General features: G+C 40.6%; 7 protein-coding genes across 10 annotated transcripts in view; 4 read left to right on the forward strand and 3 right to left on the reverse strand.

Annotated features, from left to right (window-relative positions):
- RERG (RAS like estrogen regulated growth inhibitor) overlaps positions 1 to 15,136 on the reverse strand; it is a 95,140-nt gene extending 80,004 nt beyond the window's left edge. The window contains exons 1-2 of the mRNA XM_041484454.1: positions 15,083 to 15,136; positions 13,322 to 13,496 (exon numbers count right to left, since the gene is read on the reverse strand). Coding sequence (XP_041340388.1) covers positions 13,322 to 13,382 — 61 coding nt within the window. The 5' untranslated portion in view covers positions 13,383 to 13,496; positions 15,083 to 15,136. The remainder of the gene's footprint in view (positions 1 to 13,321; positions 13,497 to 15,082) is intronic.
- Positions 15,137 to 54,491: 39,355 nt separating this feature from the next.
- On the forward strand, positions 54,492 to 198,622 carry PTPRO (protein tyrosine phosphatase receptor type O). The gene is made up of 27 exons (XM_041484460.1): positions 54,492 to 54,704; positions 137,312 to 137,585; positions 145,061 to 145,219; positions 147,085 to 147,237; positions 148,831 to 149,277; positions 149,656 to 149,817; positions 152,578 to 152,777; positions 155,178 to 155,298; positions 157,219 to 157,412; positions 159,870 to 159,981; positions 165,156 to 165,307; positions 167,612 to 167,732; positions 171,223 to 171,362; positions 173,926 to 174,058; positions 175,411 to 175,531; positions 177,215 to 177,283; positions 181,050 to 181,133; positions 184,827 to 184,862; positions 185,849 to 185,930; positions 186,918 to 187,008; positions 187,514 to 187,590; positions 189,796 to 189,930; positions 191,364 to 191,486; positions 192,617 to 192,771; positions 194,226 to 194,361; positions 196,191 to 196,311; positions 197,246 to 198,622. The coding sequence occupies exons 1-26, from the start codon at positions 54,492 to 54,494 to the stop codon at positions 196,293 to 196,295; spliced, it is 3,795 nt and encodes a 1,264-aa protein (XP_041340394.1). The 3' UTR covers positions 196,296 to 196,311; positions 197,246 to 198,622.
- A 4,373-nt stretch (positions 198,623 to 202,995) lies between these two features.
- Positions 202,996 to 328,014, reverse strand: EPS8 (epidermal growth factor receptor pathway substrate 8). 4 transcript variants are annotated; one of them, XM_041484458.1, is made up of 22 exons: positions 327,795 to 328,014; positions 294,484 to 294,622; positions 253,793 to 253,883; positions 252,729 to 252,802; positions 243,419 to 243,486; positions 241,325 to 241,486; positions 240,973 to 241,122; positions 238,609 to 238,691; positions 236,283 to 236,419; positions 234,556 to 234,629; positions 233,372 to 233,498; positions 232,932 to 233,020; positions 230,703 to 230,777; positions 229,954 to 230,102; positions 227,634 to 227,817; positions 224,558 to 224,691; positions 221,154 to 221,265; positions 220,137 to 220,280; positions 212,370 to 212,607; positions 208,596 to 208,776; positions 207,294 to 207,423; positions 202,996 to 204,455 (listed from the first exon to the last, which is right to left on the reverse strand). In XM_041484458.1, exons 3-22 carry the CDS (start codon positions 253,852 to 253,854, stop codon positions 204,342 to 204,344), a joined length of 2,487 nt encoding a protein of 828 aa, XP_041340392.1. In that variant the 5' UTR covers positions 253,855 to 253,883; positions 294,484 to 294,622; positions 327,795 to 328,014; the 3' UTR covers positions 202,996 to 204,341. The 4 variants fall into 4 exon arrangements, with proteins under 4 accessions (XP_041340392.1, XP_041340393.1, XP_041340389.1 ...); XM_041484459.1 differs by lacking the exon at positions 327,795 to 328,014 and adding an exon at positions 327,273 to 327,410 and having other exon boundaries at positions 224,657 to 224,691; XM_041484455.1 differs by lacking the exon at positions 327,795 to 328,014 and adding an exon at positions 327,273 to 327,410.
- Positions 328,015 to 356,718: 28,704 nt separating this feature from the next.
- Positions 356,719 to 364,027, forward strand: LOC121362727 (serine/threonine kinase receptor associated protein). Its single transcript, XM_041484495.1, has 10 exons — positions 356,719 to 356,916; positions 357,899 to 358,034; positions 358,769 to 358,850; positions 359,107 to 359,179; positions 359,832 to 359,928; positions 360,835 to 360,972; positions 361,338 to 361,474; positions 362,015 to 362,164; positions 362,679 to 362,744; positions 363,083 to 364,027. Exons 1-10 carry the CDS (start codon positions 356,805 to 356,807, stop codon positions 363,148 to 363,150), a joined length of 1,059 nt encoding a protein of 352 aa, XP_041340429.1. The 5' UTR covers positions 356,719 to 356,804; the 3' UTR covers positions 363,151 to 364,027.
- An 8,596-nt stretch (positions 364,028 to 372,623) lies between these two features.
- DERA (deoxyribose-phosphate aldolase) lies at positions 372,624 to 412,027 on the forward strand (the record flags this gene model as incomplete). The annotated part of the gene is made up of 8 exons (XM_041484505.1): positions 372,624 to 372,725; positions 375,015 to 375,162; positions 375,849 to 375,944; positions 377,532 to 377,666; positions 384,011 to 384,139; positions 403,980 to 404,092; positions 408,021 to 408,170; positions 409,571 to 412,027. Coding segments are annotated over 8 exons (930 nt in total), but the record flags the coding sequence as incomplete, so codon positions are not given.
- A 49,115-nt stretch (positions 412,028 to 461,142) lies between these two features.
- Positions 461,143 to 492,184, reverse strand: SLC15A5 (solute carrier family 15 member 5). Its single transcript, XM_041484521.1, has 10 exons — positions 492,155 to 492,184; positions 489,968 to 490,480; positions 488,128 to 488,350; positions 483,997 to 484,166; positions 481,918 to 482,138; positions 478,561 to 478,747; positions 474,662 to 474,850; positions 470,418 to 470,549; positions 462,445 to 462,553; positions 461,143 to 461,287 (listed from the first exon to the last, which is right to left on the reverse strand). The coding sequence occupies exons 2-10, from the start codon at positions 490,329 to 490,331 to the stop codon at positions 461,143 to 461,145; spliced, it is 1,740 nt and encodes a 579-aa protein (XP_041340455.1). The 5' UTR covers positions 490,332 to 490,480; positions 492,155 to 492,184.
- A 28,135-nt stretch (positions 492,185 to 520,319) lies between these two features.
- Positions 520,320 to 525,041, forward strand: MGST1 (microsomal glutathione S-transferase 1). The gene is made up of 3 exons (XM_041484529.1): positions 520,320 to 520,469; positions 522,282 to 522,376; positions 524,426 to 525,041. The coding sequence occupies exons 1-3, from the start codon at positions 520,344 to 520,346 to the stop codon at positions 524,670 to 524,672; spliced, it is 468 nt and encodes a 155-aa protein (XP_041340463.1). The 5' UTR covers positions 520,320 to 520,343; the 3' UTR covers positions 524,673 to 525,041.
- The last annotated feature ends 44,959 nt before the right edge of the window (positions 525,042 to 570,000 follow it).

The following is a 570,000-nucleotide window of genomic DNA, read 5'->3' on the forward strand; positions in this document are numbered from 1 at the left end:
TTTTTTATTTAAAAAACCCCCCCTTTTTTTTTTTTTTTTTTTTTTTTTTTGCTCCTCTGAGCAGTCCAAGCCAGGCTCATGTATAAGTACCACACTGCTGTTGAATAGAAAATCTCATGACTGTGGACATTTTCTTGCTGTCCTGTGATAAGAAACCATTTTTAAGTGCTTGTATCTAGAAGATGAAGACACAAGGCTGTGGAAATCCTGTATTTATGTGACTGAGAAATAGACCATGCTGATAGGGGCAGTTTGAATCATTCAGACAGCAGGAAGAGTCCTTGGTCCAAGGAGTCAGCATCTAGCTTGAACTGGAATGGTCTGGGTTAGATCACCTTGGTCAGTTCCTTTGTGGTTTTGTTCAGTGCGTCCTCAGTTTGTGAAATCCGTGCTGCTGCAAGGGTGTGTTAGTACTGTGCTATATAAACTCTAGTGCTGCTGCAAGATGCTTTTCAGATGATGTGTTTTTAGAGAATTTACAGGAAGTGCTCCAAATTTTGAATGAAAAACTATGCAGCACCTATGCCTGAGGAAACAGCACACATGCTTTTCCTGGGCCTGTGGTTTTGCCCTTACAGTGCTTGCTTTTAAACTGTGTTTTGTCTTTCATGTCATTATATTACTTTTTGGGAATCTGCTAGCATTGGTTGTGGGGCCACCCCAGACATCCTCTTTCCCCCCTGGGAGGAGGCAGAGTGGGCACGGTCCATGGCACAACTGATCCTGCTCCTGGTGGCCCTGCTCCCAAGCCCACAAAAATAAACACAGCCTTTTTCATTTATTTTCATATATCAACCTCCTCCTATCTGTGAGGGCCACAGCATTTGTTCAGGACACTGCACAAGGTTATTTAGTCTAGCATTTTGTGGAGTCTTGAATTAATCTTTAATTTTCCATAACTAATGTTCTGTATTAGCTTTGCAAATAATCCCTTGAAATTTCCATCTAGTTTTGAAGACTTGTAACTAAAGTTCACCTTCTGTGACTTTGCTTTTTCATCTTCCAACAGTGTTAGCTTAAGGTTTGTCATTCTAAATCTGACTGCTTCTCCATTTCCTCTTTGATGTGTGCAGATTTCCTCTGTGCAAGCTCTCTATTTGCCAGTGTGTTTTTAAATCTTACACCTTGTTCAGAGGTAAAAATATTCCTGTTAGCATGGGTCATTGGAAAGCTCTGCATTTTTTTTCTGATCTCCATGAGAAAAAATTTGCATCTGTATTCTGCTCTTCTGTGTGCTCCTGTTAATCTCTGTTCTTGCAAATAAGCCGCTGCTGCACAAATTGTGCTGTTCATTTTAATGAGTTCAAAAGCATAAAATTTGGATGTTCTCATTAACATCCCTGCAGTGCAGTCCAAACGTTGACTCAGTGAATGCTTTCCACCTAGTGCCATAAAGTTAAATGTTAAATAAAACTAATACAGCAAGTTATAGAATTTTTTCCTTAGATACTTAATATTAAATCTTAAGATTTCATAACAGTGTTATGAAGATCATCTGCCTCATAAAATGAAGAGAGGGCTCCATGTGGTTAGTGTGTAGGAATAAGCAGATCTATAAAATAAAAAGACTACTAAAAAAAAAAGGGAAGTGGCCCAGAGGAGAGGATCATGACTATAGCAGGATTTTAGCTCAAGAGGATTTAAAAATCCACTAAGCACCAGGGAAAGATTCTTAATTTAATATACTCATGGTCAACAAGATCATATTTTTTAAGTCAGGAAGGGTTATTGCAGTCCTCTTCTCTGACCCACTTGCAATGAAGGACATAAAATGTTTGTCACTGGGGAAATTATTTAATGAGGAATAAAACCTTTAGGTGTTCATGAGGCACCTAGAATTGAACAGCTGAGAGCAGCAGGGCAGAAAACCCTGCACTGGCTGCAGGGTACAACAGTGTGAACACTCCAGGCTCCAGGCTTGTCTAGTACTGAAGTGTGGTGCCAAGTGCACCACCTGTGTGACAATATTTAGGTTTCATTTCAAACGCATGGGCTGAGGGAGCTGCTGTGATTTTGCTTCTGGAGACAGAGGTGGCCTCCTACAGCACGGGGGTGAATAGCACTTGTTCTAATGGTACAATTTTTCTTTTTTTAGAAGCAGTGGCTGTGATGTTGTGCTGAGAGGTACAGGGATAAACTGGAGGTGGAACAGTCATTATGCAGAGACAGTCCCCATGCCATAAGACCCAGCACCTCCATGCATTCATGCACTTTTCTAGGCTGTTTTGTGAGTTTCTCTGGGAAACTTGCTCCTCAGAAAGCCTGCAACCCAACTGGGAGCTAGAGGATGCCACTCTGAGCTCCAAGCTTCAGGAACATAAGTTTTTCTACAGGTCAATACTCATACTGGAAAAAACCCAAAGCAAACCCACCACATTCATTTTGTTCTCCAAATACAAGAGCAAGATCATTAAAAACATCCTTAAGACTCCTCAGAAACTGTAGTGGTGCAATTGGATTAGCCCTTACCAAGTGACCCAGGTGCAGAACTATTCTCACCGGTTCAGCACTCTGGGAGTCACCCTGAGCATTCTCTGTTTGTGACTGGCCTGCAAACCTTTTCCTGGGAACAGTCTGAGATCTGAGAGCATTTTTGCCACCAGCAGGTTCAAAGTGTTCTGAATATACCTTTGGAATGTCACAGGGCTGTAGGGCCCTGACTTCTGAAGAGTCACCTGCTGAAGTGAACAGGGAAGTCCTGAAATTGCACAATGGCCTGGTATCTCCAACTCATGATGTCAGGTTGCCCATGCTTGGAACTGAAGCCTTTTTTCCATCCTCTGCTGAGTTATCCATAACAAAAGCATTTGAACCTTCACCAAGAGCAGCAGTGTTAATAGGAATGAACAGAAAATAAGTGTACAACCAAGCTTCAAGGTACTTTTGTCGTGAGCATGCTTCCCTAAGCCCTGTTTTAACTCCTGCTGTTGATCATTGTATTTTCCCTGCATTTCCCTGCCTGCCAGCCACCTCTTGTGCAGAACTAGAGGTAGCATCTAAGGTGGCAATGTGCTGTTTTAACTCAACTGTGACGGTCATTCCCTTCTCTTGAGTCCCTCACTTCTATTTGCAGCCAGTCCCTGTCTGTTCCTGGCACTGGGAACAGAAAATAATACTTCCAGGGCTCTGATGTGCAAACAAAGTTCCTCAGACTGGATGACATTAATATTTTCACAGCTTACTAGAAGGGCACCATTTAGTAAATATTTAGCAATTGAAGAAATGCTACAAAATGAGCCATGCAATATTATTTTAAGTGGTGAATAAGTCTTTTTGGTACAGCCCTAATATGAGGTGTGATACATGATACTGAGCATGGAGTTAGTCTTAACAATACTGAAACTTTGTCCAGCTGGGTGTGAAGACCTGCAGACAAATCATATTTTTCATACCTGTAAAATGTTAGAACTTAAGAAACTGCTCAAAGGTTCTTCTGCATTTTCCATGGTCTGTCTCTTGCCTCATCTATAAAAGGATGCTAAACTATCCTGCTCCAGAGCTGGTACTGATTGTACCATGAACATCAGTAGCTGCATGTGATTTTACAGATAAATATACATTCTAGCTGCTAGAGCTGCTTAGGAAAAGGGCAACTTTAATTAGGCTTCTTCATGAAAACTAAATAAAGAAAACCCTATGTATTTTGGGGCTTTATTCTGAAGAAGGAGACTAAGAAAACAGAACAGGCAAAGTTCTTAGTTCTTAGTTCCTTTCTTAGTTGAGAATCCAATATATCTGCCTTTTCAAGCAGCAAAGACTGGAAATAGATTTTTTTTCTGTGGAGTTCTACAAGTCTGCAGAATCATATGTAAGACCTGTCCAAACTATAGAAGTATTTCTTATAGTACAGGTTCCCAAACTCCTCCCAGTCTGCACTGAACACTATGTGAATTTCCACCACAGTGGTACTGAGTTAAATCTCAGGGGCCTCTTTCATACTGGATCCCAAATAGCAATTAATGAAGAAAACAGTCATACTGAGTATGTTTAAAATAGAGGTAGTTTGTTTTCATGAGACAGGCTTGGTTATTTCACATGCCGGGTCAGAAAGTGCAAACAAAATTTGCCAAGAAATTACCAAAGTGATGCTGAGGATACACAGTGGTGGGTGGTGAGAACTAGACTGGTTTAGTTACACTGAATACTAACAAAAGAGTATTCTGCATGAGGTGTTATTATTTGAGATTACCATGGGAGATGAAGATTAGTATATGAGTGTTTGATTGTCCAAGACACAGTTTGCTGTAATATCTTGAGACCTATCATGCTTCATGTAGATAAAGGTCAAATTTTCTTTAATTGGAGATAAATTTTTTGAAACTTTTGCCTGGAAGTAGTCCCAACAGACCAAGACATATTATGGATCACTATTCAATTAGTTCATGCTGGAAATCAGCCTGGAGGAGAACCAACTCCAGTGCACATAACCACAGGAATCCAGTAGGGTTAAGCAGCAGTGCTTGGCATCACAGATTCTGCCACTTGAGTTGGCTAACAAGGTATTTGTTTTGGCACCCATACTCCCATGTCCAACATTTTGTAGTGTAGGGTTTGGTGGGGCTTTTTGTTTGTGTGTTTTCTCTGCCACCCATGGGTCTAATACTGCATTCTTCTGTGGTGACTCTTCAATAATTTTCAATTTATTCTGCAGTGAAAAAAGAAATAGCTCACTCTGATCTTCTTACACTTTTGAAGTTCTCATTTGTAAAGCTCCTCTGGGTCAATTGCTGGGTAGGTCAGGCTAAGATCATGGCTGACAGCTCTGTCTAACTGGCTTCCACTGCTGCGGGGAGTGGGATTTTTGTTTCCCAGTGCAGGCACAGGGATGAGCTGCTGACAACAGCAGCCCTCTAGAGTAGGGTTGTGCAAATCTCTGATAGACTACATTATAGTCAGATTGAGACTTGGATGGAAAATATAGCCACATGAAGGGGAGAAAGGAAGTAAAGACAAGCTCCTTTTGTGCTTGTGCTCCTGTGGGTCAAAATGAAATTAAGCCCTGCTGGGGAAGCAGTGAAAGACAGGATTGCCAAATATGTTTTTAATGAAAATAAGTGTTGCTTCAGTGCTTTATTTTGCTGTCAAGAATAAGTGTCAGTGGAAGGGCCGTAAAGGACCAGAAGGATCCCACAGGGCTGACAGGGGTTGGCTCTCAGACGCTGCCAGCCTGGGAGCCATCCATCAGGCTTCTGAGGAGAAGTCATGGAAAGGAGCTTTGGCAATGCCCAAGTCACAATTCCCTGGGTGATTTGGGACTGTCAGGCTCCCCTTTCCTTCCCCTCAGCTCCCATTCTGGCCCCTTGAGGCCTGCCTTGCAGGAGGGCCGTGCTGGCGGCCATTGCTCCCACAGCCCTTGGGAAAGCCACAGCGCTGCTCAAGCACTGAAGAACTTCCCTCCCCGGTAGGATGCATCCTCTGCACTGCCCACTCGCATCCTTCCAGCCTGAAAACTTCCCAAGCCACTTACCCAAACAGTTCCCATGTGGTAACACACCACTACCACTGTCCCAGGCCTCTGCTCCGGCTTTTCTGCAGCTTCTCTGCTGCTGACCCCAGAGGCAGCAGAACAACCCAGGAATGTCAGCAGCTCTGTGTGCTTTCAAAGCCAGGCTGGATGTTTTCAACATATTCCCTCATTTTCCTGCGAGCAGACTACTGTCTAACATTTCTGGAAAGGCAGCTGGAGGCTCCAGCCAATTTCTATGACATTTTAAAGCTGCACATATGTTTAATATATCTACTACTTCCTTCCCCAGGGCTTCATGCTTCTCTTGCCATTCATCTTTTCATGCTGGATGCAGAGAATATGAGTTATCTACAGCATCACTGCCATAACATATGGCACTTCCCAACACCTACATGGCAAATCCATCAGAAGCTGTAACAGCTGCAGACTGACTCCAGCAGCATGAATGCTCTACCTGGTGGGAAACAGCCATAAAAAAGGACTTTTCCCATTCAGAATTATGAGAAGGCTATAGAAACAGATGCACCTCCCTCAGCTGTTTTCCTGTCTCCAGGAAGAGGTAGGAGTCAATGAAAACATTTCATTGGTTTGATCCGAGGTGAATGGAAAGAAGCGTGGGCTCAAAAACAGCAGGCCAGGTGGGGATCTGTGAGGTGGGAGTTCCATAACTCTGGGTGCCAGTGGGGAGCTCCAGCAGCACCCCTCAAGCTGCCTGTGGAGAGGGAAGGGAAGCTGAGGGGTGTCCTCAGCCAAAGCTGGAATTGCCTCCGCAGCAGGGGGTGTAAAAAAGGCTGCCAGTAACACTGAGCAAACCCAGCCTTGGAAAGAAAGCAGCAAATGGATGAGGATGCCACGGTTCTCTTGCCACCTCAGAGCAATTCTTTGTCTCTCCTGCTCACCAGAGCATTGGGAGTGCCTGAGGAGTGTGGTGAGAGGGTACAAATACCTTCAGTCACCAGCAGATAATCACAGCCCTGTAACCAGGGCTCTGCTAGAGCCTAAAGCATTTCATTGATCCTCCTACTTTAGGGCAGTGTTAGTTTTTCATACACCTAACATATTTATTTTTGGGTGCTGTAAATGTAAAAGGCTCAAGGGTGGCACAGAAGTAAATCCAAAAAAAGAGTTTTTTTGAGAAATACAGACATAGCTTGTTTCTCCTGCTCTGCCACAAAACCAAAATAGGTAAATTTACCCAGTTCTATGACCAAGACTAGCTATGTACAGATATAGACTACTTTACTTTTTAACCTGTGTAAAGCTGGCTTCATGCAATGACTGCCTGGAGCAGCGAACATCCTCCAAATCCACACCAAGGAATGGTTTCCAGCATCAGTTCCAGTAGGAACCACTTCAGAGGGACTGTTCTTTGCTGCATCACAGCACTGCTGCCAGGATTAGCTCACCTGGATCTCACACCCTGAGCATTTGATGATGCACAGTGCACTGACAGTGTGGGCAAAGATGGAGATGGGGATGAGAAACAGAGATGGGAGGGAGCCCAGAGTGAGGAGGATGAGAAAAGAACTGTAAATACAGAGCCTTCCTGTAAAGTACAAAGCCATTTCACCATATGCAGTCTTCAGGGAATATACAATTCTAGGGAACTGGCAGGGGGAAAGGGGGAGGGTGACAGCTGAGAAGAAACAAGGCAAGAAAAGTATATGCAAGGAAAAAGGAGCTGAGACATCAGGGAGGTAGCAACAAGTTTGTGGATGATTAAAAATCTTGCTGTATCTGAAAGGACCTGCATTCTGTGCCCTGCTGGGGAGCAGCAGACTGACCCAAACAGTGCAAACCTTTACCATAACCAGACAAACCATTCCTGGAACTCCACCAGGAAGCTTTGCAGTTGCCTTTGGCAAAACTGCAGGAGACAAGGGGGAAGGGCAGCTATCTTATCAAGGCAAGAGCTGCAGGGGGTGGCTAGGCACAGGGCTCGGGAAAAATTTGTGCTGCACACATAAATCTTGAATCCTAGCATTCCTTCCTCAGTAATCAAACAGCAGACTATATTTAGCCCAACCTAAACAACAAAAAAAGAAGAACAGCAGGACTAGTCTTAGCTCCAACAGCTGCCACCAGCTGCTCAGAGGGGATACAGGTAGAGCTGGTGTCAGATGTAGTTAAATGAGATGGAACGGGGGAGGCAGCTATGCTTGAATGAACAGCGTTGGCATTTGGTTAGAGAAATTCTGCATTTTATGATTTCATGGTTAGCCAAAAGGAGGATCAAATGTCGAGCAGAGCATGAATGGTTTCCACTGCAGCAAGGGCAAGGCTATAGTGAACCATGGACAGGCAAACAAGCAGAGGAAAGGGAGGAGGTAACAGACACAAGCAGAGCAAATGTTTGCATGTCTAGCCCGGGTTCCTGGTGTTCCTTCTCTTTAGTTCTAGCATGACAAGATCAACAAATGCAGTTTTGAGAAAGGTTGCTGGCTAAAGAGATTATATCTATGTGCTAAAGCCACAATGCAACTTGTTTCACCAATGCATGAACCTGAGGCTCACCCTCTAAATGGGCATCAACATTATTCACTGAATGGGAGCTTGGGAAGGTCATTTCAATCCAACTGTTTGCTTGCAATATTACTTGCTCCAGGGGGACACATTTTTATTCTTGCTGGGGAAGAAATAATCTTAAAGTTAGTGACCTAATTACTGTTATGACTTACACACATACATGCACAGTCCCTTCAGAAAAGCTGGAGCTGGTTGAAAAGTGTAAAACCAGAGAACGTAAAAATTGGGAGTGTTTTATGAGTACTTTACCAGCAAAACAGTACAAAATAGCTTTTTTAAAAAACCTTGCAAAATAGTAAAATTAATATAGTGGGTGTTAAACATGGCCACTGAATAATCACTTAAGCATCTGGTTGTCATTGCCATTCCTAAGAACAAAGAGAAAAAAAAAGGTAATTGACCTACTACACTAGTGTAAGTAAAAAAAACCAAAACAAAACCCACAACAGAAAATCCAGTCTCTTTCCACCCACATTTCTGGATTTCAGAGGCACCTTATTACAGTAATCCATGCATCAGTTGGTACAGCTTGGACTTTGAAGATCCTGTGGCAGCTTTCCCTGCCTTACTAGCAGAGCTGTGAGCTTGATAACTAATCACTCCTTAATAACTCATGTTTCCTCTGCAAAAGTCCCTGAAATGCAACTGGTGGGGGAAAATATATGAGCAGGGATTTGTGAAGTAGAAAAATCACTTTGGGCTTCTTTCCCAGTAACCCACAGGGTTTTTTGAATGGGGGGTGGGGTGACAATGAATGCAGTTCTATTTCCCACATGCCCAGACCTTGCAATTGGGAAGTGATCCCTGCTAGTGTGTTTCAGACATATTCCCAAATAATGAAAACAAAACACAGATTTGTTGAAGGGCTCTCTGGTTTGGCTGCTACTTGAATTTTTCTGTAGGAACTTTCAAAATCAGGTATCTTTCTCCCAGCTATGTTCCCCCATCCTGGCTTAGACATGGGAAAATACCATAAGCCAACAGAAATATATTTCTGCTCAGGAGTTTCCCAACTGTGACTCTAAAATGATTGGAGTTGCTGAGATCTTAATTTCTATGAGGGCACAGGCTCTTTGTGAGGTGACACTCACTGAAACCACTTTTCTGGTCACCCTTTTGCCCAAATGGAAGCATCCAAGCTGTTGCTGGATCAAAATGTGACAACAGCCCTCTGCCCCACACCTGATTGCACAGGCACTGGTTTGCTGAGGGGCTGATACATTTATTATTTATTGGGGGAAATCTTCAGTAGTGCTTAGCCTGGCACACCCACAGCAAAAAGGCATGTTGGACAGCACATGCTGCAGCTGGACATTGTCTCTTTTTTGGCCAAAATATAAAGGCTCCTAAGCAGAGGTATTTTGAGCATTCATAGTCAACTGAGTTATGAGTTGGAAGAGCATCAGCCATGCAGTGTTATCCAGTACCTGCCCTGTTTTTCTCCTCCTAGTTCATACATTTTCACTCCTCTTCAGATTTCTGGGCACATACTGTGTCTTGTGGTGACATGGAAGAACAAGGCCTTTAAGTCTTTATTAATTGCTACCACTGTAGTTTTAAAAGGAGCTATTTAGGAAATCCTCAGCTTTGTTACCATAGGAATGGAGCTGTAGGATTCAGTGAAAGAACAATTTAAACAGCAGTGTTTAAGTAATTCACTTCAACTTTAATTCTCTGCTCCATCCAAGCTCCTCTTGGCCGTAAAGAAAAAAGACTCTAAAACTCTCTCCCCTCCTCAGTGCTGCTTGACTCCAGCCCAAATTAGGAGGTACAGCCCTGTTATCTCTAGCAGGTCTTAGCAATGTCCCTTCCCACCCACAGAGCATTTCCTCCTCTTCCCGAGTGAAGCAGCTGCAAAGTGCTCCTTGGCTCAGGCAGAGCTCCTCATCTGGCTCTTTTCAGCTGCTTTAAAACAATGTTTATGCAGCTTTTATACAGTAAGAACAGGGTGAATGGAGGAGCACCTAGTGAACTGTACAAGAGCAGGCTGGGATGCTGGTACCTGGTGAGTTTGGCCATTACTCAGTGTAACTCTGGTCTGGGGGAACTCCTGTGTGCCTCCTTCTGAGCTGGTTTGCTCTTCTTTTTCTATCTGAAAGGTTTAGGTCTCATAAATTAAAAAGGCAAAACAGGACAGGTGAGTTAATAAGCCATTTTGCTGGTCTTCTCCAGCAGGCAGGAGGAGACAAAGCAAGGAAGGAGAACAGTGAAAAGCTGGCACTCACATTAGCTTTGCCCCCTGTTTGTTTTTTAAACCTTTGAACCGTGGAAATTTGATAAGCAGCAAGAAAGTGCAAAGAAAGAAACATTTTGTTTTCCCTGGATTGAACTCTCTTGTTAAATCTCTTTTGAGATATCTCAAAATTTGAGAAATCTCTTTCGATAGAGATGCTATCACTACTCAGTGAGTATATTTTGAGATACCTCTTTTGATAGAGATGCTATCACTATTCAGTGAGTATATTTTGAGACATCTCTTTTGACAGAGATGCTATCACTAGTCAGATTTGTGAGCAGTGTTCTGGTTTCCCACCTCACGTTTGGGAGAGTCTTGGGAGGGACTGCTTTCTACAACAGGGAATCTTTCACCCTTAAAACCTGCCATTAATGGTGAGACTGGGACCTTCCCCAACTCTCAGTAATGCTAACAGGTCCAACAGCTTCTGTAGTGCCTGAGGGACAGCTTTGGCTCTCCACAGGTCCTGAAGCACAACACTTCTTTCTGCACAGCTGTTTTGACTCACTGGCCCAAGGTCTGGGTCAGGCAGTGGCAGAGGAGCCTCTCCAGGACGTTGCAGAGCGTGTCTGGAACTCCACAGACACTGTCAGGTGCTTCAGCCACTTACAGATTAAGAACCTAATGCCTGGCTCTTCCTCAGCAATGAAGATGAGCCAGGAAAGCAAGCCAGTGACCATATTTTGGCATGACTTTCTGGCAATTACAGTGGCCTTATTTATCACCCAAAGTCTCCTTTTCATTGCATGTGTGCTCCAGCATTCTGCCTTGTGCTCTTGCTTCTGGAGTCTGGCTTATCTTCCAGCTGTCTGGCCAAGTCTGCTCCAGCAAGCTCTGACCACAGGATCCTGTCCCCACAACACACGACAAACTGGCCACAGGGGTAGGGCATGACGTGGTAACACCACAAAACACACTATCAATACTATTCTAGCAGGGTACTGCCCACCAGACCCAGCTATCTGGAGGCTGCTTTGTGTCCAGCTCTGTTTCTAGCAAAGGTGTAACAAACAGCACTTCCACGGCTCCCACTGTTGTTGCTGTTGGCTACAGACAAATAGGTATTTTCAGACACCACCCCCCTCACACACACACACACACACACACACACACACTTATTTCTCTGCAGTTGGCCAAGCTGTTGAAACTGGATCCTTTTATGGGAATGTGCAAGAGGGGTTTTCATAAGCAAGCTGGAGGTTCTGGAAGGCACAGCTGCTGCTCTGTTCAGGTAGCTGATAGTGCTCTATCGCCCTTCTACCCCATTCAGTTCACCCTGTTGTGCTGCCCACTTATTTGTGCCTTCATTTCCACAGAGACTGGCAATTATGGTCATAGGCAAAAGAAGGGACCTCGTTCACATTTTATGTAATATTTCCTTGCATCTCAAAGGGGAAAAAGGAGAGAAGAGGAAGACTTCAAAGGACTAGGATGTCTCTACTGGCTTTCTGTTTCTTCTGTCTCTCACCCATCTCCAGGGCTACAGGAAAACATTTTTACTAATTATACTATCCTAGTATATATTGAAATCTACAAAAAGGATACAATAGGTAAAAAAGGCTTTTGTTGATCCTGTGCTGGTGTAGCATTTTAACGGAGCACTTCAGAGGTAGTTTTGTATTTTTTAAATATAAGCTCTCAAACTATTAAGAATGCCAGGGAGGGAGGACTCTTTTAGTGTTTGTTTTCCTGCAAATATTTCAATGTTCTCTTGCATTATTTTGAATCCAGCCAAAAGACTGGAAAACCACAGAAACCATCAACTGAATGTAAGATAAACCAAAAGGGGAACCACTGAAGTTGCAAAACTTAGGTAGGACAGTGAAATATGAACACAGAAGAGGGGATGGGGTAAGGGCAGCAGGGAAGAAGGAAGAGTTTAAACTTATCCCAGTGTATTATCAGCATTCCCTCGGGCATTCTATTCAAAAAGGTGGAATTTAATCTGCATTGCCTTTGAATAAGCAGTATAATCTCTAAGAACTTCTGCCTCACATATGCCTTTTGTCCTGATAGCTGACAGAAGTACTTCACTGATAGTGTTCTGCTAAAATACCTTCGGGGTAAATGTGCTTTTATAAACAACCCACTCCCAAGTCACTGAAACTGTAATGCATTTATAGGACAGAACCTTGGCATGTGTAACATAAAAGTCACTTTGGGGAACTGGAGCTGGTTGATGGCAGCTGAGTCTGGCTTAATGCTCTTACCAGGACATCCTATCTCCTGCCTCCTCTTGAGCAGATTTTTTTTTTTTTCTAAAAGAAACAGTATCTTACAGTTTCCAAAGTGCCACAGGAGCATGATTAGGCTCAGTCTCCTCATTTCCTCATCCCTGTGGTGCAAGGACTTGTTAGAGTGGTCGTGGAGCTGTCAGGTTAATGCAACACCCCTGAACTACCCGAGAGAGACTGCAAGCCTCACACTCTGCTCCTCTTCTCATCAGAGGAAAGACTGTCTGCAGAAATGGATTTTTAACATTTATGCCTCCCCCTTGTGTCTCTACCATATGAAATCGACAGACTATGTTTATTTCTCAAAAGATCTCTACAAATACAAACTTTACACATGGTGCTGCCTTAGATTGCTGGTAAACATGTAAATCCAGGAGAGCATTGAGAACAAAATTTCTTTGAGTTGCTGAGTCTAAAATCTCCTGTGGAAATCCGCCAGAATTACAACTGTTAAAGAAGTCATCTAATATTTAACAGAGGATAGGCAGCATAATATTCCCTGCCTTCATCAAGCACAAGCTAAGAAGAGACAAATTCAATATTACTAATTCTGTTCCACCACGAAGAATAATATTTCCACTCACTCCATGAGAAGTGGGTTTGATTTGGCTTGGGAAGTTTGTTTTGGTGCTGTTTATTGTTGGGCTTTTTCTTAAAAAGTGATAAAAGTACTTTTATTTGGTAGAACCTAGAGAAAATAGCATGAAAAGCCAAAGAAGAGAGAATTCCTGGCCTGATCCCAACCTCCCTGACAAGAAGGTCAGAGATGTCCTTTTTTATGAAGAGTTTATCTGCACAGAGGGAACAAAAAGTTACCTGAAGACAAGCAGAAGAAAAAAAATCACAAGTCAAACGTACCTGACTTGCCCACGCCGGCTCGACCGAAGATCGCCAACTTCACTTCTGCACTCTTGGCCATGCTGGCAGGAACGCAGTGGTGGCAAACTCCCTCAATTATCAAAAGTGCAGCAGAAGAACTGTTCCCAGCTCCTGCCTTCAGCTTCACCGTGTCATTGTGACGTCAATGCAGAGCCTGGGGAAGAACACCACAAGGATGGAACTGCAAGGAGCCAGGCTCTCCCCTTCACCTGCCCACCCCCTCCTTTTTTTTTTTTTTCTCCTTTTTAAATAATCATACTAATTGATGCTATGTTCCTGCTTTAAGCATTGCAGTAATACCACTGACACATTTGGCATTCTTTGTGCAGAATCTACTTTCAGCTTTCTGGCTATTGCTTCGTTTCACACTGGCACTGTTAAGACTGCAAACCCCAAGCACCTGCCTTTCAAGGCTCCTAATTATTTATTTCTTCCTTTCTCTTTCAGCTGAAATTGCATATATTTACTGTATTCGAATCATATGCAGGGAATTATTTTTTGTATAATATATTTAATAGCTATGAGCTCTCACTAGCACTGCCTGCAGATAGCTACTCTTTCCTTGAGCCCTCCAGCTCCAAAAAGGTTTCAATTACTCAGCAGCAGTTGCCTAAAACCCTCTAAGCACTTGTACCTTGCTCACTGCCCTAAACAAATCCATACCCAGAAAGTTCTCTAGCGCTCCTTTTTAAGCTGCCTCGGCTCATACATAAACATTCAGCAAAGCACGGGGTCAGCAGAAGGATGCCAGAGTTTCTGCTACTGCACTTTGAGCATGGCAATTATCTATGCTCACAGTTTTGCTGCATGACCTTGATTTTGCTAACCTGGACAGTGAAATCTATAACCATACCTGTCATTGTAGAATGCGTAAAGATCTTCAGTGAAAACACAGCAATCGTGGTTGTGGTGATCCTCAGCCCTGACTAACGCGTCAAATACTTCCCTTAAAGCAGGGTAGAACCTCACGTGTGAATGCAACCAGTGACGGGTTTGCTGCTGAGCTGGAGTACCCACTTTAGCCATGAATTCTAACAGTGGCGTAGGATGCTTCCCATGTCAGCACTCCTCGCTCTACAGCAAAATGCATTTCTAACATGTTATTTGGGACGGAAAAAAAAAAAAAAAAATAAGCCAAAGACTTTTCCCTATACAAAAACGCTTGTAAAAACAAAAACTAAAGACACTTTACATCAGGAACGGTGCCGATTAAACTCTGATGTCTAAATACTCCTGATTCCTTTTGCTTGAGAGTATCAGACCACTCTCAGTCTGCAAGGACAGTTAAGAGGCACGAACTGTTTCAGGACGCTCGAAATCAGAAAATGGGATACCCAGGGACTGGCACACCGGCTCTTGCCCCCCGCCAAAGCTCCCGGCCGCCCGCAGCAGCGCCGCTGCCCCGCTCCGCAGCTCTGCTCCACAATTCCGCGCAGGCAGGTATTGACTCCTCGCCTCCGGTGCTCCCGAACGCTCCGGGCAGGTGCGCAGGGCGGCTCCGCGGCCACCGCCGCTGCCCAGCCCCGCACCCGCGGAGAGAGCAGCCCCGCTCCTGTGTCCGCACCCGCGGAGAGAGCAGCCTCGCTCCGCATCCTCCCTGCGCCCGCACCCGCGGAGAGAGTAGCCCCGCTCCGCATCCCCCCTGCGCCGGCACCCGCGGAGAGAGCAGCCCCGCTCCGCATCCCCCCTGCGTCCGCACCCGCGGAGAGGGCAGCCCCGCTCGGCCCGCCCGGCTCTCACCTCTTTGCGCGCAGCTCGGCGGCCCGGCCCGGCGCGGCCCCGGGCGCTCCCGCGGGCGCAGCTCGGCGGCCGCACAATGCGGAGGGTCCGCCCGCCCCTCCGCCCCTCCGGCCGGCCGCGGAGCTGCCGCGCCACCTGCGGGCCGCCCGGCAGCCAGCACCGAGCGGGAGCGCCGCGGAGAGGAGCGCGATGCGGAGCGGGAGGAAAGGACGCAGAGCGCGGCCGAGGTGGCTCCGTCCCGGAGCGTAACCCGTGCCCGGGAGGAAGGGATGCAGCCCTGTAATTCGGCGGTGCCGCAGCCTTTAATTATGCGGGACAGCTGCTGTTCACTTGTATGGATTCTGGGTAAGCGGTTGCTAGCGGGCTGCCCCGCAGTTTATTTTAACATCTCGTGCTCGCTCTCCTTCCCAATCTCGCTCCCTCAGTGCTGCTCAGCAGTACCGCCCTGTGCAGAGCCAGTCTCTCCCGTCCCGACACAAAGCGTGACAGCAAAGTGACAGCAGGGCTGCTGCCCCATCAGACTGCTCTCCAGTAGCACCAACTTTCTACTCAGAGCTTTTCTTCCCGGCTTCTGCACTTGGCTTATGGCAAAAGAAAGTGTTGCTATTTCCATTTGCAAATGGGCAGAACGACTCATGTAAATGCATCAGCCTCTGCAAGAGGTTCGTGTCAGAGTCAGGGATCAAGTTCTGAAATGATAGGACCGACAGCTCTTACTTCCTTGTTTATTAAACTATCCAGTAATATAAAGATGCATTAGTAACAGATGTGAACCAGAGCTGGAAAGCACTTAGAGTTCAGTGGATGTTCCTCTGTTTCTGTTCCAATTCAGATCTGAATGAGATACCAGATGAGTAAAAGAAAAAGCTCTCCCCTCACTGTCTTCCTTCATGCAAAATTAAATAAAAGTTGGATTGGAAACGATCTTCCATGGTCCAAGTTTTTCTACAGAAGCAAGATAAATGTTTAAGGGGCAGGGTGGCAGTCCTGAGGAGAAATGAGAACAGAATTCCCCCTAAGAAGTGCCTGTTGGAGGCACTCAGGAGCAGATCTCAAAATAGTTGCATTGCACATCATGGAAAGGCAAAAAAAAAAAAAAAAAAAAAAAAATTAGAGGGCAGATATAAAGCCATAGTGTGGTTTATGCTTTACTTCTTAAAAGCAAAGGCTTTAAGCCTGTTCTCACTGCTTGGTTTGCATAATTTAGAGAGATTAGTTTTTTCCATCCTCCTAAGAGAGCAACTGATGTGTATTTTGCATGTGGGGAAATGTGTGTTAGTCTCGAGGCCTGACATTTGTTTTGTGTCTATGGAATTCACCCTGCATGGGGCTGTCAAATTAAATAGGATAACTGGCTTTTCCAAAACAGCAGATAATTTATTGGGCATTAAAATCCCAGTGGCTGTGCAGTCAGCTTGTGCTGAATTCTCCTATTGGTGAAGAATTCAGTAAACATTAATCATGGACACAGGAAAAGGTTTCAGAGGGTTGAGACCCAAGACTGGCCCAGGAGTGCTCCAGTTGCTGTTTGCTTTCTGTGTACTCACGGTGTTTCATAATGCCGATGAGGTTTTGGGTGGTTTTTTTCCTGCCCAAAATGGATTTTGAAAGATTTAGTCTTTCATCCTGTCGATCAAGGGCCACCTTGCTTTGTCATAAGCAATGTGTTTCTGGTTGTAGTGGCTGAAGGGTTTTTTCTCCATGGTTTTGCCATCTGTGCTGATCAAAAAATGTTACCCTGGCACCAGCATTGAGATCAATGAGTAAAGTCCATCACGTGTCTGGAGGGTGGGAGAGGTTCCTTTTCTGCCTTTCCATTTTATGCAAATTTGAGAGAAGAGAAGCAGTGCTGGGGTCTGATCCCTGGTGGTCTGTGTGCTGTCAGTCTGAATTCAGCTTCATCCAGCATAAAATCTGGAGAACACTCTTGCCCATCCATCACAGCCAAGTGTGCTAGATTTCTCCCTTCTGCCTCTTAGTGAGTTTCAAGTAGTATTTCATAGCTTAATTAATTTTTGAAAATAGCATTTTGCTATATTTAAAAATATCATTCTTGTTTCACCAGGAGGAAGAGTAATCCCAGCACAAGAAGATAGCTGTTTTATGGGAATTACTGGCTGAACTCACTCCTCTTGGTGCACTCCTTTAAAAAAAAAAAATTAGAGGGCAGATATAAAGCCATAGGGTGGTTTATGCTTTACTTCTTAAAAGCAAAGGCTTTAAGCCTGTTCTCACTGCTTGGTTTGCATAATTTAGAGAGATTAGTTTTTTCCATCCTCCTAAGAGAGCAACTGATGTGTATTTTGCATGTGGGGAAATGTGTGTTAGTCTCGAGGCCTGACATTTGTTTTGTGTCTATGGAATTCACCCTGCATGGGGCTGTCAAATTAAATAGGATAACTGGCTTTTCCAAAACAGCAGATAATTTATTGGGCATTAAAATCCCAGTGGCTGTGCAGTCAGCTTGTGCTGAATTCTCCTATTGGTGAAGAATTCAGTAAACATTAATCATGGACACAGGAAAAGGTTTCAGAGGGTTGAGACCCAAGACTGGCCCAGGAGTGCTCCAGTTGCTGTTTGCTTTCTATGTGCTCATGGTGTTTCATAATGCTGATGAGGTTTTGGGTGTTTTTTTTTCCTGCCCAAAATGGATTTTGAAAGATTTAGTCTTTCATCCTGTCGATCAAGGGCCACCTTGCTTTGTCATAAGCAATGTGTTTCTGGTTGTAGTGGCTGAAGGGTTTTTTCTCCATGGTTTTGCCATCTGTGCTGATCAAAAAATGTTACCCTGGCACCAGCATTGAGATCAATGAGTAAAGTCCATCACGTGTCTGGAGGGTGGGAGAGGTTCCTTTTCTGCCTTTCCATTTTATGCAAATTTGAGAGAAGAGAAGCAGTGCTGGGGTCTGATCCCTGGTGGTCTGTGTGCTGTCAGTCTGAATTCAGCTTCATCCAGCATAAAATCTGGAGAACACTCTTGCCCATCCATCACAGCCAAGTGTGCTAGATTTCTCCCTTCTGCCTCTTAGTGAGTTTCAAGTAGTATTTCATAGCTTAATTAATTTTTGAAAATAGCATTTTGCTATATTTAAAAATATCATTCTTGTTTCACCAGGAGGAAGAGTAATCCCAGCACAAGAAGATAGCTGTTTTATGGGAATTACTGGCTGAACTCACTCCTCTTGGTGCACTCCTTTTCTGCAGCTGTGGGGGATATATCTAGTTTAGCTCCCTGTTATCCAGACCTGACTGCACCCTTTTCACTTAGGAAGATGCCACCAGTGGTCCACAACAATAAATTTGGTTTGATTACTGTCTAGCTTGTTGTCAGGGCTTTGGACTGCAGTCTGAGCTTTGGACTACCCTTCTTCACCAGAAACTTTGATGGCTGAGGAGCAGATAATGGGAGTGAGAACAGCTTGAAATGCCAATGGACCCACATGTTCTTAAGTCAAAACAGAATGCTATTTCAGGATTGATTAACAGAGGTCCATCCAAGCAGTTACAGTTGACAGAAGCATTTTAGAAAGGCTCACAATTTCAAGTACCACTAAACAAAATTTTACAGGCTTAAAAAAATGTATCCAGGTGCTGCCAAAGTCTAGAGAGTTCTTTCTCCCTGGTCTGGAGGTGTTGCTTTTTTAATGTCAAACATTTCCACTGGCTTATTTTTTCATTGTGGATGCTTCTGGTGTGTTTTCTGAAGGTGTCTTTTTTTGTGAAAGCCAATGGCATTAGATTCCTGAAAGGTGGGAGAGAGGACTGGTGTGACACTGCAGGCCTGGGAGCTAACATGTGAAGAAGACATGTGAGCAGGAAAGGAGCTGAAGTTGTGGCTTGTTGGTTTTTTGGTGTTTTGTTGTTTTGTTTTGTTTTTTTTTTTTCCTTTTGAAGCTGGAAATCCCATTGTAGCTGGCAATTTTGTAGGTTTCAACAACTTCCAAAATGAGATTTGGGTACGGAGTTTGTTGAGACTCATGAGAGACGAAAAGCAAGGCAAGGATTTCAGAAGGTCGTTTAGAGTCTCTGAATCTTGTGGAACTGAGTGGAATTTCATCTCCTGAGCACCTCTGTGCAACTGAGTCCAAGTGCCTACAAACTGTAGAGAAGATCATGGCACAGGTGGCATGGATGAGAGAGCAGATCCTCTGGGATAATTCCTGCAGTAAGGAAGGGGCTGTTGAACTCAGGGCTGCTGTCTTGGCTGCTGTTGTAGAGAACAGCCCAAATCTGCCATTAGGATTGGTCTAGAACAGAGCATATCTGGTCATTTTTGCATTAAACAGCAAAACAGTGACTTAGTTTATTTGTCACCCATCCTTCTGCTGGGAGCTGAGATGATACTTGATAACTAGTAGAAAAACTACCAAATAAATAGCATGTTAACACTGTGTTTGCAGCTATTACTAAAGGTTCACAGGGAAGGATTCAGATTGTTTCCTTAATTTTCAGAGAATATCTTCCAAATGTTTTTGTGTTGGCTCTCAGCAACGTACATAAATCTGCTCAGTTACAGTAATCTAGCACAGTGAAAAATATTGCAGCTTTGTCATTAAATTATGGATAAACTTTGCTGTTAGTTTGGCTTGTAGTCAATGTGAAATATTGCTGTTTTAAATTAATATTGCATTTTCTCATATTTTCCCTGGTAGCTTATGAAATGCTGATTTTATAGTTATGGGTTTTCTTGAGCGTAAGCTAAGCATTTATAACTTCTTTTCCTCTCCACTTTCAATATATAGAATAAGAATTAAATATGCAATCCAGGCTTTATTCTTTATTGTTTATTTCTAATGGAATAAATAAACCACAATCCTGTGAGTATTTGGACAAGCTTAATGGAGTGGCCAGAGGAGGTACAGATTCCCCATCAGCACCACTTGAAGGCACTCTCTGGAGCTGCCTGCAGAACCCAGGCTTCAACATTTTGTCCCTTTTGGCTCTGTGAGGTGCCCAAACAGGGCACAGGAGATGAACATGGGATGGTCGTGACAGCACAGTGTGGATCTCACACGTGCAAGTGCCTCTGTCCTAATGCAGACCTTCTGTCTCAGCAGGCATTTGGCACATTTGTGCAGAGAAAGAAACACACAGCTCGGGTTTCTTGCAGTAGCAAGATTTTTATCAGGTATATTTAACAGTGCTGCATGAGCAAAGCTGAGAGGCACAGCTCAGTAGCTGCTACTGCCAAGTAGAGGAGCGAGGTATCTGCTCATGTTTTATAACACATGGCCAGCAGAGACACTTCATATTGCCTGAGTTAAAATTCTGCTAACCTTTGTTTCTTCTCACCATTGAACAGGTTGTGAGTCTGTCCTTAAAAATGGGCCAGCTGAGAGTCCACACTCAAGGCCATACAGCTGTGACAGCCCTGATCCCATCACAGCTTGGTATGCTGTTATTTGGTTTGCTCTTCTGGTATTGTTATTTTTCTCTCCACACATGGATCACAGAGAGATTGTTTAAGAGGTTTTTATTAATACAAATTTAATTGCTGTGTTATCAAAAAGAAAGCAGGGTGACTGTAATCTTGTAATGATTAAACATCCACTTACAGCAAACCTGAACAAGTTCAGTTTCTGTACCAAAGTAAATTTCAACTAAAAACTAAATCACCTACAGAATAGTCTGCAAATGGGCTAGAACTCTCCTCCTAGAGAGACTTGTGTTATGGTTTTAATAAAGTACACTTCTAGAATTAAAACCCACTGGTAACAAACGCGGCAAATTTTGCAACAAATGTGCAATCCCGGACTTTATTAATGAATGAGTTACACTGATGTGTCGTCTTAATTTCTTACAGATGTATTCATGTTCTTTGAAAGTACCAGTGGAAATTGCCATAAATTCATTTGCTGTTCACATTAATGAATGCTAGCCCTTATTCTTCCTCAGTGGTATTATGACTGCAATCTGGATTGCTGTAGGGACCCCACTGTAATTCATCATTGCTTCAGCATTCAAATTCTCTGGTGGAACCAGATATTGGTGTCGACAACATCTGGAGTTTTATGTCTCTCATCTTTTTTCTACCTCCTTCCTTCTGTTTAATCAAGAGAATGGGAAGGGGAAATTGCTGCTGTTGTTAATGTCTTAAAGACCCTGAGTGATTGCTGGATTACCTAGGAGGGAGGGGACACAGCTCTGTCCAAGGAGGTGAGACTGAGGAGCAGCTGCTTTCAGCTCTCTGCAGTGCCAGTCATCATGGCAGGCCTGGAGAGGCAGGAGAGCACTTCTCCATCTTCTATTCCGATTCCAAGCAGTGGCTTTGACAGGGAATGCCCTTTCACAGAAGAGTGTCTTGGCAAGCATATTACCTGTTTCCTTCACTGGGGCCATTTCATGTTCTGTAAAACAGTTCTGTACTTGTATCAAGGGGAGACATAGGCTGATGTGGATTTTAAATAGGAATCTTTATCTGTGCCGGATCAGATCCTGACTTCTTTCCTACCAAATCCTTCAGATGCAAGTCCACTCTCGGGGCCAGGGTTTAAATGAGCTCAGGAATGCACTGCCAGGTAGATCTTGAGTGTGGGGTGCTCCTTAGCTTAGAGTGTGTCTGCCTGTCCTTACAGGGTGTGACAATACTGCTCTGTGGGAGTGTGACCTTGGCCCAAGAGACACTTTGATGTTTATAAACTCTCCAGAGATGTGCTTTCCCCTGTCCTGTCTGCTGTGCTTGGGAGGGGCTCACATAAAGACAATTCATCATCCTCCTTTGAGTCTAGCCCTTAAAATTCCTCCTTGCCATAATTCTTAACATCAGCTTGATAAATGTTTGTCTGCAAATATATTATGACCACTGCCTATTGTGCTGAGGAATATTTTACAATCTTTGTCCTTCTCCATCCACCCAAATCCACCAGCTGTCTTCCAGGGCTGGGAGTGTGTTGTGGCAGGGAACCAACCTTTGTGCACCCAAGTGCTCCTCAGCTGGAATGGCCTCTGTGCAATTCATGTCACTGGGATGGTGAGACTTCTTCTAAACACCCTGAAGGAAAAGTAGTAAGTGCACTTTTCAGTCAAGGACTGGATGATCTACTGTCAAATCTGGTTCACTGTTGGGGGCTAAATTATTTCTTCTCTCCTTCCCTGTGTGCTTGGACTATGTAATTTTGCCTTAAAGTATCTTCCTTCTCTTTGGTGGTGTTTTAGAGAACGATACACTGGGATTTATATTGCACTTTTCACCAAAATATTTAGGTGCAAATTCTAAAAGAAAAACCCACCCAACTATTGGAATCCTTGACATGTTAGTGTCATCCAAGTACTTTCTTAGAACTATCCCTGAGTTCATAATGTGGAATTCAGGAGCCTCAGACTCCTCTCTGTCCAGGACACAGCTGGTGAAGCTAATCAGCTCCTCCAGCCTTAGGAAAGAGCTATAGCTGGTAACAGACGCTGAGCACTTCTGTGCTGCTCTGTGACTATAGGACATGAGGTGATGGCGCTGGTGGATCATCCATCCTCATCTGGAAATAATTATTGCTGATTAGTCTAGCTTTTGGGTACTGATTACTGTTACCATACTCCCTGTCAAAGTTTCTGGGAACTGGTCTTTGAGACTTTGTTTCAGGCATTAACAAAGACCTTTAGGCACCATTTGTAAATGAAGGATTAATAAACCAACATAAAAGTTTCTTAGGACAGAATGAGAGAAGCAGTCAGAGCTTCCCTCCAATGAAAAGGAAGAAATTGGTAAAAAATTGATGTTACAAGCCCAAATTTCCCAGCACGTTATGCTGTAGATAGCTCTGAAATTACCTACTTTAAAAAGCAACTAGTAATGCCAGATTGTCAGAATCTTTTAAGCACATGTTAAATTTCTATGGACTCTCTTCTCAATGGATGGCACTTGAAGGATTCAATAAAAAGCAGTAATTAAAACTGTAGAAAAAAAAAAAACAACAAACCTAAGATTAAGTCTCTAGTTCTTTACCCAGGGTTCCCATCTTCATATAAACACAAAATGCCATGGAAAACAGTGTAACATTTTAATGGAGATTAACTAAATAAGCAGTCACTAGTTTATTTAAACTGTTCATTATTTCAGTATCCACTGATGGTAAGATTGCAGAAGCACAATGAAGTGTACTCCTTAAGAAACACTATTCTCTAATGCCTGTGCTGTACCCTTAATTAGTATGGTACCATTCATAATAAAATGTATTTTAAAAATTCATTAAATGTTTTGGGATGTAGTCAGAAAAAAAAAGATTAAAAGAATAAATGTTCCATTTTGAAATACTTAGAGGTAATACTTAAAATTAGTAGAATTTATTTTCTGTTTTGGCTTCAGTTAGAAATATAAATTCTACAGGAAACTTATAATTTAGAACAATGAATATAGCTGCCATGTTCTTGCATGGTTAAAGAACACTCTGTCCATTGGTAAATTGTTTTTTGGGTTTTTTTTTCATTTGTTATTTGAATGTTCTGTCTCAGGAATGAAATAGCACTTTTTCTCCAGTCACACAAGATTGCAGCTCAGCATTTTAATGCATACAGGTGCAGAGCAAATAGGAACAGGGAAAGAATATATCAAATGAAATAGCTTAGTTATAAGAATTTTATAATATTTTGGCTGGTATGGATGAAATTTATTCCAAACTGTGAAATCTTAAATAAAAAAGACCAGTACCTTTCCCACAGTCAAAATTATTTCTGTTTATATATTCTGTTTCCTCTGGTAAAGGACAGAGTTTATCTGAAGAATAATCTTCAGATAAAGTTTATCTTGCAGAAAAGGATGAAAGATTAAGACTTTTCTGTCATTTTCCAAACTGAAACACCAAACCAGCAGCTCACTGCTGACCTTGAACCAAAACAAGGAGATGCACAAGGTATAACAGCTCTTTTTGGTGAAGTAATACTGGTGAATAGAGCAGAAATGGCTTCAGGTATTACTATTAAAGTTCATCCTTTGCTAACACAAAAATCTTGGTGAAAAAAATGTTGAAAGGTATTTGCATTTCAAATTTTTCCGTGTATGTTTAGGAAGTCTTTAAGAGGTCATGATATTAATGAAGAATTCTTAAGGACATTTTCTGTGCTGCTTTTGAGAACACCAACTCTTGCCTAAAATGACTGTTAATTGGAGCAGTATTCATCTTGTGAGTGGTTTAATGAGTGGATGTGGGATCTGACATCTCTCCTAGGAGGCTGATGTTCAGATTCAGTATTTTGTAAATACTGGCTCTGTGTTAGAGGTTTCCAACAGGCAGCCAAACTGGGGGCCCCATCCCATCCATCCTCCCTGTGGGGTGGGTGTGGGTCTGTGTCCAAGCTGCTTCATGTTGTTTCCTCTCCTGATTCAGCCAGCAAACCGGCTGAGAGGCCAGCCTGAGTACAAGATCATCGTGTGGAGAGTGTTTGTAGCTGATGTCCCCATGCTGGGTGTGACTGCTGACAGTGTCCTGCTCAAAACAGCCAGGGCTGTTATGGGTTATTTCATTTACCTTTTAAAGCCATTTAATGCACATCCACTCCAAGCTGCTGATCTCATTTTCTGCAGTCCATGGAGTTACTTCTAACTCCATATTCTTTGGCTCTGAAGGCATCTTGGAGGCTCCAGTGTTTCAGTTAAACCTAACAATTTGCTGCTGATATAATCTACTTCCAGCCACCCTTCTCACCCAGCTGGAGATTGGTCACAGGCATCCTACCTCTGCTTAGAGTCAGTCACCTATTTTGGTGAGATGCGTTGAGTTTAGCACACTCCTCCTTTTTTTTTTTTTTTCCCATTGGCTGTGAAGTGATTTTAGTTAAGTAGCTTAGATGGAACCATTTACTATTGGTCAGATAAGTCCTATTTCCAACTGAAGTGTTGAAGGTTTCATTCTCAAGGTCCATCCCTATTTCACAAGAAGTGACTGTCCTGCAGCTGGAGGGCTGGGACTTCCCTCCAGGAGTTCAAAATTTGGCATTCCTATTCTCTGTGATGTAACCTACCAGGAAAGTTTGTGGCTTTCATTCTTGTTTTCACAGAAGATAAGAAATCTATTAAAATTACATATATTATGGTACAATCTTGTATGCACTTTTGCTCCATGGATAATTCTTTTGCTCTCCAGACCAAAACAGAAGCATTCTGAAAAGCTTCATATGTGTCACTCCTAAGAGTTTTTCACTCAACAAACTTTGCCTCAACTCCTGGTTTTGTCTTCCTCCCACTTTTACAACCAAGACCTTTTACAGCCACTTTAATTGTGAACTATGGTCTGTCTGGCTTTATTATAAGATCTGAGGCAATCACCATCATCACCTGCAGCTAAATAAAGGGCTTGATTGCACTTTCTCTTGAGCCTGAATGGGGCAGACAGCTTGGTCCACAGTTATCCCCCTGACAACCACAACCTTTTCACTGAAATGGCCATCCCCAGAGGCACACAGCTATTTAACATGGGGCTCAGGGTGGCACCTCTTAAAAGGCACAAGCTGCATTTAGAAATTTGAATTACTAGGCTGACTTTCAAGTAAAACAAAGATAAAAAAAAACACCCTTTTAGGTTTTCAAGGCATGCCATGGGGTGAGGAACGTGTTTTATGTCTTTTTTTTTAAGGCAGGCAGCGTGTGCATTCCATGACCCTGTGCCATCTGCATCATTAAGGCACCTTCTTCCATGATTTATTGAAATCTCACAAGCACCAAAACTCTGCTAACTATCCAGCCAAACTAAAAATAACCTCTGAAAATAATCCAGTGTAAAAATGTTTGCCTTCAAGAGAGAAAGCGATTTATTCTTTACAACCCTTCTACTGTGTTAAAACTCTGATTAAGTTACTGGTTACAGATGGTACCAAGAAATTTAAAGCTACTAATTACTTGCAACCTTCTTCTGAATGATAATTAGAGAAACCTGGTGTAGGTGCTGCTTTGAGCTGTTAAAATGCTGTTAGATTAATGTCTGTGGAAGAACCATAGCTCTTAAGATTAGACTGGTTATGCATAGAAATTTCCCTAATGGGGTGCAAGTTTATCTTTCATTTGTACCAAGCGTTGAACACTCATCCTACATTTTGAAATATTTTCCTGATTTTGTTCATTTTTCACATGACTAATTGGAAGGGTGTGTTAAGAGATCAAAAATCCGCAGAGCTACACTACCACTAGCAGCAGGACTGTTCATTAAATCCTGTTTTCTGTGTATTCCAACTTGAGAAAAACACATTTTAACTACCCTGGAAACAACCAATAACTGGGGATATGGTTCCATCATTTTGTAGGGCTCTTTTTTAAGGAAAGGAGACTCATCTGAGTGCTGCTCTGTTGTCAGTGGAGAAAAGAGAGGAGTCCTGCAGGTAACTCAGGACACCTGCAGAGCCTGATTTCTGGTTTAACAGCAGCAAATCCTGATCTCTGCTTATAAAGGGAGCAAAGAGGTTTAGCCTCCCTATGCCATTTGGGATTAATGCCTTTGCCTGTTGAGACTCATAACTCCCTTAGGTGCCTTCCCAGTCCTGTGCCAGGTAAGGAATTGGTATGTAGGGACTCTGACCTGCAGAAACATTTATTAATAGCTGCATCAACCACAAATTTTTGTTACACACGAGCTCTGAATTTATTGGGAAAGGTTCATTGTGTGCTCTGTGTGGTGTAAGGCTTTGAAATGTGATAGCCAGCCCGTTTCTGGCACAGGGAGGAAACTTCTAGAAAGGCACCTCACAAAAACCCTTGGAATATTTTTATTTAATTCATAGGAGAAGCAGAACAACCACAACAACAATAAAAAACACAACAACGACAAAAAAACCCCACAAAAACAAAAAAAATCCCACACAAAAATAGACCATTAGTGGCTTCCTTGTAAAGTGTTGGGTTTCAAACTGCTGAGACAGTAGAACAGCATTGGAGCTCGGTAGCCAAATCATAATAAGAAATGTTTTATCTCTGTTGTGTAGGACAGTGATACTGCCTGAGTGAGCATTTCCAAAAAGAAGCAGGTGGAGGATCTTCAGATCCTATGTCTGCCCAGTTTAATACTTGAATTCTGAAAAGCTTTATCAATTAATTGTGACTATGTGAAAAAAGTGCTGGAAACATTTGTTTACAATAAGGTTTGAGTGATTTGGTTTGAATAATACATACTAAAGATATCTCTTTGTTTGATAGTGTTGTTCTCAAACAGCAACTTTCATATTTAAGCACCATCTTTAAAACCAGGCTCCTGTGCAAGGATGACAACCTAATTTAGGAGTTACTCCACATCATGCTGTGTCCTCCTGCCCCTGAATGCACTGGAACTTGTCTGACCCTGAGTCTCAGCAGGGCTGGACCCCTGAAGTCAGCACTGGGTGCTGCAGACTTCTGGCCTGACATAAAGGGGAGAAATATCACCCAGAGGACAATCAGACCTTGGAAAGGGCTACCAGACTCTGCTTTGCAATCTTTTTTTAACACCCAGCTGAAGAAGCTGTGGGCAGACAGGTCTGCATCCAGGGCAGAGCCTGCTTCTAGCAGGAGGCTGAGGTGGCATCCAACCTGAATTATTCCAGGATTCTGTGGTCTGAGCTTGAGTTTTGTGTATTTCAATGCCTTTGTGTAATTCTTTTTTAGAACGTGGCATGCTTACATGAGTTGACTGTAGTGATACTATTCAATAATTATGATAATTTTATCATTAAAAAGAGGTCATGCTTTCTGGCAGGAATAGACAAAAACATTTTTTATAGATTCCTAAAGATAGCACTTATTGCCATAAGGCCTACTTTGTTTATGCATAGGAAAATTTTTCCACCAATTACTAATGACAGACTTAGATAATGGCCTATAAATGGAGTAAAAAATTAAATCATAAAAAATAATTAAAATAATTGCAGCATAGTTACTTAGAATAAAAGGCTTTTTAAAAATTTTCCTCTTTAAGAAGTAGAAATGTCTAAAACCAGGGGTATATTTGTTACAGAAGAAGAGTAGGCTGGAGTAGAAACTACACAATTCAGATTTCACATAAAAGTTCTGCTTTCCAACATTCACCCACTTGTTGAGTCATGTTGAGCTTAAACCTTCCTGTTTATGTAACAATATTTTCATTTTTCTTTCAGATGGAAGAACAATTACTGCTGTTTTAAAGGATGTGTTTTTGGTTTTGGCCACTGATCCTTCAAACCAGGTAATTACTCAAATGTATCCCAAGTTGTCCATTTTCCGTTGTTGAAAAATAACTAATTCATTGTTCCTGTGCCTGTTCTGAAGACTTGAATGGCAGAGATGAAGGCTTTGAAAATGTGGAGAGTTCAATGTTGGTTTTTTTTGAAAGATTTGAAGAATATACCTTTATACATTGCAGAAAGCATTGATTGTTGGAGTTTTGAAATTCTTCAACAGCAGCAGTAACAGGGAGACTCTTTCAGTGACTGAAATTTTTTCACATTTTTGTAATGTAAAAATGGATTTTATGCATGTTGAAGGTTGAGGCAGGGAGACTCTTTCAGTGACTTTTTTTTTACATTTTTGTAATGTAAAAATGGATTTTATGCATGTTGAAGGTTGAGATAATACATTTATTGGGATTACAGGTAAATCATGGCAAAGTAGAAAAGATGGAAGGCAGTTTTATTCAGCGATAGAATTTCTCTCCAATATTTCTTGCTTAGGCTTTTACTAAGTAGAATCAACATCAGTTAGAAAAATGAATGAACTATGTTTTTTCCTCTGTGAAAAATCTCAACTTTTAAAGGAAATTTTTAAAGGTTAAGGCTTGACCAAGGAAGAACTGCCTGAGGAGTTCTGTATTCCTAAGGGTCAGCAGTGTGTGTGTGGATTTTCCAGCAGTTTTTTGGCAGGCCATGGGTGATGTCCCTTTTTTGTTGTAAACTCATGCTCACTTCTACCTTCAATGAAACAGCACAAAACTCTTCTCCTTGTATAACCAAGCTCAGACAGACTGCAGAAATGTGCTGAAAATGGGGTCTCTGAAGTGTCAAAAGCCTTGTAGTATTTTTAGTTCTATGACTTCATAACCCATGGGATTTCTGGCTTTTCTTTACTTCATCTTGTTGGGCATGAGCACATGGTATTTTATCTTGTGTGGGCCTGGGAGTTCTTGCTGCCTGGAGATTTTTCTTTCCCTGCACAAGCTGCAGGTCTTGTGCAAAGCTTGCTGGGGAAGGCTTGAAGTCAGATGTGATGAATTTTGACCTGGATTTGAGAAAGGGAAAGGGTGTGGGCAGACACACACAGTGGGGCTGGGTTTGAAGACGGAATTTTGACCTGGATGCAGGTATTTTACAACTGTGCTGCTCCTTAGAGCTCATGTTGTCAAGGAATATGACATGCAGTCCTGGAGCTGTGGTCTTTGTCAATAGGCAAATTTTGCTGGTTACTTATGGCCTTAATTAGTCCTAAAAGCTTCAGGAGCCAGCTGTTGGGAGGAAGGTGCTCCTTAGGTGGATTGTCTGCAATATTGTCCTTCAGGGTGAGGCTTGGTGGAAAAGGCTGAGTTCCAGGAGGAAAATAATCATTTGCATCATATAATTAAGGAATGTATCACTGCAGGTGAATGATAGAGGCTTTTGGGTAGATTAAACCTGGAATTTCGTATTGTGTGTGTGGTTCTTGTGTTGTTTTTTGGGTATTTTTGGTTTTTTTTTTTTTAATGTAACGTACTTAAACAGCTCACAAAATGAATATTTGATCTGAAACTGTACAGAAGAGTTTCATTTATATTGCAATGCCTTATAAACAGAGAGATAATTCAAGTGGGTTTGGGAACTGCAGCTGCTGCGAAAGGCAGCAGCTTTCCTTGTAGGAGTTGCATGCAGTGCAGCTGCCACAACAATGTTCTGTAACATTCACCTATAGGAAGGGACATCCAAACAAACAGATTTTAAATTATGGTACTTAAAAAGACACTACTAGAATTTCAGAATTCTATTTATTTATTTCGTTTTAATCCATTCTTTACTTTCTGATTAAATTAGGCTACACCCAGACTCCAGAACCTGGGAATAGTTTTTAGGTCCAGATCTGTTTTGACACAAGTCAAGGTGAGAGCTCAGTGTGCTCCAGGAGTTCAAGTCTGCCTTCCTTTCCCCAAAAGGCATCTGGGGATGTGGCAGCAACACCAAGGGTATCTCCTCCTGTCACCTCCAGGAATATAAATGTAGGCAGCTTATCTGGGCCCTGGCTCTAGCAGGGACTTGTGCTGGCAGTGGAACTGATCCAATTATTCAGGATAATAATTATTATCTATTCAGGATATATTATTATTGTACTGATCTGCAATGAGATGCTTTCAAGATACACATATTCCCTGAGCAGCCCAGCTTGCTGTTCTTGCTGCAAAGCCTCACTGCATGTCTTAGTTAAAACACACCCTGAAGGAACAGCTCGCACAAGATTGCATTAATATTGACATTAAAGAATTAACATGCATCCTGGCATTGATTTTTACCAAAGCAGGTTTTGTTTGAGGGATCATGTGTAGCAGTCCTTAATTATATTATATTTAGCCAGAAGCATTCTTTCCTCACAGAAATATGTGCCTAGATACACTTGCTGAATAGCCACCTGGGCTTTTGTTGGGATGGTCAAATAATAATTCTTTGAAAAAGAGCAACTAAGAGCTCAAAATATTGAAGAAAAACAGGATTCACTAATTACTACATTCAGAGCAGTTTGTATCTTTAATAAAAATACCAAATATTGAAAATTCTAGCACTTTTATTGAGATGAAAGTAGGAGCAATGTGCTTAGAATGATTTGCCTTAAAGTGAGCTTGAACTGCTGTTGTTTGCTAGATTAGACAAGATGCATTTCAGCTGATAAAGAAAGAATGGATCTTTGCCAGATGATTCATTTTTCCTAGATCATGATTGACTTTGAAAGGATTTGTTTTGCTTCTTATGTAGTTTTTCTGTTGCACAGCCAGTCTGAGATGAGCTTTGCCACGAGATGTGATTACTTTCCACTGCTCTGTTTAACTGCAAAAACTGCTGTGAGCTGAAAATCCATTCACATGCTGAAGTTTAGACTGAGCTTTCATCAGAGCTGTGGAGAGAAACTCCATGGAAGTCAAGAGATTGCATCACTCATTCTGCAAGGCAGGGACAAGCAGATTTTGCCCATCAACATGCAATAAAATGGTGTCAATGATATTACTCAGAAAATTCTCTCAGATAATTTTAAACTGAAAAATACCACAGTTGGATTGCATGGGAGTTTGAAGTCTAGAGCAATGTGAAGAGCTCACTCTTTTGTTTTGAAATCAATTAGAACAAAGAAAACCAAAATTTTCCAACACCTCACCGACAAAAATGAGAATTTATTCCCTGGCATGCCTCAGATTTCTGCCTTAGTAATTTTTGCCAGAAATGTTGTTAATTTGTTTTTTAAACTTGCTACATCTAAAAATTAATCATCACCCTTAAATATGCAGGCCTCTAAATCTTATTGGAATAATGGATTTTAATTCCCTTGCTCTCTTCCTTGTTTAGACCCTCTTGGTTGATGTTATCAGGAAGAGCCTGTGATTATCTTGTTGGCAAAGACCCTGTGCTTATTTCATTCTTATCACAAAGAGGAGAAAAATCATACTTTACTACAGTTTTATGCAAGTTTACAGTGGGGAAGAGTTTTTTTCCTGGTGACCAGCTGTCTGAAACCAGCAGTGCATAAACACATCCATTCACCCAGATAATCATTTTCCCAGATTTGATTTAAGACACTTCATTGAAGTTGTTATGCTCATGTAAAAGAGCAACAATATATGAGTGAGCCAGGCCTTAGGCCTTGATTTTCCTCCAAAAGATGAAAGCAAATTAAGAATTTCAGAGAGCAAAACAATGGATAAAAAAAACTGGAACTGAACCATTTCTGCAGGGAGATTTAGGACTTAATCCTGGGAAGAAAAACCTGCTCTGGCCCTGATCCAAAACAAGTCTTAACTCTAGCTCCATCAGCAGTTTCACTGAAGACTAAAGTCTGTCCAAGTGCTTTGGAGACCGGGGGCAGAATATCAGTAATTTGCAAGATTAAGCCCTCAAAGAAATGATCTTGGTCAAGTGATAAGGAGCTGAACTTGTAAGAGATGGAAGGAGCTGGCTGTGGGCATATCAATGGGTTGTAAAGTCTAGTGAGGATTAGTACAGAAGTTGGAGTAAAACCTACTGAAAGAAATAGCTTTACTATTATTTAAACATTTTCAACCTTCTCTTTCTTTTCTCAATAAAATAATTTCAAAGTAGGTTTTGAAATAATGCAATGTTTTTGCGAATTGATTTTTTTTTTTTTTTGTGGGAATTTTTTTCTTAATTTTTTTTTTTGTCCTCAAGCCTGCTATCCAAATTTGTTAGGTCAGAATTGAGAATCGGAAATCAGGCTTGTTGGAATACATCCACCTTTGTTGTCTGGAGGTAGAGGTTGTTGCTTGGATTTCTTCTCCAATAATTACCTCTGCTGGTCACCTGGTTATTTGATACCACTCTTGTTTTTGCACAGTTCAGTGGTACACTTGTATAAATGGTATATTTAATATATTTCCATTATTTGCTATCAGCATACTGATGCAGCCTATACCATTACCCATTTTTTTGCAGATTGCTGCTCCTTAAACCAAAATCTTTACTGAACCATTTAAAATAATATTTGTTCCATGGTTCCCACTCTTTTCAGGCAGACAAAAGAGCAGGATTTTGGGGGAAAAAAATCAGAGGGGGAAAAAGGGGGAGTCTGAATGGTGAATTTCTTTCAATAAGGCAAATATGCCAGTGGCAACATCAGTGGAGATGGAAATAGATTGCAGATAACTGCTTGGCACTGAGTGTGGGTTAGGTGAGGTGGGAGAGCAGCCCAGAGCTGGCCAGCTGCCCGCAGGGGTGACACTGCCTGGGGGAGCTGCATTTGCAGCTGGGTGGCCAGACCTGCCTGTGGTGTCCCTTCTCCGAGGCCAGGAGAGGATTTTCATATCCAGACATTGTTTAAATGTAGATTTAATCTGAGCTGTGTGTAGTTATGACCACGAGAAACGGGGAGTAAAGAAAGTCATTAAATTTCTCAGTGTTCATGTTCAGTTTCACTTGTATTTGGACAGAGATTTGAAATAGTTTTCAAAATTATTTAAACAGACCATCTCCTTTATGTCTTACTTGAAACTAGACCACTTTCTAAACAGATCTTTTAAAAAGTGCTGCTTTAAACCAATTATAAATTCCTGATGTGATGCAGGAGTTCCTGATTCAGAGTCTATGGCTTGTGGTATTTTGCCATTTCCACTGGATGATTTACTGGCTAATCATTTAGATGGTTAAGAGGAAGACAGGAATGAAAGTGACTGCAGATGGTCCCCAAGCTGCTGGAGTGCCACATCCAGATTTCCCAGAGGCCTCCAGCTGTTTAAATTCTCATTATGCAAAGCAAGGGTTGCCCCAGAATTCACTTTTACTGCGAGCCCCCCACCAAGGCTTTGACCACCCAAATGCCTACAAAGGAAATTTCTACATACCCTGACTCATTTTCCTTTATTCCACACTTCATTACATGTGGTAAATTAGCCCTGGATAGGAAAAAATCAACAAGAGTCCTTTTGCCTACCACCCCACATAGGAATCTCTAACCTTAACATGGTAGATGTGCTTTTGGAGGTCAACCAAGCTGGTAGTGGTCCTTCTACCTTTGATTGCCCTTAAGAAAATGCAGTTCATGCCCTTTTGCACTGAGTAAATGGTTCTAATTATCTGAAACCTTTCTCTTTTTTTTTTTTTTTTTTTTTGGTTCCCAGCACTTATTCACTGGCTTCCAAAAAGCCTGGACTTGGAACAGAGTCTTGAAACTCTGCATGACCACGAGAGTTTAGCTCTTATCTGACTTAATCTTGCCCACCTCAGGGATAATTTACAGCTATTTGATCTGTTGAATAAAATATATCCAAGGTTATTGACCTCTAGTCCCACTTGCTCACACAGGATATTCCAGGGTTGCTTTAGCTCAACTGAGCAATAATATTTTCTAAAAGTAGCCCCAGTGAAACTTGTAGGGCTGCCCACTTGTTTAGGAAAGTCATTTTTACTGTGTGAAAGTACCAAAGTTGAACTTCTGACAATGCTACTTCCTTGATAAAGGCACTTGCTCTACAGGTGGTAAAAAATAAAATAATAAACCCCCCCCATTAGAGCCAGTATCATTAACAGCATTCCTAAAAAAGGAAATCTGAGGGTTTTTTATAGGGCTTAAAAAGACTGCAGGATTCACATAGCTCATCCTACAACTTTTACCTGCTGTTCAGGAGGGGGGAGGCTCCTCAAGCAAAAACTGGGGTGCAGTGCTTGCTGTGCTGCAGGAGAGGATGCCTCCCAGTGCTCTGGGGACTCTGGGCCAACTGGGGTTAATCACATATTCTGCAGTGAGGGGAAAAGGGGTGGCCTCTTGGGTGTCCAGGTCTGAAATTGCTTCTCACTCTGCACAAGTGACAAAAAAGAAAGGTGTTATCTCGGGAAGCAATCCCGTTTGCTGGTGGGTTGGGGTTTTTTTTGCTCCTTTCTGGTGTTGACTGAATGACTTAATGCTCTGAGAAAGTTAACTCAAAATGGATGGGCTTATGAAGGTGAAAGTGCAATTAGGGGTTTAATCCATCCCCACATCTGAGAAACTGTGTAAGACCAGTGAGAAGGAGCTGTAGGGCCACAGTCACATGTGCTCCTTAAGTCTGGTCTGACAGTGGCTCCTTGGCTGGGACCGTGTGACCTTCCAAAGGCTTGTGATGGAAAGAGGAAGAAATGTCTCCTGACTGTAAAAGCCTGGTTTACCCTTTCAGCCTATGATAAATTAACTGCTTTGTTAAAGTGACACTTTACCCTGTTTGAATGCCAACAAAGGCAAAAAATGTGAGCGTGCCTGCCTGGCATAAAGCGTGGAAGTAAACCACATGCCTCTGTTCACCCCTGGCTCACTAAATCCACAGAAACGCAGGATTTGGAATATGTCTAGGAATGTATTGGATGCAGCATCAAAGCATTGTCTTGATCACCATCATCAATTCACAATCTTGCACAGTGTAGTAATGCATATTTTCTTGCTTATTCTTAGATTTGTAGCTTGACCCATGAGAATTATTTTAACTCTTGCTGGGGTTGGGGGAGCAGATAGGCTGCACTCCAGCTTTGATATATGAGCTGATTAGAGCTTCTGGCAGCTTCCAGGACAGGGTTTCTCAGCAGTAAGTTCTCCAGAGGGTTTCTGAGGGTGGGATTACTGTTGGTTTTTTTTTTTTTTCTTGATCACAGTCCTGCTGGTAGTAAAGCGTGTGAAACAAAAGTTCAAATGTTGGCATATTCTCCTGTGGGATAGCAATACTTACAGTAGATAATTTCCAGATCTTAAAATGATTTTTTTTTTCAGCTGCTGCACATGGCTGAAGCATAATCAGTGATTTCTAGTCTAGTTATAAATGCTTCTGTACTACTTTTCCCATGCTCATGAACATTAATGTAGAAAGAAAAGAAATATCATAGAAGCTATGTGATTGTTTTTCTGTAAAAACTGACTATCAACAATTGAGAAATCAGGAATTCCTACCTCCTTAGATGCCTGAATTAGGAGCATAGACATTTTTCAGCTCTGATACAGTCTTTAGAAGAAAGAAAAAGTTTAACAGCTAAATTTCCTTCAGAAATACTCATTCTATCCAATGGCAAAAGAAGAATCCTCCTGTGACTAGGTTCTTAAATTCAATACTTAAATTTGGATGGGTTTAGTTATTCCCCTCACAACTGCTGGCACCTTCTAGGGTTTTCTTCTGTTCCTCAAGAGCTTTGAAATCTGTGATAGAAATATAACTAGTTTCTTTTTCTTTCTCACCCTGTTTTGAAGGACATGGACCTTACTGTGGTACTCTGGTGAACTGGGAGACTATCAAGAAGGAGTATGTTTCAGACAGTTCAAACCAGATTAAAAATAACCAAAATCCAGGAGTTGTAGCCTTTTACCAGCCCCACATGTGCAGGATAACTGAGCAATATGAACTGATGGTCTTTACTACACATGTAATATTAGGTTTAAGGGGATTATAAAAGGGACTAAGAATTTTAAATCATCTTTTGCTCCCTGCAGTAGCTAATCACCATCTGTGAGTGCTGGTTTCTCTCTGGTGCTCCTGTTGACGAAGGTGAGAATTTCTTTCATCTAGCTGAGTAAGAGAGCTGGGCTCTGAGATGTGTGTGATCCTTGTGGCTTCCAGAGGAGATGCTACAGCTGAGCAAAAGCTCCTTTCCCCCTCCTGGCTGTGTATTCCTCATTACAATAGGCTGCCAAAATTAATTCTGGAGTTCCCACTGTTATCATCTTCCCTTGCTGCTGTCCTCAGAGTCCTTGATAATGAGGTCTAGGGGAATTTAGCATCTGCCAGCTTCATGTCTGTGGAGAGAAAAGGAAGAGAAATTATGCTCTCTCTTCCTTGTAGCAGTACTTAAAGTATTGAGAATCCTGGAATAAATCCTTGGCCCAAAAGCGTCTTAAATGTACTGAGCATGGAGTGGTAATTTACACCTCCTTAGAGCCTGTCAAGGTCGGCCAAGTATTGGCTACAGAAAGCATCAAGCAGAGAATTCAGTGAAATTGAATTCTTCCAAAATTCTATTGCTCCACAATACCCACCTAGGAAACCTGTAAATGATGGAAGATTAGGCACGAGTATCAATAAACTAGAAGTGAATTCAGCACTGGAATACTGCTTACAGTGAGTGCCCAGTGTAGGGTGAAAGTAAGCAAGAAGTGATGGGGCAGGAAATGGAAAATACTAGCAAGGAGAAGACAAGTGTGCTACATCCTCGGCCACTCTGTGGAACACCATCCTTAAAAACAGATCCAACATTGCCACCTGCGGGTCGCTTTGGTGAGGAGCTGGAGGGGCCAGGGCAGCGCTTCCCGGCGAGGGGACAGGGGCACAGGGCTGGAGGAGGGTGGGAATGCGGGAATGTGAGCCAGCACAAGGATGTTACTCTGTTCTTCCCACGCAAAATGTAGTGATGCTGTGAGACGCTGCTAACTGAAACACTCTCCCCGTTGTAAAACATCACTTTCACTGATTTAAAAGATGGGGATCATTTATCACGGAGTAGTGAAATCGTTGAACCAGTTAGGCTGGAAAAGACCTTTAAGGTTATTGACTCCAACCATTAGCCCAGCACTGTCAAGCCCAACATTAAATCATGTCCCAGAGTGCCACATCCACGTGCCTTTAAATCCCTCTTCCCTGGGCAGCCTGTTCCAGGGCTTGGCAACCTTTTCCATGACAGATTTTTTCCTCATACCCAACCTAAATCTCCCCTGGCACAACTGGAGGACAAGAGGCTTGCAACCTGGGAAAAGAGATTGCCTCCCACCTGGCTACAACATCCTTTAGGGTGGTTTGGGAGAGCAATAAATGCTTCCCTGAGTCTCCTTTTCTCTTCATTTCCCTCCTGAGGCTAGATAACAGCATTGGTGATCCAGCTGAATTCCTCTTTGTCACTGAGTATTTGGAGTCACACGCCACTCTCTTTTGCAATGTAGGTTTCTCAGTAGCTCCATCAACTTCCCTGGGTTATACTTGCAGGGAATTCTGGCTTCAGGTGAGTTATATCAGAAATTAATTTGTCAATTACTGGCAGGTCTCTGATTGAGTGCAGTCACTCACCGTTGTTAAAAATTATATTAAAGGGGAACCTTTATTTCAGCAAAGGGTGAATTTAGCTGATCTATATTTATTCAGTAGTACTGTATTTAAATGCAGATTTTAAATATATATTTTGGTTTCTTCATAGTTTCATTACCTAATAATACATTCTGATTGTAGTACATACATCAGTTTTACGCCTTCATTCTTAGAAATTAAATACAACAGCAAACAGTGAAATAAAATTGTTATAAACCAAAAGAAAGTGGTATATACTATATATATAGGTATATACTGGTGTATACTATCTATATAGGTAAAAACTTGTTATGTATGTGTTCATGCCTACAAGGAGGCCAAAGTCAGAGGATAATGATGCATTTAAATTCTCCAAGGAATGGGCATAATTGAATTAGCTTGTCAGTGTTCTGTTTATGCAGGTGCTGGGTTCATTTAGAGAGACCCTAGATGATGCCATCTGTGGTATCCTGCTTTTTTCCAGGATTGTTAATATCTCCATAAGCAATGCAGAGAAATTAATAATTTCACTGGATCTGTGCATGCTGTGGAGATAGGCTGAGAGAGATGGAGTTTTTCCTGAGAAGAAAAGATTCTGGGGAGAATTTGCAAGACCTTCCTATTGGAAATAGGAAATTTATATATTTATAAAGGATCTACAGGAAAGCTGGAGAGGGCATGAGGGACAGGGCAAGAGGGGGTAACTGAGCAATATAAACTGATGATGGCTTTGAATTGTGGGAGGGAAATGTTAGGTTAGATACAAGGAAGAAATTCTTTACTGTGAGGGTGGTGAGGCACCAGCACAGGTTGCCCAGAGAAGTTGTGGACTCCTCATCCTTTGAAGCGTTCAAGGCAAGGTCTGGTGGGGCCCTGAGCAACCTGGAAAGTCTGGAAAGTATCCCTGCCCATGGCAAGGGTGTTGGAACAACATGACCTTTAAGGTCCCCTCCATCCTGAGCTGCTCCATGATTGTACAACTTCCAACTGAAGATCTGGTACCTGGCATAAAAATCCATGCTGCTTCTTGGCAAGTGTTTTCCTGACCAGGTTTTTCTTCTGGAAGGAGGAAATGAAGCAGATGGAAAGCTTGCAGAGCTTTCAAGTGGTCAGCTGCAGCAGGAGAGCTGCTGGGGTGGAAAGGTGACTGATGGCATCTCTGCCAGGGAGCACTGCAAAAACAACCCCAAAAAGACCTTGGAGTATTACACACACATTACTCTTCTGGTAAAAATGAAAGCAGGACTTTTCATGTTTTCACGTGGGTTTTTCCACCTTCAGAAGCTTCAGTGTTGGGGTTTTTTTATCACATAAGGATATTCATTCATAGAATATTCACTCAAAATTCACTCATAGAATATTGAGTTTGTAGGCTATGCTAAATGAAGTAACTGCTGTTTGAACTATCTGTTGCAATGTGTTGTGAAAAAAATGTACTTCACATGGAATATAACTGTGTGGGACAAAATAAGAATGAACTGAAAATAACTGAGACCCTCAGAATTATTACTGAATTGTTTTATATATTATTTTATTAATAATACATTATATATTATTAATAATCTATTTTATTAATATTATTATACAATATTGGTCTAGTGTAATATTGTTTTATATAATATTAATAAATTCTAGAAAAAATATTATTCTATATAATATTTTATTATATTTTACTGAAATAATCCTTCTAAAATAATTGAGACTCTCAGAATTATTTGATGTTCCTCTTTCTATTTTCTCTGGCTTGTTTTACAATCATGGCACTTGTATTCTCTCTGGGACTTGGCAGATTTCTTGTCTAATTGCAGGGCAAAGGCATCAGATTGACTCGGGCTTTATCATTTGAAGGCTCCTCTCAGATTTTAGGGTTTTTTAGAGTTGGGCTGAAACTTCTTCTGACTCTTGGCTTCTGTCTTCCCCCTTGGAAGGCCCTGGTTGTGCTCACAGCCTCGTTACCCACCCCAGGCCAAGGGGCCAGGCTGTGGCTTCAGCCTCTGCTTTAGAGTTTTGCTGCTTCTGCATCCTGTGGATTGTGATGTGTAAAGCTCTGCCGGCCAGAAACCCCAGTCTTGTCAGAATGAACGCAGATCATAGAAGGGAAAGGAAGGGTAGGATGCATTTGAATGTTTTTAAGCTTTGCTGAGGACATCTGGCCTGTGGTGATTTGCTTAGAAGAGGATTAATTTTAATGCAAACTCAGGAAGAATGGGGATCCCTTAATGACAAGTGTCAAGTATACAGGAAATGTATTGTGTATAAGAGCCAGTGGAATCAAAACAGAATTCTAAAACCTCTCTAGGATCTCCCCATGCTTCAAAATGCTTCAGAGAAATCCATTCTATTTGGAGAATTTCCCTAGCAGGAATTCTTCTAGTCCTCAACATCTTCCATTTCAACAAATAAGTTGTTTGTAATCCAAAGTTACAGCAGTGAGGTGAAGGCTGTGCTGTGTTTTCCTTGTGCACAGAAGTGCTTTTCACAAATGTAAAATGCAGCAGTTGGACTGGTTTGTGTCAAATGAGTGTGTTGGGACCATCTAATTAAATTCTGACTGCTTTGTTGCAGACAGACATTTATTTGTATGGACCCTATCACAACCTGATTCCTGGGAGTGAACATTTGCAGCCCTAAAGGCTTCCAGCCTGAGGAAGGGCTCAGAGAGCCTGGGCATGTCCTGGTACAGACCCAAAATAGCAGAGCTCCCAGCCAGTGGGAATTTCCACCGCAGGAATCAGGTTTTCCAACACAGCTCTGAATGCAGCCCAGAGCTGATTCATTCTTTTTTTTTTTTTTTTGTGGCTGTGGTGCTCAGGTTAATAAATCTGGTCTTTGGTTGTGGTCCTACAGATACACATGGGGACAGATTAATAAATATACCAGAACTGTAATGGGTTTTCTGAAGGGTGACACTGGACCAATTCAATTTTCTAATAACAACAGAACTCGCTAGTTTTGAAAATGAGATGCTGAGAATGGAAAATTGCTACTTTCAGAATAACATGGAGGCCAACTATTACAATCTTCGTATGAAATAAATATTGGATACTCCTAAATGAGTGATGTTAGACTCAGAAATGTTAAAAGACTTTGGCTTTTTAATTTTAGAATGTGCTTTTGTGGACCATCAGATAGGAAAGCTGTGGTGTATGTTTTAAAATAGATTTAAGTTTTTTTTTGTCATTCCCTCTAGAAATTTTTTGGGACCCTGAGCTTAAATTCCAATGCTGTCAGAAAAGTAGCTGTGTGGTCAGGAGTGCCAGGGAGAGAGAGCCCTGTCTGGCAACAGGAACTTAATTTTCTAAAAGTCTGTGTATGAAGGAGGTTTAGAACAGCTGAGTTCCTTTTTTATTCTTTTAATTTATTTAATTTTTTTTTTTTATTTCTGTAACTAACTGCTTGTGAGACCCAGAGCCACGAGCAAATAAAACTGTCAATTTCCTAAGAGAAAATCCCCAAAAGGCAGGAAAGGGATAAAAATGTTTTTACTTGGTAGTACTATTTGTTGGATTGCTCACTGCTTCAGATTGAGGCTTGCTTCCAAACAAAACATAACATGACAAATGAAAACAAGATTGAAATAATAAACATTTTAAACAAATTGAGAGTTTTTTTTCAGGTAATTGCATGAATTTACTACAAATTTGCGAATCACATCAGCTGATAAAAATATTCACCTTTGCCAAAATGTTTTAGTGACTCTGCTGTGATCTTTCCGAGTCACTTCAGCTTCTGCTGTCTCCTGCTCTGTGCTCACAGAAGCAGCACATCCAGATGTTCCAGGTAAAAAGAGGAACACATATAGAGTTAACAGTGGTAAAAGTGTGTCATGCTTTGCCTGCTCTTCTGACCACCTTTCACTCAACTCAGCTTTTGTGCAAGTTTCTCTAGAGAAGGATGATAATCAGGTAATAATCACTTTATACAGAGCAAGCCCATCCCACTCACCCACCATTATGACTGGGCTTTAGAAAATTCAGTGAAAAGGTCTAAATCTCTCCTTTAAGGCACATTTTTTTCATCTTGCCTCTTTAAAGCTTCCCTTCGACTTCCCCAATCAGCTAATTACAATTATAAGTCACGCAGAGGGTCACTCTCAGCACTTGCTAGGTGCAGCTAATCCATTACAGCAAGGAGTATCCCATCCAACTGATACAGGAAAGAGCTTTGGAAGAGTTAGATCATATAGTCCAGACAAGAACTTGGCTGGGATGGTGCATTTAGCACCTGTAATCCAAATGAATGAGCTGTAGAATCCCTAGGAATCACAGAAGTAGTTAGGAAATTGGTTTTATGTCTCATCCAAAAGAAGCTAAAAGGATAGAGAGAGGAAGGAAGCTGTGAGTTCCTGCTGTGCATCACTAAATCAGTTGTGCCCACTGCACATTTTTTTTCACCCTTTTGGGAGCAGGATTGCAGGCTCTGGGGGCAGTGCCTGGCTCAGTGGGATGTCCAGGGAATGCTCAGAGTGTTCCACAAGCACTGTCTGGTGGGATTCCCATCAGCTGGGCTGGCTCCCATTCCACCTGAGGCCACGTTTCCATTACCAGGATCACCAGAGGTGTAGGGATGAGGATTTGGATTCCCCAGCTTGTTCTTTTCAGCTGCTGGCTGCACGGAGGACCTAAAATTTCTGTGAAGTGTGAACGGTGAGGGGAGGGGACAGGGGGGACACGATCCAAGGGCTCCCTAAATGGGAATGATCCTCACAGGTGGAGATAGAACTGCCAGGGGATGGGTCCTTCTCATGGTCACAATTTTTCTGCTGGCCAGGTGACAGAATTGTTACCAGCACGCTCCCAGGTGCTTCCTTGGAGGTGGTTGATAAACCCCAAGCAGGGTTTTAGTTTGGCAGCACAGCTTTCCTGTACACCTGGATTTGTTGTCTAGGTTACTGCTGTTTTGAGACACCACTTCCAAACAATCTTTTGCTGGATGCAGTGGGGATCTCTGGGTGCTGCTGGATTTCTGGGAGGCAGAAAGAAGCAAAAAGGACCTGTCCTGCTGGGGGCAGCCCCTGCACTGACTGTGATGCACCTTCAGCTTCCACAGTTTGATTTCCAAAATCAGACTGCCTCTGGCTTCCTGCATCTGCTGCTGATTACAGGAACCAGGGGGTTTTGACTTTCCCCTAAGCTGCTTAATGTTAAACAGCATTTAGGTTTGGGGGTTTTGGGTATTTTCTTTTTTAAGCATGGAAAAGCATAGCTGTTTTCTGGGGAAGGGCTGAGGGAGAATCTCATCATATTCACTGCTTGAAATCTCATCAGGTCTCTTTCTGTAGCTGTGGTTTCTGTTTTCTCTCCCATAGAAAGCACTACATTATGATAATATTGAGTGCTGATGCAGGCTGAAATCAGGAATCACTGAATTTAAAGCTGTGTACACTGATGTAATGCTGCTTCTCAGGGGTTTTTGTCTGTTTTTTTTTGCCCCCAATATTAAAACTGGAGCTATTTCTTTGCCAGAATTTTTTCTCTTTTTAACATTATCTTCCATAAAGTTTAAAACCAGATTTTAAACAGCAATAGAAAACTACTTACCTGTTCAATAGAGAACTGAAAATCTTATACTTTGAATTGCCACAGCGTGGCAATGTTTCAGAGAATTTTGTGCAAGTCTGCTGACAGTGTTGGTGAGCCCCAGCACTGGGCTGATGGTGGAGCATTTTCCTGTAACCCTTTCTGTACTCTGCATAATAATTGAGTGAAAAGAGGGAGGAGGAATGCACTGAGATGCTGTGGGAAAGAATTGCATTGATTGGGGTGAGGATGGGGTACAGGGATTTAATTGTATTTTTTAAAAGCTCATCTTATTTTTAATTTGTGTGGGAGAGACCAGCATTGCTGGTCTCTGAGCTCTTCCTGTTCTCTTCCTGATATTTTCCCTGCTATGTCCTACTCAATTAATTTGTTTTTCTGTAGGGAAAATCAAAACTGTGATTTTTTTTTGAAACTAAACGATGGGTAGGGTGTTATATTTGCCTGTTTCATACAAATTTATTTCCAAATATACCGTAATGTGAAAATAACATCTCATTAAGGTTCTGAATTTGCAATTAGGTTGTTTGCCACCTTCCACATTATTGGTTTTTTTCATAAAGTGAAGTAACCCGTGTTCACACAGACACTGTTTTAACCTCTCAATGCACTGACACTTGTGCCTGTTGGAAGCTTTATGCCAATAAATGCCTGTGAAGGGGTAAATGTCAATCTAATGTCTCAAATTAGCCATATTTGACAAGTACCAGAGATAGGACACTGCCCAGACCCTGGATCCAGCTTGCTTCAAGCTTAGTCACAGTCTTCCAGCTGAGGCAGCTGTCTATATATTTTCTAGTGTCCACATTTCCTTACAGAATTATTTGCATTTAAGCATTTGGACAGGGAAATAATTAATTTGTTGCGTTTTGGTTAATCCCTGCGGTTAGGTCTTGAGATTATGCCCTGCAATTGGGTAAAATCAAAGGTAGATTTTCTCTTCTCCTTCTTATTTTGCCTAATCTTGAGGTGGAGCCTGAGGGCTCTGCAAATGCACCTGCTCTGTCCAGACTCCATCAGGTAGAGCCATTCAAACTTGTTTTCTGTGCTGTGGAGGATTATGCTCGATGCTTAGCTTTATTTTCACCCACAAGCAAGGTCCAGGGGGAAATTATGGCTGCTGCTGTGAGGAGAATTTGAGTGTCAGTGTCAATTTGTGTGGCACTGGTGAGTGTGTTGCACATCAATACCCTGGTGTATGTGAGTTCCTTCTCTGTCAAGTAACTCTAATGTCTCTCTAATGTCTTTCCCCATCCCTCTCATTTTGGAGGAGCATCTCTGAGTGTCCCTCTCAGCACAAGAAATAACCTGAGCACTAGGAATTAATAACCACATCCCACCAATTCAGTGATGCTCTTTTTAAATCTCACTGAGTTTTGCACAGGCTTGCTTTTACAGCAATTAGTTCCCAAAGACATTCCTGTTCCTGAGGGGATCTTAAACTCATTGAAGGGTTTTCCTTACTCACTGGAAGATATGAAGCAATAGAGTTATCTTTGATGCCAATTTAATTAATTCTTCTGCAAGACACTAATGTATTCAGAAGGCTACCACGGATATTACACACACACTGTATTGCTCACAGCCAGTCTAATTTAGGGTGCTGCACTTGTATTGGTTTTTTTTTTACCATGGCAAAATCGAGTCAGACAATAATGCATGGATTTGGAAAAGCTTTATAGTTCACAAACACTGCCACATTCATATTTGACTTTGTCAGCAGAGGAAAATTAGTTCAAACAAGGTGCAATGATGCATTCACTGCTTTGGGAGCCTCTAGTTCAAAACCTGACACTGATAAACTGTTATAATTAATTCTTTCCGTTTAATGAGATGGCTTATACTATCAGCAAATGTGAGCTTTGATGTCAACATATTATATTGACCATCTTCCTGTATTAATTAGAGCAGGACTTGATGGAGGCTTTTCTTACAGAAGACCAAAAGACAAATACAGTGAAGTTTGCTTATGTGCCTAACTAACTACACATATTGAGGCAGCTCATGGGTGCTTACCCTGAATCAGAGAATGGTTTTCAGTGATAAAGCAGGAGAAATTGGGAAAATGAGCTTCTTGGCTGTGTTCCTGCATTTGTCATTGAGTCAGGCAAGTTATTAGACACAGTTTGAGTCCAGCTTACCTATCTGTTTAATGGAGATAATAAGACTTTCCTATTAGGAAGAGGGATTTTTAAGGCTTAATTAATTAATTTTGTGGAGCTCTTTGCAGCATTAAAATGAAATTCAAAATATTGCTTGCTGTAGGTTAAATTGTATGGAAAGCAAGTGTAATCTGATAGTGCTTTAATTTCATGCATTTTGACTGAAAATTATACTAACTTGATTATATTGATACTAACATCCATATCAGAGTTATTGGAGAGCTTGTGCTAAAAATGAGTGCAATAATAGTTTACAGATTTGCATGTTAAGGGCTAAGAATATCTGGTTACTGATCCTGTTCTCGTTTGATTATTTTATTTTGCTTTATGAATGCAGAGAAAGTGCCAGAAAAATAAAAAAATGCAGTGTGTTTTGACATTAACAGACACTAATAAGTGGTACTCAGTGGAGCTGAAAAATAAAGTGATTAAGTAGGTCAGCTTACTTAAAGAATGGGAATAAAAATAAGGTTAAAACAGAAGTTTAAATGGGTAGAAAGCATTAAATCCATCGAAGACAGCAATATTTGTACAGGTGTGCCCAGGTAGTGACAAAAGGGGAGTTTTTAATGCAAAAGAGGGTGTTTGAGATCCATGTGCTGGATTCCTACAGCACTGTGCCTGGGAGGGAGGGGAAGAGCCAGAGGTGACTGATGTCAGCCTCAAATTGCTGGGTGCCACGTCAGGCTAGTGCAGCACCTGTCTCTGAATTTTGGGGGTTGGCGTGCCCTGCTGCTCGGCAGGGGCTCTGCTTGCTCCTCAGGCTCTCTGCCAGACTCTTGCTTGATCATGTTTTTTGGATGAGGCCTTGCTCAGAGCAGCATCACCTTCAATATCCACCTGTACGGGTAACAATCTTAGCAGGAAGTTTCCATTTGACTTTGACTTCCATTACTGTCTCCTTTCTTTAAAATATATTTTCCAACATTATTCATTCCATCTCGGTGATAATAACATTGCTGTCTTGTGTCTCTTTGATGTCTACTCTGGATATTTTCAGCCTTTGTCCAGCAATGTTTATTCCTGTAATTGCAACAACGAACTTGTTCCTAGCAGAGTAACCAGCTTCACCTTTTTGATTACTGTCATGGTGACTACTGGAATCAATATTGCACCTTAAAGTGATAAAATGCTTTGATTCAGGATGGATGGATCAGTGCTTTGAGGATGATTGACAGAAATCTTGCAGATAAGTCTCCGAGACTTAGAATGCACTGAAAATTATCCTGAAAATCTGTGTTTTCATCTGGGTGTTGTCTGTCATTTTAGTTTCATCCTCTTTTCCACAGCAATTTCAGTTGACCTCAATATGTTAGTTTTTTTTCCTAGCACAGTCTGATTTTTGTAATAAAGTGTGTTGCCATATATAACAGGATCCCATTTCTCATCTCTGTCAAATGCAATTACTCTGATGGCAATGCATTCAAATCCACCTTGATATTACAGTTGTGGTTGTTTTACTCAGTGATGGGACAGAAACTGAAGACTTGTTTCTTTTTTTAACAAGGGCTGTCATGGTCAGATACTTGCAACAATGCTACAATTAAATTTGTGCCTGGTAATCTGAGCCCCAGCAAGTACCTGTGCCTTTCTGCTGTTCGTGGAATAATGGAGCCATCTTAATTTCAAGCTGTCCAAGTTCAGAAAGCTCAAGTTAGAAGCAGACCTGAGTGAAATTCCTGGGAGCAAGTATCTAAGGAGACTGGGACAGTGGGGGTGTATTGTGCTGGCTGCATCAGGATGGGTTGAAGATGGGTGGGAATCCCTGTCACAGACAGGTAGGGAAATTATAAAAGAAAGGCCTCATAAAATCTAGGTCTAAATTAATAGCTGGCCTGGCACTTCTTCTAAGTGCAGCTGAGTACTTTGCAAGTTCCCACGTGAAAACAATCTTGGTATGAAAGGTTTGTTAACACAACAACCAATTCTTGGGGAGAAAAAACAACTAGCACCTGCATAAACATTAAATCTGTCCCATGACAATCAGTGAAGAAAATATGTAAAGAATTCAAGAACAGAGATTTGATAGACAAGTAAAACATCTCTTACTAACCAATAGAGTAATTGGCAAGAAAGCTGTTAACCAATCAAATTTGCACACAAGGCCTGTAAAAACTGTATAAAATGAGTTGTGTGAATAAAGAATTGGCTTTTCCTGCATGAAGAAAAAAATGGAGTTAGGTGACTACTTGTAACAAATCCCAAAGCTGAATTATTCTTGAGATGTATGTGAATTATTTTCAGCGTCACCCCGTGAATTCCAGGGAGCGAGTTCTGAAGCCTTTTACCCTGAATAAAGGGTGCGTTCTCCTAAAAAGTGATCCACTGACTTGAGTGGACATTTGTTACAGGATTGTGACGCTCTAACAGAGCAAGCCATTGTCAGGGAGTAGAAATTCCCACATTTCTAATGGTGAACTCTATTTTCACTTCCTTTGCCAGATAGAAGTGTAAGGTACATCAAACCTCATGGGCATCACCCTTTGTTAGCTGCTTCTGGCTACACCCAAAATTTGGGAGATAATCCACCTGGATGCCTTTGGTTTTGGTGTTTTTTTAGCCCTCTGCATGTATTTGGGTCACATCAGCCAGCAGCCTGAGCAAAGCTCCACATTTAATTATTGCAGCTGAAGCTATTATGCTTGGAAACACATTACCTCTCTCCAAGTCCCCATAATGTCATTCTGATGTTTGCTGTGCTATTGATCTACCTCCTGCTCTGTGCAGCCTTCCTGTGCTGACAGAGAATGTCAGAGCTGTCTTGTCCAAAAGCACTGGGCCACTCCATTCGTTTCCAAGGCGTTGGGCAGGCTTTGAACAGCTCTGTTTGATGTCTTCCAGGGTTTCACCCCGAGCTAATGCCAAGGTTCTACTCTGTGATATGGAAATGCCAAGGTAATTTCATGCTTTGTAAAGCCCTATGAATATTTTTAATTATGACAAAAACGCCATGGAAATGAAGATTGTTCTGGGTTTCATTGCTGCGTGTTGCTTTGTGTGACTCTAATTTCATAGCAATTTAGTGCATTGGGAACTTGGAGATTTGTGGGTTGTCTGGAAGCATAAGAAAGTGAACCCCATATTTGTCATGGGTTTGATAACCTTGGCTAAGCTAATGTGGGCACTCTTTTGCACTCTGCTAGCAGTGATGGATTTTCTATTTTTTTTTTTTTTTTTTTGCCACCCCCACGAATAATCTCAAGACTCTGCAGTACAATATTTCCCCACACTCTTTCAGCAGAATTCAATGCCACCCTGTAAGGACCACGTGGGTCAGGGCAGAAGGCAACATGTTAGTTAGCCTTTATCAACTCAAACTTTGGCTTCTCTTCAGAACCAGCGGGATCTTTTCCTTGTAAAATCCTTTCTGCCTTGTGGTAAACTTGGGGCATCAGATGGTTTCCTTTAGGACACAGAACTGAAGATATCAGCTCAGGGCTCAGCTTTTGCTGACTCCCCCTGACAGCACAGCTACCTTGTTCAGCTCTGCTGGCTTTCTTCTCATTTAAAGGCTCGTTCAAGGTATCAGGGCAGGCAGAGCAAACCACGGTCCTGGCATATTTTCACAGCCAGCTCTTCCTCTGTGGGCTGTGAAGGATCATTCCTGGAGGTGAAAGTCGTGTTAGAAGACACAGTTGGCTGCCCAATCATATTAGATTGCTTTCCAAAAAACAAGGCATCCTGTGTCTGCTGAAGTAAAACATGCAAATCCTGTTAGTGTGAGAGTGTGTTAGCTCGTAATTGATGTATTTGACATATTAGTGTGCTAATTTATGTAAACTGGGTAGACTGTGAAAGATGATCATGAAAAAGGAAAGAGGGCTATTTTTAATTAATATTGTGCAAATAGCTGTGTAGTGGGTCTAAAAATGGAGGGGGGATTTTATGGACAAGTTCTAACACTTAAATTGCAAAAAGATTTTTTTTTTCCCTACCTACTCTTGGCTGTCTTTTAAGTGCTCTGGAATGAGCCCACATATAATGTACATGAAGGCAGAAATGAAAAAAAAAATATCATGCATCATTCTGTTCTTTGTGTTCAACAGTCTTTTTGACCCCTGAGATTTTGAAATGCTAAAGATTGAAGTTAAATAACAAACATTTTTGCCTTAGCTGGTAAATCTACAGATTTTCTTGCTATTTCCATATAATAGGTAAAATTCTCTCAAATCCTGCCAACCCACTTTCCTTGGTGATTAGAATACCTGACGGTGCCAATAATATATTTGCTGAATCTTCTCTTTTCTCTCTCTCCTTTGAACGAAATCCACCCCCTAGGAAGTAAATTGTTAGTGAATGAAATGGAATTTTTATGAATACATTTATGATTCCTTGCCATTTTCCCCATTCTCACATAGCTGCAGGCCCACTTTCCACACGGGGTTGCTTTTGAAATTGTTTACTCTGAGTGCCCAGTAATTGGCACAATTAATCAAACGGTGTGGCCGATTGCTTTAGTCAGCTCTTGTTGCTTGATTGATCAGCTGGGGTTTTCTGATACTATAAAAATATATCTAGAGTGAAAAAGCTGCTCAGTGATGCCATTTGGGAAATGGCAGTGAAAAGCCACTGGTTTGAGTACCCCCACACCATGGAGTGAGAGGAAAAAATTTCCGCACAGATGCCAGGGAAGAAAAGGATGTTATCTGTGCAAAATTTCAGCTCCCGCTGTAAATTTCTGGGGAGAGAAATGTTTCCTGTAACTATGACTCAGATTTCTGTGAATCAATAGTGCCTGTGAGGGTCAGAGGAAGTCAGTATATTTCAGAGGTGAAAGGTGCTAAAAGTCTGTGGCTGACTGGAGCTCAATGGATATTTTTTTAATTTTTTTTTTTTTTTTAATAAAAAGGCTGGATGGTTCTGCAATGTAAAGTACAGTGGAATTACTGAGAAATACCCCCAAGAAAGATCTACCCATCTTAAGCACAAATAAAAGAACTTTTCTTTTTTTTTTTCACTTTTTTCAACTTATATGGCTTTAGAAGTTGCTGAAGACAGTGAGAAATTCCCAACCTGTCTCTTTCCCCAGCCTTTGGCCTGCTTAGATCACAGAAAAAATGGAGAAGCAGGTCCCATCTGGAAGGAAACACTGAGGATGCAATGCAAAATAAGAACAGTTAGAAAGTGCAGTGATTTATTTTTATTTTTATCAACCATATCTGCTGAGACTGGAGAGAGAACTCTAAGAGTAAAAGGGACATTTTGATAACAGGTGGGGCTGGTGAAATACTTAATAGCTCACTAGAAAGGTAAATATATGAATATTTTTTATCTAGAATTATGTTCACAGAACTCAATCTGTTTCTCAGGCATCCTGTAGCATCCAGATACCCTGGGACAGATAAATGAAAGTGGTGTACACTGTTTAAATGTTAAATAATCTCATCAGCCTTGTGGGTATGTTTATTCCTTCCCTTCTGGAAAAAAAAGAAAAAAAAAACCAAACAAAACCACAAAAACCAACTCAGTGCCTCTCCATACCCCATTTCAGTGCTAAAGGAAACAAACATCAGACAAAGATCTTTCATATGCTTATTTATGAGGAAAAGATTCAATGTCAAGACAGATTTCTGACTGCTTTAAGAAGGGAAATGACCTTTTGCAGGATAGTTCACTGCTTCTCCTGCACTGAAAGACTAATAAGTGTCTGGAAGTTGATCAGGTTGTACATCTGAAGTGTGTCAATCATCCTTGTTATGAAAAGGCAGATTTAAAAAAAACCAAAAAACCTGACAGCTTGTTTGTTAGGGGGGAGCACTTTTAGAAGTCACAGGGCCTGTACTTACCAAGCTGAAATCCAAGATAAGTTTGCACTTGAACACGTAAATGCCAACCCATGTACATTATTCTAGCCACCCTTTGCACTTGTTTTTGTTATTGTTTTATCCACTGCTGTCATTGAAATGAAGGACTTTAGGTGAGAATACATTTGAGAAGGGTCCACTCTTTATTTTCATAAGAGCATTTGTCACTGAAAAATAACTTGGCTTCAAGAACTTCATGGACCAGGGGGACTTTTACTTAGAGTGGGTTTTTTATAAACCTCCTTTCATGTCACGCTTATCCAGACTTGCTGAGGCCTGTAAATCTTCACATAAATCTGGGTTTATACTGTAGCTAGGAATAAATGCTAATTTACAGCTTTTTTTCCTTAGGCCAGGCAAAGTTGGTAGATCTGACAGAATGTTGCTTTGGGGTTTTCAGGGATAAGGGAAGAATTTACCATAAACCTTAAATCAAGTCCACATAAGCTACCAGCAGGAACATTTGCACAAACATTTGAAACAAGGAAACATTTGATTTCTATTTTTCTCTGGTAATCTAGGGTGGTATATGGTAATTAACACTGGTTTACTTAGGATGATATATTAATTAAATAGCTGATTAAGCAAACACCAGTGTTTTAATTCATCAGGCCATAAAATAAAGGTAAAGCTGCCTTAGTAACTGGGAATATGTTCCACCTTCTACTCTGCCTAGAAGGGCTTTTTCAGGTTTCTGAAACGGGGGGGGAAGGAATTAGTTCAAATTGCCAAAATCCCAATATCTGATTCAGAAAAAGCCGTGTTTGACGCCAGAATAAATATTCCCCATTTTTCCTGATTTTTATTTTAAAAATGTTTCTCAAATGCTTGTGTTTTTTGAAATTCCAATTTGTGAGGTATCCTGCTGAGCACTTCCTTTCCCCCTGGGCCCATGGAGAGAGTTATAGACCATCAGTACCTTTTCCTAACTGACCACTCACAAATTACCCTGTTTCTTCTTCCATGAGTACATAGCAGTTATCTCATCGTCTCTGCTTTTAAAGCTTTGCTGGTGTATTAATAAACTGCCTGTTTTTGTTGTTTAGATGCTAGAAACAGATAAAAGTGACTCTGTTTTCACAGATCCTCTTCTTTTTTCCCCTCTGCTCTGCATTTTTTCTGAAGGATTAGGTTCTATTTACAAACTGGAATCTTACAAAGCATTGGCCTTTTTTGAAAAAGTTGAATAATTCTGTACCCCCATAACTTAAAAAGGATGCAATCCTTGAATTCTCTTGGCTGCATTTTCCTCAGCTTCAACAGCCAAATCAGAAAACTTTATTATCTTGGTACTTCATTGAAGATTTCATTGCAGAAATGTTTCTCACTTCTTTCAGCTTTTGTTCACTCTCTTTGATTCCTATAGTGTTGTCCTGGGGCTAAAATGCTACTAGAATTTTATACTTTTTTTTTTTCCTTTTAAATATCTTTGATCTCTAGCCTTGCTTATGCCATCATCATTTTAATGTCTAAATGTTTGTAAATAAGTGGAATACTGGAGAAGAAAGAAGCATAAAATACAGTCCTAAGGACAAAAATCATTGACTATTTAAGTTCAATTACTTAACAAACAAGAGGTTCCCAGCCTAAAGTTCCACCTACAGCTTTCCAATACTGACAAAATTTTAGTTTCCTAAAGAAATTCTCATCTTTGTATTTCAGGTAACCCCTCTTCATCCTAAACCTGAATACTGAAGGAAATTTAGCAATGGTTAACCCCTTGCATACCAATTTCAGATAATGCTTCAAACACTAAGAGAGTAGTGAGCACCCAAGAGAAGCCTGTGTCCTTCACAGGTAGCATTGCATGCATCTGTAATGTCCCCAGCTTCTTATAAATGAACATGTGGATAGCATTTGCCTCTTGGATTTTTAAATTTAGGCTTTGTGCCAATATCTACACGGGACCTGAATTTCTCCTTCGCTTTCTGGATTAATCCCCATCATGTGTGGCAAATCTTTGCTCAAGGGCCCATTTCAGTACAAAATAAGCACATCCCTCTCTGGCTTTGCCACTTTGAAATCAGGCTTTTGTTGACTGAGTGTCCAAATGATAAGGAAAACAAAAATATGCCATGTATAAGCTGGGCAGGGCTCTGAAACACAGATTCATTATTGTCCAATTTAGCAGCGCTCGTAGAAAAGACCTTTGTAGTTGTTTGGTTTAAAGGACATTCCCACGAGACTGTGGCAGAGTTCATCTTGCCTAAATGATTTAGAAAATCTGAAAACCATCCCAGAATGTACTTTTAGCCACTAGTTTATTTTCTGAAGGAAGAGTGAGGTGGTGGCCTGTTACTCTAAGTAATGGCACCACACCTAGACCCAAAGTTGCTCTGAAGATTAACAGCCCAGACACAGCTGTTTATTCCACTGGCAACCCTACTTTGTTTGAACTGACCTTTTTATAGCTCTGGTGGTGTTACCAAGGATGTATCCTGATTTATACCAGTGAGAGTGAGAGCGTGCTCTGTGACAAACCAGATTCTGAGGTAGTTTGTCATTTTGGAAAGACTGTTTTCATCAGGGTGGTCAAATGGGGAAGGTGTTTGAGTACTTTGGGATTTTGTTTTGGTTCATCAAAGATGTTTGGTTTTTCATCTTAAGCAAGACTTTTGCTGAGGTGTTTGGAGAAGGCCCTGCAGGCTCTCTGGGTGGGATGTGAGGGGGAGACAGGACCGGGGAGGTGACCTGAGTTCTCTCAGTGTACCCCTGGGCCCGAGTACCTTGTGGGACAGAATGAGTTCTCCATCCCTTGCAGGTTCAGCCCTGTGCCTTGAACATTTGCAGGGCTGTCCACACGAGCACAGGCACAGGGATGTTCTGCCTTGGGTACCTGGGTACCAGCTCCTGCTCCTGCAGCCGCCTCCCGGGGCCGCTCCTCTCCCTGCCCCACCAGATGCCCCGGGATGCTGGCGGCATTTCTGCGCCCCGATCGCGGCGGGGCAGGAAAAAAGACACCGGGGAGGGAGGGAGGGGTTGGTGCTGAGCGGCGGGGATGCCTTTTTGCCCTCTGGGGAGCAGCTGCTGGGGGAGAGGGGGGCCGGGGGCAGGGCGGTGCGGGGCGAGGGCGGCTCCCATCATCTCCCATCACCTCCCATCATCTCGCAGCCCTCGCCTTCCGCCGGGGGCTGCTGCGCTCCCGGATCGCCCAAACTCCTGGGAGGGGAGACACCACCCGCCGTCGCCTCCTCTTCCTCCTCCTCCTCCCCTCCCCGCCGCAAACCCCAAATAAAAGGGGCGGGGGGCGGCAGGATGCGCCGCTCGGAGGGGAGGTCGGCGCCGCCGCCGGCCGCCTGATGCTGCCGCAATTCGCCATTGCCGGGCACGGCTCGGAGCCGAGCGGAGGGAGGCGGGGGGCAGAGCCGGGGGTCCCGGGGGCAGAGGAGCAGCAGCCCCCCCTGCCCGGCCGCCCCCGCAGGCCGCCGCCGCCCTCCCCGATGCCCGAGCGCCGCCGGCGGGGGGCCCCGGGGGCCCGCTCCTGTCTCCTCTGGCTCTTTGTGTTGCTGAAGGTAAGCGCCGGGGAAGGGAGGGCTGCGGGGCCGGAGCATCCTCCTTTGTGTGCCGGCCCGGTGCCGCGCTGCCCCCGCTTTGTGCTCCGCGGGAGCAGCCCTGCCCCGGGGAAAGATGCGCTCCCTGCGTGTCCCGCATCCCCCCGAAAGCAGCGGCAGCCCGAGGGAGTGGGATCGGAGCTGAGCCCCGTCCTCTGGCCGGTTTTGGGGAGCTGCGCTGTCCTTCAGCACCGCCCGCTCCTCGGAGCGCTCGCACCTTTACCCCGGCGGAATCCGCTGGTGAGGATGCCGCTAACAAAGGGGAGGCTGCAGGATCGCGCTGGGTTTGTCAGCAGCTCTTTTCTGATCGGCGCCGTGCTGTGTTTCAAGCTCAGCCTGTCTTCTCGGCAGGTTAATTTTTCAAAGTTCCGCCTCATGCCGCAAGCTTGGTTTCACACGGCGTTGTTCATCTCTGCGCTTTAGCTCGTCTCGTGGTTTATTAAGCGTGTTTAATATGCTTTGCATAACTTGTGAAAGAAAATGTATGTAGTGCCCAGGTGAATACTGCTGGCTGCAAATGTCATTGCCCTAAAGAACAGGGCTCAGCGCTGCTAAAAACTTTGTTGTATATTTGTCAGTCACTGTTAAGCAGAGCTCTGCAGCTAAGGACCTGACCTTTCAGAGCCTTATAAATGTAAATGTTCTGTGGAAATCATCAGGGCTCCCTGTGTGAATAAGAGTTTGCAGGATCATGTCCTAGAACAGCAGTGGTGTCGCTTCTAAAATTGACATTGCATTGACAGAACTATTTAAAGGGAAGCTTTCACAGCATCTGTTCACATATAGTAGTCAACTGTCAGCTGTCTCATTTTCATAACTGCTGAAACATACATTTATGCAAGATAAAATGCTAATATACAGACAAAATTTTGTTCCATGGAGTGTGGTAGTTTATAAAAAAAAATAAAAAGTACAGTAAGTCTGCGGATGTTATGGCCCAGTAGAAAGATGAAGTTTCTATTGTTTTCATGAACATAGAAGTGTACACAGTTTTAAGTAGCTGTTTTATCCCACAATCAGAGAATGTACATTACTTTATGTTCTAGCTTTAAAAAAAAAAAAAAAAAAAAAAAAAAAGAAAAAAAATTAAGGTGCTTATGTGCTGTATTTTGTTGGCTTTTTTTTTTTTTTTTTAACTAGCATTGCTGTAGTAAAGCCAGATAGAAAATAGGTAGTTTAAATCTGTATGAAATGAATAATAAATCTGAAGTAATTGGGTAAGGTTTGAAGGTAGCCAAGGGCCCAGGTTTTCATTCTGATGGAAAATAACCATCACTTCTCAGCTGAGTAAACCTGGGACTGGCAGGACAAAGAAAGCTGATGAGCATTAGCAGAATTTTGTAGAGTAAGAGAAGGTAAAGCTGCAGCTTCAGATAGAGGTGCATCTGTATCTCCCTGTGTGACTGGATTATGACTTTGGTTGGATGGCAAGCCCACTGTAATTAGTTATCTTTGTATTGGTATTGAACTCTACAATAAGAGAAATGAGACTTCAGGAGATAGTCAAAGTAAATCTGGTTACAGGAGAGAAGTTGGGGCAGCAAGAACAGTGTTTGTTTCAGATCACCACAACAGAACTATTTTCCTGAGCCTGAAATGCACTGAATACTCTTCAAGGTCTGTGTAATTTTTTTCAGTGACAAATAATTGAAAAGGACTCATTTCAAAGCAAGGCTTTTCCCCAGTTTTGCTCTTTTTAGTTCCACCAACCTGTTGAAGCAATACTAAGATTAAGCAGACTCGATTTATTAAATTGGTGCTTCACCTGGAAGTTAATCTCATTGAGAAAGCAGTGGCATTGAACTGATGAATCTGAAGACAGGCAAAACTGATGTCTGGGTGCTTGCTGTTTCAGTGTTAGCAGCCCAAATGTCACTTGCTAAGCTGAATCTGCTTGATGTGGCCTTGATGCCCATCTGGCAATTCGTAAAATCATCAGCAGACTTTGCAAAGTGATAAAGCTGCTCAAAGCACATTTTCCCTTGTCTTCCAATTGTCATTATTTCGTGGTTTGAAGTAATAGTGCCAGCTTATTCCATCTCCTGATGCTCTCTGGGGCTGCTGGAAGGGTCAGTGACACATGGGACGTTGCCCACTGCATGCCATGTGCCAGATATGGTTGCCCATGGGCTAGTAAGGTGTAGTTCCTTCTTTCACATTGTGATGTGGATGCTTTCCGTGCCCCAGGGTAGGAGCATAGTATTATTTCTGGAAATACATCAAATGAATCTTTACCATTCTCCTTCTTTAGCAGTTTTTTTTTTAATGTGCTGTCTAATTTAGAAATTGGCTGAAGAAAGGCATTGTGTGAGAGCTCAGACACCAGGATGGATTCACAGTGCTTGTGAGAGGAGCAGGGCTGTGGGTTTTGCTTCAGAGAAGACTCCAACCATGCTGCTGTAGGAATCTCTTAAAATATTGCCATTTTGCAGTGGGTCTGCGTTCTCTGTTAGTGTGTTTCAGTCAGAATGGCTGGCAGGCAGAGTCTTCAGCAGCTTGCTCTGTAATCATCTCATTTTGGCGTGGCAAAGGCAGGGCTGAGCACAGCCCAAAGGAAAAGCTGTACTTCAGCTAAATAAATAAGAATAAAAACTAGACACATTCCCTCATTCCAGTGACTGATGTTATGTTTCCCATCCTTTTTAACTGCAACCCAGCAGCCTTCCTTTAGTCATGACTGCACTGAGCTCTGGCCAGCTGAAGTTCTGCTCTGGATGATGTCTCTGATGTGTCAGGTGTCCCATGCTGCTGGTGGTTTGCACCTGAGAGCATTAAGGTTGCTTTGTTGAATTATTTCTGGGGGAGAAGGTAAAGCTTAATTAGAAGACAAAAGCATCTTGAACAAGCCAAACCTGATGCTGGGACATTGTTTACCATCTGTTCCACCTCCAGGATGTTTTGAGCATGGCTCTCAGTAGGAAATAATGAGAAAACTGGTTGTCACAGTGCTTCCATGTCTGGGCTAAATAGGAGTGATGACACTCTTCAGGAAAATTTTCTAGAAGTAAAATAATGCATCTCTTATTTCCAGGACACTGAGGTCTTTGAATATATATGAGGTCTTTGTATATGTGTCGGTCTTGTATAAGCTCTTCATTTAAATCAGTCACACCCTCTTTCTTTCTCTTAGCAAGGACAACTTTTTGCGTCTAGCAGGGCAGAATGTTTTGCAATACTGCATTAGTTTTTGTAGCTGGCATCATAGTGAACTCTCAGCTCAGGTTTACATGGACCAAGACATTCAAAGAGACTGTAAGACTTTACTCAACCTTACCCAGCAAAGGAAATCTGTTTCCAGTGGTGTAATTTTCAAGAATATCTACATCTTCAGTTAATAATCTGAAGAAAAAGCCTTACCATTAGGGTGCTGCCTTTTCCTGCAGGAAAAACCTTTTTAAGAGAGAGGCTGATTTCACAGCTGAGAGCCCCAGTGTGTCACTGCTGTTTCCTCCTGCTGGGAAAGGCAATGAATGCATAATTTGAATTTTGTTATGGAGTCCTTTTGGCAACTCTTCTCTCTCTGAGAAATGGTGGCTGAAGCTCTTGTTGAGACAAGTTTTGGCTTCTTTCCTCATGCTCGTGTTCTACTAGTGTCAAAATAAAATAAAGAAAGACCCAAACCTACCTTGCCAGCTCATTTTTGTTTGCAAAACAAATGTAAAGGTTCCTTATGATGGTTTCAGGCCCAGAGGTAAAAGTCTTTTCTTCCTTCCAGTATTCTGGGACTGTATGGGAGAAAAAAGCATCCTCCCAGGAAAAGCGAAGACTTTTCTTTTTAAAAAAGCTAATTATGAATAGTCACCCTCGGCTCAAAACTTCTACAAGTCAGGTTCTCTCTCATTTCTTCATTTTCATGGATAATATCTGGATCAGGGTGATTCTGGAGGGCAGAGACAAAGAAGAGGCTGCTTGTGCCAAGTCATGTTTACGGAACTGCAGCAGGCACTTGCAAACCCCTCTCTGCCAGTGAAATAAGAATCTTCCATTACCCTCTGGCAGATTTCCTCGTGATGAAATGACAGTGGAGCGTTGAGAAAAGATCTTCCATGCCTGCAGGAGTTATGAGCCCCAGCCTCAGGTTGCACAGGGTCAGTAAGGCAATTTCTAGGTTGTGTCACCTCGGTCAGAAGCTGCACTCAGGGGTGATCCCTCATCCAGGCTGGGATGGGCTGTGCTGGATGCAGATTACCTGTGGTGATCCCCGGGCAATTCATTAAAGGGCTCCTGGGCAGTGCTGGCTGAACTTGAGAATCCCACTAATCTCTGCATTTCTGCTGTCACCACACAGAGCAATCCAGGCAGATCATGGAATGACCTTACAGAGCTTCAGAATGAATGCTAAACTGAGCAGAGCCTTGTGTAAATCCATCTTGAGACTTATTTTACCAGACAGTCTCAGCTCTGGGGAAGGGAGCATTTTTTTTTACTTAGGCATATGAGTCAGGACAATAAATGTCAAAAAAGAAACCTTTGGAAATAGGTCTATTTGCTGAAGAAGTGAAAAGACTCATAGCTTTGATTCTAAGTGTTCTTTAAAATTATTTGCCTTTTTCATTGGAGAAGTATGCATTGTCACCCTGAGCACTCTTATCTTCTAGTAAATTAATGATTCCAGTTTTGTCACTCAAGGTTTTAAAGATTCTGTTCTTTATACAAAACTGAGTTGGTTGCAACATCAAGAAAAAAACTTTAATAAATATTAAGAATATTCTGAAATTAAAATCTTTACACAGACTCGAGTACCTACAAGTGCACTAATATAAATTAAGAGACTGGTTTATTAAATGTTTTGCACATGAAAGTTGCAACTTCCTTTTTTTTTTTTTTCTTATTAAATTTCTATCAATGTAGAGTTGAAAAGGGGAAAATCTTTGAGACAAATGGGGCAACATATGCTAGCTGCCACATATGGAGTATAACAGATGAACAGAGAATGGGAAATACTCGAAACAGAAAGGTTACCTTGCTTTTCTCAGCACTCTGCAATCTCAAATGTATGGCAGCCAGTGAAGGGAGCAACTCCTAGGGAAGGTGTTTGCCATCTTTACAGCAAGCCAAACATGATGCATTCCATTTCTGGAACCCCCTCATTCCTGTGCTGGGAAATTACAGTGGCTTTTAGAGGGAGTTCCAGAAATAAAATGATATGCATGGTGTCTGGCTTGCCATAAAGATAGCACTTTGCATCAGGGCTGTGCTGGAATGAGTGTGGCAAGCTCTGCACTTTCCCTTCTTGTTGAATGCAGGAATTTAGGGAAGAGATGCTTTACAGTAAGTGTGGGTGATGGAAAAGTTGGTGTCACAGCTGACAGCAACAGGGAGGAGAGTTAGCAGAAGTTTTAAGCTTTAAGTGTGCTGCTCTTGAGGTGGTAGCGTGGACATGAGAAGAGAATATGTGGGATATTTGAACAGAAAACATAATATTGGAGGTGGCAAAATGTGAGCATGGTATTTAAGCACAGGCATTGAGGAGCTGAATGGAGATAACAAAAGCAAACAACTCTGAGCTATTATTCTATGTCAGCCCAGAGATTTACCCTGAGGTAGCTGTTTGGTAGATATGAACCTCTTGGGGGATAAAAACCCTAAATTCCTTTCTAAGTTCTCTGTAAAGACAGATAAGGTTGCCTGTCAGTCTACACAGCTGTGATTTTGAAGTGATTTGGCCTCAGCACTTTTCTCAGTTGTTGAGGCAAGGGCCTTCTTGTCTTGTCAGAAGGGTTTCAACAACTGCAGCTCCTTTGTGTGCTGTAAACCTGCAGGTCCTCAGGTTAGCTCTGTTGATTTCCAGCTATATCACATGAGGTCTTTGGAGTAGAAGAGGTAGGTCCCAGTCATTAATTTGTCAATCTGATCAGCAACTCCTTCAAGTTTAAGGATTTTCAATAATTTCCTTGTCACATCCCCTAGAATCAGCCATGGAGGGGCTGTTCTTCAATGCTGGGAGGAGCCCCCAAAGCAGGCAGACAGTCCCAGTTGTCTGAGTCCCTTTGTAATTTGCTTTCTGTCTTTTTTGTGTAGTTTGCTTTCTGTCTTTTATCTGCACCACAGCTATTCTGGATCATTTCCTATTTGTTCATATGGAAGTCATTTGAACATGGGAAATCTTCACTCCTCACTGATCTATTAAATGGGAAGAAATGGCTTCATTCCACTTAGAAACAGCGAAGAAATGTTGAATTTGAGCAAAAAAAGGCCAACAAAACACTGGAAAAACCCACACACACCCAAAGCCCCAACATCTATTACATGTGGTAAAGAACAGTAGAGAGAATTGGGGAGAAAAAGAAAAAACACATGGAAAGAATGCTAATTAGTGTTTTCCTAAAGCACTGCAAGGCAGATTTAATGAAAAAAATGATCATTTTCCCAGAGCAATGAAATGAATTTATTTATTATTTGCTCAGTACTGCTGTGCCTAGCTTTGTTCTGTATGTAAAATACCTGCAGAGTGTGGAAGATAGACACATCAAAATAAGGATGCTCTAGATAACTTAGAAATGATTATCATATATGCCAGGGGCTGGTATTCTCCAAGGGCTAGTATACCTTCCAAACAGAAGTCACAATTGTTTCCCCCAGGAGCTGAGCAGAGGGTTGTTGTTGTTTGTTACTTGTTCTTTTTTTTTAAATTTGGTATTGATTTCTACAGGATGTTGTTCTTCAGAGCTCCTGGACATTTACATCAGTTTAAAACATCAAAAATAATTAATAATCAATGTGGCTTTAATCCCTTCAAAGAGAACCCATTAACCTACAAAAAAATGCTCTAGCTCACAATAGTTTCATGAAAGTGACTGTAAGCAGGGCAAGAGATCAAAGAGAGAAACATCACTCAGATATTTTCCTTTTTCAAAGAGAACTTGTATTTGAAACAGAGAACATAGCTAATATTTTATTGTAGTCAACTTACTGTAAATTAGGAGGTTTGGGGGTTTTAAAAATAATTTTCTTTTTCTAACTTGCCTGCCTAATCTTGTACTGGTATTTTCTTGAGTCATCAGTGTCTGCTTCTGAGGAAAAGATGATGATGTCACAAAATCAATATCAGAGGATCCTATACTGTAATCCCTTTTCAGGGAAGTCCATTAAATCAATGCCTCTCCTTCTGTGAGTAATGACTGTAGAATGAAGCCCTCTAATTTCACTGTGTGAAGGAATAAGCAGATGGGATGGGATTTTACATAATTAGCTAGCAGTTATTAAATACAACAAGAAAAATTATGATGTTTTCTGAAATTGAAATGAATACCTAGTGAATATCTAAGTGTATTTCAAAATGATCTCTGGTATAAAATTGCTTCTGAGTCGCATTGCAAAATAATGTTTTGCAAAAAAGCTGAAAAGGCTTTTTTATTTTCAAACCTTTTGAAGACTTACTCAGGACTCCACGGGCTTCGAAGCCCCATAAGGTTTCCTTAAGCAGCATTGGGGGACATAATGAAAACTACAGAATGATGTCACCAGCATTTCATTGGAATTGGGGCACTCTGGGAACAGGGACCATAGCTTTGCCACCTCACCTGTTGTTTATGCGCAGCATCAATGTCTGAAAGCTGGAACCAGAACTGACGGGTTTCCTCTAATTCTTAGGAGCTATCAGAGAGTCTACTGTGCTTCTGGGAACGGCTCCAAAGTCCGAGTGAAGTCAATGGGTGTTTTTATGCTGCTTTCAAAGGGCTCTGGAGCAGGCTGCGGCGGGCAGGCTGCAGTCCCAGCCGGGGGATGCTGCGAGCACAGAGCCAGCGGTGACGGCGAGCTGGCCCTGGGCTCGCTGCAGTGCCAGCAGCACAAACAGCATGGCTTTGGTTTTCAGAATCTGAGACTCTGATGGCTTAAAGAGACTCCCCACCAGATCAATCCTGAGCAACCTTCTTGTTTATTATTGGCAGGAGGTGGGGTGTTGTAATCCACGGGTGAAGCCAGTGTAGGAATTTACTAATTCTGCTCTGGGGTGCTTTTTTGCAGACAGAGCCATCAGTCTCTCTTCCTCTTCCTCTGTTTCTTCCTCTGCTCAAATAAGATCTCACATTTAAGGGTATTTCAAGCAACAGCTCCTGTTGCTGGCATTGCAGCATTAGCACAGATACGTGGATGTGTGGAAACCAAATTCTGCGTCAATATCAAATACTTGTACCTGGATCTGAAAAATCTGGCTGCTCCCTGCTTCTTTAATCATGACACCAAAACCCAGTGACCATCTGTGGCCTTTGAGTTTCAGAACATAACCTCTCATCCTGCTCAGCTTGGGTGCAATTGGAGCACTGCTATTATTTCTTAGACACTTCCACTTACACCTCTGCAGCTGACTAGAGACTGCCATAAGTGTGATAAAACAGATGGAAATAACAGTTCAAAATACACTTATTTCAAATGAAGGAATGAACCAAAATTTGATAATTAATTTAAGATTGGTGCCTGGAATAATTATTTTCTAATGGGCAAATGCACAGCCAGTGATTCCAAGTTCCATATTGAGTAGGAGAGCTTGGAGGAACTCATGGTGAAGTCAAACTCCTTGAATTCTTTCCATGAAGAAAAGTGGATGTGCTCTTAGATGTCCATGCAGAGTGATTGTAGAGATTAACTGAGCACTGTCTGTTTCTGCATGGACATATTTCTGTTTAAAACTTTAGGGTTAGAGGGCTGCACTGTCAGAAGGAATTGACAATATCAGTAAATAAATAGTTGTGGCCCTTTGACTATAGTGCTTCACAACAGCTTTAAATGGGATCTATATCATTATTTACTCAATATTGTAAATAATCTTTAAAAATAATATATTTAGGTTTTGGTGGTTTAAAAAATATTTAGTCATCAACAAACTGAACTTTGCAGCATCGTTTTTGCAAAGTATTGTGACAACCAAATACCTTGCAGCCACTGTCACCCTGACTGGTGGGATGGGGAGGAGAATCAGAAAAAAAAGTGTGGATTGAGATAAGAAAAGCTGATGTATGGGCACGGAGCTCTAAGCATTGAGTCACAGCCTAACTGCCAGACACCAGCTTTTCCAGGTAGGCATTACTGCACAAGGTGATGGACAGCCCAAATCAGGATGTCGGTAGGTGTCCAGGTGGAGGAAACTAATTCTGGAATGTGTGTTGCATGAGGGCTCAGCTTGGAGCAGAGCCACAGTGCCTTCCCCGTGGCCTCAGCAGGAGGATGGTGTGACTGGAACAGTTGCAGGTGACATTATTTCAAGCACAAATAAAATACGTTTGTGAACATGATGAGGTTAGGAGATAAAATGGAAAAGAAGCAGAAGCGTTTTGGAATGTGCCAGAGCATATCTAGCCAGCTTTGTCTGTTCCTGTTATGTACAAGGTTATTTTTGCATCCCTTCTGCATTTGGTAGCTCATCTTTAACGAAGACGTGACCTGTTTGGAGATTGGCTTTTAGTAATGATATCTTGTAATGATTGTATGGCATCAGCTGCTTGTTGTCAATATATACTGTGAGCAAAAGTCATCTACTGATTAGAACATTTCCATTTTTTAGCTGAAACATTTTTATTTCTTTCTCCCCTCCCTGGAGGGAGGGGTTTATTTCCATTATGAGCGCTAGTTGTGTGATTAAAGCATGTGAGAGCTACTGGACTATCACAGGTATCTACTTGTTTATCCTTCTAGCTGGCTTTAAGCTGATATTTCTCACTCTGTGGCAGAGCTGGAAGGGTGTAGAGGGCAGCTGCAGCACGTGGGGAAATGGGGAGGCAAGAGATTGCACGGGGGGTGTTGAGAAAGCAGGCTCTTCAGGATTGTCCCCTGGTTGTCATCAAAAAGGCAAAGAATGTGGTGGGGAGGAGGGGTTGTGTGCCTCTCAGAGGGTCAGGGACACGTGGAACAGTTTAGGATTGTAGAGTGATTTAGGCTGGAAGGGATGTCTGGAGAGCATCTGCTCTGAGCCTGTGCCCTGTCCTGATCACTTGTGAGGATGGAGATGTCACCACCTCTCTGGACAGCTTCTCAGGAGCCTGCAGGAGAGGAATGACAGCCAATTAAGTCCTTTTAAAGATCATGAATTGGGCCACAAAGGGTTATGAAATTTTTATTAACCTGACTGTTCTGTTTTGCAAATTCGTTTTAAAATAATTTGGGCTACTTTCCTTTGTAGAATATCAAACTCTGGGTTACACTCATAAGCTTTATGCTGAACTCTGCTTGTTTTCTTGCATTTATCAGTGCCTTGAAGCTTGAGCTTTAAATATTATATCAAGGATAAAATTTTTAGAGCTGCCAGTGTTAGAATGCACCTTAATTATCACTTAAGCTTTCTGCAGAGTCAGGCAGGTATCTGCCATCACTGCACATTCACTTCACAGCTTCAGAATTCTCAAGGAGGTTTTTGGATTTCTTTTTCCCCTTTTTTTTATTTTTTCTTTTATTTTCCCCTCCATTTTTTTCCCCTCCTCTTCTGAGTTACACTTCTGGGAGGAGAACTATGACTTCATCTATTTTACAAGCTTAGTTCTTAGGCATGCAGGAAACCATTAAAACCTCCCCGAGGGGATTTTTGGGAGCAATATGAGTTAAAGGCTCTTGGTGTAGGACTGGCCTCTGTCCTGGCAGTGCTGGAACAGAGGAACCTGTCATCACAGCACCCAGCTACCAAAATTTGTATAAATCAAGGTGATGAAATCCATGTCTCAAGGGAATATGTAGAATCTTTTCTGAAAATTTCTCTTAAACTTTTTGTATTGATAACCAAAGCACTGCTCCCAAAATCAATCAAAGATTACAGGGACTCAGCTTAATGAGCTCCAAAGGAACAGTTTGGGCTGTGATTACACTTCTGTTCCCTGACTCTGCATTGTACTCTGCATTTTATTCCTAATGATTTATAACGTTGGAGGGGAGGATGAGTTCAGGAATTTCTTTTTTTTTTTTTTTTCATTTCACAGATTTTTGCCTTGAAGTTATGTTAGCTCATACTTTTAACTGCTTACTTGTCCATGCTAGAATACAGATTTCTGGGTTTTAACTACAGGATACAGAATAAAAAACCCCAAACTTCCCTCTTCCCTTTTCCCACCCCCCCCCAAAAAAAACCACCAAAAAAGCCCCCAAACCCCATCAAAATCCCTGAAAAAACCCAAACAAAAAACCTCTCCAAGTTTAAAAAGCCCCTAAGATGGGGTTGCCCTGTGGCCCTTGTATCTTCCAGTCCTCTTCCCTGAACCTTGATTTGCAAGCAACATCACCTTAAAAAAGCCTTATTCTTGTGTCTTTATAAAGTCAGATCTTCCAGTGAATAACACAAAATCATTTCTTACAGTTCAAAACACTATTAAAAAAATCTCACAATTTCATCTGTTAGAGCAACAAAGTGATGCTTTTCCCCTGGAGAATCTACAAGGCCAGTTTTAATTTATTTTGGAAAGAAAGAGTATTCTGCAGAATGCGTTTACCATTTTGTGAACTAAAAGGTGTCAGCAGAGAGTGTGAGGACACCTTGGAGAGCAGAGCTTACACAGAAGGACGTGAGTTTACAGAGAAAAACTCTGTAAACTCTGGTCTGTATATTTAACAGAAAAGAAATAGATGGGATTTTGGACGGACAGCTGATGAACCACATCAGCTGTGTGGTTTCAGAAAGTTTGGTCCTCTAATCCCAACTCTTTATCAAAGCCAGGCTTAGCTATGCTGAGCTCTGCCCTCCCCTGCACAGGGAGGGTGGTGTGGAGGACCTTGGAGGCAGCGAGGCTGGAGCGGGGCTGGGAGCACAAACCCTGTGAGGAACCCCTGAGCGAGCTGGGGGTGCTCATCCTGGAGAAAAGGAGACTCAGGGGTGCCCTTATCGCTCTCTACAGCTCCTGAAAGGTGGCTGTGCTCAGATGGGGCTGGGCTCTTTCACTAGGAACTGACAGAACCAGAGCACACAGCCTCCAGCTGCACCAAGGGAAATACAGGTTGGATATCAGGAAAAAGTTTTTTACAGAAAGAGTGATAAAGCACTGGAATGGCTGCCCGGGGAGGTGGTGCAGTCACCATCCCGGGTGTGTTTAACAAAGCCTGGATGTGGCACTGGGTGCCAGGGTTTAGCTGAGGGGTTGGGGCTGGGTTGGACTCAGTGATCTTGAAAGTCTCTCCCAACCCAGTGATTCTGTGAGGAGGAGACCTCGAGGTTCCCTCACTCCCTGAGTGCCCAGCAGAGCTCAGGGAAAGGGCTCCAGGCTGGAGCAGCTGTGCTGCAGAGCCCCTTGGCTGCAGCACGATTGCAATGCATGATTTCAGTTGGTATTAATCATTTGGAAGGCTTATAGGTTATTAACACAGGAATTCCCTGTGGATACAGGAGCTTCATGCTGCTTCTGCGTTTCCACAGCATGTTGGGGTTTTTTTCTGGTCTTTTGCAAGTTTAAAGAACAAAGTCTAGAGGTGCCAGAGGATGGCTGAGGTTGTACAAAACTTTTCTAATTTTGTCCAGAACACTCCACCCTGCAGTGAGAGGGATTGCTGGATGCCCAGGGTGAAGTTTTGCAATGGTAATGGAATGTAATTTTTGCATGAGGAGATGAGCCCCAGCCTGTGTGAGGGGAAGCAGATGGAGTGCAGAGATGTGCCTGCATCCTGCACCCAGCGATGCACGTGCTGAGTGAAGAAGGCTGATAGAGGGGAAGAGGAGTGTCCCCTTCTGCCCCCTGATAAATCCATCTCTGTGCTGTCAGAAACGGCTGTGAAATGCTGTGATTTTTCTCTGCAGAAATGGTCCAGTCACATTTATCTCTTTCCCTCTTTGCATATTGGCATACTCTTTCTCTGTGCCTATTTATCCAAAGTCTTTACTTGGAGTGTTGGACTAAAGGTCATATCATTTTTTTTCTCCCTTTCTCTCCTTTTTTTTTTTTTCTCTCTAGTCCCTCTGTTTCTAAAGATGTCAAGCTGAATAACTGATGATTTCTTCTGATGCCAGAAGGCCTTCATAATATGCATATTAGGGTTTAGTGTATTTTTCTTTTTCTGCATCTCAGTGCTCTCAATTTGTATGCAGAGCCATCCTCTTACCATGAGCTCCTATGCCCAGAGCTGAGGATTATGTTCTTATCCAACATATGTACACAGCCTGAAATGCTAAATCTCAGCTACTAGAGGAACAGAAAGATGTTATGGTTAAAGGAACTGTGTCAAAGCAACCAGTCAGATCAATCTATAAATCATCATGTTTGAGAGGCAAGATAAAGATACACTTTGAATATGTGTCCCCTGACCAGTACTGATTCATAAATTTAAATATTGCTACTCTGACTGGGAGGGATTAAGCAAATATAAGGGTTTTATTTAAAATAATAAACCCCAGTTTTTTGGCGGTGATGGAGGAGTCTTTGTGGATGCTGTTTTATGCAGAAAGGGCCAGTTTTTGGTAACCTGTAGCATGGGGACTATGGAAACAGCAGGACAGTGACACAGTGCATTGTTCCCTCACCCCTTCAGCCAGCTTTGCTGAGAGCCCAGAAGGAATTCCTGCAGGACTGGACCTGGGGATGTCCCTGTTCCATCCTCTCCCCCTGCAGCAGCTCATGTAGGGGGAAAGGAGAGGGCAGAACAACTCACCTGGCTTTGTAGCTGCAGCCTTTTGTACACCCATGGATAAAACTGTAGGCTAATCTGGTTTCCAGTTTGTGAAACTGAACTTGAGGGAGAGAGGAGGAACACCTCTGAGGCAGCAGCTTCTTGGAGAGTTTAAATAAATTTCTAAGAAAGTGAAAAGATTAATCTTTTCCTCTTCTTTCCCCTCAGGACTTAAATACTAGATGATTTTTTTTTAATGGGCAGTATGTGAATATTTTATTTATTAATCCTGTGCAAAAAAATACTGTAGAGATTGGGTGTTAGAAGATTTTAGAAGCAAAATAATAATTTGCATTGACTGGCAAACATTATTTTAATAGTTTTTGCTATGATAGAGAAGCCTAAGAAGCTTCCCAGCAAATATTTCTATTCTCCAGAAAGAGCACTTCAGTTCTAAGCTTTCAGCCCTCTCTAAAGAAAAAAGGAGGCAGGGGCAGTCAGTCGAGGAAAATTCCACAACTAACAACCACTTGAAGTTATCTGCAAATAATTGCAAGTGACTGAGATCTGTATTTTTCCAAGAAGAAAATGCTATCCCGTTTTTCCCATTTATCCTCTCCAGTGTTTGTCCCCTTGCTTTTGTTCCCTTGGCCTCTTTCCTCTCCAGCCCAATTCTTCCCTTTCTGCTTCACTTGCCACCCCTGAATCTCCTCCATCTGCACTTAACCCTGCTCGAATCCCTTTGGCTCTCACCCACCCTCCTCACCTGCCCTGTGCAACCTCATTTCTCCAGTATTTTGCTTTTAGCTTCCCTGTGGAGTGGTGTTTCTCCAGCAAACATTTTGGGATTGCAGCTCTGTAACAATCAAAGCAAAGGCTCCTCTGCACACACCGTTTGCAGTCATTTAGCTCCACAGTTAACTTCCAGAGGAATGCTAAATAGTCACAAAAAGACTGTGATTACATGAAAAGACTATTTTAGTGAAGATAGCTGTTATTCAAATAGAGATCATATTTCTCAGGGGGAAAAAAAAAAGGGCCAATTACCGAGCTTTGTCACCTACACTGTGAATTCAAATGAACTTCATCCAAAGCAGCGTGTTTACACTGATTTTTAGCAAAAGTAACTAAACCCTGTGACTTTCAGCTCAGCTGGCTCTGGGATACCAGCACAGAAGCAACACACAGCTTGATATACAGTGCTGTAAAATATAAATATATCTATTAATGAACCTTTCCCCCACAAATTAAAAAAATTATTTTTATTCCCCCCCACTACCTTCACCTTTTCATGTGAGACATTTAATGCAAGCTTGTTTGGGTACTTTGTCTGAATTATATATACAGCTTAATATACACTACTATAAAATATAAATACATCTATTAATGAACCTTTTTCCCCCCAAATTAAAAATTATTATTTCCTTAGAAATATGTGGTCAATTGTCCTAGAAATATTGTGCTATAATCTTAGAACACTGGGAGCTCCAAGCCTTTTGAAGACCTTAAAATTTATTTTTATTCTGCTCCCCCCCCTTCACTTTTTCATGTGAAACATTTAATGCAAGTTTGTTTGGGTACTTTTGTCTGTCGGAATTATATATGTTTCTTCCATACTCTAAGCTTTCTGGTAGATAAGTTGGTCCTACTCTACACCAGAACAGGTTGATGGAAGCAAATAAAAGGGTTTTATTTAAAATAATAAACCCCAGTTTTTTGGCGGTGATGGAGGAGTCTTTGTGGATGCTGTTTTATGCAGAAAGGGCCAGTTTTTGGTAACCTGTAGCATGGGGACTATGGAAACAGCAGGGCAGTGGCACAGTGGGTGTTCCCTCGCCCCTTCAGCCAGCTTTGCTGAGAGCCCAGAAGGAATTCCTGCAGGACTGGACCTGGGGATGTCCCTGTTCCATCCTCTCCCCCTGCAGCAGCTCATGTAGGGGGAAAGGAGAGGGCAGAACAACTCACCTGGCTTTGTAGCTGCAGCCTTTTGTACACCCATGGATAAAACTGTAGGCTAATCTGGTTTCCAGTTTGTGAAACTGAACTTGAGGGAGAGAGGAGGAACACCTCTGAGGCAGCAGCTTGTTGGAGAGTTTAAATAAATTTCTAAGAAAGTGAAAAGATTAATCTTTTCCTCTTCTTTCCCCTCAGGACTTAAATACTAGATGATTTTTTTTTAATGGGCAGTGTGTGAATATTTTATTTATTAATCCTGTGCAAAAAATACTGTAGAGGTTGGGTGTTAGAAGATTTTAGAAGCAAAATAATAATTTGCATTGACTGGCAAACATTATTTTAATAGTTTTTGCTATGATAGAGAAGCCTAAGAAGCTTCCCAGCAAATATTTCTATTCTCCAGAAAGAGCACTTCAGTTCTAAGCTTTCAGCCCTCTCTAAAGAAAAAAGGAGGCAGGGGCAGTCAGTCGAGGAAAATTCCACAACTAACAACCACTTGAAGTTATCTGCAAATAATTGCAAGTGACTGAGATCTGTATTTTTCCAAGAATAAAATGCTATCCCGTTTTTCCTATTTATCCTCTCCAGTGTTTGTCCCCTTGCTTTTGTTCCCTTGGCCTCTTTCCTCTCCAGCCCAATTCTTCCCTTTCTGCTTCACTTGCCACCCCTGAATCTCCTCCATCTGCACTTAACCCTGCTCGAATCCCTTTGGCTCTCACCCACCCTCCTCACCTGCCCTGTGCAACCTCATTTCTCCAGTATTTTGCTTTTAGCTTCCCTGTGGAGTGGTGTTTCTCCAGCAAACATTTTGGGATTGCAGCTCTGTAACAATCAAAGCAAAGGCTCCTCTGCACACACCGTTTGCAGTCATTTAGCTCCACAGTTAACTTCCAGAGGAACGCTAAATAGTCACAAAAAGACTGTGATTACATGAAAAGACTATTTTAGTGAAGATAGCTGTTATTCAAATAGAGATCATATTTCTCAGGGGGAAAAAAAAAAGGGCCAATTACCGAGCTTTGTCACCTACACTGTGAATTCAAATGAACTTCATCCAAAGCAGCGTGTTTACACTGATTTTTAGCAAAAGTAACTAAACCCTGTGACTTTCAGCTCAGCTGGCTCTGGGATACCAGCACAGAAGCAACACACAGCTTGATATACAGTGCTGTAAAATATAAATATATCTATTAATGAACCTTTCCCCCACAAATTAAAAAAATTATTTTTATTCCCCCCCACTACCTTCACCTTTTCATGTGAGACATTTAATGCAAGCTTGTTTGGGTACTTTGTCTGAATTATATATACAGCTTAATATACACTACTATAAAATATAAATACATCTATTAATGAACCTTTTTCCCCCCAAATTAAAAATTATTATTTCCTTAGAAATATGTGGTCAATTGTCCTAGAAATATTGTGCTACAATCTTAGAAGACTGGGAGCTCCAAGCCTTTTGAAGACCTTAAAATTTATTTTTATTCTGCTCCCCCCCCTTCACTTTTTCATGTGAAACATTTAATGCAAGTTTGTTTGGGTACTTTTGTCTGTCGGAATTATATATGTTTCTTCCATACTCTAAGCTTTCTGGTAGATAAGTTGGTCCTACTCTACACCAGAACAGGTTGATGGCCCATAAAATAGATTTTCTAGGACCATTGTTATGGTTATATGGTTTATACCAAGGCCCTCCTTAAGTTCTAAGCCCACCATTACTAACAATAGTGGGGCTCCCACATGACCAGAGGAATTTGATTAATTCCATTATTAGCAGGTTGGGATGCTTTCCCTGAAAGGTGAATCACCTTGCTTGGGAATATCACTGTTTTAAGTTCTTACATTTTTTTTGCTAGAAAACCAGTCACTCAGGGGCCAACCAGCAAACCTCAGGTGGCTCTGCAGATGTTTCCTCTTCTTCCTTGAAGGAATTCTGTCAGGGCACATTTAGATGACTTCAGAAGCCTTCCTCAGTTTGTGTCTGATGGCCAGAGCAGGTTGGGGACTGCTCGTGGGAGCTACTGAGCCACAGGGCCAGCCTGCTGAGAGTGCTGGAATTGCTGTGCACGTGCAGAACGGCTTGGAGCTAAGAGAAAAGTGTTGCCTTTATGCTTCTGAAGGTGTTAGGAAGAACTGCAAGTGCCTTCAGAGACATCTGCCTGGGTGTTTCTGTACAAACGCAGCAGTTTGGTTTCCTTAATGTCACACGAACATCATCAGAGGTGGAGCAGCGAGGCAGGAGCCAAGAAATTTGTGAGGAAAGGATGCTGGGACTGCTGCCTTTTGTGTCCTGTAGCACATTTCCTGGATCATCTTTGTTAATGGGGGACAAGGGCAGACAGTAGAAATGGCCAAAGTTTTGGTGAAAACCAGATCACTTTTAATCACGGGAGTTCAGTTGCCTTCTGGCCATCTCCAGAAATGATTTGTCATTAAGCAAGACTGTACATCTCAGCTGTCACTTGAAATAGGGTCTGGAATTGAAGTACGTTCAAAGCATTTCCCCTTATTAAGCAGAGGAAGTGACCTGAAATGGAAGCATTCACTTGGTCAGCAAACCAATTACTGTTGTAAAACCTTGCTTGACTTTGTTTTGGTAAACTGCAGTTCTGCACTGGAGGTGGCTATTTTTAGGCTTTTCCTTCAATAGGAGTTTCTGCTGAAGTGGAAGCATCTCAGCAGATTAGCATGGGACAAAGATAATTAAATCCTGGCACCTAAAGAAGCTGAGGGTTAGAGAGTATTCACAGTGGTGTTCACATATTTGCTCATGTCTATCTCATTTCCAAAGGAAAATGAAAATTAACAGTGCAGTGTTTCAATGATTCCATATCTGTGTTTAATTGCAGTTTGTAAACCTGCAGGTTGTAAACCTGTCATGATTATGCAATGAATATTCTGAGTTTATTTTCTATTTTGTTGTGGTTTTTAATTATAGATTAACATGTCCTTTTCAGACAGTTTACAGCTGGGTATCCTGCTGCCCATGACACACCTAATGCACTTGCAGGAAAGGGAATAACATCCAGAAAAGCAAATTGCTGCCTGCTCTGATCACAGGAACGAGCAATTTACTGAATAGAGACTAAATTTCAGTCATAAGTAATGCATTAACATTGGTATTACACCATCAGCATTGCCCTTCTGCCCTTAGTAAAACTAAAGAAAGTTCACCTTTTAAATTGTATTCAGATTTATAATTGAGCACTTTGAGTGATGGGTTCATCTAATGCAAGCAAAAGGAAGTGATTTACAATGTCTGTCAGTAGAACATGGTTATGTGAGGAGAGATTAACAATAATAATTTCAGACTCAACAGTATTTAAAATTCTGAATTGTCTGTTTTAATGCAAATGCTCAGTCTTAAAACACCGTGCTCTGTCTTAATTAGATGAAATAACCCTTCCTTGCTTGGGTAGTCCCCTAAATTAGTGACCAGCCTCAGGATCATGCCTTTGCATTGTTTAATCTGTTCCAATCACACAAAGTGAAAGAAAAAAAATAATAAACTGGTCTCTTACATATGGAGCACAAGAGGCATGCCTTCAGATCCAAACTCCTCTGGATTGGTTTCCAATTTTTTTTTTTTATTTTAAGGGGAAACTGATGGGCACCAGCGGGCTCAGCTCAGACTCTGCCTGGCTGAGCAGCTCCCTCATGGTGCTCCATGGGGATTTCTGCCCTGCAGCAGCGGTGCCCGTGGAGGGTTGAGCAGAACAGCAGCAGGGTGACCCAGTGCACTGCTGGCACGATGGACAGAGGTCACTCGGGGGGATCTGGGACTGCTCCCCTGTGCTGTGCTGGCAGCAGGAGCTCCCCATCCTTTGGCTGGGTGGGGCTGCAGGGCAGAGCAGTGATTCCATGGCAGCTGCTTGTGCATAAACTGCTTTTAGTCTAATCAGGTCAGCTCCTCTGAGCAGCAGAGCTCTGGGGATGTGCTTCTTCAGCTGCTGAGCTTACAGCTGAGGATGCCCGGGAGTGATGGATATCCAGCCCATGCTGGCACCTCCCAGAAGGACACGCTGCTCTTGGGGCTTGGCCATTGCAGCTGAGATGTGTCTGGGGTGAGATTTACCTCACGTTATCCTTTAAAAAGATGGGTGTAGCCTGGGCATGAGCTGTGTATTTTGCTGTATACTCATGGGAGTGGATTATACATCCCAGGTGCTTCATATTGATGCTAAGGTGGGTAATTTACCCTTATTGGTGCCAAGGTGGGGTAACTTACCCTCCAAACTCGGTCATCTCCATCCAAACAACATGATTCCAACTTGCCCAGACAAAGTGCCCCAATTTTGAAGAGTTTCAGCTGAGAATGAAAGAAGTCCAGGTTTTCTGGCAGCAGCCAGCCCCCATGCCCAGGAGTCTCTTCCTTCTCAGCTTGGGCTGTCCTGTGATGGTTTTTCTTGTCTGTGACAGCAGAGGCAGAGGGATTTGGAGTTTGTTTTGCTACAAACAAAATGTAACATTAAAAATTACCTGGCATCCTCGAATATTAAGATTGAAATGAAATTTCATTGAAAAGTTTTTTGGTAAATTATATGGAAAAGTGAGGGGTACAGTCTTTCTAGCAGTGCATGGCAAGATCCTTTGTGGGGGTTTTGTGCTTGAGAAAATCCTGATGTTTTGAGAACTGACAACTTTAAACTTTCACAGCTATTACAAGCAGTGTTTCTAGTCATTATTAGACATCACAGTGAAACCTGCTTGGCCTCTGGTTCCACTGTAATTTTGAAACTCCCATTAGGCTCTTTGGATGCTATAACTGAAGTTCATATCTCTTAAATGCACCTTTTGTGCTGCGTACGATTTTGTGGTGCAAAAATCAGAAGAATTTTAGTATCTCTTGCTCATGAAATCTTGTGGGTAATTTCAGCAGTTTTGAATGAAGTAATTCAGACTATGGTTTTCAAAGCTCTGAGAGAGATTTAGAAGACCATTAATGGGAGGAGAATATTAAAGCATCAGTCATATGTTTTAAGCTCAGAATTGATTTCAGCTGCCAACACAGAGTTAGGATTTCACCCTGAAGTCTTAGTGATGAAACTAGCCTGAAACCTAGTCAGTCCTCTTTCCCTTCGTCATGGTACAGGCTGAGCCAAGAAAGCATGGATGAAATAGAGAAATATTTAGGAGAGACCTTCCACTTGCTGTTTTGGAGAGAGTTTGTCTTTTAGGGCATGCACAAAGCCATGTAATTATCCAGCTCTGACTACAGGAAATATCTCCTGTGGTGGATCCTCAGTAAGCCTTGGAGCACAGTCCATAATTACCTAATGAGGTAATTTATTCCATCAGCCTCCAGCCTTTGGGCCTCCTGAGACTACAGAGGTTTTCCAAATTGTTTGTGTTGGTTATTGTATTTTTGTCTGTAGACTTCTACTCCTTGTGTTAACCTCCATACAGGTAGCTAAGCAAATGTCACTAATTTTGGCAAGCACTTGGTCATACTTCTTGGAAATATTTTTAATTTGTGTTATCCAGTCCATGAAAAGTGCTGTAGGAAGTGGCACAGACATCTCATGTTAAGCTGAAGGAGAAACAATAGAATTGTTTCCTTTTACACTTAATTGCTTACTAAAACTGATTTGAATTCATATGAGATTCATTTGCAAAACGTCTTCCCCACAAGCTGAAATAGTAACACCAGCAGTAAAACGAGCCTTAAGGTGCTTTCTTTTTCATTGATCTGTCTACCTAGGTGCTTCTTACAGTACACAGTGAGCCCACATTGCTTCACTTTGTATGCTTTGCTGGGTTCCATTTAGTAGTTTGGATAGTTTTACTTGATTCTGATGGTCTAAGACAGTGTTGTGGTTGTTCTTTTAAACAAAAGAAAAAGGTGGGGTTTTGGAGATTTCTTTGGTTATTTGAATACATTTTTCATTGTTTTATTTTTGGGGTTTTTTGTAGTGTTTATTGTGTTCTTTAAATGTAATATTCCTAAAATATTTGTGCTCACATCAGGCTCCATAATACTTTTCCTATTCTCTTTGTCATCGTTACTAATATTTTACAAAAACCCAAATTGCTATGCACCCCTTGAAAGGCTGAAATTTGTCTTTGAAGTGTAGTGTGATATGGACTCGACAGCTCTTTGAAAGAGGCAAGGCTGGAGCTGTGGATTGCAGAAATCCTCCTGGATACAACCCATTTCTGGTGCCTGAGTTTCAGAGAAGTGGGTCAGCAGATTGTGCTGGTGGATGAAATATGTGGTTAGGATTGTTTGCTTGCTCTGGTTTTTGAGGGTGGCTCAGATTTTTCTTTCTTCTCTCGCTGTTTGTCACAGGAAATTTTATAATCTAGATTTTTGGTTCAGGTGCCCTATTCCTTTTCAAATCAGGATAATACATTGCTTTTATTTCAAGCTGTTCTTACTGTGGGTATTTCTATTATTCATAACATGGTGTAAGACATACATAAAATGGGACGAGTAGGGGGAAAAAAGCTCACACACTGACAATTAGGCATACATCAAAACCCATAAGCTGTGGAATTTCTTAAAGTAACAGCTGAATCTTATGGTAATATGATTTTAAACAAATATTTCTTGAATAAACTGGGTGGCTTGGAGTGGTTTTTCTCTTTGCAAAACTGAATAACATCAGCACTACATGATAATAGTCAATACCCATGTGAATATTTCCATCTCAGCTGCCAATCTGCCCCTGCTTTACACAGAAGTGTAAGTAGCTTTTCTCGCTGGGTTTCTGGGAGGGAGTTTGCTGTACCACACACACCTCACAGATGGTTATGATTTCTAGAGCTGTCACTCAATTGAGCCTGATCATAATTTAGCCCATGGGAATCCTTCTCACTTATGTTGTCTTCCCTTTGTTAACACAAAAAAAAAAAAAAAATCAAGAAGTGGATAACCAACACCAAAATCTCTTTTCTATGGAAAAGCAGAATTTTCCTCCTGCATTATGCCTCTGCCCTGGACCATCATCACACCTCTGTACAGACACAGCTTTATTTGGTTTATTTGGGCCAGTGAAACCTGGATTTTCCTTTGCAATGGAAACACTTCCATTGAGTGTTTCCATCCAGTGTGGGTGAAACACTTCCTCTGACCTCCTCATGGCGCCTCTGCTCCTCCTCTTACAGCCCCCCTGGATTTTAGGGATGAGCCTCACAGCCAGGCTTATCTACTGCCACAAGAAGGCAGCAACATTTGCTCTCTAATGCCCTTGGAGCTGGATTAAGTAGGAACCTATAAAAGAGGCCATATATCCCTTTCCACTACCTTCAAGGCATTTATTCCTATTAGCATAACTTTTTTGGCATCAATTTATTTTCACTCGCTAAGATCACTATCAAAACGCAGCGAAATTAATTCAGAAAAGAATATGCAAAGGAAATAAAAATATGCTAATCCCGGGGAATTACTTTTTCATGGCTCACATAAAAGCATCTTCCTCCTCTTTCTTTCTCTGCCTTTCTGCTTTTTATTTCACTTTTATGACTGCAATTTGAAATCTCAGGCCCTCATTTTTGCTGAGCGTGAGAACAGCTTACACGTTTCACTGGCACATGCAGAGGTCTTAATGTAACTTTATCTTCACCTTGTCAGAGGGGTATTAGGAGGCTTGTGACAGATGTTCTGCCTCTACCAGAACGAAATTTTAAGCAGGGTGCAAGTGAACATGACATGGATATTGTAACTGGTTTATGCCTGGTTTATACCCTTTTCATTTTTTATCCTACTTCCCCTTAAAGTTATTTCCCCTCTTTCTTCAGAAGTCAGAAATTTTAAGCAGGGTGCAAGTGAACGTGACATGGATATTGTAACTGGTTTATGCCTGATTTATACCCCTTTTTTTTTTTTTCCTACTTCCCCTTAAAGTTCTTTTCCCCTCTTTCTTCAGAAGTCATAAAAGGTTTTTAATTAGCTGGGCAAGTTGATGTTTAATCTCCTGATTTCCACCAGATGTACATGCTGGGGTTTGTAAATACAGCCAGAGCTTTGGACCAGTAACACTTTCTGAATTGAAAAAATTAAATAAAATCAAGGACACACCTCAGATTGTAATCTGAATAATGTATGGGTATCCTATAAGATCTCAGAGTAGATAATTGGAGTTGCATGACTTCTAAAACTGCTGATGTATTTAGAACACTTTATTGCTTTGTGCAGCACCAACAAAATTTGATTTCAGCTTCAGGAGGGAGGCATTTTGCAAAACCCAAGCCCCATTGCTGTGAGGGACCATACTGTAAGTCAGTGCCAAATTAATTTCATTCCCCTTGTGTTTACGTGCTGAGTGGGTGAGAGCAAACATTTCAGCACCTTGGAATTCTTCTTGTTACTTGCCATTTAATGCTCGTATCAGGCAAACTGTAAATAAGAGTGTAATTAATTATTCTCTACTTACATGACAAGTTGGATACAAATTCCATCCCCCTGGGAGTCTATTATTTACCTGATGGTGAGGGGGAATTACTGCAGGGTTTTCTGGAGACTGCCTGGAAGATGAACCTGAGTATTGCATTTGTGGGGTGCCCCAATGAAGGCAGGAATGACGAAACTGACTCCATCTTCTCAGAAGGAGAATTTATTATTTTAAGATACTATATTATATTAAAGAATGCTATACTAAACTATACTAAAGAATACAGAAAGGATACAGACAGAAGGCTAAAAAGATAATAAAAACTCATTACTCCTTCCAAAGTCTTGACACAGCTTGACCCCGATTGGCCAATAAGTCAAAACAATTCACATGAAACCAATGAAACAATCTCCAAGCACATTCCAAAGCAGCAAAACACAGGAGAAGCAAATGAGATAATTATTGTTTTCATTTTTCTCTGAGGCTTCTCAGCTTCCCAGGAGAGAAATCCTGGGCAATGGGATTTTTCCAGAAAATATGACTGCCACACCTGAGTTTTGTGTTCAGTTATTTGCACGTCCTTCCCAACCTGTGAGCCAGATTCCACTTAGGACCCCCACAAAGAAGGAAGAATTTAGGAGCCACCAGCTCTTATAATTGCAGCTAGCTCATTTTCACTTGCCTGAAAGAACCAACATACGGCAAATTCTTTATTCCTAACTAAATTTTCTGCCTAAGGAAGCTGCCAAATTGTTAATTCTGGAAGCAAAATCGCAGTGTTCATCCACAGTAAAGATGCCACTGAAAGCAATGCCAGTTCCACGTGTTGCATTTCTTTCCCAGAGGCACTTTTTTGGGGTCAGTCTGTACTTTGTGTCCATGGTAAGATGCTTTGCTTCCTCCTGCTGTAGCCACTGGAGTGCTCTCAGGGTCAGGGGCTGCATTATGTTGCTGCATGGGTTGTTTATGGTGTATATAAGGAAAATCAGTAAATCTATTTTTCTTTTCCAATAATAGTAGGACTTGAAGCCTGGTTTTGGCTTTTCTCTTCTTTCTGATGTCTTAAAAAAAATAGGCAGAAAATTTAAGCATTGCTAAGTGTGAAAAGTCCTCCAAAATGTGAGACAGGAGAGGTGTGAAGACATTTGCAGGGGAGGAAAGGAGAGAAAGGTCTAATTAATCTTTTGCTTTGTCATTTTCATGCTTTTGCCTTGAAATTCTTATGCACCTTCCAAATTTCAAGGCAAAGATCTAATGCATGAATAGATACAAAAATATCTCTCCTCTCCCTGCCCCAGCTGTAATTTGGGGGGAGGGAAATAATAATTTTCAGTGAATTTCTCCAGCACTACTGTAAATTAGAAAGGATTATATAGAGACCATGTAAACCTTAACTAGAAACCTCATTAATAACTACTGTAATGCTAACAAATGCTTTAGGGTGACCCAAGTGCCAAATCAGTAAACCTTTGTACAAAACTTTTCCCAAGTGCAGTGGATGGCAGCATTAGCAGTGACCTCACAAGAGGGAACACTGAAGGCTGTAGTTTTCAGTGTGCAATCAATGTAATTCAAGGTTGTGTGACATAATGATTTTTCTTATCTTCCTCCAGCTATTCTGTCTGTTTTGTAATTATCTACTGCTTCTTCAGGCACTGGAAACAAGATCCTGCTTCTAATAGATATTGAGAGATTTGGGGCTTTTCTTAACAGAAATACACTTGACATGTTAATAGTACAACGTGATCTGAAAACTCTCTTTTTTTAAAAATTGAGTTTCCAGTTAAGTCTCTTTAAATGTTTCCATTTTGTTCAATTGGGTTTCATTAAAAAAAAAAAATCTTTGAAAGAGTAAGACTGGCTCCTGAGTGGAATTATCAGTTTGGGTTTCATCTGTGAAGGAAGGAGATTCATTGACCACCTTGCAGATATCAAATATGCCGTGTTGGAGATGCTCTCTGAGGCTGAAGTGTAGTTTTTGTGCATCCCTCCAACCAGTTCTGGCCACTTCTGCTCTTCCTGATTATCCATAATTTACAGCACAAGTATGGCTTGGTGGAGCAGGTTCTCTCAGGACCAACTGGTGTGCTAAACACACCTTCTCCACTCCAACATTATCATTTTTTTAGTTCTTCCTTTTCACATAAATTGGATATTCACATAAGTGTACAGAACCATTTTTCTGTGGTCTTCTGTCTGGAGATTGTCTCAGTACTATTGCAAATATTAGCCATTCCAAAGGGGAAAAAAAAGGACAAAAAAAGGCAAATGAATAAATCTGAATGCTGCTTGAAAGGGAAGAGATAAATGAAGTAGAAGAAAGGCTTTACAGATTAGAAATAGGCTAAAGAAAAGCAGCTTAATTCAGTAACCAATTGCCCAAAGCCTTTTTTAACCATGAAGAGGTTTGTCATTTCAGCTTAGAATAAAATTGTGGGGAAAAAAAACCCAAAACAAACCAAAAAATGAAATGGTTTAGCCTTTCAAGGTGAGGAGAGATCTGTGACACAATAGCAAACCAACACATTTGCACACCACTGGGTAGCAGGAAGCATCCAGGATAACATTTCTTATTTACCTGCGTGCCAGGGCATGATCCTTGCTGCAGCTTTCCAGGTTTGTGGGAAATTGGTCCTCAGATCTCATTGCAATTCAATTGGAGACAGCTGTCTAATTTCCTCCTCTGCAAATCTCATTTTCTATGAAGGACACAGCCAGAGAGGGCCAAAAGCAACATCCCTCAGGTAACAGCCCTGTGTTCAGCATGCTGAGCTCTCTGCCCTAAGAGAAGCTGGGTTTTTAACCTACAGCACCAACAGGGGTGTAACAATGGCCTTTATTATTATTTAAGGGTGTGATTTTAATAGTAATTCCACAAAATGAAAATTTTGGAAGAGAGAAAGTAATGCTTTACACAGGGAAGGGAGAGCTGCTGAATGGAAATGCTAAATTCCCATCAACCCTCTGGCTGTGGAAGGACATCTTAGAAGCTTCAAAGTTCTCATTGTGTACAAATTTGCATAAAGCTGTCATCCCAGAAATGAAAATACCAAATGCCTCAAGCCACAAAATACTCAGTGTATTTCTGATTTCACTGTGACAAAGGAGCGTTGGAAATCTCAAGGAGATGAGTGCTCTCCAGGGACTCCACTCTGATTTCCTTTAGAAGTTGGCACAGCAAAGGTGTAAAATGCCTTCAGATGAAATGATTCATGAAGTAATTAAAAAAAAAAACCAAATCAACAACAAAAAAAAGCAGCCTGGTGACTGAGGTAACATCAAACCATAGTCCTGTGGTGGAGATGAGAATTTCATCAATATTCAGGAGTGAATTTTACGTCTTGCGTTTTTCTGGTGTTAGCTCATGGACTCCTTGACCTTCACTCTCATACTTCAGGGACAGAGTGCTCCTTCTCTTTACATTGCAGTTGGTTCTTTGAGTTGCACCACTTTGTCCTTTCTCAGTGCACTAAACAGCCTTCAGCCTCTTGTGAAGGTCAGGAATATGGAGAGGATTGCAATAAAATAGCATTGTTCCAACATGCGCTTTTTTATTAGCATTAAATCTGGCAGCAGCTGCTAAGGGGAAAGGATCATAAACATTATTGGGCACTTTTAATTACAGTAAAAGACAGTTCCAGGTTGTGTTATCCTATGTCCTTTGTATCCAGCTTGAATCTTTCCAGGGTAGAACTGTGATATTAAGTTCTGTCAGTATAGTGTTCCTGAAATCAGATACCTATGGAAGCCAGGTCCTGTTTGCTCTCAAAGCCAGGTAGACCTATCAACAGAAATAGCAAGTAAGTTAAGTGAAAGGAATTGCTTTTTTTGGCATGAAGTGAACAATGCCAATGACTATAATTTACAGCCTATGAATATTCATGAGGAAAAGCTTAGTTTCTGTGACACATACTGGAAATGGGATGTTCTGTTGAATTTTTCCATCAAATTCTGGGGAAATTCAGAAAAGCTAAGACTAAAAAAAAAAAAAAAAAAAAAAAGGAGTAAAAGAACTCATCCAAAATGGGTTTGTCTGATTTCTCTCAGTATGGCATCTGTTCTCATGCCTTGAGTCAGAGCCTGGGGTTTAAACACTAATTTGACCTGTGTTTAAATTGCTGAAGTGACAAGCCTGGACTGCAGTTCTACTGACCCAGTTCTCTCTTCAGAAGATTCCTTTCCCTGCAGAGTGAGTGAAATGTTTGCAACAGGGCAAGCCCCTGCTCCACTCCTTACGTGATCAGAATTAGCTAGTGTGTTTTGTATATTTTAATTTCCAAGCCACTTGCAAAGTGTTGTGGTGGGTTCTTTTGGGTGTGGGTTTGTTCTTTGTTGTTTGTTTCTTGTTCTCTATTATGTACACTTATCTTAGACTTAAGTACCTTACCTGCCACTGCACAGGCTGATTTCTCATGCACAAAACAAACAAACAAACAAAAACCAACTTGGTGGAGTTTCTAACGAAGTGAAATCAGGCAGCTGAAAACTAGCACTTATGTGCCAACCCTGGGGTGTGAGATTGTGAGACAGACAAAGAGAATTGACCCCTGAGTTATTCCTAAGAAGGAATGGTCCAAAACTGTGTTGGTTGCTCTGCTCCCTTGGGCCCTGCTCACTTAATCTCTGCCCAAAGGCTCAGCACTCCCTTACCCAGCAATCAATCACCAACCTGTGCAGCAGCGGACCTGGGTCTGTGTGGGGTATTTTCACCCCATCCAGGGATTCTGCTGCAGAGTTTTATTTTCTCTTTTGGGGGCAGACAGCCTCAGACACAGATGAAACAACCTGCACACAAATGACCACACTGCCTGCTTCCATGCACAGCTGGAGTGGGATCCAACCCCACTGTCAGAGGTACCAAAGTGCAAATCCTGGTCCCCAGCTTGGCTTCCTCTGATCCCATGATGATCACACCTCTGTATTACATGGTAATGACTTTTTCCAGATGGAAAGTGTGATGGTTTTACTGAAGGATGCTCATGGAAAAACTGGAGCTGAGTTGGTGAGTTTGGCCGTGTTGAATGCAATTCTGTTTTCCCTGTAGTTGGTACCTTCCCACTTCCCAAGAGGTGATGGAAAGGGGCCTTAGCAGTGTTTAATAACTTGCAAATCCATCTATTTAAGGGCCCATTTTGGACAAGATCTGGTTTGCAACCTTATCAAAGCTTTTTCTGTATCTTGATTAAAAGCATTTTCAAGGGTAGCTACAGGAAAAGGGAAAACACTGGTTGCCTTGCACTAATTTGAATTTATGAAAAAAAAAAAAAAGGAAAAGTCAAGTAATTAGGAAGAGAAGCTCTCATCTAATCATGCCTATGTCTACAGAGCATTGGCACTGCTGTTACAAGAGATCCTCTTCTGACAGCCCCATGCTGCCAAGCCTGTCTGCAAGCTTTTGGCTCTTTTTTTATCCAGATGCTGGATAATCTCAGGTGTGCTCAGTCCCGTTCCCAACTGCCTGGTTGTTCTGCAGCCCTGAATATCCTGCAGACCTTACCCCTGCTGCCCAGTGCCTCTGCTTTGGTGAGGTGGGAACCCTGCACTTTTATAATTTCATTATGGAAATCAACATTAACCCAGAGTGAACTTCTCTCCCATAAATCACCAGCAATGTAACCACTGGCGTGGTGCAGTTAGGATTTAAAGACATATTCTCAGTGTTTGCTGGGTGGTTTGTAAAAATCACTTAGTCTGTGTTGGATTCTGGCTTTCAGAAGGAACTTTTGTGGAGTCTGGAGCAGGGACAGCTGCAGGAACTGGGGATGTGGCTGACAATCGTAACAAGATGATGATCTACAGATGACACACATTTTTTTATTTCTTGGTGAACATTACATCTTGGTGAAACCAGCAAGAAGAAGAGGGAATGACTGAGAGAAAATTACTCTTGGATACACCAGAAAATAGAACAACTTTGGGGGTTTTTTGGTTGGTTTTTTTGTTTGTTTGGGTTTTTTTTTGTTTTTTTTTTGGTTTTTTTTTGTTTTGTTTTGTTTTGTTTTCCATGGGACTGGTCATACCTACCTCACTTTCTGAGCACAGGTGCATTTTTGTTTCAAAGTCCAGTCATCAGAGCATGGCAGGATCTGGCTGACAGTTCTACTGCACCAAACAGAGGAATTTTAGGATGTTAAATTTAAATATTACCAGCTGTCTTTCATGCACTCCCAAATGAGTGTTACAAATTTGAAGAGAGTCTTTTAGCTCATGTGCCTCTTGGCAAGAATTAGCTGGGGAATTTCCTAGGGAGAGTAACACAGGGAAGGTGACCCAGGAGGGAAACTGAATCTTTGTGCTAAATCCTGAGGTAAAATCTGCTGAAGTAAATAAAAGCTCTCTATGGACTTAAAAGTGTTCAGTCAGGAAGTGCACTTGTACATGCAGAAGCAAAAAAGAGGTGAACAATCTGCTTGTGTCAGCTCTGCTCATCCTGAAGATACATGCATGGCTTTGGCTTTCTCTTTTTTTATTTTTTTTCTTTCCTCTAACAAGAATAGATGTCCTAGGAGTGGCACAAAGAAAAGATTATTGTTTTATCTGGAAATCTTTGTTATGTTTTTTTTTTTTTTTCCTGCTCCTTAAAAAGCCCATTGAAATGTAAAAAATATTCATCCATCTCATTTAATTTCTCTTTTAGCATCCAGACTGCTCGCTGAGGTCATTGATACCTCAGGTGTATTACCTCACCACAGTCTGTTGCTATGGAAATAGCTCCAAGCATTTTCAGTGTCTTGGCTGTACCCTGCCCATGCATCTTGGCAAGAAAGGCTGCATGCAGGGCAGCAAAGAGTAGTTTTAAAACATACTGGGCAAAATTTAAATATTTACAGGTATTTCAAAATCTTTACGTGCCTCTAAATGTACATTTACAGGCTTGGTGGTGATTTTATGCAGATTGATTTCCTTCTTACCTGCCTGATTTTTATCCCTTACTTTTGTGGGGAAGTGATTTGTGAAGAAAAGGAACGGCCTCTACAGAAAATAATAATAATAATAATAATAATAATAATAATAATAATAATAATATAAAGGAAAAGTTTTTTCCTCCCATCTATCATTCAGTTTTCTAGCACAACTTCCAGCAATATAACTGTACAACTAAAATGCCACTGTATTTAATAATAGACCAGCAGACAGTGCTGAACTTCTCCCTGAACTTCATGGTTTGACTTATTCTCTTCACCCTGTGCTGGTAATTATTTCCTGGCTCAGGCACAGCTACACAGGCTGTTTTGCACCTTTCATTTAAGGATCTTCATGGATTTTATACAAGTTAGGGCTGAATTGAGCTACTCTTACTTCTCTGAGGGAAACTGGAAGAATTATCATGATATTTTCTCTGTTGCAGCCTCAGGCTGTGGCTGCTGACTCTGTGGCTTACAGCAGTAACCCCTGGCTTAAAGGAGAGGGGATATTTTATGTGTGTGGACCATGTGAGTGGTGCTGTGCCCCAGTGCCAGGAGGAAAGTGACAGATCAGGGAGGCCAAGGATCCCTGGCACTGCCAGGATTCCCCTGTTCCTAACTATTTGCTGCTGCACTCAAATTAAAGGCACTTGTGAAGGCTGATTTAAATTTCTTGAAGACTGATCTCCTTTCCTCCACAAGCTTCAGGGTTGGGAAAGCCTAAAGGTGAAATAAAGCAGAAAGAGAGAGATTTTTATTTTCTTTTTGTTTGTTTGTTTGTTTGTTTTTATTTTCCCACCCGAGCTCCTTACTTTAACTATGAGGTGGCATATTTATGATTAGCCCAGTGGAGAGAGTTTTAGATATTTTCAGTAGAGAAAATCAAGCCTTGTGCCTAGGAGGGAAGCTGAGGCATTAGCAGGAGCACCTCCTCTGTGGGGGATGCACAGTAAATATCTCAATATCTCTTGCCTGTGTGCTCTCTTTGCCTTTCTGCTTCTCTGCTGTTCCCTGCTGCCACTAAAACTTTGAAGGCCTTTTTTTTTTTATCTTGTTGTCCCTCTCTAGAATGCCTTTCAGAAAGCCCCAGAGAGTGCAATGAGCAAGACTTATGTTTTTAATCTACCTGGTTTGAGATGCCCACCGAGCAATCCTGTCGTTCCTGCTCATTTCATTGTGCTTATAAACTTCTGTTTGGTACAGTGCTCTGGAGGTTTTGCTAGCAGCTCATCATTTCTATAATCCTATCTCCCAGACCCAGGAGTGTGGTCTGTATGCTGTTTCCACCTTTTTCTCACAGCATAATCACTTCCAGTGGTGTCAGACAGATGTAACGGGGAGAACATTTAATTTGCACCGTTTCAGAGACCTTATGAGGTGTTTTGGCACGAGACCTGTTTATCAGTGACTATCAGTGGGTTGAATTAGTATTACAAATGGTTTCCTAGCACTCCTTCCTGGCTGCTGGTGTAGGTAATTGGCCCATTTAGATCAGCAGGCTGGCTCAAGCAGCTTGAGATGATGCAAAACCCCACAAAACCCCCTAAAGCACAGGTTTGTTTGAACCACAGCAGAGCAGAAATGTCTGCAGGATTTCTTGCTAAGCCTTGTTAGTCATAGAACTAGCCTTTGAAGCTGTGAGATTTGATTACGTTTTCCCCCTCTTCACCTAGCACACACAAACACACACACAAATTTTTCCCCAGCTTCTCTTCAGCACAACAGGCTTGGAGGAGGGCAGGAGCACTCAATACTTTTCCTTCTGAACACCCAATCTTGCAGTTATCCAAGCAGGTGTTTTATGCTTGCACTTGAAAGAGAAGACTTTTTTTCAAGCTTTAAAATTCCCCAGAGAAGAAAATGCTGGGGGTTTTTATTGCTTGTTCTTTCATCTGTCATTTTTAAGATGTGCAGAAATCCTTGTCTGATAGGGGCTGGTAGTATTTTAAGTGTGAGGAATCTCTGCCATGTTACACCCAATGTGATCAGGATCATTTTGGAAGGAACTGTGCAAGGAAATGATCGTGGAGTGAGATGTTGGAGTTTGTGATGGTACAGAAAGTTGCACCTAATATTTAGCAGTGGAATTTGGTTTGATTTGCAGTGTTCTTGCTGTTTATAGCCTCTGCTATGATGGAAACTTATGACCATTTAATAATGTTTAAGGAAAGTTTTATCAAATTCATTCTTGTGGCTGCTACCTTCAGTTCCTGATTTGGTTGGTGGGATGCAAGGTTTTTACTGGGATTATAAATACTAAATACTATAAATAAATAAAAGGCATTGCTGTCATGCTTTTTGCAGTTGATGAGCTCTCTGTGGCCCCAGGGGTCACTTAAACTATATAACCTCCCAAAAAGGAGTGGAGAGGTGGGAAGAGAGCACTGTTTGCTCCCAAAATGTTGACTATGAAGCATTACCTGCAAGAATTTGTTACAGACCAGAACTATGCAGTGATAGGAATTCTACCTCTGAATAAGCATATCCATCCTGGGACAAGTACTTAAAATATATATATATATATATATATATATATATAATTTTTTTTGAGTATTTGGAGAGGGGAAATGCTGACTACTGCAGATATCACTAATGCTGATTATTGGCAGTAATAGATCCATGGAGCCCAAGCAGGAAAGACCAACATCTTCCAGAATCTTCATAATTGTTTTACAGAACTTTAGATGATTATATCAGGTACCTGCAGGAGTTTGTCATGCCAAGCTCCTGCTGATGCTGTTGTCAGTGGAGCTGTACCATTGCAGGAAATAGTGGGCAGTCCTTTACAAAAGAAAGCTCTTGAGTAGATACATGCTATTTGTGGACATCATTGAGAAAATAAAAATGCATTTAGAAATAAATGAGAAACAGAGATGAGTTAAAAGCTAGAGACATGCAAATATTAGGCACTGAACACCTTCTAATGGTGTGGGCATAAAAATTTTTTGTTTATAGCTTGCTACACCCTTGCCGCTTTCCAGTCCTACAGGTCTATGCCATGCAAACTCGTATCTGAGAAAAACTATGTCTAAGAGAAAAAAATAACAGACTGACTGTGGGGTCTCTAATGTCAAATGCCTTGGAAAAGGATCCCACCTGATTCTATTTGAATTTCTATGTCTAAAATGTGTCCCATTTACTTATAGAACTATGCTGTATTTTCCTTTTTTTTTTTTTTTTTTTTTTTGACGCGGAAGAAAATCCAAAACCTAAACAAGTGTTTAAAGGAGGGGAAGAAAATCCCCAAAAGCCACTTCCCTTCTATACCAACACTGTAAATTTTCATTACAAAAATGTAGTCAGATCAAGTGCAGAGCTATTTATTTCCTTCAGCTGTCAGTTCTGCAGCTTTTTTGTTTATTCTTGCTGGAGATAAAGAATGCATCCATTTTTAAAGAACTGTATATCCACCACTAGTCTATCAGTTCTGTGGGATTGTTTTTTTACATTAATATTTGTATTAAAGACATGAGGACAAAGAAGCACCCAGAATGAGGCCCCTAGCCAGAAATATGTGAAAACTTAAAAGCCAAGCAGAATAATTGGATCTTTGCTAACAAACTGACAGAAACTGTCATAGATAATCAGATTAACATGGCAAAAAAAGCCCTGAAAACAGTGACAGAGTAATGTTCATTTCTTACCCACAGCAAACTTGGAGTTTAACAAGCCAAAGAATGGGCTAGCTGTGCATAATGCCATTATCAAAGCCAGGGTGATGTTTGCTGTCACACTTATATCTCTCTCTTAAACCTTTTGAAGAAAGGCAACACCTGCAAGTGCTTTCCAGGGGATCTTGGAATAACCCTGGTTATTTCTCTCCATGTCCCCTGCCTCACCCTTCACAGCCAGAGCTGGAGCCCCATGAGTGGCAGTGAGCCCCTGAACCTTCTGTCAGAGTGACTTTTCCTGAAATAACTGCAAAAATGGGGAAGGATTTTTAGCACAGCTGAGCATGTTGGAAAAGCATTCTCCCAGAGCTGTTGTCTCCTGATAAGATATGTATGCAAAAGACTTGTGTGACTTACTTGATTGGGCCTTTCAGAGGCAAAATTAAGATAGGCTAGGGAGGAAGAAAAGGGTAAAAAAAGCAGCAAAAAGACAAACATAAGCCTATTTCCAAATCCTTCCCCTTTAGATATCCAATATGGTGATAGCAAAACCCTAATTCTGCAGATGTGTATTTGGGGGTGCTTAATGTGTGAAGAGACTTCTCCTCTTTAAGCCTGAGCTTTGTGGAAACCTGCCTTCAATTCCTTCAAACTGTGTCTGTTGTCTTAGGCAAATCACTTTAATCTTCCCCTGCCTCAAATCTCTGTAGTGTAGCACAGATAGATTAAGTTTACTGCAGATATCCAAATTATCAATGGCACAAACCCTCCAGGAAAAGACTCCTTTGATCTTGCAGTGAGCAGAGCCCTAGTGAAGCTAATGAGACTGAACATGCAGGTAAGTGCTGCTGTAGGTATAATAAAGCTGCTGGTGAGCTGGGAAGGAGAGTAATTTTCCCTCTGCATCAAGATTCCATTTTGTTGGTGGAGGGATGGTGGAAATCCCAGTTGGGTCTGTGATTTTGTCTATGCAGTGTCAGTGCATTGAGCTGGGTCTGTGTTTGTGTCTGTGCACTGTCAGTACATGGAGTTGGGTCTGTGTTTGTGTCTATGCAATGTCAGTACATGGAGTTGGGTCTGTGATTGTGTCTGTGCAATGTCAGTGCATTGGGTTGGGTCTGTGTTTGTGTCTATGCAATGTCAGTGCATGGAGTTGGGTCTGTGTTTGTGTCTATGCAATGTCAGTGCATTGGGTTGGGTCTGTGTTTGTGTCTGTGCACTGTCAGTACATGGAGTTGGGTCTGTGTTTGTGTCTATGCAATGTCAGTGCATTGGGTTGGGTCTGTGTTTGTGTCTATGCAATGTCATTGCATTGGGTTGGGTCTGTGTTTGTGTCTATGAAATCTTGGTACATGGAGTTGGGTCTGTGTTTGTGTCTGTGCAATGTTGGTACATTGAGTTGGGTCTGTGATTTTGTCTATGCAATGTTGGTACATTGAGTTGGGTCTGTGTTTGTGTCTATGCAATGTCAGTGCATGGAGTTGGGTCTGTGTTTGTGTCTATGCAATGTCAGTGCATTTTTGCCAGGCTGCTTCCATTTGCATTCTGCTGTCCCTGCATTCCTCACGAGTTTGCAATCCATCCTCCTCCATCCTCCCAATCCTTCCTCGGTGATGAATTACCTCTCCTCCACGTTGTTCCATCACACTGGTGTTTGACAGGGCACAGCTGGGTCACACTTGCTGCTGCTGGACTAAAATGTGCTGCTGTGGCTTTCCCCTCCCGAAGGAGTGCTCCTGTGGGGTGTGAGCTGCCCTGCTCCCCCAGGGATGCTCTGTCACCTGAGGTGACACCTCCCAGCTCAACTGCGGGTTGCCAGGGCCAGAAATTGGTGGGTTGAAATTGGTGGCCTGTGTTGTGATCGTGATGCCTTGTGAAGGCTGCCCCAGAATGGAGGCTGGACAGAGTTACAGAATACAGCAGGGATTGATTCAAAGGATCTCCTCCATGGATCCACCTTGGAGGGATGTTGTCTGAAGAGGTCAGAGTGCCTCAAAGATGTTCAGGCTGTGCAGTCCTAGCACTGAGTTCAGGATTGTCCAGGCTGAAGCTGGAGCCCCTCTTAGCAGAGCTTATTCCTGAAGGGATGCTTGAACAGTGGAGAGCATCACAAAGTTCTGGCTGTTATTTGATGTATTTATTTTGCTAACTTTGCTGTCACTCTGCCTATGTAGTTTTGACGGAGCTTTGTTAAGTGCTGCCTGTCTGTCCTTTCTCTTGCTTTCTTTATTCTTAGTGCTGTAGCAAAGACACAAAGTGTTTGGCCATATCCTTTTTTGGTGGTTAGGCATGCTGTTTAAAAACAATTCCTGAGACCAGAGATGATGGAAAATAAATTTATTTTCTAGATTTCTCTATACAGCTACTTTTATTCTTGATTGACAGAGAAATCCCTTGTTGTTCATCAATGGTGTTAGAGGGCTACAGAATAATTAAAACTGGAAGAGATCTCTGGTGGTCATCAGGTGCAACCCTGCAATTTAAAGCTGTGAATCTATTTTGTAAAAAAAAATCAACTTTTGGTTAAAAAACAGAAAGAGAATTTTGAAGATGTGCACTGACTTTTCTTCTCATCCTTAGGTTTCTTTCAACAATCTCTGTATTATTATCCCTAATAAAAATCCTGCAGATATTTTATTGCTTAGGTATTTTGTACTGTTCTTGCTACTTTGTTCAGCTAATGCTTCCTTTTCCTGCACTTTGTCTATTTTTTGGTTACAATCATAGCCCTTTAGGGAAAGGACTAGTTGTTACTCTGTCCAACATCTAGCACATATGAATTTTGATTGTGGTTAGATTATAGCAACAACAATCTTTAAAAAAAGATGACACCACCACCTGCAGACAGGCTTTTCATAGGGATGCTAGATCCTAATTTTCTGTGACAGGACTGTAGTACAGGATGTCCAACATCCATCATAAAATGTTCTTTCTTGAAGCAATGAACACTGGTGATAAATAGTCACCACTGTGTCTTGTGCATGAAAGAAAATGAATGTTAATCATGGTAGTGAATAATGACCCCAGGATGGAAAGAAATTTATGTTATTTTGTTTGCTTCAAAAATGGTCCTGTTTGTCTCAATAACAACATACAAAATGGTACAAAATAACTCTGCTCTTGGAGGCTTGTTTACCACACATCAGAGGTCCATTACTGTGGTGTGGTGGTGTTACATGAGAAGAGAAAGAAGGTATTGGATCAGAACATATTGGATCCTGCCTATGTGGAACACTTAAATGAAAATTGTGTGCCAAGGCAACTACAGGCAGCTTGTCAGGCTGAGGTAAAACCCCCTTAAACGTGAACAAGTTCAAACAAGCTTTTTTTTTTAATAAGAAAGTGTTTGTAATTGCAATTTTCACCAGCTGCTGACCTGGTTCCTTGGCAAAGCAGGGACTCCCACAAATTGCTCTGTGGACCAGAAGGTCTCTTGGTCTAGGCTTGCCTTCCCTCCAGGAGGGAGAAGGGCACATCAGGGCCCCCAGACACAAGAGGATTTGATGCTGCAGGTCTGCTCTTAGCATGTCCCAGACTTGGCAGAAATTGAGACATCCAGGCCCTGTGGGGGTCCCAAACTTGGCAGAAATTGAGATATCCAGGCCCTGTGGGGTCACCCTCACATCCTCAAGTTCAGCTGGGCTCTTTACTGGGTTGGCCTTTTCTATCTAAAGGTTTACAGAATAAATTGACAATGCCAAGGGGGTTGCAAGTGACCTTTGAAGCAGTGCTAACCATCAGAGCAGTCTGAAGGCTCAGGGTCAAGGACTGTGAACTATTCTGGTTGATTTTGACTGGCATGGATCACTAATGCCATATGTGAGCTTTTGTTTTGGTGTAGTTTTATTTCTGTTCTCTGAAATGACTTCTGCTTTGGACTGCTGTGTAGCACAGAGGTTAACATGTGAACTAGCTAGGCTAAGATCTTTTTAGGGCTCTGCCTACAGCAGGAAAAACAGGTTTTAACTTCCTAACTTAAAAAAAATAATAATAATTTGAAATCTCTTTCAGTGTGTCATATTTCCAGACTTTGAGACATTTTTACACACATGCAGTTTGGGTGCTGGGTACTGCTCAAGCACAGACAGGCAAGTTCCACACCTGACATCTACCTAGGAGAGACAAATCCAGGCAGCTTGATCAGCTTGATCAGCAATCTGCAGCTGCATGTGGCTGAAGATGGAGTGATGCTGTGATAGCAGCTGACAGGGCCAAGGAGATGTGCATTAATTATTGCATGCAGGGGGAGAGCAGTACCTGCCACCAACACAAACATCACTTTCAGAAAAACTGGCTAAAAAAGGCTAGCAAAAAAATAAAATACAGGAGCCAGAAACACAGAGCCACCTCTCATCTGTGTGAGTGGGATTTGTTGGGTTTGTTTTTTGGTTAAGATTCAAGACACAGCACAGTTCCTCATCTTCCTACTCAAACAGCTGTGTGTCCATGTGCCTCAAATCTAGCTTTATTTTAACAATAACCCCTTGGGCTGGCTTTTTGCTGATCAATCAGAACTTTACTTAGACATATATCAATTTCAAGCAGATTTTCACTGTAGAAAGTTACTGACCCAAAATGATTTTACCCTTGAAGGAGCACTGGTTGTGGGAGAGGCAGTGTTTTGAGGACCTGAGTGTCCATCTGAGGTGTGCAGCCCTCAGGCTCTCTCCTGTTTCAGTAGGCTGCCCTTTGACAGGCAAATGCCCCAAATTATGGATGGTTTCATGATGGGTCTCTTAACATTTCTGGTTGGAGCTGCCACAATCTGCGTTTGTAATGTGCAGGGCTTCAACATAAGAGGGACTGATGGAGATCAAGTCCTTTGTGTGGGATGCAGTGAGCAGAGGGCTCTGAACTCTAATTTTCCACCACTCATTCTTTTGACTATAACTTGAATTTCTTGTAGGCCCTGTTAACACACAGAAAGTGATGAGTCCAGGAGATGAAACACATGAAACCTACACCAAAACAACAAGTTCAGCTGTAGTTAAAGGCAGCAAAACTTTTCAAAGGGGCATGTCTTACCTTTCCATCTTTTTCCCTTTCTTTTACCCTGGCTTTTCCTCCTTTTCCCCCTGCTCTCTTCCTTTTCTGCCACCTTGTGTTTCCTGTCTTCCATGGAAAATTTTGCAAGCTCTGTGTCATCTTGGTGAAGAATAGGGAAAAAATAAATCTCAAGAAATTTCTTTCTGCAAGGTAAAAAACAGTGTCCCACCACTTCAACTGATGTTCTAGTCAGGCAAAGACTAAAGAACTTGCAAATTCAGAAAGCAAAACAGATTGTAATTAGTGCTCCCACTAAAGACAATAATTTTTGACTGCTGCCAAGCAGATCTGAGAAAGGTGAGAAATTATTTATTAACACTTGTGAATGAAAAATGCAGGGAAATAAAATATTTCTTGGCATGGTCCAGCAATTTTGATATGAGGGGAGAGAAAACAGAGGATGAGAGAAGAAAAAGAGCACAGAAGAAAAACACTCTGTTAGGAAGGAAGATAAGATTATGCTTTTTAGCAGTGTCAGTGCTGACATAATTAAGCTGGTGTAGAGCCTGGTTTGTGAGGAGTTGCTACAGAAGCAGCAATGTTTTCTTTGTACCAAATCTTATTCCTTACCAGAGACTTATTATTGCTTCCACTCACTTTGCAGAGGTGGAAGCAGCTGCACAAAGGCTCCACAGAAAAGGAGGGTGAAAAACATGGAGGGGTATTGGGGAACAGTGAATGGAGCTGCAGGAAGAGTGGATTGTTAAGCCAACAAATTTTTAACACCTTACTTTAAATAGGTGAGCGGGATTTGGATAGTTAGGGATGATTAATCCAGTAGGCTGTCTGCAAAAGCAGGGGCTTTGGCAGCTGTGCAGGTTTTGGGTTCCCCCCACTTCTCCTTTTTTCCCATCCCAGTGTCACAGTGAGACCTGACCCTGTTATCCTTTCCTCTTGAGGCTTTTCCTTCTTTTTTCCATGTGTTTTTTACCTTTAACCAGATCAGTTCAGTGGCTGGGCCCAGAGCAGGGCCTCAGAGTGGTGTTCCCTGGCAGGACTGTGGGATGGAGAGCTGGGTGATGCTGCCAGGGAGGAGCAGGGGTGCTGCAGGGACACTTCAGGCACAGCACCCTGGCCTTGGAGCCTCTCCACTGATTGCTTTGTATAAGGTGGATGTTTCCCAGCCTTTCCTTTGGTGCTGGTTAGAGCCATGCCAGAAAAGGAGCCCCTTTTGCAGCTGCTGTACCCTTCACCTGCCCACTCCTGTTCCTGTGCCTTCATTGGTGTGGCTACACAGAGAAGGAGACTGGAGGAGAGTTTTGACTTGAAAAAAACCCCATTCTTAGTGAAACAATGCAATGTGTGAGTCCTGTTCCTCCAAGCAATGGCACAAGCTCCTTATTTATAATTATTCCTGGTATAACTGTAATTTGTGCCACAAGAGAGAGTGGCTATTGTTATCCAACATCTGTTCTTCTCCAAGTGGCTGAGTAACACATCCCTAGAGCCACCACCTGGCCCAGACTTTAAAGGGCTCCGTAACAAAGTTTTTAACTGAACATTTCCTCAGAGAAAAATGTTAGCTTTGTTTCCAGGACTGTCTGGCTTTATCTTACCCTGAAACCTCAGATACATCCAGTAACTGACTATTCAGAGTTTAAATTCATCATCTTTCCCACTCCCAGGCAGCTGAAAGTTTCTCCTTCTCCAGTGCAGAAGGGAAGCCCCATGGGAAGGATGAAAACTGAATTTTTCTCTTGGTCTGAGGGTGGTGAAAGCAGCGAGAGGGTTGGCAGAGGGGCAGCAGGATCATCATGGGCTCTCAGGAGGTTCCTTCTGGTGTAGATCAATAGAAATTAACAACAAAAAGTGTCCCTGAAACATTAAGAGACAGAAGGACTGTCTCCTCTCTCTCCCCAAGCCAAAATTCCTCCTTGCCCCAGCAGCAGCTTTAGGAACCCCCTCCTCAGAGCTGAGGGGCAGAGCCCGTGAGTGGCTGATGTTCTCTGCTCTCCTGAGGCACAAAATGCATCAGCCCAGGATGCAGGCAACCAGGGCCAGTGCAGAAATGCCAAAATTAGTTTGCAAATGTGTCAGTTCATGCATTTTTAAATAGGTGTCAGAAGAGGTGGCTGTTGTTTCAAGAGGCATTTAATTGGCATTCCAGTTTGCCTTGTTTTAATTGCACAGAAATGCAGTGAGAAGAAAACCTGTGAGTGGGAGATTAAATAGGACAGCCTGTCTGCAATGAAATGGAGTTTCCTTAATTAAATCTGCTCAGAAGTTGCTCAAATTTTGTCACTTGTATTTCACCATTTAGTTTCTGCAAAGAGGGGAGGAAGCGGATATGTTCACATAAAAATAATTTATTATTATCATCCGTTGTAGGTGTCTAACAGGCTGATGTTGCAGGGTAGAGTTCCTGGCAGAGAAATGGTTGAGTCACAAAGGGTTTACATTTGGGTTTTTTTTTTTTTTATTTCTCCATAGTAAATGCAGGAATTCTTTGAATTCTCAGCATCTGTGTGTGTCACATCTGAATCCACGTACAGACTTTGGAAATGCACTTGCTGTTCAACAGTACAAAGCAGGACTGTAAAAGCTGAGGAGCATGACCCTAATCCCTGGCTGTTCCAGTGATCTATTCCCCACTGGGTACAAGGCAATGCCATGAGTCTGCCGAGCCCACCGCTAAACGATGTCTGTAAGAGCCACATCTACAAATCTTCTTAAATGCTTCCAGGGATGGTGGTGGCTTAACCACTTCCTTGGGCAGCCCGTTCCAGGGCTTGAAAGCCTCTCTGGGAAGAAGTTTTTCACATATCCAAACAAATTCTTCCCTGATGCAAATTGAGGTCGTTACCTTTTGTCCTGTTGTTTGTGAGAGGAAACTGAGCCCCAGCTTTTGACAAACTTCTGGCTTTGCCTGTTGAGTTTTTGGGGAGTGGGATGTTTTTTTCCCCAGTGTTTTATCCAGAATGTGGTGTTTGTGCTTCCATAGAAGGAACCCAATAAAAGCAGGTGAAGTTTCCATAGGGCTCACCTGACAAGAAGCACATAATGAGTTGGGTTAATGATACCACTTCCTCGGGAGCAAACTGGGGACTTTGGCTGCTGCAGTTGGTAATTAGGGCTTTCAGCTGCTCTGCACAGAATGAGGTTGAGCTGACAAAAAGGTAATTACACTACAGTGCATTAAAAAGCAGGAGCTGCACGTACAATTACTCAAGAATTTGTGTGTGTGTTTTCCTAGCTTCACAGTCATCCCCTAACAACAGAACCAGGGACGGCTGGTGCAGGGTGCTTGCCAAGAAAAGCAAATTAGGAGGGTTATTACAAACCAATGTTTTCCCGTGTTCAAAGCCAAATTTAACAAATGCTCGCTCCCTCTTGAGAGAGGCAGTAAGAAATGGAAGGAGAAGCAGAGAGTTGAATTTCGGAAAGAAATTAAAGTACTTTGTTTATGTCTGTATGCTTCTGTTCTGCCTTTGCTTTACCACTACTAATATATCACAGCAGAATGGCAGCAAACAGAGGAGACTCAGAAAACCTTCAGAATTTATTTCCATGTGGCCATCTCTGTGCAGCTGGATGGGAGCACCAGTAACCTCTGCCTTAGTGCTCCAAACTGCATCAGCCAGGCTGTGCAGGGCTGGGTGTCCCTTGCCTGGGGACTCTGCTGGCTCTTTGTGCTGGCCCTGTGCTGCAGGGCTCGTCCTGGGAGGGAGACTGGGGAACACCAGCATTTCAGTGATGGACGCTGCTAGTTACCAGAAGCACTCTGGTGTCTCTTGTGGCCTTTTGGCTTTGGCATTTCACCTGTTTTAAGTCTGAACTGGATCTTACATTCTCATGTGGTATCTGCCATGCCTTCTTCTGTTGCATCCCCAGCCCTTCTCCCTTTGCTTTATGGGGACAGCTCTGCTCCCACTGCCAGGAGGGGCGATTCCCTTTTTCTCCTCCCCTCCTTTCCATCCCCATCCCTTGACAGGGTCAGGGACATGACAGCAGCTCTGTTCCCTCCCAAGATCATTCATAGGCAGGGCCTCTTTGCCCGTGAGGAGCTGCTGGCAGAGCTGAGAGGAAAGGCCACCCATGCCAGCAGTGACAGTCACTGTCCATGAAGATCAATTGGGAAGGCAGCACCTCTCAGCTCTGGTCCTGTGTGTCCACTGGCACCAGGGTGGTGGCCTGGCAGGTCACCCCTCCTGGGGAGTGACACCAGGACCAGGGCACTGGGCTTCTGTGCCACCATCACTTCCCTCCAGTGTCACTGTAGGACGCGAAATAACACGGCGCAGACACGCTGCTGCTATCGAGGTAAAAAAGGGAAGTTTAGCTTCTGACTCCAACATTTCTAGATTTCCAAAAGTGACAGTGGATTGGAGGGTGAAAGTGCCACCTCTCCAATGACACTGGACAAACCAACAGTCCATCAAATTTCTCCTTCTCCATAAAAGAATGCAAAACAATAAGTTATTTACAGAAAGTGGGTGAGAAAGTTTGTTGCAAGAAGGTAAACATCAGAAGGCTTAGAAAATCTTAAAAAAATCAGGGTGACACTCCAGCATGGCAATTCAGGCATAGCCTCTCCCTCTGGTGTTTGAATTACTGGGATAATCAAGGCAGAGATTGGATGGATGGAGAGATTTGTGGTGTTTGTGGGCATATGCAATGAGCGTTCCTTTTCCTGCAGAGCGAGGCAGTGCAGCCTCCCAGATCATGTGAAAAGGTGAGGAGCTCTGGGCTGGGTCACTGACCTGAAGCTACCTTCTTGATGTTTTTGCATGAGAACTACACAAATTCAGCAAATTAACTGCTGCAGAAGGAGGCCAGCTGCTTGTGAAAGGGTGCTCAGCAAGACACCAGGCAGTGCTGAGCCTCCCCAGCCCAGAGAGCCAATGCTGCTTTCCTGAGCAGGAGGGGAGGATGCAGAAACATCCCCTGGAGCTCCACAGCTTTTCAGTCTGCAAACTGAGTGATCAGGTGCATCTTAATTAAAAGGGAAAGTGATAATAATGTGCCGGTACCGTGATGGGTGCTTCATCCATACCTGGGTAGATCAAATTAGCCTTGCAGGGCATCACACAGCAAAGCATTTCTGGGTAAAATACATAGGGAATGAATTTGTAATTGCCATCTGTAGATGAAGTTGAGGGCTTTAGACCCTGGAGATCACATTTGTACATTTTATTATGTAGAGGTATAAAGGAAAAGGAGGGTTAGTCTTCAAAGAGACCACATCAGACTGGGGACAGATTCCTAGAGGAATTTATACTCCTCAAAAATGTGCTTTAGGTATGACCAAACAATGGACATAGTGACATTCTACTTCTGTATCTGAAAAGCTGCTCAAGATCTTTTCACCAGCAATGCAGGGAGGGCAAATTTTGTGCCCTGCTTTTATGCCATTTTGTGAGGCCTTTGAAGGGCATTTTTTTTTCCATGTGAAGGACACACATAAATGTAGAGAAAATAATAGACTGATGAAATGCTTGCTTGGTGGTATCTGTCAAACTTCCCCCAAGACCTAAAAACCAACACTAAAATTTTATAGGCTCAGGGAAAACAATGCTGACTTGCATGCTGCAAGAAAAAATATGCAAAAATGTTCATTATATAGATACAAGTATAAAATAAAATTCTTTTCTCTGTAGCCAAATAAATCACAAAGACTGAAATATAAAAATTTATTCTTGGTGCATGAACTTTTCACAGAGAGTAATTTCCACCCAAGGAAAAGTGCTGCTTTATCATGACCAAAATAAGAATTGCAATGAATGCAAAGAAGGTCATCTTTTTCCTGATGGTCCAAATTTTGAGTCTGCTGCTGTAGACATGGCAGTGATGAGCATCTTGCCTGAGCAAGGAGCCCCAGCTGCATTCTCAGAAGGTGGCACTGAGGAGAAGGGAAGTCTGCTCGTGCTTCACATCCTGAATTATTAATCTAGCTCTACCTGCCATGTTAAAATTGTAACATTATTTGTGAGGCCTTCAGGCAGGAAGATTTGCTCTGCCACGTGAAAATCCTTAGTTGCTTTCACTTTCTTCCCCTTTAGAAAAAATAACAAAAAACCCAACCAAATGACAACAACAAAAATCCAAAGAAACAAAAAACCAAACAAGCTAACAAAAAAAAAAAGGTCAGAAAAACCCCAACCAAATAAACAAAAAAAACCCAAAGCCAAAACCCAAACCTACAGCTCAAAACCATGGAGGTTTTTAGAACCACCTCTAGTAAGCTGCTTGCTTGGTCACAAAGCCACAAAGCAGTTACCTGGTGCTCCTCTGGCTTTTTTTGACATAGAAAGTCTTTTCTCTACAAGTCTGCATTGTTTCCAATGTTGAATCTAATTGGCTTAAGTACAGAATTGTCCAAAAAAAAAAAAACTGCTGGAAATTGGATTCTTAAGAGAGCAAACACTTGCAGCAGAATAACTAGGATTATCTGCTAGACTTTACATCTCCATCATGGAGGAATCTTGGCTGATAAAATAAGAATAAAATAAGAATGCAGTTCTACATTATGTGGTGAAAGGCTCATGGAGATGATATTTATTGGAGTCTTGCACAATTATCTGAAAATTATCTCAAATTTTTAGTGCAGTGTAAGATGACGTTTCCTGTGGTGTCCTGACAGTCCTGTTGCCATCCAGTGAGGCTAGCAGTGGTGTGGGGATAGGAAATGCTTTGATTAGACAGGAGGGCACAAGATGATGCTGATGTAATTCCTCCAGATCAATAGGTCCTGGGTTAAATATTGCCATGAGATTTGTCATTCCAGTGTCTCTGCAGACTCAGCTTGTACTGCACAAATGCTTGGGGATTTTTTTTCCTAGACACATTCTCAACTATTTCCTGATCAGGAGAATATTATAAAATATTTCCTTTTTTCCTCTCTTTTTTATCAAAATTTTAACTTTTAGTACAATTATATTACAGTAGCCAGCATCTTGATGTGTCCTGGGCCATAACAGCTGGCCAGTCCATCAGAAGGTTTATTTTAGAGGATATAGAGGGGGAAAAGGATTTTAAACAATTGCTTTAATAAAAAAATGAATGGTGCCCTGGGATCCTTTCCTTTCCTTTCCTTTCCTTGCCTTTCCTTTCCTTTCCTTTCCTTTCCTTATCAAATTAGATTTTCCTGCTCCTTCCACTTCCAGCCAACCAGCCTTGAATCATTGATGGGAGACACATTTATATTTAACAGTTGTGTAAAAGAATGAGGGTTCCTCACCAAAAGCACTATAGAAAGAGGCAATTTTCCTTCCTCAGCAAGAGTTGGTGAGTGGTTTAAACAAACTGGCTCTTGCTAATTCTGAATTTCTCTAGAGACGGATTTCCACCCTTCAGCAAAACATGGAAAAAAGATAATATTATACAAAATAAACTTTCTTTTCTTAATATCCTCGCTTCTTCCTAGATCTCTTTCTGCTGTCTTTGGGTAGGTTAGGTTCATTTCATAGATCTCCATTACAGGTTGGATGGTTTCTTTATTGCAAACATGCAATTTCACCAATAATTTTGTTTCTGGACTAATAAGAACCAGCTTCTGCTGGATCTTATAATGACATCCAACTGCCTCTTCTTATGACTCTGCAGGCTGCTTCTAAGCTGTGTTTTTTATGGAACTTAAAACAGAATGCCACAAATTTGAAAAAGGCTTAAGGAAAGAGGTCTGAGAGTGATGCTTGGGGAGTGTGACTTAGAGTGCAGATTAAAGAAGCTTGGTCTAGTTAGTTTATCCATGGGAAGGGAAGGACTCGCTTTGGTTATAGTCTAGAAGAACCAACATTGATAAGAGACTTCTGATACTCAATGGTGTTTTGATCTCCATATTTCTTATTCTGTCAGATCTAAGGATTTGATGCTGAGTTTAACATCCAAAAAAAAAAAATGCATTATGGATAATTAATCTCTGTAGATCCTTAGGGAAGTAGTGCATTCTTCCTCACTTGTAAACCTTTAATTCAGTAATACCTACCTCTTTTATACATGTTTTTCTTTATAAGGCAAAGGAAAGTTGGCACAGATGATGCCAGGAAACTGTGTAATACTGTTATGGCTCAGGCAGAGGTTTAGGCTTTAGGCTTAAGAGAAATTGGTCAATATTCTCTGGCATGAGTTGTGTAAAAATATCATAATAGAGGACAGAATGCTGCCTTCTTTCTTTACAAAAATAAATCTGGGCATATGATCAGTAAGTAAAGTGAGCTGTTACAAATCAAGGGGTGCTGCTAAGCAAAGAAATATGCAGTAACCACACACATTGGGAGAGGAATGGCCAGATAAGGATTCTCCTGCCTTGTTTCCTTCTCTCTTAGCAAACCTTGTCACTTGGAATGACTGCTGTAATTGAACCAGTAATAGCCAGCTGTGCTTTATTGTCTCTGTTAACATCCAGCAGTGGTGCAGGAGCAAAGCTCCCAGGTTGGTGCTGGTTACCCTGCCAGGGAAAGGCCAGCCCAGAGATTCTGCAGGGATTGCTTAAGCAATGCATCTTGACAAGGCTTGCAACAGCGCTGCAAAATAATCAGGCCTCTGGGAACTTTTAAGATAACCACCACAAGGCTTGGATTCCCCTGGGTGTGTTTATCACATGGGAGCCTCACCAGAGAGTGGTTCTTTAAATAGACAGCTGTTTGTGTTAGAAATATTTTGCTGCTACCGGTGTGGTCCCTTGGAACCTTCATCTGGTCTGTTTGACTTGCCATCGAAGGAGACACTGAAGCTCTGCTTCTTCAGCTTAATATTGCTGCTCATCAACACCCAGGCACAAGCAGAGGTGTTACATACCTCATCAAATTTACTCTGCTAGTCAAAAGCACTGGCTGCAGCAGCAGGGCTGCCAGGGATCAGTGGCCCAGCACTGACAGCCCATCTCTCTCTATAAAGCAGTCAGCAGGTGAGAAGCTCTCCTATAAATGACCCAAATAAAACTGAGGTGCCCTGTCAGTGACAGCTTGTTCCCCATGCTCTGCCAGAGACAAGATTTTTACACGACTTTGTGGTGTAAATCGTTTACAAACTCGTTTCTGGTATGGCAGAGAAGAAAGGAAGGAGCTTGCTGTGCTGATGGCAGGAATCTTTCCAGCAGCATGCCACAGCTGTGAGCTGCACAGAGTGGGACAAAAAGGACCTGCCTGCATGTCTGTCATCCCTGCAGCAAGGCTGCCTCTTGTGCTTTCTTTACACTTCACCATCTACACATGCTCCATGTGGTCTTGTCTCTGCTCTTGTCTGATAGAAGGTGAAGATCAAGTCAGCTACTGAGAAGTTCGTGTGCTGGAATCCCATTTCTCTGCTTGTTTTTACACCTTTTTGGAGCAGAAGGAAATAGTAAAAGTGCAACCATCAGTCTTCATGTGGGCTGGTGACTGGTCACATGGGGAAAGTTCTTGGCAGAGCTTGATTAGCTAAAGCATGGGGTCATGTCACTTGTGTCTCTGCGGCTCCTGGATGGAGCAAGGCAGCCCAGAGCCTGGGCAAACCATTTCTCATCTGTCTGCAAAAGCCCTCTGTGGGCAGCCCCTGAGTAACTCAAGCTCTTTCAATTACAAAAAAATAATTGGGATTAGCAATTAGCCCGTTGTTTCAGGGAGCTTTGGCTGGGGTTGAAGGCAAGTCCATGTGCAGTACCTGGGAGATACCTGAAATAGATTTAAATGAAATGCTGCTCTGGAAAGGCTGCTCTGGTTGCACTGCTGTGCTTCCCAAGGCTTCCTCCTGTCTTCCTGCTGCTTCTTGGAGCACAGAGCAGGAATTAAAGCCTGTGTGAGCAGTCCCCATTCATGCAGATAATGCTGTTGTCACCACTGAAATGGTTTGTGTGGTGTAAGCCTTGAAGTTTGATCAGTCTCTTCTCCTAATTTAGGAATTCTGTTTAGCTCTTCCAGAAGAGTTTCCAGATTATGCATTAGGAGGAAAGAACAGGGCAAAAGACAGCAGAATTTTCTGAAAGCTGGAATGAGTATCCTAGCTTAATAACTGATTACTTTTTTATGTCAGGCTGTATTAAATCTCCCTGTAGAAAATTCCTGTAGACTCAGACCATAAACTTCTGGCTTGTGTAGATACAGGGTTTTGCACACAAAAAGCAAAAATCTTAAGAGTCAAATTTGAGACTGTTCCTCACTTCATCTACAGGATTTTGGTGGGGGTGGTGGTGAGTGGGGTTTGATTGGTTGGTTTTTTGAAAGTTCTACAGTAAAGAAACTGGGAGGAGAGCTAAGAAAACAGATTGTAGAATGCAGATATTATTGAGGCCAGCTTTGTAACTTAATCAGATTCAAATAATAGAATTTAGCACCGTTTTTCTCACTAATCAGATTAAAATAATAGAATTTAGCACTGTTTTGCTCACTATTGCATTGACTGGATTTAAGATCGTTTTACTGGAAGGGAAGGAATGTTAGAAGTGGATGATGTAATCTTAAACTGCAATAAAATGCTAGTTCAGTAGCACCCCATAAATGAGAATGGCCTTTGCAAAGCCAAGTTAAATTATTATCTATTGAATAATGATGCAGTGAGCAACTATTGCCTTCTTGCTCTTAGCATCTGTCAGGTTAAATAACTTCTGCATCAGTCATTCTGCATCGTGCAAAATGTCATTTTAATAGGGCAGTGACATGGGATCAATAGTACCTTCTCTGAAAATTAATTGTATTTGTCTTGTGCTGCTTGCAGGATCTTCAGGAGATCACAGATAAAGCGGAAAGTATTCAGGGTAATAAGAAAAGTGAAAAAAACTATGTTTCAGCAGTAGTATTGGAATATCTAACACTGGGGAGTTTGCTGTCCTGAGACAATGTCCTAACCTTCTGAGACAGGCTTAAGTGTAGCTAAATTAATTATTTACATGTTTGCTGGACATGCATGCATGGGGAAAACTGAGGAAGAGTTGCACACAGTCAGCAGAGCTGGGGATGTTCTGGCACAGGAGCACGTGGTCAGCCTTAATTCAGTGGGAAGACACTCTCACATCACATGGGGGAAAATAGGTCCAGTGAATCCACAAATCAGCTGGTTGTTGCACAGAAAAATGTCTTTAGACATCCACCACGTTGGCAGCACTGCTGCCAAGCAAGTGATTTCTGATGGCCTTCTGTCTTCTCCTAATTGTACTGCACTGCTGAGTGTCTCACTGAAGGCAAAACTGCCAATAAAGTTAATTTCTGGGTGGGATGACTTAATGAAAACAATGTGGGGAAGGATGACTTAGGCTATGCAGTGGATACAGAAGTGTGGTGATTAAAATAACTTACGCTTTCCCTAAATTGCTCCAAAGCAAGCTGTAGGAGCTGGAAGCAAACATGAAGCTTGGTGAAAGGGAGATTCAGGAAGCAGAGGAATAGCACATGCATGAAGAAAAAAACCTGCAGGAGAAAGAGCTGAATTACTGTTATTAAAGCATAATGTATCCCATTTTCTATTTTGTACTGACTTTCATAGTGTATACAATTTGGTTTATTCATGCAATGGTATAACCTCAAATACTTAAGTATGTTCTTATATCCTTACATTTCAATAATATTTCATCTTTTTATCTTTTTCTTACTGGTAATGAGCATTGATCAAGTTCAGATAAGACACCATGTGTATTTTGACCCATGATAATATTTGTGAATGCTCCTTCATGTCATCTTCATCATCAGATCCCATAACTTTTCCTACAAAGAGAGTAAATTGGTCCATTTATTTAATCTTTTTTAAAGAATAAAAAAAAGGCATTGATGGTTTATGTCTTTAAAAATGGACATGAAGTCTACAGTTCTTGAAAATTAGTAAATATTCCTGGCTGTAATAACAGAGAGAAGTTCAGGTGCAGAATTTCAGGAAGCCAATCAGGAACAGGTATATATTCAAGCATCTGGAAAATGGTTCTAATTCCTGAAAAATCGAGGAATAACTCGTACTCAAATTTGGTCAGTTTAAAACCAGTCTGAAAGCAGTCTGAAACTGTATTTTGTGTGTCAGGTGTATGTGTATATCTGTGCATACTGACAGCTGGGCAAGGGGTGGAAAACGTGGCCATTCGTCTGAAAGCAATGGAGATTAGGGGCCCCTAAAGTGCTATATGTGAGTGAAAGCACTTTTGGATGTTGTTCCATTTGTTTAAAAATAGATATTCTGGTGTTGGATTTATCTAGGCACTGCATTCAAGCCAGAAATGAGCTCCAATGGAGCACACTACCAGAGCTTTTATCAGCTTGGTGTTTGTTCTGAGAACCAGAATGGGAGGTTTTAGTTGCTGGGGTCACTTTTGTGTGGAATTTCTCACAGCTTTGCAGGGCCGGAGGTAGAATTAATGTCTGAAAGCTACCTGAATGAGCAGCAGCACTCAGCTTTCAGATTCAGGCTTTCTCTCCTCAGAAACTCAGTTCTAAATAGCGTATACAATTTGGTTTATTCATGCAATGGTATAACCTCAAATACTTAAGTATGTTCTTATATCCTTACATTTCAATAATATTTCATCTTTTTATCTTTTTCTTACTGGTAATGAGCATTGATCAAGTTCAGATAAGACACCATGTGTATTTTGACCCATGATAATATTTGTGAATGCTCCTTCATGTCATCTTCATCATCAGATCCCATAACTTTTCCTACAAAGAGAGTAAATTGGTCCATTTATTTAATCTTTTTTAAAGAATAAAACGAAGGCATTGATGGTTTATGTCTTTAAAAAATGGACATGAAGTCTACAGTTCTTGAAAATTAGTAAATATTCCTGGCTGTAATAACAGAGAGAAGTTCAGGTGCAGAATTTCAGGAAGCCAATCAGGAACAGGTATATATATTCAAGCATCTGGAAAATGGTTCTAATTCCTGAAAAATCGAGGAATAACTCGTACTCAAATTTGGTCAGTTTAAAACCAGTCTGAAAGCAGTCTGAAACTGTATTTTGTGTGTCAGGTGCATGTGTATATCTGTGCATACTGACAGCTGGGCAAGGGGTGGAAAACGTGGCCATTCGTCTGAAAGCAATGGAGATTAGGGGCCCCTAAAGTGCTATATGTGAGTGAAAGCACTTTTGGATGTTGTTCCATTTGTTTAAAAATAGATATTCTGGTGTTGGATTTATCTAGGCACTGCATTCAAGCCAGAAATGAGCTCCAATGGAGCACACTGCCAGAGCTTTTATCAGCTTGGTGTTTGTTCTGAGAACCAGAATGGGAGGTTTTAGTTGCTGGGGTCACTTTTGTGTGGAATTTCTCACAGCTTTGCAGGGCCGGAGGTAGAATTAATGTCTGAAAGCTACCTGAATGAGCAGCAGCACTCAGCTTTCAGATTCAGGCTTTCTCTCCTCAGAAACTCAGTTCTAAATTGAGAAGAGGATGCCTGAAAAGGCTTCTTATGTTATTTCTGGGCTCATCATTGCTCTCAACATGTCAGTGTGATGAAAGCCACTATAGAAATGTCAGATCTTTATGATCATTCTTGTTTTCCTCAGAATGGAGTGAAAAAGAGGTCATGGAGAATGATGCTAACAAAAATGACTGGAGAAAGGCGAATGAAATGCAGCTCTTTGACTTCTAATGAACATTTTGATGGATTAGATTGGAAACAGGATACTTCCCTGCCCTGACTGAAATCACTGCTGACCAGAACAGCACAAACAGTAAGAGAGAAATGTTAGTGCTGGGTCCATGTTTTCCCAGCATTTTCCCTCATCTTCTCTGGAAATGTGATAATGAGCTATAGTGATAATTTTTCCCCCGACAAAGGAGGAGTGATGAGGCAGACTCCATCTTATCAGAAGGCTAATTAATTACTTTACTATACTATATTATTCTATACTATATTACATGATATTACATTACATCTAAACTGAATCTGCCAAGCACTCCAATTGCACAGAACCTCGTGACTCTCAGCTGGCACACAACTGGATTCAATTGGTCAGTGAATCAAAACACTCACACCAGAATCCAATTACCAATTCCCTTCAGGTGAACAATCTTCCACAATGCATTCCACTTGTGAACAAACAGGGGCAGGGCAAATGAGATAAGAAATGTTTTTCCTTCCTCTGAGGTTCAGAGAATGTGAAACCCAGAAATTTCTTGGGGAGCTGTGCCTTGCTTTTCTCTGCGAAGAGAAATGTGGCGACAATGAGACGTGTTTGAGGCGGAAGTCAAGAGTGGAGCCATCAGTGATTCCCCCCCATGCTGTCCCACTTTTGTGGCTCTCCATGGCAGTGAGCTCCCTGGAGCCACATCTGCTGCCAGGGCAGAGTCTGCTGAGGGGAGCTGGCAGAAGGGGCTGCTGATTTGGGCTCTGGCCCCACCTCAGACCCTGGCTTGAGCCTTGACCTTGAAATAGCTGATCCTTCTCCCTTCCTGTTGTGGAAAACCTGTAGTAGAATAATTCTGAATTACTTTTCAAGGCTGTTGGGGGGTGGGTCTTAATGAATATTTGCAGAGCACTTTGAGACCCTTGAATGAAAGAAGCTATAAAAATGCAAGATGCTATTATTTATTTATGAAGGTCCTTTGGGTTTTGGCCAACAGCATGAATTGTTGACATTTAATTATTGAAACAGTATGCCTATCAGACCCCTTATGGTAGGAAGAGATAAATAATGCAGAAGACTTCAGAAAACCTGGTCAATACCCTCTTGAGATCTGAAGCAAATATACCAGACACATAGCTCTAGCCTAAAAAGAACTGAATAATTAAACCAAGGAATGAGATCAGTTGTTTGGAATGCTTTTTATAATTTGTGCACAATGTTCTACAAATTATTTATTATTAGTCCATTACTTCCAAGCAGCCTTTTCTAAATAAATGCCATCCACCTTTGCCCATATGAGTGTCTTCATTGGGAGATTGTATCAAGGACCACTGAAAATGTCTGGGCATTTTAAGTTATTTGAGCAATTACAATGCTTCTTCCTGATATCTTGGAAGTGTTGAGGTTTTTTTTTTTTAAAAAAAAACCTTATCATAGAACCAATTAATACTTTTAAATATGCAATCAGTCATTTTCATATGAAAAGAAAAAAGGCTTTAGATGCTTAGAATGCTTTTGAAGAAGTTGCTTAAAAAGAAGGAAGAGCCTGTGCAGTCACATTAATTATACAGTATACTTTAGATGATGTTTTTCATCCAAGCGTGGCAAAGTTTTTACAACTGTGGAGGCTTAATGTCACTGCAAGGCAAAGCACGTAATTTACAGCACTGATGGATAAAGTGAGACACTGCTGTCTTGTATAATGGCTCAAATAACTTCAAATGCTCAAATATTTTCACTGGTCCTTGATACATTCACCCAGTAAAGACACCCTTACAGGATCTCAGGTGCACAGCAAGAAAACAAGAAAATTCTAGTCTTCCTCTCCAGGGAATGCTTCCTTCTCTCCAAGCTGTAGAAAAGCAGTTTTATTAACATTTACAGAGGATTACCAGAAGGGAGAGAGACTTGAGGAAACCAGCAAACCAACACCTTTTGCCCCACCTTCTCATTTGCCTGCTGACTTTGACCTTGCCTGGATTTTGGCAAGGTTTGGATTTTATTTATAAATAGGTGCAGTTGACTGACTGCAAGAAGATCTGGTTTATCTGATGCTCTGCTGCAGGCTGAGTAAATTTGAGATTAGAGCTCCTCCATTCCATGGCAATTCAGTGATGGACATGGTGTTAAATGAAACCTCTGGCTGAGCAATGGGATTTTTGCTGTGGTTTGAATGGAGGGACTTTCCTGCCAACTTTCTTGCAGGACATTAATTCAGGAATTTATCCCTTGCAATAGATTATAGCCATTTTGACTATTTTAGAGCTGTTCATGAAATGATTACATTCTGCCTGTCGTTTCAGGCAGAAGAAGTACTTCTCTTTGTTTCCAGCTGTGTCAGTTGTATCACAACTGGCTGTACTGAGGGAATAATGCTCTGTGCAGAATCCTGCAAAGTGTAATTTGCTGTCCATTGATTAACCAGCATCATCTCCCCTCTCTGGCTGTCTCTTGTTCAAGTACTGAGTGTGTCTGGCCCTGCCTCAGTTACCAGATATGACAAGCTCTCAGCCCCAGGTAGTGTGACTCAGAAATAGTTGGGGAAAGGGAGAACAGCCAATTTCTGTGACAGCTGTAGAAGAGGATTAGTAAATTCCACAGATGTGAATGATTCCTTCCAGCAATGCAACTACTGAGCTAGAGAATAGTGAAGGAAACTAATAATTCAGGTTGAAAATCCTCTGGCTGGGGCAAGTGGTGCTGCTGGATGTTGCTCCTTGTTTGTGTGGGGCTGAAAGGATAAAAAAATCACATTCACCTTCACTTTTCTTTCTGTTTTCTTTATCCTTAGATAAAGTTGAGGATAACCATTATACATTTATACATCTGATATTTCTAATATATTTGTAAAGTTTTAGAAACAGAATGAAGGTTGATATTTCATCTGACTCAAAAAAAAAAAAAACCAAACCAAAAAATAACCTGATGAATTTCCTTTGCTTTATATTATACAAAAAGCTCCAAGGAATGAAAGACTTTTAAATTCTTACTGATGTGTTGCTCAGCTCAATTTTTGCAGTTAAGCTTTCAAAACATTTGCTCTGATACTTAAACAATGGGCATTTCACATGCTGCAAATATATGTAATTTTGGGAGAGTCTAGTTTAATAGCACTAAGTGTGTGCTTGCCATTTGACTTTGTCACCAATAAACACTGTGCTTAGTATGAAGTCCAGAAATTAAATTGGCTGTGCCAGCATAGTGGAATATTGAAAATAGAAACCATATCCCAAAATATGTCCCATACTTAAAAATCCAGTGTGTTCTGGGATCACTGACAGAATGCAAAATGTTCCCATGATCACCTTTCTCTAATGATTCTGCTTAAATGTCTTAATGACTGAGATTCCCCACAATCTGAGGTGGGGAAAAACTGGGGAAGGGACAGGCTTAAAACATGAATGAGAAGGTCTGGAATCAATCTGTGGCATTGACTTAGCTTAGTGATGCTAAATAAATCAGATTCTCTTCCTTTCCTTGCTGTATTCCTTGAGAGGGAGGAATGGCGGTGTCTGTACTTGACTGAGTAGAAGGTATTCCTGGACAGGGAGAGAGTGCTAAGTTTCCCTAGCTTGAATAATGTGTATTTTACACAAATTTTAGGACTGCTGTGGTATGGGACAGGGCAGGGGAGGCACAAAGGGCTTGTGGATACTAAAACCGCTGCAGGTTTTGAGAAGCAAGGTCTTGTATTAATTTCCTCCTGTCATTAACTCTGCCCGTCTCACCAATATTTACTGCAGGATGTGAAGTCATATCTGATATTGATTGCTGTGTATTCCAAAGCCCAGATCAGTGTCAGCTTGCATTAAGCTGTAGTTAGACCTCTCCCCTCCTCCCCAGCCCTCCCCCTTCCCCTCAGTGCTTTAATGTTGTAAGTAGGTCATTGCAGAACTGGAAGCTGTATTTTTCTTCCTTCTCCCCCATGTGGTTGCTGGAATACATTTAATTGCAAAGCAGAGCATCAAAGCTGGAGTAGCCCAGCTCACCTCCAAAGGATAATTAGTGAATCTCTGTTAGTGCAGGGTGCTGCAGGGTGAGCTGCAACTGGAGATGGGTAAATAAGATGGCATTTGGAATCCTCACGTTTTTAAAAACAATTCCTCTTAGAGACTTCAATAGATGTGTGTTTTCCTGGGCCAGAGCAGTGCTTGGATTCCCAGCTCAAACACTCTGATCAGTGCACAGAGAAGTAACGGGGACGTGGATGAATTCAGTGCTGTATTTTGGAGGCCTGGCTGAAACACAGAACAGAAGAAACAATCTGAGGCTGAGGAGGAGGAGAGAAATGAGGTTTCACTCAAAACTGTGTCAGGTGAAGTGCAAAGGGCCAGCTTCCAGCAGACATGTGGTGAGGCTGTAATGCAGCCAGTGATGCCTGGCATGCTTTTTAGCACCTGCCCCAAGACTATGAATATATGAGGACAGCTGTTTGAAAACACTCAGTTTCTGGATGTGTTTGACATAAGGACTAGTTAAGCTTGTGGAAGACTGAGATGGAGAATTCAGCAGAGTAGGGTTTGGCTGTAAAAGTTTAGACAAACTGCTAGGTTTAAGTGTAGAATAAGAAATCAGGATGTCGAGAGTGCCTTCACAACTCTGCTAGGAATTTCTAAATTAACTCCCTGGATGAACTTATACAGTAATCTAGTTCCCAAAATAAGGATTATAGTATTATTTTAAGGTCTTTAGTAAATCATTCCACTCCAGTGATTATGAGATAAACTGACAAGCATTGCCACAAAAATCTCTATTTACAACCCAAATATAGGCTCTCATTTTGCCATTTTAAGCATCATACCAACATATTTTGGAGGGTTTGGTTGAATTGGGGTTTGGCTTGGGCTTTTTTTATGTGGGATAAACTTCCCCATCTTGGTCCTGCAGATTGTCTTAATAATTGGACAGTTAAATGATAAAAGTTTCACCCGGAATTCTCCTGCGGCCATAAATGCACATGTTGTCATTCGTCACTGGGAAGGGCTGGATCTGCCGGGACAACCTGTCACACATTAATTCTGTTAATTAAGCTTCATTGGCAGCTACAGCCAGAAGATTTTAATCCAGACGGCTTCCTTTCAGGTCAGGAAAAGAAATACACATAGACCTAAAATTCAGAAAGTTAACTTTTACCTATGCACAGGATGTTGAGCTCTCATGTTCCCAATAAATGAGAGATTTGGACCAGAGTAGAGTTTGGCAGTGCCCATCAGAACTGAGAGGGTGGGTCAAGTTCAGAGGTGAATCTCCCTTGAACTTGTGCCAAGCTGGAAGTGACTCTATGTGCTGTAACTCCTTGCAGCAATTTTATTAAGGGTCTTTATATGGATCTTTATCAAGCTTTGGAAAAATGTACCTGCTGGCTCTTGGCTGCTACACTTTACCCATTTTCTGAAATAGGGTCATAATTTCTTGTGGTGGGTTTTTTCTTGTTGTGGTCTGCCTTGTCAAAAGCAAAGCTGGTTTATTCACTTGCAGCTGAATACAGATTGAGAAAGGCAGGAAAGATTTTAGCCCAGAGTCAAAGGCACCCCTGCTCCACTGGAAAATGTTTAAAAATGTGTAGACTGTTCTCTCGTTTCACCATTAGACCAGCTTTGCTTTATTTGGACATAAGGCTTCTCAGTTCCTGAGTTTTCTGAGTCGTTTTTCTGTAGGCTTCCAATCTATCCTAAATCCGTGTGGATGTCTTTTTTCCCTTCCTTTTGAGAGCCTGTGCCTGGATTTGCTACCAGCTCTGCTGGCTACATGTTCCTTTTTGTGCCTTAATTTGTGGAACAGGGTAATGCTGCTTTTTTCCTTTGTAAATCCATTGAAGAGTTACAGCTGTAGAGCGAGCATGCCATCATTATTTTCCCTTGCTGTGTGGGGAGCTCCTTTTCTGTGGCAGAAATAATAACACTCTTTCCTCATTAATTTAAATTACAGGTGGAACATGGGCAGCTTGTGTGCAGAGTCAGGCCCTGGGCTGGCACAGCTCAGCAGATTCCACTGGAGGGGGTGAAGCTGTGATTTACAGCAGATAAGCATTTACAATATCTCTGAAAGCCCTCTCCGCAATCTGGCACCTGCTTATTGCGGGCTCAGCAGCAGGATGAGATAATAAGAAAGATAAGGAGTGATGGAAAGGCTTGTTTTCTCCCAAAAGAGGAAAAAAAGAGCTTGGTCAGAAGAGCAAGGCATAGGTTAGTCCATCTGTGCTCCAAGGATCAGTGCCTCCAGACCCTGTCCAATACCTGTAATTCCGGGCCTTTTGTACTTTTCCCAAACTTTAGGGTCAGATTTCCCTGCCAACCTTCTAGGCACTGGTTAATGGGAAGAGAATGTGTGACAAAGTGCACTGGAACGAGCTCCCTGAGTCTGTGCAGCATGGAAATCCTTCCCTGGAGGCTAGGATGGCTCCCAGGCTTCCTAGGACACCTCCTACCTTTTCCACCCCCAGCATTCACAGGGAAAGCTTTGTCATGTCCTTGTGACGCCTGGAGAGGCTGTCTGGAACAGGGACTAGACAGAGTTAAAGGAATAAAGGAAGGATTTATTAAAAGGCCTTCAAAGGTTACACCTTGGACAGTACAAGAGCCTGGCTGTGGCTCCACCCAAGATGGGCCCAAGATGGGCCCAAGATGGACGGCAGGTCATGAGTTTTGACACTTTTATAAGTTTTGGTGCATTTCCATATTGGGGTTAATTGTCCAGTTACAGCTCCAGACAGCAGGTCATGAGTTTTGACACTTTTATAAATTTTTGTCCATTTCCATAGTGGGGTTAATTGTCCATTTACAGCTCCAGGTTATGAATTCCCATCCTGCCAGGTTGCTCTCCTGAATTTGCTGTTCACACTTTTGGGCCCAAAGCTGCAACGGTGTCCTTGGTTCTGGGGCTGGAAAAGGATGGTTTTGTCTGACTCAGCTGTGAGGAGAACTTGCCAATGCTTTATATGAAGTATAGAGTCACACACTAAGGCAGACCAGAATCTGAAAAATATGAAAGCTAAAACTTAAGGCATCATCAGTGCCTGGCTCCATCCCTGGACGTGGTGGCAGCTGCAGGATGGGCAGAGCAAGCTGAGCTGGCCAGAAAATCCTGCAATTTCCCTTGCCCTTTGTCTGGTTGGAGCAGCCCAAAAAGAGCAGATGGCTCCAAGTACTTTGGTCAATGCTGGTTTTGTTATTCATTCTGCTGTAGAGCTTCCACATCAAATCCATGGTTTGGCCCTTGCTATAAAGAGATTTTTGAGAGGAATTATTTGCACTTAGTTGCAAAAATAAACTATTGAAGAAACAAGGTTTTTGTATTTCTGGGTTGTCTTAGAATTGAGATGTGTCACCTGCTGTACTTTTAGCTGGAACTTTCAAACTATTTTTTGGTGCTAATTTTTACTTTTTTTTTCCCTACAAATATCTTTTAGGAAGAAAGTTCAACTGCCAATATTTTGTTGGTCTTCAACAATCACCTTTAGTTGAATAGCCTTAGAAAAATACAACTTTTGTTTATTTTAAAACAGGATTTTTTTTTAAAAGGCATAAATTATGTGCTTTACTTTTAAAAGCAAAACCTTTTTCCCTAAGGTGTGAAAACCTGCTCTTCACTTGTCTTCAAAGACAAAAAATGTTGAATGAGATTATTCAAGTAACCATTTCTGAAGCTGTATTTCTTTATTTTCTATTTCTCTTGAGTGCCATGGAAAGATAATTATTATTTGGTTATACTGGCTGAAATGTGTAAGATATCTCTGACATGAAAGCAGTGTTCCCTTTTCAGTGGGCATCAAAGAGATCCATCATCAATTTAACACCTTATCTAATTTCCTTCCAGACATTTTATTTCTTTAATTCAAACTGCAGAAATACCAGAAATTTTTCCATTTACTTGTTCATTCAGACATCTCCTAGTCAGGTGACAGATTTCTCTCTCATAAAATTAGAGATCATTAAAAAAGCTGCAGGTTTTTAGATCTTCAGGGAACTGCCTCTTGGGCCATAAAGAAAAAAACATGAAAATTATTGTTTTCATTACACCACTTTAAAGAAATTCTATTATTAAAAAAAGATCCTGAGTTAGTGTAAAAAAGCACAGTAGGTGTTTCCTTGAACTTTCTTAGAGAGCACAAATAGTAGTAATAATAATAATAAGTGTTCCAGGCTTGATATCCATTCAGTTCAGGAAGTGGAAGTATCAGAAATGCAACAGGAAAATTGGATGGAGGCATGTAACAGCAGAAAAAATATCTAAGATCACCAGCTGAAGATTCCTTATTTACCATATTAAGCTCAAATGGCATAAATTTGAGCCTGAATTTTGATCCTCAGCCTACTCAGATGTACAGAAATCTGTTTGAATAGACAGAATCTTTAAGTGCTTGTTACACATATATATGGCACATTTAAAATAGACTGATGCATTTCTTTGGCTCTAGGGGAGGGTTTTTGTGATCTTGACATGAAAAAAAAAAATTTTTTAATACTAAAATTTGCATTTCTGAGTCATCTCGAGCTGTGCATCTCAGGTCTTGCTTTATGGATATTAAAAATTATAAGAAATTCACGGTTTTTCCCCTCCCCAGAGTCTTAAGGAACAGAAGCCCCTCTGAAGTCAGCAGGAGAGTTATCAGAATATCTCTGGCAACTTTAAAAGCCACCCTTGACCCTTGGAGGTGCACTGAGGTCCACTCTGAGACACACAGGGCTGCGTGTGCCAGAACTCAATAGAAAATTCTGTCTGATTTTTGCACATGGTCAGACCTCCCCTCCAAAATAAATGTTATCTCTGGAGGCTGTGGAGATAAATAAGGCTGGCACAGAGACCTGCGGTGGAAGCAGAGAGTTTTATGATCATCTAGAGAAAATTTGTTCTAAAGTTTTCCACTTTTGGGACACACAAACCATTTTAATGCTGCACTGATGCTGCAAACTTCCTTTTGCTGTCTGTTGACTCTGCATCTTGATGGGGGTGTGGAATGAGTAAGAAATGTTCCCCACCTGCATGAAATTAAAGCAATTATAATGGAAACCCACGTGCTCCCTCCCCCTGCTGGAGGGCTGGGAAGATCCCCAGGGAACAGGCAGGCTCTTGTTCGATTTTGGAAGAGGTAAGAGTTTCTTTGTATTAATTTTTTCTTCTTTGAAACTTTCTTTTGGAACTTAATTGACTTGCTGTGAGAAAGGAGCTGGGTTTTCATGTTGCAGGTAATGCTGATCTCTACCTGATCCATGGGGGCACTACTTTGATGCACTCTGTTGCTGAACCTTCTTGTCAAACAAATTTTGGTTGCCTCCTTTTTTAATCCTAAAAAAAAGAAAAATGCTGGACAAAATTTGCTGCAGCTGGTTGTATCTTGTTCTCCACCACAGTTAATGAAATTTGGTACCTACAAGAAGAGGTGAAATTGGTAGGGAGGTGCTGTTTTTAAGGCTGTGAGGTGTATGACAGGAATGCAGAATAGTGATTTATGCTAACCTCAATACAGACAGTTAATTTAGATTTTCCTGTTTACTTACTGCACAGAGTACAAAATGCTGTAGGCTCTGCAAAATGCACACTTGCTCAGGTTGCTTCATATTCTGTGTCATTGTTGGATGCCCTCATGATCATAAAGGGTTTGACTGGGTTAGGTCTCTATTCTGGGGATTTGTGTTCCCTTCTGAATACAGCCTCCATTGAAGGGTATTTTCCTCTATAAATGTCTAAAGAAAAATAGACTATTCTAAAGCCTTGATGGGCAAAGCCCTTTATTTAGCTAACCAAAAGGTTTGGGATCTGGAGACAGATTTTTTTTTTTTTTTAAGTTGTAACATAAGGATGTGTAAGGATCAGGAACAAAAAACTTCAGAAAGGCTGAGACCAGTCACCAGCGGCTCACAAAACCTGACCTAGATTGTCAGTTTATCCTTTTCAGTTTTCCAACTTACATTTTTAGCTGCTGAGACCTTCTTCTGTCAGATTTTTCAGGGCTTGGGGATTTGCATGTATTTTGAGCTAGTCATCTGAATACTCTTTGTGGTTTTATGGGGATAGGCACACACACACACACATATATAAGATGTTTTGACAGATTTGCTGGGTTGTATCACATACACTGTTTCATGCTTTCCTTTTCCTTCGGTGGTACATGTTGTTTGGGGCTGCCTCACAAGGGATAAATTGGAGGTGACAGTAAACAAGGAGCCTGGCTTTGGTATCTTGTACATGATCTGAGGGCAACGTCGATTCCATCTTTCAGGGATTTCCCTCAAGATCTGTACCTCAGCCTCAGATGTGCCAGGGCTGAGAAATGCTTCCTGTCAGAACCCAATCCCTCTGTGCCACAACACTTACAGACAGGCTTGCAGCAAACTTACCTTAGAAATGAGTCAGGTTTCCAGTGGAAGCAGAATAAATTGGATCAGTTTAGTGCAAAATGCAAACTTTGTTTGCAGCTGCCTCCTCCCACCCTTCCTGCAGAGGGAATCTTTCCTTTCAGGGCAGAATGTGACTACCCTGATTCACCATTACATTTCACCCTGGAAAAGCTGTATTTATTCTGATATGCCAGCATACCCCACACCACGTGCCATGGCAGCGCTTCAATCATTGAGTTGTTTTTATTTTGTTATAAAAACCTCATTGTTGTAGGTTTTTTAAGAAAAGGTGCTCACCTTGCTGTGAATTGAATCCAGTTTCAATCCAGCCCTACGTATGTGTGACTGAATATAAACTGAGGCTGATGCATAATTATTATGTGGAGTTGACAGATAATTTCCATGGAGGAGCAGGACTGTGTGCAATTAAATTGCTGAAGGAATTACATGGACAATTATCATATATTTTGGGTAATGAAGAAATGCCAGCTCACTAAATGGATGTCTTCTGAGTAAACAGTTATGTTCATTTCTAACCTCATTTATATAATGAATGATATGCAAACTGCATTTGGACTGTAATAGATACAGCTCAGGTCACCAGCCAATTTAAAATGCACATAAATAATACAACCCCCTTGCAGATATAATTAGTGGAAAGTACCAGATTTGGAGCTTTTGGTCTTGAAAATGGGAGCCTTAACTTCAAAAACTGGTAGACTCATTTGCCAAATTGCTGCACAGTTTCACCCAGCCTTCTGCTGGTCAAAGTGGTCAAAGAAATAAGTTAGTCTTCCCACTGCATGAGACTTTTCACCTCCTTTCTTGACCTCCTTAACCCCCAGCTGTCTTTTTCTTTCCTCCCCTGGAATACAAGCAGGATCCTAAGGTCATTTTTCCCCCTCCCCAAAGTTATTAACTCTTGTGGATAGGGACCACTTCCATTTAACTCCATCAGATGTTTCACAAGAACACTGATTTTTCCAAATTGTGCCCTGCCAGGAATGGTGATAAATCCTTTCAGGAGCCTTTTCAGGCTGTGGAAGCAGCTGTCCCCCAGACAGTCCATGACTGACTGATCCCAGTGCACAGCAAGTTCTCTCTTGGTGATTGCACATGGTTTATCACCAATTTTTTTCTTAGATTTTCATGGATTGATCATCCCTGGCAATTCAAAGACCATTACGGTGAGGGCTGTGTTGTTGCTGCTGCAACATGAAAGCAGATGCACTTGAATTTTCTCATGTTTCTCCCACTGTTTCAGATGAAATTCTTGGAATGCCAGAGCATTTTTGTACTGACAAACAGAACACATCCATGCACACTACTTGCAGGACCAGGCTGAGATAGAAACCTTTTAAATGGCAAAGTTTTAATTCAATCTTTAATTACTAGAGGAAAGCCTTAAATAGGTTTAAACTTCAGTGTGTTTTTTAAATTGACAAAGGCAGAGAACTGGTGTTTTTCCATTTAAATCAAAATTTGCAGGCTTGAATTCTAAATAGTTGTAGCAATTACAGAATGAAACTTGCAGTGGCTACGGATGGCTCAGAGTTCAGAGGTACAGTCTAGCTGCAGAAGTTGCTCTTAGATTTGAATATTGAGAAGTTTGGAGTTATTTGGCTTCAGGATGGAGGGGAACCATTAACAAAGACAAGAAATGAGTGTGATTTTCAGTGTGGGAAGGGTGGGAGCTGCTGGGTTTGACTGACACCTAGGAAGCTGCTCTCTCTTGTCCTTCCTCCTGTTTGGAGGGCAGGAGGAAGACTTCCTCTCCACTTTCTCTTCCTTTTTTTGATATGAGAGCAATGCAGCTCCTGGGGGTTTCTCCTTTCCCTCCACCCTGTCTCAGTTCTCTCCCCTCTGTGGCTGCTGCTGGTGAAATTTTCCTGCCTTGTTCGGGTTGAATTCCACCACATCAATCATCCTGTGTGCAGGAAAGAAAGAAATCACTATGGAATGGGTGGTTTGATCCACCTTTCCTGATTCCACTGAGACTGGGCTAAAGAAATCTAGTTATTGTGGTTTCAGCTCTATTATTTACCCTCTGTGGGGCCTTTCACCATTTGTTTAATGTGGTGGTTTACAGCCAGGCATTATTTTACCTTCCCATCCTCTAGTGCTAACCCCATGCTAATACACTTGACCTCTCATCAACCTGTATGAGCACAGAGTCCTGTTTATCTCAATTAAAAATCTTCTGTCTGGCTCACAGCCCCTGTAAAGTACCAAGCAAACAAATCCTTCACGTGTCTTCATCATTGCTGTGCCTGTGGAACCCCTTAATGGGCTCATTGCCACAGGAGCAGAGTGAACACTTTGAAATTACAGAGGGCTTTTCTGGAGCTCAGTGTTAATAGTTAATTAAGCAAAGTAAAAATGTCATTCGGTTAAGGGCATAGGTAAGTTTAAGAGATTAAATATTGCTTTTCCACCCTGCTTTTTTAATTAAAATCAAGTCCCATTGAGGATCTGTGCCTTTTGGATCCACATCCATCCCCCAGCAAAGTTCTGCTCTTCCTTGCACCCTGCTGTAGACCACAGGTATAGTGTGGGATATTTAACCTAGGAGATGTTATACTTTGCTTTAGACTTTATTTTCTTATTAGAAGAATGCTCTAAATTTTTGTCAAGAGAACTGTACTGGGAGGGCTGTGGTAAGCAGGGAACATTTGTCTCAGACTGAATCTTGCTAACTAGAATCAGCCTTGAGGCAGACTGACCCCTGAAGACACAGGTACTGCTATTTTGGCAAAGTTTTCACAGAGGAATTTGCCTGAGTGCTGCTCTGTCACTCTTGCTCAAGTAGCAGGGTGGGTGATGTAAAATTAATAAGCCACATGAGTCATATACACATGATACTGTATTTATAGCAATCTTGTGAGGGCTCATTAACATGTATTAGAAAAGCACTTTGATATTCTGCAGTGAAAGATACCATATCACAGAAATACAGAGCATTTTCCAATCTTGATAGTGGCTTCAGTAAATTCTTCAGTTTAAAACTGAAGTGCTCCCAAACTTCCTGGGAAGCTGAATGATGGCCCAACAAGCCTATGGATTGAGCCTTTCCCATGTTACATTTGCACCATAAACCACACAGATTTTCTCATCTTCCCCAGTCAGCAGCAACAGCAGAGCCACACAATTAACCAAAAACATTCTTCCACTGCTGTTTGTTAACACAGCAGTTGGGAATGCAGGCTCAGCTAGTGAACCAAAACATTCTCCTTTGCTGCTGAATTTGGAGTGGGAGGAAGCGTGGTGGGGGGGATCATGTGAGGACAAATTGCCTTTTCTCCTCCACTCTCATTTGTTTTCAGGGCCGAGCTGCCTTCTGGAAGGGAGAGGGACAGAGTTAAGAGAGCAAATTGGGGTTAGTCACTGCAGTGGTTGTGCACAGAGGGATACAGGATTATTTCAGGTTGACTTTTCTTGGTCTCTTGTCAAAAAGCACTGTTTCTGTGCAGAAAATCAGAGGAAAATTAGCAGAAGGATTTTCTGGGCTGCCATGACTGACACTAGAAAATAGTTCACAACTGAAGTTTTTTCAAACAAAATTATTTGGTGGGGTTCTCACTTTCCTTCAGGTCAGGCTCTCGTGTGTTAAGGATGATGATGTCCTTCACACAGAACAGAGGAGATGCAGAACCCTTATCCTTTTTGGGGGCAAAAAAGGAAAATTAAAATAGATTTATTATCCCATAGCTGTGCTGGATGGCTGCAATGCAGGCTGAAGGAGAAGTGAGAGCTCCTGGTAGGGCTGGAAACCTTTTGGGCTGGTTGCTAGATGAGGTAACCAGCTTAGTCTCCACAGGAGCAGCAAGCATCAATCCACATCAGTCAGGAGCAAGAAAAAAAAATAAATAAACAACCAATACAGAAGAAAGAGAGAGACTGAGGAACTTAACACAGATAAATTGGTTGGAGACAAAAAACACTTCTGTTTCTGGTTTTTCAAAATTCATTTTAAAAGTGAAGAACATAAGAGCAAACCATATGCAAGTTTTATATGAAATATGCTTCCTATTTATATAATTTAAAAATATATACATTAAGCAAATAGAAGCTGTTGAGATTTATTACAAACCTCTGTATGAAGGAGACATTCTTGATTATTGATGGCAAGACAGTATAATTTACAGGGAGGAGTAGAGGCAGAAGCAGAAACAAGTATTTGTGTTTCGTGCTATTGGCAGAACAAGAGGCAGGTAATAGGAAAGAGTGGCATCAAATAATGGTAGCAAAAGTGTTGAGTGGAAAAGGATAAAACCTTAGTCTGTGCAAGAATAAGGATTCAACATGAAAGCTGGCATCATCAAAACACACAAGAAACAATGTTTTAAATATTAAGTGTTCACTTCAACTCTTAATTATCTAGGATAACAGGAGTGGGGCTGAGCCAAAGTCAGGAGAAATAAAACATTTATGAGCAGGGCTCTAAGACTGTAAGGACTGCATCCACCTTGAAAACTGACAAACAAATACATGGTGTTGAACTGACAAACAAATGTGTGGTGTTGAACTGGAGCCAGCAGAGGAGGGCAGAGCCACAGTGGCTGGAGCTGGGCAAGCCCCAAATTGATCACCCAGGGTGCAAAAGCAGCTCTGATCAGTGGTGGCTCCAGGGAGATGTTATCCACAGAAAATAATGCTGTGTCAAGCCCCTTCTGCTCCTCTAGTTTCCAATATGACACATGTTCACTAAAACAGTTGTTTTAGTGGTTTTTTTTGTTTGTTTAAAACCTTGGTGTTCTCCACCTGGTGCTGCTCCCCCTGCAGAACGAGCCCTCCCTCTGTTAATTGAGACACAGAGAAATGTGTTTAGCTTCTCAAATTGCTGAATCAATTTTTTTTTTTCCCCTCCTCCCCCAATTTCCTTGCTTTCTCCTTCTGGCAGAGATCACTGTAGCAGGAAAGAAGTCAAACAGCACATTTAATGCAGATAATTACTTCCTGGATGGTATTGTGTTTTTTTTTTTCCTTTTGGATATGACGCCTGACAGTGAAAATTTCAAAGAAAAAAAAAATCTGAGGAGCATTTAATTAAATCACTCTTAAAAAAATAAATCTGTCTTATCAGTACAAAATCCTTCTTATCATTTTTTGTGTATGTAGAATCAAATCAATTAGTTCTCACAGTTGTAGCTTCTTCTGCCCTTTGAGGACTTTTGTTTGAATTATAATCATTATTCTATCATTGCTCTTGGTCTTTCTCCCTAGCTTATCATTCTTGAGCTGCTTTTGCTAAAGCATTCTGAAATTTCTAGGAATGGCTCACATGAAATATTTACCATGAAACAAACCAAAACCATCCATGTAAGATGTAGACATCAAATATATTCATGACAATTTTTCAAAATTTAAGTGTGAATAAAACAACATGCAAGATTTTCAGCTTCAGGTAAAATACTTGAAGTCTCTTAACAAACATAAATCAACATTACCATCAGCTATATTCAGGCCAGATTGGGCAATTGTGTTTTTCTGAACTGTATCTGAGTGAGAGCTACTAGCTTTTCTAGGAGTGCTTAGTAAACCAGCGTGGCCTTTACCTTCCAGCTTCTGTTTTACCACGTCTAGATGCACACTGCTTTTTTTCCCTGGCAGAGCCATCATTTTGTGTGTTTGCAATTGATTATTTGTAATGTGAGTGTAGAAAATTCCAACCAAGAATGGTGCCTCAAAGTATTTTTTTCTTTTTTAAAATTTTTTCTTTTATTTTTTTTCTTTTGTTTTTCTTTTGTCCCCCTTTTTTTTCCTGTAGATTTTTAAATTTTTTTTAGATTTTTTTTTTTTTGGTGTGGGGGCAGGGGTTTCCTGGTTTGTGTTTTTTTTCCCTAGCATTTTTTCTCTCTTTTTTTTTTTTTTTGCAGGTGTGGGGGTTTCCTGGGGTGTTTTTCGTTTTTTGGGGGGCTTTTTCGGGTTTTTTTTTTTTCAGGTTTTTTGGGGTTTTTTGTGGAGTTTCTCTGTAAGCCCTTAAAATTTAGAGAGCACAAAGCCTTGCAGGCTGAAGAGGCTGCAGTGCTCTGGCTGCACTGGGCAGACTCCTGGGCCTGTTTTTTGTGGGTTTTGGGGTTTTTTTTCCTTAGCACTGCAAGAGGAAAAAAACCTTAGATTTGCTATCATACCTGTGTCACTTCATAACCATTCTTTAGATCTCAAAAATCTTCTGTTCCTGCCCAAATTTCTTGTCAGCTTAGGGAATTAATAATGAGCAGTGTCTGAGATAAGAGTACCTCGTGTCTCCTAGCGGGGTGAAGGGGAAGATTTCGAGAAGTTCAAATACATCAGTACCAGCCTCATCTGAGGGAATGAAGCTGTGATGTGCTCATAAAGGTCTCTCTGAATTGCAAAGCCATCCAGGGCTGTGGAGATGGAGCTGTTTCATTCTGGTTTTTGCTCTGGGAACAGTCGGTGTGGTGTGGCTTTTTGATTTCACACTCGTTAATTGCTGTAGGCTCCAGGAGCATGTGCCACTTTTGTTTCACAGCAAGAGCCCTGATCATGAATGACTCCTCGGTGCTGCTGTGCACTTGCAAATCTATTCCAGGCTAGTGGAAAAAGTCACACTTTATGACAGTGTGAGGCACTTGGAAAGAGCCTTGCTCGTGACAGAGGCTGCACCAAGGCAGTGTATTGAGAGAATAATAGATCTCCCAAATCTGTATTCATCTGCACGTGTTGTTTTGTACATAATGGGGCTTTCATCTGGCTCAAGGAATACAGGACAAATTATTTCACAAGGATGATATGTCCTTGTACTGTTTCTCCAGTGAATTGGACACAAATAGGTTTTCCATTACCATCAGTCATGTGTGTCTCTTTTTTCCCCTCTTTCGAGTAGAGACAAATGGGGGGAAAAAAACCAAGATTTCCCCAGCTTCTCATTTTACTGTGACCAATACTAAGACATTGCTGCTCTTTGGAGCATGGTCTCTAGCCTTTGGGTCTAATTTTCTTATTTATGTAGACATTCTGTGCTTGTGTGCAACTTCACAAGGTTGTTGCTGTTTTTCCCCGTCTGCCTTTTTGGTATGCAAAGTGTGAGGACTGAATGAAGAGCTCACAGGGCTAATAAGGCAAGAAGGAAGAATACTGTCAAACTGATTGCAGTTTATTCATAAACATGCAAATACTTAGTGCAAGCATGAATGTTCACTTTCACGTGCATGCTTTAAGTGCTTACAGCAGCAGAGATAAGGACAGCATGGCTCATTTTATTACTATAGGTAAATACTTTTTTTTTGTTTTGTTTATAGACTGAGCTGTGCCAACTGATTGTGTTTATGGTCCTAATCCTTGTGGTAATTTAAGTCAATCAGTTTTGCCTGGTGCTCGAGCTCAGTGCAGATTCTATTATTGCTGGTGTTTCATGAAGCTCTTGCCTGGAAATGACTTTTGCTGCTGTGAATTGCAGGGAGCTCAGGGTGCTGTTGGGTGATGAGTTTCTCCTCTGAAGTCTGGGGGGCTGGACAGAAAACTCCATGACTCACTAAGCCTGAGGTTCCCTCTGTGAGAAAACATCAGAGAAATGTGTTTTCCCAGAGCTACAACGCTTGATGTAACCTATTGTCAGCCACAAAAACAGAACCCCAAAGAAACACCAGCCTTCTTCCTTCTCTGCTGCTTTAAACTTCTAAGGGCTGGTGGGAAACAGCTTGGGCAGGAGCATATTCTGTCCACTGGCTCTCCTGGCACCTGAGTTTGGAGGCAAAGATTGCATCCAGAGTAAACCTGAGCTGAGAAACAGCATTGTAGACTGATACTGGAAATAAAGAGCTTTCCCTGTTCTGTGAGCACACTGGGGTGGAAGAGGAGGGAAAACTGAAAGTGGTCAGTGGGGACCTGGCAGGGAATAAGTAAATAAAGTGATTAAAATTTAAAAGGGCTATAAATAACTAAGAAAAAAGACTCATTTGGCTTGGAGATGAAGCTGTTTCTGTTAGCACAGGGGCTCAGTGCTGCCAGTGTGCCTTTTCTTACATCTTTCTGTTGTACATGAAGGGCCAGGCTGTGAAGGTGGAGAGGTTTGAGGGTGCACATTTAACTTAAAAATACCTTGGTGCCCAGTTCTGGTTTTTTGAAGGATATTGTAGATATTTATCTGGGTTATAGGACACCATATACATTTACAGAACTTTCCTTGTGACTTTTTATGGCCACATTTAGGAAAAAAGGGCCACGTCAGTTTTGTAATTCTAAAGTACAGGCAGGTGTGCTCCCAGGAGGATCATGGAAATATTTTGGTTCACTCAAGGAGTTGGATAAGACCTTAGGGCAATATATGTATTGAATGAATTTGAAATGCAGGAGCTGATAAGAGAGATTTGTGTATTTACACTGCATTTATTGAGAAATTGCCACACTAAGACCTGCAAATGGCAGCCAGACTTCCAGGCTAAATGTATTTTGCCTGGATTAGTATAATGCAGAATTACCAGTGCTTATGTATGGAAGCACCACTTGCTGTGAGTTAAATAGAAGACAAAAGAAAAAAAAATCATGTCATCATCTTTCATCCTTCCCTTTCACTGGCAACAAAAATACTTCATAAAATGGAATAAGAAAATTACAGCATAAACAAATACATGGTGAACACATATCTAGAAGGTAAGTAGGAAAGAAAATCATTATCACTTTTAAATTGTGTATATTTTTAAATGTCAGAATGATAGGATTACATACTGCATTGTCCAGCAGCCTGAAAGCTTTTTATATTAGCAATGAGTTAATGCCTATGAAATAAAGCTCAGTAAGTATTTACTGTGGTGTATGTCTGGGAAAGGTCATGTTGACTCATTTAAGGCCATGCTGTTTATAAATTCATCCTTTTTCAGAAGACACTACAGAGGTTTAGCATCCTGACTTGAAATGAGGAAACAGCACTCAGAAAATTTATATTTTTTGTTTTACAGTCAATTCTACCGTAGGGAACAGATTTCTTATTTCCAATTTCCACACAGCCTTTTCTCAGCTGATTTCATCTCTCAGTTTATTAAGCCTTCTCTTGCCTGGCTAGCCATTGTCACGCCTGGGGAAAAACTCTGTCAGGTATTAAAAGAGAAATATATAAAAGAAAGCTAATGGCAAAAGTTGAATTCTTTCAGTTCTGCACTCGCAGGGTGGGTAGCTGCCAAACCAGACAGAAATTTAATGTGTCTGCTGTCCGTGCCATTACTGCTGAGCTACCTCAGCCTGAGATGTTAGCCTGATGAATGTATTTGTGGTGGTTTGGCTGCATCCCTGTCGGCCACTGAGTAACTGCCAAGTGCAAAACCCACATGACCACAGCAAGGAATAATAATTTCTGTGAGGAGAACACTAAACCTGCAGAACAGGAGGCTCAGCATCACCTGAGACCAAGGCTTTTATTATTCTCTGAATGACTTTTTAGTAACCTCACTTCGCAAAAGACTCAAAACAAATTAGAAGGAAGTTTCAGGGGTTATCACTCTTTGGCAGCTCCAGAAAAGAGACCTTGATCTCCTGATTGATTCTTTGTACTCAGGGCCTGCCTGTGTCACAGAGGCAAAGGATTTATGGACATGCTTGCATCTTTTGCTGAGTAGGACCTTCCATGTGCTTGAAGTTATTTGCCTTGCTCAGTCACAGCCATCAGTGAACAGCATTTTTACACTGCTGAAAAAGAGGGTGGCTAAACAAAATTGATACCTTATAATATCAATTTGGACCAAAAAAAAAGACTAGGAGCCATAATACATAAAAATGGCTTTAAAAATCTGAATTGCAGCTGCCATCAAACCATACACAGCTGTTTCTGGTCTCATCTGGCTCTTGGTGTTTAAATGGAAGGTTTAAAACAGAGACAAGCATCTGCAGGAGGCAGCTTGTTTAAGGTTAAGTGGGTAAATCAAGTTCTTCAGATCCCTCTCTCCCTACAGAGTAGAGAGGGAACCTAGATGATAAGATTTGACTACACACCCAATTTTTATTATGATAAAACGAAGCCAGATTAATCCCCACACTAAATACAGAAGTCTCATCACAAAGTCCTGGCCAGCAAATCTTTGAGGTGTGCTCATTTAGGCAACAGCAGTCATTGTCCCCTGGCCAGTCTCCTGCTCTGGGCACCTGGGGTGGCACTTTTACATCTGGAGGGACTCTCCAGCAGCTGAGGGTCCTGGCTCCATTTCCTGAGCTCTTGTATTCACTCCTCTCTTTCTCTTCCTTCAAGTCAGCCTCCGGCAGTTGTGCTAAAAACAAAATTCGTGACACACTACGACCAAATAAATCCTGCTGTAGCCGTCCCTGCAGGGCAGGGTGGCAGTGACAGGTTCTGAGCTTTTGCAGCATTGGAGTTTGGGGCTGTTTATGACTTCTGAGCCGCGCACTGCCAGCGTGACAGAGCGTTCTTCTGTGGGTATGAACTCAGCAGATGGCTACAAATGGCTGAACTGAGCCTAAAGCCACGCTAGAAATGAATTGACAATCACAGTTGAAGTGTTCTGTGTGGATTTGCAATTGACCCAGTGCTGTACAAAGAGTTACAGAGCTCATCTCTTGCTAGTAACCAGAGAAATGGCACTGTCAGCTTGCTTCCCTTTGAGCACAGGTCAGAAAAAAGCAAAAAAAAAAACCCTTACCAAGCTATACAATCAATCATACTCATACACACACACACACTTTACCACAGCAAATACTTTAGCAAGAAAAAATACCATTCATCTGCAGAAACTAGATATAAGTAACAAGAGAAAATATCAGCAGCTTGTCTGTTCATCTCTTGCCAGTTTAGAGAGCACAGGGACACCACAAGGAAATCAAAGTGCAGAGCATCAGGTTCCACTTGGATCTGAAAACAAAACAAACCTGTACTTGAGCCTGAGTGAACAATCTTTCAGGGACAGCCATAGCCACATTGCAGTTATGGCTCAGGAAGGAAGGGGAGTAAGCATAGAATGTGGAAACTGCTGCTCTGGATTTAGACTTGGGTTTTCCAGACACACCATGACTCCTGTGATCAGTGAAGAAAGGGTGGTGGCTGTTTGCAGCTTTTTTTCTGGGCAGCTGAGAGGCAGGGGGTGATAGAAAAATGACCAGAATATGGCAAACCCCTTGTTTAAGGTGAGCAGCAGCACAATGTGAAGTCACAAAACCAGATTTGGAAGTTTTTGTTTTTGGTTTTTGTTTTGTTTATTGTTTTTGTGGGGGGTTTTTTGTTTGTTTGTTTGGGTTTTTTGGGTTTTTTTTTGTTTTGGTGGGGTTTTATTGTTTGGGTTTTTTTGTGTTTTTTTGGGTTGGTTTTTTTTTTCTTTTTTGTTGTTGTTGTTTTTAGGGTTGGGTTTTTTTTTTTTTTTTGATGAATGCATTCCAATTTAAAATTTCAAAACCTCTCTAGTAGTCTCAGAATTTTGAAAATACTTAAGGCCACTTTTTTTGTTTTTGGTTTTTGTTTTGTTTATTGTTTTTGTGGGGGGTTTTTTGTTTGTTTGTTTGGGTTTTTTTTGTTTTTTGTTTTTTTTTTTTTTTTTTTTTTTTTAGGGTTGGGTTTTTTTTTTTTTTTTGATGAATGCATTCCAATTTAAAATTTCAAAACCTCTCTAGTAGTCTCAGAATTTTGAAAATACTTAAGGCCACTTTGGGTCTAATCCCCTTTAAAAACATTTAGAGATATGGAACAAAGAATTAGGATTCCGGAATAACCCCTATCTACAACTAAATTCATTGTTCTCTTATTATAGATCAACATGGGGGGGCAGAGAAAGTCTGGTTCTCTTCCTCCATTTTCCCTTACATTGCTTTGTGATTACAAATTAATTTAACAACCACTTTGGTCTCCAATTTTTCTGACAAGTGAGAACTCTTAACTTCCTCCCAGCTGTGCTCTTTGTAGATAATGCAAGTAGCAAAGCATTGTATTCTGCCTTTAGGAACTAGGTCACTTGTGCACTTATGAAGGGTATATATGCTCCCTATTAATTCAAAATTGAGGCATTTTCCCCTCTTGTAGCACCCCCCAGGTCAGTCTCTACCCCTCTGTCACACTCTCAGCATGTAGTATGAAGTTCAGCTGCCTCCAGTCAGTCCAGCTCAGCTGCACAGCTCTGCTGGAATTGTTTTCTCATGATGCAAGATCAGCCCTCCCATTCTGTTGAACACCAGGAATCTTCTGTGTAACTTCCTAGTGTCACCTTTCAGCCTCTGTAGCTGTTCAGAAGCTGTTTCAGCATCAGAAGTTTCTATTACAGACTTCCATTGTTGGCAGAGGCGAAGCCACAATTTTGGAGCTGAAGGACTGAGCATGAATGAATTCGTCCTTCATCACCCAAAGCCACACCTCCACTGTGTTCCCTCTCATCTTCCAACGGGGCACTTTGCAACACCTCGGAGATTGCTTCTCACCATGCAAGGAGACACTTCTTTCTAATAATCAGAGTCTTCAAAATCTGCCTGAATTTATCACTCATTTGTTCACCCTGCCTTCTCCTTCAGCCTTGTCATGAGGTGATCTGTCCCTCCTCCCTCCTGGGATGGAGTTGCTGGTGGAAGCTCTGCTGTGAGAGCTCTCACTCTTAATTGCTGGATGGTGTGTGTGTTCTTAGGATAATGTGTACATGGAGTTTATCTTTCTCTTCCTTTCCCCCTACTTGTTCTTTTTGGAATTTAGCAGGGGATCCAACCAACACCCCCGCCTGGCATATGTTCAGCTCTGATCATTTTACCATTGGTTCAGGCAGAAGTTTGCTCTCAGTCTTGTCCCAGAGAACAAGGATTGACTGGAGAAGGGTCCTTTAGGTAGAATTAAGGGATTTGAGGCAATGTGATATGTTTCCTGTGCCCTTTTATCACTTTCTGTTATTACATACAGGCTTAAGAGGGAAGATGCATTTTAATTAAAGCACAAGGTTCATCTGGCGTGTGTTTGGCTACATCCACAAGGGATGGCTAAACTTAATTGCAGAGGACAGATTGCTTCTCACCATGCAAGGAGAGACTTTCTAATAATCAGAGTCTTCAAAATCTGCCTGAATTTATCACTCATTTGTTCACCCTGCCTTCTCCTTCAGCCTTGTCATGAGGTGATCTGTCCCTCCTCCCTCCTGGGATGGAGTTGCTGGTGGAAGCTCTGCTGTGAGAGCTCTCACTCTTAATTGCTGGATGGTGTGTGTGTTCTTAGGATAATGTGTACATGGAGTTTATCTTTCTCTTCCTTTCCCCCTACTTGTTCTTTTTGGAATTTAGTAGGGGATCCAACCAACACCCCCACCTGGCATATGTTCAGCTCTGATCATTTTACCATTGGTTCAGGCAGAAGTTTGCTCTCAGTCTTGTCCCAGAGAACAAGGATTGACTGGAGAAGGGTCCTTTAGGTGGAATTAAGGGATTTGAGGCAATGTGATATGTTTCCTGTGCCCTTTTATCACTTTCTGTTATTACATACAGGCTTAAGAGGGAAGATGCATTTTAATTAAAGCACAAGGTTCATCTGGCGTGTGTTTGGCTACATCCACAAGGGATGGCTAAACTTAATTGCAGAGGCTCCATAAAGATCTGAGTTGGAGAAGGGAACCAAAATCATATTTTCTTTCAGCAGAATTATGCTTTTTTGACATAATTTTAGTACTAGGGAAAAGCTAAAAATCTAGAGTGGAGAGAAACCAAACTGTATCTGCCTGGCTGTGAATTCCTGTTGTATTTGGGGTGGACATGTGCAGTCAGGATCAAAAACAGGGAGAAATGCCATCCTAGAAGTCCTTAGTTTTAAACTTTGTACACATCAAGGCCTCTGAATCACTGTGCTTGGGTGTTGCCCTCTACACTAGAAAGATGGGCTAGAAGTATTTATTTAGCAATCATTTATCAAGTGTTGGACATGTTAGCAGTGGGATACATTAGATATGAGCCTTACTGAAATTAGCATTCTGGAATCTCCATAATGCTGTTGTAGTAGCAGATTGTGTGAAGAAATATTTCCTTCCAGGTTATTAGCTTCAGAATGGCAGCAAAACATGGTGGGCTGTACATACCATAATGATGTTTGCTTTAAAAAATCCCACCCCCACGTTCTGCATTTGTGGGCAGAGATGGGAAAAATACTCCTCCCTTTAGAGCTGTCTCCCAGAGCAAAGAAATGTGGAAGTTCATTTATAAAATATGACTAGAGGATTGTTATTACTGGCTTTTTGAGACTTAGAATAGCAACAGGGCTGGGGACACTATTCATAGAGCAGAGTGCCAGAAATGATGTGTTAACCTGAATCACAAACCATCAATTATTGAGAACTGCAGCTTTTGCTATCTTTTTACATGTTAAAATATTCCTTTTTGCATGGAAAATCTTAACTATACAGATTTGCATTTTTTTCCCATGGAGCATTTCTTCTGAAATTTAAGGGATTTTATTAAGGGATTATTAAGGGATGATCTTTACACAACCTGTGGGAAAGTGTAGATAAAAACAAAAGCCTCAGAAATAAATATCCTTATTTTCCCAAAGTCTTTAAATTTTAGTCAGAAGGCTGTAACATTTTTGTTCACACTTTTGAAAATCATGTCAAACAATCCTTTCCTCTTGCAGTCAGCACTGAAGTCTGTGCCTGCTCCAGAGTTCACTGGAACATGTGGAAAGCTGAGGATGTACTTCCATAAGTTCTTTAAGGATGTCTTTACCTATTTTGTTTCAACTCTAGCAGCTAATAATGATAGCTAGCAGTTCCAAGGAAGCATGTTTTGGGATGCTATTTATTTCTTATGTGCTTTCTGTGGTTGTAGCACTGCAAGACTGTAGTAGAGGCTGAAGATCCTGAAATCTGGATTCCAGTGCTGTCTTTTTTGTAAGGCTTGGACTCACTACACCCAGAAGACTGCAGAAATATTGCCAAGCTGGGACCATCAGCCCTTTGGCTGTTCTGTGCTTTTTCAAAATTAATTCCAGTCTTAGGTGAATCCACAGGTGTTCTGTCTGAAAAGGTCATCCTGGCTTAGTCATTCCTTTTAAGTGCCTAAGATTAAGTAAGATAAGTCGTGGTGAGAATGAGTCATCACATGATTTAGAATTAAATTAGCATTATTGGCCACCAGGACAAAATATATCAGAGTGTAGTAGAATCACTCATGAAACAGTCAGTATTTCACCCAAGAGGTCTGGATGTAGTAGTGTTCAATATTTTCTCGAACTTGCATGGATGTTATTTTTGTACCACATCATACAGTAGGGGATCAGAATGGTGCCTGAGAAGTAGATCCTCATAGCTTTAAAATTTGCTCCTGCTTACTTTGAAAATTCTGGGAATGCTGCAGGATTTACTCTGCAAAAGCTGACCAAAGTCAGATTTGTTTGGGATTTTAGTTCCACTTGTCTGGCATTAGATAATGAGATGCAGTTACCAGTACTTTAATTTTAGAGAGCTGATGAGTGGCCACAGCTCCTCTTAAAGTCAGCAGAACTTGTAACTGCTTGCACTTCTGGTAATTGGGTTCTGGCACAATGTGTTTCAGAATGAGACATTCAGAAGCTAGAGTGCTTAAAATCAGTTGCTGTTTTGCAGGTTTGATCTCTTCCTCATGTGTAAAACTCATTCTGTTTTATGGAAATAAACCGAGGATATAAACTTCTGGAAAGAGGACTCTGAGCTCTGCTGCACACCATTTATTTTCCTATTACTCTTTGGATATTGTTTGTTTGACATGTTGTATATCTCCTTGCCTCCCCTGCCTTTTTATTTTAATTGGGACTTGGTTATTGGCTGGAAATTCCATGAACATGACTCATCCCTGCACTGGAAATGACTGTGAACAGGCATCACATTGCGGGATTTACTTCCCCCCTCCTTTTCTTTTTTTCTCCTAAGTGCTTTATCGTGGCACGAGCTTGTAATAATAAACTAGGAAGGAAGTTGGAGCTAATCATTTGGTTCTGAATGCACAAGCCCTGCCAAATTTCCCCACAGGCATGAAACAGCCGCTCAAGCTGTGACACCAGCAAATTAAATCCTGGAGGTAGCTGACCAGAAGTAATGAAATGTGTATTTACCATACTGATGCTGTCAGTCTTAAGACACACTGGCTTTGCAATCTAGTTAAGTGGGGCACGTTTGTCACTTCCAGTGGTGCTTAGAGAAAATACTCAGCTTTTTTCTTAGCCTTCTCTTCAAAATCACAAGCCCAGTGCTGGCTGGTAACCCTGACCTTGTACAACTTGAAGGAAGGATGGCCAGAGTGGTCTGTTCTTTTTAAAACATATCCCAAAGGAGATAACATATTCCATATTCCAAAGGAGAGAAATGATTTCGTCTCATGACATGTTAATTGTCAGTTCTTTTTATTGATCTCTGATCTGCCACTCCAGTCTTAGAAGATGAAATTAAAGGCTAAAAGTTATTTCAAGAACTAGTGGATAATAAAGAACAGATGTCTGGCACGTACCATGTGTTGCCTGCATGCAGCAGCTGGAAAGCACACAGAGGTGTGGAAGAGGGACACACAATCGCTGGAATGGGACCACTCCAGAGGGGGATGCATCCTGCAGAGGGGCACAGTGATGGGCTGGATGGGGCACAGGGCTGCTAAGGAGATGGCCCTCAAAAAATGCATCATGGCAGCAGTGCTTCCAGAGCATCTGGACACGGGCACACAGATGAGGGAAACGATCATTTCACAGTGCTTAAGGTGATAGAGGACTCAAAAAAAGCTATTTACCCCAGGCAGGTGTCATAGGTAATAACAGGAAATGTCTGAGAGTTTTATTTAGCTGGCAGAGGCATTCTATGCTGATTGTGTGGGAGCTGTTGAAGAGGGCTTGTGAACCATTTGCTGGATGGTGCTTGCTGTGGGTTCACAAAAACTTTGAGAGGCGAAAATAAAAAGAAGGTCTTCATCATGGTTAATACAATACCCATGGAAGAATCAAAGAGTAAAATCACAACCCATACGAGCGTTGCTTGATATCTAATTATATCCTGGGAATGTCCATGACTCTGCAATTATATGCTTAATTTCCAGCTGTACTTGATTAGCATAGCAAATGATTTATAGTATCCAGCTATAAGGAACTTGCTTTGAACTGTTTGTTGGCACATATAAATTCATTTGGCACTTTGGGCTGGTTCTTTGTAGCCAGGTAGGCACGTGGAGTCAGAGCTGTGGAACTCAGTGCCAAGGCCAAGGGAAGACCAGAATAATTTCAGAGACAACACCATTCTTTCTCATTTAGTGAAACATTCAAATGCAAGTCTGTGGAAGGTCAAAACCCACAGACTTCAGTGGGATTACACATGAACTGCAAGCTTAGTGTGTAGAAATAACCTTGCTGAGTAATTTCTTGGTCTTGGAAGACAACCATGGCTTCTGTCATACAATAGTGCATGAGCTTCTGGAAAGCCAGGTCACCTGTGCCTTCCTTCTCCTGTCTTCCTGCACCAGGAGGGCTGAAGTAGGATTGATTCCACATTTTCTTGGTGGAAAGAAAATAGGGAGGAAGAAGGATAAGAGAACCTCTACTTGGTTTTGACCAGATCTAAGCATAATCCCCAGTTAAATGTTCAAGTCTGTGTGAATCCAAATGCTAGACTGGGATTTAAGGCAAAATACAACCACTTGAAATGTAGAATTTTGATCTACTCAAGGGTAAGCATGTTGAATTCAGCTCAGGCTGGGGAAAACACATGGGAGCTTTTTTTGTAGCTGTAGTCTTACATTATAAACCTTTTGGAACAGTCGTTTTGCCATCTGTGAAAAATTACCCAGATTTCCAAACCAAAATATTCTCCCACTGATAACACTGGCAGATACAATTTTAACAACTTAAAAGTAATTTTTTAAAAGTCTAACTAAAGCAAACCTCAAGTCAGCAACTGAAGCGGCATTGCCTTTCTTTTTAATCTCAGGCTTGGAGCTGTCTAGACAGGTTATCCTCTTTGGGTTGGGCTGATTATGAGCTTTGTGCCTTGTTCTCCTCTTGGATCAGATGGGAGGGTTTGCTTAGGGCCTTTCTCTCCAGCCCGTGGCTTTGCCTCTAGGGTGGTATAACCTTAGGTACACTGTAAATGTCAAAGCCCAGTGATAATACCATCAATGCATGTAAAGACAAACTGCTGCTGGTTTAAATCTTACACTCCTAGAACCTCTTCTTTATCTTATTTATCCTTGGTGGGTTTATTTATGTTGTTGTTGTGGGGGTTTTTTGTCTTTTTTTTTTTTTTGGAAGGTATTTTTTGAATGCCAGGAGTTGGCAACACCAGGTGTGTGAATTTCAAATAGGCATCCTGGTTCTTGCAGCATAAATCCCAGAAATATTGTTTTCATGGAAGAACAAGAACTAAACAAAACCACAAGAAAATAGGAGGTAGGCTGCTAGAATTAATCTCTGGAGGAAGTCTCTATCTTTCTCTGGTACAGGAACAACTTGATCGAAGAAGTTGCAAGCTAGCCTTGCTTTTCCACCTTTCCCTGAGAGCTCTCAGCCTGTGAAACATAAAGGGAAAAAAAATACTGTGGAGTTGGGAACTGAAAATACCAGATATTACAGTTTTCATGGGGGGTAAAATAATTATAAGCTGTGGTGTGGTTTAATAAACAAAAAAGCAACTCTTAAAGTAAGCTTGAACTTTTCATTAAGTAGCATGAATCTGTTTTGAAATTCCTGTAGAGAACAAGTGCTTCTCCTGACAGCTGGTTTGAAATTAATAAAAAGGAAAGTGTTTTCAGCTGGCAGTGGCTTAACACATTCATGATACATGAAAACAAGGTTAAATTGCTCTTTTCTCTTTACTACTAATAAAAGAAATATTGAAAATTAAATTCTGTAGCTTAGGAAATAAAAAAGTGCCAGCCTAAACTATGGACATAGTGGTGAGAGCTGCTTAGCACCTGGTGAAATGGGCAAGTATAGTTAATACAATACCCATCTGGAAAAGCTTAGGCAGTACCAAAAAATATTCTTCAGTTGTAGGCTTTCAGAATATATTGTGTTGAGGAATATATGATCCTGTTTCTGCAATATAAAAGAGACTTGATTTAATCATCTCTTTTTTTGGGCGGATTTAAATGACGTTGAGGCATTTTAGGAAATCCTCTTGCCCCAATACCCTTTACAATCTCATCCTTCTTCTGCTCTACTTCACCTTTCCTCAGGAAAGGATGACAGAGGCTTTATTCCTCAGGATGTAAGGAATGGAGTATGTGGAGTATCAGAAAGGACACAGCAGGACCCAGCCTCTGCTGCAGAGAGACTGGCCTCTGATAATCAGATACCTGTGAACTCTGGCTGACTGTGAATTGCAGCCTCAAATAATTATTCCTGTTTGATGTTAACTCTCCAGTTGAATATAAGACGTAACTTTATTCCAAATTAACATGAGTATCTTATGAATAACAGGGGAAATAGGTGAAAGTAACATACTAGATTTTACCTCAACAAACTCTTTATTCCTGTCTTGTAGAGCGCAGAGCCTTTCCAAGTTGCTGTCCGAGAAGACAATTGTATCGTTGTGTCCCTGGAGGCATCAGATGTGGTGAGCTCGTCCTCTGTCTATGTTGTGAAGATAGCTGGAGAATCCAAGAACTACTTTTTCCAGTTTGACGAATTCAATAGCACTTTACCTGCCCCTGTGGTGTTCAATGCCAAATACCATGGCCTGTATTACATCGTGACTCTCTTGGTGGTCAACTCAAATATGGTTTCCAAGTCAGCGAGATCAATCACTGTGTTAACCAGTAAGTAACATCTTATTCTTCTTTTCTTCTCTTTCGTGTTTGTGTGTGTGGCTTTTTTTTTCCCCCAGAAGTTCTTGTGAAGAGGGTTGGTTTTTTTGGTTTTTTTTTTCAATGTGTGTGGGATGCATCCCTGTGTGAGAACTGTAGGGAAGAAGTATTGACAAGGTGTGAGTGAAAATTCACAAGGTGTGGGCGGAAAGAAAGGAGAGGCTTCAGGTTTCCTTTTCCCTGGCTGGCCCTTCCTGAACACTGAGGTGTAAAATACTAAAACAGAGTGATGAATGAACGCCCCTTTTCAGATGTTCATCCTAAACCCTTCTAACCAGGAATTCCAAAAATCTAGAAAAGGGCACGACAAGGGTTGACTGACATTTCAGTGTAAGTGCTCCTCTCATTTAATGAGTTTTATTCTGCTTTAAATGCTGTAACATTGTTCTTTGACTGCTAATATATGGAAGCAATACTAGGAAAGCAGACACCAGACACCAAAACCACATGTTTTGCCAGTACAGCTGAAGGTGTTTGTGATGGAGAACACACTTCTAGTAGCCTGTCTCTTACTATTTCCAGGTGCATTGATCCTGGGGAAGATGTGTGATTTTCTTTGCTCTGTCACTGTACCACAGATTTCCAGCTGTGCTTCTGGCTCTGAGGTTCTATTTGCCAGCCCGGAAATTGAAAACAATTTGTAGAATAGAAAAATTTTTCTTCATCTGGAAGATGACAAAAATCTGTTTGGACAGAGCCAGACTAATTTTTCAGATATTTTTTTCCCTAAATTCCACATGGGATTGTATAGGTAGTTTTAGTTGTATTACATCTGAGGAATTGTTATTATTTTTTGTACCTGTATTCTTTTGACAATGAGGAAACACTATCCACAGTAATAGCATTCAAAGCATGTTAAAGTAGGTTCCTGTGTTATTGAGTGAGGTACCTAAAATTCAGGAGTAACAAGATTTTGCATCATCTATACATTCTTCAGGCTTCCCTTGTGTGCTCAAGTTGTGCCCAGATGAGGAAAGCCAGGAAGGGTCCCATGGGAAAAGTATCATGTTGCTGGGTAATACAAGAACTGAACAATTTAGGGGTTCAGCCTGAATTTCCTTTCCTTTGACTGCTTTAACCTTGTAAGCAAAGTAGTAATTTTAATGCAATTTTCTATTTTATTTTCTTCAAAGAAAATAATTGATGTATATTTTTCTTTTTGCCCTATGCTCTCTGTTTAATATTCTTGGTTTATTTAATCATGCAAAGACATGTAACTATCTAATTTTTTCCATCTATAACTTACACATGAAAGAATGGCACATTGCAATTAGCTTCCAGTACAAATTAATTCCTGTTCTAACTCCATTGGTGTCAGGAGAGCTTTACCAGTGGCAGATTGACCCCATTCATTAGGCTGCCACAAAATAAATCAAGCAGGATAGCCAGTGATGCCAATGTGGTTATTCCCAAGGCAGTGCTCACAAGAGTTTTTTGGGATATCCTGGAGTCTGCAAAGGAGATCCAGCTTTTCAATGTGTGCTAGAGGTTTGAGTTTCACACAGAGCTTTGTGTACCCAAAAAGTGCTCGTCAAAACAAGACCAAGGTGCCTCAAAGACATTGCTTACTTAAAAATTCAGTGAGAGTTGTGAAAGACCTCTGCTTTCTGGTGGTAAATCCTGATGACATTTCCTTTCTCCTGTTCATGTCTCCCATCAATATACTACCTCTAAGGGAATTGGCAGGAAAAAGCAAGAGAAGAACCCATTTAGAAGACTTTTGTTTTACCCTTTAAAGGTTTCTGGCCAGAAAAGCACTGAAAAGCTAACAAAATATATATTGTATACATTATATATAGGCATATATAAGTGTAACTCTTCATATAAATATATGAACACAAATATGTACATATAAAAATACAAAATCGTGTCACAAAAATATACCTGTAACATAGAATCATAGACTCATTTAGGTTGGAAAAGACCTCTAAGATAATCAAGTTCCACTGTTAACCCAAAACTGTCAAGTTCATCACCAGACCATGTCCCCAGGTGCCACCTGCACATATTCTTTGAACACATCCAGGGATGGCAACTCAACCACTTCCCTGGGCAGTTTATTCCAATGCCTGACCACCTTTTCGTGAAGTTTTTCCCCATATTCAATGTAAACCTCCAATTTTGTCAGGCACAATTTGCCCTTAACGAAGCCATCCTGGTTGTCTTGGATCACCTCCCTTGCATGTGAGCATGTCATCCGTGCACATTTCCATGTGTACGTGTTCCTTTTGAGCATTCCATTGTTAATTTGGTCATTTTCTACAGGACTGCACAGTTCTGCTTGTCTCTGATTTGAAGAATTTCAGGGTTTTCCCATGCTAATCAGAAATACCACAAGTTGTAGAATTTCCTCATTTAGGCTCTGTGGTGCAGATTGTTGCAATGAAAAGGATGAGCTATTTGAAAACTCTGAGATAAGAAACCTGTAATATGGAAATTTAGCACAAAATAGCCCTTTTTACTTCTGATTCTGTAGCAAAATTGTGTTCAGCAAATTTGGCTCAGTACATCACTGAAGGAGAAAAATGGAAACCATGACTGCTTTTTAAAGATCCATGCAATGGTTTTGACAAGAATAGTTGTGAGAATCTCACACTCCTGGCTGGATTCCTGTGAGTGCAATTGTGCTGTGCCTGTCAAAGTCACCTTCCTTCCATTCTTCAGCCTGGGCAATGTTGAAGTAGTTCTGGTATCTCACACAACTGTTTCAGGCTTGCTTTCCTCTGCTCTTGGAGCTTTGGCTTTTAAATGGGGATGAAATAACTCTGGAATTTGTATCATTTATTTGGTGTTTTGTAATGCTTGACTGAAATTTCCACCTTATTGCTAATTGATTTTAAAGTAGTTTATGAAATAAATGAAGAGCACATCTGTAAAATCAGTGACTGATATTCTCACCCACTCATCCTACATTTTCCCAGCTTGAAGCCTTATTTTATTCTTCTCAGGCTGAGTCATAGCATCTTCTTTTTTTTTTTTTTTTTTTTTTTTTTCCATATGCACTGTCAACTTTACATTGTGAAGGAAAAAGTTTTTATACATTTGTAGGAGTGGGGAAAGCAGTTCATTGTAAAACTATTGTGTGCTGCAGGAAAAAAATGCATCTCTGCTGGGAATTGGAGAAATCTGGATCTGAGGATCTCTGGTAGTTCAGAGCACCTCTGCCTGGCTTTTATTTTAGCTGATGATTAGGACTTCTGAGTGGTAAAATATCTCATTGTTTCAAAAGCTGATGGTTCCTTGTATATACATGACTGTGAAATATATTCCCTTTAGGGGGAGTTCTGCCTCTGTGTCTCCTACAAAAATATTCTCCTGGAGAGGCCAACAGCTGCTGCCTGGGACTCTGATCTCCAGCCCTCAGAAAGTAATTGGCATTACACCCAGTTAATGCTCTGTTGTCATCGTGCCAGATGCTGCAGGAAGTGATTCAGCAGGTCCAATCCTTTCCTCTGGCTTCTTAATGGATCAAGGTTCTTTAACTCAGAGCTTCAGAGGTTTTTTTCCCTTAATGAAATGTGAAGCTTTAGCCCTTCATGGTTTTCTTTCTTAAAGGATGATGTGAAACACCTTTAAAAAGGCAGTCCTGACTTTGAAATGTAACTCACAACAGCATCTAGGTCCATTAGTGCTCATCTTCTCCCAGCAAATAAACCATGTTATCCTCTTTTTAGGGTGAAAAAACTTCTCCATCAGAATCAAAGAAACAGAAAGAACTGCAACCTGCTGTAATTTGCATTGTAAGGAGGATCTAAACAATTGGCCTAAATCTGTTCAAGAACTATAGATATGCCTTTGTTCTTGTGACAACATTATTTTTTAGGTTGTGCCATCTTTTTACTTATCACCTTATGTGGCCATGTAGAAATTGCACTATATGGCATCATTGCTCAGGTACTATTTTCACTTGCATTCCTCCTTCATAAGCACAATATCACTATTACCTATCATGAACTTGAACATTGTGTTCCCAAAGTATTGAACAAGAGCTTCTTTAATATCAAAGATGGTTTCTTTTTAACAAGAGATAACACAACCTAAAGTTTACAGCATAATGGAAGCTTTACCCTGGCTGTGCCTTACTCCCAGTAATGATACAGCTACATAAATAGTGTTATCCTGGGGAGAAAATTACATAATTCACAACTTCTTTCTGTAATAAAGAGACTTAACCATGGGGTCTCTCCATTAATGGGGCATCTTTTTTATAAAAGTCACAATATGGAGGTAAATAATGATTAATCTGGGTTCCAGTGTGAGAAGCAAGAGATCTCAGTCCCACATATAATGCTGTATTCTAAGCTACAGCAATAATCAATTTGTAGAGTGACCCAATCTTCACATATTGCAAACAAATTGATTTGCATTGAAACATGGTACTTACTTTCACAGCACTTTTTTTTCCCCCACTGAATTGCAAATATTAATGTGTCTGACACAAACTGGATGCATTAAGGGAGGATTTAGCATTCAGAATTTTCCAGGGCGTTGGAGGAAGGTGTTAGGCACATTTATTATGCTGTCTTGATGCTTGTGTAATGCAAGTTATATGCAAAATGCAAAATGCTGGAAAGTCCAGGATAAACAGAGAAGTTGAGTTTCCTGTAAACAGATAAAATGAGACAGCAGCTGCTACAGAAGCAGCAGATTCTGAGAAACTATGAAGAATGGCAAATTCAGGTCTTCGTCTTGTCTATGTGTGTATATTATAATCTCCAAGTCTAAAAATAAAGAGATTGTAAGTGAAGAGGTACTTTAAACTATTAGAGGGACAGTGAAATGCTCTAAATCCCTTCTGTAATATCACTTCAGTGTAGTACAGGGCTTTTATAAAGCTCTAAGTATTAAATTTCTGTGATTTCACTTTATTTAGGCTATTTCTTGACAGTCACTGAAATCTGTGACAAGCTGGATCCTAAACACTGAAAATAGTAAAATTAAAAATACCAGACTGTTTGTGCTCTGAATTATAAATATAGATAGTAAAGAGTGGCATTTTACATATTCTTTAATTTTAATAGCCCTAGGAGCAGTTAGTAAGTGAAAGGCAGAACATGATGGTTATCTGCTGAGCGTTCTTTTAATTTCACAGTGTGCAAATAGCTTTTGATGTGAAGATTTGGTGCTGAAGGAAGTAAGATAATGGGAGGATCTTTAAATTGCATTATGTCACTCATGCAGCTCTGCTAACATCAGCCACGAGCAAGGGGAGGATAGTGAGCGGAAGATAGCGACACGAAAGAGAGTCTGTGGTGATTACCACTTAATTCAATTGTTGCTTAATTAAATCAAAGCATCAGGAGGAAAAAATCATCTGGATTAAAAAGGAATATAGCTTCCATCCTTTATTTGATTTGTTGTAGGAAGGAATAAACGGGGTAATTGAATCACTGGCACAAGAAAGTTTCAGTAATTCTTTCAGAAATGAGGAGACCTCAGATGTGAACGAGATAGCAGGAGAGCGCCCAGGGCACACCCGCCAACGTGGGAGATGACTGCACATAAGCACTGTGCTATTTAGAGATTGTTATTGACATTTAAACCACTCTGGTGTGCTGGGTGAGCTGTGATATGAACCCTCTGGCCATGTGGGGAGTCATTTCCACTATTTATTTCGGAATAAGCGATGGGAAGAGCGTCGGCAGAAAGAAGAGGGTGGGCTTTGTTTCCTGTGCTCTGCTTTACTCCTGTTTATTTCTGGGCTATCTTGAAACGTCAGCAGAATTTTCAGAGATCCCATCACTGAAGTTCCTTGTTGGTATCTGTGAGATGGGGAGTTTCTCTTTGTAAGTGGTTAATGTACAAATATACTGATATACATCTGATGGAGATAATGCCATGAGAAATAGTTTAATAACACCACACTATCGCATTTCCATGCTCTGGCAAAGTTAGAAATGATGACACATTGGTTTTGGTGACAGATTCTGTTTGCATCTATGGTTTTATTCCCAGTTGTTTTTTCTTCTCTGTTCCTCATCACTTAGAAACTTAAAGCTGTAATGAAAGTACTCTGCTGGTCATTGGGATTGAGTTTTCTCTTTCACTACAGTCTTGCTTTTCCATCTTTGATTAACCTACTCCACCTCCTGTGGGATAATTCCACTTTTGATTCTGATCTTCCCATTTCATCTGCCCTTTCTCTTGCCTGTTGTGACTATATGCTCTTAGGGGAAAAATAATTTATTAGCTTTTCTCCAGAGCCTACAGCAGCAGAATTTTGGACTCAAATGGGTCCTGTAAGGCTGTGCTAATCAACAGCCTGAATTTTGTAGTCTGATCCCTGTATTGTGCAAGAACTAAATCAACATGCTAATCTTTATAAGGATGTAGGCATAATTGCATTATCTCTATTAAAATGTTACTATGACAAATTTCAGCTAACAGCATAATCTTGCTCGGACCTCTTAACCACAGCATAATTGGGTTGCTGTCAATTTTTTCTTGCTGAGGAGAGCCTTGAACAAAAGGTGTTCTTTCTTTTAGTTTTTCTTGGGGTTTTTTAATGAATACAGAAGGCTGATTAAAAATGTGACTTTCTTATTGTCAGCAACAATGCAGCAGTGAACTGACGTGTCTTTCCTCATCTGATGGAGCTGCACTGGTCTGGATTTCAGATCACAGGATATTTTTCTCACTTTTTGTGGCCTACCTGACTCTGAGTGCAGAGAGCAGCAGTTCCTGACTTACCTCCTTCCTGTGCACAGGCTTTCCCTGTGCCCTCCAATAAACCATTTTACTTCTCTGTACCTCCATTATTCATCTGTAAAATAATGCTTTATTTTGTTTATTTAGAAGTTTGGTGTGGATAAACAGATAGGGATTGTGGCTTTCTCACATGGTGGGAATAGACTGTATAACTACCCATGAAATAAAGAAATGTATAGATACATTTCCAAAATAGGAAATCCTTATTCATGTAGCTTCCTTTGGCCATTACACTGATAATTTTCTCAGCTCATCTTGAAAGCTCTACATGTATGCTGAAGTCACAAGCAGTTTCAAGTGTTGTGTTGGTTTTGTCTGGGCACTTCTACATGATTGACAAGTATTAAAGATGAAAATGTTTCTGAGGTCATGACTGTGAGTGCTTAAATAATAAGTTTTTTTTTAATGTCAAATATGGAAATTGTGCTGTTAAAGTGTTAAGAAAATATATTATTTAAAGAGGGGAGTATAGAAATACTGGCTTTGACAATGTCTCAGTAGCTTTGCCTCATACCTCAGTGAAGCCTCAGATATCACCTGGTAGATTTAAAAGTACCTGTGCCATACCTACAAAAGCATTTATTTTCATTGATATTGTGTATACCATACCTTCAAAAACATTTATTTTCATTGACATTGTATATGTGCAAATAACTCGGTTTGCCTCTTAATCTGCCCCTTTCTTCCTTTTTTCCTCCTTTTGTTTGTCTATCCTTTAGAACCACTTCCTGTGAGCAATGTTTCTATCTATGATTACAAGCCATCTCCAGAAACAGGAGTGTTGTTTGAAATTCAGTACCCAGAGAAGTACAATGTTTTTACCAGGGTCAATATAAGCTATTGGGAAGGAAAAGACTACCGAACAATGCTCTACAAAGGTAGGTGGAAACTATTTCAACAAAATTTAATGCTAACTCTGCTAGAAACACCCAAAACAGTGGCCTTAGATGGGGTTTTGATTTGTATTTATATAATGATTTGTGCTTCTGGTGATGTGCTTTTATATTGTGAAGTAGGGGATGGGTCATTGAATTGAGCTGGTGGTTCACTTGGGATTTTTAAACTGCTAGGATCCTAGTTCTAGTGATGTTCCCTTTCTTTTGGATTTCAGAGGAAGACTCATTGGTCTGGATTTTTGTATCCAGTCTGAAATTAGCCTGGGAAGGCATCCCCACTCCCTGGTGCTTGTGTGTCACTTCAAAGCAATACAAAAGCTCCCAGGCTTTTCCCTCTGGCCAAGGTTCCCCCTTTGGTCTGCAGCTGATAGGAAAGCTCTGGGATGTCCCAGAGGAGGGAAACCCATTCAATAAAGCGGATTGTTGGCACAGGATCAAACCTGGTGGTTCTGTGTCACCCTGCAGTGACACAGTGCTGTGCTGTAGAGTACATCAATGCAGCATCCAGTGCTGTCCCCAAGCTAATAAACCCTGTTGCACGATAGAAATTTCAATGTTCCTAAAATAATCTAGTCAAGGGCAATCAATCTAACAGTCTAGACAGTCAGCCTAAGCAAACAACCAACCTAACCACCTGAATGATCTAAACAAGAGCAAATTCTACTTTCCTTTTTATTTGTTCGTGACTGAACCCTTTCATATTGTTTACAACAATTGTATTTGTTTACAACTTTTGCCCTGCAGTATATCTTAAGCACAGTATCTGTCTCAGAGATATAAATGGGACTGTAAATATCCTGTGGGAAGCACCCTAAGAGGTGAGAAAGGCCCCCACGTACCTTGTGGGACCCTGAAACTCCAATGGTTTAACATCCCATAGTGGCAGTAAAATCCAAAATCAAAATTAAATCCAAAATCAAAATCTTTGGGCAATCCAGCAGGTGCTGGATTGAATTTTAGGCACTGAATTAAGGATCCCAGAATAGAAGACTGGTCACTGGAAAATCTCTTTAAAGTCAGCAGAGGGAGATACACACCTCCAGAAGGAGGTCAGAGAATTTGGGAGTCCCTTTGCCTCAGTACACAGTGGGGCTGGAAATCCTCTTCTCAGTGCTGTAAAGTGCCAGAAGTTAGGAAGTTAGTAAAGTCTGGATCATGGCAAAAAATACAGTTGACCTCTTTGCAGAGAACAAAAGGGACACCAGCAGTAATTTTTCTCTTCTACAGCTAATAGATGGTTCCGGGGGCTGTGACACTAAAGCTGCTGATAAATAAAAGAGTCAGCCTAAATTAGGAGATTCACTAATCACCTTGCACACAGCCAGATAGCCCTGAGCAAGTTCTCTTCAGCCCTCCTGTGTGGTGGATGTGAGCTGAGCCCTCAGCACCACTCGATTGCTGAGGGATTCCTTTGAACATCTCCTGCAAACGCTGGGCCTCAGTCAGCAAAAAAAACAGCAAAAAAAAAAGACCTTTTGCGTGCAGCAGTTAAAGGTCTGCAGGAACTGTCAGATGCTCTTTGAGATATTCAGTGTCACGTGGAGCAGGTTGCCAGATTCAGTTCCCTTGCCGGTGAAAAGCAGCTCATGTTTCTTGTGCTGGGCCTTTTTTTTTTTGGTCTTTCTTTTTTCTGCTTGCAAAGTGGCTTTGACAGCCAGGAAAAGAGTTGGCAAACTGAATTATTACAATTTCATGTCTCAGAGCAGGCTGAAAAATGTTTAAACGTCTAAAACATTGCCCATTCACCATGTGCAGTCACATTATCAGAAAGTGAACATTTGATGCATTATCCGTTTGTTTTTTTTTGTTTTTTTCCCTTCCTTCTTTTCTCTTTAAACCTTCTGCAGATTTCTTTAAAGGTAAAACAGTTTTCAATCACTGGCTGCCAGGCATATGCTACAGTAACATCACGTTTCAGTTGGTATCAGAAGCAACCTTCAACAAGAGCACGCTCGTGGAATACAGTGGGGTCCAGCATGAGCCCAAACAGCACAGGACAGGTGACGAAAATTCTTACACACCGTTTCTTCCAAAGTCTGTATTTCTGCTTTTCTTGCTGCTGTGGGGAGGGGACTGATCCCACAGAGAGCAGGGTCTGTGTGGGAGCAGTCCTGGGAGCACGGGAGGAGAAGGATGCTGTGGCTGTTCCATAGGCTTGTGTACGCAAACAGCGCAGATGGAAATTTGCGTGAGTGTTTCTGTAATAAATCTTGCTTCTTACAAAATAACTTCTGCTTCATGTGAGGTATCCCGGGCCTTGTGCTAGGAACGAATTTTTATGCCACAGGAATAGCTGCACTGAGCAGACTATTGATCTGTCTCTGTTGGTCTGTCTCCTTGTGCAGTGAATCACAGCTGCACTGCTCGAGACCTTCCTCACTGTGCCCTTTTCCATCACGGAGAGGAATGTCATAGCTGCCCAACTTGGCGGCCACTCTGTGCCCTGAAGCATGAACTTTTAATTTCCAAGACAGCAATGTTGCAAAGGCTGAAAATTGCATTTGTTCAGGGTCCAGAACTAATTTAATTTGGTCCTGGGATGGTGCCCAAAACTTTTTTGTTAATCTCTTGGACCGCAGACATTTATCAGGGTCCAAAGTGAAATGTACCAATGATAAAATCAAAAGGCCAAATCTTCAGATGAATACACTGGTGTTGGTCCATTGCCTTGGACAGAACTAAGCCAACTGATGCCAGCTGAGTTCTGTCCTGAAGATCTTAAATATAGTTGTTGAGATATTGAACCATAACCAACAGGATCCCTTTTTTTTTTTTTTTCTGCTGCCCTCCCATGCCTCATTTTTCACATGAACTGCAATGAGAATGTAGAGTCTGGTTTTCTATTAGTGGCTGTGGCTCGGATGGGATTTGAACAAATTAGTGTGCTGTAAAGTGCCAGCTTAAAAGGTGCCAGGCAAAATTATTTGCAGAGGATACTCATACTGAGTGTGTAAGGAGAGGCAGACAAGCAATCTCAGTGAGACAGACAAAATGCTGTGTGTTTACCTCCTGGCATCAGCTGAAGTAACTTCTTTGCGTGCCAGAATCTTGTCTTGTGGGGACCCAAATCTTAAGATCAAGCTTTCACAAATATTAAATTTTAAACTGATGTTTAATGCTTGTGAAAAGGTGGCTGCTAAAAGCATATGAAAAGCCCTACAGCAAGGTTATTTTTTTTAAATATGAGCTATGTCATATATTCTTTTTGCATGTTTAAATTCATTTCTGCAGAGGTGGGCTTTTTTTCCATGATCGAGAACTTCCTGGAAGATGCAATAAAGATTCACTGTTAAAAATTCACACTGGAGCAGCATTGCTATTAAAATGGCACTGAAGTTATATTTACTGTGACTTCACATCTACTTTACTTTCTGGCATTCTTTATTGTGATAATGCTGTGAATTTATACTCATCTTGATCCCTCTACAGTCACTTTGGTGTATGTGTAGGAATAGGCAAGAGAAGGGAGGATCGTAGTAAGAACAAGTTATTTCAAACAATCCCTAGGAGAATGCTGTTTGTCTGGGGCATTAATACATTTAAAGGTGCACAGGACATACCCATTAAAAGCCTGTCCCTTGCTTCTCTTTCAGTTCCTTACCCACCCCGAAACATTTCCGTTCAGATCGTGCCGATCAACAGAAACAACTGGGAGGAGCACAGCGGGAATTTCGCGGAAGAATCCTTCATCGGACCGCAGGAGATCATGAGGAAAGAGAAACCCAGCCATCCTTCTGAGAGCCCTACTGAAATCCCAGCAGCAAACACCTCTGCAGCCTGGCTGGATGAGCACTCCAACAGCAGCGAGTATGGAACCAGCTCGCAGCCATCCTGGTGGTCCAGCGAGGCCGAGTCCTCCGAGGGAGAGGAGGAGTTTGTCAACGCAGGTTCCAGGGATTATGAAGCCAGCGATGCCAACACATCTGGCAGACCCACAGCAGAGCCCCCTCCCTTCCTTCCTGTGCAGATGGTGCTGACCTGGTTGCCCCCAAAGCCCCCTACTGCCTTTGATGGTTTCCACATCAATATTGAAAGGGAAGGTAAAGCCGAGCCTTGTGCCCTTCTCATCCTCCTTTTCTGTAATTCCATTGGTGGTTGTCTCCTGTATGAATTACCAATTATCTAGTACTGTGCTTCAGAGGGCTTTGTTAGATCCCATGTATTTCTTGAGGGGTTTTTGCATTGAACAGCATCTGCTTTTGGCTGGGCAGGAGTATACCACAGCTTGCAGCTCTCTTTTGTTAAACAAGATTTATACTGCTGCACATATTGCCTCACTGTTTGAATAAGTTCCTTTTGGATACCTTTTAATCCCACAGCTGAAACAGGATTAGCATTTCTGATGTAAGTAATTCTCCTGGTGGCTGGTACCTTTCAAATTTCAATTAATCCACACTTTTTTTCCCCTCCTGATTTAGAGAACTCCACAGAATTTTTGACAGTGAGTGAGGACACTCACAAATTTGTTGCTGAACTGAAAGAACCAGGAAAATACAAGTTGTCTGTAACAACATTCAGCTCCTCTGGCTCTTGTGAAGTTCGGGGAAGTCAATCAGCAAAAACACTTAGCTTTTACATCAGTAAGTATCTCATCAAACTCATCTTTTTCTCCCTGAGCAACATAGCTGTAATTTACAGAGTTTGACCACTGTGGTATTTCTGGCACCTGCTGATGGATCACAAGGGTCTGGTCTTCAGGAATTCCCAGTGCCAGAGAAGGAAATATAGTGCAAATATGCATTAATTATAATTATAAATATTGATATAAATTTTATTGTATTAATTATAATAGTTAATGTATTGCAACCTGCCTGGATGGGCCTTGGTTGTGCCATCCTGGCAGTCTTAGGAAAGCAAGTGATGTGATGGAGTCATTGTCAGTGTTCAGAAATGAAATGAGTTTCCCTTTTGCATCTCTCACAGTGAGGATTTAATTCCAAGAATTAATTTGGTGGTTGTAGAGAGCTTTGGAAATATTTAACTTTCCTACTCCTGGAGTATGTACTGGGTGGGGAATGAAGGGCAGCACAGGCTGAGAGTGTGGGAATTGCACAATTAAACACTGAACTCTGAAATTGAATGGTCTCTGAGAGAACACAGAGCGAATTACAGCAGATGAAGTGGTTCAGCCTGCTAAATTCAAAGGAGAAAAAGTAATTTATTATTTCCCTGTAGAATCCCAGACTTTCTTAACTGGAGATTCGGTAAAAGACAAAGTAATAATACACTATTGTGTAAACTAATACCAAGACTGACAATTGGATCAGCAAGTGAGACAGGTGTTGGTGAATTCAGATCATTATCCTTCTAATGGCTGTGGTCACCTTTGTACCTTTTTCTGAAAGAGGAAATAGATATACCCCACGGAATGCCCATGGAATGAGACAGGGGAATACTTGCAGCACTGCACAATTTTGCATGTGAAAAGATAATGCCTTCCCAAACCATGAATGCTGCAACAAGACACAGTGGCCAAAGCTGGCAGAAAAAATCCTATTAAAAGGAAATGTAGTCAAGCACTTCAGTATATTATGAATAAAAATTGTGCCTTTGGTAGCTCATAACATTTACAAACACTAGGTATTTACACTTGAATTCATCATAATGCTGGACTGCCTGTAGCAATTCCACTATTGCTCCCATTTTTAACAACTTTATAGTTGGAAGAAACAATAATTGGAAAACATTCAGAAAACAGCACATGAGAGAGAGGGTCTCTGCTGTTGTAATTTCACTGTCTTCTGTTTTTCTTGAGGAATTGTTGGACAGCTTCATTATATGAAAAGCATTAAAGTAGATAAATATGTAGCATTGCTATTAATACCAAATGTTGTTCCATTTTGCAAGGTGTGACATATTTTATTTTCATTAAGCAGTTTTTAACACTTAATGTGTCCACCATGCTAACTGTGGACCTGAGAGAAATAAGGGCTTGTTAACCCAAATTATAGGGGTGTGGATGGGCAGATTAAGGATGAACCTGAATCTCATTATGGATAAAGTATTAAGGTGTTACAGGAAGACAATGGTATTTTAATTTTACATGTAACACGTAAGAACCTTTGGTTTTTGGGTTTTGTCAGTTAGTTGTGCATGCTTTTACATCAGAATGAGGGTTCTTGGCAGGCATCTTAGTTATTCTGTTGAATGCAAGGTCCTTAGTATTTTAGATAGATTTTATATGTATTTCTGGTAGAATGCCAAATTGGAGATATGAACAAATGCTCTTAGGTTAAAACTGCTTTTCCATTCATCATTCTGAGTCTGATCAAGTAGGCTTTTTTTGTGGGGAGTACAGCTCTGTTATGACATGAGGCATCTCTGCTGCCTTAATGCCAATGCTGAACCAGTTTCTGAATAGTGAGAGCTGCATGTACATCCTCTGTCTCCAGAGAATAATCTAATGATCAAATTCCTTTTTTTTACCTGTGTGGGTGTGGGTCTGCTGCTGTGTATAAATTTTTCCCACAGTGTCAGTCTTATATTTTCCTTGTAATGCTTGGTTGGTGAATCATCCTGTCAAATTACTGGCTTGTGTTACATATTTTTGTTACATCCAGATAGCAGTCAAATCTTACAGGCTGATCTTAAACCACATTCTTGCTCTGGCATTTGTTTTATTTTGTCAATAAATGTAAATTACCATTAGAGTTGCACAGAGGAAGAATGTCAAGGAGAGAGGGGTCACAAGTATAGCTTAAAAGTGACAAGAAAAACGGGCTATTTTCATGAAATACAAGATTTTGACCAAGTCTAGCTAAAGTTATTTTCCAAACTGTTCTTTTATCTATATTTAAAGCTGTGTTCTCAACCAAGTGCTCCAAAAAGTCCGATGAAAAATGAGATTCTTCACTGTGGTGACCTCTGTGAACTTGATTTTCATGCTTTGAGGCCGTGGTGTGCTTGGAGGGTGTGTTAGTATGTGGAGAGGCGAAAAAATCTGTGTGCTTAGCCTTTCATATTGGTCAATGATCTGTACATTATTGGCTGCCACTGCTTTTAAGCATTCCCTTGGAGCAGATCTGATCCTGCTGGGTGGTTTCTGGTAAGCAGAATCTGGTAAGAGAATACTGCCCTCTGAATTTCCAGACAGGCACGTTTCTCTTGTCATGGGCTCTGCTGCAGGTTTTCCCAGGGGCTGCCACTTCTGCTACCTTGTGGCTGTGGGGGTGGACATCTGCCAATCCAGCCTCCCTCACCTGAAAGGGAATAAATAATAAATAAGGGAATAAATAATTGTAAAAGGGAATAAATAATTCCCTGAAAGAAGGGTGTTTCAACACGTGTGGCTCAAATGGATGGAGTGGCTTGCTCACCTGTGCTTTTGGGCCATGTCCCAGGCCCCACAGGTGAGTGGATAGAGGAGCTCACTGAGAAGCCCCAGCATGTGACCGTGACCGTGCTGAGCTCCACGACTGCCCTGACATCCTGGACGGCGTCACACGAGAGCAGTGGCAACAGCACCATCGTGTCTGTGCTCTCCCTCACCTGCCAGAAGCAAAAGGAAAGCCAAAGGCTTGAAAAACACTACTGCACTGAGGTAAGGAGCAGAAGCTGGAGCGTTTTCCAATCCAGCGAAAACATCGCGCTGCTGATTAGAATCCTTGTGCCCAGAAGGCACAAGGATTTAGAATCCAGAGGGAGGGATGTGGCTGGTGCTGAGAGGAGGGGAGAGCCCAGCAGTCAGGAATGAGAATGTGCAGTACACCACAGGGTTGGTCAAGTGGTGTTTCTGCTGGGCTTGCTGTGACTTCACTCAGTCATGTGCTGCAGTGCATCTGCAATAAGCGAAGTGCTCACGTGCAAGGTTATCATCAAAGTAACATAAATTATTTCTTAGCTGTCCCACATTTGAGTACAGAACCTGCCTGTAAATTTTCTGGAAGTTTTGAGGTGATCAGAAGCCAGCTTGTCTTTTCATCCATAGAAAAAGGTGTCAGTTCTAGGAAACAAATAGCAATTCAGACCACCAGTGACTTGTATGGACAAGTCATTTATGGGGTGAGTTTACAACCATCAAGAGTCCTGAACCCCAAAACCTGACAGTTTTCTGCTACTTGAAACCCTTAGTGAGTGCAGACTCTGTGCCTGTGATAGGTCAGTGGCACGTGGCTTCAATTAGGAAGATTTTAGCCCACATCTCAGTGACCTCACCAGGATGCTGATGCAGCCTTTTCCTGATCAGGGCCATGGCTTCTGTCTGGCTCCCTGAATGTGTGTGATGGAGGAGGCTGCAAAGCACTGCAGAGCTGCCCTGCAGCACCCTCAGCCCACCCATGGGAATGGAGGGGACTGCTGGCATCCTTGTAAATCATTTCCTTCAACTTCATCATCAGCCCTGCCAGTGAATTAATACAGAGAATTTGTGACCCTTAAAATGCCTTGTAAAATTAATCTCTGTGGAAATTTTGAGTTTCAGTTCAAGAATGGCTTTGAACTTAAATGGTTGGAAGTGACAATTTGAGAATTGTTTTTCAGAATCAGCTTGTTATCTTATTGTTACTTGTATTTCTTAGAAGTGCAGTCATTTAAATGGGAAGGAAAGTACAGTAGGTGATTATAAACACAGATCCCAAACATTTGCATTTATAATTTCCACAGATACTACAGGATTCATCTACAAAGTCAAAAACAAGTACCTAAAGTTAATCTGTGAATAAACAAGATATCTGTGAAAGTAAATGTGTGTTTACTGCAAGTAGGTTGAAAAGTCTAAATACAATTATTTGTTTCTTTCTGTCATTACATATATATTTGTATCAATTTTTATCAACTGACTGTACTTGGAATTGTTAATAGTTGTTGGTTTGGGTTCTCCATGATGAGCTGAAAAGAGCAAAATTCAGTGCAGCGTTCTATCCATTTCCAACATGGTGCATGATTTTAAATTGATTTAGCTTTCCAGAGCAGCTGGTAAAGACAAATTCTGTTCCTCACTAAATCTGTGCTTGGCAGTGATACACTCATGTGCATTGCAATAAGCCACCAGTGCAGAGGTGGCTGTGATACAGACTTTGGGAAGGTTGTGAAGAAAATATTAGTAGGAAATACCAGCCTGCAGCTCTAGAGAGGATGTGTGGAGGCTTTTCCTCAAAGCTGCTCTGTGCATTTGCTGTTTGGGGAGTCTTCAGGAGACGAGCTTCTTCCTGTTGTATCAGACCAGGAATCACTTGGTCTGGAATTCTGCCTCCAGCTCTGACTGAAACCTGGTGTGGCACAGCAGAAATTTTAACGGTGATGTTTTCAAACTGGGAAGAAAAATCACAATGCCCCTTAGTTAGAGTTTGTAGTGGAGGGGAGGTGACAGAGAATATTTCCTCTCTGATTTCACTGTGGAGTCACTCAGTAGCTGCAGTCAGAGGACAGATTCCCCAAAATGCAGCTCACAGAGCTGCATCAATGATGGATGGAAAGCCTCAGGCTCTAATTGAAAACACGTGGTCTAAATACTGCAGCCTGAATAGCACCACCTGAAAGTGAATAAGGTAGCCTGAATATTGTAATAAACTTTGACAGTAGGAGAGAGTGGGTCTGCAGTGAGGTAGCTGACCTTATTCAGCCAGGCAAGTGCAATTCTCTGAGTCAGATCTTTTGTGAGGCCAGTCCTGACCACTGCCCTGGTTTTGCCACGTGGGGCTGAATGAATGAAGCTCTTGCTGCCAGTGTGTTTGGATTCATGCCTTTTGTAGCTGGAGCCATTCAAGTACAGTCTCAATACTCTTTTATTAATCAAGTAAATGCTTCATATCTGAGTTCCTCTCCTCTTAGGTGAATTCCAGCAGCAGCCTTATCGGTTTTGCCACTTGGAGCTGAATGAATGAAGCTCTTACTGCCAGTGTGTTTGGTTCATGCCTTTTGTAGCTGGAGCCATTCAAGTACAGTCTCAATACTCTTTTATTAATCAAGTAAATGCTTCATATCTGAGTTCCTCTCCTCTTAGGTGAATTCCAGCAGCAGCCTTATTGAAAATCTTGTTCCTGGTGCCCAGTACCAAGTTGTGGTTTACCTGCGGAAAGGACCTTTGGTTGGACCTCCCTCTGATCCTGTCACATTTTCCATTGGTAACCCCTGAACCTACTGATTGAAATGCATGTATTTGTTTTCAGGTTTTTGTTTTGGTTTGGATTTTTTTAATATGTGTAGTATGTTCATTAAGTCCTGTAGACCACGCCTTGATTTTCTCAAGTTTAAGAGTGAGTCTCCGTGTTCTCTGCTTTGGGATTTGAAAATGAGAAGAGTCCTCTGAGACTGACACTAGCATTTTCAATAATGTGGTTTTGTGCCCAACAGGCAGAGCTGCTGCCCCCATACCTGTAATTTAGGATTCCACCAGGCTCCTACAAAGGGTCATTTAGGACAGAGTTCAGTAACTTTCAGTTTCAGTGTAATTAATTTTATTAAGATTACCACTTAAACAAAATGTATATAAGGAGAGAGAGGGAAAAGAGAAAGAGATTCAGTGTACAGAGTTACATTTGCAGGAAATATTCAACCTGTGTCACCCAGCTTCTCCTTTTGGCAAAAAGTCTGCTCAGTGGGACAGCAGGTGGCTGAAACTTAGAGATCTTCAGTATTTTTAATGCTGCTTCCTCTCTGTGATGTAGGGAAGAAAGTGAAACAGAAAAAAATGTTATCCTGTTAAGAATTTAATCCTTAAATAAAAGCCAATATGTGGTCTAGTGATTATGGTGAGAGCCTTTTCATTCTAGTCAGTCTTCTTATATATTTTCATAAATTTGGTCTGAATAAAAATGTGTAAAGTATGCTTTATTTCAGGAAAGCAAAAATCGGTATTTCAATATTTATATATACTTTAATGTTGAAATTTCTGTCATTGGACAGTTTTCACAAATGCTTTTGTTCTTCTTTCTCACTGTAATTCAAAAGTCTAAAAAATTCTTCTTTTATTTGTGAAAGTAAAATCATGTATACCCAAAGTAAATAAGTTCCTTCATTTTCTCCACTTTTTTATGGCCTCACAACCATGAAAGTTTCTTACAAAACTGAAAATGACAATGAGTTTCTAAATAGAACATCTCGTAACTTTGATATTATGAAGGGGCTGTTTTTATGCAGTAAAACAACAGCTGTAGGAGTTTTCATTGCACAACAGTTTATTGATTATGATACTGAAATAATAGAACTGAACGACAAATTCTGCGAACTTACCAGCGGTAGCTAACAACAAATGAAACTCAAATAAAATGCACTTTAAAAAGTATCCCATTCTCCCCACATTTATCCTAAGGCTCATTTTCACAGGGTGAGAATCAGCAGTTCAGAGAAAGCAAAGCAAAGACATGGTAAATGATTTATAAAGGCAAAGCCGTGTGCTGACACGGGCTGACATAACCTGGGTGCTGCTCTGGGTTCTGACCCGGTGTGCAACAGCTGGGGCTCTGCAGCCCTGGCAAATGTTAGCTCTGAGTCCTTATTTAAGTAGCCTCAGTGAAGTCATGGAGAATAATTGCTTTCCAGACCATACGGGCTGCAGAAGTTGACCCTTGACGTGACATTCTTCAAATCACTTGACTCTTTCTCAGTGTCACCCTCTGTGAGGCAGGAATAGCAATACATGACAGAGCCTTTGGCTTCCCCGGGGAAGGAGGGCTGGAGATGAAAACTTTCCTTTCTTACAGTGCTCTGGCTTTTGATGCTTTTGTTTTTGAGCATCTTGAAATATCTCCTGAGCACCCTGATTTTCAAAGTAGAATAGAACCCTCCATTTATGTGAGAAAGCGAGATGTGACTTTATGTCAAGCTAAGCAGCCAACAGCACGTGATCTGTAGCCACTTCTGAAAAGGGAGTTTTAAACTGGAGAACAAATGCTTTAAAAATGGTATTCAGCTGCTTGTGACCAGGAAGTTCTTGAGGATTAAAGTCAGAAATAGGTAGAACTTGATAAAGGAAAGGTATAATTTTAAAATAAAGTGCAGCTGCTAACACATGCACGTTGCTAACCATAATTTCTGCTTTGTAGTGCCCACTGGAATAAAGGATCTGACACTTTACCCTTTGGGACCCACTGCTGTGGTTCTGAGCTGGAACAGACCTTTCCTGGGGGTGTTCAGGAAATACGTGGTGGAAATGTTTTACTTCAACCCATCAACCATGACCTCGGAGTGGACAACCTACTATGAAATAGCAGCAACTGTCTCCTTGACTGCCTCAGTGGTACAGTGACCATTCCTGCCTTGCTTTCCCATGCCTGTGTGGCCCTGGCACCTTGTGACACTTTTTTTCCCTAGCATTTTCCCCATTAATATGTATATATATGTGTGTGTATATAATATATATATATATATATAAATGCCTTTAAGTTTGGCACTTTTTGTTTTTTCCCCCAGCAAAGCAGAGAAAATGGCCCAGGGTGCTGGAGGCATTTTCCCTTCTAAAGTAAGGCACTGCCAGCTGAACCATGCTAAATATCAAGCAGAGCAATGAGACAGGAGTTTAGCCTCTTTTTTTTTTTTGCTTTGTTGTTGCTCAGCAAGTCCAGAGGCAGCTTCAGTTTGTGGGTCAGTTTGTCAGGCAAGGCTTTAAAAGTTCCATCATCTCCTCGGGGGGTGCAGTGCAGAGGCTTATCTACATAATTAATATTGATGGTATGGATTTGGGGCTTGCAGGCTGGTCTCTCAGTGTGCCATGTGGAAAGCTTAGCTCTGTTTTTTTCTGAAAAAATACCTTCATGTTTCTGAAGCTGCCAAATCTTAGGTCAGGGTTTTTACTAGGTGAACACTCGTCTCTATAAGAGCACGCTCACACTTATATTCACAGGTGTCCTTGCAGATATAAAGTGAAATTTTCCTCCTCTTTCCCATTATTTGGAGAAGGTGAAAAGATTTTATTCAGACTTTGTTGTAGTGCAAGACAGAAAGCAATTCTAGCTGAAATTAGATGTTCAATAAAGTTATGAGTATGCAAAAAAGATAGCAATAACTTCTGCTGGTGGTGAGAGCCACAGTGATTTACTGTAATTGATTTGCATAATGCCATTTGTGGAGTCATTTTGGCTCCAGCAGCTTTACTGTAATTGGGTATGTGACTATAAATCTAACACATAAATCTCCAGGTAAATTAAAAACAAAAATAACTTACCAAACTGGTAATTAATATCTTGTGATCATGACTCAGCACAAATAGATTAATAGCTGAGTGATCTAAGTGATCCAAGAAATAAAGCTATCATGCAGAGTTAGTGTTGTTCATTAGGAAAGGGAGATGATGTTGTCCCTTACTGTTGCAAATCCTGCTCAGGGAAGCCAAGTTGGAATTGCTTTGTCTGGATTTCGATCTGAAATGCAACAGTGCTGTATCACAGCTAAAGTGAGCATTTCTTCAAGGATAATTTTAAAGCCTAATCCTGAATTAGGAAAAGAATGTTTCCCTGTTATTCTGTTGTGGCATTTAATGTACAGGTAGGGGCTGGTGGGCTTTGGTTTGGGTTCTCTAATGGTGCTCCAGAATCCCACTGATCCCTGCTGACACCTCTGAGTGCTGTATTCTGAAGCAACAATGAGAAGAATCAAAAATCAATGCCTCCAACAGCATGAAATAATCAAGCATTATTTTCTGGAGGGTTAACATTTGATAAGAACCTTTGGAGCTGGATTTGTCTTTTCACTCTGTTTAGTTGCTTCATTCATTTTGTGCTCTGCAAGTTACTCAAAAATTGTCAAAGTGATGTTGGTATTTCCCATATGACACCAGGGGCATGTCAGAAGAAGTCCAATCATCTTCAAGGATTTGGTGTCAATGTGGATAAAACTTAAAAAAAATCATGAGAAGAACAGATTACATCACTTACATTTGCATTGTCTTGTAGTATCTGGAGAAAAAAGGCCACTGCAAACAGCAGAGATCTGTAAAAATAGCAATTTCTACATTGTTGAAGTTGTTAATTTTTTTTTCAATTTGCTTTTATTTTGAATTTTAAAAATATCAAGAGGCTTTTCATCTAGACATGAAAATCTTAAATGTTCTGCGCTGTCAGTGGAAGAATCAGTTTTAACTTAAACATTACATGCAATACTATAACATAAAACATACTGCTTTTTATACTTCATTTATATCTCATTTATATTTACATATATAATTTATGTCTCATAAGTCATTTATGTTTCATTCCTATTCCATTTATAATAAATGATAATAGAAAGTGAAATACACTTGAAAAATTGGGAAAAAAATACATCTCTTAAAGTGACAGTATCTGAGACAAAAACATCGATTCTAATTTATCCTCAAACCCCTTTTAATCCAACTAGGAACACCAACATTTCCCAGTTAAATATTTTGCCTTCATCACACTGGAATTGTGATGGAAGTCTGCTCTGTGTGAATGCTTCTTACCACCCTGGAAATCCTTTGAGATTCCCATGATGCACAGAACCTGTGACCAGGTGGATGTGGATGAGCAGCAGAGCCATCACAGCTGAGGTTGCTCCCCCTGCACAGACTTTTTTAATAAATTGCAAGGCCAAATTTCAGAGATTTCCACTGAAGGAAGGAATGGGAGCTCAGAAAAATGACTGTAGGCACTGGTTTTATAAATACTGTTGTGTTTCAGAAGCCTTGCCTCACGCTGTGAGCTCTCTGCTGAGCTGCTCTTTGTGTTTTGTCCCTTTACAGAGAATAGCCAACCTGCTGCCTGCTTGGTACTACAATTTCCGGGTCACCATGGTCACCTGGGGGGACCCAGAGCTGAGCTGCTGTGACAGCTCCACCATCAGCTTCATCACAGGTAAGCAGCCAGCTGAAAACACTCAGAGTGCTCCTGGGGGCACTGAGCAAGTCTGACCTGGGTGCTGGTTTCACCTACAGATACTTGCAAGTTTAGGATATTTCTGAGCTAAGTCTTTTTTTAATTTTTTTTGTGTTTTTTTTTTGTTTTGTTTAGGTTTTTTTTTTTTAATTTTTTTTTATTTTTTGGGTGTTTGTTTGGGTGGTTTTGGTTTTTTGTCTTGGGTTTTTTGGGGTTTTTTTTTGCTCGGTCGGTTCTGGTGTTTGGTTTTCTGCTATTTCGTTTTTAAGCCTCTGAGGACTGCTTGAAATGAACATATAAATGAATTTTTCCTCCGCCAAGCACAGTGCTTGATTGCTCTGTTGCAGTTCTCCTTCAGCTCCACTGAGGGCCAGTGGTCCTGCTCCACTTTTACCACACCATACATTTGTCACATGGAGAAGTTAATAGGTAAATTAGTAAACCTGAATTCTTATGTTTCTTAATATTATCAAACACTTTTTCATTTATCTTCAATATTTCCAAGTGTTTTTTCCTCCTTTATCACCCTCCCAGTAATCCCCAGGTCAGAGCAGCACTTATGCAGCACTGAGATGAGTGAGCTGACACAACCACAGGGATTTTCCTCTTCCACTTGGGACCAGCCATGGATTTAGCATCTTGGCAGATTCTTTGGATTTGAATCTTTATTTTTGTCCAACAGATCAGCCACAGAGGGAGCAGCATGAGAAAGGTCCTGTTAGCACCTTGCCATGTGTTCCCAGCATCCAGGATGGTTAGGCCAAAGTCAGAGTTTCTCCATTGAATCATTTTGCTTTCAAGTGCCGTTGTTTAATTCACCTTGCTGAAGATGAGTAAATAATTCAGTTTTGCTGTGAGATGACTTGCTCTTCTTTTCCATCTGTAGGAATCCAATTACAAGGAAAATCGGGGTATAATGTCCCAGCCACTCACTCCAAAGCAGACACTAGCCTAGTCCCAGATTTTCTGTTTGGGGAGAGTCAGAGAATGTACCTGGAAGAGTTACTGAATAAGACCCATTTAAAATGATGATTTACACAGAGCCTGTGCCCCAGAGAGCCACGAGAGACAAGCCAGCAGCAGTTAAAGCTGTAACTTTTTTTTGTAACTTTGAAGTCAACAGAAACCCTCCCATGCTGAGATACCTGATCCTAGGCTGCTCTGCTGACAGATTCTGGCATTCCTCCAGTGTATTAGAGCCTCCTGAGGGGTCTCCAGGGATATTCCTTGTCCTTTGGCATCAATCAGCTTTTCTGCAGCACTGTAAGGAAGCAATTTTCCAGCTGGTTGGTTGCTGTATGAGGGAAAAAAATGTCTTTTCCAACTGATTTGGGTACCAGGTTCAGCATTTTAGAGTGGAAGTGTTCCAGTGGGACACTCACTTCAGTACTGTATCTCTAAAAATCTGCAGCAGAAATGAGGGACATCAAGGGTCTTCTAAAATGTAATCTGTCATCAGTACCAATCTGGATCTCTGTGTGATGCCAGGAAAGATTGCTACTGCTGCTAAATGAAAAATTTATCAACTTCTTAACCAGCAGATGCAGACAAAATCAGAAATGGATGAACCTCTAAACATCATTCATTTGTGATCGGCAAAACCTCTCTTAGAGAACATCGTCTGGTCTTCAGTGAAAATGTCCACCTAGAATGTTGCATCAATGGTTAATTTCTCTTATTATCAATTATACCCCCTGTTTCTGATCTGAATTTTTCTCATTTTAATATCCGGTGCATGATATTTGTACCTACAATGTTGCATCAATGCTTAATTTCTCTTATTATCAATGGTTTATACCTCCTGTTTCTGATCTGAATTTTTCTCATTTTAATATCCGGTGCATGATATTTGTTGCACTTTTATCTTACTGATTGAAGAGACACAAAGCCTTTTTTTTTAGTCTCTATACAGAATTTAGTTTGCTTTTTCTGTTAATAAATTGCTTCCATTGAACTCTTCAGGTGCTCTCACTTTTAGATGTTTTCCCACGTTAGTTTTTTTCCCCACTCTGCCTCTCTAATTTTTTCTGTCTTTACTGAAGTACATCAAAACTGAAAGTGTAATACCAGCCTGCTCAATACTCTTACAGAGGCACAATCAGCTCCCTATTCAAAGCGCTCCTGTGTGTGCATCTAAATGATTGCATTTCCTGCATCATCACACTGAAGGTCTGTGTTGATTTACTTCTGTTTTATGGCTCCTGACAGAATTCATAGTTTGTTGTCTACGTGCTATTTTCCAACAGACCTGGCACTTTGAAATTCACTTTGTTTGAGCAGGCCCAGCACAGGGGCAAGATTTCAAACTCAGCCCTGTCCAAATCCTGCCCTCCTCTGCCAGTTGCCATGCTCCTGGCATGGTTCATCAACCCTGCTTTTCCTTTCAGGGTGTTGATGGAAATGTTGAATAGCAATGAGGTATTAAAATCACACTGTGATTTTAAGTGAAGAGCCCTGACAAAGAAAGCTGATTCGGTCAAATTGCAAGCACTTTCCAATAGATGGTCAGCGCTGAATGTGACATTAAATGCACTCCTGTCCTCTGATTGCCTTATTACTTGCAATCTCTTCAGCTTTGCCCAGGAACTGCAGCCAGGCTGACTTGTGAGGCTTGCCAGTTTCTCAGATCTGCAGGTTTGAAAAGTTTGTCCCCAGTAGGGGCTGCCTTTTCACAACTTTAAGCTACCAGGGGACTGAGAGTTCTTTCTCACCCTCAGCCTCTTTCCTCCCAGAGGGGGAGCAGGTGGTTTTGTGGAGTACTTGGTCCCTTTCTGCATCATTTTGAGCAGTGCCACCTCCCCTGCACAGGTTGCCAGGAATTAAAACAAACAAGCCCACCAAAAAAACCCTGTATTTTAAAACTACTGGAGTGGAGGTTTTGTAGGCTTGACAGTGTCAGGTTTTATTTTATTTTATCTGTCAGTTCTTCTGTGTGTAATGGAGAGCCAACCTCCACACCTGGAGCATAAGCTTGAGTTTCAAATCAGAGTAGAAGGCTCAGCTGGGAGTTTGAGGCTGCAGCTTGCAGGAGCTCAGAGCAGACATTCCCTGATGCAGGATGCCACTGCTGCTGGGGAGGCTGGGGCTGTACTGAGCTGCAGGACTTGGGATGATGGGATGGAGCTCTCTCCCACAGCTACAGAGAGGAGATTTGGGCAATCCAAGAGACTTCTCAGAAGCAGCATTTGTCCTCTCAGCTCCTGCAGCAGCAGTTGCACGCTGTTTTTTTACTCAGGGAGAGATCATGGCGCTGCCAGGGTTGCTGTGGTGACTAATGAGTTTTTAATGCCACCTGCTGTAAACAGCTGGATTTAAAACAACCACAAGCCAGGGCTCTTTGGACCACCAGCATTTGCTTTTTGCAGTGAGGATGCTTTTATCTTTGGAGAAGCAGAAGGAGTGAGAAAGACAGGCTGGGTGCTGCTGGCTGCCACCACGTGTGCTGCCTGTTGGTCCCTGGATGCTTCCAGCTGTCACTCTGGTCCAGGTCAGCAGCAGGGTGTGACTCCCACAGCCTCTCTGTGCTCCCCAGAACCTTGTGCTGGGGGTGTGGGTCACACCAGCCCTGGCTCTTGGTCTCATGTGACATATCCTGGACATTCACTGTCATGGAAGCATACCATCAATAAAAAAGTGCAGGGGGAAATCATTATTTGTGTATGACATTCATGGCCTTAAACTGCAAGGAATACACGATCCATGCACAGGGATGGGCTGGGAACTTTAAAAATTACAAGAACACTGCTTCAAGGATTTTATACTAAATCTCCTCAGCAGCAGAAAAGGACATTTTTAAGATTAATTTGGGAGAATAAACATTTCTAAATGGCCCTAAATTGTCTGTGCATTGCATTTGCTGCCTTCCTCAGCGATTGCTTCAGTCAAGTCTCAATGGCAAAGTGGAAGGAAACTTCGTGAAAGCAGCAGTGACATCTTGTGGCCCTTTCCAGGAGACCCAAGCTCCGATGCCATCCTGCATTCCCTGGCACCCAGGGCTCTGCTCCTCGGACCTGCCCTGGCACAAACACACTGGACACTGCAGGGCTTGAGCAGAGGAAGACCAGGCAGTTCACACCATTTTCCCCACTGTGCTCCTCCAAAATCAGCCAAGCACAGAGATCCATTCCTTTCCCTGTAGTATCCAAATTATCCTACTCATATCTCCTTGGGAAGGGGTTGAGATCTTCACTGATTGAGATTTTCACTTTTGGGTCTCCACCCAGTATTAACTTAACTCTTCTCTGGGCTCCTGCACCTTGAATCAGGCAATCAAGGTGAGCTGTGCTACCTCTGCAGTTAATGGAACGAATTCCCCAGAGGGAATCATCGTCTTCAAGACCAATTTTAGTGTCATTTTGGAGGTTTTTAGGGTTGTTCTGGAGGCTGCTGTCTTTCTGCAGGTCACAGCTGATGAGAGAGCCAGCTAGGGAAGGTGGCTGTGTCGCAGTCCCTGGGGGTGTTGGAAAGACACGTGGATGTGGAGCTGAGGGACACGGTTTGGTGGTGGACGTGGCAGTGCTGGATTAATGATTGGTCTCAGTCTTAAAGGTCCTTTCCAGCAGGAGTGACTCTGTTATGTGGGCTGCAGAGAGAGCCAAGGACTTGCTGGCAGCTCCAGAAGAAAAAATCTCTCCTAACAGCGTTGTGATGGGGCCCTTTTTCCCTCCCTTCCACCCAGGGAACAAGAGTGGTCATAATTTCTCATGCAAAAGTTGTTTGGAAAACTGCAGGGTTTGGACTTTTCCTCCTAGAAAGATGCAAGCTCAATGAAAAGATATTTTTTTTCCTATGGAAAACCTATCAATATAACAATTTATTATATCTTTTCAGTTCTGTGACACAGTGAAGCAACATCTGAGGCTTTTAATGTGAATTTGACTTACAAATGCGACTCAAAAAATTATTTTTATCTGCTGTGATTTCTTATTTTTGAGTGAAAGACTGTAAAAATAAGTGTATTTTTGTTTTGATTATCTCCCGGGTCAAACAATGGTTTTCATATCTTTCAGCTAGGGCTCAAATGGTTGTAATGATCCTTTCCTCCTAGCTTTGTGATATTCTCATGACATCATCCTTTGGCACAAGTTTGCCACTGGATTTACTAATCAGCTGTGTTAGACCCTGTCTGTAACACCCTTGTCTTCTTCCTTCAGCACCTGTGGCACCCAAAATTACCTCTGTAGAGTATTACAACCACCTTCTGTACATCACCTGGACCTATGGAGGAGATGGCCCTGACCTTTCTCATTCCAGGATGCTGCACTGGATGGTTGTTGCAGAAGGAAAGAAAAAAATCAAGAAGAGTGTAAGTATCAGTGTGGAAAGTGGGTGGTGTTCAATTCTTTTAGGGTTTTTTGGGTTTTTTTTTCTTTTTTTTTTTTTTTTTTTTTTTGGGGTGGGTTTTTGTTGGTTGGTTTGTTTTCCTGAGTTGGTAACTAAGAAAAACTTTGACAGCTCTGATAACTTTGTATTACTAAGTTCCAGCAAGTGTAGTAGAAGCCAGTAAAAGTTATTTCCCAGTGTTAGATCACTCTGAAAGACTTGAGCACTCAAAACAGCCAGAGGGCAAAGTGTTTCTGTAGTGATCCAGTGAAGGTGTTGATCATTTATGTAATTTAAAAATTAAAGACTTCTCAGCTTCAGACAGTAAAATATAAAGAGTATTCTTATACACACATATGGTGTTTTCCATTTTAATTTATTGATAATCAGAGTAAGCTACTGGCTGAGTTGTTTTTGTTTGTTCAAGTACTGTCGCTTTCCATTTTGTGACTTTATCTTCATAAATTCTGTGTTCTTTATTTTGTGCTTGAATACGAGTTCCACTCGTTGATGGGATGAGGATTTCACCCAGAATGTGTGCACTTAGAAAACTTGCTAGATGCTAAGCTGTGCTCTAGGTACATTCTCTTGAAATTCTGGAAAATTTGAAGTGTATTTTCAGCAGAAGTGCAAATTGATCACTGATTTTCATATGGATTTTTGTGGAACATCCCAGCTTTCGTTAGATTCCTTGTGGCTGCAAGAGTGCACCCATCTGAAGGTTGTTGCAGCATGAATCTAATTATATGATGAGGAGAATTGATAACCTTTCTGAGCAGCAGCAGCTTTTAGGATTTGGATCCTTACTTGAAACAAGGAAGAAAACTAGATTTTAATTTTTGTCCTGAAATTAAAAGACTCTATCAATCCAATTTAAAAAAAAAATCACAATTATATCCCTCTCTTCTCTTCCTTCAAAAAGTCATGTTTTCTGTAAGCTTATTATTCTTTCAGGAAAAATCTGATTTCTCTACCATCCAACTTCACTCAATGAGAAAATTGTAGATTAAATAAATATAAAATAAACATTTAATATGAAAATTTAAATAAATTCAACCCAAAATTCAATATGTAATTTTATATTAAACAAGATATTAAAAGTAGAGGGTACCTACAATATAGTCTATCTATAAATAAAACTTTAAAGCTTTAGGGATGTCTTTATAAATGTTTGTCTTTATAGTCCTTGTAAGACAAGGGAACCCAGAGGGTATTCTTTAGGAAAATCCTGCAAAAACCTACCTATTTATAACTAACTTTCATGGTTCTGTTCATATGGATAAATATGGGTACATGCCTGCAGGCATCAGGGCACCTGTTCCCCCGAGCTCTGTTAGTCACTTCCAGGAACTGTTTCCTTTAAAACTCATCCTATAATGTAATATCATAATATGATTTTATTATGATTGTTAATATGGTTGTTTTTCTTGTGGTGTTATTGAAATAAATAGGTAACACTGTCAGCCAATGCTGATTTTTTCTTCCTGCTCCCTGTGTGTTTCCCAGAAGTTGGTCCGTTTTTAGAGAAGTGATGAAAATTATGTCTTTATTCAGAAATGTCAGTTTCTCTTTCATCTGAAAGCTTCAGCCTGACAATTAAGTGCCTTTGAAAATCAGCATGAGATTCCTGGATGGGCCCTTTATAGATAGTCCAGAAGTGATGTGAAAACAGTGTTCCAAGTTCTGCATCCTTCTATGACTCTGGAGAAAGTAGAAGATTACCCTAAAATAAAAAGAAGTTATTCTCAGTCTTTTGAGACTCAGCTCAGTTTAGGATCTGGTTTCAGACTTGCAGATGATTGAAGTCAGACCCTGAGATCTCTTGTCAAGGTAACAGGTCTCCCAGAGGTGTTAGCCTTGCCCAGATGGATTTGATTTTCAGGTCTGTAGGATGTATAAAGGCTTGCCTACACATCGTTTGTGTGCTCTTTGAGGTTTCTGACCAGATTTAAATTCCTCTAAAATTGCAATAGACTCAAGTCCATGGCTTGTTCAACATTTTGCACCACTTGAGAAACCTAGATGCTCTCAGTGGTGTGAGGGAGAATTTCTTTTTTCCTTACATTTCCACTGGTCACATATAAATGTCTTTTTTTTGCATTGTGCTAATCTGGTTTTGTGGTTGGTATCGGTGTGAACTGGTCGATGTCACAAGTCTGCAGCACACAGAAGACATCTGCTGTGATGCACAGGAATTTCTCTGTGGTGTTTTGAGCGACCAGGTCAATTTTAGGAGGCAGTGGTATGGTTTGTGTGGTGTTTAAGCTGGTGTCTCTTGATTGTCCAGGTAACACGCAATGTGATGACTGCAGTGCTGAGCTTGCCTCCAGGGGACATTTACAACCTCTCAGTGACTGCTTGTACTGAAAGGGGCAGCAATACTTCCGTGCCCCAGCTTGTGAAATTGGGTAAGAAATGCTTGTTTGTATGTTATTAATTCACCCCACTCATTTGACTGTAAAGTGACTCTGTCAGCACCTTCCTTATTTCAGTTATGTGCCTCTGAGCCCATTTCTCTTGCAAAGCTGTAATTTTCACCTCACCTTGCTGTGATGATTGTCTCGTGCCTGTGTGTGAAGCCACTCTCCTAAAATAGTTCTGCTCAAGAGGAGCAAGAGTGGCAAAATGTGACTGTAAGTGGAAGTAGGAGCGTGGAAATCACTTGGTGCCTTGCTGAGAGAACAAGTCAACTTCATAGTTGCTTGCCTAAGGTCTTGAACACATGTAGAGTTTGAGGATGGCAACTCAGGCTTCACAGATGAACTTTTCAATAAAAAGCAGAACCTTCCTTTCTACCTTTCTGACAAGCCTATTTCTACACCTCTCTGCCACTTGGTCTGCTTTTCTCTCTCCCCTTCTCTGGACATTTGCAAAGTCTTTCAACACCAAAATCTTACCCTTCAATACAAATTAATGATAGAACTCTTTATAAAAATAGTCAGATTTGGGAATGTAGAACCCAGCTTCATTTTAAGGTAAATTTATGTAATATACTCATAGAAACAAAAGAAAACTTGAGCGTTTGATCCTTAATGTAAGAGTTTCAAATATGACTTTCTGCCTAATATCTTTCTTTACTTTGGAGGAAGACTGGACACTGCACCATTGTACCTTAAGAAATTTTAGTTCTCTTTTGAATGTATGTGGAGTTGTTGAGCCCTAGGTACCTAAAACACTGAAATTTCCAAGTGTGCCAAACTGCTTTTACAGATGTTAGCTCTGCAGAGAAGGTGGGGAAGGAAGAGTTTGTAATTTCAAAGTGGATTATCCTCTCTACATGAATAATAATCCTGTGGTGAGTCACTGTGAGAGAAGTTAATTTAAAGGACTCTATAATTTCTAGTGGGATTAGAGGTCTAAAAAACAACCATCTTGCATTTATGTTTCTCAGAATTCTTACTCACAGTGCTGAGGCAAACAGCACAGACACAACAATCTGAAGTTCTTGCAGGTCTTCTTACCAAAGGCAATATTTGAAAGAAGCAGACAAATTCCTTGAGTTTTCTTTTCCCTGTGAAAACCATATCCACATTTTCTCCATGCCTTGTGCCTGTGCAGTTACCTGTGTGTATTTGTTCATCCACTGAGTGGGTAAATATGTGGGGGTGAGTATTACCCCCTGCTACCACTGCTCAAATATTTTAGGGTATTTTGCCCCTCAGTGTCAACAAAGAGAACGTGTAATGAATTCCATTTCAATGAATCCCTTCTAGAATTTTGGGTGTGGGTTTGTTTTTTTTTTTTTTTGCTGGATTGAGTTAGATTTTATTTTTTTCCCCTTTATGATGTTTGAACTTTGAATAGACAAAAGTGAGGATATTTTGCCAGAGGTTTTCCCCTCTCTCTGCTTCGGAGGGGAGCAATGGGAGTTGTAATTAGCAGTGGTGGAAACTGACTCGAAGTGATAGACGACTCAGCACTTGGCAGTCACTTAAGAATTCCTGCCAAATGTTCTTCCCTCCACGATGTTTGCTTCATCCTGGCAACGTTCCACCTGCAGAAAAATCAAGCCATTTGCTGGAAGCAAAAGGAGGATTTGCTTGGGACGCTGCCCAAATGCAAAACTCTTTATTTTAATTGGGTCCATTTTTTTACCTGGAGCGAGGGATGGAACGTGTTTCTGAGTCCAAGAGCAGATATGTGTGTGTAATTATGGGAGAGGGACACTTTCCTGTGCAGCTCTGGGACAAGATGTGCACTGCAAGCCCCGTGGCACACGTGAATGTGCCTCAAGCCCTGCCCAGCTCCTTCCATAATGCCGGCATGGCGTGGGCAGACTCCAACCCCAGAACACAGATCTGATTGTTTCAGGATCAGATACCTCTCCAAAATGTCTGTAACTACTTGACCAAGTCCCTTGTGCCAAGGTTCCTGTGACAGCATCTCACAGAATGAGGATAACAATTTCTTTGTGAAAGGAAAAAGAATCAACCCAGAATGTTCTTGTGCATCACCCACGGTGTGCAGTGTGTCAGAATCCTGAAATCAGGCCATTGGTTGAGAATTACAGCTTTAATTACACATCCACAGAAGAGGAGATCTGAGAGCTGTTCAGAAGAACCCAGAAATGTACAGCCCAAGTTTTACAGTCTCTGAAGGCAAAGCAGAAGAGCCCAGGAGGCCTGAGGTGTGGAAAGCCAGGGATTTCCAGTACCCATCATGTGAAATCATCAGGATGAATATCAGGATTAAGCATTGGTGTTTAAATAATACTGAGGAGAAAAAGTATCTCTCATATCAACACCATGTTCAGGCTGTTTGCTCCTCTCCTTGTCCTCAAGATTTTCCCTACTGTTCTGTGCTTTCCATTCCCAGGTTGGTTTGGGGGTGGTTACAGTGAGGGGTGACCTCCACAGGGCAGGGAGATGGCCCTGCAGGCAGCAGGCAAGGCCACTGGACATGAGGACAGGATAGTGCAGATCTTCATCCACGTTTCACAACATTTCTGATGCCATCGCTCCCAGGAGACCCTCCATCTGTCACTCTTGCCATAGGGCTGTCCCCTGCTCGACAGACTCATGTATTTGTTTGCCTGTTGTCACTTCATCCAGCACAAAAGCAATGAAAATCAAAGTAATTCATTGAGGACCTCTGGAGATCTGGACCTCTGCATTCCTAGAAGCCATGGAAGTCAACACAGATCCAGTAGCCCTTATATGCTAGCCAGAGGAGAAAAAAAACCAAAACCAAAAACAAACAAACAAACAAAAAAAACCAAAAAAACCCCAAAAAAACCCAAAAAAACCAACCCAAATCAAAACCAAAGAAAAGCAAACCAAAACAAACAAACAACAACAACAACAAAAAAAAAAAAAAAAAACCCCCAAAACCCAAAAAAAAAAAAAAAAAACCAACCAAACAAAAAAAAAAACCAAAAAAACCCTATTAGTTTGGGGTTTTTTTCAACTGGTAGTTGGCTAAATATTTTAAATATTTTCTCTGCTGCAATTAAAGGAACCTAGGCAGCCTTTGCTTGTGGGAAGCTGCTTCTTTATACTCTCCTGGGCAGCCTTGTGAAGAAAAGCCCTCTGAGGCCAAATGTGTTGCTAACAGGTGGACAGTGGTCTTCTCTGAAAGAGTTCCTGCTAACATTGTTCTATTAATAGAATCCACTGATCATCCTCAAACAAGGGCTCTGCTGAAAAGGGAAGTGAAGTAATTATCCATCTGTCCAAATAGAGAACGGTTTAAATAGAGAAGAAAAACCAACACACTTCATCATCTTCCCATTTTACAGTGGTAGTTTGTCATCATGAGAGGATTTACATTGGTAGACTTTATCTGAAGGAAATGAAAGATAGCAGGGCATCAGGCATTGCTTTCAATTTTTTCATTTTTCTCTCTTGTCTGGAAACTTAAAGATAAGCTTAATGAAAAGAGATTTTTCTCTTACACCAGAGCCAGCCCCTCCAAAATCACTGTTTGCTGTCAACAAGACTCAGACCTCTGTGACTCTGCTGTGGGTGGAAGAAGGAGTAGCTGATTTCTTTGAAGTCTACTGCCAGCAGGCTGGGTCTGGCCAGGAAACAAAAGCCCAGGTATGTGTCTCTCCTTTGGTGTCCACTCTTCATCCCAGAATTAAACTTTTAAAAGCTAAACTACTAAAGCCAAGCTTCAAATACTAAAATATTTTCATTGTTTTGCATTATTAAGGTTGGCCTCTGTCTTATTGATGAGGTTACGTGGCTGGTTGGAGAGAAACTGTGCACATCCAGCAGTGCCAGTGGAATGGGCTGGACGTGGGAATGGCTCTGGTACACTGTGCAAAACCTAACAGCCCACAAAACTAAGGCAATGCCAATGGGCAAGAAGGGAAAATTGGTCAGGTAGCTTCATAAGGAATGGAGAAAATAGGCATCTAAATAGGCATCTTTAGATGCCATGAGATTTCTGATACAGTATCTAATTATTTCTGGAACACTTTATTCCAGATTTGAGATCTGTCAACTGAAGTTCAGTAGGAGCTTCCTTGCTATTCCAAGACTGCCTTTATGCAAATGTGGCTGCTCCTCATGCATTTTATATGATTTTTACCTCAGGGTATTGTCTTCAAGACCCACCTCCTGAGCCTCACATATGAATCTCCTTTTCTCTCTGTCCAGTCAGGTCATCTGTGCTCAGTGGACAATTTAAATATACAGTATTTAAACAGGTGATGCTGCTCAGTGAAAAACAGAGAGCAGTAGTAATTTTAATTCCTTGGCATTCAGTACTGTTGAACATGTGAGTTTTACTTTGTGCTTTAGCTGATGGTGTAATGAATCACTCTGATTACACGGCACAAAACATTATTCTCTCATGTGCACTGTGACACATAAGGGGGAATCATTGAGAAAGAAGTGAAAAATTACCTACTTAAACCGCTGATTAACACATGGAAAAGACCTGAACACTCTTTAATCCTATGGAAGATCAGTCTGAATTATTTAATATTCTTTTAAAATTGAGACAGACAATGACTAAAGGAAGAAAAAATGTTAGCATGCACTTTAATCTTTTGGATCATTTAGATTCCACCTCTAGATTCCTCCTTTTTCACCCTGAATAGCAAAGGTTGTGAAGTCATTATCAACACTTACGAGACTCAAAACAGTGATGGGATCAGGCAAGGAAAGCACCAGAGGATTTGCAACTTCAGTTCAGAGCAGATCTGTTTTAAGAACATCAGGAAAAGACTGCTTCATCTGGCAGATGCTTCAGTGGGTGTCTCATTGCTGACAGGAACATCTGGCACTGGAAAATGGAGGGATTGTCAGCTCACTCCTCATTAGATTCACCACTCTCTTTTCTGTCTCCATGAAATACTGGGAAGGGCTCCTTTCTGAGCTGTAAAAGGGGATGTTTTCCAAGTTGGCCGGTGAAAATTCTTTGTGATTTTCCATGCTAATTACATGAACATTTTTGTCCCTTTCCTGCATCTTTAAATCAGTGAAGTCAAAAGCGACAGCTTTCTGATTTTGAACATCTTGGATTTGAGCTGACTAATTTAAATTTCCCCGAGGGGAAAATGGAAACATCCAACCAAGTCCAATTGCCAAAGTGTGGCTCCTCCTTTCAGCTCAGGCAATAAAAGCCTCCTCCTTTACACCCTCATGTGTACATCTGCACAATGTACTTCAGAATTTGCAACAGGAGCTTTGGGTTAGGCCATGGCTGACCACAGGCTCTTGAAAATATCCAGTGCCTGGGACTTGTTACAGCACCTTGCATTCCCCATCTGGAGTGGCTTCATTCATGAAACTTCTCCTTCTCTCCCTTCTGAACCACTGGCTCAGTGTCCCAGTGTTTTTAACGCTGTCTCAGTGTTTTTACACCTGTAACCCACTCCTGGTTCTGCTGGACAGTCCAGGAAACAGAGAGCCTTAAGGAACTCTTTCTTTAAGTCAATGCATGCGGTGTTCTTGCTGTGTTTGTTTTCTCTTGCTCTATCAGCATTTAAAATCCACAAAAGTCTTCACAAGGGTCATAGTAATGAACACGTTGTATAAATATGTTATGTAGAGTTTCTGCCAGCTAGAAAAACTGAGGTGTAGGGTGTTTGATCATAATTATTGCAAAAGATTTTGCCCTAGCTTTGTTTTTTACCTTGGCCACTCAAAAGGGCTGACTCAGAGCCAGAGATTTCATGCATTCAAACCAGAATTGTGATTTCATTCATGGCAGAGGTTGTGAGTGCCTTGACTGTTCTTTGAATGAAAATAACTTGGTTTTCCTCCTACCTGTGTGGCTCAGAAACCAGAGCTCACGAGCTGTGTCCACCTCTGGGATGTCCTGGGGGTCTCAGTGTTTTTCCCTACCAAGCACGTGCCTGACCAACCCACTCTGGAACTCGTGTCCTTCCTTCCCCCAAAGGCTCTGGGGTCCCTGGAGTACTCTGGGGTGTCCTTGCAGCTGCATTCACCCTGCTCCTCTCCCCTTTTCTGCCAGACAATCTGCCTGCTGTCAAGGGCAGGCCCTGGTTGCCCTTCCTGTGTTTCAAATTGCTGATTTCTTCCACCAGACCTGACTTTACCTGTCAGATGCATGGAACACTGATTTGTGCTCTGGCATTCACGGGAGACACAAACTCCTCCTGTGTGTTTTTCCCCTGTGTGTCTGCAGGAACCTGTCACTGTCTCCTCGCACGTTGTGACCATTTCCAGCCTGACCCCTGCCACTTCCTACAACTGCAGCGTGACCACCTTCAGCCACAACAGCCCCAGCATCCCCACCTTCATCGCAGTTTCCACCATGGGTAAGCAGCACTTCCCTGCTCTCTTCCTCTTCCTCACCCAGATACATCTGTTCCCCTATTGTATTTGAGGGGTGCCCCAATGAAGGAAGGAATGATGAATCTGACTCCATGTTCTCAGAAGGATAATTTATTATTTTAAGATACTATATTAAAGAATGCTATACTAAACTGTACTAAAGAATACAGAAAGGATACCTACAGAATGCTAAAAAGATAAAAATGAAAACTCGTGACTCTGGCCAGAGATCCAACACAGCTTGGCACTCACTGGCCAACGAGTGAAAACAACTAACACCAGAATCCAATGAAACAATCACCTGTGGGTAAACAATCCCCAAACACATTCCAAAGGAGCAAAACAGAGGAGAAGCAAATGAGATAAAGTTGTTTTCCTTTTTCTCTGAGGCTTCTCAGCTTCCCAGGAGAAAAATCCTGGGCGAAGGGATTTTTTCAGAGAATGTGAATGCCACATCCCCCCTTGCTTTCTAAAGCTGCTCTTTGTAATGCTGGCCCCAGGGGTTGTTTGTGCCATGAAAAGACTGCCAGGTGTGGATGGGATGGGGGAGCAGCTTTGGGAAGCCCTTAGAAAAGGCTCCACTTGGAAAATATAAACTAGGACTCAGTTCTGGACTGGGTTTTAGAAATCAGGGAGTTTGTGGTGTCAATACTAAACATCAGGTTCAGGCAATGCTAACAGCAACTGCTTGATGATATTTGTGGAGAAAAATATTTTCTCAGCCAAGCCCAAACAAGAGGAAAATCACATTCTTAAGCTCTTAAGGCTTCCTGCATTCAGCAAAGAAGTAAGAGAGAAGAAAGGCTCTGCAGGATCCGCAGCAGTCACAGCCAAAAGGCTCCTGAGGGAGGATCCCTGGGCATGTCATTTTCCAGAGTAATTAAGCAATTTCCACCCAGTATGTTATAAATCCCCAGTTTATTATTTTGCCTCTGGGTCAGAAAAAACATTGATTATTGTTGAAGAACAACTTCAGAGTGGAAATGTGCTTTGGAGACGTAGATGATGATGAATATCTGTATTTTGTATTACCTTCACCGTTTTCCCTTGTGCTATAAATGTCAGCTAAAGAGGAAAAAAATAATAAATCAGAACATGTTAAAGTTTAACAAAAATGCCAGAGTGAAAGCATTTCCCCAAAGAAATTTTCTAAGAGCAATAGCTTCTCAAACTCTCCCCTTATCTCCTGTGGTAGATTTTTCTTTCTCTAACACTCCAGGCTCTTTGAGATAAGTTTAAAAAAATAACGTTATCAAAACTCAGGGAAAAACAAAACCATGGAAAAATGTCAATGCTTCTGAACTGAATAACTGAGAGCCATTTTCTGTATGTACAGTCACAGAGATGAACCCCAATGTCGTGGTAATCTCCGTGTTGGCCATCCTCAGCATCCTCCTCATTGGGCTGCTGCTGGTCACTCTTGTTGTCCTCAGGAGAAAACACCTACAAATGGCCAGGTAAGTCCAGATTTCTGCTAATTACAAAGAGGAAAAAAAAAAAAACAACAAAGCAAAAAACCCCAAAGAAACAACAAGAACAAAAAAAAACTCAATCAAAAATCCACCAAACAAAACCAAACCAAAACAAAAAACCAAAAGAAAACAACAAAAAAAAAAACCTGAAAAAACCCCAACCAGACACTGACAAACATGGTGACAATAGTTTCAGCTGAGAATGCTTTGTGTGGATGCTACTTGAGGTGTTTGTGAACAGGGTGTCTCCAAAAGAGTTGTTTTGCTGCTGTTGAGCACATCTTCTCCTTGTGTCTATTTTCACTCTTGGCCTGACTGACAAGCCTCAAGCTTTGTCTTATTTTGAGCTTTGCAGGATCGAGTCCACAAGTGCAATCCCATATTACAAAAGGGTTGTGCCAGGGACATTAATGACAATTAGGATCTGAGGCAAATGGGCACGAACAGGACATCAAGGTTCTTTGCAAGTCTTTGATATGGTTTGGAACAGGAGATTTTTTCTATACCTAAAGATAACATTTTCTAGAAAGTCTCTCACCATTTTCCTCTCTGCACCAATCATTTGTACCTGAATATTGAAATTCAATTTCCTTTTTTAGGCAATCTTACCTGCAACAGTTCACTTTAATGGGGGTCGTTGTTTGTGGCCTGTGTGAGCTGTGGAAGTTTCCCCAAACCCTGTATATTCTGTGTGTGTGTATATATATATATAACTGGTTTACCTACTAATTATGAATGTGCCACAGAGTTTTGTCCTCTTATAAACTATATATTTTATATTAATTTACTGTACTGTTTCAAGAAAGGAAATGATTTCATGTAGAAAAAACGTATGTAAAAAAATCTTGTACTTAACAACCTAGCAGGTGCTGGATTTTGTGTGTTGTGTCTTGTCTATGTACTCCATGCAATAGATGACCACATCACACATATGTTTCAAGTTATCTTTTTAAGAAAATATTATATAGTTTGTTCCTTTTGCACGTAACTGGCTCTGAAAATCCCAGCTAAATTAATTCTCTTTTCTATTTAATTACTGTGCAGCCAGCCCAAAGCTTTTTCTCTTCATCACTGCTTCTAGCCACAGAAGAAAGACACCCTAGAAGGAAATTTAAAAAAATAAATCCAGAAAGATGCTGCAAGCATTTGCTTAAATCAAGAAAACAGTCAAGTTAGTTTATAATTCATAGCTGAAAATAATGGACTTGTGATAAGGACACTACTAGAATGTTATCCAGGATTTTTTTTCATGACTCAAAATTACCTATAATTATCCTGTAAAAAGGATACAATTAAACAACTTCTCCTTAGAGTGGGAACAATGAATATTTAGTGTAGAAAGGTAAATATTTAAGCTGTGCACTGAGGCCAGTGCCATGCTATGGAAAGCACAAATCTGGACAGAAGATAAGGTCTATTTGAGAATTTCCTTCTTTTGAAGCATTTTTAGGCAATTTGATCTCAGGTGGTGTTGAACATTTATTGGTTTTAGACAACCACATTAAGGGGTTTTAGTTATGTTCATTACAGATTATCTCAGACCTAGTCACAGATGTGAGTGTTCAGCACTTCCCCGCAGCTCCAGGAGTTCTCTGTAAAATCAAGCTCTTTGCAAGTGTTGTGAATCCAAAAATAGTAACTTTTTACCTAATGGTCTTCCTGGAACAGGGAGTGTGGGGCTGGGACCTTTGTGAATTTCGCATCTTTGGAGAGAGATGGAAAGCTCCCCTATAACTGGTGAGTGTTTGAAGCAAAGCTTGTGGTTTTTTTCCCCATCTCTGCTTTTTGGCAAATATTATCTATAATCTTACAGTGCTTATTTTTTATGTCATTGCAGTCCCTCTTTAGGATAAAACTACTAGGCTTGTTAATTTTGTATTTTATTCCTTGAATGTATTTTATTTCTTGAATGATGACTGAAGACATGCATTCTGTCATCTGCTATTTATAGTAGGCAATGAGGTATTTGCGTGTCAGCCAAGTTGCATAGATGTGTTTGGGGAGGATTTTTTTTTCCTTTTTCTTACAGACATATGTCCTAAAATAACACAATGATAGAAACTTGATCTATAAGTTCATTAGCACTTCCATGTATTTGCATCAAGGAGTAAACTTATTTGTAGATAATGAATTACCAACTGTCTTCATGCAGTGCCTTTAATAAATATTTCCTTATGTTACAAGACAAGGACAAGCCAACTCAGGTATATACTGTAACTTAATGCTCAGTGCTGTTGAAAAAACCAACAAAAAAGCCCTAAATATATCTTACTAGTCTAGAAAATCACCTGCAAGAATTGCAGGCACTGCTATGGACTGTAAATCATCTCTGTCACCATCAGCTGAAGAGAGGAATCTGAACAAAGAAAATCTGTAGGATTAGCTTTTATAGAAGTAAAAGGCTCTGAGAGCCTGACTGGCACCAGTGTGGTCATTTCCATCCCTATTTTGATAAATGAGGGGTAATGACAGAGCTGAGGTTTATTGTTCTGCTGTTAGCAATCTCTGCAAAAACCTCTTCTCTTTCAAGGAAAGTCCAAGCACAGACACTTAAAAGCATGACACCAGCCCCATTCCAGTAGGTCAGGAGAAAAAAACCCATGCCTTTACACCCATGGCCAGCTTTGCTGACAGCTGAGAAGCTGGAAAGAAAAGTTGGTGCACAGGGAGCTGCTTTCCATGACCTCACAGGACACAGCCTGCCAGCCAGGCTGGGATTAAATGGGTTGACACTGCACCACCACAAGCCTTTTGCTAATAAGCCTGCAAACTGAACTAACAGGCCCAGCAAATCTTGTCAATATCTCACTGTGCTGCTAATTAACTGGATATTAAGCAAGCTTCACTTGCTTGGTTTAGCTTTAATAGCAGCCAGCTGTATGCAGTACAAATGAAGCCATCCCTCAGCTTCTCTTGCCTGGGCTATATTAATGGCAAAAAAGCCAGAAGATCAAACACTCATGTTAATTAAATAGCCAAGCTTGAATGAAATTATTAAACTAGCAACAGATGTTATTAAAACCATAAAAGGCTCTTTTTTCTTTTTTTTTTTTTTATGGGAAGGGAATTAATAGGTTTGGATGTGAAAGTGAAGGCTCTTGTTGCTTGATTTAGTATGTATATGAATGTGTGTGTGTGTATGCATATATGTATACATGCATAAATTAAGTCATAAAAATATAAACTGAGGAAAGCATTCCTGCTTAATATCTCCACAAAACTTTTTGTAACTGGAGGCAGTGTGTCCTTATCTTATGGTCCTTATTTCTCTGAGAGTTGTTTTGTGTGCCTCTGTTGTCTAATGTCAAGAGCAGATTCACAATCCATCAAGGCAGCCAGGTGGGAAATTCAGCCCTAAAACCAGAGAGGAGGATTGGCTCATTCCAGGGATCCAGTCAGGGAGCCATGGGCATATCCACCAATTCCTAAGGGAAGCTCAGCTGACTTTCCAGCAATCTCTGAGCAATCTTTGCATCTCCTTCTTTTAATTAAGTTGTTCTGTATGCCTGAGCAGGATGTGAAGGACTACATGATTGCAGAAAAAAACAGTATTGTATTTATTAGGCAATTACACATTTTTCATATGTTGAATAAAATAAATTGCTTTAGCTGTCAGAGCTCCTAGTCTGTGAATATAAATCAGCTTGCAAGTATGTTAGCCAGTGATTTGATAAAGTGTGGAAAATTCTTGTGAGGATTGTCAATGAAAGAAGCCCAGGCTTGAATAATTCCCTCTGCCTCTGCAGGCAAGAGGAAGTAAAAGCCTCACGTGGAGTTTCTCAAAGGAAGGAGAAGTATTCCAGCAACATCATCACTTCTCTATCCCAAGCCTAATGGAAACCTCTGTGGCAACAGAGAGCTGTTCATGGAAAACCAAATTTCATCCTCAGTCCGACCCCACAGAAACTCAAACAACAAAGGAGCCTTAAGGGTCTGATATTGAATTCAGGGCGACCCCAACACAGCGAATTATTGGCATCTGACTCCATTGGTTCAGAATTCTGAACAAATGCTTTATTAAAACTATGATATATTGCATTATACCATACTATATTAAAGAGATACTATACTATACTAAATTACATACTAAAGAAAACTCGTGACTGTCTCCTGGCAGCCAGGACACAGCTTTGAGTGATTGGTTAATTAATACAAACAACCATCACCAGAATCCAATTACCAAATCCCTTCAGGTAAACAACCTTCCTAACACACTCCACATGTGCAAAAACAACAGGAGCAGCGAGTAGAGCTAAGAATTGTTTTCTCTTCTTCTCTCTGTGCTTCTCCAGGAAAAAATCTGGGAGAGAATTCTCTCTCTCTCTGTTCAGAGAAAGTGAATGCCACAGTCTGATTCTGCAGCTGTTGTGGTGTGTGATTGACCAGGAAGGGCTCTTGCCTCTGGCTGAGCCACACAATTCCTGCAAAGCCTGGGGCAGGTGCCCTGCAGAAACTGCACTGCCCATTTCCTCTACAGCAGCAAAACTCATTAAAGCATAACTTGGAGTTTTCACTGCATGGGCAGATTTCCTCACTGGTTGGAAGATTGAGATTAGACATTATTCAATTTGACATGACTTACTTATCAGGGAAAACACAGTATCTACCAACTTCATAAGAGCCAAGGGTACTGAACAAGGAAATTTAACTTTGTGTTTCCCCTTTAGAACAGCTGCAGAAGGATGGTATCACTTTTAAGGCAGGAGATTTTCTGATGGGGAAAAAAAAACTCTGAGGGTGTATTTGACTTAAAAAACCCCAAACCTTTTACTGGAGCCAAGTTTATTTAATTCCATGAGTTTTTTATATTTGCAAAATACCTGAAGCCCATTTCTCCAATAGGTAGAACAGGCCTGAGTGGGTTTCCTGAATTAATGCACACAGAACCTGGTAAACAGCTTGCAAATACAGAAGTTTAGAATGATTTTGTACTCATATTTCTTCAGCCACAGTAAAATCTGCTGTGGATAGTTATTCATAGAGAGCACAATTAGAAGGACTGTTCAGGCAATGTTTAGATGAAAACGAAGGAAAGAATTTAAAGCATTCTGCAAACTATTATAGGGATGCCTGACTCAATGGAGGATGTTAAGAGATGTTGGAAGCATCTGAATTTCTCTCTGATATAGATCTTCTAATCTTGCAGGAACAAACATCAGAGATTATGTATGTGATAAAAACAAACCAAATCTGTACTGAATATCTCAAAACATTGAAAGTAAGCTTAATACCACCAATACAATGGCTGGAAATCTGTCAATGATGTTTTCCTACCCACTTTACTCTCTGAAAATTAGGAGTAACAGGCCTGAATCAGTATGATAAGACATATCACTGATTTTGACCATATAGAAGTGAGAAGTAGGATTTGACCATAAGTAAGCAGGATTGATGGGTTTAGCTGATTTTTATAATAGAATTTGCTGATCTCCTGATTTCTGTTTGTCTTACTAACTCTCCTCACTTTTTCATCTTTATGTATGTTATTTATTAATGCTCACAGGCGTAGAAGTGTATTTGCTTTCCTAACTCTGCTACCCTCATGCCTTTGGACTGATTATCTTTTGGCATTTTATGTTAATCCTTGGTAAGTGATTTACTTGTTTTTCCATATGCAATGTGTAAACAATGTGAATTTCTATGACATGAAAAATGTGTGGTACCTTTGTTCTCAAATGGGTCAAAGCTTTTGGAGATATAATTTTGCACTGGAACATGGACTGGAGAGGATGTGGGTATCAAAGTGTTTGCTACCCTGCTTCATCTGGTTTGTCTGTCTATTCTCCAACCCATTTTGGTATTAAACAGCCAGTCTTACAGTGGTCATCGTATCCATCTCATTGCTGTCTTTGCAATTTTTGCTGCTTCATGACAAGTCCTGGCTTCTTCTGTCCTGGTTATTTACGTGTTCATTGCCTGGCACTGACTTCTGCTGCTGCTGTTCTATTACTAAAACTGCTTGATCGTGCCCCACCTGTTTGCTGTGTGATGTCAAATACATTTGTTTTTCAAGAGTGCTCTTATGCCCTCCTGATGTCAGTAAAAGTTTTGCTTTTGAAAAAAAAAAAAAACAGTTCACTGAGAATGAATACCACTAGGAGTCCCAAAGAGTAAAAATAGGGTCGCTGTGTGCACATCTCATTGTGTATGTGGGTATATTTAATACTGTGGGGGTATATTAATTACTGTCTGTAAATAATTTATAAGGATTTAGTCAACACCTGATTGTTTTCTTAAAAATATCTAACGAAGCCACTCCTCTTCTTAGAACCAGAATTGTTTTACAAACCATTTAGCAAATAATTATAAGTAACTATGACCCAAAATTGCCTAATTCATATAAAGAAACTTAAATTCCTGATGGTCTTGGGTCCAAGTTTTTGGGTATATATAAAAAAAGATGGTCCTGAGGCTAAGATTTTATTTCCCTAGCATTTTCCCTGGTTTTACCATGAGGCACAAAAGTCCTGGCAGGCATCAACTTCTTCATTTTTGAGACTGATTTTCCTTCAGTATGCCTGTAGAAAAACCCATCCAAATTTTCTGTGGGCCTAGAAATGAGAATGTGTATGTAAGTAAAGAAAGGTTCATTTCTTCTGTCAGGAAAGCAAGGATGTTCTCTCCATACACACCTCACTGAGGAGCACGTGGGGGTCTTCCCTCCCTCTCCAAGGTTAATATTATATTATATTCTTGGAGCTTGTCTGGTGTAAACTCAGCTAACTTTTGGGCTGCACAGATGGGGAGAGTCTGATGTCTTGAGAAGGCTTCCCTAGAGCAGAGGCTGGACAGAGTTAGAGAATAAAGCAGGGATTGATTCAAAGGATCTCCTGCATGGATGCACCTTGGGCAGCACAAGAGCCCAGCCAGGGCTGCACCCAGGATGAACCCAAATGGTCCCAAAATGCACGAGCGCTCCCGGGGTCTCTCCCTGGGATCAGCTCTGCTCCATGTGCACATTGCAGTTCAGTGTCCAATTCCAGCTCAGCCCCTGCACTCCCATCCTGCTTGTTTTTCTCTCTGCAGCCCACGGGGTTTGTGCTCCTGGGCTGAGATTTGGATCATTTGTCCTTGGTGCCCAGCTGGAGCAGGAATTGATTTTCTCCCTGCTCTGTGCACAGAGCTCACCATCCCTTATATGAAGCTCAGAACTGCACACTAAAGCAGCAGAGAATCTGAAAAATATAAAAGCTCAAACCTGAGGCATCAGGTCAGGGATCAGGTGATTATTTTGGAAGTCACACTGAGCTCTCTCAGCTGGTCAAAAAGCCCAGAGTGGCCACCGTGAATGGCACTGCTGCAAAAGTGTTGTCGTCTTTTGTCCCTCTGCCTTTTTTCTTTTATCTTTCATTAACTCACCTTTCCAGAGGCATTCGGAGGGTTCCCCTTCAATCAATCTACCTATTTCAGTCTAGATGATTAAGTTTACAGGAGCTGAAGTGGAATGAGATGAGATTAATCCCTCTCTTTGTATTTTAATATGTAGACTAAATGGAATAACAGATGAAGCACCAGCTAACGTTTCTAATGTTTTTGTTTTGCACATAAGCTGGTTTAAAACATTTATGAACGTTCAGGAAACAATTGCAATGCTAAGAAACAAAGGCCTCTTGAGACTATCAAAGCACACAAAATTCTTGCTGAGAAATGTTTGTCAATCATTTGTTTTATTGCCTCTTGAAGTGTTCCTTGGAGAAGCGTTCTTAGAAGCATTCCCATCATAAAGAGCATTTAGCTATTTTTTTTTCTTTTCAAATTAATTCTTATGTGCCTGACATTAAAAGGTTTACCATAGTCACAGGGGATAGAGGTGTGTTGAATAATTTAGTGGAATTAACGTTAAGATTTCATTGAAAAAAATCTTTGAAGATGGAAAATAAATACTACTAGTTTAAGTGTATAGTACATATGAATGTACAGATAACATGATGGGCTGAATAGGTTTATAATATTTAATCTCCACCTTAATATAAAGCTGGTATTGCCATAGCTCCTTAATTCTGCAGGCAAAGGTCCTCCTCTAAATGGAAATGTGTTTTGACAAAATAACAAAATTACTACAGGTTGTGGCTGCTTCAGGAACTGAGTATTTTGTAAAATTTAATTTTGGAAAGTAGCCCTTTATTTGTTTTTAATGTAGCTTCTAAACTTAACAAGGTAGAAAAATAAAAATACTCTGCTTTTTAATATTTATTTCTCTATAATTTCATTATTTAGAATTTGAAGGTCTTGTCCTTTAATTTACTAATTGAAGCAGTGAACCAAATGATCTAGACATAATTTTCATATCACCATGAAATTAAAAATAGCATCATTATAATGTGAAAAAATAACAGATATTTTTAATGCCTTAAATTGTCCAGGAATTAAAAACTGACACTACTAAAATTCCTTCTGAGAAAGCAAGAATCTATTTGAGCTCTGATTGAACAGAGGAGATCAGTGTTTTTAGATCTCTAGCCAAGTTATTCCAGGGTGCTTGCTTTGTGTAGTTAATTTTATTGTTGCTTAACTTCTTTGTGGCAACAACAAAGTGAACACACACCCCCCTCCAAAAATCCACCCCGTGGTAGCTGATGTAGGGCAGCTCTTAAGTCCAATCCTTTGGGTTTTAGTGCTTAGCACACTCAGAAACCTGCTCACAACTGTTGCTGGTGAATTACATCAGCCATAAATCCTTGTTGTACATGACTGGCACAATTATCTCCAGCGGTTTAAAGTCAATTAAATTGTCTAAGTTTTAAGCTTGAGTCCTGCTGAGGTCAGTAGGAATATTTGCCATTGTCTTCATTTATCATCAGAAGCAGGTTATGAGACAGGCCCTGTCTTTTTTCCCTTCACCTTTTCCTGAATTTGCAAGTGGTGGTCTTGTCCCTTTACCCAAGAGATGCTTCTCATTCCCAGTTGCTCTCCAGTGTTGGCATCCAATTTTCCAAGCTCAGCCAGGCTCAGGCCCTGGGGACTCAGCCCCAGCCCACCCAGAGCCAATGGGTCAGGATTTATAGGGGACCCATGGCTTTTTCTGGGCACAGATTTTCCTTTCCAATGGCAGGTCATTCTCAGAGCCACAGAATGGGATATGCATCCCACTGGACTCAACAGAAATGTTGCTATCAGCCTTACATTGTCCAGGTTATTATCATCAATCTCCTCCTGATTATGATGAAAGAATACACATTTTTAAATCAGTGCTGTCTTTGAATAAAGGTTGTACAACTGTTTAATGAACTGTTTAATTCATAAGTGTAAATTTAAAACACTGCCTTTTTTTTTTTTTTAGGAGTAAAAATGGATTAAAGAAGAGAAAGCTGACCAAGTATGTAACTTTGGTATTTAAAGGAATAAGTCTTAGACTAAATAGGCATTATGGAGTAGGTGGCACAGTGGTATTTCTGTTACAAATACAGAAAACTTCTTGATAGACATATCCCAAGAGAGATACCTGAAAGCAGAAAACAAGCACAAACTGGACAAAAAAGAATTCTGCTCAACAGATTGTAGTAAAACACACAAAATTAGTCAGCAGGGAAAAGATCAATTATCCAACTTAGTGATTTCAACAGAGCTTATCCTTAGTTAAAAATTGCAAATGGTGAAAAAAAAATGGGATGCATTTGTTTGCAGTGATATTTCCCTATTGACATGGGGCTCTCATTACAGTTGTTGCTGGAACATCAGATCATTAATGCTAGCGGGTAAACAGGAGTAATTAAGTGGTGATAAGACAGGTTCCTTTGGGCATATTGCCTCCAAGTAAATGAGAAGATTACTGTGTACATGCTCCAGTAGCTTGTAAATTAGAGTATGATAATTAGGTGAGGGAAGATGTTTACCAGTGTTTCGTTACTCACAGCGTCAGCCTAATTATTTCTGTGTTATGTTCAGGGGCTGTGCCTAACTAACAGATAGATCTCACCTGGCAAAAAAAAAAAGTGTGGAAAGATGGGAGTCATTAAATCAAGGCTAATTCCTACCTACTAAAGCTCTCCATGGTTTTGTATAGTTATAGACCACTTTTTTTTTAGCCACCATCTGTCTGGGAAGAGGGTTGGACTCATAATTGCAAATGTGGGTAGTTGTCAAAGCCAGCAGAGAAAGCAGTCAGGACAGTGGCATTCAAAATGTAGTGCACCCAACATTTGGTGGCCCTGAACCACAAGGTTTGTCCTTATTTCTCTCTAGCATTAACAGCTGCAAATAGATATTTATGACTCGAGAGTATTCTGGGGGAAAGAAATTAAAGGTACTACAAAAAATCAGATTTTTTTTTTAACATAATTTCTCTGTATTTTTCTTTTAAAGCCCTGTCCAGCTGGACGATTTTGATGGATACATCAAGGATATGGCCAAAGACTCAGATTATAAATTTTCTCTGCAATTTGAGGTAAATCTCTGAGGATTCTTCCCTCTGCTATTTGCCCAGATCAGCTTTTTCAAGATGTTTATGCTGCATGGTGTGCTCCTGTGTGCTCTGTGTTGATCTGTGCTGTTGCTGGGTGGGCCAGCTTCACTTCCTCCTCTGCAGATTTTAGAAATGGAGCTTGGTGTTGTTAAACCCTGCATTTATTGAGCTGATTGAGGTGGCTTCTCACATTCAATTTGAGTTAACTGTCAGAAAAAACACATTTGCTTTAAGTTTACGGCATACTGGCATCCAGAATTTAATTTTGGATTTTAATGGCTTTATTTTATTTATTTAATGTCCTTAACTTGAGAGGAAGCACTGAAATCAGGAAGTAGCATCAGAAGTCTCTATAAGAGCAAGGAGATTTCTCTCAGACAAGTTCAGGTGCATTCTCTTAATTACTCAAAATTTAACGTCAATTTAGTAGTACAAAGCTAAACCCCATCCCTATCCTGGAGCTGTTTCCCAAGATACAAGATGGAAAGGCAGTGGGGAGGACTCTCAGGGTGTTTCCTGACAGCAAGTTCTCCTGATGCACCATGTTTTACATGTAACTACTGAAGATGATGACTAAAAAGGTCTTCCAAGCATTTCCCCAAGACTGAAAGCCACTTGAGGATTTCAAGAAGCCTCTTTAAGGGGGCAGATGACCACCACAGAAATAACTTAGGTTTGGCAGGATTTTTGGTTTGGTAGTGAGTGTGTGTAGAGGAACAATTCTGATTCCCAGCTCTGGGATGGCAGCAGTGTGTTGCCAACATCAGGAGGAGAAACCCCAGCACTGCTCTCCAGCTGCTTGGAGCCCAACTCAGAGGCATCAAGAAAGGACAATCTGTCATCCTGCTGTCAATTTATAAAGTGATTTATGAGCGTTTTCTGGCTGCTACCTGCCACAAGTAATCACAAGGAGTTATTCTCTGAGTGTTTTTGAGGCTGACCTTGGCATTTTCCTCTCTGTTGTCTCAGGAGCTAAAACTGATTGGGCTGGACATCCCCCACTTTGCTGCTGATCTCCCCATGAATCGCTGCAAGAATCGCTACACAAACATCCTGCCATGTAAGTACAACACAAACTAAATCCTGATAAAAGCCCTAGAGAGGGAAAGAAGCATTCCAATAAGAAAACTGGAGAATTGGGAGATTTTTCTAAGCCTGTTCTACAATCCTGCTCTTACACAGAAGCAGGCAAGGGATGTTTTTATGTTAGCTTTGAATAGATGTAGTTTCCTGGAAATGTTTATCATAGCAAGAGTTTGGAGGTGAGAAACACAAGGTTTTTTATGCTGCTGAGTTGTGTTACTGTATTTCTGTTATGATTTTAATGAAGCCTAAGGGAGCCCAAAGGGACAGCACTTGGAGGGGGTGTTTGCAGAACACTAATGATGGTGTGTCCACATTTTCTAAAGCAAACATTACTCTCTTAGTCAATACAAGAATTTTCTATTTTTTAATAGATTATTTTTGGCCATTCCTTTAGGACTAATTTAAATTTTGCCTCGTTGGAGATGAATGCCATATTTGAGAGGCCATTTTTTTTTCCTAATTTCTCTTTCCTTTTACAGATGATTTTAGTCGTGTCCGCTTGGTCTCAATGAATGAAGAGGAGGGGTCTGACTACATTAATGCCAACTACATCCCTGTGAGTACAGAGCTCTGGTCAGTGTGTTCAGTGTCCTGCACAGCAGGCAGAGCTGGGCCCTTGAAAATAGCACAGCATTTCCTGGAAGCTCACTCATGTCCTCAGCATCTCCTTCAGCTTCCAAATATTTTGCCTACAGGGAAAGCCACCAAAAAACAAAAGAAAGAAAAAATAAAAAGGGGTGGAGGGGGAAGGTTTTTTGGCAAATTTTGTTGCTGTAGCTGTGAATCTTTGTGAGACTTTGATTGGACAGGTAGGGAAATGGGCAGGAAATGTTAAAATTATTCAGTGGCCTTTTAAGAGAGCGAGGTGAAACGTAGATGTTCAAATGAGAAATTTTTCTAGATTTCTACTGCACATGGAAGAAAAGAGCTAAGGCAGACGCTCCAAATGCGCAAAATGCACACAGCCCAGATGGTGTGTGGAGGGAACTTCTGCTTTCTGCCTCCTCTCTGGTGCTTCCCCTGCACCTGGCAGAGAGCAGCCACTTACCGGGCGTAGCACCCACGGTTCCAGCATAATTACAGTGTACACAGAGCTGTAGGCAAATATTTTGACATTGGGGGTTGGCTGAAAGCTCATCAGCTCTCTCCACTCTCCCCTGAGCTCGTGCAGTCACTCAGGCTTGTCCCTGCCTCTGCCACAAGGGTTTGCCCCTCTGGTACCTCTGTGAGAGCAAGAATTCCCTGGGCTGCTCTGCGTGGAGAGGAGGCAGGGCACCACTGCAGCCCTTTGGGAAGAGGCCTTTCACAGACAAATGAGCATTTTTGCAGTCTGGCTGTGCTGGAGAGAGCTGAGCCAGCGTTATGGAGAAAGGAGGAGCCCTCGGATGAGTCACTGGAGCCACTTCTCTGTCACTTTGGCATTGCCCAAGTGTGCAGTGTTGAGCCAAGTGTCTGTGCTTGGCTTCTCTGTGTCCAGGGCATGAACCTGAGCAATCACACTGCAAGGATCAGGAAGGAAAAACCTTCCAGGATTCCCAGCCCAGGAAACTTCTGTCACACGGGATTGTGGATAACAGGATCTTGAGCAGCAGTCCCTTTCAGATTCCATGCAAAATTCAGTTCAGTTCTGCTTTGCATCTCTTTAGTTCTGCTTCTAGCACAGTGCTGACCATGGAAACTGGGATAAACACATGATGGTAATGCTGTTGCTGTTCTTTTTCTGACAATCAGTGCTGCACTGATTCCCTGCCTCCAAACACAGAAACCAGGGGTGATCTATCCCTGTGCTGACAGGGATTTGTCACTTAGGTCAGACACAGCCCACACAGAACAGGCAGCAGAGTCTGTGCAGTGCAAAAAACCTGGGATTGAGCTCATCTGCAAAGATATCTGGAGGAAGCCATTTGTGGAAAGTGCTCCCAAATCACAAATAATTTTATGATCCACATGCAGTAAGGGCACAGAAATTGCCCAATTTGCATGGGATCATGCTGTGTGTTGGATGTATTTTTTGCTCCTGCTAGGGTTATAAAATTACTTTCCAAATGCAGTTTTGATGATGCAATCTCAGCAAATATGGTTATAGCAGATGCCAAAGGGGTCATTCTTTTATTATAGTCCTAATAACAGTCTTTTGGTTTTGGAGAGGTGAAAGGAATCTTTCCAACTAAAATTATGTTGATAGGTATAGGAAAAGGAATACATGCCAATGAAGCATCTTAGCATCTGTTAAATGCATTGACTCATCATCTTCTCTATTATTTTAAGCAGAATTCTGATTAATATTTTATTAATTTAAGGCCTCTTGACATAAACCTGTGTGTATATTCCTGTTCCATTGACACCAGTGACTGAAAATCACCACAGGCACTGCTTGGGATGAGCAGACTGGGCATGTGTAACTGGTTTTGTGCCTATAACTAAACAAACCCTAAAATCACATAATCTGGAAGGAGCTGTAACTTTCTCTTAAGGTTCTTATTACTTGCTTTTTTAATATTGCCTTTTCTGCTCTCTGGGCAAATGATTCATGTGATAACAGCTTCATCTTCTGCATTTTATATTGGTTGTACTTTGGGAGCATCAAAATCTAGCAAAAGTTGTCATCACAAAATAAATACCAAAAAAATTTAGTTTTCTAATATTAAAAATCGCTTTCAGAAGTACAAATTGAACTCAGGCAAGCTAAAAAAATATGAAACATATATGTTCTGGAACAGTAGCCATGTTGGTAAGCAGGACTTATCTCTTTGTCTTTTAGGGTTATAATTCACCCCAGGAATACATTGCAACCCAAGGACCACTGCCAGAAACTAGGAATGATTTTTGGAAGATGGTTCTCCAGCAAAAATCACAAATTATTGTCATGCTCACTCAGTGCAATGAGAAAAGACGGGTATGTAACAAAATCTTGTACGTGGTGTTACAGAAACCACTCTGAAAAAAGAGTTTTTTTATGCTGAGTGAATATCTTTGCATTGATTCTGATCACAAGGCAGCATCACAACCAGCCCTGGAATGGCATCTGCCTTCCCATTTCAGGACCTTCTTCGACATTCCCTCATGTTCCCTGACCTCCTTTGACCTTTCTTGAACTTTGTCCTTTCTTGACCTTCTTGGACCTTCCTTGACTTGCTGCAACTTCATTGACTTTTCCTGATCTCCTTCAACTTTCTCTGACCTTTTATGACCTTCCCTGACCTTCTTTGACCCCTTCTTACCTTTTCTGACCTTCTTTGATTTTCTTTGACCTACTTTGACTTTTCCTGCACTTCGACATGCTTTGACTGACCTTCTTCAACCTTCCCAGATTTTTCTAGACCTTCTCTAGCTTTCCCTGACCTTGTCTTGAACCTTGACCTTTCCTTGACCTTCCCTGACCTGCTTTGACCACCTTTGATGTTGACTTTCCCTGACTTTCTTAACCTTCCTCCACCCTCCATGAACTTCTTTGATGACCCCTGACCTTCTTTGACCTTTTCTGCCCTTTTACCTCTCCTTACTTTATTATGAAGCCTCTCCTCTCACATGAGGAGAGACTGAGAGAGCTGGGACTCTTCATCCTGGAGAAGAGGAAGCTCCAGGGGTCTTGTCACTGTGTACAAATACCTGATGGGAGGGAATGGAGATGAGGGACTCCTTTAGATGTGACTTGCCCTGTGACAGGTCAAGAGGTGATGTGCACAAATTAAAAAACCACATTAAATTCCTTCTGAAGTCAGGAAACACTTACTTTACTGTGAGGGGACTGAGCACGGGGACAGGTTGCCCAGAGCTTGTGGAGTCTCCATCTTTGGAGATATTCCAGAGTCACCTGGACATGGTCTGGAGCTGGCTCTAGGTGACACTGTTTGAGAGGGAAGGGACTTGAACAGGATGACCTCCAGGCCTCCTTCCAACCTCAGGCCTTCTGTGATTCTGCACTTTTAAATTTAGATAATTATGAAATACAAGCCCTAGCTTTACATTTTCCCTTGATAATAGAAATATTGATAATAGGAATATTTGGAATATCATTTGGGGGGTGTATATGGACCATTCTCTTTCCCAGCTTTTTGCTCCGTTTAGACCTATTATATCAGGAAGAAAAACAGAAGTCACTCTTTGTTCTTCACTGCACCCTTCTGAAAATTGACACATAGCTGATGGCCACAGTTAAACAGGAATGGTCAGACTGGAAGTCATTGCAGGATAAATTTCCTCTCCCTGCAGCAGCAAGTGAATAGTGCTGTAAGCACTGCTCAACCCAAGGTTCTGCCTCCTTTTGCATGTGCTCCTTTCCATATGTGTATCCTTATACAAATATGCCTGGATTTCCCCCCATTCCAGGTGAAATGTGACCACTACTGGCCTTTCACAGAAGATCCTGTTGCATATGGGGATATCACAGTGGAGATGCTGAGCGAGGAGGAGCACACGGACTGGGTGTATCGCAGCTTCCGAATCAGCTACGTGAGTGAAACCCTCTGCCAGAGGAGTGGCAGTGATTGCAGTCCAGCCTTTTCTTTAACTTTGGTCTATTTCTGGAATTCAGCAGGAAACACCTGAGAGAGATCAATGTCCTTATCCTCACAGGCAAATGACGAAATCATAAAACTTTTCCCTAAAATTGTAGTCTCTGAATTTCTCAGCAAAGTGAAATGGACGCTTCTGTGGTACCAATAATTACTGACAACAAATGTGTGAATTTCTTCTTTTCTATATCTCAGGCACAACTTCTTGCTATAAATTATTCAAAACTTGAAAATACCAAAGGAAGAATTGAAAATATTTTTTTCAAAGGGGTAATTCTGTAATAATTATGTCTACCTATAAAATATTGAAAAAAATATGAGAGTATGTGGTGTTCAAATTAAAGCTCCCCAGACTTTCCTTCCACCCTTGTTTCCTGCATCAGATCATGGCCAGCACCATCTCATGAAGGAAAGTTTAGGGATGTGGAGGGGATGTGGAAAAAGCAATGCACTGGCAATTCAGCACTGACCCAGGACCTTATGTGTTGGGTTGAGGATCTTACTTCATCTAAAGCCAGTAGAATTTTTAGCATTGTACATGGGGGTTTTTTTATAATGAGCTTTTTTCCTAAATGTTTCCTCTGGTAAATCTTTGGGGGGGGGGGGGGGGTTTTTTTTTTTTTTTTTTTTAAAACTGTTTTTTATTTAAAACTTGAAAAGAAAACCTCTTGAGAGTCCAGGCTTGAGTGTTTGCCAACAGGGTTGTTCTTTATCTGTGGCAAAATGAGAAAAGGAGATGGAATGGAATAAAAAGGGGAAAAAAGCTCAGAGTTGAAAAATGCAACAATTCTTGATTTAAAAGCAAAATAAGATGGAACTACCACAGGGAGAAAAGCAAAAAGCAAATCTCAAACCCAGAAACAGGAAGTTCTTGTTGTTTTGATAATGATGGCTTGATATCTCCCCTACTTTGTATTAACTAGCTTGTTTGTTCTTTGCCAATTTCTTTTGGCTGGCTTCAGCCTTTTAGGCTGTATGTGGGCGAAAAAAAGAAAACCACAAAATGACAAAAGAGCCCTCAGTGTGACTGGGTGTGATGACATGCTGCTGTTCTGCTTCTCCCCCCAGGCTGATGAGGTGCAGGACGTGATGCATTTTAACTTCACTGCCTGGCCAGACCACGGCGTGCCCACCACCAACGCTGCCGAGAGCATCCTCCAGTTTGTACAGATGGTCAGGCAGAAATCAGCCAAGACTAAAGGCCCCATGGTCATACACTGCAGGTAAATGCTTCAAGGAGTGGGGGAAGAACAAGGTGTGACATTAAATAGGTCGGGAAACCATGAGAAATAGAGATTTTGGGGTTCTGGTCAGCTGGTGGCTGAAGGTGGTTCTCTCTGCTGTTATGGTGTTATGCAGCTTTGCCTGTGACCCCATGGAGAAATTCATAGAGGATATTGTTCCGTGAGTCTTAGTGCCAAAATAAGTGCACAATAACACAGAGGAGAGATTTATATATAATATTATGAAATCAGACCCTGTATTTACTGCTTAATTGTTCTGGGAAGGAACAGAAGCAAGTATCAGAGAGCTGGGCAGCAGCTGTAGTACTTATTTTCTTCAGTGAGGATTCTTCTAGCAGCAAAGATATTTTCAGGTAGTATTTTTAGACTATACTGTGCATCTTAGACCACATAGATTAAAAGTAGCAATGCTACAAAATTAGTAGGGGGGGAAGAAAGAATGCATCGATCAACTCCTGCAGTAATTGTTCTCAGACTTTAAAGAAGGCACAGGATGAAGTTATCAGTTAATTTGTCCAATTAACACGTCAGAAGTTCCATTGTATTCATCGTATTTGAGAAATTAACACAACAAAAGCCAAAATAGAGACCTGTTTTGTGACAGTTATGTTGAACTGTGTCAACGAGATGTTAAACATTGTTGCAAACACTTTCAAGGCTTTTCAGAAAAAGCATGACAAAACAGAAGAAAGAGCTTTTGCCAAGATACACACCCTTAGTAGTAGGTAAAATGTTTGGATGCTGTGTGAAACTCCCTAAAAACCTCTGTGAAATCTGACTTAAACACCACACGTGAAATTACAGTGCAAAGAATCATACACACATGAGAATCCCTAAATGAAAGCACTGTATGTTTTTTCTAGTTGCTAAGCTTCCCTTTGGGGAAAATGCAGATTTTCAGCTGAGTGGTAGCTATTTCTGTCTCATGCTCCTAAGGCAGAAGTCCTGGAGTGCAGACTCTTCTGGTGATGCCTCAGGTTTGAGCTTTTATATTGTCCTTTGAGGACAAACTGCAGTAGTTCAGCGCCTTTGTGATCCAAGAGCTTTGCAGTGTGGAGAGCAGTGGAACTGAGTCCTGCAGGTGTGACCCCCACTCTCCCTGGGCATCCATTGCTCCTGAGCAGGTCTCTGTAGCTCTGACTCCAGCCCCTGGAGTCGCAGGGGTCTCATGAAGTCTGTGAGGGGAGCAGTGACAGCAGGAAGAGCAGGGAGCTAAGGATGGGTGAGGCTGTGTGTGCAAATTCTTTCTGTGTGAGTGCATCCACTCTGCCCAAACAATGGGCTGTGTACCACTAAATCCCACAGATAACCAGCCTGCCTGGCCTCAGATCAGTTCTATCTGACAGTCACAGCTGCAGGACTCCTGCCTTTTGCAGTGCCACTGATTTGCTGTGTGTCCTCTTGCACGAGCTGCATGTCTGTGTGTGTTGCAGCGCTGGCGTGGGACGGACGGGGACGTTCATAGCCCTGGACCGGCTCCTGCAGCACATCCGTGACCATGAGTTCGTGGATATTTTGGGCCTGGTGTCGGACATGAGGTCCTACAGAATGTCCATGGTGCAGACAGAGGTAAGGTCTGTTCACTTCAGCGCTGTGACAGCATTGTGGTGCCCATTTCATACCCATCCTCAGCATGCTCACGACTCTTGTTCCCTCAAACACTTGATAAAATCACTGTGAATCAATATAGTCAAGATTTCATCTTCATTGTGATATTGCCACGTTATTAATCTGCTGCATAGGTGGGTTTGATGATATATCTGCAATCTCACTGTCTGCCAGAGGAGATGAGTTATTCTCACCTTCTGTGAAATGAATATGCAAACAATGCATTAGAAGAGATTAACATATGAAATTTTCAAGCCATGCTGTAAAGAGCTGGGCTTGCTGAGGGGATTAATGGCTCATGAAATGATATCAGTATCAGGCAGCCTTGTTCAAGTATCATGTTGGTATCATCCAGCTCATCACACAATGGAATTTCAAACAAGCAAGACAGGCAAAAGGATTGTGAGTCTGCCAGACACCCTCCTTGCTCCTCTCCCTACCCAAATATCTACTGGGTAACACTTTTTTCAAGACAAAAATATATAGACAATATATACTGGGGTAAAAAAAAAAAAAAATAAAAAAAAAATCATAAACTCATTCTTCAAAGCAAAAGTAATTTGCATCTGAACCTTCCCGGTTCCCCTGGTAATGAGGGAAAGATTTCATATTTCATGCCTATTGTACTCTTCCTTGGTTAGACACACAGTATAAATGAGCAACCTCCATGCAGCTGGAAGTACCACCATCACTGTTTTCAAGGTAGATTGTTTATTCCCAAAGTTTGTTGAATTGAGAGCAAATAAAAAACTTGTAGCAGTGAGAGGAAAGGAGGAAGAAAACCTGCAGTGACAACAACTAGGATCTGGAAATGAAAAAAAAAAAAAAAGTAATTTTCAGTCTACTCTGGATCATTCCTATCAAACTGCCACTTTTCATCACAATTCACTCTATTAATCAAAAGGCAGATCCTTTCCACCAGAGGGACAAAATCCTGATGGTTGATTTCAGCTGCAACTGCTACCACTCCAGAGGTGATGTGGGTTTTTCTAGGTGTTTTTTTTTCTTTAAATATTTCATTTTTTTTTTTTTTTTAATTTGCCATGTAGATCCTCATTGCTTGCCTGGAGCTGATGTTGGGGGCAGTTACTGAGCTCCTGCTGCTACAGGCAGTGGCCAAGCCTGGCCTCAGACTCACCAAGTGACACTGGCACTCAGCCACAGAGGCCACCAAACAGTTTTTCCTTACAAAATATGAAACCCCTGACAGCTCACCTGAGTTCACATTGTCTGGTATGCTGGAAACTTGGCAGTGTCTCAATGAGCAGTTTAAAAAAACAAATGGCATGGGCCCAAAAAGGGCTTTAGAATGGGGAATACCCTGAATTGAAACCAGACTCTCCAAATTAACTGCTCTGTGAACAAAATGGGGGTTTTCTTCTTATTGATGAAGAAGTCAAACACTGAGGAACCTGAACCTCATTAAAATATTTCAGGTGCATATGTGGCATGGGTGCAATTTGTTGTTCACGAAGCATTCAGATACCTTTCTTGGAATTGATTTCTTTTTAGGCAATGTAAAATAGACCGACTTCAACTCCGATTCAACTCTTCTGCCATCATTCACGTTATTAATAAGTGATTATGGTGTCAGGTGGATTTCATGCTCCCCCTTCTGCTATCTGTAACAATTGTGGGCTATTGTTTTGGCAGCTGATAACTCCCTGTGCATTGTGAGGGGCTGAGCTGGGAGACATGGAGCTGTGCAGGCTGTTCCTATGAACAAACTGTGTTTTTGTCGTGCTTTCTGGGGTGCAAAAAATGCCCTCTTATTTGGTCTTTCCTTCTAGGAGCAGTACATTTTTATTCACCAGTGTGTGCAGCTGATGTGGCAGAAGAAGAAGCAGCAGTTCTGCATCAGTGATGTCATATATGAGAACGTCAGCAAGTCCTAGTTCAGAGTCACAGGTGGTAAGTCAGGCAAGCCTGGCCCTGTGCCTCACATCCCTGCTGGCACTTTGGGGCTTTTCTTATTCCTCTTCCCTGTTCACATGGAAAATGAGGGGAAAAAACCCATCTAGCCTCTCATGGTGAATAACCCACTACCCTTTCTACGGCACTGTAAGAATATATGGGCTCTCTCATGTTTAAAGAAAAAGAGAATCCAAACTCCTGATGAGCCATCTAACCCTGCCACTTGTCCTGACATGCCTTGTGAAGCTTAAAGGGAGGGAGAACTTCAATATCTCCAGTTGTTCTCAAACAAGGATTTTGCCAGGTTGCCATGGCCAGCAGGGGCCTGGGGATGCTCTGCTGGAGGGTGAGTTGGTAACCAAAAAGCTCTGGCATGAAAGTGTGGGAAATGTTTTCTTAAATTTAAAATCATAGCAGCAGAGAACCAGCAGGCTCTCAAAGTGGTACCACCAGTAGCATAAGTGAAAGGCTGGTCTCACTCTCCCACTGACCTAAGCAAAAGAAGTGGCTGTGACCACGAGGACAAGCCGTGGGGACGTGTGTCACTGCTCTGGTTCATTAGGTGGCAGCAAGAACCCAGCCACAGCCTTAACACTCATTTTGGGTGGAGCAGGAAGCTGCAGGCTTTGACACAAACTGCTTTCCTGGCAGCTGGTGGAGAGCTGTGCTGAGGACAGCACCTCCAGCCCTGTCTGCTGTGTGTCATGTGTGTTTATTAACCCTGTGTGTATTTATCATCCCCCTGCCTGTAAAGAAACCCCAGTTTGCCTCACTGTTCCCTGGGTTTAGGGTTGCTGTCTAATCTGGGTCCCAGCACCTTGTACTGGTGACCTGCAGTCCCACTCGGAGTGGAGGGTCAGTAAAACAAATTCTAAAAACTGTATTTATTCCCTTTTCTTCTCTCTAAAGCATTCTGTTTGTTTGGTTGCAGGTGAGACCACGAAGCACACCCATCTTCCCTTGCTTCTGATTTATTTTCTGTTGATGGTTTGAAGGGGCAGGTGCTGTGCCACAAGAGACCACTGCTCTGCAGTGCGTGGACAATGAGGGAAAGAAACTTTTACCTTTCTGAAGCACTGGGGAGACAAAGCCTTAACGAGCCTGCGGTGTCTTTTGAACTGTTTAATTTCTGGACATTTTTTTTAAATACTGGACCAAATTCAGCTAAACAACATGAAGGAAAAGACACTACATGTGCATAAGACAGATTGCTCCAGAGTGTTGGGGTTTTGTTTGGTACTTTTGCTTAATTTCTTTCATAATATTTTTTTTTTTTTCTGTGCAGGTTGGGCTTAAGGTTGAAAGTAAGTGCAATATTTTTTTAATGGTTGACTGGAGAGCTTTCTTCATGTGTCACTGGTCTGTCCCTAGGAGAGCAGGCATTGTTAGTATCTAATAATACCTCATTAGTGAATAGCGAGGCATGAACATACATGAAGAAACCTGGAGATTGTGAAAAGGGGCTGGGAGGGCGGGGGGGTTGCTGGGGCCATGGATTTGACTGTTCCCTTACAGCACTGATGGACGTGGGGCCCGGGGGGAGCACGAGACCCCAGGAATGGACTGACGAGCAGAAATCCGAGCTGTGCAGCTGAGACAAGGGGTGGGCTTGGCCCTTGGTTGGGCTGCCACTAATTCAGCAGAGGGATTGCTCTTTTTGCCAACCTTTTTTTCAGTAATGCCACTGGTCAGGCTCTTCTTTTAGATGGATCTAATCACAGGGCAGCTGGGTTTCCAGCTGGGATATCTTAGCATATATAGCATTTAACTGTCTGAGCAGTCTATGGTGCCTATACCCCTCACTCGTGTATTATTTTTTAGTAATTATTAACCCTGTGTGAAAACATGAAGCTGGTTCAGGTTGGAGGGGTGGAAAGAAAAAAAAAAAAAACCCACAAAAAGTGCTTTAATAGACGTAACAATTTTTCCTGAACCAGGAATTTACAATGTTACAAATATAAGGTTTTGGCATGTGAAGAGCTGGTTTTCAATTTGTTGCTACAAGGCTGCCAAAATGTCAGTATGGATTCCTGCAGGGCCTTTGGGGGCAGGGAGGGGGGCTCTTTTCTTTTTCGCTGTCCATTTCAGTTCTAGTCAAAATAATTAGCTAATATATATTTTCTTTTTTTGGGGGTCTTTGTATAATGCCGGTACATCATTGTGTATTGTGACATGGATGCTGTCAGAATGGATGTTTGATGGCATTTTTGTAACCTGTTGCTTTGTGTCACCTCATTGGAAGTTAGCAGCAATGGTGCTCAATGTAAACAAAGCAGACTTGAACTGAAAGTAAACACACTGGATTGCTTACCTGTGGAGAAGTCACTGTCAGCAAAACAGCAAAATATATATTTATTTCACCCTGACTCTGCTATCACCTGGCAGGGCACCAGGGTGTAGGGCAGCAGCTCAGCTGCCCTCAGGAGCCTGATCATCTCCTTCAGCTGATTTTCTTTTTTTCTTCCAAAGTTATTCCACTGGCAGGTAAATAGGTGCGTACTTCTTTGATAACTACTTCATTGTGGCATTGGTTACAGCGGAAAACTTCTTTCAAACTGTTATGTTATGCAAAACTTAACATAATTCCCAGATAAAACAGGTCCTTGTGAGGGGTACTAGACAAACAGGAAAGAACAGGTGATTACTGAATGGGTGTGATGTGTATTTCCCCTCCCTTCTGTTTCCTAATGCTACTTCCACTGCTCCCACTAATCCCAGTCCTGGAGCAGGGATGCTGCTTCTCCAAGCACAAGGTGGATGCAGAAGGGGAGAGCCCCTTGTTCCAGGGAGCCAGTTGGTGACAAAAAAGGCTCCAGTGGTGCACATTTCTCCCTCATTTCCCTGTGTGCCTCAGCCTGAGGGCCTGCCATTCCAGTAGGAACAGCAAAGAGCTGTCTGGCCTAAACTGAACAGAAAACAAAATTATAAACGAGCACTTGACCATTTAGACCTTGCCTCCATGCTTTTTTTTAAAAAAAAAAACTCATTTCAGGTTTTCATTACATGCTTACTCAGAAAATGTGTTCATATCCCTCTGGACAACTAGCTGGGGGAAAAAAAACCAACCCACAAATGTTCTTTCTCATCCACTGTCTCCTCCCTCCTGCTGGCCACTGCCCATTGAGCCAATACTCATTCTGTGTCACAGAGCAAAGTTAAATCATTCACTGTGCCCACGAAGTGTCACAGGGTGCTGTAAAAGAAGCTTGGCTGAACCTGACAGGGTCCAAAACTGCTGCAAAGATGCCAAAATCGCATGTTGCAAAGGACACTGAGCAGCCTGAATTTACTAGATGGTTTTGAATGCATGTCAGAAATTTTTCCATTTGCACAGCAGCAGGTGCCTGTTTTTCCTTTAATAGCTTCTTAATCACAAAGTCAATTCCAATGAAAACTCCATCAGAATAATACCTTTTCCTACCCCACTCAGTATGCAAAACTGTGTCAGTGGGCATGTGGGATGGCAATGGAAACCACCTCTCCCAGCATTCAAGACATGAGTAAAGCAATAAATGGGCCTGGAAGCCACTGTGGTTCAGAAAACTCATGCAGGTCCTTTTAGTCTGAATTGACACAGCACAATTTTGGCTTTACCTCATCATACACCTTCAGTGTAAGTCCAAAAGAACAACATTCATGTTAATATTGTTTCCAGCATCTGCTAAAGTAAAACCCTGAAGTCATCACAGCTGTAAAGCTGTCTGAAGCTTCAGGTTAGGTAATAGATATTTGGAATTATGGGCTTCGTGTCCAAAGCTCTGCTGACACTATTGATGCTCTTTATTGATCTGCTGCTCTTCCAGCATCTGCTGACCCAGCTGTGCGTAAGAGCAGCTCTGTGCTGTGAGTAACCATTATCTGCAACCAGGGCAGGTTTTCTCCTTGGCTCATGCTGTGTGCTCTGCCATGGAAGCAAAGAAAGAGGTAAAATTAAGTACTTAGAAGTGGAAAAAAGTCTGTGGGGAAGTGTGGCCTCTCCAAGCATATCCTGGAGTTTTAGAAGTGAGCCCTGGGTCTTCAGAAGTCTTTTCTTCAAACCTCACCAAAAGATTAAGAACAGGCCAGGAAGCCTTACTTGTGCTGTACTTCAGTTTAATGTTTTGGGGTTTTTTCCACAAACTTGTTTGTTTTTTTTTTTTTTACACCAAGCTAGGATGAATTTCCCCTGTCAAATAATCAACATCATCATCTTATGCTCTAAAATGGCTCTTCCCTCCCTCCTTTAACACGTCACACCACCTGCCTCTCACTTCTAATTTGTAAAGGCTTGTGTCAAAACTGTAATTTCATTGAGGCAGGCTGAAGCAGTTATTTCAGCCATTTCCTGTGAGAGAATAATGTTGTTAGTGCTCTTGACATGGGTGTGAGCAGGGTGGGTTGAGCTTTACTGCTGCTGTGACAGGCACCAGTGGGGACTAGGAACTTCTAGGAAGGCTCCCTATTTTCACTCATCTCTTCTTAATCTGCAAAAAGCCAAGGCACTTATTAGCAAAAAGTTGACATTGCTACAGTAAAAATTTAAAGTCTGTGAAATTTTAAATACAGAACCCATACAGATTCCCTCTCATTTGCACTTCTATATAATGTTGGTGCTTTTATGTAGAGGTGGGAGACTGATCTCAAAAGTATTCCCTCAAATACTTTTGATGCATCAGAACCTTAAACAGGGCTGGTTTAGACACCAGACTCAACATAGTAGAAAAACTTGGCTCCTATGAAAGGGTAATTTGGCCAGAAAGTTGAGTTCCCATTCATGATTGTGTTTCCTTTATGCTTGAAATGCAGGAAAATCAGTGGTCATACCTGCTTGAACAGGGTCTGGTATTCAAGCCATAGCTTGCTTCTGTCTGTGACCTAAAAAGTCAAAATGCCTTCACTACCACATTAAAATAAAAATGCTGTAACTTACAGGTTTCATAATTAGAAAGAATTTACATCTTACAGAAACTCATAGATTCTTTGGTTTGTTCCCTTAAATTGTCAAAATTCTGAAGTTCACAAACACTGAAAGCTCTGCACATTTCAGACAATCATTATAATTTTGGATGTGAAATCTCTATTGCTTCATAAACCATTTATTTCTGCACATATCAGTCATGGATTTATGCCCTTATTTCCCAACCCCACTCAAAACAAAAACCTAACAAACAATAAACACCAATTTTTATACAGTTAATGCTTTGGAGCAATGAAAGTTTGTATAAAATCCCAGAGACCACAGTTTGTCTGAGCAAATCCCTGCTTAACATTTGAATTTCTAGATGGTAAGTAAAGTGCTCCACCCATCAATATTGGCTAGAAGTGTTCTTTCTGAATTAATTCTGTGTGGTTTCACAGTGGTTTGCTCTCCCCATGGTGTCCCAAGGGAACCAGCAGTCTAAAGAAGTGGGAAGAAGTGCCTTGCTGACCCCAAGGGAACCAGAAGCCTGAAGAAGTGGGAAGAAGTGCCTTGCTGATGTTAAAAGGTTTGTGCTTTGAAAGCATGGAACTGCTGAGTGAACACAGGCTGCTAAAAACCCCTCCCTCCATCCAGTTAAAAAGGCAAATTGATGGCAGAAAAATAGTAAATTACTCCCACTTCTCAAATGTCTAATAAGGCACTGATTTTGGCATTTTAAAAAAATGCTTTGTTTCCTTCTTAAAGACATATCACATCCTTCTAAAATATTATTATTGAAAAAAATAAGCCTCACTGCTCAAATCCTAGAGAAAACATTTTGAATGAAGCACTGCATTTTACTACTGGTTTTGTTTTAACCAGGAAGAAAACATTTCATTTTCATTTGAGGAACCCCAAATGAGATCTCCTCCTGATTTCTTATGACTGCCAGCAAAATAAAAATTCAAAAACTGCACAGCAGCACAAGGGTGAAGATCCCTGCAGTGCTTTAAAGCACCCAGGAAATTCCAGCAGGTGGGGAAATATTTGCCTCAACACCATTCAGATTTCCCAGACTGTAACACAGAAATCATAAAGGTTAGTTCAGCAGAGTTTAAAGGGTAAAGACAACTCAAGGAGCACTTGGTTGTTAATTCATTAGTAGTTTAGGAACTGTGAAAAAAAGACACAAACCAACCCAGCAGCACCCAAGATGGTTCTGCTTGTTCAGCGTGTGGAAGGAGTTTCCTCTTTTCTCCCCAAGTATCTCTGAGCACACTGACCATGTTCAGACCTGTCTGGCACTTTCCAAACACCAGCTCCACAGAAACCCAGCTCCAAAAAACCCCCAAACTGTTGTGAAGCCACCTCTTTTCTCTCAGAGGTGGGACATGAGTTTTCCCCACCGGCGCTCAGAGTGCCAAACCTCACAAAGTCTGGGAGGTCCCAGAGCTGTTGCCTCTTTCTGGGCAAAGCAAACCACGTGCTGAATGCTGAAATAAAAGCCTGCAGAGAGGATAAATCTTGCCTTCCTATTTTGGTAATTATCAGAGGTGCAGGTTACCACCAGAGTGCTTTTTATAGAATCTGACATCCTCCTATGAGAAAAGGCATGGATTCTAAGTTTTAAATAGGAGTTTCAAAAAGACCTTTTAAAAAGGTTCCTCCTCCTGCACTTTCAAGTAATGGGATTTATCACTTCTTGACCCATTCCTGAATAAGGCCGTGTTTATGCAGACAGGCATAAAGAATATATATCAAATGTAAAAACATAAATGGACACACAACCAACCACACAGAAGTAGTGTTTGCAAGGACATTTACAATAAATGGCACTAACACCTTTATTAAGATTTTAATTTTTCATTTGTGAAAAATGAATAGATTTTTTTCCCTTGTATGCAGAGGAAAAGCAAACTAATGGCAATAATCAAGATTACTTTCTTATTTCAATACTGTCTTTGTAGCCACAAAGATACAATAATTTAACAGACAAGAAATACTGTTTATTGCAGACTTTAAGCTGATTCATGTGAAAAAGGCACTATGAAACTTAATCAAACTAGATGATTAAATTTGTCTAAATTAAGTGATGTTATATATTATATATAATACATATATTATATATAAAATCACATGACCATGTGAAACAGAACATTTTGTGACAAAAATCATTGCATCTCCAAAAATAGCATTTTCTGGAAGGGATGTTTCTCTTTTCTTTTTTTTTTCCCCGTTTTACCTTCAGGAATCCACTTTTCCAAAAGATTACATTTATAAAGGAAATCATGAAGGCTTTTTGCACGAGGAAAAACTGATATCTGGGATCAACACACAGAGAAGTCTAGATTACACACTGTTCTTTTTGATGGGTTAAGTTGCAGACAAAAAAATGCAATTATATTTTAAAGAAAAATATACTGTGAGTTGTTGCATGGCTACAGCAGATCTCTTCACCTCTTTGAGCTGGGTTGTGATGCTATTTTCTAGTTACTCTTTCTTGTGCAATATTATAGTTCATCACAGGTGAAATATGGATAAAATCAATGTACAGAATATTATTTTGCTATAAACAGCATCATTAGTAATAAAACATCTTGGGAGTGATGCAGGAAAGATTCAGTCTGTGTTGGGCTGCTGTTCATTCCCTAAACATTTCCTCCACATTTGCTGGAGTCGACAACTTAAGTAAACATCCTGCAGCCAAATGCCTGACAAGAAAGACTGAGCCAAAAAGGACATAATTGCACACTACAGCTAGAGATGGGATTCAGAATCTTATTATTACTGAAGGGTTCAAGTGCTTTTTTTATTGCTGGCTCAGCTTCCCTCAGATGAATCACCAACAAAGACGTGCTCCAATTTATCTGTCATGTTAATTCCAAAAAGCCAAGACCCATCTCTGGGTGTAAATGAATCTTGTACCAATATTTTCACCTGTCAGGAATCTCCACTGCATTTCTCATCTGTTCATTTCTCGTGATGAGGAGCCAGCAGCAGGTACTTCTCTGAACACTACTGTAAATTTTCTTCGTGTTGGCTAGTTACATTTACAATACAATAAGACATTCCCCTTCACTGCTTCCTAAAGCAAAGCTGGATGGTTTTATGCTATGGACAATGGAATTAAAGAAAAGAGGAAACACTTTTAGTGGCTGCTTCCTTCATCAAAGGACTCCACACCTGAATCTGTGGCAGCTGCACTGATTTTTTCTTGCCGTCTTCTCATAATTTCTTGCAGTTCTGAACTACCACTGCTGGCCTAGAAACAAAAGAGAAGAGTTTACTCGTGGCTTTGACAGGCACTGAAATTCCTCTGCCAGCATTTTGTTAAGACAGTTGTTTGAACAAACTCACCTTGCGGATCCAACAGAAAAGTATTTACACTATCCTTAAATATAGACCATTAAAAAAAATCTGCAGACTATTAAAAGCATATTTCATCATTGCTGAGCCTCTATAATTCCCACATGAGGCCCTGGAAGTATTGGATATTTAGGGGGTTCATAAAATATGGCTTCAGTAAAAACAGAGTTTAAGTTTAATAAGTTTGTTAGGATTCCACACTTAAACATTGGGGCAATAATATTTAGAATTAAAAACCTGGGAAAACCTAAAAATTAAAAAATTAAAAACCTGAAAACATATATTTGATGGGTTTAAAAGCTCACACATGCACATGGGATTCTATAGGCAAGACCTAATTAAGGATTCAGTCTCAGGCTCTCACACCATTCACCATGAGGCATTTGCAGCTCAGAAACACAGGTTTCAAATTTAGAGCACACTCATAGAAATTGGACCATACTACAATATTAGCAACAGAGGAATATTGTGAGGACAAGGCTTTATTTAATCTTTTAAGAGTGAAAACCAGGTCTCCTGAACAAGCTGCTTTTTCAACATAAATGAAATTATTAGCAAGGCCAGGACATCTATTCATCACAGCAGAACTTCCCAAAGTGTGCATGAATAAAACTAGGGGATTACAAACCAAGAGCATATCTGCTTCTGTACAATCCGTCCATGACATGACCTCCAAAACTTCAAAATCAGCTTCCAAAATACCCTCTGAATAAGGAAGCAGAAACTGGTTTTGAAATTTATAAAACAAATCCCAGGACTGTTAAGGGGGAAATCCTGCAGTTGATTGTGAACTCTGAAAATGCATCCTAATAATTTCATAAAATTTCATATAGATTTAGCTGCATTATACCCATTAAAATGCAGCACCTGGTTCCACAAAGAGTGAGACAAGTTCTAAATTAACTACAGTGCTCCTCCTACTTAAAATACCATTGCTTTCCCCTCCCAGAGTGGAAGGACAAGGCAGGGAGCCTAGAAATGACACTGAAACTGAGGGAGCAGCTTTACTTGTCTTAATTGATCTTGTCCTTGCCCTCTTGGTTTCAGATACGGAATTGCAGCACCCATTACTAAGGTCATGCATAAAAAACCATCAGCAGATGCCCAACTTCATCAGAGGTCATGTACAAATATTTTTCTGAGAATAACTGAGCAGACCAAGCTGAAAGAATTTGCCTTCCTGATAGCATCAATGACAACAGGACTGATGAGCCTGAAATGCATTATATTGTAATATTATTATAGGGAGAGAAAGGATGGTTCAACTTCCTTTGATGACATAATTCAGCAAACAACAGGCTGAAGCCATCAGGAATTGCATAAATTCTGAAACTCAGCCTCAAATAACCAAGGCAGAAATAAATATTTCAATTACCTTTTCCCCAACAAAATAAAACAAAGCAAAATAAAACTTGCTGGACTCCAAGTAGCTGCTAATTAACTCTTGTAAGGCATTATTAGACAAGTTTGGACTTTTGAGTTTCCTGCAGAGTGAGGCCTAACTGGGGCAAGCAGAGCACTGAGGAAAAAAGACCCCTCCAACCCAGAGCATCCCTGCTTTCAGACCAAATTCCACTGCAAAACTACTTCCATCTCAGGACACTGAAATAAGATAGATGACATGCAAAAAAAAGTTGAAGAATAGAAATATATCTTCACTAGGAAATGATGGATTGCTCTGGACTGTAGTGATTTCTATTCCCAAGATTGAAGGTGAAATATTTCTCCCTTCCTTTAACTGGAAAATAGGGCTTGAAGAAGGGAATAAAGCAATTTTAAGTGTTAGAAAATTATGCTCTCTGATGCACACTGATCATGTAAAGCGTAAAATATGCATCATCATGAGCCTGTCTTTTAAAATATGCCTGGTAGTTAATGGTTAAAATCATTCAAGTGAGACATTCCCAGCTTAAGGAGAGGAAAGCAATTTAAACCTCTTCAAGATTTTCTTCTAAATAGGATGTGGAGAATATAACTTCTCAGTTGGGTTGATCTCACATCTAGATCATTTCTCCACTCTCCACAGCAAGTTAAAAAAAAAATGTAGGTGCACCTCCAGTTTTACTAGTTTAAAATCAGCAAGAATTGTCCTTAGCACAGCTCTGGATACAAGCTTAAGGTGTTTAAGAATCAACACTTCTTTAATTAAAGCAAAATGTTGCAGAGCAATAAATACAGAGACAGAATCCTTGGCTCAGAAACTCTGCTAGCAGTGTCCAGTGTGTTTTCCCTTCAGTGCAGGTGCCCCAGTGTTTGACCTGAAAACAGCAGTGGGCTCACCCTGCCAATTTCTCACGCCCTATAAATCAAATCTCCTCTAGAAAGATAAAACAAAACTCACTTATATCACCACCAAAATTGTTGGGAGTATGTGTTTGTCCAAGCACCAGGCAAAGCAAGAAGCAGGAAAAGGGGCATTTTACTCTCCCATTGTTTCCCCCAAAGCTCTTTTTGGCTGATTTTGTGTTCTTGCAGTTGGGTTACACCACAAAACCTCTTAAATTTGAGTGCTGTTTCTAATGTTTCTGGACCCCTTTAGAAGTGGGGAAGATCTCACCTGGTGTTTTGAGGATGCTGTCCCAATGAATTAATACCAAATAACTCAGGTGAAAAGAATGATTATCAGTGTGATGGGAACTGAGGAAAATCCACCTGCCTCACAGAAGGAGTTATCTAATTCTACATGTTCAGAGTTGGTGACCCAAATTAGATGAGTGAGAAGAGTTGTCCATACCTCCAAGGCAGATTTCTGTACCGTGATTTGGTTGTAGACTCTTGACCCTTCTGGGCAAACAGTCCTGAGTTCCTCTTTATTGAGGGAGAAAAGCTGAGCTCCTGTCAGCACACCGAGGCTGTTCACAGTCCTGGGACACGCCAAGGGAACAAACAGCAAATCAGCAAAACCACACTGGCCAAGGTTTGCCTTCATCCCACATTGCCTTGGCTGGGGCTACTAAATTCAGAGCAAACTTGGTGCAGCAGGGCTATTGAAGTCAATTGGGTGCATAAGTAGACTTTTTGATAGAGGCTAAAATATATATATACACTATAGTTATATACTATATACAGAATATATATATATATATATAAAATATAGAGAGGTTCTGTGTCTCTATAACCACATTGTCATATATTTTAATATATGTGTTAGGTACACACACATATATCACACACACACACACATATATATATATATATATATATATATATATATATACAGAATCTATCTATACAAAATATATAGAGATTCTGTAGCTCTATAACCACACTGACATATATTTTTATAAATGTATTAGGTACACTTATACACATATACATAATCCATATATATAAAATATATATAGGTTCTGTAGCACTATAACCACACTGATATATATATTTTTATATGTATTAGGTACACTTATACACACACATACACACACATATATATATATATATATATACAGAATGTATCTTTTTAAAACATATAGAGGTTCTGTAGCTCTATAACCACACTGATATATATTTTTATATGTATTAGGTACACTTATACACACATATATAGATGTATATATATGTGTATATATACATGCATATATGTGTGTATGTATATGTGTGTGTATGCATGTATATATGGATATATACACATATATATCCATATATACACATATATATCTATATATACACATATATAAGTGTATATATAAGTATCTATGTATATATACATATTTATGTGTATATATGTATACATACAAATATACACACATATATGTATGTGTATATGCACATATATATTTATATTTTTATTTTTATATATTTATATAAAATATATTTATATATTTATATATATATTTATGTATATTTTTATATGTGTGTGTATATGTATATGTATGTATATATATATATATATATATATGTAAAAACAAATTAATTTTCCTAGGAGTGCCGCTGGCATCTCTTGATTTTCAGGAGATGCCTGACTTTAAAAAGTGGTGAGACCACATCCTGACAGGAAAACAATCTAAAGAAGTCTTGCTGCACTTGTCCTGGGACTTACACAGGGTTGAATCCTTTGGACTGCAGCCAGGCTTTCACATCCTCAGGAGAGGAGTCGTAGGTGATGTTCACCACGGGGATGTTTGGCCGTGGCACGTGGAATTTCCTCTGGGCAGCGCTCCGGCCGATGGTGAGCCTGTGGACAAGTTCATCCTGCACTTCCTCCATCTGGGATTTCCTGCCTGGAGAGAGAGAGAGAGAGGCATCTCACAGGAGTTATTCTCTTTATCAAAGCCAAGTAATTTCTTCTATGTCACTTTCAACCATAAACTTTTTTTTAAAAAAAATCATTCATTAGATCTGACTAAAATATTACTCTCCTTTTCCCCCATGGGATATTTCAATATTACCAATCCTCCCTTTGCAAAACAAAGCAAAAATAAACAAACAAAAAGCCCCAGACAGAATTCAACTAATAGCCCAGAGAGGAGAGATGACTGGATGTCACAGAGAGGCGGGTCAGTGTGACAGCACCCAAGCTGTAGAATAAAATGGGAATGGAGGGTTATTCAATTGTCATAGGCTGCCTTTTTTCAAACAGAATTGAAGGTTTAAAAATGAAAACAAGAAAATGATGAGGAAGGTTGTAAGATAGCTCACTCTGTGGGAAGGTAGTACTTTCCACAAACAGTTCTTTAGTTGCAAGTTAAACTTTTTAGTGCAAATCAACACAGGCAAAATATTTCACAGCTGCTGAAATATATCAACTTGCATCTAATGAGCTATTGGAGCAATTGCATTTTTAACAGGGTTTTGAGAAATTTGAATTCACTCCAAGCCTGGAGTAGCTGTTTAGCTGAAACATTGTCACACTTTGCATTTAAAAAGGAATTAAATAAAAAAGGAGTAGCTGCTCTCACTAGAGACTCAAGAATTGGGCAAGAGTTGTTTATTTATTTTTTCATTTAAAACAAAACTGTAGGAATTCATTATCCCCCATTTGTCTGAAACATTTAGTTCAGTTGTTGTTCATTAGCAGGCAACAAACTGAAATGCTTTTCAGTCATTTCAACAAGATCAATTATAATGACAGTGAGAATTGTTTAAAATTGCTATAAAAAATTCTGTGGATAACTTCACAAAAATAGGTAGGATCCAATAAGGTATAAATAACCTTTTGGGCTCAGAGAAGATACTGATTTCACACAGTTAAACTCTCTGTGCCATAACATTGGAACAACTATAAAAATCCTCTGACAAACAACTCCAATTATCTCAAAAATTCTCAGGATTTCCTTGCCAATATATATTTTAGTGATCTTTATTCAACCTTCTCACTTTGATACACAAACAGTAACTACACCACCCTCTCAATGCACTGAGATGGCAAAACCTATTCCTTTTCTGTCATTACACTGATAGGAACAGATGAAAACAACTTCAATATGAAAAAAAACCCTATAAGATATAAACATTTTTGCCTTCTCTACTTTCCTTTTATATTCTCTCAGAATCTCTCCAGGGGCTGTCTCAAAACCTCTCCAGGGATCAATATCTCTAGCCAGTTAAACAAATAAAAGCAAGCTTTACATAGGCCCCTAGGATTATTTCTTTAATCACCACAGCAGAAAGAAGAAAAAAATGTTGGTTTAACCATTTCCTTTATTTCTTTTACAAAATAGCCTCAGGTTGAAAGTGGAAAAAGTCTCTCTACTATGATATTTGAGGCATTCAGGCCCTGTTGTGTAGGGTTTTCTCCTCTCCCCCTACCCTGAGTGTGAGTCAGAAGTCCAAGGACAGGAGCTCAGTGATTTGTGCAGATCTGACAGGGGTTATGTGAGGAAAGCCTTGAGGCAGTGTTATCAAAGCCTGCACCCGCTGCTCTCCCAAGCAGGAAGAGACACAGAACATTGCTGTCTTCCTTCTATTTACACAGATTTTGAAAGGCTTGTGCTTAATCTAGACCAAGACTGTACCAAGAGACAAACATTTAGCTGTTAGGTGAGAGATCTTTCCCGTTCTTAGATGCATTATCAGAAATAAGCAGGGCCTGGGGCAGGTTCTGCCGTGTTCTCTGGTTCAGGTGGGTACTTGGCCAGCAGGTTTCCCATCACCTGTGCAGAGGAACTATTCTGTGAGGGTTTTGAGGTGCCTGAAGCTCATTAACTGGGCTTGGGTGAGCTGTGTGTGACCCACAGCCCCTACAGTAACTCTTCACACCTCGCACATGCCCTGTACCTGAAGCCAGGATGGCCTTCTCATTTTCCATCTAGAATGGATAAAGGCCATCATGGATTCAAGGACACAGCCAGGCTATATCAAAATCCTTCCACAGAAATAAAATTATCATTTTTGTGCATGTGTAGCTTGGGGAAATCACACTCACTTTCCACCTTTTTTTTTTAATTTGTCTGCTTTTAATTAAGTAACCAACTCTTTCTTTGGGAAGCAGCAGTGAAGCCTGTTCCTCCAGCCAGGCTGTGCTTCAGTTATGATTTCCAGCCAGACAGACCCCTAGGTGAATATAAGGAAAAGTTCCCAGAGCCCTCCTGAGCTCAGAGCTTAGGCAGGAGCTTGTCCTCCACCAGGCAATGTCACCACAGACCCCACCAACAGGATTATCCACTGGGAGCAGGGGGCAAAGAAGCCTTTCCCCAGAAAGGATTATGCTCAGTGCCAGTTTCTGACCTTAGGTGGAAGCAGGATTTGCTGGTAAGGCAGTGAGTATGGAAAGCTGTCAACTCTTGAACTACAAAAAGCTCATTATTTTTACAGCTATTACTTTAAAAGCTGTAGCAAATGCTTGCCTACATGTTTCAGTTATTTCTAAGCCAAGCAATCACATTGCCTAAAATGCATTTAGGAGAGAAATTACTGACTAAACAAGCTTTTCTAACCCTTCCTGCTTTTCAGTCAGCAGCAGCAGCCTCAGCATGCCTCAATTGGCATATTTTTAAGGTGGCCTTAATCAGAACTTCTCAAAACACCCACACACTGTTGGATGCACATTACCAAGTTTTTCCAGCTATGGAGGTATGGAATATGTTCCTGAGTCCTCCTGGGACAAGGACACCAAAGTCTGCTCCATGGCCTGCCAGTTGCTGCTGCTTTAACCAAGCCAAGGTGCCCTGACTGTAAAGTAACTCTACAAAACTATTACAACATGGTTCCTGGGCATCACCCAGACCTGCAAGTGCTCTTGAAGCCCTGAATTTGTGTTTCAGAATGGTGTAAACGACCTAGAAATATGGATGATCATGAATTGAAGTGTGAAAACAATGCAACTGATTTTAAAATAATTTTAGGTTGTAATGCAGCAGTGAGTTCAGGTGGAAAACCTGCATTAGCCAGCATATCAGCATGGGCATTCCCAGTGTTAAAAACCACTGGCTAGAGATCCTAGACATGGGAAATTTGGTTTAGATGTTAGAAAAATGTTTTTTACTGAAAGGGTGATAAAGCTCTGGAATGGTCTGCCCAGGGAGGTGGTGGTCACCGTCCCTGGATGTGTTTAACAAAGCCTGGATGTGGCACTGGGTGCCAGTGCTTAGTTGAGGTGTTGGGGGTGGGTTGGACTCGATGATCTTTGAGGTCTCTTCTAACCTAGTGATTCTGTGATTTAGGATGGGGCAAGTGTAAAGTGGTTTTGCCCAATTACCGTTATGGTAATTATAACGAGGGCCAGAACACACATCCATAGCAAACCTGTATTTTAAACATAAGGTTAAAACCAATCTTTTCCACCTGAAACACGACTTTAAGGTACTTCAGAATTAAACCAAACACCCAGGAACGGGAGTAAAGCCTTTTATCATCCATCTTAGGGCAAACTTACGATCCACAGGGATCTGCTTCTGCCGTTGGGTGTCGCGGGCCACGCTGCCGCCGCTGTCGCTGGAGGTGCTGCTCTGGCGGCTGACGGCGGCCGGCGCCTTGGGCACGGGGACTGGGATGGGAGCTGGGGCACTGGGGGGCAGGGGGACAGCCACGGGGACAGGAGCAGGCGTGGGGGGCGGCGAGGGCGTGGCGGGAGCCGGCTCGGGCTGTTTCGCGACGTAGTCCGTCCTTTGTTTCTGAAGGAGGCAGAGAGGCTCAGTCAGGAAACAACATTTGGGCAAGATGTCAGACAAACCCAGGCTTTGCACCGAATGGTGTCTTTTATTCCACAAAGGCACCTCACTTGCCACCTGTCATTCCAAAGTTTGCCAAAAGTTGATCTGGTGTCAAAGTCTGGCATCAGTTTCTCTGCTGGACACAAGACTCGCAGCAAGGAAACCCCACCGCAACACCTTTCTTTCTTTCAAGCAGATGAATTTTATCAATGAGGTTGTTTTTAAATCTCAAATTTCTATTTACTGGTACTTTTTAATGCCTTTCAAAACTTTTGACTTCTTGAACTTCATCAGTGAAAAAATGTGTATTTTAGAGATGTTATTAAAAAAAAAAAATCTGAAAAATGAACATGTCCAGCCACACCTAAACTCAACTAATGTTTTAACTTATAAATATCACTGAGGATAGCATAATACATTGTTTCTTGAACTGCAGACAGCATTTAAGAGGCTCCTGCTCCTCCTATCTATGCCTTTTCAGCTATTGACATGATCATTACAAGGCATCTCAAGGCAATTATCTGATTTAAAAGCAAGCCCCAGATTGCACAATTCTTGGAAAATGGCTGTTATTTCTTTCTCCCTCCACTTCATGCAATGTTCTAACATGTAAGTTATCTTGCTGCTAATAACTAATTAGCAGGTGTCTCAAGAAAAACTTTGAGAAATTATTTCTCCTTTGCCTTTAGAAGGGGACCAGCTACGTAAGAACACCTGCATTTTCCCAGAGCAATCATAAAGACAGACAAATCCATAAGCCACCTATGCTACCCCTTTCTCTCAGGCAGTTCAAACTCCGTATCTCACTGTTTAAGTGTTCCCTCTCCACAATTTTGGGCTAACACAGCTTGAAGGTTCAATATTAAAGTTTGTTTGCTCAATAAGGATGCCTCATCTCGTAGTCATGAGAAGTCTGCTTACTTTGGTATGAAGAGAGATGAATGCATTCTCCAGATTCATTGCTCCTTCCTGAAATACCTTTCCCTATCCCCTTGGAGGCAGAGGGTTTTACAGCAGACCAAGCAGGGAAATATTTGCAGGAGCCATATGTCAGAATTTGAGCAGCAAATCACTGCCCTGACAACAATCAAACTTTCCTTAAATGTCAGCAACTGCCCTTGTACAGGAATCCCCAGCTCAGTGGGCAAGGCATTTATTAGTGAGTGTAAACCATTTCAGCAATACCCATTTACACCAGCAGAAAATTTATCCCATTGTCTTCTCCAGCCAACCAATTAAGCCTGAGAAATGAGCCTTAGTTCCCTTGGATGATTTTTCCCTTAAACCATAATAGTCAGCTACTAAATCAGACATAGATCCCTGCAAAACATCTCCAATAAAAGTTTTTTGTTGGTTCATTTGCTTCTATCTCAGCATTTAGTTCTTCGAAGGCCTCCATCTGAACTGCTTTGTGCAATGTGGGGAGATTAAAAAAAATAATAACGATTGACTTTTCTGTATTTTACTGCTTCAATGTTAAGAAAATGAATGCTTCTATAATTGTCAAGGAAAGTGAAATGCATAATATAAAAGTGAACAAGCAGAATAAATATATTTATGAAACATGCCCTTTGGTGGAAAGAGAGTCCCCCAATAGGTGTATAGCAAATATACCATAATTCATTATATGTAGATGTACTGTGATGGACTCAAAATCTTGTCAAAGAATTTTAAAACTTCACAGCTACTAAAAGGTTCCAACGATATTTTTATCTTGTTCACAGATTCCAATTATTAGGCTGTTATCCCCATAATGTACCTTTTTCATGTGTGGGTTTTGACCTTAAAAAAACACAAAGAAAAAGTAAAACTTTTTCATGATAGAGAGGATTTGTTACAAGCCAAGACATCCACTGCACACTGCCACAATCATAATCCAGAAAAAGAGAGAGCTAAAAACTCCATGTAACTTTCAGAGGATGTTACTGGAGGAGCTGCAAAAACATGTTGCACTGCAATCATCAGCCTCATCAAAACAACTTGCTGCAGTGAAAACAAAAATTAATCTGGAAGCGTCACTCAAACTCTAAATTTACAAGTGCAACCACATTAAAATACACTTTGCATTTTGCTAAACAGTGCCCAAAACTCAATTATATATTTGAATCCCATTTAACGTTTCTTTTTTTTAACTCCAGATCTTTTGAGGACATCCACACATTCATCCCATCACTTCTATTCATTGCTATAAAAAGAAGCATGCACTATGGAATTTGGTGACTGCATAGTCCAAAAGGGGAGATTTTGAGATTCAATATCAGAAGAGTAATTCAGTTACCTCTGAGAGCTCTCCCAGTAATTGCTGTGAGGAAAATGGAGTAAATCACATCAAATAGTATTGTTAGAAAGGTGAAAAGCAACTGTCTCACACATCACTCCTGAAATTTCATACACATTAGCAATTTAAACTAAAGGAACATCAGTCTTAGTAATTACCTCTTCTTAATCACTAGGAAACTAATAGTGAGTTATTTTAATATTCTTATTTTGAATAGGGAACAGAGTGCTGACTACAAAACATACACATGTGATGCCATATAAGCAATCAGCTCTTTTCAGAGCACCTACCCAGACAGAAACAGGCTTAATAGAAAACAAAACCCAAGGAAAAGAGTGCCAAAGGATTAAAGACCATCAGGTGAATGTAAATAACACTTGTAACTGGAGAAAAATGAGTTAAGTCACAACAGGTATTAAAGAAGTGTTTAATTTTTTGAGCTCAAGACATGTAGTCTAGCTCAGCAAATGACATAAAGGTGCTGCTCATAGAAGGGCTTGTGTTGGGAGGGTTATGTTTAGATGGTTCCATCTAATTCCAGCCCCCTGCCATGGGCAGGGACACCTTCCACTATCCCAGATTGCTCAAACACCTATCCAACCTGCCCTTGAACTCTTCCAGGGATGGGGCATCCACAGCTTCTCTGGGCAACCTGTGCCAGGGCCTCACCACCCTCACAGTAAAGAATTTCTTCCCAATATCCAATCTAAACCTGTCCCCGCAAAGATTAAAGCCATTTTGCCCTGTTCTGTCACTCCATTCCCTCGTAAAAGTGCCTCTCCAGCTCTCTTGCTGGCTCCCTCTAGGCACTGACAGGCCTTTGGAAAGTCTCCCCAGAGCTGAATGATCCCAACTCTCTCTGCCTTTCCTCACAGGAGAGGTGTTTCATCCCTCTGATCACCTCAGTTCCCATCAATTGGAACAAATGCTTTAAACTGCTTGGAATGGTGACGGTACACACATACTCATTAAAAATCTGGATATATCATAACAGCTAACTGGGACTAAATTTTGTTTTCTTATTTCTTGCCAGAAAAATCTTTGTTTTTACAGGAAAAAAATTAAGTCCCAAAGCTGTTTTCAACACGCTACAGGCTGCATCTGGTGAAAAAACAAGATTAGGTATGATTCAATCAATTTTTAATGGAAGCAAAATAATAAGTTTGGGTAAAAATGCGAATGGATCCAAATCGAATTCTTGATCAGTGTAAAAGAATGGGAACAATATATTTTCAAATATATTTTGGCATTCAAAAAAGGGAATATACATATTCAAACTACAGGAAAAGCAGACAAAGAGGCATTGGAAACAACCAAAACCAGTGTTAGTGCTGCGAAATGTTCTCATTAAGTTAACACAGGCACAGAGCTTTCAGTTTACTCTCTTTCTGAATGTTTGAGTGCCACATTCCTGTTTGCACAGTGACAGGAGCACACCAAGAGGGCTGCAGAGCGTCCAGCCTCAGTCCTGTCAACAGCTCTGTGGCTTGGATCCTTTCCTGGGAGTCCGCTGAAGGGACAAGGGAGAACCAACCACTCATCCTCAGCCAAAAGGGCCAATGAGGTACCCAAGACTGGAAGAGAAAATTTCAAGCAGGAAGAGAAAATTTCAAGCAGGGTTTTTGCCAGAGTTTTCTTTGGTGGGTTCAGCTGTTGTGCAAACAGCTGCCTACTAAAATCCCATTAAAATCCCTAAGCTGTTCTTTGCAGGGTACACCAATTTGTGATTTTATTGAATTGACAGGAAATTTAGACAGAATTTACTTATTCAAATTTTTATTAGCTAGGATTAGTCCCTATTTTCAAAAAAAAAAAAAAAAAAAAAAGAACAAAAATAAAGAAAAAAAAAAAAACTCACCTTATTAAACATTTATTCTCTGCCTAAGGATTTTGTTCACATCATTGACAATATAATTGTCTCACCTCCAAAAGGGTGTCAGGAGATTAATTAACACACCCACCAAGATACACAATTCTATCCTAATTATGTTCTTCAAACTTCATTTTCAAGAGCATTAAAGCAAAGTCAACACAATGCACAGAAAATAGGAAATACTATGATGAATTATTTCATAGGCTCACTAGCAATACTTTTACAAAATAAGAAATCAGAGTGCTTGGGAAACTCTTTATGTTCTTATATAATAGGATAGTGAAATACCAGTGATGGCTCACAATAAAATAAACAGATTAAATGAGCAACACCCCAGAAAACTCTGATAAACAATAATTAACAATAGTAGAAAATAGAAGAATTCGGCAAAATGCTCTCCTAAAAGTACAAGAGTACCAAACAAGCAAAAATACTTTTTCCTGGAACTAATTCAACAGACCAGAAGACAAACAGTGTTACAGCCTCTGACTCACAAAGATAATTAAATAACTGGGGTATTGCTGGCAATGTCCTGCAAGTATCACCTCAGTGCTCTCAAGTGACTTTTTGGTTCCTGGATCCTGAAAGCAATTGAATGAAAAATCAGGATTTAAAGTAATGCATGGCCTTAGAGGTCACTAGGCAGGGGGACAGAGTGAGAGCTAAAAATACCTTTACAGCTCTGAGAATAATTGTGATAATGAGGTATCCATCTCTCAGGGAAGGGGTGTCTGTAGCACAAAAACGTGAAAAAAATCCTCTTTTTCAATGGAATCCCTAATTCTTCCTAACAATCTGTGAACACCCTTTAAGGTGATTAAGGTGAGCAGTGCACTGAAGGTTATTAGTCTGCAAAGGAAGACACTGCCCTTGCTCACAACACTTATCTGCAGCTGGCCACAGCAGCCAGGCCACTGTGAAAGCAGGTTTTTAAAAGCTGAGTCTGACTTGGGAGAGCAGCAAAAGCTGCCCAGCACCAGGCACTGCTCCTGTGCAGGGTCTGGCAAAAGTGCTGATAGGAACCACTTGGATTTCCTGCTCTAGCCACAAGTCCTCCTGTGTGACTTTGGGCAAAGCATTCACCCCTTCAAGGCCCCAGTTCTCTCTGAAACAGCTGCAATGTCTCATGGTGCTGTTGTAAAAATAAATGGAGTTGTGCAAACACTTCCCAAATGAACCACGTGTCCATCACAGGAAAACAGACAAATGAGAGTGCTCAGGAGTGCTAAAATTATAATAATCACCACTGAGTTTAAACAGCTTTACTGACACGTCTTGGTAAAGACTTCATTTATCCTGTGCAGTTTATTATATTCATAAATAATTTCACCATATTTCGAGCTCACATTTGAATATGATCAAGCTGTAGAATAACCTGCCAGAGGGCAAAGTAACAAACTTATCTTAAGTGGTGTTCCCTGACCCTAATTTTCATAGGTCCATGGAGAATGCTTTGTGGAAATGATTATTTTATTATATGCCATGTCTTGTCATTATTTCAAACAGAAAACTTCCAACCCTGCAGTGCATTACAGAAGAATAATATGAGAACCTCTACTCAAAACTGTACTCAGCCTGCTCAGGACTTGGTGGCAAATTCCAAACACACAAAATAACATGCACAGGGAGAAAGAAAAAACCCACAGCAATCTAGATGCATGCTTCACTTCGCAGACAGGCAAATCCACAACCAGTGCAGAGGCAAGATGTTACAGGCAAACAATTTGGGACAGGAAAGCTCAGAAATGGTCTGATTCAAGCCCACCAAGATCAAGGCAGGTCCACTACATTATTTTGCAAAACACTGTGGCATTTCTTGGTTTTCAGTCATCAGCTGGAAGGTGCAGGCATAACAAATGAGATTAAATTATTAAACCTCAAGCTTCAACAGAAGTTTGGTTTAAAATTCTGATTTAGAGGCAGGCCTGGGATTTCTGCTTAATTCAAACTTGTTTGCCTAAACTTTCAAGATCATTAGAAAAAAAAAAAAGAGGAAAGAAAGAAGTCTTAGAAAATAGAACAACTTCTTTTAGCAGCCTCCAACCCCCTTAAATTTTGTCTAAAATACATATTATAACTTTATCCTATATAGCCTTACTTGAGTGGATAATTGTGCTGATGTAAGAATTTTTTTAAAGTAATTCTCTCTAATTCTGTTCAACATATAAAAGAAATCAAAACAAGAAAAATATTAATTCCACACCACTACATGAAAGAAAGAAAATTAAAATGAGGTCAGGATAATAGAGTGCTATTGATGCACAGACATAGTAATTTAAAAATACCTGCTTTGTGAATTCAAAAGCAAATATACCTCTTTTTTATTAATTACAATAATTAAATAAATTCAGGACTGGGATAGAGACACACAAAGACAGAAAATAAAAGGAAAAGCTAGTGCTCACTCTTCTAGGAAAAACAAAGATGACCCTACCTTAAATAATTCAAACTCCTTCTTTGGCATCAACAGCTATCAATTCACAAAGGATATTTGCAATTAAAATAAATGCATATGAATCCACTAGGACTGAAGTTACCACCTCTAAGCAAATAAGCAGGTAAAAAAAAAAAAAAAAAAACTGAGGTAAAATATTTATGCAGTATCTCTATCAACTGCATTCTCTGTGAAATACAGACACCACTGTTGGAACCCTGGTTGCTGAGAATTTTAGACTTTCTGTGCTGACAGACTCTGACCCCCAAGAGAGCACTTCATTTGACCTGAGGCTGTGGAGAAGGCTTCCAAAATGGAATGATAGAACTGGGAGTGTGGGTGTGGAGTTTGAATAGAAGTGTGTGATATCACATGGTGGAAAACTTAGAGTTTAAATTTTTTAAATATAGTAATACATATATATAATGCAAGATGGAGGTTCTAGGGTGGACCCTGGTCCTTCTTCTTCATCTTCCTATTTTCCTTCTTCACCTTCTCCTTCTCCTCCATGGGTTTGGGTGGTTTTGTGTAATTGGATAAAAAAGTCCGCATTGCAGAAATGGGTGATTGGTTATTGGGTTAAAAGTGAAAATAATTTAGGTGCCATTTTTTAATTGGACAGTTTATCCCTAAAAGGCCTTGTAGAGAGAGAGATGGGGCTCCATTTTTAGTTTGCTAGAGTGAAGTGCTGCAGAACTCAGGGTTTGTGAGACTGTGACAGAGATAAGAACTAACAAACATCTGAGTCCCAACAAGAAATTCCGTTTCACGCATTTAATCCCAACCCTGGCAAAAAAGAAGCAAAGACTCCCCACATCACCTTCAGCCTCTAGAAGAAATGTAATTTGTTTGTGCACACACAGTGACACTTCCAGAGGAGGTTTTGCTCCCAGGATGGACAGTACCTGGATGGTGCGGGTGTAGGCAGGCTCCGGCCATCCCTGACCGCCTTCTGTGTTCCTCAGAGGGTCCAAAATGTTGTTTGGCACAAAGCCTGTGCTGCCACTTTTGTTCTGAACCTTCCACCACTGCTTTCTGTCATCCAGAATCTGAAATAATTTGGTAAATTAGTTACATGTCTTTTCTGACTTTCCTCCTGCCAATACTTAGGCTGTGAATCATTTCAAAACAAAGCCGCGGCTTTGCCAGGTTCTGCGTCTGCCAACAGATCTTGCACAGATGTGTTCCTGAGAAACCCCTGTGCCTTCCCTGATTCCCACCATTCCCAACTCTACATGGTTCTACTGCACTTTTCAAAACGGGGCTCTCAAGAAATAATATATAAGTGTGTAATGGAGTTCTGTAAAACTCGGGAGTGGGCTGGATCAGACAGTGGAACAAATCCCAAATACTTGCACAGAGATGCTGTCATCTCTACAACTCACATGCTGTTGACAAAGGAATAAATAATTACTAATAACTCAAGTAAAGACAGCTCTAGGGGACAAATTTGGGGACACAACACTTCTTAATGAACAGGGAATGGGAGCAGGATGGCCTGGAGCAGTCAGAAGTCTGACTGCCTGCCCCACATTCTCACACTCAGCATTTTCTCTCTTTGACACTCCCTCCCTTCCAAATGTATCTCACTTTTGTGGTACCACATCCTCTTGGAAAGAACAGTCCTTCACTGTACTCTATGTGTACACAGATAGTTATTTAAACACTACTTAATATTTAAAAGCAACACTAGAGAAGGTGGAAGGAACACACAAATGTATTTTGAGCACGGATCTCTACAGCACCCCTTCCTAAGTCAGCAAAATTGATGCAAAACAAATTAACTGAACTTTCCATACTGAGGCAGACAAGTCAAACACATTGAAGCAAACATTAAGGAAAGCCACACAGTCCACAGGAAAGGTACCCTCAGCTTTGAGTAGCACCAGAAATTTGTGTGTTGCCTTTGCAAACAAAATTACCTCCACAATCTCTTCTTTCATGACAGAAAGCTCACTGTTGTTTCTTGCCACGAATTCGTACTTGCATTTGGCGTATTTCTTGCTCTGTGTTTTATTGTGTGCTTCATAGTTTCTGCAAAGCAAAGATCAGGCTACTGTTCAGTGAGACAGTCAAGCAACTAAAACCACAAAATGCCCTCTTTGAATAACCCGCAAAATATTTTTTAAAACAGAAACCTCTCGACCATAGTGTGATGCTGCTGTAGAACTACCTATTCATAATACACTGATTTAAGTGCCAAAAAAAAAAAAAAGTACAAACAAACAAAATAAAGAGGTGGCTGTCCTAGACAGACCTCAAGAACTGCTAATCTTTATTAGCTCACTGCTTGCAAGATGTATGATAACAACCTAGATTAGCAGGTGCTATTGTTTCAAAATAAACATGTACTCTATATTTAGTTTGTTTTCCTACAGAAAGTTAAACAGTCATTTGCCATATAAACAAATGACTATACTAGGGATAGAACTGATAGCTTGGGCTTTGTATGAAATTGTATTTCTAGTGTTCATCACAGATAGTTTCAAATACATAACAGATGAATAAATTGTTGCCATCAATACTAATGGAGTTAAACTCTAAAAAATGTTCACCTATTGTAGATCAGTTTTCTTAATTGACCATAAGATGCCATCAGCTTTAACAACTTCAAGTTACTTTATCAGTTAAGAATAAGAAATAACTTCTTGCCAGTTACACACAGAACAAGGTACATCACAGTAAGCTCTGTATCTCTGTTTCCATGAGGAAAACCTGTCCAGAATGCCTTTGGTTATGAAGATACTACTTTCTTTGACATAACACTTTTCAACTGAGAAGTGCCCAGCCCTCTCCAGACAGGTCCAGAAAACCCCCCAGTAACTTTATACACTTGCTGCAAATTATACCAACAACATAAACCCATACTGGACAGTAAAGAAAGTAAACAAAAAAAAAAACACAAAAAAAAAAAAAAAAAAAAAATAAAAATAAAAAAAACCCAAAAAAACAACCAATATGAATAAATAAACAAATAAATAAATAAGCATAATTAAAATATGAAGCAACCCATGGCTTGAAATGCTGGGCACAAGGTCACAGCCCAGGGACACGAGCACGGCTGGTTGCTGCTGCTGCTGCTGTGTAACTCTGGGTTCCAGGTGTGCCTGAGCAATCCAGCAGCTTCCTGGCTACTGCATGGCTGTGGAGAACTGTCTCACTTGACTTGAAGAGCAGAACCAAGGGAAATCATATTTAGATTGAAAGATTGTTTTGAAAGAAAGAGAAAACACTCGCAGTATTTAAGGAGAGAGTGAAAAGCAGGGGATGACCCCCAGCCTGCAGAATAGCTGTTACAAGGCTGAACAATGTGTGAGTAATACCAATTTTTCCTGCTACCACCCTAAAATTAACATAATTTTAATTTTCTTTCTTACTGTCTCAGAGATATGACTAATGTAGCTCTGACAGTACTTTTACTTACAGGCAGCCTTTACAAAATCATTACAATATTTTACAATATTCTATTCTATTACAGTGACTTCCTATTTTGTCCACACCTAACTATCCTGATTACTTCAAAAATGTAACTCAGGAAGAACTTTTTAACATGTCTACATTTTAGCTTTACTCAACTCAGCAACATGCCCAGAACATTCAAGCCCAGCCTCATGAGCCAGTTTACTCTGGGCTCAAATATTCTGATCACTTCCCTCCATCCATCCTCCATTGTCTTTCTCTATGGTATATCAGATATACCATAATTTCAGGCCTCACTCTTCACTGTACCCTGCTCGAGAGCCTAGAGGGTTGCACAGACTTCCAGAGAGCTTTTCTTCAAATGACAGTGAAAGCCAAACTCCACAGCAAGAAACTGCTGCTTTGAAAAAGCACAAAACTTGCTGAAAGTTACTCAGTGCTCCTGTGGCATCAGAGCTCCTGAAATACCTAATATCCACTGCAAGTCTGAGACTCTGATGCTTTATTTGCTTCATCCAATGAAGGCATGTTTTACATCAGTGGTGAGAAGCAGGCACCACTACAGCAGATCTCATTCCACAGCCTTCCAAAGACTAATTTCACCTTTCATGAACTGCTTCTTAGAAACATTCATTTCTTTTTACTGCCACAAAGGAGGCTTGGATAACTTTTTCTGTTTCAGACACCCTGATATCATCAATGCAGTAGGATTCTTTCTCTAAAACTGAAGAGGAGACAAAAACCTTTGTATAGAATATTCTTACTATGAAAGGACAAAGCAGGTCTTATCACACTACAGGTAAGAGAAAAGAATTTAGCGTGCAGATCATCTAGATTTCAAAATAAATGGTCCCCAGACAAGAAAGTAATAGGCAATCAAGTTTGAGAAAACAATTAAGAGATGACAACTCTGCTGCTGTTGCCATGAAGAATAAATCCAAAGTTCTGAGAAATTAATTGTGTCTTCAACCTGCACACCATATGGGAATTGGGTTGCATGCAGATTAAAAACAGGATCTTTTAGCACATGGCTCAAAACTAGGGATTCTGAAAGAGTTGTCTTCAAGAGTTGTATTGAGGATGCTTTAACCAGCAAGTTGATCCCCAAAATTTAGCTTAAACATCTTCCATGGCTCATAAGACAAAATGCTTTTTATATAATATATATGGAATATGGTTTGGTACAGGAGAGAAATTCCAGTGCTTCTTTACTGATGTGCCTCCACAATTTGTGCTGGTATAAATTCTCCCCAGAGACAAGGCCGAGGATCACTGCATATCACCTTGTCAAGTTATTCAGTTTTAGGACAAAATGAAGGGGGTGAAAGAGGATGTGCAAAAAGACACTGCTTGCTATGCAAACATTTCAGAGTATTTTCTGTAACATTTGAAAGAGAATGGAAGAGACAAGGTGTCACTGTTCTGAAAGTGGGTATTTATGCAGCAGCCCAGAAAAATGAAAAGCAGAAGATGATGGAGAACTAAGTGAGCAGCTAAGAAAATCAAACAGTCAGTCAAAACAAGGACAGGTGAATCTCAGAGCAGACTCGTCATTCTTTGTAACTCTGAAAAGAGCAAAGAGTGTATTTAAACATGAAACAAATCAGAACTAAAATTTGAACCGAAGTGGGTGGATTCTGTGCTTGCAATTGGGTTGGAACTCCACTATATCATTTTTGACAAAAGCAGCAATTTAACGTCACAGATAAACAGGATACCTCATAGCAGTTATACAAAAAAGAGCCCAAATGACACACTTTAGGTAAGGAAAAGCACTGCCAAACAGAATCACTTCCCCAGCAGACACAATGCCACGACCAGAGGCAGTCACAGACCCCGCCACCCCAAGAGCGAGAAGTGGGGACAGTTTTCCACAGCAGCACGGCCGCAGTCGGGGCAGGGTTACCTATCTACATGTCGGCTAACAGTTTGCTTAAAGGCAGCCACAGCTGCCCCCTGGTCCAGCAGAGGCCCTCTCTTGTACACCGTGTTACTGAATGCATACCCATCCGCCGGGGGGTAGTCGGGAACGCCGGGAGGCTGCAAGACAAAAAGGGAACAAAGCCACCGGTGGATTAGTGCCATCTTCCCCTGTGCTCCATGCTGTCAGCATTCCCCCATCCTCAGGTGCCCACGGTTCTGCCATGAAAAGTTAATAATTTCTGCGTTTCAAGTAAGTAAAGGCGGAGATCAAAAGGACGAGAATGAAAGAATTTCTATCCCGAGTCGTCCCGCTGCATTAATATTGCAGTGGATGTTCTGGAGAAAAACAGATCTCTGGGGCAAGGGCTGTGCCATCTCTCAGCTATCACCACAGCAACACAACTTATAAACAATGCCTGAGCTGCTCTAAAATACCCTGCACAGAGAAACTGCTCTGAGCTTCTGTTCTGGGTGTACACCTCAAGCCACAAAGCTCCAGGCCAGCCAAGTGTGTGGAAGGAATGAGGGAAAATTATCACTCTACTGCAAGAGCTCCTTCGTGTCACATCCTCACTGAATATGGCTATAGTCCATGAAGAAATGCAAAAAAGGAGTGTGATAGTGGTATAATTATGGATTTTAATTAGGGAAAATAATCATACTTTATCATACGTGCTTGTGACACATTAAAAAATTTAGGTTTTTTTTTTTTTAATAACAAAAAAAAAATCTTAAATTCAGCATTGATGCTCCCCTTCTAGGCAAGAAAGATCTTAATCCATTTCCAAAAGCAAGACCAAGCTTGACAGTTCATTTGTGGGTATCGTGATATTGAAATAGCTAATTTTATATCCTTTCCTTATACCATCCAGCTGCACAAGTTAGACTGGCTGAGATTCACCAGAATTTGCCAAATCTTTAAACCTGGGTTGTTGTGGCTTTTTTAGTTTTCTCCTGCATTGTTTTTGCATTTGGCTTATTTTTTTATTGTCTCTGTTAATGTGGCTACAGAATAGTTACTCACCTAATCTCTACCACCAGGCACCCAAAGACCCTTGATTAGGGGACTGAGGGTTTATGAAAAGCAATTAATAAAATAAATTAAGCCCCACAGAACTGCCCATACAACTAGAATATTCTCTAAAACACCATTTCCAGACCCCTTTGGAAAAAATCTCCAGTGACACCCGGCTTATGCCTTACATCAAGAGACACCCATGAGGCAGGAATTCATTTTCCTTCACACACAAATTATTTGCATCACTTTAGCCTCACTAAGTTGACATAAACAACTACCAGTGTGTGGAAAAGACTGAACTTCCTGAAACACAAGTAGTTGAAAGAGCTCAGTATATTCTCCCCCCTCAGATTTGTTTTAGGTTATTATATAAATAAATAACATGAAGTTCTTAGAATGATCAGAAGAAAAAATTAATGATCTTTTTTAAATACTATCAAAAAAATTTCAATTCTGTTGTCTGTTATTATTATTATTATTATTCAGAAGGAACACAATATAAACAAAAAAACACATGGAAATGTAGATCAGTAGTGAAAAACAAGAAAATGTTTGATATTTTTTGGGAGATCATGAGGGAAGGGTGGAGGTGATAGCAATGGAAAGCTACATCTCATTTTGCTGCTCCCATTAACTCCACTAAAAAGCTTTTCTTGTCAAAATGAATCACTGGCAAGACTTACTTTTTGTCACATTTATTCTTGTGTATCTTGTTAGGCATAAAGCCAAACAGTGCTTTAAATGATCAAATATCTATCATGTTATCCCTCCTTTGCTTGGCAGGGTTTTTACCAATTTTTTTTTTTTTTTTTGGTCTCTATAGCTGAGTAGACTTTTATTTTTGACTAACAGAGATTTTCATGAAAATAAAGTTTTAATGTGACTGGGAAGTTTTTGCTGGGGAGGTTTTGCTATCTCAAATTGGAGATTTGATCTGCAAGAAGACAACATCCCATATCAGCCAGTAATAATTCCCCAAGATAGAAAAGACTCTAAAGTGAACCTAGGAAATTCTTAGGTGTGCTTCCATCTCACCCTGCTAAAAGGATACATTGGATTAGCTAACACTAGGTTTAAACTCAAACCAGTATAGAAAAATAATAAACTAAAAATTTAAATTAAATCTTGTGTCCTCCCCAGCAAAATACAAAACTTTCCAAAAGGGAAATTTTTGTATGATTAAAAAGGCAATATCCTCTTTTTGTTACTTAAAAAGCAGCAAAATCTACATATATTCTTAAAATATTCACAAAAACTAAAGTTAATTTTCTGATAAATTCTATTGAAAAGGAAGGGATAGAATCTTTGTTGAGAAACAAGGGGCTGGCTGTAAAATTGGTCAGAAAATGCACCCTCTAAAGGTTTTAGGTTTCTCTAAAGGCTTTAGATGGTGATGCATATTTCCACTCTTTAAAGAGAATAACCTAACTTTTACTACATTTATGCCATTCCTTTGAAGAAAAGTTTGGGAAAATGTTATATACAATCATTTTCCTAATCAGGAGTTGGGTTTTTTTGATGTAGACCTAATCTACCTGACATGGTATTGCCCTGAGAGCACCTCTGAATATTTATAAGCAATATAGTGAAAGTGTCAATAGATTAATGAAAGGAATAATAAATCCCACATTTATGAGGAACCAGTCTAAGTCTAAAATTCCACCAAAAAGCTCCTTTCTTTTGGATTGTGTGCCTGTGATTGACAGCACTTTGGTTCAAACATTGCCCAAAGTATTTATGCCCAGAATCAATGAGATCTGATAGCAGAGCTCAATCAGACTGGGGCTCGGATTGTCCCCCCACCTAAGGCAGGGAAGTGCACAGGTTCAAGGAGAGAAATTAGCAAAAAAACTTCTATTTCCCTAATTGCATTTTTGGTGGCTGAGCAGGCATTTGGTTTCCTACAACTTCCTATAAGCGTGAAGACCTTCTGAGGATAGAACAGGTGGTTACTCCAGGAACGACCCAGAATTTTGTTCTTAGGAAGGAAGGGGTTGGTGTTAATTAGCTAATTAACAGGCACACTTCTGCAGTAGCTTACCTCACTGGACATTCTTTTCATCTCCTGCTTCCTCTGCTGCTCTGCCACGTTTGCCACAGACTCAGCCAGATGGTTGAGCTCCTGCTCCTTTGGGGCTCCCATGAAGTTCAGCAGAGGAGGCTCCCAACCATTCCTGAAACGGGGCACGTATGGCGGGATAAAATGGTCTTTTGGCCATTCAGCTCTGTGGGAAAGGCAAGTCAGAAATCTGTGTCGAATGCTGGTTTAATAAGGTTCAATTTATAGAAATTGAAGTGCTTTAGAATTTTTATTAGTAGAGAGGAGAGGCTGGGATTACAGTAGAGGCAGAATCATGCTAGAACAGGGAGAATCAGAACACATTTATTTACCTCAGCTATCCTCCCTGCAGTGCCCTGCAGAAGGAGTTTGCTGCTTCTGTAAGGACACATCAGTGCTAAAACACAGCAGACTTCTGCCTTATTGCAAAGATGGGTAGTAGAAGAATCAAAACAAATCTAGGACTCGTTTTAATGGTGAGAGGTGGGGGGAAACTTCTGCCTTATAGCAAAGATGGGTAGTAGAAGAATCAATCAAAACAAATCTAGGACTCGTTTTAATGGTGAGAGGTGGGGGGAAATATTGCAATTCTCTATTTGTGTGAAAGAACCACCAGAAGGCTTCAGAGAAACAGCCAGTTTTGTAAGAACACCTGAAAACAGGTATGAAGCGTGGAAGCCTAGGGGGCCTAGCTACAGCAAAACAAAAAAACCAAACAATAGATTTACAGACGTAAACCCCACATGCTCCAGGACACAAGAATTATCATCACATTTGCTGGTTTATGGTCCAGATTGATCTTTATAAAATACTGTCCTACTTTTCAGAGTTCCACTAGCATTCTCTGTTGTAACACCAAACACCTAAATTAATGCTGTCCTGCTCTGCCTTTGCACCACACCTAACACTCTGTCCCACAATATAACCTTAACACTCTGTCCCACAATATAAATTGCTGTGTCTTCACACTGGAAGCAAAAACATTACAGTCTTTTAACAGGCTCCTTGCTGACACTGCCCAAAATCAAGGGACAAATGCTGCCAGCCTCATGAGCAGTCAGCACTTCCCAGCCTCTAAGGGCTGGTCAGTAATCCCTGATTTTATCATTCCCCTCTCCTGCTACATCCCACCCCAGGGTACCTCTGGATACTGAGATCAATCTCACCATCAATTCTAATCTGCACAGATCAGACAACTACATTTTAAGTGCTTCATTCTCCTCTACCAAGCACCAGCCTTTTCTCTTTTGTTTCCCTTTTTTCAGCATGGACTAAACAAATGGAGTAGCTCCCAAGACAAGGAGCCTGTTGTTTTGCCCAGTGATCCATTTTCCCAGCACAGGACTCCAATGCTATGAGGCCATTTCCACTCTTCCCATGCAGCATTCCTTACACTCTACAGCTTTCAATCAACCAAATAATTAATAAAATTATTAATAAAAACAAAATCCATCTGGCAGACATTTCTGTTCCAATCTGAAATGTAAGAGCAAGGATGAATAAACACAAAAAGCATGCTGCATTTCCAGCCCAAGTGATTGCATACTTCATCATCATCAAATGTACTTATCTACCACAGATTGTAGTCAAAATGCACTTTGTTAATTTAATATTCTTCTTTTGCATCTTCAATTCACCGAATTTCAAATTACAGAATTACCCTGAACCCAACAAATGCATAAAGAAGTTAACTTTCAGCTAAGATAAATCATAACAGTGAATCCATTAATATATCCAATATATCCAATAATGTTTTCACATGTGGCACAGTTCAGTCAATAAACATTTTTCTATAATTACAAACATTTTTATAGCATTATGATGCTTTTAAAGAAGTAAAGACATTGCAAATTTTTAACTTCAAATAATTATTGGAAATTGAAAGCAGACATTTGTAGCTTTTATTTAAAACTTTGTCACTCTTTATTGCATCTTCAAATTGTTTTTTAATGAAGTCCAGATAGATGGGTTGGAAAAACAACAGTGAAAAACAACTGGAAACATGCAAGGGACAGTTCAGAAAAAGATACTCCAGATTATGTCAAGAGGTTCTGGATACCACTGGAAAAAAAAAATCTCTCTGCATGTTGTCTCTCCTTGAGATCCCAAATCCCAGCAAAGCTCAAGAATTCCTTTCCAAAACCCTCAAAGAACAGTTCTCAGGAGTCCAAATCCTAACAAATAATATTGAATTTATCAGGGGCTGGATAACCTGGTTACGACCATGTCGATAAACTTGATTTTAGAGAAAACAGTAAAAAACCTGAAGATTCTCTAAGACCTGAAGATTTTTTTTTCTCACCTGGCTTTGGTCCATGAATCACCCAGGGACATCCAGAGCTGTCCCTCCTCGCTGGTGACGGTGTATCTCAGGAAGTCTATGGTGTCTTTTGTCAGCAGGGGGCTGAGCACTGTGCTGGCAAGCTCTGGCCCTCCTGTTGTCTGTACCACCTAAATCCAAGGATTCAAATAATGCCAGGAACACACACGTTGTCAGTAAGAAGGTGGCTGTGAATTCATGTTACCTACAGTGCTGGTAGGAAACAGTCTTTACTCATAAAAACACCCCACAGAAGTAAAAACCCCTCTGAGAATCTAACAGTGTGTCTTGATGTCACACTAATTAACTAAACTATTTATTGCCGGGGAGCTGTTGTTCTGGTCACCAACCATTTTTTGCTCAGACCCACTCTGGGCAATGTTATTTTTGCTTTACTGATCAAAGCCACACATACTTCCATTAAATTTGGTTCCAACTCTCCTCCTGCCTTATGTAGAGAACCCCAATTTTTTATTGCTAATAAAGATTATAATGGCAAAGTGTAACACGAGGCTAAAGATGATTAAATAAATACATTTAATAGAAGGGAAAATATACAGAAAAGGATATAAATTATTTTCTAAAGGAAACCTCATCCTGAGATACAAACATTTCGCCTTACTTATTGTCCAAGGACACAACACCTCAATCTTGTTATCACTGAAAAAGTTACAGAGCATATAAATACAAGAGTTCTGAAGGGAAACACTTAGAAAACTGTAAAACCTTACCATATGTAGTGGGGTAAAGAGAAAATGAACCAGATCAGCTGCACTAGGATTTTGGATATGGAACTTCAACTTGGCCTGAAGGAATCAAACAAATAGTACATTTTAGGAAACATTTAACTGTTAAGACAATAAATACTTCACATAAGAATGGTCATGGTCCTCCTAAGCCCAGTGCTTGGCCTGCAACAACCCCTAGGTGCAAATGCTCATCCATCCCATTGCTCTTGACTCCATGCATATTTCAGCACCTATTGTGCAAAACAAGAAGTTCCAAAACCAAATTACATGCTTTTTGAAGAGGCATCTCCTTTGGAAATCTGACACTTCTTGCTTTCATTAGCGTTCTGCAAACTGTCCAAATAAAACTAAATTGTCCTTCTCAGCCCACTTTTTCTAGCAATGTTCAAAACCATTTACAGACTTATTACATTGTTCCTGAATCTTGTCTTTTCCAAACTGGAAAGCATTCTTGTCCACCCTGGAACTTCTTCAATTTTGCTACACTTCCAAAAATATCAGGCCAGGTAACATAGTGGCATGTTGGTGCTCTTTCTAATGTTCTGTTGTCCTTTTTTCCCTGATGGCTTTTACCATTTGCTTGGTTGATCACACTGAACACAGATGTCTGTTTCCCAGCAATCTCTATTACACCAACATTTTGTTCTGATTTGTTTTATATATGAGATTTTTCCTTGCCATTCCATGACTATCACATCTGTCAGTAGTGATCTTCATCTATCACTTTATCTGTTACAACAAGATATTTCTATGAAAAATTTCTGAGATCATCAAATCCAACTTATGACCAAACCCCACCAAAAAAAAAAAAAAAAAAAAATTCTCAAACCCCCAAAACATTAAAATTCACTGATAGAGCTTCTTGGAGAATTTCTTTTATCTAGTCATCACCCATTGGCTTTGTGGGCTCCAGAAATAAGAAGCCCAAATGTGCTTTAAAGAGTTGTAGTAGTTTCTATTGCATCTTGCCATCTGTTCCTCAAACTGCTTTTGGCTACCCTGGTTCTGCTTTAACATCCAACTGTCCCCCCACATGAAGAAAGAAGAAGGATGTGTTTTTGCTTCTAATAACTTCCTATACATTGTTCCTCAGCCATAACAACACAGTCCCAGTCTATCTAAAGCTCTTTCACAGATGGTAGGCATTTCCAGAAGCTTCCAGAATGAAGTATTAAAACAATTTCCATTATACTGGTAGATTTTATTCTTCTAGCTACTCCTTTTCTTTTTAAACTGGATTCTTCATTTTATACACTTCTGCTTGCCTGACATAAAGCACACATTTCAGGTTTTTGTTGTTCCTGCAAGGATGCTGAAGTAAAGCATTGTTTAAGCATTGTCACAGCACAACTCCTCAAAAGCAACACCAGAACCAGGTCCCAGATGCTGCTGAACACCAAAACAAGAGCTGTGACTTCTTCTGCACAGAAGAGGAAGATGCAAAGATGCACAAATTGTTCTTGAGTAAAAAAACTAATTTAATGCAGAGTGTAGGAAAAAAAATGGAAAAACCCCTGGACATTACATCTTTTACTGAGAAGGATGAGCATGTTCCAGGATACTCAAAACACCAATCCCTTAAGACCAGAACAAATTAATTTAATGCAGAATGTAGGAAAAATAATGGAAAAAACCCTGGACATTACGTCTTTTACTGAGAAGGATGAGCATGTTCCAGGATACTCAAAACACCAATCCCTTAAGACCAGAACCACAACACTTGACAGCTTTTTTTTTGTTTTGTTTTTTTTTTAAAGATATTTTTAACATGTCTAAATATTTCCTACAGCCCTGCAATCAGAAATCACTCCCCAGGAGGCAGAAAGAAGCTGATTTGACTCAGTGAATTCAGGAGCAGCTTTCCCCCCTGGCACAGCCTCCCCAGCAAAGGGAAGGGACAGTCAGTGTCTGACAGCAAATGCTGGGAGGGTGTCCCACGTGCTGCCTCCCTTGAGTGGGAGACTCCCACTTGCAGGAGAGGAGATGCCAGCAGAAGGCTCTTGAATTATCATCTTGAATTATCAAATTTCCCAAGTCAAAGGATTTAAAGAACCAGGGAGAAACACGCTGCTGAACACCAAATATGCTCATCTAGTCATTGTGTGGAGAACCTGAGTAGCAGCATCCCAAAGCTCAGAGGCCAAGCTAGCCCAGAGGGGGCCAGCCCTGGTCTGACCTCACATCTCAGACCCACCAGCTGCTTTCACTTACCAGGAGATTGAAGCCATGCTTGAATTTTTGGAAGCAGTCAACAAATTCATCTGGAGGAGGTGGCTTTGCACGGAGAGTGAGAACACCCTCTGGTGAACAAAACGAGACTTTTATACACCCACTTATATGTATGTAGCTTCCACAAGTATTTCAGATATAGTAAACAAGAAATCCATAATAAATTTACCATCTTACCGAATTTTGTAAATACAGAATCAAGGCAGGAGCACATTCTGTGGTCACATCTCTAGTGAGTCATTCCCCACTGATTTCAAGCAAATGATTTTCATAAGTTTCCCTCTAAGCACATCCTGATAGGAACTTTTGTGCTCAAATTGAGAGAAAATTGCTACACTGATTAATAAAAACCACACAAAAAGAAATTTCCTAGCTCCTTCAATGGTCAAGGAAATAGAATTGTGTGCAGTACGAACTCTTACCTCCAGGTCCTTTCTTTTTACTTTTTTTAGTTTTCTTTCTCTTTGAAAGTTCAGCAAATGCCTCTGCAGCTTTTTGAAGTTTGGTAACAAAATACTCTATGTCATCCAAAATATGGTTCAGAATTTGCTGTGGGAGAAAAGAAAAACTGTTTCTCTACAGAATCTATAGCAGAAATACTCCAGAAATTGAAATGTCCAGACTCCCAGACACCAGCAGCTTCCTTGGAAAAAGTCCATATTTCATATGGAATATTTCATATTTAGATTCCTTGTGGTTTTAAATTTACATACCTGTAAAGTATTTTAAATTTTTATTTTTTTTTAGGCCAGCTGGAAGTTTTTTAATTATGTGTAACAAGATAGTTCATCTCAGATTGCAATTACACAATTTACTTCCACAATACATTTTTGCTGAGACCACACAAAAAAGAATTGTAATTATTTGAATGGACAGCACCTTCATAAAGAGCATAACTTCATAATCTCCTTTTGTACTAAGTATTAAGCTATTTGGTGAAGCTCTCTACAAATTAAGCTGTTTGTGGAGAAGTGCTCTTTGAAGAATTGTTTTCAAAGAGTAACTGGAGAAGAATGAATGAACCCCAGGGGAAAACACAAAGACACCAATCCAGCAGGTCCCAACATGCTTTTCCCAAGAGCCTCTGATGCTGCTGAGGGCAACAGCAGAGTGGAGAAGTAGAGAGTTACAAATGACAGATGGGACAATATTTGATCTAGCATATACCATAGAACATGCCAAATATTGTTGCTTATATTCAGGAATGCTTGATGTTATAAATAAAAAGGGTCCACCTGTCCTCAGAAATGACCGTGTTTATTTTACAGGTGTTGCACATATCCAAGTCCTGCTAAACTGATGGAATTTTTTATCCTTACACAGCATGCTGAAGTCAGTCTACTTAAAAAATTACAATTTCTATTTCCAGCTCTTCACAGCAGAAAACTTGTCATCAACATTCAGTGTGTTTTTCTTCCTTTTTAAAAAAGAATACTAAGGAAAGAAACTGCCACCTGTTCATTTCAGATCTACCACAACAAGCAGAGGCTGCTTGGAAAGCTTTTCTCCAGAACTGAACATCCCATGTGGAGAAAAGTCTTCCCACAAAGGAGAGCTGCAAAATTTCACAGACATGAAGCAGCACCATTTGTGGCCCCTCACTTACAACATCTCTGTCAATCCTGGCTGCTATCATCTCTGCTGTTTCCTCCTGCTCGTGGTACTGTCTGTGCTTTTCATCTGCAAAGAAGGGAGAAGAGAATAAGGCATGTGTAAATGTGGGATTAGTATGTTAGTATATAATAATTTCCATATAGTTTATGCTTTGAAGTACACCACTGTAAGAAAAAGATGGACAAAACTCTACCATTCCCTTTGCAGGGACTTCACACAAGCTGAAAATCTTGCATCTTGATGCCTGATTCTGTCCATGCTCACAAAAAAACTTCTGTAGCTTTCAGTCTACTTAACTGCATAAATGAAGTTAACTGCAGAAATATTATAAATTTAAAAAAAATGCAACTCAAAGTGGCAGATTATAAATACAACACAATTAGGAATCATCCCATTTTGCAAAACATGCTGAAAGCTACTCCAGTAGAAGCAAGCAAGAAAGAGTGCAGTGACTTTGAAGACAATTCTTATGTAAAAAGTTATTAGCAAAAAGGGATGCCAGGCCTGGAGACACAGAAAGAAGAGGGATTTATGTGATAGAACTGATATTTCCAAATAAGAACACCCACAGTCAGCGAATCTTTTTGAAAATAACAAGGGTGAATTATTTGAGGAATTATAAGTTTTGCATTTTTAACCTACACCTAATACTGCACTGGATTTGTGAGCAGGTGGGATTTCAATAAACACATTTTAGAGAAGATCCACCTGAGTGGAATAAAAGGAGCTGCAGGAACTCAGATCCACAACTGCTCCAACAAGAGCAAACTAATAAAACTTTTCTGATATGAGAGCTCAATCAGAAGAACAAGACAGCCTTCACTCAAAACAGACGTATGTAAGTACATAGATTGAGCAATTATTAACATTTCAGATTTCTCTGTACATTTGCAGTTGTTTTTATTGCATAGCCTAATTGTGTACTTTGTTAAGTAATATTGATATAATTTAATAAAAGAAAAATTATAAGGAATCCAAGGCTCTTTCATAGTACAGTCTTAATATCTATTATTAAAACAACCCAAGCAAGCAAACTAAAAGAGGTTTGATCTTAACCATTTTAGTCTGTTTTATAGAAGGAACTTTATTCTTTCTGAAGATCTTTTATTTTTAAAGAAATCTCATAAAAATGTTTTTAAACAACCATTAAACAGAAAAATCCCAACCCATTAAGAAATGTTAAAGTTACAGCATTTCCTAGTAAAGGGTTATAAAAAACCCCCAAAAATCCAACAAACTAATTAGCCAAAGCAGCCATTAAAAAACAAATATAATATAAATAAAGATGATCTCAAGTCACCTTTTATCCATGATTATACTTTTTAATTGTCAAAAATATCTGGCCATACTATTGGGGAGAGCATCATACTGTGTTATTGTTACCACCTTCACAAAAAAGCCCAGGTCAAAATTTGGAACCCACACCCAGCACAAGCAAAAACAGCTCTTAACAGGAATCTAAAAAATGGGTAAATGCAAGGAAATGACAAATCAGATTATGACAGATCTTTGTTCCCAGATCAGGCTTGGGGCATCTCAAACTCCACAGGGAAAATCCGCTGGCAGCAAGAGCAGAGGGCTGACCTTGCGCAACCACTTCTGCATCCAGCTACTCTCATCATCAAAGTGGCCTTTCCAAAGTACTTCTGTTGCTACCAAGCACCACAAAAACCCACTCCTGGCCCCGCTGTGTGAGGCAGCAGCCCCAGGAATACTCACAGTCCCCCTGCTCCGAGGCCCACGCCGACCACGCTGCCACGCGGCTCCGCACGTCCACCTGCGTGATGGTCCCCGGGGGCACGGGGGCAGGGGCCCGGGGGGGCGGAGGGATGGCACTGTCCGCTTTGGAGATCATTCTAGAGGGACAGGAGAAAGCCCATGAGTGACCCTGGAAGGAAAAAAGTTCTGTTCTCCAGCGCTTGGTCAGAGGAAACAAGGAGGATTCACAAGGACGTTATGTTTTGCCGAGCAAGCTGCGCTCCAGACAGCGATGTGGAAAGATGCTAAACAGAACACAAACCCGCCCCAGAAAACCCACTCCAGGAAATCCACTCCACCAGGGAGTGAGCAAATCTTTGCCACCTGGGAAATCCCCAGGCAGTGACAAAGAACACGAGGAGACCTGCCAGGTCACACAGATAAATTCAGTGCTTATTGCGGGGAGTTTCTACCAGCATGTGCAGTTGTAAGCGTGGGACTTGTCTTTAGTATGGGAGAAAATTGGAAGGTTTGAAGGCATCATTTGATACCTTTCAGCCATCACAAATCAAGTAGCTAGTGCCCTAAGTCTGGCCAGTTGTCAATCTGTCTTTTGCTTAAAACCCTGCCAACAAAACTAAGTTCACTGGCTGATTTGTTTTCTAACAGGGACCTGTTCATCCTCTAGCAATACAAACACATCAAGGTTCCCACCTGCCATTTTCCAGTTCCTAGTGTAGTTTTAAATGTAAGGAAAGAGGTCTTTGAATTCATTCTGCAGTTGGTTGACACCAACAGACAAAAAAAAAAACAGAGTAGCTCCTGTCATATATATCCCCCATTCCTTCCCCAGAGCTCTATTCAAAAACTAGATCTTCACCTTACATTCACCTTTTATAAACCCATCTCGTTCACAGCATTCAACAACAAGACCACAAATCAAATGTTGTTTGGTCTTTGAAGAAATAATAATAATGATAATAATGATGATGATGATGATGATGATGATGATAATAATAATAATAATAATAATAATAATAATAATAATAATAATGTAAAAGTAATAATAATGAAGTAATATTAATAATACATTAATAAATATAAATTAATAAATTAATAAATAGATGAATATATTTCTTTTGCCTTTCCTTTCTCCAGTCCCCTTTCACTCATCAACAACCTTGCAGCACCTCAATGATGCCTCAGAGGCTCAGTGAGGCAGGAGGGTCCCTCCCTGTGACCCAAAGCCAGCAGGCACATGAGCCAACAGGGAGGAGCCAGCACTCAGCTGCCACCCACATTTGACCTCTGGGCCTCACAGCCCTCGAGATTGATATCTCAGATTATTTGCCCCAACAGATGTATTGACCTACATTCTTTTGCCAATTAAATCTCATTAGTTTCCCAGCATGTCCAATGTGTTTGAGTCACTCTGGATTGCCTCTCAGTGCTTATACCTGGTTTGCAACAGTCCCACAAATGGTAAAGTCTATTTATTTAATTTGAAACCTGCAAATAGAGTTAGACACAGTTCAGGTTCTCTTTTGTTTTTCTAGGAGTGCCCCTTGCTATAGGAAATCTTTGTAAGTTGCACATCAGAATTTAACAGGTATCCAGAACTATTTTACATTAATTCTAATTTTTGTCCAGCAGAGAGTTCTCTATCTGAGCACAATTATGGTTGAGAGATACTATCAGCATCACTTACACACTGAATTTCTAACAAGTTACCACCATCACCTTTCAGTTTCTGATACACTTGTGCCCTTGCTTTTATGCCTCTGTTTGCTACCTCTCATTTCTGTATTAATCTTCTCTGAACCCAACAGATTCTTTCCCTCACATTTTCCAACTGGCAGAGAAGATTTTGCTACCAGGGAAACAAGAAGTCTTCAGCATCATTAAACAGGCAGGCAGGAAGATTATTCAGTCTTCAGTTGCTCTTTTATTTAACATCTTCAGATCCCAAAACCTTTTAGCATAATATTATTTACTCAGAGATATGGGGAATTTCTGGTTTTTAATTTAAATTCTGAACTGCTTGAGCCATATGCAGAGCTGAGACATGCAATGCCATTCTCTGGCAAGTGGAATTGATCTCAGCTGTTCCCATCACTAAGGTGGAACTGGGGAGGGTAAGACTGACACTATAAATTAACAGAACATGAGAAAATTATTAAAGCAAGATATGGCTTTAATACACATGACTTTGGAAGTATACTATTAGCTAGAAGAGAAGAAGCTCAAGCCCCCCACAAAACCCCAAAAGACAGCAGGCAGACCTGGAGAGCTTCTGAATGCTGTGACAGTCATAATCCTATATACTGCCAAGAAGTTGGATTTTTACCTCAGTGTCTCAAGCCTCTTCTTCTGTTTCCCACTTTTGCTGTCACTGATTGCACTTTCAATATCTTCATGAATAAGGGTAGCCTAAGGAGACAGGAGCAGGAAACATCAGGAATCAGCTGCTGTGCTCAGATCTTTGAAATAAATATCTCACCTTGAGACAGAGAATACCTGATCAAATCCCATTTATTTAAAAGCACTGGGGAAAATTATTTTATGCATAAACCAAAAAAAAAAAAAGAAAAAAGAACAGAATAAAATCTGGGAGTTGGTATTTCTGTCACTACTCCAGCCTCAAGCATTACCATCACAGAAGTAAGTAATCTAGACACCAAATTTGTCTGAACAGCTGTAATTATCTCAAGTCAACCACTATTGCATAAGCTACTTTTTCCCTCTGCATACGTAATTTTTGGTTGTCTCAAGTATTTTGTTTGTCTCAGACTATAAAAAGAAAATCCACTAAATATAGAAGCAGCAAAACTACTATAGATGGCAGCAGCACAAGTATTAAGACAGTAAATTGTCGTGATTTAATTTCCTCTCAGAAATAATGACAGCCTCCAATTTCTCTTTGATGTGACAGAAGATGAATTTTTCAGAAGATTCCCTAATCTGTACCTTCCTGCCACTCCACAAGTGCTGTCTGCCTCCACCAGTGGCCCCACAAGTGAAATTTTGATGCACATCTAAAGAATTATTTTAATAGATCTTGCATTAAATAGGTCATGGCTTCTCACAGGATTTAGAATGCTCTGTTACATGTCCTCAGCTGACAAATTAATTTCCTACAAAGGCTGTCAAAGCCCAAATCTGTCAGTGTCTGGCTCACTCTGCAAGGACCATGTCTTTCCTAGCACCCTCACCATGCAGAAGTGTGTGCCTTTCTGGGAGGAATATGTGACTTCTGCTGGGACCAGAAGACATTGTTGAATTTAGGATTCAAGGGGATTACAGGAATTTTCAGGCTATAATGGATTGCACTACAGAATAGTTGGGATACTTTAAGCTTACAGAATTAATAGAAAAAACTCTAGGGGACCAGAGGAACTTAAACCCAGAAGAACTCCATTAATCCAACACTCTTGGTGTTTACTATTTAATTTTTTTCTTGTTTATAAAATGTCAGAATGCCCCAAATAGTAATGATTTTAAGTATTTTTTGTATTGCAGATGCTCCTGGAGCCTTGTAACTTCAAACAAAAACAGGGATAGCCAACAGAGAAAGATCTAAACTTTCAAAACCAAAAAGGTTTCATGGGCAAGGAAAAAAAAAACAGGATATGGCCACAGAGTCAAACAATACTTCAGAACTAAGAGAGATACTGGACTTCCAAGTCATGCTTGTATACTCTACTTTTTTATATCTACACAGAGGAACAAGTTCAAAAATTAAGAGAGACCAACTCTAGACATTGAGAAACTGGGTCCAAACACTCCTCAAAAGGGATCCCTGCATTATTTAACACAATAACCCCTGAACTTCTGAGAGGATCCCACTTTCCTTTAAAACAGCAAATTCTGTGCAACAGATCACGCCATAACTAATCATCCTCACACCACTCTCACCATGCTAATTCTGAAACTGATGCACAGTGTGATTAACAATCTGTTGTTTCAAAGCAATAATACAAAGTACGAGAAAGGAATTAAGAAATCCCCATGAAATGATCAACTGGGATTACAGAGAATAACTAACAGAATTAAAATTTATAACCTCAGAAATAAAGAAATATTGCAGAATACATTAAAAGAATTTACACTTGAAGGCAATATTTTCATCAGAGACAAGCAATCTCTTTCCTTGTTTTGCCCCTCCTGCAAGGAATGTTTTCCCTTTCAAGATCTCTCCAGCAGAGCAGAGATGCAGAGAGGTGAGAATGTAGAGAATGTTTAATTGCTCAGTGACAAAAAGAACAGAAAGAGTAGGTAAGACTCAGGGCTTAGATGAGCTCTTTGCAGATTATAAAATAAATTTGAGATAAATTATTTTACACTACTTTTTTTCAGAAGTGTGAAGGCAAACCATAGAAATTTTCCAGAGCTTTATACATTTGCAAACCCAAATTAGCAGGTATAGAGTCCAAGAACCAATATTTACAGTAAAGACATATTTGAACATGCACTAAGGATTCAGCTTAAATATTAGATTACTCCTTTGCAATACATACTACACTACATTTGCTCACATACTATAAGTAGTGCTGATATCATAAGTGGATTAAATTTACAGCATATTTACAAGAATAAAAATAAATAATTATTTTCTATGAATCAGCTCATTTATCTTTATCCACTGTACTGGCCAATTCACACAATCTCCCCTATTCAAATAAGTCATAGCAGATCTCCACTATTATCTTACCTTAATTTCATCACACTGGAAAAGATGCAAATCAGGCTTGTTTTGGGTCGGTTCTTTACATATTAATGCAAGAATTGAATTGTAGTTGCATGCATTCATCACAGCTTGGCAATGCTGAATTGTGCTTAAAGGAAAATTCTCCAGTTCATTCTGTCAGAAGAGGGGGGAAAAAAAGAAGAAAACACAAAATGCCACCTTGCTACACAGTGTCCTGATCTCAGGAAAACTGCATGAGCAAAAAAGGGAAAGTGATAATAAGCTAATTAAAATCCTCAATCTCACATACATCGTTTTTCTGCTCGCTCCCTTTTTCTCTCTCTCTGAAAATGAGACTGTCACTCACAGATCCTACCTTTGATTCCAAGTCCACCAAGCTGACAGCTTTGTCATCCACTTGAAGAATCATGTCTTGAGTCCACACTTTGCCTTTGGCATCCAACAATTTCAGCTTCCTTATTCCATCATCCACTGTAATCATCGCCTCTTTTCGGTCCAGAACAAAGGTGGTCAAGTGCTGGTGAGCAAAATGTACATTTAAAAGAAATTATGATTGCAATTTTCCCTATTGTTCAGAAGTGCCAGTATTTAAATTGTCAGGAAGTAGCAATGCAAATTATTCACGAGTAAAAGTGCCTTTGTGTATGGCAGAGCCCACCTCTAGGACATGGATAAGGATGTTTAGTCCAAAATGTCATTTTAAGACAACTTATTTTTGTGGCTTGCTTGGTGACACCCACTGTCATTTCCCCACTACTGTAAGCAGCCAGACTTGAAGGCACATTCTGACATCCTCCAGGTATCAAAGCTAGAATTAATCCATGAGTTTTAATTAGCTTTCTTGAGGAGTGAAAGCCTGTCTCTCTCTTGGCAAGCTGAAGTCAGGAGGTGCCAGCAGAGGCTTCCCAGAAGCTCCCTGACAATGTAGCTCCATCACCACCCTGACCTGGAGTGTCCTCATCTCTTCCAGAGCTGCCAGCAGCCTGCTGGTGGCAACCAGGATGGACTTGGATCTCACTGGGATACCTTATGGATGGGCTGGTCACTTTTCTGTGCAGCACAGAAGAAAATAGTAACAATTTTTGCTCACCATCAGCTTGGACTATTCTCCAGGCTCAATTAATGGCCTGGAAACTAAATAGTACCTCACAAACATCACCTCAGCTAGCTTCCCTATCATTATGGCTGTGGCAATTTCTCTTTCAGCATGCTAACTGTGCAAGAAAACCCACAACATTATTTCGTTTTGTTCAGGCATAAATCCACTTTCACATTCTAATTGAAGATCTGGTAACACTCATTCAAGCTGAACCACATTTAATGTATGCCTGCATATCTCTCTTCTAAATAACTTTAAAAAATAAAAATAATACAAGAGGATTAGCTGTGCTTTCTTCGATTACAGGATAACAGCACATGGTAATTACGGAGAAGTAGGTGTAAGCTGCATATAATCAAAGTATTTAAAAGAAGTAAAGTGAAACAAACTCTTCACTGGCTGCTTACCCAGGAATGCTCAGATTCTAAATGCAAGTACTAATTGTTATGCCAGTACAGGACCAAAATCGTTATGAAGAAAGCACACAAAATAGACAGGCAATTAGAACCAACACATGTATTCATTTGCAAGCTGATTTTAGGACTGAAGCACTTGAAATTAGGAGTCTTCTGCATACGATCTCACATTGCACAGATGATTTAAAACCCAGCAAAAAGGAGCTGAGGATCTGTGGGGTTTGCAAGACTTGGCTTAACTCATGACAGAGGTCTGATGGCAGCAGGAGAAAGTTTAAGCCAAAGTAAGGCTCCAAAAGGAGGCACTGCATTCAGAAGTGCTTAACAGGCTACATACAGCACTCAGGCTTACCCTGCTGAATATTTTAAATATGAGAGCAGCACGCAGCAATTCTGCAAAGCAGCTTAAGCCAGCAAGGCACACACTTGGCTCCTCACTCTGGGGAAGACTCTGTGCGGGCAGAATGTGTTCAACCACCACATAAAGCCCACTGGGCCTTGGAGGGGTTAATGCTCAGCACTTTATGAATATTCTAATGCCTCTGCTGATTAGATCTGATCAGAGCATTAGCTTTAAATATCACCCAGTGTGCCTTGCCAGCAGCACAGCGTTGTTGAGCTCTGCCTCATCCCTGCAAGGAGCCAGGGCAGCACAAGGGGTGGAATTGATGCCCCCTTGAGAAGTCCTGCTTGCCAAACCACACACAACCCTGCTCACATCCTTGCACATCCAGATTCCAGCTCGTCATGGCAAAGCTATGCAATTTGAGACATTTCAGTGTAATCTGCTCTGAAGTGACCCCAGGCTGGAGGGATATTTTGGAGGATGCATGTGCCGTCAATTCAAGCATATATATCCTCAAAAAAAAAAAATGTAGGCAAAAATAACCACAAGTAACTGAGAGCTGTAATTGGTGTATGCCTCTCATCTCACCTCCACGTGGTACTGTGACGTTTCAGATATGCTGCTGACACTATCTCGTGCATAATTCTTTCTTTGTTCTGCAGGTGGGAGGAAAAGAAAGGATAATTATTCATTCGGTGCCTTATCCTGGTGTCTTGACTGCTCCTCAGAGACACTTTGGACAAGTTGTGTATATGAGAAGAGGAGATAAGCTGTGGTTAATTTCTGTATTTCAGCAGAAAAGACCTCCACCCCCACATGGTCCAGCACAAGGACCATTTTTACGTCAGCAACGTTCACAAAGAGCTGGTGGGTGCCCAAAAAATCCACTTATCTCATCCAGTGGGTCAGGACACTGGAGAGAAGCAGTGCTCTGAGTGGAAACACTGCCTTGGGAAGGCTGATTATTAAAATCTTTGTCTTGCCACTGTAGCAGCAGTATGATAACTAGCACTGGGCTCACTCTATCTCTATGAGCATCCTTGAAAGCAAAAGTATTTTCTGATAGATACAAATAATTCTCATGCTAAATCTGCAAGACAACAAAGGCACACACAAAAAAAGACCTGACTCATCCTTTATTTCTTCACGAAATATTCAATTCATTGAATTGCTAGTGTAGAAATAGGCATGGAAATATACATAAACACACCAAAATATCTCAAAACAGGATTTTTTTTCAGCTAACAAAACACAATGCTGCAAAACCAGAAACATTATGTGCCTTTTACTCTGTGCAGTAGATTGACATTAAACCAGGAGAGGAAGGAAGGGGAAAAGCAAGATGAAGACACAACACACACCCACGCCACAAAATAATTAATTTAGATGAATGCTGAAGAACACTTTTCAATTCTAGTGGAAAAAAAATTGCAACTTTTGGAATTTTCCAGTTTTTTTCACTACAACCACTTAAGCATCTGATCTGGACCACCAGGAGCTTTGTTGTGAAAATGTCAGTAGCTGACATGGCCAAGAGAGGTCTAGGGAAACTCTGGAAATTGGTAATTTTTTTTTTCCTTATTTCATTAAAAGTCTCAATTTCTGATCATCAGGTAAAAGAGGTGGTTTGATTTTTTTTTCATATGATGAAAATACAAAACATATATAAATATTACATCAATTTTATCACACTTGGGAGTAGTTGGAAGCAAAATAAACATGATTTTGACAGGAAGGTTAAGTTACTTTTTGGAAAATAAAAAAAAATTCTAAATGCTATGAAACATATGATCAGTGCCATGCAGAGATCTGCATAACGTGATTTTGTTGACAGGAAGGTTAAGTTACTTTCTGCAAAAGAAAAAAAAAAAATCTAAATGCTATGAAACATATGATCAGTGCCATGCAGAGATCTGCAGTGAGGAGTCCACAAAAGCCCCCCTACAAAGGTCCCTTCTGTGACCAGGGCTCCTTCATGCAGGAATTCCAGGTGCAAAGACAGCAGTGCCCTCGTTTTCAGACGTCACTTGTGGAAGCATTTGTCACATTTTATAAACACACCATTATCTTTTCCCTTCTCAGCGATTTTCACAAAAAAACAAGTTTCTGAGATACAGCACTGGCTTGAAGCCCCCCTCCCACGGTGACAAATGCCACTCAGGGAGCAGAGCCATCCTAATCCTGTGCAGCAGCTGCTCAGCTTGCTTCAGCAAGGGAAGTGTGCAGAGCAGCCAAATGCAAGGTCACCACAAATGATCAGAATTTTTAGCCAGGTGTGTGAATGTTTCCAAATAGATATCTTGCTTTCATTATGCGTTATCCTGAAATCCCAGGGCAGAGGATCAGCCTTGATTATTCCATCTGTATCTACTATTTCTGCTTTTGCAGCATGTTACTGAAATGGTTTTTTCAGTTGATTGTCTTTTTAACCACAGCACACACCCATGCACACCCCAACAACACCGTCAGTAAAACAGTGCTGTCTGATTTGCTACCTTTCTTTTTTTGTTTGGATGATGATCTGAAGAAGTAAAGTCCATCTGTTCCTAATAAAACAAGGGGATTAAAAAGCAGTATCTAATTTAATCCCATAGAATTATTTGCATCTCTAAGGGGATCAGTTAGCAGCCTTCTGCTGTGGACTGTAAATGATACTTCAATGCTGTCCAGTAAGAAAGAATATATGCTTTAAACAAAACAAAGAAAAAATTACTTGTTTCAATAACAATGCACCAAATACTCAGTTTTGAGTGTCGTCTTACCAAAATGTAAGTTTTGTGCTATTGAATTAAACAAGCATCAGAAAGTTTCCATCCACTGTAAAATTTGTAAATGCTGCAAACAGTAACAGTTGGAGCAGCTTTAAATAAACAAAGAAAGTCTGATATATGTAGAGGTTCCAAAGGAATTAAAAAACAGAGAGTAAATTTGCAGGAGGCTCCTTATTCTGCTTCTGTGTTAAGGCAGGAATTTCAAAACCATTTGCAGCACAGATTAACAGATCCTCTTCCACAGAGCAGTTCAACACTCCCAGACAGCCAGGATGGAAAGTGTTCAACACACACTGTCATGGTGAGATTAAATGTAAATTTTATTAAAGTTCCTGTAACTATTTCATTGTAATTAAAAACAACTTTAATAAACTTTACATTTAACAAAAAGTCAATCCGTGTTTGTGTTAATAAACAAAAAGTAGGGACACAAGAACTGAGAGTCCACACTGAGAGCAATTCATATTTACACATTTATTTCTTTAAGGCAGGTAGAATGAGAATTAGAAGCTGCTGGAGACCCAAGTTATCATTTAGAGCAGAACAGAACATTTGAGCTGGGACTGAAACACTGCTATAGAGGATCTGGAGGTGGATACTACAGCTGCACCCTGAAATTATTCACCCATCAAAATACATCTTCTAACATGAATCCTGGCATCAGGCAAAGTTCTTCCATTGTTGGAAGGACTTGTCTTCAGCCTTTGTTTTTCAAAGCTTTTACAATCCAATGGTTCATAAGTGAGTCTCCTTTCCCTTGCAGCTCCCTGAGACGTGGTTTTTTTGGCTGCCTGGCATGAATCACACTGAAGGAAGAATAGTCCCCCCCTGATAATATGAACATTACACAAAGAAAGAGTAAGAAAAACAGTAAAAAAGGAAAGGAAATAAAAAGACTGACAGCTAAAATGTCCCATGGCTTTTGCCAGCACCTCAAAATGAATCTTCAAGCTCTGCTTTCTCCTAGTGCTTGGCTCCTGTCCCAGATTCCACCTACAACCCTCCAAAAGTTCTCACCTTGCCATCAGAAAGGACGCAAACCCTTCTGCACCCCCTCCTGCTGAAGTGCTCCACTGCCTTGAGCTCCTGAAAAAGCTGATAAAAGCCTGCAAATCTGTTCTCTGTCCTCCTCCCCAGAGGACACCAGGGACTGCTGCTCCTTCCTGCAGCACCTCTGGGTTTCCATTTCTGAGTCAGAGAGATCTCAGCTGGTGATTCTCACAGCTTCTTTCGTCTGTATAAAACTTTTTATTTTCCTACAGAGGTGCCCGTTGCCATTCTTCAGGAAATGCAGTTTCCATCTCTCAACACTTTCACATATCGAAGTGACAGATTATTACCTACCAATTTTAATCTGACTGCTTTTACAGAAACCTTAACTTATCACACTAACTTCAAATGCAAGTAACACGAGCTCTACCTTTGAAAAGGAGCAACAGAACTTGCTGATGTGCTGAGTGCAGTGGGACTGGCTAGGACGGAGATGATTTTGGATGTGATAACACAGGGATATTTTATGGTGTCAAAGTCTTCTCTAGTTCTTGCTCTGCTGCCCCAGTGGGTGGGCTGGGGGTGCACAAGAGGCTGGCACAGCTGGGACAGCTGACCCAAAGGATATTCCATACTGTTAATATCCTTGCTCAGCAATAAAACTGGCAGGTAGTCTTTGCAAAGACTCCTTGCCCAGATAGTTTGGCTTTGCTCTTTTTGTGGAAGGCTGTGAGTAATTCCCTTTGTGCTATTCAGTCCCTTTTCCTCCCTGCTCTTTCCTTCACCTATTAAACCATCTTTATCTTGATCCATCAGGTTTTTTCTTCCTTTTTCTCTTCCAATTCTCCCCCCTGTTCTGCTGCAGAGAGGAGACAGGGGGGAGGAGCAAGCAAATGGGGAGGTCCTCACTTGCTGGCTGGGGTCAACCCCTGACACTGAAAACAAAATAATGTTTTGCATGCTCTGTTTCACTCTCCTCATCCTCCCAATCAATCTCAGCCTCTCACAGGTCCCTTCAAGACACTACTGAAGCTTAAGTGAAATGCTACAATAGAGACTTCCAGATATGATGGATAAAACCATCAAAAGAAGAATAAAACTATCAAAATTATTGAGTTTTTTCCTGTATACTCTACTCATTGTGGCTCTTACACCCACCACTTAAAGCACAGTGCAGCCCTAATAACAGGTTAGCTCAAGCTCTGCTGATATGCTGCACACCATTTAGATAAAGGATTTTTCCTTTGGTAAAATTAAAAAAAAAAAAAAATTTAAGAGAGGATCATGGCAGAAGACACTTAAATTCTTAACCACAATCTACAGCAAATGCAACCCAGAAGAATTTTATTAAAATAAAATCTCTCACAACACAAAGGCAATAAAGTGAAAAGCAGCACAGCATTTCTCTTATAGGTCCTGAATGTAAGATCTACTAGCTACTGAAGCTCCCAGAGGAGCTGGAACATTGATCCACAGAAACTAGTACTCTTCCTGATGTCTGATGTGGACAGATATTGCAGCAATCCATGTTGTGTGAAATTATTGAATTCACCAATCATCAGGAACAGGCCGTGTTTCTGTTTTCAAACAGAGGTTGAAAACTACTGATTTTATTTTCATTTTTGAAAGCATCCAAAACACCAGAAAACAAAAAGCAACCTCTTAACCAAAGACTTTCAGCCAAGTCAAAAACTCTACCAGCCACTACATGACACAGACCAACAGGACTGTAGATTGCTCTGAAATTTGATGGCAATCCACATGGACATGGATTGAGTGTCTCCCCCAAAATCTGTCCTAAGGATCCTGGAGTGACAGCATAAAATATTCCTACACATCATCAAGCAGAAAAGCCCAATACTTAATTTACTACCATCTATCTGCATTGGACTGATTGTTGATACCCTTTAAGAATAAATTGGAAAAAAAAATCAACTTGAGGCAGAGCAAAGTGCAGGAAATGTGACCTAAACATCCGGGGACAAAGGTCAGAACTCGAGTTCAAAACAAATTTCCTCTTCAGAGGAGCAAACACTATCACTTTCAGAGATTTATGCCAGGAGCTTCTCTCTGATGGCTGCGTGGAAGCTGCTGTAAAGGAAGTGTGTTGTTTACAAGTCAGTTGTCAAATTAATTTGAGAAACAAAATACTGCAAGGATGTTACATGGATGGCTCCTTTCAGTGCACTCATTTACCTGCCTGTGAGCTGCTTGAGCCTTCCTTGAATTTGTTACACTGCAGTTCTTGCCCTGAATGAGTCTTATGAGCAATGCAAAAGTACACAGGTGTAGCATTCACATTCTCTGAAAAAATCCCTTCCTGGAGAGAGTCACAAATTTTCATTATTATCTTTTTAGCCTTCTGTAGGTATCCTTTCTGAATTCTTCAGTATAGTTTAGTATAGCATTCTTTAATATAATATAGTATTATAAAATAATAAATTATCCTTCTGAGAACATGGAGTCAGATTCATCATTCCTCCCTGCCATGAGGGTGCAAACACAATACACAGGCAATTTCACTTCCAGCTCCAAATCACAGCCAGCAGAGTACAAACTCAGTGCACAAAACAGTCTATTCTAATGTACTGTGAGAAGACAATTTTAGCAGCATCTTTCACTTCTGGGCTGTACAATAATCTGACAATTTGGAGTGATCCAAATTCAAGGACCAAATTCCTGGTCCATCGCTGCTGAGGAACGAGGATGCTCCACGCTGTGTTTGGGGCTGGCAAAGCCCCAGCCCAGCCCCGAGGCTGCTGCTCCTCTCCCCACAGGCAGAACTGCCCAAGACAGATGGAGGAGCCAATGCTAGAACAACAGAGGACAGCAGGAGCCAAAACTCATCTCGGATGGAGAGAGCAGGAAGCAAACGATGAAATAAACCCCATAAAAATGGGCAGAGAGCACCTTCCCTCGCCTCAGAGGGAGATTTGTCATGCAAATAGAAAACAACTCATTTCAGGAAGGAAACGAGTGAAAACATAGGGATTATTGACACAGGAAAAAAGGCAATTGAAAGGAAGTTTTTGCTATCAGACAGGCACATTAGAGATAGTGATGGCTCCGGTCTGGCTTTGAGCTGAACTCTCGGTAACACCAATAATATTCCAGCCTCCTTTCCCACAGCCCTGTGGCCAACCTTCTGCGTGGTGGCTGAAGGGCTGAATATTCATGAATCACCTCAGCAATGGCATCTAAGACATAAAATTCATGCCAGGACATAAACATGCCTACATATATGCCAGGACAGAAATATACACACATATAACAACAAGCAATAGTAATAATAAGTTGCTGTTGTTGTTGTTCTTAATACTACTAATAATTATTTATATACATATAAATAAATATATATAATTAATAACATTATATTAATATATAATATAATTATTGTATAATATATTATATAATGTATTAATATTATGTATAGTGTTATATATTATTAATATATGTAATTAATAAAAATTGCCTTTTCATTAATTTTCTTTTTATTTTTCTTTTCATTTAGTCTTTACAGTGCTTGGAAGAAACTGAGTTCAATATCATGTGGTCACCTAGGAGCCCAGGCACAATTTTACTTGTTGATAGTCAGGGACAGGTGGGTCAGTCCAATGGACTCTCAAGTTTTCCAAGAAAAGGAACACTGTAATGGGGAAAATTTGCTGCTAACATCATGTTGTCACATTTTAGTAAAACACAAAAAAAACACAGCCCATTTTACTTTTACAGTAAAATTACATCTATTTTTTTCCAATATAAGTGAATCTATTAAACACATGAGTTTTCTTTATTAACCTAAATAGTATGTATACATTTAAAATATATGTAAACAACAAATATAAAAAGAAAGCTAAGACAGCTTCCACCTGCTTTATAGGATTTCAGTCTCAATAATCTCAAATAAAATAGCTTAGTTAGTTATTAATTATAAATAAAATAGTTTGTAATGAGCATTTTCAACACGCCTTTAAAATTCCAATATCACTCAGCTGCTTTTCAGCCCACTTAGGAGAGTAAGAACAAAAAATTTAACATTGCAAGGGAAGAAGATGCACATGGGATGCAAAAGAATAGTAACTTTGTTGCTAAAAATTCGAAAAATTGCCCTGAATTAGACGAAGATTTTAGGTGCTTTCCTAGTTTTCTCCAGCTCATATATACTTGGTGTTAGCAACACCCTACTTCCTTATGAATAAAAACCAGAGCAGAAGTAGTAAAATGTGCAAACTCTAAAAGCTGTGCCAATACACATCCACTTGGAGTTCCAAAATAACTGATTCCTCTACTTCATTCAGCTCCTGGCAACTGCAACCATCATTTTGTGATCTATCTACCAGCAACAGAAGGGAACCAAGGACAACAATTCACTTTACAGGAGCCACCACAAAGCAGTTTCAAGGCAAGCATTTTCCTTTGGTACCTGAATTCAGTTAAGCATTTTGGAAGTAAAAAAAAATACCATGATAGACATCAAATTTACTCACTTGTCCCCATCTTCTCCTGACACATGGCCATCCCAAAATATTTGATATGAAAAGGCTCAGAGAGATATTTTAAAAGCTCACAAAGATTAAAGGACACAGTTAAGACACAGATACTTCCATGCTGTTCAAATCATATACTCCTGAAAAATTATGATGCTGACGTAAAATGAAAAAGGAATCACAACAATTACAGCATCTCATAAAGAAATAACCTGCTAAGAGTTGTTTGCAATGTCTTTTGCTGGTTTCTGTTGCCACCTAATATTTTTGTCAACACTTGCAATCAGTTTGTTGAGTGAACCCATACAGGATGCAGAAATCACTCTTTAAAATTATCAGCTCAGAAGTTTCCTCAGTTTCAGTTCCTTCAGCACTATGTCAAGAAACTGACTTTTGCAGCATAGCACTAAAACAAAGTGAATTTGAGCTTAGAATGATTCAATATTAGGACAAATGTTTTCACCAAAAGGGTTATCAAGCACTGGAACAGCTGCGAGGGCAATGGCTGGGTCACGATCCCTGGAGGTGTTGAGATGTGTTTGTGAGGCATTTAGGGACAAGGTCCAGTGCTGGGCTTGGCAGCACTGGGTTAACAGTCAGACTTGAAGATCTTGAAGGTCTTTTGCAACTTAAAATGATTCAAAGATTGTAAAGCAGGCTGCCATCGCTCCCCTAAGCTCTGAGCTCCCTCCCAGCCACCACTCCACCCAAAACGGGAGGGAGAGAAGATACTGCTTGGGATGTTGCAGCTATTAGCCACTGCTCTTTGAGCTTCCCAGCTGGTTAACCTGCAGCTGGTTATCCAACCCAGCTGGTTATCCAACCCAGCTGGTTAACCTGCACAGAGGCAGAGCTGGCTGATGTCTGAGGGGTCCAGCACAGCACCAGGTTCTCAGGGGCAGCCTTGTCCTTCCAGTCTCATCAGTCACAGGGACTTTCAGAAGAGCATTTAGCAACAGGCACAGATTTACCCAGCAGAACTTCTCACAGCCTCACTGCTGCTGTTTCCATTGCCAGCACAGCTCTCAGTGGGATGTGCTCACAGTGGAGGAGGATGACCTGAAAATGGTGCAATTTGGCTGGCAAGGAACATGACTGCATTTCTCCTGCACAGTTTTGGTGTAGGGCTGTAGAGTAGTGTGTACAGCCAAGAAAAACACCAGCTTTTGTAGTTGGTGAGTGCAACAACGTTCAAACATTTGTAACATCACATGTGACAGTCACAGAGCCTGCTGAAAACAGCACGCCAAGCAGGACTCCAAATCTGTCACACCAACTCTAATTTCCATTAAATCTTTGTGTCAAAGAAGGAAAATATTGTCAGCGCCTTTTCTGCTAGCAGGGGATGAAGCTGGGGAGGCAGAGGGAGGTACAGGAGAAATAAAACCCCACAAGGGTTTAAGCACAGCTAAACCCTTGAATGCCTTCTCCCTGGTGCATAACAAAACTATAGGACCACTCTGAGTTTTGTGATGAATGCTGCCTGGAAAATGAGCAGGTGGGAGCTCTCTGCTTAGTAAACTGAGCATTTTCTAGTTAGCTTTAGTAGGAATAAAACCACTTTGTTTTTTAGTTCAGTTGTGTGCATTTCCACCACCACACCAAAATCACTATTTAACGGAGAAGTTTAGAGAATTTTTGCCACCTTACCATAGAGAGCTTTTGCACTTGTTCTTGAATTGTGCTCCCTCTCTGCCTGAGCAAACGTCGGGGAGCCATAGCCACTGGAAGAAAACATTTCTGGTTATCTTCTGTATAGATTATTTGGCACTGAAAAAACCCCCTCCCCTTCCATAGGACTACACACACCTAACAACATTAGTAACAGAGGGAATGATACTGGATATTTGTTCCACACCATAAAGATGAGGGAGAATGTTTCACTTGGGCTGCAGGAACTGCAGTGTGGTATACAAATAAATACACCTTAACTCAAGTAACAGATTTCACTGCACAATTATAATAATAACAATAATAATAGCAATAATGACTATGCCAAAGAATTGGATAGGATTTGGGGTTTTTTTCCCTGCATACACAAGTGTTGATTGCTTTTAACAACTTTAACTGCTTTTAATGAAAAACTTAAAATGACTCTCATTGTCTTACACAAATGAAAAGGCAGTATAAGTGTTTCAAGAATGAGTGATATATGAGTTCACCTTAATGAGGAGCAAAAGACACCACAGATATCCTGCTCCATACAGGAATATGTGTTTCTTTGCATCAGATGGGTAAATTCTCATTAGTGTTGAGAGTAAGTCTATGCCATGCCCCTGATACAGGGATCACCCTCTCCTCTTAGGCAAGGTAACACTTTCAGGCAGCAGCTGCTCAGCTCTCTTTCCTGGGAAGCAGCCTGTTCTCACAGATGGGAGAGGCAGCCTCATCTTTTATGCATAAAAATGCATTCACTCAGAGCTAACCTTAAACATCTCAGGCCTCTCTGAGTAACATAATAAGGATGTTATGGCTGCAGCAATTTACTTTGCTGTTCCAGATGAGTCCATGCAGTAACACAGTTTTCCCTTACAAGAACACAAAAATATCTGTCACTTTGCTTCCAGGGTTTGCAAACCCAACACACTTCTACAGAAAATTCCTTTTTAATCCCAATGGGAGCAACTAATTACAGCTCTATCTGAAATGAAAGCCTAAAGAAGAAGTACAACATTATTTTGTCCATAAAAGGCAAGTCCAAGGCAAAACCTTACTTCATTTGAGGGAAGTAACTTCCATATCCACCAGGAGGGGTGTTTGATATGTGTCCATTCATTCTCACTGCCACTCACTGGGAGAAACGACCTGGGAAAAGGAAAAACAGCACATGAATTGAAATATCCTAAAAGATGGAGGCTGAACACAGGTGTAACACAAACCTAATGAGGAAATTATGGTTGAAGTGGGAACAAAATTTCATCAACAAGCTCAATTGTTGTTAACTGCATCTCAGTGATGCCTCAAAGACCCGCTGTGGAACTTCTCCCAGTAGCAACTTGATAATATAGCTTCAAATAATTTATAATTTCGTGAACAAAGCTATTATTTTTGATACAATGGTCTTTAGGAATAGCTGTAGAAATAAAAGGCTCACTAAACAAAGAACAAGATCTGCTGCAAAAGTGAGCAAGATGTTCCAAATGGCAACTCTATTGCTCAAGCATGCTCGATTTCAGCCCTCAATTAATTTCTTTCAAATGCAATTCTTGAAATGACCTTTGGATACATATTCTATGAAACATATCAGCTGAATTGTTGGAAAGATGCATTATCAAATTGAAACACAATTGTTAGCACAAAAGGAAACTTGCTTAGCTATTTTGGTACTTAAGAAAACTCTTTTTTTTTGTTGTATTTTTTTTGTTAAGCAGCGCTTAACATCCTGAAAGTTTGGCATGCCAAATGAAACCTTTCCTGTAAAAGCAGTGCTGAACAGGGCATGATAAAACAGTTTAAAAAATTCTCCCTGTAATAACATGTCCATTTAAGTTAAAACTAGCTCTGGAAAGTGACTTTCATAACCCTTTCATATTCAAATTTACCATGGGCAAATACTCTTTCATTTACATATATACATGAATAATATAAATTTGAATATTTCTCTGCATTTCAGTCACACTGCAGAACAGTCAAAAGTGTATCAGATCAAATTTATACCTACAAAAGCTCTGTTTCCAAAGTAAGAACAGCCTGCTCTGTTTCCACTAGAGCTGTCTTGCAGCCAGCTTATCTTCTGAGGCTCTAATTCAGCTCACTGCTCCACATTAACTGTTCTCTTCTTGTTTTACAAAGAAGCAGCAGCACTTTGACCTGCCAGTGCCCACTGAGTGCCCACACGTACTCTGCTACTTCCTTCTTCCATGCAGAACGACGACCAAAATCTGTTGTGAGCTGTAAATCCACCAGCCAGTTCAAGAGACAAAAAAGCTTTGGTGGTCTTTGGTGCTGAAGGCAGAGTTTTTATACCTTTCTGAGGGACAAACACCTGGCACCTCCTGCCTCGGATGCAGCCAGCAAAACTAGCTAGAACAGTGTATTTGTTGGTGTATTAGACATGCCAAGTGAAATGATGTAGTTCTGTTTGAGGTGTATTTGTGTTTGAGGTGTATTTGACACGCCAAGTGAAATCATGTGCAAGGGCGGTTTGCTTTCAGTGGGTACACACTTGCTAAATTGGCTTAGTAGATATATATATGTATATATATTATTATTATTATTATTTTAAATTTATTTATTTTCTTGGAAATCTTGGCTCCTTGCAGAACCTCTTTAGTGACACAAGCACATTTTGCCCCACAAATATATCACATACCCAAGCTGGTAGCCTGTTTGGCTGCTCTACGACTTTTTATGGAGTGCAGTCCTTAACAGCTGTCTCCAATAAATTACCACCCATGTTGAGTGCTGCTCAATTCATTAGCAATTACAACCTTTGGGAAGCTTGCTGAAATCATCCCATGACTTGAAAGGATACAACTGCTCATTTTCCCAGCGGAATTTGCCAGCTCACCGCGCACTCCCTGCTCCGTTTCAGCGACTGCCGGGAGCAGAGCAGCTCAGAGTGCTCCTCTCCAGCCCAGGCTGCCACTGAGCTCTCCAGCACTTCCTATCAGCTATCCATGCTTATCATCATCTGCCCTGCTTAGCAGTTTCCCCTGTGATTAGCTTCCATAGAGTCACCACATCCAAAATACACAAATTATCCCCGCTGCTGTTTGGTATCCCCACTTTACTTTCCATCCACACGTTGTTTAAGGTAGCACTTGTTGGATGATTCCGTTTGTCGTAATCTTTTTTGATTTGTAGTCTTTTTTTCATAGGCCTATTTGTAAGAAATTCTTCAACTATCTGTCTTAAAGTGAGATCTGGGGGGAAAAACTCCCTGGTTTAAAACTTTCTCAGAATAATTCCACTGCTCTGACATCTTAATCTGACAAATACTTGGTTTGTATTTGCGTTCACTCAGTTTTATGGAGGCGGTGAAACAGATATTTTAAGTAGAAGGAATGCAATATATTAGAATGCAATCTATTAGAATTTCAGGCTTCAGCCTTTGAAGTCAGCATGACACACTGAGTTTGAAAGCAGCAAGAAAGCTGAGCAGCAGATTTTCACACTGGGGAAAGAAACCATCTCTCAGGACTAAATACTTGCCCACTGTAAGGCACAACACCACTTAAATCCAAAAATCTTCAGAATTATGTTTTGAATTAAGAGATGCTGAAAGTCTGAAGTCAAAAATTTTGACTACTAAAATTTTAAAAAAAGCAAGCAACTTGTTCTGCCAAGCAAACACAAAAGTGTTACTCAGCTTTAGCTGATATGAAAACAAAACACCACTTGCTATTAATAGTTGAGTAAAGCCAACAATATTTCCTGCCCCTCATGCAATTTCCAGTGCTTTTGAAATGCCAGAACAACTACCTTGACATGACAATTTCAATGCTCCTGCAATTTCATGCAATGCTTCTGTCACTCGGTTCAAGAAACCTCCAGAATGTGAATACAAACAAACCCTTTACTATAATTATTTAAAATTAGTTCAAATATTTATAACAGCATCAAAAAGCTACTTGTGACTCCCCAAAATTATCACACAATCAGATCTCATTCAACCTAAATGTTTCATTAAAAAAAAAAAATTAGGAAAACTCTTTAATTTTTTTTTAATTAAGTGCATGATGAAGAAAAGGGAAAAACCACAAAAGGGTAACAGTACATGCAGGGCTTTATTATTGCCTTGTACAGCTTTCTCTGCTGTGTTTCTCATCTCAAATGCTCTTTCATCTCTTATAACCAGTCAATCCTGCAGCAAAAGTCACCCCCTGCACACTGCAAAGCCATTGTCAACCAGGAGTCTATTAATAAACTCCACTTCCTCTTTAATTTTCCCTTTCACCTCAGCCCAGCAGGTCACAGCAACCTACACTGGCGTCCCAGACTTTAAAATAAACATCCTTCACCATTAACTGCATGATCCCTCTTCAATTAGGCCTGAAGTATCAACAGTTTAATTGTGAATATGACCAAAAATGGTCATGTCTCAGGATCCTGAAAAAAAAAAAAAATCATGCCTGCTCTGAAAAAGAAATATTTTAAACCAGGAAAGCTAAGTGAGATTTCAAGAAGAAAAGAAAAATAAGAAAATAATAAATAAATAAAATAATAATAATAATAATAATAATAATAATAATAATAATAATAATGTGTTTATCCTTAAGTATATTAAAATAATATATAATTAAAATAAGTTTAAAATATTTACAAATATTTTATTTTGAAAAACCAAAAAAAAAATCCACAAAATTGTCTCAACAACAACAACAAAAAAATTCACCTAGGACTTCCCTGCTGCCATCAGCTTTATTTTTGAAGGGATATTGATGGTCAGCAGCTCTGTAAATGACAAGGGTCCAGCCTTTATAACAGAGAAACCATTCCTGAGACAGATGTACTTTTGCTCTTCAGCAGTTACAGGTGGTAATCCCAAGCAGGGGAGAATCATGCCAGTGTACAACATGATTATATCAGTCATGAACACTGTTTTTAAAAAAAAAAATACTGTCTTCCCCATCTTGTAGCACAGCAGCCTCGTGAAAACAATGCAATTTATGTGGCACACCAACAGCTCCATGTCCTGCCATGTCATTTCCTAATAAATTTGAAAGGAACAAAATCCCCTAAGTTATTAAAAAAATACAAACCCAAACACCTTTCCCAGAAAGGCAGAGCTGCATCATTAGAGCTAATTAGATATTCTAGAGCCTGGTGCTCTTTTCCACTCATCCTGCAGTGGTCAGACCCACCCAGTGGCAGAACACAATCTCATATGGAAACCAAAAGAGAAACAACTTAATGACGTGGATATTTTAGAAATTATGGAGGGAGAAGGGATAAGGAGAAAAGGATGCACAGGAAAGCCAGTAATGGCTGGAATGATTATTGTCTACTGATTAAGAAAATTTCATTGTTATCATGTATCCTCCAAACCCCCTAAAATTCTCCCCAGGCAGAGCACAGTCTAACTCCAGCCTAAACATAAAGCAGTGGGCTATTACAGGGTAACACCATTCCCTGGTGAATACAGCAATGTCAGATAAGGACACTCTCCCTCCACCCTTTCCCTTTCAAAAGTATTACAGAAGAACAAAACAACAGGGAAAAAAAATTAAAAAAAAAAATCCATGTACTCCCAGCTCACTGTGCCTTCAGTAGAAATGCCTCTTGCTGCTATCCCTCAGCTTTCAGCACTGCTGACCTGCAGAATGCACAAAAACTGTTTAGCTTGCTGTGTGACTTGCCATTTTTCATCTGCTTCTTCTCAAACCTCATCCTGTTCACCCACACACGAGTTTCCCTACTGGTGCTGAATTTTCAAACAGCATCTCCTCGTGTCCACCTTGCTGTTCCAACCCATCGCTCTCCTATTTGTATCTTCAGATTTTACAAATGGGAAACTCCTGGCAGAAATACATCCTGTGGAGGCAGATGAAATGTTGCTGGTGCCCTCTGCTTTGGGACTCGCTTCAGAGCACAGCCAAGAGCAAACACGAGTTTTGCTGCTTGTTGGACGTCTTGCCTGGAGATAAACACCAAAATGCACATGAATGCACAAGTCATGCTTCTGAAATGATCCCTGGGGATTTTCCAGCCTCAGTACACTGATACCAGAATCTCTCTGAGAAAAGCTGCCTTTGGTTGAGCTGGCAGCAGCTTTGCTCTGGAATGTTTTCGGTTTCCTGTTAAGCAGGTTGGAGCATCCAAAAGCTGGTAGAAAAGGTGACAGCAAAAAAATCATTGCAGAAAATGGAAAGCCAGGCCCTACAAGTGCTAGAGTTTCAACACAAAATAAATTAACTTGATTTCCTACCGCTGTTGACTGTTGTCCCCTTTGCCTCTCTCAAGCCACTCTATATTTATTTATATTTATTTTTGAAGCTCTCTGAGCTGTGTATACTCCAGTATTCATTCCTCTGTCCAAGCATCCAGAAATAAGTTAATAAAATAATTTTTAAAATGCTGTTTCCTTCAGGACCTCTCTGCATTCAGAGCAGTTGTCCAGCATGACCCTTAGGACTAATTACACTGCATTTTAGTTTATGCAAATCTGCACTTTGTTGCATTCTGGTTTTAGGTTTTAGTGCTGGATGCAGTGTTAATTAACTGGGGTTCCTGCTAAAGAAACCTGGGGGTCAGGAGGAAAGGACTGGATGTGTCTCCCTCTCCTGCCTGAGTTTTTCTCCTTACAGAAAGCTGAACTTCACCCCAGAATATTATTTATCTGTTTGTGTAAGGGGTCACAGAGGTAGAAGCATTTCAAGCAACTAAGGACAGTGACAGACAAAAAATACCACTCTGTCCAGGCAGGGGTTTGTAAATGTATTCACATCCTTCTCCACAGCAGTGCAGCAGACAAGCTCAGTCAATGCTGGTTTTGCCAGCTTCAGAAGGTGTTTTGATTTTCACTGACACTTTCTGAAATCTAATACTCTTCACTAAGGAGGAGTATGCTAAATTCATTAGCAGCATTCCTTTCAGCAGGAGGGAGAGGATAAATTTATTGGAGAAAATTTGTGGTCATAATTATCGACCAAAGTAGATAAAGGCTTGTCTTCAGAACAGAAATTGCTACCTAAAAGAGAAAGTTTCCATTGGAAAAACTAACAAGATATATATAAAAAAAAAATGCCCTTCAAGTCTTCTTTTTCCTACTATGACATTTCCCAGTGATTAAAGAAATATTCCAACAATACAATAAAGATGGCTATCTTTTATTTTGAGGAAGGGGAAAAATATGGAGAGCAACAGGAAGAACTGAATGAATAAACCTCAGGCCATGCTCACAGACTGTGCCCTTATTATTGCCACACTAATAAAGACCCTGCTTGAAAACAGGTTCTTATTCTGGCATGGCAACCTATTTCCATCCCTTTCACTCAGGTCTGGGCCATGATTTATAATTAACCATATTGAAAGAAAATGAAACAGCTTTACAGATACAAAAGCTTCAAAGACTTAAAATCCCCATTGCAACAAAGGAAAGTTAATAAATATGCCAAGCACTGAAGCCACCACTCACTGCTATTTTTAATTAGAGAATTAACCACCTCATCCAAAGCAATGTGAGTATTAATTACCAAGATCAAGATCATTACGCAGTCCTTGCAGAATGTGCCACCACAGCTGGAATATCTTGTACAAAAGAAAGGATAAAAAAAAAAAAAAAAAAAAAAAACACCAACAACCCAAAAATCCAAACAGAAAACCTTCCACACATACAGAGCAGTCTAAAGAGGAAGGGGTCTTTGGCATATGGAGGAATTTGTAGAGGTAAGTTGAAAGAAGGGATTATAATCTACCATAAAAATCAGTATTTTTAGTGAGTCAGTGTCAAGTAGAGTAGTGAGCTGGCAAAAGACACCGTTTTTACTAATAAATCCCAATTCCAATGCGTCTACAACAACACACTTAGTATCTTCACTTGAAGAGAGATGTACAAAAACTTGTCTTAGTTAGGGTTTTTGATGGGTTTGTTGTTTGCAGGGTTTTTTTTTTTTTTTTGCTTGTTTGGTTGGGGTTTTTTGGTTGTTTTTTTGTGTTTTGTTTTCTTAAAATTTTAATTTTTTTAATAAAACAAAAGCTGTCTTGAAACTGCTGACTGGTGAGTTCTGCTGATGCAGCACAAAAACCACAGCTGTATCTCCCTTCTTCATACTGCCTGACTTTTTTTTTTTTCCTTATTTCCTTTTATTCTTTGATACATCATACTTCAAATGAGATCATTAGATTTCAAAAGAGGGCACTGCAGACACTACTTTGAAAATCAGTTTGCAGCACACATCCAACTTTAAAGCCAACACTTTAGAAATGGAAACTTCTAAAAACTTCTAAAGTATGTAAAGTTTAATAAGATAATGTCTTCAGGTGTTGTTTTAGATAAAGTTTTCCTCTCATTCTGGCCAAAAAATGAAAGAACTTCCAACATAGTTTAAAAACTGCTGCAAGTTGCCCAAACAAAACTGGCTTAACCACCTCCCCACATTTATTAGCCAGTTAATAACTGTGCCATGGCACAGGGACAATATTAAAACTGGCGTGGTACAGTTCATAACAAAAGCTGAACTGAAACCATATAATGACATACTCCAAGCAGACTGCAAAAATTAACATGGAGGAGGAGGAGGAGGGGAAAAGAAGGCAGGAATGCTCTTCAATGCCTCTTTAATTTGGTTTAATGGAAATATGGCAAGATTTAATTTTTGTTCTCACAAATTTGCTTTCTTCAGTTTTGGTGAAGTTATTGAAGCCCATCAGTTAATCACATAGGAAACCAATTTCTGTTCCTGTAGCAGGTTACAATTCTGAATTAAACAAGACAAAGTTGAGTAGGAGCAACATCCACTGGCTTCCTGATGATCTTGAACACTCAGGCTCCAAACCCACTGATGGCATTCCTCGATGATTTAGATTTGTTTATTGAATCTTCAGCTCTTTCACCACTAAAGTGCTTTGAATGCAAACTAACATATATCTGGAAGGCCTCAAAATTTACTATGGCAAGGGTTCATGCTCCATGTCTTACTGTGAGATTTAGATTTTCTATATGGTACCCAAAAAATAAAAATTTTAAAGGCAGTTTGCATGCAGTTCAGTGAAAACAGAAAAGGCTCTGCTTAATAAAGGTGAACAAATAGGCACAATTGAAAAGTTAAAAAGTTATTGATCAGACCACAACAAATGAGCAATGCTGAGCATAAGGATGAGCTCACAGTGGAACTCAATAGTAAATTTAAAAGTTTAATTTTAAAACTTAATCTTAAACTTAAATAAGTACACACTATTCTAATGATGCTGACTAACTCTTCAAACTTCCCTGACTCAAATAATGTGCAAACAAGGTTTCACAAGACTGATATGCAAATCCTCATAACTTTTGGTAACGCAATCTAAACCAAAGATCACCAATAAAAGTTTTGGGGATTAAATATTTTTTTAATGCCAGAAAAGGCAGCAGAGTACTCATATTCTCACATTTAATTTATAATATTCCCCTAATATTTTCATTGTACTTGGAACATCATGTGTATATTCAAGTATTAAATTAACACATTATTCCTGGAAAGTATTTGAATTAACTGCAATCCTAGTCAGCAAGCCTCCTAAAAGGGAGCAGGTTTTCACTTGTCATGCACACATAAAGCACATAAGAAGAAGAATTTTTTCTCAAAGACGTGGTTGTGAAGCTGTAGTAAATAGCAGCATCAATGGCAATAGCTGGGAGTCAAAGCTGTGCCCCATCCCAGCACAGAGGTTTGACTGAAGCTGGTTCATACACTCTTTTGGCAGAGAACTGGGTGTGTTCTTTAAAACTTGCCCTGTGATACACAAATCTTATTTTTTTCCAAATGCTGGGGCCTACAAAAAGTGCTCTGTCTTGAATCTATGGGAGAAAATTGCTCCTGAGTTGCCATCCAAGTCACTACCTGTTGTATTTTTCATTGCTAGGAGGAGACACCATGAGAAGGGGCCTAGATGCACAGTGTCCACATGGTAACAACAAATCCATAGAACGCTCAAAATCAGGCAGGAGAGAGAAAAGGCAGGGAAAGCCAATTAATTTTTAAATGAAATTGGAGTATAAGTTGCACCATAAGCTATTTTAAACCCTAGTCACAGCAGTCACTGACTTTTACAAGTAACAAATTTGTTCAATTTTCCCATCTATGAAAAAAAAAAAAAAAAAAAAACAAATTTTCAAAAAAGAACTTGGGTTCTGATAAGTTGCACTATAAGCTATTTTAAACCCTAGTCGCAGCAGTCACTGACTTTTACAAGCAACAAATTTGTTCAATTCCCATCTATGAAAAAAAAAAAAACCATAACACCATCACCAGGCTAACTGAGATATTCAATTTAATGTAATGAAAAAACACAATTGTTTGTTTCCACTGGAAAATTTGCACTGGAAAAGATATTTTTCAAGGTAATACTACTTTTTTTTTTTCCCCCTCCCTTCTGCTTGAAATACCTCCTTGCCACCCAAAACCATTTCCTACTCCACAGCAGAATAAAGTAGAGGCATGAGAAGAGCTGTGTGACTTGTTTGCTCACACAGAAGAGTGAAGTCAAACAGCCCCTATCATGCAGCATTTCCTTGATGGTTTTTCATTCTGAAGCATGAATTTGAAACAATAAACTCCAAGGGCAGCTCCCCCTCACCTGAGGTTAAAAACAGGCATGTGACTGCCGTGGGGTGCGTGACCTTGGCTGTGGTCTGAGCAGCTCTCAGCACTTTCAGACATGCAATAACTCACCTGCACCCCACTGATGCCTCAGGTTTAGCTTTTATATTTTTCAGATTGTGTGCTGCTTTAGTGTGTGGGTCTGAGCTTCATATCAGCCAGCATCAGCTGGAGAGGTTTGTTGGGGTCACCAGAAATCTTCAGCATCAACAGTTTTGTTTGTGTTAATGCACACACAACCAAAAAAAAAAAAGGGAATATATTGCAATTCAGCAAGTAAACTAAAGGCACTATCTTGTGCCTTTGTCCACATCAGGGCTGCAATTATTCAGCACAAAGTGAGTCAAGTGTAAAAGAACTCACTGAACTGAGGTCACAGCTGACTGAAGTCACACCCTGCCACAGTATTTACAGTGCATTTATGTAACTCAGCAATTGTTTCCTGGATGAAAATAGGCTGAACAATAGCAGATCCCACGATTTGTGGGAAGGAAATAGGATTTAAACTTTTGGTGTTCCATGCCTCTGATTTTCTAGTTGCAGTTGTTTATGTTTCAGATGAAATTTTCTGTACAGATGAAATTTTCTCATCCATTCATCTGGGCCAAGCCCTTCCTCTAGGTGTATTTCCATTCCAGGTACATGCACTCAGCAAATGTCATATTTTTGAGGTTATGTTGTGTTTTAAATTACCTGAATCAAATGCATAAATACGATTATTTTCCAACTCAATTAACAGATTCACATTTTCAAAAGCAGTCTCTGCTGTGAATGCCCAGGCTTGGCAAGTTTACAGGCTTGTCTTCCAGAAGTAAAAGTATATATACTTTTTAAAATTTTAATGCATTTACAATCACATATTTGGTTTCCAGCAAACATCCAGTGATTAAGGATGACAAAATCGGAAACCGTTATAAAAGATAAATTATAATCACCACAAAATGTTTTTTTGCTGCAATTACCTCAAATGAGTTTGAATTTCACAAAAATTTTTTCCCCAGGAATTTGTCATTGATGCTTACCAAGCAAAATTTAACAAACTCTCACTAGAAATGGATTCTGAAATGCTACAAAAGGTATTTTATTGCAATTTGCTCATTCACTCAACTGAAAACATTTGCTGGGGCATTTTTAATGTCAAATATTCTTAAAACTAATGTCAGACAGTGTGGGACAGAAGCCCAAGATGCCTTGCCCCCAGGAAACCTCAGTGGAGCTATACTTTTTGGAAAGCTCCCACAGGTTTTGAAGGAAGACAATTTTCAAAAATCTTTCCAAATTATTATTCTTCAACTGGTGCTTTTATTAGAAATAAATGTGTGTGAAATAAGTGTGGGTGGGAAGGTGGGAAGGAGAAAGGGAAGGAGCTAAAAGCCATATGAGGTAATGCCTTTTGATCCTTTCCTGGCTGGAGGAATGACAGGTGAAGCTGGGGAAATTTGACTGTTCCATTCTCTTCCAACCTCTACAAAAATTGTTCTAGATGTGATTCTTGTGATCTTGCACATTAGTTAAGAAGAACTCATCTAAAATCCTCCTTCAGGTTACCCTCCTGTGGGCCTCAGGTTAAATAATTAACCTTTATTATTATATTAATAATAAAACTTATTAATTATATACATTTTAAATTAATAATAATAAACATTGCAATCAACCTGAGACCATGCTGCTCCAGGATGCTGTCAGGTTTTGAAGAGCAATGACACAGCAGCACAGTGAGCTGCAGCTCCAACTGGAATTAGAAGAATTACCCATGGAGACAGTCCTTAGACCAATGAATGTTATCTTAAAAAACATTTTCCATAACACCCTTATCCTCCTGGCTACACCCATGTGGCTAGAAAACATCAGAGCTCTGTGAGATGCGAGAGGGAAGGGATCCATTCAAAAATTTTGAGGGACACAGCTACAAACAATATAAACAGAGCTTCATCCCACATTCTAGGCAAATAAGAAATGATGCTGCTTATTATAAAACTATACCAGCTCCTCACCAATGAGTAAATTTTGCTTGTAGAGCTCTGAGTTGCCTAAACTAGAAGACATTTTCTGTCCTGTGAGATTAAGAAGTGCATTTTTCCCTTTTCCAGAAGGCACACTAGATAAACTTTAAACTCGCAGCCAGTTTCAAAGGAAAAATATTTGTCCTACACAAAGCCTCTATTCAGTGTCCCTGTTTTTACTACAGCAAGAAAAATAGCTGTGCCCTGGGTAATTTGTTCATGTATGCCAATAAAAGCACATTGGACCAGAGCCAGCACTTCTAGCAAGCTCCCAAAGACTTCTCAAATCCTATGAAAAGCAGAACTTTTTTTCTCTACTTGTCCTTTTTCTATTTGCCATTCCCAGAACTTAGTACTTGTTTCCATCACATTTGCCTTTATGTTACTGTGAGAAGCAACTGAAAGAAAAAAAAATAAGACTAAAGAATAATCCAAGGCTTTTAAAGAAGGCCTTGTATGAAAAAGAGCTCTCAGATATCTTCATACAATGTTTCAAATGTTAAGCATGCACTGTTCTGAACTCCATGCTGTTCAAAAATTACAAAAGAGGCTAAAGTATATTCACATTTAGGCATGAAACACATAAAGAATTTAAGGAGCATACTGACATAAGTACTTGGATTTTTATGCTTTTATGAAGGAATCTGATAAAGAAACTCGCTGTTGAAGTAAGGCAGTCTGTGACAGACTCAGGGTAAAAAAAGAGCTTGGACCAAATTATTGGGAAGTTATTCAGAACAAAGCAATTGCCTGTTCATAGGTGCTTCCCCAAAGCTCAGTGTTTTTTGAAACAGTTTCCAAAACAATCACAGAAATGGGGCTGAAAAGGAAGGAAGTCGTCTCACAACCTTAAGGCAGGAGCAACTGTGCCAAGGTAATTCCCAAAAAGTAGTACTTCCCAACCTCTTCCTTGGGCCTCTAATAAGGGAGGCTATCAGCCAGGCCTGGGGAAACCCAAGGTCTCATTAGTCTCATTCTGAAAAAGTTCTTCTCAATAAATCATCTAAATCTAAGGTTCTTCTCAATAAATAAACTATATCCATGTTGCAGTTTCAACTCACCTGACGCTGCTTCTATCCACAACACACCCAAAAAATGCACTAGATTCTTAATTTAACAAAAAGGAAAAAGGTAACAACAAGCATGAAATCAGTGTTAAACCAGGCTTACAAAAATATCCTATTCCTCTGTCTTGTTTGATCAAGAATATTTGGCTTGCTGCTACCTCCCCTCTCTTCTAGAACTTATCACTCACATCAGCGCTGCAATGGGCCCACAAGGATGTTGTCTCCTGTGTATCTTCTCATATGTTTTTCCAGCTAGGCAATCCAAAGTAAGCAGATGTCAACTTCTATTTTCCCTCAGGAGCCCACGAGGCAAGCTTCAGGAGGAACAATATTGCAGTTACTTCATCTATATATTATCTTTCATTATCTCAGTGTTTTTCTAAACCATATCCCTTTGCTTCTTGAACTTTGCATAACCTCTACTCTTTCCTCATATTGTTTAATGCAGCCTTATGCTTTTCTCCTCCTTTTCCTTTTTTTCATGCACATTTACAGCAGACTGTCTGGAAAAAAAATAAAGTTATTCAAGAAAAAAATAATTAAAGTGTAGACTCAAAAATAGTGCCTGACAAAGTCTTTAAAATTGGGACTCAGCTTTCCATCCAATCTACGACTGTCCTTTATCTCTGGTTAGGTTGGGTTGGATGATCACTTAGAAAATTAACACTGACAATTATAAATATTGCCTTTCCCAACAGAGACACCAAAAGAATTAGAGGTAGGATTTTTTTTTTTTTTTGTGATGGCGGTGGTAATTTACATTTCCCAGCTATTGCGCTATTGCATTAAGCTTCCTGAAAACTCATTTGCAGACAGGTTTAGGTGAAATGGCAGAAGCAATTACTTCTCTAATTGGCTGTGACCTCTTTCTGCCTTTCCATGGATGCAAAACTGTCGGAACCCAGGACATCTCTCTGGATGCCCTGGATGTCTCAAAGCCCTGGCAGGGGCTCGGAGACCCTGGCAGGAAGCCAAAGACACCTGGGAATTCGATCTCAACCCATGGAGCAAATTACCAACTTTATATGAAGAATTACAGGTCACAAAAGTTTAAGTAGCATAGTAGTAGCAACCACAGGGTGAAGGGAAAAATTTTGGAGCACTGTACAGGGGGATTTGGAATTCTGTACATGGGGTCAGGGGTTGCAAGATGGAGGGATTTGGGCGTGCCCTGTCCTTTTTCTTTCTTCTCCCTGGCATCCATGTTCAGGATGATGTTGGCACTCACAGATTGGTTTAGAGTGGAAAGTCACTGTCTAACATAGGTGATAAGTATTGGAAAATAACTGTAAACATAGTACTCGTAGTTTTTAGTATAAAAGACAGCACCAGCCCGAGAGGTGGAGAGTGTGCCTCAGACCAACCTGCAGAACAGACCTTGGCAGGCCAGACAGAAAATGTTTGAGATAAACAGATAATAAACAACCCTGAGAACGTGAACCGAAGACTTCTCGACTCCTTCTTCGGCCGCTGGGTTGGGGAAAAGACTTTTAACAAAGACACACCTCGGATCTTCCCAACCAGACCAGACCAGAGGAGATCCTGAGACAAAACCACTGACATGGAAATCCCAACCTCTTTGTAGGTGCCAGTGTGAAATCCAGGGAAGAGCAGCAAGCTGCAACCTGCAGCAGCTGAGCTTATGGCCCAAATAAGATCCAGCACTAAGATAAGGTATTTTAGTGGGATAGCTGGAAGGTTGTCAGATGTTCCACTTTTCTCCATCCACAAAGAGCTTAAACAGTCCCCAGACCACCCACACGTGTGGGCCTGGCTCTGGGTCACACTGAGCCACCTCCTCCAGGAACAATGCCATGTCACCTGCTCCAGGGATGCTGTGGCTGTTTGCTCCTCAGCCACACAGGAGGGCTGGAGGGAGCCAAGCCACAATCAGGGGTGTGCCATGGCATGGGGGGAACAGGGCAGTCACCAAATCCTCCCTGCCCCTGCACGAGGCCAGGACTTCTCCCCAAAGGCATCTGCACAATTAACACCTAGTCAGGCTGGCCAAGCCACCTTCATGGCCTTTGTTGAAGGGAAAACAGCACAGCTGCAGCCCAGAGCACTGAAGGTGACATTTGGGCAAGCTACACGTCCAAAAAAATTTGCTTCCTTTGGCATTATTCAGCTTTGTGACTCAGTTCTTTAAAGCACAAGAACATCTCAGCCAGTGCCAGGCTCTCAGGTGATGTGAATGGGACATATCCCCATCTGTTTTCTCTAAATGAAATATGAAGTAGAGATCACAGCTCTAATCACACTGGTGGGTCAAGATTTACAGAAATTAGAGAGTGAGGAAATTGTGGATTCAGCTACAAAACCATCCTCCCAAACACAAGCTTTCCAGTTTTACTGCTGGAGCAGCGCTTCTTGAAAATCTTAACAACCAAACAAAACTAAACAAAAAAAAAACCAAAAAAAAAACCAGGTGAGACAGAGGATTTCTTCTGCCAGTAGAAATGCAGTGCTGAGGGCACAACAACACTGCACTTCCCCTCCTGTCACACTTGCACAACACTCCTGTCACCCAGGAGTTCCTCTGGAACTTTGTGAGGGGCCCTCACACCTGGATTCTCACACCCAGCTACACCAAAGACAGCTTTCAGCTGATGGTTTTGAGGCTTGCCAAGACCCGTGCTTGTCTGGAATAGACTGAGAGCTTATTATCACAAGATGGGGAGAAAACTCACACAGCTTCAGGTTCCAAAAAGGACATTTGTGGTCAATAGTCCCAAACACCCTCATTGTTTCTGAAAGGTCAGGCCCTGCTGCCCACGTCTTCCTCTCTTCCTCATTGACTCTTTCCCCAGTAAAGGGCAGGTACAGCTCTTTTTCTAAAAGTTCTCTGGTGATTTGACTGCTTCTGCTTGAAACACATTAGAAAAACATAGATTTTTGTAAGGGAGGGGATCCATTACTCTACAAGCAGGGAAATCCCAGATGTCCTTACACTTTTCCTGCTGCCCAGATCGATTGGAGAGCACCAGGGGCTCCTGTGTAGCTCACTCCTGCCAAATTTTAGCGTTATTTAGCAGATGGCTTCTTCTCAGTGTGCTCAGGGCTTTCTCCTCCCTGGCACTGGATGGTTTCACATCAGAAGCACAGGTTTCACACCAGCTGCTGCTTTCTCAGGCTTCACCAGCAGCAGCAGCAGCATGGCCTTCCTCTCTGGCAAAGGCTTGGTGCAGTCTGGAAGCTCCAGAGATGCTGAACATCCCTCTTCCTTTCAATGGTGAGCAGAAGAGGCACTGCAGCCCCAGCACGGTGACAGGACAGCTCTGGCAGGTGACAAGAAGGACAAAGTGCTCAGGTAACATGAAACCAGTGGCAGCAATGGTTCTCCTGCAAAATTTGGGGCACCTATTGTACAGCACCCTCGTTCCCAGTAGTGAAGTTTTAACTGCTGCAGCACTTGCTTGCAATGTTGCCAAACAAGACTTTAACCACTGCAAATTGTCCTGAGTACATAAATCAGTGAAACTTCTCTAATGATGGAGATGTTACCCTCTTGGATTGCTCCTGAAATGGAAATATGTAAACTGTGATGTCATGTAATTTGCATTTCCCTAATAGCAGGTTGCTCTTATCTAGTGTTCCTCTCCTTCTCACGTTTTTAGTGCACTCCAGGGGGATATTATCCAAGAGGATAATACACAAGATGCAGAAGACTCACCACATGCAATATAAAAACTAATGCCAAACTGACCACAAATGCTTTTCCAGAGATTTCCAAACCTGTCTGAGCAGAGGCAAGGCGTGGAAGAACTCTCTCACTCCTGACTCACGCTGCTGGCCTGAACACAAGAGGGTTTGTTACTCAGAAATGGCATTTGGACATCCCCTCCTCCCCAGGAGTAAAGTACAGCAGAGGAGGGAGGAAGCATCCACAGCTCCAGATTTATGGAAGAAGAAAAAAAGATTGCACAAAACCTGAGGAATCTGGGATATGTTTCAAGCCACAAGAGTAACAAAGGAAATTGTGTGCAGCATAATGATTATTTTGTGTGTTTTTGAATTATCCAGAGGGAACTGTATCTCCACAATATATTTTGCCTACTGTCCACATCCCACGGACTTCACGTCAGCTGTGTTGCTCTCTCACAAACACAGGAATAAGGATAGGAAGAAAACCTTGCTTCCATTTTATTTTTAATTTCTGCTTTTTTTTTTTTAGATCCCTGATCAATTTCAATCCCCATCTTGTTGCACAAAGGAAACAGACACTTGAATAGTGATTGCTAATACAAGAAGTATTTGGATCAACAGGTCTACATTTAAAATCAAATTACAAAAGTAGAAAAAAAAAGTCCATAGGATTTGCAGGAGGCAGAACCCTATCAGATGATGGAAATGACTTCTAAGAATTATTTGGAAAGAGGGTGGAAGCTATATAGTCACAACAATGTGTGGGACTTCCTGGACACTGAAAAAGTTACTGACCACGGATAATTAGTACAAGTCAGCCATGAGATAAACTCACAGCATGGATTAGGAGGGAAAGAAACCTCTAAAAGAGCATCATGAGAGGCAGACCAGTCTCTCTCCAAACACAAGCTACAGCTTTCCTTTTTTTTCCCCTTTGTTGCAGAGATTTCCAGGGGAAGGGGTTGAAGGAACCGCAGAGCAGCCAATTGCCCAGCTTCCATTAGTCTCTTTTAAATACTGATTTTGGAAAATCCTATGCCCTGAAAATCAAGGTTCTCCCACGCACCTAGATGATTCTCAGAAGAAAAAGTAATATTTGGGTGTGCACTCAGCTGGATGTTTCTGTAATCTTTAACACTCACTTCCAAATGCCTCATTCAATAATTTATTTCACCACAATATGCTCTCAGGACTAAATCTCTCATTTTTATTTAAGTGTTGCGGTTCAAAGAACAGTCTACTCAGAATATAATTAGCCTTTCCTGGCTAAAAAGCCTAGACTACGACAGACAACTGACACTTTTTGAATTGCCCAAATTCAAAAAAGAGAAAATTAGAAAGGATATTTAATATTTTCAGAAATTTACAATCATCAACTTCACCAGCTAATATTGAAAAATTGCATCTTCCCCTGGTTTCCTCACACTCCCTTTTATTTGGATATGAAGTAAAAAAAATCTCAAATCGCCAGTATCAGGTTGGTCAAGAACAAAAGTCAGATGCCCAAAGATCATAGCTTGATAAACTTGGGAAAAAAAAAAAAAAAAAACGAAAAAAAAACCAAACAGAATTAATGAGCTTGAGAGCCTGCTCCTGCTTGGAATTGCTAGCCCAAGTTGGAATTAACACATGGCTGCTCTGCAGTTACATCAGCTGCTCAAAAACCACCTAAAGATTTTTGACTGCACAGCATTTATTATCTCATGCATATAAAAAACAAGGTGGACATAGCTTTCAATTTTTGGGGGTTTTTTAACCATGCTGCATGACCACAGTGCCTGGGAAAGAAACTAAAAGGTAACTGTTATAAAAGTACAGCTAAAACCAGCCTGGGTTGAGTGAGGGCTCCATAGAGGTAAAGCTTAATTATTTACAGTTTAGGTCCTAAGAGACCAGGTCCCAAGGTCATTTATTACCAGGAATGAACATAAATCACTGGTTTCTATTCCTGTAGTGCAATCACCAGCACTCAGTAAGAGCTATAAGGTAAGAGAAGACATCCACCCTTAAATAACCCTACAGGACAGACTTTACGAGTGAAAAACATGTCAGAGGGTAAATATATCTGCTCAAGAAGCAGGGAAGAACAGGAAGAGCACACACCCCATGAGCCAAGCAAATACAAGGGGCTCAGAAGCAATACACCTGGGAACAGGCACAGCAATGTGGGCTGGCAGCATCTTTTGGACCAACAAAACAATCCCCAGGACTGGGAGGGGTCTTGGTCACAGGTGGTCAGGGCACCCAGCAGTGCAGAAGGACCTCTGTGCCACAGGAACCAGGGAATTCTGATTAGAAAAATGAAAACTTTCATGAAAACATTTGAAAATTATGGTTATACTCCAGAGCTTGGAGTAGATGTCATCCCGGGAACCTCCTCACTTGCATCTTTATTGCAGCAACCATCATGGCCCTGAAGGTAACTCTCAGCACACACAGGAGGCACAGCTTGGGGCCAGCACTCTCACCAACTCCCAAGGCTAATGGTCCTGGAATAACTTGCAAAGAGGATCCTGGAAAAAACAACCCCAGGTGATTTTGGAGGCTGTAACTTTGAATAACAGTTATTAATCATACAAGGCAAAAGACCAAAATTTTCAGTCCCTGCCTTCTGAAAATACTGCAGCTTCAGGTAAGATTGAAATGACAAGGCCTAAAACAATTCCTGACTGATCTGATTTTCAAGCAGGTATTGGTGCCATTTAAGACTAATTATTGTTCCAGAAGCATATGATTCTTCTTCTACTTGAAGGGAAAAAATCCCCCCAACACAATGCACTAGGAGTTAAAGCGCATTGGAGCACAAATCACCAACTTGTAGAATAAACACTTTGGGAGGGCACATGTCATTATAGCTGAGCAATGGTGTTTATACTTGTGTGAATGCTTGCAGTAGCAACACAAATGCTTAGTTATATGAGGAATGAAAGTTCAGTGATTCAGTAATGGAACAAGTCATCTGCAAAATTAATATATACAAATGCATCACCAATAAAACCTATTGTTGTAGGACGTTTTATTTTGGTGAACAGCTGGGACCACCCTGCTGTTACTGAGTGGTTTCAAAAGGGTATAAATGAATAAAAGTGTGTTAATAACCTATCAGAGGTGGAAAAATCTACAAGTTAATCCTTCTTTTATAAGCTGATCTCTCAGCCGCTTGTGTAGCCTTAGCAGTAAACATTTCATGTTTAGCTCTCTTTTAAGAAGAGTTAAAAATGAGAATTTTAAACAATGTTCATAAAAAAATATATGCCAGACCTTTATTTCTGTGATCTATCAATTAGATAGTGGATTGTCAAGACCAGCCAATATTTGAATACCAGCCTATGCAAATATGTGGAGTTGCAAAAGAGAGATACACACTGGACTCCTTTCTATTTTTTTAGCCCATGAATCACCTTTGGTTTCCGAATTCTGAGCTATGCTCACCACCTCTTTTACTGCACCATCTGCTCCTTATCTGTACCATGTTTAAATAGCAGTATAAATTGCAGAATAATTTTGGTTGGGAGTGAACTCTGGAGGTCATCTGATCAAAACAACTTGGAAGCTAGACCGAGATAGAATCTATAATCATGCAAAATAACCACAATGACTTCTCAAGCCACCAAAAATACAGCACAAACAGCTCCTGGCCACAAGTCTAATCAATTCTCCCATTTGGGTCCCATGCTCGTGTCCTGTTACATCTGAACAGGATCAAGAACACAAGTAAAGCTCTTGGCAGGAGCACAGCTGCCAACCTGTGACTGAAATGCAGCTCAGCGGCATTTTAAGAAACGTGGTGTTGAGACAACCAGGCTAAGGAGGGACAGCATGTCAAGGACAGAAAGAACCCAGAGGAGCAAGGAGGACAGCTGGATGGGTGGAAGGAAGCAGAGCATTTCTCTGGAGGAAAAAAGAACAGCTGAACTGGCTACCTCATGGAGAGGCTCCATTTAGTGTGGCTTGCATGGTCCCTGGTGTTGTGGTTTAGTCCCAGATGACAACCAGGTACCACAGAGCTGCTTCCTCTCTCCCTCCCTCTCTGCTCCTGGTGGGATGGAGAGGACAACCAGAAAAAAGGTAAAACATTTTGGACATAAGATGGAGATAAGAGATGGATGGAGATAAGAACAGCTTAATAAATGAAACAAAGTATAATAGTAACTTAATAACTGAATAGTAGCTTAATAACTGAAACAAAGTATAATAGTAGTAGTAATAAATAATAATAATAATAATGATGATGACGATGATGATAATAATAATAATAATGAAACATTTGTAATGAAAAGTTAAGAGACAAAGAAATAAAGCTGAAGAAAGACAAGTGTTGCACAATGATGCAATTGCTCACCCACTGCTGACAGATGCTCAGCCTGTCCCCGAGCAGCCCTGGGCACCTCCCAGCCAGCTCCCCCCAGTTTATATACTGGCCATGACGTCCTATGGGATGGAATATCCCTTTGGCCAGCTCGGGTCAGCTGCCCTGGCCACGCTCCCTCCCAGTTTCTGGTGCTTCTCCTGGCTGGCAGAGCATGAGACACTGAAAGTCCTTGACTCAGGGCTGGCACTACTTAGCAACAGCCAAAACATCAGCGCGTTATCAACATTATTCCCAACCCAACTCCACAACACAGCTCTGTACTGGCTACCAGGAGGAGAATGAGCTCTATCCAAGCTGAAACCAGGACACCTGGTGACCCAGAGATCTCACTGCAGGAAGACACATCTGCACTGGGAGCAGCCTTGCTGCAGCTGTTTATACATTCCCCTTCACCGAGGCCTCTCTGTGGAGCCGCAGGGAGAGGATGAGATTGAGTTACAACAAGCTCCATCCTCTGGAGCAGGGAATCAACATTTCCTATCCAGCACGGACAATCTGTCAAGCTAGGAATTTACATAATTGCTTGGCATTAGCATAATTCATATATACATACATACAGATTTAAATAGGAGCTGTGGCACGTCAGCTGATTTTGGCTCTTTGGATTTGACACACACATCCAGGCTACAATAAGGAGCTGTGCCAAGTGCAACAAGCTGTAGATTATTTAATGGTTTGACCATCCTACAGCACAGTTTGTCATGGTTCCCATGTGCAGAAACAAGCCTTTTTTAAGTTAACAAGCTTGAAAATGGTCACTCTGGATAGTGCTGAAAGCAGTCTGTGTTACAAGGTGTGTCCAAATGAGAGGAACAAATTTTGCTGTTCACACTTTGACCATACTGGGAAATTGAATAACTGCTTCTCTACCAGCAACAGCACCAACAAGAATGTTCTGAACAAATTCCAGGTACTTTAACAAATCACAGTTCTTAAAATGACCCGCTGCTCAAAATCCCTTGAGGTTGTAGTGGTTCCTGGCAAACTGAAAACATTTTCCCTTCCACGCTTCCTCTCTGCAGTACAGCTGAATGACCTTGGTGGTGGGAGGAGGTCAGAGTAGATGAGAAAAGAGTCTTTAAAAACACAGTTTGATTTTAAGTACCAAATTCACATTTTGAAGACAAAGCCAACTTAATTAAAAACATTTAAATCTTGCAACTTAAAAGAAGTTGCAATAGTTCCAAAAACAGCTATTTGAGGCCCCCCAACAATCCCTTCCTGCAAAATCAAGGAAGCAACAGCGTGAACAACCTCAAAAACATCAAATTAGTGAAACAAAAAACAAACCAACCAACCAACTATCCCATAAAAGGAAAGGGGAAGGAATGGGATGAGGAGATTGCTTCTAAATTCACAAACTTCCTCACTTTGTCCCGTATATTGAACACTGACATAAACCACTTCAAGCTTTTGCAGATCACTCTTAGCATTTGCTTTATTTCTATTTGTGTTCTTTCCCAGCCTCTTTTTGTCTCCTGCCCTCCAAGAAGGAAAAATTGTCAACAGTATGGAAGTGAGTTCAGACAGCTTCTCCATACCTTGGACAGGTGACTTACAAACTGCTGCACAGTCAGGCCTCAGCATTCCTTTCTTTTTTGACAGACAAGCATCCTTACCTTTACATTGACTGCTTTACCACCAAGAGAAACAATCTCAAATTAATTTTAAGCTAAAGTTTACTGTATGCCACTTGTGCCATCTAGACTTGGGGTGTCTCAAAATGAGAAGCCACAGAATAGACATTAAATAAAGGAATATTAGCCCCAGATACTGCAATCCCAGTACTCAGAGTGGCTCTAGCAGCCTCCCAGGAAAACCTCTGCATCAACCCACACCCACCCCAGCTCCTCTCTCATTACTCTCGAACCTGTTTCTCCCTCTCTCTGCCCCCACAGCTATCCTCATGTTAAAATATATATGTAGAAACTGGTAGCAATTATTCTTTCCAACAATCAACCTCAAATCCCAGACCTCTTACAGCATCCAGAGAAAATATTACTCTATCTAGTGTAATTAATTCCCTCTATTTCCTCTTTCCATCATAGCTCACTGCCTGTTTACAGCTGAGTTGCATCTTCTCATGTGATTGCCAACAGTACCATAACAGCCTTCTTGCACCTCTGGCCACTGGCTAAATAATAAAAATAAAGCCAAGAAAATTAACATGCACAAAATGTAGCAAAGCTAGGAATAAATGAAGTGTCTGAAAACCCTGTGCTGGTCTTGTGCTGTGCTCCAGCTTGCTTCATGTCTAAGCTGGCTGATGGGTATTTTAGCACAGGTACTTTATCAGCAGCTCTAGGGTGGCATAAAGGTGACTTAAACAGAAAGTTTCTTTGAAGCTGTCTGATAAACATTGAAATAATGGAGGAAATAAAGGAAGTAACTTCTAAAAGCAGGCTTGAAGCACTTTTCCCGGATGCTGATTCTCCTCAAATAGGTTTCTGCTTTTCTCCTGGAAGAGCACCAATCTCCAAAATAAATAAAGCAAATGCTTTGAGAGTAAAGTCAGTAGTTTTGGTCTGATAAATAGCAACATAAAGAGGGTACCTTTGCACTCAGCAGATCTGCTGCTGGTGTGCAGTCAGGAGTGATTGCTGCTGACTAGTGAGATAAACAAAGCTCTACTGCTTTCATGCTTGTTTGAGACAGGATATCAGTGCTATTGTTGTGCAGCAAACTGAATGCCAGTGTCTTCCATAAAAAGCTAAGTTCCTCATTAATTTTCAATTACATATCTGGACACTTCTTGCTGCCTCACTCAGGAGCAGGTAATGGGGTACAGAGACAGCATCAGAGCACTCTTCGTTCTGCACAAACTTTATGATGCGAGAACGCTCAGGAAGAGAGATGGGTCTGAGAGACTGGGAAATGCTTCATGAAGAGCCAAGCAGAAATCCCTACCTCGTAAAGCTGCCTTTAAACAAGCACTTTCCAGATCCAAGAGCTGCAGTTTCTCTTTGTAGAGTGAAATCAAACAAAAGAAAAATCAGCGAGTTGGTGTAAAAGATTAATCGAGCAATTTTCACTGCCAGCGTTCAAGGTCACGTGTGTAGGCTGTGGGAATAGTACATGAAATAAACAAAATTTGTACATGAACATCAGCTTTTGCAAGGAAGAACATGGCCAGAAAAACCTATTTGAATTTATCACGCTACCATAATATGACTAAATTTTAATTTACAGGAGTTGTTTGTCAAGTGATAGTAAAAAAGGAAATTCTCAACATTCAAACTTGCAAACCTTTTAGAAACTATTAGGAAAGATATGCTTGAAAGTGAGGGTCTAAAATATTTTGGAGTATATTTTCACAATACTTAAAATAAACAGCAAGAGATCTGCTCTTTAGAACTTCAAAGTCATAGAGATAAGGATTCTTCTGAAAGAAGAAACAGATAGGAAAAAAACCTGCTCTCAGAGCTGCCCATGACTCCTAAAAAATACATCACTACAATTCTTTTACCATTAACTGACTCGAAGGTCCTGAAAACTAACTAATTCTCTTAAATCAAGTACAGCATACATCATATTTCCATCTGGAAGTGCTTGCAGATGCTTAGCATCTCAGTAAGCATCATGTAAGATGCTACAAAGCCCACACAAAAATCATTATATCAAGCCTGAAAATTCTCATTAAAAGCCAAGCAGTATTTTTCTCTTCTAGCTAAAAAGTAATGCCTCAATGAAGTAGTAAAGCTTTAATAAGCTGCTGGTCTTAATGAGCAGAGACTGAATTAGTAGGCAATGTCTATTCTAAAAAAGCTTTACTAAAACCACTCCATTTGTGCCAGTAACTCTGTACGTGATGTTGATATGTCAGAGACATTTCATTTCATGACACCAAAGAACAAGTCAAGAACTTAAGTCAGGGAACAGAAACAAATCCACTAAAAGTTTCATGTTGTTACTGATAATCAGAGCTTTTCGTTCCTTGCATATTTCAGATTTAAGAGGATGGTAGACATCAACAAAATATTTTCTTTACATTGAAAGACTCTGAAAATGGTGCCAAAGAAGATCAGAGAAACTTTCTTTTTTATTGCATCTTGAGGTCAGACACTTTAAATAACATTTTTGGCACGCAATAAAATAAACTAAATCAACTTCTCTCAAATTCCTGGCGGTTTATAACCCAGGCTGCCAAGCCTTTTAGTTATGCCAAGCTTCTGCAAGAATTAAATACTGCTCAAGTTAACCCAGCATAAAAGGCTGAGTCCTTATCAGGTGAACATCAGCAGAGCTGCCAGGGCCTGAGGCTCCCAGGAGCTGCCTCTGGGCCAGGACTGAGCCCTGCCAGGGCTCACCTGCAAGCCAAGGCAGCCCTGGGGAGCAGAGGGAGGGACAATCCTGCACTTATTTATCACTGGTGTTAAGTTCTTCTTTACCCCAATAACACCCTGAGCTGTTTGGGCTGCTCAGAGATGTGCTGTGCCCCAGGGAAGGCACTGAGAGCAAAGCAAAGCACCTTGATCCCATCACAGGCCTGGGATGCACGGGAGAAATTCTCACTTTTTTTTGGAATATTTGCTTAAATATGTTCCAAACATTTGCACACCAGAAGCAGTTATAGCAACTTACTTCCATGCATTTCGTATGGCGATGCTTGGTTTAAAAATAAACGTGCTTTTTGGTGAGAAACTGCCAAGCAAGCAAAATGTATCTTTATTCTATGATTTCCAAGGTGAGAAAACCATTTCTAGCTATCCCTCCCAAGGCAGGCTTGGGGTTATCCCTGCTCCTCTGAGACCTCACACCAACTGCAGCTTTGTTAGCCTGGGTGCCACATCCTACCCCTCTGAAACACTTCACATCTGGCTTCTTTTACACCTCCTCTGTCAGGAAGGGCAGCACATCTTTCACCACAGGAGACAGGCTATTTCTCTCCATGCTTTACTTCCTCTCACACAAGGCTTTGCAAGCACGTGCTCTCAGTCAGCAGGCAAGCACCAGGCTGGTCTCAGGAAAATGTCCCTTTGTGTCCCTGATAGTCCAAGAGCAGCACACTGTGCTCTTGTTTCACAAGGAATCACCAAGATTTAGAATTTTGTGCCAGTTCTTATGACCCAGGGGGAAGAATGGGCAAACTTTCAGAGTTTATCAGCAAACGTTCCCTCAAATTTATGAACTGTTTCCTTGTTTGGGCTTGAGGAGAGGAACCTGATATGTGCATTTCTTTCACCTGCTCAACCAACCTGCTGTACAATTAGCTCTTGTGTTTGTGCATGGCCTTCATTTGGATCACACAATGGAGATTCTGATGGATTTCTAATGGAGAAATACATCAGAAACCTGTCACATCTGCCTCTCACATCTACACAGCAGCACAGAGAGGGTTTTTTTTGGTCCAGTCCTAAAAGCAGCAATGCCTGGGCATTGCTGCATTGCTGCTTGTGTTGGTGAAGCTCTTAGCCTGTGGCTGCACACAAATATAACAGAGAATCCCCTTGGAAAAGGACCTCTGCAAACTCACATCTGCCTGTCCATCCACACAGCAGCACAGAGAGGGGTTTTTTGGTCCAGTCCTAAAAGCAGCAATGCCTGGGCATTGCTGCTTGTGTTGGTGAAGCTCTTAGCCTGTGGCTGCACACAAATATAACAGAGAATCCCCTTGGAAAAGGACCTCTGCAAACAAACACCACCCAGTGCAGGAGCAGAAGGATTCTTACTGGACAGGTGCTTGCCAGAGGGCATTGGTGTCAAAGCTTTTGTTACAAAGGGCTTACACAGAAAACACAGAGCAGGAAATCAAATTGTTGGATAAACCTCGCACACAGCTGATCCAGCTTGTTAAAAACATGAAGGACATCAGCATTTCTGTGTCCACACTCCCTTCTAGCTCCTGGCCAGCATCTTCTGTACCACTCCCCTCAGCAGCTCCCTCCATCATCACTTTTTTCCCCTCTTGCCATGGGCAACCAGGTGATGAAGCAAAGCATTACACATGCAGTAATTGTCCCTTCAGTGCCACCTCTCTGGACTTTAAAAGCATTCTGTCACCTTTATTTCCAATCCTCTTCTGATTTTTGCTTTCTGAAATCACAAAGTTCTGTATTTTAACACTTCAGAAGCTTTGCCCTATGCTACTCTACACAATCCTTCAGTAAATCTGGGTGATGTTTTGGAGAAGTGATTCCCTCTCACCCCACACAACTGCAAAGAGATTCTCAAGGAGCTTTGGCTCTGGATAAGCAGCTTCTCCATTTATCACACCCACTGATATGCTGCAACGTTCTCGTTTTGTATTTCTGTTTAAAAAGTTTTAAAACTGTGTGTTCTAATTCGTAAGCAGTGCGATAGTTTGGATTTGTCAAGCATTTTTTACTACAAACAGAATTAAACCACATTTAAGCACAGCTGTAAACAGATATTTTTAGACTCTAACAACTCAGGTAGTAAAATAAATAGCAATATTTTTTCTAGGCTAACCCTGATGTTTGGACAGTTGTCCAGGATTTATGTGACATGATGGGTTACTGAAATATTCACATCTGTGCATGTAAACTATCACCAACTTACAATTCTTTTCCCTCCCTCCTGATTCAGATAAAAACAGGGACAAAATAGTGCCTTGCAGCTCTCAGAGTTATCTCCTTGGCTGATCACAGAAGTGAATAACCAGGCTGATTTTCTATTTCCAGCTGAAAATGTGTAAGTGATTAACAGCCCCCTGCACTTTGGTACAGTGCTGACAGATCTCTCCTTCTGAAGCAAAGACAGACCTCCTGTTTCTTTTTAAAAGGAAAGGAAAAAAAAACCACACAAAGAGAAAGGGATGGGAGGAGAAAGGGTGCTTTCAGTTTTGTTTCTGCATGTCTTTCTTTACAACTTAAATTTGCATACCTGACTTTTCCTGAGAAGAGAAGGTGTGACTGGAAAACCACTACACTGTTATATATATATAAAAAAAAGAGGTTAAAAATTTACTCATAGACTGTCTACCCAGTTCTACTCCTACAGAGGCTGCTGCAAGTCAGAGTTGCTCAGTGCTCTTTCCATGGCTGTATTGCTGCACTTTCATTCATGTGGTTTCCACTCCCATCACTCTCCTTAAATTATCAGTAAAACTCCAAAACTGAAGGGCAACAGAGGAGGGTTTCTGAACGCTGAAGGAAAGAGTCCAGCCTGGCCCCAGCTGGGAGTGCTGGCTCCTGGGGAAGAGGCAGAGACTCATTTCATGGCTTTGCATCCCTTGGGATGGAAAAAGAAAAGTAAAACTCAAAGAGATGAAATTTTTAAATCTAGCCTTTTCTGCTTTGCTCTCTTTAATTATGTATTGAAAGGAATTCAGACTGGATGAGTTTGATGTGCCAAATATCAGTGTAAAGCCCAGCATACAAAGTGTGGTAACAAGAAGGAAGGAAAATTAACTTTCAGAAAGAAGAGGGGAAAAAAAAAAGAAAAATAAAAGAGTCAGTTTTCCCACATGTTGAGGTCTTCAATTATTATTCAGCTACTGGAAAGCATCCACTTAGCTCGTGGTCAGAACTTGTCTTTGGAAGCTCAGCAAGAGCTTTAGCAGCACACAATAAATAAACACACAAACGAAAATGAATGAAAGTTCTCTTTCTAAAGCAAAATAATTACAAACACTGCTGTAAAAAGTCTGATGAACTCTAAGTAGTATTATTCCTTTGCACTCAATAAAGAAATATATATAATATTTTTTTTTTTTTAATATAGAAGAGTTGACAGTGTCTTTTTCAGGACAGGCAATTGAGGGATAGAATAAATCCAAAAGTAGGACAGCCATCAGTGCTGCATCTGAAGTAGCCATCACTGCTCACCAGGCTGCTGGAGCCTGTGCACCACTGCAACTGAAATCATATTAAAAGGCACTCAGACCCCGGGAAGCTGCACCAGGGAATCCTTTAACGTGGCTCAGGATGCACAGCCCAAATTCAGGGCGTTTTAAAAATACATAGAAAAAATCTAAAAATCCTCACACGCACATCAAGTAGGGTTGTTTGCCATTTCACAGTTTTGCTGATGAGAAAGTATTAACACTCTATTTAGCACAAATGATGTAAAATAAAGTATTAAAGTATCAATATTAAACATATTGAACTGTGCAAAGTAAATCAAAAGTAACTATATCTGGGTAAGGGGACTAAGAACAGTTTTATCTCCAAAAACTGGGGGTACATTCAGGCCAACTTAGAAATTTTAGGAAAATTAAATCAGGTTAAATCCTACTATAACTAATTGTAACCTTAAATGGGAAGAAAAATTTGTAATTTTAAAGCATTTCCTACTGCTATCAACTTCACCTCTTCTATCAAACCCCCAAACTTCAGTATCATTTTTAATTCAGAATTCAAACTTTAATAATATTGTCCAAATGCTGATGCAGGATCTCCTGAAGAAATCACTCTACAGCAATATTTTTTAAATATCACATCAATATTAAAAAAACAACACAGATCATGAAATTAGACTGTGAAATAAATGAGAGGAGGCATTTCAAGTGTAGTTTGAAGCAGGTTTTGGGTATAAGGAGTTTGAGCAAAAAGCCACTTGTGCTGAATCACATTGCTCATCCCTGGGGCTGCCTGAACATGGGAGGGGAAAGCAATTCCAGCTGCTTCTGCAAGCACTGGGAAGTCAAGTGCTCCATATTTAGCACCATTAGTATTCACAGTTATTTCTTAGCAATTTGGTCAAACACAGGCCACGTGGGTCAGCCCACTCCACAATTAGATGATAATTCTGAAGGTCAAACACGAAGAACAGGACAGTGACATCCAAAGGATGGTTCCAGCAAAAGAACCAGATTATCTTCTGCTAACAAAATAATCTCCCAAGAGAGACATGTCTCGTTCTCCTCCTTAACCACATTCACCATGGATTCTTACTGATTCACACCTTAATAACTCTTCTTCCCTAGCCTTAAAACTAGGAACAAGCTTGTCTGCCCTCACCAAACTTCTCTCAATGGTTAGGGCAATTCAGAGCAAAATTAGCATGGAAACATCATTTTATTTTAGAACCGCACTCAAAATAAGTGATTCTTCACCATTTGAAAACAATTTCAGTTTGATTACAAATTATATATCCACCAGCCCCCCCAAAAAAATCTAGGTTGCATTTAAGCAAAGCTTTTTTACTTAAATACAAAATTTAGTTGTTCTACTGCAGCATCTGCTTGCAAGTCTACACTGCCCCTAAGCCTTTATCAAATGCTGAAGGTAGTTCGAATCAGCACCCTTCATATCTTCTGGCACAAAATCCTAACATTTAGAAAGGAAATCCTTGGGATTAAGATTGTATTCTCACATACAAAATCAACCTGGACTCTACTTCGTTAACAAATCGAAACAGAAGTGTGTAAACTTTGTAATTCAGTATCAGTAAAATAACTTCAGATGAAGCCCAGGACAGTTGTGATAATCACAGTTTTATCATCCCAGAGCTATCAGATTCAGAAGGTCCACCCTGCACTAACTTCACTATCTACTTTGACAAACGACAATTAAAATAATTAAAATCCTCAAACAGCAAGCAACACATTCTTTCATGGTTTGTAACACATTCTTTCAAACCTCCACCTCAAAAAAAGAAAAAAAAAAAAAAGGGGTTTAAGACACAGCCTGGCTCTACTGACACTGGAGATGCTGCTTTACCTCTTCCCTAAATGACAAATGACTTTGCATATCAGCAGAGGGATGTCACCTCCTTTGTGACTAAAGTCCTGTCTGACGTTCCTTGTGGAGTTTTCCAAGGGCGTTAAACGACATTTCTTCCCTTTATGAAGTCAATGGTGACCTTGTTTCCGTGGAGCACCTATCCATTTCATTAGCATTTTACAGGGGTGGATACCACAATAAAAGGGAAGAGGAGAATCAGAGCTGGGCTGCTCAGAGTGGTTTAGCTGAAGGCATCACGAATTCACTATCAACAAAGCACTAAAGCACCAAATATTTCAAAGCAGAGAAGGTAGTTTTGCAAGGTAAACATCTGCACTTTTACTGCAGTCTTTTCAAAGCCCCCAGGACCAAGGTCAATTTTATTGTGCTCTCATACCACAGGAGATAAGGACTTTCCAAAGGTATACTTGTCTACTTATTGTAATTTTTAAAGCACGTAACTTGAAAGAAAGAAAAAAATTCCTAAATTTACAAAGTAGTGCAGAAACAGTGAGAATTTCTAGTGACACAAATGCTACTTGCAGTGTTATGCTTACCAATCCAAACCTCACTGAATATATTTTGAAACTGTTTACAATGAAAACCAAGCACATGAAATCACTACCATGTCCCATTTGCAAGAACCCCATAACATTTCAACCACACCTATTCAATCACTACTAAACTTGTCCAAAGGTATGGAATCTACAGGAGATAAAATGTCATAAATAAAAATGTCGTATAATAATGTCATATAAAAATTTTTAAAAATACAGCAGACAATCTACAGGACATATAAATGTCATGCTCTATTATTTCCACAGCAAATGTAGCACCTGACACCTGAGCATGGGGCAATTCAGAAGAGCAGGTGACAGGTTGGGTGTATTCTGGATATAACACAACATCTGACAGGACACAGCCTCCCCAGAGCTTTGCTTTGCCAAGTCAGCCAGGTTTTGGGTACCAAGGCAGGAGACAAAAGGTTAAAAACACCTGGGAGCTGAGCTCACCTGTGGAGTTTTGAGGAAAAGTCCAGAGCAGACAACAGCTGGAGTGTCAGAATAGCAATAGCAGGAACCCCTCCCACTTACTATCACCTAATCTCTAAAGTAAATTAGAAATAGCACCTGGAAGGTTTTGCTGTTTCAACAGCAAGGGTTTGTTTGACTGTAAGGAATGGGCAAGAAAAGAGGTTAGAGAAAGCAATTCCCACTCACAGGTGCACAAGGAGCACCAGGAAATACAGAAAGCAGGAAATGATTGGGGAAAGAGAGGAGGGGAAAGCAGCTTGTGGCTTACAGCTTCTTGGCTAATTGTATTTTTCATATTGATAATGAATTTTAAAAGCACGCTTAACTCTGAATATTTAAGTGAGACACTGCTTTTCTGAATGGTCACATGGTAGAATGATTTTTGAGGGGTTTTTTGTTGTTTTGTTTTGTATTTCTTTGGGCTTTACTTTTGTTTTTTAAGATAAGTAATGATTATAAAGACATAGAAAGCGTTCTGGTCTGGACTCACGCCTCCAAACAAAAATAAGAAGCATGAGAAACATGAACCTCTAGAAGGAATATTCTACTTTTTTTCTTTAAGTATCCGGAAAAGTTTTACAAGACCTATAAGAATTATTCATTTACACAAGAAGGAGAAGCCACAGTTTTATCTGAATGAGATAATTATAGGGAAAATGAGTCCATCTTTGCAACACATAACCATAATGACTCATGCTTGATTCATTTGCTTTCTTATTTTGGGTTTGCTAGCACCCAATGCTCCATGGTCAACTACAACAAAAAGCAGATGTGGTCTTTGCTGAGAATTTAAGACAGATAAATCTGTTCCTCGTGCTGAAAGGGGATCAGCATGGAAACCAAAGTAATACCTTCCTTTTTAAAATAACTTGCTTGTTTGAGGTAGGGAATAATAATAACAACAATAATAATGATAATAATAAATCATTCCTCTTTGAAGCTTTGAATTGATGCTTGCAGTTCAGTGTTATAAAACTGTACATGTGTATGGATGCCTTGCCAGTATCCTGAACTTTTCCTTTTCACAGTTGGAATGTGCATTTCCTTCTTTGTTATACAGTTAATATTCCTGCACTCCACCTCTATTGTAGGAATTCTTAGCTGCAACCAGCTGCACCTTCCTCCAAACAGGCCAAAGCTCCTGGTTTCCCGAAGCTCTTTGGGGACCACACCCCATTCACAGGAATATTTCAGTACTGTCTAAGATGAATCAGATCCCTGTTTATCAGCAATTAAGTCTACCAAGAAATTAGCACAGCAGCCTCCTCTTTTGCCCAAAATAATCAGCTTTTCTGCTTACAGCACACAACGGTGCCAAAACTCCTCATATTTCAAAACAGGTTATAAAAGCCAAAGGAAAAGAACTTGGATCTCAAACCACATAATTTCATCCTTAATGACCAGTACAGTCTAGAGAAGGCACCCAGAATTTAATTCCTGATTCCCTGCCCTCTCAGTGCTGCAGCCTGAACTGGAACATGACATATTCCACGGAATATGAGGAGAAGCTTCCTGACTTGTGAGGGTGGGCAGAGAACTGGAGAAATCTGCCCAGAGAGTGATGAGAAGCAAGGAGAAGCTCCCAGAGGTGAGGGACAGGTTTGTCCATGGGTCTGCAGAGCTCTGTGGCTCCACACACTTCACTGGTGCGCAGCTGGGGTTGGATGGTGGAGGACTGAACGCTTACTCTGCACCTGCAGCTCATCTACAGATGCTGCATGGTTATAATCCTGAGTCCCAAGTGGGTCCTCAAACGAGTGCCAGATCTTAATAACTGTATTTTAACACTTTTAACTATTTTTAAGACACTGTTAAGCAATAGCATTCCCCTGCTAAGTTCCCTCATTAAACACATGCAAGAAAAACAATGCACTCCACAGGAAAAAAGTTTAAAAAGAGCATGTAATGACTCCTTCTGTTAGCCATATTTTCTTAATACAAGCCAACATCAATCAATCAATCTCTTCACTCTAAGTGCAATTCTCACCTCTCCATGTGGAACACGTTAATGAGTTTTCACTTTAAAAAATCATCTCTATTTACCAGGTACACAGAAACAACAGGCTTCAGTCTTGCTTTCTCTGTGTGAAAGAAAAGCTAAGAGTTCTCCTTTTACCATAGGATAACAGACACAAAATACAAGCTCACAAAGCCAGCGTGGGTGTTCTGTTTTGCTGTATTAATTTTTTTTTTTTTTTTAATCTTCTCTGTGTTTCTGCCAGCACTGAATTTAGTGTTAATTGAAAAGTGCTGCACCAGGAATGCAGCAGCAGTGCAGCTGCACTGCATGCAAAAAGGTGAGATGGAGAAACTCATTGCAGGGAAACATGGGTGGGCTTTCCCCCCTGCACCAGGTCTGCTGCAGGTGATAGGAGATGTGATCTCCAGCAAAGCTGGAGCTCTGGAGACCCTGACAGAGCCTAGAAACAAAACATGGCCCTCCTGCAACTTCAATAAAAGTTTGACAGTGGCAAAGGGAGATCTGCTCCTCCAAGAAAAGCTGCCTGTCTTAAAGTGAAGCGATGTAATGAAGATTATATTAGTGGGTGAATAAGCTCCTGGTAACAAGGAATGCTTTTCCCTGGAGCTGTACACACAAGCCAGCACCAACACAGTCCTCACCACAAAAGTCTTGGTGAGGAGCAAACTGGGAGGGGGAAACCAAGAGAAGTTACCCTTGGATAAGATCAACATATTTCAGGCCATGAATCAGCTGGCTCCCCTACCCAGTGTGTCATTTACAGAGAATATTACAGACTGAAGATTTCACTTAAAATTATGAGAGCAATTATTGCAATCAGGAAACAACCATTTGTTGGGCTGAAATGTTGCCTTAAATGCAGCTGGCAAAACAGCTTCAGGAGATACATTTTGCTCATCTCTACTTGTAAATTAATATAAAAAATTATGCATGCATACTGGGGGGGGGGGGGGGGAAAAAAAAAAACAGTTGTGTGGTGGTGGGGGGGGGGGGGGGGGGTAAAAACAAACAAACAAAAAAGCAGTGTGGTCTCCTCTTGCTGATTTGAATCAAACACTTCCTGTTCAGCTCATCCTCTGAAGAAAAACTCTACAACCAAAAAATTTAAAGAATGGGTGGTGAGGTCAAAGGGTCAGGATTAAAAACCAAGCAGCAACCACCACACATGAGTTCTACAAAGCTTACTGCAAGCCAGCTCCTAATTTCAGTCTACATCTGAACAGCTCTCTGCATGTCAGTGCAGAAGTGCTGCTTGTAAGCACTTTGCTCTCATCTCAGCAGGTAAATCACAGCTCTGCAGATGAGGCCACAGGGCGATCCCAGAGCCCATCCAAGCACTCTTCATTTAGATTTGTCCTTTCCTTTTTGGCAAACAGCACCCAGATACTGCTCTGGTGCAATCAGGTCTCCTGACAATGTGAAACTCCACACTTTAAGGAGCCCACTGACAGATGGATTCAATTTAATGTATGAGTATGAACAGCTGCTCCTGATCACCAGCTTGTACAGCACACTCATTCATCACAAAATCTTTCAGAAGGCTGAGCTGAAATGGAACAAATGAATTTGAAGGAGTATGGGAGGTGCTATGCTAGCCTTGGAGAATGTGTCAGATGTAGAAATCACAGCTATGGGACTGCCATTAATTCATTCCTGTAAATGCTGGCTCCGCTCTGTTAGCAGCATTCTCCAGATTCTCCAAAATCCAGGAGAGCAGCCTGAATAAGGTATTAGAAGATGTAATTAAATACTCCTTACTGAAGGTGATTTTAACTAAGTAAGTCACTAAAAGGAGCTGACAGCATGTTTAAATTGTGCTGGGGAAAACTTCAAGATGTCAAGCTCCAAACAGCTGCTGGAAGGAGAGGAGGTTATTTCCCCAATGTTCCAGCTCAGAAAGAAGATCCATCAGTGGTGCAATGGAGGGACATGGACCTGCCTTTGCCACCTTCATCTTAAACATTGTAAGAGGACTCACTGCTTTTAAAAAGTTTTCATCTTTTTCTTTGCTCCTTCAGTGCCAAGAACAAGGCACAGCCTGACAAATGAAACCACCCATTTTGAAGGTCTGTGAGGAGATGGAGAGCTGACACAGAGCTGAGTAATTCACTTTTTTTTTTTTTTTTTTTTTTTTTTTTGGGAAATTTGAGCAAAAAAAAAACATTTTAAAGAAGGTCTGTGAGGAGATGGGGAGCTGACACAGAGCTGAGTAATTCACATAATTTTTTTTTTTTTTTCAGGAATTATGCAGCAAAAATAGACATTTTAAACACCACAGTGTTTGTCATGGCCGCTGGATCATGTCTGAGTGACTCAGTTTTTCTTATGAGTTGTGCACGGGGCAGCTTCACAGATGTTGGGAAGAAGGGTGATGTGCAGGGAGGAAAATTCTCCATGAGTTGCCTCAGGTGGCAATTCATCCTTGCCAGTTCCTGCTAGGGTTTTCTGGGAGTGGGGGAAAACAAGTCTTCAAGACCTTTTTGAAGGCAGTTCTTATCTAGAAGTGATACTTGCAGCATCTTCAGACACCTGTATCATCCAAGTGTACTTGTACTCTGTGAATTCATGAGGAAAGCATGTAATGCTTATGGAAAATTCCAAATTTCACACACTTGTATCACTATGCAGTTGTTAGGTCAGACTTTGGTGCCTTAGTATGAAAAACACACTTCTATTTTGAGCTGCAGAGAATTTAACAATAATTTGTCGTAACACTTATTGATAAATGGGGAGGAAAACAAACCAAAAGTTTCCTCAGCATAGAAAATGTAATCTGTGCAATGGTAGGGGGAGGGGAAAAAAAAAAAAAGTACTTTTGGATAATAATATTTCCCTCTTTCCTTCTACAGAGTACCTTTGCAAGTCTCTTGCTCTACCTACCTGCCCTTGAGGAAGGAGAGTAAGGAGACAAAGCTCAGGTGTCATGAGCTTGCACAAATAAGGGACAAAGTAAGGGACAAAATAAGGCACAAAATAAGGCACAAAATCAATAAGGCACATCAGCTCCCCTGCCAAGGAAGGGAACAAAGGCACTGCTTGCCATCACCCAGGCTCCTGCTGCCTGCTGGGACAGCAACCTGGGGAAGTGGTGAGTAGATCTCTGCCCTGTCAATAACCAGCTCTGAGACAGCTTTAACTTATTTTGGGAGCCCAACCCACCACCAGGGCACATGCGGGGGTGAGAAGCTGTGGGCTTTGTTTGATCTGCCAGAGCCACACAGGCTCACACACCCTCTGCAAAGGTAATTCATCACCACAGCAACCTCCAAACAAAGGTGGGAGCCAAGTCAGACTGCCTGGCTTCACCCAGCCCCGTCCCTCTGATGGCAGAGGGCAAAGGTGCTCTCCACCTGCTCCCTACAGGGGACTTGACTGCTTGGGTTTGTTTCTGTGTCACTGGACCTCACAATTCCACTCTGAGCATCCCAGCCTGTATGCCCAGAGCAGAGAACGGCCACACTGATGTGTTAAACAGTAAAATTCCTCTGTAATAAAAGGAGACAGAAGATCACAGTGGCAATGCCACGTTCCAAGACACACCACTGTCACCCCACGCTCTCCTCGTGCTCCCATGGGTACCAGGAATAGCTGCTGTAAAACAAATACCCCACCTAAAGCCAAGAAAACCCCAGTGTGTTTGGCTAGCATTCTGTCCTTCCTCTCCCTTCTCCACTTCTTTTCTTCACATCCTCTCTCACTCCACGGGAGATTAACGATTTTGGATATGCTGCAAAAATCCAACCGGGGCAGTAAAATAATTGCAAACTCGGCACAAACGAAAAGCAGAGTGGGGGTTTTCTCCCCAGCCCCTAAATCTGGAAAGAACAAACCCTGATACTTCTCCAGTCACTGGAGGAAAGATATTATGATCATTTCTAAACCTTTCCAGCTACCTCCAGGAGGAAAAAGCAGTCTGCAATGACCAGCTGTCGACACTGGGCGAGCAGCGTGGCTCTGGTTTGTGACACGGAGCTTTCTCCTGCAGAGCCAGGCTCGTGGCACCAGCAGCCCTCACCACATGCAATGACAGCCCTGAAAATGCCCAGATTTCTCTACCAGTCCTAAAGAACATCCCCCACCTGAGCAGCCAGGTGTCAGGATTTAAAAGACAGGGTAACCATTTGTTTTGAATTACAGGATTTAAAAAAAAAAAAAAAAAATCCAGTGGTTCAGAGGAATTTTTGGTTTTTAAATCAAAGCCACAGGTGATTGGAGCAGATAATAAACTCTCATTATCTCTCATTTACTCCTGTCAAGAAATAGAAGTTAATTTTTGCTGTGGTAAAATCATCAGAAATATCCACCCAGCTTCAGTGGTTTTGGATCTAAGCAAAATTTATGCTAACAAAAGGGTGATTGATTTACACCAATGGCTTAAGCTATCATTTTTCTTGAGGTTCAAAACAGTCATTGGTAGCTAACAATTAATCTTTTGCAGGCTTATGATGGTTTACAATTTCCGTCAGTGTGTTTCAGCATCCAACCACCTGAGCAAGAGGTTAATTTTCCTGAATCTGCAATATTTCTAATAGCCAATCACTTCAGTGATTTGGTACCTCAAGGGAGCCTACAGGAAAGAGGAGGACAGGCTTTTATCAGGGTCCACTACAACAGGACAAGACATAATGGTTTTAAAGTAAAAGAAGGTTGAATTAGAATGGATGTAAGGAAGTTTTTTACAATGAAGGTGGTAAAAGAGGTTATCCAGAGGGGTGGTGGATGTTCCATCCTGGAAATATTCATGGCCAGGTTGGATGGGGCTCTGAGAAACCTGCTCTACTTGAACAAGTCCTTTCCCATTGCAGGGGGGCTGTACTAGGTGGTCTTTAAAAATCCCCCCAATGTAAAATATTTTATGATTCTATGATAATACTGTTCTGACACTATAATTAAGAAGAACTAGAAATTAATTTTTTTTTTAAAAAAATAAGGAAAAAGTATAAGAAAATTCAGATGAAAGTTCAAGCTGTAGTTTAAAAAGTCTGCACTGCACTTGCAGGTAGCAAACAGTAAAGAAGCAGAATTGCAAGCAAAGTGCAAACCACCACTCAACCCCAAGGGCAGGACGCTCCCCATACACCCTGCACTTGAAGTTCTGTGCTCTATAGTGCTCTCAGAAATAGGAAAAAAAACCCAAAAAACAACTGAAACAACAAACTGAAAGCCTGCATTGGAGTTCACACGCATTTCTTAAGTGCAGCCACAGGCAAACCCATGGAACTGGATGTGCTCAGAGCACTGTGATTTATGGCACAGCACAATCACCACCTGACCTGATAAGCAGGCACTGGCTTGACTCAGTCTTTATTTGTGAATAAAGTGAATTTCCAACGCACCTTGACGATGATGTGCAGCTTCAAAAGGAACCTCTCCACATGGAGATGGTTTCCCACCCCTGTCACCAGGGAGCAAAGGTTTTTGCCTTCTCCCCCATGCAGGCATTCCATCCTGTGAGTCAGACTGGCACCTCAGACACAGCACACAGACATTTGTCCTAAACTGCTGCCCCCCTGACCAAGCCACAGATGTGCTTCTGCTGGAATTCTCTGGCTTCTAGAAAAATCTGTGGGCTCTAAATTTTAATAACTGAAAATACTTACAAGCAAAAATGAAGGGCACCTACCCAGGTGACAACGATTTTGAGTGAAAAAACACTGCTTCAATAACTACCTTGCTTTCTCTATTTCTACACACCCTGAAAATCAACTGAAACAATTTGAAAACCTCTCTCCTCCAAAGCTGCTGCTGTTAGCACTGAAGTTGCTGTATTATTTAAGTGCTGGGGTTCAGAGTTCTCCAGCAGCAGAAAGGAACTGCATCTACCTTCAGTGGTTCCCAAGACAGCAGCTGCTATGCTTGAGCTGAAGCAGGAAGAGCAGCAGCAATAAAAAGGAAAGGAACTTAAGGACAGGTATGTTCCAACTTGTTATGTGACAATAGCACCAAATTTGTTTTCCTAAACTTTCCACTAATTAAAGCCTTATTTTAGTCTGGCTTAACAGGCTACTGGACCTTGAAATAATGTGCCTGTATTCCTTGCTCTGCCTTTGCCCCCTCCAGCATAAAGCAGAATTACCCTCATAATTTTTCAGGCCAGGGTGATTTTCCAACTCTGTTGCTAATCAAGCATGTACAGCTCAGGACAGCACTGACCTTCAGGTCTTTGTCCAAATATTCCAACCAGCATTTTTAACAACATGGCAAGGACCAGAAGGAGCCAGAGACAAGTGCCCTGGATGCATTTTACCCTTCCTGCACCCATCCTTACAGGGGGCTCCTCCAGAAGAGAGCTTCAGGTAGCACTGCCTAAAGCACAAAGCCCCTACTGTGATTTTCATAGCATAATTCAGCACCTGATGCTGAGCTGTGTCATGCTGATGCTTTAATGGGATTTTTTTCCATGTCTAAAGGGGCTATCCTCCCCAATTCCACAGAGATTTTAAAATGATTAGCCATAGCTAAGGGCACATATGTTGTTTGTAATAGCAAACGTGTGTTTTACAGACCAGGCTGCATCTCATGATGAATCCCTGGTGCCACACTCCCAGGAAACAGCAGTCAGCCCAGCACGGCAGTCTTAAATAAAGCAGGGGGTTACAAGGTGTAAGGCAGCTCTCCACACATTTTTTGTCAAAGAATCACAGCATTTCAGCTGCTGGAAGAAGCAGATTGCCATTGTTTGATTGAGGAAAATCGCAGATTGGAAAAACTGACTAGAAACCACCTTCCCCTAAAAAAAAATTAATGTTTAGCTATTGCCTTTTGTAGAGAGGTTATGTCTGGTATTGAGCTGGAAACAGGATCACGCCCCAGAGGTCAGAACAAGCTCACTCTTTTCTTTACACAGCATCTTCAAAAGGAAGCTGGGGATGAAGTTTGTCTGCAGACAGCCACACAGAGATTTAAACAGGAAAAAAAACCCCAAATCCATGTACTTACATAAAAGGCTTTGGGCAGTTTCATTTTCTATTCAGCTGGAAAGGGAGTGAACCAGCACACACACACACATTTTTAATCACCCTCGTGCTGACAGCAGCCAGTCACTACTTCTGTTATCAGAACCCCACAGCTTGGATTTCCAGGCTATGAAGCACTAAGGAAGAGGGTATAAAATCTCCTCTGGTTAAAAAAAGCACAGTGATATCATCTAGTATAACACACAAATGCTATAGAATTGAAGTTTGGCCTCACCAGGACATCATTCAGTGGAGGGAGAGGGGAAAATAACCCATAAAAATACAAACAAATAGTAAGGATTTCCTAAGATTAGCTGGCAATCTGGACCACTCTCATATTCTCTAAGCCCATCAGTCACAATCTGGGAAAAACAAGCGAGGCAGGCCAGTCTGTGCATCAGAACTTGGAGTTTGCAAGAGATGCCAGTGGCTGAAGAGACAGAGAGGAAAGAGAGAAGCTGTGCTCGTGTACAACTCACCAGTGATCACTTGTGCAAATGCCACGTGCCTGGGCTTAGAACTTCAGCCTGGGAGATGCTGTCCCTGCCAGTGCTTAATTCAGCTGGCTGGCATCTCTCCAGAGGCACTCAGAAGGCAGCTTCCCAACAGGACAAATCACTGAAAACCAGAAAAGAAACAGGTTCAGCTTTGCAGTTCCACTGCACATTACACAATGAGTTCAGCTTGCTAATCCCTGACTTCTTAAAATGTGATTTCCCTCAGTGCATGACAGGGACAAGTACAGTTCTGGTTAGAGTTCATCCACTCGTGTCAGTGTGAGTTTCCTAAATACCAGCAGTACCAAAAAGAACTCCTCTGTACAGCTAACAGGAACCTCATGGTCAGGGTAATGGAACAGCCTCCACCATAAATCCTTCAAATTTTGTTACCCCTCAGTTTTGAATCTGACATTCAGTAGTTAGTCCTTTTCTATTTCATGTCTTTATTCATATCCAACACTTCATTCAAACTTAGTTGCAATAGGAGTCGCTTCCATCTTTATAACTGCACTATTCCAGGCACTGACCTGGCACAGTTCTTCAAATTTTAGTAAATCTGACCAATTTACAGCGGAATTTCTTATGAATTACTCTCTTTAGACCTTCATTTTGGCATTATCCCAATCCTGTGACTTCTATGAGAGGTTCCATTTCCTCTCCCTTTCAAGGCCATTCAAAATAAATCCAATTAAAGTTAATTAAAACAGACAGATCAATTTGATATAGCAACAGAACTAGGAAGAAGCAGTACCAAGTCAACTCATTGATAGGACAAGTGACAATAGGTCAATTCAGTCAATCTGAATTGATTCAGTGGTTGCACATTAATGTAAAAAGGAAGTAGTATATTGTGCTAGTTTTTGCACTAAACCTTATCAATCTTCTTACTAATAGGATCAGATTCTACTGGTGGTTTATCTGTTAATCACCCATTTATGCTGAAAACGTAACATTTTAATATTTGAAGGGGAGATAAACAAATAATGGGGTTTTTCTTTGACCAGGAAACCCTCACAGAGGAAAGGACAACACATGGGCACAACACCTTAAGGCAGCACAGGTTATTTTCCATTCGTGAGCCTCAGCTTTGCCCAGCTCAGTGACCTCAGGCAGGACTCTCCAGCCTTCCATGCCCATTTTATTCCCTTCAAAATATGGATGAAGTTGACAGAGAAAGAGAGAGAGAGAAAGAAAGAGAGAGAGAAAGAGAGAGAGAAAGAGGGAGAGAAAGAGGGAGAGAAAGAGGGAGAGAAAGAGGGAGAGAAAGAGGGAGAGAAAGAGGGAGAGAAAGAGGGAGAGAAAGAGGGAGAGAAAGAGGGAGAGAAAGAGGGAGAGAAAGAGGGAGAGAAAGAGGGAGAGAAAGAGGGAGAGAAAGAGGGAGAGAAAGAGGGAGAGAAAGAGGGAGAGAAAGAGGGAGAGAAAGAGGGAGAGAAAGAGGGAGAGAAAGAGGGAGAGAAAGAGGGAGAGAAAGAGGGAGAGAAAGAGGGAGAGAAAGAGAGAGCTACTGGAGCAGCAGAGGGACATAATGATGATGAGGGGTCTGGAGTGCCTCTCTCAAGAGGAGACTGTGGGAGCTGGGCTTGGTTAGTCCAGGGAAGAGAAGACTGAGAGGGGATCTCATCAATACATATAAATATCTCAAAGGGGTGCCAAGAGGATGGTGCCAGGCTCTTTTCTGTGGTGCCCAGTGACAGGACAAGGAGCAGTGGCCATAAACTAAAACTCAATAAGTTCCACCTTAACATAAGGAAGAGCTTTAACATAAGGAAGAAGTTAACATAAGGAAGAACCTTACACTGGAACAGCTGCCCAGGGAGGCTGTGGAATCTCCCTTTCCTGGAGATTCCACAACCCACCTGTTCTTGTGTGACCTGCTCCAGGTGACCCCTACCTTGGCAAGGGGTTGGATGAGATGATCTCCAGAGGTCCCTCCCAACTCTGACTAATGATTATGTGTGATTCTGAAAGAATTTTTTTAAAAAATGGACAGACTACACCTCTTTTCTTTGCAATAGTGACTTCTAATCTCACTAGCTTCTTACAAATGAATTCTTCTCAGTTGAAAGGAAGACTAAAGAATTCTGCTAAGAAAAGGAAGTAGCAAACAGTAGCACACTCATTGTTTCCACACTCCTTATCTCTGAAATTTGTTACAGGTTTCAGGATTCTCATCTGAAAGCCAATGTAAAACAGAAAAGCAAAAAACAGATTTCACTGGTGAGTTTCTGAGCTCCTCCTTGCTGATGTGATTCCTCTGTTTGCTGCCCTGGACATGAACACAGTTAATGAATAATGACTGTGCAAACAAAATATCAGACAATGATGGGAGGGGGAGGGAAGGCTGAAATTATTGTGTGGGAGGCTCAGATTGGATTTGGCAACAATTAGAAAAATTGATGCCTTTTTAATTATAGGAAAAGGCTTTGCTGGAAAGATAAGACAGACACGACATTCAAAATACTTTAGTCTTTGGATTTAAACGTATGGAAATAGAAAGTTCAAAAGGTTGGGTTTCTTCATTGTGTTTTCCTTTGATGATAAAAAACATAGATCTCAAAACTTATATCCAAATGTGCGTGTAAACCTTCAGCTCAATTCCAAGCTGTTACAGGACAGGTTTGATTTGCTTTTATCACACTCTAGAAATATTATTTACTATATGTAGGACTGCCTCCTAACAAGGTACAGGACATCTTGTTTTCCCTTCCAGTAAGGGCCCAAGGCAGTAGAAGTTACCAACACTTGAAGAATCAGTCCAATAATTTAACATTGCTTAAGGTCCTCCCCTAACTGGTTCCACCAAATATATTATCAAAAGAGGGCACCAGAGATTGCTCCCTGTTTGACTAAGGTTGCACATTTCCTTCTCTGCTGTTCCTCCCAATTCTGGCAGCTCCTGCCAGATTCTCATGCGTGAGAAAAGTACTCCTTTAGTAGCACAGAGCACCTTAATGATATCCTTTAAAAAGTTAAAAGGAAAAAAGGACATTTCTGCACCAAACTTACACAATTCCTCAATTACAAAATAAATAAAAACATCTTGCAATTTTACTCTGTGCCTCTACAGCTCTTTTTCCTTAACATCATATTTACATGATCATTTCTATGATGAGATATAACCACTTCTAAATAAGTGCTATTACATAAACCACATTTACTGTCCTAAAATGTATAGTCACCATTCCATTATTTGGTATCTTCCATCAGCAGATCTCAAATAGGGTTTAGAATATTTAATTGTGTTAAACTACCAGCTACCACTGCAGGTGTGACTTCCAAAGCAAAAGCACAATTACACAAGGCAGGGTTTATCCAGGAAATATGGACTGTGATACTTAATCTTGCAAAATAACAGAGAGATAATTTAAAGTAAGGTATCTACAAAGAATGGTGTGTGTGCCAAAAGGCTGTTTGTATTGGTTTTACAAAGAGTGGACAGAATGTTCTTTTCCGAAGAACCACAAAACAAACTTCCTGAACCAATGGGAGTTTTCTTTTTGCCTGTATTTAATCCAAGTAAATGTGGCTCAGCCAAACTTATTTAATAAGAAGGGGGAGAAAAAAGAATCAATTAGTTTGGCATGACTTTGTCTTGAAAAAGTACAGTCACACGCTTCAAAGGGAGGGGAAGTGTCACCTGAACAGATCTGGAACCACTGCTTCTCTGGGAAATTGGCAAAAACAGTAGGGAAGGGACCTTTTTGACTATTTTTTAAAACACTTCTTCCACAGCATTATAAACAGCTGTAATTAATTCTCTCCCTTTTTGGTTTTTTTTTTTCCTGTTTTTAATGCGAGTCTCTTGATGCACACCAGCAGGGTTTGAGGATGTGGCAAAGGGAGAGGGAGTGTGTGGAGATACAAGCACACAGGAAAAAGAACTTGAAATCATCACACACCCGTTTATTGAATATAATATTTTGTTCCTAAATCGGCCATTTATGTAATCTAGGAAAAAAAAAAACTAAAATGCAAACAAAAAAAAAAAAAAAAAAAAAAAAAAAAAAAACCAAAAAAAACCCCCAAAATAAAACAAAAAAACCCAACAAACAAAAAAACCCCACTAAAACCTACAACAACAAATCCAAAACCAACAAAAAACCTCCTCCAAGTTCAGCTTTTACCTCTTTTGGCCTTTCAGGAGCTGATGGGTAAGTGCACAGGGAAAAGCCTCTTTGCAAGGCAAAGGTAAAAGCATTACTGGTAAGGTCAAAGAAGACAACATATCCTTTAGTGTGATGCATCTGGAATCCCTGTTTTAGAAGTACTAATGAATTTAAAATTAAAATATATAACACATCCTCTTACCCTATGGGGAAATACTGAGACCCCAAAAAAAACCATCTCAATGTCTAACTCTGCAGCAGGTCTGCTTACATGCACATTGGTGGAAATTCCCTGGCTAACAAAAATGCTCATTTCACCAGATACACAATGCAAGACTAGTCCTAGCATCTCTAAAAGTACAATTTTTCCCAATGTACCACAGATTGGTCACATTTGCCACAAAAATTCCCATCCCTTCTCTCTGATGGGTAAGGTGCTGCATCATTTTGTCAGAATGCCAAAAGAAAAGGAAGCCTCCACACCACTCACGTACAAGTCAGACACTTAAAAGATTATTATAATTCCACTATAGAATAGTTATCCTAAAGAGATGGATAAAATGCCACCCAAGAGTGGGATGGATATAAAGACCTCTTTTGGCCTTTCAGGAGCTGATGGGTAAGTGCACAGGGAAAAGCCTCTTTGCAAGGCAAAGGTAAAAGCATTACTGGTAAGGTCAAAGGAGACAACATATCCTTTAGCGTGATGCATCTGGAATCCCTGTCTTAGAAGTACTAATGAATTTAAAATTAAAATATATAACACATCCTCTTACCCTATGGGGAAATACTGAGACCCCAAAAAAAAAAACCATCTCAATGTCTAACTCTGCAGCAGGTCTGCTTACATGCACATTGGTGGAAATTCCTTGGCTAACAAAAATGTTCATTTCACCAGATACACAATGCAAGACTAGTCCTAGCATCTCTAAAAGTACAATTTTTCCCAATGTACCACAGATTGGTCACATTTGCCACAAAAATTCCCATCCCTTCTCTCTGATGGGTAAGGTGCTGCATCATTTTGTCAGAATGCCAAAAGAAAAGGAAGCCTCCACACCACTCACGTACAAGTCAGACACTTAAAAGATTATTATAATTCCACTATAGAATAGTTATCCTAAAGAGATGGATAAAATGCCACCCAAGAGTGGGATGGATATAAAGAGAGACAGAAATCTGAGGGGAAGACAATAGAACTGCAAAATGTCACTCATACTGATGCAAAGCCTTGTAAATCCAGTCTGATGTCTAAAAGTTGTCCACTCTCATTGCCACAGGAGATCAAAATTACTCTAGATATTTATTGTTATTATTATTGCCACCTTTTGAGGGTTTATACCTTCCTTGGTTCTGTACATCAATGTCAGACTTGGTTATTCACAGCCAGATATTAGATTTCAGTGACTATTGTCACAAGCTGTTTCCTTGTTTGCTTCTGCATTTATTTTCATCTCCAGCTCCTTACAGGGTAGACAATGAAACCTGGTTTTACTTTTAGATTCCTCTTGCCATAGTGTTTGGTTTTCAAACTCTGCAAGGATCAGGTTTAATAAATTGAAAATCAATCAGTACTATTTTTATTTTGAAATAGGAGACAAATTATGTTAGTCTCAGGTATTATAAAAATTCTTTTCATAGATCCAGCTTGGATCCACTTCTGAACCTCAGTGCATTAAAGTTACACTGTCAAATATATTCATATGTAAACTCCTTTTATACCTGCTAGAGGCATGTCTTAGTAGAAACCCTACAATTATTATTTTTTTAATTGAACCAAAGAGAGATTATTAATTTTAAAAAACTGCAGAGGCTAAGCTTCTGCTTTCCTGAAGCCAACACACAGCTGGTCTCACATCTCAACAGACCTGGGATTTCTTGCTAGCACTACAAAAAACCAACCTGTCTCTTTAGATACTCACATGAGGCAAGCAAACAAAACTGAGAACAGGATATTGTTTAGGAAGATTAGATTATTGTCTTCAGATACCACTACAGACTGAAAGGATGAGCACAGAGAACACAGCAGTGGGAAATAGACACAGGGTGTTACTGGTGTGATTAAATTCACCTCCCACACCCCCAAAGGGACATCATAAGATTGGGAATTCTCTCAAAAACTGCATCAATTCCCATATTTTTGACAAGGGCTGGTGTAGCTTCAGAGATGTGTGGGGAGTATCATGTGTGGATTCAGAAAAAGCAGTAAGAAAAATCATTTGGGATTTGGAAAGGAGCAGGAGAGTGCAAGAAGGGGTTGGTTTCCTACTGGTCACTCTGAAATGGGAGCAGAAATGCTCAGCCCTTGACTCTCAGGCTTAGCACATTTGGTGGGACTTGAGGAACGTTCTAAATATCAATTTCTAGGTACTGCCTTGTGGCAAAAACACCCATCGTATCCCTGTTCAGCCTTTGCATCCCTCTGCACCACCCAAAGACACTGCATTTATCTCAGGGGTTTTTTCCATCCCACCACTGGCTTAGAAGGGCAGGTTGTTTGCCACAGGTGCTCAGAGCAGCAGAAACCAGGCTGAGAAAAGTAAAAGGCTGACCTTTTTTTGTTCAATTTTCCTGTTCAGCAAAGGAGAAATAAAAAAAAAAATAAAAAAATAAATAAAGAAACACATGACATTCCACAGAAACAGCAAAACAGAGAACATGGACAGACTAGAATAAAACAACATCCATCTTTGGCATATCTCAGCACTAGAGATTACCAAAATGTCCACTGTGCTCAGTAGCAAAGTAGCTTAATTTCCCAGCTGCCTGCTGTCAAGGCCTTCCTTTGCTGGTCCTCTTGTAAAATGGGAGCTGAAATAATCCAGGCAACTGTCCTGCTGTGGTTTCCTACTGGTCACTCTGAAATGGGAGCAGAAATGCTCAGCCCTTGACTCTCAGGCTTAGCACATTTGGTGGGACTTGAGGAACGTTCTAAATATCAATTTCTAGGTACTGCCTTGTGGCAAAAACACCCATCGTATCCCTGTTCAGCCTTTGCATCCCTCTGCACCACCCAAAGACACTGCATTTATCTCAGGGGTTTTTTCCATCCCACCACTGGCTTAGAAGGGCAGGTTGTTTGCCACAGGTGCTCAGAGCAGCAGAAACCAGGCTGAGAAAAGTAAAAGGCTGACCTTTTTTTGTTCAATTTTCCTGTTCAGCAAGGGAGAAATAAAAAAAATTTAAAAAAATAAATAAAGAAACACATGACATTCCACAGAAACAGCAAAACAGAGAACATGGACAGACTAGAATAAAACAACATCCATCTTTGGCATATCTCAGCACTAGAGATTACCAAAATGTCCACTGTGCTCAGTAGCAAAGTAGCTTAATTTCCCAGCTGCCTGCTGTCAAGGCCTTCCTTTGCTGGTCCTCTTGTAAAATGGGAGCTGAAATAATCCAGGCAACTGTCCTGCTGCAGCCTGAAAAGTCAGGCTCTCTTACTTTCTCAGAAGGACAAAGCACACCATAAAAATACGCCCAGTTTTCACGTGAAAATTTAACAAATCAAGAAGCTTGTTTAAAAAATATGCTGATCTTGCCTTGTGTAAATTTATTATAGCTCATTTGTTGTGTGAGACTTCTCAAGATGGGGAAGAAGGAAGTCAGAAAACAGGAATCCCTTTTAAAGAAGGGTGGGGAAGCAGCACGAAGGAACAGTGAGTAACCCCATAGTTAAGAAACTCAGGGCCAAAAGGTGAATGACAGAACATTTGGTTCAGACTGGTACAAATTTAATACTGTGCACAGATTAGGAGCCTGGCCCTTCCAGCACTGGAGAACTGTATCATCAGGAATATCTTGAAACTTTTCTGTCTATTAAGGAAAGCACAAATTCAGGCAGCTCTTTGAAATCCCTTCCTCAAAGGAAAGCACCAGGGTTTTCACATCAATACACCTACAGACATCCACCACATTACAGCCACTGTGGTCATAAAAGTTATTTTAAGCATGGTCTGTAGTAATAAATTAGTTTTAGTGCCAATAATTTTCTCTTTGTAGCTGAGGAGGAGGAGTTTCCCCATCGTGATGTAATCTGAAGTTACTTTGAAGCTGTATCAAAATTTGGATTCGTTAAATTTTTATCCCAGGAGAAGACAGAACACACCATGGGCACGGCCTCTGAAACACCTAAAAACTTCTACCAACCTCTTAATTTTTTCTCTATACATCAAATGAATTTGATTTTTTGTAGACAGTTGTAAAACCAGATAGTGTTCAGCAGTTCATGCTATCCTTCACCTGGGAATCACAAAATAGCCGCAGTATTGGAACATCTGGATGCCAGAATTTTCCGTCCATCTCTTCATTTCCTCAAATGCCATTTCTTGCCTTTGCACTTTTCCCCAGTTAGAATCACTGACTAGCTCATCCAGGCCCCTGGGATCAAAGCACTGCACTCTTGGTGATGTTTTCCAGCCTCTTCTGATATTGCCCATCAAAGTCAGAAACCTTCTGCTCTGACTCAAAGCAACCTGTGACAAAATTCAGCAACTCTGACCTTCTTCCTTCTGCTCCATCATTGCTACTGACCACAGCCCTTGAACCCCTCATTAGTGACCTGCACTTCACGAATTAGTGGTTTATTATAATGCAATGAGGCACGTTAAATCACCTGCCAAGTTAAATCTACCTTTAAAAAAATCAATGCAGCTATGAAAAGCAAGGTTTGTAACAGCCTTTATTGGTCCAGTAATGCATGTGGGGGGAAAAAGGGGAAAAGAAAGAGAACAAACCTGTTTTCAAGCCAACTATCAGGCCTAACAAAAAAAAAAAGTGGCACGTTATTTTGAAGAATCAAGAATTTAATAGTGTACAACAAGAACAAGGTGGCAGTTTTCTCAGAGCTGCTCTTCTCCTTCTAAAGAATCTGCAATATTCCCAATAGAGCATAACTTTTAATCCCTACTGCAATGGGAAGAAATCACATATGAAGTGGTAGTGACAAGAACTCTAAAAATGTGGTTTATTGTTTAAATGTGGGGTTTTTGGGGGGAGAGTTGGGGTTTTTTTGGTTGTCTTTTTTTCCTTTGGTTGGTTGGGGTTTTAAAACATGGGCAATGCAGCCTGAAGCAGGACTCTGGCCAGGACAGAGCTCAGGACAGTCTGAAAGGCAAGGGTTTCTGGAGATCTTGGCCCAGATATTCTCCTCAGATCCTACATGAGAAAAACAAAGATGACAGCCCCTTTGCTGTGGGACAAGGTCCCTCCCTCAGTTTCCTGTAGGTGATCAAAGGTACCAACAATGGCCAAGTACTCATCAGGAGCCCTGCAAAAGTCAACTACAAAATAATATTCCTTTCATCAAGTCTGAGCTAGGAGTCAGCTTTCTAAAAGGTTCCACTTCATTTAAAAAAAAAAAAAAAAAAAAAAAAACAAAACCCAAAAGAATGACAAAAACCACCACTTACCTCTATAAAGGTTTTCTTGCTAATGTTTTTTTTTATTGAGGTCTATTAAAGAGTAATGCTTTCAGTAATGTCTGGCAGTAATGCCCTTCTAAAAGTTAAGGGTGCATAAAAAGCTTAAATACCTTCCAACTTTTCTAATTATCTCTCTTCCTCTGTTTTATAATTTTGGAGCAAGGGTGTTTGCCCTTGATCTGATCCCAGATTCTCCTTGACTTCCTTGTATCATCTCATTCCTGCTTTTATTGCCTTACTAATAAGGAGCTGATTCTGCACCGGGGCACACATAAGTAGAGAAGTTAATTAATATTCATTGTAGGCCAAGAACAGGATTTACACCACAAACAAAAGAGCCTAATCCTGAGCTAACAGATCATACAGAAAAACAAACACAAAAATTTGCTCAACCTCCCTACAAACTGGAAAAACCCCAAAGTAAAAAACCCCACCATGGTTACAGGGATACTTTTCCTCTGTTCTGTATTGACCATTCTGCACCTCTCTCATATTTCCACATTATCTTTGCCTGGCAATTATGATCAAAACAGAGTGACTCTAAATCAACGTTGCTGGACAACAAAGTGAGGACATTAAAAATCTTCATGACCAAAATGGACTTTTGTGCATCCCATCCAGAAGGGAAAAAAAAAAAAAGAAAAAAAAAAAAAAAAAAAGGAAAAAGTCTAAGTTTCCCAAGAATGCCTACAATTTTGTCTTGCTACTATCAATGAAGTATTTCAATTGTTTGGTTTTGTTCACTGCATAGCGTCATTACCAATGCTGAACACACTCAAAATCCCTCTGAACAAACAATCTCTAATCCAATATTTCATCATTTTAATCATACCACCAGAATTTTTCTGGGAAAAATAAATAAAATCAGAAATCTGCTCTCGTTTGAAATGACATTCATTACATTGTAATTTTATGTATTCAAAGCTACTTTCAGACTTGCAATTCTGGCTATAAAAAATTAATTCATGCTGATGAATGAAAACTTCAAATTGGTAAACAAATTCAAGAAAAATGTGAATAAAACACTGCTCCTTGTAGGCTGAAAGAGGCTATTCCACATCTTTGCATGGAGGAATAAACTTGTGGCCAAATCACAAAAAATAAGAGGTTATAATGGAAAAGTAAAATACATCTCACACATGTATATTATGAGGCTTAGAAAAAAATGGAGAAAAATTGAAAATGGAGACAATGTTTTTAAGCCCAATGAAGAAAGAAACAGTTCCCAGCCTAACTGGACCTTTTCCAGTTGTTTGCAGGAGATGGGATGAGGTGAGAAACTCTAGAAGTGCCTCCAGTCTGTCAGGTAGCCCGTGCATTATTTACATTGCCCAAGCAGGGTCATTTGTCTTGAACTTCAAAACAATTTGTGCACCCTTATTAGAGTTTAATAATAAATCCACAGTTCCTCCTCTGTTTGCAGGAGAGAAATAAAGACTGCTAAAATAAAGGAAGGATGTACATGACGGACACATAGGAAAAAGAAGACATAAAAAAATATGTATAGTCAAAATCATACTCCAGGGGAAATATTTTCAATTCCCAGGAGGCTCAAAACACTGCTGTCAGTCTCTTGCCATGCCAAAAACACCCCCAAACATAAACCAAATACTTAATGTTGCCCACCTAGGGCATAAATGTATAAAATATATCAATTATGTCAGTGGATTACACCAAGAACATCCTGTGCTAAACTTCCTGCAAGCTTCTAGGAATTATTTTCCAACAAGGTGGATGAAAAAACAGGCCAAAGGAAGTAGTAAATGACAGCTCTTAAGAATGTTTCTAGGAGTCCAAAGCCAATACTGTCTTTCAGAGCTCTAAAACAATGAAAATTAATATAATGGGAAAAAAATAATCTGGTGATGCCTATGTGTACACAAATTTTGTTTAGAGACAAGAAGAGATAAGAAAGAGCCCTAAATACACTCTTCAGAATGAGAAATTGAGAGATGTTTTGTTGCTTTACAAGAGGGTGATATTAGCCTGATAAATATTTTTTAAAAACCCCTTTCTCTTGGATTTAAATCAAAAGACAAATTTTCCTCAGAAACAAGAAATAGACCTCAAGATGCAAAACTGACATCTGTTTTATTAAAATGCAGACATCCTCAGGAGATTAAGTAATTCTGCATGGTCTCACACATCTAAGGCTTCCTAGAGCAGGATTTGAAAGGAAGATTTAACTCAGCTTGAGCACACAAATATGAGTGGCTTCCATCTTTATCACTTTCAGCTTTTTCTCTTTTGAGTATATGGAAAAATCCACCATATAATTTTTTTCTAGTATTAATATTACTATTTAGAGTCACAAATTGCATCAAAATAATTTACAGGCTTAGCATGACAAGCCAGGTTTTACCAAAAAAGCTTTCAACCTATTGGTCTGATAAAACAATCTTCCCATGAAGACAAAAGCACAGCAGTCACCATATTACTGAAGGTCTAACTCCAGTCTAAAAATGAGGAAGCTAAGATGTATTTACTGGAATTTAATTTAAAATGTATTTACATTTTAATCAGAAAAAGTAACAGTCTGCTTGTCTAGTGACTCTTTCAAGCTTTAAACTCTACAATTTTTTTTTCCCCTCCTATCACAGTCTTAAATTTAATTAAGATTAATTTGATCTACTGGTCCTCTAGGAATTGGACAAACATAATTAATACATTAGGCTGAAAATTCAAACTTTTATTAATGGGCTCAGGCAACTCCACGGGGACCCTCAAGTCTTTTTAAAAGTTAATCCTCATGTAAGTGCTGTGTCTTCAAACACTGGGCTTTTCAGTGGGAACGTGCAAAACTCTTTCCCTGCCCAAAGGAAAACAAAGATGTGGTAATTCCCCACAAAGAACTAACAGAATAATAGCTGGACATATAGTGAAAAGGTTCTTTGTCTTGAAAGGCATAAATGCATCTCCCTGCACAAGAGATGACTGTGCTAACTGGAGCACTGCTTATTCTGTTACACTAAATATTGCCTCAGGACCTCAACCAGCCATGACATGGCAAGGCTCTGTGCCCATCCATGAAGTTCCTTCAGAAGAGTGACACCCAGGCCAGGATCTCAAAGTTCCAAACGTCTCCTTGCAAGAAATTAATGTGGATGCAGGATGGCTTCGAGTACAGCTGCAGAACAAAGCTAAAGAATTCAGTTTGTGCCTGTCACCTTCTGCTGGAGACAGAGGCAGCAGTGCCTGAGAGAGGAAAAATCCACTTACAGTGCAAAAACTTGTCTGTGGTAGCTCTAAGTTTGGTCATCTATAGCATCCATCAATTAACTCAGTAAATATTTGCTTAGTAGTGATGCTGGGCCAGGGACTTCACAAGGTCGCCCTGACAGACCCTTGTGAAAGCAGGGAGAGGAACACACTCCCCAGCCTGCAGAACAAACAACACTGGAGCAAATTCCCTCGGGAAAATTAGGCAGGAAGATGAGGTATTTATAGAAAGGGGAGTTAAAGTCACTTGGTTCCTTTTTTTTCAGCCACTCGTTATTTATACTGATCCTGGCAATCATGGGATGGCTGCAGAAGGGACCAAGAAATAAAGATTTCAGCACAGTGCTGTCAACATGAAATTAGGGATTTAAGTACCTCCTCCTGCAATGAGTGGCAACCCCATGGCAAAGCTTTGCCCCCAGAATGCTATCCCCAGATTTTATGGAACTTTTTTGGAAAAACTTTTATGGATTTTTTTTTTTATTTCATACCCATGAAATCCCCAGATTTTCATGGAACTGCCAGAAATGAAGGTTGCATGCAGTGAGCAAAACCAAACACAGTGGGCACAAACAGATTAGAAAAAGAAATATCTATTACCAAACTGCAAAAATGCTGCAGTAACAGGAAAGTGAGAATATTATGTTCAATGTTCCTGAGAGAAGCAAAAATGTTTTGCATACAAGGTTTACTCAGAGCCATAACAATTCACAGAATTAAAAACATGACATATTTTTCAGCCTAATTCTTATCTAGGTACTTGAAGTGCATTTTTCTTTGGGTTGCAACCACTCAATGCTGATGCAACAAAGAGCCTGTCAGTCCTGTAAATCATATCTTTAAGTTCCAGTGAGACATGATTATCTGTTATTCAGGTTACATGTGCATTCTTCTTGACAGCATGAAAGCTGGCAGTCCTCTAGCCAAGAAAATAATTATTTGCCCATATAACAATGCTTCAACTGTTCCTAAAATCCTAACTTCACCTTGGCATATTGGGGTTTTTTTTCAGAAATCTGCAAATCCTTTCAACTTGACAGCTACCAGTGCTACTTTCAGAGCGAATTTTCTAGCAAAACCAGTGCTGAAAATTATATTCTTCTGTCACAACCTAAAGGAGAACTTTTTGCCCCTACTGAGCACTTCCCAGGGCAAGCACTGGGACACAGCAGCAGATGCAGGAGCTCTGGTTAGCTTGTGCCCAAGACAGAAAATATTGATATTAAAGTGTTTTTACTTCTTTTCCCACACATTTCACTGCATTATGTTCCAGCTTAAGAAAAACAACAGGACAAGGAAGGAGCTTGGGCAAATGTTTCTCACTGGATTTGCAGGAGGGAAGGCAAATATCTGTGGCCTTGCACAGTTATCCTCAGCCAGTGTCCTGAGGGTATAAACTATACCTGTCCCACCAAACAGGGTGGTTATCTGCATTGCAGCCAGGACTGAGATGCAAAGCATCGACAACAGATTTCTAATTATAACTATGTAAAATATCACCCTGCTCCCAAGTATCAAACATCAGGAAAAAAAAGAAAATAAAAAAAAAAAAAAAAAGAAAAAAAAAAAGAACTGTGGTCATGCATAATAGCTCCCTCTTCCACCTCCAGGAAAGGCAGAAAATTGACTACAAGCTTTTTTTTTTTAAATACTTTACACTTGCCTCTTCTTTAGGGAAATTTACAGAGGAAACAAACTCTTGTTTCCTCTGTAAAACAATTTCTTGTTTTCCTCAAATTCTAGGACTTGCAAGCTGGTAACAGAGCTGCTCTGCAAAAATGCCTCAGCATAAAGGTTCAGGTCACCACCCTAAAATTTCTTTGTATCTCTAGCCTTTGGCAAGTTCAACTTGTTTACCAAAAGTGGCTCAAAAAACCCCCCACTAAGCCCACAACAAAACAAACCAAAAATAACCCACAAAATCTATAGAGGAATATTCTCCAAGGGCAAAGAAGAACTGGCAGGATTAGTTGAGGACCAGATTCTCTCTTGTGCTTCTTGGGGAGGGAGGAAGAATCCCCACCTCACAATACCCTGGCAAATGGAAGATGTGGAGTTTTCTACCTCCTGAACCAGGAAAATAAAAACCGGGGGAGAAAAATGGACTTCTGCTTATCAAAAAGTCAGGGGAACACCAGCATAAACAGGGCCCAAAGAAAGATCCACCTTTTTTTATTTTTAAAGATCCATCTTTCTTTATTTTTTACCCCAAGGGCACAGAGCCATCGCTCAGTGGCATCGCTCAATGATGAGAAGTGACCAACAGGAAGCAAACGACTGGAACTGAATAAGTAGCAGAAAAAAGGTACCAAAAATACCAAAAAGCCTACAAAAGTCAAATGTAGCAAGCCAGCAGGATTTGACCATGGTGAGAAAGACCCTTTGAAGATTTTTTTGGCAGTCAGTCCAGGCTCATCTCAACCACACATGCACACAAAATATACAAAAACCAGAGATTTCCACCCCTTCCAGCCCCTCTTCTCTCTCACCCAAATGTACTCCAGAACATGAGACCTGCTGCTGTCTACAAACAGCTCACAGATGGTGCCAAACCTTCAGCCAGATTGAACAGAAACCCAAACATAATTCAATCCAGCTGCAAGCTCAGGGAGGCACTCAGCCTGTGCTCTGCTCCACTGAGTGTGTGGGGGCACCAGCAGGGTTGGCTCAGTGTGCTACCACAGAATGAGTGGTAAAACATCACCCAAAATAAGAGGGAATATCTTACACAGAAGGAGAAAGAGAGGAGCCAGCACATTCTTGGGTGTGGGAGATGCTGGCTTCCTAAAAAATGACTTTGGATTAGAGTTTGGCAAAAAAAAAAAAAAAGGCATAAAATCATAGAGGAGGGTATAATTCTTACTATATAATGTAAAAAATATTTACACAATGGTTTCTTACATTTCATCCCCATGAAGATCTCTTTTCTAAGTCCATATGAGCTCCTGTTCTATTCTTAGGAAGGGGGTGATGAAAAGAGATGTTTGAACTGCCCTGGACGAGGTCCAGCACTAACTCTGCAGGTCAGCTCTTACCTGTGTGATGCTTCAGAAGGAAACAATGCCCAGGCAGGGCACAGGATGCCAGCTGCTTTTTGGGTCAGAAAGTGATTTCCAGGAGTCCAAACCCAGTGTGCAGAGAGCAGTGGCTCAGCTGGGCGCCCACGTGCCGTGCTCAGCTCCTCAATGTCCCTGTCCCACAGCCAGGGCACTGATGGACACCAAGAGCTTGGAGCAGACCCTCCCTCCCTCAGCGCCCATCAGGAAGCTCCAGGTGAGCATCTGCAGCTCCTCACTCAACAGGGAGCGAGGAGAAAACCACAGCCTGCAGCAAAGGGAGGCACAGGCGGGAGGAGGGATTCCTTTTCCTCAGCACACCAGAGATGAGGTTTTAATGGAGTTCCCAGACCTAAGACGTTTGCAGAGAGATGCTAGAAAGTTAAATGAGGTGTGCACACCTAACTCAAGTCCCCAGTGGGATGTTCAGTTACCACAGCAACTTTCAAGGTCCAGGACAAAACAAATTTCTGATGCTCCACACTACTGCAGCTGTGGGAACAACATGGACAAAGACCACTAATGATACATTGCTATTTTAAATACCAGGAGAAAAAAAAACTCAAAAAAAGTAAGTAAAAATATTTCACTTAGGATCATAAACCAAATATTTTTCTCTAGGAGGTCAAGAGAAAACCTTGTGCACAACAGACATTCAGAAGCAAGAACATAATGAGATGTGAGGGGAAAAAGAGTCAGCAAGGAGAACAATGAGCTTAAAATCAAACATCCAGCACACCTTCATTATATGAAAGCACATCCTTCAGAAATGTTATTTAGCATAAGAGTTGTAAAACTCTACTGCTTAGTGCAATGCCTCAAAGGTTGATCAGGTAAGAACCTTCTTTAAAACTGGGTTATTAGTTCATACAGGAAGAGTGATTTTACTTGGAAGAGATCTTTCATTCACTAATTAGCATTAGTACCTTAGTAAGAGAATATTTCAGTTTTGTCTGAGCCAGTCTCACCACTGTGCTATAGAAATCAGTTTTGTTAATTGAAGCAGCACTCTCTTGCACAAACACTAAGCTGCAGACTAATTGTTGCAATGGGAATGGCTTTCCTTTATAAGCATTTCTGCAAAAGTTCAGCTTTATTATTTATGCCATGTCTTTAAGAAATTTCTTATCCTTTTATTCAACTGATTCCTCATTTCCTTTTATTCAGTGTTCCAACCTAATGTGGAGAGTTTCTAACATTAATTCAAAAGCATCCTCGTTTTACTGATGGATGAAATTGGGTACTGTTCCTTTAAATATGATTGCAATGCTGAAGTGTAACACCAGCAAAAAAAAAGCTAGCAAAATTTGCCTTCCTTTGGGATAAATGGAAAAAAAAAATTATATCTTGTTACCATCTCAGAAAACTGATGTTCCTGTAAATTATGACTCATTGAATATTTTGTGGTGTTATTAATTTTTTTTTTCCAAGGAATCTTAGCATCACTTTTTTCTTCAGGAAGTTTAAGGGTTGCAAAACTTCCTTTTCCTTACAATATTATTATCTGTCAAGGAAAAGCCTCCAAGATGTTGCATGGGAGGTGGGGAAAACTGTAAGCTTGCTTTAAAAATGCTGGTCCTTAGGCAAAGAGCAACAGCTCTTAATTTGCAGAGGCACTATGGAAATCACAAATCCATTAGTAAAACCTGGTCTGTCCTAACCATTCCCATCACCTTGAAGGTCACCTTTGCACTCTGTCAGCCTCAGAATTTCTGCTGAATTTCTGCTGCAAACTTAACTCTATTTAAGAAAAAAAAGAGTTGAATCAAGATTAATTTATGACTGTGCTATTTCAACTCTGTTCATGAATTTCAGAATGTGCCAATTTCAGTATTCTGTAGTTCTCTACAGGTTGCAGAAATGTTAACCAGTGACATAACATGACAGATCAGAAGCAAGACACATCTACAACTTGCTGAGAGAAGGGGAGAGTGTAAAAAAAAAAAATAAAAATAAATAAAAAATTGGAAATCACACTTTGCCAGGTCAGTTTTACAGTTTCTGAAATGCCATTTGTACACTTCAGCACACCACCAGTCTCAGATGGTGAAGGCACTGTCAATCAAAGACTCCTATCTCAAGCAAGCTCTGGGCTTGTGCTGAGGCATGGGAGAAGAGGTAGGGGGATAGGGGGAAATATTCTCTGTACTGGGAATATATTTAGATATAATGAAGTGAAAAAAACAATTAAGAAATTACAATATTCAGGACCACCTACACAGCCTTGTAAAACAAGGATCAGTGATGTGGTGAGGGCCAGTTACAGCTGGAGTCACCCAGGGACTCCTTTTGTCCTTCTGCTCTTTTGGCTCACAGCCCGTTCAGGTGAGAAAGGTGACAATGTGTCCTTTAAGGACAGATGGAGGCTCACGGCCCCCACTCCCCATTTTTAAGAATCATTTTGCATAGGTGTGGACTCCCAGGAGCTGTTACAGAAGCTTGGCTTTGAGTCAAACTTTACACCTGCCCTCTTTAAAGTCTAATTCCTCAAGTGCTCATTCCCCCTCCCCAAAAGGAGGATTCCCAACTTTGGTTCCTCTTACAGAAAAATTAATGTCTTCTGCAGTATGATCTTCAGCTAAAGCATTGTAGCCTCCCATTAAGCTTTGATTTTAAAGCACAGTAATGTCTTGAATCATCAAAAAAATGCCACAACCTGCTTTTAGCCACCTGTAGGCAAAGCTCCCAAAGCCTCTTTGAGCTGCAAGGCAGCTCTCACCCCTCACTATCCAGGCTCTCCTCCTTTCCTCATGGGAACAACATTTAGATTCCAATGCTGGTGCCTCAGGTTTCATCCCCAGCAGATGAAGCAGCGTATCCATTTCCAGCACTAATAAGTTTCAATGAGTAGTGACAGCTTCCAGTCATGCAGAAACATAGGCAGACTCAGATGTCATTCTCAAAATGGTAACTGATTTGAGAGGGAGTATCCCAGTCAAATGGCCAAAACAGACCTTGGCTTTTAAATGACTCATTAAAATCCAGGGCAAATCAAAGGTCCTGATAGCCCAAGGATTATTAGGAAAAAAAAAAAAAAAGAAAAAAAGAAAAAAACCCCATAGTTAATGTGTTAGCTAACATGGTAGAATCCTCAAGAAGAGAAAGCAATTTTCGTTTCAAAGAAAAGTACTTATCTTTGTGAGAAAAGACAACTTGTTATTAATTCAAGATAAAAATCACAGTACTGGAGGTGAGCCAGTTTATTGTTTTCACAAGACTTAGCAGACTGAAGAAAGATAAAAGAAGAATCCCAGGGCTTTGCAAGAGAGGGATGTGGCAGCAGTGATATTCCCCACTCCAGACCTCTGTTCTGTGCCACTGCCACAGGCTCACCAGCTATCACCACTGGGGATTGAATTATCAGGGGGTTTTGGGGTAGCAGTTTTGGCTTTCACTGTCTAGTACCTGGCAATGAGGTATATGGAAATATATGGAAATATATGGAAACAAGCCCTGCATCCATGCAGTGGATGCTATGAAAAACACAGGGGTCACAAGGAAGAAAATCAGAGATGTTAATTTCATTTCCCATTTGGCTGTTACCCTTTACAGGGATAAGCCTGGCTGAAGAATTGAGTGAAAACAAACCAAAGAGCCTCCTGGCCAGGAACCCTGGAAGCTATCCTAGCCCTCAACAGTCAGATCCTGAATATTTTAGTGGAGACAAAGCGATCCCCCCACAACACCATCCTGCTCATTTCCCAGTCCACAGCCCCTACTGCTTCATCTTCACTTGGCACTGCTGATAGACCCACCTCCACAACTCCAGCACTCAGCTGTGTGACAGCTCGTTCCACAAGTGACAGGAAATTGTGACAGATTTCACTAGAGAAGAGCTCGGGAAAGTTTACAGTAAGCTTGCTCAGCTTTGTTTGAGGCAACACCAAGCAGTAAAACTGGGGATGAGCTGTCAAATGTAATTAATTAGAAATCCCAAATAGCCAACCTTGCACACGAGAGATCTCAGCTGTATGTAAAATTAACAGCCCCAAAAAAAAGATGCAAGCCCTCAGGTTTACTTCAGTGAGGTGCAGGGAGCATCCAAGAGATGTTATCCATCATTAAACATTCACATCAATTCGGAATTCAGAGTAAAATCAGAATCAGCCCAGATCAAACAGTGCATTGCAGCACTCTCTGCCTCTCTTCACTGTACATTCCAAAGACAGTAGCATTTTGAGATTTCTTTGTAGTTCTACCCCAGTGACATACCAATGAGATAATGTAATTCCTGAGGACTGCAGAAGAACATTAAGGAACATAAAGAGAGACAAAAGAGACCATTAACTTGGTTTGGATCTTCTCTCTCTCTCCTTTTCTTAAAAAAGTCCTCTCATCTCAGATAAACAGAGGATTTTTCTTAGTTTATTTGCTTTTATGTCTGGAGTTAGACATTGCCCAGCAGAGTTTTCATGAAAACATAATGCCTGTTTAAAATAGTACACACTCAAAAGAAAAGATGTGTCTCACAGTTAAATGAGGACAGAAAAAAATAACCAGAATGGTGACAAATTCTTTTAAATTGTTTCCAAATGATCTAAGTTTCCTTTAACAAAACAAGCATACAAATTTTCTTGGGGTTTGCTTTGTTTTTTTTTTGTCGTGGGTTGTTGTTTTTTTTGAGATTTTTGAGCCTCAACCTCAAAAATCATTAAACAGGCAGACAATTTGTTCTATTAATATCAGTGGAACAAACAAGTACTTCGAGATCAAGGTTCTGATGCTGCAGAAACCCTCTCACCCACAGCTGAACAACTCATGAACATCACCACCAATCTTTATCCCTGGGCTGAAAAACAACTTCAAACTCATAAAGGTAAATTTTAGGCAATTTTGGGGCTTTTTTCCTGTTTTTTTCTTTCTGTCAGAGCAACAACTGAGTGCATTTCTAGGAGCTTTAGGGGGATTGTGTGTCCAGAGTGGACAGGACACACTTGGATCAAGAATACTAACAGTTTCTAATCAGTGAGTGCAGTATCACCATCCCAAAGTCTATTAAAATTAAAAAAAAAAAAAAAAAAATCTGTAGGACAGAAATGACCCCAAGCTCCAGATATGCATCATTTCTAAGGTCAGTTGGTCCCTGAAGGCACATGTCTATTACAGGGCAAGAACAGGGGAATAACTGGAAGTCTCTGTTGCTTTATGTCACTGTGGCAAGAACGCTGCCTCAGAACATTTCCTCATTACTGGAAGAAAAAGTCCCATGCAGGGAGAGAATAAAGAGCAAGGTCATCTGTAAAATGACCACATTTTTTCTTTACATCCTAAAGAAGCCTCTGCACTAAAGCTCTACGAGGAAGGTTTTAAAACCAAGGACTCAAATAGCTGGTGACGCATTCCCACAGAAACCCAATTTTTGGACTCCATTTACTAAATTGCCTGTAGTGACATCTGCAAATCTTGTTTGATAAAAGCCATGAGGAAGATGTGACAATATTGAAAAAAATGTTACTGCTGGTGATGCCTTGTGAAGGCTGAGCTAGAGTAGAGGCTGGATGGAGTTAAAGAATAAAGCAGGGATTTATTAAAAGGATCTCCTCCATGGATCCACCTTGGGCAGCACCAGAGCCCAGCCAGATGAACCAAAATGGTCACAAAATGGACACCCAGCGACGTGGACTCTCATTTTTATAAGTTCTGCTCCATGTGCACATTGCAGTTCATCATCCAATTCCAGCTGCAGCCCATGCAGTCCCATCCTGCTTGTTTTTCTCTCTTCACTCCATGTTGTTTGTGCTCTTGGGGCTGAGATTTGGATCATTTGTCCTTGGTGCCCAGCTGGAGCAGGAATTGTTTTGTCTCCCTGCTCTGTGCACAGAGCTCACCATCCCTCATATGAAGCTCAGACCCACCCACTAAAGCAGCACAGAATCTGAAAAATATAAATGCTAAAACCTGAGGCACCACTGGAAATACTAGCACAGCGTGCATCTGGACATTCCAGAGTCTGTACAACTCCAGGTCCATGCTCTAGGAGGCAGGAAGGCCACAAATCTCAAAAATCGAAGTGAACCTATATAAGAACCTCCCTGACACTCCCATGGATTGCCCACACAGGCTAACCTGGCCTCTAACTCCTAAAAACTGCTGTGTAAACAAGTGCCTCAGTCTGCCACGTGAGCAAAAAGTGATTTCACAGACAAGCACACAGTGCTTCAGAAAGTGATGTGAGTTTACACAATTTATCCAGCGAAGCATGAAGTATAGAAGTAGAGACTCCAGGATCACCTGCTTTGAGCCTGTGAAGCTTTGGGGGGAAAGGTGTGTGTATCTAGAGGAAGAAACCTGGATTGCATCTGCTGTGTGCCACAGTAGATACATATATATATATATAGGTATATATGTATGTGTATACGTATATATACACACACACAAAGTATATATATGTGTGTGTGTGTATATATACACACAAAGTGTGTATATTTTAAAAAATTATATATATACATACATAAACAACAGCATCCAAAGGGTTGCACCACGTTCTGGCATTCACATGATTCACACCCACAAAGAACCACTAAAAATTCACCAATGTACTTAGTGAAAAATGCCAGTGTTTGCCAGGGGCAGGTAGTTTAAGTTACTGTGTCTATCTTCCTCTGAGAGGAAAGCCAAGGAAATTTGATTAATATTTTGCTAGCAGAAATAGAAGGGCAGAAACTCTCCTCCTTGTTACACTCTGGAGGTCAAACTAGATGATGTAATGATCTCTTGTGGTTTTCAACAGGTTTTATAGATTATCTGACTTAAAAATAGACCCAATGTATAAATAATAGCATTCTCCTGAAATTGAGTGCCTGGTACAACAACTACTAAGGGACTACGACCATACAAAGATTTGTAATAAACCAAAGGGAAAATCCTAGGTAGATACTCCAAAATTGAACACTGCTGACTCTCCCCACCTGAAAAGCAAGTGATATATGCTATCTTCTGCACAGCCTGCTTTAGCTAGGTGCAGATTTCCATAAAATCAGGGTGTGTCTGTAGTGCAGAACCATACCCAGGTTTGGGCAGCACCACAGCAGCAACGACCTCCATCCTCAGCCAGGAGACACAAAAGTGTCCCATGCAATTGGGGCCTGTTTCTGGCTCAGTGGAATTGTTCCTTGTCACCTACACCCCTGTTTAACTCGCCACAAGCACAAGAGCCCAGCTCAGCAAACATCTCACCAACCTGCATGAACTGCCTGGAAGTCCACTGGGTATCACTCAACTCCAGGAGCCACTGAGTACACCAACAATGGGAATCAGATTCCTCTGCTCGTATGTTTTGACAACAGCAATTTCATTCTATTTATTATGATAACTCATAGAGCACCACCAAAAGCAGTGCAGAATCTCTTCTGAAAATAATTACAGCCCAGTAATGCAGGACCTCGTTGAAGCACACCATTAATTCCTTGACAGTTAGGGAACAAGCCAAAGACTTTGTGCAAATGAAGGATTAGCAAGGTCTCAACACACACATTCCCTTGCACTTAAAATGTGCAAGGAGCAGACCTTATTAAATCAGCATTTCATATGATGCTTTAAAATGATAGCCCCTGAGGCAGATTTTTTTTGTACTTCAAAAGACAGTCAAAAGACTTTCAATACTACTCTGTGTTACAGTCTGGGGTAACAGAAAAACAAATTCCTATCTAATTGTTCTACCTCTGTATACAAGGAGCGTAAAATAGTTGCTCTTTCCCACAGCTGTCAAAAATCCCCAGATTTTTATTCACAATGAGGTGTCACCAGTCTCTCACAAAGAGAGAGCAGCTCTAATACAATGCTATGACTTGTCTTCCACTTGGCTACTGAAAATATTTTGAGCAGTAACCTTTTCTGAACCCACCATTCAGCATTTGGGTTGTCTCCATATGTGCCTCAGGGCTATATTGCCCTCCTCTGTGTGTTTAAAGTGCTTCTATTTCTATGCAGAACGACTTCGTGGTTGTACATTTTATGGTAGTTTTTAAAGTAAGATTTGCCTAAAACTGGGGAAAAAAAAAAAAAAAAGGGGCAGGGGACTTTTCTTCTCAGTGTTTAATAATGTTCAAAGTTGTCTTAAAATTTGCTTACCTATAATCATAAAGCACTGAGTAAGTTCCCTGCTTTGCATCCTCTCTGTTTTCAAAGTCCTTGCAGTGCAGCCCCTATGAAATCACGACACCCACGACCCACATTTGTGTGATCCCTCTGACACCGTAACTAACTCAAGTCTTCACAAGCAGAGCTGATGCAGAAGCTGTTAGGGAACATCCCTTACAAGTAAAACCAGCATTTTACTGAATATTAAAATATTATTAGAGACAGATTACTTGCTATAGGTCATTTGACAGCCCAGGTTAATAAATTAGAACCTCCTAAACCCACCAGAAATACCTGCCAATGTTCAAACCAAGACCTCATAACAAACAATTAAGAATGCTGGAAGAGCTAGCAGAGGATGTTGCATTCTTCCAAACTTTTCTATCTTATCTCAAATGTTTACAGTAAAAAGAACAGAGATTCCTCAAGCCACAGTTTTTATCAATCCTCTCCAACGTTCAACCAGCACAATATTCTTCTTTTAATGCAACCAAGTAACCCCCTCTGAACCTCAGGAGATGCTTGCAAAATATTGTTCCCCCTCACTGCTCCTTTGTTATTACTTTATTTTTTCCACTCTCTTATTACTTCAGGCAGAAATAACTTAAGAGATATTATCATCAATTTACCAAAACAGAATTCCCCTGAATTCATTTTCTTTTAAGTTAGACTTTTACAATTAAATTGTGCATTAGAGCTAAATCTAATGATTTTCAACCTGGCTGAAACTGATTGGCTCGCTAAGTCTACAGTTTAATTCTTCCCCCTTTCTCATTTTGCTAACTAGAAGAGAAATGAATCTACCTTCAAGCCTGTTGGAATCAATCTTCCTTTCTCTTTCTCACAATTTATAAGCCAGAGGCTTAAAAAGTGTTCATATCCGCTTTTAACAAGCTGGTTATGTGAGATAAGCACAAGAACATTAATAAAAATAACTCAGCTTTAAGTCATGAACGTTTTACAAAAGTAGACCTTAAAAAAATAAATTGTAAAGGCTAATTGTGATTTATACCATGTTACTTTTCCTATACTACCCATTCTCAATCATCTCTATAAGATCCCTTCTTTCATATGCCAGAAATGCAAATGCTGCCAGCTCATTCCTAATCAGGAACACACTGCACAGCACAAACAGCCCCCAGTTAGTCCTGGGACCACTAAACATACTGCAGAACAGGGTTTATTCTTTTCCAGTTCTGGATTTTTACTTTTTTATTATCATTATTTAAATTTTTTAAGTCCTTCACAAAGGTTTCAGAGCTGTCCCACACACTGTATTTCAGTATGGTCTACACCATCACTTTCTCCTCATCCTCAATGTCTCCTGAGTTCACAAAAACTGTATTTAGGCAACAGCAACACAACCACTGGCACTGAAACTTTTATTACTTCAATTACAACAAAGCAGCTGGTGGTAATAATAACACTACTTAGCATTTATATGCTGCTTTATATCTTCAAAAGCCTGTATAAATATTTGTTAATTAAGCCTCACAAAACTCCTGAGAGTCAGATATGTTTTTTGTTTATAAGTAGGAAAACTGAGACAGAGACAAAACAGCTGTTTCCAAAATTGAGGTTTTTAGATTATTTTTAAAAAAAGGAATGGAGATATCTGGACAATAACTTTCAGAGTTATAAAAGGACAGCTTAAAATACTTAAAGAACCCAGTGGGACATAAACTCTCATGATCTAAGCATCCACCTCCTCAAAAAAAAAAATAAAAATCAGTGTTGTCCCTGGGAAGACACAGGTCCCTGCTGCCAGCTGCCCTAAGCCACTTGCATGTCAACATTCAGCTTTCATATAAAAAGTGAGGAAAACTGTAAATTATAAGCAGAAAAGAACTCATTCCACCACGTAACCAAGGCAGCTCTGAGAATATCTTCCAGTCATATTCAGTAAGACTGTTGAAGAGACTTTTTTGGATGTGTATTAGACACCTCATTCACACAGGGAAAACAAATGCCTACACACACTCTGACACCTCCCGGTAAGGTCTTGAGTTGTAGAACTGCGTGATGAGAGCTTGAAATTACTGCCTTGACAAAGTACACAGCATTGTGGGGAAGACATGACTTAACCCACAAAGATTTGACTATCCATGTAATTGCACATACCACATCTCCCACTGAGAACAGTGGATCTGAAATGCTTTACAGAAGACATTGGAATAAAGGATAGAAAAGGAGAGAAAGAATTGGGGTCTGAGTATGCAAAAGCTTTACTGCAAGAAGTGTCCACGAAGCTGCACTGTGTGCAATTAAAGAGTGATGTAAAACAAAAAAGGTAGGGAAAATAGGGGTTAAATAAAGAAATAGAAGAGAAAATAAAATAAACAACAGCAGACTAAAGTTACATCAAGACTCAACAGTAGGACGGACCAGAATATGGATGATGGTGGAGAAACACGGCTGAGGCGAGCAGAGAGGGAAGGAAAACCTGAAGAGTTCATCCAGGGGCCAGGCTGAGCAGGGAGAGGTGAGCCCAAGCTGAGGGCAAGGCTCTCAGGGCAGCAGCTCCAGGGAAGGGACACTGTGACTGCAGTGGAGAAGCCTTGCCTGTTTCTTGGCAGAGGCAGGACGTTTGTCACCCAGGGGTGACTTACCTAAGAGACACCAAGGTACAAAGTCCAGATGCCTCACGCTGTCCTGCCCTCTCCGTGTGAGATAGCACCAAGAGGCTAATTACCAGTTAGGCCAGATTTGTTAGCCTTAATGAAGTTTGCTGCTAAAACAGAAACAGATCCCATCCTCTAGCTCCCAGCCCTCTGCCCTGGACAAGACTTTATCCCTGAACACAGGAAGGGAAGGAAACAGAAAGTTGAAACATCACACTAAGGGCTGCTCGAGCACAGGAAGAATTGCAAAGCAATAAATAATGCTGGAAGTGGAGCAGAGAATAAATAATTCCACTTTGGGAAAAGCGAGTCTGAGATGAGATTGAGGGGAAAGGAGAAAACACATGTATTTCATATGCAGCCTGTTCTGAATGTGAAAATATACACAGATGTATATTTTTATCTCCAGCTGAAGGCAGTACAATGCACTCATTGCCTTCTCAAGACATGTTGTGCAAAGCTGAAAATTACTTTAGAGGCACAAGTATAAATGGTTGATTTTTCCATGCCATTTTTTAAATGGCACAGAAGATCATCAAGCTAAATTTTACTGCCACATGATATCACAGACTCCTCATGATGTAACTCAATTTCCTTGCATTATCTTTGCCAGATCATTGAGTTCTCCATGTATATGAGTGCATAAGACAATGTACAAGATGAATGTCTCACTCCTTCTAGAAAGGTCTCACATCCACATGCTCTGAGTAATAGAACAGCTCATTCAAAAATATTTTTATGATGTACACTGGGATTCTTACAGGCATTGGACTCTTAAGAGAATCCCTGCATTAACCAGATACCTAACACCAGGGAACACCAAGCGTGCTTCTAATCCCTTATGCAGCAGGGAAGAAAAAGCTTTCTTCAGGCTAATTATTTCAAATTATATTTTACACTGGAAACAAAGAGATCTTTGTCTCAGGAAATAGAGAAGACTACACCTCAGACGCTGTGGAAACCAATAAAAAGATCAGTGGCCTCGGAAGAAGGAAGAGAACATTAGAAGGAAGAGCAAAGTCCTCAGTTTTCATGAAAGGAGCATTCAGAGGGATGAATTAAGCCCTCTCAACCACCTCAGAATGAAAGAAGGTGCTCATTAACCAAAGTTCACATTTCAGGTGAAAGACAATTCACTAGGACCTTTACCGGAACAAAACAGAGCAAGATCAAAGTCTACCTAAAGGCAAAACATTGACAAAATCGGGATAATCTTGTATCTCACCACTTATCTGCAAATGTTGAGGAGCAAATGAACTTCTGTGAGTTCAGGTATTTCTCATGTTTTTTAGGACAAGTTTGATGCAGCTGTTTTGGGGAGTGGGTGTTAAAAACCATTTGCTAATGGGTGTGGGTTTATCTAATGGACAACAAGCAGGTGCTGCTGACACCTCATTTTCATCCACTTTTTACACTTGAGGCAATTTCTGGAGGATGAGGGGGAGGAGAAGGGAGAAATGATTGGAGAAGCAGCAATCCTCGTGCCTGATTTTCTATTTGGTCAAGCCTTTAAAAACGCTTTTACACGCAGGAGCAGAAATCAAAGCGATAAATACAAATCCGCCAGGAGTCACTCCTTTATTTTCCAGTTACAAACATTGCTGGGCTACAGATAATAAGAGAAACTCTTGTAGTACATTTAGTCTGAAGCAGCTACAGCAAACTGCAGCCCCAAGAACCAGCTCTGGCAGTTTCACAATTAACTCAGCTGAATACAATTCCCCTGCACTCATGGAAAACTTGAAAGGAATCAGGTGTTCCCTATCTTCAGGGATAATCTATAAAATCCAGAAAAAACACGAACTGTAATATTTTGGATTATTAAAAGACAAATCCTCACTTTCATGTAAAACCAATGCATTCTTGAAAAGAAAACAAACAAAAAACCCAAAACAAAATAAAATCAATAATGAAACAAAACAACAAAAAACCCCAAACAACCACATTATCTGTATGAAACCTTTTTTAAGTTAACTGGACATCCAGAACACCTACTTTCACTCAACAGGTGCCATTTTTAAAATCATTAATTTCTACTAATTATTCTGTTGAAACACTCTTAAGTTTTCATAGTATTCCAGGAGAATGGCTTAATCGTTTTTGTGTTTCTACTGGTGTTTTTGCCATTCTTTTTTCTTCTGTAGCTTTACAGGGAAGCTAACAATTTCCATGGTTGGTCAAAGTGACAACATGAGTGAGGCTTTGAGAACAAAGGCAAGTAGAATCCCCTGTCACACCACCAGAGTAATGAAGACGCCTGTCATGCGCCAGAAAACCACACAACAGAAATTCCCACAGAAATGGACAACTTCATGGAAAATGCTGACTCTGCACCTTTGAGGCTAGAGACATTTGCTAACTTTGTTCATGATGCACAAGGTTGCTGGAGTCCATTCATCAGAAGACAAAGGTAATAAATGCAAAGAAAGTAATTTGTAATTTGCTATTTCCATGTCAGATCTTAACCCTGTGGAGATTCACAGCATGCCTAACTTTAATTACCGAGGCAGTGGCATGGAGAGGGAAGGGAAGAAAGGACTGGAAGTGTTCAACTAGTAGCAATTCAAGGCCCTGAGTTGGCTAATATTTTAAAATGTTGCTAAAACTGACGTTACAATCAAAGACGTGTTAGTGATTGCAGGCTCACGGCCACAGCTCAAAATGAAACAGATCTTAAAAAGCTAATGCTAACAACATTTCCATTTGTGATTCATTTTTTTTATCCCCCAGTGCCAATCACACAAAATTAGGAGGGGAAAAAAAAAAAGGAAAGAAGAGTCCCTCCTCACAAAACAGATGTGGAGGTTGCTTCTTCCCACACCATCATGGTCATTCCGAAAATTATCCCCCAGTCTCAATGACAAAATTAGGAGGGGGAAAAAAAAAAAGGAAAGAAGAGTCCCTCCTCACAAAACAGATGTGGAGGTTGCTTCTTCCCACACCATCATGGTCATTCCGAAAAGGCTGTGACGCTCCCAGAGTCAATAGCTGTACAAGACACCTTGTCTTAACATTCCCTTTCAGTGACTGCAGAGCATTGTTTTGTAAACAGCTTTGCAAATGTTTTCTACACACACCCAAAAGAGCGTCACCGACTGAGGTGAAACTTTCAATGACTTTATGCCTAAATTCCTCTACGGGCGCAGCAGGGAGAAATGGTCACTCAGGACTGAGGTAACAGCTGAAGTTCATGGCAAAACAAAGTTCACCATCTAACTTGGAATTCAGGGTAGAAAACTGAAAATCCTAGGTATCCGAGTTAAATCAAAAGCTGTACAAAACAGAATGTCATTGTTTTGGTTGAATAAATTGGCAGATTTATCTGGAGTTAAGATAAAATGGCACCAGTTGCAGCCCCTCTCCAAAAGCAGGAATTCTAGTTTCTTCTGGTTTGAAGCATTTAGTAATGGAAAAACTAGAGAACCAGCACTAAATACAAGAAATTAGACTCTTATGTACCGAATTTTCACATTGAAAAATATGCTTGGAACGGAGCTGCAAGGATCAGGCTGCACTGTAAGCAACAACTCCAAGGTGTTAACCATCTTTTCTTTCTGGCCACCAGCCCCACAGCAGAGAGAGGAGACTGGAGGAGTCACAAAGGACTTCCTTTTTCTGTCTGGCACAGCCGAAAACTCTCTTTGAAAAAATCTTGTGCATTGAGCAGTCATTCACTGTGTGAGAAGAGATGCAGGAGTTGTAACCAGGAATGTAAGAGCAACAAGTGGTAGACACCAAAACTGAAGTTAACATGCAATCTTTGGTGCAATCTTTGTCGGGTGGACTTCAAGTCTTCTCTCATCTGCCCACAGTAACTGAAGAGTTCTTATATATTTAATCTATTTTGACCCTTGGGGCTTCAATTATTTGACTTCAGATGTTAGATTTTAATAAGCTATCACCCACAGGGGAAAAAATGCAGTAGTTGATGTGACTGATTCACCATTTGCAGCTGGACTATGGACAGAAAAAAAAAAAAAATCAACCCTATTTCAAGAATTTAGTTGTCACCAAGTGGAAAACTTCAGTACTTTTTTTCCATCTGTTCATTTCACAGCAGAAGTAACTTCAGATTAATCTTGCCCTCTCCACTACTGCTGTATATAAGTAGCACCTAATCATTACTGGGTGTTGCTGCTCCTGGGGTGTTACCTCCCTCCAAATAAATCTAATGGGACGCTTTGTCTGCTTTCAAAATCACAGAATCACTCAGAGGCCAGCATTCAGAGCTAGGAGAAGGCATAACTCAACACCACAGCCTCCATGAGTGCGTGACAGCACAAGCCAGCTGGACAACTCAAATCCAGAGCCACTTCCATTTCCTTCCCGGTAAAAGCAGGGAGCAGCCACAGCCTGCTCCCGTGGAGCCTTGAGCACAGGATCTCCTTACCTGGGAGCTAATAACGCCACGCTCCCTGTGAACTGTGAATCAGGAGGAGATATGGGGCGTCTCCCTTACACCTGGGAAACTCCGCAAGCTCTTTGTAGTCCCACTGAGAGGGAGTCACCAACTCACTGCAAGCCTGGCCCGGGAGAGGTTTCTCCTCCTCACAGGGCACGGGTTGCAGCGTTTCCATGGGTATTCCAGGAAAAGGAGACCGGTCACACGATGCTGATTAAGTATTTCCAGTTGCTAACAACAGAAAATGGTCATTTTTATGTTCTCCCATGCAAGCAACTTTTGTAGCTGACATACAGACATTGCACAATCACAAACGAGAAGGAAGACAGTCAATAGGAAGGGAGGAGGACGCATTTCTGATGATGAAGGAGAGGAGTAATTAAAATATGATCCACGCTGCGAAGGCATGCGAGATCCATCACTTGGTTAATATTTCAGCAGACACAATGCAAAGGAGCAATACTTTTACCTCCAGCACTTCACCTCAAGTAAACAAAGCAGACTCCACCAAAGGTCACACCACTCTGGAGGGTACAAGATTCACCAGGCAAGGCAAAGCACAATTTCTAAGTGGGAGGATTGCTTCTCAAACAACATCCTTAAGAAAAACCTGTTCCACCCTTTCCTCTATTGCCTGCTACCAGCTGGCTTGAAACTACGCTTTAGTGGAAGCTGCAACGTCTCGCCTTTCGTGGATACAATGCAGCCCTACTGAGGTCACGGTGGGGGGCAGGAACATCTTAAATTATTCCTCAAAATGCCACTAACCTGTTTCCAAGGTGTGCCCAGGTCATCGCACGCTGGCAATGCCTTAGGGAGTGCGTGTCATGGCGATGAGAGGGGCAGAAGGAGCAAAGACGCCGGGGAAAGTTAACGAAAGGGCTGAACAGCGGGGGGGACACGAAAGGCAGCAGGGGAGAGCACCAAACAAACGCGGGCATCCAACAGGATTATCCCACCCGAAAGCTGCTCTTTGCCCGCTACAGAGATAGAAAAACCAGCTGAACCACCGGGGTTAAAAATACCGGGGTAAGGACTGAAAGGCGAGTCACCTGGCAGAAGGTGAGGCAGGAGGAGGAGGAGGGCGGCACGGATGGTGCTTTCGGCGGGGATGCCCAGCCGCCCCCGGTGCGAGCCCGGCGGGCGAGGCGCGGGCAGGTGTGGCGGTACCGCAGCGGCACACGCACACCTACACGGGCACACACACACCGAGGGCTGCGTGGGTGTACAGCCAGGCTGAGAAAAAGCTGCAGCAGCGACCACCGTCCCCGGGAGGGACTTCTCAGCCCTCTGTCCCACCGGGGCCGGGCCAGCGCCCCGCAATCCGCCGTGCGGAGGCTGCCCCACCGGCTTCGGGGTCGCGGAACAACCCGGGGGCTCGACGCCACGGGAAATCCCATACCATCCCACCCCGCTAGCCCCTTACCTTGCCCCGAGTCCTCCTCCCGGCCCCGGGGGGCGGCGGTGGCCGCGGGGCTCCGGGCGGGCGCGGGGGCTCCGCTCCGCTCCGCGCCGCCAACAAAGTGCGGGAGCGGGGCGGGCGCCGGTCAGCGGAGCAGCGGCGGCGAGCGGAGCCGAGCTCCCTCTGCCGGGCACCCGCCCCGGCCCGGCCCCAATCCCGGGCCCCAATCCCCGGCCCCAATTCCCAGCTCCAGCCCGCGGCCGGGGCGGGCCCGCGGAGCTCCCGCACGGTGCCCTGCGGAGCCGCTCCCTGCTCCCGCTCCCTGCACGGCTCACGCCATGGAAAGGTGCTGAGAGCAGCGCCCCGGAGCCGGGCTGAAACGTGGGAGTGTAAAGTCATCGTAAAAAAAATATAAAAATAAAAATAAATAAAATACAAAGCCACACGCAAAACGTACCACGACTCCAAAGCAACATCCTTCCCCGAAGAAGCAGGAGTAGCTAAAGCACCTTTGGAACGACTGGTCTAGGAGAACAAAAGTCTCCCGTCTCCGCTGGAAATGCCGGATGAAATCTCCCAGCTGTTTATGTTGTTTCCATCTGGCACCACATTCCTCCCCACTCTGACAACTCACACGTGGCTTTCGCTCGGCGCAGGGGAATGGTCCCTATCGGCTTGCAGGTAGCCAAAGTCCTCACGCTACGCTGTTAGCACAGCCGGGATTGCTGTAATGAGCCGCTTCCCCTCCTAGAACCCGGCTGTTCCTCGAGAATCTGTTTTCACTGATTTCTCTTTCAAATAAGTTTTTGCCTTATGTGACTCCAGAGAAAAGCTAGAAAGCATAAATCTTTTGACAGCATCAGACATATGAAGAGAACCTCTATTTAGGGGCTGTGTATAGGAGAGCTAATCTGATTTTTGAGGTTCTGTTTCTGGTTTTTGATAGGATTCAATTGCCAATCCAGAAAGATTTACACACCTGCTTAATTTCGTTCCCGAGGCTCCTTCCAGGCTTGACCAAGATTCCTTAGGAAGATCCGAATCACATCTGGACCAAACAGCTAATTCCACTGAGACACGGTTACCAAAAGGAGCAACAGGTCCTTTCTGCTACAAAGTTTCTGCGATTCCAGGCCCTCTCCAAGAAACCTGCCGAGGAAAAGTATAAACTAAGGAAAGAGCAGCTGCTTGCTGAAATTTCCACTCAGCTCCAAGAAATGAGACTTGGCAGGTCCTTGCTTTTTATAACACTCCGTGACTCATTTGCAGAAGCAGGTGAAGTCAGAGCCATCACTGCCAGAGCCCTGCCCCTGACGGCTTCTCCAGGGAAGACACGGATTTTCCCGATTTTGAAGAAAAAAAAAAAAAAAGAAAAAAAGAAAAAAGTGGACAGGGTGATATTGCTCAGCTACTGCTTGCAGCAGTCTGGTCGCTGAATCTCAAGTGGTGCTACTCCATCCTTGACCTGGTGATTGCCAGCAAATCTTCCTAAGGAAGGGCTGAACTCCACAGAGGGAGTAATTTTGCCAGGCTCTGGCAGGTTCGGGCTGAAGAGGCATGCAGCTCACTGTGGGCTCCTGAGAACCAGGCAGGAGAGTAACCCGAGCCTGCAGATCAGGCCGGGAGAGGTGGGGCCTCACTCCACAATTGCTTAGGAGTTCACCTTAACCCTGCTTAAAAGGGAAAAAAAAAAAAAAAAAAAAAAAAAAAAAAAAAAAAAAAGAGAGAGAGAGAAAGAAAAGTAGCTCAGCCAACTTCCCCTTCCTGGCTCGGAGCTGGCAGAGCCTCCCTTGTCATGCTGCATCTTCTACCAGTTCTGCCTTTGCTATTTTTCTGGTCCAGAAAGTCCTCCACAAAAGAGGAAAGCACCAAAAAAAAAAAAAAAAAAGTGAAATAAATCCACTTCTGTGTACCCAAACAAGCATTGAAATGTGCAGATACCATATGCTTCCCTAGTTTGTTTCCAACAAACCTTCAAATCTTAAAGAATCTGATATGGAGAGAGAGGCTACCTAGGTAATTCCTGTGAATGAAACTTACAGGAACACTGACATTTCCAAACTATGCCAGATGCCATACACACACTCCCTAGGTAAATAATAACAGTAATTGATACTTAAAAGTGCTTACCCCATGAGAGGTAGAAAGAAATTCGAGAGATTCTCTTAAATAAAAGGCTGGGGACAGCTTCAGTCCTTGGCAGTGATACTCAGTGCCTCTCTTCCCCCTTTTTCCTGGATAGAAGCCCAAGCCCACCCCCTGCTCCAATTCCCTTTAACAAAGGACAGAACACAAATGCAGAAGACCATTGTGGGCTGATAATTTTGATTGGTTTCACTTGGAAAGAAAACATTTTAAAGGAACAGAGAAAATGAAGAGGAAGGAAAGTGGGATGTGAGAATGAGGGAAGGGAAACCAGAAGGATAAATGAGAGAAAGATTTGGGGAAGAATAAATTCTATGACTATTCTTTGAGACGTGTACAGTAGGTATGGACATTTATAGAATTGTTTCACATGGGTATGAAGTTAATATTGCTGCAGAAATGAAGCCAGAACACTGTAACACACTGGATGAAGAAGGTATTTCACCAACGTTTGTCTGCTTGGAAAAAAAGACAAAATGCGCCAAAGAATTCCCTTCTGTTGGAGATCAGCCTGAAGAGATTTTCTGAGCTGGGAACCTGCAGGATGCTTTACACACCACGAAGGTTCTGGCAGCTCCATCAGAGCCCGTTTGCCGCCAGCCCCTTTCCTGCCTGGAATGCGGCCAGGCTGGGCAGCCCCAGCCCCTCGCAGGTGCACAGCCAGGGAAGGCAGGCACGGCGTGGGGAGCACACCTGCAGCTTCCCGGGGAGCACCTTTGCCCAGCCTCTGCTGCAAACAAGAGTTCATTTTGTGCAGCATCAGCTGCAGCAAGCCCAGGGATTGAGGATTACTGATACTGGAGTTTCCACTCTCATTGAAGGCAGACACCGCTGTATCCATCGGGTTTTCAGAAGAAAAATACACAAAGCAAGCCTGAGTCTCCTATTGATTTTAAGGCACATGCAGCTCAGTGAGAAACAGCAGAATTGTTCCTGATTTAGGTCATAAAAATGCAAGATAAATCCAGAAGAATCAACAGCAAACGAGAGGAACAAAAGAGACAGGCTTTTGGTCCATGCTACGCCATTCTTTATGCTATAAAAAAAACAAAACCAAAAAAAATTACAACTACAGAAAATATCTGTTTGCTGCTTAAAAAAAAATTATTTGCTGCTTAAAAATTATAGAATATACTTTGCATCATGGCTAAACATGGTGCTATCTATAAAACTATGCAGGTAGGAGGATTTGAAGAATAACCATAGAGATTCTTCTAGTCCCGAAGTAATTTGTAGTTTGATTGGGAGTTTCTCTTGGGTAGGTCTGGTTTTAAAGTATTCTGCTTAAATATGACATCCTTTGTGCCATAAATATATGTGAACATATATATACACATGTATACATATGAATACATGTATGTATATGTACACATATATATGTGTACATACATAAATATATGTGTACATGTATATATGTGTACATAAATATATATGTACTTATATTTAGACCATTTACAGAAGACACTAAGTGAATGTGATTAATTGTTCTAAATTCAGATTTTCTATTTATCTATGAAAAACATAATGACCTCAACATTTGTGAGGTCTAAACATGTTCAGGACATTCTATACGCTTCTGCATTAACTAAGAGGCTGGGGTCTGCTACCCAAAAAATTAGCTTTGGATAAACCTTCTAATGTGTTTGGGTTTGATTCCCCTGCCTGGAAGAAGAAGAAAAAAAGGAATATAAAAGTGTTATTAAAAGACCTCTCCTCATTAGTTGACTCCTTTACTGAAATCATGATTAGTTGATTAATATGATATTACAGAAACTACTTGCAGTTTCTTACAGAATCACCTTTCTAAGGAAGGTTGGCTCAGGCAAACAAAGTAAAGCAGACCAGAGAGCTACCCACAATCCAAATGTGAAAAAGAAGGAGGAACTCAGTGTGTCTGAAATCCTCACAGAAACTGAACTCCAGACTCAGTTCTGAACCAGAGGGAAAATGTCTGGACTGCTCCTGGCTGACTCATACACCCTATCCCAGCTACAGAGCCAAAGCAGCACAAATATTCCCAGAAGTCTCATTTCCATGCAAGAAATGACTCTTGAGAAGAGCTCGGGGATATGGCAGGGAATGTATCAGGTGAGAGTGAGGTGTCTGTCATGGCATGGAACTCCAGGGAGGCTCCCAGTGACTGTGGCAGATAAAACTGCCTCCAAGAGCTGTCGTGAGTCATTTTGCCCAAGTTATGATGAGGGCCCACTCTGTAGAGCAGAAAAGTTTGGTGCTGTTACAGAAAGAAAACACTCAACTGTTTGCTCATGGTCCTTAGGGTGCCTGCATTCCCAAGTCAGGGAGCATGGAATTACATCTCCTGGGTGTTCTGGTTTCTGTTTAATGTTATTTGGAGTTTGCATCAGGAAATGTACACCTTCCATGTTTGTCCCTTAGTCTAGCTGCTAGGGGTTTATGGGTTTTTATTCCTTGTTCCTAATTATTGTTACAGCCGTGAGGGAGATTATTTGACTGAGCTGACGGAGATAAATGAACCAACTCCTCATCCTGAGCACAAAACTCTCCAGCCTGAAGCTGCCTCCACTGATGAGTTAAAAACTTCCCATCCAGCTGTTCCCACTGCTAATGCATCAATTACAAACCATGTAATTTATGATTGGGGCTGAAGCTGAATGTGTGATGATAAAAAGCCTTGCAGTAAGACAAGGGCTCCGTGACGTTGTGAGTTCTCTGGCAGTTCTCTCTGCACCGTCCTGGGAGGATTGCAATCAGCCAGTGAAGTAAAGCAGAGGACCTTTCTCCCTCTGGAGCCACAGGGAGTGCTGCCATTTATTTCACAAGGAATAGAATCAGCCCCAAACCCTTAATTTGCACATTACTTAATCTCTGTACTGAGAGCTGGTTGGCTGACACTTGGATTTGGGAGTCAAAGACTCTCTCCTGAAAGGAACTGGAGGTGCAAGAAACCTTTGCCATAATTTGGGTAAAGCTCAGCACGTTTGTGATTGCTAGAGTTTGATCTGTCACCTCTCAAGAGCTACACTGTGTTTGATGAATGAGACTGTAATTGAATTCATGTAAATAAATTGCAGGTTACAAAGCTGAAATGTTCTTACACATTTTGATGCTTCCATGTTGCTATCTTCCAGAGACAAAAAAGAAACAAGACACAGACAATCAGTCATTTTATATCCACACTCTGCTTTTTATAGGGAGATATGATAGGTGTGTTTTATTACAATTGGATGTTTATTGACAGAGAGACCAAGAAACCTCAGATTTTTCTTTTTCCTTTTATCTCATATTCATAAGAAAAGAAAGACAGCAGGCACAAAATATATATATGAAACTACTAGAAATAAAATAATTTGTTTTGCCAGAATCTATAAAAGTTTCTGGTTTTTAATTTCTCTTCTAGGGTTTTGAACTCTACTTCTGTGTTGGAGGAGGAAGAGTCTTAACCATGTTGCTCATCCCAAAGCCTTCAGACTTCTTGAGTCAAACATTTAAGATCAATACATTCCATTAATAATCAAAAGCTGTTGATAAAAAAGATGCTGACATTTTTATTTGAATTTGGGGTTCACAGATTTCATGTTTCCTAACAGAAATGTCAGAGGGAGAGGCTTTCTTCTTGCAACAAATGACAAGGATTTGAGGCATTCACAAGATGAAGTTAAGCTTCTGAAAAACATCAAATATTATAATAAAATCATTAGATTGAACAGAATTACTTTGCAAACTTTTTTTTTTTTAATTGTTAATTGTGCTGAACTTTTATTTTGCAAAGAGTCATCCTGGCTTTTAAAGACAGAAGGGCCTTGTTCAACTGTCCAAACTGATTAGAGAATGTGCTGGTCACCTGAAATCCTGCATTTGCATACACTTGCTTAGTTCTGATTGAATGACTATTTCATTAGCTGAAAAAACTAATTAATAATGCTGATATCAGTTTTTTTGTTACATAGTTCTTGCCACAGACCTCAGAACTGTCTCACAAAATCGACCAGGCACAGCAAGCTTTTTCTTTCCTACAGAAGGTGCCCATGAGATAGATTAACTTCCATCCAGTTTTCAGATAAAAATATGGAATGCCCAAGTTCCTAATTGCCTCAGCCTATGACAGATGTGGCAGGTCTACAGCTGCATTTCTTCATTTTGCCTCAAAGCACCCCAGTCCCTGTGGTAATATCAGCATTTGAAACACACATACTACCAAACCAAAGAGGGCCTTCCCCGAGTTTGTTACAAGCTAACAATAATTAAAAGAAAGATTAAACTCTATGTTTTTTGTGATCTTTAGTCAGCCAGTGATGGATTTCATTCTGAGGTGGTCACAACTATTTGCTCAGCTCAGAGATTCTGAAGCAAGAAGTTGCCCAGCACAGCACACCTTCTGCTTTCTTGAACAGAAAAGGCTGGGGCATGGAAAAAGTACTTGGGAAAATTCCTGTCTGGAGGTCAGTGCCTTTTAGCAGAGCTGGATGATTGAGAGGTCTTTGAGAACACCATGCTTTAAGGGCTATCCTACCATCAGCTTCTTTAGCTGAACTTAATTTTCCCTTAGCTCTAGAGCCGAGCAAAATCGCATGGCAGAATCATATGTTACAGCCATATGGTATAGTGATTTTTACACAGATAGCAGCAACAAGCTGATACTCTGTGTATTCTGACATATTTATAGCCCTGGTATAATGATGCAGGAGGACAGCAGTAGCCTCCAGAGTGAGGAGATAAGATGCCATCCAGTGAAGCACAGGCACAGAATAGTACTAAAGATTTCTGGGTGATAAACCATTCACCCAGTGAATGAGCTAGGCAGAGCTTATTTTATATTAATTAGATAATTTGGAGTGTGAATATTTGTGTATTGTCACTGTACTACAACTAATTAATTGCGTGTTGTGTATTAGTTAACAGGTTAAGATTTTAATTAGACCAAAAAAAAAATCTTGGCTTGTGCGTTCCTCCTTCTCCAACAACAAGATTTTGCACATAAATCTCTCTCCATCAGTGCTTCATGTTCTCCCTCTCCTTTAGATTGTGATGCCTGAAAACTTTTCCTACTCCTTTGTGAGTAAATGCACTCACTGACACAGTGATGGGCCCAAATAATTGTTGTCCTCTCCAGGGGCAGTAAGAGGCCACCCATTTGACCCCCAAAGATCCAAGGTGTGTTCAAGACAGACAGCCCCTGCCCTCGCTGCACCCATCACCGGCACACCGTGCACATCAGGGCTCAGCTCCCCTCCATTCCCCTGTGAATCCAGGGAGCACCAGCCCTTCTCCTTCTCTCCCTGACCCTGCACACAAGGGGGTGAGGAGGGGAAGGGGCACTGGGTGGGGAAAAGCCCCCATGCCACATGGCAGGTGACAGGCACAAAGGGGCAGAAAGGGTCCCAGGGAGCAACTCCTGCATCCTGCTCCATCGGCGCCTCTGCACCCAACCACCACGGAAAACTGGGGAAACCTGAGCTGCCCTCCCCTCCTGACCCCTGCCAGGGGTGCTTTTCAATGAGCTGAAGGAAGAAATTGAGCTTGCACACAATGACAGTCACCCTGTTTGCTTACAGAAACATTTTCCCACACCTTCTCTGGATTCAGTTTTAATAAGGGTGAGATTCTCAAGGCTGGGACTTGTCCTCGGGCATATATAGGTATCCAGTGCCTAGCACAGCCAGGGCTCTGTGCTGAGAAAAGCCTCTGTATCCTACCAAACCAGGCAAAACTGTGACAAAAATAATGTCAGTCCTTCCTCTTTACATGAGCCTGTTAAAAGAATAAGCAAGTGCTTGGCCAAGAGAAGAATTTCTTCTTCCTTTGGAGTGGTGTCAGCCAGCAGAATTCACCACTCCAAAGAGCACCCGGACTGCTGTTGAATTTCAAAAAGGGGGCTTGAATGGTCTCGATCAGGCGATGCTTGTGGCTGGTGCAGCTGTATGGAGACAAAAGGAAAAACTGAGAAGGACTGAAACTCGTATAGAATGACACGGATGATTTAACCCCCAGAATGAACAAGCTAAGGAGTGGGAACCCACTCATGTTGCAGATATTTCTGGACTGTAAGAAAAGCAGGAAGAGAAGGAATCGCCAAGTAAAATAAACAAACTAATAGTTACTGGAAATAACAGAATAGATAATCTGGAAAATTCCCTGGGAGGACTGAAGAGCTTTCAGATTCCAGCTGTAAGACAGAAACACATGCCAGGAACACTGCAGGCATTGATAGCCTACTTGATCTATCATGAGTGTATTTCAAAGATTTGCAAACCCACAGTATTTGTAGATTTCTGGGACCTGAAGAAAAAGTTGCAGGTTTGTGACTGATTTTTCCTTGCACTAAAAACTAAGGGGGTGTATTGCTATTGTTTTGATGGAGGTGAGAAAAGTGAACTTCAGATGTCTGAAGCGTCCCTCCTCCTCCTCAGTCTGAGAACAAAAGCAAAGCAATCACGAATGAGATTTAGCACACACACCCACCAGAGAGGACTACAGCCAGCTTTGCATTCCTCTCTTATTCTCTGCCTCCAAATTCTACCCTCCCTTCTGGAGAAGGGAATTGTTACCTACAGGAGAGTGAGATGTGGTGAAGATTTATTTAGGTATAATTACAAAACACTCTGAGATCCCGAGATGACAAGTGTGCTAAAACTGAATCCAAAGTCCTCTGAAGCACAGAAGGATATCTCTAATTTATGGGACAATGGAGCAAACCCATATATACTGCAAAATTACTACTGAACTTTACAGAGTAAATGGCTGTGGCAAAGATAAGTCAGGGTGTACACAGCACTGTGAAACCAGAATTAATTATCCTTTCATGTGCTTTTGCATTGTATTATTTCAAAGATATATTCCTGCTATCCTCGTCTCAGTTATGGGCTGTTAAATTACCAGCACAGAGACTGCAACAACTGAAAACAAACCAGGAACAATGGTTTGAGCTTCCCTGTCTGTGAGAGCAGGGCAAATGGCACAGGCTGTTTTTCAGTGCTGAGTTGAGCATAACATATATAACATGTGACAGCAGCCTCAATCAAATCACTATAGCACAGAGACAATGCTCCCCCAGTGTCAGGCTCTCCGTGCTGAAAGCAACTTTACATTAATTTCCCTCATTTGTGAGGTAGATGCAGTTGTGAAGGAGTCCAAAAGCTTTGTGGTAAATGAAAAATTTTCTGGTGTGCTTCATTTAATGTTCTTCTCCCAGGAAGCACAGGCAGAGACAGATTGAGAGTCTCTTTCTTCAGGGGACAGACAGACAGACAGGTTCTGTTCCTCAGTGTTGTCAGCACTCTCCACGTACTCACAACTGAACTCACACAATAGATCAGGTTGTCCTAACAAGGACACCAGAGTTTTCATTTCAGGAATTTTCATTTCAACTCCACGTGTAGCTCCCCCGAGGAGGTACTGACCACAAAAGCGGGAAGTTTTAAAGAAAATGTTGTTATCCTCTCTTTAATGGGGTTGAATGTGTGAATTCTCTCTTTAACGGGGTTAACTCCCATCGGCCACTGACATGACAGGCACTGGCACACCCTCCTGTGCAGGAGTGGAGCGAGCTTTCCTGTTTCAGGCAGGTATGAACTTCTGCAGCTCACACTGTGGGCTCTTTCCTGCAGACAGCAGCTTGCCCAGGGCAGTGACTCCAGCTGATGGCCACTCATGGCCAAAGCTGAGATTTGATGGACCTGATTCTTGTTTTCACTGCCACAGACAGCAGTATACTTTAATTTTTGCATTTAATTGTATGGGTATTTTGTTGACTTGTTTACACTTATTTAAAAGCCCTGGAAAACTTCAAGAATTGGAATAAAAGAGGTTGTACCGTAAATGAGAGCTAGCAAAATGAAGTTGGCTCAGGTTGCTAAATGATTCCTACAGCTGAGTTTTGAGTATCTGCAAGAAATGAAAATTCCACAACTACCTGTGTTTGTGTCACTGTGATGACTAACTTCAGGGTAGTTTTAATTTTCCTTTTTTCCATTTGGAATTTCCCATGTTTCAGCCCATCATTTCCCATCCTTCCCTTGTGCACCTCTGAGCTGTTCCTGACTCTGGCTGCTCCACACACTTTTCTTTGGTTGCTACAGACAGCAGTAAGGTCTCCCCCAGACTTTTTCTCTTTTCAGGTTGAAGAAACTCAGCTTTGTCAGACTCTCTTTGTTCATCATAGCACCCAAATAAATCATCTTAATGACCTTTCACTAGATTCACTTCTTTTTGGCCATACTGCTCTTGTGTTCAGGGCCCCAAAACCAGACACCCTGCTCCAGACACACTGCTGGAGAAATGGAATCACTCCTAGAGATCAGCAGCAACCTCCTCCCAGTCAGCCCCCAGCCTTGTATCCCTACAGTTATTTCATGTTTAGCTGTATTTTCCAAACATTTGCACATTAAATTCAGCTGATGTTCTGCATTTTGCATTTGATTTTAAGGAACTTGGAATGTGGTCAATGCGTGTCCATTGCCACAGTCTGGCTGCTGCATTACCTTGGTTTGAGTGTGTTCCAGCATTTCTGTTCTACCAAAGAATAATATGGTAATGTCTACAAAACCTGAGAGTGAGTAAAAGAAAAATATCGAGAAAAAGACCACACATGCATATATATTATTCATAATGACATGTTATAATGATGCCTCAGGTTTGAGCTTTTATATTTTTCAGATTCTGTGCTGCTTTAGTGTGTGGGTCTGAGCTTCACATCAGGGGATGGTGAGCTCTGTGCACAGAGCAGGGAGACAAAACAATTCCTGCTCCAGCTGGGCACCAAGGACAAATGATCCAAATCTCAGCCCAGGAGCACAAACCCCGTGGGCTGGAGAGAGAAAAACAAGCAGGATGGGAGTGCAGGGGCTGAGCTGGAATTGGACACTGAACTGCAATGTGCACATGGAGCAGAGCTGATCCCAGGGAGAGACCCCGGGAGCGCTCGTGCATTTTGGGACCATTTGGGTTCATCTTGGGGGCAGCCCTGGCTGGGCTCTGCTGCTGCCCAAGGTGGATCCATGGAGGAGATCCTTTGAATCAATCCCTGCTTTATTCTTTAATTCTGACTAGTCTCTGTTTTAGGTCAGCTTTGACGAGTCATCAATAATAATACATCTTAATAACATGATTATGGATTATACAGTGTATTATTATTATTATTCTAGTAGCTACAATATAGTAGTTCTATATTATAGAATCTATAATCCTAATAAAGAGCTCAGCAGTGTAAGAAATTAGGTCACAGAAATCTGGGGGAAATGAAAGGATTCCTATCAACGTAAACTGTTTTGCACTTGGGTTTCACTGACTATTGCATCCAATTTACTGCAACCATTCCAGCTTCTCTATCTATGGGAGTGTCACTGTCTTCTTAGGGAATATAAAGGATTAATTGCATAGTATAGAATGATTTTCTGGGTATGAATAAAATTCTTTTGTTGCCCAACACAGAAATATTGTTCAAAGTGTGTTTATTCTAGTGAAATAAATACCCATATTTCTGAATAACAGCTATAAGAGAATTATAGTCTCTTTTCATAGGAGACCTGCTCTTCAACAGGAAGGTTTTCCTCTTATCAACATCTTTTCATAAAGTTTTATTTTCATATTAGGAAGATGTCATTGCTGCTATTAAACAAGGCTTTATGGGCTAAGGGTTGGAGTAAAGTAAGACAGAACTTGATTAACTGATGGCAAGATTGAAGTTTTTGCTGTGGATTTCACAAGGCATTGGAAATAAAAAGCTCACAGTCCCCTATCATCATTTGTCAGCAAGTGATTTCTTATATTTTTCATCCTTATTGATGTATTTCATTGAGTTTACAATGTTATATTGACCTTATCCTGGTTCTAGTCATCAATTTCTATCTTTAGGATATTTAAGGATAGTAAATCTTTAAAGTTATTGCAGTAGACCTTTCTCTTCAGAGGATTTATTATTTTCTGCTAGATGAATGAGACTTTTAATGACCCACATTTTAAATTATTTCTCACTTATAGGCAGTTTTGATCATATAGGAATAAAAATGAAGTACAGGTCTCCTCCAGGGTCCCACGAGGAGGGCAATAACACCTGACTATTTATAGCATTACTGCTTGCATTAACTTAAACTGTGGGAATATGCCAAAGAAATTGCATTTGATTTCTCATTAAGTTCCATAAATTTTAGTATGTTTTATTTCACCTTGTTGGGACTCATTCTCAGGTTTGGTTTTTGGTTTGTTTTATTTGCAGCTCTGTATTGATATTTGGGAATAGGAAAAGTTGGCTGTCAGATATGTTTTTATGAGTCATAACAGGGGATAAATTAGAATTATCTTTTTTACCAATGAGACAACTTTTGGGCTCATATGAAGAGCTGCAGATACTTTCATTTTTTACCAGCAGCCAACACTTCTTTGGCTCAGCTCTTACAATCTGTGGGTTCTAGGGCTGTGTTGTCACAGCTGCACTTATCACAAAACAAAGTTTGTCATTGAGTTAGAGATATAAAGCAGAAAAGGATTTATTTAGTTTACAGAGTTACAAAGCCAGAAAATATTGGAAATTCTTCAGTAAAGAATTTCCAAACTGAAATATTACCTGTATTACCAAAGAATTTTGGAAATTCTTCAGTAAAGGATTTCCAAACTGAAATATTACCTGTACTTTTAGGGCACTATAAGCACAGAGCAGTGAAGCTGAGGAATTTGGACATTGAAGAGTCCACAGGATGTCCTCACAGGAGCTCAGCTGTTTTGGATTTTTCAAAGCTACCCTCTTCACCTCCAGTACTATATAGATAATGTATAGTTGCTTTTATGGCTGCTAGAGTGAGGCTTCTGAGGCTGCCTGTCACATCCATCTACATCACCATTACAGCTCCTGGACAGGGCATTTCTTTTCCAACCTCTTTAAGTGCTTTTTTGGGCATCTTGCAAGAGGGAATTTAGAAGGAGAGCAGCACCTCTGCAGCAGAGTCCTGTCAATGCCAGAAAGTTTTCCTGCCTGCTCACACACTTCCCTGTGCAGCAGGGAGTCCTGAAAATATGATACAGAAGCAAGAAACATGGACATTTACAAGTTAAGATTTATTTTTTCATTTTAAAAATGATGGCAAATTTTACTCAGAGTGCTTTTTTCAGTTGGTCCAATTTTATGAGCATAAGAGGATCATGTGTATTAGCTACCAGTGGGTGTAAGTATATAGATACTGCTCACTAGATCAGTCTCTCAAAGCTGTGAACACTGAAATCCGTGTTCACTCAGACCAAAACCCAAACTTTAACTCCCACAGCATTCAGGGTACAATAGCCAAAACATGGAAGCTTAACTAGTGAGTTCAGAGCATTTGTGTTTTGCAATTGAATGGTACAGTGGAATTTCCAGGTAATTCTGAACACCCACATACTTAATATTTGGATCCTGAGACAGGGGTAAAAAACAAACTACTGTAGCTACAAAAGGATGCTCTAAGACAAGCCACTCAAAATCCTCCCACTCTCCTACAACTGTTACCAACATCTTAAGCAATTCTGGAACCTCAGCTGTTCAGAGGAACAAATCCTCATGCATCCCTGACCTTACTCATAGCCACCTTGGGATCTGTAAAGAGTTCCTTTGTGGGAAATGGAAAAACAGAAACTTCCACAAACACAGAAAGATTTGATTTGCAGCCTCAGAAGAAGCGTGGATTGATGTAAAAATAAAGTACAAAGACATTAAGCAGAAAAACTACAAACTTATGTTTCTGTAGTTATAAGTAAGAATATACCTTAAATAACTGAAAAACTGTATTGATAAGATGGTGAAAGGTTTATAATGTAGGGGTTGTATAGAGTAAGCTAAGAGTTTAGAATTTATAACAGAAGAATATGTGTGCATGTGTGATAGCAGCCCATTGGATAAAAGTATCCACAGTGCAGCAGAAGTAACTAAAGGTGATGGGGTAGAAAAAGAAAATAAACTTTGTGGCAACTGTCCATTGGATTAGAAAGTTCTATATTGTCTTTTAACCAGGAACTTGTGACCATTTTGATCTATGGCCGACTGCTTGCTCTCTTAAATCTCACAGCCTCTGAAACTGATGCTTATCTGAGCAATAAATCGTTTTTAGCCTGACTGTGGTCCCATCCCTTCATTAAAAGCAGCGATAACAATATTGCTGCTTATCAGCTTCCTGGCCCAATGAGTCCCAGGCAGACCTCCAGCTCCTGCTGAGGGCAGCAGATGTGGAGAACGGGCAGCTGAGGATGGGTTGGGGTGACAGGGTGGGAGCCCCTTCCTAGGGCTTTAACACACGTGAGGGTTAAACAGGAGACAGAGAAATAAACCAAAGACACAACATTTGACGTTGGAGAGGAGCCTATTTGTTTTTAATACACCAGAGAAATAGCTGAAGCATGGAACAGCCACGTGTAAAACATGAAGTTTGCTTGCAGAGCTGACCTTGGCAGCAAAGCAAGGGAGGCTTGAGAGATGACACCAGTTCTGCATCCAATTGCTGAGAGACTGAAAACAAAAGCAAAGCAACGTTACAAGAAAGCTGTCCTCTTCCTCCTCATTTGCAAGGGTTTGAAACAGCCCTGCTCTGAAAACAACCTGCAAACATATATTCTTACCCACATTTAGAAACATGACACGTTTTGCAACAGGATTTAACATCTTGGACTGTGCTCAGTGTGAACCAGACCATTTCCAAAATAAAATTACTAATTCAATCTTTAGAGGCTTTAGACCACACTATTTAAATTGTTCAGTCTAAAAATTTCCTGGATCTCATAAAGAATATTAAACTTCATTTGGCCACATATTGAAACAATAAAAAATGTTTCAAAACAACAAAAATAGTGTAGATAGGTAAGGTATGGCTCTGTTCTCTTGTCTAGACAAAAAAAAAAATCAAATGTATTTGCAACAAATGTAGATTTAAAAAAATTAGACAATTCTATGTTGTCCTCATACAATATACCTTGCAGTGTCTTACAAATATGATTTAATTATATTCAAACCTCTATTCATTGTAGAAAAGAGAGAAACAGATAACACACTTTCCTAAGATACTTATTCCTGTTATTAAAAGAAATGAAAATATCATATGCAAAATCCCTGTCTGGTGTGGTGTCTGTATTTCAGGTACTTGCTATGACAGATTTTGGGGTTAAATCCCCCTATTAATTTTATAACCTCCTTTGCCAAAACACAGCATGAATATCAATATATACTGCCACATTTTCCTCATTAATCTTTCAACACAGGCAAGCCATTGCTGAGGCACAGTGAGAACTTAACCCGACCTAGCACAAGCTGGTGGCTCCCAAGCACAGGACGTGATCTAGCTGGAACAGGCAGGGCCATTTGATACCAAATTCCAGGGAGATAACACTGACCCAGAAGCCTGAACACAAGAATGGTATTTTTAGTTGCAGACCAAGAAGCTGGAGGTTCAGAGTGACCTTGCAGCTCTCTCTGATGCCGTGGCACAGGCAGCAGCTTCACCAGGACATCTTCTTCCAGCAGCTGGACCAAACACACCGAGCCAAGGGGGGAGAAAATACAGGAGGATGGACAATTGCCCAATGTTCAGGCACACTGGTACTGCCTTTGCTGTTCTTTTGAAATGTTATTTTTCTGTATCTGTTTAGTATGAAACGTTCCAAGAAATTGATGTCCTTAATTTAACAACAAAACAGAAACAGACTGAATAGATAGTCTGCCTGAAGCGAGGGAAATGTGTTGGAGGGATAGGGATTTCTCTTTCTATATGTGTTGAGAAGTTGAGAAATCACCAGCTAGATGTAGTAACCCAACTTACAGCATCAGGAATTTGTACCCTGGATAAGCCTCCTCATAATTTAAAAGTTTTATCACTTTATTAATAACTTTATTCATTATATGCAGATACATGAATACATTTACAAGCTTCAAAATCAGGCTCCCCTTGTGATAAACACTCAACATTCATTCTCACTCCTATTATTTTCCTTTGTGAAGTGCTCTGCTACAAGGGCAGAGATGACACAAACTGTAACAACCTGTTTATAGTCAAAGAGAAGGAAATCTAAAGGATCCCATTTTACAGATACTGTCTGAAGCAGAGAGAGTATGTCATTTGACAAATTACACAGAAAGCACAAGGAAAAGACGTAAATAAATGGTCTGCTGAATTCTGGTTGAGTCTATGCAGCCTTCCCCAGCTGATAACAGCTGGGTTTGTACTGGCAGCTGGAAACAAAACCTTCTTCCCACTAAGAAATTGTCAGGAGCCATGAGTTGATTTCTTATCACAAATTCAATATGGATAAACCATTTGTTATTGCTAATGTTATTTGTGTCATCATGGCTCCCAGAGAACAAAAATCCCATGACACTGAGATCATGGGAAAGATTGAAAATAGCTCCCTTCATCAGTGAATCACGAAATGGGAATCTGCAAAGTGTCTTGGAGGGGAAACCATTTAATATTTCAATTATAAAAAAGTCCTCTCAGAAAAAAATATTGAAATCTAGAACAGAATCTTTGGCAAAATTGTTATATATATATATATATATATACATATATTTATATATTTATTTATATTTACATTTAATATATATAGTTGTTATATTGTGTAAATATCACAAATTATGCAATCTAGCTGGGAAATAATAAATGAAGACATCTTTAGTTTCGCTGTAACTCTCAGCTCTTAAGGTGCACTTGGATTCATCTTTTATTTTTTTTCTCAGTGAGACCTAATAACTTTTCAAAAGTGAGGGTTGAGATTCTTCAGGGCCTGAAGTATCAAATAAAACCATTAAATGCTGAAAGTTTGAAAATGAAGCTCCAATTAGTGGTGCTGATTTCCTTATTTCAATGTTTCTGGCCAAGTAGGAGGGTGGCTATGAAAGCAAGCACCAATGGGACAAAGAGAGTCCCTGCTTTCTCTCCTAAACAATCATAGAAATATCAACAGGCAAAGTTCTACTCCAAGGCAGAAAAATAACTGCAAAATAAATGCAACAATAGTTGTGGGGCCAGTATTTTATTGTTTTTGTTTAATATTTCCCCTTTATTTCCTCCTCCTCATTAAAAAAATGGAGCAAACTGGAGGCTGCTGTATGGATCAGATGATTTTCATGCTGGTACCTGACTCCCAGCATTGCCTCACCACTTGGAACACTGCTGATTGCTTATAAAGGAAAAATAAATCTATTTTTCTGCAAGAGTCCCTTCACACAATGTAGGCACTCTACTGCAAATGTAAATCTTGCATCAAACACTTGCTTGAGCAATCTCAGCATGAATCACCAGCTGCAGGGGATTATCTCCATCAGAATATGTGCAAAGGAAGAAGAGGCCATTTCTTAAGGGAGCTGAATATGTAACATAAATCTTTGTCTGTAATGAAAAATTTACTTTATAATTCTAATCAACTCAGTTCTACTGGAAAAGAAGGTTTTCACAAGAAAGGTCTGCAGGTGTATAAAAAAATCACTTAAATCTGGGAATTAACTGCATTTAGTTCCATCATGTCAGTTAAAAGTATCTCAAAATAAGCAACATAATTTATTGTTTAATTATTGTGCAAGTACTTTTCAATGACAGCAGGTTTGCTCATTCTAGAGTGTAAATAAAGCTGAGTAATCTTAGCTGACAGTTCTAAGATTCTGATATTGAAAAAAAAAAAAATTGCAGCAGAAAGATGAGTGGAACATTCCACATGGAAAACAGGTAACTTTGGAAAGGAGACAAGGTTTTATGGTTCAGGACTGCTGAGTGTGTGACCTCCTCGAGGAGATTAGCCAGTAGTGAAGCCTCTCTGCCAAAATCATCTGCCTTCAGCCTCAGTGTACTTTGTCCTGGACCTACTGAGCTGCTTTTCTGAGAGGATGCAGCTCTTTAGCTATAGTGCAGATAGTGATGCTCTGCCAATATTGAAGAGATTAAAACTTGCTGATGGCTTTGAAGATTAGGATCTGACCCTCAAATTGGCAGACAGAGTAGACCTGAAGCTAAAAAGATCAGACACAAAATACCTGCAGCTCTTAATCCCCCTGAAAATAAGACATTGCATTCTTCAGCAGCAAATCCTGGTGTTGTCTTTACCTCTGGACAACCATGGTAACTGATGGGCTGCTGCAGTCAGGATCTCTTCTGGCAGGATATCAGGAAATGGGATCGAGATTAAGGATGAGCTTTGGTCATGCTGCTTCTGAACTTAATAAATTGGCTGATATTTTTGATCACATCAACATCTGGATGGAAAGAAGAAAATATATTCTAACTGCACAGATAGCTCTGGGAGGCAGCTACTGTTATTTTGGCACAGCACACCATTAATCTGAATAACTGGTTCTTCATTCAAGCATTAAATACTGTGGAATTTTTGATGATGAACCCTTCTGTGGAAAATTACATATCCAAACAATTATACTTGATGTATAGTTGGTATCACTCCACTTTCCCCAAGTGGTATCATGTAACTACTGAAGCAGGATTTCTGTCCAGGGCAACTTGGCAGGAAAGGAATTCTTGCTCCTTACTGATCTCACAATGCATTAGATAGGGCATGCTGGTTTTGGCTGGGATAGAATTAATTTTCTTCCCAGTGGCTGGTGTGGGGCTGTGTTTTGGATTTGTGCTGGAAGCAGTGTTGATAACAGAGAGATGTTTTTGTTATTGCCGAGCAGGGCCAGCACAGAGCCAAGGACAGTGAGCGGCTGTGCGGTGCTTGGTGCCTGCCGGGGTTTAAGCCATGGCAGAGGAAGTGACTGACTCCCATGTAGCACTGAGTGGCCAAATTGTTCATTAGCCTGTCCCACTTTGTGCTGTAAATGGGTTTTCTGCATCAACGGTTAGAAATTCCATCAAAATGCCATCAAAAGTTTCAGTATTCACATACAGTTTCTATCCTGTGCCACAGGAAACTCTTGCCCTTTCTTTGCATCGTTACTCTCTGTGTCTTAATAATATCCAGTTAATCCAGCAGCAGAAATATTTGCAAGCCTTACTACTTCCTGAGAATGATTTTTTTGTTTAAAAACAGAGGGATGAAAGAGGGTGATAAATGGGGAGGCTTCCAGTATACACTGTTATCTTTAGGCTCCTTTTGCTTCCATAGAATTCATAGTGGACTTACTTGTCTGAAGGAAGCTTGTGATTTCCATTAATAAATATATACTTCTTTGGCAGTCACACCAGCTAGTTTTGCAGATTGTCGTATTCTGGAGGACAAATGTGACAGCTTTGTTGTATGTGTAAAAGTAATTCAGAGAGCTGGGAATCCCCCATCCCTGGGAGTGGCGATATTGTCTGTAAAACGGGATATAAAAAAAACCTGTAAAAGAGACAACCCACATATGACTGCTGGGGTTGGATTGCAGGAGGTTTGGTTTCTGCTTTTATTGCACCATCTTTTCTTCATTTAACTGAGTTTTATGTGAGTAAATCTATGTGATTTATGTGTATGAGTAAATAATTTATGTGTTTATGAGTAAATTCATGTGAGTGTTTAAATCTAGCTAATAAAGATTGTGGAAATAGAAGTAAGATCCCAATCCACTTTCTCTAAGATGTGACTTTACAAATGTCCAGTGGTAATTTCAGTTACCACTACAAATAGGCTTGATTTTTTCAGTCATTGCTCAATAATCATATCCAAGACTCATATTTCTTTTATAAGTTGTTTAAAAATCTGGAATACCATACATTTTCCAAATTATTTGGAATTATTTCAATTAATTCAATTCTAATTTTAATTAGAAATCACTTAACTGCCAGGAGCAGCTACGTGTCTATTGGCAAGCACCTAATGCACGTGGAATTTCTGTAGAAGGGATAATAGCATAGAAACTTTCTTCAGTCCTGGAAGGAGTATAAGACAACAAAATCTTTTGGTAGAGTAATGAATGTGATGAAATTACACACATTACTGTCATATCTCCACTCAGAGGAGGTATCAGAGCAGCGAAAGCAGGACTGCAAGACCCCACATTTCCCCGCAGTGCCCCAGCAATTACTTTAGTCCTGTTTCTTTGCCTTTCTGCCTTAACTCTCAGCTGAGATTGCCCACAAAACACCCAGATAAAATGAGGGAGGTGAACAAAAAAAAGGCTGGCTGGCTCACTGAATGAATGCCACCCAGTCAAAGAGGTCGGGTTGTGCAATCACTGCTAATGGCCCGTTCTTCTCAGTCCATTTGCTTCCTACTTGGAGCTGAGGGAAGATGCTGCTGACAGATTGTTGGAGGGTGCTTCAGAACCCTGAGCTTACAGATGCCTTTGGTCATTTCCAACCGGTACCTGTGAAATGCAAAACCATCAAGAAGAAAGGACCTGAGGGAAGACAAAATTTGTACCCTGACGTTTCCGGTCTCTGCTCTTGGGAGTGCGTCTGTGTTGGTGGTTCAGGAAAACTGTTTGATAAGTAAGAGGGTAAGCAGGTCACAAACACGCTGCTGGGAAAGCCACTGAATCAATTTTTTTTTGTGATAATCCAGAAATGATGGAGAAAAGTAGGCAAAAGACATTTGAGATGACCCTCTATATGAAAATATCAAAGGAACATCAGAAATGCCCATGAAGACACATCATTACATCCATCATTTGTGCCAGAGAAACTGACTTAATATTTTAAAGAAAGAGACTTTTATTGCCTCCTTCTCCTGACTTGGATACCTGGTGGTGATACAAACCAGTCCAAATCTGAGCTAGGTCAGAGGGTATGGCAAAACCCAGGAAAAAATAGAATTCATATCTCATCCTCACTCCAGAGTTGTTCTTCTTGCAGAGTACTAAAAAAGAGACCCACAAACTTTTCTTCATCAGTCGTAACAGTGGCTGCCAATGGCAGTGTCAGATCTCATTTCATTTTGCATTTCTGTGCCACAAATGTATGTTCTACACTTCAGGAAATTTCACACTATGCATGCAAAACATGGGCTGAAAAATCACTTTCCCCATCCTACCCCATAATAGTTAGAAAAATCTGCTGTTTAACCAGAGAAAAATTCCCACTGCTGATTGATTCCTAGGTCTGTTTAGCTGATTATAATTCCCCAACCTACCCTTATGTGATTCACACCCATACATCTGCTCTAGCTTCAGCATATAATTGTTATTCCATACAGACAGCCCAGTATTTATTCAAACAAGGGTGCTCTTGTGCATTTCTCCTTTTTTAGCTTCTCTAAAAAGAGTAAATCGGTCACGATACATTACATTGTATGTGTGTGTTTGTGTGTGGGAATGAAAAGTAATTTTATCATCCTCTCAAAGGCTGCAGTTTATTACCAAGACAGAATAAATAAAAGGAGTATGTTAAATGGAGTACTGTACATTTACATGAGAGACAGGGTACTCCAGCTTTCTCTAAAATACTGTGGCTAGTTAAAAAAAAGATCATGGTTTCTGTTATTTTGCTTTCTATATTATAAAACAAGGATCAGCTCTCTTGCAGATCTGTTGCTACAGCACAAAAAATCTAGGCCATGACTCTGTGACACTGTAAATCTTTGACTCCAATGTTATCATTTTGTTCTGGGAGAAGCAAAGAAGATGCTGGTGTAAAAAGCAAGTTGGTACTGCTTGGATTATCTTCATAAAAGAAGCTGAAATGAGTTTGAAAACATTTGTGCTCTGCCAGAGTCAGCTGATTTGGCTCTCAGGAGTTTGTATGAACTGTTGGTTCATGGGTATTTTGGCTTGTGCCTGTGTTAGGACTTGGAGAGTTCAATGAACCCAGATCTCAAAGTAAAAATATTTAACCTTCATTTTCTAGTGGAAATGGGGTTAAAAGCTAACTTTAGTTTTCTGGAAAATATTTTAGAAGTAATCTTAGACTCATTTAACTTGTTTTGTGAAAACAATCCAAATATAGACTTGAAGAGTTGGAAGTTTGGCTTAATGCATTACACAAGTAGGGATCAACTTGTAAAACATTTTGCAACTACAAGCTTAATGCCAATCGTGGTATCTGGACGTGGAATCTGAGCTACTTTCAGTAACATCCGTTAAGATAAAAGCACGGCACTGGTGCGGTTTTTTTTTTTGTAGAAGTATGAAGATTATCAGCAAAGGAATTAATAGAGGTTTCATCTTGAAACTTTTGTGCTTCCTATCACTGTTTTCCACGGTGCTTGCAGTCAGGCCAAGAGCCTATGAAAGCATTATGTTTGTTTTTATCTACTCAATCTCATTCTAGCTCTGAACAAACATCCAGTAACTGTGTTTCGCTTCAGACTCGCCTCCCTTTGAGTACTCCGCGTTTCACAAATGGAATCAAACCAGCAGCTGCCACTCCTGAGACCAAGAGACTCGCAGGCAGTGAACTGAAAGCTTGCACAGAAACCCAAAACGCAGCTTTCATCTGACTCTTCTGCATTGTCATCAACTTCTGCGGGAGAAAAGGGGCGAAGGGAACACATTAATTGAGTTAGCAAAGCATTTGCAAAGCAATAAGGATAAATCAGCTGTGGCTGTCACGGAGAAGCTGATAAGAGGCAGGAAAGACAGGTAATAGAAAAAGCCAAGAGAGGTATAAAAGCCTGGTTAGGAACCCCGGGGCAAAAGCTTGAAGTCCTTCTGGAAGGTAGGGTTACTGCAGTTACCAAAATATTTCTCTTCCAGCGCTGCAGGTGCTGGGGATCTGACAGATAAGATGTTGATCTGACAGCTGTTTCATGGAACGTGTAGAATAAATCTATTTTTTTTTCCCAGTGGAACGAAACGATTGTACTAATACGTAACTTCAAAACTTTCTGCCAATGTATTTTAACTCTCAGAAGAAGGAAGGTTGTGCAGAGGATGAGATTCAATTGTGTTTGGCCTCTCCTGTGATGCTGTCATAGGAGGGCTTTGACAAAATAACTGATGGCAGGTTTTGGTCCTTCAAGTTGGCACATATTTGTCTAATGATCTCCAGATTGAAATCTCTGTAACTCTTGCCAGCTGTAGTAATAGCCCATTTGCAGGTGCTGGGCAGATTTTTAACGGATATTTTTTTTGACTGTTACACTACAATGTAACTTGCAGTTAAATTGCTCATATCGTTTCGGTAGGTTACCAGCCACTGCTTTCCAAACTCTGCTTCCATTTCCCACTTCACATATGATTGCTTGTTCAGTGTCTCGAATAAGTGAGATACCAGAAGCATATTTTTGATTATAGTCTTATGTTCACAGTAATTATTTTTAGGCATATTATTTATATTAAAAAAATATAAAGCTGAAAATCCCAGATATGCTACTGAGATACAGAGCTTTGCCTGCAACCTGTTTGCAGCTGTCAACCCTTAAGTGGTCAAGGGATTTGCAGGAGCTGTGGAGTCTGTGGAGTGTTACTGGCTCTGTAAAATGACTTTTTTTCTTTGCCAGAAAAATTCCTTCCCAAAAGCCTGCGCTGGATAAAATTCCCACACAGGTCCTCTTTACTTTAGAAAATCAAGAGTGCCCCTCTGACACGCAGGAATACACTGCTTACTTTGGATTTACTGTCCCCACAAAGATGTTAATCACGAGGACAAAAACCGAGGTAAAGGATTAGTTGTAAAACCGGGGTGGGGAAAGAGACGATAAGATGACAAGCAGAACGAGAGAATGTTATCCCGGCTGACACAGAACTGGATATCTCTGCTCCAATACTCTCACAATGAATTCCTAGGATATGCTCCGGTGTTCAGAGCCAAGTACTCAGTTTCCATAGAAATGCAGCACTTTGAGATAAGGCCTAAGATTAACTGCTTAATGACTTTTCCTTACGTGGCCCGATACTTACGCCCTAAGAGTCAGGCTTTGTTGTTAAAGTTCAAAGGCTCTTGATGGGTCTGAAGCTGCCTTGGGAACTTGTTGATTTCTCCCTTCTTCATGCCCAGCCAGCTGATGAACCTCTAACTATAAGCAAAGATGGTATTTTCACCTGGAATCAAGCAGTGGGGGTGCCGAAAGATTATTTATTTTTCTGTTTTTACCAGTCTGAGAGCCAGCCTCTTCTAGCCCAAACCTAACTGCTCTGTCATATGAAGCTACTTATATACCTATATAAATGTTCTATAAAGCCTGAATCACACCGACATTCACATGCAAATAAGGTTCTTGTTTTTAGCACCCGAAATGGCAGGTGACCCATTACTATTACCGATTGGATTGGACGAGGCTGTGAGAAGAACTAAAGCCTCCTTCCACCTTGCCAAGCTGTTCCTGCATCATCATCAAGAAACAAAAGGAAAGAAACATGAAATACACTTTTGGGATTCCCAGTCTGTATGTTACATGTCATAGTGACATGGATGTGCAGCACCAAATGGGAAAGTTTCACAGAAACCCAACTGGAAAACAACCATCGCACTAATGAATTTCCCAAATATTTGCATAAACATCGTGAGTAAAGTTCTATTAAAGACTAATAGGAGTACTTCCTATCTTTTTGATTCACTGCACCATTAAATATTTTCAGTTCCTTGCAGGTATATAATTGTTATGCATCTTGGGACAATAATGTTTGTTCCTCAAAATCTCTGTAATAACAAAAAAACTCCTTTGCACATCTTTGTCTTCTGTCTCCTATGTGTAAAAGCACGGCCACCATCTCCTACCATCAGTGCTATTAATTTCTTTCAAAATTTGATCATGGCAAAAGACCAAAACCCCACAACTGTAGTTACTCCAAGCATAGTACCATGAGCCAAATTAATCCATGATCTAATAGTGATGACATTGGTGGATTCAGTCCAGAGACAAATGTAGCTTAAAGTTGTTTTGAAATGGAACATATTCTCAAATCTCAGAAGAGCAACAATATTTCTTTAAAAGTTGAGATTTTTATGGCCCGAGGATGGAGAGAATAATATGAATTGCTGTTTATGCAAAGAAATTGTATAGAATCTAGTATTTTTTCCAAATAGCACAAATATATGTCACATATGAGTAGTCTTTCCTACCTTTTTCTTGCTATCCTTTATTTTCAAGCTCACCTATTTTTCTGGTGTGCTCTGAAAGGGACACACAGTCTAGTACATAGTAATTTCCATCGTGAAAAAACCCAAAGTTTCTATTTTTTCAAAACTAAATTATTGTGCAAGTAGTAGCAGAAAAACATTATTGTGTTCCTGGTCTTTGCAGTGCCAGACTTGCTTTCATAAACCAGCAAATATCACATTGCCTGGTGAAGAGAGGCTCACAGTCAAGTTACAAACTAAGTGTTATTTATTAGAAATTAGAGTATTTTACACCACTAATATTATTGGTACAAAAATTGCACTTGCAACTGGGTGCTAAAAACCAGAATCTGAAGAAAATCTTCAGGATTGTTCAAAAAGTGATTAGAAAAGATTTATCAACAAGCCTGACTGATGTTACCTGGATTAGCTTCTGTCTTTTCAGCAAAGCTTTTACCCCTGAAAACAAGAAAAATCCCAGTGTCCTTTCTATGTCAGATCAGTTCAAGTGCTCCTAGGATAGCAGGACTGTCTGCTACGGCTGATTTTCAGAGCCTGATGTTTGAATTAGTCCTTTAGAACAGCAAGCATAAACATCTTGCATTGTGAAAAACACCTTCCAAGTGAAAACATCAAAGCAGCCTACAATTATGAACCAGCTCAGCTAAAGCTTGTTCCTGTAAATTTGCCTTGCTGTTTCTTAAAGTACAGTAAGCTCACAGAGAGGTATTACAGCTGTGATGATCCTCAGAGAACAAGAATTTTGCTAAGCTGTTTCCTGGAAAGCAAGTAAACTGACAGGCAATTTTAATTCTCCTTGAGCAGAGCTTTACAATTGGATTTGGTTTTATTATGAATAGAAATTCTTTTCGCTGAGGTAAATGTTTATTTAGCTAGCCTGAGATATCAAGTGGGTACAATATGAGGCTGGAAAAGAAGCAGCAAAATGATATTACGGATGTTTCTATTTTACACCCCTTTATTTCCTTTAGCAACACTGTGTTCTGAAGGCATTTGGATAGAAACTGGGGAATCATTTTCTTTTCATCTCTCCTCTCTATCTGGCCAAAACTACCAACTGTAACCTCTCAAAAGACAGAAAGGGACCTGAAGGCTGAGGAACAGAGAAGCCATTATGGCAGAGGTAAAACAATTTTAAATATCCCTTATTGGTTTTATCATTCTGTGTCTGCTGCATGCTCTGAACGTGCTGGATCCCTGCCCTCCAGAAAGATGGAAAGGCTCCTGACAACGTTAGGAGCAATGTTCTCCTCATAAGAGCAAATTGTTTTGAGATCCTGGCACTAACATGGTGGTTAAAGAATTGATCTTATATGTGACCTCACCAGAAGAGGCAGGAAAAAAGGTGTACAAATACAACTGTGAGGTACAATTGATCAATCTCCCATTTCCCCTCCTGTCCAGCTTCCATTTCTCCTGCTAAACCAGTTCTCCTCCTTGCTGCTGCCTCAAACTCCTGTTTACACTCTTCCCTAATTCTCTACATCCCATTTCCCTGTCTAATCCCCTTGGCCTCTATCACACAGATAAACTGTACTACCACACTTGCACCAAGAAATGGAAATGGATCCCCAATTTCTACCCAAATGTTCTCAGGATACACTGTAGTGAACTGTCCTACCACAGACACCCACCAGAAGAGTGTCTGCGGTCCAGCACTCACTTCCCTAGATGAATGCTAAAAGAAGCTGCAGGAAACTAGAAAAAATATGTTCATTTGCTGTGAAAAGCTGATTTAGAAAGGACTCTTTGACTAGAGGCACACTGATGTATTATTTGTGAAATATGATTACATCTGCCTTTTATCTTTCATCTTGTTACTCAGTGATAATTGACTGCTCAAGGCTGGCACTCATTTTTAATTATCCCCTCGGTGGAAACCCAGCAACACGCTCTGCAACTGCTCTCACATATCTGCATGCAGCATCTGTAACACATCATCCTTCAGCTAACAGCAAGTCCTCTTCTTTTTCTTTAATTCTTTTCTTCCCCTCTAAATTAGCTGTACAGATTAGTGAAAAAAAAAAAAAAAAAAAGGTAGAGAAATCAGTGTGCCCAGAGACTACACTGAATGTTTCACCATTCATTAAAATAATTAATGTTTGAGGTCTGCTAACAAAGGGTCTGCCCTTCTGCTGTGCGTTGGAGATTTCCATTTACCTATATAGCTAATTAATTTTAGAGAATTAAGCACTTAGTAACTTCTTGAGTGCTGTGTCCACACAGCTGCCAGGCACGAGCTGAAATAACCATCCCTAGGTCACCCCGCAGTAGGAACTCTGTCAGAGCTTCCCTGCACTAATAAATACGTAAGGAGCTCCACTCAGCGGCGAGACAATGTATTTCCAACTCTGATATGTGCAAGAGGAGAAAGGAGTCTTTGGAAATGTAAATATGTGTAATTAACACATCTATTTAATTGACTCTCTGCATTATTCATTGTAATCGTAACACTGGAATCATAACGTTTCACTAGGATAACTTTATTTATTGTCAGCAACATTTCTGAGAGAATTCAATCACTGGAACATGATACATAGTTGCCCTTTTTAAAACAATAAAACTCAGTAATACCTCATACATCTTTTTCATTTTAAGCTTGCTAAACTTCCATTTGTAAGGAACAACTTTTTTTCATCTTCCCTTCTTTTTCTTGTACCATGTCTAGACTTCCTTGAAAAACTGAAGCCTACTTCACAGTTCCTACCTCCTCTAAAAAATTCTGTATTAAACAAAGAAGCTACAAAGGGTTGTGCCCTCGGAGGGCACAGAGTTATTTTATTTTTAAAGAATTTTATTTTTAAAGCAAATATTTTTGTGGGGAATAAAACACATTTTGTGGGGAATAAACTATTTAAGTGGAGATGCTACTAGGGATAAAGTCAGACTGCTGCTAAAGAAACGGTCTGATGGAATCCTGCATTAGGCCTAGCACCAGCTTTGGAGACTTTAAGAAAAAATGCAGACAGGTTTATTTTCAGAATTAATTCCATATGTTCTTAGTCATATTTTCCAACACCCTGTAGTTCTGCTTAGCCTAGTGTGGTGTCTAGATTTTATAGGTTTCCCATGTCCATAATTTTTCTCCTTTTCTGATTTTCAGCTACTTACTGGCAAATTTGAAATATTTTTGCCTTTCTCTGCCTGTTATGGATTTTGTGTCATCATAAGTGGATGTCATAAGCTTTGTGCAGGTGGAAAATCACGCTCCATTTAAGAGAAGACAAAATCAATCAAAGCTATGAAATCATTAAAAGTAAACTTCCCCAGACACAATCTTCCCATTCTTTCTGTTTCTCGACCTTGAATTCTAAGTAGGTAATTCAAACTTAATACAGGAATGGTGTGGCCAGCAGGAGCAGGGAGGTCATTCTGTCCCTGTACCTGGCACTGGTGAGGGCACACCTGGAGTGTTTGTCCAGTTCTGGCCCCAAAGTTTGGGAAGGACGTTGAGATGCTCAAGAACTTCCGGAGGGGGCAATGAGGCTGGAGAGGGGCTGGGAACACAAACCCTGACAGGAACCAGAGGGAGCTGAGGGTGCTCATCCTGGAGAAAAGGAGACTCAGGGGTGTCCTTATCGCTCTCTTCAACTCCCTGAAAGGTGGCTGTGCAAGGCCAGATACTGAGAGGTAAAAGAAGCAATGGGGGGAACCATAAATTTCATGAATTGACAGAGATTGTTATTCACTAAAGCCTGTGCTAAACCTCCGGATTTGGAGAAAAAGAACACAAGGAAAAAAGAAAAGGGGGGGCTACACATTAGAAAGGGGTGTATATGAAGTGATGGGGAAGTCTATACCTCTCAAGTACCTCAGCCAATGCGGAAAAGAGAGGGAAATGCAGCCCAGAAATTAGGATAAAAAGGAGGCTGCATGCTCTAACAATTTGAGAGACCCCACGGAAAATGCCCATGACCTCTCTCCTTATTCGAATACAGTTACAGGACTCCTCTGCCTCCTCTTTGGACATAAACCTCTGGTGTATGTCAGGACACGACGATAAGGTCGCTACTCCCTCGGGAAGTGGGATGGTGGATGAACGGGACAGGGATGTGGTCGCTATTCCCCGAAGGAGCGGGATGAGGGATGATCGGAACAGCGAGACGCTCGCTGTTCCCTCATGGAGCGGGATGAGGGATGATCGAGAAGGGGATGAGCTCCCTGCTCCCTCATGGAGCGGGATGAGGGATGATCGAGAAGGGGATGAGCTCCCTGCTCCCTCATGGAGCGGGATGAGGGATGCAGAGGACGGCGAGAAATTTGCTGTTCCCTCATGGAGCGGGATGAGGGATGAACGGGAAGGGGATGAGCTCGCTGTTCCCTCATGGAGCGGGATAAGGGATGAAGAGGACGGCGAGCAGCCCGCTATTCCCTCACGGAGCGGGATGAGGGATTAAAGAGGACGGCGAGCAGCCCGCTAGTCCCTCATGGAGGGATGGGGATGCACAGGACGACGGCGAGCAGCCCGCTGTTCCCTCATGGAGCGGGATGAGGGATGAAGAGGACGGCGAGCAGCCCGCTAGTCCCTCATGGAGGGATGGGGATGCACAGGACAGCGAGGAGCCCGCTATTCCCTCACGGAGCAGGATGAGGGATGAAGAGGACGGCGAGCAGCCCGCTATTCCCTCACGGAGCGGGATGGGGATGCACAGGACAGCGAGCACTCTGCCGCTCCCTCACGGAGCAGGACGGGGGATGCACAGGACAGCGAGCACTCTGCCGCTCCCTCACGGAGCGGGACGAGGGATCCACAGGACAGCGAGCACCCCGCCGCTCCCTCACGGAGCGGACGAGCGGAGCAGCGCGGGCCCGTCCCCCTGGCGGGGCGGCGCCGCGGCGACCGCGCCCCCGCGCGTGACGCGCGTCCGCCGGGAAGCGCTTCCTGCCCGTCACTTCCCCCGCCGCCGCCGCCGCTCCCGCCGGGCCGCCGGACTCGTGCCCCTGCCCAGGCCCCTGCAGCCGCCGCCGCCGCCATGGCCATGAGGCGAACCCCGCTCACCTGCTCCGGCCACACGCGGCCCGTGGTGGACCTGGCCTTCAGCGGCGTCACCCCCTACGGATATTTCCTCATCAGCGCCTGCAAGGGTGAGCGGGACGGGCCGCTTTGTTCGGGATCCCCCGCCCCGGGGGTGGGCGTGGGGGCGCCCCGCCGCTCGCAGGCCGCGCATCGCCGTCCCGAGGGTGGCGGAGGGGCGGGAGCGGGGTCGGGGTCTGTGCCGGCCACTCGGGGTGGTGACACCGCCTCGGTGTGCTCTGGGATGACGAAGGGAGGGGACAGCCGGATTTCTTTCCCGGTGCTTCGTTGCTGGGGGCTGTCGGAGCCCGCGTGCGCCCCGTGGGGATCCCGGCTGCTGAGGGGCTGGGAGGTCTCCAGAGTGGTTTGTTGGTAAAACTTGCCGTTCCCATCGCCTGTGGATCTAAAGCGAGCTCCGCTTTGACCAGGGCAGCTGCCTTGCCCTGCTGGACACGGCACGATGAGAAGTCTTTATTCACTGTGGGAATAGCATTTTATCGTCGTGCATGTATATTTTCATGTTTTGCATGCATAAGTCTTAAAGGGCATTCCTTTTCTGCCTTGAAGGGCTTCCAGTTCAGCTCTGCAGCTTGTGTGAATAACTCTTTGAGAGCCTTCCAGAAAAAACTGATGATAGGAAAGACTTTCTATTGCTACTTCATTGTTTTAGTCGTATCTCACTGCAGCCATGAGACTTGTTTCTACATACTTATGACTTCATAATATTGTTCCAATGTAAAAAAAAAAAAGAGCAAACCAAATCTGTCTTACCTGAAGAAAACTTTAGTAAAAATAAAACCTAAATGAAATGTTCCTTTCTACCTTCTTTCTGTCTTAACACAAAGTTACAGACTTTTATGAGGAAACTTTTATCTCATTTGCAGTAGCATCGCAAGTACAGCTGCACATCTAAACTCTACAGCCAAAGCCCCCTGCAAAGAGTGGCTTTGTAAAGCATGGGGTATTTCCACGTGCTGGTGCAAGGGGATATTTTTTCTTCTAAAAAAACCTGCTTCCCTCTTTTACCTGAATACTGGTTTTGTTTCTGTGAAGATGGCAAGCCTATGCTGCGCCAGGGGGACACGGGAGACTGGATTGGCACGTTTCTGGGCCACAAAGGTGCTGTTTGGGGTGCCACCCTGAACACAGATGCCACTAAAGCAGCTACAGCAGCAGCAGATTTTACAGCGTAAGTGATGGACTGTTTTCGTGGTCTATATTTTGATTTTTATTCTGTAGCTCTTTGGGGACAGCTTAGCCGTACTAAATTACGGATTCATTTGTTTTTCTTTAGTAGCTGTTAGCTTATTTTTGGCTAGCCAAATTAAAACCTAGATTTTTTATCTTCTTGAAAGTAGCTGCAGTTAATTGTGTCATGATGAGCAACTGTGATTGCTTCTTGATGTGCTTAATTATCATACTGGTTTACTTAACTTTTCTGTGCAGCTCTAATCTCTGGCACTGTAGTTATAGCAGAGTTGAGAGAGGGATTTTTATTTTCATCTAACACTTAGCCTCTTTTTATTACATGAAACTTCTAGTGCATTAGTTCTTCCATGTTTTTTGTTGTTTGTGCTGCTTGCAGTATTAATGAATATTTTGCAAGTTAAATCTTGTAGAGGGTAAATTCTGTTAATGAAGTTGCAGAGAAGAGCCACCTGTGTCTTCAGACTAAAAAGTTAATTAGTTTGCATGGTCCTGAAGAAAAGCATAAAGCAGAGTGGTGGGATAGTCCAAAAAGAGCTCTAGTAAAAATATATAAAATATTCTTATTGACTGACTAGGTTACAATTTACAAGAATGTAGCACTTAGGATAAAATGATGTGATAGCATGAGGAAAGATTGCTTACAAATTCATCTGACTGTCCAGGTTGATTTGTGCTGGTGCTTCTAAAATACGAATATTTCCTCTTGCTGTTTAGCAAAGTGTGGGATGCTGTGTCAGGCGATGAACTGATCACACTGGCTCACAAACACATTGTAAAAAGTGTGGATTTTACACAGGTATGAGAAACCTTTATACCTTACTCACCAGGGAAATAAGCTCTTGAGCATGTTTTGCTATTATTTACTTTTTTGCTTTTTTTGTTGTGTATTTTAACAGGTAAATAATCTAAAGTACTAAAGTTTTTAAGATTGTAGGGTTAATGTAACAAGTGTGCTAGAGGCTATCTGAGAGAAAAAGCTGTGATTTTAACTCACAGACAAAGGCTGTGTTTTGTTTCAAAGTAGAGTTGACTCTCTATAACTTCTGTTTCAGGATAGCAATTATCTGTTAACAGGTGGACAAGATAAGCTCTTGCGTATCTATGACTTGAGCAAGCCAGAAGCAGGTGAGTCTGCTTTTAAAATTGATTTTTGGGGGCTTTTTTTGAGTTAAATCAAACTTCTGAAATTAAGGGGCTACTTTCTGTTATGAATCACTAAGAACAATATTTTAGGTTGTTTTACAAATGTAATGTCTGTAAGTTTTTGATATATAAGGGTCCCAGAATTGCTTGGGTTGGAGATCACCTGGTTCCAAACTCTCTTCTAATGTCTGATTAAAGCCCCATCCAGCCTGATCTTGCACGCTTCCAGGAATGTGACATCAAGCGAAGCATGTTTCAGTTCAGTGCAGACATGCTAGAAATTGGTCTAATTAATTAAAATGTAGTCATCTGAGAGAAAAAAACAATGCCACATATTCAAGTGTGTTTAAAATCATGTTGATACTGACCTTTTGATGGTTGATAGGAAGCCAGAGAACATCACTGTTCACCTAGTGAAGTTTTTGAAAGCTAGGCAATCAGATACCGTTTGCATTTACTTCATTTATTTATTATTGTTCCTGGAATAAGATGTACAAATAAAGTCCTAAGTGCCTGAAGTAATTCTACAGTCTCTACTAGATGGAAATCTGTGTACCTTAAGGAAGCCCCCAAACTGCTGCATGATGTTATTTTATTTTGTTACATGCATTAAAATATTTGGCTTTCTTTTAAGAACCTGATGTTGTCAGTGGACATACTTCTGGCATTAAAAAGGCCTTGTGGAGCAGTGATGACAAACAGATTCTTTCAGCTGATGATAAAACTGTGCGGTAAGAAAAAGTAACTTTGAGTTTTCTTTATTGTCATGCTCTGTGTGAGGACGAAGTTATGTTCTTTTGGTAAAGGATATGAGTAACACAAGTTGATCCTGATCCTAGGTTATTGTAGCTGCATGCCTGATACAGCTCTGCTGTCAGAGATGATTTTGGTAATAGTTCTAATTTCCCCATAAATGTTTGCTTCTCATAGATGTGTTCTCCCTCATAGATAAGAAGAGGTGGTCTTTGAGAACAGCATAAAATAAATTTATGTCTTTTGTAATCCTGAAGAAGGTGAATTTATAGATGAGGTCTCTTGCGTACACACTGTCCTGAGCTATTGCTGATTTTTCTTCAGTTTCCTAGTGTTAAGGATAGTCCTGTTAGTTTTCCTCCAAATTGTAGCAATAGAAATGCAGCAGTCAGGTAACGAATAAAGATTTTTATTTGTCACAGCAGCACAATTTAATTTCTGCTTAGATACTTCTTGCACTCCTATATAAAAAACTTTATTATCCTCAATGAACCTTTGTAAATTGGAATTAGTAACTCTTTGTCTTTTGAAGTAAAAAGAGAATAGAATCTTCAAGCCTTGCTTCAAGGTCTGTTGCTTAGAAGACTTAAATCAAGATTTTTAATCTCCAGGAGAATCACTGAGTAGTTAAATGGTGTGTATATACCATTTAATGTTGTGGCATTAAGCTGCAAAGGTAAAAGTATTTTAAAAAAGGAATGTGTCTTAATCCTGGCCTAGGTGAGAATGCAGCTAAAGCCACTGAAGATCTGAAGTACCTGTGCAATCAAACCACATTCCTTGATGGGTGCCTTTTTTGATGCAGGTCTTGCCACAGATGTGAGGTGGAAATTGTTTTGCAGAAGTTCTAAGTCTTTTTTTCCCTTTTTTTTTTTCCTTTTAAGCCTGTGGGATCGGAGTACCATGACTGAGGTGAAGTCACTAAGTGTGGCAATGTCAGTGAGCAGCATGGAGTATGTTCCAGAAGGACAGATACTGGTGATAACCTATGGGAAGACTATTGCTTTTCATAGTGCAGAAACGTGAGTCCACAACTCCCAATTTTTACAGGTGCAGTTATGGGCTTCTTGTGGGTAAAAACTGGCTGTACAAGGCCAGAGTCACCAAGTTGTCAAAACTGGCACCTCTGTGATGTTTCAAGGAAGGAAGTTACATGCTCAAACATATTCCAGAAAATAGTTCTGTATGTGTGAGCTTTGTTTTGCTTATTCTAAACTCATTTCTAATTTGACAAGCATGATTTGCATGTATCAAAACTTGTTTCAGAAACTCTGTGGGGTTGAAATTTATTTCTGGGAAAAGCAGTTGAGGTTAGTAGAATCACAGTTTCTTTGGTCTCAGGATTTTTTTTTAATGTGAATTTCATTAACAAACTTTTCTCCCTCAGTCTAGAGCAGATTAAATCATTTGAAGCACCTGCTACAATCAATTCTGCATCTCTTCACCCTGCGAAAGAATGTTTGGTTGCAGGTGGTGAAGATTTTAAACTCTATAAATATGACTATAATACAGGAGAAGAATTAGGTATGTTTGTCTCCTATAATCATAAAGAAGTTCTGAAATAGGTGTTAGTAAAATAATGACCAGTAAATGAAACTGTTGTACTCAAATGAGGTCTTAGCATAGCATAAAAAAAAAAATTCTCATTCTGTATTGCAATAATAGCTGTATGCTGAATTGTCATACTGTTCATTAGATATGTCAGTTCCAAGATTTTATGAAAAATATGATGTGTTGGCCAAATTTGTTTCGGAAAAAGCATATTTTCTTGCTGATCCAGTCCTCTTTTAAAAGTGTTTGTGGAAGGAGTGGTTGAAGGAACAGAGCGTGTGTACCCCATGCTGCTGGCTTGCTTTGCAGTTTTGTCTAGAATAACTAAGCACCTTTTTCCTTGCAGTTAATGAAACATTAATATCTTCGTTAATTATTAAATGCCTGAAGTAGCCATTGCTGACACACCCATTCATGGAAACTCTGTTTTGTATCAGAAACTGATCTGTTTGTACTTAAATTTCAGTTGTTGGCTGAAATTTGAAATTGACAGTCTTGACGTGTTCCCTTCAGAATCTTACAAAGGGCACTTTGGTCCCATTCACTGCGTGAGGTTTAGCCCCGATGGAGAGTTATATGCAAGTGGCTCTGAGGATGGCACACTAAGGCTGTGGCAGACAACAGTAGGGAAAACCTACGGCCTTTGGAAGTGTGTAGTTCCTGGTAAGTGTGTGCTTGGTCCTGGAGAAACTTGGCAACTCTGTGTGCACTTTTGAAGTGATGTCTGTCATTAGTGCTAAACACTGAGTTTCATACAGTGATTCCTGTCTTCTGAGGGTTTCTGATCTACTCATATCTGTTAGATTGAAGGATGTACTTTTGTAGCTGTTCTGTAAGCAGTTAACATCACACCCATAAGCTTTTTCAATATAGATACTTTGTGGCTATTTAATCCAAGAGCCTGATGTATTTTTACATTAAAGAATGAGAAATGTGTGATACCACTTCTGTAATTCCGAAAGAGAGACTCTCTAGAAATGTGGATGGTAGTTTTCTTTTTTACTGTACTTTGGTTCTTTCAGCTTGGGGAACATGTGGATATTCATTAATAGAATTGCTTGCTCAAGTGTTTCTGCTCAACACTGAATTAATGGAAACTACAATATATATATTTTTTAAATTAAGGTGGGTGGGTGGAACTGAAGTTATTGACTGTTTTTCTACTCTTTCTCTGCAGAAGAGGAGAATGCAGAAGCAGCAAAAGCAAGGACTACTCTCCCAGGAACTGCAGAGGAGGAAATAGGTAATGAACTGAACTGTCAGCTTCAACTGCCTCAGTGTTAAAAGATAGTCAAGATGACAGCATTCCTTAGTATGAAAGAAGTACTTTCCCTCAAGTGCTTTCTGGTATTTTTGACTCTTTTCAAAAGATCTTTTTTGAAGAGAGTAAAAAATATGCCTGACATTGATTATATGGTGTCAGACTGGTGACTGGAGCTGTGCAGGCACAACAGATGGACTAGAACAGCTGGGTCAGATTGAATGGGAAAACAAACCGAACTGGTCTCTTTAAGCAATCCCTGCAACATTTCCTTGGTTTCTATATCTAAAGTGAAATTAAATAACACCCTTTTTATTTAGTTGCAGAAGAGATTGCCTCTGAAAACTCAGATACAGTGTACAGCTCAACTCCTGAAGTGAAAGCCTGATTACTGCAGCTGTTATGTGACACGTGGACATGCGAGACTAAATCAAGTGAGCAGTGACAGACAGCAGCCTTCCAGAGTGCGCTCCCTCCGTGGGGCAAAGATGGGCAGTAATTGATGAGAATGCGGTGGAACTGGCTAGGTGTTGTCTGTAAGAGAACTGAGCATCCAAATAAAAACCCAAAAGACAAGTAGTAGAGTTCTGCTGGCTTTTTGGCATAACTGCCTACTGTCTTTTCAAAGAAGTGTGAAGCCAAGATCCAGTCTCTCCAATCTCAATTAGACTCATTGTAGTGTGTTTTCATTATTACAAAGAAGAGATACAATGGCTTTTACCTTTTTTTTTTTTTTTCTTGAAAGTTGGAAAAATTGGCTCTAGTTGAAAAGAAGGGATTATGTACTTAAAAGTATTTGGTTCTGGTTTTGTTTCATTGTATGCTGCTTCTGAATGTTTAACTGTTTTCAGTTGTCTAAATAAAAAGCCTCTCCAAACTCGTACATTACTTTTGAGCGTTGGGTTCATGACATGGAAAAGCAACTGCATTAATCACGTAATCCTTGGCATCTTGGGTTTGTACTATACAGAGAGAAAGCAAAAGAATGTTTTAGTGTTGGTACAGAGGGTGGCAAGTTCTTTGATCTGTAAGCTTTGTATCTTTTTTATTCTTTAAAGTTTGAATGTAAACATGAGTCTCTAAAAAGAAAAACAGTGAAAATTCCTAAATTAAACGTGCTGCCTGAAGTATTTGGTTGTACATGAAAATATCAGAGGCTGGCTGCAAATCTGTGTAAAGCTTGGGTTTAGTCCTCCAGACTGGATAAAAAAGTTACTCTTTCAAGGTTACAAATCATATTTTCTTCATTAAAGAAAATAATTGCCATTCTTCCACTTGTCATTTCCTTTAATGTTATGCTGAAAGCTTTACATAATGCATTCTGTGTGGTAAGGAGAAAGGGGCATATTTATTCACACACCTTTTTTCATATTCATATTTGTCCTTACTGTCCTGTTTTTTTTGCAGACTATACCTATTTGCAATTACCTATTTGAATTTTATTCTAAAGACAAGTAAGTCTGATTTACAGCTAAATGGTTCAGTCTTGCTAATTCCACTAAGGCTTCTGAGGGCTGCTTATCTAGTACTTCAGCATAAAAATTTTAATTTATAAATTGGATGTGTTTAAAATGAAGGACTTTGAACACCTTGCCCCATGGTGAAACTTCTTGAATGCTGTGGGTTTTATTCCATATTTGCAGTAGGCTCTATAGCATTTCATAGAGAGGACTGGAATAGAATCTCAGAATCATTTAACTGAGGAAAAAAACCTTTAACTTCAAATTTATCTTTTAACCTAGTTACTCCCAAGTTCACCAGAAAACCATGTCCCTCATTCTGATCACCAGTAAGGGTATCAGCAAAACCCAGATTTAATATTAAGTGACAGGACAACAAAGTTCTTTGGCAAGATTCACTCTACTACTTCCAGGACAGTTAAGGCACACCAAGGAAAAACAAGCAACAACAAAACCAAACAAAATCCAGGCAATCAAAACAGAAATGAAATGAGTATTGTTTAGAGGGATGTGTGTGTGTATGTGTTTAAGTAGCAAAAGGATGGTGAGGATAAAAAGAAATGAGCTTTTAGGCTTTACCAGCACTAAACCTTAACAGTAATGTTAACTTCTACCTTAAGCCTAACAATTTATTGTGGAACAACATCTAACTTGCACCTAACTTAAAAATTTACTGTAACAATTTAACAGAGTAATAACACTTCACAATATTTAACCTAATTTAGGATTTAATCTTTACTTACAAGCTGAATTTACTTAAGACAGGTAAGAGTGTTTCATCCCAGACACAGTTAGGATCTGCACTTAGTTTGAAAGTGTGGGAACAGGGATGTTATGCTGTCGGGGCAATAAAAATAATTTCCAAGGCTGTTCCTAAAGAAAACAAGATCTCACTAGCCAGCAGCAGTTCTTGGAAGCAGACAGTGTTTCTGATGAGCTCGAGAGGAGCTGAGCCAGTGCTGTTTGTCAAGGCCAAGGCATCACAAGTATTTCTTAGATGACACTGTGTCCTGGAAAAGGAGGAGGAGGAGGATGCACCACCACAAGTGCTTGAAAGCTTGTAATTTTTGGACTGCTTTGACAGGTCCTAAAGTACACAGTGCAAATGGTATATGCTTCTAGAGTGACTGCTGTCTTTCAAACCATTGCTTCTTAAAGCACACTTGCAGTTTTGGATGGGAAAAGCAAAAAAGAAAACTGTTCTCAGGTTTCAGAGCTATGGCCCTTTCCTGCTTTACCTGATGCCGTTGTGAGTTTGAGGTTTCTTTAAACTGGAAACTGTTTCATCTAAACGTCAATATTAACAATGTACATCATATTTTTCATGAGGCTTCATGGGGTTTTCACAGATCTGGAAAAAAATGTAAAGGCCATGAAGTTTTCAGTGGCTTTGTTACCAGAATTTCATTCTGCAGGCACCACTAGAAGTTTTACAGGTTGGCAGCTTTATTAACCCCGTGTGTACATGTGGCACCAGCTCCTCCTTAAGTCAACACGAAGACACTGGACAGTGCCTCGACTCATCCCCACGACAACAGCAAGTTCAGCATTTCCAGCGGGAAATATCCATATACTTCAGAGGAAAGGAACATCCCCAGGGTCAGCGGTGGCTGCGAGCCGTGCCCGGCGCGGTCCCCACGTGGCGGCGGAGCTCCGTGCCCGGCGCGGTCCCCACGTGGCGGCGGAGCTCCGCGCCCGGCGCGGTTTCAACTGCAGCCATCCCAAGAATGAAACAAACATTAATAATGTAGTTGACAAAACATCACTGTTAGGAAAAACAGCTAGCACAAAAGTCTGCAAATACACTCCAGTTCCTTTAAACTAGGGGTGTGTCATGCTTTTTCTTAGTAAATTCAAGCTTTAAATTAGTTCATGCGTGGGGAATCCAGAAACTTGAAGGTGAAGTCAGCTCAGTTCTGGTACTTGTTGCCGTCCCTTCCCAGGGATCTTTGTTTAAACCGGCTGTGGTCAAAAGGAGCTGGCTTAGGTGTTCAGGGCAGGGGTAGGAAAGGCAGTGGTGTGGCTGTCACCGTGTTTAAGTGGCACCTTCCAGCCTCTGCCTTATGCTGCCTGCTTTAAAGAGAGAACTGCGCTTGCCTGCCATTTGCTCTCCCTCTAAATATGTACCTGAAACACAGCAGCATGCTAAACACAGCACTTAGCATATCTTAGTGCTGTACCTTAGCTGGTAGCAGTACTCAGAAAGAACAGGGTAAATAAACCCTTACCTTTATCTTTCATGGTTGCCAGCAATGCTCGCTGCTTTTGTCACTCAGGCACTTCAGCTTTTGAAGGTTTTACAAGCCTGTGCCAGCAGCTTTAACACTAATTCAGGTGATTTGCTCTGTTTCCCACACAGCTTTGTGTAGAATTAGAGTTTTCTAACAGAGACATCTAGTGGTAAGATGTATTTTACTTAAAAATACATTGTTTGTGTCCTTTTCTGTGTCTGCTTTTTCTGTGCTTGCTACATAATGTCATTATCAAAGCAGGAGGTCTCTGATGTTGCCATTAGAGAGTATCTATTTGTTTATTTGTTTTACTGACAAGCCAAACTCTTCACCAATCATGGCATGTAGTGCTTTCCTGTGTGATTTAAAAAAAAAAAATAAATACATTTTTGTAAAATTCCTTGGTTCTTCCCTCCTTATCTCCTTCCCTCGTACCCATCACTGTGCCTTAGTAGAAGAAGGTGTTTCCTTGGAATAAAGAACAGGTGCATGTTCCACAGATGAAAAGACCCTGATGTGCACAGTCAGAGGCTCACCAGCCTCATGCACTGATGCCTTTGCCATCCAAGAGTCGTGCAAAGAAGCTGGACAAAGAGTTTTACAAGTTTTTTCATTCCACAAGGACTGTTTGCAGAGCTTGTGTGCTGGGCTTCACCACGATGCCTGCAGGGATGGGAATGAACCTGCCTCTCCTGCTCTGCTCTCCAGCTCCCTGGGTTATAACAGCCCAGATGTTTCATGTTTTGTCATGCTTCAGGGAGTATCAGATGCAACTTTTAATATCACTTTACAATGAAATATTGGAATATATCAGTGAGAATCTCTTTTGGAAGTGCAAGCTGCTTTGGTTTAACTGTGGGGATGCAGACAAGGGACCATCCCCTCTACCCAGACTTGGAATGTACATGGAATATTGGGTCCAGTTTCTCTTTCCAGTAGGAAAGAGAGATTGATAAAACTGTCACAGCTTCAGCAGAGGGACAGCACAATGGGGCTGGGGCTGGAGTGCTTGCCCTGTGAGGAAAGGCTGAAAGAGTTGGGCTGGTTTAGCCCAGGAAAATGAGGGAAAGCTTGGAGCAGAACAGTCAGGTGCTGGGACAGGTTGGGCTCAGAGAGAGGCTGTGCAATCTCCATCCTTGGGGACTCTCAAAACCCTCCTGAATAAAGCTCTCAGCAGCCTGGTCTGACCTCAGAGCTGATGCTGCATTGCACAGGGCGTTGGACAAATGATCTTTGAGGGTCTTCCAAATTATTCTATGATTATATGTTTTATTACCTCTGTGTGTCTATGTATGTCTGAAAAAATATATAAATATATATACACACACACATATATATATGTATTCTGAGCAATGACTAATTAATTGCAGTTGTTTTGCAATGTTCTTGGATTCTTTAAAAAACCCATTATCTATCTGTGTTGCTCAGACCTTCTAGCTGAAGGGCCAAAAATACATTCATTATCTTTCAATTTATATATTTTTAATTATAGTTGGTATTTCTGAGCCATCTACATGTGAGAGCTAGCCTGTTGGTAAGTGGCATTTGGATAATGAAGTGTTACATACCTTTTCAAAACAGCATAATTCTGGTCTAATATATTAATAGCTGGTTTTAGCCTGTGCTGTGGCTCTGGTTCTTCACTGTTTTAACACCTTTTGAATCTGGTGGGTAATTTTAATCAAATTTGAAGGACAAGTAGATTGTCTTGGAAATAAGTTAGGCTACGGGTGGAGTGACCACATCAGTTCTTTTGAACTGAAAGGCAGGTACAGATCAGCAATTACATGAATTCTCATTGCAACTGTTTTATTTTGGCCTTTATGGCAGTAACAGAGCCCTGTTTTACTCAGGGTTGGAAGGACCACATGAGGACAGCTGGGTTTTTGGCATGAGGAGGTGTCTCAAGAAGGGAGAGAACAACAGGGGACTTGGGCCTGCAGGAAACCTGATGTTCTGCAGCTCACTGCCTGAGGAAAGGCTTGTCTGGTTTCCAAAGTGCTTTGGAGGAGGACACCATGATCCATTTTGGGTGATCTGTGGACAGCACTGTGTGATTTCACTGATGGCACAAGACAGCAGAGCCAACTTCTAGCTCAGGGCTCAAGCTTTGATGTCCTGCTTTGAGTATCTGGATGCTGATGACTTTGAGACTGGACTTCTGTCATGTAAAGGAAGACCCACATGAAATTAAGGATCTCTTGGTCCATATCAAGTGTCACTCTGGAAAAATAATTACGGCTTTTGTCTTGACAAAGCTGAATAACCCCAAATCTCTAAACAGCTTACACGGTAAGGCAGCTGTAGCAAGACCTGATCCCAAAGCCTTTTCTCTCCTCTCAGTGGCTTTGCTCAGCTCTGCGTGGCCAGCTGGGGTCAGCCTGTGTCCAGCTGAGCTCCTCCTTTCCCCACGGAAGGCTCAGGACACAGTTTGGGTCTCTTCTCCCGAAATAACAGCTTTCATCACTTCCCTTCCCATTTTATCGTGCGCTCATGGTAGGAGCAGGAGCACACATGCTGTCCCTGGCACACAAAATGAAATAACCAGTTGAGGGGGGCAGCTCCTTTTGGGAACAGTGCTGCCTTAAAATGCTTGTGAAACGAACGCCTCAGGCGTTCTTGAGCTTTCTGTTTCACCATCTGAAGGGATGCCATCAACACATTTTTTTTTTTTAAAGCTTCTGTAAAGCTTAGTCTGTTTTATGAGGAATGTGCTAGGAAGCTTAGATATTTATGTAATTATCCTAATGAAGTGGTTTTATTTATTGTTTTCTGAGGAAATGCTCGGTATTTTTGGATTCGTGTTCTTCAAAGAGAGGAGATGAATTTCCTGTTAAGGAATTGAATATGATTTTTTCAGATGTCTTCAGAGAAAAAAGTAAACTAGAAGAGTGATTACAGAATATTGGCTAATTAGCTGTAGTGTAACTGCTTTAATTACTTTTATCCCTGAAGCCACATGACTGTGCAGATGACTAGCAGATGACTTATTTAAAAAAAAAAAAAAAGACATGTTCACACTGCAAGGTTAATGAGCCTAATTAAATATAGTTTTCCTTAGCCAGATACTAAATCATAAAGCTTGGGGGAATGAGGGAGGGGGAGAATCCAAAGGCAGTCAGTTCTATTTCAAAAAATGGTTTTATTCTGATATTTAATGAAAAAAAGAGAAAAGCTGGAATTGTGAGGGATTTTTCTGAATAAAGGCACTTAGATCTAAAGATCTGATGAGACCTCACACGGCAAACTTTGAAAGTCTATTTAGAGACAATTATGCTGAGACATATTTGTTTTCACTTACCCATTGCTTTAATTAATGTAGGAATGGGCTTGAATAAAAGGTCTGTGTTATATGGAAGTCTCCATCTGCTGCTGCATATTACCAGAACCTTTGTCCTTCCTTGCCGTGCCATTTTTATTGCACCATTTTATTTCCTGTAGAAAAAGCTGCATGATGTCTCACATTAAGTTGTACAGAAAGGATGGGGTTCTGATTTTTTGTTAAATTATTCCTTTTTTTAATTTTTTTTTTTTTTTAATTTTTACTTTTCTGCTTGTGCTGTGCACTGTGGTTTGAGTTCCCACTCTCAAAAAAAAAATACTCGGAGATGCACTTTCTGTGGTGTTTTAGGGACTCTTGCATCCCATGCACAAAAATGAGATATTAGACATTACTGAGTTGCCATGTGTCAGCTACCTTTGTGACCAGCCTTGAGTCACTGAGAGCAGAGGGGAAAATGTGTCAGACAGTGAAAAGGGCTTAAACCAAAGGATTTTGTCCTGTTTGCAAAGAACATGCAGTCAGCTATTGCTGATCAGCTGATATTTGGTGACTTTCACAGGTGACTTTGGGCAAAGCAAGAGGAGTAGCTCATTTCCACTTCCACTCTCCTTCCACACCTTTTCTCCCATTTTTTTTTTCTTTCTCCAAATGGATTTATAGTTGATTATTCCCTTTCAGCTGATCTAGTGTGCAGGGCTCTAACATCTTAAAAAGTTTGCTTAGACCTGTGTCAGGATGCTCAAGAGTCAGGTTGGGTAGATACAACAGCTTTATCAGACTGAATCCTCTACAAACAATGACTAATGAAGAATTAACCTACTCATGGGCAAAATTTGTGTCCTTTCATTTCAATTGTCATCTCAAACTTGAATTTTCCCTAACAGACTGGACACTGTCTTCACTGTCTTCACTTCTTCACTTCTCCCAAATGATTGTTTTTATAAACAATTTACTAGCTGGTTTTCTTGATTGTCTTCAAAAGTATAGAAAGAATAGGTTAGGGCAGACCAGCTGAAAGGATCCTTATTAGAGAGGGAGAAGCTGAGTTCCTCATCTAGACTGCTTGCTTTGGTTTTATCACATTTTCCAAAGGGGCTGAAAGGTCACCGTGCACCCAGGAGGGTTCAAAAGTTATTATAATAAATGGGATTGTGATTAAATGATGCTACCTCAGCACTTGGCACAGGTAGCAGAAGAATCATAATGCAGGGTTTGTGTGTCCCTCCTCTAGATATTGATTTATGTGTGATTTTCTCCCCCATAGACTTTGTCAAATTTATCCTGATAGGCAAAAAAGGAGGAAAGTGGTAGCCATGGATTTTCAGCAATTTTTTCTCACCTGCATTCTACAAGTCAGCTGAGCTGAGCTCCTTGCCTTGGGGGCAGAATGGACAAACCTGTGGCCTTGAAATTGGAAAGAATAACAAGGGTTTGTTGTTTGACTTGCTTGCAACTTTCCAAGCTCCCCCTTTTCCTTGCTGCCATGCAGTGAGTCTGATACTAAAAGAAATTTTAAAAATCCATAAATCCTATCTTAAAAAAAAAAAATCCATAAATTCCTTAGGAGCCCTTTGAAATTCCTTCACTGATTTATTTGTTCTGCTTTTAGCTAACACTTTGTGGGTACCACTCACGTATAGCTTATATGTGGTAATAGGACAGTGGTAGCTTACTTATGCTCAAAACAAGATTTTCTTCAGCTGTTTCATGTTGTCCTGCATTTCCTCTGAGTCATTTTTACCCTAAATTGGTTTTTGTAAGTCTAGGAAAACAAGCTTTTATTTACACATACTTTGGCTAGTATATTAGTTTTCTACATTTTTTTTGGCTATTAAAGCTATTCAGTAGGAAGAAAAAAAAAAGTATAAGATTTCTGTACAAAATTAGTGATTTTGTCTACCAGCTTTTTTTTTTTTTTAAGTTTTAAACCTTTTTTTTTTAATCAATATGCTCAAGGGAAATGCAATTTAACACCGTAGTAAAGAAGATTCATAGAATGACATGCTCTTAATAAATTCAGTCCCCCAGAATTATTATCTCCTAGTGCCTGTCTTTGCCCATGTCCATATTCTGACCTTAACTGGGGATGATATTTGATGATTGATGGTGGTGATTTGCTGATGATTGGTGGTTAATGATTGTTGATGTTATTTTCAGAGTGTTTTCATGGAATGCTTATACGGTATTTAGAAGAATTATTTATGTTTTGGGATGTGAGAGATTTTGAATATACTCCAGTTTCTTTTTCCTGTATACTCTCATGAGCAGTCTGTGTTTGATAATATTAAAAATTACACTCTGGATTTACCATACTAAGCAGAAATTTAAAGATTCAAGAGCCTGAACCCTCAGTTCTCCTTTTTCAGTCAGTTACCCTTTGTTAAGCAGTGGCCAACATTTGGCTCTTCTGGCTCCAGACAGTTTCATTATTTTAGTACATGCTGTGCATCTGCAGCTCTTTGAGAATTCTGGAACCTAGAAATAAGCCATCAAGCAATGGCAGAAGGCTGTTTTGTACGTTTTATTTTATTTTATTTTATTTTATTTTATTTTATTTTATTTTTTTCATGCTACATGTGTAATAAACTTATATTTAAGTTTACAAGACAGTGTCTCTGTCTCATCAGCACTCAGTTAATTCACTTGTAATGGCACACAAATCATGCTGTGTGAAATACCCCTTTCACAGATCATTTTCTAGCAGAAGCTGAGGTTATTTTGGACTGGTGATAAGTACAGAAGCCATTAGAAGGACATGAAAACACAACACTCTCTTCAGAGGTTCCAAACTTTCTACAGCTTCCTTCTGAAGTACCACACCATATATTAAAAGAAAACAGGAATAGATGAGTTTTTTTTTTTTGTTTGTTTGTTTGTTTTTCTCTCCCCAGAACTTGGCTGGATCTCAAAAGTGTATGTGAATCGACCTGCAGTGGTGAGGCATGCAGAAGAAATTAAAAAATGGAGAACTCTGAAAGGTAATTGGCAAGTAAGTGCTCTTCTTATGCATTCTGGTCCTGTATTTTTAAAGCAGTCACTCTCCCTCTCCAGGCTGTAATATTGAATTTTTTTCAAGATACATGTAAACTTAAAAGATGTGCTTGTCCATGTCTTATTTTAGTAATTTGTATTTGATGATGATGGGATGGAATAAGGTGATGCATTTATCCAAACAAGTTAAAAACCTTATAACTCATGACTGGCAAAACTGCAAATGGATTTAAGTCATCTTTATTCATGAGTGGATTAAATTGTGTATTACTATCCCTCCACATTTATTCTGTTTTCCAGACAGACTTCTCTGCATGCTGCCTTCTTATTTTTTAATTTTAAACCTGTAAGATATGATCATGGTCCCTGTCAAATTTGACCTACCTGGATGATTTTTCTTTGCTTAAACATTCTCAATGTGTGTGATTTCATTGCTTAACTAGTTTTTTAAGCTAAAATTCAAAAATCCTGACTGGCTGTGGCATTTGGTGGGGGGAAGGAGCCACTAATGTCAGGAAAACTGACTTTTCAGCTGCTGAGATAAGGTAAATGGTTGGTTATTGTCCATCTTAGCATAAAAAGACAAACTTTTTCTCCATTCACCAAGCAGCTGTTCTGCAAACAATGCTTGGGATGCCTCCCCTCTGCACACTGAACAACTTGTTCATGTGCAACAGCAGCTGAAAACCTGATGGAGGATCAATCTTAAGAGTGGAATGTAACAGAGCAAAGCAAGAATCATTTAATTATACTCAATTCTTAAAAAAGTTGTTCAAAATAATTGACATCATGGAACCATTCTGGGGTGGCTGAAGCTGTGTTCACAATGAGCACAGATTTTGGGATTACAGTTTGGGGATAATTTGGTGTAGGTGTAAGGTGCTGCTGGAAGGTGATAGAAAAAAGTTTCCTGCCTGCTTTTCCTTCCTGAAAGTTTGTGCTTTGTGTGTTATGATTAAATTTTAAAAAATGGAGATAAATGGAGGAGATTTAGACATGAGCTCAGCATTTCTTTAGAGTTTCTTATGATGCCTTGAGAAGGCTGCCCTAGAGCAGAGGCTGGACCACAGGTCCTATGTAAAAAAGAATTCTTCTTTTTACTGAGGGTACCGTAAATAACAAATAGAGAGAGTTACAGGCTTTGATTGCAGAGACTCATTAGGAATAAAGGGATTTAGTGTCACTCCCACAACACAGCTTGAGAACAGATGTTTGTTCCTAACACTTCTCTCCTCTCCTGTGTAGAAACACAGGAAAGAAAACCAGAGAAAGAAACCCAGAAACACAGAAACCCAAGCAAGGCTTTCCTTCGAAGGGTGTCAGAAGCATCTCTCCTCTGTTTGAATGCTGTCACAGCAGGGCAGTCATGTGCTGTTTTCTTAACAGAGGTGATTTTGAACCTGTACATGTTTGAATGCAAGCAGCATCACAGATTCAAATTGTATAGCCTGTTTCCCAAAATACCCAATTGGAAAACCCTTTCAAAACCCCTGAAGTTTACACCAGTTCTTGAAACCCCCTGACTACATCTGTCTTGATGACTGTGATTCATGTCAGAGGAGAGGAGACAAAAATTCCCTCAAACAGAGAATAAAAAAATCCAAGTAAAAGTAACATAAGACTATTTCTAGGGAAAACCCCTTTCAAATAATTATAGGATGAAAGGAGGAAGCAGAAGCAATCAGTCAGACTTAGACTAACAGAGGCCAGTGATGGTTCATTACCCCACTGCCATTACAAACTCTCATCCTGTACAAGTGCCCTGTAAGAGAAGTCAGCTTTGAGTGAAGCCATCACTATAAATGAACATTTTCTGGAAGACCTTCAACAGATAATTTAAAACAATGTCTTAAGCTCAACTTTTGTTCAGCAAAAAAAAGCTCATAAAATTTTTCATTATGCTTCTGTTCCATTCTTTGATTAATAAGTCTTTTAAAATTCTGAAGCATTTCCATCTAAAGACTGCTTTAACCTTGTCACTTGCCTCTTGCTTTTGGGGGTGTGTTGTGCACCAAAATTATGGATTTTTTAACGGTTTTTTATTCCTGATTCACACAAAAACAAGTGGATCCTTTTGAGGAAATATCCTCTGTACCATTGGATGCTGCTGAAGACAAATATCTGCCAACCTGTCTATCCTAAGCCATTATTTGCTCATATGTTACATCCTATACATTTCCCCATTGTCAGAGTGAGAGCCAGGCTTCTGATTCCTGCACTTCTAAGGCAGTTTGGCTTTGGAATTGCAAACAGAAACGCTCCATTCCTTGCTTTGTTCCCTTTGCAGGCAGCTTGGCTGCTGAAAGCTGTCACCTGCACAGACCTCACCACTCTCTCGGGCGATGATACTCCTTCAAATGTTCAAAGGCTGTGCTTTAAAGCAAAGCACCCTATCAGAGAGGATCTGCTCAAAGCCTTGGACATGCATGATAAAGGTATGGTAGCTTTTGGGGTGTGTATTTTCTAGAGGAAATGTCTGTTTCCTCGTTGTTTTCTCACTTTTCAGAAAGGACCTTGGTCCATTGCTTGAAGTAGTGTGGACCAAAGGGGAATCAGGCCTCTGATTGAAGCCATACACATAAAATATCAAAGATTAGTCTTTTTTAAAAAAAAACTTGGATTTGTGGACTCTTCAGACAGTTGAAGTATAAAATATGAGGTCAGTTATCTGAGAGTTGAAGGGCATTTTAGCTGGAAATGCAGGAGGGCTGCATTAACCTAAAGACTGCTCAGTTGCTGCTGGGCTCAGTCTGGCTCCACAAGTAAGAACAGAGCTTGGCAGTGCAGTTTCTCTTGCAGCAATTTGCTGATCAAGCATAACTGTGATCAAGTCTTAACTGTGTGTGTTGGCATTAAACTGTGAGTCTGTCAATAAAAATCTTGGAGTTTTAACTCCTGCTAATGCAGGCTTGCTCCCAGGGTCAGGTGAAGGAAGGTGAGGGAGGAAACAGCACGAGAATTACCTGGACCATTTGAGCAGTATAACAACACACATCCCTGGTGTGCTGCTTAAGATCCGTGTGAGAACACGGGAGTGGGAGGTGAGGACAATGCACACGTGCTCATGGAGAAGGTGGAATTCTCTGTATGAAAAAGGGAACTGTGGCTTTTGCTTTTGCAGGTATCACTGTTGGAGCAGTTTGTGTGTATCCTGCGAGAGTCTCTGATGCTGTGAACACCCTCAAGGCTGCTGGTTGTAACATACCAGTGGCTTCAGGTAAGATTTATCCAAAAATATCCCATTAAATAATTTGATTTTATAAAATACATAGAGAAATCCAGAAGTTTGGACTTGCTTTTGTGTCAGGGGGTAAGGTAAAAAGGTAACAGGTGGAAGGAAGGGAATGGAAGGAGAATTTTCTTCTGGTATAATCTTTTGTTGTCTTCCGACTTCAAGCTTATCAGGAACCAAGTCTTTGCTGGAAGCTCTTCAAAGAGGCCTTTAAAATATATCAGTGTTTTTTTCATCTGGACAGAAGAAGTTGAGATAGAGTGCTGGACAAGTATCAGTATACACTAAGTAGATGATGATGATGATGATGATGTGAATTCTAATAAAGGTTTATTTTCCCTATCATGTTTGGCTTTTAAGTGTAATCCTGTGTCAAGGTTTAGCCCAAGGCAGCAGCTGTGTGCCACACACCTGCTCATACAGCCACTTCCAGGATGGACGGGAAAAGAGAACTGGAAGAGTAAAAGTGAGAAAACTTGTGGTTTCAGATAAGAGCTGCCTTTTTGTGCACTCCCAGCCTGCTCACCAAGAAAAGGCCTTGACTCTGTGCTGGCACTGCTCTCCACTTACCAAACCATCCCTGTAGAGCCAAGGCTGTTTCCTGCACAAATCCAAAACACTCCAGGTACCATCAGGATAACTGTCCTAGCCAGAAGCAGCACATCCTGCAGGCTGACTTCAAGGCAGCTGTGAGCAGAGCCAGGGGTTGTTGCCTGCTGAGCAGGTTCAGGACTTTCACATCCAAAATCTAACAGGGTCAGCTCTTCTCCAGTCATCACACATGAGGGAACAAGTCCTGAATGTGCAGGAAGCAAGAAGTACAATCAGAGAATTACTCAGGTTGGAAGGGAGCCCTGGATGTGATCTGGCCCAACCCCCTGCTCAAAGCAGGGGCTGGTTTTGAAGTTAGATCAGGTGTTTAATGCTAAGATACATGTGAGGTTTTTTTTGTTCTTGTTTCATTGTTGTGTAGGGGAAAAATACGTACTAAATGCATTTATATGTCAGAGAGAAAGGCAATCTCTGACAAAGCCATTATTTTTTCCATTTCCAAAGTTACCTTTGGGTTTTGTACTTAACCATCATAAACACAATCTTAAATAGAACTCGTTGAAAGCAATTTTTGCTATATTGTGATTTAACCATTAAACAGCATTATTATTATTTAAGTCAAGATACCACTTAAAAGAATTGGAGAAAATTAAAAATGTATATATTGCTTCATATCTGAGCTCCTTGTTTGCTCAATCTGCTGGAAGAAATAGGTATTGTGCTTTTGTCTAGGCTGCTCTGGAAAACATCAAGGCATGTGAAAGATCTTTTCACAAGATGCACTTACCTTGCTGGACATCTGTTTTTAAGGGTAGAGCCAATGTTTCTTATTGGCGAAGAGAGAGTAGGATGAAGTGCCTGTAGATTTTTTAAATCATGGCAAGCATTAAAAAAAAAAACAAAAAAAAGTTCAAATTTTTTGGTGTATTACCAGGAATATTTTCAATTTTATGGTCAATTTATAAAACTAACACATTCATGAAACATTTTTTCCTTCTACCTGCACCCCTTTCATGCTAGTGGCTGCTGGGTTTCCATCTGGACAAACTCCTCTGGAGACCAAACTGGCTGAAATAAGGCTGGCAGTGGAATATGGGGCCCGAGAGATTGACATTGTCATTAGCAGGAGTCTGGTGCTGACTGGCCAGTGGGAAGGTAAGTAAAAAAGTTCCTTTGGCAAAGGAAAACCTTGCTATATGTACATGCAGGGTCTGTCTTTGTCCCTTCCCCAAATCTCTCCATCAATCCTTGAAGAATTTGGTCATTCCCCTCAGAGTAATCAGGGGCTCTGAGCTAAATAAAAACTATTTAATCAATTTATGACAAAGAGATTTATTTTTTGAGAGGAATGCTGTTGGAAGTTATGTTAGGCTGGGCAGGCAGAATGACTTTGTGTTTTGAAAATTCAGGTCTATTCCCTCCGTGCCTTTAGAGGACTTTGTGTACGGCATTAAAAAAAAAAAAAGCAAGTAAAAACCTAATTATTTGAAGAGTTTTCTTAGAAAGCCCAAGGGGCTGCTAATGTAGATGATACCTTTTAAAATATACATGTTTCATTTCTTGATGAAAACACGTATTTTAGTTGTTTTCTTTTTGCTGAAAGTTGAGGGAACAAATTGACTGTTCGTATTATTATTGATGTTCTGGCATCTGTAGACTACTACTAATTAGTAGGAACAATAATGCTGAAGATGGTTTTTGCTCTAATTGCATCCTTAATGTACTGTGAATGGTTTGCCTTAAGTGCTGACAGTGCTCCTATAACTAATCTCCATGTGAAGGTAGACACATCATTGTCTTGGAATGAATTTTCCATTTAGCTGTATAATGCAGTGCCATAATATCCTATTTATAACAAAGCCCTGGCACCTGACTTTACTTAAGGAAATAACAGAAATCATGGTAATAGATCATGTTTTCTGGTCTTCTTTCAATTAACAGTTAGAATTGAACCAAAACCCCACGTATTTCTGCATCTGTGTCTTCAGGACTGGTTTCCTTGCTGTAATATCTTGGCCTCTTTTGTAGGATTTGCAATCTCCATACTTTTGGTCTTAGTTATTTAAGAATTTTTTTTTTTTTTTAATATGAAGGAGAACTCAGAGGAAAAATACAGGGCATGGATTCAGAGAGAGAGTTTGGATCATGACTGAAATGAATGGGAGATGAATTACTCTTTGTGGTCACAAATTACAAGGGAGGAGAGCACAGACACTGCAAAGATGGATGTGATATAAAGCTGTCACTTTACTAAATAAGTAAATTAGGGATGGCTTTTAATTTGGTGTGCATATTCTTTTATCCAGAGCTGAAGTCTTGACAAGGTTGAAAGCCATCCTTATTTTATATACATATTTTACATATATTTTATATATATATATAAAAACAATTCTATATTTAATATAGAATCTTTACATAAATATATAATATAAAATATATCTATATTCATTTATCTATATTATATAATATAAATAATATAAAATATAAATAATATTTATAGGTGATATTAGTTATAATATAACTATAAATATAACTATAAATAACTATAACTATAACTATAACTATAAATACATATACATATAAATAGAAATATAATTTTTTTTTACCAATGGCAGAATTTAAATAATTTCCAAATTATTTCCTAAGTTTGTTCATGAATCTGAATCTGTTTGTGACACGTGTTTATGTGATCTTGAAAAAAAGCTACTTCAGGAACAGAATTTACTTGCCATAGGGATGCCACAAGGTGAAAAATTACAATATTTAACTTTCCTATATAAAAAGAAGAGTGTTTCATTAGGTGATCTGGATATTTTGGTGAAAATGTAGTGTTCTGTCTTCTTGTTTAGATTTCAATAGATATGTTACCTGTGTGATTAGGAATAATATAGAATAATCCATAAAATACTTACAAAGAATCCAAAAGAAGGGACAAAGAAGGATTTTTTAGGCTAAATCCCTATATTACATAAAATTAAATAGTGCAGTACCTGTGCCTGTGTTTAAGGTGCTTCATCAACTAAAGCTGCCTTGCAGTTCTATTATAACTTATGCTAATTGTAGTAGTCATTATAATAATAATAGAAATAACAATAATAATAATAATATGCTTCTATGGGTATTTTCTTATGCTGACAGTCTTCACAACTTCAGAAGATATTGAAAAAAAAAATCTATGTGGTGGAGTGCTTTTTAGTTCATTTTTAGCTTTTCTTCTTGCCTGTGCAATAATTGGGGTCACCACAATAGAATAGTGTTGCTTTGTGATTTGCTTCAAAGGCTTGTTTGCTTATTAAATATTTTAGTGTGTGTCCAATTATGTCAAGTTATTTTAAAGAAGTTCTTGAATATTGCTGGAGCTCTTTATGACACTTAGAATGCATTTTCCAGATCTTTGTGAAGTAATTGTTAAGATCTTTTAAATAATGCTGAGTATGAAAGCAGCTTTATTGGACAGCTAAATTACATCAGAAAATAACATGAAATGAGATATAAGTTTATGCATTTGCATACCTTTTATACCCTTTTAGCTTTTAAAGCAATACTGCTTTAAAGTAGTTTACTCAGCTATTGTCTTGTATTACTTGGCAAAGTATGGATTAAACATAAATTATCAATTTGGATGCTTCCTTCAGGCACAGAATGTGGAGCCTTTATGTAAGGCGTGATCAAGTTGACCAACAAATTGTTGAAATAGACTGGATCTATTTATTATTCATTTTTTTCCCCCTGTCACCAGCATTTGCTGCACCTCCTGAAGCTGTGTGGGGTGCAGCAATGTTCATGCTAATTCCAGAGCTGCTAGCAAACACTGGACATGCTACACTGCCAGTGGCTGCAGGAGCATTGTTACCCCATCATCTGCTCTGTGGCAGGTGGATTTTCCTGTAAGAAAAGGGAAAAAAAACCCAGTTAGAGAAATTTGAGCATGGCTGCATCCATGGTATAACCCCACTATGAAAAGTGCTTTTCACTGCTGCTGATTTTTTAGGCGTGGGTTTGGAGGCTTTGATCAGGGATTGGGACCTTACTTTCATAAACAGCACAGGCCAAACACACTCCCTGCTCCAGAGCCCTGGAGAAGCCTCCCCACCTTGCTCAGGAAGATTGTAGCTGAATTTACCATTTCTAGATGTGCAGACTGCACATTTTCTGTCCGGTGTTGGCAGCAGCAGCTCGGGCTCCTGAAGCCCAGCTCTGTTTCCAGAATGTGAATCCCTGGAGTTGCACCTATGTGCACCTATGTTCTCCCTTTATTTTATTTTGAAAGGAGTGGGAATTTTTACACTTGAGGGAGCTGTGCTGTGCTGATAGCCTCCTGCTTGTCATTTTAACAAACCTGCCATTAACATGCCAGACACAAGGGGCTCCAGCTCATTCTCCAGTTTCCAGCCCATCACAATCACCTTGATCTCTTGGACTAACTGAAATCAAAACATCTTCTCATCTCAATTTCTGTTCATTGTCGCTGACTTGATAAAAACACCAAAAAATTGAATTTTTTTAAAGAAAAGTGATTTTATCACCACATTTTTGGAGAGCTATTCCATAAAAAAAAAAAAAAAAAAAAAAATTAAGCAGTGTGTTTTTTTCCCCTCCTTTAATATTTTCATTTCCTTTGCAAGAGATCTGGATTATCCCCTTTATTTTGTGATTTTTAGGACTAATGTATTACATCAAAGTAACAGACCATCTACACAATCTAGTGCAGACTACAGCCAGCAGAAATTATCAGGGATGTTTGTTTGGGAAATGTAGGAATGTAATGTAAGGAAGGAACATTTTCTCTGCTGTATTTAACAGCTGCTAAAATTCAATATCATGTACTAAATACTTACAGTGTTAGGAAAATGACAAAGAACCTTACAACTCTTATGTTTTATAACAGTGGAATTAAAACCACAGCTATGAAAGCATTTTTTCCCCTACAAAATGGGATTTTTTTTCCTGACTTCTATAAATGCATCTAGTAAAAGCAGATCTAAAGGTCATGAAAACTGTCAGGTTGCTCAAGTGGTGCAAAGTGGAAGAGTTTTTGTCACATCCATTTTAACAGCTGGTCACTAGAACTACTGCACACTGTATTTGTGAGCAGCAGGCTCCAGGTATATTCTCTATAGGTTGGCTTGCTTTGGGTGTTTTTTGTGGGTTTATTGGTTTAGGTTTTAGAGGCTTTTTTGCTTTTTTGGTTTTTTTTTGTTCCTGGCTTAAGTTTTAGACTGCTTTTAGAATGGATTATATCGGTGCTTTGTTTAATATGCTGGAGAGTACTGGCCATTTGCTTTGAGAGCTTTTTCCTTGTTTTTAGGAGTCAAAAATAAATTTTCTTGCAGCCTCTTCATGGTGTTCTTGGCTCATTAGTTGAAAATATGCCTGCAGGGTTTCCTGTGACAGAGTTTTCTGACCAAAATCTTTGTGCCACTGCTGTAACCAGAGACGCTGTGTGTGCTGTGGCTGTTGCTGGCGTTCTGCACAGCTCACAGATATTCCTGCATTTGTAGCACCCAGCTTTGGTCCTGCTGCTGTTCCTCTTGATGGAACTGAGTCATTAAGTGCTGGACTTTTTGGCAGCACTGTCCCACAGGAAGCCCAGCACACCCTGAAACCCTGAGTACATTTTGAAGTGTGTCTAACTGCACCCGTACTTTAGACATGTGCCCAAGATTTTCAGGATAATCCCTTTATTTGTGCCTTGATTTAAATCCGAGTACTGAAACTTCTCCTTTTATTTTTGAAAGGAGTGAGAATTTTTACTCTTGTTCTGTATCAAAGCAGTTCCAGCTTGCACTGGGACTGGGGCTCTCTGTCCCAAATACAGTTGCATTTCTCTCTGTACTTTTACTGTGGGGTTGAAGATTCCCTGCGAACGTCAGCTGCTGCCTGCAATAATTGGTCTCTGAATAAAGAACAGCATTTCTTACCTACACCCCTGCCCCACTGAGGTGTGCCCACTTTTCCTCCACCCCAGCTAAGCTGCCAGACACGGGTGATTGAGGATCCTGAGTCGTTCCTGGCCGTGGGATGATGTGTGCTGGCAGGCAGCGAGGCTGCTCGAGCGAGCCTGACGCTAATTGCATGTAAAAGCACCTTCCAACTGCAAGAGAGGGTGCTGGAGCTGCAGTGCCAGGGAACAACAGCTGTGAGGATGTAATTTCTTTTCGTGGAATCCAACCTAAATGTACATTTTGTTGATTTTGTTTTGACATTTTTTTGTGGCGTATCTCGAAGGTAGGGAAAACTTTTTCCTCTTGTTACCGAAACTAGAAGAAGAAGAAGAAAGCTGCTTTCTCTGGGTTTTCAAAAGCTTCAGGAAAGAGTTGCTCCACAAAAAGAGATTTCATTTGGATCTAACATGAGCAGGGTTATTAAATGCACCAAAAAAAAAAAAAAAGCAGCACAGGTCCTTTGTGTTTCCTTTTTGAGCCTCGATTTGATGTAGGTTTCTGGAGCATCACCAATTGATCAATAAAACATGTTAGACTGCATGCTAGTTCTGATTAATTCACACCTTTGGTACACAGTGAGAAACAAGGTGAAGCCTGGTGTCTATAAAGGGACTTGCTAAGTGCATCAGCCAGTTGTCTGCTAATGTGTGCAGCGTGTCTCAGAAGGCCAGCCCAGCAATTCCAGCCCTGGACACCCTGGTGTGCCCATGGCATCAGTGGGATGAGGGCCCTGCCACAGCTGCCAAAGCTGCCCCACACTTCCAGGTCTTAAGGGCTGAGAGAAAAAGAAGTCTAGTATTGCTGAAAAAAGAAAAAAAAGTCTTTCTAGCTTGGACTGTTTTAGCAAGACCTATTTAAAGCTGTATTTTAGCCTTCTGTCAAAGAACTTTTTGATTATGTGTTTGAAGATTGAGTACAGTTTGTGAAAAGGACCCTCTTGCAAAGCATCCTGTTTGTTTATTTTGCATCTTAGTTTTGTTTTTAAATTCAAAGTCCAGAAATGGTGTCTGTGCACTGTAAGAGCTGCTTTTCTCCCAAAACAGGAGCAATTTTAACATCCCCAAGCAGCCAGCTTCTGACAGCAATGCTTCATTAGTTTCTGGCTGTTTTAGTCTCCCTCTGTGTAAACTTTGGTGGGAGCACTGCTGAATTTTACCAGGAAGGGCAAAAGGGAGGGTTTCTCTGGCCAGGCGCAGAGGAACACATAGCTGTCAATGAGTACTGATTCAATGTACTGCCATATTTATTGCTGGGAAAGCTGGTTTAAGATCAATCTTTACTATCATAGCATTTTTTACTGCTGATGTATTCATGGGTATTTCGTACATTTGTATTTTGAGAGAGCAGACATTAATAGCTATTAAGTAAAGTCTGAAACTGCACGGCATTGTTAATTACCTCCAGTCATGTAATTTATTGAACTTACAAAACTTAAGTTCCTGAGTGCTGCGACTAATTATAAGATTGGAAATTAATCCAGAAGTGGAAATTACTGCCATACTTGAAAATACCTCTCAGGCAACTTTGATCATTTCCACATGCTTTTATCCCCAGGTCTGTACCAGGAGATCCGTCTGTGCCGTGCAGCCTGTGGAGAAGCTCACATGAAAACAATCTTGGCTACAGGTGAACTGGGCTCCCTTGCCAACGTCTACAAAGCCAGTATGATAGCTATGATGGCAGGTAAATACCCTTGGTTCTCCTTTTAAGCTAAGAATGTCTTTGCTATTTTATTTATGAAGCTTAAAAAATTCCAATTGTGGAAGTTTGGTTTTGTTGATGGCAGGAAAAAATTTGTGTAGCAATTACTGAAGCTGCAGGTGGAGTAATGAAGTGTCACTTGTTTTGTGTAACCTACCAAAAACTGCATGAAATGTTAAGTAAGTAGCTGCTGAAGGGTTGTGGGAACAAGTGAAATTCGTTGTAAAACATCAGAATATTTAATAAAGGCATTTGGGGCAGACACACTCCTGGAGGCAGTTGTGGTGACCTACAGATGGGATGGGGGTAGGTGGCTCACAAGCTTGTTTTAAATGCAAGGGGAACTTCCCAGTGAAGATTCATGCCAAAAGCTCTCAGTTTTGGTTTGTGATCACTTCTAGCCACCTCTGAGAGGGCAGCTCAGGAAACCAACCTTCCAGAACAGGACAGGGTTCCCAGGGGCTGTGCAGACCTTGTAGGTGTTACATTTTTGCTTAGCTTAGCACCCATTTGATCCCAGATTTTCAGCAGTACCTTCTCTCTCTGCAGCTTTGGTACAACTTTTCCTATAGTTCTGTGTTTTAGTGCTATGTTGGAGATACAAAATTGGGAATTATCTCCCAGGCACTTGCTTTTCCCACCGTGCTTTAAAGTGGGCTCCTCAGTTTTATTTCTAGAAGTGTAAAGACATACTGAGAACCACTTGGGTTAGTCTGTCTTCTAAACTTCCCCTCATTCTTTAGTGGTTTTTTCCCCTCATTTTTTCTTCTTCAGACTTGAAATTCTTACATTAAAGCAAGACAAACGTATAATCAAGTGTCTTGTCAGTATTTAAATAAATATTCAGCTTGCTGCTGACCTCACTGTTACCATACACAGTTCTGTGCTTCTCTGATTCAAGTGGAATGGAGAGCGTTTCAGGCTTCTAACAAGCCCAGCTACAATGTCAATTAGTGTCATTAGACACAGAGGATCAGTATTATGCCACTAAATATTGCTTTTAATTAGAAGAGGTGTAAGAAATACACGTTTCCTCTTATTTAAGCTGATGCACTAATCATTGTGATCACTTTTTGTACCACTGAGTAGTGAGAAATTCAGCTTGTAAAGCATTTTACCGTTTTCAGAATTTTGCTGGTGCAGTTTTTTTGAAATACAGCAGATGGCTCTATTGTTAATGATTTTCCTTGCCTAGTTATTCATTTTACAAGATACTTATCCATCTGAATACATCCAGTAATTTCCTTATTTCAGTCTTTTGCTTTTTCTTTGTGGGTAGGCATAAAAATAAGAATTTATTTGCACTCTACATACATCCATTGAGGGCCAGGCTTTCAGACTCCAACTTGTCAGAACTGCTGAGAGCCTCGAATTCCAGTTGAATTTTGTTTTATTTGTATATTTGTATCATTCTGGGGAGAAAGTGAATGCACAGTATAGTGGATTCAGCTGAAAAAGTGGCTTTAGAAGTTCTTGCTGCCTCTGACCAGTTCTTCTGGTCCTTTACAGCAAAATACAATTCCTTCAGCTGTGCTGTTAGAAATGCTTCTCATTGTGAGCCGAGTTGTCAAAGAATTACAGTTGAAAATTATTCCAGAAAAGGGTTAGCTAGTTAACTGTGGGGTTTTTGATTGGTTGGCAATGTTTTAGGGTTTTTTTTTAAATGGTCACAGCCTCCGAAATCTGGTTCACAGCCTTGCTTTGCATGCAGTTGCATCAGTGCAACTGGGGATGTGCAAACTGATCTTGCTTCACCATCCACGATGCCAGCCTGTCATGTGGGGAGCACCAAATCCTGGGGTTACACATGTTTGCAGTGCCTTGCTGAGCATGCACACGTTCACCTGAAGGTCCTGGAGCACAAAGCCACCAGGTGTATAATATGTAAAATATAATACAATTCATATAATAATATATAAAATATATAATATAAAATATAGTCCATAATATATTATAGACTATATACATATAGTATATATAATATATATAATATATAGCATATATAATATATAATGTATACTATATATAATATATAATTATATATACTATATATAATATAGTATATAGATATTATATATAGTATATATAATTATATATTATATAGTATATATAATTATATATACTATATATAATATAGTATATAGATATTATATATATATACATGATATATTATATATTATATATAGTATATATACTATATATAATATATAGTATATATAGTATAGATAGTATATAGATAGTATATAGATAGTATATATTATATACAATTATAATTATAATTGTATATAATTATATATAATATAATAGAATATAATTATAATTATATTATATTATAATCAGTTATAATTATATTATATTATTACATTATAATATATAATGTAATAATATATAATTAAACTCTATAGTATATATATAATTAATGTGATATAATTAAATTATATTTAAAAATAAAAAATGAATAAATTATATATATATAATAGACTAGTTTATATTTAAAACATATATTTTTTTATATATAATATAAACTAGTCTATTATATAGAATTTTCCTCTGTGTGAACTGGTGGCTCCTGTTGCTTCTGAAATAATTCTCCATGGCTATTTTTTCTTCTCTAGTAAAGTCTATAAGGGGACAGACATCAGAATGGGTACAGATTCACAGGTGTCTTAAATTCCTTTAACCATGCCGTTACCAACTTGAGTGACACGCCATAAATTCTTCTGGAATATTTAAGAAGCTGTTTCTGAGTGAAAGAGGCTGACATGCCCCTAAGGACAGTGACTCACCTGGCAGGAATAACCTGTGCAGTGCTGAGGAGGGCAGGATGGCAGGGAGCTTTGCACAGCAGTGCCTCTGTCCCACTGCCAAAGGAGCTCCTGGATTTTGGAAAGCAGCCTGAGACAATCTGTGGTCTTTGTGAGGGTTCCAGGACAAGGGAAGAGATGAATCTGACTCCATGTTCTCAGAAGACTGATTTATTATGATATGATATTATATTAAAGAATGCTGTACTAAAACTATACGAAACTATATAGAAATGATACAGACAGAAGGCTTAACAAGAATGATAGTGAGAGCGCCTCAGAGTCTTGACACAGCTGGCTGTGATTTGCCATTAAGTTAAAACAATTCACGTGGAACCAATCAAACATGCACCTGTTGGTAAACGATCTCCAGACCACATTCCAAAGCAGCAAACACAGGGGAAGCGAATCAGATCATTATTATTTACATTTTTCTCTGAGGCTTCTCAGCTTCCCTGGAGAAGAAATCCTGGCGAAGGGATTTTTCAGAAAATAGGACAGTGACTACAAACCCCTAGAGCCTGATTGCTAGAACCAGGGAATTTTGGGTTTACAGCCTCCACTGCCATTTCTTGTGCTTCTTCAAGTCCTGGTGGTGATCTGAGTGCCTGAGCTTCTCAAGAAAACTGACTGCATTTTGGACTCTGCTTTGGGGACAGAGAGTGAAGGAATTAGTGGTGTTCATTGTTTGGTGCATCCTTGTGTACATCATGTCCATTCCTACAGGAGATACCCAAGTCTGTGCCTAAGTAGTCTCTTTATTTAAATAAACAGTCCTAAGAAACACAGATGGGTGCCTGACTCCCCCCTGCTAGTTGTAACTGTTATATATTTCTTCAATGAGAATTTTCAAAAAGAAATTTCTCAATTTCTTCTTGAGAACATTCAAGAAATAGTTCTTGTACATAGTATGAGAGGTGGGCCATTTTTAAACTTTTGTTTCTTGACACAAATATCAGAAACAGGCAAAGAAGGCAGACAAGGAAGGGAAAGATGAACTTGCAGTGGGAAAGGAATGCAGTTCAAAGTTGAAAGAAACAGCTTCAGTAAAGCTGTTGATGACTTAATTGCATATTCCACTCATATATAAGAATTTTATTCTGGAAAACCATATTACCTAATTCCAAGTCTTTACTGTACTGTGTAACAATTCATAATCATTAAGATATGCAGGCTAGGGAAGAGGTGGAGGAAGTGATTTCAAAGGTACTTTGAAAGTGAAAACCTGATCTGTGTCATTTTGACTGTGAAAACTGCTCCTTTTATGCCACACTTTGGGAAGCTGCAGGAGCACAGCAGTGACATGTGAAAGACACTTGTTTTCTCTATATATATCTAAACAAGGACCTGTGTAAAGAACAGGAAAGAGTGATAAATGTTCTTCTGCAGCTCTACTGATGTGTGGGTTTGAAACAATTTTTTCATAGATTATTAAACAATTAGTCAAATAAAGGGTATGTGGAGATACTGACTAATGTAAACATTGAATTTATGAAGGGAATGATTTAGTGCTAAAACAAATCAACTTCTAAAGTCTCTAGACCAAAAAACCCTGCAAGAAGTAGCAGAAGGTGGCTGAAGCAATAAGGTTTCTAATGTCTAGAAGGGGAAAGTTAAAACACATTGAATATGTGAGCAGAAATGGTTTTAGATCATTTGATGCTGTTCTTTCCAAAGTGAACAGAAACAACACAGCCAAACAATGAGGAAAAGCTTTGTGCTGCAGTTCACAGGAGAGAGAGATGGTTTGGAACATCACAAAATAATGCCTGGCTACACAAAGCTTTTACCTCAGCTCTAAATAAGATTTTTATCCTGGGTTTAATATTAGGGAAGACAAACTCTAGGATGCCAATAGCCGCTGTTGTTCTGAGCACTTTCTTGCACAGATTTGTTCAGAGCAGGGTGATGTGGTGTGGCTGTAAACGTGCTAGCAGGCATCTGAGTGCAAGGGCTCACCTCCTCTGCTGGATATGGACCACTAAGAACCAAAACTTCTGCCAAGTCACTGTTTCATGAAAAATGAGAGACCAAGGAAACCAAACTAACCTAGCAAAATTGACTGAAAAGCAAGGCATGCTCTGCTCAAATGCAACTAACATAGAAAACAAGACTACTGAATAAATAATAATACTTAGTACTTTATGTCTTCAAAGCACATAACTGACATTAGCAGAGTAAATCTTATAATTGCCTTGTGAAATACAAGACAAAGATAATAACAGACAAAGCAAAAGTCAAACTGAGATCAGTTGTGAGTTTTGGCTTTAAATCTCATGCTCAGTCCAAAAATCAAGGGTCTCCCTTCAGTAACATGTGAGTTGCATTATGTGTTGATTTAATTATGTGTCTACAATTTCAGCTGTAATTTGATACTAAGTCAGTCAGTTTTTAGAGCCCAGAGCATTTGCAAATGAAAGGCAAAGCAAGGGAGGAGGCTTGATAACACACAAACAAAAATTCACTTTGTGTCTTGTTTTACTTGTCTGAAATACAACCAGTTGTGTTGGGCTTATGGTGTGTCTGTAAAGGGCACACTCTACCTGTAAAACATCCACCAGAAATCAGAACCAGCTCCTTTCTATGGCTGTGATCTGTCTCTGAATGCTCTCCAGGGTGGCAGATGGTGTTCAGCTCTGGGCTGGAGGTCCAGAATGGGGCTGGGGGCAGGTCAGGGAGTCCCTGCTCTTAGGAGGGTGTGGGAGGAGTACTTGGTACTGCCTGCTGGCTGAGGCTTTCTTGGCCACTGTCTGAGTGTAGAGGTGGTTGCAGCTGGCTGCTTAAGAAGCTTATCAGGACAGTGATTATTGCTTATAGTTAATTAATTATTAATTATACTGGAATTATGCTGGGAGTTGATCACTTCCCTGCCTGCTGCAGCAGATGCATTCTGCATAGTCTGTGCTGGTTGTGCACCTTCAAAGCTCTAGTTAACATCACTGAAAGCTTAGTGCAAAGAACAAGCTCAAAACACACTGTGGAAAACCAAGATGCAGTGTGGCAGTCTGTCTCAAAGTTTTGAATGATATCATGGACTAACAAAGTTTTTTGGAATTAAGTGTAAGATCAAAAGATGGAGTATCTTTAAATACAATCAGCCTAAAAGAGGTTGGAACAGAAACAAGTGACTTCATTTGTTCTGGTACAGAATGGGGGGAAATAAAAAAGCCAGCAGTATGAAAATGCTGATAACAGCATGTTCAGTGAGGCACTACAAGGATGCTCCCTTAAATGAGGTAATTGCCTACAAGCTTAACAGTGATACTGCAGCTAATCACTAGAAATAATGTAGGCGTGATAGATAAGCTTGGAGTTGAAAAGTTCCAACAATGCAATCACAATATCCTCAGGTTTGAATTGCTGATGAGAGGCCATACGAAGACTAGTAGCAAAAAAAAAAAAAAAAGAAAAAAATATTTAAAAAAATAAATAGTGGAGCTTGAGTAAAGCAGAACTTGAAGGAATGGGAAATGAGACTTAAAAATCTGTCTGGAACTCAGTAATATGTGTGGAGGGAATCAGAAGTGAAGAAATGGAAAGTGGTTGAGACAGGCTAGGGCAGGCTCTCATGAAAAGTCTTTCCAGTTGAGTCAACAGAACCCTGCATGGGTAAGTAGAGGACAGAAGTAACACTTGAGAGAAACAAAGATGTTGGGGGAAAAATAAAGATGCAAAGAGTCTGTGAAGTGAGAACAGAGTTAGAGTGCATACGGTGAAGCCTCATTTGTTTGCAGTTTGTTAAAAACCCAGACGTGCATGCAATGGCACATTTTGTTATGCATTTATTTATGTGCTTACTGAGCTGTGTGCCTGCCTACACAGCCAGATCTGAGGGGAGATCTTTATTTGGGGCCATTCATATTTGTCAGAGCAGGATGCTTGGCAACTCTGCTAATTTTGTGCAAGGTCTGTTCTATTAATGGTATTCGCCTGTAATCAGAAAATAAGAATATATACCCTCCAATGAAGTCAAGAAATACCAGTGTAAAGCAGTGTAAAACTTGTCAGCTCTGTACCTGTTTGTTTGATTTTGTGTTACCCACACCACCACCTGAATTTCTCTCTCCTCCATCTCCACTTACAAATAAAAACAATGCTGTTTCCAAGCACTTCTCACCAGAACACCAACTCAGGAAGCCAGAAGATGGGTTTGGGGTTGCAGAATGACTTCCAGGATATCATCACTTTTGACAACTCTACTTGCCTCTCTGGTTTTCTGTGTGTAAAATTAACATTTGCACGTTTTATAGAACCTCTGTGAGGCTTAGTGAATTAAGATATAAACAGAAATGTGTTGCTCTAGTCAGAAGGTAGGAATTTTTGTGCCTGTGCATGAAGATGGAATACTCTCGGTCACGATCCAAATTGGGAAATGGAAATTTTCTGGTGGGATCTGCTGGGTGTGCTTTCCTGGTACAATCAGCCCTGGCAGTGACAGTGGTGGTGGGAGCCAGCAGAGCTCCAAAATGATGCTTTGTGCACTGCAGCAGACAGGAGCAGCAGGGAGGTCCCTTTCCTCCTGCTGTTCTCACAGCACTCTGCCCAAAATCTTCTTCCAAAGGGGGGAGTTGTGTGACTTCCCTCTGCCCTTGCTCTGTCTGTTTCTCCTCAGAAATCCCAGGCTTGTCCTTCTCTCTCAGGACAAGGGTTTGAACTCTGATTTCTGCTTCCTGACCTTTAGGAAAGGGGCTGTTCTTTATGCTCCACCCTTTGGAACTGGCTGTGAAAGAGCAGCACACTGCTGAGAGGGGTCAGCTTTCTGTTAGAAAATTATCCTCAGTGCCTGCATAGCACTTTACTTCTGCCAATATTCAAGATCTTTCCAAAACATGTTAATTAAAGAATATCTAAATGGTATACTTTCAATTTATAACAACTGATGCAGAGAGGTGAGAAAGCACCCCTGTTGGGTTAATTTTCCCCATGAATGAAACCTTGTTTCTATGTTAAATAACTTGTTAGAATTCGAGCTAAAACTTCTGAAGTTTCATATCACCTCAGACTCAGAAATTGTTGCACAGTGAATAGTTCCAGTCAAACATGCCAGCAAAATAACAGGGCTTCCTGGCAAAAAAACTTTGCATCTGTGAAGCTCCACTATTGAAGGTAATGGTTTGAGAGAATGCAATTTTAAAACATGGAAATATTATGTAAAATCAATAGATGTACTGGGTACTATTTATTTCTTTGATATTTCGGGCTAGGTTTTTTCATTCTGTCAGTAGCAGGTGTTAAATTCTACTAAACCAGTGAAAAATAGAAATAAATATTTAATTTACTGTACCTATCAATTATATAAAATTGGTTTATGAAATATTAAAAGAGATTGCATGTAGGAACACTAGTTAGAAAATCCAGTTGCTTAACAGAAACCTAATATAGATGTGGAAATACTCTAAGCATGATTTTAGGGTTGTAGGTCCTGTATTTTTGTTGTTGTTGTTGTTTTTAAGGTATCAAGGCCTAGTGGTTGTTCCTGTCTAATTTGAAGACGTGCTCATGGCAGCAGCAATGTGGATTTTGACTTCTGAAGAGAAATGTGTTGAGTGGAAAAATACATGAATATGTGCTCTTGAACATCTTTAGGTTATTTTAAAAAACTATGGATACTCACTTGAATATACCATTGAATCATAAGGACAGAGGGAAAACCAAAGAGGCATAACAAGAGATGAGCACAAACAGAAGTGAAAAACCAGCTGAGCCGTAAAAGTGGGACAAAACCAGGAAGTTTCCCATAAGAAGGGCATGGATTGTTTCCTTACCTGAATGTTAAAGCTGCGTGTTAAAACACACTGATATCAATATAAAGACATCCATGAGCCTTTAACAAATCATGTCCTAATGGTGCTGATGCTGATTTATTTATTAATTTTTTTTTTTGAAGTGTTACATCATGAAGTGCAGGGAAGCACTGAACACCCCAGCTGACTGCTGGGGTGCACGAACACATTCCTCACTGAGCTACACAGGACTGGTCAAATGCAAGTGAATATCAGAGAATATGCTCATTTATATGAGCATATTATCATAGAATATGCTCATTTCAATGGTGTTTGGGAGCAGGCTCTTCGAGCTTGTCTCTGTGGCTGCTTGCAGTGTTTTTGATGAGTTACACAAGGAACGTGAATTTCCTTGGCAGGTACCTGGGTTACTTGGAGTCTCTTTCCCAGCCTTTCTGTGTTCCTCTGGTTCTTGTTGTTACAGCTCAGATTGTGAACAAAAAATGGAATATATTCCCTTCTTTGACACCCTACTTGGGAATTTCATCCCCTGGGAAATGCTCCTGATTTGGTTTTGTTGTTTTTTTTTTTTCAATTCTTTTTCAGAAGTTGTAGTTTTAAAATTTAGTATCTCTCAGATAAGATAATTTAAGATTTGTGCCTGTACTTTACAGTTACTAAAGACAATAGCTTTCCCAGAGGTGTCTGTAGTAGCCCTCCTTCTGAGGGAATTTTTCAAAGTCTGAATTGACAGCAAAGGCCATGGTCTTCATGGCAAGTCAACAGGGATCTGACATCTGATTGTCTTCTGTACCTTTGATGTTTCTTTCCTGCTAGCTATTTGGGCTATAAAGCGATTTCTCTGCAGTGTACAACTACAGCTGATTCCTAAAGTTGAGTTCTCCCTAAATCTAAGATGTAGAAAAGATTCCTCCTTAGTGATACCAGGAGCTCTTCTTGAGTATAACATCTTCTTTCCATCACCTTTGCAGCCATGTTGCCAGTGCAATGTCCAATTTACCAGCCTATCCCAAACATCTCGGGAGTGAAATCTTGTAGTTTGCCACTGTTAATTCATCTGTAATGGGCCAAAAAGGAAACAAGGCATGATGCTCCATGCTCCATGCATCACACTGAACTTAAATCATGGAATACAAAATTGTGAGTCATGGATCTTCAAAAGCCTCCTTCCCACTAGTCCTGGAAAGTGAATTTGTGGAGAACTCACAAAGCACAAAGCCTTCCTTATAAGTGGAGCTTTGGAGCAGAGCTGACCCCAGGATGTGGAAGCAGCTTGGTGGGGTCTGATGGAGAGGGATGCCGTGCTTCTTGGGAATCCTAGTCCCCAGGAAGAGCAGGGGTGGCATTTTTCAGCTGGTTCTCTGCTACCCTGACACCATCTACCTGCTGTTAGGTTTGTGCTGTAATCAGGCACTGTGTTTGCAGCTGCTCTGGGTCTCAGCACATCCAGCTTCTCAGCAGCTCACCAGTTGCACCTTCAAGGCAGAATCCTCCAGGAGCTTCAGCTGGATGGACCCTGTGCTATTGTAACAATGCCATTTCCAGTGCCTGGGTTAGAATTACAGCTCAGCTTTAAACTCAGTGTCTCCAGAGAGCAGAAATACTTGTTTTTTTCCCTAGAAGTAAAACAAAAATATCTTAGTAAAATAAGCAGAGCTACTCCATGCCCTTGAGGAATGTCTTGGTGAGTTCCTTTGCAGGCACTTGCTTCTATTATGAAGTAAGAACTGAAGCTGGGAGAGAAACTCAAGAGGAAAGTCATATATTTTTCTTCTAAAATGTTGAAGAGATTGAGTAAAAAATAAAAGTTAGTGAGAGGTAAAGAGAAGCTTTTAGGTTTGAAGTTTTCCTGTGCCTTTGTTTACTCTCTTAAGAACTCAGCTTTGGAGTGAAACGTGGGAACATGCAGAGCACTTTGTCATCCAAGTATAGAAGTGCTGCAGATAAGAACAAATAATTATTAATCAGTAACACCACTGTATTTTGTTGCTGCTTCCTGTTTAATGAATGCCTTGTTTGTGAAAGAACCAGGAGAGATCTGAGATTATTTGAGGGGAATTTTTGTTCAGTGGAAGGCAAAGGAGAGATAAGAATGGAATCAGTTAAAGTCAGAAGGAGGCAACTAATATGGCTTTTGAGGTATCAGTGATGCATTTGGTATTATTCATGGCAGTGACTCCTGTATGGCTTGTAAGTTTTCTACGTTTTCATTTGCTAAATTAGGTGGGACACCACATAAAGAGTAAAGTAGTCAGTGAAATGTAGAAAGATTGAGATCATCACGATCATGCAAAGCTTGTAGATGCCTTTCCACAAAATGTGGTTAGCTAGAGCACTGATTTTTATGTTAATTTACTAGTGAATAATTTAAAAAGACCTGTTTACTTTTTAATAAAAAGGAAAGATATAAATTGGCTGAGTGTTCCTAATGTTACTTACAGCTGCCATTGAGCAGATGTTAGGGATTCTTAGTGGTAGGCTAGACCAAAATAAGTTTTATGAATAAACAAACAATTTCCTTTTACTACCAACTCTTTCAGGCTGATTCTCTCCCAAATTCACTGTGAATGGCTTTTTAAAGTCTCCTCATAAATAATTACCTTTCTTGTGGCACTTTTTTCTAGGCACTTGAATTTTAATTACAGTGATGAACTGTTTTAATAAGTTGTTAAATAATTTTATCTTTTTAGGAGTGAATCCATTTTCTATTTCTCTTTGACTTCATCGGTTCCTGGGACTTTAATCCTTTTAATTCTTGCTAATTCACTTCATAAATTCATGCTGGAGAAGTAAACAGCATGCAGCAGCATCATTTTCTTTTGAACTCTGTGCACGTACACCCACCTCAGCTTGCTGGTTATCAATGGTCTCCTGTTACTAGCAACCATTTTGTTTAACTCAGTCATTTGGATCACAGTAAGTATGAAAAGATAGGTAATTAAATGGAGACAATGTGATTTTGCTTTGGGCTAATGTCTGGGGGCCTTAAAGCCCTCCATGGGAGTGAATACAGTGCTTAGTTCTTAGATAAGGGATATGTAACACCGCTGTACTTCACCCCAGAACAGCACCTTCCAATGTAAATACTTATCAGACACCTTTGTGTGTGATTTGATGTTGGGAAATGCTGAACACGGAGTTCCTCCTGGCTTTTTTTTGCTGTTTATGCCAGAAGGGAAGGTGCAGGCGGGGTGGTCGCGCTTCCCGGCGCGACGCTGGCACCGTCCCTGCCCCTGCCCGTGGGAGCTCAGCAGAGCCCAGGGGCTGTTCTGCCTGACCACCTCTGTTTCTGGACATCTGAGTGAAGAAGCCATCGAGTCTTGGTTTGAAAAGACAGGTGTCTGCTAAGGAAGGCAGGAGCCTCCCCTGAAATGGAAAACGTAAAACTCCTCCCTCCGAATTATTATAAATTTCGAAATTAAAAAGCTCTCAGGCAAAGATATGGGAATAGGAATAACAGTTATTGACCAGGAAAATTAAAAATACAAATGCAATAGTAGCCCAATTAACAGAAGAGAACTGCCCCACCTCTGACAGATGGAAATAGAATTTACACTTATTTTACAATCCAGGACACATTGATACCACAGTAAGGCTCTGAAATATTGCTGCAAATTTTACATAGATTTCTTCTTTTTCCTGTAAGAAAGATATAAAATGTGCTGTCTCAATGAATAGTGACACTTAATAACTTGCCACTAAATGCCTATGAGGCTATATATACATTTAGCACAAAGAGAGTTTGATATTCAATTTCTTTGATTCACAGTATTTCAGTAAAAAGAGTGAAATGCCAAAGTTCAAAATGATCATATATATTTAGTGTAAGTTTTTAAAAATGTAAAACCTATATATTAAATGTAGATTTGAAGACTGGAATATCATCTTTGTTTTGCCAGTGGACAGGTGAAATCAGCATTTCTCTATCAGTTTCAATATATATTTTTTTTTTTAATAACCAACACCCATGCTGTTTAATCAGGTTGTTGATGCTTTTGGTTTGAGATGCTCACCATAATTGCAGTCTGTGGTAAGATCAGCACACAGGCTGTTGACAAAGGGAGATGAAAAAACAATCCCCTGGCATATTAAATACCTTTTTATGAGTTGCTCCCTTTTTGTGATGGTGCTTACTGGTCTTTTTTATTTCCTTCATTCGAGTAGTGCTCAGTATGAGCTTATGCCAGAAAAGTCTGACTGAATTTATCAGCAGCACACCTTCATAAAGCATCCCTTTGAAATAAAATTGTTAGTTTTGCCATGTAAGCATTGTTAATAATGCAATGGGAGGAAAAAAGGATTTCTTAAAAAAAAACAGAAGTGCCTTTCCCTGGCTGCCAGCAGAGAGGTGCCTCCTGCTTGGAGTGTGGCTGCACAGTCAGGGGTTTTGGTTGGTTTCTTTCACTGAAGGGAGCTGGCAGGCTTTTTGGTATTCAGGCTGCCTGAAGAGTTGGAAACATTGCAGAGCAACCCTACTGACAGTAGTGAAAACATCTGGAAGTTCTCATCTACACTGCAACCTGCACACCTGAGCTTTTTTGGCTAATGCCAAATTATCAAGGTGGAGAAGGAAAAAAGGAAACACTCTGAGGGGCAAAATTTTCTGGAAAGTAAGAGCTTTAAGTAAGATTGATGCCCTTTAAAAACAAGCATTGTGATGCCTTATATGTGTAGGTAAGGCCATCCAGGGTGTTTTAAGGCCCTTTGGATATTTGTGGCATCAGGAGAATCCAGGAAGTCCATGATAAAATCTATGTGTTTGCAGCTTGTTGGTGTTGAAGGTGTTTGAGTGTCATAAAAAATAAGCTAAAAGTGCCTCACATTTTCCTGATGGTCACCAAAGTGGAATATTCATCCCTCTATGCAAGCCCTCAACAAATCTGTTCTACCTGATCTGTAAAAGCCAGGTGGAAACAAACAGGTCACAGATGAGTCTGGTGAGATCTGGCACCTTTTATTTTTCGGTTTTTACGCAAAACCAGGAGCAAAACATTGACCCTTCCAATTTCTCAAGGAAAATAGCTTTGATCCTGGAAATCCCCCTGGCAGTTCAGCTGTGCCAGCTGCCTTTGGTTGTAGGGAACAGTGTGGAAGAGGGGCTGATGCTGCTCTTTGTCCTCTGCATGACAAAGAGGCTGCATGCTGGATGGATCCTGACTGCAGCATTAAGACATGGACTTTTAAATCTCAAAAATCAATCCTGCCTTTCTCTGGGTTAGCGTAGGAACAGAATCTTAAACTGCTTTTAACATCAAGTGTTGAAAAACACTCAAAATGACATTGAAGTGTCATGATTTTGGCTGCATTATGGATGGTGGATTTTTTTAAATCTTTAAAATTCATAGCACCTTCTTGATAAAGTAGACTGATTTTCTACTTGCTTCATTCAGTGTGGAGTATTTCCAAATTGATTTTAAACAGCTATTTCTTCAATTTGAGTAATTTTGTTACGAGCTAATAGACAATACGTAAGTGTACCTGAGCTTTAATGTTAACATATTTGTTTCAAAGTTGTTATCAACGTTAAAAAGCACAAAGCTAAATGTGGTTGCTAAAACATGGAATGCAATATGCCACGTAGTGCTGTGATTCTAAGCCAGCATGCATATTTATTATTTTGTTCCAAATTGCAGTGCTATTACTGGTAGATATATCAGGGTTTTAGCCTCAGTCTGTAATATGTCATGCACAGGACAACATTTTGAGAGGCTGAGATGTATTGATCCAAAACCAAGAATGCCAAGAGGGAAAAAGCCTGACCTAGACCAGTGCTGCTTTAATTATATCACGGTTTCAGCTACTTTATCATTGTTTAGGTTAATTTAAGCATGAACAAGGAAGTGATGCAATGAATTTCAGTGTTGGTAAAGGAATCTTAAAGGAGGAGATTTTAAAATAAAGTTTCTCCCACAGCATTTTGGTTTTTCACCCGTCCTAGCCAGAGCATGTGGCTCAGTGCTGAGAGTGCTTGCATTCAATCTGAAAGGAGAGGCCAAACTTTATCCAAGCTTTATGTTTCTTCATCAGTAACTGCTGGAGGGAATTTGGGGCCAGAGCTATGCCACCAGCACTGCCTCCTGCCCTGGGTGCACTGTGCTAGAGAGGGAGGTTTCTACTGATGTCTCTTGTGTTTTGAGTCTTGCTCAAAATCAGGAGTGTGGCAAAAAATAGCCCGCAGAATGGAAATCAGCACTGCAGGTGGGTAAGCTGAGAGAAAGGTCTGGTTTTTCCAGTGACAGTAAAGTTAGGATTAGTTGTTGGGATTCCTTGATTTATTTCTTCTTTCTGCCTTCGGCTTGTCATGTGTCATTAGGCAGACTGCTTCAGCAGTTCCACTAGTGCCATCTGCAAAAAGAAATAAGGTTAATGTAGGTCATATACTGAGTGCAGTTTGTGGCACACCCTTTTAAAGAAGAAAAATGGGATCCTGGTAAATAAACGTGAGATTTAACAAGCAGATCACAATACAAGTATTCCTTAAACTTCCTTGTTGTCCCATAACAAGTCACTCCTGCTGCTTCCTCTTTGGAGAGGAAGAGGAATAGCTGTTCCAGCAGCAAAAAATTGCCTGAACTCCTTCACCCTGGCATCTCCCAGCCCTGCTGCTGCATGGCAGTGCAGGGAGGTGACTGGGAGCATGTTTCCTTCTGGGCTTCAGGGTGGCTCCAAGCCAGGACAACCTGTGACAGGGATTCCAGCTGTGCTCTTTGGACCCAGAGCAGGTGTCAATTATTTATCTCCTCTTGCTCCATGCCTCGTAGGGATGGGATTGGGTTGGAAGGAATGCTCTAAAAATAGCAAGTGCCTATGATGTGTAGCTGAGCAACAGAAGGTGGTGTGGCTCTTCCTGCTGAACCTTCTGAAGAAACATTTTAAATGAACACACAAGAAACTAATACTAATTAATAATAGTATTCTGTTGAGACCTGTGGTAGAGGCTGCAACAGTGCATGAGCAAGCTATGCATAATTCAGCAATGCTGAATTCTTTCAGACATCATCTACAGGGAATTTTGCACAAGTATGGACTTGATAATTTGTCCCTTTGTGTGCATGTGTAAGTGTTCCTAAGGACATTGTTTGGCCTGCAGAATCTCTGTTACTGGGGGTGCTGTTCAAGAAAGGGAGCATCCATTCTGAGTCTTTGAAACCAAGCTGGGATGGGTTTTCAGAAAGCTGTCCTACTTGTAAACAGACACTAAACATGGAGCCCTATGATGGGATTTTTACTTTTTATCCCCTCTGTGCAGGCACTTTTTCAAAAACAGTTGCAAAAAACAGGCAGTTCTCAACAGACCAAGTTAAAAACCAGCATTTTTCAATGGTAGCTGAGAAACAGGCATGTGAAAACATGCAATGGCACCTAACCAAGTGGTCTGGCAGTGCAGCCTCGTGTCATGGAGATAAAGCTACCTGCTGAGCTACTGCTAGAGTGAGTTGTCACAGCTTTGTATTCCCTTCTCCTGCATGGCAAAGCTCAGCTAACGGGGAATGTATTTTATCTCTCTGCTGGAGCAGGATAAGAACATGTAAGTGGGACAATTAAGGATGAGGACATGTGAGTGGGACAATTAAGGATGACTCAACTGACAAGAATTAGCTGCTACATTAGCCTTTTACATCTTGCCCTGCCTCTTATTTTCAGGGGGTTGTTAACCTGGCCACCCCAGTAAGGCTAATTTGTGTGTGAATCTGAAGACCCTTAGTTTGGGTTCTCATAAAATAGAAAGATGACTTGCTAATGGGACTTCATGCACATTTGATAGGGTACTATTTTGTCACTGATGCCTTGTCAGCAGAAGCAGCAGGTGGGTTTGCAGGTCCTCTGAGCAGAATTTTTGCCACCAGTCCTGGAAGTCTTGGAAGGATATGTGTTCTCCCTGAGTCACTGCATATTGTTGTAACTCAGTTGCAGCAATGAAGACGTATTTGTGCTCATTGCAAATACTTACAGAGTAGCAGAGCATAATTGTCCCTCTGCAAGCATCTCTCTCCAAACTATTGTTTCAAACTGCCAGCCACATCTTTGTTCTTTATTAAGACTAAGGCAGCAACACAGAGTCTGTAGGTATCAGGAGATAATCATTCCCCAAGGGCATTTGAAACACTTCACAACCAAAAGGTTGTGATTACTCCACAATTGCTATGCTGCTTATTATTCCTTATTGCTTAATTATGGAATCAGAGTGTGTTTCCTGGATGCTGTCATCTGAATAAGATTCTCCACTTCTCATGCTCTGCTTCAGTGTTAGGTGGGCTGGAAATCTCTGTAGATGTACAGAATAGCCATAGGGAAAGCCAGTTCTGGAAGATTTGCTGACCTTTTGGGAGACCAGAGCATTCATAAATGAGGCTGTGTATCTAGAACAGATAAAATATAATGGACTTTCTCTGAAGTGAATGGTCTGTTTGTGTGGAACCCACAACCTTGGTGTTACTGCACCATGTTCTACCAGCTGAGCTCATCCCATCTCCCTGCTGCAGTCAGTCTGACATGACTTGCTGCCTTGAAAGGAAATGTACTGTTGTGGCTTCACGTTGGAAAATAAAAGTAGAAACTGTGGTCTTTTCCAGGCTCACCAGGCCTAGAAATCCACCCTGAATAACTGATTTTATAAAATCTTGGATTTAATGCTTCATTGAATCATGTAATCTACTCTAAGGAAGGGGAAAGCCATTCAGTGTGTATATTAGCCTTAGCCTTGATTTTTTTGAGTGTATCCCTTTACAGGAAGATGAGAAGATGGGTGATAAAACTCAGGTTTCTAAATCATCACCCAAATTTCCAGGTGAAACTCCTTCTGAACTTAATTCCCTAAACTTGTTTTTGGGAACTTGAATAAGAAATAGACTGGGTGAAACTCCCTTATTATCACAAGGTAGGCATAAAGTTTGCTTAATGAGGTGCCTTTTATGTCAGCACTTGATTTTTACATCCCCTTTTTCATTGCCGAAATCCAAACATTAACAGCACCCTCCATTGTGGCACTCTGTGCTAGTGTGGGTCCTCTGTCTCCTGCAAGAGGCTGCCTGCAGTCCTGATAGCAAGCTCTTGTGCCATAAAAAGAATTTGTTCAGCAAATAAAAATGTATTGTTTTCATTGTTAGAGGATGCTACTTAATTGGCTGTATGTTTGTCTAATAATCACATCTAAAGCTGATTATTCTCATAATAGCCTTAAGATATTATTTAAAAATAAATATATAAATGCACAACTTTTGTACTAATACTAGTTTTTAATCTCTTCTTGTTTCTATGAAGTCTGAATGAGATTTTCAAAATTGAATAATAATTTGATCCGTTAATCTTTTGAAGCTAGTAATTTTATTTTCCCCTCTTTGCAGTCTCTGAGGCTCGCAAATGAATAGAGCTTCATTACTGGAGTCTGCATTTAATAACCATTATCCATTATCTTGTAATTAAGACTCCCTGTAACGAATCATGAGGACAATGCAAAAATACATAGTACATTTCTTTAATGAACTGGAAAATGTTCATCTTGTTCTATTTAGTAATGAGTTGCTGAATAGTCGTTAAATCCACTGGAGAATAGAACTAGATGGATTTTGAAGACTATCTTGAGTTTGTGGTTAATCTATTAGAATTAAAATTTCATCTTCTATTTTTATCAACAGCTGATTAGAAGTCATTCTGTTTGACCAAATTGATTAGAAGACCATATACAAGGGCAGCTGTTGTTTAATGAAAGTTTTTAATGAAACTGTACCATAGAGACTTGTAATTATAAGACTTATAAAAGCTTTGACTTACCTTATAGCAGAAAAAAATGAGAAGTATTGCACTGAAGGACTTTTAAGTGCTACATTTCGAAAGGGAAATTAAAAATATAATTTGGTGATGTTGAAGTTACACTTCCACTGCTCCTTGTTTTAATGTGACTATCAGATGTCCGCGGTGTCTCCCTGGAAGGGAGCAGCTCTGAAATGTGCAAGTCAGTTGTCTCTCCTGTGTGCTCCATTCTCTGCAAAGCCCTATCAACTATTAATTGCCTCTTTTTGCACATTGCACTTTCTGTGGAGTTGGGATCTTTCTTGCACATAGCTGTTTCTCTCCGGAATGGAATCTGTCACGGGAGGGTGCAACTGAACCACCACTGGGCTGACGTGGTGCCTGGCCAGGAAGCCTGCAGAGAAAACTGCGTGGCCTCAGGAGCCCCAGAGCTGGTGGTACCATCTGATTGTGTTTAAAAGCCAGAGCAACACGCCTGGCTTTGTGCTGCCTTGCCGTCAGGCTGAGACCCAGCTGCGTGCCCGTCAGCTGTGCCGTCGGAGGCTCTCTCCGGAGCGCGCTGCGGCGCACAGAGTGTAGCCAAGGCAACTCCTTTCTTGGAGCCAGTGCTGAAACTTCCCTTCCCTACTCCAGGGGATGTTGTAGAGGCATCATCATTCACATAAGAGACAAAACGGACCCCAAGCCAAATTTGAAGTGGAAGCAGATGCAGTTCCAATTGACTTAAGTGGATGATGCACACTACTACACGATGTTTGAATTATCCCTCTTCTTCTCCCAATTACTTTTGATAATTAATGATCCCACAGTACACCTTTTCTAAGAAGTAGGTTCCTAGGGGTGAAGTGCGTCCTAATGAAATTAAAGAAGTTTTGTCATTGTGTTCTGATCATGCACTGCAAGGCACATTATTTTTTGTTAGTTTCTTAGCTTTTTGTTACACTGTGCTTCAGGATTTCTTTCAAGCCAAGGCAGAACAGCAAGAATACACAAGAACATTACACAAGTATTAAGGCAGGCAGTGGAGAATATTACTCACCAGGGAGAAAACAGATAAAAATAAGCCAAGGCTAACTCTTGTTCTTTAAAGAACACAGATGTTTTGACCTTGTTGCTGCATTAAATCAGGCCGTGGATTTAAGTATAGTAACTTGCAATGTTACAATTGCTAAATGCATAAAAAGGGAGTTTTGCCTTGGTTTACAGTGTTACACAGCTGGTTTAGTAAACACACATGAGATATCTTTCCCTTCTTTTAGAAACAGCTGCGGGAGATACAACAGCAGACTGACAGACCTGAGACCAAGTGAAGTTAAATTAAAAAAACCTGATGCAAATAATTTCTATTCTCAAAGTTCCTGGTGGAAATACTAAAATGTTGATTTATGTACACCACGGGGACATATGTGTAAAGGAATGCTTCAGAATTGCTGTGAAACAGGAGGGCATTTTTGAAGCTGTGAACCTCTATGTGCAGAGGGACTCTGGTTCTAAAACTGCTATAAAACATTTTCTTCCTTTCAGGTTCTGATTTCATAAAGACATCTACAGGAAAGGAGGTGGAAAACGCGACCTTTCCCGTTGGCATAGTCATGATGCGAGCCATTAAGGAGTACTACTGGCAAACTGGCTACAAGGTACTTCTCATTTCCTCTGTAAAAATTAACCAAACAGGCTCACTCACAAAGAAATAAGGATGCAATAGGATTGATTTGCTCATATTCTTTTTTTTTTTTTTACTTTTGTGTTTCCTCTCTTGAAGAACTGTGACTTCATTCCGGAAAGCTCATGCACTCAAAGCCTTCCCTGCTGCATGTGGATTTGAATTTTTCTTCACTATTTAGGTGGTCATGTCCATTAATAACAGGGCTGATAGTGGCTGACATGCTCCCAAAAACATCAGCAGAGCTATACAAATGTAGAGCCATCGAGTCTGTCCAATGTACACAACTGTGTTCTCTGACTTTGTCCTGGTGACCCAAGGGATAAATTTTGCTCTTTCCTCCCTTGCCAGAGAGGCTTTTCAAGGGGACAAGGAGGCAAATCCAGCTATCCCATTGCCTGGGATGGAAGGAAGTGGTGGGGGGGGCAAGGGTTGGAAGAACGTTATATCCTGGTACTTCATGTTCATCGATCAGGTCACTGCCAGGTGAGGTGGGTGGAGAAAAGGGGAATGTACAGCAAAGCCAGTGATGAACTGTCTGTGCATTCATCCTTTTGCTGCAGCACTGGGAAAGGAGGAGATTCCCAGGAGGGTTTAAGCCACCTCTCACTTCCTTTTTCCATGGGCAGGTGGGGGCTGCCAGTTGGATCAGGGGCTGGTGTTCAGCAGTGGGCTTTGTCCTCTCCTTCAGCGCCAGGGCAGGAAGCCATATCTCCAGCTGAGAGCCTCTCCCCATGTCTGGCCACCCTTCCCTCCTCTCCAGCCTCTCCTTCTGTCCCTTCTGCAGGTGGCCTTGCAAGGTTCAGTGTCAGCAGATGGGGTGAGCAGTGGGATGGGGGCTGAGAAGGCTTCAGGGGCTGTAGGAGCTTGAGGAACGTGTGACACCAGCTTGGAGGTGTGCCCACTGACTCTCTGCAGCCATCTAGATGAGGCCAGCATGGATCCCTGGGCTGTCCCCGCTCCTGCTTTCCCCTCCTGCCTCTCTCTCTGCCCCACAATAATTTGAGCAGCCCCAATAGTCTTGTTTCTGTGGGAGCACATCAGTGCCCCAGCGTGAGGCAGGTCCCTGGGGCCAGCGACCCCCCTGGGCACCAGGGCTGGATGCCACAAGCTGCATTAGCACAGCTTTGTCCCCATAATTGGATATAAATGTTGAATTCGCCTTTTGCTTTCAAAGGAGGCATTCATGGTGTGAAATGTGCTATTAAGAGTAAGTGCTTGTGTCCGTGTGCATGTGTGTGTCAGTGAATTAGATGTAAACTGACTTTATGCACTTTTATTAACTGAAGACAATATTATCAGTGACAGGACATTTCTAAATGGTTTCTTTAACAAACTAATTTTGCTGCTGTAGGGATGCTTTCTAGCAAGGCGTTGCCTGGGAAAAACAGGTTAATACAGAAATTAAACTTCTTCAAGGAAAGGAACAAGTTGCAGAGTAACATTTATTGACTGATAAGCTGTGGTGGTGATATGAAAAGTGTGCAATATAATGGGAAATAATCTTTTCCTGTCATTATTGAAGGACATACATAAATTGGTTTTTCTGTTGGGAAAACCCCCAATCCAGAAAAACTTATTACTTTTAATAATGTAAGGTGAAGAGAAAATTCTTGAGGAGATGAACTTATTAAGCAAAATAATGAAATACTGTGAAACAGCAGGAAAGTGGTAGCTGGACTTTGTACTGCTCTTGAATTAAATTCCAGCCCCTCCTTCCTTTTACGTTTGTATGGCAGTCAGATGTGCTGTTTGGAAAGCTGGTAAATGGAGGAGAGGACAGGCTTGTCTTTGTCAGCTTTTTTGCAAAGAAAAGAGCTTTCAGAATCTGCTAAAAGGGGAAAGAGTTCTGAATGATGGTTTTAATTCTCTTATTAACTCTGTTTCACTTGTTTTTGCCACAGATTATCTCAAAGAGACGTCATATTTCTAGGAAGAGATCTAAATTCAAATTTCATTAGAGTTTCTCTTCCTGAGGGAAAGCAAATTTCAACTGTTTTTGTTTATTATCTGGAAGATTCTTTTGCAGTTGCTGGGCTTTAAATTCTTTTTGGAAGTCCAACATTAACAGATGTATACACACACTCACACATCTATTTGTCCATCCACAAAACCACAGTTTTCGTGGTTTGGATTTATCAAGCTTTTCCTGCTTTTGTTCCTTTTAATCTTATTGGAAATATGCCATTATCACAATGCTCCAGCATGAGAGAAGGATTTATCCTGCATTTGTTGGTCCTGAAATCACTATATAAAAAAGATTACCAAGCACATTTTAAAAAAGATACTTTCTGATTCCACTATTATGTCCATAAGGCACAAAGAAATCCTCAGTGCAGTGAGGTTTTGGGAGCTTGAATACAAAAACAAAATGATAATTCCTGCAGAATGTAAAGGAAAAAGGAAACATAGGAAGAATCAGTGTGTTGCTCAGATTTACCTCTTTTTTGTACAGGAAGAATTTTTCCTGATTCCCCTTGCTTTTCCAGAGTTTAGTAGCTGGTACAGGCCAACATTTTGGCATTTTTGATGAGGGATTTGATAGTTTGAATATCACAAGCTCTGTCTTGTGTTTAAATGGCACATAACCAAAGGACTGGCACTAGGGGTGTATGCCAAGTGCACAGCAGGTCCAGCATGGGATTCCAGACATCCTTTACCTCAAAGATAAGTTTTACTTGGTGTTTGTGCCTTTGCAGACGTGGAAGTTCACCTTCAGGTATGACCCACATCCAACACAGAGGGACTGAAAGCACACCCAGCCTGTGGTGAGGGACAGACCTTTCAATTTTTGATAAAGACAGACATAATCTAATTCCCACTTGGAATATTTTAGTGAAAATCAAACGTCTGATAGGTTTGAATGCACAGGAAAATCATGTGTAACTGTGCTGCACAGGCTTTTTATAAAGCACAGCCAGTTCTCACTGCTGCCCACGAGCCAGCCACCTCACCTGCAGCATTTTCGAGTTATGTTATTGTAGATTTGTTGTTTTATATTTGGAATTAGATTGGCAGTAGGTGATGATGAGATGGGCACTATGTGATTATGCAGATATCCCTGTCCTGCCTAAATCCCTTGTTCTAGAGGCAAAGTACTCCCATTAGACCTCAAGCCCAGCTCCTGAGGAAGTACACAGGAGTCAAAAGTGTTGCTCCTTCAGGATGAACATGTTATCTTTGGCAGTGATGGCTGAGGTTTGATAGCCCCCAGTTCTAGTCCAGACCTTGATATGTTTGCTTGGCAGAAAGGTCTCTGAATGAAGAACCTGAGAACAGAATAGAGATGGAAGCAGGTTTTGGTATAGAAGAATAACAAATGTGTAAATTGACAATTGCTCAGCCAGTCATAAAGATTGCTGGATAACAAAGAAAACAAATCAAGTTGGAAAGAGATTTGATGACTTAGAGCAAAGGATAAGCTGACCACAAACAAAAAGATGTCTTTACAAAGCAGAAATATACCACAGGCAAACAAGACATGTCAATGTGGCAAGTAGAAATAAGGTCTCAGAATTTTCCACTGCAAGAAAACTGAAAAACAACTTTAAGCTTAAACTGTAACATACAAACTCATGTGATTGGATAGTATTAACCATAGTATGGTAATGATATAGTTATGATAGGCTGTAGGTAAAAGTAAAGGTGTAGATTGGTTCTTATGTATTAAGATGCTCTGAACTGTTGTAACATCTTGGATACAACAAACTGCATTTTGGAGAGCTGCCTGAAGTCCTACATCTCTCTGCAGGCTCTTACTCAGGTCCTTCCCAGGCAGAGCTGTTACATCACAGGCACTTTGAGACTGCAGCTGTACAAACATTGATTGCTCTTCTAGGGTTGCTGATGGACGAAAATGTGTGTTGAACTTCTATTTATTTTATTTTTCTCTCTCTCTAAAGGTTGGATTTAAACCTGCAGGAGGCATTAGGACAGCCAAGGAAGCTATTACTTGGCTCATGCTGGTGAAGGAGGAGCTGGGAGTGGAGTGGCTGACCCCAGAGCTCTTCCGCCTGGGTGCCAGTAGTTTACTGGGAGACATTGAGCAGCAGGTTGGTTGTTGGCAGCTCACAACTCGTGAAAAACAAAAGTAATCTTTCTAAAAGTGCTGGCTTACTGCTTCTGCAGAAATGGAACATCCTTCTAATTCATTATTAATGACAGGTTCACTTCCCACTCAGTGTTTATTCAGGTTTGAGCTGCTGTTACAGACATCTGGGGCTCTGATGTTGGGGCAGCTGACCGTGGTCTAGGCCATGCTGGCAGTGTAAAATTTTACAAAATCTGGGCAAGAAGGGCTCAGTTTGTGTGTGTACAGAGTCTTTTCAAATGCAGTGTTCTCCCCTTCAGTCCCAGCTGTGACTGAGCCTCACAGACCCTTCGTGTCACTGTGCCACAACTCCTCATCCTGTGGATAAAGTCACATCTCATCCTACATATGAGTGCTGCTGACAGAGGATGTTTTACATGTTGGCTGTTTCCTGGGGAAGAGGTTCCCAGTGGGAGGAAAGATTCTGACCTGTGTATCCATGATCTACATCAGTGGCACAGGGTATCAGCCCCAAAGGATGCAGTGTGATTTGGAACAGTGTAGTGTCATTGGAACTACCAAAACATGAAGGCTTTTGGTCCTGACTCCCATGTTCATTAAGCCCAAGAGAGGAGGTGATATTACCTTTAACCAAGAAAAATATCTGAGAGTCATTATCCTGCTGCTGCTGCTGCTGGGAAAACGTGAGGTGTAGGGGTTTTGGGGGAGGACAAAACCTCCAGTCTTTTCCCTTTCCTAGCAATTGAAATACTGACATGTTCTAAGAAATGTTTTAAGAACAGCTTAGAGATGTCAGGTTAATATTCATGACTCCTGAAAACCCCTGGCTTACTCCTGCAATGAGAATAATGTTGTCTTGCTCCCTCTGCCTCACTCTTGACCTAAAATTATGTCCCTGGTTATGACAGAGCTGCGTGAGCTTTCTCTTTGCCACTGCCATCACTGCTGGGTGTTAGAACACAGCCAGTGATTGTGTTGCACCATTTGTTCTGATTCCTTAAGGGTTTTATCTTTTATCAGCCAGGGATTGCACAAATGCCCCAGCCATGACCAAAGCTCTTGCTGTTCTATGCTGTCTAAAAACGTGGAAGATAAAATGTCCCAGTCAATATATTCAATAAAAAACATACTAAAAGAGTCAAAACCAGATGCCAGAGGAAAGCATTGGCTTCTACCTGGCTCTCTTTGAAATCTTAGTTAAGAGCAGCAAGAGTCTTTGCTTTTTGCTTTTTCTTTCCAAACACAGCAGCAAGAACCCTTAGTTCATATTCTACAAATAAAAATATATTAAGGGATATTACATCATATTTTATGCACACACACAAACAAATATCTATCCTTGGCACTTGCAGCTTTATAGTCATATATAATTCCATCATAAATTTTCTTTTTTTCTTGCAGATTTTCTATCATGTGACTGGCTGTTATGCACTTCAGCATGAACTGGCAATGGCTTAGACACAAAACCAACTCAGGATTACTTTTACAAAAGAGGTCTTTAAGCAAACAGCATTCAGAAGTCTTCTGACAACCAAGTGCATATGATAGAATTAAAGGCCTAATTCTCCCTTCTTCATAGTTCATGGTATTTAAAAATATGCTCAAGTCTGCTGGTTGTACTTGATCCAAAAGCAGAAAAAAAGTGGCATTTCTGAAATAGTTAAATAGTTAATACATACAGATTTGCAAAGTTAATCTTGCAAAGTTCCTCAGACCAGCCTGAAAAGCTTATTAATGGCAACACTGAAATACTATGAAAAAGATTTAGGTGGCCTGGTAACACTTTGCATTCTCAGAATATGAAATATATATGGAATGTTTCAGATTGCTAATTAAGAGCTACTGTTCTTGGAATAGATTTCCATTCACCTCAGACAAAATCTTCTGGCACAGATGTGTTGCACTATTAATTCTTCTGTTGATTCAGTCTCAGGCATTGTAAGGGGAAAGAAGAATGAAACTTGGTTATTATTTCTCTTTTATCAAATGTCTTCTGTAGAAAAAAAAAAAAAAGAAAAAAAAAAGAAAAAAAAAAGGCAACCAGAAAAAAAATTTATTTTTTCTATTTTCCCCCCCAAACTTGGGCACAGACATCCATATTTAGACCCTTGAATAAAAGTGGCTTGATTTCTAGAACAGCTGAGTATCCACAGTTGCTCCTGAAGTTAATGGGAGCTCTGGGTGATCAGAACAACTGAAAATCAAGCAGTCTCTATATAGGTGCCTAACTATGCATTCAGAGGCCTATTTTTAGGCATTTCACTCTTAAAATTTTAGTCTAACTTGCTTAGAAGCTCCAATTCCTGTCTCCTGTCATTTTGAAACACATTCATGCAAATCTTTCCATTTTAATGTGGAGGGGGGTGACTGTCAGTTTGCAGGTGTCACTGCTAGGCTGGCTGAACTTCAACTTTGCCATTCCAAAAGAAATACATGAATTTAAAAGATGATCTGAATTGTGTCCTGTATGGGGTTTAATGCTTTAATGTAAAAAAAAAAAAAAAAAAAAAAAAAAAAAGTGGGTTTTTTTCAGAGCACATTAAGAACAATACCCAAATCACCAGCACCTTTTGAATATCAGACTGGAGCTGGTAGATTCATTTTATCAGAACTGCATTCTGCTCACTAACCAGAGTTGTACTAAAAACTTAATTATCTTATCATCATGACTAGTCTCACTGACTTAGGTAGGTCTCATCATGGAAGTAAGAGGAGGAGGAGGATTTTGCTGTAAATCAAGCTACAAGGTGCATTTATTACAAAGAGATTTATTATAAAGATAATAACTCTGTTATTTATCTGCCTATACCACCTGAATCACTAGAGTGCTACAAAAAACCTTGGACAGATAGGAAAGCTGATTAGGGAAAAAAAATCAAGAAAAACAACATATACAGAAAGCAAAATCCTATATGAAGTGCTCAGGATTAAAAAAGGGCCTTAATTTCTCAGGAAATAGTTCATCCAAGGCTTTCAGTCTTTTTCTGCTTTAGGTCTCAACACAGAAGGTGAGGCTGAGCTGTGACTCTGTTTTCACGTTTGTTTTCCTGAAAATGGCCCATTTTTACCATGAATTTTCCTTCTGATTTCGTTGCCAATTTCGTCAAGGAAAAATCCAAGTGCCTGTCTGCATATGGAGGGGAAAATTCTGCTGCTGAGCTTTGAGAAACACAGAGCCTCTTACAAGAAATCAGCTCCCACAAGGATTTTGCCAGTCTGACCCTCTGCTGTGCCCTCCCAGCCACCACACACTGGATTTTGCTGCTGTTTAGCTCAAATAAATGTTAATAAATGTTATAAATGTCCATACTTTCATAGTGGGAAGTAAAGCCAACTTGCAAACCACACTTTTTTTGTTGTCGGTTGTCTTTAGGACAATTAGGGTGACAATAAAAACTAATTTTTTTTGGAGATGCTTTAGTTTGTAGGTGAAGGACTCTGTGTAGTACCCGAAAATTACTGGAGGTCCAACTTTGCCACCTTGCTGTGTAAGGTGAGTCTCTGAGAACAGCCTCAGTGTCTCCATGGGAGCTGTGTTGATGAAAGAAGTTGCCAGGAGAAATTCTGTCAACTGTTTTGATGTGCACATGGGCTGCTGGTGGTGACCCCAGGGTGACAGCTCTGTTTGCAGAGGGAGAGAGTTCCTGAAGAGTTGAGGATGGCCACTTCCCTTCTCCATGAAAACCTTGAAACACCCCTATGTGAAATACTGTGCCACTCCAAGCTTCTCTGTTTTCACAGAAGCTGGATTGGAATGCAGTTTATACATTTTTTTCTGTTCAAAACTTTTGTCAAAAAAGAAAAAAAAAATTAACAGGGTCTGTAAACGCATCCAAATAAAGATGATTCTGGTTTGGAGGTTGTTGTTTTTCGAGGAATGAGCAGGAGGCTCAGTGTTTCAGAGCAATTGGTTGTCTTTGTTTAACTCCATGGTGATTCAGGTTTTATTCGCGTTATCTGTGGGCCACCAACACTACCCAGAGCTTTGTCTCTCACCCCTCCTCCAGAAGCTGCTGGTACCAGCCCAAAGTTACCCTGCTGGCTGCCCTGGGGGGTGTGAGGGGCTGAACCTGGGCCAGGGATGCCATCAGGAACAGCAAGCCTTATCCAAGGGGCTGCTCAGGAGACTGCTGCCACCTGAGCAGGTATGGGATCCATCCCGGGATGAGGCAGGGCTGGAGGCCAGCTGAGGCTGCTGGGCAGAGCCAGAAGCATTCCTGGGCTCTGAGATTCAGCACTGAGCCTGTGAGAGAGCCAGGTACAGGGACTCCTTTAATTTCTGGGCTGAGGTTGGAGGTGGCGTGGCAGGATCTTCGTTCCCACCCCCAGGGAGCTGGGAGTGCTCACAGTGTGGGCTCCTAGGCTTGCTGCCCTTCACCCTAACCCTTCACTGCCCTTTTTTCCATCTGTCCCATCTTTTTCCTGCTGGCCATTTGCTGCTCTTCAGCTGAAGTTTGTGGAGGCTGCAGGCAGCACCTGAGCTCCTGGGAAGCATGGAGGGGGAGGCTCTCCATCGCTGCACAGGCTTTGGGAAAAGTTCAGATTTAGTTCTGTGCTTCAGGCCATTAGGAAAGGAACAGGCAATTATGCACTCATGTCTAAATATATTTCAGAGTGTAACATATGTTTTGTGCAAGTCAGTCTTGTATACTAATTTATTATTTTTATAACACTTATTCATTTAGGATTTTAAATAGATTCGTTTTGTAGACCACATTACTTTGCAAAGAAGAGAATAAATTCAAGAAGAAAGTAAAGTAGAAGCTGCAAATCTAGAATATTCTGCATCAGCTTATTTACTAGAAGAGGGAATTGGGTGAGAGGGTAAGCTTTTTTCCTGGTTTGTAGGAAACAAAGATATTAAATAGTAATTATATGTGAAGTGCACATATCAGCTGGGGCAAGTAATACTTTGATATCTTTATTTCATCAGTCATATAAGTTCATTCTTTCATTTCCTTTGTGAAGCAGGGAACATACATTATATACCATAGCACATGCCACTGAGACAGAAAAAACTGATCTACTTTTAATTTTATTTTGCTCAGTTGGAACTTTGTCTCCTTGCCTCTCTTGGGGAGAAAAAAAACCCCACGAACAACAGCAGCAAGTTTTATTCAAATCTTGGTGAGCTTTTGCTGAAATCACAGCTGGATGATATGTATTATGTGGGGTAGGAATAAAAGGAGGGAACTGCTTTTATTTAGATGCAACCTGCTGAGGAGAGAAAGAAAATTGTCCTTCTGGTCAGTCCGTATGTAACAGGGAGAAGATTGTTCTTATTATGTAAAAACACCATTGGTAAAATTACTGAATGCCTATTACTGTTAAAGTCACAGAAAGTCAGAACCATGCTAAATTAAGAGGTGATAAGGCTTAGAAAGAAGCACCAAGAATGTTTGCAGCCCTTGCACTCCCTAAAAGCAGGAGTAAGTGGGTGATGGGTGCAGAAAAATACAGCAAAGCTTTCCTGAGGCATAAAAGTTTCAGATCTCTGAGATCACAGGGAGTGTTTGAAAACACTGAATTGAGGAAGCATAAATTTAAAATTGCTTCTTTAGCTGAGATGAAAACAAAGGGCTTCTTAAACAATGTTAACAAACTGAGGAAGCCATACTGGAAATGACTACACTTGTTTTTTCAAGTCCTGCTTTCTGTGTGGAAGGAGAAGAGGAATCACAGAATCACAGAAGGGGTTGGGTTGGAAGGGAGCACAGCTGGCCCAGCCTCCAGCAGGGCAATCCCAGAGCACACAGCACAGGTTTGTGTCCATACTGGAATACACCCAGTGAGGGAGACTCCACAGCTTCCTTAGGCCATCTGCTCCATGCTTGGTCACTGCACAGGGAGGTTCTTCCTTATGTCCATGCAGAACTTCCAGAGCATCAGTATCTGCCTGTTGCCTCTTTTCCTCTTGCTGGGCACCACCTGGACCATGCTCTGGCACTGCCCTCAGATATTAATGGACATTGGTGAGGTCTCCTCTCAGTCACCTCTTCCTCAGGCTGAACAGGCCCTTTGCAGGCTCAGCTGGTGCAGTTCACCACAGTAACCACACTCTAAGAAGGATGATGGTTTGCCTAGAAAGATGAGGTAAAGGCTTCATAGCCTGATTTTTCCATTTCAGTAATAGCATGAGCTCTGCTTTTATTCAAAGTCTTAGAGGAGTTCTCACCTCTTTACTAGTTAACAAGACAAGGAAATGGGCAAAGCAGCCAACCTATGTCTGGGTCAAGGCTGTTTGGGTAATCCCATGGGTTAGGGGTCCCTGCCACTGTCACAAACTGGGGACAAAGTGGAGGAGCTGGGTGAGCTGCACCTCTGAGCCTGCCAGCTGCAGCCAGCCCCTGCTCTCACTGCCTGACAGGCTGCCCTGGGGCTGGAAAGTGCTAAAACTCTCTGTAGTGATTCCTGATCCACTGACAACTCTTCTTTTTTCCACCCTAAAGCTCAGACCTGAGCAACCAGCTCCTTAGGAGGAGGCGAGGAATGCGTGTGCTCCGTGATTTAATTTAATTACACGTAAGATGATTAAGGATGTTATCTTCATTTCCAGGGGAAATGAAACATTCAGCCAGCATCATGTCAGAAGGCTGGCACGTCTCAGTGCTGGCTGCTTTCTGCTGCCTTCTGCAGAGTCTGGGGCTTTCTTCAAAGCACAGGCACCACAGCTGACCCAGAGCCTGATTTCTTGGTGGAACTTCTTTAAAGGCACGAATTGAAACAGAGCTAAAAACGACTATTGGGGCTCTGAACAAGAAGGGCTTTGTGTTCTACTCAGCACATGTCTGTCCAATTCCAAAAAAAACCCCATGGATGCCTCCACCCCGTGTGATGGCAGCTGTAACGAGGCCTCTGGGATGGCAGTGATGGGAAGATGTAGATAAAGGAAGAACAGAGGGGTATAAAGAAAAGTTGTGAGAAGTAAGGGAGGTCATTGCCACTGCTGTTATTGCTTCACTGAAGTGTAATCTTTTGTGATCTCTTTGGAACGGGAGGTAAATAATAAAACACAAGGGAGGGAAAAAATTAAAATAAATGCAGCCTGTGAATGCATGTTAAAACAGATGTCAGATTAAAAATAACTGAAAAAGAAATTCTACTGTAGGGGAAAAGCTGCTTTTTCCTTCAACATTTTATATTCCACCTTCATTAGGCGAAAAGTGAAAGAGCTGTAAAGGAAAAGGGGAACTTTTGTTGTTTCCCTATGAATGTTAAGAAAAGCCTAATGCAGGCACAGAGGGGAGGCTCTGTGGTTCATGGTGCTGGAGCAATTCTCAGGCTGAAGCCCAGAAGCTGCAAGGATGTTAAATAGATGCTGTGTGTGCCCTGGGACTTAGAGCTTTAAACCTGCAGTGCTGCACATCCAGGTGGTTTCATCCTCTCCATCCTCCCTCCCTCAGTCCCTTCAGGGTTGACAAGTCCTCTAATGTTGCAAAGAAATAAACCCTGCAATCTGGAGGGATCACATCATCCAGTAACGTCCCTCTCACTACAGACCCAGGCACCAGGGACTGACTTCTAGTTTCTTCAGCCCTTTTGAATGGGTTATTTCAGTGTTTGGTGATAGCAGAGTGGGAAACATCGACACACACACTTATTTTTTTCCCCGCATGGCAGCCCAGACTGCACCCATCCTGTGAGTATTTCCTATCCTTGGAGATAGGAATTACTCACAAAATGCCTGTGCCAGTCTGTAAATCAGTGTCACCTCAGGTCTCTTCTGATAAATGTGCTTCAGAATGGCCCCTAAAAACTCCTGATCTGAAAAGCTGCTCTGCATCTGTTTAAAGCTCAAGGAGCTTTAAATAAATAGCTGAAGACATACTGAGGGTGGACAGGAAGGCACCACATTTCTTGGAGAGCTGGCATGGCTTGCTTGGCTTGTTCAGGTCAGCTAATGAAATGGCAACAATCTTTCCATGGTTTCCTTCTTTATTTCTGAGTGTGGAATGCGGGTTTAAATGAGAAAGGCACAGCTCTGTGACTAATGCCTCAGCTTACAGGAAGAGTCAGAAATGACAGATATCTTTGGCTGCTGTTCTGGTGTGGATGTCCAACATACTCAAACAACTTGATGGCATCCAGTGCGAGTATCATCCTGCACTGATTGAGAAAAATATCTCTACTTTTCTCTACCACTACCCTGAGCAAATTCCCACTACTCCTATTACTTTAAGACACTTAAGATGAGGAGGTGAGGAGGAGGCAGCTGAGGCAGGAGGAAAAGGTATCCCCAGCGGACTGAAAGCAAAACTTTTGTAATTCCTGAAACATTTCTTAAGCTTGCCCTGACAATGCCAGGTAAGATCCCAATGCACAAGCCCTCAGAAGAGCTGCTGATGAGCAGGAGGATCTTGGCATTGTGCTGGCTTAGATTTGCCAGAGAGGAAGGAGCAGATGTGGCCCCAAGCAGCTCCACCCTGCCAGTCAGGGTGAAAGGGGGGTGTTGGCAGCACGGGAGGGTACAGAGCTGCTCCAGTGTGTGCTGTTAGACTGCAGGCAAATCACACACAGCATTTTCAGACAGGGTGGACAGGTATCCATGGACCACCTCTGCCCACAGGCTGTCCCTGGAGACAGCAGGGACAGCTCCAGCAGCAATGACCTCCCCATCAAAGCTGTGCAGGCAGAGGTTTCCAGGAGGTCTCTCCTGTATTCTTCCCTCTGATCTAATTTCAGTCACTTCCCACCCCTGCTTGTCTAAAAAAAAAAAACATCCTCTTGACCTTCTGCTCTGAATAAACAAATAAATGCATAAATAAAAGTTACTTGGACTGCAGAGAAGTATCTATCCACTCCTCATTGAGTATGTGCTCCCTGAGCTGCCTCCTCCAGTGGAAATTTCTTTGTTTAGTGTTAATTCCATTTCATTTTGCTGATCGTGGCTGCCATTGTCTCCATTAGAGGGCCTCAGAGCAGTGTGTTACAGTGTTTTAGGATGGGATTTAAACCTCTATATGTACTTTGGGCCTAATTTCCTGCTGTATAGCTCTCCTGAACTCAATGGGGTGTAAAACTGGTGCAACACACGGAGAGAGCAGGAAAAAAAAGTGCTGCTCCTAAGAATACATCAGTGCTTTGGGTTTTGCTGACGAGATTAAGAAACGCTGAGATGCTAAGAGAGAATTTTAAATACACGTGTGACAGGTGAGGCAGATGAGTAAGTTAATTGCTGCTTGTGTGTTTGAACACAGAGTAATTGGTCAGTAGGGTATGTTTCCAGAGAACAGGAGTGAAGTACATGAGCAAAGCACAAACAGAGCTTTAAATCCTTCCTCAGAAATTACACTTATTCCAGGCAGAAGTTGGAGTCTCAACCACTTACAGGAGTCATAAACGTTTTATTCTCCATTATGCCCCAATTGTGGCACTGGCGAGCTAATTGCTTGGTCTGAAATTTTCTAGGTAGGTGTCTTCCTTGACTGAACTTTCACACAAAGAGTGTCAGAAGATAAAGCTGAATAAAAATAAAGGGTGGGCTGGGAGTTTTCAGCCCACACCTAGAAACTGGAGCTGCTGAGATCTATGAAATTCCAGTGTTTTGGAGCGTGAACGTGTGGCAGGGGGGAGAATGGTCCTGCCTTTGTGGTGTCAGTGTGGCACGTGGTGCCAGCCAGAATGCAATTCTGGCAGGCAAGAGCCAGAGAAAGGCACTGGCACAGGTTAGAGGGGAAAAGGAAACAGGGAGTGCCAGAGGGAACAGGTGAAGTGGAAGGAAAGGCATGGGGGGAAATGACTCAGAAGCCCTGATGGAGAGCAGGAGTGAGGTGATCTGAGAAGAGTGGAAGTGAACCTGCCAGAAACATGGTTCCTCATCTGGAGGGGAGGAATACTGGGACCAAAAGGAAATGGATCACAATCAGACTCCCACCAATTTAGTTTTGGGAATGGCTGGGAGACAGACAGGTGGACCAGGCAATAACTTTGTCACTGAAAGTGGCATTTACAAAGGCTGAGAGATGATTGCAGGGGCAATTTAGTCTTTTATAACTTTGAAATGCTTTGCCCTCCTTGTTTCCTGTCACATATTGTAAATTAATTTGTCTGAGCAATTAACTCATTGAGGGAGGGATTGACTGTTTGGTCCTGTTGTCACACAGCACTTGCTGGGACGTGTTGTGCTTCTTGGCTGGTGCCTTTGCACATCACGGATGCAAAAGTGTTGCTGGAGGTAAATGTGAATTCCAGCACTGGAGGAGAATGGTTTGTTACAAGGTGCTGGGTTTATATCAGGGCCACCAGGCAAAAATAACAATGGGGAATTTAGGATGAGTGCCAACAAGGCTTTATTATCTAAGATTGTTTGGCAGCCCACTGGGGAGGCAGCAGGAGCCCCTCAGCTGGGACCCAAGCCAATACAAAAGGGGTCAGAAAGCACAAGCCTGCATAGGGAGGCAGATGGGACTTGTGGGTCCACTCTGTCTTTAACTTCTCAGATCTTGTGCAGCTTTCCCCAAAAGCCAGCACAAAGGACTGTCAAAAGACAGAATACATATTCATGGCCATTTCTGGAGCTGCAAACTATGAAAAGAAATCAAGTTGTTCTCATCCGTGGACTGAAATTGAGAGTACACTTTAATCCAAAAGGATCCCAGCTCACAGAGTGGTGTATGAAAATCTTATAAAGCACTGCAACACTCCATAAATAATTTTCAAACCAGAAGCTTTTTGTTTCAGTGATGGCAATACTAAAAAGGCAGAATGGCAAATAGCCGTCAAGAAGAGGCTGAAACACTGAAGCACTCTGTGCTGGTGTTAACTTTAATCACTGCAAGAGTTACACCCAGAGTTATCAGTCATTTATTAGAAGCTGCAGATGATCATTGCAGAGGTTTAGATTAACAGGGACCAGAGCCTGGTGCTGTGCCAGTGGGGTGCCACGTGACGGGCAGCCCATGGAATAAACATTCTGGCACATCAGAGCACTATAAATCCTCCAAATGAAAGAAATTAAAAAGCCAGGAGCAATTTTGAAAATGATTTATGATTGGAGGTGCACTTAGGAATGCTTTTATTGTCACGGAAACATCTCCTTTCACATCCTTAAGGTGACAGAGCCACTCTGCTTCTGGATTTCCTGGGCTACCCTGCGGATGCGGGCACCACGGAAGCGTGCTGGGGGCTGGGGGGCATCTGGGCACTTTGTGGGGGTTGGCTTTGCACAGCCCCAGGGTGAAAGAGCTGCAAATCCATTCTGACATTTTATGTATGAGAAAACACACCAGTTGTGGTTTTTTTTTTCCCCCTTTTACATCTATACCATAACCATGTTTCTAAGTGCACGTATAAACATTTTATAACATGGATTTGGAATAACACTTGAAAAAGAAACTTAAGAATAGTTCCTAAGCAGAAGGTATTCTTATCAAAATAGCAGTCTGTTGCAAGTCAGCCCTTTGCTCCATACGTAAAAGATGCAGCACTATCTGTTAGTGTTCTGCTGGTGTAAATATTGCTGAATGTTTCGCTAAAATACAATTCTCGTGCTGATACAGATATGTTTTCTTAAACAAAAAGTGCTTTCACTACAAAGTGAAAGGCCAAACACTGTGGTTTGCAGGCAGAGTGCTGTCAAGGAAGAGCAGTGGCAGTGGCAGTGAAAGCTGGGATACCTGGTGTATCCAAGATTTGGGCATGGTGGGTAATCCTGCCCCTGGGCCATGGACACAAACCTCCCTGCAGCTTTCCTGCCTGGCTTCTGCTCTGGGCATGGCTTCCCTGCTTGGCCTCGTGCCTCTTGTTCTTCTGGGGTGCTGCAGCTGGCTGCTGTGCACAGGCACCCAGTGTTGGAATACATTTGGGTTAGCAAATCCATGTGGTCATTACTGTCATCCTCATGACAGTATGGTCATGAGGTCATTACTGTGATCCTCAGATGGATCAAAACTTTGAAAAAGTCAGTGTGGGTGATGGTTTCAGGTGAAGGCTGGCACATCTCCCAGTGTTGCCTGCCTTCTTTAGTGATTGTGGATACCTGTATCGATCCACAAACATTTCCTCCACATGTTCTCACTGCTGACTCCTTAGAAAGGGTTAATTTTGCATCTATCTCCCGATCTTTTTGATGTTCCCATCCTGGGGCAGTGCAGCGAAACAACTTTTATAACTTGGTTGGAGGTCGGCTCTTCAAAGCCTGGCAGCTCAGGAGCTGCCTTATAAAACTCTGCGTGTGTTTGCTGAACGTGACTTCTCCTGTGCTGGGCATTAAACTCCTGCCAGGTTCTCTCACCCTTCTGGGGGGAGCCCCTCACATCCCCAGCCCCGAGAGGGGCTCCCTGTGGACACAAACCTTGAGTGGACTGACAGTCCAGGGAACCTAAACTGCACAGTCAGCCTTGTGGGGTCCCTCTTCATCCTCAGGTAGGGTGAATGTGGTGGGAGTCTTTTGGGGATTACATGTGGAAGGCTCTTTTTGAATTTACAAGCATTTGTTTACATTTTGACAGCATCTCGTATTGTGGTTTATCTATTGTGGTCCTGATGTTGACCCTGGATTTATGGTTCACTGATTGCCAGTTAATTACATGCCGTTAATAAATCAATAACTTGCTTTAATCCTGATATACTCTAAAACATACGAATTGAGCAGCTGTTCCCTGCAACAACACAAATCTTTCCCTGTCCATTTCTGAGAAATAAACCAATGAAGCCGTAAAGCAGCTCCCCTCTGCCATCCACCAAATTCAGGTATCTCTTTGCACCTACCAGACGTCCTTCACCACGGTGAACAAAAGGGGCAGAATGGGAAAAAGAGGAGCTGGACTCTGAGGGAGAAGCTCCCCACGGAGATGAAGGGTGCAGCTAAGTGTTTGCCAGGGCAGCAATAACTCAGGGGGAGGGAAAAGACCAGCAAGTTCTTGGAACAGAGGGAGAGTCCTGGGAGTTGTACAAATTGTGCTGAGGGAAACCAGAGGGAGTGCAGCTGCCTCAAACCCAGCGAGCACAAAGAGGGCTTTAAGCCATCCAGGATTGCTCAGTGCAAAGCCTGAGCTGAGGCACTGCTCACTCACTTCCCTGGCTCTGTGCAGGTCTTTCCTCTGTGCATCCAGGTTAGTCTTTATCTCTCTTCCCACTTTACTGGCAAGGCTGCTGTGACATTAACAGATCCCTGTTTAAGGATGAATAACCTGGGAGAAATTCTCTGCCTGCACAGTAGGTTAACATTCCTCTCTTTTTGGTAATTTGGCTTTAGAAATGCTAAGCCATAATTTTAATAGGGCAGATGCTGCCAGAACTGTAAGGTGCAAGAAAAAGTGTTTTAATCCTTGTGCTGCACTTAAAGCACCGATATGAGTAGATGCAGTGAAGGACATGGATAAGCTCCACAAGATGTTCTCCATCCTAAGGAAGAGAGTATCTAACCCTGGCCAGAGGAGCTGTGAGCCCACCCCACACACCCCAGTTTGTATTTCAGCACTGGGACCTGACCTGGGAAGTGTCTGTGGTGCTGGTTTTGGGTTTCCTTTTTCTGCCTCTGTTGAGGTCAGGATTGAAGGCACTTGAGAGGATAGCTCACATTCAGGCTCAGGTGTTTATCATTTCTTATCAATGTTACAGCCTCACAGCAGGGAGTTTGCAGTCTTTCATTAGCAAGGCACAAAATGGCCAACAATCTCTTGTTACAAGGTCTTTTAAGGCTAAACCATCCAATTAAGAAATTACACCTAAATTATTTTCACTTTTAACCCAATAACTGACCCCTCAAAGTCTGCACTGTGTATTTTATTGTCCAGTTACAAAATACCACCCAAACCCATGAAGAAGCTGAAGAAGAAAGTGAAGAAGAAGGACCAGCCTCTGCCCTAAAACCTCCATCTTGCTTCATATATATTACTATATTCTAAAACCCCAAACTCTAAGTTTTCCACCCTGTGATATCACACACTTCTAACCAACTACACACCCGTAATCCCAGTGCTATCATTCAATTTTGGAAGCCTTCTCCACAGCCTCAGGTCAAACGCAGTGCTCTCCTGGGAGTCAGAGTCTGTCAGCACAGAAAGTCTGAAATTCTCATCATCCAGAACTCCAGCACTGTGGGTTTTCCAGAGGCTCTGCCTGCCTCCTGCCCCATGAAACCTGCCCCAAACTTGGCTGTGGAAGGACAGACAGATTTCCACTCTCGGACAGAGCTCTGTGGGGACATGTGCCTTGTCCTGCAGGGCCCTTCCCTCCCTGCCCATCAACGCTCCAGCAGGAGCAGGGGATGCCATCAGGCTCAGTTGTTACTGCACAATGCAAGTGCCACGTGTGATTGTCTGCGAGTGCTCCAGTGCTTTCTGCAGGCAGATTTAGAGATTTCATTGTAAAGTCGTTTTAAACTCTGAACTAATGGGTAGTTTGGCAACAGCTTCTGCGTATGAAATCATTATTAATTCCTTTAGTACCATAATAACATTGATTTAGGTGAACTCTTATAACATAGAAATTGTATAGTATTTAGCTGTAATTAACGTCCCCTAATTAGGAAGTGTTGCCAAGTAGTTTTCTCTGCTGGCTCTGTTGTACTTAAGTGCAGCTGGATGAAAATTAACCACAAAGGGAACAGCTTGTGTTTTATGTGAAGTTTGCCTTTGATTGATTAAAAAACTATTCCTTATTACTTTATTTGATTATCAAAGAGGGTGCACTGGATTATCAGTGTTACAAAGGGCTTCAAAGTCCACATGCCATAAACTACACACACATTTGGGTAAGCATTTAAGCCCAGTGACTTATCTGCACATTCAGAAAATTCACAGATTTATTTTGTCTCAATACAACAAGTTACCATAATAAAAGCGAATTGATTTTAATGTGTCTGTCATTAATAAAGCCTACAGAAATTCAAGCAGAATTAGCACAATTTAATGTCCACTCAGAGGAAAGAGTCATGCACTGCAAGCTGAGAGGCATTTGTTGATGTGAAAAATGCTGACATTTTTGGAAATTCAAATTATAAATGAAATACTGCTGTCAGTTTACTGTGCAACTTTGTAGCATATGGTGCTTCTGCTGGTGGGTGTTATTTCAAAGTTTGCAAATCACACTATGAGAGTGTCCCTCTGGTGAGCTTTTGCAACGCTTAGCAACTGTGAATCAAAAGTGACAGTACAGAGGAAGAGGGACTGAAAAAACAATTTCTCTCTCTTTAAGTTGGTAGAACAAAGTGCACAATAAGTGCACAATAATATGTTTTTACAGGGGGGGAAAGAAAGGAGGCCAACATGCCAAAGCTAAAGGAGACCAGTGCCTCCATTCCTGCAGAATAATGCACAAAGTCTTCTAAATTGTTAAAATAAAAATATGGTTTGTGTCTCTCAGTCTCTCTGACTTTGCTATGACAAGAGGATTAAAGCAACTGGCAGGTACAACATATAATGATTCACTTTTAGAATTAGGAGAGTTGCTGCAAGACATAATGCAATCCCCTCAGTCCGTCCAGATGTTTCTTTTATTCATCTCTGAAAAAAGTTCCTGTGACCACAGAATAACATTTGCCATTTCAAAGGTATTGTCCATCTGAGGCTGACAACACAGAGGAAAAAAGTCAGAATAAAAATTAGGTTCTGTAGCAGTCCAGCAGTGGATTCCAACTAGGCTGATAATTCACAGGCAAGGTAAATTTAAATAACTGAAATATGAAGACACCCTTCACCATGGTTTTCAAGAATCCACTACCCAGTGACCCCTTTAATGTGCATTTCCACTTTCAAGGAGTGAACTTAAAACTTGGGTTCACTGTGGTTTGATGTGACCGGAGTTGCTACTTGCTGCTCTGCTCCAGGTAGTGACTTTTGGCACCAAGGTGGAACAGTGGCTGTGAGGTACAGACCTCATCAATTTGCCAATCAAGCTGGCTGAGAATAGAAAGTGATGGGGCTGTCAGTAGCACTTCAAGCATAAGCAATTCTAAACTAAGCAATTTGGAAATTTAAATAGTTATAATGACCAAGATTCTCTACGTTGGCCCTTAATTACTGCAATGTCAATTCAGCTGAAAATTGCCTTTCCTAGGTAATGATAATTCTTAGAAAAGTCTTTGCTTATACACCCACCCATAGCACTCATTAAGTCAAGCTCCTTCCTTTTGTCTGAAGAGCTGTCAATTTTATGTGACATCACCAATCACCTGCCACCTAAAACATCTCCAGGCTGTCTAGCTGAAGGCAGGTTTGTTCTGCAGAGCTCTGCATGGCAGCCCAGCCTGCTGCTAGGAGCACTGCTGCACCAAAAGGGTCTGATGAGCTGCTCCACCAAGCAATGAGTGACTCACAAGTGGTTGTTGGCATCTGGGCTCCATGAAATTGCACTGTGTGTTTTACATGTGAGATGGGACCCCTCTATGTTCCACACACCATATTTCTTATCTGTCTTTTGCAGCAATCTGCTGTTTCCTACTCATCACTATCAAGTTACAACTGGCTGTTCATCTGCACTGGTGGACATCACTAGTGGTTTTGTTCTAGCAAGAAAAAAATGAGAAAGGAGCAAAACCATCTCCATCACCTGAATGTGTTATCAATGCTTCAATGTTATTGTAATCTGTGTTAGATTTTTTTTTATTATTTCCCAGAAAAGCCCAGCAACACCTTGCAGTGGTGGATGCAGAACAGCAATGCTTCCTTTCCCTCTTCCAGTCAACCTGGAGTAGGCTTTGCCTTGTGCCTTCATATGAGAAATATGGAATTCCAGGGAAACCAGGGAAAAAAACCACAAGCAGCTCCAGCACACAGTGCAGTTCTTGGAGTGTCCTCCCAACTCAGCACATTCTTTCTATTCTATTCTATTCTATTCTATTCTATTCTATTCTATTCTATTCTATATTCTGTTCTAAAGAGGAAGTGGATTCCATTTTTGATTTGAAAAAGGAAGAGGGTTTCTTACACTCTGCTTTGTTGACCACTACTCCTCTCACCAGCCCTGCACTCTGAATGTGCCATTCTGCCACCCTCTGTAACAGCTGCATAAGGGTTGCAGTCAAATTCTTGCAGTCAGAACAGTTTCTTACTAGTTTTGGTACAACTTGCTCACTTTTTCACCCTGCTCCTGATTCTTGGCTTACACACAATGAAATAGGAGGGGCCTTAGGCACTTAATAAAATAAAAAAAAACCCAGCCCTCAATAAATCCCCTTAAGGGCCCATTTTAATTCTGCTTATGCTCTTGATGTGCAAGTTCTTACCCTGCTATTCCCCTAGAAGCAGTTTATTTCTGTCTGCCAGCACTGCCAAAGTGACAAAATTCCCTTTCCCACCCACCATGTAATTGCTCTGTTGATGCCCTTCCCACACACGCCTGTAGAAAGAAAGCTCTCACTTTATTTGCACTGCTGAAGTGAATAACATCTCTTTCCTCCCTCCATGTGGCTTTCAAGCAGCCCCACTGTCATTAGTTATTTCTGTTCTGGAGCAGCTCCCCATCTGAGAAGGGAGCATGTTCCAAGGGAAGAGAAGCCAAGGCCTGATCTGCCAGCTCTCATGTGCCCACAGCTCCTGGAGCTGAGGAATTTGGGGCTTGTCAGAAAGGCAGAAGCAAGCATTACAAATAGGGGACATTCAGAGGAAGGAAGCAAAATAAGAAAATCAAAAAATCAAAAGCTGCATTTTAAAATTGCTTTTTAAAAATTTTTCCTACTGCAAAGGCTATGGGATGAAGCAGCTCCCTCTGTTCTGTGCTTGCACAGTGCCACGTTGTTAATTTCAGATTAACTATCCATTGGAATTGGTTTTTTTTTACCTTTCCCAGTGCTTCTCACTCTCAGTCTTCTTCATGTAAACTTCTGTTGTATGCAGAAAACAAAAGTAGTTCTAGAATCAGTCTAAAGTTATGTTTTTCTTTTAATTCCTTTTGGGTTTATTTATCCATCTACTCTAAAGGTGCACCAGGGATTAATTTCCCCACCTCATTCCAGCTGCCTGGTGTATGATTACAGAGAACCACACCACCACTACTAACTAAATCATCAGAAATAATTTCTTCAGCTTGCCTAAGGAAACTGACCCCAAACTTGTTAAAACATCAAAATTTACTGAAGCATGCTTGTGTGGATACAAGAAATAGAGTTTCAGAGCCACTCACCTCTAAGGCAAACAACACTCAACAAATTTATTTCTTAATAAAATTTAAAAATATAATAACATGGCCTGAGATAGAACAAAATTTTGCTTTAGACATGCTAAGTTCCTCACATAGTTTTGCTCCTCTGTGGTTTGGCAATCTAAGATTGGTAAATAACCATAGTTATATTGTTAAATAATAGCAGAGCATGCTTGTAACACATTGTGCAGTCAGCATCCCATTATATGCAGCTTTACAATTTTGCAATGTGACAACTCTCTTTGCAGGGAAAAAGTCCTCAACAATGGTCTAAATCACACATTTGTTCTTCCTCTGAGCACTGGTGGTTGTCAAAACCTGTTGCACTCTAGCAGGGGAGCCTTTTAGACATATTCCAGGGCTGGCTTCATGCAGACAGAACGCATTAAAGGCCACTCAAGTGCCACATCTGAGGAATCACAGAAACCTGCTCATGCCCAGACCATCCCAAGCAGCCACACGCCGTGGTCAGCTCTCCTCCTCCTCTGCCAGGCTCAGCAAACCCCAGGGCCTGGCTGCAATCAACTCCTATTCCTTCCTTAGGATGTGGTCAGGATATCAGACACGGTGTTATCAAAAATAATGCGCATACCAAAGCTAGGGAAAAATGGGAAGAGTCTCGTTTTAGTAAGAGCATAATGGACTAGCCTGTTCCTCTCTGGGTATCCAGGCTTTTCTCTGTGCTGCTTTCTCATTTCCCTCTGCTCTAGTTACTTCCTCTTAAAGCAGACTTTTATTTGAATTTCTGTTTGTTGAGAATTAATGAGTTAATTTTTGAAGCAGCCAAAATGTATCTGTGACAGAGCTGTACTGATTCCCATTCTCTCCCTGGGCTAACTCATGGAAATCTATTCTGGGGGAGAACCTTGTCATGCAACTCTCCTGATGGTGCACTGGCCCTTTTGGCCTTGGCTTCTAGTCCTTCACTCTGCTTTTTTATCCCCAACAGGACCTTCTGTCTCCAGTTCAGGTATTATCATTTCTTAGCTGCACCTGATTACAACATTTTATAATCAGCTCTAAATTTTTCCACTTAAACCACAGCAGCCTGCATTTGTTAATGGCAGCCTGCAAATAACAGCCTTTGTCATAAAGCCCTGCATTAAAATTTTATCTTTATGGAAATATTTATATTTGGGTTTGGATAAACAGAAACCAGTTCCGCTGTGAGTACAAATCAGTGCTCCTGCTGTGCAAACTGAGGGGATGAAAAACGTGAGTGAAGATGAGACTCTGCAGTATGCTCCCCAATGATCTGCAGAATGCCCCCAAACCCTCTTATTTATTCCTAGACAGTGATTCCAAAGCTGAAATAAAACCATGTTCCTCAGAGTGGTTTTTGATTGGTTCCAAGGTGATATTTCCATCAGCAGTGATTTATTTTTCTCAGCAGTCCCACTGATCCAGCCCTTCTGAGTAACTCAGAGGAAAACTGGGCTCACCCTCACTTGCCAATGGGGTTTTGCAGTGTTACAGCACTTAAGGAGACTCAGCACATCCAGACATGCCTTTTTTCACTGTAAGAGGACTCAGACATGTGTGTCCTTCCCTCAGCACCGAGGCACAGCCCAGTGGTGGCACGGTACCCCCACAGGTGTGGGAGTGCTCTCCTGTGTGCCACAACAGCTGTGAGTGAAGGTGGCAGCTCTTCTGAAAAGCCAAGGAGCGAATTGAGCTGGGAAAAGAGGAGAAAGAGGGTGCATGAGCAAGAAACACATAATCCATGCAAGAGTATTTGGTCCTAGGGAGTGATAATTTTTTTAACAAAACATCCCCACTTTGGATAAAAAACCTCCATATTCCATTCCACTCTGGCACAACACAGGCACAGCAAGTGATAAGAATCACGTTCTCCCTTTCTCTGAGGTTCAGAGGACGTGAATCTCAGAAATCCCTGGGAGGAATTGTGCCTTGCTTTTCTCTGTGAAGAGAAACGTGGCAGCAGGCCCCGAGCTCCCGACTCCTCGCCCGAACTCGCGCTTCCTTCGCGGCTGACATTTCTCCTTCTGCCAAGTGGAACCGAGCCCCTCTCTCCCTCAGAGCCTCATGAAAGCTGCATTCACAGCCAGTCCAAGGCTCCCCGGCCCGTGCCAGCTCTTTGCACGTGTCAGGGTGGTTGGTAGGGAGGAGAAGGGCCTTGTCAAGCACACCTGCTTCGCTTTGCTTTGCTGGGCAAGAGCCTGCTCTCGTTTAGGAGCCAGGCACAAGGCTTGGGAAGGCACAGGAATGATTCTAACACTGACTACAGGAGCAAAATGCATCCCCCTCTGCTCATGCAAAATGTAACCCCTTCCTTTTGCCTTTAGGGTACGCTACCGTTGGCTCCAGACTTGCTCTGTTGTGATTTAAATCGTGGTTCTGTAGGGTAAAATTTGGCTCATGATGCCCTGTACTAATTTAGGAGGAAAAGAGGGGCCTCGCTCATGAAATATTTCAGGTGTAATCAGGAAATTGTGGTTACAGATGCAATCCAGGAGCGTTTTGGGTTGGTAACCAAGGCAACACTTCTTGCTTCAAGACACACTTTTCTGTTGATAATCTATTGTAATGCCAGTAATTGCAGCTGACAAGGCTCTGTTTGTTGTGAGAGATAATTAGCACTTGAAATAAAGTAACAGATTTAAATAAATTGGGGGGAACTGAGTGGTGTGACCTGATCTCTTTAGAAACAAACAAGAGCTTTGGGGGCCTACACACTGTGTGATGCTAGTGGTGGCCTCCACAGAGACTGAACAATACCAACATTTATTAGAAGTTGTTTAATTGGGAATTACAGCTGCTTTCATGATGAAAACAATTTTTCTCTTTCTCATCCAGGTTGTATTTACATTATAAAACATGTTTGGAAAAAAAATGCACACAAACACCTCTACCTACCTTACCAAATGAAATTTGGTGATGTTTTCCTATGCTTGCTATTTCGCTTAGAATTTGATTTAGAGCCAATGTTTTAAAATAAATGGTTTCTTTGACAATTGCAGAGTTTAAAGACCCCGTGGTGATTCTGCCCAAGGGGGTGGAGGGAGCATTGTTCATTCAGGTGCGTCCCTAGGGTCAGCTTTAGTTTGCTGCCAGCTTGTTCACAGCTTGGAATATTAACATGGCCCCTGTTGTTGTATCCAGAGCTGCACAGGGCTGCTGCCTGGTGTCAGTGGGATCCTGTGTCCTGCAGAGGGTGTGTTAGGTGGGGGTGAAAGCCACAGCAATCCCCTCAGGCTGCACTAGGAAAGCCAGCCTAGATATTATATTTTCCTTTCTGTAACTGTTGAGACACAGCTACTTGGCTCAGTGGATAGCAAGAAGAGGAACACAGTGCTAATAAACTTTCCTGCCACGGGGAGTGGAAGTGTTTTACATAAACTTGTAGCTGTTGAAATGATGATGCCTCTGTGATGCAGTGACACAACGTGCGCCTGCATGCAGCCAAAGCTAACCTGGTTATGTGATCCCGTTTTCCACAGTGCCTGAGCATCATTTCCACAGATAAAGAGGAAATGAGATTTCCTAACAATATGAAATCAGCTTGTTTACAAGACAGGAATGAAGGCTCAGGCTGCACAGCCTTATCCAGGCTCCCAGGCAGACGCAAAGCACGTTTAGTGTGAGGGTGGTGAGCCCTGGCACAGGTTGCCCAGAGAAGCTGTGGATGTTCCATCCCTGGAAGTGTCCAAGACCAGGCTGGATGTGGCTTTTGAGCAACCTGATCTATGGAAATGTGTCCATGCCCATGGCAGGGGGGTTGGAACTGGATAAACTTTAAGGTCCCTCCCAAACCAAACCATTCCATGATTCTATGATCAGTGAACTGAGCCCATATCCCACAGGGTCACAGGAGCAGCTGAACCTTGAGGCCACATTTGTCTTCTGAAAGCCAGTTCAGGCTAGTTTTGGGCTGGAATGATTCATCTCCTTCACAGGATCTCACCAAAACTGTGAAACCTTCTGGCCAGGACATGATATCATAGCTAGTGTCACAACAGAGGCTGTCATACAAATGAATTCATCTCTGGGCTGGCCAGAAGGCAAAATCAGTCCCCTCTTGAGATTTAGTCATGTAAGATATGAAATGCCTAACTCTGGCTAGTAATATCATTTCTTTCTGTAGTACTTCATGAGAAAGACAACATCTCTGTTATCCTCAAGACAACAGCTGCATTATTCCTTCAGCAAACATTAATCAACAATTCACATCAGAATCACACATCTATTGTACATTACTATTCACAACCCACGCCAGGCAGGATAGTGATATCCTCAGGAGTCCAAAACTGCATTATTACTTTCTTTCCAAAAGTGAGGTCTGTGGTTAAAGATACCTGAACTGAGTTTCCTGCTGTTTGCTAGCCTCTGCAGAAGTTACAAACACGGCTAGCAGAGGAGACCACACTGAAGCCCAAGGGATTTCACACTTCCAGGGTGGTCAGGCTCTCCCACAGGAGCTTCCCCACTCCCTGTTTTCCATACAAGTTCTCCAGAAGCAATCAGAGAAAGGTGCTGCAGTAAAACTACCAGCTCAGCCCATGGATTGCAGTAATCTTCTTTCTTTGGTAATCAGGAACTGAGTTCCTCCAGGCAATGATTCTGCTTTCTAAATGCTCTGAAACATGCAAAAATGTTGCACTTATAAGTTATTTAAAAACCCACAAGAAATAATGAACTGCAGTAGTTCCCCAGGAATTCAAAATTGCTTACAATTTGTAGTATATGCAGGACCTAACCACAAATCCCATCCCAGCCCTGGCTCTAAGTAGCTCATAAAAATGGCCTGTTTATTTTCCAAAACGATCTGCATAAAAAAGATTAAGCTTATTTATTGTAAAAATTAACATCTTGCTGAAGCAGTAATGACTATATCATGGAGGAATGCTCTTCCCCTGGATGCCTCCCTCGGCAGTGCTGTGCAAGGAGACCTGCATTTATGGTCTCCTGGAATAAAGTTAATGCTCAGAAGGCTCCTCTCTTGCACGCCCACAGCTAAATCCTGGGATCTAGCAGATGGTGTGTGTGTGTTTCCTAATGCAGTGCCTTGTGTGTGTGTAGTTGTCATAATTAAATAATAACTCCCAACATCAGCTCGTGTAACGGGAGAGCCAGGGCCACATTTCCCCTCGGAGGGAAGTCATCAAACCCAGCCTGTGGGTAGATGGAGGAGGAAGGGAATAAGGAAATAATACCCACAGCACCCCATCCCCTCTGCCCAGGGAGAAAGCAAGTTCTGCTCTATGTGGCCAACCTGTTTTTAAAGGTAAATAAAAACCTCTCTGCCCCCAAACTGGCAGAAAATCCCCACACATCCCAACATGTCTGAGGTTAAATATATATTATTTTGGGAGAAGAGTCTGACCTTATCTATTTGGGTTTTTCCCTGCTTTTCATGGTCATCCTCTTGATGGAGGAATTGTGGACATCTGCAGGAGAAGTGCCTGTGACATGAGGCAATTTAGAGTTATCATCTTCTTAAGAGAAATGCAACAGCTGCTTGTTATATTCCTTTATGGATGGAAGACAGAATGATAGGTCTCTGCAGATATTCATTCTTTCCTTGGCTTAGGGAGAGAATTAAGTTGTTGATTACGCCCAGCAAGAAACATCACTGTTCAAACTGAGGACAAATGTGGCTTATTTTAAGGGTACGAGTTTAACAATTCCACTATTATCCTTCACTTTGCTGTAAAAAAATCCTTTTGCTAAGGGTACTGTAAATGACTTGAACAGATGAAAGGCATTTAGCCTTTATTTCAGACTAAGAATTAGAATGTGAAACCCAGAAAAGCATCTTTCATATTTGAGTGCGCAAGTTAAACAGGAAGAAGCTGGAGCTATTTGCCTCTTTTGTGTGAAAAAATACAAGGAGTCTTTGGCTCCTGTTTCCTGTGGCCAGGCAGTGATCTGTCCCTAGATCAGCCTCCTGCTTCTCCTGCCCCAGAAAATCACACTTCCCAATAAACAGGCTATTTCTTGGGAGTGGAGGGGCTGTGGATAACACCTCCCTGCATCTTCCCTTCTGTAAATGGGACAGTAATGTCAGGTCTTTTGTTTTCTTCTATTTATCCTAGTGCTGAGGATTCAAAACAGGAGCCTGTTCTAAACTTTGCAAAGGGCCTCCACCTCTTAACAAACAAATGACTCCTCCTCTAGCTTCAGGACGCTAATATCCTTTTTTTTTGGCTTGAAAAATGGAAGACATAATTTTATAGAACACATGGATGACTAACTCAGTATTTTATTTCATGCTATGATCATTTTGCTTTTACGTATGTGAGGAAAAAAGAAAAATTCCACCTTTAAATTTCACATCATATCCTCTAATTAAAAGGCAAGGTGAGCTATTGCCACAGGAAGCTCATAAAGACAACAAACTCATTTTCAATTTTTTTCCCAAAGTTTACATTATCATAAATATTCATGCCATACTTCCTTCACAGTGTAACTGCTAGAGAACACACTGTAATCTGTTTAAAAAGAACATGAATCAGACTGATAAAAATAATTGGTTGGATTTTTTCTTTTAATTTTTTTTAATGTTTTAAATAAAGCTGTCAAAGGTTCCTGTGGTAATGAAGAGCTTTGTTGTTATGACAACTGCCTATTCCTTTTCCTTTGAAGGAGTCTGCAATTTGATAGGTAAAAGCATCAGTAATAATTAGGAGAAAAAAAAAAAAAAAAAAGTGATGAAAAACATCTGTTAGGACAAATCCCCACCCAAAATCTTAGCAATCATGTCATTAGTGAAGTGACAATCTTCAGGTGGAGTGGCTTCACATCAGCAGGCACAGGGGTGTTCAGCAGCTGCTGGGGGTTCAGGTCAGAGAGTTCCTCTCTTTGTCAGGGGCACACATGATATTCATGTGACTCTCTTCCTCTCCAAAATCTATTGTTATCAAAAAAGGGCCCTTTCAGAAGTTAGTTCTGCTTCTTATAACAATTTATTCTGCTGATCTGTGTCAAAGGCAGCCCTGGTTTGACACAGGGTCCCTGAGCTTTCGGCAAACCGCGGCCCCGGTGTGCGCTGCAGCACAGCCCCTCTCCCTGCAGCTGGGATGGAAAGGGACAGGGCTCCCCTTGGGAAGGAACGGGCACCTTGAGAAGAGCCCTGTGGGGAAGGTGAAGCAGTGCCCAGAGCAGGGGCCATGGCCGGGGTGGGCTCTCCATGGCTGTGCTGACCCTTTGTGTCAGCAGCTGGGGCTGGCCCGCTGCAGGGAGTGTGAGCAGGAGGGTGGTGACAGCCACAGCGGGCATGGTGACACTCACACAGGCCTGGTGACACTCACACAGTGCTGGTGACAGCCACAGTGGTGGTGGTGACACCCCACACAGTGGTGGTGACAGCCATGGTGGTGGTGAAGACACCTACACAGTGGTGTTGGGGACACTCACACAGTGGTTTTGGTGATACCTACACAGCGGTGGTGACACTCACACAGCGGTGGTGACAGCCATGGTGGTGGTGGTGACACACAGTGGTGGTGATGACACTCACACATAGTGGTCGTGGTGACAGTGACACTCACACACTGGTGATGATGACGCTCACACAGTGGTGGTGACAAGCCACAGTGGTGTTGGTGACACATATCAGTGGTGATGACACTCTCACACACACAGTGGTGGTGGTGACACATAGTGGTGGTGGTGACAGTCCTACACACACACAGTGGTGGTGGTGGCACTCACAAGTGGTTGTGGCGACTCACACAGTGGTGTTGGTGACACACTGTGGTGGTCATGACAGCCACACTCACACAGTGGTCGTGGTGACATTCACACAGAATGGTGGTGGTGGCACTTACAAGTGGTAGTGGTGACACCCAGTTGTGTTGGTGACACACTGTTGTGACACTCACACACACACACACACAGTGGTGGTAGTGACAGCCACACACACACAGTGGTGTTGGTGACACACTGTGGTGGTCATGACAGCCACACTCACACAGTGGTCGTGGTGACATTCACACAGAATGGTGGTGGTGGCACTTACAAGTGGTAGTGGTGACACCCAGTTGTGTTGGTGACACACTGTAGTGGTTGTGACACTCACACACACACACAGTGGTGGTAGTGACAGCCACACACACACAGTGGTGTTGGTGACACAGTGCTGGTGGTGACACTCACACAGTGCTGGTGGTGACAGCCACACACACCACGGTCCTTGAGACACATCCATCAAAATTGTTTCTGCTGCCTGGGATTTCTGTGAGGCACCAGGGGAAAACACACTGCCAGAACTGCTGAAAACTTGGGAAAGTTTTCCCCAAAGTTAATTTTTTCCCCCCTCGTTGACTTCCCCTGGGTTGTCCTTCCCAGGAGACATGTGACTGTCAGATTTTAGTCATTTCTTATGTATGATAATTAGTCTGCTCCACTCTGCAAACTGTGAGGCTTAACCCCGTGGATGCAATGTGACAGAAGGGATACCAACGCACGCTCCTGGCTCTGTAGTGCTAATAAACCAAGAGTTTGGCAATAAGTTATAATGATACATGCTGCTTGGAGGCTGGAATTGGGAGTGCCAACATTCCTGCTGTGCTTCTGACTTCATGAGAAATAGGACACTTTGCAGTAATTTCAGCCTCTTTGCATGCCAGCTCGGATTGCCAGGCACACCATGGTCTCGTTTTGCTGTTCTTTGCAGCACACTCTGCTCTCCATTTCTCCATCCTCTTGGAAATAATCCAGGACTTTCAAGCAGCAAAATTTTAACCACTGTCTTGCCTTGCCACTGACATTGAAGGACCTGCATCTTTCACGTTGTCCCTTCTTAATACCTCTGTGCTCCTCATTTATTCAGCCAAGATGTCCCTTCTGAAAGAGAAAATTTCAACATCTCTATCAGGAAAGGTTCTTGATGCCCTTTTCTATGCAGAGAGATTTCAGACATTTGAGAGAGGACAATCATGCTAAGTAATGGCAGAATTTGGAAATAAAAGCATTTTTTCAGGGCAGAATTTGGAAATGAAAGCATTTTTTCAGATGGTACAATTGTAAGTTGTAAGACTTTTCTGAAGGTGCTGTAGGAGTCTATGTTAGCTTAAAAAACCCAAGAAAATCCTTCTGAATTGTGTTCTTTAGGTCGAAAACGGCTGGAATTCCCACGTTAAGGACGTCTGAATTGCCAGGCTGGACACTAGGTGGTGCTAGGACAGTGGCTTGTCAGGAAATGAAGTAGGAAAATTCTGGGTGGAAGAGCACAGTAGGTTGCAAATGGTTACTTGCCAATAAAGCATTTGCTCTGGTACAGCTAATCCATTACTATGTGTCTGTTAGGGTAACCCACCTGACTGGACACCATTAGCTGGCAGCAGGAACACCTAATGCTGCCTTGTGCCAACCTTGTTTCCTGTGCATCTGCAAGCTGTCAGAGGCACAGTGCTCCTTTCACAAGTCTGTCATTCTTCCCCTCCTTCTCCCATCTCCTCATGGGAGGAAAACAGCCTGGCTGCCTCTGGAATGAAGAGAGAAGATGCTCAAGAAGTTGTCCTGGGCTAGCTCTGGTGCTCAGCTGGGATGGAGGCAAGTGAGCAGGATCACTACGTGGTCACCTCCTCACCTTCTGGCTCATCCCATTCAGCTGGACGTGTCTGGGAGCTAATTTTGTTTTAAAACAACAATTTCACACCATGCCCCAGAGTTTTTTTTTTTTTTTTTTTCACCTGAGATGGGTCCCCCACCCAATCCAGCACAGGGTCAATCCCACTTACTGCAACTGGCCAGGAACGTGCAGCCAAAGCCACCTTGGCAATCTCTCCTAGTAAAGAAGAATCACAGAATCACAGTTTGGGTTGGGAGGGCTCCTTAGAAGTCAACATCTGCACCTGCGTGAGGGGGGTTTTGTGCTCCAGAGCAGCTGCCACACCCCACAGACCGTGACAGCCCGTGAAGGAACCTGACCAAGTCAGACTGAGGAGTGCTGAGCTCCCAGAGGTGTGAGTGAATCTGGTGACAAGAGGAATAAATAGCACTTAGGAACCAATTAGTGGGAAAGGCTTGCTTCCTCTGATCTGGTTTTGACACCCAGCCAGAGTGTTTCTCCTCACTTTACATGGGTGACAGACCCCTCACCACACATCTGCTCACCCCTCTCCCCCAGCCTCCAGGCAAACTTCACCCCCTTATTTACAGACAGCAAATTAGATTAATTCCCCGGGGTCAGTCAGGTGCAAACTGGACACAGCTTGGCTGTATAATAAATATAGTCAGAGATAAAGAAGAGTTTGAAAAAATAAATCATGGAGTCTTAATGGATTGGCTGAAAAATTTAGGGACCAAGTTGTTTTTTATGCTTAAAGCTACTTCCAAGCTACAACAATTAGGTTGTCTCTGCTTCAGCCTAAATCCTTTTACCCAAAACATTGTGAAAGTAAATGGGCTCCTGCATTTGGTGCCTTCTATTGTCAGAGAGTCTATTTGGAAAATCAGGACCAGTTTAATGCAAATTTGAAAAAAACAAACCCAAAACATCGTCAAAAAAGTGAAGAAAACCTTAAAGAATAAAATGCAATTGCAGAATAACTAACAGCACTCAGCAAATAAACACTCTTGTGAGAAGTGCAGTCGACCTAGAGCTGATACCTGGCTTAAGGTACCAGTACAAGGCCTATTCCCATTAACCAGAAATGCATTACAATGTATGATACACAAAGAAAGGAGCTAGGTATTTTCTTCTTCTTCTTTTGTCTTTTGGGTTTTTTTTTTAAATGACTAAGCACCACTTCATGGCAAGCAGAAAGGTTTGGGTAAGAATGCTCCCATTTCTATGTTTATCTGGAATGAAATATCTAGTCTGGAGCAAGCAAGCAAAGCTTTGAAAGCACATTTCTAGGTAAGTGTACGAGGGCTGTAAACATAAGATTGCTCTGGACACACACTGGAGTCCAAGATTTTCCTCAAAACCTTTCCTTTTTCTAAGTAGCCTACAGATAGGCTACTCAAAACATTTTCTAAGTAGTCTTGGGGCAGAGTGGAAAGACCTGAAAGCTCAGAGTTGCAGAATAATGCTGTCAGACAGGAAAGGCAAACAACAAATTTAGCATTTTGACATTTTGGTGCTTGTGTTATGCACAGCATGACACCCATCTCATCCTCATCCATCAGGTGCCTGTGGCAAGACAAACATCCTGCAGCAGATAGGACAGGTTCTGGGATTTGGCATCAGGCTGAGTCCATCCTGTCCCTGTTAACCAGTAACTGAGTGTGCAAACTGGTGTTTGCAATGGCTCTGTGAGCAGCTTTCTATGGATTCCTTGCCCTTCCCTACTCCACTCTTGCTCTGTATTCAGGGACCTTTCAAAACAACAGTTTAGACACATTAAAAGTGAATTAAAAAGAAAAAAACACACAACAAAAAACCAACAGTGACTTTGTGGCTATTTTATTATCCAAACGAGCAGTCCCTGATGACCATCTTGTTAATGCACACTTATAAAATATATCACCCCTGCTTGGTGGATGTAAAATTAACCCAGAGATTTGTGGGTTCTGGCAGTTGCTTCTTGCTCAGCAATGCTCATGCATCTTGTCACAAATATAAAATGTAGATTTTTCCTTTTTTTTTATAAATATATAAATATTTCCAGCTTGGCAAAGTGATTAAAGACAGAGTATATCCATCTTCTACTATCCAAAGGTATAAAAATGAAAAAGGGAAAATATTAGCAATAATTCACCAGGTCAGAAGAGCCAGATATGATTATGGTTTTTAGCATTTGGAAAAAAAAAAATAAGATGTGTCTAGCCTAAAAAGTATTGGTCACCTGTGACTTCAGGAACAGGCAGTAAGGACCCTGTCCTCTTGTGGCAGTGAACCAGGTGCTCCAAGTGCCCTCACAAGGTGGAAAATGTGGGAAATGAATTTGTAGAGAATTCTCAAAGCTGACAGAAGGCTCACACAGTGTGCATCTGTATGTAAACTTTGAGATAAGAAATGCTGACTAGGAAATGCCATGGAGTGGGACAGACATTGTTGAGAGAGAAATGGAGCTAGAAACAAGTTTCAAAGGATGGGTTTGTAAATAAGACTGGATACTTTGGAGAAATAGAACTATGTAGTGGGACCCATGAGGGGTAATTTTAGATGATTGGCTTTAAGGCCTTTACAGCATGGTGTGGCAAAAGCTGATAGACCAAGAAACATTTAAAGTGCATTGTAATTAGGAAACAATTGGCTTCTGATTGTGATGGCATGAATTATAACATCTGTATTGTCTCACCCGTTATCTGAGACTGAAAATAGAATAAAAGTCTTTAAAACACCTCTCAGTTGTCCCATCTCTGGTTCAGGAAAGGGCTCAATCCAACAGACACAACCCATGGAGCAGCTGCGCCTTCCCTGCTGCTCAGCCCTGTCCCTCCGCCTGGGAATCTCCCGGTGCTCCTGAGGCCACTCTTGCTGCACAGTCACACACATTCCAAGGGCTTCCCCAAGTGCTGCAGAAGTCCTGATGGCTTCCTGCTGCTCTCCAGGACAACGTGCTGCAGGACATCCCAAACCTGATGAGGAGAGCAGTCCTTGATTCCCAGGGCAGAGCAGAACACACACCCACAGCAGGCTGGTGCTTCTGGCTGGGTGAAAGTGCTGCTGTGAGGAGAGAATTGCTGTATAATCCCTCAGATTAGTCCAAGAGAGAGAGAGAACAAAGATAATGACACAAAACATTAATGGTAGTTGAAGCCCTTTTGGTAGTAACCAAATCAATGCAATCATCAGCTGTGGCTGGTGAACATCAGCATGGAGTTGCTGAGCAAAATTCAGGGCACAAGGTGTGGGTCCTGAGGTCCCAAAAGTCACTGAAAATGAACTTACTGCTAATACCCAGCCTGCTGTGTGCATTTACTGCAACACACATGCTTGCAGCAGGTGACTCTGGCCTTGGCAGGGAGGGAAAATTGTGTCCCTGAACAACTCCTTGGAGAGCCTCTCTTAAATGCCTGCAACTCCTGCTTGTTTCTGCCTCCCCTCTCAGTGAAAGAGCACAACTGTGCTGTCATTCCAGGGGATATTTATCAGACAACGGACAGCAAATCACTTTCATTACAGCAACCAAAGGCAGAGCCTGGGATGATGCAAAGATCTTTCAAGTTTACCGGCAGCACTTGCAGAGGAAGAGAAAGCAAGTGCGAATTCAGTTTTGTTCTTCCCATCCTGTCATCCCTCAACATCCAAGGGCTTCAAGCTTGCTGCAGTCGGACTGTTGAGGACCCCCACAGGTTAACACGAAGCCAGAGATGATCAGACAGCAGCCACAGAAGCAGCTGCTTAAAGGATCTTTTCATTTCACTGGGTGACAGACCCAATACGCTAATTGAAACAATGCCTGTGTCTGCTCCTGCCTTTTCAAACCACTAAAGCTTCATTTCCCACGCAGGCACAACAAAAAATACACACGATAAAACAAAAATAAAGCCCTGTGACCTCACTCAGACACACTGGTTTTCATGAAAGGTAAATACGGCAGGCAAAGTAGTGATGTGAGAGGTTTGTTCCTGGGAAGTGGGGAAGGGGGGAAGAAAAATCATCACAGGGTTTGTCTTTCCACCAGGCTGGTTTCCTTTAGCAGCCTGAATAAGCAATTGGCCACTAGCTGGCTGTGGTGAATTTGTCCCATGTTTGCAAGATCAGTCAGTGAGCAAAGCTGTTTTCAGTTAATAAATATTTGATTTACAAGGTACAGTAAGTAATAAAAAGGGAAGGGAGTTTAGCTGCTGGGAGATTTGTTTAGCACTTTAGTGGGGATAACTAACAACCAGCTTTGGTTGTTTTTTCTCCTTCACATGGCCAATAGGCAACCAACTTTATCAGTCTTGCTGCATTACAGCTGGTAGTGAGCAGAACTAACACACTGAGCAAAACAAGTGGACTGGGACATACACCGTGCCTTGGCAGAAAAACAGCTGAAGGGAACACTCTTAGATTCTCCTTTCTTCTTCTCTGCAAGTAACCTGTGATAAATATTGCATTTCTCAGTATCATTGGGAAAAATCAAAACTGTTTGATCCTTTCCATATGATATAGGTAGCTATATATGAGAGGGAGAAGGATATAAAGTAGCAGGTACAGAACAGCCAGCAGCATTTTATCAAAGGAGAAAAGACCCCCGAAGACACCAATCAGCCAGCTACACAGTCCTGGGTATTTTGGATACAGCTGGAAAACAAAGTGGGCACACACACAGAAAACAAGGAAAAAAAAAAAACCATATTGTGAAAGGGCTGTGTTTAAAAAAGAACCCCAAACCAGCTATGATAGAATAAGTAGCATTTATTTATTTAGAAGTAGCATTTTTTTTTTTCATTTTAATTTCTTCCTAGAAAGAAAGAAGAAAGGTGGGGATGTGGTAAGGTGGGCAAGGCAGGGCAGGGAGCACGGGGAGGCCTGAGGGGCAGTGCTGAGACAGGTGAGCTCTGCGTGCTGAAGGAGCAGACACTTCTGCTCTCAGTCTCAGGTGCACAGAGCCCTCCCTGCCTCCCGAGCGACAGTGGGCACATCACCGAGTCTGTCAGATCTCCAGCTCCCCCAGCTGCAAAAACACTGCCTCTCCTACCCACTGCTCACGCACACCAGCCTGTTTGGTGCAGGCTCTGAAAGGGAATTTTGAGTTGAGCTGCAGCAGCTGAAGAAGCGCAGGATATTGTTGTCAGAGTTGTGGCTGTTCACTGCAGATCAAGGATCCACCAAGGAGTAACAGGCTCCTTCTCGAGGCTCAGAACAGCAGAAAGGGAGTCCCCACAGCCTCACCAGAAATACCATGAGCTGCTGATTTCTGGGATGCTGTCAGGACTTCCCAGTATTGCATTTGCAGGGTGCCCCGTGGCAGGGAAAATATGACTGTGACATTCCCAGTAACTACCAGACAGGACAGAACAAAGCCCAAAATTTTCTCTGTCAAGCAAAAAATTCCTGAGAGTTCTAACTTCTCAGTCTAATCAACTTTACACTGTTTTGTTCTGCTTTTCATTTGACCCCAGAGATATTCCAGGTGTTTGCCTAGCAAGAACACAAAGCCATGCCTGGACAGCCTGCAGGGGAGGGGCAGACCACAGGTCTTTCAAAGCAGGACAATCAGCCCTTTTGCCATTCCCTACCACACTGAGAGCTCTCAGCACCTGGGCAGGAGAGCCAAAAGCACCCCTGGGCACCCCCAAACTGCTGGGGAGGACACTGGAGCTCGGGCAGGGGCTGGACAGCCCAGCTGAGTGACCCAGAGCCCCTCCAGCCCTGGAGGAGAGTCTGTGTTCACTTTCCTGCCAGCACAGAAAATCTGCCTTTAAATTCTGTCCCACGCTTCAGGAAAACTTCATGCCAGGAGTTTCATCAAAGCATATGCTTCTGCAAAAGAGCTTTAATGAATCAATGTTTCCTGACAAAAACCAGCTTTTGCCAGAAATCCCGTCCAGCTCCCCTATTCAGTTATCTATCTCTAAAGACCACAGTCCTCCATCTGCAAAACAAGGATAAGAATTTTACCTTATTTTTGTGAAGCACATTAGGATCTAGGGGCGAGCAGCTCACAAAATGAAGAGCTGTTAAAAACTGGTGCTTTCACAAACGGATCTGAGATGGGACAATGGTATTCAAATGGAGCAGACAAAGGAGTAATTTTGGCATGAACAAACCCACATTACATTATTTTAAGATATGCCGTCATTCCCCTGCAATTGGAGTCCAAGGGTGATGCCAAGTGCTTTGGGGAAAGGAAGGAGCAGGGGGAAGCTGCATTTCTTTCACATGTGCTTTACTTTTTAATAGCTGTTGGGATACCTGTTAAACTAAACTGCAGTAGCTGTTTATTGCAATAAAAGCAACATTATAAAACTGATCAGCTCCATTTTCAGGAACAGGCTGTGCCTCTGTTTGTTTTCCTGTTGAGGAGGGACGTGTCCCAGAGGATCTCCCTTTGGGAACCCCTGTCTCAGCATGAAATGAGTAACACGATTTATGTAGACACTGCCAGCTTCTTTCCCTCCTCAGACAGAAAATGGCTTTATCTAGTCAGGTAATGTCACAATAAAGCGGTACAGTAGAAATTTCATCACTGAATGGTCTAAAAGAGACAGATCACCCAATCTATATTTCCACAGGCAAACAACATGCTGCTCTCAACTGGTAGCAAGCAGCAAAGAGAGAGGGGAAAAAAACCCCAAACAACCATGATACCAAACTCCTGATGCTAAAACCCAAATTTTAAGACAAATATTTTAATGAGGGACCAATTATAGCATTATTAAAGTTGGATAAATGGGAATGAGGACAATGCAATGTGCTGATCAGATTTAGAGATTCTATTAGACTTGCTTTTGGTGAGATTTTCAAAGCAATTCTTGGTTTATCATCTGTTTAACCACACAGGGTTTGAGTTCAGAGGACAGGGCTGGCAAGCCCCAGCTAACAGCATTCAGTAGGATGCCAACACCTCTCCAGCACACCTGCACCCACCCCACCTTTCCTTTCCAGCTCAGACTGGGGCTTGTCCCACTGTATCTGCACATGCAGAGATTATTATGATTATGGGGATTATTAATAGCTGGTTTATTTTTTTTTAATAAAAAGGGACATGTAGCCAAGAGGGATTTTTTTACTATACTTGCTTTAGTCATGTTTTTCCTGAGGCAGAGCCTGGTGGTGGGTACAAAGCTCCCTGCCCAGGCAATGTCCAGCAGTGCCACTCATGGTCACCACTTGCATCTAACCTGGAACATCTCTCTCCTCTCTGTGTCTGAATAAAACACTGCCACTTTGATGTCTTCATGTTTTCAAATACCTGAACACAAAACCTTAAAAAACCCCAATCTACAGCCACATTTAGTACACAATGCTGTTGTCACATCAGTGTCTTGAAGCCCCACCCATGATTTCACCATAATAAAGTTTTTCAGCCTAAGAAAAGCACCGGTGGATGTGATTTTTAGAGAAAAGAGCACCATGTAGGATGCCATTGGTTTAAGCCACTTCTGCTCAGTCAAGAAAAGATCAATTAGTGCCTCAGAAAATAAGTTCCTTCTAAAAAATCCAGAATTTTCTTGCAGCTCATATCAGTAACCTGGTACCACACCACCAGTGCCAAAGAGGGATGGGAATGCAGGAACAGGTGATGGGATGTAGGAGATGCAGGGAAAGGAGGTGTGTCACCACCTACAGAGATTTTCACTTGTTCTCAGAGGTGTGAGTGTTTACAAGCTCCCTGCACTAAAAACTAAAAGCAGATATGAAACAAAACTATGTAACTCACTGCTGTCTCAATTGATTTCGGCAGCTGTTGTTGCTGATGATATTTTTGAATCTCAACATTCATGAATAAATTCCTTCATCTTAAAACGTATAAACATATAAGATCATGAAAGAAACCCACATGGCTCCTTTTATTTTTAGGAGACCGAATGAAATATTTATATCCCTCTGTGTCCCAAATATCAATTACTTCCTTCACTAAAAAAAAACATACATGCAACGTGATTAAAAATTTACCCTACTACAAAACAATATACAATTAACTCATGCATTTCCAGCTTTCCTTGACAGACATGTACTGCACACATCCACATCCATCCTGTTTAAACCACACACACCATCAGTTCAGCCTTTCAAATCTGACAGGTGAGTAAAAAATACAGCTATTATCAGACAATGCATCCACATGATCTCCTGACAGCTACAAGCACACACAGCAGCTACCACTGGAAGAAGTCAGCATCCACTAATGTGTGTTGGGTACCAGTCTGATTTTCCTAGATTATAGGATTCCTAAAGTGCTTTAGTCTCAGAATTCATTTTTACAGAAGTTTAGAGAAACACAGATTCCAAAATGTTCATCTATTTTCTTTCTTTTCTTGACAGCTTCCCTCTTCCAAACAAGAATATCCAGCAAAACCCTTTAAAACTTTCTCTCAGTAAAGCTTTCAAATATTTTCCTCTTCTTCTGGAAGAAAGAACATGAAATTCAATGGCAACATTTGTGCAGTTAACATGTGAGAGATGAGGAAATTAAAATTTTACTTAGAAATGGTTTTTAAATGCCTCTGTAATAATCTTACAATAACAGCCATGAAAATCAGTGGTATTAAAAAAAATTGCATAAAAAAACCACCCAGTTATAAAATCCAATCTAATCAACAAATCCAACCAGGAAATCAATGCTCACAAAGCAAAAGTAGCACTGAAAAGTTGAGTTGTTGATTTTTTTAGAACTCCTACATCATCCTCAAAATGTTTCTTTTTAGAAAGTGTTCTCAATCTCACTAAAAATTATCTTTAGTGATATTTTAATATTCATACCTTAGGAGTCAAGAAAGACAGAAATTAATAATGAAATATGTACAGAAATGCCATTTAAGAAGAAAAGATCCTGCAGCAAAATACAACAGCTAGCCAAAATTTGATTTCCAGCCCAGAAAGCTAAGGGGTTATTTCAATTATTTTTTAAAATTAAATAGCTGTGCTACAATCAACTGGTCACACTTAAATCAGAATAAACCAATGTAGATCTTCTAGCAAGGAAAACCTTTTAGAGAAGATTTTTCTTTGAACCAATAGGAAAGGGACCCTACTGCATTCATGTGAAAAATATTGAAAGAGCTACACATTTTTCTCTTCAAAAAGCACTCCAGCTTCCTAAAAGTAAAGATTTTGATGGTTTTGGGGTGTTTTTTCAGATACTTAGTGACATCACCTCGCTGAGAAGAGCCACCAGGAAAGCCCCCATGCTGCTTCTGTCACTTCTGCTGCCCCCTAAGATGCAATTTTTGCAATTAATAAGGGCTCAGACTAACATTAGAGGAGCCATGGGGCTTTAAAGCAGAGGAAAGCAGGAAAAACAAGGGGAAAAGGAGGAAAAACAAGGGAAAAAGGAGAAAAAAGTTTTTGACAAAGGAACTCCCCACATCTGTCTGTTGATGTGCATCCCTACAGCCACCCACACCAACGGGGTGTTGTGGATTTAATTCCCCAGCTGTGGCTCTGCTGTGGCCATCATCTCCAAGATGAGAGGAACTGAGCTGCTGGATACTCCCCCTGGAATGGGGAAAAGAAGCATTAAAAAGTAGACCAAGCAGAAGGACTCTGCAGATAAAACTGAGCTACTGAAGTGAGGAATGAGTAAAACTTCTCAGGTTCTCATGGGAGGCTGATTACATTCCTCTTGTATTCAGTTTTGGAAGATGGCAAGGCTGTCTCCACTTCCCTATTTCTGGCTTCCTACAGCCTCTGCTAATATAAAATAGAAGGACTTCCCATCTGGATGGGTCTTCTGACAAGCAATAACAACATATGACTCGATGATTTCCAGCAGGAGCATGGAAGAATGCACAGTGGAGAAATGTATCTTTGAATTCAGCATTTTGGAACTTTTTTCCATTCTCATTCTATGAAAAATTCATTTGTGCTATTAAAAACTGTTATGGCGGGAACCCAAAAACCCAAGCCAATTTCATAATGGAAGGCAATTAAGTTGATTGCTGAATGATAAACACCACATCTTTCTTCAATGGGATACTGGTTTTGAGTAAGCAAACTGCTTTTCTGTTCATGATTTTAAGAGAATGCATCACAAATCTCTCTCTCAAAAGTTCAATGGGAAGCAAACATTGATTAGAGTGTTCTTTAAAAATCTCAGCCAATTAAAGAGCTTCTATACCAACACTGGAGGCAGAAAAAAGGCAAAGTTACTCTCATGCAAAAGTATTGGGATTAGAAAAGGTACCTCTATGAATCCTGACCTGTATTTTTGCTTTCTATGTGTCCATTCATTTTTAGAACATCTTCCTCTGGAATTTTTAAGTCGATTTAAGACTGGAATGAGGGAGTTACTACAAAAGAAATAGTTATTATATCATTATACTTAAATGGCAAAGTTTATTTCTTAGGCAGGAGCACAAATGTGCAACAGAAGCTTATAGATTTATTCCCTTGGTCCAGCCTATGTGAACTGTAAAGGTTAAGATCCTTTATTTTGAAAACCAAACCAACCCCCATCAAGAACTGACTCTACCAACCTAGGAGCTAATACAGAACACAGATTAATTTAGTGCTAAGCAAACCTGAAAAGCAGAATACAAGATTAAATCTGCAGTAGAGATCAGTTTTGAAAATAAAGTCAGGTAAGAGTCGGGGGAAGTAATTATTATTTGCAGATTCCTAGACTTCAGGATTTTTGCTGTAGTAAAATCATCAATGACAAAATGCCAGGCCTTACTTTGGTTTGATCATAAACCTAAATTTAGTCCCTATCTTCTGTAGGCCATACACATGACAGGTAAAATGTAGGAAAAGTAAAAAACCCAAACCCAGCATCAATAATAAGCAAAACCTTATAGCAATTTTAGGATTTTATATGCTTGAAAAATTCCACAGATCATACCTTACTATGGAAAAGACCTCTTAGACCAACAAGTTCAACCTTCAGGCACACCCTGATGTTCATAAATGACCAAGTCAAGCCAGGCAGCAGAATGAAACCAGGTATTAAACCCCAAACAAGGGTGCAGTGCAGTCATGATTCTCATGATCTAAGCCACCAGCTGAGAGGAAACTCAGATCACATGGAGTGAGGTTATCAAATGGCTTCAGCTGGAGAAGAGTTTTAATTGGTTGGGATATGTGAAATTTCTCTCTTGTTTCTCAGAATTCTGATTTTATTGTTTCATAAGGCACAGACAAGTTCCTGAGGTCAGACACTCTCCATCTGTTGTATTTTACAGATACAATACACAGATTTTACAATACAGAGAGAAGCCAACCCTGGAATCTTTGTGCACACTGAGGAAAGCAGCAGTGACACCAAGAAAAGGTAAATATTTTTAGCATGCTGCTCCTCCCTTCAACTCTCAATTCTCTTCTGCGCAGGTGAGGCAAAGTGTTGACTAAAAATAATACACTATTTAAAAAAAAATAAATTTACAGTTTCACTAGGAAAACCCAAGGTTTTTGATGCTTTGCAATGCCAAGTGACAGGAGAAGCTCATTGAATTATGTATTTTAAAAGAGACTAAATAAGAAATACTTTGTGAAGCCATAAATGTGGCTGGGACATGGAAAGCAGTAAAGAGTGCAAGCTACAGGAACCACTCTCAGAAAAGCTACAGTGCAGAAATACCAGATGATTAAACACAGCAGATTGCAAGGAAGGTATTCCAAGTCAGGAGCCCCAAAGCCTACGTGAGGACAGGATACTTTTTAAAGCAATCTGAAATTTTTTTTCTGGGAAATGCTGGCTTTTTGTGTGCTGACAAACAGGGTCTGAGTGTTTAGGGTGGTGTTTCACCAGAGCTGGATTTTCACAGGGTGCTGGTGACTCCTTCAGATCTCACCTCCCAAAGGGGCATTTTGAGCAGCCCAAAGGGGCATTTTGACTGGAAGGTCCTGCCAGAGCCATGGGAGTGATCCTGGACATTCCCCTCGTGTTGCAGCCATCAGCTGGCTGAGGAGTGCTCGAGGAAGATCAGTGCCTTCAGCAGCTCAACTCAATCTTTGAGATCTCCCTTTCAAAAGACATGCTTCAATTGCATTTGTGTTAACCAACTGCAATCCTCTGCAGGCTGCAGCTCTCTACTTAGGCAAAGACTGGGCTGAAGTAATTTCTGAACCTCTTAAAAGACATACAGTCAGATAATTAAAAAAAAAAAAGTGGCAGCCTGACATGACTCAGCAGTCAAATATTTTCATTCAGAGCCTTTTAGCTTTAAAATTCAAACAGGCTCAGGTGCCATTAGTTATTTATGAGGGAAAGAATCTCAATTAAGTACCCTTGATTTGTTCAGAATTCAAGTTACAATGAAGCTTTTATTTCCTTTTAATTGTAAGCAAACAGTGTTATTAGTGCTCAAGGCAGACAAAACAGCAGTATTATCCTTATTCATTCACCATTATTACTAAAAAAGTAACAAGAAAGAGCAACAGAAGCCCCCCAACCTCAATCTCTTCCTCCACCCCTCAAGATATCCTTTCTAATCCTATAAAAGCATCTGTCTTTGATTTCAAGTGGAGTACCTGCTGTGCAGGATGCAATGCCAATCCAATTTGTGTGCAACAAAACCAAATGAGTTGAAATGAACTCTGCATTTAGAAGATGTTTTTGTTTAATCATTGCCATCACTCCTCTCTAATGAATACATTAATCAAGCAAAACTTCGAGCGCAAACGGAAAGGCTCATCTCGAGAAATGAAAAAACAAACATTAAAAAAAAAACCCAAAACCCCCCCAACTTCCACAATATCCGCTGCCACTGTCAAACCCTGCCATGCTGTGGAAACCCAGGGCACAGGGAATATTTCTCTGTCTGCTCTGGGGTGTCCTGGCCCCTGGGGGAGCACTGACTTTGATCCTCATCCATGGAGAAAGTTTCCTACACTTCAAGATAGACCAGAATACACAAAAGTGTGAAATAGATTACAGAGAGTAGTGTAGGTGTAGCACTTAGGTGAGAAATTTAGGTTTTGGGATTTTTAGTATGTTGTGGGTGGAAGCAAGATGGAGGGCACAGAGTGTTATCCTGGGTTTGTTCTTCATGCTGCTTCTTCTTTCTTCTTCATGGGTTTGGGTGGCATTTTGTAACTGGGCAGAAAAGTCCACATTGGGGCTCTTTGGGATCAGTTACTGGGTTAAAAGGGAAAATAATCCAGGTGTCAGTTCTTAATTGGATAGTTTAGTCTTGAAAGACCTTGTAACAAGATATTGTTGGCCATTTTGTGCCTTCTAATGAAAAGCTGCCCAACTCACAGTAGTGAGACTGTTCTACTGATAAGAAATAATAAACACCTGAGTCTGAACATTAAACTACCATCTCAAGTGCCTTCAATCCAGACCCAGAGAAACCAACAACTGAAACCCCCACACACACACTTCACTTTAGCAGGGCTGGAAATGCATATTCCTGCTTTGCTGGGAGACATGAAGCAGGAGCAGCAGCTCCCTGCAGAAGGAAGTGGAGGAGAAAGCAGGTGAGCTGCCAGCGTTCCGCTCCCCGGCTGATTAATGGACAGGATGTACGGCCCTGAGCTTTCCTGAGCACCCCCTCAGATGTCCAGAATCCCACTTTGTTTTAAGGGAATGATAACAGTCTCCACTGCAGTGCCAGCAGCATGGAAAGGCCATGTGCACAATGTTTGTTCAGAGCTGTGAAATGCGTTTCTTTCAAAACTCGGAACAATTCGCCTTTTCTGCCAGACAGCGAAAGGCACAGGACTTTGGCCTAAAAACCTAAAGGTTTTAAAAAATTAGGCTTTGTAAATGCTCACTTCTGACATAAATTCAGTCACAGCCATTATATAGCTTATGATGTTCATCCCTATTTTTGAAGTAGGTATTGAAGATGAATTTGCATGGGAAAATACCAGCAGGGAAGAGGAGAAAAGGAGAGAACACCACAGCTTTTCTAGTCTGGTGTTCCCACTATCTCCATCACCCAGGAAAAATTAAAGGTGTTTTGAAATTTAACCATCATGGTACACTGGAAAAAGCCAGTTATTTCACAAATAAAGTTGAGATAATTCAGTAAAATTTGCTTGAATGTCAAATGCGTTTTAGGTTTCTTTTTTTTCCTTTATATGAATTTGCCTTGTTGAAATAGAATTTCACCTCTTCCACAGAGGTAAAATTTAAAGTCCATTAGTTCTTTCTTTCTTCATTTTTACATCACATTTTTTCCAAATGATCGAAGCATTTTGGCTGGTCACTGCCACCATGGTACCACATGCAAACCTGGGGGAAAGAATTGCCCTGCCAAAATTGCAGTGCTCCTTCAAAAGGCTTTGTTCCAGAGCTAGATCTTTTCCAGGAGGAATTATCACACTGCACTCCATTAAAGGATCATAAAACTTTTAAAGGCATTTTATGATTAGGCCAGTGACCTTTACTAGAATTTCTCCCGTGGCTTCCACAAATTTTATCTCAATGTGGAAATGGTAAACAGCAGAGGAACAATCATATTGTTTAAATTAATTTGTAATTTGACAACAAAATAAAGGCAGTCTTTCTTCTATCAGATGGGCTAAGAGAAATGTAGTAATATTACACAAGATTATAATAAATTAATTTTAAAATAAGATTTTTATGTGCTCTCTCAATCCATGGAGGGTTCATACTCTTTTTCAATATTTCTGAAAAAAAAATGAGGGAGCAGCTTTGACCACACTGATGCAGAACAAAAAGACATTTTGCTGTTCTGATGCTAAGGTCAGCTTGTGCCATTTTTGGAGTTACCAAGAGAGCAAAGGACTGTTGGATCCTCTGCATGACTATACAACAAATAAAATATATATATGTTAATTTAAATTGATTCAAATTAATTTAACAAATTAAATATATATATATATATATATATATACACATACACACACATATAATACAAATTTAGCAGGACAGGATAAAAAGCATCTCCCATCCTCTGATGGAAAGGTCTGGAATTCACAGCTATGCTATATTGTGACAACCACAGAACAGGTCTATTTTTATTTGTATATTTTAAAAATCTATCTTGTTCAGAATCATTCCAGAAAAAAAACACTCAGTGGGGAAAATGGGAGGCTCTGCTTCCACGACGAGCAGGGACTGAATGTGATCACTGCCAAGTTCAGAAAAGGGAAGGAGACAGCTCCTCTCAGCCTCATTACAGACGCCAGATGAACCAAGGTGCACATGCATTATGCATGAGGTAATTTGAAAAAGTTGTAAAAAAAGTTTAAGTTGTGATTATTTGTCATCACTTAAAAAAAAAAATCCCTGTCACCACTAGCAATAACATTTATTTACCAGTTATTCCAGTGTTATGCATTCAAAAGAATAGCTCATATTTTCTTTACTCTTTCTTCCAAATCCTCAATTTGAAAAGCAATTAAAAGATATCCCCAGATATTTGTCTGCGAGAGACTCAACTTCCTGATTTCTGTGGCTGATAGATACGAGGCAACATCACATAAGGGGAAGAAAAAGACGAGAGAAAACAAGTCATCCCAACCTTCTGTCAGACACTTTACAGCATAATGAGCTATGATGAAAAACAAGTCAAACGCTGGGAAAACAAGAAAGCTTGGAAATTTGATCTCCCTGACGGGATCGGGAGTAATTAATTATAACCCATGTGACCACTGGATGTCCCCACCGTTCCTGGAATGCAGCAATTCCCAGGCAGATCCAAAACCAGGAGCACCTGGCAAAGAGCAGTGAGCGTGCAAGGACACAGGGACATGGGCGCGATGATGATTCCTACAGATTCCAATCGGACTCCTACAGAAATCCAATTCCCAACGCGCTCAGGGGAACACGCGGGAGCAGAGCAGGGAGCAGGCGAACAGCAGGGCAGTCGCAGAAACACTCTTTGAATTCAGCTTCCACCAGGTTCACTCGCTGTCTGCTTGGTGGTTAATAATGCAGCAGCGAGTGGGGCTGGGTGACAGATCCTCAGAGGGAGCCAGGAAAGCAGAATTATTTCTGAGGAGATGCGAGGGAAGCCTGGATTAGAGCGCTGCATGCCATGGGGCAGGCTAAAAACACTCTTGTGCCACAACAGGTGAGAGAAAAGGTGAGCAGGAGCAGGGATGCCAGCACAGGGCTGCTGAGAGCTGCCTGTCAAAAGCAGCCAAAAGAGCTGGAAAAAGAAGGAGAACATCTGTAACACCCTGGGGTGCTCTTCATATCAAAGCTTCGAGGGCATTGGTGGATGAAAGCTGGAGAAGGCAAAGGAAAACAAAAACAAACCCCAAAATACCCAGGAAGACTACTTGAACACATCATTCTTTGGAGGTCAGGCCATGAAAGGTTTAAGTTCATGTGAAGCTGTAGAAGCCAAGGTGTTAGCATCAACTCATTTTTACTTATTTTCCAATGTGACAAAAAGCTAGACGTGGTTCTTCCGTCGGAGAAGACCCAAGTGCCTTGCTTATTATGCTGAAAAGGAAAGATCTCATCCTGTTTTTAAAGGAAGGAATTTCCTACAAATGAATTCCAAAGCTAACTTCAAATCAACCACGTGCCTATTTTGTGGACTTAGAACACTCAAGCTCCAGTAGTTTATCACTTATTTCAGTCTTGTAATGAGAGGTTACACCACAAAAAGCACCAGATCTGTCCCCACCTCCTGTCATTAGCACAGCTCCCTGACATCACATGTTGAACTATAAAGCTGTGGGAAGGGCAGCTCTGGCTCAGACAAAATAATATTTGGAGAGTGTGCACTCTGTGAAGGTGATGTGCAGGTTTGTTCTCCCTCCTCCATCCAAAATCCCCTTCCTACTACTTGTGGAAACCTGATCAGGGAAGTTTCTGGCCCACAGCTGGTTTCACCTTGGACTTCAAAAAGCAAGGCATAAAAACCCCATGGGCAAAAGTACTGGCAGAAAGATACTAAAAACAAATGTAAACTGAAAACAAGTACCTGAATTGACCATTAAACTAGGTCATGCCAAACTGGCAGTTAGGATTTTGGTTAGTTTAGTTTATTTATGTTTATTGTTTGTATTCTGATTGGTTATAGAAGTTATTGGGACAGCAGAAACACAGAAGTAAAAGGATCTCCTTCAGCCTGGGTTCCTCAAAGGATTTACTCAAAAGGCTTTTGTGTTATATCTTTATTTTTTCCCCTCCCCAGTAAAAGGATGACTGGTCTGACACACTGTGGATATTCTTTTGTTCAGATTTCAGATGTTCACAAAACAGAGCTGCTCTGAAAAGGCAGGGGTTTTTAAGGGGAGAGCCCTGGGGGAGGGAAGTACATGAATATATTTGAATAATAAACTAATTTGAGGATTTAATGGTTTGCAATTAAATTAATTAGGCACTCAGGCTTACTGGACAGTGTCTTCAAGCTTGTTCCACTTGTTCTGAAGTGATACACATGTACAAATGTTCCAGAAAACCTCCATAGCTTTTGTTCCCTCCCCTTGATCTCATCTGTACTTTCAGATCAGTGAATGACCATAATACAGACACTTCATATGGGGAATAAAATGAATAAAGTGATTTGCTGAGATTTCACAATAATAGTAATAAAACATATTGTTGCCTGTTAGGCTGACTTCTGGTAGTCACCACTCTCTTTTGCAGCATGTTGTCTGACAGCCAGAATTCATTGTGTACACCTCAGCCTCCCAAAAAGTGGAGTTACTATCGTGGCTCTTCATCCAAAGATCTGAGATTGCTTAAAAACGTCAGGGATGCTTTATGACAGCTGCTCAAATTCTGAGCAGTTTCTTTACAGCTTTTGGCTCCCAGAGAGGATAAGTAACATATCTAATCCTGAGACCTGATTGCTTTCCCAGGTGTGGAAGGGAGACTGTGCACTCTCATTTTCACACTCGCTGCTGGACAGCTGCGCCTCCTGCACTCTCAAAACCTCCCAGCTCCTCTTGAGTCCAAACTGAAGTCAAGTGAGAGGGCCCAGCACTCCTCAGTGCTCAGTTTTTTGCATCTTAATCAGCTGCTACAACTGCATAGGCCTTAATGATGGCTAACATGTAAATTTAGGAGAAAATGGTAGCAAAAGCTTAATTGCAACAGTTAGAACTCCTTGAGCCAAATATTTTGGACACAAAAGTTCAAGATCACATCCAGTCTCGAGCCTACAGAACAGAGAAGAAGACCTTAATTACACTCATGCAAGCAAAACAGGGATTATTGAGGCATTGCTAAGGGTCTTCTCCAGTGCCTCCACTGGAAAGGTTTTGCCCATGCAAGCCAAAGACAATTGAATGGAAAAGTATTAAAAGATATCCACAAAAGAAAAATAAAGACAAGGTTTTGGGCAAGTGTTGTCATACCTTTCTTCTGTGGCATTTTTTCCTTATCAGCCATCAATTTAGCAGAGAAAAATTTGGTCCAGAGTTGCTACATTGATCTCTGATTAATGTTTTAGCTAATCATCTGTGATATATATAATTTGTGTCTGAAATGTAGTCCAGCCTCAAACCCTCACACAGCTTCCTAGAGCCCCGATAAACCAGAACAAGGCTGCACAGTAAACCCTGTCTTGCACTAAGGAGTCTCACAAATTCAGATTTGATTTTTATAAACAGATTGCTCCTTGAGTTGTTATTATTAGTGTGAGCTGGACAGCTTGAATTAGAGAATAATTTATTCCCTGTGCATTTCTAATTACAGAAAAGAGGTTCACTCACTGACACACTTGTCCGTCTTGTTCTTTCCTGTCTTTCAGGCATGGCTGATTGCAGCTAAATAGACAGACCAGCACAAACTGCACGAGAAACACAACTCTGTCAAAAAAGGACTGAAGTGTTACCATTAATTATTCTGGACCATGTGCTCATTTACAACAGATCTAACACGAGAAATATTCTCAGAGGTGCCAAACAGCCTCAGTTTCATAGGTGCATGGGGGTAGCACTGACTAAATGTTTGACTGACTGGTAGGATGTGACCTGCCAGAGACCCTTGAAGCTTGGGGATTTCATGTGCAATTTGTGTTTCAGCACTCAATAGATAATTTAAATTGGGCCACTCTCTCTGAGCATTTCTGAAGGATCTACATGTCTGAGCCTGTGTCAGAACTGCGCAAGTATCTAAAAAAACCCAACAACCCCCCCCCGAAAAGCAAACAAACAAACAAACCAACCCACCCCAAAACACTTATGAACATCTGTGCAAGTGATTGTTTGGAACTCACTGCATCTTAAAAAGGCTTGAAGAAAGCGAAAATGCCACTTACTAAAGAATATTGAAAAGTAGCTGTAACAATCACTGGGTGCATAAAAAGAGCTTGATGATGCTAACTGGGGGAAAAGAACAAACCCCAAATCACCTTGCTTTAGTTAACCCTTGCTACAGCAGAGGCTGTTGTTTTAAATAATTGAACAGAGAATAGTTCATCGCAGCCATTAATCAGATGAACAAACTTTGCCAAGGCTAGAATCAATTGGCTGCCAATTCACACTTGAACTGTCAGGAGAAGCAGCACTGGATTTACTAAGTTATACCCTTCAGCTACTTAAGCCAGAACTACAAAAGGAGCATTTTTAGGTAATTTTTAAAAGAATAATAATAATAATAATATACAGATACTTTATGTGTGCTCTTACTGCCACTGTATTTAGATTTTTTAACACCTGTGCAATCTAACAGACAAGACCTTCCTCCACACTCCCATATTCTCCTAAACATGAATTTCCTATCCCAAGGAGCAGCAATCAAAAGCTTCAAGGAATAAAGTAACACCATTTCCAAATGGCTAATAATCACCTCCTCTCCCTCTTCATACAGTTTGCTTTTCTCTGTTCTTGAAACTGTTTGCTTTTTTCTTGCAAGGCCTGCACAATTTCTGTACTTGTATCTCTGCAATGAAATTTCTTCCTTAAAGTCACAGACATTCCCTAGTTCTTTTTTACAGAATGTGTAAGGCTGCATCATATTTTTGCTGTTAAGGTTTTACACAATATTCTCACCTTTAAAGTTTAGTTTACAAACAGCTTAAGTTTAAAGAGCATTTCTATTAAATGACAGCTCTTTATAACCAGTGACACAGCTTGTTGAAGGGGTTATCATCTGTCAGCATGATGTTAAAATCTCTCAGGTTTTCCCCTTGAATACTTTAAAAGGGAACAATTTCAAGACAACAGCAAAACTCTCTGAACTAAGGTGAAGAAATTCAGAATTGCATGTAATGCTGGATTTGCTTTCAAGCAGCATCCTCTTGCAACCTTTGGTTTACTATTCAGCATTAGTTTTGAATTAACAATTTTGCTTGTTATCAAAGATTGCTCCATCCTGCCAGCTAAACAGGCAGGATCTTCATCTCACAGCCATTCACCATGCAAAAAACGAAACTGAGAAAACTCACTGTGCCTTTTTATGAAGTGCTACTGTGACTGCCACCCCCAACCTCATGGCAATCTTGCTTCTGAAGTTCACACAACATGGCAATAAAAGCATTTGGGATCTGCTTTCAAAAGATGCTTTTTTACCAGGCTACAAAGCAGGTAGGACAAACATCCACTGCTTTAAGTTTTGTTTTTCTGTTGATGTCCCCACTGATTCCTCCTGGGTGATTGGGTTTTTCATATTGTTTACTAAGAGTTTCAGCTTTCAAAGCACTTCTCATCCCAAAGGAAAAAGAATATATATTTTTAAATAATAAAAGGAGAATCCAGAAAATATGCATAACCTGCATTCAGCTCCAACTGGTCAGCACACCCTACTGGGTATTCAAAATGAAAATTCAGTTTCAAAACCTCTGCTCAAAGCTAAGCTGTGACAGTGCAACCACTTCAACAGGAGTTTCCCATATTAACAGGAAAGAGGCTTAACCCGCAAAAATGCAAAGCTAATATCTGCAATATTCCCTAGAAGCAAGGAAATATCTGCCATATTTTCTCAGAAGCAAGATAGGAATGAGAATATTCTGTCTCTAAATAAAATTGTGGCGATGGTGAAGTCATGGACTACCCCCAAGTCAATTGTAGATGTACATACTCCCATTCCTTTATTTAAGCTGAGGAGAACAAACAAACAGAAATTCAGCCTCAAAACAAAATAAACAAACAAAATCAAAGTAAGAAAATATGTTGGTCATACAGTATTTATAAAAAAGCTTCTGCCAATTTTATTTTTGAAATTAAAAAAAAATCTATAAACTGTACTTATTACTTGGTCGTCTTAGGGTGCAATATCCATTACTCTAGAGATGAAATATCTCCAAAACACTGAAAAATCCCCATCAGAGCAGTTTCTTTCACTCTTATTACCACTGAGTATTAGAAGTGATTAAAGAGCCATCACCAAAACTAGTAGATTTCATAAGTTTTAGGTGTCAACCTGCTCTGATTCATGGAAATCCATATTTCAAGTTACAGACAGAGATTGAAACTAGAATAATTTAAAGTACCACATCACCAGAATATGACTTCTGTAGTGACACTTCCTAGAGACCAGGTAGATACAAAGGATAAGGGAATTTTTATTCTGTTCAGAACAGAGAAATCATGAGACTTGTGAGTTTCCTTTTCTTTTTCAGATAAAAAAAACCCAGACTTTCAAAACATCCTCTTGAAGGCAGCTGCATTTGCCCTTGCCAAGACTAATCTAATACATGTTATAGAAACAGACTCCAAGCTTAAGTCAAAAGCTTCAGTTCTGCTCTGCAGTTCTACTCTGTAATGCCACAAGGAAGGGATTCTCCTACCTGACCTTTCCAACTCACAGTTCCCACAGGAACGGAACAAGACTGGTTTTCATGTCTAGTGGATCACGCACCTACTTCCTCCATCCCTGGCAGAAAACAAGTGATTCAAGAAAATTTACAAGAATTTTCAAGGTGCTTCGAGAATTTCCAAGTCGCTTCCACTAAAAGAAGGGAAAAGAAATCCAACACAGAGCAAGACATCTCAGTTTAGTGCTGTAAAATTACCTCCAGGGTACTTTGATCAGACATTCACATAGTTCTTTACCAAAAAAAAAAAAAAAAATTAAAATTATAAATGTTATTCTTTCTTTCCTACTCTAGGGAAACTGATTGAAACAAATGAAGTAACTTGCACAAGGATATTCAAAGCCTGTGTAATTGTCTAATCTGGGTTCTACCTTCTGACTACCACTGCTGAGCCTTAACAACTCCCTCTTCCCTCCACAAAGCTGCAGGCTTCAGCAAACAAAGCATTCCTTATAGCTAATTGGTGTTACACAGAAACTCAACTGCTCTTATTTACAAAACTGCAGATTTATGTCAAGCAAAGCCAATTATGCTTAATGTTTAAACTATTGCAGGTGCTCAGTGACATTGTGCTAGGCAGTAGAAGTGAAATTGCTCTTTTAATGCATCTTGTTCCAACTGGGAGCATGTGTTTTATAGTGAGTGCAAATTTAACAGATGGAGATCTTAATCCTCTCCACCAAGTTTTCTTTTTCCCCTCCCCCCAAAAAATGGTGTCCCATGAATTTAGACTTAACTGAGGTGGTCTGTGAACTCTCGGGGAAAGAACTTGCATTTTTTTTTTTTTTGGTGTGTCCATGAATACAGTACAAAAAAAAACACATTAAAAAGACACCCCCAAAATGTACCAGCAGTAATCAGAAATCCATCTGGCTATTCAAGGCTAGTAATGAGCCCTGATGAGCACCCAGTTAAAACCAGAGCTGCACAAAAGCAACTTCTTCCCAAGTCAAGTCTGACTCTAGAGCCCTTCATACTAATTACAAGGGAGAACAGTGAGAACATTTAGGCAGTAATCAAACAGGAAACTGAACTGGGATGTTTCTGGCCACTCCTAATATCATCAAGGAGGCAACTTTTCCCACAATACTTTTCAGAACTATAAACCTTTATGGTGAGGATTAAAACATGAGTACCCTAAGTTTAATTTGTGCAAAGCAATCCAGAATGGCAACAGGTGACCACAAACACAAGCAGTCAGATCTGAGTGCTTGGTGAAAGCTGCCACAGATCAACAAAAGGCTGAACAAAAGAAGGCTCTCCTAACATTTTTCAGCTGTTTTTTGAATAATTTTGTATGCACACACACATCCTTATTTTCTCTGTCCTCCTATTTTTTTTTTTTAATGTAAAAAGTCACTAAATTTTTCAGAAGTGAAAAGCAGCTTCCTTCAAAGACCAAACCTTTAGAGTCTTTTATATTGATTTCACTGCGTGCTGGCACAAGATTTATATAATTTAGGCAGTGCCCTGTATGCACAAAGGATTCCATCAGCTTTGAGTGGAGTCCTAGATGCTGCAGCTCAAGAAAAATTCCTGTCTGTTGGTTTTGAGTGCTAAATTGCTCTGTCATAACAGTGAGATTGATTGATTGATGGATTTTACATTGATAGATGTAGATTCCTCTGCTCCACCAACTGAACTAAGGCCAAATTCAGCATCCAGTGCCCCCTTTTCTTCTGCCATCCATCTGAAAGCCAAACTCTTTATTAAACCTGATAGAAAAAGCATTTCTCCTGTCCATGTGAATATATTCAATATTCAACTCTTCATCCCAAAGCCCATTCTAAGGCAGTCCTACCCAGGGAGTTAACTAATCCTCTTTTTCTTGCAGAATTATCTTCATCAGACAATTCAACTCAAATGCCTGCATTCTGTTATCTCTTGTCATCTGTTCTCATGTTTCAGTTTCTGAGGAGAAAAAAAAGAAAGTGGTCTTGGGAAGTTTGAGGCCACTCAGCCTGAGGATGCAACAGACTAAACATTTTACCTTAAAATGGGGTTAAGTTTCTTGTTTTTGGTGTAAATGCTTACTTTTGCAATTAAAAAAAATCATTAGTTAATAAAACATCTACAGTTCAATCATATTCATCTGCCCAAAATTTAAACTTTATCCTTCTATCACATTATTATTTTGTGTATAACTCTCAAATGCACTGAGAGCAATCACATCCCTCCTGTCAGCAGACTCCAACCAGCATTTTTGTACCTTTTCTGTGCAAGGACAAAGGTCAAGTATTCAACAGTTTCTCAGGAAAGAAACGAATCTTTTTCATGGCTTAAACCTGGGTCTATTGCAGTACAAACATGATTTAGAAAATAACACCTTACAAGCTAATAACTGTGAGGTGTCGTGGATAAATTTACCCAAATATATGGAAATTAGCCTGTCTCACACTTTCCAGTGCCCTCAGAGAAGAGATTTCAGCCTTTTGCTGCCTCTCCTCTCACAGCCCCAGCCCATGCAGCCACTTTTGGAGAAATAATCTGTTCCTTGCTGGGAAGGGGTGCATGTAGTATTCACTACATTTTTCTCCCACTCCCACAATGCCCACCCTAAATTTACAGCATCAAGTGTGGTTATAATGGTGCAGAAATTTCAGATTTTTTTTTACAGCTCTTGCACAGTTTCAGCTCACAAACTGTGTCACTCCAGTGAATTCCATCCTTTTCATCTAGCTTCTCCTGTGGTAGAGCACTCCTCATATCTAGCAAGCATTCTGACTTCACTGCCCCTTCTGTTATGAACATCTTGATATCAAAGTGCTCCTTTAGTTTTTTTAGGTTCAATATGTTTCTTTATCACATAAGAACCCCACTTCTCTCATCACTATTTTTAGTGCTGTGACTTTTAAATAGAAATGTTAAGGGTTATATTATCATCTCTCACAATAACAAAATCAGCCAGTCTTGGAAGTGTTTAACACTGTGTAGATCCTTAAACTGGAAAGCATTTTTGCTAACAATTATTTCCCCACATCTCCAGCTGTATCTGCCTTTTCCCAATCTTCTTTTCCTAATTCCCTTCACCCCCTTCAGCTGGGCTGCAGTTAGTAATTTTGGTGCTAATATATTCCAGCCTCCCATTCTCCTATCAGCAATTTTCTTCAGACTACCCTTCAGGAATGGCAAATCTCACAGTGTTGCTGCCCAGTGAGACTGGATGCTCCAGCATCAGTTTCATGGCACACCTCATGGACTGATGGCTGGCATCTGGTTTCTAGTTTTGTTTTTGGTAGATCTCAAAGCAATTTGCAAAGAATGCTTGTGTCCATTTCACTGACAGGGAAACTACAGCAAGAGCCAAGAGCAGTACACAAGCCTCCCACCATTGCAAATATCAACCAGCCAACAGCAGATTTCAAAATCACTTGTAAATTATACCATCACAAAGTCATTTGCAAAACAAACAAATTAGCATGTTTATTAATTTTTGACCACTCCTAAATACAAATAGATGTGGATACCTGTTTGCATATAAAGATTAAAAGCCTCTCTCCATCAGCTGTGGCAAGCAGCGAGCTCTCCTTGGCCTCCATGTGAATTATGACAGTGCAGCCTCCTTCAAGGCCAAATCCCATGAAGAATGCTATGTTGTTAACTTCTAAATATCATTATTATTCACCAGATAATTCATAAATACCAGAAAATAGATCCACTCAAGTGCGCTGGGTAATTTATCTGTAGAGAGCTGGTGGATAAAAAAACCCCAAAATTTAGGGTTGAAATTCTATCAGGGTGAAATTTTATCAGGTTTTCTCCACAGGAGACAAAATGGGAGAACTTTCCAGGACAGAATTATAATGCTTGATGGTTTTTTCATGCTTCAAAAGCTTTTCTCCAGGAAGACTTCCTCTGAACCCATTGGTGCAGTCCTCATGCAGATTATTGTATCTGGGGGAGATGATACAGAAGGAAAATAACAAAATCATCCTTTATGGTATTAGCATTGTTTATATATAAACTTTTTATATAATATATAAATAATTGTATAATACTTTTTAAGTTACAGTGCCTTCCAAGTCCTGGACTTCAAGGCAATAAAAAAAATAGGAAAATGTAAATATGCATTTTCCTAGAGCCTTTCAGTACTTCAGGATGAGAAGTATCAAACTGGGTCCAGATGTTAATAATACCTGTACTGCGTTCTTTATAAAAAAATTTAATTATTAACATGCTTTTTTCCCCCCAGAGAAATTTTAGTGTATTTTTTCTTATTCCAAGTTTTAAAGTCTGTTTCCCCCCTCTGCCTAAATCAGTGTTTATCTGAACAGTCCTCACTTTTTCCTCCCTGCTCAGAGAAATCTTATTCTTCAAAAAAAGAAATAATTATAATTGATTTAAAAAAGACATGTTTCTAGTAAGACAAAACTTTTATTATTGAAAAATGAGATACCATGATTCTGAAGTAAAATTCTGATTTGAAACAAACTCTTTTAAATGCTTGGTTTTCTATTTTTAGGAAGACTGGAGGTCAAAAGATTTCTTCACTAAAATGTTAAGCTGTAGTGTAATTTTTTTTTTAGTTTAAACCAATTTTATATTAACATTTTGACAACCCGAACCTCTTAGTTTTGAGCAGTAAATGCCACAAATGAAAACTTCAATTTACAGAAGAATAAAATCCCATATGAGGAGTACAAAGTAGACTCAGGAGAAATGTTTTTGGTTCTGGACCAGTTCACATTTAAAATAAGAGATTCAACAATTGGAATAATCAACAAGATGAAACTTTGGTTCCATGGCCAGTACAGCTTTGTGTTCCCATCTGAACTCCCTGCCAAAAAATGAGCAGCCTTTTAGAAAGACTATGATGCTTTTATTTCTTTAGGGCTTTTTGAATTAAAAAGACCCTTTAACTATTTAAGGTTAATTGCATCAGTTTGTTTTAAGGGTTTTTTTTTAACCTCACCACATTTTTGCTGTGAAATCTCTCTCCACACGTGATCTATCACTACCAATTCTTTATTACACACTAGTCCACAGATTTCATAAGAATTCCTGCCTGCACCTACGAGCAAAACACCGAGTTTCCATTCTCTCACACGTACCTGTGTGCAACGGCCCAGAACCCCAGGGTGTTCACCATCATTAGGGAAGCCAAGAAGAAGAAGAACCTCTCCAATTTACCTTCATGCAGCAAGTGTGGGAACCAGTTGCCTGGTGAAGGAGACATTTGCAGCAGAATTAGTTTGCACTAGAATTAGTTTGCAGCAGAATTAGACGTGGCTCATGTGGAAGGGATGAGGATAACTCAGGGTGAGACACAATCCCCCCCCAGTAGATGTTTTCATTCTCACAGCATCCGTGGGGGGTTTTGAGTCTACTTTTGCTTTGCAGACAGGCAGTGGAGAACTAAAAGGACTAAAGAACTTCCCTAAATCTGAAGTGTAGTGGAAAACTGAATCCTGCACAGCTACTGCTGTAATGACTGGAGCATCTTCCAGCTATAGCATCCTGGGCACACAGCTGTGAAAATCTTAGCAAGAGCTAGAATTAAGGTGGGCTGTAGAAATCATTACTTGTATATGTCATGCCTATAATGGTCTCTTTTTAATAGAAAGAATTTAAAAATATGTTTAAGATTCAAAATATTAAAAGCATTCACTCAGTGCCTTGGATGGTGCTCCATTACCAAGGTGCCACCTGACATTTTACTTTGCCTTTCTTTACAGCTGCCTTTACCCCTGAGCCTGTAAGGTGTCCTTTTCTTCCATTCAGTGTTTATTTGCACAAATCAGGCCTTTTTCAACCAAGGCTTTTGGAGCAGTGTCTGGCCATTTTGGCACTGCTTTCAGCAGAGGACAGTGCCACCTGCATGCCCACAGAGACTTCCCTGCCTGTGCATTCCTGTGCACCCCAGTTTGTGGCTGTATTGCTTTCAGTGCTCACTGCAACCAGTCTGCAAACAAGCTCAGCTGGCAAATAACTCTAGAAATCAAAATGGTTTAAAAAAAAAAAATCCAGCCCCAGTCAGTTTGCAACTGAAGGCAATCAGTACCTGAAGTGCCAGAATCAACTACAGCAAAAACCATCAAACCAAGGTGAAAAAAAAGTTCCAGTAGAAACTGAAGTTGCAGAGTACCAGAGACCTGTACAGTGCTGTAATGACCATGTACATTGTTTGGGAGTACAGGATATTTATTGCCTTTGAGGAAGGCACATAGCCTGTCTTCACTAGCAGCTAATGAAGAAATGCAGAGTGGGAAACTGCTGGTGCTGAGAATGTGATGTCCACGCTCTCCACAGCTCAGGGGGGTTCACATCAGAGCAGTTCCCATTAACAGCTGGAACATACCAAACTTGAGCTTATTTTTTTGTTGTTTAGCTCCCTCTAAAAAGAATTCAGTTGTTTTCATTCTCCAAGATCATTCTGTGATGCAAATCAGAGATTATTGGCAGATTTAGATTAAAAGCATATCCCTGAACTGAACTCCACCAGCATCAGTGTGCCCAAAGTCACCTTTCCCCTGCATCAAAGTCTGGTATCAGATCCTGCCCATCTCAATAATGTGGATATCCACCCCTTGAATGAGCTAATGGGGAAGAAGAAAAAGCAGCCTTCTTACCAGCTGCATTGTAAAAACCTGATGGCCTTAACACATCTCTTGGCCACTTTTACACACTGATTGCCACCCTTAGATTGTAAATATTTTTCTAATTAGAGACAAAGAGCAGTTCCACAGCATGGGAGAGTCACCACTCAAAGGATTACACCCTGCCAAACACACACTGATATATTTACATTTTTCTCTTCCCTTCACATCTTAGAGCTATAAACACATTTCTTTTCAGAGCTCTTGCCTTGCGTTCTCCTGGGACTGACAGAGAACAAGTGCCATCAGTTTTCCTAAGCTCCTGCACAGTTCTCTCCATGCCATGTTACATTTTTGTCCACCACAGAGCAGCACCAGCACACCTCTGCCTGCTCCCTTCCTTTGGCAGCATTACCCAGAGCCAGTTTTAAAAACCTATCATCCAACACTGTAAGTGACTGAGCTCCTAGGTGCTGTAACTTCATTTTAGTAGCTTATAAACTTTTACTGTCATCATTCACAATCAGGTAGTTTTTCATTTTGCATCCCCCAGGGGCCAGTGGAAGGCAGAGACAGAGCATGTGGATGTGATGAAAGAGAAAATCCTGCATGGAGGTCTGCAGTGCAGCTTGTCAAAGCAGAGCTCACACTGTCTGCTGGGTTCTCCACCTTGGCTGGGCTAACTACAGGAGCAGCAGGAGCTTCCTCATGCAATGGCATTTCAGTGGGAACAGAAAACACACTCAAAAAGTTAATAAAAGTAATTTTGCAGCCTCTGAGTTTCAGAGGTCCATTTGCACCATTCTCTGTGTTGTCACTGATAAAGGCACCAGAGAAAAGCACTGAAACTGGGGCTGCTTGGTTCTGTGAGGGCAGGATGGCAGCCTGGCCAGCAGATCTGCATTCCACTCCCACTTATCCATGGCCTGGGATGATCCTTGCTCTGTCTCCTCCCTGCTTCTTTTAGGAGTTACAGGTGTTTAATCAGTGAGGCCAGGATGATGACAGAGCCTTTGGAAAATCCAAATGAGCAACAGCACAGGCAGGGACAAAATCAGACAGGATGTGGTGAGGCTCCAGCTGCCATAGAGCACACGGCTTCTCTTTGTTTCCTGCTCTGTCCAAAGCAAGAGGTGGGATCAAAGCTTTCTTTTCCTCTCAGGAAGGGACAACAAGGCTTGTTGTCCCTTCCTCTACAGAGGAACAAGGATGGCTGCAGTCCTAAGGATATCCAGACTATAATCCTTCCAGTATACATTTTCATCAGTGGATGCAGCAAAAATGAATATAACCCTTTCCTACTTACAGCCAAAAAAAAAAAAAAAAAATACTTCTCGCTCTTCTTTCATTATTTTTCCTTTAAATTTTTTTTTTTCTCCCCATGAAATAGGGGATAAACCTGGACTACACTTACATCTGCTTATACTCACTTTAAAGAGAATCCTCTCCTGTGCTTGCAGTCTTGAGAGAGAGAAGTCATCAGTGTGAGAACTTCACCCACGTGTTTCAGGCACCAAAACTCCCTTCAGATTCTCTCACCCCTGACCCCCTCTAACACCTCCCACGAGGCTCCAGCATCCTCCTCTGACTGCCTTTGGGGTTCTTACTCTCAGGATTTCACTCTCAGCCACGAACATCAGCAACTCCCTGGGCCAGTTTTTTGGTTTTGCTGGAATTCAGCACCCTGGGCACTGCTGTGATTGAAGAGTCCAGCACCTTCCCATCCTTGCCTCAGCATGCAACATGCTAACAATTCACTTTTCCCCAAAAGATACTGCCTTTGGGCTCTGTGCATCTTTTCCTTTTCTGTGGAGACTGCCAACAGAAGTGGCAATTACAAGGTTGGTTTGTCACATAGATAATTGCTCACTGGGAATTAACTTTCTGCAACAAGCTCCTGATTTCCATTTTTATACCAACAATAGAAATGCTTAGTAGCATGAATCACCACGAAGAAACAGAAGTTTCCTTTAGGTGCATTATTTTAAATAGACTTTCTCTACTGGTTAGAGGTGAATTGCTTATGTATTTTATGGCAAATTTAGAACAAGTTAGAAAATGAAGCCTAGGCAGAGTCTGTTCCTCAAGTCTGCTCTGCAATCATGGAAATAAAGCACCTGGTAAATTTTCACTGATATTTTGGAGTCCTTTTGTACCATTTTTGCATCAAAAATCACTCAGTCCAAGAAGAAGGAATAATTTACAATACACCAATAGGAAACAACTGATCCTACCAAAGGAGGCAGAGGTGGAGGTGAAGCAGAGATTAGGACACGGACAGAAAACTTTCCTGGGCTGTTTCTGGTGGGTGACTGGCAGCAAGGAGCTGCTGGCAACACCAGCCTTTGAACAAAACCTGAAAAGGGTCAGTCCTCGACAAATATTAGTGCACACAACATTTCTGCTGCTCTGGTGGCACCCTCAGAGAGCTCAAGGGAAAGTTGCACCGGGAGGCATCCAGAATTTTTTGCTGATTTTTTGCACTATCCTATTTTATTACTGGGGAAAACCCTGAAATAAACAAATTCCAGAAGTTCCTCTATCCTGTACCATTGCTGCATTTTTGCAGCTATCCTGCAACCAATGCTATCATTATAAAAAAACCCATTAATTAATATTTTAAAAAGGTTTGTATTGCCTTCCTTCATTTCATCAACTTAGTGGGCATATATTTAGTGTTTGATCATACCCAAATTAAAGTCTCACTCTGCCTCTAATCCCTATTAGCTAAGTAGGCACCAGTGGCCACCACCATCTGGACTGCAAGAAATATCCTTTAGCTTTATCATCTTTGGTATTTGGAATCACACAAGACTAAAATGATAAAAAGAAACAAAAAACCCAAACTCAAACCACAACCCCCCCCCCGTGATTCTCTAAATACAAGCAGGAAAACTGTGTCTGGGACATTTTCCTTCCTCTGACCTTCTTTTATTTTTATTTCTTTCTTACATATTTATATTAATATTTTTAGAGAAATATATTCTGAAATGATTGGCATAAGAGGACAGGTTTTGTCTTGCATCTTCTTCCGTTAAAATGTTAGGAGAGGTAAGGGATCCAAAAGAAAGCAGTTTCCCAGCTTGTACTGAAAATATCACTGTCACCCATCATCTGTTTGCACTCGTCAGATTTTTTAAAAAAAAGTCTTATTTTACCATATTCACACCATCCTCCATAGATGCGTTAAAAATGATTAATGCAGCTTTGACTGTGACTGATATCTGATCAACTCTGCCAATAAAAACCCAAATAAAATTCTAAACTAGCGGCACAAAATAGGATATAAAAATGTTTAAATTTTGTCAACACCCTCTGTGCTTCAACACTTCAAAATACACAGTGGAGGATCTACTTCGCTGCAGGAACATGGAAAAACATGGTCTCAGTGCTGAGAGATGGGAGAACCAGAAATAGTCTTGGCTCAGGTTTCAGTGAAACAAGAATCATGGGACAAGACAAAAGCATCCATAGCCCAGGAGTCACTCACTGAGCCTTGTTAAATCTTACAGAACCATTTCATCAACACTACCCTCTCTTGCTGCAAAAGAGAAAGAACTTGCTCTTCCAATATTAAAAATTAGTAAATTAGCTGATCCTTTTTTTTAGGGGAAAAAAAGAAAAAGTTCTGGTTGTTTTGTTTTACTCCCAGTTTCATAAATTGTCCAGATACAGAATATTTACAAGCTCTTTAAACAGATCTGAAAAAAGTGAGTAAAAAAAACTTAATTTGTGTCATTGGATTTTAATTTGACTTAAGAGAGGCCACAAATTTGTTCCCTACAGCACTCATCTTTAGTGGGTTCATTAGGCAACAACTAGGTTTTATTAAATTAAAAAAAAAAATTGCTGATTGTAATGAGCACCAAAGTCCACTGTAAGAAGCTGTCCACTGTAAAAATTACACATATAACATTTCCTACCAAATTAGGGGAAAACCAAAAGGGAGACTAAAATGCATTTTTTTTTGTTTTGCTGTAGTCTATCCCCACCTCCAAAAGTCTGATCCTAAACCTACAGTGATGCAGGAGCCAGCAGGGCAGCAGCCTGGGATGAGCAGAGGAGCATTAGAACACAAATGAACTCACAGGAGCATCACCATCACTTGCAAGCTGTGAATTGCGTGGCAATTTGGAATTATTAATCTTCTTCAAGCAAGGAACATTGAGAAAGAGACACCCAGTGAGATCCTAATTATTTTTAAAAATAAAAAGTGAGAGCCCAGTAATATGTTGTTTACATATTAATAGGGCAGTAATCTCCAACACTCTCCTAACTGGAGCAACAGAGCAATCACTAAGAATTTTTCACTTCATTTTCCCTAAAGCTTTTCAAGTTTTGCAGAGGAATTTTCCTGCTTAGCAGTAGTCATTCCCATCACAGCACCTTAATCTGAATACAGAGTGTCACTGATTCCCTTGGAAATTCCAGAGTGACTTTTGCTCAGGATAATGGTGCAGTCAATTCCACCTACAGGAACAGCAGGTCTGACAGAGTTAAACAAAGACAGCTTTGGAAAAAGAAAAAAAAGAAAAAAAAAAAGAAAAAGAAAGAAAAACTAAGTTGAGAAGTTTGCCACCCAAACTTTCTAAGAGTGAGGAATATTTTAGCCAGGAAACTTTTCAGTTTGCTCAAGAATCCTGAGCAAAAGGGGTTAGAACGTGGCAACTGCAGCCTGTGGAGAATTCAGAGTTCAGCCTTCTTGGTCTCATGCAGGATAAAAACTCTCCATCTCTGTTAAAACAGTATTTCTGGCAAGAGAAAAGCTTTTTATGAATCAATTAAATGATTACACAAAAAAAAAAAAAAAAAAGATTAATCACCTTGACAGAAAGGCAGACAAAAATCTACTGAATTGCAAATCAAATGCAAAAATTGGTTTCCTTTATCACAGAGTACAGAAATACTCAGTAAAGAAATTAATTACATAATAGTGACACAACATAGGCAAAATATTTTGGTGCTGACATTATGCTTAATTATTTTGCAATTATTTAATTATTTCCAAAGTCAAAGTGCAGTAAAATGTCAGTTTTACTAAATATTTCAATCTCAAAAATTAATAGTTTCCATATTTTGGAGGGGGGGAGAAAGAAAAAAAATCAGCAACACAGTCTGTCTTAAACTGTTTAATTTACCCCATATTACACTGAACTCACAATAATGAAAAACAACCTTTTCTACTGGGGGATATTCAAGGAGCTCAGTTCTCCACAGTGAATGGCTTGGGGCTTAATAGTTCTTTGCCTGATCCATTTATGGAGATATTCCTGGTTTTTTTTTACTCATCTCCAGGTGATGTTTTATACCTTGTAATAAAATTTTAATTGAATTTTTAACTTAAAAACTGGACTGCGTGTCAAAGCACCATTTGTTTGTTCAGATCTTGCGAGCAGGAAGAAAAATTTATTGTCACACTTTCAAAACACCCACTTCTGCTTGATTTTGAATTCCATAAATCCTTATGTAGGAAAGAGAAGAACCCAAAACTTTGACCCTAAACAGTTACAAAATCCTGCACCAGTTGCAGTGGTGTCATGCATTAGGGCCAGCAGTCGTGGTCTCTAAAGAACATTTCTCTGTTCCACCAGATCTTGGCAATGGCATCTTCAGAAATATTCTTTCAGCAGTGGGACTACTTCAAATTTGTGAGCAAATTTATGATGCCTGTCCCTCAGTTCAAGAACTCAAGTGCTTTGCTTGTTAAATTTACTTGTGAAAAAGAGTATTTTCTGTATTGAACAAAGATTCAGCAGCAAAGGAAAAATGACTTTAAGACATTGTTAGCTTATTTTGAAAGTCAGTAACCCAGGAACAACTGCAGCTCAGAGCTTCCACTGAATGCACCTCAACAGGCTGAACCTGCAATAACTCCTTTTGAAACAGGAAGATTTCTGGGAATTGCAGCATTCATCTGCAAAAGGACAAGCCCACAGGGAGACAGCATTGTCACAGAATGTGGCTGTTCCAAAAGCTGGGAAAAGGCAGAGGAACCAGTGGGTCCAGGAGAGTGAGCTCCCCCAGACTGCTTTGAAACCCTCAGCCCTGTTCCTCAACCCTGGAACCTCAATCCTGTCCCACACTGGGACAGGCAGGAAGGAACATTCCCCATTCTTTAAAGCTCACCTCTTGCTCTCGAGGCCAGAGGCTTCCATGTAAGTGTGAATAGCATGAATGTACTTCTTCATGAGCACAAAAAGGTGCTTCCTAGCCAATTTATTTTCAGTCTTCCAGAACAGAAGTACAGGGATTGGACAGGAGGACTTCCTGCAAGATGCCATCCTCTAATTACTCCGACTATCAAAACCAAGATGACTCATTAAAATTGGATGAATACAGCTGGAAGGCTATTTCCTATCTTAATTCCATCTTAATTGTGAGAGCAAATCAATAAAACTTTGGCATCCCTTTTAATTCTGCTGCCTGATTCTCCAAATCAATAATATTAGAAAACTGCTCAGGAGCACCCATCAGGAGCATACTCTTACCTTGAGTGCCTGCGTGGGCTGTCTGAACAAAGAGAGCTCCCATAAAGCAGCCAGCTCCATTAAAGAGAGCTAAAAAATGCATGGAAATCCCTCTCATTCTTTCAGGCACAAGCCAGAATGAAAGTAAGGAACCTTAGGAAGGAAGCAGATAAAGTTACAAGTTAAAAAAGAAAAAAACCCAAAAAAACAAAAACCAAAATGAGTTAAATGATGGCAGAACATAGATAACACAGAAAAAGCCTCAAAGCATGTCTATTAGTGAATTTCCATATTTTATGCAGAGAATGTACTTGCTGCAGAGGGGCAATCAGATGTACCCTATAGCATGCTAATATGTACCCTGTAACAAAGCATTATCTAAACTGCTTAAACGAATATCTGTAATAAACTACCCACACACAGCTCTCCATGTTCCACAAGTACAGAAAGATCTTCCACCCAGACATTTGCTTGCACCTTTCAAAACCTCAGGCACGAGCAAGAGCAGAGAAACCCCACCACAGCCAGTAAGCACGAAGGCAGAGAATGTGATATTTAACTGCACAACAGCAGGACCTCCTATCTCAGAGCCAGTGCAGCACAGCCACCAGTAAATACTTCCAAAATCTAGAGCTCTGCCTTAATTTGGACAGTTAGCTTGCTTTACCTTGAGGCTGGACAATGCTCCTGCTCCCTGGAGTGCAACCCCCAGGCTCACTGGCTCATTTTTAAGGCCTCATTCCTCACTTTCTTGCCAGAAGGCTAAACCAGGAGCAGCAACAGCTTTGGTGCAGAGGGGAAGCTGCAGCCTGCTGCTGTAGCATGGGTGCCTATAAATAATCCCACCAGCTGTAATTTGGCTGTAACAGCAAGACTTTATGATAGCTGTTCTTTTTGTGCAATTTTCACTATCACCAAAAACTTTGTTTCCTAATTTCACTCCTTGAGTTCTCCTCCGCTCTTTTATTCTTCCAATCCCAGAGTGTCCCCACCTGCTTTATTTGTTGAATTAGAATGACCTCCAGCTTGAAAAACTTGCCAGCAGAGGGTCCTATTTGGATGCTGAGTTGCCTGAAGCACCTCTGAATACAAATGAAACTCTGCAATCACCATCTTTCACCATTTTTAATTTGGATGTCCAAATGAGAGCTTTGAAAACATATGAAAGAAAAAAAATACCACCGGCAGTGTTTTCTTCCTCACTCACAGTAGGAACCAGAAGCCTGAGGGCAAGAGAAAGCAGGTGAGCCTGGGTCACCCTCTGTAGATGCAACAGCCTGAAGCATTGTACAGAACTTGAGACACTAAAAGACTTAAAAGTTTCTGGTTGTTCCCCCCTTCTAAAAGCAGGGGTGCAAAACATGCATCTTGGTCAAATTCAGCCTGGGTAATTGCATCCTGCTTACCTAAATCACCCCTGCTGCTCCAACAGCCTGCTCCACTCCTCCCTTTCCCCACGGTGCTGCTGGGAACTGTTCAACAGCTGCTGCATTTCCCCTTGGAGACTATTGCAATTTATTGGTGGGCAAAGCCATCCCCAATATATCCTCTAACTAACAGAGCTGTATCTTCCTGGTTAAAACCAAGCTGGGTTTATAAATTCAGCCTGTCAAAGGCTAGTGAGAACTTTGTGGCACTGTGGAGAAGAGCAATACCATAGTTTGATTTTATTTTTCGGACTTCTAGAGGCAGATACTAATCTAAGAGATGCTCGTGCCACCCAAAGCAGATGATTATTCAAATATCCTATCAACAAGATAATGAAAAATATTGTATAAATACAGTTCTAAGTATCAGGGATGAAATTATAGAATAGCTTGGGTTGGGAGGGACTTTAAAAGTCTTCCAGTTCCAACCCCACTGCTATGGGCAAGGATACCTTCCACTGAGAGCCCAGCCTGGCCTTGGGCACTGCCAGGGATGGGAGAGTCACAGCTTCTCTGGGTAACCTGTGCCAGAGCCTCAGCACCCTCACAGTAAAGAATTTCCTCCTGACACCTAATCTAAGCCTACTCTCAGTCTGAGGCTGTTCCCCTTTGTCCTGTCACTTCATGCCCTTGTAAATAATCTCTATCTCTTCTTGTAGGCTCTTGTCAAGTACTGAAATGATACAATTAAGTCACCTTGAAGCCTTTTCTTTTCCAGGCTGAACAACCTCAATAAGAGAGATCCTAATAAAGAAAATAAAGAGTTCAATGTGCCAAACCTAACATCTCTTCAGAAATGAGCCATTTCTTCCCTCTGCTAAAGAGAGTGAACATTTCCCTCCTCAGCTTGGATCATGTACTTTCAGGTCCAGTAAATTATTATAATAACTGAATTTGTCCTTCTGCATAAGAAGGCAGTGAAATGTCAGGAAAGGTGGGACAGCCCTGTAAGGGTTTAGGCTGTCACTGACATCCAGAGATTCACCGAATGGCTCCTGAACAGCAACTCGGTTCTAACTGAAGTAGAAAGCCAGAGCTCAGTTCAGAAGCCTGGATGCAGAGGCTGGAGGTGATGCAGTGGACCTCAGCCAGTGCAGGAGCTGGGGGAAAGCCAGGCTCCTCTCCAGCAGCAGCTGGAAGTCCCAGACTGCAGAGAGCTGCCTTGCCCTGCCCAGACACTCGGTGAAAACAGGGCCAGGCACCAATTTTTACCACGATTGCAGACCTTCTTCCCCATCAACTACAGCAATATCCTAGGTTAGGCACCTCCCTTTGGCTTTTTATCTGCAAGTCTTTAGACTTAGTCCCATTTAGCTGGGTTCTAAAGTCACACCTCTCACTGCAGCTCTAAGCATGATGCTTAATCCCTATTTAAACAGGGAAGGACAGCTTTTCTTCCAAAGAAATTCCAACCACAATCCTTTAAAAAAGGTCTTAAAAAAAAAAAAAAAAAAGGAAGACAACCCCTAAGATGGAGTTTTATTTCTTTTCTAAAGGTTAATGTAATCTTCCAGTCACTGGACTCCAGTTGTGTCCCAGTGTGCTAGATTAAAAGGCCTTATTCTACCAGCAATATTCTTCTGCTTTTGCATGAGAAGACTGTAAGCAAGTCACCTCCTAACCTTTTTTTTTGTTAAGCTAAACAGAGAAGGTCACAGTTTTCAGTTACACTTAGCCTGTAACCTAGAAACCAAATTACCTGCCTAGAAACCTGTCTCAGTTAAGTACTTGAGAGCTATCAGATGAAGAGGCATTATGAAAGTGCTAAGTATTTAAAACTAGGGAAAATTACCTTTTTAATGACAGACTGTGACCCACAGATCTCGGTAGTCTCAGAGTATAAGAATGAAGCTGAGACACTGAAGTTATTTCCTGCTCTTAAATAAAAACCTGAACATTTCTGGGGCTGTACTGGAACAAGAGACACTCAACTCAGAGAATTAAATGCCTGCAGAGATCAGCCAGTCAATTACTTTACCTATGTCTCTAAGTGAATGTTGCTTAGATTATTTTTATAATACTAACTTTTTTTTTTTTAAAGCTCTGCAAGGTAAAACACTGGTAAGCACTCTGCCTGCTCCTCAGAAGAAAACAAGCCTCCAAAATGTCAGTGTAGACACAGAAAAGTAAATTATGGAAAGCAGAAAAGGTTCAGACACACAATCAAGAGTATGACTACATAATGTGTGGATGGCAGGCACAAGCTGAGCTCTGAAAAACCTGAGTGTTTATCTCTGGCTCCATGTCACAAGCCAAGACGTGATGATCTGGGGAGGCATGTTCTCATGACTCCTGATTGGAGCACTAACAAAAGCCTTGCACTGCCTACACCCTTCTCCAGGTTAACCTGTCCCTTTCACCTGCCCACATACACTCTGTGCCCGTGAAAAACACGTGATAATTCCATCAGCTGGGCCCAAAAATCAAAATTGCTTCACCTTGCTCTGACTGTGGACTTTAAGGTGGTCCCAGAGCATAACCACAGCTCAGCTCTCATGTGTGCTTTTATTCCATCTCAATGAAATCCTCACAGGAGACTCCAGCCCAGAAGGGGTCTCAGGAGCTCATCCAGTGCAGCCCTGAAGCAGGTTCAGCTCCAAGACCAAAGAGGGGACTGTGCCCCCTTCCCCTGGATCTGCAACATCACTGCTCATCCTGAGCTACAGCCAGCAAGACAAATTATGCTTCTCTGAAGCAGGTAAAGCACAGATCTGCTCATTAAGCCCGTGGAAGAGAGCCAGGGATAAAACATCAGATGACAGTAATTATTTTTAGGAAGCTGATACAGTTCTCTGAGAATCAGGACACCCTTGCTTTAGCCTGTTTGATTTTACTTACAGGAGGGAGTTACCAAGGCTTCAGCCACTCCAAGCAGGACGTACTGAGGAGCCAAGTGGAAGCAAGGCATGGAGGAGACCAGGAGGAGCTCCTCGGAGAGAGTCTGCTCCACCTGAGGGAAGTGCTTGCGGTGGATTTCGGAGAAGCCAGCAGCCATCACGGAAAGAGCAGCGGATAAATGACCTACAACTGGGTGAAGAGCACAGAGCGTTCACCAAGGCCATACTTACAGGACCATCCTGTCATTAGAGTGCAGCAAACTCCTCTCCTGCAAAAGAATCTTATCATACAAGAGAAAGGGTAGGAACAAAACTACCAGGCAGCAGGAAATACTTCCAAAACTCAGGTGTATTATAACTACCCCACACTTCACCCATTGCATAGAGGATATTATTAAAATGCATGATTTTCTATTTCTTGATCTTGGTGGTATGAAATGGTTGTATCCTCTCAGAAAAGAAAAACACAAAGAAAGCAAGGTTTCCAAGTCTCTGAACCACAATTATCTATACTTCTGGTGGTCTGAGGTCCCATTGATTTTGACTAAAATTCTGATTTGCCAGCATTTCGAAGCTATAATGTGAGGAGAACTTGGTTGCTTTTGGCAGTTTTGGCTCAAATGCTTAGACCATGTTTTTCTGACCAAGCCTTCATGACTGGCAATTGCTACACTTATTAGATTAGACATCAACAGCCAAAAGCTCCTGTTTCATATAGTGTTTATAATATATAGACACTTTGTCTTTTTTAGTGTCACTGTTTTTCAGCAGGTATTAAAAAAATCAAATAGCTAAGTGGCCTTGGCCTTGCTGTGTTTTTGCAGGTCTCTGTGTCTTCCTCAGCACCAAAGTCTCACACCCTTCTTCTAGCACTTTTCCTGTATGTTCACAGCTTTAAATATCCTAACCTGAGCCTTGGAAGCTGTTTAGGCTCCTCTAGTGCTTAATGAGAATATCAATGAATTTTTGCTTGAAAATTGATGACAGGAGGGAATTCAACAACATTTTCTGGCCAATGCACCTTATTAAAGCCAGGTATGAAGCCCTCAAGGAGCTTCTTGTAGTCATCCAAAGCAGGAGTTCTCCTAGTGAAAAATTATGTTGGTACTGAAGAAACCTCCAGCAGTTCAGTATTCCTAACAGTGCAACAGACCTGAAGCATTTTCCTTTGCTAAAAGCCAATACATTTCAGAAAAAGGAACCTCTGGGTACCCAAACATTTCAGCTTTTTTTTTTCCCCCATCTCAAATAATTTTTTTCTGGACACGTCAACACAAATAAAGAGTGCTTGCTATGTATATAAGGCAAAAGGACATCGGCTCAGCACACACACAATTTTCAGAGTTCACAAGGAAAACCTCTAAAGACCAAAAATCACAAAGGAGAACTTTTTACTTTTTTTTTTTACCTTTTTTTTTTTTTTTTTTTAAGTTTGGGGGCGAAAGGGAAAAAAAAAAGAGGAAACCCTCAAGGAGCTTCTTGTAGTCATCCAAAGCAGGAGTTCTCCTAGTGAAAAATTATGTTGGTACTGAAGAAACCTCCAGCAGTTCAGTATTCCTAACAGTGCAACAGACCTGAAGCATTTTCCTTTGCTAAAAGCCAATACATTTCAGAAAAAGGAACCTCTGGGTACCCAAACATTTCAGCTTTTTTTTTTCTCCCCAAGACTTTAAGTGGCAGAGGAAGAAACCAAGAGCCTTGGAGATACAGTTTTTATCTTTACTCTTCTCCCTTCAGTCCTCTTTAAAATGAGAGGCTTGGAATGATTGTCTGAGGCTTTGGTTTTACAGGAGAACAAGTTGTTTCAGTAATATTTAGGTGTGATTCTGGGACAAGGTTCTTTATATTACCTAGAGACTGTAGTGGACCTTTATGAATAAACCAACAACTACAGAGTCAGAGATTACAGTTTTTATGTAGACCCTCAATACAGAGCAACCAGGTATTTCAGTTGTCTACATTGTTCATCCTTGAAAACTGCTATTCTTAACATGCTGAAAATTTCCAGAAAACTACTTAAATTTCTCCTTCTTACAAGAGTTGAATTAAAATATAGTTATAGGCTGGCTTAACACCAACTGCCTATTTATACTTCCAATTTTGTTGCTGAAAATAATTGAGAACCTAATTAACTGTTGGCAAAAATATTGGCACTTAGAGGTGTACCATACTTGCAGGTGCAGTCATATACTTGGATATCTAAAGCCATTGCCTGTACTCACAGGTATTTTTATGCCTCAGGTAGTTTATCACCCCTAACAGGAGGCTATTTTGATAAATGAACATATTAACAACAAACCACTGCATATATTCTACTGCTGTTCAACATAACAGGATAGAACATTAATACTAACTTGAAATTTCCACGGTTTAAAGGAAAATGATTATCTGAATGTGCTTTTTGTGTTTTAATGCAGATGTTATTTTAAAAACTAGGCTAATTGCAACCTGCTGTGTTATATGCTTCTGGTTTGTATAAAACTTAATAACACTCTTAATTAGGCTAATTTAGTCAGATTAATATCTCTGTGTGTGTCAGTACTCACTGTGCTGCCTGCCATGGGGCACTGAATTAATAGCAGCACACTGAGAAAATAGCGGTTTATAAATATTTTCATCTGAGGTTTGCAATGCAGACTGGAGGAAAAAAAATGTAGGAAGTTTAGTGAGAATATCTATGAAAGGGAATAGTTTTAAGTGAATACAGAATGGAAGCTGCTTTACTGCTGCCATCTGAGGGGTGTTGCAGTAGATCCCTTCAGATCCTAGAGCATAAGAGGTTTGGGGGTAATTAAAAAACAAATAAATAAAAGAAACCACATCAGTGTCAAGAGAAGGTGGCCTAACTCTTGTTAAAGTTATCATTGCTTCTAGGCTATGAATTTCTCTGGAATAAGTGTCAATCTACAACAGGGAAAACTTCTTTTTACCACTTCTGTGAGAAAGGGGTAACACTTCACCTTTGGAGATCTCTTCTGACTGTGACTGGGGGTACAATAAGGATTTTAACAATGAAAATACTAAACACTTGAACATCTACCTCATATTAGACATCCTAATGAAAATTAATTCTAATGAAAAGAGTGCTGGAGAAGAAGGCTGTACCTTTCCAAGTGACCTCCACCTGTGGAATATTCAGCCTGTTCAATGGGAGCAGCAGCCAGTGATGCACACCCATTTGTTTTGCATAGCATTCTGCAGGTTTTCTTTTGCTCATCCATTCTCAACCAAAACCTTCTGCACATACAGAATTAGCCTAGATACTTTTATTTCATTTATGATGCAGAGTCTGGAAGAAGCTGTTCTAATGTAATACAATTTCCTTCTTATGAGCTGCAGTCCTATCAATAATGCACTTACAGCATAAAAAAACACAGAAAAACAAAGCCCAACTGAGTTACCTGAATCCAAAGTCATCATTTTGGGCAACACATTTCTCCAGTGTCAGAGAGCATCTAACTGAAGGGTTTTTTAATTTCTAAAAAATACTCTGATTGTAAAATAACTTTCCAAAAGGTAATGGATAAAGAAACATATAGAAGATAACCAAGTCAAAGTAATTCTCAGGCATGAATAGCTAATACTACTTCTCTCCAATACCAATTCCATAGGAAGACCCCTAGTTATTTGTGAGTGTGCCTCAACATTTTTATTTTTTAGAAGAGTCTGTCCTACACAAAACCTATACTTTTTTCTTGCCATCTAGTAAGGGTTTCAGGACTGGTTTTTAAGTATATTTCCTTTGAAAGATATTTACTTCTGAGCATCATCCCAAAACAAATCCAAGTTAACATTTATAATCAGATATAATTGTTTAGGACCATCCATCAGACTGAAATTTCTCTTTCAAAACCAAAAAGCATTAAAGCTGTATAAACTCATGTCTTTTTTTTTACATACCAATGTAAATTGTTGGAGAATGTCCAGTGTCCTTGGAGCTAAAGAGCCAGGAGTTAATGCACTCCAAAATAGGAACAAGAATCAGTAGGGGCACGATGCTTATCACGTTCATCACTGCAACTGGCAAGACAAATCCACCAAAGTGCAAGTTGGAATTCATGGTTTGGAGATAATATCCTGAAGGAATCTGCATTGAAGGATAAAACCACAATCCATGGATGAGATTTTCGCTATATTTGGAAACGTCTCCAAGTTTTTCCTTCTGAAAAAGTCACATTAAATCAAATACCTGCTGGCAAAAAAAGAATGAGCATTCATGGAGAAAGACTTTCAGATAATGACGAGATTGTTCTCTGCCAGAACATAACATTTGCCTTTCATAAGATTTTCTCCTACATTTAACAAATTAAACAACAGTCTAAAAGTCTGTTTGATTACCCCTATTTAGAGCCATCAGCCACTATACCAAATAATTTCACCCAAAACTTCAGTCACTTCACCCAGACTGTGTTTAACAGATCAGAATCTTGAAATAGCCAAATGCAGAGTGATTTTATTTTAGAATTGCAAGGCACAGAGTGATTTTGGACTCATGATTGTGTGCTCATGGTAGGAGCACTTTAAAAGCTACAGGGAATGAAGATTTGGGTACAGTCTTAGGACCAGCTTAATGCACCTCACAGTCAGGGCACCTATAGGGGACTTCCTTTTCCTGGGGGAACTGAAAACCAAAGACAGAAAGAAGATGAGGAACCCAGTGGCAGTCAACTGGGTACACAATTAAGTAGGTTTGTAAGACTCTTTCACTACAAAAGCAAATAATTCCTCCTGCCTGTGTGAGGCTTACAAGAAGAGATGTTGAGTTTATAAAAAAGTGTAAAATCAAAATCCTGATGGCTTCTACCAACAGATTTACAGATTTTTCAGTGGGGTTTTTTGTTTGTTTGGGATTTTTTTGAGGAAGCTTGATTAGCTAATTTCACATGCAGCAGGGAGCCATAATCCACTGTATTTTACACAGACTGGGAAACTCCAACTTGAGCAATTCCCAGAGTACAATCATGACAAAACTCAACTTAGAACTAGTTTTTTGACTCTGTTTTTACTGAGCTCTGGATTCCTGCAGCATCCTGCACACCCTTCAATATGATCAGTGATTTCAAACCCAGGGAGAATATTGCTGCTTTATAGCTGTCCAAAATTCAATCTATAGTTGTTAACTGAGCCCATGTAGGGTTTCTCATCAGTGGTTATAGTCAACCCTACCCACTTTGAGTCTGTTCAGTGCTCAAGAATTACGCAAATGCTAGCTCTTCACAAAAATATTTTTCACCTACCTTCCACCTCCAAAAGGAAAAATAAATTATAAAAGGGAGAATAAATAGCAACAGAACTAAGTATGTTTAGAACTCAGTCAAATTTTGTTGGCTCCTTCTTTCCAATGCCTATTGCAAATAAGAATTGATTTCTTAATAGGAATTAAAATATCATCAGCATGAATCACAGGGCCTGAAAGCTGTTAACTTAATATGAAGAAAATAGTATTAAACTTTACAAAAAAGATACTGACCTATGATTTCGTGAAAGAGCCTTAAACTTCTTGGAAATTCTGCCAAAGGATTAACTTCTTTCAGCAATGGAAAGACATCTGTATTTTCTAGATAAATACTTTATAATCAACTTGATAAATGATAATATCTCTTTAATTTTCATGTGGTCACTAATGCATAACCTTGGTCATGTATGCGTGGTTTTGGTTTTGAATGTGGTTTTTTTTGTTTGTTTTTTTGTGGATTTTTTGTATTGGGACACACAAGACAGATGATGGACTTTGGACCTGGTTAGCATAAAAGATTTGATAACAGGACATCTTGGCAAGAAAAAACAGCTTTGAAGATTGCAAGAAGATTTAAATCAGACTGACTTACCAGAAAAAGAAAATTACATCAACCTCTGCAAGCAAGAGATGTTGTAATATGTATAAGTTTGTTCATGTGATGATTAACCCAATCGTTGTAGTAAAACATTACTAGCCTTCCTACAATACTATACAAGCACTTGTACTTCACAATAAATTTGGATTCTTTGACCATCTCAAAGTCTACCCCACCTCTCCAATTGCTGACACTTTTGGGGGGAAGGGAAGAACTGAGGAGAAAAGAGGAGAAAGAATGAGGCAGATGGATGGAACATGGAATGATGGCATGAGGAAGTGTCAGTGAAGCAGTACATGACACGTATTTGTAAGAATTTCCTTAAGTAGCGTTTTAACACCAATGAGTAAAAATTAATTTCTGAGCTGGTTCATAAACTTGTCATTCCAGTCACCTCCAACCCCAGGATCATCCAGACAGAAAGGAATCTGAAAGAATTGTGTCAGCTTAAGGAGCTTCTTGACACATTTACATTTATATCACACACACCTGCTCAGGCCAGCCTGACAGAGGGGCTGGGAAAGGACTGGAAACCCACCCACTTCCACTGTAGGTACAGCAGCCACAAAAACCTAAACTGCAGGAGAAATATGCAACACAAACAGCAAATAAAGATTTGCTGCCTCCCCCAAAAGTAAGGAAACACATTGGAAAATTGCATTTTTCAAGAACACAGAGCATGAGTCTCAGTGCTGGTAACTGTGACACGGCATCACGAGGAGAGCAGGACTCTCACACAAGATGGCTCAGCCAGTAAAAAGGTTCCAAGATAGCAGCAGGCACTCACACAAGCTTCTTAATGAGTCTTGACCAAGTCAGTTCTCATTATTTGAGGAGATCAGAGGCTACAGCAAGGTATATTCTTAGGCCATTAGAGCTACTTTGCAAGGCTGCTCAGTTGGCAAAGCACCAGTCAGAAAAACACACCTTGAGAGATGGTGCTAAACACACGCCAGTGTGGTATTTTCTGGGATTCCCGTTGAAGGCAAGGAAAAGAATTGAGTCTGACTCCATGTTCTCAGAAGGCTAATTTAGTATTTTATGATATTATATTAAAGAATACCTAACTAGACTATACTAAACTATACTAAAGAATACAGAAAGGATACAGACAGAAGGCTCAAAGATAATAATGAAAAACTTGTGACTCTGCAGAGTCTCGACACAGCCTGTGATTGGTCATTAAGTCAAAACAATTCACAAGAAACCAATCAAACAAGCACCTGTTGGTAAACAATGTCCAAGCACATTCCAAAGCAGCAAAACACAGGAGAAGCAAATCAGATAATTATGGTTTTCATTTTTCTCTGAGGCTTCTCAGCTTCCCAGGAGAAGAATCCTGGCAAAGGGATTTTTCCAGCAAATATGATGGTGACACGCCAGAGCCTATTTCAAGATTCTTGTTCAAAAGCTGTGTACCCACCTGCATAATGCACGTTCTGTAGAGAATCTGGAAAGTGAACAAGGGGAAGAGTCTGGCCAGTGACTTTGTGCCCTCCACCTGAGTCTCAGAGTAGTGCCCACCGTGGTTTTCCTTGGCGTGATCCAGCCAGCTGGGCACGGCTGTGCTGAGGTAGCGGTGGCGCACGCAGCACGTCTTCAGGGCACTAAAAATCACCCCAAAAGTCGTCAGCAGGGAACTGTCTGCAAGAAATCAGAGAAGTTCGACACGTCTAAACATTGATATGTTTTTACCTGCTGTCAAGATAAACATCAGCCAAGACAAAACACTTTGGGAGGGAAATTACAAACTGATACATTCATCTTTGTCTTTTTACAGAGGGGAAAGGTAATAACTCTGGATTTGTTTTAAAATATTCTCTTTTGAACCCAGTTGGTTCACAACCCAGTTGTTACAGAAGCAATCCTGTCCAACAGCCATGGAGAAGAGTTCCTTTTATTATCAGTTATTTAGCCACAATGTGTTTCTCTGGTTGAGCAGGTAAAAACCAAAAGAAATTAATACTTTGTTCCCATTTATTGAATGTCTATTGAATGCCTACTGAAGTCTGGTAGCTAGGAAAGGGCAGTAGTGAAGTGAGAAGGAAAAAGTTTAAAAAACAGTTGAAGATTTAAGAGAATTTTCATGGATGAATTTCAATGCCAGAATTATCATCTCAGGTCTTCCAAGTAGCATGCAGGACAAAAGAGGAGTTTCCACTCTAGTACTTGGCATATTAAAACTCATTGATTGCTTACTGGGTTCAGGAATTGCCAACTTGTTTCTCAGAAGAAATAAACGTAGAATGAGCACAAAACTGTTAGCTTCAGGCTTGGAAATGCAGGTTCATTTACCTTTGGCAAATTGCCATCCATGCAAATGGGGGTTGTGACACTTCTATGTTTTCCGAGTGCTAAAGCGCTACGATAAATAGGGTATCTATAAATAAATACTTTCCAAAACCCAAAATGAAGTAAGATTGCAGAATGAAAAGGTCTCCCTACTATCTCTGCTGTGGAAATGATTTTCTAGAAATATCCATTGGCACCTACTGGAAGCACTCACTTTGAAGTACTAAGTAAGGGCATTTTATTAGATAAACTAATATTTAAAACTCACTGGCTGTGTGGAATTAGCCTGCAGAATGTTGTCACCATAAAATAAAATCTGAAATAGCATATCAAAACCTGAAAACGCAGAGTTGGTAGAGTTTTTATTGTTCTGTAGGACTGCACTTGGCAACTATTCTCACCATTCATTAAGTTTCAGACCTAGATTATTTTAAGAGCAAATCTGAAGACTAAAAGAGAAAAAAAAGTGCAGAATTCCAGAGTGAATTGACTAAGAAGCTAACAACAAAATAAGTGGGACTTGGGGCTCTTTTCAAAGCAGAGTTAGTTTCAGAAGCAAATAAAAGACAACAGAAAAATTGGTATTAGCTCAATTCATTGGCAGAGCTTGTAATGAGACGTTTTAAGTCAGAGAAACTTTATTTTGCTTTGCACTGGAGATTGGACATTGACAAAAAGAGAAGAAGCAGTAATGGGGTGCTACTGTTCTGCAAGGGTTTGAACCCACTCAGGTTTGAAACCAGAAGATGCACTGAGTGCCCCATGACGAGCCCAGCAGAGTCAACAAAGCAGCAGCCTGGCTGTGTCCTGGCTCATCTGACCTGGTCTCCAAGATGACCACGGCCTCCTCCTTTCCTTTGGAATGTGAGGGGCTGGGCAGACAACAGGTTGAATGAAATATGACAAGACCAATTCCACCAGCAGCAGGCAGATTACATCCCTTCCTGCAGAGGCAAAGGCTGTGACACATGCCCTGACACGACAGAAAACACCCATGAGTTTACCAGAGACTGCTTTTCACTTTTACAGCCTACCCAGAATCTCCAGAGGATGGACAGAATTTCTCATGGGCAGATTTTGGAGGGTTAAACCCTAAGGATCTACCACCAAAGAGGGCAGAGTTATAGAAAAAATAGTTCAGATACGCAAATTGATTTCTTCTGTGAAAGTAATCTCTGAAGTTGTTTCCTAAGACAGAGCTGCCTCTTACCTGTTTTAGGCTTGTAAATCATTTCACCCCGAACCATGTGAATTGTGATCATAGCCATAAGCCCAGACACAAATGGGATAAGAAAGCCAAGGTTCCTGGCCACGGACTGCTGGATGTAAGAAATGCTGACAAAGACCACTGCTGAATTCAAGTTAACCAGCCAATGAAACCTGGAACACACAGACAAGAGAGAGAAAAGTGGAGAGGCTGAATAATATAAAAGCTTTTACAGAAGATTAAAACATCCAATTAAAGGCATGGTTAAGTATAGTAATCATGGACAGCATCAGTACCATGCACACATTAGCACAGCAATTAAAACAGATTTTCACTCAAATGTCTCAGCTCCAAGAGGTATATGATTAAAGTGTACTAAGGCAGCAGAGCTGAACAAATTATCAGTCTGGTACTGGAAATATTCTTGTGGGTGACATTAATTAAATACATCAACATTTACCATTTACACATTTAATATCTGGTAACAAGATTTGCGTATGAAATATCATCCAATCATATGCTTCAAGATTAAGAAAGAAACGTCTTAATGCCACCACCCTTTGGTTAAGAAATATTAAATGCTAAAAAATGCAAAAAATATTAAAATTTATCAGTTATTAGTTGCAAGGCTCAGCTTGAATTTTTGTTAGCTTCTGGAATATCTTGATAAGGAGTTTCCCCGCCATAATTTTCTCTGAGACTGTAATTTGTAGTAGAGGTGCTTCCCAAGTAAGTACTGAGCCCCACCAAATCACAGAAGACATCCACAGGATTAATGACACACTCCTGGAAGCAGATGGCATACCACTAGTGGCAGGCCTACTGCAGTTTGGAACCCCTGAAAAGAGCACAATTATTGAGCAATATCCCAGTGTGTCAAAGATTACAGTCTGAAAGCACCTGCAAGAAGAGATTCCTCTGCCTTTGCTGGAGCCATAGCAAAATGGTTTCATTTAAAAGTGAAATACACAATTATAAAGCTTAATACATATTACTGGAAAAAGAAAAGCTCATTTTCTTGTTCAGTGCCACTTCTGCATCATGCATGCTGTTTGAACTTGAGTATTTGGGCTAATGAATCTAGAATTATCTTCTCAGTGACAAAACATTTGGAATTATGTTACTCGATGATGACACAGTTGGAGGGATTTTGTACATAAAAATATTGACCCATTCAACTAAAGCTTTAAAAAAATATAATTACATGACTCATTTGGCTAGAACTTATGTAAAAGTTTTGAATCAATTCTTAACTGACAATTATTAAGTCAGAAGGTTCAGTGTCTGTTTTCCAAACTTTTTAAAGAATTATGACTGAGCTACCCAAGGTCCTGACATTTTTCATGGCTCTTTGAGTGTTTGGCTGGAAAAAGGAGCATCCAAAGAAGACCATGGAGTACAGGAGAGCACTTTTATTTTTCGCTGCTGCATAGCAACATACTTTATGACAGAAATGTAAAGTTCCTCTTACAAAATCGAGAAGGGAAAAAAACCCCAACCAATGTGTTTAGCAATCCCTATGGCCAAAACAAGAAAGATGAGCCAATCTCAACAGCCATGCCAGAATTCTGGGCTGTGCTCATCCTGTACAGACAGCAGCAGAAAAGAATTTGGGCCTTCATTACATAAAGTCTCAGAGCTAACTAATCTCAGAGTTAGATACATCAAGCTGGATATTCTGCCTAGTTTTGCAGGGAAGAGCTCCTTCCTGAAACCTTAGCACTCTGAGGCCTCTTCACAATGAGAGCCAAAAGCCAGCTTGAGAGGCTCATTTCAAGAATGCAGTCCAGATACAAACTTTAATGCTACATAAACCTAATACTCTTCCTAAAATATTTTACAGAAATGCATTTGTGCTGAAAAATTTAAAGAAGTAACATCCAGGTGATTCTTATTGAAAAGTATTGTTTATGTTTATACAGCTTGGTAGGAGGAGGTCAGTTTTCTCAGAATCACTATGGAGTTCTTTGCAAAAACAAAGGGAGTGAAAAAATCCCAAAGAGGTAGAAAAAAAATTTAAAAAGTCAAAGTAAAGTGTATTGAGGAAATGGCAGAAATTGAGCTGCAGTATGTGGAAACAAAACAGAGAGAGTGAGGGTGGAAAACACCATTGGTCCCACATTCTGTGCAGTTTTTAATGAGTCTGTAAGACAAGATACAGCTCTGCCCATTCTTACTATACCCTTTGCTCTCATTCTCTGTCCCCACAGACAGAATGTATTTCTCCTCCTGCAAAACAGAACCAGTCCATAACCTTAACCCTGGAAATGCAGAAGGACCTAGAAAAACTTAATCCAACAGAATCCAAGTTTCTTCTTTACTTAAAGTTGGTATATTCTGTTTATTTATAAGGTCAGAGCCACAGTACATACTGCAGCTTAGAACCAAGCTGTAAGATGTGCCAAGCAATCTTCTTGAAGGATTAGAAATTAGAATTAGAAAACAGGTAACTACCAGGACTTTTAACCCAGTCTTTAATTCAATAATTGTGATTGTTTAAACTGAACTTGGATAAGACCAGACTCAAACTCATCAAGAGTATGCCATCCCATTTTATATAATTTTAAAATTCAGTCCCATGGCAAGCATCCACCAGGAGAGAACAGGCTACCAAGGAAAAGTGAATATATTCTCAAGGGTTTAATGAGATTAAAAATGCTTAGAATGAACCCCCCATTCTTCTAAATTTTGAGATTGCATTCCAAAGCTCCTCCTTGGGTGCCAGTGCAGAAATTAATTTTTTTGAATCGCACATGTGCCTGTCTTGATATTTCCAAAGTTCCAAGAGCTGACCCACTTGGATTCCCCCAAGGAACTTTTTATTCGTATTATATCTCCTTTGTAATCAACACTGAGAAATGTCACTTTGATTAAACACAATTCTGAATGGCTAAGACCACAGTACAATAAACTCTCCAGAGCTATCTTTCAGAACAACTGATTGCTCTCCAGTCTTAATCCCCCAGAGTCTTATTTAATCAAAATGATGTTGCTAATTAAGGATTAAAACTCAGAATAGAGTAAAAAGGAAGGATTTTTTTTCCCCTCTTCTCTGCTGCGGGCAGGTCAAGGAGGCAGAATCTGCTGTAAGGAACTTAACAGTCTCATCCACCTTTGGTAAAGCTATTTTATTCACTAAAGTTTGGATTTAATTCAAAACTCCTTGATATAACCATAATTGGAGGAAAAAAGAATAGCCAGGAAAGCCATCCCCAAAGGAGGAGGGATCTGATTCACCAAGATCTTCATTGATTCTTCAGCATTGTATTGTTAATATGCAAATGTGCTCAGTTTTTATTTTAATAACCATGCATGTAAAGGAGAAGGAAGAGGGCAGTTTAGGGCTTTCTTTCACCCTTCCTTAAAGCAGGAATATGGAGAGTCCCACTGCAACTTCCTCACTGCATTGTTTAACCAGAAAATATAGCACTCTCTATAGGCCTACAGAAGGGGAAAATAAGGGCAAACAAATCATCAAAAATTACCTCCCTAATGCATAGAGAAATAATACCAAAAAAGTAATCCAAACCCTGATTTTTAAGAACCATTTTAAGAGCAATTAATTCCTGTAAATGAAAAAAAAAAAACCAACCAAAATACAAATGCCAAGTGGTTTATCAGATGCCACAACTTTTCAACAACAAAGCTGAAATAATAGAGCAGATTCCTACCAGTGAATTTAGTTTGAGACAACCCACAATCCTGACTTCCAGAAAAACAGTAGTTTACTGCCAAAAATTTACCCTGATGTAAATCTGAATATATTATTGAATTTTGACACTGTTAGTGAGCAACAGCAAAATATCCTAAAGGCATAGCCATGTTAAAGGCAGAAAACCAAATGGAGTATGTTGTTCCAACAGCAAAAAGGTTAGCAAGCCTTTTGAGTACTTAGGCAAATTTTTTAATCCTTAAAACTCTGACTGAGCACTTCTGAAGGTGGCCAAAATAGATTATCATCTACTAGCAAGAGGAAGAAGCCAGGAAGAGTTTTAACTCTTGGAAACTCTTCCAAAGTCTCAGAGTTTTGCCATTAAAACCAAAACGTGAAGCCCACCATCCACAGAATCTTTGAATTTCGAGGCAATTCTCTATCACTCCTGACAGATATTTAGCCAACATTAAATTACCAACCAGTTGAAAAATGAAAGGAGCTCCTTTGGCCCACAGTCCTCGAGGCTGTAGGCACTCAGTGGGCACACAATGGCTCTTATGCCTCCTATTCCCAGGCTGGCTGTGAGAAGGGCAAAGTAGAAGACGATTTTCTGCTCCCTTTTGGGCAGGGTGAGGAGAACGTGTCGTCTGTCGATGTGAACGTCCTCGAAGGGGAATGACACCACAGGTAACAGTGCTGTGCCTGGAATGCAAAGAAAATGGTCATTGGAAAGGAATTAGAACCAGATTAATAATTTTTAGAGCAGGTATGTTCTGTGCAGGTATGAAAAGACAGATGGAAAATCAAAGATAAACAACAGAAAAGTGTAAAGAGGGAGAGACATAATACTGTAGAGAGGCAGAAACTTTTTGGATGTTGCTATGTAAAGCAATACCACTCTGGACCTCTGAGAAACCAAACCTCCTCTGAACTGCTTGCAAGGATTCAAGTTCTTCTATCAACTGAACCACCAATTAACCAAAAAAAAACCCACAAAACATCCCACAGTGGAGTGCAGATTTTTTTTTTTTTTTTGCATCTTCCAAAATCCCAGAATTGTAACAGGAATCATAAATTAAGAAATAAATTCTCAAAACTTTTGTGGAAAAAAAATTTTCTGTAGCAGCTTCATAGAAAATATGATTTTCAGAAAATTTTGCTATAGAAGTACTGCCATGAATTGCATTTGCCTCTTCTAGTCTGCAAAACAAGTCTTTCAGGTTTAGTCAGTTGTAGATTTTTGAAGTTTTAATGGACTTAAAGCTTAAAATATAATGGTGTTTCAACAACACCAGTATTAGCCACTACTATGACTGTGCATTAAACTTTAACATATCAGAAATGTTTAATGATTTATCTCCAAAGGAAGAAATGCTCTAGTTAAAACAATACCCAAATGCATCAAATTGTGTTTGTGTCTCCAATCTTCTACTTTAAGAAATGCAGAGAAAGGACAAGCAGCAGAAAGATTTAAACCAGAATACAAGGGGAGAAACAGTGGAAAACAACAGCAAACATTTTTCCAGACTGCTTGAATAACGGTTTTGCAATCGGCTCAAGAACATTTCAGTAATGTTCTGATTTTTTTAACTTGCTTTGTTGTGTGTCTAAATAAGAATGTGGCTGGCTATTGTAGAAATCAGACTTGCTCAACAACTGGTCCAAGCAAGAAGCATTTCTATCAACTTGGTTTAATTTGACAGAGTAACCAGCAGGTTGTGCTGGAAGAAGCCCTACAGTAGGAGGCCAAAATAGTGCATGGGAGATGCCCCACCTGCTACAGAACAGGTGGATTTTGTTTGAGCAGTTCTTTTTCTGTAAAAACATGCTCAAATAATACCCAGGGAAGATTCAGAATGTGCCAGCAGAAGGCAGGCCCTCAGTGCAAGTGTTAGGATACAAAGTTTGTGCATACTGGTGTGTTCTTAAATACTTTTCCTCTTGTCCAAATACAAAACTCCTTCATACATTTACATATAATCTTACTCCTAACAGTGGGGAAGCAGCTCCTAAATTCTCTCTCTGACTGAAGCCTGGCATTTGTGCCAAACACTAATAACCTCAGGGACCAGTTTTAAGAGTTGAGCATCCATGCTCTCAGCGAAGAGCCAAGCTTGTGCACCAGCCACGCAAGACGCACACACAAACATTCCTTTGTCCCGCTGAAAGCTGCCAAGGTGCAAACACTGCAGTGCACTTCGCAGAGGAGGAGCTATGAAATCAGCTGTTAGAGGAGCTTTGGGGAACACCGATGCCAAACACCACGCTCAAGAGCGCGTTTCTACAAGGGAACCAGCAAAACACGACGCTGTCACCCACCTAGGAAGTGCAGGAACATGCAGATGCACACCAGCTTGGTCCTCCCCACCAGGTACTCTGCCAGCCAGCCCACCAGCACTGGGGTCAGCGTGGAGGTGCCCACGAAGCCCATGTTGACCATGGCTGCCTGGTGGCTGCGGTAGCCCAGCTTGGCCGTGCAGAAGAGGATCATGTTGCACACGATGCCGAAGAACGTGAACCTCTCGCACAGCTCCACCAGCAGCACGCAGACGGCCTCGTGGAGCTTCTTCTCAGCTTCAGGCAGCTTCCCAGCACGGCTGCTTCTCCCAGCTCCTTGCTCCTTGTCAGCCATGTGGTTCAAAAATCCCTTCTCCTGCGCGTCTCTTCTGTCTGCATCAGGCATGCCTTTCTTTTTTATTTTTAATTTTTTTGGAGTAGATCAGCTTGAGTTACAGGTATACCTCTGTGCTCCTCCACTGTCATTAGCAGACTGGTAAGAGTCTCGCTTTGAATTCCACACTCGGCTACTACAATTTCTTAGGGCACCTGTCACTTTTGAGATATTACATATAGGATCAAAGAATACTTTAAAAAACAAACCAGAAAAAAAACCCAAGAACTACATGAACATTTCAGCTTCTGAATATAGCAACACTAGGAAGTTAAGTAGTTTATTTAATTAGTTCACTTGGGGGTGAAAGAGATTTTTTTCCCCAGAATTATATTACCTATTAAATTATGTGAATCCAATCCTGTATGTTAAACTCAATCTGTATGTTAAAGATAAAGGTTTAAACACACATGAAAGCTAACATTTTCAGCAGAATTCAAATAACAGATTGAGAAAATAATTTGGTTAAAACCATCCAATACTTTAATTAGGCAACAAGTGAAAAACAGCAAGTAGATAAAGACAGGCATTTTTTTTTTTTAAGGTTAACATTATCAAATGATTGTGCTATTTCTTTCTATTTCTGGTTGAAATTCAGATAAAAGTAATTATAAAAATAAGCAATGCTACTAGGTTTAAGGTAGAAAAACAAGTTTTAAAATAAAGTAAGTCGAATTTATAATCAAAAGAAAAAAGAGGAACATAAAAACAGCCCAGCCCAAAACTGTTTCTTAAGGCAGATTCTGCCCTGTAGCTGCAATGCACCAGAAGGGGCAGGGGCATGGGCAATGTTTTATGTTTTCTTTCCTATCAAACAAAAGCTATTACAGCCTTGAAAGGGAATTAGGAAGAGCCAAACTCACAGTGCTTTATAACATTCCTGCTACTTTATCCACAGCAAAGTCTGCTGACCTTTCCCAGGTCAGCTTCTCCATTTTGAGGGGCTCATTAAGATCACTAGCACCTGATTAAAATGCTCCCACCTACAACTGGAAGCATCCCACATCTGTCTTGTGCAAATGTAAATGCATGCACAAGTTACAAGGAAGTGGAAAACCAGGTCAGCTCCCTGAACAGAGCTCTCAGTGTTTCTGATGGCATTTTTTTGAGACAGGGATTCTGCTGTTTGCTTCCATCTGTCCTTGTAGCTACCCAGATTTGGCCTCTTCAGATCTATTCGGAATATGAGAACTACTACATCACAAAACAGAAGCACATAGTAGATAACCAGCATGGATAAAGATTCCAAGTTTACCTAAAAAAAACCAAAACAACAAAACAACTATGATTCAGACACAAAGCTTAAAAACTCTGAAGTTTAATCTAAGTAGTAGTAATAGGTAGTTTCCTAAAATTAAATATACTTTTAACCTATTACAAGTCTAAAACAAGAACTCAGCAAAAGCCTTGTAGCTTTCAGAGACATTCAGTTGGGAGTGAAAACAGCTGTGACTTTTCACATGCCAAGGACTACTTCTGTTTTCTGATCCATGATAGCTAAAATTACCCTCCTTTGAGCAAACCAACCACTGAAGTCAAAAGTATAACACAGCTTAGTTTCTTCATCCAAGCCTAATGAAACCAATTCCAAATTAACACAGGACAGAGAAAAGTATTTTAACTCAGAGGTGCACATAACTTTTGTTTCATGAACAGAACAACTTCTCCATGTTTGATCTAACTGCTCACAATAAATTTCCCTTTTCCTTTAAGCAAATATAACTGTATTTTCTTTAAGCAAATACAACTGTATTTTAACATCAGATAGAAAACATAAGGACAAACAAATCCTTGAATGTAAAATGCTCTGTTTTCCTTCAGAGTGCCAAGTTTACCTGTTCTCATGGGTGCTGGCAGCTCACAGTGAATCACATCATGGGAACCAGCACAGAGAGCAGGGCTCCTAGCTGGGATGGCTCTTAGCCCTCATGTGGTTTCATTTACCCAAATTTGGGGTTACAAGCTGGGAAAAGGGTATAATTGACTGAGCCTTATAAATGCCCCAGAAAGCAGGAATTGGGTGGTTTTCAGGATTACTTTTGAATTGCCTTTGCATGTGATCAATAAGGGTGTGGTGCTGACAGCCCCAGATCAATCAGTGCATGATTACCATGTGCAGTGCTAAGAGAATGTACAGCTCCATGTAACAATAGGATCTTCATTGATTTACTTTTTTAATCACTTCTGCAGCAATTATAGGTGGTCAGTCTATTTACTTGACATGTTTTCTAGTGAATTCTAGTTGAATCATCTGGCATTGAATAGGCTTATTCTTACCCAAGGTAATAGAACTGCATAAAGCCTGATAAAAATCTTCTATTATTTGAATTAACATACGTAGAGCTTTATATATAGTGAAGCTCCTAGAAACTGGACACATAAAATAACTGATATTTCAAAATCCAGCCCTTCTGGCAGTACTTCTGTCTGCCAGTAAGGACTTTGTGTGTTTTTTAAACAAATTTTTAAAGATCTGAAATTGTGGCAGTCACATCTTGGAGAGAGGTTTATAAAAATACTTATTTCTCACGTGGAGGTGTCAGCCCACAAGAGGTCTGGCTGTTGATAAAAGAGTTGCTATTTGGTGGCCTACCACCCCAGGTTAAAGGTTACTTCTTCTCAAACTAAAACCTACACATTAACATTAGGCAAGTGAATTAAGCTACTCAGGTTGGAACTGAAATTTTCTACTAATTTTCTCCGACAAGGGATAATAATTGTCAGTGTTCTTATTGTAGAGGTAATTTACTGAAATTGAAGAGGCAGAAATTCAATGTCCAGCACAACAGTTCTAGCTAAAAGGTAATAGTGGCTTTAGACCTCTGTTTGTGTTCTAGAAAGGTCAGTCTCTCCAATGTTTTAGTAAATTTAATTCAGCTTTACTCTTTTTTAAAGAACATGTGAGAGGTGTTACCCATCACAGCAGTGGCTGTGGTTCCTGCTAAATATCTGGGGTGGAAACATAATTGATATGGACAAGGCTGACAATGCAACACAAGAATTTTGACACTTGTAAATAAAATATTATGTGCGTGAAATCTTCCTAGTTAGCACCAGGATTCCCATTAACTTGCATGGTTTGAGAAGCTGGTTCAATGACCACTGACTTGAGGACTCTAATTTAAAAGACAGAAGAAATGCAGAGCAAAAGGTTCATAGTTAAAAAAAAATAATAACAATTTAGCTTCTAGGGTGAACCTTGTCATTTTCTATTAATTCTTTGGGTTCTTTTGTTGGACAATGTGTTAATTCCTATGCCCTACATCTCCATTATTCACACAGGTGAATAATGAAGCTTCTTTTGTTGGAATTGTTACCTCAGACAACTATTTCAGTGATTTCTGCACTGCCTGTCACTGGAGTCTCAGAGTACTCTGGCCTGAGAGAGAACAGTGACAGATTATGGCAGTGCTTCTTTTGGAGTTCCCAGAATTTCAAAACCATTTCTGATGCTTCTGAGAAACTTCATCAGCATCAGTAAAAATGCTGTCTAGTTTTTGTCTGACTAGAAGAATTAATACATGCAAACCCCAAGTACTTGTGAAACTTGTAAAAGGTCAATTAAGAAACTGAAATGTAGTCATCATGAGTTTGATAAAGCCAATTTAGGAAATCTGTTATGTTAGCAAATCTACTAAAAATAAAATTGTTTTATATTTTATAAAGACCTCTCAATTTTTTAAAAGGACACTTTAAAGGCTGAAAAATGGCATCTATGAAATAACCAGTTCTTAAAATTACTGATTATATGAGAAATTCTCTGAGAAGTTCTAGAACTATGGTACCACACCAAATTTGAATAATTTTATTTTCCCTTTGGTAAGTATTTTTGTAAAAGTTTCAACACTTTAGCCAGATGTTAACTGGCAACCTCACCCAGTTCTGCCTTGCTGCAGGAGGGATGTTATGTCTGTCTTTTTCATGCCCACTTTTGTCTGTGAAAGAGCAAGGTCAAGTGGAGAGTTTAAATTTATGGAAAAGCTGTATTTTAAGAGGTATGCTTGCTTTTTCCTAATATAGTAATAATCAAAAATAGTGTGGGAAAGCCATTTTCTTTATTCTGCTGAAATGCAGCAGACCAACAAAGAGAATTAAATCCCTCTCCCAAGAGGTCCTGATGGAGAACGTAGACAGGACGTCTTCTGCTAGAAGCTTTATTTTCTCTGCAAAAGCTTTTTCCCTGAATCCCAGTTTCCCCCCAGTGTAATTTTTGTCCCTCTCTCTTTCTTATTTAAGCAGGGAGTGTGGCAAAAGCACAGAACTGGCACGAGGCAGGAATTCCATAACTTTTTCCATGGCACCTGGAGCAGGACAAGGATGTACAGGATGTGAACAGACTGCAGTGAGTGCAGTGAAGGACCATGAAGATGCTGAGAGGGTTGAAGCATCCCTCACATGACCAGAGGCAGACGGAAGAGAAGGCTTTTAGACATTTTTTAATGTCTAAAAATACTTGAAGGGAAGGTGCAAAGAGGGCAGAGAAAGGCTCTCCTCAGTGCTGCCCAATGACAGGACAAGAGGGCACAAAATGAAACAGAGGAAACTCAATTTAGGAATAATTAAAAATTTGTGAGGTTGTCAAATACTGGAAGAGGTTGTCCAGTGAGGATGAAGCAGAATCTGCATTCCTGAAGATATTAAAAGCCTGATTGGAGCCAGTGCTGAGCCAGCTGCTGCAGGTGGCTCTGCTCTGAGCAGGTGGGGTAGAGCAGAAAATTGCCAGAGGTTCCTTTCAACCATTCCATGATGCTGAGCAGCAACACAAAATACTTTGGCAAAGTAAACCTAAGCAAGGTGAGAGAAGAAAAAAGTTTCTTGCCCAGTTGCAGGGCATGACCTCTCTGGGTGAGGAATTTACTTTATGAGTGCTAATTCATTTTGATAATTTTTTTTTTCAGGGAGATGGTTTTAAAATTGCTGATCCTCAAACCTTTACTATAAATGAGAATTATTTTGGCATGATTACCCTTTTCCTTCTGCACATGTTTTATTTTGTGGATTTTGTTCAAACATATATAATTACCTATGCTAAGCAGTTTATCATATGTTCTAAGGCTTTTGTCTTTATTGCACCTAGCTGACGGTTTTATAATTCAGGAGTAATTGAATTGCAATTATTTTTCATGATGCATGGTGTGGTTTTATATCATGTTGTTGGCAGATATTCTTTATGGTGTCGTTTGGTCTAATGGGAAAATTAGAAGTAGCTCTATCATACAGAAAGATGGCTTTTTTGTGTCATGTTATAGTTTGTAGATGGCACCCAGGATATTTTCTTTTGACATATAGATTTTTAGGTGGAGGCTGAAATGAGATTCTAAAGCAGAGTTCACAGTTGAGACAATATTATCTGTACATCCAAGATGATTTCAACTATTCTCCCATAGTGACAGTTCATTTATATTCAAGTCCATTTAGTAGACTGTGGTTAGTATTCTAAAATACATATATAAGGGCTTGTGGTGGTGGAGTTTCTGCTCTAAATTCATCCCTGATCCAACAGAACTGGTTTCAGAGAAGCCAAGAAAAGGTGTCAGCATCTTTTTTAGAAGCAAATCTCCATCAGAGCAGGAGATTGACAGCAGATCTCCCACCTCAGTGAAGGCATTTCCAACCACTGCAGTGCCCAGGTAGTCCTTTAATCTCTCCTCTGGAGCTACACGTTGTGTCAAGCTTTGTGAGCTGTATGGGAGCTGACTTTGTTAACCTAGAGATTAGGGCTGCTCTCCTGGAATTTGGGAAGAGACAAATGCAAGGCTTGATGTCAATGAATAGTTAATTATGTCTGCAGAAGAGAAATTCTTCAGCAGACAAGAGAGAGAAAAGCACCCTCTGAGAAAAGTACAGTTTTTGGCCCAAGGATGGTAGAAAATGAGAGCTGAGTGCTGGACACAGCAGAGCATCCTTTTACAAAGGGAAAAGTATTCAAAAAAGTATTCAAAGTTTTCAGTTTTATCCACAAAATAGTATCTGGACTCTCACAAATTTGCATGGGATGTGTCAATGGTCATATGAACCCCAGATTGCCTGCCCGTATAAAATCACACAGATGATCACATAAAAGTTCATGGCAGGAACTTTCAGACAGTCCTCTTGAAACCTTTTTTATTTCCCTTCTATGTTCATACACATTTCTGCCTGGTAGGCTAGTACAGAAAGAAGTGTAACATAATTTTATTTATCCATCTGCAAACATGAACATCCCCAAGCTGAGAACTGTGTGAGTCACTACAGATCCTGTCTACAGTGCCTTGTGTGGCTTGATTGAGGGAGAAACTGGCAGAATTCAAAATGTTTCTCTTGTAATGGCCAATATTTTCTCATTAAAACTGATTTTTGATGGAGTTTTTGGTCTTCATGGCAGGTGTCAGCATGGTCAGCAGGTAAAGAGAGGTGATGTTTCCAGGTACAATGTCCTTTATGGTCAGCAGTTTGCCTAAAATGAGAGAAACTGAAATTATACTCTAATCTGGGGATATGTACAGCAGAACTGTTACAAAATTAGCTTCAACTGAAATACATCAGTTTAACTTTTTCAACTCCATTTACTGTTAAACCTGGCTGATTTGGACCCAAACAGATGACAGAAGGCTTGCACAATCCTTTCCACTGATGGACGGGGTGGGTGCTGGGTTTAGGAAGGAAGGGGAGGTTTTCCCACGCCTCAAACACTGATAACAACACATCACCTCACTTTATTATATCTGGCTGCACCTCTGGGCCTCTGCTATTTGATGATGTGAATGCACCTTGTGCTAAATGCATTTGGCACTTTAAAGACCTCACTGAATTTCCCAAAGCACAGTTGCTCCCACTTGGATTGCAGTCTATGAGATCTGAATTTGTATTTGGAAATGCTGTTTTCAATTTCCACTTAAAAATCACGCTTATAGCCATCAGTGGCTCTTCTACCTGCTATTCAGTGCTGGCTCAGAATATTTGTCATGTTCAATACATGTCTGCAACATCTGCCCAGGCAGTTTTGAAAGCATGGAAGCAATTTAAGAGAAATAGAACTACAAAAATTATTACCTTTATTTATATTTGATACATCTTTAAGATTCGGAGTTATTGGTTTTTAAACACTGGACTTTAAATTTCTTTAAAGCGCTGGTGTGTGAATTTCAGGACAGAAATACAATTGTTTACATGGAATGCACTGAGTTTAAAAATAATCCTCCTCCATTTTGAGATGTGAAATATACTACATTTTGAAAAATTCTTTTTTTTTTTTTTTTAGAGAGGTGCACCTGAATGTGTGGTTCCAAAACAATATAATCAGACCAAATAGCTTTATCAAAGATAGCAATTCAAAGCTTTTAGTGCAAATGCATCACAAATGCTCGCGCTTAGAAATTCTCTTTCTAAGGTCGTGTTTACAGACTCTGCCACAATAAAAGAACAAAAATATCTTTGATGATTTAGCAGAGAAAAAGGTGGTACTGAAAAAGAGATGAGAAAGAATGGGATGTGAGACACTATTGAAAAATAATTGATACTGTTACAGAAAGAGAGTCTAAACTCAAAAAGAAAAAAAGGGAATAATAGGGAAATAAATTTGGCATTAGGTGCTTACATTTTGCAGTTGGATACATAAGTATTTGTACATCAGTAGTTTTGTCACATTTATAATGCACATTGACCTAAACCTACATTTGAGTTGCTCAGCTTTTCTCCCTATTGCTTTCTCCTTGACAGACTTTTTGAAGATCTTAGATATGAAATCTCTTAGCGAGACGAACATCAAGTAATTGTGTTTGTGGCAGAAGAGATGAAGGTGGAGGAATGCAAACCAAGTTTTGGCTATCACACTAGGATCTGACAGGAAAAGAAAAACACAAGGACACCCTAATTTTCTCCCCCAGCTGCCCTGGCTGAGCTGGAACAGTGGAGGAGAAGCCTACGTGCCAAGTGATGCACAGGAGAACACATGGGCTGAAGTGTGGCCTCAATGGTACTGCTACAATACCTAAATATTTGCTTTCTCCATGTGTAACCGTGGGCATCAATTTCAGAGAGAAGACTTCAAGTTTTAACAGAAAAAAACAGTTTGGCAAGTGTTCCAAGGGATGAGGAAGACACCTTTGGTTCCAGTATCTTTTCACAATTTCACGTTCCCATTCCATGGAAGACTTTCAATGAGTTTATGTCTCTCAGATTATCACACCGCACTACCTGAAAATAAACATTGAATTCAGATCAGTTCTTACAGTTACTTATGGGTGACAGAGCACACAAATTGGTCTGGCTCCTTCCAAAAGAAAAGAATCATGCTTCCTGCTAAAAAAAAAAAAAAAAAAAGGCAGGGAGACCTTTAATGTGATTGCAACTAGCTGTTAAAATCCAGGCAGCTGTCAGGAGAAAAAAGCAGCAGAGTTATATTGTCCCACTGCAGAGATGTTACATTTATAAGATAATCTCCAGCACAGCACTCGTAGCTCATGTTTGTTCACATCCTTCAGAGGAATGTTTTCTAATCATCCAGAGAGGTTTACAGTGTTGTGTTGAGTTAACACCAGTGGAAATCAGGCCAGCAAGCAGGAGATCCATCACGGACAGCAGTACAGCCCCTGTGTGTGCTGGGCGAGTGGCTGCTGCCTCCAGTTTGGTGAGGAAACCACAATACACATTTTTCACAGTGAAGGATTTTGGCAGTCACACAAGCACACTTTCATGGAGTTGTAAAATCCTGATGGAGCTGTAAAATCCTGAGCAGATCTAAGCTTAAATTCGAATGTTTTAAATTTTTTTCTTTCCATGGTCCATAGTGTGTTTCACCTCTGGATTTTGCAGGTGGGATGGGCAGAGTTTGCCCTTCTCTGCTAGACAAAATGGAATACACCAACCAGGAGTTCAAGTCTTTGGCACTGAATAAGGAAAAGAATTAGGTTTCAAAATACGTGCACAAAAGTATCCATTAATATATTTGCTGTGATACGCAGTAATGTGTTTAAAATGCATCCTATCAGTGCACCAACTGTTTTCCAAGTCATTTGTGAATTTTCAGTGTGAATGTGTATCCAGAGGCTCAACCTGATAGTCTTGGAGGGCGTCAATTTTCACAGGATGTCTCTAAGCAGTCGCTTCTGAAAACATTGTCTGCTGCTAATTAAGTCTGGCACGTTTCTGTCAGATAGGCAAGGAATGTTTGCCACGCTGGAGATGGGTCAGTTGTGGTGCAGAGAAACTGTGGCTCCCTTGCAAATTAACAGCAGGGCCACATATAGAAATTAAGAATCCTAAATAAGATCAGTGGAAAAACTAAGATCCTAAAAAATGGCCCTACTTACATAAGGTTGAATCAAAGCCACTCCAAATTTTACATGGGAGAGGGAAAAAAAATATTAAAAATAGTCTTCAAAATTTAAAAGAATTTTCAAAATATTCAACAGTGTGACAATCAGACCGTGGGCTTTACATGTGGGACACAACATTTAAAGCCTTTTTGTCATGATACTGAACATTATGTTGATATTTGTCTTGCTGGAAGAATAACCCACTGAACCCACAGAAATTTTCTAGATATTCTAGATTTAATATTTGTGAAAAACACCAATCACTTGTTTTTTAAATTTTAAAAAGTTTAATAGTAATAAAATTATTCTAGATTTTCTAGATATGCTATTTCAGATATTCTCTAAATTGCTCTGCCTTGCAAAAAGGCAGTTAATTTAAGTGAACCTGATTTTTTTAAAATCAGACATTAAAATTAACTTTATCCAGCTGCAATTCTTATTGGAAACCCTTGGCAAGAATAGTTTTTCACTGCTTATTTGAAATCAGAAAACAAATACTGTACTCCAAGTATTTCAAGTTATTTGGCAATTTTTTACTGCGGCCCAGACTTCAGTTCTACTTTGTAACATGGTGACAATGTGACTGCTGATAGAAAACAGAAAATGGTCTTAATTCTGCACATGAGCTGGATGCTAAGAAATCCTTCTGTGCTCATTGAAAAGTCTGCTGACACAAACCAGCAAAACCTGGTGTTTTCCTGTCTTGGTGAAATGTTTTTGCCACACTCTTTTCATTGTTAATGATATTTAATGCAGAGTACAATGTGCTACCATTATCCCTGGCCACAGTAAAATGTAGTTTGTACCTGAAACTGTTCACAATCTCTCTGATTTAGACTTTATCTACACTCAACATCTCTCCCAGCACAACATTTTAGTTGCCTTTTTTTTTTTTTTTTTTTTTTAATGATGTTTTTTGGGGTTGGGAAAAAAAAAAAAAGTTTTTTTTAAAAAGGGTTTTTTTTTTGGAAAATTTTATTCTTTTTTTTTTTTTTTTTTTTTTTTTTTTTTTTTTTTACTTTTGGCTGTAACTCTAACATCAATAAAAAGCTTCAGTGTGCAATGCAGAACAAAATCCCCCTGCTCCCCTTGCTGTACAGGGACAAGTACATGACAGAATGATGTTTTACAGGGCTCTAACAACAGCCAATGGGTTGTAGCACTTTAATTACGGCGGTATATTTAAAGTGGCACAATTTTGGAGTGCAGACAAAGCCTTATTTACCACTTGAGGTATAACAGCTGCATAAAAAATTATACTCCACAGATAAATCACCCCGTGATGGTGGCAAAATACTGCATTTAGCATCTCTCTGTGCCAGTAGGAGTCTCAGCAAAGCCTCAGACACCTGCTAATGGAAAATAGAGAGGCTGCTTATTTTTATTACCTTCAAAGTTTTCGTGGTACTAAGCTTTGCATGTATCAGAAATTACTGATTTTATTCCCCCTTTGGAAATTCAAACTTTGCTGAAAAAGATAGAAATAACTCCTAGTGATTTCCTGTTTTTTTTTTTTTTTTTTTTTTTTTTAACAAGCTGTGATACTGAGTTTTTGTATTCCCTAACCCAACTCTGTGCTGACCATATCTCAGGAGACATTAAAGAGTGGAAGAAAATTGAGCAGCATTGTCCCTACTCAGTGGGAATTTTTTGCCACAGAGAGACAGAATACTTGTCACCTGGCTGATTCTCCCTGAGTGTCAGGTAGGTCCCTCAAGCAGTCAGGTTCCCAAAGTAAATGCAAAGTTCCCAAGGGTGTGATAGTGTCTATCATCTGGGAACAGCTGGATTATGAAAAGGTGTCTCAATTTTCCCCATTTTTAAATTCTTTTTCAAAAATTCAAAGAGGATTTTGGGGTTTCCTGGAGATTCATTTTCTTCTATCTACCATCTGTCCCAGCAGTTAAGTTACTTAAACAGACAAAGCTTAAGAAAATACTGCCCAAGAATGTTTTGGGGTTTTTTTTGTCTGTTTTTTGAAAGCAGTTTAGATTCTGTTCTGTTTTTCACTATGAAAAGTGAGCTGAAATCATGTGACACATTGGAATGCACAGCTATACTTCCTCTTTTTTAACTCCTTGTGTCTTCAGGCTATTCATAAGTGTATATGAAAACGCTTTTTATAAGTGTACAGCTTGCACTTAGAAAGAGAAATAAGAGGATCAAATGAATATTTCTGCTAATTATGGAAGTTCAGCAGGGCAGGACTCCAGAGCAAGCAAGTGCATGGCAGTGGCACCTACTCCTGCTGGCTGTGCACACTTCTGCACAACTCACACCAACTTTACCAAACCACCAGAACGAATTGTTTTTTTTTTTTTTTAATTCCTGATACATTCAATATTGCTTCTTCCAGGTCATAATCATTCCATTGATGTCCCACTGAAAAGTTCCACTGAGCAGGAGGAGTTTGCCACAAGCCTGCTGTCCCCTTCCCCACCTGGCTGGGGATGGCTGGGCCACCAAGGCAAAGACCAGGGTGGAAATTCTGAATCCCAGGAGCCAAAACCACCTCATTTCCAACCAGGCATGTGCCCCAAAGCTGGTCCAACAAGGGAGCTTCCTGTTAATACAAGGTTTCAAGGTGAGATATGTCTTCAGGAAGTAAGGCTAATAAACAGAATTTAGGCGTTTTTAGAGCTCTATTAAAGTTTTAGTTCACTTTCCATTTTTACTCAGCTAATTCTGCTTTGGCTGATAGCAAGGATGTAGTGCAGCTCTAGCCTTGAGACAGAAAGGTACTGACTAGAAAGTGAAAAGCTATCAGCCTCAGCAGGCCTGCAGACATTATGGTTCACTGCCTAAATTGCATTCATACAGCTCTCCTCATAAGAAATATGCTGGGTAAGTTCAGGGGTAGGCTAACCTGCCATTGATGTATAAACTTTCTAATTAGTTGTTGTTTTTGTTTTGCATGCAACAGTTTCTAGAAAAGGGTTTGATTTTATTTTTAAAGCAGCTCTGAAGTAAGCTAGATAGCAATGAAAACTGTCAAAGCCCAATAATTGATGCCTTTTTTTTTTTTTAATAGAATGGGAAGAACTAAGTTCTGCAATAAATTGTCACTTGATGTTTTTAAATGCTGGTCAGGACAAGCCTCCTCCAGCAGTTGAAATTCCTGTAGTCCATTCAGCCTTCTGCCTGTTGGCCACAGCTGCCAAGCAAGGGTTATTTACTGAGTGCCAATTGTGACAGGACATTTTGCAATGCTGAAGGACCAAAGGGCACAGCACAACGTGCTACGAGAAAAATGCCTCATCTTAATCGGGAAGCTTGTGAAGGAAAAAAAAAATCTCAGCCACCAAAAAACAACTGGTATTGAGGACCTTCTGCCTGCTAAAGACTGAAAAAATATTTTAAACCTCATTAGAAGAATAAAGTTTGCCTATTTCTCCTGTTTCATACACTGTGCAGGGAAGGAACACATATGCTGTCACATTCCTATTTTACGGCCTCTTTTTCTCCCCCCCAACCTTCGTACCTCAGATTTGAACTTTAAACTTGTGACAGTGTTATGTTCATTAGAATAAAAATCACTTGCTATTTCCATTGCAAAGCTCCCCCCCAGAGGTTATCTTAGCTGTTTTATAAATCATATCAGGAGGAAAGCTGGCATAAAGGTTGACAGCTCACTCTAGATAATCACTTTCCCTTCTCTTAAGTGACTTTAAGCAGCAAGGAGCATGTAGCTTGCCAGTTCAGTTTTTAGTGGTCAAGCATCCACATCTAACCACCACCAACACTCTGACTAAATGAGCTTGTAAGTATTTTACTGCAATGCAGGAGGATCACAGGAGAAGGAATCTCAAACATTCATCAGCTATCAAGCTGTATTTTCTCTGTCCTTCAGGGCAGAGCTCATTACATGGAAGGACAGGAACGCCAAAGCCCTTTGACAGAGGGTCCTTGAAGGGAACCCAGGGTTCAGATTACTGTTGATTTATCAGCTTCCTCAAGAGCTGGACTGATTAGACTAATGGCATATAGGGGATATGATTTCAACATTAAAGTCCTGTATTGTGGAGGCAGACAAATGAAGAAAGTTAGATCTTGTAGTAAACAGAACCTACAACTCAAGGCAACAACCCATTAAGTAGAATCTTAAAGGGAATAAACACACACCAAAAGAATCCTGGATTTAGGAGAAAAGGTCAGCTTATGTATTATAATTTTTCTATATAAAATAACAAAGCTAAATCCTAATCCTCTCTCAGAGAGACTGAAACAGTCTGGAAATAGTGTCACATCTTCCCAGGCTGAATCATAAGAGAAAAATAATCAAGAAAACTTTCCCTTTAACACCTCACTTCCCCATCACCAGGCATTTTGCAATCAATATGGACCTCACACTATTTCTATTCTCTTTCTATTGGGAGGGAGACATAAAGGCATAGTGCTTGGAAGAGAAAGGGTTAACTATAGCAGGTAAAGGGCAGGGGCACAGGAAGCAGATGGAAAACCTTTCTTGGAAGTTTGTTGTGATGGAAGCAAATATTAAGGAAGGAAAAACCTGAGAATATTAGCCTGAAACATAAGTATGATTCAACTGCTAATCACTCCATCTATCCCTGGAACTGTTGTCTCAGTTAAATGAGGATAATAAGCCTGTCCTTTATATAAAGGGTAATCCTGGCAGAAACTATCACTAACAAAGACAGAGGGAGCGTATTTTCTCACTGTCTCATAATACAGAATCAGAAGAAAAATTCAGCTCAACACCATTAGGAAGAATAAAGTCCAGCCCTGAGAAAACAATACTTTTTTTACTCAGCTTATAATTGGGCTTTGTTATTAATTGCTCTTGGAAGCCAAGAACTTGACAAGGTACAAAAAGGAACTGGATATTTATGCAGACAATGAAAATTACCTATAGGATAATTGATTTTGAGGAACAAATGTTAGGAAAACATATTAAATTTCATGATACAGACATTTGGCAACTATAAACTGAGCAGCTTAAACTGACAAAGAGTAGTTAACTAAGTTCGCCCAAATAAATAGTTAACTGTAGTGTTGTGGAAATAAAGGAACTTCTGAAAGTAGGAAAAAAATCTGAATATTTGGCAATAACTTGCATGAAAATGCTTGCAGTTAAGAGATGTTACACAAAGCACTACACATTGCAGTTCTTACTGGTTTTCAGCCTTCCCTGTCCTTTTATTAAGTTGATCTTAGCTTTTACAACATCTCCAGCAGCCAGATGAACCTTACATCTAGTTCTAGCTTCAGAACTTGGCAGCCTCTTTACAATGATGAAAGATGTATATATATATATATATTATTCAGTTATTTACACACACAAATCTTAAAAAGGTGAAGGAATACATGAGACACCACCCAGCAAAGAGGGTCAAGAGTTGAGGGTGTGTTTGCAGGCAGGTGGGAGGACACTGAGCATCCTTCATTATCAGATTCTTGCAGCATGGTACTGGTGTTCATTTTTCAGACCTGTCAGGTTCCCTCAGGTCCACATGAAGGAGAATTTGTAAAATGCAGAAATTCCTAGCCTGGTGCAAAACCACTGAGTAATGGTTACTGGCTTTTTGATATGGGAAATTGGCAGAGCTGGGTGTGCCCTGGCTGTTTAGCAGATATTGTGCCTTGCTCTCACCTGGTTCAGTGCCTAGGAGCAGAACTGGGAGGCAACTACAAAGTCAATATTGTGTTTGCTCTAAAGGAAGAAAAGAGGTGAGGAAACTCAACCAAAACCTCTGCATTGTGTCTTCCACCTATCTTCACACTCATTAAATGCAAATATTTGGGAGTGACACACTAAACTAGTGTTACTATTCAACAATTAAAAGAGAGGCAATGATTGAGGGAAGAAGGACCATATCTGATTTCTAGTGAAACTCCCTTTAGAAGAAAAGTAGCTAGAACTAGCTTAATTTTTAATGTAGCCATTAACTTCTTAAATGAGAATCTGCTGGAACAAAGATGCAGCTATTCCAGAGCCTGGCTGAGGATTGTTACTGCATTTAAAACTGAGAGTGTGCTTTTAACTTTGCAGCTTGTGATGAAAGAGATTGGTTGCATCAGTGGGAGTTCCTGGCAAGACTCAGTTTCCCAGAGAAGAGCTTGCCTTGGGTAATCTCACAGAAAAAGAAACACTGCAATGTGGCTGGGTGCCAAGGTCAGTGACAAGCTTAGGACACAAAATAAGAATCTATTGAGTCCATTGTCTCCAGGAGCCCAAGTGACATAAAGCATCTTTCAAGAAGCCAGGATATTCTTCTCCCACTGGGAAACCAGTTTTGCTGTGTTTTGCTGCTTATTTTAGCTTTGATCAGAGATGTGAAAAAGCATGGGGTGGTGCTCACTCCTGGCAGTGTCTCATGGCATGGTTTCATTTCACCATGTACACTGAGGGACAGAGACCATTCACGGGTGCTGGGAATTGCTTGGAACAAGGAATGCCTTGGAAGCAGCCCATGGTGTGTGCATGTGTCCATTTCAACAAGAATTAATGGCCATTCCCATTTTGCCTTTGATTTGGACTCTGGAGATATTCTTATAAAAATGTAATTTCTGCAGAATGCTTTCTGAAAGCATCAACATGAGCTGTGGGATGAAGATATTGCCTTATTTACTCCAGAATCACCTTAACCTTGCCCCATTTTTACACAGTTCTTTTGAATTTTGCTGTTAGAGATGCTAAGCCATTAGCGTGACTCCCCTGTTGTACTAACCTGAAGTTATTAAATTAAATGTTCATGAATTTGGCTGCATTTCCTGGCTCCTTGAGTGGGGACAGTTCAATACAATTTCTAACCTGCACATGCTTGCAGCCTGGGGGCTGTGAGTCATGTTTGCTTTAAGAGAGGCAGCACTCCCAGACTGTCACTCACCTGGGTTATTAGAAACAGAGCACTTTAAGAATTACTCTGCCACCTCCTCACCTCTAAATATAGCTGGTGTGCGTGGGTCTTAAGCAGTTTAGCTAGTCTGAGAAAAGGTCTCATTCCAAATAATCAATTAAAAATCCATCATTTTAAGAACTATGCGGGCCTCAGGCCAAATGCATCTTGGATGTAATACCTTTGACTGTTTAATGCTGGTATTAATTATTTGTATTACAGCTGCGGATCTGAACTCAGAATGAAATTTCTCTGCACTGCCCAGTAGCAAGTCCTGTTCCAAAGAGTGCACTGTTACACAGGCATGATGGACAAAGTGCAGCAGCAGAAAATCATCATTATTCCCTGCTTCACGGATGGGAAACTGAAAGACAGACTCAATGACCTGCCAAGGGTCACATAGAAAAGGACTAATTCATAAATCCCACTACAAGGTCTTAAACCATGAGATTTCCTCTCGTTCTTTAATCAATAATAAAACTCCACAGATGTCTAAGAATCTAATATCTGCAAAACTGCTCCAAGGTCCACAGGCATGATACAATTAAATTCCATTAAGAGCAATGTGATGTGAGGGCACTCTGTACTGACCAGAAAAGTAGGCTTTGCAGACTTTGCAGTTTTTAAATACTGTTTTAATAGACAATATAAAAATCAGGGATAGTCTCATTAAAATAAAAATATGGAGAAATAGTTGCCAAACCTTTGACCAAGTTAAAACCAAATGAACTGATTCAGGAAGTAAACCAATGTTTTAAAAAAATATCAGATCTAGAAAAAACAAAGCCTTTAGGTGAAAATATTTATAATGAAAAAAATTAAATTAATTTAATTTTAATTAATTAAATGAAAATATTTATAATTTTCCCTTTCTGAACGAGGATTATGTTTCTCAGTGTTGCCTGTGTTGTTTGACCTTTAGGGCTGTACTCAGCCACATTTTTTAACTCCTTCCTCCCCTACTAGCACAAAGGATTACCAAGGGAAATTCTCAGATATTCACCTGCCTGAAGGACTTGGATTTCAGGAACAACATCGAGTATCAAAAAACTTGCAACATGGTCACAAGCACCAGCAATGCTGAGTTGCATGAGACAACACCTGCAGGTTACAAGGAACAAGTTAAGCACTGTGGGAAAAGTTCAGCTCACTCAGCCCCCATAGGGCCAGCACAGGGAGCTTCCACAAACACCTCAGCTCCTTCTGTCCTAATCCCTCTGCAGTTTCTTTCATGTATTTCCACAAATCTAACAGGAATCATGATCAGGTTTGTGCAATACATAATCAGACTTTACCAGGTATAACTTTTGAATCTTCCTGTCACCCTCTCTTATTGTTAAACGAGTAGAAAAAATAAAATTAAAAAGTTGTTATTGCTCCAATAAGCCTGAATTTTGCAGTGAGTTATGGTCACGTCTAAATTTTTGTGCAATGTACACATTACTGACATTAATGCAATTGCACAGTTAAGCATGTATATCCATTTCCAGGTGTTGTGACAGGTCTGACTTTTATTTTATGCTTTTGAAGGATGTAGCTAGACTGGAACCTGTAGCTACTGCTCCAGTTTAAAAAATCAAACAACAGTACTCATATTATTTTAATACAGCATGAAACACTTTGAGCACTGATACCACAAAAAAAAAAAAATAGAGAAATTAAACTGGTTTATTTACAGCCAGTTTTAAACCTCCAACATTCCTAATACATAAATCAAACAAACAAAACATTAAGAAAACCTTTGGCTAGCACATTTTAACCACCATTCTGGAGAAATGTAGAAATTCTGGTTTAACCATTCATTCTGTAGAAAGACATTACAATACAGTACAGTGTAATACAATATAACACAATACAATACTATTTTCCTTCCTTGCAGTGCTACACAATGAACTTGGATTCTCTAAGGAATTTGCACAGGGAGCCACCCACTATTCTTTGTTAAAACTATTGCACAGAAGCACAGAAGTGAAAAATGAAGTTCACTGCTTTATCAGAGGTGCCAAATTTACTGGCTGGCATGGACTAACTAGCTGGAAACTTTGGCCCATCAGTGTTTATTCTGATAAGTTATCTCCAGTTGTTGCAGGGTGAAATTCTCAGAAAATAGATGCCATTGCTGTTGCTTTCTGCACTTGTGAGAGGTGAGCTGCAGATAGGCTGTACTCATTCAACATCTACTCTTAATCTTCTTCATCACCAAGAAAATTCAGGGTTAAAGGAGGTGCCACTACTTGTGACTGTGGTTATTTTTCAAGGCTGTGAGAATCAGTGAAATCTTTTTGTGTCACTGAAGCTGGATGTGAGCCACGTCCCAAAAATTAGAAAAAAAATATCTTGGGTCTCATAGGACTTGGATTGGGTCTAGTGCAGTGGAAGAAACAAATCAACTACATTTATTTCTGCAAGAATAGCAGTCAAAAAGCTTGAATTCAAGTCAGTACAGCTCATCAAGCAATAGCTATATTTTAGGTGTATCTGAACATATTGTAAAAGGTCATGAAACTTTGTAGGTGGCTTGTTTATTCAATAAAATTTAGTGAAGGAAGGAAACTTGCACTCCTCCTCACGGAATTAATGGAAAGCCCACAGATTTTAACAGCACCTTCTGTGGAAAGCCAGTAGCAGAAAGATTGCATTCAGGCAAATCTGGCCACTCTGATGTGCCCTTGACCTCCCTTATGTAGCATTAATATCAATTTATCTGCCTTGTCAAGGGAAGAGGAGAGGGAATACTGAGTGGCAAGAATGAGTGATAAGAGTCCCTGAACTGGTTTCCAAAGTAGAGGAGGCACAATTTCAGAGAGGCTTTTCAGGGGCTAAAAATGAGATGGCACACCTGAAATTTCAGATCTAAATGACTGAAGTAACTTCATGAAAATTTTAAAGAAAACATGAATGAAATGTACTGGTGAACATACATAAAATATAAAAATATGGGGATAGAATTTGCCCTTGGCTTGGAAGGTTATGCAGGGCAGCTAAAGGGGCTCACTCATGAGCAGCTCTTTGTTTAGGCTGCTCTGGACTGGGAAGGCAATGCCATGTCTGAGTGTATCATGCAGTGCAATGTTAACAGCTGAAAAAAAAAAAAAAGGATAAAAAATTGAAAAAATCTACACTTCAAAACTAAGAATAATCACTTAACTCTGTTAAAAGTTAATTAAGTACATTACAAAGTTAAGGGGTAAATCCTGTAGTCTTGCCCAGGAGGAACAGTCAGCTGCAGCACAAGGGAAAGACTGAACTTGGCCTCCATCCTTCATCTGAAGCTTCTTCTTCAAGGCTTCTCTCACCTCTTCTTGTAGATCATTCAGGTCATTGCTGAGGTAGAGTCCAGGTTGTGATCTGCATATTCTGGGAGACTTTTGCCAGGGCAGTGTGGCATGGACTGGGAGGAGGTGGCATGTCAGGGATCTTTGCTTTCATCTTTTCTTGGGATACAGTCAAGCACATTTCTCCAACTCTCTTCAACCTGTAATACCATGAAAATCTTTTATTCTGCTTCACAAGAAAGTAATTTTTCTTGTACAAAGTCAGTTAATGCTACCACTGGAGACCAACATTGCCTTTTGCAATAGAGCCCTGTGTGGAAATTAGGTGAAAAACACCAAGAGCTCAATTCCAAATAGTTTTGGTGCAGCTACCAGGGTGGGAAGCCAATCTTCCACAGAAAGGAGAGACACCCTGCTGTTCTTAAACTGGGAAGATGCTCACTTTTGTATTAGGAACCCTTTCTCATTCTCTCTTGCTGCACAGCTCCTACACTCATTTTATACATATGCATATATTGATGATTCACTAGAGTGACTGTCAAGGACACATTTTCCCCTCAGTTTCAGCACACCCAAATATATAGTAAAATGCCTTCTCCTGCAGGAAAGTGGCTCATTCCTGCTGGAACAAGGCAAGGTTACTGCTTTGCCATCCCTGCCATGTAAGGAGGCACAGACATGGCTTTTCAAGGCTCAGAAAAGCAGTGGGTTTTGCACCATGAGGAAGTGACCTGCCTCAGATCTGTAACATCTGTTGTTACAGATCTGTGTATGAATTCTCTCCAGCTCTGAATTCAACACTCCTTGTCAGAGTTCTGGAGATGGGAACAGAAAAGGGGTGAATTCAAGGTCTTTCCCTGCTGCATGGTAAAAATTCTCTGTTCCTCCTGCTTGTCTCACCCCAGGCAAGGCCTGTGGATGCCTTCCCTGCAGAAGGCCACAAGGAAGTATTTCAGAGCTCCTGTGTGCAGTGCACACAGGTAAGAAAAGCCTGGCCTAAGTGTGAAAAGACAGTTTATAGTGAAGAAAAAACAACAACCCAACAAAAACTTGTACAGCTCCCAGAATTACATTGTTGAGGAGGCTGTTTGTCATCTGCTGTGTAGCAGAGCATACATTTTGAAACAGGCTGGCAATTCCATTTCATTCACTCTTCTCTTTCCTATTCCACAAGTGTCATTGAAGGTAAGCAGCAAAGTCACCCTCTTCATGAATTTCTCAAACTGAAATGCTCTCCTGAGGATTGTTATCCTGCTGCTATGTGATCTAGTCTGGAAGGCTGCATGTACCAAATTAAAGAGAGCTCTATGAATCAAAGCTGAGAGACTTGGTGCTGAGATATATAATGAGCACAAGAGCACACGAGGCCCAGTCCTGCTCCCACAGAAATGAGCAGCAAGGGTCTGATTCGGATTTTGCTGATCCAGCTGTAAATCAAGAGCAACTTCACTGAAGCACACACGAGTAAAAAGTGAACAAGCAGTCTTTCAGCCACTAAATTCCCAACATATCATGCACTGTGTTTTGCACAAAACATTGTCCCAGCTTGACTTTGCCTGTATGGCCATCCTGGCACAAAATGATGAGGATATATTAAAAGTGTGTCTTAAGAAAAAAGCAGCTCTGAACCAGCAGAGGAGTGGGTTAGCAGAGCCCACTGAGCCCCCACCAACTGCCCAGCTGAATTAAAAAGAAACAGGGAGCCTCTCAGAGTCTAAGCTAAGCAAGCGTACTTCTCTTCCCCTGCTGTACCTCAGATCCTCCTGAGTCCTGAGCTTGAAGCAAGTTTTGATGACCAGATACCTGTTAAGAGATTCCATAAAATTTTATGTGTTTATGAGCACTCTTTATTCAAGCAAAATTGACAGTGCAGCTGAAAATCCCTTTGTATTTTAAGACTTAAAACAACAGAGAGCATCAAGCCACAATATGTTGTAACAGCCAAAAGGTTTTCACCAGGACTAGTTAGAATTGCAATGGCAAGGAAATTAATTAGCTGTAGCAGAGTGGTTATAGTGGTTTGGAGGGCACAAAATATAAATGGTGTTTTTGTTGAGGCATGGTATTCATCAGAACAGCAAGGCTGAAGCTTTAAGAAAGGAAATTGCCCATATTTACCAGAGGAATGTATGATTTTGTGATGTTCTTTGTAAATAGGATTGCACCAAAGAAGATCATCACTACTGAAGAGAATAATTGTACCCCTATCTTATCACCTTTTTATCTTTTTAATGAGAATTGCCTGGCAAAGAACCATACACTGGGTCACAACACTGCCCAGAGAGGATTTATGTTTGAGCAGTGACTGAGTATGTATTTGTAGCCTATTATTACTGAGCATTATAAAGACCACTAAATGAAGAATGGTCCCTGTCCCAATTAACTTTTAAATCAATTACACAGCTCCTTTTTTCTACAAGCTAAAAGATGCAGTAAGACACAGACTCTTGTCTTGCTACAGTGGCTTGTTTGTTTTTATTTCCCATCCCAGGGCTTTAGGGAGTGTATTTCTGCTAAGTATTTCTGCAGCTGTTCAAAAGCAATCTGACTGCACGATACAGTATCTGAATAATTGTCTCGGGTGACTATTAAAGTCTGCTGCTGCCCCATAAAACCACGAGGAGTAATCTTGCACCACAGCAGAAAATATCCAAGAGCCAACCCTGCAGAGTGTCATTTCTGTTAGGAGAGAGCTGCTGCAACTGAGTGGAGATTCAGCAAGGCAGAAGGAGCACAGGGAAGGCTCTGGACCTTAAATTGTTTCTTTTCTTGCTGACTAAACAAAGCTGCTGATTGCTAAATATTGAATTGTCTGTATTCATTCCCGGCCAACTGAAGCCAATGGACAGACATGGAGGAGGACTTTAACCTGTTACACGTGGAATGTTTGTCTTTCCCTTTGCCTCTCTGTCTCTCCTTAAAGCCTTTTATACACTGCACTAAAGGAACCCCTTTAAAGCCTAAAGTATGGTAATACAGTTTAATTGTGGTTGGTTGGGCTGTTGGGGATAAAATGAACTGGTTCCAAGTAATTTTGCTGACTCTAAACTTGGCTCTGTACGGAGTGCTGGAGGAGGGGAGATTACTAATAAAAATAGCTGTGCTACCTGGGGAAGCTCTGCATACTGCAAAGGTACTGTTAGACTAGGCTCTACTGTTGCAGATCATTGATTTTTTAAAACAGTGACATTTGCCTCACACTGGCTACACAGCCTGCCTCTTAACCCTTCTGTAAGAACAACTCACACACAAATGTAACTTCCAGACAAGCACTCTCCGGGCACTCTTTTCTAACTTGGCAAAATCTACTTTGCATTCATTACACAGCTCCTTTCAGTCTTGGAGTTGGACACAGCTGAATAGTTGGAGGCAGAAATCTCCTGGCTTTCTTTCCTGCAGGATGAAAACAGACACCCCAAATTTGAGGGGCCTGTTTCTTTTCCCCACATCCTCTGATGTAGAACTTCCACTGAATCCCATGCAGAGTCCACCAGGTAGTGACACCTGCCTGTTGGAAGGACAAGTGATTACTACTGAACAATATTTTGCTTACATGGAACATTTAATTCTTTCAGACGGTTACTCCTCAAAAATAACCATCTGGGCAATAATATCCCTCTCCTTCCCTGCCTTCAGCTCTCACAATCATCACCAAAATGCCAGGCAGAAGCTGCTCTATAAGATAAGCATGGTTCACATTCCATTAGTGATATATATCTGTACAAACAGAGTGTTAAAGAACTCCAATTTTAGATGACTAATAATGTACAAGGATCATTTAGCCTATTGACATTCAACTGTGATATAAATCCAGTTAAGATTAACAGAAACCAAAGGTTCAAACCATCCTACAGTGGCATAGAAACCTCATGAGAAAATGAGCTTGCTGCAATCCTCAGAGCCAAGCTCTTTCATTGCCTCACATAAATAGGTACATCTACACATGCAGTACAGTGTAGGATCTGGGAGAGCTTCAGAAATCAACTTTATAACTCTACCAATTTATCTAAGACATACTAGGCCTATCTGTTTGCAGGTATTTCCAATAAGTGTACAGCTTTTGCTGGCTTACTTACAGAAATGTCTTGTCTGCAGAGATAAGTTAGCAACTTCTTTCTAGATACATTTTATCATCTCGGTCTTCTCAGTAGCTCACTCAAGCCTTCTGTGTGCAGTTGGAATGTCACTGTGGAAAGAAATCTTCCAGCTTGGTCTCCAGCTTTATAATTTCCTTGTGTCTCTGGAACAGAGAAGTAGTACATAACAAGTAAAACCCACTGGACTCTTATATAAATGATCAAAACCTCAGTGTCTTAAAAATCCTTTTGCTCTCTACACTCTGTCATTTCAATCTGTGAAATTTGAAAAGCATTCTGCTTTTATAGTGAATACTTTCTCCTTCTGCCACTTCAGTGTTATTTTAAAGGATCAGATTTTGTTCTGTGAGCTGTGTGTAATAATGTTTAACAAATAACTCTCTCATCGCATTAGTTTAAAAGAAAGTTACTATGGTGGCTGCAAAATCTGTTTTATGAGCATGTATCATCTTTCTTATGTCCTTTAATGGTAATAATATTTTGCTTTCCTAACCAAAACAATCATACAGCTCAAATAGCATCACAAAAGCTGAGTGAAGCTTTCCCCTCCAGTTCAGCATGGGGCTTTAAACACCTCACCTCACCACACATGCATTACTGCCAGCTGCAAAGGTGGTTCTGTGCTGCAGACTTATTTTCAGGAGCAACAGGGCTGTTGTAGTATTCTTTTGCAGTGAAAAAGGAATCAAGGCAAAACAAAAAGGTCCATGCATAGACCTACTAAAAAGGTTTTCCCATATGCCCACCAATCCCTTTCTGAGTTGTTCCTCAAGTGGGACATCAAGCAGGTAGGGCACAGATTACAGATCATTTACCTGTGTTATACTGTTGGTTATGATTGCTCTGCACCTGACTTTTGATCTGGAAGTTTTTAAGCAACTTTAGATGATAACTTGATAAAGATCAGTAAAAGAGCTTTGTGGAGTCTCTGCACAATGTATAAATGATGTATATGTCATATACATACGAGCAGAAGATGTAACTACTCCTGTGCTTTGTGGAGTTTGTACCTTTTTCTCCCACTGCCTGTTGGTCACCACCCATTGTGACAGGCCACTTCAGCCATTTTTTGTTTCTGTCTCACAAGTGAGCATCTGGAATTCTAAAAAAAAAAGGCAAATTCCAATACTGAGAACGTTGTCCTCTACACAGTGGCATGGATAAAACATTGGATGGACTCGGCTGTTTTGGTGCTAGAAGCTCTACCAAAAGAGCCAGAGAAGCCTTCACTGAGCTATACCCTTTGGAAGCATTCCAAAAGGGTCCTTTCTTGCTGTTTTTGAAGCAGTTCCCCAAAGAAACCAGACAGCAGCTTGAGATCTTATGAGGAAGTGTGTGAATCACAGTGAAATTACATAGGTGTCAACATTTAATATAGTGAAAGTGCTTGCTAACCAGAAGGTGCAGTTTTTAATAGGGTAGCACAAAAAATTGTTCTAGTCCATCATACTAAACATTTTTGTAACACTTTTCCTGTAGTATTTAAACAGCATTTCAGATTTTAAGTTAAAATATGGATTGGATCTTAGTGTTCATGATCTGATTAGTGTTCACCAGTGCTCTGCAAAGCACTGGTTTATTTCATGAAGCAGGCATAATTTTCCAGTTTTACTTAAAGAAAAAACTGATTTATATTATCAAGGGGGTGGTGAACAAAAGCCTGAGGTGTGGTGAAAACGTACTGTTGCTACCTTCTTTACCACTCTAATTATGGTGAATAAATGGAGCCAGAGAAGGAGACAGGACAGAACAAGTCTGATCAATACTTGCCTCTCTTTTGCCCTCCTTGCAGTTAAAAGAGAATGACTGCACTTATCTGGCCTTCTAGGGGAGTATCCATTCCTTGCTGGAGGTTAAATGAAAAAACTCTTTTATTACTTTATTATTTTACTCTAATGCTGACCCTAAACTCGTGTCCCGATTCTACTGTCTCTGGCTACACGGATAGCTCTTCAAGTCGATGGGAAAATTGTCATGAAAAAGAGTTGCTGACATGAATGAGGGCTTGCAAGATCAAGCCCTTCATGATCACTGCAACCCTGGGCTCTGGGCTGATACGGCATCCCTGATTTACAGGAGTAATCCCATTAGCATCCCAGGGACAATTCACAGGAGTAAGAAATGTTGGAATGGGCCCCTCAGGAGCAACTACCAGCACGGTTATGTATCCAGCCTCACTCAGATCACAGCAGTTCCAAATGTTCTGCAGGCACTTTATGCTGTAGGGAAGGAAATAGACCTTGGGCACAAGTTCACTTCTGCTTTACAGGCTATGGCCCCACTTTGGCACTCTCCTTATTCTCTGGCTTCAAAGAGTCTTCCCCCTAAGAATCTGAACCTTTTAAGTGGTTCAGGGTGTGCAAGAAATATTGGCTTCTCTCGTTTCTTTCTTTTTTCCCCCCTTTCTTTCAGTCTTACTTTTTTTTTTTTAATTTCTCATTTTAATCTCAGTTTTCTCTTTTTTTCCTGATTTTATTTCCCTTTGTAATATTTACTTTTATTTTTTAGTCTCTTTTCTTTTATCTTATGCTTCTCTCCTTTCTCTTGTCTTCTGTTGTCTTCTTATTCTCTTTTTTAAAATATTTTTCACTCTTTTCTATTTTTTCCCTACCCTGCTTTTATTTTTTCCTTATTTTTTTCTGTTTTCTCCTTCTTTCTTCTTTTTCATCCCTTCCCGTCCTTCTCCCTTCCTCCTAATCTTCTTTCTCAGAATTAGGGGTATTCAAAGAGGGCAGGAAAAAATCACCAAGGTGTTTGCCTCAAAATTCAAAGACTGGGAGTACAGCAGCTTTCCCGGTTTCAGAAGTGCTTTTTTAAAGTCACATAAATCAATCTGAATTTCCAGAATCTGAAAAACTGGAATGTAAAATCCAAAGGAAAGCATGGAAATAGTAGAATTTCTACATGCACTTATGCTTATTTTTATATCCTACCTACAAAGAATGAAAATCACCTTTTTTCCTGGTTTTCTGTTGTTTCCAGGTGTAGTTTTGAGAACTTGTGTAAATCAATTACCAGCTTTTCTTCTCAAGTGTAATAATGTGTGTTTAGTTTTACTGTTAACTTAATAGGTTTATCTGCTTTTTAAACTGGCTGCGGGTAAGGATTAGAATGCCAAACAAACAAAAAGGTGGCAAGAGAAGATAATTACAGTTTTATTTCAGTCACACCATGTGATCATGAGATGCGTTAGGCGTGGTAAAAAAACTATGAAGACACAATTCCTGCCTTGAACTAAGGCATGAGCTGCAGAAATTCTTCCATGTTTTTGAAATAAATCCATTCCCTGGGATGGACCCACACTCCTGTGAGTTTTTTGGTTGATTTCAGCAGAAACACTATTTGCCATGTTCTTAGTGAGAACAGAGGTTGTTGAACCCAACTCCTACCAGCATTTCAAAACAGTTCTGATACTACAGAACTGTGATATAAAGTCAAGACTAGCAGGACAGTTCTGTTATAACATGTTAACAAAATTTTTAAAATTTGAGCTCTGGCTCAAATGAGTTTTACTGTGGTTTATGATTTTAAGAAGGAATTTGACAGGACATGACATGAAGCACAGAAGCAACATCAGCGAGCAGTGAATATATGTACCTAACAGTAGAGATTTTCTCATAAGAACGCAGCTTTAAAAACTGTATCCCTTTCCTGCGGTGTACACATCTTTAGGATTAGTTTTGAACCCTTTCTGGGCAGCTGAATACATTTATGTCTAATTTTTTTCAGTCTTGCTTATCATGAGCTGCCTAGTCACAAGCATTGCTCCTGTTGAAGAGGAGTGCTGCGGGGATAGCATAATTGTGTCTGAAGAACCACAGGGAAGCTCGGACACCACATTCCCTCTGTTCATCCCACTGTAGCACACTTGTAGGAGAACTCTGTGCCCAGCTGCAGAGCTCCTTAATTTTCTGTTTCCCTTTGCAAATTTTCTGTTTCACTTTGCAAATTTTCTGTTTCACTTTTCACGATGCACATCTATTGGAACAGCGCTGATGGCGTGGCAATACAAGCAGCTTGGCAATACAAGTTTAATTTTCTTGCCCTTTGGTAAAAGTTAAGGCCCACCAAAACAAGGGAGGGGACGAAGGACTGAGACTTTAGGTAAGCTTTGAGTCCTACTGGGAATTTGCACAATCGCAGGACTTGGCTGTCTGGGTGACAGCCTTTGGCTTCCCGCTGCCCAGGGGTGTTCAGACAGCTCTTCCTCGCTCCTTCTCACACCTTTCCTTCTCTTTCTCCCAGGTTTGCCGGGTTCCGGGCCTGACCCGCCCCGAACCCGCGGGCTCCGTGAGGGCGGCCCGGGCGGGACCCGCCTCCGCGGCCGGCGGGGCGAGGCGGGGCCGGGCCGGGGCCGAACCCGCCGCGGGTGCGGGGAGCGCTGCGTGAGGGGCCGCGGGGCGAGCCGGGGAGGCGGCATCGGCCGCGGGGCCGGGCCGGGCATCTGGAATCTGCAGCTGGATTGGGAGCGGAGCCTGCGGCGAGACTTGGAGAAGTCGCGGTTGAAACACGCACAAATGGCCCGGGTGGGCCCGTGGCTGCCCGCGGCCCCGGGACACGCGTGGGAATGGCGGCGGGAGGGTCTGAGCCCGGCCGCTGCTCCGAGCGGAGACATACCATTAATATTACCATTGTTATTATTATTACCCACGTACATCAGGCTGTTTGTAACCGTAATGAGCATATCCCTTAACACCCCGTGCTGTTTGCGTACTTGGGGTTTGTTTTTGCAGTTTCCGCTGGCGCCGAAATCCCGGGTTTTTCGGTGCCCTTCCATTTTGTGCTGAAGGCAGGTCCCGGGCATTCTGGGAGCTCGGAGGACAGCCAGGGGAGATGGATAAATGGATAAATGGATAAATGTGGCGGGGCTCCGAAAGTGCTGCTGAACAGTGTCCCATGCCAGTGGCTTGGCATCATTCTTGGGTGCATTTTCAGCATACTTTAGGGGGAAAAGCTCCGACGCGGTGGATTTACTTTATTTTTGTTGTGTGGAACACTGTGTGCTTTTTGCTGTGATACAAAGTTAAGAGTAGCGGGACAGTCCTGTTATAACATGTTAGCAAGGTTGTTAAAATGAATGGGAGCAGTTACTGTCCATTTCTGAGAAAAGTCTTCGCCAAGTCGCTGTTTATCTTCAGAACTGGACTGTAATGAGAAAGGAGGGAGAGTTACATTGAATTAATTTCCCAGGGGAAAGGTGTCCAAGACCCTGTGCTGGTCCCAGTGACCCAAGGAGAGAAGAGGCAGCAGAATCCCATCACCACAGCAGGTCCAGGCAAGGCGAGCTTTGTTTTCACTGAGCAAACAGCTGCTTGCCTCCATCCTGCCCATTTCCTCACCGAGGACATGCCTTCAGAGCGAGTCTTCCATACTGCTCTTTGCTCGTCAAGTTCCCCTTGTTTGGCAATAGCTGACTGTGCTGAAAGCGAGATGAGAGGTTGTTAAAAGTGTAATCGAGTGAATATTAACATTTTTATTAGTATTGTTAAAATTGTATCACAGGAGGTGAGTTGGCTGTAACAAAAAAAAATTCATTTCTTTTGGTCTCTAGTGAAGCTAAGACATCCTAGTTGTATGGATTCCTAGTCGCTAAATGCATGGTTGAAGCACTTGGTGAGGCAAAAACCTGAGTCTGTGCAGAGCAAAAATTGAATGTGCACGGGGTTGTGCTTTTTTTTTTTTTCTTTCTGCATTCACTCCTCAGCACCTCTTAACTTTGTGGTGTTGATAAAAGGTAACTGCCTCCATAGGATTGTGGATTTGGTACAGTCTCATTGGAAAGAGACCTCATTAGTTTAAACCTCCCATGATAAAAGCAGAAATAGTCCTCTCCTTTTTGTCATTACAACTTAATCTTTGCCTGTGAGTCATGCTAAAAGCAATTTTTAAGAACAAGGTCTCAAAGGGGAAAAATGCATGTTCAACTCGGTTTGATCACAAGTTATTGCTGGGTAGGAAGATACTGGTTAGTTTGAAAGCTGAAGTGCAATTATAATTGTGTCATTTTACACACAAAAAAGGGTAGGCAATACTAATTTTCCTCTTTACATTTCATAGTTCATTGTATTGTCACATACTCCTTCTGTCCTGGTAACTGCTTAGGGAAATTTGCTAATTCAAATGAATTGGTCTAAAATTGGTCTAAATCCTTGTGTTATTTCAGAAGAGTACTAATTTCTGTGACTAAGTATTGTTTCTGCAATTACATTAAATATTTTGGTAGTTTGTACTTTGACAGTTTAATAAGCACTTATAATGGAAACAAAATATTATAATTCATCAGCTTAAGGCATTATATTATGCTATTGTGAAAAAAAAAAAAAGGGTAGAAAATTGCTTAAAAAGAAACTTTCCACGGTGGCAAAATCATGCTGTCATTGCAGTGATGCTAAAAAACAAGGCTATTAACACAGTGTTGTTGTCAGAACTTTGTGTTGCAATTATGTTAGCTTTAACTAACTTTAATGTTTTTTAGAGGTCGTCAGTGAGAAGGGGAGAAATGGCCAAATCGACCCAATTAATTGACAATGAAGTCTTCCGGGCTTACGCTACTTACACAGCCATTGTTCTTCTAAAGATGATGCTGATGAGCCTGATAACAGCATACTTCAGGATGACAAGGAAGGTAATCTTTTGGAAATACTGGCTGGGAGAACACACTGACATTTCTATTGAAATACAGAGATATCACAGCTGTGTCTTTTCAGCTTCCAAATATTGCTGCTGTTCATTTTCTTCCTCCTCCCTGAATGTTTTTAACCTAATTACGAGATAATTATGAGACTAAACTGTACTTGCATTTGACTTACACTACTCTTCTAAAACATTTCTGTTATTTTTAAATAAGGGTTTTTCATGACTGTAATTTCCATTGTCTTCTGCAGAAATCTCATGTCCAGGGTACCCAATTTATAAAGCAACAAAAGTGTGATATGCAGCCATATTACATTAATAACCAAGGACTAGAAGAGGGGATAGATTTTTATTCATCTATAGCTCTTTCATCCAATAATTCAAAAGATTTTTGCATTCCCTAATTATTTTACTGGGTAGGTCATTATCTGAAAAGAAATCATTGTTTTTCTAAAGTGAGAGGCAGGCTGAAATTGGATTTTCAGTTACGAAAATATCTGAAAACATTTGAAAAGATTAGAAAAGTTGTAGTTTGATGTTTAGGCTAGAAAAAAAATATGAAAGATCCACTGAGGTTTACTAAATAATGCAGAAGCTGCATTTACTTTAGAAGAAAGTGCTCATGGGAGATGTGTTGTGCTTGCCCTGATCTTGGTCTTCTCTAGGCATCTTCTCATGGCCTCTGTAGGAAACACTTGGTCCTGGGCTGAAAGAGCCCTGAGTGGGCCTCATCTGGCTGGTTTTGTGAGATCTGCTTCTGCAGGATGGTCCGTGCTTCAAGGATTTTGGTGCAGTCCTTTTGCTGAAATGCTGCCTTTTGTTCCTGCTTGTTGCAGGAGAACCCAGCTGAGCTGCTCCAGGTGGATGCAGATGACAGTAGAGCCTTCAGTAATTTGGAGGGCTTGGTTTCATTGTGTTAGTAATATTGCAAACAGAAAAAAGAGTAATTTTAATTTTCTATTAAATATTAAAGTAGTGAAAGAGAAAAACAGGAAAGGAGTGAAGCAAGAGAATGTAAAATGTTGTTGGTGATACTGTTAACGCACCTCTAGAATTCTGAGGCTGAGGATATTTCACAAATAGGGATCAAGACTGCCTTGGAAATCAATCATGTAGCTCTCCTAAAATCAAAATGTTTTCTTGACTTATATCTACATAGCCTGAGCAGTGCACAGAATGCATATGTTACTACATGTGCCAGCAGGGAGAAATCAACTGTACATTGAGTCTGCATGCCTGAATCAGAAGTTGTAAGAATTTGTATCTAAGAGGAAAGGGAGACACTTCCTTGGTCAAAATTGTTTTCAAGTAGTGTCTTGCAGTATTTTGAGGTAATAATGGGTCATGTCAGTGTAAGAATTTGTATCTAAGAGGAAAGGGAGACACTTCCTTGGTCATAAATGAGAATGGGAATAGGGCTGTTGGATGCTATTGCTGTGTAGACTTCTGCAGAAGGAAGGGATCCAAAAGGACTTTCAGATAATTTGTCAGGAATGGTGAAAAAGAGACTTGAGAGCTTCTGCCTTGTAGGTGCCTATGTTCTGTCAGCCTACTGGCTTTGCTGCAGGCTTGTCCATCTCACAAGAAGCCTTTATCTAATTGCATAAATTTGTCAGCACACAAATGTACAGGCTGGGCTCAAGAAAGCAGCAAACATTGTGTTATTCCCTGTGCTTTTAACTTCAGCTAAGTTAAGTGAGGTTATTAAGGCATTGGTAAAAAGAGTGACCTTTATAGCAAGCTGCCTTGACTGGGTAAAACATTTTGGCTGCTAATGTCACTTGTGTGCTTGTGTTTGAAACAGGCATTTGTCAACCCAGAAGATACAGCAGCGTTTGGAAAAGGGGAGAGTGCTAAGAAATTCCTGAGGACTGATCCAGATGTTGAACGTGTACGCAGGTAACACACAGAAACCTTAAAAAGTTATTTTAAATAACAGAATAATATTAAATCAAGGAGTTAATTTCACCCCATTCTCTGTCAAGCTTGTGTGTGTTTTATGGTGCTTTATGTAGCAATCTAATACATTAATTAGTTTAAACTAATGAATAAACCGTTCCACGTTCAAATGGTCAGTGTGCATTCTAAAAACAATAAGCCACTGTCTGGTTATAACAGCTGACTCTTGTAGTGTCCTGTTTGCATGGGCAAAGTGGTGAGAACACTGTAAAATATGACCATAAGTTGATGCAGCTCATGGCAAAATTTTCTGTTTCCAAAATCTGAAATTTCGGGATGGTGTTTGATACACCCATGCTAACAAGGAAAGCTTTAATTGAATGCCTTCCATGCTTCCTCGATGAAGCTAAGTTTATTTTTATACCAAAAACTTCAATGTCAGTGAAGTCTTCTCATTTAAAGCTCCATTAGGGAAGATCCTGAAAATATATACCAGTGCTGTTATAAGAACACTGCATCCTTGCAAATAATGGCTCTTGCTTCACAAAGCTTATTTCTATTTGCCTCTTGTGGATTAAAATCTCAGAAAGAAGAGCCTAATCTAAGTGTGCTGTGAAGATGTTCTGCTTCTTCTTTTTCTGCCCCTGAGTAGTTCAGGGAAGCTGTTGCTTAATTTCATGGGTGTTACATAAAAGTGGAAACTTTTATGCTGAGGGGTAATTCCTTTCTCTTTGTAAATTGTAAGAGGCCAATTAAGTTAAGACTAACTTTATGACCCATTTTACTCAAATTGTTGTGGTAGAGAAATGACAACCACCTCAGTAATTTTTACAGAACAGATTTTTAAAACACTAAATTTTCAAATCCTGTTTTCTGGAGTTTCTCAGACATCCCCAGACCTAGTAAGTAAGCTTGGTTCTAGTTACTATGTTGGTATTGCAGCATCCATATTTTCCTCCCAACTGTGGTTCTTAGTGGAAGTTTAATATATTTTCTTATGCAAGCTTCATGGCAACAGATAATGCCACATAAATTTAGCATGGCTTCTCTTTTGTATAAGTGATTGGAATATGTTCAGTTTATGGGGGAAAAAAGATTTTTTTTTTTCAAGAAAAAAGATTACTTTCTTCAGAATACTTTTATGGGGAATGAGAATAAAAAATCTGGAGAGATATGTTTCCTTGTAATTATAAATATATTCTAAAAGCAGCTGCAAGACAGTGCCATGACCTGATTCCAGTTGGCTCTGAAATTTGCCATCATTAGTAAGGTTTAGACGTTGTTTCAATCAGTAAATTAGGCTGGAAGTGCAATTTATCTAAAGAGGTGAAGGGAGCTGGGAAGGTTTAGGAAGGGGTGTGAAAGAACACTTCAAGATATATGAGTTCAGTCTCAACACATTTTTAGTAAATTATGGTTTCAAAATTTCAAACCTTTTTTCAGCTATTTTAGTGCTCAAAGTGAAGAAAATGAACGAAAAGCGTAACTGTCACACCTGCTAGATGTTCAAAAATAACCTTCTTCAAGATGATGGAACTTCATGAACATTTGATGAACATAGCAGTTCCTATGTAGGATATTTCATATTTTCTTTATGGACACCACAAACTGGATTTATGGGATTAGAATAGTCCGTCTAAGGCCATGAACTGGAATAGCTTCAGTCACAGTCCTCCAGTTAATTGATGTTAATTGAGAGGCTCCAAGAAAACAGCTACCTATTTTCTTCCTTGACTTTGCATTCTTGCACAGCTAGGTGCACTCAGACACCTCATGTAAGTCTTTAGTGTTACCAAGATCCTGGGGAAAAAATACCCTTTCTCACAGAAGATCAGAAGCTTAAAAATGTGGGGTGCAGCAGGAGAGACCAGAGTGATGTCAGGTGAACATGCCAAAATTGTTTCAGTCACTGAATCAGGTCCCCTCTTCAGAGGAAGCCAAGAGTTGTTGAATAGTAGCATGCCCTAAAGGTGCTGAAAAATAATGAGGCTTGAAGTGATTTACTCAACAAAATAAAACACTTTAAAATAACTTTGCTTCTTTCTCCAGAGGCCACCTGAATGACCTGGAGAATATTGTCCCGTTTGTTGGCATTGGACTGCTGTATGCTCTGAGCGGCCCTGAGCTGTCCACAGCCCTGCTGCACTTCAGGATCTTCACAGGGGCTAGGATCCTCCACACTTTCGCATACTTGATCCCTCTTCCCCAGCCTGGCAGAGGTTTGTCTTGGGCAGTTGGCTACTCAGTGACCTTCTCCATGGCCTACAAAGTCCTGAAGACAGCGTGGCTCCTGTAGCAGAGCTGTAGCTTCCGTGTCCCCTCCGACATTCCACACAAAGTTTCCAGCACTGTACGGTCATGTCTTGAGTGAGCCAATGAGCCTTCCGTGGTAACTGGATTTCTTCTTTTGAACAAAGGCTTTTTTGTTCCTGTTCAGAAGTGTTTCTTTTTTGGAGGAAAAAGAATCCTTCTCCCTGTATTCCCTGTGCATGGGTTGCACTGCCAAATACTAGATTGGATGTTCCCTTTGTGATTTCTCAAGTGCTTACAATTCTAAACATGCCATGATGCTGTATTGATAGAGTGTTTGATAATTTTCTACAGATGCACTATTTTTGGCTGTAGCTCTGAAGTCTAAATCAATAAAGACAAGATTAAAAAAAAAGCCTGTTTGTATTTTTGTTTTCATTTTGACTCTTCTCACTGCAGCCAGCAAATAGCATGTCACTATGTATCAGGAAGAGATTCCAATCATACAGTTCTTTGAAGAAAGCTTACCTTAATAATAAGATATAACCAGTAATGCTAGTCTTGTTGTAAAAAAAATCTTTGATGAAAATGTTTGTATAATCCACTTTGGGATTAAAAAACCTAAAGCGTTGCAGCTCCATTTCTTTCAGTTGAGTAGATTAAAAAGAGAGAAAGTATTTGTGCTAAATACTGTTTGGAGACACTGGTAAAAAATTTAAGTAACTATTTTTGCTGGAGTTCCTGCAAATGTAGGTTTTGTGTACATCTAAAGTGTAGACCCTTGGTAGAGGATTTTTTTTTTTTCATTTTTGAATAAATTCAGCATAAAATGAGTGACACTTGCAAATGTAGCTATCAAGTAATCCAGATGTACATACAGAATTAGTTTGTGTGTCATACTGTCATAAATGTGTTTCTGATGGGAAGTTTTGCTCTTTGCTTACATCTTTTCTATGATGTGTTAATTTGAAATACATTCTTTAAAGACTTTTCCTCGGCTTCTTTTTGTTTGGTTGGTTATTTTGGGGTTTGTTAGTAGCTCTGGCTTCAATAATAGCAGGAGATTTCAAGTGACCCAGAAAGATCTTTATATGCACTGTGCTGGTCATTGAGAAGTTTTAAATGGCAGAAGTCAGAGCAAGTCACAGAAGCTGTGTCCCTAAGGGATGTTCCAGGGAGGAGATGAAGAGTTCTCTGCTTCCACATATCAAAGATTTTGTTCTGCTTTTGCATGGGAGCAGTAGTTGTAGTAGTGCAAGAAATAACACTGGAGGGCTTTCCTACCTACCCACAGTTGTGAGATGGAGGTTGGAGCAGTGTTGTGTTAGGCTGCAACTCAGAAGGGTGGCAGGAGGAATGGGGAAGAATTCAGAGACTGGTTTAATCCAAAGAAAGAGTGTTTTTATTGCAATTTAAGTGTAGTGTTGAATCATGTCTACTAAAGAAGAGAGGATGGAACTTGAAATCAAGAAGTTAACACTGATTTACCAGAAGTTAAATCTAACTAATGAGCAAAATAACAAAGAACTGGATCCTCTAGAAGGAGGATGAGAGGAAATGATGATTAAAAGTTGAACACTGGGGAGCTTCCGCTGCTGCCATGGCAGAGTAAGCACACATCAGCACCTCTGGGTTAGCAGAGCCTCCAACAGGAAACATGGGCTTTTGTGTTTCTTCCCACACCTCTCTCCACCACTTCCAACCTGTGCTGTTTTCCTCCTCTTCCTTCTTCCTCTGCTAGGTTTTATGGGATCATGAGAGCAGCTACCTTGGATGGTATTGTAACAGAGGCCAGCTCTTCTGGTTTGAGAAGGAGCAGTGATGGAGGGTGAAGAAGCAAGGCTGCAGCCTGGAGCTGTGTCCCAAACCAGTCCTGGTCACAGTCAGCCTGCCAGCTCTCATCAGTCTGTGGCTACTCTGGCTTCCTAATATCATCATAACAGCATCACAAACTCTATTTCCTCACTACTTCATGGCTTGCTCTTCCTCCCAGCTGTGTGTCTTTGCATCCATGTCAAACAAGGGGAATGCAGCCACTGTGCAAGGGCCCTGTTTGAAATTCAGCAGCAGAGCAAGTCCTCTCCTTCAGCATGGAAAAGGCTCTTCAGACAAGCCTGGTTGTCAATGCCAGGCATATGCAGGAGCAGCATTTTCAGCTCCTTTTGCATCAAGCTTCTGTACAGAAATCTCATTCCTGGAGACCGTCTTTAATTTTGTGATCTTATATTTGAAACGAAACTGGTTTCAAATCCCTTCCATTTGCTCAGTGGTTGCAAAGCCCAGAACATACACTCGTATGTGCTGAGAAGTAGAAAAGATAACTGGAAACCCTTAGAAATACCTAGAGTGATTCAATATTATTCTGTGTTTCTCTTGCATTTATTTTAAACCTATATTTTATTTTCCTTTGCTCCCACAAATACCATCTGTGCATCTGGGCGGGGTACGTGCTCAATCTGGGAAATGTGCCTCACCAGATTCCGTCAAACGCCGACTGCCAGCTCCACATAAACTCTGTTGGTGTGGTCCTTGTCACACAGCTCTTGCATTTCTCTGCTCCCTGCCCTGTAGAGGTGCACTGTGCCTGTTGTACAGCTGTAAATTTTTGATAGGTTAGCGTATTTCAGGAGAGCTAGCAAAGGAGGAAGGGTGCGTTAGTTGAATTTATTGCTCGGCTAAACTGAATTTTCACCTTTAAGAACATGCACGTGGATTTCAGACTGCCAGTATCAGGTCCTCTTGCAAAATCATGGAATGAAGTAACCTGTAACTGATGAAACAACTGACTGTTATCAGCAGGTGTGCTCCCTTTGACCTGGTGAAAGTACAGAAAGGGCTGCTCCATGGCAGCCATGGAAAAAGAGGTCAAACCACCAGCTTCTATGCTTCATTTCTGTTTATTATGCCCCTTATTCTCACCTCCAGTCTTGGGCAACTGGAGGAACTACAGGGTTTCTTTTCTCTGCTCATTATTCCTGGCATTTTGTGTTCTTCTCCCAGGTATGTTGTGTATCTTTGAAGTGGCTCTTAACAGTTGACCATGGAGCACCTCAAAATGCCAGCTGACAGAACCTGGTTAGCTGAGTTCATCTCTGAGGGAATTTCATGGGCTGCTTTGTCTTCAGAAATGTAAACCTGAGCAATTCCTCAGTTTAATTTTCGTTTGTGTGGGTAACTGCTTAAAAGCCTTTGGGCAAAATGACTTTGTGCTGGTTTTCCTGGCTGCAGACACATGCACTGAAGGCACTGAATTGTTGGGAGAGATGATGACTGGTGAAGAGCTCTGAGCTAGGACTCGCCGTTTGATCATGACTTTTTGTCCTGTCACAACGAAGAATGTGTTTAAAACTATAAATGATACATTAAACATTTCCTGGAATTTTCAGAAACGAGTGTGTGTCTGAGCTTCACCGCCTTCAAGGTATTTATTTCAAGAAGCTGGGTCAATGCTTCTATAAGTGATAGAATTGCTTGTCATCAAAATACAGAAGAAAAGCCTGGGTTCTTAAATCACTTTGGGGTTTGGAAAACTTCTCTTTACCTGAAGCTGATTATTGCTTAGCTGTGTCTATTCCTAGTTATTTACAGAAACAAATTCCATCTAGATTTTTCATGGAAAATGCTTGCAATGTATATCTTTTCTAAGAGCAAAAAATAAAAAGCAGAACTTGTAAAGTACCGTTTTTAAAGTGTTGTCTGTCATTATTCAATCTAATGGAGTTTTCATTTCAAGGTTGAAGATTAAGAAGAACTTTTCTCTTTTCCAAATGATGTCCTGCCAACTGAGATGGCACCAAGTGTTCTCTGAAAGGTTGTATTGACGTGTGCTAAAACACTCTCATGATTAAATATCTCTGGCTGTTGGACACTTAGAAATCTAACACCTCTTTGTGATTCACTTTAAGTGATATTCAGGCTTCCAAATCTTGGTCAGTGACTCCCACTCCTAGATTCTGAAGGCTAAAATAGATCATTAGCTCCTTCAGCCTGACCTCTAGTGGAAAGGAAGCCATGGAATGGCTGCCCTTCTGCTGAGGTTAGTTCAGTCACAGCATGACTTCCAGAAAGGTGTGTGATCCTCATTCAGAGACTTTGGAAAACAGGCATTGATTCACTTTTCTGGGACATTGGTTCTCTCTGGTGTATATGTACACTAAACTTGGGCTTTAAACACAAGATCGTTTGTTTTTGTTGGCTCTGTTTGTTGTTTTTGTGGGTTTTTTGGTGTTTTTTTCTGGTTTTGGTGATTTTAATCAAGGCAGTTCTTATTACATTACTGCAGTGCAAGGTGGAAGATGAAATATTTTAATCGTGGGTTTTCCTCCTACAAAGCACTCTGCTCCAATTTAGCAGTACCATACAATCTCCACAACTGACTGCTTTTACCAGGTGTAAATGTAATGCTTTTACTCTTTGCTGGTAGGCCCTGGTGTGCATCACCACTGACAGCATCATTCTTTTATTTTTTGTTCTGATATGTGGGAGAACTTGGAGAGAGCTTAAGAAGAGGAAGTTCCAAGGAACTTGTCTTTTTGCTACCAAAAAAAAGAAAAAAAGAGACAAAAAAGGAGACTGTCTCATGGGTACTGCTTGTCCAGTGAGGGGGAATAAATTCAGAAGGTAGTGTCAGTCCTATAGAAAAAATGAGGAGAAAAAAGAGAAGAGAGAACTGAAAGGAAGGAAATGATAGCTCAGAACAGCATCCAGGAACAAACTGGGTGAAGACTGGTAGATGAAGTGTGGTAAGAGAGGCAGGTATCTTTCTGCTTTATAAAATTGCTTTACTATCTCTTTAAAACAAATTCATTTTCCAGAATGTTTTTCTTTGTGTATCCAGTCATGAAATATCTCCAAAGAGGATTATAAAAAACTCAGATCAGCATGGAGAAGACCCATGTGTAGCTAATTCTGTTTAATCAGTTGCCTTGAGGCACCTGTGCTGCACAGACCACTGCAGTGGGAGATGGCTCTTGACATTGTGTAACTAAAAAACTGCCCCCAAAATGACATCACACCTACAACAGGGAAAGGATTATTATTTCCTTTTTGCCTGGAAAGTCTTATATGGCACTTGCTTTCAAATTTGCATAAAACAATTCCTTTTCACTACAATGCTTTCATGGAAACCAGAAAGGACCTTCAGAAGGGTGAGTTTGGGAGCTGGGCAGAAAGGTGTCTGCTCTGGAGGTTGTCCCACATTTCTTGGAAGAATTTCTGAGCTTCATCTCTTTAAACCTCACTGTGGGAGCTGTAGGGATTAATGCATGTGGATTGCTACAGAAATGCTCAAGGTAGGTTTAAAATTCTTAATCTCTAAGTATCTAAGAGACCCAAATAATTGCTATAAAGGTAGAACTTGATCTGCTTCCTCTTCTGATAGAAAGTGACGCTAAAACCTCAATTTTACTTAAAGAGCCTGCAGTTATGTTCTAAGTGTGCATGACTGCCTCATCTATTTAATACTGGCAACTATACAGTGGAAAGTTGTTTACAATGGGATTTCTTCACATCAGACCAGGTAGTCCATCTGCATTTCTCAGAGAGCAGGGCTGGCAGCACCCATACTCATCATGTGAGAGTTCCTTCTGTGCTCTTGAAGGGTGTTTTCACATCAGTCAGTTTGTTGTGAACATTCTGGTACTAAAGTTGGTTGGGACCGTGTATCTCATGGGGTTTTGTTGTCTCTCAAGCAATTTGGGGTTTGCTGTTGATCTCTCCTTGTCTTCAGCTGGGGAGGGTTCCAGTGGTGCTGCTCTGCCTCGTTAGCTGACAGATGGCTTATTGCACTAATTCTGCATGAGTACTCCGTGGTGATTATAATGACATATTCACTGCTAATATAAGTGACAAACACTGAATTTTATCATTGGCTCATTGGGTGAGCGTTCAGAAGTTTTGCCAGGCTGAAATTTGTTTTGATGCTCAGCCCTTGGGTGGAGTTTGATGTAGCTACCTTCAAGGTCAGTGAAATTAGTTCTGCAGGTCCTCTTGGTTTTCCTGGGGATTATTTTGCAAGTGAAAGCCAGGATACAGTTTCTTTTTTGAATCTGGGATTCGGTGGCAGCATTGTTTGATGATGGCACTTTCATTTAGATTTCAGTTCATTTAGAGGAATCCAGCATTCTTCATACAAATCAGACTCAGTTATTCCCACTGCAAGTGGCAATGTGTTAGAAAATAATAAAATAACCAGATTTTTTCCTTTCTGTTATTTCTATCTTCCCTTCAAGCTTTCCTTGTTCCCGATGAGAAACCAGCAGTTATCTCAGATCCATAGGCATGGCAGTAGGTTTTTGTTTCCTCTCTCATTCTTAATTTTGTCCCTGGTACCACTAGATGTCCCTCTTTGGCTTTTTTTATTAGATTTCAGGACTCGACCTGTGAAGAATAAAGTAGCTGTGCTCTGCATCTCCGGCAGATTAAGTTGTAAGGGGAAAATATTTTGCTAGATTTAAAGAAGACATTTATAATAGATATTAAGACAAAAGAGTGTCTCTGTATGGTAAAATTGCACTAAAAATACTTTATGGAAAAAGTGACCTTTGTGAAAAGAGAATATGTAACCTGTGGCTGAAACATTAGAATGTTTTGTATTGTTTTGCTTTTCAAAATTAACAAGGCACCAGGTAAATGCAACATCTGAATTCTTCTACTGTGGTTCCCAGAGAACGATGCAATTTTTATTTTAATTGCCTGCTATTGTTTTTGTTTTATTTGTATTTACCAGTAAACTGAATAGGACTGAGGCTGTTCAAAAACTTGAAGTGAGTAAAGGAGCAGAAATAAAACTCAGAAGCTGTGTCTGCCACAATATCCAGAGGAGAGACTCAGCACAGACAGTTGACTTCGTATTACCTTGATAGTTACAAAATTCCACTTAGGAATTTAAAGGTGCTGTAAAAAATGTTGCTTGTATTTGAAAAAACTGGGATGCCCTATAAAGCAATGTGTGCACAGCAGATTTACTTGTCACACAAAATGCCAGGGAAGTGGTGGGGGGCATCTTTGAGTGATCCACTTGGCACAGAGGTGGAGTACAGTGTCAGCATAATGAATAGGAGCTTGCTTGGTGGATGGAAAATATTTTAAATTGAGTTTTTATTTAATGGATTTGAACTTTTCATGCCCAATTACCTTTTTGCTGAAAGAGAACAATAATAATAATAATAATAATAAAGTGCAAAGGTTCAGTTTCATTCTAGAAATGGGGAAATGTGCTTGGAGAGCTGTCAAAAGGCACAGTTAGATCTCAGGAGCATGGAGCAAGGTAGCTAAATGCTCTGGAGTGAATGCCCATCAACTCCTTTTGTGGCTTTATGTGTCCTTGTCAATGGTAATGTGGCAGAATGGGATGAGCCATGTACAGGGACAGATGGCAACAAAGAGTTGGTTAAGGTCAGAGAAGTAATGTCCTTGCAAGCGGGGTTTATATTATTTCTTTAGTTTGTCCAGTTAAATCTTGAAGGTGCATGAATTATGGAGGAACCCACCCTCCAAAACAAGCCAGCAGGATTTAAGAAAACTGTTTCGGGATATACATCAATGAATCCTTCCCACAGGAAACGTAATCCATCCTATAGCAGGAATGGCAGAAGGACCAAGTAAAGCAGCAATCCCTGTGAAATTCTGTAGGTCTTTTCCTTCCGAAATAACATCCTGTTCTCAGTGAACTTCCATTTTAAGAATATTTAATTCCAGGTACGTGTACATCAGTGAAGAGAACGTTACTCCTGATGTGTTCAAGTGCACTAAATACAAGTGTACTTTTATGAGTGTGTTTAATGACAGAGGACACTGTGTGTAGATTATCCAGTTGTCATTGCTATGATATCTGGATACAACTTATTGACTACAGACCTAATTCAGCAGCCAGTGAATTGAGCAGAACTGTTCCCACTGACTCTCACAGGCTTTGTACCCAGACGAATACTCTCTATCATGTTCCATTCATTTTAGTATGTGCAGAATACAGCCTGAACTAAAATACTTACTGCCAGCAGCAGTGTCCAAAGAAAATACTGTATTTTGTAAAATTTCAGAGGAAAAAAAGCTAGATGCCACCTAACTTCAGCCTTACCTCTGCTGTAACCACTCCCAGAAGTGGCTGCTCCATTGTTTACATATTCTTGATCCCAGCAAGAGCTTTATTGATGCTTGGCCTTTGACTTGGCATTACTGATGGCTCATATGGTGCAATCCTCAGCAGGGGACGTGAGAGAGCACCACTTTAAAACAGACCCTGCTGGCCATGTGGTGCTGTTTTTGTTCTGCGCGCTGCTAAAAGGGCCACTGTCAACTTGAAATCTGGTCAATTAAAAACAAACAGGCTAAGGGGACACGTCCCCAAGTCCTTTCTCCAGTTTCTGTGGGATTGCAATCAAGGGTATCGTGTTTTCCTCATTCTTGTTGGCGCCTTTTTTTTTTTCTGTGCGTGTGTGAAAGCAAACAACTTCACTGATGTGGAAAGGAGAGAGTGGATGTGACCAAACCCAAGGCACACAAAGTAAATAATCCACATTTGCTGTGTGTGTTTCACAACGTGGGAACAAAAGGTGTTTTTCCTTTAGCTCTTTCAGTTGCTAAAAATTTTGTCTGAAAATTTGCATGGAATGAACTCTGCTGTAGGACAGACAAACTGAGTGGCTTTTATGGCAACCTCTAACAACAGTAATTTTAGAAACTGAATGCAGTTTGTTAGATCTGAATAAACATTTTAAAACATAGTTTTAAAGCATTTTTTTTAAAAAAGTAATTACATTTCTCTGATTTGAGAAATCAAAATATTTTATTTTGTAAAAAATGACATTTTAATATTTTTCCAATGGATGGATTTTGCAATACAACCTGTGGACAGAGCATATCACACCCTCTGAAGACCAGGGTTATCAATGCAGAAGACAGCAACTACTCAGTCATGCACTGACAGCACTGTGACACAGCTGAAATAATTTTTCAACTGCTAATTTAACTGCTGTTTCTCTTCAAAACAGAGGAGAGACAAAATTCATGCTCAAACTTGAAGTATTAAAGTGAGACAAGCAAACATACCAGAGAGTGATCTGAGATTCTCATATTCTCCAAGGTGTGGCCAACACAAAGTCCACAGCAGCCCTGGCAGAGGAGGTTGATGGAGTGGTTAATGATGTAATACTTTTTTTAGTAATGTGTCTCATTTGGACACCACAGCACATCCTGTTTGTATTTCATCTGCTTTCCCTGGTATTTTATCTATGTCCACTGCACTTGCATTTTGACCCAAGGGACTTTTATTTTAATCATTTGCTCTTCCTACCTGAACTTTCTTCTACATACTTAATATTGCTTTACTTGGGACTTGAACACATGGAACAGATATTTTTAATTCTCACAGATAACGCTTGACTGCTTAAAAGATATGTTTTTCTACTTTCAAAGAAAGCATTTAAAATCTCCTATATTATGCTTGCTACCTAGAAAAATGTTTAGTGCTGACCAGGAATGAATGCAAAGTGAAACTTGTTTGATTTTTCTTTTTTTTTTTTTTTTTTTTTTTTTTTTGGGGGAAAAAAAAAAAAAAAAAAAAAAAAAAACAGTCAGAAACAATACAGAAAAGAGCTGTTCTTGCTAGTGAACCAAAAATTCAATTATTCTCATTTCAGTAAAGGTCTTGTCTGCAGAGGGAGGAGAGTGCTCAGCACACATTTACAACCCAACCTGTTGCATAATACTTCCCCCAGATGGATCCCCTCCCCTGAGGGCAACATTGGAACATTAGAAGTTAAGTTTTCCCAATCAAAGGCAGATTGAGGCTTGGATTCAGTCCACTTCCCTTACCTCACCCAAGATCCCAGTTGCCATCTGCACCTGTCTGTCTTCAGTGGGTACCCAGGGATTCTGGGCCAACCTTACATCAATCAGGTGCTTTGGTGTAGACCCAGAAAAAAAGGAATCCCTGCCTTTGGTGCCCAGAAAGAAAGTCCTCCAGAACTGGGTGACTACATGGCTGCATTTTGGACCAATTGTTAAAGCTTCAGTGATACTACAAAACAAAACCTTTTTTTTACCTTGGCAGGACAATAACTGACTTTAGTGAATGAAGAAATTTTAGCCAGTGGGTTCTTGAAGCTCCTTTGCAGGCCTGTAGGATCATTTGGCCTGCACATGGATCTGTTTTGTGTAGTCATATTGGGGAGGTACCAAATGATGGCAGAGATGTTTTATTAGCAGGACCTCGATGCTGTGAGAATCAGCTTACAGGTAGCTCTGACCAAAAGCAGCAGTTACTTGCTTCTGCTCATAAAACCTCAAGGTTTTATAACTGCAGCACCAAAAGGCCTGTATCCTATCCCAATTTTATTTTTGACCAAGTCAGGTAACAGCTCTGTGCTTCTGTTTCCAGTCTCCAGACTTCTATCAATGAAATAATTAATGCTTAAACAAATGCTAACTCCTGAAATTGCCTGTTCACATGGCTGAGTTGTGTATCACACACACTCACAAATAAGAATAAATGTTCAGGTTCAAGATAAGAAGAGATATAAAGGCAAAGTGCCAAAGAAAATGTAAAGCAATCTGATAACTTGGATTTGGAATTAGGAAACTTTTTCTACTTTTATTGTGTGACACAAGCCGGGCCACTTCTTTTTGCTTTGATTTTGTTTCTGTCACCTTCCTTTTGGGAGTTTTGAGCAAGTGACTGTGTCTTATTAACATTGAGATTGGTACAGAACCTTCTGAAACAGGACCATGTTCCTGGTGGAAGCTGCAATTTTAATTTGTTGCTATAGGTGGTACTGTAATATTAATACATAATATAAAAGAATCATACATAATATAAAAGAATGATACATAACATTAAAAAAGAAGAGGAAGTAACAAAAAGGTGAGAACAATCAATGCTATTAATGGTAGCAAATGCTGATGGTTCATACTAAATTCTATCTGAGCTGATTTTTAAGCTTGGAGGGGACATGGTCAGATTTATGTGGTGGCTTTTGACCTGAGCAGTGCAAGTCTGTTGGGTACTTTGTTCTCAGCCCTCCTGCCCAAATCTCCCAGAAGCACAGCTCACTCCCTGCTCCCCTCTCCTCACCTGGTGACTGTCTGTGACAGGACCCTGAGAACTTGACAAAAATGTCCCAAGATGACCAGGAAGTCTTGAGGTAAGATGTGAAAGTTGGATAATGCTTTTCAAAATGAAGAAGACTCTTGACATATAGGGGACCAAAAAAGCATCTGAGTGGAGTCTCATCCATAAGACAAAATTTCATCTCCACAATCTTTCCCAGCCTCCCCTTAAATAGGATTCCCTCTTACTTGGCTTTTCTGGACTGTTGTTTTACTTACAGAGAAGCTTAATAATAACGACTTAGTTTTCCTTTATTTCATAATATTGCTGTTTTCCAGTCTATGTAGGGATTACAGAGTCCAAAGAAGAACTGAAATATGGTTAGGCTTGTGCAAAAATCCCTTTTGAGCGAGTTCTGTAGCTCTCCCACTTCCAGTTATTCTTTCCTAGCCATGTTCCTCTGGCCAGAAGTGTGAATGTCGGTGTCAAGCTCTCCAGCTTTTCCTTGGTTGCTAAATTTGGGAGTGCAGCACCACGAATCAGTATTCAAGGCAGCTGGAATTCCTCAAAGCTGCTATTCTGACAGGATAATGCTCACTGATCTTCTATAGCAGCATCTGTGATAGCACATTCTCAGGGAACAGCTCCTGTACAATAAAGGTGATTCTTGGGGCTGTTGAGGTCAGCATGGGTCTCCTGCCTTGTCCTACAAGCCCAGTGTTGGGAGTTCTCCCAAAATGAACGGGCTCTGAGCTGCCAGGCAGCGAAGCAGGAATTGTGTGAGCCGGTTCAGGGCCTCTCCAGCCCAGCCTTGAACCTCCCTGAGAGTGGGGTCTCCACACTTCCATTGGCAACCAGAAGCATTAATTACTGAAGTCTTGTTGTCAACAGTTAATTGCCAAAGTTTTTAAAAAATCCCAGGGTCTTTGGGACAGATAATATTCCTGATTATACAGCAGTTCCCCTGCACGCTTCTATAACATTAATGATAATAATAAAAAAAAACCTTTCAGAAACCACCTTTCAGTAGGTGATTGTGCATTTCAGCGTAGACAAAATGCTATAGAGAAGGTATTCCACAGTGTAAAATGTTTACAGTAAAATCTGAGAGGTCTGTCTTTTTGTGGCATGTGTGGTTTTTCAGATATAGTTATGTTTACTCAGTACTGCCTGTAAAATATATTTTAACCTTCTCCCTCAAAACATATTTCACTGCATCACTATAATATCCTTGTGAAACAAACATTTGGATTTTTTTAGCACACAAAACCATCGTTTCACAAGGCTTTATACAAACGGGAAGCATAGTTAAGATTTATTTATTATGTAAAATGGCAGGGATTATTATGTTCATTATTTTTAAATTGCACAATGCTTTTACATTAGGATCAATTTTAGAGCACAGGATTAGCTACTAAACTACTGGCAGTTTTGGTGCCTTATTACCTTCTATTATATTCTGAAGTAATTTTCATTTATTTAATTTAAACTTCTGTCATTCTGCTTTTTCAAACCTTAATGTCTCTGCTTCTAAAAATCCACTCGGTGTTTTCTATCTCCACTGCTAAAGAAGAGCTGTTATTAAGTGATTTGATGGCTTGTTTAGTCCCTTGACTATTCCAAGGCTCACTTTGCTTAATTTAACTACTGTACTTGCCTGCTCCCTCTCTCCTCCCCCCGCCCCTTTTTTGTTCTTAATTGTTTTCAGAGTACTCAACTTCCTGTGGGGAATCAGTCAGCATGCCAGACTTCAAAGCACTTGTTACAGTAGACCAATTTGGCAATATGCTAATTTAAACCTATTTTTATATCTTTCCTACGTTGTTTCTACGCAAACAAAGACCATTTTGGACATTAGCGAAAGAGGGAGGTCTTGGGAGATTTTTTTATCGCCTCAGATCTTATTGGGGGGAAAAGGGGATTGAGTCTTAGCTGTTGGAGATGGAAAATACCTGTAGGGTCTCATTTAATACATCCTTCTCTTAATTATGTACTCCATTTTATTTGCTTTGCCTGATCCAGTCCTGGTCCTTCAAGTGAATCCACATACATTGGATGTGGACTGGCTTTAAATCAGGGTAACTGGGCTACAGCTCTTACCATATGGCCCCGAGATGTGGGGCCTCAGCTGTGCTAATCACCATGGCTTCACAAAATGAAAATATCTAAAAAGTAAAGGAATGCTGAGTTAGACATTTTGGACCTCTGAAATTTCCAATAGCAGTGAAACATGTTGAACCTATGAAGTTTTTAAGTGTGCTGGGCAAAGACATTGCATCTCTAGTTGCATGCACATTTACAGACAGTGTACAATTTCAGCTCTGACAGGTGAAATCTAGGAAATGTGTACAAAAACAAACTTTCTCTACCTCCTCCCTGACAATGGCATAGCAGAACAGGGAGTGGGGCCTCTGGTCAGTTCACCACACATCATCTTTGCTGCTTCCTCTTCCTCAGAGGGATCACTCCTCACATTCTGCCCCATCTCCAGCACGGGTTCCTCCCATGGGATGCAGTCCTTCAGGAACACACTGGTCCAGCATGGTCCTGTATGGGGTCAAACATCCTGCCAGGAAACCTGCTCCAGCTCCTCTCCATGGAGTCCTAGGTCCTGCCAGGACACTGCTCCTCCAGCACAGGCTTCCCACAGGGTCACAGCCCCTTTGGGCTGCTCCAGCACCCACCACGGGCTGTGGGTACATCTCTGCATCCCTGTAGCTTTCCATGATTTTCACCAAAGGCTGCAAAGGAATCTCTGCTGCAGCACTCCTGCCTCTCCTTCCTCACTGGGCTGGCTATCTGCAGAGTTGTTGCTCTCACCTATTCTCACTCCTCCCTCCAGGTACATTTGCTGTTGTGTGGTTTTTTTTTCCCCTCTTCTGAAATCTGCCAGCCCAGAGGTGCTGTCACTGTCCCAGCCAGTGGTGGGTCTGTCTTGGAGTCATCTGGTGTTGGCACTGCTGGATATGGGTGAAGCTTCTGGCAGCTTCTCAAAAAAACCCAAACCCTGTAGCCCCTCAACTACCACAACTTTGCCATACAAACCCAATACGGGGTGGTTTGGACACAATCCAATTAAATATTTTGTTTTTTAAATTTAGCATCATACATCATCTAAGCAAAGTCAATGAAGTCACAGTTCCAGCTTCACCCATGTGTGCATCTGTGTGCATCTTTGAGTTGTCTGTCTGTAAAGATTTGGTCTGGATCCATCACAAAACTGTGATTGGGGTATTTCTGGTAAGATAATGAGAGCTACCAGGTTTGTGCTTCGTGCTGGTTGCAGGGTAGAAGATCTGGCATGATACTGGGATGACCTTTTGGATGTATTCTAACTGGCAAGACAAGTCCACTTAGGGTCTGGAAAGAACAGCATTTTTATATTATTGGGGGCCAGTGTGTCTTGTAGAACCATGACCTTGGATTTATCATCTGCTTATAGTTGGCAAGTTTAGCTTTTCAGTGGGATTATTTGATGATAGAGAGAGAAATCCTGGCCAGATTCTGCAAGTCTTCAGTGACATCAGAATCTCATTCAAGGCTGTTATTAGCTTAGTGTTTTGTAATCAATGCCTTTGCAGTTCTTGATTATGGTAATTTCATTAGTGATACTGTTCCAAAATGGCACGGATTGATTTTTGCAAGGAGCATCTTGTACACAAGGAAAGAACAGGAATTCCTTTATTCTCATATTCATTTTTCATCAGCACACTGAGGAATGCATTTTCAAACTGAGCTCTCCATTTAAGAAGGCACTTCTGTGCTGGAGGATTTCAGCCATGAATGGAGAGGCTGTTGTGGCAGCAGAGGCTGTGTGCTCATAAAGGGCACAGGCAGGTCATGTTGTGAAGAGTTATCAGGAATCTCTTACGTGGAGCATATAATTTTTATTTGAGAAGCTGGTGAGCATGAACTCGATGTAGAGTGCTGGCACAAGGACCCTTCCACGAAGGCTGCAAAGCACATTCTTGCATCACCTTCTTTCTGCAGAGGGAGCACTGGGCAAATCCTGAAAAAAAACATCTTGAAGCTATGTTGGAAGAGCGTCCAGCTACCACCTGGAAAAATGTGATTGTGTGGCCTGAGATTGATGCCTTGAGAGGCTGAACCTGGAAGAGAGACAAAGAGCTAAAAGAATAAATTAGGTATTTATTAAAAGGATCTCCTCAATGGATCCGCCTTGGGCAGCACAAGAGCCCAGCCAGGGCTACACCCAGGACGAACCAAAATGGTCCCAAAATGGTCCCACAATGGCCCACTGGTCACAGGGTCTCTCACTTTTGTAAGTTCTGCTCCATTTGCATGTTGGAGTTAATTGTCCAATCTTCAGCTTGTGAAGTCACATCCTCGTCTGCTCTTCTTCAGTTCCCTGTTGTTTATACTTTTTGCCCTGAAGTTTGTGAACAGTTTTCCTTGGTCTCAAGCTGGGAAAGGATTGTTTTGCCTACCTACCCTGTGAAGAGAACCTACTAACACTTAATATGAAGCTCAGCTACACACCTAGGCAGCACAAAATCTAAAAAATATGGAAGCTAAAACTTTAGGGCATCAAGATAATATTAAATTCTTAGTGACTTCAAAAAACTAAATGTAAGATCAGGCCCTTTGGAGGATCTGATTTGTTGTTGTGATTAGTAATGCTGCCTTTTATGCGTTGGTGTAGTCTAAAGGTGTTCTTTTTGCTCAAAATGTCAGTTGAAAAATGGAAATAAATTATGGTTAATTGTCAAAGAGAATTCTATTTGAGCTTTCCTGCTATAAAGAAAAAAACCAAAGAGACATGCAACCTGTAATTTCTCTTTTAAAATAAAATTTGCCTTCCTTAAATTCTTATAATAAATAGTAAAAGTTGGTGGATTTTAAAGTGAAAATTCAATTTGTAAACTATAGGTTGAAATATTTTAAAGCAAAATATTTTTTAATTTTCCCAGGCTATTTTAAAATTATTTTCTTATTGCCAAAACTTCTGTCTGAATCCTTTCTCTCTGTTAAACAGTTTCAGACTCTCTAAAATGATATTTCTCGTTAGTTATGCCATTTGCATTTGCAATATGTACATTGCTCCAGCACAGTGTTTCTTTAAAAAGTGGTTTCTTATCCATTTAGCCACATCTATAAGGTGGAGTGATGCCTGCATATGCAAAAGATCAAACTATAATAACATCTTTGGAAATGGATGATAGCAGACTCTCAAGTAGCTCTCATTAGTGGAATTATATAGTTATAGCTAAGGAAATTATTATCTGAATACTACAGATGGTTCAATGGCTTCTTAGTGCAGGGACAGAGTGGAAAAAAAAATCGTAAGCAAAACATGCTGGGAATGACTAAATGGAAAATGAGAATTTTTTTCTGATTCCTAGCAGAAATGGCTCCAAGTCAAAATGTCAGATTCAGATAGCTGCAGACCTTAAGGCTAATGAGATCTGGATCTGTATTTTGTATCTTGCATCCATAGTTTAAAGTGAATTTGAGATCTAAATTTATACGTGTGATGGAGTTTAATATCATTTGAGTTTCTGGTTCTGGTTTCAAAGGTCTCTTAAACAGTGATGGCGATGGAACATATATCTCACGTTTTGCCCTAGTCTTTAAAATCAAATGTTACATCCTTTAAGAATGCGAATGCACAGAAGTGTCTGTATTGTACAAGTGTAGGAAAGTAAAACAACTTCTTTCACAGTGAAAGTTTAGGTCTTGTCCAGTGGATGTTTGTTGTTATTTATTGAATTTTTCTGTATTGATTTCTGTAACTCTGACTATTTATCTTTCTACTGCAACACACATTTCAGTAAAAACTCTTTACGGGGCAAAGGCCAGAGTGAAGTCTTTGCATGGCTTATCTGTAAAGTAGGAAGGGAGAGACTCAGAAGTTGCACCTACAAAAAACAGTGGGGACTCTTTGATGTCTCCCTTAACGTGCTGGGTTTAGATTACTTTGTGAGTACAAAAAGGGTGAAAGGTTTGAGGATACTTTCAACTAACTCTTAGGATCGTGATTTGTCCATGGGGTAGTTTTTAATGGAGGGGATGGCTATCAGATGCAGTGTCCTGAGGCTGAAATCTAGTCTCTGTCCACACAAAACTCTCATGACCCAAAGATCCCTGATATTTTCAATATCATACTTATTTCAAGGAAAAAAAAAAAAAAGGAAAAAAAATGGCCACAACATGGGATATTTTTTTCTCAGTTTTTTCAGCTCTCTCAAGTTATTTTCTATAACTAAGAGCACATCATCCCACCCCCCCACTTTTAATTTTTTGTTAATTATGTATATGACTCCAAGATGTCTTAATGTAGAACATGAAGTGCTGCAATCTTATGGGGGAAGGTGCATAAAGAAGGGGATTCAGCAGGCAATGAAGTATGTTTAGAAGAGTTCCTGTTCTATGGCAATGAGTTGGCTGTTCTTTGTTGGCCATCTCCTGTATTATCCATAGATATTTTCTGAAATGAAGATATTTTTAATGAGAAGAAATGTAAGTCTAAACCCTTAAATCCATTTTAAAAAGAGCTACTTTTTCAGCTGAGCCTGGTCGTTCTGGTTTGGAGCAAATTTGTCCAGTAACAAAATGCAAAGTAGTGAGACAGTGTTTGTTATTTCAGACAGGGAATTTCAAGACAAATAATACTTTTCTGAGTTTTGCACAGGTCAAGAGCATTCAAATTCACAGATATTGTGAGTCAGCTCATTTATGCCGTGAGTAAAAACATAATTCAGGGTTAAGCCTTACAGGGGGGCCAAATTCTTTCCCTTCATGTTTTTCCACCTGTAGAGGACAATAGAATACAGTGTCAATGGGCCCACATCCTTCTGACATCCTAATTAACTCCCCAAGAATTTCTAACAAGCTGCCAATCCTATTGCATATTTATTTTTGCGATAATGCCAAGATCACAAGATACATCCTTTGCTCTTAGATATCCCCTAAAGGCAATAAATGATGTTTTTACACTATATGACACTGTCCTTGGCTGATTAAGACCTGGTTTAGGAGCACTGTTTTTAGTTCTGACCTAGGGCTTTCAACCAATAGGTAATTGCTTCAGGAATTTTGTTAAGCTGATGTTACTGCAGGATTCCTGATAAGTGAAAAAGTACAATGAAGTAAATAAATAAAAAATTTAATGGAAAATGATCCTGTGTGGGCACAATGCTGATAGGAAGCCTAAAGCTGTCATCAAAATTTCTTTACAAAAAATTGGAAATAATTATTAAAATCAGTCAATCCCAGATATACAGCTACACAGCTTGGATCAGAACCTAACTTTGGATATTCCACTGGTTTCTCCACTGTTCACGTAGGGAATTGGTAATTTCTGCTCTTCTTTTTCAAGTATAAATGGTATACTTTCCCTTGGAATAAATGGTTTGAGGATTTGTTTGGCCAATTTTGCAGCTTTCTTTCAAGAAATTTCCAAACTTTTAAAATGTCATAATGCATTTATGCATTAAAATGTCCTAAAGATCTACCTAGGATGCATGTTGTTTATGACTTTCCTATATATTCTGGCTTCAAATATTTGGATCTATTAATTATTGGAAGAAATAGACAGCTGTGGTCTCTGAAGGACTTAAAAAAACAAGGAAAATTTACGGGTTAGGAATCTTAGTGTGGTGACAATGAGCCCCAGATAATTATAGGCTGATTTATGAGCTATTTTTACAGGCTGAAAATTCTTCTTTTGGAATTTTCTATTACCTACTCATATCTCATTTGTTGCTGTGCTATTCCCCATGTTAGGAGAAATGGGGGAGAACAGAATTTCTCCTTTCAACATTTCCAGGACTGCCTCTGGAAAAAGCAGGGCACCAGTGGCCCAGTTCTCTTCCACAAATGTACCTCTCCCAGCAGAGGAGCTGGAGAGGACGTTGTCACCCTGCTGACCTGAAAGTGTGTGAGGGACATGGGATGAATGCCATTACACTGTCAATGTCATTGGACTGCAGGGTTCTTTTCCCCTCTCCATGCAATGCCATCATTTTCTTCACGTTTTCCAGAATTCTCATAGAGTGGGCACCATATTCAATAGACAATTTGAATATGGATCGTTCCATAATTGAAGCTAAGCAAGGACACTAATTAATCCCTTTTCTGCAGTTCTGTAATGAGTTGGCTGGCTTACAAATACCACTGACCTCTAATGGATGGAAGCAGAACTGTTCAGTCATTTGTCATGTCTCATAGGGCACAACTCGTGCCCAATCTGCTTTAACTTGAACAGCAAGGGCTTGTGCTTTTGGGTCAGGACGATCTAATTTCAAGATCAGACGTTGCCAGGAATTTCTGAGTGGCTGTGGTCTCCAGCTCAAAATTAGGGTGTCCTTAGTGAGCCCAAAGGAGTGAGCAGTTACTCACAGGAATGAGTTAATGCTTTGCTCGCCACTGTGAGAAACTTTTCAGCCTGTCCACAGTTACAAATGGGAAGCTGTAGGTGGTGAGAAATTTGTTATACTATATAAACAGAACATTTCAGAGCTATTATAAAAGTTGAGGTTTTTGGTGAGCAGAGCTGTTTATTATGTCTTTGTTCGTTGTGGGCTAGCTAGCAGTGATTCATGGAATATTACTGTACATCTGATTTAATAGTTGCCCATTACATCATGTTAACATATTTCAGTAAGTGATCAATTCAGATTTTGGTATGCTGCTTTAATTCAGGTTTCATTCCTTGCCTGGTATTTATTTTTGGAGGGATGTTGTCCATCTTTTTCTGAGCTCATACTGCCCTTTTTGCAGTAAACATTTTAGGATAAAATGCTTAATAAGATTTGCATTTAAAAAATGAACTAAAAGAACTGGACCCCCTCCAGCGAGAAACAAGTAATTATATCATTTGTATTGCAAAACAGGAGCAGCTATAAAACATCAGTGTACTTTTCAAGATTGATATTCTTGAGAAGCATTACATTACATGCAAAATAACAGGCCAGGCAGAGGGGAGAAGCCCTTTCTTCTGGAAGTACCCCACATATTCAAGGCAGAGGCATGAGGTTTGTTCTGGATTCTGTTTAACCAAGACTTAAAAATTTGCCACTATCTAGTTTTTTACTTCCATGATATGCTGGTTGGAAAAGCTAGTGAGTGACAATGATAGATTTTGTTGTAATCAGAACAAATTTTTGATAGATTCACTTCAGAAAACCACCCAAGTGTTGCATAACCCATTCAGAAGTCTTTTGTCTGGGCAGTTTATTTTAGATTTCTTCTCTCCACTCCTGCTGAATTATGAGCCACTGAAAGTTTTGTCTGCATAGCTGTGCAGAAACATCAATAACCAAGGTGTATTTTTTGATGCTGGTTAATTGGCAAGAAATATTTCACGTAGCATAGACACTCCTGGCCTTAAGACCTCTTGTTCCAAGTAAAAGTGCAGGAGTTGTTCTTCCTGTTTGGATGACTAAACCAGTTTAAATAGTCTTCAGGCAAAGCACTGTCTGTGCTCAACCCCGTGTGATGTTTTCTGAATCTCAAATGGAAATGCTCAACAGTTTTCCAACTGCTTGTGAATTATATGTAATCTCATGAACCAGAATCGTGTGTTTGGTGTTTTATTAATGAAAATATTCCCAAATCGGTGTCTGTTAGCTTGTTTAAATATTCACTGACTTCTACCCCGAATACAGACCGTTTGCAAGAGGCTGTTAGGTGAATATTAGTAAATTAATATGTTAATTAAATCTGCATCTATGTACAGACTTTATTACTGTTTGCTTTTGCATCCTTCTAAAGCTTTCTGAGCTTTTATTTTTGTGTGTAGCAAACTTTACGGTGGTGTTGGCCAATCTATTCTCATATTGGCAGAAGGGGATTTTCATTGATCGTTTTCTCTATATTTGCCTTTTTTCCTCCCTCTCTAAACCCTGGTGCTGTAATACAGAAGATTTATTGTCAATGATTTATTAAAATGTAATTCTAAGGTGACTCCTTATCGTGAAAGTAATCTGCAGGCTATCTTTGTTTAAACTTGCAACCCGCTTTGTCAAAGAAAACAGCCTATGAAATTTTCATTATAATAGACAGGTTTTTATAATGAACTGAGAAAAAAGCCATTATGACCAAAAAGCAAATTGTTAGGAAACTTATGCATTGAAACAATATGCTCATTAATTGAAATTTTTTTGGGAGGGTGAACAATTCTGTTTAATGGTTACATTTTTTAGGCTTATAAATTAATTTGAATTACCCAATATCACTTAATTTTTCCCTAGGAAAGCTTCTGCTTGCCCGAGCAATATTATAACTGCTAATTCAATTACACTGAAATTGTTTAATAGAAAATATAATTGCTTATTCATACAGAATACCCATTAAAGAAGTGCAAAGGCCTATACCCTAGGGTTACTACATATTAGTACTTGGGGAATTCAGAGGGGATTGCTGGGTAGGGAAGGTGCTGACTGATCTTTAATTGTTCATCACCTGCCTCCAAAATAATATGAATGGACCCAAACTAAATGACCACTCATTACAAGTTTCAATTTAGGAGCTTGGCTGAGGTCAGCAGATTGCTTATGCTGATCGCAATGATTTGAAGTTGTGATTACCATAAGCAATTTAAATTTTATTGATCTACCCTTCTGAAAGTTGTAATTGAGCATAGATGTTGGACCCGTAGCTCTCCAAACTAAATTGTACTCTGAAGCCCTTGCTGGATTACTGCAAGAATCAATAAGCAGTCAGTCACATTAACAATGAAATAGCTCCATTAACATACAGTGCTACTGGTGAAACTTTATTTAGGAGGGGTGTTAGTTCACTTCATTGTTTTATCAATGAATTTCAGTTGTACAGGGAAAAGTATAGCTTGTGTACGCCTAATGAGCTTGCATAATGATAATCTTATATGCTTTAACTATGACTCTTTGTGGGTAAGAAAGATTATTTTTTTCTGTGACAGATTTGCTTTATTATGAACAGAGGAACTATGGAGCTGGAATTACAATTTGTTAACTGTGATGCACTGAAATAACTTGGTGCCAAAGAGTTTTCTACTGTGACATATGTTCACTATTAGTGGGTTTCACACAAAAGGTCATGTCTCAAATGAGAACACAGACACATAGTGAGTTTGTAATTTATATATATTTGGAACTTCCAAGTGGAGTTTAGTGATCAGCCTCCTAAACAGCCTCCAAGTTTTCTGCACCTCTGTGGCATTGCTGAGGAGATTTGAGCAGTGACCAGGGGAAGGCTGGTTGTTCCTACACAGTGTAGACAGCAGGAACAACACAGGAGGAGTGAGAGTGAGATGGATATAGACCTGTCTGGATTGTGTGAGAAAATTGCTTCCTGTGACTCAAAAAGTGACTCAAAATTTTGAAAAGAGTTATACACACACTGGGCAGTGTCACCCTGGTTTTTTAAGATTTTCTAAGCCTTCTGATGTTTGCATTTTTGTAGCAAACTTTCTCACACATTTTTTAAACAACTCATTGTTTTGCATTCTTTTATAGAAAAGGAGAAATCTGATGGATTGTTAGTTTGTCCAGTGTCATTGGAGAGGTGGCACTTTCACGCTCCAATCCACTGTCACCTTTGGAAATCTATAAATGTTAGAATCAGAAAATGAACTTCCTTTTTTCCTGCCTTGAGAGCAGCAGCGTGTCCGCACCGTGTTGTCTCGTGTCCTGTAGTGACAGGGCAATTTGAAGTATGGCATGGCAGGAAAGATTGAAATATCTTGGACTAAATGTCTCATGTATCCCTTTGTGCTCTATCTCTGCTTTTTCTCTATCTACTGTCTTAGCTTGTCATTACTTTTAACTCTTCTTGAAATCTGCTTTATTGTAGTGCCTTGGAGCCCTCACTGCAGTACAGCCTGTCTTCCTTCCCTCCAATCTGGGTTTTAAATGAGCAATGAACCAATATTTGTTGACTTGCTTGGCAGTGGTATTGTGCTAATTGAGTAGATTCAATTGAGTAAACTTGGTTTTGGGAAAGTGCTGTCTTTGTATTCATCAAAATGATAGTAAAAGATTCATTTTATGTTCATAAATTATTTGTATTTATACATTTTTACTACATGAGGTATTGTTGATTTCATGCCATCCCAAACAGTCATCCTGGAAACTCATTCATGAAGAAATGCAGCCACTGGCAGTATACTGGACCTAGTTTAGACACTGGTAAAAACCACTCTTAATCCTTGACTTGAGTAACCTTTGTAGAACACAAACTATGATTTTAGTACCTCAGTGCCACAGAATCTGTGGTCTCATAATCACTCCACGGCCAAAATGCCTGATATATATCTATACAGACCGGTCACAGCTATGTTCAGAATAAATGCTCATTCCTTAAAATTTAGCAGTAGATCAGCTTTTGTAGTCTGGGACATTTCCTTTGGATCAGTAAGACCAGGTCCCCTGGAGGCTGCAGGCATCCCACAGTGAAGGACATACACAGCCCTTTTCTAGGAAGATGAAACTTTTTATGAGCTGTTTTTTAGTGTAGGACACTTCAACCAGTTCTTTGTAGCTGCAACAACAGAAACAAATATCTGGTCTGTTCTATGGGTGTAAAAGTGCTCCATGATATTTTTGCTGTCCTCTCAGGAATTTATTTTCTCTGGGTTTTCTGCCGCATCTCACTGAGATGATAAATGGTTTCTCCCCTAGATCTTGGCTTCTCAAGGGTTGAAAGTAATGCATGTGTACCATGATCCAGTGATCCAGCTCTTGGAGTTCCTCTCTCATTCAGCACGGTTTCATTCAATTGGCATGGTTTATGTGAGGCTCTTACTCAGGCCCACAACTACTTTATGAAACTCATGCAGAGGATGGATCAAGGAACACGTGAATCCTTTGTCATCCCTTCAGCTGAGGCAGTGTTGTTATCCTGGGGAAATCATGTGGAACAAAAGTATATTCTATGTACATATAATTTCTGTACCAGCTTCTGACGCAGAGCAGACACAGAACAAAGTGTGATGTGGCATTGATTCATAAAAGGCTAAATCTGAATGGTCACTTTCAAGTATAGCAACATGTTTACTACTCCAAGATGCCCCAGAAAAAGACATAGTTTATCTTTATATAGGAAACATCAGCAGGAGAAATGCTCAGTGAAAGCTGTCTTGTGGAAATTACAGTTCTTCAGACAAGAAATTATACTAATTAGAAGAGGACTTAAGTATTTTATAAACGATAATATCACTTGAAAAATTGATAATCAGATACATACTCGGTTTTCAAAAGACATTTTTGAATATGGTGTTCTACTGCTGATATATTTATTGCAGAAAATCTGAGAAAAACATGTCTGATCTATATCCTATATAAAATGTCATGCATCAAGAAAATTCCACATGTGCTGTCTAAGTGTTATATTGAAAGGATGAAGAGTTCTCTGTCATGATAGTCTGATTATGAGATATTACATATTAAATTACATTGAGGAAAGGAGATTCTCTTTTAATGCTTGAGATTCTGATCTCTTTATCATTTCTTTTATGTTAAAGAGCTCTGCGTTTTCAGGTCACTTCTGATAGGATATCTAACCTACAAAATAAAATAAAATATCCTTTAATTTAGAGCCCTTTACACTAAAAACAATTAAATTTTGAGATCCATTTAATTTTAACTTATTTTAAGCACCATCGTGAACATCTGCCACCTGGCATAGAAATTGGTTCATATGGCAGGTGGGAAGATGAGATTTATTTAAAAGTTCTTTGTCTTTGATACTTTTCCCTGCTGTATTTTCCAGTGGAGTGATTTGAAACTGATGGCATTTAAATAACCATTTATTTTCATAATAGAAGAATACAGTTAAAAATACATAGGGAAATTGCTGTCATTCCAAGATAAGAATACAGCAGAAGGTATATTAGAGCAAACCATCTTCACTCTAGTTTGGCCTCCAGCCATAACATTGGCCAACACTTTGATCATTCAGGAGAAAATAGAATTCCTTCCACCTCTTTTCTGTGCATATACGGAATGCATAAATGGATTAATTTATTAACCTGGACAAAAAAAAGTTCTCTTTTTCCCTCTGTAGACAGTGCTTAGATCTGTGAGCTGATTGTATTCAGTTTTTAACTCATCCACAAAATCAAAATGAGCTTTGTGTCCTTCTCTGAAAAACCCAGTTTACACATGGAACCTCCTTCCCATGAGTTGCAACCCTTGCTCTTCCATGTATTCCCTCCCTTACAGATTTGTGTGCTTTTTTAATACGACAGGAATTCCAAATCAATTTAGGAAGATTAAGCCTTTCCCTTGATAATTTGCAGCAGTGTTACAAAGTAAGCATAAGAGGTGGGTTTAGAAATTAAAGGGAAGACAAGTTCTTCTGCTCATTTTTTCCCTTGCACAATTTTTGTGTGGTGTTTTATGGACAAAGAAACAAAGGTATTTCCTATTGTCCTTCTCACGAGCCTTTTGACCTCTGTAATGGGATCATCTCATAGGATCATTTGTCCTTCCAAAATCTGAAACATCTTGAGCAAATGACCTCATCTGAACAGTTTAACCTGCAGAATTCTTGCTGACTCTATTAGGTCCATATGAGCTTAATGCAGAGCAAAGGCCTTGCAAAGACAGTGAAGAAAATTTGCAAAAAGCTCCCAGTGCACTATTAACAAGTATAAAATTATGAAACTTTGCTTTAAATGCAACATTTGATTCTTGCGCCAGTGATTTCCCCACAGCTGAGTTTGACTGCAAAACAATATTTTGTATCTGATTCATTTTGTTCCCTCTTACATTCAAAGTGGTCCTAAAAGTCCTTCCAAGTGTTGAGGGGAGGAGGGAGAGTGAAGAGATCAATGAATGGGTTGTAATTCTGTGAATTTTGGATAGCTTAATTATCCAACTTTTTAATCAGCTGTTTTAAAACTCCACTACCATTCAATAAATATTCCTGTGATTCTGTTCATTTGTTGACTAGGGATTTCAAGGAAACAACAAAACATGGATGTATAATGGAGAATATTTTTGAACAGCAAAAATTGTAAAGTTGGTGACATGAAAATTTTCAGCAAAAATCTGGTCTCTGAATTCTCTGACATCTATTTTGAGTGCACATAACATACTCATGGTGACTAACTCAGAGATGAAAAATTGCCAGAATTTCTGGGAAAATAATTTTGAGCAAGAGCTACATCTGAGGAAAAGTAAAAGTGTTTAAATGGAGGATTCACTTTATGTTCAGCTAACACGGTTTGTCATGTTCTTTTCTTTTCCTCCCAAATCTCTGACAAAACCAAAACTGAGTATAAGTCATTGCCTTATATTACCATTAAAGATTCCTGATTGCTCTTTCTTTTAACTTTATTTTTAACTGCTGAGGGAACTGGGCAGATATGCTCATTATGGCATTCAAATCAATTCTCCAGCGTCTTCCTCAGAGGTTTCATCAGCATCCATTGTCCAAGGACCTCATTCCTGGACCATCAGTGTGTGAACCCAGATTTGTTTTGGCCAGCAACCGAAAGCTTGCCATGCTTCATCTCCTCTTTGCTTTCCCTCCAGAGTCAGAAATGAAATGTCCCGCAACTAAAAATCATTTTAAATTGAACCATTGTCAAATTTAACTACTTTCATCAATTTTTTGTTCAAATCATTAGTAAATGCCAGGGGCAGACTAGGGAAAAGCCAAGTTTCCTGCTCATTTGGGAGGAAAGGAAGGTGCAGGCTTTTCTTTGTAGCCTTTTGGACATTCAGGTTTAGTTCTCTCCTCTGCTGCTTCTTTTATTAAGGAGGCTAACCAGTCAAAGCTACATTTAAAAATGTTCAAATTCATTCATGCAGTGGCAGCTAAGCTATTGGGCTGATTTTGGAAACTGGATTTGGAAATAAGCACTGGTGGGGTACATCCCTCTGGCCCATATTTTCAGATGTATTTCCATGTTTGGCTCCTGTTGATCTCATTAACCTTTAGGCCTTGGTCACTTACTTGTGTTGTGTTGCAAGAATGTGCAGTAAAGCTAGATGAGGATTATTTGTTTTTATCATAATAGAACATAATGATGGATCTAATAATCAAGATCACAGACTGTGAATATGGAGTGATCAAGACCAGTTTTGCATGGTAGGCTCACTTTTAATATTCATTTTAGTATAACCCATAGTCCTTCTCTCATTTTATTGACCAAACCATGATCATGTATGTTCTTGAATGAGATTTTATGTCTCAGCATTGAAAAAGTTTAAGTAATCAGAGGCCAGAGGTTTTTTTTTCCTCTAATTAGAAGTATTTGAAAACAATTATTTTTTTAAATTTAAGACTTTTTTTTGTACCCGCAGTGATTTAAATGTTATTAAGATAAATATTTCTGAGAGCAAAAATAACAATTTTCTTTATTTTTTTTTTCCAAAACAGGTAGAAGTTTGTGATCTTGTTGCAGTATTTTCTATTATAATACTCATAATGTCTGGAAATATTAAAAGACATAATTGCTGAAGTATTTATGTGGTTTTATGTGGCAAAACAATCTTGTGCCTGTATAAAAATAACTGTGAATAACCTTACATAAAAACACTTGATCATTTGTTAGATAAATAATAGCATATGAGATATTAGATCATTAATACATATATATCAACATCTGCACTTGAAAATCTGAGCCTGTTCTAAAAAAAACCCCACTTTCAGATGGTGTCAATTGCTAGAGGTGCTTTTATTTTTTTAATTTATTTTTTTATTTTATTTTTATATTTTATTTTTTTATCCACATGTTGGTGCTTTTTGCTCAGCAGCAGGCTGGGAAGCCAGTGAGAGCCCTTGGAAGGAGCTGTGGGGATGATTCCCACTCGTGTCTCCATCCCCAGGGCTGCGCCACTCCAACTTCCTTGGATTTGTGCCTCAGCCTCAACCTCCAAGTTCAGCAAACCACAGGGGCTGCATGTTCTGAAGGGAATTGCCACTCTTGGTGAGGTCCTTGTGTTGTTCCCTCCTGTTTTACTCACTCCAGGGTACTCAGGGCCGGGAGAAAGGTCAGGAGGGTGGAAAACAAACGAGCCAAGAGAACTTTGGGGAGCAGCTGATGGGAGAGGACACGACAACGTCTGAAAGGAAGACAAAGAGGATGATGAAGCAGAATGAAAATACAATTTCTTCCGTAGTGCAGATCATATCTTGGTAGAGATATTAGTTCTGATTTTCCACTGACTTGAAGGGGTATAGCTGGTGTACACACTGTGACGGATTTTGCATGGAATTGTGATAATTTCTGCCCTTTGACGATATGGAACATAATTTTGGGGCCCATGAAATAAGCCTAATAACCTATTTGCTGTCCTTTTGTATGACAATAGTCCTTTGAAGAGCAAACTTCGTGACTCTTGTCTCAACTGCTTTTTAAAATCTTACTCTGCTGATATTCTTCAACAGCTTTTGAAACAGCTGGAATTAACCAGAAAAGGGAAAATGCTTCAGCCAAGTTCACTCTGCAGCACTGCTTTGGCAATGGTTTCCAGAACATTACAGTGATTAATATAACCACAAAACTCCTGTTTTATGGGTTCTGATAATTTGCCTATGCACAAGGCTGTCCTTCTATGACACATTTTTACCAATCAACTTAGATTATTTTCTCCCTTTACATTTCAAAGTCCTAAAATAAGTAATTTGTACCCATCTCTTTCATTTGCTGAGCAATTGTTCTCTTTTTCTTATATATATATAAATACTCATTCACAACATTATTTCAGATAGCGAGATACACAATTTGTGTTAAAGCAACTTCTAGTAAGGCAGAAATCTGAAATATAACTGGGTTCCTTGCATAATTAGATAGTTGTAAATGAATGCTATTTCCTCATTTTTTTGTTGCAACAACGTGGCAGCCTGGAGAACAAGAAAATAAGCCTAGAAAGCTCAGGTTTTAAATAATGAGTAAAGCTGAGAATTTACTCAATGGGAAGTTTCTAAATCAAAATTAAAATTTTCTCTTAGGAGCTCAGGAGAAAAAAAATCCCAGGATCTTCCTTTAGGTATTAAAGAAATTGTTAAGGAATTTTCTGAGAAATTTATGTTATTACTTTTTTTTCAATGACCCTCTAAAATACTCATTTTTAGGAAGAGGTACCCCTCCTCAGTATCTCCTGCGATGCTTAAGTAGCTTTGTGCATCCTGTGTCCTGTAACCTGGAATAAATTCAGCCCCTCTTGAGGACCACAGCACCACGGAAGGCCTGCTAGATCACTTTCTTATGAAAACAGATGGTGCCAATTGTTCCTGTGAGACAAAAGATTAAAAGAAGGTGTCTGTCCCAGTTAGATTCCATTCCAGAGATCTGACCCAGCTGAGCTCGGGCACAGGGCTGTCAGAAGGACCGTGGTCCAAAATCACATTGTCCTTCAGTAACAGGATTCTCCAAGAGATACCTCTTGAAATGGAGCCTTGTGTTGGACCAGATGGTGGGCCTGGATTCCCATTGTCCCTCTTGGCTCTCTAGTGATATGCAGATTTCTATACTGCTTTATGTTTTCTCCCAGCATTGCCTAGTATTTACATTCTGTTAACTCTGATGGGGAAAATTAAAAAGCCAAGCATAAAGAAGCAACTCTGAAGTGTGTGTATGTGTGCACATTAGGAGTGATATTAAAGGTGCACTAAATAGGTTTTAATCTTGTTTACTCTTTTTTTTTTTTACTCTTTTTTTTAATTTTTTTTTTTATTTTTTTTTACATTCTACATGAAAGCTGGCATGATTGGGATAAGACTGAAATGAACATAAGTATGATAAATGATAAAGTGCTCCTGGGAGTAAATACACCACTCAGAGCATTGCTAATCAAGCAGTGCAGCTAGCTAATGCTGTCTAAGAGCAAGCACCTCAAAAAGTTTCTAAATTTGAAACATTGAAGGCTGGCATTTAGCTGGAGTAGCTTCTGCTTTAAGATGAAACTGCTGCACCGGGGAATCACAGAAGCAAAATGAAACCTTGGAAGGGGCAGTGGACTGAAGTATTAAATGACCAACAAGATTAAAGGGGAAAAAGAGAACTAAAAATGGGATTTGCTACTTGGTACGCGCTGACTGAGAGGTAAACGGAATTAGGGACAGGCAAGGATAAACTCTGTCCAGTTTAGATTTGTAATAGATGTGTAAGCCTTGCTGCCCACCAAGATGCTGAGGAGCAGCTTTGTCCCAGCTGTGTCCTTGTGGGGAATTTGTGGCTGCCTGGGTGAAGTTTGGTAGCCCAGGTGCTTAAAGGACTTTGCTCTGGCGCACGAAAGCTTACACTGATTTTTGAGAGAGCAGCATATGTTCTGCTCATAAATTTCATCTGCCACCCACTCTTCAGGAGTGTAACACTGCCCACACTTCTTGCCTGAATGACTTGGAAAATATATTTTTATTTCCAACTGTTACTCAAAATTAGAACTATCTAAGCTATGGTGGGTCAGGGAAATCTTGCAGGAGGACTCCTCTGTCTTTTAAAGGAGCGTGAAAATTGCTCCTTTTGCCTGAGTAAACTGTACATAACTTCATAAGGTGTTTTGAGGAACCATTAGGGAATGATTTGACAGTATTTAACTAAAAAACTTTGCAGTTATTTTTGTATGTGCCAATGTTTACAAAATTGCACGTTAAGAAGTTGCAAACGCGATTGTGAGCCCGTCTAACTTTCCCAGATAATGTTTGAGTTTTACCTGGTATTTCTTCAGCCTCACTGGATCCTGTGGATCAGCTGGAGCTCCTCGTGGTGTCCTGTCTGGCCCTGCTGTGTGGCATGGAAGGAAACAGCACAGCAAGCAGTAACCCAGATGTGACTGCTCTGGGTCTAAATGATGAGGTTTCCCATTTTAATCTGTATTTATTTTCCAGGAAAGTGCTTGTTTATTATTGTATTTTGTAGTGTCCCCCAAGGACATCCTAGTGGTCATCTGTGGTGTTAAGCCCTCTTCTTTCCATCTGCTTGGGCTTGCCTTCCTTGAGAGCTTGTCCTGAGGTAGAGCTTCCCTTACCATGCTTCCCTTACCAGCTTTAAACCTCTTTTTACATTTCTGAAGCAAAAAACACTAGTCAGAAACTTTTGTAAGAGTCATAGACCGTTTTGTACAGAGTTTTTCTTTTGAAAAAATTTTGAAGTTTGGTTCCCTCAGAATCAGGCTCAAAGAGGGAATTTATACTAGGAGCTAGATGGTTTTGTATTGGTGTTACTGGTTATATTGTGGACACTGAAAATTAGAGAAAAAATAGAGACTTTGCAATAAGGTATTATTAACTTTATTTGCATATCAAAATGAACAATAGAAGTGTCTTTATTTTTATTTCAAGATTTATTTTTGCAGTTTTCTTAAAGGAGGTAAGAATAAACTGCTGTAGTAGATGAGCTACAGATCTGGGCACACTTACCCAAAATACTTTTCCTTCTGAACCTTCCATCATTAAAGCCTCCTAAAATATTTTCTGTTAATATGAAGCTATTTCAAGCTGGAGCACTGACATTTTCCAACACTGTCCCTTTCCTTAAGTTGAGAAAGTTGCTGCATGTTCAATTACTTCACAAAGCATAGGCTGTTAGTAAGAGGGACCAAGACCTGGCAGCTTGTAACTCTGTATTAGCTTAGTTTGTGTTATAGCCAATTGCTGCCTGACCTCTCCACACTGTGGAGGAAATGCAGTGCCATCTGTATATCTCTTAGTCACATTAAATTATGTCATTTATATTCCTTTGGAATGCAGGGTTTACTTTATGCTTTGAGGCGAAATTAGCAGATGTAATAAGATAAAAGCAGGAGCGCAAAGGTGAAAATTTGTGGGGCCTGTTTCTCTCCCAGCTCGCTTTGATTCTGCCAGGTGTTGAAATTAGGGAGGGAGGGAGGTTGTTTAAACCTTTGGAGGTGTTAGCATGTGTAAATGTTTATAGGTCTTAAACACCCACTGATCTCAGGCAAGACTTCCACATGTTTGGTGGTGCAGGATCAAGTCCCTGCTCTTGCTACATTACGCCCTTAGAAATATGAGGAGGGGAAGAGGAGGGGTGGAAAGCACACTGCAGCTCAAAAAATCGATATAAAATTTATAAAATATGCAAGGTGTTGAACCAGAAATTTTGTACTTTACAAAGCAGCTTGAAGTTAACACTGCTTGATAAACAAGTCCAGATACAGGACTCTCTACAGGACTCTCTGATTGCACTCTGTGAGTACAGTCCTGAAGATTTTTTGGCTAAAAGAAGATGAGAGGAACCAGGATTTCCCCCCAGAAGGCCTGTTCCAACTCCCATGGAGGTAGATAGAAAAATCTGTTACAGATTTGAGTGGATCTGGGTCCTACATGCAGTTTTTCTGTCTTTAATTTCCACAACTAAATTTCTCTCCAAATATACACCCATGGAGCCACCGTCGACTGTTCAAATAAAGTATCACTCTGCCCAGAATATGAGTTACATTCCACGTGGAATAGCTTCCAGAAGAAACCACTCTTTTACTGTAGTTTTGTGTAAAATGGAAAGGCAATAAGACTGTCAATTACTTGGTGGAGCTCATGCAGGCTGAAACAGGATCCAGCTGCTCTTTGGACATTTATTGCTTCAGTTCTTTCCTGTTAAATGTCCACTGTCATTTTGGTTTTATGTGAAACCCTTGGTTCAAAAATATGATCACAGGCTAGAAGGACCCTTAAAACAACAACAAAAAAAGGCTTTCCATGTGCTAGCTGATAATAAAGCTGGCTTGATAGGCTTAAAGAAATTTTAAATGTTAATTTATGTCCAAAATATTTATAAGTGGTGAAAATTTATACTAGTCTTTGACATAACTCATCCTATATTTTGTTTTATAAACATTCAGAAACTGTTCACGAGGAAACAGGATGTGCACTGTCTGAAGAGCTTTCTGCTCTTTCCATAAAAGGATCTGCTACATGCATGTTATACAGAGCTGTTGTATATCACTTTAGTCTTAAAAAGATGTGTATACATAGAAAGGCCAAGGATGAAATCCTCCAATTCAATAGGAAAACTCTTATTGATTTAATTGGAACAAAGATTTCACCTCGAATCCTCAAATGCTGAGAGCTAGCGTAACTTTATTGAAGATGATGAACAAAGCTGAAGGATGCTCTGGATGGATTAGAGCTGAGGATCTACTCCTCAGAATGCATATTTTTCTTAAAGTAAGAAAGCAGTCAAAAGGAAATATCTCAGAAGACAAGCAAATGATTCAAATTTAGTTTGCAGGTTTGAGACTGGGCTAAAGAACAGAGCAAAGCCTGTGCTGTAGTCCGCTGCTAGGCATTTGTACAGGAGTGATTGTCATTTTAAGTGAACAAAATAAGGTAAACTTGTGCTCACGTCAGATTTATACCCTCATTTGCAATACATTAACAAATAAAGGGAAAATGTATTTATAGACATGATTTAAGCTGATCCGAAATCCTGATGTATGAACCCACATATTTATGAATTATACTTGTAAATCAATGTAAATTGCTTGGTCAGAGTGTTCATGCCTTGCAATCATAGAAATTAGATACAGAAAGGACTGATTCATTTACCTAGTTCATCTCCCTGCCAGTGAAGAATTATTCCTGTTCATTGTAATCTTTTCTAGTCTGAGGTCCAGAGTAATTTTGAAAGACTGAACAAGTAGGATTTTTTTATTTCCCTATCAGATATAGATTTTATTTTTGTTATGTCATGACAGTTTCAACTGGGAGAGGGGACAAAGGTCTCCAAAGCACCTGAACTTATCCAGAACACAAAAGCTAAATGCAAAAATAACTGGAAAACTGTGGAGCTAGTTTTTCAGCTGTCACACTATCCTTGATGAGAAGGTTTGTGCCCATGTGTACATAAATTTATAAAATGGTCCTGTTGAAATCCCTGAAGTGAACAAGAATGAGAAAAGATTTTGTGATTAAGAGGCAAGGCTGGATCAGGAGATCTAGGCCCTTTCCTGGTTCTTCTTGTTTGGATCTGATTAGTGTTTCCACAAGTATCCACTGGAGTTCATAGTGCCCAGCCAGGGGGATTATTTGCCAGATTTTTCAGAAACTGTGGCTATTAATTCTTCCAATTAATTTGCTGGATTTTTTTTTTAATATTCTTCTGAAGTTCTGACTCTTTTGATATGATTTAGAAGTGAGGCTCACAAGTAATATATGTGACTCTAAAAATGATGTCCTTAATCTTTACATCTTGCATCCTCATTATATCCAAATACATATAGTACTTTCTTTCATGGAATGTGATGACATAATTCAAGATGGTAAATTGTGTTGAGGTCTTTAGATGGAGAGAGAAAAATACGACTTCTTTATTCTCTTTAATTTTCTTTTTTTTTTTTTTTTTGTTCATTTTTCTTGTGTATATGTTAATGTATTGTTTGCTTTTGAACTGATTTTGGCCCTCTGGCTTGGGACTATTCCTCTTCTGGGAATTAAGTAATTCAGTAGAACAAGATGAGCTCAGTAATTCACACAATTTTTTGATGGAAGTCTACTCTACTTTCATCACCAATGCATCATCACTCACTGCAATGCTTCAGATCTGATTCACTTTTGATTTCAAGTGGCACAAATCAGGAATAATGTCAATGGAGTCTGTGGTGTAACCAAAATGAAGTCTGTGGTGGTAAACTGGTGTGAGGATATTGAGGCTTTCCCTGTGTTTAGTCTTCCTCTGACATGTAAATTGACTACCTTTTTTACAATAGAAGCCCTTTAGGAGTAAATTTCCAGTGTGCTGTGTGATCATTTGGTATGTAACTCCTGTGTGCCATTTTGAAAATGCCAGTGCCCCTTTGAAAGGCTATGAAGGAAAAATGGTTCCTTCTGTAATGTCACTTAAAAGGCTTCTGTTTATCAAAACCTCGTTGTGTCACGAAGGTAGTGTTCATGCTTACTGCAGGAAAAAAGCACACTTGTCTTTGTGACTGATCTATGGAGCAACTCTTGAATAATGGAAACTTATTTTGTACATGTAAGAAGGATATATAATCCTCCTCCAGCCCCTTGGAAAAACTAGAAAATTTGGCTTTGCTATTTCTGAATTTAATCTTAATCTTCAGAGCACTAAAACTCTCCAGTGGGGCTAGTGGTTGAACTGAGCTACTGAATATTGCCTGCAGAAATTTATTGCAAGATTGAATAATACAGTATTTTCTCCCTACTGTTTTAACCCGTTGTGTACCATTAAGACAGAGATTTGGAGTTGGAGAATGGGAGTTGTCACTTTCTTGTTATCACTGCACATAGCATTTTCATTTTGGGTGCGACAGAATAATATGTGATCATAGTTCTCCACTCCCTTTTGTATTTTCCCTTCTTTGGAAAGAAAATATAATTCCTGATGCAGAAGTGGCTGCAGTTTGGGTAGCAGTTCAGCTACAGTGTTTCATGTTTTCAAATACAAAAAAAAAATTTCTGTGGTTGTTAACAGAATTAATTTCATTACATGGAGTTACTCCTTAGATAGAGTCTCAGGAACTTTTCTGACCAAAAGGGAGTTTTAATAAAGTCCTGACTGATCCTGCAAGGCTGGAGTTTACTGTTCTTGATAATGATTCTTCATCAGTGTCTCTGACTGTCGGAATGGAAAAGAATAGACCTTAATTTTATATTTGTAACACTGAAAAGTCAGAGGCCTCCAGACCTGTTAGCCTCTCAAATAATATTTAGTCAGTGGTTTTCAAATATTGATAATTTGTGTATCCCTAGGAATTATCTGATGGAGCTGTAGATTCTGGTACAAGGACTGGTAACCTGCCAGGATTAGACGTTTTTTGTTAGTACACAGATTTCCAGGATCTCAATCACATGTGAAAAATTGCTAATTGGTGTTTTTGTCATCAGTTGCCATAACAACAATTATCTTTTTGGGTTTTCAAATTAACTTCTGCTGTGGGGTGCAGGTCCACTGAAGTCAGTGGATGCCATCAGTGAGATTTCTGCATGGTGTATAGAGACTTTTCCAGTTCTACTTGCTGTGGGGTTGATTTAGTTGTTCCTTGGCTTTCAGTGAGCTCCTGAAACAAGTTCCATTACTTTCAAGAGGAACAGGCATGTGCAGATGCAGTCAAAAGATTTAGGTAGGAGAAGGCACATAATTCCTCTTTGCACTGGCATTCCACCAGGGTTTTTACATTATTAGCCGACTGCTGCTCAGGTTTTGATCACAGCAGGAGTGTGTTCGTGCTGCCAGTTTAAGTATTGCACTCTAAATCTGCTCCTCTCACAACAGCTTGATCCTGAGATCCCTTCTGGATCAACTAGATCTTTCTCCAGGAAAAAAAAAAAAAAAACAAAAAAAAAAAAAAAAAAAACCCCAAACTCAGAACGGACTGGCAGCTACATCAATTTAGGGACTGAGCCAATACTCAGCGTGGATGTCATGGCAACTCCTTTTACCCAGCCTAGGCTTTCAGGAGGGTTGCAACACCCCTGAAACCACCTAATTTTTCACAAAGAAAAAAAAAAAAAAAAAACACAAAAAAAAAAAAAAACAACCCCAAACTCAGAACGGACTGGCAGCTACATCAATTTAGGGACTGAGCCAATACTCAGCGTGGATGTCATGGCAACTCCTTTTACCCAGCCTAGGCTTTCAGGAGGGTTGCAACACCCCTGAAACCACCTCTCACCCTTAAATCACAAGGGCTCTTTTACTTTGGGGCAGTAACTGAGGACTGTGCTGCCCAAGAACAGCAACGTTGGATTGCACCAAACCCTCTCATTGTCATGAGGATTGCAAAAGAGCTCATTGTCTGTCTCATTGTCACAGCCTTTTCCAGTGAATTCCTAATTTCTTGAGAGTCCCACACCAGAAGGATGGATCCAGAAGAATTGGCCTCTTGTGACAGAGTGTAGAGAGGGGAAGAGGGTGTTTACAGGTACAGAAAATTTCCTGCAAAGGTGCACAGGCTCCATTTTTAGTGTTGGTTTTGCTCTGCCCTTACCCACTGATAAACCCTTGTCAAACACCACTGGGGCTGAGTAGGAGGCAGAAAGGAAAGCATGACACAGACCCCAAAAATCTGCCTGTCCTCCAAGGTATGGATTGTGTTCAGTCACCCCAAGAGGATGATCTGGTGTATTCTCAGTGGCTGGGGAATAAATGAGTGTCACACACTTACCACAGTGACCTAGGGGAGTTATACACAAAATACTGACTGATGTGTTTTAATTTTCTTCTTGATTTGTTGAAATAAAAATATGAAGTCATGCCTTGTGGTGGACTGAATTTAAAAAAAAAGGAGAGTTAAAGTTTGTTCCCCATGCAAGAAGAAGAGTGTGAAGAATTGTCTGCAAATCAAATTTTAACACAGAAAACCCACATTCTGAAGTTTGTTTTATCTGGTTTAGGAAAATCACTGGTTTCAGTTTGTAAGACAGACCTGAAATGCAGCAGTTGTTTGTGTCTCATTCTGATGTTTTGTTGAAACTTTCCTTTAACTTTTATAGCCAGGAGCAAAAAAAGAATCCTTGTGTCAGAAAATAAATTTGATCTTCTTTCCTTTTTGTTACTCTTCTACTTTAGCAATTTAGCACTGCAACTGACTGTAGAAAATTTCAGAAACTAGAGATTCTTTCATTTCACTTTTTGAGTAGACATGTTCAAATCATGGAAGAAAGTCAGAATTATAGAGAACTCTTTTTTTGCTTTTCATTTGCTTTTTCAAAAAGATGCCTTTCCACTCTGCTGTGTGTCAGGTCACATTAAAAATGGCTTTAATATTTTTAGCAAAGGATAGATAACATCAAATTTGCCCTGATAAAAGAAATTAGTATATGAACTCTACTGTATTGAAAATCAAGTTACTTAAAAAATAGCTTAATGAACCATTTTTTCCTTGCAATGAATCTGTTTGTTTTCTTAACCCCCTTCTCCAACTGTAATTTTAACATGCTTGTGGCTAAATCTGGTATGGATGAGAAATAACCACTCAGTAACCTTCACTGGTGTTCAATTTTTAATAGATCTTGGAAAATAAAAAGGTTTGAATGGCTGTAGCAGTAATTCCAACATTTGCAGTGGACAAAGATCATACAGGATCTGTATTATTTCACAGAGCACTGCTACTTTTATTGGTTTTGTTTTATTTCTTTTCTTTTTGTCAGTTGTGTAGCAGCTTTTGGAGGCACTGGTCAAACTCAGTTGCAGCTGCTTGGAATTTCCCACCAATTTTTTTTTTTTTCCTAATTAAAGCCAAAATCCTCAAAAACACTGAAATCACAGAAAAGTAGTTTCCCAGGTTAAATACTCCTAATTTTCTGCATCTGTGAGGATGGATTTTTATTTTTCTTTGCCTTCTTTTTTCAGTCATTCACTGAAAGATTTAAGTGGGCTGCTGAAGTACTCCAACATGATGCCAGTGAACCTCAAAGGAACTGCATTTTACATATCCTGAGGTGCTGTTCTCCCAAATTAACGTGCTGCAGTTCAGATTCTCTGCAGCCAGGCTGGTTTCACTGTTGTCTTGCTGGCTGCCCAGAAGCTGGGAGGATTTCCCAGTTTAGAGGGAGCATTTTGGTCCTTGCTGTGTCACAGTCAGTGCAGGCATGCACAGCAGCTGATTTTCACCTTGCTCAGTAACCCTGGCATGGTCTGGTCCCATCACACCTGCTCTGCCTGGGTGTGAATCCTTGCCACAAGAACCCAAGTCTGTTTTTCTGCAGAATTTTTTCAAGTGAAATGGAGGAAAATCAATTTGCTTTCAGAATAACGTTAATGAAGAAAACAAAGGAACAGCTTAATTTCTGCCCCAGGCCTGTGCACGTGTTTCCAAATTGATCCTGAACTATGATACTCCTGAATATAAGAATAACATTTTGTTTTGAGTACCTTGGTATTTGTGCAGCACAAACCAGTTCAAGTCATAGCACACAATACTTGCAATATCACAGTGATATTGCAGCTGCTTTGGTGAGGAGAAACCTTTGCACAATAAAGTCCTAGAGCTAGAACTAGGTTTGAAATGCAGATTTCACGTGCAGGTTTCACTCCTGGCAAAGCATGCAGGACCTCTGGCTGATTAATTTAGGTAGAAATAAGAGCCAGCTGCAATACCTGGGTATCCCTTCCTGTGTGTGCTTCAGAGCACATTAATGCAGCAACAGCAGTGACCAAATTTCTCAGTGCAGACAAGTCCCTAAGTTATACATTTTTTAATGGGATGCTTTCATTAGTGCCTAAGCTGATATTACTCATAAACCAACCCTTGTGCTACCAGGTTTAATCATTGTCTCCAGGCAGAGGCTTATTAGTGCAAGGTCATTCTATACTTTTTTTATTCCATGTTTTCCCTTAGAGAAAGAGAGCAATGTCTCCAGAAAAATCACCTACCTCCTGCCTGGCATATCAACATCCACAGACTTGCTGCCAGCATAAATGTAATGCCTCTTGGTCAAACCTCATGTTGCACCAAAACAGAGAGTTTATATTAAGAGACAGATAATAAGATCAAGTCCTGGAACTTGTATGTGGGATTTTGTAAGCTGTTTAAAGAAGTAAAGATAAAACTTCTATTTTTTAAAAAAAAGCAAACTGTTTCTTGAAAATATTAAATATCTCATTGTGAGTTAAATGCTTTTGAAATGCTGGATTGATGACTCTGGAGATCAAAGTCTTACACCTGGCTGAGCTACTTAGATGTCCCCATGGCCTTGGAGCACCCCACAGTCTAACCCTCAGGGGTGGGGAAGTGCTCTGATTCCTCTGCTACCGTGAAGGAATTGAGGTGCAAAAAGGCAAGGTGACACACTTAAGCTCACATTAGAAGTCTGTGCTGAAGCAGGGATTTCAGACCGGGCATCTGATCTCCTCAGGTAGCAATCCAAATGGGAGCTGTCACCTCTCTCCTGCAGAAAAGGTAATGACAGAAAGTCTCTGATCAAAGAGGGTGGGAGATTTCCCAGTTCGAGCAAGTCCCTGTCCATTCAGGAGGGAAACAATGAGAAAACTGAGGGAAAAAATGAGAAAACTGAGTCAAGACAAAGAGAGCAGTGAAGGGTGGCTGACACCAGTCTGTGGCAACTGGACTGTCATCTAACAAGCTCATTTGCTGTAGAACAGTGCATAATGACACTTACCATGGTGATTTTTATAATTCTTTCCCACATGGCCATTCCTTGTTTTGGAGTGTATTCCTAATTGAACTCAAAATAGTTTGAAAATTAGGGGAAAATTAGGGAAAAAATTTCTGCTGCAAGGCTGTTCTCGACACTTATGATGGGAACGTTTTAGATCAAAATGAGCCAATTATGTAGAAACATGCTGGTCCCCCTGGAATTCACATTGTTCCTCTTCCTCCTGCCTCCCTCTCCAGGCTCCTCAGCAGCACACAGACAGGGTTTCTGGGTTTCTTCACTTTTTGGTCACTTATTGCACAAGGAAATGAGAATCCAGACCTCTGTGTACATTGCTTTCCATTTTTTAACTCCTGCAGAATCATTAGGAGGACTCCAGATTCAGAATCTGTCTGACATATCAAAGATTTCTGCATGATAGAAAGTACAGTTCTTTGATATAAAGTACACATATTGCTTTTTTCATTTACATCACTAGGAAAATCAGGCTGTTTCTTTTCCTGTCTTGTGCACACTCTTTAACCCCAGACAATAAGAAATAATATTTAAAAATTAAGCATAATTAATCTATCATATATATGGCCATGCAAATTAGAGAGGTCTGAACTAATAATGTGAATCACATATTTTAAAATAAATAAATAAAAGTAGTATAGGCAGAAAAGCAGCCAAGCATATGGTTTCACCATATGCTGAAGCATACTTACTGTCCCTTATATCCTGTATTCCCTGTGAAAACTATGTATACATAATCACTGACAAAAAAAAAAAAAAAAAAAACCAGAAAAACAACCCTGCATGAAAGAACTTTAAAGCTACAAGATCAAGTGCTCTGTATTTGGGCTCTGTGAAAATCCTTGCAGTCATAATTTCTCTAATAAAGGGATGTTGCAAAGAAATGTTTTTTGTTGTTTTTTTTTTTTTTCCTGGGCTTCATCATGTGAGTTTCTGCATAGAAGGTCTTTCTCATTCAGTGGAGGTGATGTATTGTAGTCACTGAAAGAATATGAATATTCACATGAAGGCATTGATCCATATCCTAAAGATGTGTCTTATGCACCATCTTCTCCTTTATTCAGTGGGGAGGTAGTTCTGGATTGCTTAATGTCTGTGTCTGATATCCTTTAGGTGTTCTGGGGACAATATATCCAGGAAATATATCAGTTACTTTCCTGGCTTTAAGGTCTGGGTTCAGCTTTTTCTGCTTTATTGATAGAAAGAAAGCAGAGGTATCAAGCAGTGTTCATATACCACTGAGACTGGCTGAAAACACTGAAAACATTTTTTTCATTGAAAACTGGATTTTTTTTTTTTTTGAGAATGTTAATCACATTTCTCTTTACTACAAAATAAAAAAAAAAAAACCAAAACAACAAAACGACTTTCAATTAAATTTTCCACTGAGATACCTCGAGGTAAGCTTGTCATTCCAGCTAAAAAAGTTCTCTTTTGGCCTTTGCACAGCCCCCATAAGGTTTTTGGGGTGCTGATCTCCTCAGCTGGGGGTGATCCTCATGCTGCAATACACTAGTTAGCACCCGGAATTAAATAATCCAAGATGCCCTTTGTTCTGTGGAAAGTGCAGACATTTTGATTCTTTGAACCATTCAGAAATAAAAGCAATTTTGGGAGCAGCAAAGTACAGCAGAGGAGGGTAAATCCATTTTTAAGCAGCTGTGTTGTAGAAGGGTGGCCATAGAAATCTTTGCCTCATGAAGGGTGTGAGATTCTCTAATTCTTCTGTGTTAACCTGTTTTTTTTTATTTCTGCAATTCACCAAGGCATGACTCAGAAACTCTGTGTGGGTCACTTAAAAAGGAGATGTTGCTCATCATTGAAAAAAAAAAAACCAGAAAAAAAAGAGTGGGAAGGAGCAGAAATTTGTTGCTTCTTGAAATAAACAGAATGGAATCAGAATTTGAACAGATGAATTATGTTTTTATGTTCATATCTTCTGTGTATCCATAACAATCCCAGGAGGTTTCACATCAACATTTTGAAATCTTTTTGATAAATGCATTCACGTTCTTACCAAAATTGACTTGTGTTTGGATTTCTCATCTTATACTCCAATTAGCATTTGAACCCAACACTTTAAGCACATGATACAGTGATTTCTTGAATGCATATAGTTAATTTAAATGTTTCAGATCATTGTTACTGAAGCTACCAAGTGCTATTTTATTTCTGGCAGTTTTCAAGAGCTGATTTTATGATTGTTTGGCTTACCTTGAAAATGTATACTTTTTTTCTATAATCTGCTTTTGAACTCCCATTTATGCCATTTTAGAAATACAGAAAACAATTAAGATTATGTCAGTGCTGAAGCTACTGAAGTCTTAGGTTGAAACCTAAAGTGGAACCTGTCTTTCAGAGAGGAGCAGGTCAAAGGAGTTAATGGCTAATGTGTGACTTAAAGCTAATTTTGAGAAAAGAATATGGAGTGATGCTGCTATTATTTCCTGATTATGTTTTTCTCGTTTTCCTTTTTTTTTTTTTTTTTTCTGGCCTTGGCTTATACAGAAGATAAAAGCTCCTTACTAGGAAGGCAAATGAAAAGGAAAATAAGCTAAGAGGTGACAACTCCAATCTGAGAACTGCACCTGATATAAATGTACAGAAGTGACTTAAAAAAGTGATGACCCACGTGCAATCACACACCACATTCTAAGTATGAAGTTGGAGGAGTTTTTTCTAATTGGTACCTCCTACAAATAAATAAATAAAATCTATAAATCTATAATCTATAAATCCATATAAATATATGTTATATATAATATAATATATTAAAATATAAAAATATAAAATCTATACATCTATAAATAAATTGGCTGTTCCCATTTCTGCTTTCAGCAACATCAAGAATGTAGAGAACTTCAAAGACACAGACTATTGAAGGCAGATGAGATCAGATGCCTGTGAGAGACAGAGAATCCAGAAGCTTGTCATGTCACTTCAGACAAAAGTTGGCCACAGTGAGGGACATCATCATTTTTGGGCCCTGGTGTAGCTGCCTTTGTGCTGGCTCAGCTGCTGGAGAGGAGCCACGGGCTCGGATTGATGGCCCCGTGTGGAATGCGCCTCACAAGAAGGATGCAGCACGTCTTTGGCACGATGGCCCCACGCAATTCCCTTGATTGGGACGGAGGGAGGGCAGAGCACTCCGCTGCTCTGGCTGATCACAAGCCATGGTAAATCAGAGAAACCCTTCTGAGCTCTGTTAATTCATACTGGGCTGGGGAACTACACTGACCTAACATCCGGGAGATGCAAAATGTGACTTTCCCTGCTCCCTCTCCTTTAGTCCTAGGCTGCATCTTGTGACAGCTGAAAGCACCCAGGAGTCACCACGGATGAGCTGTTTTATTGCCACGAGGCTCTGCGAGATGAACAAAATCATGACCCATCCAGTTGGATTCAGAGGATGGTGGACTTCAACTGTGTTATGCTTCCAAGCTGGCTGGGAGGCTGCAGGTGATTTCCTCTGCCTGTGCAAGCCACCCTGTGAAAAAGAGACAATTGCCTGTCTCTAATGTCCCTGGAGATCTGTGCTTGGAAATGACGTACGCCAGTCATAAATTGCTGTTTCCTTCTTTCACTCGCTGCCCAAGCTTTGCTTTGCATGCAGAACTTCTTGTTTTGGAAAGAACGTGGCTGAGAGGAAGGAGCTAGCAATGGATTAGGGTTTAGCAGAACTTGGCTTTGCCACAGGCTCGCTGTGGGACTCAGAGATTTTTATCTCCTCCTGTTTCGGTTCTCCATATGTAAACTAAAGATAATAATGCTCCTCTTGGCTTGATCTTTGTCCTATTTATTTAGTTTATAAACTTCCTGGGGGCAGTGATCATCTCTTAGTATGTATAATACCAACCACAGAGAAGCTCAGCTATCATTTAGGGCCTCTATGTACTGCCATAAAATATCCATTAAATAATTATGTTATGGCAGGCATTGCCAAATGATCTTGTCTCCTCAGACTTCTGAAATATTTTTTCTTAATGTACAGAAAAGGTTCAGTCTCAGACGTGTGCAAAGATTTTGGTGTTCTGTAAAAAGCTGCATGTGCAGCTACATTTAAATGTATAAAATGCAGCCAGCTCTGGCGTCCCAGCACAGGAAGGACACCCACCTGCTGAAGAAAATCCAGAGGAGGCCACTAAGATAGTTAGAGGGATGGAGAACCTCTCCTACAAGGAAAGGCTGAGAGAATTGGGGCTGTTCTTCCTGGAGAAGAGAAGGGTTCTTTCAAGAGAAGGGAAGAAAAGGGAATGGTGGCCTTCCCTGTACCTAAAGGGAGCCTAAGAGACAAATGGAGAGAGACCTTATGGGGGCATGGAGTGACAGGACAAGGGAGAGTGGTTTCAGACTGAGAGAGAGTTGGTTTTGATTAGGTGTTAGGAAGAAATTCTTTAATGTAAGGCACTGGAATAGGTTGCCCAGAGAAGTTGTGGATGTCTCTGGAAATGTTCAAGGCCAGGTTGGATGGGGCTCTGAGCAGCCTGGTCTAATGGAAGGTGTCCCTGCCCATGGCAGCAGGTTGGGAAAAGACAATTAATTTTTTATGTCCCTTCCAACACAAACAATTGTTTATGTTCCTTCCCTTTTATGTTCCTGTAATGCTATGACAAGATTCTGCATATTTAAATGTATAAATCCACATTCTTTCTTGGCAGAAAGAAGGTAAGTCATTGAGAGCTGCTGGGGATAACCAAAACTATTCTTTCTAAACACACACCCAAATTCTGGGTGAATATATTTTCATGAACATCATAATTTTTAGCGTTGGATAGCTCAGAACTATGAAAGTCTCTCTGTGGCTTGTGGTATCCTACAAAAGCAGAAAAGTTGAGGAAAAATCAAGTCCAGACACTCTTAAGACATTTTCATTTTCATCTGAGGAATTTTGACAAAATTACTGAGTAGACACATTTCTTTGGGTCTTTTTTCATATTTTATATGAAACTTTCACCCAACTCCACTGCTGATCTCTGTCCTCTAAAGCTACCAAATTTATTACAGTGGTGATCTCTGCTAGATGAAACAAGAGGAGATACAGGTGTGAGTGCCAGTTATTCTGACCCAAGAAATGGCTGAGGATCAGACTCAGGGTAATTGTGACACTTCCTTAGAGACAAATAAACCCATCTAGATTTTTTAGAAAATTTTGTCTCTTGTAGTCAAAGTTAAAAAACAAAAAAACAGGAAGTATTCTATGGAGACAACAGAAACTGGGCTGAAGGAGATACTCAGCATTCAAATCTGCCTTTTTTCTCTCTTTTCTCCTTCTTCCCTGCCCAATGTGAAATCTCCTCTCTCCATTAAAATAAAGCCTTCC

This window comes from Pyrgilauda ruficollis, unplaced genomic scaffold, assembly GCF_017590135.1.
Source record: "Pyrgilauda ruficollis isolate IOZ18807 unplaced genomic scaffold, ASM1759013v1 scaffold66, whole genome shotgun sequence".
Classification (NCBI taxonomy): Eukaryota; Metazoa; Chordata; class Aves; order Passeriformes; family Passeridae; genus Pyrgilauda; species Pyrgilauda ruficollis.

Excerpts from the sequence above, each read along its gene's own strand:
- PTPRO (XM_041484460.1), top strand. The coding sequence starts at position 54,492 with ATGCTGCCGCAATTCGCCATTGCCGGGCACGGCTCGGAGCCGAGCGGA. Across the intron at positions 137,586-145,060 it reads ATCAATCACTGTGTTAACCA|AACCACTTCCTGTGAGCAAT; the intron begins GTAAGTAACATC and ends TCTATCCTTTAG. Across the intron at positions 165,308-167,611 it reads AGAAAAAAATCAAGAAGAGT|GTAACACGCAATGTGATGAC; the intron begins GTAAGTATCAGT and ends TTGATTGTCCAG.
- EPS8 (XM_041484458.1), bottom strand. The coding sequence starts at position 253,854 with ATGAATGGACACATATCAAACACCCCTCCTGGTGGATATGGAAGTTAC. Across the intron at positions 252,803-253,792 it reads AGTTACTTCCCTCAAATGAA|TGGCTATGGCTCCCCGACGT; the intron begins GTAAGGTTTTGC and ends GTTTTCTTCCAG. Across the intron at positions 241,123-241,324 it reads TGGTGGACTTGGAATCAAAG|AATGAACTGGAGAATTTTCC; the intron begins GTAGGATCTGTG and ends CTCTTCTGACAG.
- MGST1 (XM_041484529.1), top strand. The coding sequence starts at position 520,344 with ATGGCCAAATCGACCCAATTAATTGACAATGAAGTCTTCCGGGCTTAC. Across the intron at positions 520,470-522,281 it reads ACTTCAGGATGACAAGGAAG|GCATTTGTCAACCCAGAAGA; the intron begins GTAATCTTTTGG and ends TGTTTGAAACAG. Across the intron at positions 522,377-524,425 it reads GATGTTGAACGTGTACGCAG|AGGCCACCTGAATGACCTGG; the intron begins GTAACACACAGA and ends TTCTTTCTCCAG.
- SLC15A5 (XM_041484521.1), bottom strand. The coding sequence starts at position 490,331 with ATGCCTGATGCAGACAGAAGAGACGCGCAGGAGAAGGGATTTTTGAAC. Across the intron at positions 474,851-478,560 it reads TTCTCCAACAATTTACATTG|TTGTAGGTCATTTATCCGCT; the intron begins GTATGTAAAAAA and ends CTCTTCACCCAG. Across the intron at positions 461,288-462,444 it reads TTCTGGGCCGTTGCACACAG|ATACAATAATCTGCATGAGG; the intron begins GTACGTGTGAGA and ends CATCTCCCCCAG.
- LOC121362727 (XM_041484495.1), top strand. The coding sequence starts at position 356,805 with ATGGCCATGAGGCGAACCCCGCTCACCTGCTCCGGCCACACGCGGCCC. Across the intron at positions 356,917-357,898 it reads CCTCATCAGCGCCTGCAAGG|ATGGCAAGCCTATGCTGCGC; the intron begins GTGAGCGGGACG and ends GTTTCTGTGAAG. Across the intron at positions 359,929-360,834 it reads GCTGATGATAAAACTGTGCG|CCTGTGGGATCGGAGTACCA; the intron begins GTAAGAAAAAGT and ends TTTCCTTTTAAG.